Source organism: Neopsephotus bourkii, unplaced genomic scaffold (genome assembly GCF_033783945.1).
Source record: "Neopsephotus bourkii isolate Nb327-2 ecotype Australia unplaced genomic scaffold, CSIRO-AGI_Nbou_v1 NB_947, whole genome shotgun sequence".
Lineage (NCBI taxonomy): Eukaryota > Metazoa > Chordata > Aves > Psittaciformes > Psittacidae > Neopsephotus > Neopsephotus bourkii.
This window is the reverse complement of record NW_026901441.1, coordinates 778,133-1,354,848: the sequence shown is the minus strand read 5'-3', so window position 1 is coordinate 1,354,848 and position 576,716 is coordinate 778,133. Positions and strand designations below refer to the sequence as shown.

The 576,716-nt window shown below is 39.5% G+C and overlaps 3 protein-coding genes across 29 annotated transcripts; 1 reads left to right on the top strand and 2 right to left on the bottom strand.

Moving 5' to 3' along the window:
* Positions 1–83,038: 83,038 nt before the first annotated feature.
* On the bottom strand, positions 83,039–94,204 carry OGFRL1 (opioid growth factor receptor like 1). Of its 2 annotated transcripts, none has more exons than XM_061358564.1 (7): positions 92,884–94,204; positions 90,917–91,003; positions 90,292–90,373; positions 86,433–86,511; positions 86,272–86,338; positions 85,984–86,129; positions 83,039–84,402 (listed from the first exon to the last, which is right to left on the bottom strand). In XM_061358564.1, the coding sequence occupies exons 1-7, from the start codon at positions 93,151–93,153 to the stop codon at positions 83,646–83,648; spliced, it is 1,488 nt and encodes a 495-aa protein (XP_061214548.1). In that variant the 5' UTR covers positions 93,154–94,204; the 3' UTR covers positions 83,039–83,645. The 2 variants fall into 2 exon arrangements, with proteins under 2 accessions (XP_061214548.1, XP_061214549.1); XM_061358565.1 differs by having other exon boundaries at positions 90,292–90,370.
* Positions 94,205–184,499: 90,295 nt separating this feature from the next.
* On the bottom strand, positions 184,500–204,575 carry ASRGL1 (asparaginase and isoaspartyl peptidase 1). Its single transcript, XM_061358556.1, has 7 exons — positions 204,309–204,575; positions 203,544–203,786; positions 199,076–199,218; positions 194,553–194,707; positions 190,238–190,356; positions 188,273–188,383; positions 184,500–185,644 (listed from the first exon to the last, which is right to left on the bottom strand). Exons 2-7 carry the CDS (start codon positions 203,728–203,730, stop codon positions 185,409–185,411), a joined length of 951 nt encoding a protein of 316 aa, XP_061214540.1. The 5' UTR covers positions 203,731–203,786; positions 204,309–204,575; the 3' UTR covers positions 184,500–185,408.
* A 70,816-nt stretch (positions 204,576–275,391) lies between these two features.
* Positions 275,392–573,929, top strand: RIMS1 (regulating synaptic membrane exocytosis 1). 26 transcript variants are annotated; one of them, XM_061358555.1, is made up of 36 exons: positions 275,392–275,864; positions 387,808–388,021; positions 389,627–389,638; positions 410,190–410,243; positions 413,730–414,073; positions 416,546–417,408; positions 440,703–440,770; positions 441,509–441,619; positions 443,380–443,479; positions 446,903–447,026; positions 456,183–456,229; positions 457,537–457,649; positions 458,678–458,808; positions 459,128–459,299; positions 459,431–459,587; positions 460,751–460,822; positions 467,371–467,527; positions 469,512–469,637; positions 473,374–473,436; positions 476,885–476,962; positions 477,296–477,409; positions 477,872–477,961; positions 483,614–483,697; positions 487,435–487,512; positions 489,941–490,012; positions 493,614–493,796; positions 495,143–495,255; positions 500,617–500,646; positions 508,729–508,841; positions 517,186–517,352; positions 532,664–532,896; positions 563,898–564,039; positions 567,255–567,367; positions 570,060–570,161; positions 571,210–571,349; positions 571,701–573,929. In XM_061358555.1, exons 1-36 carry the CDS (start codon positions 275,701–275,703, stop codon positions 571,917–571,919), a joined length of 5,163 nt encoding a protein of 1,720 aa, XP_061214539.1. In that variant the 5' UTR covers positions 275,392–275,700; the 3' UTR covers positions 571,920–573,929. The 26 variants fall into 26 exon arrangements, with proteins under 26 accessions (XP_061214539.1, XP_061214537.1, XP_061214510.1 ...); XM_061358553.1 differs by lacking the exon at positions 476,885–476,962; XM_061358526.1 differs by lacking the exons at positions 410,190–410,243; positions 476,885–476,962; positions 487,435–487,512 and adding an exon at positions 338,759–338,836.
* The last annotated feature ends 2,787 nt before the right edge of the window (positions 573,930–576,716 follow it).

Sequence of the window (576,716 nt, the reverse complement as noted above, 5' to 3'; positions counted from 1 at the left end):
AGGTGCACACCTTCCTTTGTGCACAAGCCTCCCACAAACACCAGTGCTCAAACCATCTCCAGGCAGCTGCCATACCTACCCACGAGCTACCCACAGTCACACCACATTTCTGGGCATGGATGCTGAAGCAGTGCATTGCAGAATACTTTCTGCTTTGCCCTGGATCAGCAGGTTTCCTGGATGTGTGCAGCCAGCAGCTCCCATCAGCTGATGAAACCCTGCTCACAAACTGTGACCATTCTCCTTGGTATCCAATGCCTCTGTCTTGGGCTTCCAGATTCAGAGTCCCCAACAAAAGGGCGGTATTTATATGCACTAGTATGTCCCTCTTGAAAATCAGACTCATTTATGAAATCCCAAATTGGTCACATACACAAACATTGCAGACAAACCAATGCCCTCCTTATGTATAATTCATCCAGACTCACTTTATGTATAATTCATCTGGACAGATCGGAGGAGCCATTTTGGCCAGGCAGCACTTCTTCCATGTAAAATACATTTCAATGTATAAATGCAGCCAACATCTTACCAATACTGCATTTATTACTGTAGACTTCGTACTGTCCTGAGATTCTCCCTAGTTTTGAAACAGCCCCAAACAGCAATCTTTAATAATTTTCCTTTCCACTCTTCTCCTTATCAGCTGTCTCCACACATCAATTCCTCCTGAACTTTTGTCCTCTATTTTTATCACATACAATATTTGTCTTGACTTGTTTAGATTGCAGGCTCTCTGAGGGAGGGAATGTGCTTTATCTGCTTGGAAGAAATGGTTGTGGAAATGTATGGCACTATATAAATGCTTTGTAATACTAATAACACAAAATGTGTGTGAAGTTTGTGCAGTTTATGGTTAGTAGATTTTATGGCAACTAAGTCCTTTCTATCACTTGAGATGACAAACACCTTTTTTAATGTTTTCTAGGCATCTCAAACCTCTCCTTCTTCTTCTTGTATTATCATTGAAAGATAAAGCAATGCACCTTTTTTTATTTTTCTCTTTTAATGTGGGAGGCCTGGGGGGAGGAGGGAGTGCTGCAGCTGAGCTGAATGTATCAGCAGAAATCACCCAATAGCATTTTTAAGTGTTAACTATGGGAATGATAGAAATCTCGAGATAAAAGGCCTGAGGCCATACTTTATTTACTTCACTGTAAATCAGAAGTCAATTTTCTAGTGAAAAATCATCCAGTGTAAAGACTTATCAGAGTTAGGCCCATAAAGACTTGAACTGTAGGCTACGGTTGCAAGGGGCAATGGCAGAGAAAGGAGAATGGTAGAAAGAAAAGAAATATAAAATAGCTTTTACATTTAACTATTGCTAGAAGCATATTTAATAGCACTGATAAATTGGAGGCGTATCTGTTGCAGAAGGGGTATTCTATCACTGCTATTTCTGAAGCACAGCACAGCCAAGAAAATGATGGGCTTAAGGGTACTGAGGAGCAGAACTTAAGAGAAAGGATGCACCAGGTGACATAGAAGGTAGTATTGCATTAACATCAAAGAATAAATTCATATTTGATGAAAGAATATTAAGGCTTTATCTGCCATAGAATAATGTGACTGAAGCTGTGAGAAGAGGGAGGGGCACATCAAATTGTGTTTTGATTGATTCTTAATAGAGACTTATGTGAAATGATTGTACCTCCCAAAGCTTTTAGCAAATTACTGCCATGGGTTGTTCTTCAGTTATTTTCTGCACAATAATTTTGCATAATGCAGCAGTAATTGAAGGATGTTCCCTTTCGTTACCCACATGGTGCTTTATTAACTGAAGTTTCCCTACTCTCATGCATTTTTCACAATTAAACCACAGTCTGACTATGCCGAAAGGCAGATGCCCTTTATAATGCAGTTTAGTATTACTTAGAAACCCCTGCAGAAAGCTGATAACATAAAGCCAGTAACTTGGATGAACAATTCTTTCAGAAGGTATTTTCTCTATGCCTAGAAATCAAGAGTTTACTTTCCCTGTATTTTGTGCTAGAATTCACCAACCTGATGTTTAAAAATATGAGTTTGAATTTTATGTCTTCCACTTCCCAATGATTAATTTGTGTTATGTCCTAGATTTGTTAGTAATTGTCAAAAAGCTTTGACTGACAGCACTCAAAATGTCAATACTATATTTAAAATCACATTTAGTGCATGTTGAACACAAGAAAATTTACCTTTTGATCCTCAACAGTGTCTTTCATACCTGTTCAGGTGAGTGTTTTTCTGGGGAGATGAAGCTTTCATTTTCTATCCATTGAGCCTTTGGCCTCTTCTTGAAGTCAGTAAACGACAGGGTCTATGTTGGGTGCGAAACGCTAGACTGAGCCAGTAAACTGATTTTGCATCAGACAGTAGCAATATTTGCTGTTTTTCAGCCTGGCATTTTCAGAAGCAGTGACTCGCTGGCAGGAGACATTAAGCTCAAAACACAGTGTTATTATCAGTACCCTGAGATGGCCACTCTACTAACAGTTTTTATTTAATTTGCCTCAATATTATACCACTACTGCTTAATTATAGGACCTACAAACTGTGTTTTTACTATCAGCTTACTCCCTTTACTATCTGCAATTTTCAGCATGTCTGTAACTCTTCCTGACTCCTATTCTAAACCATTTTTAACACAACACCCTTTTTCTTTTCACGTACAGGCTCAAATTTTCCACTTGTATAGGCAAAACTTTCCAGGCATTTTTCCTGTTAGATTTGCTTGCCTGTAGCACCCGATACATCTGAAAATGCAGAGGATGATTTACATGAACACTTACACTTCCATGATTCCAATTAGTGTTTACTAACTGGGGTTTTGCAAGACTAATTAAATATGGAATAAGACGTACAGGCACTTGAAACCAAGGATAAGATTCAGATCACATTAATAATCTGTGACTTCTTTTGGACCATGACTTTGAAAGATTGTCATCCAAACTGATGCTGAGGAATAAACAGAGAGAGTACCTCCAAGCAGCCAAATCTCTCTCCTGGATGTCTATTTGTAGTAATTGAGTAGAAACTCTCACTTTCTCTAAATATGTACCCTGTAGATAGACACACACCACTGCTCAAATAAAGGAAAGTAGCAAGCTGATGGGCCATCAGAAACACAGCATCAGTCTCCCAAGGGGCATATTCGTAACGTACCTTTAACTCAGGTGCTCCTGTCTAGTGGGAAAGGAAATGGAGAATTTTCTTCATTTACTGCCAGCACAGAGGAAATCTTATCTAACTCTTTGGGAAGGTGTTTGTATACACTAGTCTAATTCATTCTTGTCTCTCTGCTCCTACAGTGCAGATTGTATCAATAGATCATGCAGATTTTTCCTCCTACAGCTCTGACACCAAACTTCTGTGCATGATGCACATTGATGTGAAGGGAATGTTTGCTTCAGAAGGTAGGACATTTTAAAAGGATTTGGACTTGCTTTCACTGTGAATAGTGACAAAATGGCTTTGATCCATGGGGAGTTAAGGCAAAACCCAAAATTTCCAGCAAAGAAGTTAACAGTGTAGAAATTAAATGCATAATAAAATGTAGGGTTTCCTCCAGTGATAATTTGTCATACAGTGGGGTGATGACATACAATGTCCAGCCCATTCTTACATGTGTTTCAGATGAGCAGAAATGGTAGTCTCCTCCTCAAAATTATACAGACAGGTATCTGAGCATGTAACAGTCTTATTCTAAAATGGGCAAATTATCACACAGTGATAGAAAGAGAATTAGTAAAGGTTGTTTTTTTTTAGCATAATTGCTGCAATCAGATGCTTTCACCTAGCTCTGAGCAACATGCATACATACAGGTACTTCAAACTGATGTCACCCATTCTGGCTATGATCCTCTGCTGTTGCTTTCTCCCCAGTTTTAGTTACTCCTGTTTTCCCTTGCAAAGCCCACTTGCCTGCTCCCCAGGGCTGCTGCTGAAAGCAGTGGCACCACATTTTTCTGCTGCTCTGGTATGGTAGTTCAAAGTCACTCTGCAGAGGAGCCCATCTCTCTGGTGCACAGCCCTAATTCTTATCATTCCGTCACAGCACAATATCATCAAAGAAGGGATTTTCTGTGACTAGCAAAAAAGGCTCAAACTGTGATCATTAGCAGCATCAATATACCAAAGCAAGGAAAACAGTGTGAAACTACAGAGAGTGTTTGTTTTTCTGTATCTGAGCATTATGGTAAAATATGCTTGTGCAGTTATTAGGTAGCTCATGAATAAATATATTATTATGTTAGGCATCACACGCTTGCTATGTTAAACAGGGTTTTCAAGTTATTGTTCTTAAGACCCCGACTTTCAAGTTATGCAATGGTTTTATGCAGTATCAGCTTAGAGAGGGGGAATTGCATGAGCAGCAAAATAGTTTGCTCTCTGCTGGAGGTGCTGATTTGCTTTAGTCCCTAAAGCAAAGTTGACCCCTGGGAAATACAGATTTGCTCTTTGGTAAAATTCCTTCAAGCAGAATTGCCTTACACACCTTCTGGCTTTTTCTTCTCGAGGTATGGGTATGTGTAAATAAAGGGAGTCAAACTATATCTACAGTGCAGTTTGCATTGTAATGTAGAGATACTTCAGTAAGCCTTAGAAAAGCAAGCTAGGCTCCTGAAAGCTGTCTGCTGCAGTTTAATCTGGTTTTCAGCTCTGTAGAGTTCTGCTGTGGTTACCAAAAAGAGCTGGTCTGGAGACAAAACACACATTAAGCTGGGGCAAGAGGGAATGCTTCCAGGAGCTGGGGTAGCATCTTGCTGCTTATCCTCAAAGAGAGCTCTCACTTTGCATGCCTGGCATCTCATCTCTGGGGAGGTCACCTGCATTGTGCTCCTGCCTGGGAGCAAAGACAGGATGCCTCAGCACAAGCCCTGAAACTCAGGGAGAGATGGCTGCAGGTTTAGGTTCAGCTCTGTTAATAGTGCTTTCTTCCTTTCAGGCTGAGGAGCACGAGCACATCAAAATGAGAGGAGACAAAGCATGTATAAATAAAGCAGGACAGACTGATTATAACAGAGAAGCAATTCATGAGCAATCAAAAAAATCCCCAAAAGCCATGCAATGCAGACTGTAATAAGCAACAAGGCTTGCATATTCCCAGTTTCTGTTCCGTAGGAGGAAGAACATCCAACAACACCTCAAGAGTACCTTTCGTCAGGGCTCTCTCTTTCAATTTTTTAACACAGTGTTATGCTTTCTCTCATGCTTTTGGAGAGACTGCAAAATTGTGTTATCATCTTTCCTGAAGTCCTGCTGAAAAATTGTCCTTTGTCTCTGCATGGTAGCAGGGCAGCAATTGGTATTGTTGTTTTCTTGGGCTGAATTATATGTTTGCTTTCTGTACTAGCCTGAAGAGGCTTTGTGAGTTATTTGTGACAAAATACCTAATTTCACACATCTTATTTCTTTCCCTTTGGGGCCTGAAGAAGGTATCAACCATTTCTCCACAATAAGCACCAGTCTGGGCATCAGCCTTATAGGTGACTGTGAGGCTGCTGCCGCCTCTCATCCCTAGCTCCAACAGCAGCTCTGCACAGATACATTTTGATGAAGAGATAGACTTCTCAGAGATTTCAGTTCATACCCACATTTTTCTTTTGTGTTTTGTTTTTTCAGGTTCCTTGTGGCCCTGGCATTGGTTTCCAACCAGCAGGCATTCTTGTTTTCAGTTTTATGTGGATTGAAACACCAAAAGAGAATGACTTGCGCTTCCCTGGTGCTGTTCTGAAGTGTTCTTAAGCAGGCACTGGGCCCTGACTATGCTCTGCTCCGAGCCTGAGTGAGTGACGTTCTGTTTCTCACTTTCCCTTAAATGGGATAACATGGATTTCTTGCTCTTTCTAAAAATTGCATTAGTCTGGACTTTTTGTCCCTAACCCGAGCAGCTAGTACGTTGCCAACTAGCTCAGCACTGGCAGAAACAGAGGGAAGCAGTTCTCACATGGTTGTATTTTTCCAGAAGCACAGGTAAATGCACTTTACAAAAAGGACTTGATTTTTTTCTGCTGTCACCAGACTGGGATTTTATATGTGTCTTGACCTCATGTCTTTGGCAAATGCAATAAATTTAAGCCATTCCTTCTGTATAGCTGTTCATCTGAGGCCAGTATAAAACATGGCAGTAATAACTTCCATATTTTCCTTTAAAACATATTTTATAATACCTTAACATTTGCCTTTCTCTTGCCTTCAAACCACATTCTGTCTCCTTTTGAAGGCTTCTTTTTACATTGATAAAAAGTCTGGGAACATGCCATCCCAGCCACCTGCTAAGAGCCTTAATCACCCTTTGCAGTCTCATCCTGCAATAGCTCTGGCAATCAGTGATCCATATTTTGGCTGAGACCAGACAGGTTTTGGTTTGGTTTTTTTTTTTGGAAATCAGATTGACGTGAACATCATTTCGCTCAGGTCTTTGCTCCACTGCTTTCCTGTCAAGTACTTTACAAGTATGCCTGCCTCCCCCAAACCCTCCCTAATCTGTATTCTATTTGTGTAAGAATTTGCCTACCCCAGGAAGTCAGAGCAACCAGCAGTCAACCTACCCTCCTGCCTCCAGCATCACGTTTTGACATGGTGTGTAGGGATGTGGCATATTTTTCCACAGTGTGGTTTGGAGGGTCCCTCACTGTGCTTCTCTCAGTGACATAAAGAATATCTTAACATAGATAAAGGTACTGAAGTGTAATTTCTCCAGAACCTGGCTGCACCCTTCCCCTCACCCTGTCAGTGTTCACACCCTTTTGAAGCCCTATGCAGTCAGCTATAGAGGGAAACAAAAAGATACAACCTGTACCTGTCAACCATGGAGCTATTTTTGTGGCCCTATATTTTCACACCTTTAGAAAAGCATCATTGAACACCTCCATGGGGTGGTGGTGCTGTCAGACGTGCTCCATTCAGTGCTTTCCTCCTGTCACTTCCCACTGAATCTCTGACCCTTGTTGTTACACCTGGGGTTTATTATTCTCCCCTTCAATGAGATCTTACTGTTTTCAGGCTAGACGTTAGCTCATCCTTCCATGGCAGTTCAGTGAGGACAATGAAATATAGCAATTAGGAAGAGAAAAGGTAGAAGGGAGACAAGTCCTTTCCCCTTGGCATGCACTCCCAGCTTCCAGCAGCTGGCAGCTTAGTGGCATCCTGGGCTGGATGTTGTGTTTGAATTGCCATGTTTAATAGGGAACAGTAGACCTGTGTTAACAAATCTACCTAATAACTTTTCAAACAAATTTATGGTTTTGGCTTCTAAAATAGACTGCAGTGATTAGTCTCACTGTTATGTTGTGTGGTTTGTGAAATAGGACTTCCTTCTGCTTGTTTTAATGCAGCTGCATGGCCACTGCAATGGTACTCTAGGTCTTGTACTGAGTGAGTTAGTGGATACAGCAAACTTGCATGCTTTAGCCAAGAGCTAGCCAGCTCATCTAGGGAGATGACCCCTCCCCTCTAGTCGGTACTGGTGATGGCATACCTGGAGTGCTGTGTCCAGTTCTGGGCTCGCCAGTACAAGGGAGACAGGAACAAACTGGAAAGAATCCAACAAAGGGCCACTAAGACACTAAGGGCCACAGCACCAGTGACATGAAGAACGGATGTGAGAGCTGGGGCTGTTCAGCCTGGAGAGGAGAAGATTTAGGGGGGATCTCATCAAACCTGATGAAGGGTAGAGAAGACAGACTGAATCTTCTTGAGAGTTCATGGTAATTATTCGGGAGGCAATGGACACAAGCTAAAACATGAGATGTTCATCATAAGAGTAGTCAAAGACTGGAGCACATTGTCCAGCAAAGATGTGGAATCTCTGCCCTTGAAGATTTCAGCACTTAGCTGGGAAAGTCCCTGAGCAACTTTGTTTGGATCTGCTTTGAGCAAATGGTTGGACTTGATCTTCAGAGATAGCTTCCAACATAAATTATTCTGATTCTATGCATGATCATTTTCTACTTAAGTTTTCAATCCTGTTCATGATTCCAGTTCTGGAATTGCTTATTTAACCATTCCTCCTGCTGAACCCACTCAGTACCTTGCTGCCCATCTTTGCATGATTTCTAGTTCTCCTTTCTGAGATGGGGTGACATACAGCCATCAGTATCTTAGCCCTGAAAAAAGGAATCTCTGTTTCCTCAGAGCTTGAGCTACTGTTAGTCTTTTTGGCACTGGCGCTAATTGTTTATGATCAGTTTCAGTGAGTGCTTGGCTCCCATAAATAAAGACATAAAAATTTACAGTCACAGAACAAAGCCAAAGCTTCACTCTCTTCTTGAGTGTGCCAACAGCCTACTTTTGCTAGAACTCAAAGCACATTAATCACTGGTCTTCGGTTTTGACCTCACAACTGCAGGAGGACATTCTGCATGGAGGCATCCATGTACAACTTTTTTGTGCTTTCCAACTCTAACACTTCCATAGCTTCTTTCACTTTTCATGAGAAGCTGTACATCAGAACCATCACATGTGTTTGTACATCAGCAATTACCAGGTGCTGACTTAGGCTGGGTGTCCACACCTATTTCACCACTTGGAGGAACCATGGCAGTTTCTCTTTTCCGTAAAGGCATCCTACTAGACGTGGTCTTAAACTTCCTATGAGCTATCCATAGACCTTACTGTGTTTCATTTTCTGCAAACATATATGGGTATATGGGTTATATACGGGACTCCAAGGGCAGAAGTTTACTCAAGGCTGCGACATCTAAGTGCAGATGTCTGCATGAATGTATTCACAGGCACAATAAATGCTTAAGTACCCAGTGGGACACTTAAGAGCTTGGTACATTCCTGTACCAAGTGGATCTCAGAAAGCAGTTTAGCAGATGACGGGCCTGTTCATGAGTATTAAATGCCATCTGGTATAGCCCACCTGGTGAGCAACAGTTAGTTCACTGGGGTGATACACCACCACAGAGCCTGTTATTTTGGCCAGCCTCATGGAGGTGTCTCAGATGCTGTAAAGCATATCAGGTATCATTTTGTGCTTGTGTGTTAGCAACTATTTCTAGCCCTTCATCAGTTAAATTGCTTTCTGGGCTCCACTGACTATTTTTACTAGTGGGTTGCCTCAGTTTATTCACAGATAGGCACCAAGGGATGATGGAGACACACACTGACTTTGACTGCAGTTCAGTGAAGGCACTTAGTGAGAAAATGCCACTGTCCTAGTGCATGTAGCATAGACAAACACCAGACATTTCTTCCAGCTGTTCAAGTGTTATATCTTGAAGAAAAGCTTTGCTTATACATTGATTTGAAACCTTCTGAAACCAAGTGTCAATGAAGAATTATGTATTTTACATATATTCAGCAATACATTTCTGATGTTTCTGCTCTAAGGTCTCCAGAGCATCCTCTTTTCTTACTTTCACCTCACGTGAGAAGGACATTGTCAAAGATTGTAACCACAGGGCAGATGTTTCTTCCAGCTCCATCCTGGACTCTACTTGCAGCTTTTTTCTGCCCTGGCATACATCCCCACACCATCTCTGTGTTTCTGGTTCCCAGGTTCTTAAACATGTGCATGCTCTTAATGAGACTGAAGAACAGACATGTTTCCAGCAGAGGAACACAGACATTTCCCTTGTGTCAAAACCTTTTTTCAACTGTTTTTTTAATGCTGCATTTCCCATTCCACTTCAGAGATGCTAGATTCCTCACCCTCCATCCTGAACTTTAGCCATTTGTCTTGTATTTGCTGTGTTTCTTATTTTAGCATTAGTATCACTTTTAGCACCATGTTGGCTTATTTTTCTCTGCTCAATTAAAAATGAATCAAAATCCACTGCTTTCAAGCTCTGCCTCCCTGTATGGTGCCCATTATACAGAGGTTTTCAGTGAAACTGTTGGTTTGTTTTTGTCCATGTAGTGTGTGCACCCTTATTGTTTACAGCTTTATGTAAACTCTGAGTAATATCCTCCGCTGTAATTCTTGCATTAGCTTCCAAGGGTCAGACCTTGTCAGAGCTTGTGATGTTTGCCAGAAGACATAGAGCTTCTGATGGTTTTCTGAAGGCTCCTGCTTCAAGTTTTGGAGCCTTTTTATTAATGTGTCTTACTCCTGCTTGTAAAGGAGCTAGTCACATTCTGGAGGCTCTATACCATGCTGGATTTCAAGTTTACCTGGAAAAATCTAAGCTTGCTTTGTTGAGGATTAATTCTGGATTTTGCTGGTACTTCCTTCTACTTTTTTTTCCCCAGTTCCCCAGACCCAGTCTGGTCTCTGCTCAGAAATATAAATGGCTAAATTGATAAGATGTGATCAGTTGCAGTCTGTTTTGTACTCTGGAAGCACATCTAACACTTGCTTCATTTCAGCACTATTCCTCATTTTTTATGCAGCAACACAATTTCATTATCAGCCTGAGTTAATTGTGAGCTACTAAAACCAGAAAATGCTTCAGAACCAGCAGAAGTCAGAGCTACAGCCTATTATCTGTCTTTTTGTGCACCAGACACCAAACTCAAACCTTCTCCAGTTTTTTCACATTTTTGGAGAATTTCTCCACCTTTTTTTTTTTTTATTTTTATTTATCACTCCATTCTTCTTCTGGGAAATTTTCTCAGTTCATTTCATTCCTGTACCCACACAGCACTCATTTTGCTTTAAGCTGCAGGAGACAGTGGAACAGTTTCATTTGGTGTTTAAGCTTTGGCTGATCATGGTTTCAGCTCGTGAATCTCTGCCCAACAGAAGACCTAAAGACCTGGTCCCATCCTGCGCTTGCCAGCATCGACTGAGGACCAGTTCCATGAAGACTTCCTCCCTGCTGCTCGAAGGAATGTAATAATAACAGATGAATGCAAACATGGATGCTTAGGACACAGCAGGGAGAGAATTTACAAACTTAATGTTACCTCCAGGGTTACAGGGCATCGCACATCTGCTTTGTTGCCATAAATGTTGCTCCTTCTGTCTTCCTTAAATATAATGGATCTTTTCTGCTAAAAGACACCATCAGCTTATGCAAGGAGAGAAATGCCTTTCTCTCACTACATCTGTGCGTGCTGTGAAGCCAGAAAACTGGTACAAAGAAAAAAGTCAACAGTGTATGGGGAAAGGTAAATAAAGTATATGTATGGCATGAAGTAATGGGCAGCCTCCTTCACAGAATTTGGTCTATAGTGTTAGTTGAAGTGGGAAAGTGAAAAGGCTAATGTCTGAATTAAAATGAAACCCATCACATGACACCATTTCCTTTTCGGTTGTATGTTTTAGTTTGAAGTATCCCTGTCAGTGACTAAGTCAAGGAGCAAAGGCATGTCTCGCTCTCACTTCAAGCTGCAGACCTATTATTCTACCAGTGGGAAATAAGGCTTTTGCAGTCTATTATGGGAAGCAAAATTGCTTCATCCTCAGGAATCTAAGTATTTCACGAGCTAGCAATAGGGAGCCCATACAAAGCTATAATTTGCAATCTGAATCTAATTTCAAACTTCATCTCACCAAAAATGAAAGTTAATGTATGAAGGGACTCCTTGTATCACAAGTACTCTCTTTCTGAATTCTATTACCTTCTGAGTTAACCCATAATTTAGGTTTTTTTAAACAAAATTGAAATTGATGGATGCTTTAAAGTTTATAGTTTAATTTCTTTGTGTACTGTATCTTAACAAATTATGGTCAGTTTAGGATAAAACCAAGTGTACATAATATGAAATAATCTTGTCAGAAAGTCTATTTGCTTAGGCTGAAGACTTTTCAAGTCTTCTCTGGATAAAGGAAAACTTTCAATAGACCATATCCAGTGTGTTGAGATCATGCACTCCTGCATAACTCCTGGAAATAAATGTTAAGGGCAAATAATCACCATCGTAGATGTGGTTTTAACCTCTAATTCAATGCACACATCATATATAACCTTCTGATCTGAAGAATACTATATTGGAGAAGACAGGCTAGACAGAGCTTGTCTTAATGGGAGTGACAGGTATGATTTTGAGGTACCAGAAAGACAGTGTAACCCAAGTCAAGGTAGGACAGACAGTTATGCTTTTATACAGATGGGGTCATGTGAATGGCATGTTTACAGAAGACTTAAAGACTGGATTGACTCAATAAGTTCTACAAACCCATGTACCAGGATGAGGCTCCTGGGGAGCTGCTGCTCCATGAAGGAGGCTGCATGGGTTGTGCCAATGTGGGGAGACATCGTATGACAGGTCCACAGCCTGGGGTCACCTCAGTTCAGCCCTAGAAACAGATCCAAGCAGAGGGAAGGATTGCACGTCGAAACACATGGGCTATGACTGAAGGCATGTCCTGCAGTAAGGGGAACCCTGAGCCATTTCTGATTACTGAATGACCCTCTTTTATCTCCTTGCAGATTGTCTGTGACATTTTCCATGCCAGCCAGCTGCCCCTCTCTATTAACTGTTTTTTAAAGCTACACTTCAACTGTTTCCAAAAGTAAGCTTATGCAAAAGCTAAGAAAAGTAAACAAATAAACCTAACTAGTTCCTTGACAAGTTCTTTCATGCCTTCAAATAAAGACTTGAAGTCTGGTAGCTGATCACACTTAGGCTGGCGGTACGTACTTATCTGTCCCTGTGAAAGCTTCCTTGAATTTGGATCAAATGTCAGACAACATGGAAAGCTCTGCACACAGGTGCTCAGGGAAGATTTACCAGACCCCAGCAGCAAAGCCATCTGGAGAACCTGCTGGTGGTTGGCAGGGTGTGATGTCTGTGCTGCAGTGCCCTGCCTGACAGGGGCTGCTGTGGAAATGGCCAAGGGGTGGAGGGCACTTACAGCAGCTATGGTACTCACCAGTACACTCCCTGGGGATGCTCATGTCTGAGATAAAGAGGGAGGGCAGATACAAATAAATACCTTAAAATTGTCCAGCAACCTTAATTCAGCCCCTGACACATACATATTACCTAACCTTGAGGATGTGGCTCTGAAATCTGAACATCAAGTGTCATTTCTTACCTGAAATAAGGATAATGCAGCTTCCATGTTTTACATTTCCTCAGGAATTGTTTAGCGAGCACTAATTTTCTCAGGTTTGTTTTGTGTTGCTGTTACTTTTTATGGGTGCTTTCCCTTTCCAGGTAGGAAACCTGGAAAAATAGCCTAACATGGGTTAATGTGGTTAATTCTCCATGGAGGAAGACTAATCACATGAAATAAGAGTACTTGTTCTTATGACTGCTTCTGAGGGTCAGCTGGTACTTTCTTTCTGCATTACCTACTGCTTCAGCTTTTAACTTGGAAGGACTGAAGAGTACGAGGAATTCAATACCACATTCTCATTCTTCGTGCGTTCCCATGACTGAGCTCTCAGTCCTTTGCCAGCAGAATAACAACATGATACAGTGTAAATCAGCATAAACAAATGCAAACCATATATGCAAGTAGTGGTTTATACATACCTGTGGTAAAGAAATTGATTGTTGAGAGGTAAGTCAAATTGACCTAAGTAATTTTCCAGAATCATTTAACACTAAACTGGACAACATGTGATATGCCTAGATACAGAGAGGGAGCCTGAGTGGGCAGACAGAAGTAATTTGTGGGAAAACAGTTTTCTCTTGGAAAGCTTCAGAAACCCCAATTTCCATGACATCTACTGTGTCCTTCAGCAGCCATTTTAGAATGATCCTAAGTGGGGTAAATCCATTATTTTGAGCATCATATTTTCATGTGAATGTGTAGCCAACTGTGTAGTATATTAGCTTTGTCTGTTTTCATGAACAACATTTTTTTTTGTACCACTAACAAATACCTTTCAGAAGCAAAAGAAAGAAGGCACGAATATGCTCACTGCATTTCTTATTTATGCACATGTATTATTGCTAAATAACGAATGTTATTTGGCAATGGGAAGTTATTCTTGTGCCTATTGACATTAGTATTGCTGTTTCTGCAAACAGATTTCTCATACATATGCATTACCTTGCCTTGCTTGCTGCACACGCAGGTAAGCAGTCACCGTTCAGTATTTCATTGTGTGAAATGACAATAAAGAGTCTTGCAGCACCTACTGCTTTTACAGCCTTTGTCTCTGTCCTTTAAAGACTGCAGTTTTAAACATCATTTCCCAGAGGCACAGAGGCTGGAGGAATCAGGTCTAGAAGCAGAAGTTCAGCTCTGGAGCTGGGGGTGAAGTGGTCCAGGTCACTCGGAGCCCATCCATACATGTTTCTTCCTTCCCCTGGGGGGCAGCAGAATATTGCTGTTAAGGTCAGTTTAATTGATGTTAAACCCTTGGGACAAACAACACGGCTTGCTTGGCTTTGCTGAATTTTCCTGCCATGTATTCCAGCCATCCAGGAAATAATCTGTAATGCCGCTGGGTGGAAAGAGCATTATCATGTGAGGAGAGTGGGTTGAAATTCAATGCTTTTGCTGAAAATGTGAAGTGAGAGATTTCTAACCTGTAGGTACTCTCGGGTTGCAGTTTGTCTCTTGCCTCTCTTTAATTCCACATCAGCTCTAGGAAGACTCATGTCTGGGATGCTGAATTGGCTCGTTGAAAGTGTTACATTGATAGGGCTGGAAAATAAGCTCTGCCTTGTCTCAAAGGTGGGACCTGCACCTGGACCTACAGACAGTCCAAGAAGTCTCTGCATTCTCTTTGTGTTGTGGAAGTAGTTGGTCCTTTTGTGGAAAGGCACAGTGCAGGTCATGTTGCATACACCAGGAGCCCCAGAGCACCATATATTCCGTCTGATTTGTTTGGGCTTTTGGGAGCAACATGAATGTCATTCTCATAGAGTACCTATGACTCAAGCTGTTCAGCACAGCTTTTCATACTGCTTTGCCAATGTCTTTCAGCATTCACCTGAACTAGAAACACCACCATCAAAAGAAAAGTCTTAAGACATTTATTCTCCCATATTAAGTTTAAATGATCAGAAACAAGGACAGTCTCCTAAAGTAGCGAGACTGCCTTGCAAACCATTAAAATGTTGAAAATACAATATATTTGAAAATCTCTTTACTGTTCCTCCTTCCTGGGACCATATTCTCAGTTTACTTTTCAGCTGTTTCGATGATAATAACAAGCCGGCCAAAACAGAGGGTACTTTCAAATACATTATCACAAGTCCTACAGCAGGCTGCAAACATTGCTCTTCTCATCTTCACCTGCTGTCCCTTGCTCAGGCTGTAGCATGACTCTGTCCATTGCAGTGGCAGACATTTTTGCAGTAAGCAATGGGCCATAAGAAAAGAAAGTGGCTACAAGCATGTTTCACATAGTTTTTCCTATCAGAGAGACCTCAAGAGCATTGGTTGCAAGGTGGCAGCTTGGAAACAAAAGATGCCATATCCCATTACCAGTCTCACCACATCCTTCCTTTCAATCACTGCTTGAAGAAGCCCAAGGCGATCGAGTAGATATTGAATCACTTCTATTAAAGTTGGACTTCCTAAAGCTGAGTGGTTTATTAAAAAAAAAAAGAAAACTACCACTGGAAGAGATTTAAAGAAAGCATAAATTGTATTACCTTGGAAAGTACTAGAAAGTGAGCATTGAGGTCCGGCAAGGGCATATAGGGTAATGTATTAAATATGATATCCTACCACAAGCAAGACTTTCTTCAGCTGTAGGAGATGTGATGAAATATAGGCCTAAAAGAAGGTTAAGAGGCTCTGGATTCTCAATTACTGTGTAACAAAAGTGTCTTGGGGTGATTTATGAGAGACTCAGGACTTTTATTTCTTCTGGGAAATGATATTTTTTTTTATGGGAAGCTATTCAGAATGCCATAAACCCCTATTTTTTTCCAACTGAATATATTTTGTACCTCCAGGTATTGTGTGGCAAAATAAACAATAATAATAATAAGGACAGGTCAGATGAAAAGCCTCATTTCTGTTGGATAAATGCCTGCAGGAGAGGCTTCTTAGCACTGTGTGGTGGATAAGGAAGGTGGCAGAATGCCTCTGCCTCAGTATGTGGGGATGTTCCTCACACAGAGGTGACCTGCACAGCTGGAACCCACAGTGCCTGCCTGGCTCCTTGTGGGCAGCAGAGCCTTTCCACACAAGAGCAGGGGGCTCTCTCTACAACTGACCCACAGGATGAAGGCAACTATCCATAGCAAGCCCATGCTATAGCCAAGGAGCCCATGCCTCAGCAGCCACTAGCCTTATACTGCTCTGAAAAGCAACTGTGTATAACACCATGCTCTCCCACATAGTCAGTGTGTATATTAAGGTCATCAGTGCTTTGTGGAGCGGTAAAACCCCTTTTTTATTTTACACCGTTTCATTCCTGTTATTTCAGAACAGCCAGCACTGTGATGGGATATTAGCCGGATGTTTTCCACTGTAAAACATCATCAGCTGAGTCATTTACTGTATCCTAAGATTTTTGCATCTGGGCTGCAGGAAAACAGATGTACTCAAGTGACTCTGAGGACTCTAATGACTCACAGCACTTTATCGCTAGTGATGGCACGTGAGAAGGAAAGATGGCAGCTTGAACTACAGAGCCCAGCCTGAGTCCACACGTCTGGTAAGTGGACCGTTTTTCACTTGTAACCGGAGCATATCTCTTATGGAAACTACTGAAGAATGGTAAACCCAAATGTCATGTGCCACTTCCTTACTGAGGTATTTCACAGCATGTAAGGGAATAATAACAGCAATACCATTTCTCAGATGTGCAGTATGGCTCCTGACTTCAATATTTTCTTTTCTGTGTAACAGTGGGAGATCTCAGCATACAAAAGAACAGTACCAGAAGCAAAACGTCATTTGCAGGCTGGGAGTAAAAATTTCGCCCAAAGACTGATGAGAAATTAAATTCAAACAGTGTGGATATTTACTGGTTCAGCCTATAGTCAAACTGCTCAGTGCTGCAATGCCAAAGAGAGTCAACTACTGTCAGCCATTTGCTTATCCTCCTAAAGCACCAAAATCAGTCCCTGAAATGAAGTAAACATAGCTGCATTGATCTGGCAATGGCCTAATTTTTGAAAGTCACTAAGAGGCTATAATAGTATTTTAATAAAATACAGCATTTGTTGGTGTTCACATGCAGGCAATGGAAGGGTTACATGATCGCTCTGATCATCCTCAGGACTGGAGAGCAAACGGTAGCAGGAGTCTTCCCCAGAGTGCAGCCGAGAGACAAGAAAATCATTAAAAAACTTCAAGTGCTGTTCAATTAAATGTGACAGTGTTGACAGAGGGGTGTTTTTCCTGAATAACTTCGGCATAGGAACAAAAAGATTCATTGTTTTCCACTTCTTGGGGAAAGCTTACAGAAACAATGCACTCTGTGTTTGGGCAGCCTATTAATTTACCTTTGACAGCTAGATTTCTTGAGCTGAGAATCACAGATCCAGATGTGGGCAAACCTATTGGATATGCTCCATGAGTGTATGCCCAACTGCCATACTGTATGTCTTCACCCACATTTCCATAGCCCTGTGGATTGTTGCTTCCTGTACTCTGTGTTAAGTGTGTGATGCAATCACCAATACATGAACAGTCTCATCGGACATGTTCCCTACCCTTCCTTCTCCTAGCATTAATGTAGCTATGGCTAGTAGGGATCTGGGGAAGGCAAGGGGCAGCAAAAACCTCTCTACAGGGTCTGCTTTTTGAAAGGTATAAGACTGACCTTGGTGCCCTTTCCCACCCTGTTTGCACTGACAAGTACATAGACTGCTGGGCACTGATGCCTGCCCTTGGGGACAGACCATCTGGCTCTTCAAATCTGAAACTGAAGTGTAAACACCCAGTTCAGTCACTGGGTTTTAGTAGTTACAGGTTTTTTTTGTCAGCTTGAGGAACAGCTTTGTTTCACATACATGGAAACCTGCTGCAAACACTTTCTTCTGTCTCTACCTGTCCTGATTATATTAAAGATTTATTTTAGTTGTTGGTTGCAACACTACCTATCCCCTTACAGTGTAAAAGGACTATGCTCCTGGCCCTATTATAGGGAAGCCCCTGTACAGCATCTCAGCCTTTGGGTAGGGGAAGAAGCCTTATATGCCATTTTCCTGACTAACACAAACTTGAGTGCATCTTTAGGACCTTCAGAGTGGTACAGGGAGATCCTCTTCTGTTGTATCCCCTGGGGCAATGTTGCCTATTACCTCCCATCCAGGGCCGTGGGGTGTATACAACTTTGTGCTTTTGGTCTATACCAAAAGAAAGATAGAGGTGTGCCAGATCAAACTATCCCTGTAGTCAGCCAAACGTATATCCTAAAATTGTTCATGTGTCTGTTACCAAAACCCAGTAGTGCTGAATGCCTTTTGCTGGTGAAGGGTGGGATTTGGCTTCAGAGACACTTACAAGAACTTACACAGGGACCCCTGCATGCAGGTGTCTACATGAGGGTCGGTGTCATCTCTCTCCCGTTTCCTCTTTCCCACCCTCTCAGCCTTTTCCCACTGTGCTACTGCTTTCACACAGCCGTCTTCCCTACCCCTTGCAGCTGCTCTTGCTTGGGAAGATTGTCTCAGCAACCAGCACAGGACTCTGAACTCTGAATCCAGGTTGGAGATTACTCTTAAATCTCAGAATGGCAAAGCCAAAGACACCCATGCCCCTCTTTTCAGCCACCTCCTTTTTGTCTGACACTCTGCTTGGCTTTTAGGCCTTTGCAGATTCGCTGCCTTGGATAAGGTGCCCAGAAGCTCTCCTGAAACTTGGGGAAAGCTCCATAGGTGCTGCTTCAGGAGCTGTGCATAGGTGGAGATGATCCCCGTGAGATTCCTCTTCAGCTTCACAGTGCTCCTGCACGTGGCCCAAATGCACCCGAACTCATTTTGAAGCCTTCATGTTTCAACCTAGTCCTTTTGGGTTACACTAAAGAATTTAGGGGGGCTATGTAAACTAAGCACTTAACAGATACAACTACTAATGAGGTTTTGTTGGAGTTGCTTTCAGAAGCAAAGCACTCAAGTTTATGCCTCAGTATGTCAGCCCATCTCGTATCCCTAATTAAGCTCTGTACAGTAGATTATGTCCCTACAAACCAGTAACCAGCTAAGATGCTCTTTTTTTTTTTGTTTCTCTACATTATCCATTATTTAGCTTAAACTTCCATTTCTAAGAAAACCTCGCTGATCCTCTGCTAACTTCAGCCATGTAAACAACCTCCTTTTAGTACTACAGGATGTTGTGTCCCTCTGTTGCTGTAGCACAGAATTATCTTTTGTGTTTTACCTGATTTGGCTTGAAGCACCTGATTCCAGTGCCTCTGCAAGGTTCCTTGGAAAAGCAGCCCCTCAGTCATTTAAATAACTCCGTCCATAGCAATCCCAGGGTTTAATAAACCACGATCTTTTTCAAAGGCTCGACTCTGGCTACACAAAACAATTCCTGCTCTTTCTTTTGATGTTACCTTCTAGACATCTTACTTTGCCTCTTTGGAGTTGCTTTTCTGTGGGGGCTTTGTATGTTCTGCATGAAGTTTATTTTATTTTGCCCCAGAGGCCATGGGTCTACTTTGTAATTATAAGTCTTTGCTGCCTTTCTTTGAGCTCTTTCCAGTGTAGCAGTACCTATTTTTAATTGACTTGGCAGAGAAAGGATGTGTGCCTGAAATGCACCAAGGATTACAAGAACATTATTTTTGAAAGTTTTGCCTGAACAAGAACAAGGTACATGCTTGCTCAACTGTCAATAGCTTGGATCAGCTTCCAAGTCTAACCAAGAGCATTGCCTGTGTTTTTTGCAGTCTCTCTTCAACCACTTGGAAAATGTGACAGCCGTGAGCTCTCTAATCCCTCCTGTAGGGGTGAACATGGGCTTCTGCAAGGCTGTTGAAGCCAGAGGGCTTTGTGCCTGTATAATCATAGAATGGCTTGAACTGAAAGGGACTTTAAAGATCACCTAGTTCTAACCTCCCTGCGATGGGCAGGGACACCTCCCACTAGAGCAGGTTACTCAAAGCCCCATCCAATCTGCCTTTGAACACTTCTAGGGATGGGGTAGCCACAGCTTCTATGGGCAACCTGTTCCAGTTCATCAACACTCTCAGAATGAAGAAATTTTCCTTATATCTAATCTAAATCTCCCTTCTTTCAGTTTAAAGCCATTCCCCCTTGTCCTATCACTCTATGCTCTTTTAAGAAGTCCCTCTCCAGCATTACTGTAGGCCACCTTTAGGTACTGAAAGCTGCTCTAAGATCTGCCCAGAGCCTTTTCTCCCCCAGGCTGAACAAGCACAGCTTTCTCAGCCTGAATTCATAGGAGGGGTGCTCCAGCCTCTGATCATCTTAGTGGCTCTCCTCTGGACTCACTTCAACAGCTCCATGTCTTTCTTAAGTTAGGGGTCCCAGAACTGCATGAGTACTCCAGGTAGAGTGTCATGAGAGCAGAAGGAAAGTGTCACTTCCCTTGACATGCAGTCAAGCTTCTCTTGATGCAGCCCAGGATAAGGTTTGCTTTCCAGGCTGCAAGTGAACCCTGCTGGGTCATATTGGATTTCTCTTCAGGGTTGCTCTCAATCCAGCCTCCACCCAGCCTTTGTGCCTGGGATTGCCTGGCCCAGGTGCAGAAACTTGCACTTGGCCTTGTTGAAATTCATGAGGTTCTCACTGGCCACCTCTTAAGCCTGTCAAGGTCCCTCTGGATTGCATCCCCTCCCTCCAGCATTCTCACCCCACATCTTGGTGTCATCGGCAAACTTGCTGAGGGTACCCTCAATCCCACTGTCCACGCCGTTGACAAAGCTGTTGAACTCCTCTGCCTGTCCTTCCTGAAGAGTCTGTATCCTTCCATTCTAACACCCCAGTCACAGGAGCCACCTCACATCATTTCTGTGATGCCAGTAAGATCATAGCCCTGCAGGTGTGTGCATGTCTCTAACTCCTCTTGTTTCTTCCCCATGCTATGTGCATTTGCATAGAGGCATTTAAGTTGCTCCCCAATGAAACTGAAGCATATATCCCCTCCTATAAAAACACAGCAGATAAGCAGATAAGTCTGCCAAATAGAGGCTCTCTGAGCATATAGTGTTTGTACAAATATTTTGGAATGATGTGTGTTTTCACTTTGTTTGCAGGCTAAAGCAATGCTCTCATTCAGAATCCCAGGACATAATTCAGCATCGCTGCTATGTTCATTTCTGCTCACCTGCACAGCCTACACCCTTGTGGAACTGATACTGCAAAATGTTGAGCAATTTGCCATGAGCAATAAAGCTCTAAAATACATGCTTATGGCTTAGCCATCTAAGTTATTCATTTGAGCTTGAAGCACAATTTAAGTGCTTAAAGCTAGGCCAAGTGTGTGGTGAGACCAGAAGTGTGGTACCCATCCCCTTGCAGGAATAAGCTCACTCTGCAGTGGCACTCATACACGGTGCAGTAGATGTGTGCAGGGAGTGATCCTATTTTTGCTTGACAATTAATCATGTTATTCATCAAGATAAGGATCCATCCAGCAAAAGAGCAGGTTGGTTGCATGGGACACAGATGTGTGTCAAGAGCTTGACATAAGGAGCATTTTGGGAGGATTTGAGAAGATAAAATTTCTTCAAAATAAGTAGGCAAAAGGCTACATGGAGAACCGAGCTCATTAAATGAGCTGCTGTTCAGCTTGGACAGCCAGCACGAGCCTGGTACAGCATCTTCTGGGCCCATGCCCTAATTTGCACTAGTTTGGGTTATTATAGTGCATTTAATAATAATAGTGCATGTAATAACATTTGGTGGTAGTCCAGAAAATCTGGGTGCCTTCAAGACCAACGCAAGGTGATGGAAGAAACAACCTGGTGCAGGAAGACCCGTATTCTGGAGAGTGCACTCTTGTCAGAGATGACAAAAACTCTGTTTGGTGTGGAGGATGCTGGATTTTGGGTCCTACAGACCCAGGCTGAAATACATACATCTCTTTTAAGGTTTTTTCCCCACACCAGAGAACTGGTGAAAATGTTGAGACTGCAGTGGACTGTGGGCTCTGGAGAGGGCTGTGGGAAATGAAGTGCATCAAGCTTTACCACATATATATTTTCTTAATGAGTGTAGGAGAGTTAGAAAAAAGCAGCTTTTAGAGCAAGAGCAACACAAATGAGCAAGCACTGGGAAGCTTACATCTGAGATGAAATTTGTTCTCTACTTTAAAATACGTTTGTTTCTGAAGAAAAAACCGTCATGCTAGGTATCTGTTCTCTTCTGTTTAAGTGGGAATTGTAACAGTAAATAGTTTTATTGTATAAAGTAATATTTCTTAGCAGTCAATTATCTAATATAATCAACACATAAGGGAAAAAAGGTCCTGATTTTAGCTGACCAAGGCAGTATGCCACCAACATGGAAAAAAGTTACTATTCTACCCTTCACAGATATCCTGTGTCTATATATCAGTGTATTTCTAAGTTCCCAATCACTGTCATACCTCTCTGGGTATTTTACAAAATCAGACAACTGAACATGGCAAGTGAATAATAATGTAGCTTGAAAGGAAAAGCCATTAACAAAAAGAAATGCATTCTCCCCACTAGTTCCTTAATTTAAAATTCATGCCAGGCTTCAGCAATTTGAATATTAGGAAAAAATTTGTTCAAAGAGAATATGCAATGACTAAAGGGTTATATATTCCTATGTCCTCCCAGAAGAGTAAGTGACAGCTATGCTTGGCAGAAACTTGAGGAGTTGCACTATACCCAGTCATAACAATTGTACCCAGATTTTGCCTCTAGGGATGGCCAGCAGCAAACTGGTTTGGCACATGTTTGGTTTTAAACTTTGTAGCTCCAAAAAGGAGGCTAGGCACTACTGCACATATAGAGGAATTCTGCTCTTCATTGAAAGCTGTGGAAAGCAGGAAGGCATATATACATTGTGCATTTTTCATCTTGGCCAACATAGCAGCAGCTAATCTCGTTAAGGCTGTTGGCAGCTGTGATGTATAAGGGATTGTGGTGCAACTGCAGACCCTTTCCCTATCACATGGCAGGGAATCAGAGTGCAATAAAGCCCACTTGCTCTATTCCTCTCAGAATTATCTAACTCTTGCTAAGCTCTCAAGGGCATTGCACATGACAATTGTTAAATGCATGGAAAAGAGTTTGAGGAATTTCTGATTCCTACATGGGTGGTTGCTTTTCTTAAGTTTGAAAATGTCAGTAGTAGTCTTCAGTTTCTGCCCTATTTTCTGCATAATATGTTTGCTGTCTGTCCCAGCTTTTAAAAGCTCTCCTCATATGGAAGAATACATTCTATGCATATTTTTGGTACTATCCTTTTCTCTGGTTTTAGCTGTAGTGTTTTAGCTGGAGTACTGGAAACTACGCAGACTAGAGGCCTCCTTCTACATTAGTTAATGGGGCTTCAGCGACTTGCAGCAGAAGCATTTGGTCTTCTTTTTATTTTGTACTATTCTTTGTCACCTTCTTAACATTTATTTGATCTTCTTTCTTATTTCCTGTTGAAACTTTTTCAATGAGATACCCATAGTGATGTTCATGTTCTCTCTTACGATTTATTTGATTTAGAGTACTGTAATACTGAGGTAGATGCAGTTGCTTTCTGCCTTGCATTTCTATCAGTTAATTTAATAGTGACTATCCTATGTTCAGTTTCATTTTCATTATGTGACTTTGCAACACTGTTGGATTCTTTGGAAATTCTACACCATCTTTTGTTCTCCTGTTGCAAGATTGTGTCATCCTGAAATGATGTCACTTCATTCACTCCCATTCAGACTCTTTTCTGGGTAATATAACTCATATCTATAGATATTTCTTTACTTAAAACTTTTATTTTTATTGCAGATTTGTTAAACAGCCTTTCTCTCTGCAAATAACTTTTCAGGTTCTTATAAAACCTTCTGATTTTTACTACATGGGTGACTGGAGAAATATTCAGAAAATTTCTTTGGATAAAGAAATTGCTATATTTTTATTGTGTTTTAAAGAAAGAGTAAAAATAAACATGGAGTTTGACTAAGGTTACATTTATTCTGAAATAAATATTGAAATCTGTAATATTTATATGCTGTTGTATGATATCCATGGGTAATCAAAAGAGCTAAGCCATCCATAAGAATCATGGTTCTCTTCAACTTGCAGAGCACAGAGTACTGTAGGGGTGACTTATTTCCCAGACTATACCTACAATGTGCTATGAGGTAGGAAGCTAACAAAGCAGACTTCAAATACTCTAAATGATATAACTAGAGTGATTAGTGAAAATATTAGTGCATCAGGACAAGCAAATATTAGATAAAGGAAAAAGAAAAGGTTTTCCTTCACAGCTTCAGCCCCCAGAGAGAAGTGAATACTGCATGTCAAACACACACCATAAACCAGTTCACTAATAGTCTTAGCCATCTGCTAAAAAAAAAATGAAGCAAGGTAATTCATTTACAAGAACATGATAAGGTCGATAAATCCTCAAAAGCTAATGAAGTAAAAGTTTCTGAGCAAAGATTTACCTAGGACTGTATGCATGGGAAGGCTGCTTTTGCACCATACATCCACCCCCTGCTGAACAGTTTTCAGAAGGCCTTTGACATTCGGGTAACAGCTAGACCCACAAGCACACCTCTTTGTGCTTTGTGTCTCACACTACCTGTGCCACTGATAAACCTTGTGGGGCCGCCCACAAGCCAACCAGCCCAACAAGCTGCTTTGGGCTTTCCTGAATGCTGACATACGAATATAAAGAAAAAGGGCTGCACAGCTTAATTGATAAATACAGGCAGATTGGGTTTCCCAAAACGCCGACTTCAGCACACCCAACCAGTAACAGGCATGTGCTGGTTTCCAGAGCATGTTTCCAGAGCAGCCCTGAGTGCAGAGCTTTGAGGGACCACAGCTGCTTCATCTAATTTCAGACCAGCTGCAGCTTCACTACACAAACCACTATGTTTGATCTATAGTGTTCACTTATAAAACTCTTAGAGTTATTTGTTCCATAAGCTAAAATAAACAGGGGAAGGGGTAAGATCTTCTGCACTAGAACACACACAGACTCTACACACGCACACAGAGATATACACATGTATATATAACAAGTGACTTGGTAAAAATTAAACCTTCAGCTATCATCTTCAGCCTCAAGAAAAGACAGATTAATCTGCATGCCCAGAGGACTACCACTTCTTTTTTCTGGCAAAGCAGGGAAGGAAGGGGAATGTTCTGCAGCCAAAAGCACCTTGACTGGAAGGGGATTTCATGTTCCCCTTCTGAATCCCAGCAAAATAGCAGTTGTTTCTGCCAATCTTTCCCAGGGCAATGTGGCCCAGGGAAAGTGATGGCAAAATGTTTGCAAGCCTTTTAAGACTTAATATATTAACATAGCTATGGCAAATTCCAGCCAGAAGTCTATCAGCTCCCGGGAAATTCCTGCGCATTGCTACAGCTGCCTGCCTGATGTCAAGATGCACTTGGTGGTGGTGCAGGCACAAGCCTGCACTTATCTGTGGAAGGCAGCAAGGTGTCATGAGAAGTGGTTACTGCAAGCCACCTCCTGGAGGAGAAAATCACAGATCACTGCTGCCAAATGCATTTGAGAAAGGACAAGTTGCATTCTGGATGAGGAATCTGCACTCTTTGCATCTAAGTTTTACTTGATGTGTTACAAGATGGTTTGCTGCTATCCACTGAATTACAGGGGTTGCTTGGATTTCTTGCTGTAATCACCCACATTATATTTTGAATTTTAGGTATGACCGTAGATTAGGTTTCATGCTCTGTCACAGTGTGGGAGTCCTGTGGGATCTCCTACTTTTGTTTTGGATGTTGTGTGAGATCCAGGTCCTCTTCGTGCCAGGGACAGCATTACTAGCAACCTGATTATCTGCAATGGACGTTTGCACTTTGCTGGCTGCTTATACAGTTTTTAATAACCTTGTAATCTTAGCCAAGACCAGAGTTTTGTCCTATCTCTAGCCTTTGCTTTGCCAGAAGCGTCTCTGCCAAGATGCAGCTCTAACAGAATTAGTCTAGAGCAATGGGGGCAGTTGGTATAATCAAGAAAATATGACTCTTTTTTTATTTGATGTGATTAGCAGATGAAATACAACTGGTTAACAGCACCAGATATACAGTCTGTAGCACTTTTTAAATAATATAATGGACTATTAGCAGATCTAACAGGCATTAGCTCAACCCAGTTTTGTCTGATACAGATGCCAACATCTGCTCTCTAGCAGGAGCCAGGTAGCAGGGATCACATCATACATTTTCTGAAGAGAGCTTAAATCCCAGCCTTTCACAGTTACTAAGGCAAAGACGTTTTGAACTGGTCTCCTGAAAACCCTGTTCTGGGGCAGCAGTTAGAGTCAGCAGGGTTTCCGACACTGACTTCTGTGAGAGCCCTAAATCAAAGCATCTTTTGTTGGAAACACGGTGGTGATGTATCTGTTTTGAAAAGAATTATTCAGGATGAAAGAGTAGGGAGTGCTCTTTAAAAGTGCAGATAATCAGGAAAAGCTTCCTGAAAATCATACAATTGCAAGATTGAAAGAAACTTCAAGAAAACTTTTGAGCCAAACACCTGCTTTACAGCAGAGCAAGCATTTTCACACCAATCCAAAGACACATCTAACTGCTTAAGTTTTCCAGTCTTACTAGCCTGAGAACCAAAAAATATTTCCTAACACATAATTTTGCATTACTGCAAATTTGACTATTGTCTTATTGTCAATAGACAAAAAATAGAGTTGATCACTATCCAATTAAAAGGTTTTGGTTGGTTTGTTTTTCATTTTAAAATCATTATTATATTCCCTAATAAACCATATATATTTGAGCCTTTCTTTAGAAGTCAGGGAATCTGAATTATTGCATTCCCCCTCTGTGAGCCCTCTTTTCTCAAAGGAGAGAACTGAAGCTGGACACATATTTCAGCAGCACTGAGAACAGCCAAATTATTAACTCCCATATCTTATCTGACACTCCTGCCAATAGATCTCACAATATTTTTTTTTGAGCAGCAAACTTCTGCTTTTGTCTCATGTTAAGATGGTAACTCATTGTAATCCTAGATCCTTTTCTGCAGAATAATCCCAGATCCTTCTTTCTCGATATCCCCAAGCTTGTATTCATCCATTTAATTTTTCCTTCCTAAGTGCAGTACTCTGTACTTGTCTTTATTTCATTTAATCTTATTGATTTCAGGCCATTTCTACAATTTGCCAAGATTATATCAAATTCTAAACTTGTCCTCCGCAGGGCTTGCAACCCCTCCCAGCTTGATGTCATCAGGAAATTAGTATATGTGCTATTCTATCATTTGAACTGCTAATGAAATTATTGAGCAGAACTGGCCCAAGATACCCCCCCACAGGAGCCCATATAAAATGCTTGTCTGGTTTGATAGAGAGTGTTGATAAGAATGTGAATCGTTCTGACTATTTTTTTTTCAAGCAACATATCTGCTGTACAGTAATTCCAACCAGGCCATCTCCCACTGTGCTATGAAATGTTGGAGAATATTATACTGTGTCAAAAGCCCTGCTGAAGACATCACAGTGATTGCTCTCCTCTTATCCAGCACGCCTGTCAAGAGGGGAAATCAGACGGGTTTAACATGATTTGTTTTTCACAAATCCCTTCAAGCTCTTTCTTGTCACCTTGTTATTCTCTAGGTGCTTATAAATCGATTAGATAACAATTTGTTCCTGGATCTTCTCAAGTACTGAAATTATGCTGACTTCTACAAAATTCCAAAGAGCTTCCTTTATTTTCTCTCTGAGGATTAAACCATGTCTGTCATTCTTTGTCCTCTGGAATTCCTTCTGCACTTTGTAAGTTCTCATAGATACACTTTTCAAATTGCCTCAGTTGGCTTCCTCCAGCCCAGATTCCCCCCTACACACAGGCCTCTCTGGAGTTCTGCAATTGCCCCCCACCCTCCTAGGTTGCCCATGGTCTTCCCCACTGCAGCCTCTAATGCTTATCAACTGCTTTTGCAGACAAGGAAGGTATCCCTGGCTTTCCTCCACCATGAGCTATTCATCTCCCACAGCTATGAGGCTCCCCAGAAAGCCCTACCCATGCCAAGCTTTATGCCTGTGGGAGAACAGCCACTGCACAGCCTGTCACTGCCTGTCAGGGGGTATTAGTGGGTCTCTTAGAGAAGATGTTCAGTAAATCCACTGCGAGGAAGTAATTTAATATAAAGCAAGTGAATTATTAGAGGCCCTAAGTTCTGAGATAGAAGGTCTTAGTAAGGCTTCCCGGATAAAGTCTTTCTGTATATTCAGCCTAGTAGGGTAGCCTGGAGAGTATTTCAACATGACATTAAAGCCCAAACTTAATTATTATTAGAAAGATTTTTTCCTTTGGTCAGTTTTGTAACTCTTTTTTTGTCGATATTAATATTGATAAGCTTCTAGAAGCAATTGCATTTGTGAGAATCAGAGCCAGAAAAGGAAGAAGAAAAGCATTAACATATCAGCCTTCAAAGTGTCATTTGTTACATGCTCTCCTTCTGTTAAGCATGGCCTTTCTTCCAGCTCCATCTGCCTTCTAATGAATTTTAAAGTAAAAACTGAAAGAGAACAAAATTCAATCTTTTTTATTGCTTACTCTTTCAAAGTGCAATCCATTCAGATGGAGATTATTTCCTGGAAGAGCTGATTGTGTTTCCTGAGACGATTACAACACTAGTAGGAAGAACATACCAGGTATTCTACTAGGAAGCCATCTATGTCAACAAAAAGAAGGTTATGATCTAACGTGATTTCTTCTCTCCCTTCCAGTCAGTAAGAAGTCCAGAAGAAGGAATGTACCCACACAATCAGAATTTGGTTAATTATGTCCTACTTCAGCTAAGCAGTTTCATTCTCAGACATAAACATCTTCTCACAGGGTTATTTTTGTTCTGAAATCCTGATGCAGTATTTCAAGAGCTGAAAAGGGTGTGCCTTTGCAGCATGCCAGCCAGGCACTACTCTATTTCAGAAATGAGTGCTGGCTTAAGAGAGAGATGAGCATAGCTCACACTGTGATTCCGAGTTTGTGACACACAACAGAAGGAAGAGGGAACAACTAGGAGAAGTAACTGAAATGACGTCTACCTTCCTCACATGGGGTGTTGAATAAAGCCAAATCAACAACCTTCTATATTTGGTTCCATAGTAGACATTGCATTTTCAAGGCTTAATGCCAAGTACTTTTCCTCTGCATTTCTGTTTCTCTGCTGAGAAATGATCAGCATATTCATGTGAAGTGCATAGCTCCACTTTCCTCCTAGCTTTGCACTAGATATTTGGAAGCTGACAACCTAGAGTCATGGACGCAGGGAAGTATTGCTTCCAGGAAAGGTCTATGCCCTTGGCAGCCTTGACTGCAGATGGTTTCCTTTGTGAAATTTTCATTAACAGCCTTCCATATATACCTACACATAGAGCACATAACTGGTATTAACCAGGTCCCCAGGGAGTCTTCACTTGGCATAATACATGAATGTAATACCTGTAACACTTGGCATGACTTTCACTGCAACTGAGCATGGATAGAGCTCCGAGAGGTCACAGTTCTTCCTCAGCCAGGACCTCCAATACATCCATGTAAAACTAAAACTGGACTCTCTCTTCCATTAGAAACACATGGAGGTTTCCAAAGCTTGTTTTCCTCTTACGCTGGGACAAACAATTGAGTGCATTACTTTATTTTTTTTCTAGAACAATATATATACTGATACAATGATTTGTGATTGAACATTTCCGAAAGGCAAACTGAATGATTTTGTTTTCACATAAATTCTTCTTAAAAAATGATTCATTACCTCGAAATAATCACAGTGTGAGTGAGCGACAGGGTGTGCACATTTTCAACCAGTTTTTCTCCAGGTACTTGTGGCTGCCTTTCATCCACCTCAAATACCTCAAGAGCAGGTCATTACACCAGTTTCTGCCTACCTCACACTTTTTAATGAATTGACCTTCACAGGTCCCACTTTTGTTATGAAAGTGGTGCTATTGCCTCTGTACATATAGGGTGGAGGTATTTACTCAAGAATAGAGGAGAACATCTTTCAGGTCCAGGTATAATATTATCTCTCTTACACATCACATATGCATTTTTAGCTCCAAATGTCAAACCACAGACTCAGACAATGGGAGACAAACTTGTTCTGTATTAATCTCAGCTGGTAACTCAGTACCATGTAGCTGCTCACTTACCTTCCTTCTTCCCTCTCCCCAGGTGGGATGGGGAGAAGAATCAAAAGAACATAAACCCCATGGGTTGAGGTAACAACAGTCCAATAACTAAAGCACAATATCCTACTACTACTAATATTCATAATGATAAGGGAAATGACAAAGGGAGAGAATATAAAACAAAATCTGGAAAGGAAAAAAAATACCACAAATGATGCACGATACAGTTGCTTACTACCCACTGACTGATACCCAGCCTGACGCGAGCAGCAATTGGTCCCTTCTGAGTAACTCCCCCTAGTTTATATACTGAGCATGATGTGCTGTGGTATATAATATTCTTGGCATGTTTTGGGTCAGGTGTTCTGTCCCTGTTCCCTCCCAGCCTCTTGTTCCCCTCCCCACTGGCAGAGTATGAGACTGAAAAGTCCTTGATCAGGGTAAATGCTACTTAGAATCATAGAATAGTTTAGGTTGGAAGGGACTTTCAACAATCATCTGCTCCAACCTCCCTGCAATGAGAAGGGGCTTCTTCAACTACATCAGGTTGCCCAGAACCACATCCGGCCTGGCCTTTTAGCAACAGCTAAAACATCAGTGTGTTATCATTATTCTCAGACTAAAGCCAAAATACAGCACTGCACCAGCTACTAGGAATAAAATTAACTCTATCCCAGCCAAAACAAGGACAAACATACATTCTGCTCCTTCTCCATCCTCTTTGCCAGCTGTGAGCTGCCCGCCTGATTCCTCAGCTACACATGCATACACAACATAGCCCAGGCACAGAACATAATTCTCTTCTTTGTAAGTCTTGAATAGACACTGACTCACCCAGAAACCAGGGGCCTTAGAGATGCCTGAACCTGTGGCAAATGTCACCAATCCTCAAAGACTCACACAGCAACTGGAAGTCAGTATGGCTGAGCTGTACACTCACCTCAGCTGTGCCTCATTTTTACTGATGGGGAAGTGAGGTGATGGTGCTGGAGGATGCATGAGTCCTGTTGTACTCAGCAACCTAGGCGTAAAATATATCTTCGCACAGAACAGTTATTTCTCTGAGGGAAATGGCTGTAATCTTTCATTATACATATTACAAAAATGCCGACTCTTAAGCACAATCATTTTGATGTTGTCCCACACTGCACATGTAGCTATGCACTTTCTTTTCAACCTAGTGCCTAAATGGCATGATTTATGCATTTGTAGTGATTGTGCAATGATTTACCACGCTATAGTAAGTGTTGGTTGTTGTTTGTGAACTCTGGGTAGTAACTTCTTGTTTGTCATGAAAACAGAAAAGTTTTCATCATCAAATTGTCAAAATCTATAGGTTGTGACTCATGTCTGTGCCTTTCTTTTCTTATATGATCTTGTCCTGGGTTCAGCAGTAGCAGTCAATTTTTCTCCTTCTCAGTAGCTGGTGCAGCTCTCTGTTTTGACTTTCAGCCTGGGAACAGTGCTGATAACACCGATGTTTTTAGTTGTTGCTAAGTAATGTTTACTCTGACCAAGGACTTGTGAGTCTCATGCTCTGCCAGGGAGGAGGGGAGGCCGGGAGGAAGCAGAGACAGGACACCTGACCCAAACTGACCAAAGAGGTATTCCATACCACAACATGTCATGTCTGGGAAGGTAACTGGGAGTTACCCAGGAGGCCACTCGCTCTCTTCTGGGTTGGGCTAGTTTCAGCGGGTGGTATCATATTCTCTTCCCTTGTTATTTCCCTTACCATTATTATCATTGGTGGTAGCAGCAGTGGTTTGTGTTATACCTTAGTTACTGGACTGTTCTTATCTCAACCTGTGGGAGTTACATTCTTTCGATTCTCCTCCCCATCCCTCTGGTAGTGGGTGGGGGAGGGAAGGAAAAAAAGGGTGGGGGGGGAGTAGAAACTGTGTGGCTGACTGGGTTTAAACCATGACAGTTTTTTTTGGTGCCCAAGATGGGGCACAGGGGGTTGAGATAACAACAGATCTGACCGGAGTGTGTCTAATCATATTTGTGATAAGCATTCATTGTTTTAGATTAATAGTCACTCGTCACAATGCTGATCTATTGGCTCTCAAAGTTGTTTCTCTTGATCTCACAGTTTCAGTATATCATACCTTACTTAGAGCCGGTATTTGCTGTGTTAGTGTTTTTCTAGTGTGGGGCTTGGGCTAAGGTTCTTGTCTCTTTGTACTTTATGGTAATGATCTGTAATACAATAGACTCATTGATCATGAAACTGATCTGGCTTGTGTTCCCAGTGTGGTCACCACCTTTATACTTTGGGAGGTATATAATAAAAGTGCTTAACAATTACACATCTACCTTTTTTCTCCTTCTTGGGTGGTCAACCTGTGAAGAAGATATTCTTTTACCCACCCCACCCCCCACCCCACCCCACGGACTGTTTACAGCATCATTTGAGAGTTTTGAAGTTTTTGAATGGCCTTTTTATACTGTTGAGACCTGTTTGCTGATTGTGATGGGGACCACCATGTTGGCATGCATACAGAGTATGTTTTGCCCACAACCATTTCGTCTGATTTCAAGAGTTAAGCAGAGTCAGGTTTGGGTCTTGTCTGGGGTTAAACGGTGATATAGGAGGACCAACAGATTTTCCCCAAGGCTGGACAGCCATGAGTGGCAGGGTGGGTGGGATAGTATGGGCAAGTATCTAGGTCAGTGGGCCCCTCCAGCACTTTGGAATTTCACCACCTAACAAGTGCAAAATCCAGAAGAATTAGTAAAACACTTAAATGAGGTGTGTGGTCATTCTGGCCATACCAGAGATGGACAAATCATGGCAACGTGCTGGGGCTTGGCCTACGCTTACAGGGCCATGTTCAATGCTTTCCAGCACCTTCAAAAGGAAAAAAATGTCCCTGGATCTGAGGGCAAAGCAACAGACAGTACAACTACTCCAGCTCCAAGCATGGCAGCTACACCACCCCTAGTGACAAGTATGGTTGTTACTCAAACCACAGTGATAATCACTGCAGCTAAACCAGAGGACCAATTTGTACCAATATCAGTTGCCCCTGCACGCAAGAGAAAAAGCAAAAAAGAGGCAAAAAGGGTGAAGCAAGATGAAGAAACAATGTATTCACCGCCTGGTCCAGCATTTGATCAGGAGTCATCATCACATGATGAAGAAGAAGAAGGAGAGGTGGCTTCTCGACCTCAGACCTCAACCAAGCTATAGAATATGCGAAAAGATTTTACCCATCAACCAGGGGAGCACATCATCACCTGGTTGCTCCAATGCTGGGACAATGGGGCCGATGGTCACCAACTAGAAGGTACAGAAGCCAAGCAGCTGGGATCACTTGCTAGAGAAGGGGGAATTGACAAAGCAATTGAGACAAAAAGTCCCTCAGTCTTTGGAGGCGGCTCTTGGCAGCTGTGAAAGAAAGGTTTCCATACAAGGACAATTATGAGTCGTTTCACCAAGTGGACTACTACAGACAAAGGCATCCAGTCTTTGAGGGAATCAGCCACCGTAAAGATGATCTATCACATAAAGCCAAATAACAAGGATATACCCATAGACCCAGATGAAGTCGAATGTAGACAACCCATGTGGAGAAAACTTACACGGAATGCACCATTATCATATACCCATTCATTGGCAACAGTAACCTGGAACGACATAGTACCACTAACAGTGAATGAAATTATTCATAAACTCCAAGTGTTCAAAGACAATCTAGAATCATAGAATAGTTAGGGTTGGAAAGGACCTTAAGATCATCCAGTTCCAACCCCCCTGCAATGGGCAGGGACACCTCGCACTAAAGCATGTCACCCAAGGGCTCATCCAACCTGGCCTTGAACACTGCCAGGGATGGAGCATTCACAACCTCCCTGGGCAACCCATTCCAGTGCCTCACCACCCTAACAGGAAAGAATTTCCTCCTTATATCCAATCTAAACTTCCCCTGTTAAAGTTTGAACCCATTACCCCTTGTCCTATCACTACAGTCCCTAATGAAGAGTCCCTCCCCAGCATCCCTGTAGACCCCCTTCAGATAGTGGAAGGATGCTATGAGGTCTCCACGCAGCCTTCTCTTCTCCAGGCTGAACAGCCCCAACTTTCTCAGGCTGTCTTCATACAGGAGGAGCTCCAATCCCCTGATCATTCTCGTGGCCTTCCTCTGGACTTGTTCCAACAGTTCCATATCCTTTTCATGTTGAGGACACCAGAACTGCACACAATACTCCAGGTGAGGTCTCACGAGAGCAGAATAAAGGGGCAGGATCACCTCCTTTGACCTGCTGGTCACACTCCTTTTGATGCAGCCCAGGATATGGTTGGCTTTCTGGGCTGCAAGCACACACTGCTGGCTCATGTTCATTTTCTCATCGATCAGCACCCGCAAATCCTTCTCCGCAGGGCTGCTATGAATCTCTTCTTTGCCCAACCTGGAGCTGTGCCTGGGATTGCTCCGACCCAGGTGTAGGAGCTTGCACGTGGCATGGTTAAACTTCATGAGGTTGGCATCAGCCCACCTCACAAGCGTGTCAAGGTCCCTCTGGATGGCATTCCTCCCCTCCAGCGTATCAACCGAACCACACAGCTTGGTGTCATCGGCAAACTTGCTGAGGGTGCACTCAATCCCACTGTCCACGTCAGCGACGAAGGTGTTAAACAAGACCGGTCCCAACACCGATCCCTGAGGGACACCACCCCTTCATCATCTCTGCTGTGGAAAAACTGCCCCAGGATCTCAGACAATTGAGGGACAATCTATGTGGTTTATCCAGCTTCTCACGTGTACCAACACACATATCAGCTATTAACAAAAGGCGTCCTGTTGTTCAAGAGAGAAGATACAGAAGGTATACACCATGGGCCACCCTATGGTTTTACCTGTGGTATCACGAAGAAGCCTTGATGAAGTGGAATGGAAAACCTACTTCAGCTTTGGAGGAACGGGTGAGTGAATTGAAGAGGGGAGCAAGGGCCAAGACTGATCATCCCATGAGAGCTGCAGCTTCAGTCTCTAGTGAGTGGAGACCAAGGAAATTGAGCAGCTGTCCACCTTGCCTGGTCTCTCAGAGGATCCTTCTGTTGTGGGGTTGCTGAAAGTCGAAGAACAAGTGCCAATCACGACCACAGCAGTGAGCTGGCAGCAATATTGCACCAACTGAGACTCCCTGATTCCCATCCATAAGCTGATCCGTAGACTGGAGAGTCAAGGATTGATCAGCAGGACCCGCTCACCCTTTAGTAGCCCCATATGGCCAGTGTGAAAGTCTAACAGAGAGTGGAGACTAACAGTAACTATTGTGGCCTGAATGAAGTCACACCACCATTGAGCGCTGCCGTACCGGACATGCTAGAACTTCAGTATGAACTGGAGTCAAAGGCAGCCAAGTGGTATGCCATGATTGATACTGCCAATGCATTTTTCTCAATTCCTTTGGCAGCAGAGTGCAGGCCCCAGTTTGCTTTTACTTGGACGGGCATCCAGTACACTTGGAACTGACTGCCCCAGGGGTGGAAACACAGCCTTACCATTTGCCATGGACTGATCCAGACTGCACTGGAGCAGATCTCAACAACTAGAATAAAAAGACTCAGAAAAGTTTCTGTGTTCTATTCAAGTTCTATTACCTTTTTCCCTAGGAAAGTTAATTCCTATTTAACAGGTGGAAACATTTAGAAAATCCCACAGTGAAGTAAAAATAACGTAATTTCTGCCATTGACACAGAAACCCTTACAGTTTTCGCAAGAGGATTTCCCCTAAGGAAATATTGCTGCAGCAAGTATAATTACAGCAGGGTAATACATACTGGAGACCCAAGTTATAGCAGCTTTATCAGAGATGATCTTGTACCACTAAAACTGTTTTACTGCACGTTTTACTAAAGATTTTCTTTAGGGACTGAGGAGACTGTGACAAGGCTTCTATCAACTATGACAAATTCAATAGATTAATATTGACTGCACAGTTCTAATATCCTGGGGGATTTAAATGTGTTCTTTAATATTTTCCAGGTTTCCCTTCTTTTCCTGCCCATGTTTTGTAAGACTCAAACTAAACTAGTCCAACTTATCAGCCATTCGCTTATCCTTATTGACACTATGCTACTTTTTGCAGATGATGGAAGTGGAAGATGCTCTTTTGCTGTAAGTTGTGGTATCCCCTTTCAGTCTTATCTTTTACCTGGGATACTGCAGAATTATTCACCACTCCCTTCTGCGCAAGCTCTAGGTAATATCTGGGGCTCGTTTCCCTTGTTGTCCTCCCAGGAACACAGTGGAGTCATAAAGTGGTAACTTTCATCTGCTCTTCACCACATATTTTCCAGTTTCTGGCACCTTCATTTTACCATGGTCCTGCAAGGATGAGTTACCCTTCCTCACCTGCTTGAAGCAGAACTGTAGATAATCGACAAAAATGGACCTGCAGTTTCTATAGAGATAATTGTATTTTATATATAAACATTTGGAGCAACAAAATGTAAACCCCTTCCAGAAGGAAGGTGGCAAGAGCCATGTTCTGCATGCATGTAGGTGCATGTGTGTTTCTTTCCTGCTCCATTCAGCACCACAGCAGTGCCAGGAGACCTTCCCTCTCCATTCAAAAGCACAGCAGAAGCCCTCTCCTTTCTTTGTGCCATGCATGGGCCCAAGCAGACCTTTGATATTAGATTCCTTGTACTTTATCCTGTCCCCAGTTTCGCTGCATTGCAGACTTTTTGACTGAAATTATAGAAATGCTTTGTGAGATTTTTAACCAAGGGTTTTCCATGGTCAGGTGTGGCTTCAGATTGGTTTCAGCTGATCTTCTGGGTATTAGGGGCTGTTTCGTTACAAGAAAGAACAGAATAGCATTTTTCCTTTCTTCCAGCTGTACATTTGTGAGTCTACCCCTGCAGCCTCTAGCTGCCCCTGCTGCCCACAGAGCTGGGGTCCAGCTCTGAGAGGCAATGCAAGAGAGAGGTTGAAGGCAAGTGAACCAGAAGTGCCCTGAGCTCCTAAGAGGTACCTGCTCCTCCTGTCCTGTGCCTTACTTCTGCCTTCGGCTGCTGTGGGCTGGATCCCACTGACAGCAGCTCCCGATGCTCCCTGGCAGGCCAGGGGAGATGGATGGTGTGTAGGGGATAAAGAAAGGAGACCTGCACCCTACAGACTCTGGATAACAGCTTCTGAAATATTTTCCCTGCTACTTTACGCCATACCTCTGGTCTCAGAAATACCTATCTGAGTCTTGCAGCTACAGGGACAAAGCATTTTTTAACAGTACACATTTTTTCTAATTTGTGGCAGTAACCAGAATCCAGGTTTTCCCTATCAAAGTAGGAAAAAAATACTAATTACCTTTCCTTACTGTGTTAAGCACAGGATGAAGCTCTAGGAGACATTTACCTTCCACACAGTGCCCAGCTGACCATTGGCAGAGAGCGCTGAAGAGTACTCCTAAAATTTCCAGTTACAGTCCTCAAGGCAATGAAAGGAGATTGATAAAATGTTCAGTATTGCTGAAGATGACAAGAGAGAGTAAAGAAGAAGTGGTTACTATTCAATAACTCCTTGGGAGCTGCTGCCTCTTCCTAAATACCTCTTTGGCTGGTGCATTGAAGGATATTAGTGTATTGAGGCTGATTTGGATGACAGCTTGCACTGGGATCCTTTACTTTTCTCTGAAATTCAACAAGACAGAATAGATTAGGAAATGAGGCTTCTTTGCCTTATGTTCTTCCTGCTAATTATGGTGGTCTGTGTAAAAGCACTGCCCAGTCAAAGTTCAGTGCCCAGCTGTGCTGAAGCTTTGTGAAAAGATGTTAAAAAATTTCTCTTCCTTCCAGTGGAGAGGGGTAGGTTTTTTCCTCCAGATGCAATGGTTCATTATGATACAGATGATCAAAGAAGGGCTTGCTGTCTTGGAAAAGGAAAACAGGTATAGGGGTCCCTAATTGTGTAGTTCATGAGGGAAAATGAATGGTGGAATTTTCATGAGTCTTCTTCCAGTTTTAAACAAGTGAGTTTTTCCACTTTAACAGAAATCAGAATGGCTGTTCATGTTGGAGATCAAGGGCTTGACTTGCCCCGTATCCTGTCTCCAGCCACAAGTAAATGCCAGAGAAGAGTGGGGACAGGAGAGGAGGATTTAATACTTCGAGTAATCTCCTGTACTGAGTCATCCACAGTGGACGCCTCCTATACATGCATTTGTCCAGCCTCTCCTTAAACCTATGAGACCTTTTTGCATTTACAGCTTCCTTTGTCAGCAAATGTCCCAAGCCTGTCATAACTGCACAAACAACTATTTCTAGCTTTATTTTGCACCAAGTTCCTGTTAGCTGTATTTATAGGCTCCTAGTTCTTCTAATGAACTAAACAGTTGCTCCTTCACTCTGTGCCATCATGATTTTGCACATCCACATTATTTCCCGTTACTCATATTTGTATCTTTTTAGAGGGATGATCTTGGTGTGTTTGTTCCTTCAGCTGAAACTAAGGGACCCTTCTCCAGATTCAGTCCTCCATAATAAACTTCCTTGAACCTCTCCCTACAACAGAACATCATTTTAGGGATTAAGCAACTTGGAACTGAACACAGTATTCAAAAAAAATTATGTATGTTTTTTCTAGGGTTAAACTAGAATACAGCTGTCGTTCTTTTGCTTATGCATATAGTGAAAGCAGGCCCATCTATCTTCAAAGCAATTTACATTTTACAGTGATATTTCTGCTTCAGTGCAACCCTGTAAGATGGTGGGAAGTTCAAAATGCAGAGTGCCCTCTATTCTTCTTTAAGTCCTACAACTCCAACTAGTTTCTCTTTATGCTATGAGAAAATTTTGTTCCCTTCTTTTTCCACTGTGGGATTTTTTTGCAGTGTGTGTGGGCACCTTAGTTTTCTTTTTAATGAAATTTCGCTAGCCCTGCAAGAAGTGAGAGACACAACAATGCATTATTTTAATATCTTTCCCTGCGCACTGATGGTGCCTCTCTATACACCGCTGATCTTCCTGTTGTGACCTTATAATAGACAAAGTAAGTCTTGGAAGACTTGGGGACAGTTAGGATCTTAATTAAAAAGAGTAAATTTAAAATATTCATAGTAGGTGGAAGAAATGATGAAGTTTACCAAATCTTCTCTCCAAACTTTAATTTTTCATTTGAATTTGAAGCTTGTAATATCACTGAATATAATTCTTGGCTATAATGTGCTTTATTAAATCATACAAGCAGGTTTGTCCCAATGGGCTAATCTGCTTGGTAAGAAAAATTGAGCTGATTAAATGATGCCCACTTCATCCTCATTAGAAAGCTCTTTCAGTATAATAAAGCACAGCTATGTCATGGCTTCTGGCTATTTGCAACAGTCATTATTATCCTTATTACACTTCTTTATAATTTGTCTCAAGCATTTACTGATGTATATTAATGCATGTGTTCTGATTGCAAAGCATCCATCTCAGGCTTTTACAGCCCATACAGTCTCAAGCAGGGTACCTAAACCCATACGTCAGGCATCTGACCTAAATCCGTATGTCAGGGAAAAGGCACTCACCAGCTGACATTTCAACAATCCCTGTGCTCAAAGTGCCTTTCTGGTGCAGATATGGTGCCATATGAAATGCTCCTGATGTGGGCACAGGTCTCTTTTGGTGAATAAACAGCTTGGATATTTTTGTACCTATGATTATCTATGGTCCTTCAGGGTGATATGAGCTGGTCTAAAACTACTTTGGATCACTTTTGCCAATTAATAGAGCCTCCATTAGAATGTGAGTTGACATCCATGGTATTATGATATTACTCAGAGTCTGAAAAGCATCAGTTATGCCTTACAGATACCAAACACACATTTAACTGATAAAGTCTCATTTCAGGTACTGAGCCATTTTCCCCTATTCAAAGGCTGCTGTGTTTATAGGGTTTCTTTGGCGTTGGCTTTTTTTTTTTTTTAATTTCATTTTTAATTATTCTTTATTTCCAGGTATGAGTGGAGCTTTCCTTGCTGAGTCGTATAACAACTCTTCTCCACTCCTTCCTTCTCTTTCTCTTTTCACTGGGAAGCTCCTCACTTTATTGTAGTTAACAGGTTTTGCTCCTCACCATGGAAGAACTCCTTTCCCTTTACAAGCTTGTCCTTCACCTCTGCTATGAGATTTCTTTCCTTTGGGGTTTATTATTTGGTTTTGCATTTGGACTGCACACTGTGATTGCGAGGCACATTATCCAGACGAAAGGTTGTGAGCAGAATGTGGACGGTAATGAGGAGTTATCTGTGATTATTTGCTAGTCCCAGAAAAAACTACGTTCCAAACCAGAATGTTTCTTTTTAGAAAATTAGCCTAGAAATAGATGTAATCAATTATTGTGCACCCACATATGCCTGCTCAGAGGAGAGGGTAACTGGGTAGAAGTGATGTAAACAAGGAATAAGAATTCTCAAAAATTAGTAAGAAAAAGAAAACTGAACATGGATAAATCAAAAACCAGTGGATGTAAGAGCAAAAGAGAGACATTCTTTTAAACATAGCAGGAACAAAAGGAAAATTATCTTGGTTCATTATTAACAGTATTAAATTAACAAGAAATAGTATCTTTTTAGTGAGGTCTTAATAAGACTCAGGTACTGGCCTTGTTAAGCTTAACTGTTTTATCAGTTATGTAGAAGAAACTATTCCTTTATTGCTGATATGCCCTTCTTGCACAAACATATAGTCCTGACACATGACCAAAAGAAATTTAAAAAAACTACAATTGTTTGAGGTCAGAATTGCTTAAAAAAGGCAGCAAAAAAACCCCTGTTTGTGTTTTGCTGTGGGCACATAAGAGCAATATTTCAGCATAAAAGGACTGTGAGATTTATATGGGGAAGTCACACAAGTTCTGAAAAACAGGTTGAGTGGGGGCCACATCCATAGGTGTGGTACTAATACACACACTGGGTGTAGAAAAAAAAGCCATACCAAGCAGAACTTGAAAAAATATATTGGACATTAGTGCAATTTCTGCTAGGCATCTATACTTCAAGAGAGATGCTGAGAAATTGAACAAAACTCAGAGAAAAAAGCTCTGAGAATGATTAAAGGATTGAAAGATATGCCTTCTAGCGAGACACTCAAAGTGTCAATATATTTGGATTATCAAAGAGAAGGTTAAGGGAAAGTCAGGTTTTAGTTCAGAAGTACCTACAAAGGGAAGAAAATGTTGCTAATGGAGGATCTTCAGAATAGACTGAAAAAACCCCACAGCTGAAAGTTGAGGTAAAAGAAATTCGCACTAGAAATAAACTAAGTTTTATCAGGGGAGATAATTAAACCTGGAATACCACACAGAGAAGTTAAATCAGCACTAAAAATTTCTTTCTAAAAAGTTATATCTCTATTAACTGACATTGGATGGAGAGAAGCAAGAAACAGTAACACATTCTTGGAAGTTCTTTATATTGTAGAAAGTCAGACCAGAGGGTCACAATAAATGCTGGTGGTTTTAAAAATAAAAAAAAAAAAAGTTTTGAATGAATGAAATATATATATATATTGCACACTGTTTATGAAAGTGCTACATTTTTAGGATTGGATAACAACCTTCTAAAGTTCTGAAAAAAGGGGGAGTTTTATGTTTACAGCGTTTCCATCACAATCCCCCAATTTTCTCTGTCACTAATTCTTCTTTGAGAAAAAGCAAAATCTTGATGATTTTTCCATTTTTTTCCACGTCTTCTTCCCTTATTATTCTACCATCCAGCAGATCGCTTCAGGGAGAAGAAGGGAGATGAATTAATAATGACACCACAAATTGTTGTCTGAAGTCTCTAATGAAACTGGAACATATTTTATCTGTGGGTGTTTTTTTCTGTTTGTTTGTGTGGTTGGTTTTTTTCCATATTGAATATATGTGTCCTGGGTTCAGCAGTAGCAGTCAATTTTTCTCCTTCTTAGTAGCTGGTGCAGTTCTGTGGTTTTGACTTTCAGCCTGGGAACAGAGCTGATAACACCGATGTTTTTAGTTGCTGCTCAGTAACGTTTAGTCTGACCAAGGACTTTGTGAGTCTTATGCTCTGCCAGGGAGGAGGGGAGGCTGGGAGGAAGCAGAGTCAGGACACCTGACCCAAACTGACCAAAGAGGTATTCCATACCACAGCACATCATGCCCAGGGAGGTAACCGGCAGTTACTGGAAGGGCACTCGCTCTTTTCTGAGTCGGGCTCGTTTCAGCGGGTGGTATCATATTCTCTTCCCTTGTTATTTTCTCTTATCATTATTGTCATTGGTGGCAGCAGCAGTGGTTTGTGTTATACCTTAGTTACTGGACTGTTCTTAACTCAACCCATGGGAGTTACATTTTTTTGATTCTCCTCCCCATCACTCTGGGAGTGGGGAAAGGGGGCAGGGGGAAGGAAAGAAAGAGGGAGGAAAGGGGGGGAGTGAGTGAACGAGCTGTCTGGCTGGGTTTAAACCACAACAGTCATTATCAAGTATGCCTACCAGTTGCTCATCTGATGAGCCCTTACCTGGAACCTTGCTGAAAGTGTTAAGGGATTTAATGACACTGTAAATGTGTGTGATGGGTTCCAGGAATTACCTATCACACAGACGGCAAAAATTGGAGATAACTGTGCAAGACTTCTGTAGTACTGCCTGTTACACAGCAGGAAAGTAATCTGGCTTTAAAATGACAGCTCAGCCAGAGGATAATTGTACTTCTTAATATACAGAAACACAGAACACTTTGCCTGGAAAGAGAAGATTTTGTAACAGTTTAAGTGACAGCGCTTTTGAGTAGCTCAGGGAGTTGCAAGGACATCCATAAGAACTCCTGCAAATTTGGCATCAGCTGTGGGGTTGCTGATGGATGAAAACTAGTGATGGAGATTTGTGGCTCATTGCTATGTGTTTGCCTTAAAAGGCAGGAAAATTCCTCCAGACTGTAAGAACTAACATTATGCTAATAGTCATACTGTGAGCAGAGTGACCCAGGTAATTATACATGGGCTGTGTCTCACATCAATATGAAGGCTGTACAGGATTCATCTGTTAATGAAATAAAAGTTGACAGCATAATTAATACCAGTAAAGCATAGGAAGCAGATCTGCTCAAACACAAGTAATTTCCTATTTTGATAAGTTTACAGATTTAGTTAATGAAGATAACCACTTAATTGTAATACATTCAGACTCCTTACTAACAGACACTATTACAATAAAAAAATAATATATGGAGTGCACTGTCAGTAAAAAGCATTTTAGAACGGTCTCTGTGTTGTCTAGCAGTCAAATTTTAAGCATTAATTTTCAGTGGGGAATCACTGTCAAAGATTCTGCAAGGGTTGCCAGTAGACTGAACACCACTAAAAGTTTTGTGAGGATCTGGAAATAATTCTGAGCTCATCCCGACAGGAACTTCAGATGATACTGCTAATGTGGTAAATACTGATGAAGACTAGACAGTCTTTTGAGACATCTGAATAATTCAATATGCTAGCCCATTCACACAGAAAATATTTTCATGTAGCCAATACATCCTAATATACTGGAACAGAAACTTCAGCCCATACCAAGAGAATGGGTATTTATTGGCAAATCCCAGACTCCTGAAAACCATTTGAGATTAAGAAGAGTGGAAAGGGGAATGGAGACCACAGTGAAGAAAAATACAAATCTTTTTGGTAGTAAGAGAAGACACTGAGCAGGGGCAAAGCAATGCTTTACTTTCAGGGAGAGGTGAGACTGCTACAGAACTGTTCCACATGTTTTTAATAGCAACATGTTTTGGAACAATGTTGAAATATTAGAGATTGTGTATAAGAGATTCACAGAAATGCTCTGAAAGTGAGAGCAAGTGTTTCTCGGTGAAGAGATTTTCAGTATTTTCACACTCTAGTTACTGTGCTTTGTGTCACTGCTCCCATTGCTTGACCTAATTCTTCAAAAGGTCGCTTTGTGCAGTGTATCAGAAGGGAGTTTTGGAGGCAAATTAACTGCAAAACATGCATCCCTTAATAGGAAAAAATACCGGAGATTTGTCTTCAGCCAATCTGGGACAGTCATGCAAGGAACCAAGGCAGATGAATTTAAATGGGAAATAAGACATAGATTTTTAATAACGAGTGTGCTTGGACACTGCTAAAAATTCTCAGTGGTGGTTTTTCTCTCTCCTATTGTATTCACATCAGGTCTGAAAGCACTTAAGAAAGTCATGATATTCAAAATGAGGTATTTGGCTTACTGTAAAGGGCAGTGGGAAGAGAATGTTCAGCCTGGTTATACAGGAGGCCGCTCTAACGATTAAATGCTCTCTCTGGCCTCAGATTTTGTACAGTACTGTCACTGGTTTAAGCTATTTGAAAAAGGAGCGACCTGGATGTAGTATCAGAGAAATTGTATTTTCCACGATTGGCTAATGAGGATATAAAATTCTCCTGATCATTCCTTTGCATCGTCAGACTGTTATGTCAAGCAGTTAGTTTTGAACTCTTGCTAATAGATAAGAAAAGATATAGAAGATTAATCAGAGGAAATTCAGGAGGCTCTTATTATTTCCTCTTCTCTTTATTCCCATAGCAATGACAAAGATGAAGCATCCTCTATAAAAATGCCAGAACTGCTAAATCAGGACTCATGTGAATGCATTTGCTTTTACTGCTGCCCTTGTGATTCTCCTGCTGTTTATGTAGCTTTTATAATTGAAGTGATATTGTTGAAATCATATCTAGCACAAGAGCTCTATATTTATTCTTCCTCCCCATGACTTTGGTCTCAGATTTCTCTGATAAATGATGTGAAGCAATACATTATCTTCCAGCTATGCAAACACTCATTCTTCCACACCTCCCCAGATGCAGCCATTCACACTATCCATAGAACTCTGATTTATTGTCTTCACTTGTTTGTGTCATTAAAAGGAGATGATGCAGCCCCCAACTCAGTGGGAGGAGCTCTGCAAATGTAAGCACATCAAATGACACACAAGATTTAATAACAAAACATAAAGTGCTAATAGGGACTTTACAGCCTCTACCACACTCTTATTCTCCATCTGCACCCCTGGAAATCTGTGACAGATTACACAGAACTTTCTTTGTCAGCTCTGCAGAATCTTTGCCACCAAGGCATGAATGTGTTCAGTCCATTTATTCTGGAGTACAGCATCATAGGTTGCATAAGTTCAAAATACATTGAACTGGTGGAGCACTTTCCTCAAATAGCTGTCTCCGTGTTTTCATATCAAATTTCTTTACCTTCTCTCCCTTACTGAAGGATGTGGGAATGCACTGCTAGCTCAACCTTCCCATTGACCTGACACTTTGCAGTCTCATACGGGAAGGAGACTTAAGAACACTTACTCATGGTCACACAGCATGTCCACAGCAGGTTCAGGTAACCCCAAATTCTTGACTCCCCAAAATGTCAGACATGACAGGTACAGAGTCTACACTTTCTTCTCATCTTACTTTCCTACTTAGGTGCTTCACACAGCTCAGCAAACAAGAAGTTTTATTCTGAAATACAAGTGAACTTCAGCACCAGTGTGTCCTTTTGCATTTTTGTCATTGTCTTTTTATATTTGATTTTGACTCTGGTGTGAAGTGGTACAGGATTTGATAGGCTGGTATAAACATGAATATGATAGCAAGAAATGAAGGTTCATAGTAAGACCAAATGCCCTCAATTTCCATTGAAATCAGTGATTTGCAGTGTCTCACAATAGCAGGTTCTATGTTTTTACAATACATGCCTTAGAATGTTATCCAAAATGTCAGTTTAATCTTGGGTTAGCAATGAATGACAGTTTAGCTCAGAATTTATATTTCATGCTGCACTGAAGCCAGACATCAGTTTACTAGATAATGGAGGATGGCAAACATAAAAAAATTCTAACTTTGTGACATAAATAAAGGTTTGTAAAAGGCTGTCAGGAGGAGTTTTCACACTATTTCTGTTAGTACACAATCTGGTTTTTTTTATTTGTTCTGCGCTTTCTTTTTTGTTTGAATTGCATCTTATTAAAGTGGTGCAGAAGTATGAACTGCAGAAGATATTTAACAGACCTAATAACTGAAGTTACAGTGCTGGAATTAAACTATATATATATATATATTACTTTATCAGAACCACAAATTGCCAAATACGGTAGCATTTTCCAGAGCCACACTCAGATATCAGCATTATGCTGAGCTGATTTTCCTTGTCACATCAATTTCCATTTTGGATAAAAGAAACTTGATCTTTAGTCCTTGGATCCATCGTACCACTGACAATTAATGATACTTTGAAAGAGGCTGTACGTCTCAAAATCCACCAGAATACGTCCGATCTGCGGCACAGCAGGAAAGGAAAATTTAACTATTGCAAAAGTATGTCTCCATTAGTCTCAATAACAGAAATGCAACAATATCTTGAACACTTTTAGGGTTTGAAATACATAATAAATGGCTCCTGAGCAGTGCTTATCACACGGAGAATAAAGTGCTTGCAAATAAAACAAAAAAAAAACAGATTTTTCCTGGTCTTTTTCCATGAGCCAAACACTTACCAGTGCTTTGTGATTGTGATGGGGAGATGGTGCTTTGATAAATGTTGCCTTTTGGATGAGATACATGAATCTTGATCAGCTGTATACAGGACCCATCAGAGAAGTTAAAAGAAGAGTTATTAGCCACAAAACCAGGACAAAATCCTTTGTGGGTAATTTCTCGGCATTTAGTAACACCTTAGGAAATGAAGTTGTCATTCTTCACTTTCTGTTCTTTGCAAATTGTTGGGGTGGAGCTGAACTATGTTCCCCCAGGATAATACTGCTTTTGAAAATGTCCCATGCATAAAGGCAGCCTTTAATTTAATGTGTTTACCATTTGCCATTGAGTTTGTTACTGCTGTAGCAGCAGGTTGTGTTAACCACAAGTGCTTTGGTGTGCTTGGGATCAATCAGTGATGTGCCTGCCCAGTCCCAGAGTTTTGCTCAGCACAGAGGAGGGGCTGCCCTGTCCCCAGGGCATTTACACGCTCACTGTGCAAAGGTGGCAGTGAATGTAGGAATGAACACAGAAAACAAACTCTGTGAGGAAGGAAATGTCATATTAGATCTTTATTAGGCCTGGCTTTTGATAGGAAAGGACCATGAAAAAATCACATGAGAAATAACGAAAGCATGACACTGAAGGAAAGGGAAGCAAGTGTGGGCTTGGGAGTGGCAGAAGGTAAGGAAAAGCAGTGAATGTGAAGCAATTGGGACGTTTGAGATGGAGAGGTTGCACTAAAGGCTGAGCAAAATTGCATAGTGTTCTCTGAATGGCCATTGATTTCCCTTCTGCTCACAGTGGTGATTTTGCAAGTGCTGTTGCTACTTTGTCCAACTGCAAAAAGCTCAAAATTAAGCTCTTAAAAGCATACCTTTACAATATAGTTTCTAAGACATTTTTTGAGCTTTTAAACTGAAAAGTGCTACATTAAAACTAGGTTATTATTAGTAATTACCTGTTACAGTCTTGAAAATCTCTGGTTCCTTCATTCCTATCATCACAGCTTTTTATATCACAAGGTTTTTATTCATTTAATTGTAGCCTTATATTAAACTTGTCTTGCGTTTTATCTAGCTGGTTTCTGGAACAATAGTTTATCCTTTCAACTATGTAACTTTCAAGTTCCTCTGTAGCATGAGAGAAAGATGAAGATGCAGAGTTGATTCACAGTAATTATATTGTTCCATTGTAAATAATCACAGAGTACTCTCCTTGAGTTCCTTAATAAAGACTTAGCTGTAATTAAGCATTAATAAGACTTATTAAAGCATTAGTCTACCTGGAAAGTTTGTATCCTCACAAAAATTCATTGTTCTCCACTTTGATCATTGTTATATTAGGTGATTTTAATGCAAATTAACTAAATTTTCTTTCTGAAATACTATCCCCTTTTAAGCTTTCCATGATTAGCTACAACTTGCAGTTTCAAGCTGAATTAAGTGTAGCCCTTTCTCTCTGCAGCTCAGTGTAATTTGAAACTGCCTCCTCACTTTGCGGCTTTCACTGAGCTCTGAAATTTGGCCATCATTTTATATCTTCCCTTGGATATCCAATCATGGACTTAACTAAGGAAAAACAGAACTCCTTGTCTTCCTCGTCAAATTCTCAAACTCTCTCACTCTCTGCTACTGCTGCCACTGCCACTGTCCCTATGTTGCCCTGAACACTGTGTGGGATCGATTTTCCTCCTTTCTTCAAACATCAAGGCCGCATTTAAATCCAGCAGAAATTACTTCTAAAGCATATTATCATTGATACTTTGCACACTGCCCTTCAGACCCTCCTCACCTCCCATAGCAGCGAAACCTAATGTAACACATTTGCTTCCTTTGCCAGTATTACTCCTTTCAAACCATTAAAAGAGAAAACCCAGTGTGTTCCTGACCCAGCAGCCCAGCTCCCCCACCCTGCTGAAAGTCTTCACAAGTTCACCCTTTCTGCTGCTGAACCTGAGAGCTTACACCTCCTGGCCTAGGCTCTGCAGTTTCACCTCGTCCTACTTGTCTGTTTTTGTTTCAGAACATGTCACCCTTCCACCTTTCATTATCATGCTACCAGCTTTGAAGGTTTCCTTCTCTGACTCATTCACAAAAGACTGTAATCTTCTTCGTACGTGGCTTCTTGTACTGTGCTCACCCCGTGGTGAGGTCACGATCCTTTTTAAAACCGTCCTCAAGATATCACTGCCTTCTGCAGCCTACATGTATGGTCTAAAAGGAATTAGTCATCCATTAATAGCCAAGACACACTGAAACTGATATTCTTGATGTTGTCTTATGCTATACTTACAGAATCAGAGTCAATGACTCTTTAGAAACAGAGCTGTGTTTTATGTAACCAGAGCATCGTAATTATTCATCTCATCACTGTGCTCATCTTCCAGCTGGTTCTTAATTCTCACAACTTGTTTTGAATTCCATTTTAAGCTCTTTGGGGCATAGACAATGTCCTCCTATTTATCCATAGACTTTCTAATTCTAGGGGACTATGCTCCCAATTGAAGTAAGTCTTTGGGTGCCATCACGTCTCAAGTTAAATTGAGGAACAACAGTAACAGTGATTACGTTTTAGAGTAACAAAAAAAAAATAAATCAAAATTAATAGTAGCAGATAGACTGAACTCTGAAGCATGTTTCTGGACAAAGAGAAATAAAGCCATTTCCTAGTTTTCTTATTAAATATAAAATGGTAGAAACAGGAGAAGCAGTTAACACTGAAAGATCTCAAGAGGATTTTTTATCACTAGGGCCAAATGGCAGGTTGCCTTCCTAACCTTGTTGAAGATTTAACACCAATGAAGTTACAGTAAAACACAACAATGCATTATCAAACACATCAATAAATACCAAGCACAAGGATTTTGGCACAGCACCTATACAATTTATTTTAAATAATTCTTTTTTTGTTAGTTTTGCCTTTTCACAGAGCTGCTCTAGTCACTGGATGAACAGTTGGGAACAATTTCCCAGGCACATTATGCCTTATTCTTAAAAACTAATCCCTATGCTTTTTCTTATAATGATTTTGCATGTAAATGGTAAACAGGGATTTCCAACTGCTGCCTGTGATTAAGCAAAGCAAAATCTAACAGGGAAATGTGTCTTTTGTTAGAGAAACAGTTGTGGTTGAATAAAAATTAGCTGGACAAGCTGTTGTGCTTGTAAGTTCTTTTCCAGGTGATTAGAGGTTAGAGGATTCAGGGAGCCCTGAAAGCAGAACCTGGCTAGCAAAGAGCTTTGGAGAGGGTTTAGTGAGGGGAGCAGACTCTGGAGGTCTTATGGAACGGAGCTGGTGTTTGTTCTTCCCACCAAAACAGTGAGCTCCTAAACCTCCCTAATCTCTCTAGATTCAGACGCTGCTTTGTGAGCTTTGTGTTTTAACTGTAGCCCAGTAACAATTGCTGATAGCTGCTCAGCTTTAATAAGGTTTGACCTTTTTTTTTTTCTTTTTTTTGGCAGATGAAAGCTGTAGCCAATGTAATTTTAAATCCTAGGGCAATTTACACCAGTGTCGCAGCACACACCAGAAAATAACATCCTTACTAACCAAAAGCCAACAGAAGGCAATTATTTAGGACAACTAAAATTATAACTTGAAGGCAATCCAGAGTGTAGTCATAGTGGAGTCTTCTTTATGGAAAAATGTTGTCTTGGTAGGCTCTGCTCAGGAATGTGCAATTTGTTCAGCTATGTCCCATCACTTGTTATCAGGTGAGATGTTTAATCTCACCTGATAAAGAAGTGATAACTGTAAAAAGACAACAAAATTATTAGCCGATCATAATTTCCTAGTGACTACAGAGTGTTGTTTCTTTTTTTTACCACACTGTGTATATTGAGTGGAAATATATTGTGCAATAGAGGTAAGGAGCAACTATTTTATAGTATGACGTTTAGAATCCCCCTTACTCAATATTTGTTGACATTGCATTATCTCCCATAAATGTACCGCATGGATTTATAATAAAAGCAAAACTTAAAGAAGATAAATTACTGGTGTCCATGTTAAGAAGTACCTTTCTTGGCATCATCAGAAAAAGGAGTAGTGCTGCCAGTATCCCCTTTTATACAGATGTGTGGGCTAGAATTCGTCTTTAAATGCTGGCAACTGTGGTACCTCAGCTGGGACACAGTAGTTGCATTCTTTCAAACGTAGTGAGTGAAGCATCAAGCCCACCAAGTGACTCAGGCCCTGGTTGAGGCACCTGGGCCACCTCATGTCTCTGTACCAATGTGGGCAGAGGGACCTATTCCCATACACAAGTCTTGCCCAGCATTTCACACCATCCTCTGTTGAGGAGTTCCTACAGTTCTCAACACAGCTGTCAGGGAATATTGTGCTGTTTATTGTTGGTTGTTATAGGATAAATGCAGTGTCTCAATTGTGCAAAACCAGGAAATATTCTTGCCTTCTCTAGCCAGAGACTCTCACAGCCTAAATAGCAAAACAGGACACATTTACATTTCCCAAAGAAATCCCTTTGCTCCTTGTGTCAGAGGCTGTTTCATCTCAGCAATGGAAGTATTACAGACTCAGCTGGGATAAGTGTCCTGCTTTCAGCTGTGATAGAGTTAATTTTATTTCCAGTAGCTGGTGCAGTGCTGTGTTTTTTGGCTTTAGTCTGAGAGCAGTGCTGACAACACACCCATGTTTTAGCTGTTGCTAAGTAGCACTTACCCTGATCAAGGACTTCTCAGTCTCATTCTCTGCCAGGGAGGAGGGGAAGCCAGGAGGAAGCAGAGACAGGACACCTGACCCAAATTAACCAAAGAGGTATTCCATACCACAGCACCTCATGCCCCATATATAAACTGGGGGGGAGTTACCTGCAAGAGTGGATTGTTGCTTGGATCAGGCTGAGTATCCGTGTGTGGTAAGCAACTGTATTGTGCATCACCTGTTTTCTTAGGGGCAGGGCTTACTGCTTCCTCTTTCTCATTATTTCCTATTATTATTAAACTTTTATTTCAATTATTAAACAGCTCTTATCTCAACCCACAGCTCTTTACATTTTTTCTGATGCCCACCCACCCCCATCCCATCTGTGGAGTGGGGAGGAGTGGGTGAGCAGCTGCTTGACACTTAGTTGCTTAAAGTGGTGGGCTTAAAGCATGAGAAAGTTACAAAAACCTCTCCCACAAGTCCAAACTCTTTGACGAGCTCCCTGTCCTTGCTGCATTGCAGGACTGCTGGCCAACCTTGAGGAGCACAGGAATTGCCCACACTGTTTGCTGGAGGGTATACCAAAGGAAACTCCATGTTTTACTCCTGTACATGTGTAGATATAATTGAGATATGAAGATTTCTCTCCAGAGATACCTTTATTCCAACACTGATTATTTAGCTGCACACTGTCAGTCCTGCTGCTGTTGCCTCAGCCAAATGCTAAGCAAAGAAGAAAAATGATGCTCTTTTCTATCCATGGTGGACAATACCAAATTACCCTGCCCAATATTTCCTTCTACTGCATTTTCTTGTAGTTGAATGGTGCAGATTAGCCCTGCAAAATGCATGGAGTTACTCTAAGAGAAATAAAAAGGGTATCTGTCTTGGTCAAGATATTTTGCTTGTCCCTGTGCACTCCACTTAGAGAAAGCAGCAGAAGCTGATGAAGAGACCTGGGTGGGTTTGGATCTCTTTGCATGATCCTTGTATAATGGGAAGAAAAAGGACAAAGAACAAGCCTGTGGAAGCTGCCAGGTTTGCTGAACCGTGCAGTGGCTGAGGCAGAGGGGTGCCCAGCTGCAGAGCTGCTGCATGCATCCTGCCCAAATCTGTGCTGGGTGGCTGGGCCTTGGAGAAGCCAGCAGTGATGTGGTCCTATTCTTCCTGCATCCCAGCAGTGGGTAAATCCATTTGCCATGTGCCTCCCAATTTATTTTATATTACTACTTTGGGACGGGGAATGCTTCTGCCCCTGTGTTTGTGCTGTGCCTCTCTTTGTATAGGGCTCTCTCTCTCCTTTTAGCTGTCCCTGGAGATATTATACATACCATAAAAGGCAGAAATGGGTTGTTTGTGGTTTTTTTCTCACATAGTAGGAGAAAAAAAGATGGCAGATATTAAATACTAAAAGTAAAGCAGAAGGCTGCTAGTCATTCTTTCTATGTATTTCATTTTAGACTAGGATTTGTAATTTATAATAAAGCAGTAAAGTTTTATGAATTCTGGTATTTTTGTTCCACTTCCTATTCAAACCTCTGAAATGGGATTAGTAAAAAGAGAAACAACATTGACAATAATTCATACAAGTACTAGCAATGGAGCACAGGGGAGCAGCTTGAAGCTGTACATCCAGGTGTGCAAAAATGTTGTGATTTCTGCTACTGCCTCAAATTGGTCCTAGCTGTAGGACTCAATTCACAGGCCAGACCTGAATGCCAGTCCTGGTTTTCTAAACAGTTTAGGTTTAACTCTATTTCCTCTGCTCTTTCCATCTTTCAACTAGCTTCAGTCAGCCTTGCTGTCTCTTATTGTTCTCCCCTCCTACCCATCTAGGACCCTCTGTCCTGCTGTCCCAAACCTTTCTGTCTGTGCCTTCAGGTCTTCCAAGCTGCTTTGGAAAATCCCTTTCCACATGCTGTCAAATAACCGTGTTAGGGGCAGCTCTTGCCCTTGTCTCCTCCACCCTTTTATCCTGTAATCACCATTACTTACTGCATCATGCCAAATATGTATTTAGTGGGATCTGTGTCCCTAACATATTAGCTAGAAGTGTGTAGCTTGAAAAATAAAGCAGGCAAACCATGTTAATCTATTAAGGCATGATTTTTAGAGAACTGAGGGTGCAAATTTCCCAATACCTCTGTTGATTTTTGCTGGTGACTCCTAACCATAAATCTCCTACAGGCCTCATGTGGATCTCACTCTGGGTCAGCCCACAGGAAATCCACACTGAGGACAGGAGAGCTGTGGCTCTGGGTGCTAGGCAGGGGTAGGGAACCAATTTGGGAAAAAGTAGTGCTTGAAAACTACTTTTGAGACAAGCAAGGGTATGGGATTTCCTTCGGGTCATGACACAGCAAGGCAGGGTGCCTCCAGACAAGACTCTCGTTGCTGTGAGCTGTCCCCCAGGTATAATCACAGAGTTCTGGAGTAGGATGTTCTGGCAGAAACAAAGCACTGACCTTGTAAAAGAAATCTTGTTTATACAGTGAGTGTGAAGATGGCACCTTGCTGAATACAGGGGCAAAGAAAAGGAGGACGTGCTGGACAGCAGCAGTGGAGGTACCTATGCTGGCAAAGCAGCTAAGAAAACACTTAAAGGTTTAGCAGCAAAAAGGTGAAGAGAGTTTAATTAACAGACCCAAAACCATTAAGTGACCCAGACCCAAACACAGGGCTTTGTTTATTTGTGAAAAGGATGTTTAACATTACCTTCCCAGTGATGCCAGATTTTCTATTTACTGTGCAGATCTAAGTGATGACACAGCTCTTGAAGCAGTGGTCAGTTAGCGCATTGGTATTCAAAAAGAGAAAAATGCTCAAGCACTCATATAATTTGTTGCTATACCACAGAACGTCTTAATGTTTCCACTACCCATTTTGGTCATTAGGCCAAAAACCTCAGTGGTACATTTAAGAAAGCTGTAAGAATGAAAGATTAGTTACATCATCAACATTTTGGTCCAAACCCTAATTTTTACTGTACTTCTCTGTAACATCTATATGTCAAATGCAGCAGTTTGAAGTTCATTCATATGAAGTTCACAAACTATGCTTAAATACTTTAAGATTTTTAAAATTACTTTTTTTTTTAATTTCTGTCAATCTTTGGATAAGCTCTGATAGATATGAAGTGATTTCAAATTACAAAGATGATTTGAACTTTGAAAACATTCTAGAATGCACTGTAATAAATCATTCCATTTCCTCTCTGAACACCTTAAGCACCCAGGGCCTGTGCAATAACCACTCCTTTCTTCAGCCTGCTTCATCCTTCAATGAAGCAGATTAATTTAGTAACCTTAACATAGGGAAGTTTATATCTCTGTAATCCCTGCAAGTTGGAGCCCTCAATACATATACCTTAGACACCAACAAATTGAAAGTTCATTCAGAGCACAGTGATAGAAAGATCAAGGCAAATCGTGACACGCGTCAGTTCCCATGGCAGCTCCACTGTCTGCTCTCAGCAAAGCCGACAGGGGATCAGATCCAAATGCATCATGCTCTGAGATGGACCAAAATGTGCAGGGGAGCTGAAGACACTCAAACACTGAACACTTTCTTTGGACATCATACTGAAGGGGAAAATAACTGAAGTATTCTGAGGCTCGGCTGATGTTGATATCTTCAGTGAGTCAACTTGTGAGCTTCTGCAACCTTCAGTCCTTGCTGACATTAATAGTTTGTTCCTTGCAATACCTTATTCACTTAACATTTCAGATACACTGTCTGAAGTACTTGGGATCAAAGCCACCCCTAGATAAGCATAAGCTACAAATACAGGATACTGTTTACCACTTTGTCATGCCCTTTCCTCCACTCTCAGTTTAAGATGAGTTTTCTGTTGGTAAAACCCACCAGATCGACAACTTCATAGACTGTAGCTCTTATCCACATATGTTTTACAAAAAAGCAGAAACCTGACCAGGCTCCTCACTGTGTTATCCAAACAAGTGCTTACCAGGAAGGAGATGCCTCACCAGAGAAACATTCACTCACTGCAATGCTAATTCAATTTATAATTGATTTGTAAAGGGTGTTAATTGGCATTCTTAATTAAGCAGCAAGTTACCTTGAGACTGGAGTTAGAACATAAGAATGCTGAGCAAGGGAACACCAGCACAGTATTAGTCTCACCTAACTTTATATATCTTCATCATAGAGACAAGCTGCTTGTCCAAAACTCCTGCACACTTCAAGGAAAGAAACATGACAGTCTTAGGAGACTTTAGCTCAGGTAAATTGTGTCTTACATGCCTTGTTTATATGCAGATATCTACATTGCAAGCACCTGAACTTGGATTGATGAATCCCATCCCAAATGACATTTAGATGGCCAGAAAACTTTTAGTTTTGCTGGTCTATGTCAAATTCAAAGCTATGATTTCAAAGGAAAAGAAAAATACATATGCTGTGATTCTGAAAGGTGCTGTTAGTCCACTTGAAGTACTAAACTGTCACTTCAGAATGGATAATAATAATAAAAAGCAGAAAGGAATATATTTTGCAGATAGAATACCCTGTTTTCAGACTCTTAAACTGCCTCGAATAGTGGGTATTAGTATTATTTATTACATTAGTTTTACCTGCAGAGCTCCAGAAACATTTATGTGACTTTACAGAGAAAAAGTGGTGATTGGCCCTGACTTAAGAGCTTCAAATAGTAATGAGGCTAAATATAGGAAGTGAAGACAACAAATGAGTGAATAAAATGGTCACGGAATAAATAGTTCACAGAAGCGTAATAGCAGGAGAGAAGCACTTTGGGGTGGCTATTCCTCTTTCATTGTCCTTTGTCTCCTCTGGTTATTGTTTTGTATGTGTGAAAGGGTGATAGAAAAAGTCAAAGGACTTGCCCTAGAAGAAAAAGTGCTAGAACTGGGACCATAAATTCCAGGAGTTCACCAGACCTACTTCAAGCCACTGTACCAAATTACTCTGAAGGGCTCACAACAGGGGAACAAATAAACATCTGAAAACAGAATAAAGAGTTCATTGTTTCCATCCTTATTGAAACAGTTTAAAGCAACTTAAGCAGAATTTCAATCAAACATTCTCATACTGATGGACAAATTTCAGTCCAATGTAATTGGAAATGGCAGCTGAAAAACCTTGGTAAAAGAGGATTTGATGAGAACACTAACAAAAACCAGTAAAAACTGACAAGGCTAATGCAAGATTGTTTTTCCTCCTGTGCTCACAGTAATTTTCTAACCCAGCTGTTGAATTTCTCATAATTTTAGTTAGGTATCTCCTGAGGGATGCTGTGAAAGCTGCCATTCAGCTGTTCTAAAGGAATCCTTATTGTCTGAGTCAAGGAGACACAGACAGAGCTCATGAACCCAAACCGAGCTTCTTTTTTCACTTCCAAGAGTTTTTGGACAATATTTTTCTTATATTATTCCAAATTATAGACCCAATTAACCTCAGGCTACAATAAACTATGGTTTCAGCATGGTCTGGGAGAAGATGGTTGAAGCAATCATCCTCCACTACTTAGCACTGGTGAGGCTGCATCACAAATCCTGTGTTCAGTTTTGGGCCCCTCACTACAGGAAAGACATTGAGGAGCAGGAGTGGGTCCAGAGAAAGGCAATGAAGCTGGGGATGGGTCTAGAGCACAAGCCTTATGAGGAGCAGCTGAGGGAACTGGGGTTGCTCAGCCTGGAGAAAAGGAGGCGACTCTCTACAACTACCTGAAATGAAGATGAGGATGGAGTGAGGTGGGGGTCAGTCTCTTATCCCAAGTAAAAAGTGACAAGACAAGAGCAAATGGCCTTAAGTTGCACCAGGAGAGCTTTAAATTAGATTGTTACGTGCATGTGCAGATTAGATGGGCATGTGCAAGCTGAGGATATCAAATGAAAGAAACCCTGCACCTTAAAGAATGGTGGTGCAACCACCAAAATTGTTGCAATTATCAAAAGGTAGGTCTACAACTTCAGGTTCTTCCTGGTTTTTATCTAGGGCTATAGCTCTTTTATTAACAACACTGAAGGAAAGATCCTGTTTCATGTCAGTTTGCTATTTAGAGTGGCATTTCTGAGTGCCATCAAATGTTGCGGGAGAACCTGTGTTTATCTTACAGGATGTTAAAGAGGAAAAGGCACTTGTGTATACAAGAAATCGTTTTGGGGTGTCTAAATAAGGCCACAGCACAATGAGTGAGGAGGGAACTGATGGAGTGTGAAGATAGGTGACAGGAAAAATGGAACTGATATGAATAAGGTATAGAGCATATGTACATACTATGCTTCCATATATCACATGGAAAACTGATTATTTCTATGAAGTTGCAGAAATAATCACATCCACATCTTTTAATGAGTGAGTGAGCTGAAATAACACATTGCTCTATAGAATGACATCTCACAGCGTATTACAGAGAGACGGTGAATAATGTACCATCTGGAATTCTATTTCTCCATATCATATATGTTAAAATAAAACTAATCAGTGAAATCTGAACTCAAACCAGTCCTCATTGCACTGAATTTCCTATTGCTAAGTATCACTTGTTCATACTGTAATATGAAGGGTTGTTTTGTTTCTAGCATCAAAAAAGTTGGTAAGATTTTCTTACCTTATAAACATTTAATCAGGCAGTAGAACAGATAAGCAGGTGCTGGCAAGACTGGCTAGATCCATCATCCTTTTAAACCCCAGGTAATACAACAACCCAATCCAGGGAAGGGGGCTTTTCTGTGATGGTGTTAATGCCTTTATGCTACTGGTTTTGTTCTCAGGCTGTCTCCTGTTCACTTAACCTGGTTTGAGCCCAGTAGCTTGGATTTCACTGTGGCATGTACTGCAGGAAATCACTGAGCTCCAACCAGAAAGCACCAAGAAATGGTGAAGCCATTCTTTTCCTGAAAGTTTATTCCCAAATTATTCACTCAGACTGCTTTTAAACTGGATGTGACTGGCTCTAGGTTCCAGCTACCAATTCCTTCTCTCTCCTCTTTCTCGTCAGTAAAGGCTCTTTCAGTACTCGTCTTTCTCTCAGGTAATTATGCTATAATCGCACCTTCTCTTAACTGTTGGATAAACAAAATTCATTGGCCTCTGTGTGAGTATCATTTAAAGGCTTTTTCTGCAGCTGCAAAATATTTTTATATCATCTCTAGCATTTTAGTGTTCTTAAGAAATCATGGGCATTGAAAGTAGAATTCAAATAATCTAAATTTAGTTGTCTAAACCAGAGGTGTCTAGTCTAATATAATAGTTGTGGATCTCTCTTCAGTCAATGAAGAGACAGACAGTGCCAGAAGGTGATTTATCCCACCTCTTTTGGGCACCTAGGAAGAGCTGGATGCCCTGTGAAGGTGTCTAATTGAATACACAGGATGTCTGAACAGCTGGTTTAAACTATATGCCTGTCTTTTAAATGGTGAATGCTAGTCGAGATGTGTAGCACCACACAACTGTAAAAAATTATATCACTCAGAGAAGATACCACCTCCCACTAATTCCTTACTTCCACTAGGAGTACACCCGCCAACAGAAGTACCTTTTTCCACTTGGAATTTATATCCAATTGCTCCTCTGCTGTGAGAACTAAATCCACTTTTAGAGGCACGTTTACAACATACATACATTCACACATTCTGTAAATAGGCCTATGCACTCCCAGCTTCTGGATCTGTATTTTTCTTTGGTATTCAGTTAGTTGTTACAAAAACACATGCTGTGTGAAGAAGATGTTTATCAGACAACTCCATCAAGACTCTCTTACCACTGTGCACTTCTTATTGTCATATATGTCTAGCAACACTTCATGCTGGTGTGGGCCCTAAAAATACATTATACACTAGGACCCAGGGTGCTGCCAATAAAATTCACAGTGATGTCCCTGCTTTGGAGACATTGCCAAGTAAAGCAATGCATCTGTTCTTCATTCATTGCGAAACGTGTAATATCACATATTGCTTTAGTTCTGAGGCAAAAGAAGGAAATAAACACACGAAGTGAGTTTGAAGATTGTGTGTGCAGTACTTTGGAAGAGACCATTATTGTAAACCTGTGAGACAGGATTTGATGGAGAAGGGAACACAGTAGTCTCATAATCAGTTTGGATATTATCACAGTAAGATGGCTTTTTTTAATCCAAAGTCATGCACAGCAAGATTGCAGTTGTTACAGTCTTGCCCAGACAAAGCAGCTGCTGAGGTATCTCCATCTTCTTTCACGTAATCCCAGCAATTTAAGCAGAAAATACTAGAAGCTGCTGCTGGTAAAAATATGCTCTGTGTACAAATAAGATAGCTTGTAGAACTGGCTTCTTTTGAATGATATGGGGAACCAATGTTACTCTGACTGCAGCTCCTGCATTACCACACCAAACTGAAGCTCATTTTGGCGGAAGAAATGCAGCACAAATGTGCAGGAAGGCCACTTCTTAAGTCAGCATTCTCAGATATCTTTGTTGGATGTCACCATGCTCAATAGTGACATTGTCAAAGCTCGAAAGAACACTGTTGAAAGCATTTTACGTGATTTTCAAAAGCAGCTTCCCCCCCACAGGGAGGATTAATACTTTCCAGATAAGCCATCTCTGCTGGAGCAACAGAATGGTTGACATGTATCTGATTTTGAATTTACCAGGCAGAAGACAATTTTGTAGTATAACTTCCTGATAGCAGCTCCTTTTAGCATGCTACAGCATCACTTTTAAGAAAACAGTTTGTATTTTGAAATTGAATTTGCTACTGGGAGAGTTTTGCTGTTGATTGGAAAGCTACTGCTGTAGAATGGAACTGAATCTGAATGGAACTGAAAAGAATTCAGTTCCTGTGTCTTTTTTAATGAGGTCAGAAATACTGTTGTTTACATAAACTGCAAAATTGAGAACACAAGTACCGAGATGGCTGAGCTACGAGGGTTTATTCCATAATTTAAGATTGAATTCAATTTTAGGACTTGGGAATATAACAGTTTCACTGCGCTTCGTGAAAACGTCTAATGGGTTGGGCAAGAAGTGACTCTGGAAATAGCTGATACTATTTTAGGTCCTCGTACCACAAGCACAACCGTTTCTGCTGCATCAGTCCCCTGCTTTCACCCCTGTGGCAGTGAAGCTGAAAGAGGTCATGAGCTGCCCTCACCCATTCCTGTGCAAATTCTCTGTTTTAAGTTACATAGCAGATCCATGTGGTTTGTGATAATCTAGCTGCTCCGTTTTAAAGTGACTTAGGCTGAAAAAGAGCAGTCTCTTTGTAGAAATGATATAGTTTCTTAGAGATTCCAACTGGCCTAATGTGTCCTGGGAAAAATATAATGGCCAAAGGAAGCAATCACAGCTTTTGTTGTGATATGTAGATAAAATCACTACTTTCAGCCAAATTTTTAAGGGCCTTAAGTGGAAACACAGTGACAAAGAAAATAAAAATATCCATAACGATACACTTCAAATTCCAGATGGAACTGAGAAAAGCAAAATGCAGCTGTTCCAGTCTCAGACAAAAGGCCCTGATAGTCTCATCTTTGCAGATATTTCCAGACTTCACGTTTTTCAGGTATTCTCTGTTCCTCAATACAGTTTGTTTCTCCTAGAAGGCTCAGGCATGGAGCAGAGCAGCTATTGTGCCAACACAGAGCAGAAAGATATTGTTCCTCCCGAGAAGCTGAGGATGAAATCTAAAATATATGCATCTCTTTATTTAGGCAGAATATAAGGAGACAAACCACAGACACCTACTTTTCCTTGCAAACACTTCCTTGTGTTTGGGCACCAAAAGCTGGCTGGGGCACACCTCTGACGATTATTACCTTCTGTTACAAACAGGTTTATAGGTATCAGCCATAGGCACTTCAGCAATTCTTCCTAGAGCTCCACATCAAGATCATTTTTTTATTGCTCTCAGCCAGCCAACATATGCTCTTTTTTTCCCCACAAATTTGTTTGTACTCAGTTAGTTTCTTCCTTCAGGAAAAGCTAAGGATGCTGAAGGTTTTTTTGTGTTAAATCTATGCATTCACTTGTCAGGTGAATCAACAACAAAAAAGGTTATGCATGTACAATAACTGGATTATGCAGGTGACTCATGCCCCTGATTTGCTTCCAAATCTAGATTTTTCTTCAAAGATTTTGCTCAGGTTCCTTTGTGCTTTTTCTGCTCTCTGCTGTAAGAGTTAAACACTCAAATTTCCTGTGATTTAAGCTGTGAACAGACGGGTTAGAATAAAGGAAAGCATTGGGAGACACCAAATGAGCCAGCTTCCTGTCACTCATCTCAGACTGATCACAAGTCTCACACTGTGCTATGCCCCCTTGGAGTATTTTACAAAAGACTCAAAATCTGTTGAAAAGGTAAATGAAATTCAGAAAGAAAAAAAAAAGGCAAGATTTTTCAGACAGTCTTTGTTCTACCCAGATAAGGGACTGCTGCTGTATCATTTAGAGTCTTCCTGCACAGCAAAGCTTGTTGACATTCAGAATGGCTTTAATACAGTGTCACTGTACTTGGGAGACATCCTAGCCTGCGCTGCTCTTTTGTCTTGTTGGGGTTGCCCTCCCCTCCAAATGGCTGCTGCTGCTTTGTGATAAAAATAATGAGGTTTTCAGCCTTCCCACAAAGCATGTGTATTATTCTCTGAAAAGTCTCATTAAAAAATGAGAATTTAACCATCTTTCACTTGTCGGGGTTTAAAACCGGGAAATAACAGGAGTGATACAAACTGCGTTAATATTTTTTTAATCACTTGTTTCTTTTAATCTTCCACACACCAGAGGTAAAATAGCTTTTCCTGAAGAACAAAGCATACAAAAACATATTTTGGATTATCCCCCACTGTGTAAATGAAACTGGGCAGGTTTTAAGGAAATCAAATTAGTCTCCTCTTTAAATATTCATTAATTTAAACAGGAGGACTGGAAAATTGGTGACTAGCTATTCAGTAAATAGCACTCTCAAATTGGTTATGTCCTTGTGATTGCTATGATTGTCAATAACATTGATTTCTTTATGCAGTGAAATAACATATTGATAGAAGCACATTCAGAGCCATTAGTATGGTTATTGTTGGCTGTTTTCTGTAGTGTTCCTTGTTAAAAAATGATACCTTGAGATGACCTTGTATATACTTTGGGAAGGCATTAATTAAAATTTCCCTGGCTGCCAAACCAGTAGCAAACCTCATGGAGCCCACAGCCATAAGCACTGTAAAACTCAAAATATAAAAGATGTAAACACTTTGGGAAAATGTGCACTAAATCCGATTTTTGATGAAAAAGCCTATCAAATGTGTGATTCTTGAATATGGACCTTATGCTGTTATTTAGTCACTTTAAAAAATGCTATTTGTGTTGCATATACCTCTATTACAGACCTGTAATTCTATCCCAGATTTCCTAGACAGAAGTTTATGAACGTGCCCATGGTGTCTGCAGTGGCCAGAGTGGACCTGGCCTGCCATGCACTCACAGCTCAAATAACAAGTGTTTGCAGAGTAAGTGTAAAGTCTCATCCATGCAGTGGACTTCTGAGGAAGCATGGACCATCTGTCCAACACATGAGCTGTAGTACATCTGACCCCACAACCATTCAAATGTGCCCACCAATGATCTGTGCTGTGTATGTGTAAGGGACATTTTTTAGGAATTTGGGGAGGATTGGATAGGCTCTTGTTCTTAGCTGGAGATCTGGAAATCCAGGACTAATGTATGGAGTCTTCTTTTCCTACCCATACTGAATTTTCTAGTTGGGAAAATGTAAATCCTCTGGAGGACTTTTATAACAGCCCTTTTACATACTGTAGGTAAAGTCAAGGGAACATTTGAGCTAAGAATGCAGGAGTCATCTACATTCACCTTCACATCATATAGCACCCGGTCAGGGAAGATGCCAAGCACTACCAGAAATCCCAGTCTCAATCTGTAATTAGTCTGTGCAATTTATCACTTATCCAGTTCTTCATCTGTTGGTCACTGGCTGCTTTTGTACAATGATGAATGAAACTGCCCAGCATGTTAGAGGGAAATTTCAGAAGACAAATGAGAAACACAGATACAGGTCACAAAAATAATCCTACTTCCTAACCTTTACTGGAATATACTTCTTTACTAGTAAAAAAGGAAGGAAACACAAATGTATACATTCCATTGTTACAAAGTTTTCTATTCTATTTACTGTACATATTATAGCTAATTGCATCTATATATGTCAACTTCGTCGAGCTACTCTGTAGAAATGTGAGCCTTCTTCAACAATTTTGAACTCCCCTGTTCCTGAAAGCTAAAAATACTAATTTTTTTTACAGTTTCTCCATAATAAAGAAATGTTTTACTGACCTGTGGTAGTAAAACTGGGAGTACTTCTTTTCTTTATTATTCTCTATATGTTATATGACTGAAGCCTGTGCTATAGTAAATGCTTGGTTCAGGACAGACAAAAACTTGCAAACCAAACTACTGGAATACGGTTTTTTGAGAAAAGATGGGAATTTGGCTAAGGGGAAGACAGGGTACATAATACACTGGTTGGGGTTTATGTCCTTGACTCGCTCTCGCTCTTTATCATCCTCAGCGGGGGACAGAAATTCTGCCTCGGCTCAGAGGAGGAGGTTGGTGATCCACGCTGGAACTCAGGTAACTATAGCAGGTTATAGCATTTTTATTCATTCTTCCTCAGTGTGTGATTCATAGAAAAACTTTAAGGACGCACCAACAAAGTTTAAGTTGACAAGCAAGTATTCTTTATTGTGGCACCGGGAGACATGGGGGATAGCTCCTCCAAGCATGTCTCACTTGAACATCAAACAAGCTGTGTTTATATAATCACTAAACATACATATTCATTACATTACAGGCATATTCATTAAGTTACTTATGCATTACATTGTATCTCTAGAAATTCTTCCCGCATGCGCACAACAATGTGGTAGTGGTCTTTGTGACCCGTGGTGGTTGTTTCTTCACCATCTTCCTCTTCACCACTTTGTCCTTTGGCTGCACTTTGGAGTTGGCCTGCCTTGTGGTCCATTTGCTAGCTCCTTAGTTGCTTCTAACTGGTTTCCTTAAACGTTAACTGAAGAGTTCTCTTCCTCATCATTGTTACAGAGTCCACCTGGGGTTCAAGTTACTTAGTTACAAGCAAAATGTTCGTTCTATTTACAATGAGCTATCCTTCATTCTGTCTTGTTCTTTCTCCATCTCAGACTGTCAAAACTCTTAAAACCTCTTTTCTTGGCACTATGGGTTTTCCATGTGATAGGCTGTCCACACGGCTGTAGGCAATAGGCCAGTGCTTTAGGAGGCTGTGAAGATTTAAGATACTGCATTTTTGTCATATCCAGCACAAGCACACACTATATGATTTCTTTCCTCTCTGGAACAGCCCAAGGATAGTTTGAAGCATTTGCAGACCACAGAATTTCTCATTCAATTTGTCTTCTTTATGTTAACAGTCTGAGCCTGTCTGATATTTCTTTAAAGGTCCTGTTTTTCAGCCATCTCAGCATTCCTGTTTCTCCACATCATCCTCAAAGCTGAAGTACAAAACCTTGTGTCAAGACCTCTAGGTTGCACCTTCAGCATTAGTCAGCCTTATTAAGGCTGGATTACCATACCAGTTATCACTGAACGATTTGTGCTGAGTTCCCTTCACGCTATTATGAAGCAAGATCTGTTTACATTCATTTGTCTTTATATCACAGAACCATGGAATAATTCCATGAAGGATCTTGGGGCTGTTCAGCCTCTGCAAAGAGCCTGTTGACCTCTTGCTCTTTCTCCCCGAGCAGCAGCTCACCTCCTCCACAACAACTTTGCCTGCCAAAGCTCCTCACTCAGTGCACGTATCCTGCCACAGCGACACTGCCACTGTCCCCTGCCCCATCCCTGAAGCACCAACTGCTTCCTGCCTGAGACTGAGATCCTGGCATCCTCCCCCAGAACTCTGTCTGGGCTGAGGCCTCTGGTTTGTTGAAGCCCATGCTTCCTCCACGTAGGAGACCACATCCCATGGTGTCTCACGACCACCCTGGGTTTATGTATATAACACCTTTCTATACTGAGGAATAGATACACACCATTTTTAAATTTTGGTTCTTCCAGTTGTCTGAAGAAGGCTTTATCTAATCCTTGATCAGGCAGTCTGTAGCAGACACCTATCACAATGTCATCCATGCTGATCTACCCTCATGTAGGCCTGCCATTATTTGTGTCCATACCCTTAGGATGGGCTCTTTTCTGTTCCATGTTGACTTTAAGGTCTCTTGTCTGCATCACTCTTTGCTTGCCAACCACTTTCTCACTTGATTATAGGCCATCATCTCTCTCCCCCACCACTTGTAGTTTAAAACCTCCAACCAGGCTGGCCAGCATGTCGGCAAAGACATTTTTGCCCTGCTTGAGCATAGGGATTTCATCTCTTCCAGGCAATATTTGATCATCAGAAAGGTTTCCAAGGTCTTGAAGACAAATCTTTGTTGTTGATACCAGCTGTGCAATCCTTTGTTGGCCTGTAGGTTCCACCTACTCTGCCTCAAGACCTTCCTGTCACTGGCAGGACTGAGTAGACATCGCTTTGCCCCATGCTTTTGGCCACCACCCCTGGATCCTTGCAATCATGCTTGATATGCTCCAGGTCTTCCCTGACATCATTGGTGCCCCCATGAAAGAGCTGCAGGGGATAATAGTCCCTGAGTTGACAGGTCTTGCTCTCCATAAGCAGATCAAAGCTCCTAGCAAACAGCAAACCTCCCCACAAACCTCCCCAGCAAACCTCCTCTAACAAACTTGTTGCCACCTTATCTCCAAAGAGCTCCAAGAAGTCCTCCTGAGATCCCAGAAGTTCCCAGGTGTTGAAGCTAAGCCCAGCACCTGCAGTTGGCTGACTCTGTTGAGACATCTGTGTTGGGTATCTCCTGCTTTGCCTCCCTGGCAGTTCATGCACAAGGATAAACACAGGGGATTTCTCTCTCTGAGGTCTCTAGGGCATTAGGAGCGCTCTCCCACCTCTGGCCTTCCACACCAGAGGAAGAAACAGGTCCCATATGAAAGGGGAAGAGTTACAGATTTTTTGCTATTCTTTCATTTTTCAAGACATTTTGAATACAAAGGTGTTGGGGTTTTTTTCCCCACTAATGTTTCGGTTGAATGCCTGGCAAGCTTTGCTGGTACTTGCCTAAAAGAAAAGGATACACCAGTGGGGAGGAGGAGTGCTTCAACAATAAACTCACATGCCATCATGCCCAACGTGGCTTTTCATCTTGAACAAATGAGAAGCTGCTGCCTTTGGGGCCCGCCTGAAATCAGATGAGAAAAACCAACAAACTGTGAAGATTGTGACCTTTCTTTATTGCAGAATTGAAAAGACAGTTAAAAAAAAAATAAAAATAGACAACATAGCCCAAAGTTCTGAAAAGAAGAAAAAGAAAAGTGAGGAGCAGAAATTTCTGGACTCACAGCACTTATGTACAGCCTCAGTTTTGGGTATGTCAGTATCCCACTGATCGCAGGAGGTCTGTTAAGTGAACTGAAACACACGCAGTCAAGTGCTCAGCTTAGCCAGTGCACTTCTCAAAACACTGGAAGGTATCTCAAGCAAACAAAAGTTTAATGGGGGTTTTCTTACAGCCCAGACAAAGGTTTTTAGAAGATGGTGATTTTGAAATCAGAAGGCCCTGTGCTGGCTTGGAAGAGTGAGGTGCTGTTTTGTGACTGAGTTATCATAGGGTCTCCAGCTTTAGACATAAGCAGTTGAAGAGATGACCTTATTTTTATGTTGAGAAGCAGTTATCAGATGTGACTAATTGAAGACTGGAGGCAGGGGAGAGCTTAGAGGCACTGTAATTGTTCTTGTCTGATCAGAAGGATCAAAAGAGAATCCCTTAGAGAGCTAAATTAAAAAATGAGATTCCTGTGGCATGTGGACCATAAGATTGATTTTTTCTGGACATGCCCGGACAAGAAGAAAAGAGATGAATATGATTAAATACAGTTTTGTTGCCAAGGAGCTGAAGAATTTGTTCTCTTTACTACATGCCTTGTTCTATATAATGGTCACATTTCCACTTGTCTGCTCAATGATGACACTTAAATAAATACAACTCTTCTAAATTCTGTCAGGAATAGAGAACATACTATCTGGCTGTGAAATGTCTGTGCTTATCGGAATTTCAGTGTTAGGGATCTTAGGGAATGATTGTTAACAATATTTTTCAATGGAAGAATTTTGTTTTAGCACCACATTGACTCTCTGCTATGGCAGAGGACACAATGACCACTCGCTTAATGACTGAGTCTCCTGTGGCATTGTGGTACATATGCAGTAAGGGCTGGGTACTGAGGAGTGGGAGACCTTTGGGAAGCCCAGCACAGCCAGATGCCACCACCAGCCTGCCCAGTTCATCCTCTGAAGCCCACCACCAGTCAGGACTTGGGCTTGGGGATATCTGAACTGGTGTGGCAGTCAACACTCTGACTAACACATCTGACTAGGAAATAAGAACATGCTGCTGTCCACTTTTATATTCACCCCTATCTGCATATACTGGCATTTCCAAAATAGAACTTTTTTCCCCTTGAATACTTAAAGTCTAAAAGCCACCAAATGCAATACGAAGTGAATGAATTTACAGCTTAGCACTGGAGCATTGTATAAAATGCCCTTGGGAAACTCATCACAAGAGAACTTACTTCAGTAGCACACAGCCTCATTCAAGAAAAGCCTCTGGGCAGGGCGGGTCCTTGTCCACACACGAGGCATTCAGAATGAGAAGCTCCTATGCCCTGCAAGTGCAGCTGGGATTTGTTTCTTTAGGTTGTGCTTCAAAGTCTCCTAGTTCTTTTCAGCTGCATGTTCTCACCAGGCAGGGACATAAAAACCAGTAGATGGATGTTGTTGGAAGTCAGTGGTGGTCTGATATATTCCCAGTCCTTCCTCTTGAAGTAGAAGAGCAATATCACTTGGTAAGGTGAGAAGAGAAATTTGAAAGTGCCTCTGGAAGGTTTCCTCCCCAGCACTCCTGCTGTCAAGGCTCTTCCACCACCTAGAGAAAGGGACACAGAATACGTACCCGCATGAAGCCCCCACTTCAACAGAGCATTTCTTTCTCACAATGGGTTTCAAATCATTCAATGCACAGGCAGTTGCTCTGAGTGGCTGAACCTGTCTGTACCTTGCTCTGGATCCTCTCTTCTGTTTGCCTTCACAGATGCACAGGCACTTTTCAGAGGCAAACCCTGTTGTGAGTGGGACAGAGCACTCCAGGGGGGGGCCAACCCAGGCACACATCTGCTTTGCTCTGGGGTTATTCAGGGAAATGAGCATATTTCACATAGGCTGTCCCTCTCTAGCTGGATTCTTCCATTTCGATAGATGCACAGCCAGCTCACACTATGCTACCAACAGAAACAGCTGAGATTCTTCCTTTACTTCTTGGTTTATCTTCATACTAGTACATGAGATAGGTAAATGCAAGTGGGTCTCCTCCTCAGTGTGTTCTTGACATGCTAGTTACAGAGTAGTCTTCAGTGTTGAAGATACTTCTGTCATTATTGTAGGCTTTTCTATAGAAGTAATTGTTAATGCTGGTGGCAGATGTTTGCATTCCTCTCTTCTGCTGCTTTTATTACCTATTTCTGCTGGCTAAGGCCAGAAGAGCCAGCACTGCTCTCTCTGATTGTCCTTTCCCTTCTGAGGCATTGCACGCAGTGCAAGTTGGATATAAGATGCATTTTTGTGTGCTTCTTAACTAGGCACTTCATCTTCTCTAGCTTTCATACATTTTTCTTCAGCTTAACTAACAGGTTTTGTAAATTGATGTACTACAAATACTAGTGTTTTCAGCTCTGGAGTGGATCCCAGAACAGAGAGACAGTGTTTTTCCATTAAAAAAAAACAAACCCACAAACAAACAAGAAAAACAAAAAAAACCAACAAAAAACCAAACAGCAAAAAAACAAACACCCCCCCCCCCAAACCCCACCCAACTTCCAAAGATGAAGAAAAGATTTAGAAAACACAGTAACCTACTAGAATAGAATGTTAATTTTTGTTTCATATTTTATGGTACATATTTCTCTGCTGACTCAGTACTACAGTTAGTGATCAAAAATAGGTCACTTCCCAAACCATACAGGACTAAGATGTGCAAGATCAAAAAGAAAAAAAAAAGAAAGGAAGGGAGGAAGGGAGGAAGGGAGGAAGGAAGGGAGGAAGAACAAGGGGAAGGAAGATCCCATTATGTGTCTTCCTTTGTAGGTCTGGTTTGACTAAGCTCAGACTAAAAGTTTTAAGCTTTCTTAGTGTTCCACAAGAAGTAAATGATTTTAAAATAAAAGTATGACAGGTTGAGCTTTCACATACAGGTTGTGTTATCAGAAGATGAATTTATCCTTTGGCTGGTCTGCAGGAAGATGTTATCCCATTTCACAGATGAGGATAGGAACATAAAAGCCTGAACTCTTCCTGTCCCACTTTGAGCTTCTATCCAGGACAGCATTGACTTCAGCATGAACATGAAGTGAAGCAGGCACCGCCAAGGAACAGTTTCCTAAGGCAGCAATCACACTCCCTACCTGCTCAATGCTGACGACTCACTGATTTCACAATCAGTCACACATGAGAGTCCCACAACCACAAACAGGTTCAAATCAGAAGACTTAAGAAAATGCACTCAGGGGTTGTTCTGTTCCCTGTAGCTGTTAGGTAGAGGTGAGCCACAGTTTTTTCTTACCAGTAAGACCCCAAAAGACTTTAATATAAGACTCTTGAGTAATCCCACATCTGCCGATGCTAAGGTTTTAAGGAAAAAAGGACACAGCTCTCACAATCCTCAGACTAAAGATCTGTTAAGCTTCTGTCCCCCCCTCCATATGATAGAATTGAAATGCCATTTTTTCAGCAGGGCCTCTCTTTCCTGACTGAAATTTTTCTGTTGTTGCTTCATGTAGCCATCCTGATCAATGGAGTGGTAATTCCTGGCTGGCCGGCTGGTATCAGATGCTCACCCTGCTATGTGTCCCTGCCAAGGCTCCCTCCGCACACAATTCTCCCTATTGAAAAGCCAGCTCATTTGCACTTGCCCCCAGCTCCATTCATATTCCTCCCAGAGTTAGTGACAATAAATATTACAAAATCACCCAACTCCAGATGGTGTGGGTTGGAGTTGCCAGCTGTTCTACCACTTGTAAGTTGCCTCTCTTGTCCTGCAGCTTGGCTTCCACAGAAAGCATCTCATCAGTTTCCTATGGTTGCATTTCTGTACAAGCCATCCTCATCCTGAGATATTTTCAGCTTTCACTGTAGATACATAAAAGAGATAGAGGCAAAGCAAGTCAGAGGCAGAAAATCAGAGTCTTTCACCGCAGAAACTGAGGACTGTTTCTCAAGTAGTAACCTTAACCTCTCAACACCATCCTGACTTTCACCTGTGAAGGGACCATTTCAGGGGTTCAGCTGATTTTTACTGATTTTCTTTCATAGGACACTCACAACTAAAAGACAAGCAAATGTTCTCTAATCTTGCCAGTAATTATCATTGCAAAATCAGGAGGATGCCAGTGCCAAATGAACACAGAAACTGAAATAGTGTCATGACCTGTGCAAATAGTGTTGTGTAAATCCTAAATACTGTGTTGATTACCTTGTTTCAGCTTTGAGTGTTTCTCCTGAGTTTTGACTCTTTGAGCCTGGGCTGGTATCTGCAGGCTGGAGGCAGTCTCCAGTCCAGTGAAGTTGCCATCCAAACAATGACCAGGGTTAGGAGAAAGACTGCAATGTAGCTATGACTATGACAGCAGTGCTGTCATTGATATAGATGTGAACATTGATATGATTAACAAATGTGGAACCGCTATTAGTTCTTGACTTCATATTGGCTGTCTTCTGAGTCTTTTGTTGGAAATGGACGCAGACAAGAGTAAGTGTCCTGCCAGGACAGCAGGAGTGGGGGAAGAGAAAGCCTGAGCCCAGGAAGGCAAACAAAGCCACCAGCTGTAGCAGCATGGCTCTTGGGCTGTGGTGCCAGAAGGGAACAGGCACTGCTAATGATGCAGATGCTCACAGCTGCTGCTCTGGCTGGTGCCACTGTTTGGGGTTGTGGTGGTGGGACAAGGGTGTTTGGGGAGGGAAGAAGACCCTCAGGGACCCTCAAGGCAGATGTCTGAGGCACCAAAGTGTCTTACCAGCAGTGTGTCTCACTACATTTGCAAATGCATTAAATTAAATTATTACATTGTTAATCCTAGTCTTTCCCTTGTCTAGCTACAAAACTGAAAGATACCAATAATGACGAAGTAGGTTCAGTCAAGCCATGATTCAAGTCATCCACCTGGGTTCAGGAGGAGGATGGCTGGTGCAGGCATGGCTGCAGCAGAGCTCAGGCAAAGCTCAGAGATCAGGGGTTGAGCTTAACTCATTTTACCTCACAATTCTTTCTCCCACAGCTCTTCTTACAGCAGTCTGATCCCAGATTGCTTTGAGCACACCCCTCGTGGGACATTGCACAGCCTGCTGGTGCACGCAGGACCAGAAAAGTAGGAATTGTTAAGCACAGTTCCTCTTCTGGGGTCTGCAAGAGTGCTCACTGGCCCTTGTGGGAATCCTGCTCAGGGTAGGATCAGGACTTTTGAATAAAGCTTTTAGCTCCTGTTATGAGAATGTGAAATTAGATTTGCAGACCCATAAATGCATTAGGATTTTGAATACAACATAAGTCTTGTTTGAGACATCCATAACTTCTACTTATCTCTAAGTCAGTGACATCCAGACAGTTTTGGCTGAGAAACTGAGCGGGGGAGAGCATCCACCTCCAGCCTGCACACAGCCCACCTCACAATGGCACGAAAGCTCCTTTTTTTCATCCTCAAGCCATTAATTCAACAGTATCCTTGGGTCAGAAACTCTCCAGTCCAACAGACTCCTTTTCTCTCAGCATCTCTCCGTGCAGACCCCTGTAACATTTCACAAATTTCCATCTGTCTCCGGATGCTGAAATTTTACCATAAGAGATTGTCCAGAAGTGGGGCATCAGGAATCTAGGAAACATTTGACCTAATAGGTAAAACAATTGAGGGTTTAGGCACGCACTGAACTGGAGTTATCTGGGTCAGAAATTCCACATTTTCTAAGCTACTTTTTAACGTTATATATTTTATTTCATACCAAAGCATTCTGTCACCAAAGTCCCATCTCCACCTTTGCTCTTAGGCTGCTCACACACAACAGTGGGATTTATACACCTCACAAATTATTTATGACAAAGTGGATGATGCTTAATGGGATTTACTCAGGTGTCAATGGAAAAAAGAGTCCTGTGTCACAGCTTTCATCCTACTTCTGATTTCAACAAACAGGTCTCAGAGGAGTCGGATTCTCTCCAGTAAAGATCCTTGAACTACAGTGTGACTCATGATATAAATTTATCATCTTTCTGAGTCTATATGAAAAGATCTTTGTAAAGTCCTGGCCAAACTCTGCCTTGAATTTAGCTGGTAGGACTCCTGTCACCTCAGTAGCAGTGCAGCAAATGAGTCAGCAGAGAATGTGCCACTGGGTATGTCACTACATCATGCACAACTGCTGCGTGAGGGGACACATCTGATGCAGACATTGGTGCTCCCAGCCATGCCCCAGGGAGGCACACACTTACCCCAGGCCAGTGTGACTCAGCAATACTTTGTAGTTACCTGGTGGTTGCAGGAGACTTCATGGTCAAAATTTTGTCAGCAGCATTATATCCAAAGTGGTGGAAAGCTTCTAAAAAGCACTGCAGGGACATGTTATGGGTAGCTTTATGGCACTGGCCTTCAATACCACAAACAAACTCTAATACCCGAGTGTGGTATTTTGGGAAAGCCACAGGAAGGCTCATTGCAGTCACCTTCACACGTGTCCTTAAAAGCAATGGCACTCCCACAGGCTGGACCTGGGCTTCCTCTTTCCTGAAGGATGGTGGCCTTTCCTTGCTGCTCCTCACAGTCAGCTAGGCTGTGGTGCCTTGGCACGAGGCTATCATCTCTCTGGATGAACAGAGCTTGGTGCTAGGGGTCCACATGGTTTAAGGGGAGGACAATAGCAAAGGCCTTGAAAACACAGGCAGTGGTTGAGGGAAGAGACCCCAGGACAAACTAGAATGCAACTGGCCACTTCCTATGGTTGGAAAAAGTACAACCTGGAAAGCTATGAAAGACTACTTCTGCTTTAGGAAAGAGAGGAGCACCTGAGTGAGGCACCTGCTGCAGCCTGGAAAGTAATGTCTCCTCCAGGAGACTGGTGTAGAGGTGCAGGACTCGGAATTGCCTCAAAATGATATCACCTTTTAACAGGACCAAATCTGGGGAGGGGAAGCAGAAAGCAGATGCCCAATTCAGACCCAGCATTCCTCATCGAAGAGCTGGGCATGATCACCTCCACTGCAGTGCCTGAGGTCAACATAAAAAGGACATGGAACTGTTGGAACAAGTCCAGAGGAGGGCCACAAGGATGATCAGGGGGCTGGAGCACCTCTCATATGAAGATCGGCTGAGAAAGTTGGGACTGTTCAGCCTGGAGAAGAGAAGGCTGTGTGGAGACCTCATAGCAGCCTTCCAGTATCTGAAGGGGGGCTATAGGGATGCTGTGGAGGGACTCTTCATTAGGGACTGTAGTGATAGGACAAGGGGTAATGGGTTAAAACTTAAACAGGGGAAGTTTAGATTGGATATAAGGAGGAAATTCTTTCCTGTTAGGGTGGTGAGGCACTGGAATGGGTTGCCTAGGGAGGCTGTGAATGCTCCATCCCTGGCAGTGTTCAAGTCCAGGCTGGAGACAGCCTTGGGTGATAAGATTTAGTGTGAGGTGTCCCTGCCCATGGCAGGGGGGTTGAAACTTGATGATCTTAAGGTCCTTTCCAGCCCTAACTATTCTATGGTTCTACAAAGGACTATAACCATCGGTGCTGGTTACACAGGTCAGCTCCATGGTGCTGGCCACTCACAGCTCATCTCAGGCATGATCACTGAGACGTGACTGATGGCTTTGAGCCTGCGATGGCAGTGTTTGAGGATGAGTAAGAAGCAACCACTAGCATGGGGGGGTGAGGTTGATGCATGTCAGCATAACAAAGGTTTGTTTTACAGTTTAAACTGTAAAAGAAGCTGCCATTATCACTGTATCCTTGCCATGAAAGAAGAAAAGGAGAACAGAGAGAAAAAGAAAGAACTCTAAGTGAAGAGTTAAAAAGTGGGGTTTCACAATAGCCTTTTCAAAACTGACTGAAGAACTAGACTGCTACTGATCTTCTTCTAGATGCAGAGAAACCCCTCATGAACTTCTTAAGAGTGCTCGTTAATAGAGTACCAGCATTAGGTGTCTTGTAGGTTTGGAACATCCTACTACATTTCTGCATTTTTAGTTAACCAAGTGCTACATATTTGCCCCCAAGTGACTGAGGGTCCCATGTGGGGCTAAAGATCCCAAGTCCTAGTTCTCGTAAGTAAATTCAAGGCCTTGATTTCAGCTGCCAGTTTGGAAGTTGAAAATTCAAAGCTTCCTTGTTTAAGCTTTCAAAGGAAACTGGAGAAGTGAAAATGTGAGGTCTTTTTTTTTCCCCCATTTCTATTCTGAAATTTGGAACAGCTGCTACGAAATGTTTATAACTATACATAGTGCTCAATAAATGTCCAAACCTGGAAGGAACTATGCATGAATTATGTCTGATTTATACATTAAATAAAAATAGAAAGAGCCAGTTGAATTTTAAATGTTCTTCCTCCATTCAGTAAGCCTTGACATTACGGTGCCTATAGAATACTGCCTGCAAAAGCACCTAATGCATTGCACATACTATATCAAAATATTTTAGAAGCATTCCAAGAGTTTATCAGATAAGGCAAACACTGGGACCCAATTAAACCTTCTTAAATTGGCTTTTTATTGGGAAAATTCTTGGAAAATTATTTTACGCTCACCTCACAACATGCAGACCAAGATTAACCATAATGAAAGGTCTGAGCTGCCAGTAATTGCTGCAAGTAATTGTACTTGGGCAGGTCAATAAACCCACTGGGCCTGTAACTCAGCCCTCAGGAACCAGAGCCCAGCAAGTGAGGCAGAACAGCCCCCTGCCCAGCCCCATGAGAGTCATGGACATGAGAGTCAGATCCTAGGGCTGCTCTGAAAAGGACAAATCTTCACCTCACCTCTGTATAGGGAAGTGTGTCTGATTACAGCATCTTTGCACAGATAGGAGCAGGGCCACATGACTCTGACCCCAGACTGCTTGACTGTCTCTCTGTGCCAACCAGGAGTGACAGCCTTCTGAGATGGGAACAAAACTGGGGACTCTGGTGCTTCTAAACATCTGTTGTTCCTGCCCCTGATGAAGAGAGCCCTGCTTTTTAGAACAGGCTTCATGGAGCTGAAGTTCAGCTTTCATATTGGGTACAAATGAGCCGCCAATAAGTCATACTAGAGTTTTGTTTACTATGTTAATACACCTCAGAAGATATGCGAGGCTAACACTTAAAAAGCAGTGTCACTGTATACCTTTATTTAGTCACAAGATACTTTGGTAGATACTTTTGCTGCTTCTTTAGAGGTCTGTTTTTAAACTGCAGATATGCTCCAGTCATGCTTACTGATTTAACACTGAAGTGATAATAGCTAGCCTGTTTGACCCTAGGGAGTGAAGATATTTAATATTTTGTCTTTCAGTTTATTACCCAGCCCAGGCAAACAAAGCAAAATAAATCCATTAAACTGTAATTTTTAGAAGAGCATTCCCAGGCTTTTTTTATCTAAATCACATTTTTGCAATTACCGTGATCGTTACAAACATCTTAGGCCTTGCTCAAGATCATCCACGTGTATCAAAACAAAATATTCCCATCCCAATTTTATGGTACAGCTCTGTTAGAAAAATATTTCAGAGAAACAACAAAATCAAACCAAAACCTTGCAGTTTAACTCCCTGAACAACAGAGGTAGTTTAGATTTATTTCAGCTGTCTCCCCTACTGCTCCATACATAACAGAAGTGCCTCCCAACTCTCCTTGTCATCTCAGTCCTTCCTTGCTGTGTGCTCTTCCCACCAGTGCTCTATGTACCCCCCACTACTACAGTAGCTGAAGATTTCCTAGATGGTACCTCCAAAATAAAGCAAAGTAGGTGAGGACATGCCCTGGGAGATATGCGTGTATTTCCATCCACCATCACACTTTCATAGAGGTGGGCACAGACCGGCTGGCTCACCCACTGACCCAAAGTCACTGACAGACAGCATGTCTCTGTGCTCCTAAGCGGGTGTCTGCCTCTTTTGCTGGGGGGAAGCAGCAAGCAAGGCAGAGGGCGCTGGGCCCATTATCCCCTTGCCTCACCTCCTCCAAACGCTGGTTGGTCTTAATTTAACTAGGGCCAGCTAGATCTGGGATATCAGTTTATGCTCATGTCCTTGTAATGAGCCCCAAGAAAACTACAGGAGCGGCTCTGGCACACATGAGGGTTTGTGCTCACACAGGATCGATCCTTTTACTGCAGACATGCCCAAAGTCTGGAGCTGCTGGTACAACAGCCAGCAATATAACTAAGTGTCTCCACACAGGACATGACCAAGTTTACGTGCCAAGGGTAGAAGAGAATAACTGCCTTGCAGCCAGTCTTTGCCAATGAGCAGATGAATCACTGCAGTGCCTCAGGGAGCTGCAACTAAATTGTCTGGGGAAAACAACACACGGACATATCATGTTATTGCTTACCATTTCCACCCCATGCCTGAATGACCTGACAACATGGAAGTAAGTTAATATAGCCATGTAAACACCAAGCTCCATTTGAGACACAGACCACACTTGAAGTCCTCCTTCCATGTACAGAGCACCTGCTTCTCCTCACAGAGAAGAAACGCATGAGCAGGAAACACTCTCCAAACCTGCTGGGCCCTTTTACAGAGCTACATAAACCTGCAGCCCCACCATGTGCATAACAGCTTACTACAAAACTGAGGGGAAAAAGGAGATGAAGCCATCCCACTCTACAGCTTCAGCACAGGACAAATAGAACCAGTAGGTTGAATGTTTCCCTGCTAAGCTAAAGAGGTGTAGCCAGTCGTTGGCACTGTTACAGAGGGTTTCTGCCTGCACAATCATAATTTGTATTTTACCCTTTAATGTTAACAGTGTTTTCATACTACACATTTCTCTTAAGATAAAAAACCCAAACAATGAACTTTTAGTAAAGCTCACTCTGGGCCTTCCCTTGTTCTGCTATCCGCTGATGGTTTTGCCACTGACAACAAAAAAGGAGGACCAGAGCCTTTAATGCCCTACTTTTAAGTGTTAATACATTTACAGAAGACTATACAAACAAGCACCAAACAGCAATTACACATTATTAGAGCTACACAATATCTGTACATGTTGCTAAAACAATGCTGCTAAATGAAGAAGCTTTATTAGTTCAGAGGTTTTGGCTGCTGTTATTAAAAATATAATACCTGAAAGGAAATCCAAGTATTTCATTTTACAAACAATTAAAAATATAGCAGTAAGCAACATAAACTATTGCTTTTTATGTTTATACAATTTTTTGGCATAACACTGCCATACAGTTACAGGATTATAAAATATATCTTTATAATGCATTACAAATCCAGAAACTGGTTACCACTCCTACCACATACATATGGTATTGGTACTACCAAACATGCATGGCATTCTGTAAACACTGCAAAAGAATACAGAGAAGAGAGCAGGACCATTCATAAAAACTGACATGTAGCCGTTTCATTTCACAAGTAAAAATTGTTGGGTTTGGGTTTTTTTTCTTTTTACTGCACTTTTTCTTAGAATACATTTTAACAATGATGACTATGGTACTTCTGAATTTTATCCGTGTAAAATTTTACCTAATCATCTAGTGCTGAACTCAAATTGCACAAAGGGCAAACAACCATGGAATAGGTTAAAACACAGAAGAAAGAACAAATAATGATTAGCAAACATGCTTCAGCAGATCCCAAAATTGTAAGTGCCATAACCTTTTTTACTGCAAAACAATCATTTTCACATAGTTAGCCACAGTAGTAAATACATTCAGTATATTTCACAATAAACTTTAATTGATGAATACGCCACTAGACTTCTAAGCACGGTAGAATTAAAAAGTGGTGAGTTTCTAAGAAGTAGGAGACTTCTTTCAGAACAATTTGCCAATTCTCACATTTTATAGCAAACAGCTTAATGCTTTTGAAAATAAAGATGAATATAAATGTAAAACCACAGGAGGTCTCTATTTAATTGCTCTCTATAGTTTCTGAACTATATTATGGCATGTATTAAGCGTACTCTTTAAAATAAACTCTTGCTTTCCTCAATGGTCTTACCTCAGTATACTTCAGAACATGGGCTGCAGAAGGAACATAGCTTTCATGAAAAGACATAGTTCCTAGGCAATACAGAGCAGAGAGATATTACAGAGATGTAATTTACATTCCCCTTGGAGAACTGCATCTAAATACCTCTTAGTAGTAAATCTCTGGTATTCACTGTGATGTGTATGGAGAATGGGTTACCCCATGCTTAAACCTTTCTGGACCAGCCTTCATTTTCAGGTTCCAAATACCTTTTGAGTAGTTACCCTAACCGCAACTTCCCAGCAACACTGGGGTAACATTTCTAGGGACATGTATCAAAGTTAAATTACCAAAAGGTGGAATGAGTATGGTTCTGAGCAAACCTCTAACGGTATACATGACCACAATGCTACAACCATTGATGCTGCTGTCTCCAGATCCAGAGAGGTCTCCTCACCCAGATGTGGCCTAGGAATAGGTTTTGCCCTTGACTGATCTTGCTTTTACATTGACAGGAAAACAAACAAACAAAACCTGTTCTGAAGTTGGAATCTGGCTTTTAATGCCTCATACAAAACAATCTATGTGTAAAAATTTATTCAGAAGGGACAAGCAAGTCAATATTGAAATCAACATAGGGACAAGTTTTCTGCCTAAGCAGACATTTTCTGCCTAAGGACAGAAACACAAGATGTTTTCTGCCTAAGCAGATGTTTTGTCATTAGAATATCCCATGGCTTTTAAAAACTGAGTTGAAATGGATTACTGTTCATCTTACAGTACTTTTAGTAACTGTGTTCAAATGCTCTAGCAACTCTTGAATAAAGAGATCCGAGAAAAACAAGGTATTATTTTTTCCATAAAGAACATAATTAAAACATGAAATTCACAGCCACAAGGGATTGTGGAGGCTGAAAGAAACCACGAGTTCAAAAATGGAGAAATTCCTAGAGAAAAATGGGGCCACCTTATCTGTTCTTTGTTTTACACCATCTGTTGGTGGCTGCTCTGGAAGGCATGATACAGGGCTAGAAACATCTTTGGTTCTGATCCACACTGATAGTTCTTAGGACAATGTACATCATTAGCAGGATATTGTCATACATATTTATTAACTGCAAAATGTACTTTACATACTTGCATCTTATTCATAAATACAGATTTTGTCAAGGAAATTCAGTATGATACATTAAATCTGTAAAACTATGGTGTAAAAAGAGTTACATTTTCACTTAAGCATATATATCCTACTATAATTTTACCATCACAACTGTCAGGAAAAGAAAGGTACAAAAAAATAATTCAACTAAACAGATATACACAAACTTTATTTAAGAAACAAACAAAAGCTGTTTTCCATTTAAATCTAGTGAAACTCCCTTAACTTACCTTATTGGATCAACCATCAAAATTATACAAAGCTTCTAAAGTCTGTAAACTTTCTGGTTATAGCGCAGACATATGCATCCACAGATTATTAGAATTATGCTGGGATAATTCAAGGAGGCTTACAGTAGGTTACATGATATAATGGCAATGGTTAAACAAACACCTAATACACCAGACTGCTGCAATCTTAAAGCAGGAAACTGAGGAGTTGACCAAGCCAGAAAACAGCTCTCAAAGGCTTATTGCAAGTACTTTTCACCTCCTTCAGGATTACATCTTTAAATATGAGCAGTATGAACACCAAATGCTCAGTCCTGCTCCTAGGTAAGTGCACAAGTGTAACTGCTCTTAAAATCTGGATGGTCTGTGGTGCACACCTCATTTACCCAAACTGTCAGTCTCTATGCCAGCACAGTTTCAGCAACTGAGGCACAGTTATGTCCCACACAGTAGGGCACAGAGATGTAATTAATGTTAAAGTGCTGCATTTTTGCATGATATGTGTGTACTCAGTAACATATTGTCCAGTTTTGCATTCATATCCCCTCATTATAGGATACTTGAATTCACAGGTGTGTGCATATATACACTCTACTCCCACTTAAAAGTACTAGAGACTACTCAGATGTACTTACTAGGAAAGAACCCCTGTTATGGGAGTGAATAGCTCAGATTCTAGTAAAACACTTGGCCAAAATACATTATCGTAGCAAGTACACAGAAATCCCTGAGTACTTAAGTATATAGCAAGATAAACTCAAGTTTAACAGTGAGTAAATGTCCTGGCTTTCCTTGCTCATCCTCGGTTTCTGAAGTAATGGTAAAAAGTACTGGCCTTTACAAGAATACAATATTATAACATATATTGTACTGTAAACCTGAAAGCCAATACTTAGAAACATCGAGCATGGGGTGCTTCTGGTTGCTCAGGCCATGCTTCTGTAATGAAATGCACACAGTGCCCCCCATTTATCAATGTGATGCTACACTGTATGACTGCCCTCCAATGAAACCTTCTTTTAATCACTTGCAGCATCACAAGAAACAACTCTACGAAAAGAATTATAAACCACTGCATCTAACATAGAGCAAATTTGCTAGTTAAGAGCTGAACTGTCCCACGGGAATGATTCTGTTGATAAAGCTACCAAAGATTACAGAGTGCAGGAGTCCACCTGATACGAAAAACCTCACTTAGCTAATGCCCATAGTTCTTCGTAGGCAACTGGTATGTCACTACTTTTCTGACTTCTGTGAAAACTGATAGAAATAGACTAAGTTGTGGATTAAAAAAAAAATATCTTAAAAATTGCAGTTAATAAGGATATGAGTCCCAAAGTTCCCGACTGAATTTTCAGATATGCTAGGCCCTTAATGCAGACAACCCTGCCAGATTAAAAGCACATTAAGTACTTAATTATGAGCGGAGAACCAGCAAGCATGTATAGGGGAAAGCTGTGTCACAGTAACAGAATATCGTACTGCAGAGAAATCATTTGGATGCACATCCCAAGAGCTTCCTGGGTTAAAAATAGAGCAAGATTTCATTTTTTTTGTCTGTGTGTATGACAAAAAGACAAAAGATCTCCTGAGGTCATCGATGTTCCATCAAATTGCAGTATAAATATAATTACATTCCCAACATCCTTTCTGTCACTTGAACACTACATTTTGAAGCGTTTAATATTAACATCCATCAATGGAAGGCTCTGTTCCTTATAGTTATATTCCTAATACACATTTTCCCTATGCCATTAAAGAAATAACTAAAAAAACTGCTATCAAGTTAGCATGGTTAGGCACTCAAGAGTCACAGGCAGAATATAAAGCTGTCCTACCTGTGCATACAAGTCAGGACAGAGTCCTTAACTACATGGACCAATTTTATCTTAGCATTTCCTGAGCCCTTCTGCTCTGAAGGTCAGAGGAAACATGAACAAGGGGATCCTAGTTTAAGCTCAACGGTATTGTGAAAGGCTTCTAAGCACTGTTTCAGATTTCAAGGGAGGAATTCTTTGGAGCATTTCTACTCAGCCAGACTTAGTATCTCCTTGAGCAATTTGAGTTACCCTTAAAAAAAATCCACACACATACTTTCCCTTCCTTACAAGTCAGCCCAGGAGAAGGAGGGATACATCTTCCTTCTTCCCTGCCTCTTTAGGATGGGACAAAGCCTAATCTTTGTCCATGGGTACCAAGATCTCTAACTACCATGCTACTTAATCCCAAGAAAGAATTCTACCTGTGGAAAGCAATAGAGGATGCACTGCCATGATGGGAATTAGCAAAACAGAAAAATAAAGATGTTTCGACTATGCTCTGAAACTCCTGAACACTTTGTCATTTTGAGTTATAAGACTTGAATAAAGTCCTGTACCACTCTGACACTCAAACTGTAGTCAGCGACTTGCCTCATGACATTTCATCAAAAATACATTAAAGGCAGTGGATAATATATACACTTTTAAATAGAAAATACATACAGAACTTTTAGACTATTTTAGGACTGTAGAAAGTGTAAGTTCTACCTGCATTATTTTTTAATTCATATTCTACAGAAGTTGCTGGGTACTATCTTGTTTGACTGGCATGAAGTAAGACAAGGCTACTCAGGGACAGCAGACAGTCCTTCAGTGAAGAAAGTTGGGAAAGATCTTAATTGCAAAATTCCTACAGGCTGGGCTCCAGCTGAGCATGCAGACTAGCCTGCCTCAATCAGCTGATGATCAAACTAACATTAAATTGTGAAAGACCTCAAATTGAAAGCAAAGAGAGGAAACAGCTGGAAGGAAGCATCAGGGCTGTCTGTATTTCTCCCCCAGAGCAGCAACAAGATTTCAGCGTTGTGCAGACCCGACCTAAAACTGGCCAAGAAACATCCAAGTTCATGTAAGACCCAGCTGGACAGGCCTGGGGACATTTTCTCTGATGGCTTTGATGATTAAGCAGAGAAGTTTTGTGGTGAGAAGACTGCTTTTCATCTGTCCAGAGGCTTTCCAGGTGCTGAACCCAGCTGGGGGAGTTGTTTTATTACAGCTGATCAACAGAAGGCCTTCACACTGAGACCAAATCTGAGTGATGAAAGAAACACCCCTCTCCTCCAAATTAGTAGTACTAACACATGAGTCAAGAGAGAACTTCACACAGACTAAAAGAAGTCTAAAGTGCAACTTCCCTTGTACCCAGAAGCTGCAGATACAGTTTCATTGTAAGTTAAACTTTTCTTCAATGTACAGTGATACCCAGCTGCATAGGACATTTTGATACCTGTTGTGTCTCCAACAAGGATGCTGATCTAAGGTAAAAGATGTTGTGCAAATACTGCTGTTAAACATGAACATAATACCTAAAAAATATCCACTATGGAAAAACCTGTGCTCTTGAAATCATTTCGAGTCATTTCATAAAAGGAAATCAATACTTAAAGCATATTAAAAGAAACTTTAAAGTTCTGATGTTCCAAGGCTTTCTAGTAAGTTACACCTTTTTTGCTTTTAAACACTGGATGGATTCAATGGCAAAAAAAATAGATAAGCTTTTCTATGCAAGCTGTCTGGAAAAGATAATTTCTTAGATTTGAATATACACAATTGTTTTTAAGAGCCACATCTGGTTGACTGCTTATAAAGTGAGCTTGAAAAAAATAAAATTCATTAACCTAACAGAAGCCTAATCTGATGCATTTGCAACAAGCACAGTCTCATGAACATTTCATACAACACTGGATGGGAATTTCACCCAAAATAAAGGAGCAAGGAATAATTTGCTCATTCAATATGAAACATAATGATTTTTAACCTCAGACTCATTATTTGAGCTCATCCTTGATTTTTGTGGTGGTCCCCCCTGTAAGTGTATCCTTATCAAGGTTATCTTGTAGGTCTGCTGATGTGTTATTTGAGGAATTCTCAGTGTCACATAAATCTTTCTCATTAGTGCCTGGGTGATTTCCACACTCACTGTTCAGACTTTCATCATCTATTTTGGAATGAGAAGTGTCCTCCTTTCTGTCTGAAGCATCATGAATGTCTTCTGATTTTGAAAGCTGACCACTATCAGTATCACTGTTCTTTTCACTGTTGTTCTGCCTAACAGCATCACAGTTCATTTCTTGTTCATCCTGGTCATTTTCTTCCTCATTTTTTGTGAGTTCTACCTTTCTTTCTTCAGTTGTTTTACCAGCTGAGCTTCCACTTGCCAATGTATTCTTAGGCTCTTTTGGTTTCTTATGCTTAGAAATACAATTATTGTGAATAGAAATTGGAGATGCTGGCTTCTTATTCATTTTGCTTCCCTCCAACTTCTGTTTTCTTGGGGGTCCCCAGATAAAATGCTCCGAGGGTGTATAATGTTGCTGAGCAAACCTCAGGAGTTTCCTCCTTTCTCTTCGGTCTCTAATAGTATAAACAAAATATTCTAGAGCACTTTGCTTAATGTTGGGAATAGTATCTTCCACAAGAGCTTCATGGAGAATAAATTTTACCAGGGGAGATTTAAAACTCTCATATCCAAGCTCTCCAAGACTTTTCAGAATTCGAGTGATTCTCAAGTAGTTGTGTTGAGACCTTTGGAAGAAAAGGGTGAAAAAATCCCATTGAATCAGGGGAAAAAAGAAAAACTAACCCACCTTACAGATACAGAGCTGGAATAGCAATTCCTCAGTCTTTTTTATCCCTCCAGGTGTGTACTTCAGGCTTCCTGTACTTTAATTTCTCACAGCTGCTGAAGCTTGCTAGCACCTCCTTTGCTAGGACATTGTGAGTGAAAATTAGTATCTACACAGTGCAATGAGGAAACAGGCAAAAAAACCCCCATAAAATCAAAGTCTGTACTGATTTTGATTCTTTATTCTATATGTACTCTTTCTAAGGAGAAACCCAGTCATTTTATATAATAAGAGTTTTGGAGTGTATTGCAGTAATACAGCTACGGAATAGGATTCATTGCACTTCATTTAAGCTATCTGAAAGCTGGGTCTTCAACCTAGAGTAGCTACCTGCACTTCTCATACAGTCAGTGCTGGAAGAAAACCAGGCACCTCTGGAGAGCAAGTCCCACTGTTGTAAGAAATGTCTAAGACAAATGGAATGAACTATATTCTGGAGGTTCTTGTGAAGGGATCTTTCTCCCATAATGTACACATAAGTAAACAGTAAAACTTGAACGTGTACGTTTCAGATGGCTAAAATTAGGTAAAAAACATCCCAATTCACAACTTAAAGCTGTGCAGCTAGTCACTGATGAGAATACAGGAATTACACTGTAAAAATGTGCAGCGAGTAACATTTGGGCTTCCCCAAACCTTTCTTCATCTGTGGTCTGAGTCTGAGCCCACACCCATATTGGCTCATATAATATTTAAGTAAAATTAATAAAAAAACTTATTCCTACTATTCACCCAAAATTATTGATCAGCAATACAAGCTTTGGGAGAAGAAAATACTGCAACAAAGCAATCTCCAGCTCTAAGGTCAGAAGTATTAGGAAAGAGATCACAAGATTTGAAGAGAGATTTTGATACAATTAATCAGCATGAGACAAAATTCAGTGCAAACTTATGCTCCACACAATGCTGATGAAAAGCGACAGAAGTAATTTGATGAAAGTTGGGTTGAAGTTTGACTTAATGCATATCTAAACCTCTCCAGTTAAGCACTGCAACTAAAAAGTACTAAACACATAGTATTTCATGTTTTGAGGAGGGAAGGAAATCTTGGTATTTAGTTTCCATAAAGGTGTGGAAAATTTTAACCTTCTCAAAAAGAAATGTGAATACAAAGATAAGCCACTTGTTCTTTCCAATTGTGAAGCAGCATTTTGGAATCAGGTGAAAATTCATTTGGTAGTGTGACAAACAAATTAATTTGTAACTGTGATCTTCTTCAGCAGCACCTAAACTTGTATTTTCAGATAATTCCATATATTGGTTAGATTGGTAATGGGCAAGAGGCACGATTAAAAAAAAAGAAAAAAAAATAGAAAAGAGGGAAGGAGAAACATACATACAGACACAAACCAGGCATTGCCTATTTCTTTTTCTGTTTTTCCTGGGAATCTTTGGAAAATATATCTTCCCTTTGTCTACGAAAGAAAAGGGTAAAGAGATTCTGTGGCAGTTCTAGAGGGGAGTGCATGCCATTACTTACTCATTCAAATGCTGAAATCTTTCTTGCCAGTTAGCAGCTCGTGCTACGTTTCCAGTTTTATCAATTAGCTTTATACCAAAAAATTCCAACATCATTTTGTAAGCCAAAAGGAATCTTCTAATTGCTTCTTTCGTTTTCTTGAATTCCTAATAAACAAAGAATAAGTCCAAAATTTTAACTGGCACTAAAGCAAGTACTTCTACGTTGTATAAAACAACTCTACATAACAAAAAGCAGGTATGTATCAAAATTAATGTGATGGTTTGTATGGAGCTCAATTTGTATTACCTCAATTTCATATGTAGTTAATTCCTTAGCATAGAAGTTCAGACCTTGTTCCCTCAGTGGGAAAAGCCTGTTAAAAGAAAAAGCACATTATACAGCTCATGCTACATGAACACTTACTCAAATTAATGCTTTGAAACAGAAATAGGTAATAAATGACAAACCACTGTATGTAAGTGTGGTTATGTTCCAATTTTTCATAGTCTCCTTTCCACTTATTTAGGACTTCTTCAATATAAACCCCTGCATAAAAACAATTTGAAAACTGTTAAGCAGCCATCAAAACCAGTATTCAGCTACATAAAGTACATGCTGTGTTAACATAATGATACAATACACACTTTAATTCTCTTTCGCATACTACTTTTTCACATACTCACTCGGTCTATTACAGCCATTAAAAAAATAATAAAAATTATTTTAGTTACTAAAACTTAATTAAAAGTGAGAGATTCATCAAATTTCAAGACAAAAAAACCTTATGCTAACTTACCTGCCAGCAGAGGGTACGTAACAATAACCTCTGTAAATTATACTTCTCATGTCCTAGATCCCTTTATCAGACCTAACAATAATTGACAAACCATTACTCCATTGTGAATCAACATCACTGCTTTAACATGACAAAACTCTGCATATATAATACATATTTCTCCTCCTAGTAGGACAAAGCCTCAACTCTTCAAGAAGTCTCCCATTCCAGACATCTCTCCATCTGCAAATAACATGATTGGTAAATCTTTCCGAATTAGCTGTGGCCAAGAATCTTGCTGCCATGACTACAGGTTTGAACTTGGGTTCTCAGGTCATGCTCAACAAATAAGAAGTTAAACTTTTAGTGGTCTGAAAATAGTTGTGGAGTTCAGTCAGTTCCTCTTGGAAAGACACAGTGATAGAAAAAGGGGACAAATTAAATGTGAAAAGAAATAAATTATTCTTTGCACCGAGACCATCTTATGAAGTTCAGTCAAGGGCCAGGGCACTTTTCTGGGTACTTGCACAAATACACGAAGTACACAAAATGATGTTCCTTGTCCCAAAATCCACATGGTCTGCTTCCACTCAACATTAGCCTGTTTCCACTCTGAAACTAAAAAGTTTCACCACTGCTGCATGGCCCCTCCCAAAGTCAAATAGCATAGGAGTGGCCTAAAAAATTCAAAGCCCCATGTAGACAGTCTCCTATTGCACACTCGAGATCTCTCCACAGTGAAAATTTCCACTTGGGTCTCAATGACAAAGGAAAACTTGTTTGGTACTTTTCTTCAAGAAATGGAGAAAGCAGACAGTCAAAGGGGCTAAGAACATGGGGTTTCCAGTACAGATGAGGCTAGAAAAGGACCTTGCAAAGAGGACTTCCCAGAATGAACATACTGTATCCAACCTACGTTTCAAGTCTTGGAAAACTTGCTGCTCAGGGCAAAGAGACAAACAGGCCAGTTTCGAGTCAGAACCACAAGCAGAATCTGTAGGTCATGGAATTAAAGTTCTGTCATGGTTTAACTAACAGATGGCAACTAAGCACCACATAGCTGCTCACCCACCCCCACCTGGTAAAGGGATGGGAAGCAGAATCGGAAAAAAACCCAAGTAAAAGTTAAGAACAGTTTAATATTTGACATAAAGTACAATACGAATAGTACTACTAATAGTAATGAAAAGGGAAATAACGAGGATAAAGATATTAAAAAGGGAGAAGGGGGGAACGGAAAGGCAGAAAAAACCCCAAACAGTGATGCACAATACAATTACTCACCACCCACTGACCAATACCCAGCCTGACCTGAGCAGCAATCAGTCCCTTCTGGGTAACTCCCCCCAGTTTATATACTGGGCATGACGTGCTGTGGTATGGAATATCCCTTTGGCTAGTTTGGGTCAGGTGCCCTGTCTCTGCTTCCTCCCAGATTCTCATGCCCCTCCTCACTAGCAGAACATAAGAGACCGAAAAGTCCTTGATCAGGGTAAGTGCTACTTAGGAACAGCTAAAACATGGGTGTGTTATCAGCACTGTTCTCAGACTAAAGCCAAAACACAGCACTGCACCAGCTACTAGGAAGAAAATTAACTTGATCCTAGACAAAACCAGAAAAACTTCAGATCTAATATTGTACTAGAAATGTTTTTAGTAACATTCCCCAATAATTCAGTCCCTAACATGGTAGCTTAGATTCCCTATGAACAGTCTCACAGATCCACAGACTTATGTCAAGGTGGTGGTTACTCTTTCTCATTCTCAGTGAAGAATTCTGCATAACCAGAGCTCGCAGCCATCAACGCTTCAGCCTCCATGGCTTATTAGCTACCTTTGACAATACCAACTGTGTTTTTCTCCTGAAGTATTAAGAGAAATTTTATTCTTGACAAACTTTAGTCCTCCTCTAGTTTTCATGGCTATCTCTTCCTATGGCTAATCCTCTTGAATTGCTCCTTCATTCTGCACTTCTAAGGATCCCCCCCAACCTTTTCTGGCTTTTAGTTTCAGGTTCATGTAGTTCTCAGGTTCCCAAGGACCTCAGTGCTCTTCTTTTCCTTTCTATGTCTGTTCTCTGTGTAATGTCTCCCAAATTTGCTACTTCTGTACTGGTAATTCACAGATCTAACTTTTCTTCCAGTCAAGCTAAAAACACAGCATCTGCCTGTAGACTAGAGAAAGCTCAAGATGATTAAAACAAAGGTCTTATCATTCTTTCACAAAACCTGTTTTCTCACTTGCTGAAGATATTATCACTATCTTGCCTATAAACAGCTGTCATCTTGAACCTTCCTATATCTTTATATCCTTCTGTGTAACATTCCTTCCCATCCAGCTTCCTATCAGAACCGTGACATTTTGCATCTCAACCTCCTTCTTCCAGACCTTGAAAAGTACCCTCCTGTCACACTTACATCTACCCTGAATGCTGCTGGTATGATCATATTTCTAGACCACAGCTTTTTGATACTGCCTCTTTTTTTGCTTTGCATTCTTCCACTGTGAAACCCTTTTCTGTAAATTCAGGCAAGAGCTATATGCCTTCAATCCCAAAGACTTTTGTGACCTGCCCCTTGCTACCTTATGAGAACCCATCTGTTGCTATGAGACTGATCCTGCCTCTGACAGGATCCTGCCTTGGTGGCAGCCTCCACATCTCGCTTCTGTACTCATGTGTGCATGCTGGCGGCTCCTCCCAAGCTGCTGTCATGCTCAGAGGATCTTTCTGCAAACATCTTCAGAGTAACCTCCTCATAATTCTTTTAGAACCCCCAAAAACTATTTTTTGGCCTGCAAAACTTTTTGTACCAATGTCTAAGCTCTCATGTACTGAGGCTCTTGCCTATCATTCTAATCAAGACTGTTTTATTGCCTCCGTCTGCTTCCCCATCTGTCTACTACCCTCTTGTCTCTCATACTTCGACTGCAAACTCTCTAAAGCAAGGTTTGCCATCTTTTGGCTCGTCCTCTTTGTGTAGAACCGACTGCAAACTCTCTAAAGCAAGGTTTGCCATCTTTCAGCTCGTCCTCTTTGTGTAGAACCTTGCATTTGAGGTTCCTGCTCCACCACCTGAACCACTAGGGACTTAAGAGAAACTGTTCTATTTTTGTTATTACAATAACCTCACAGAAGGTAGTTACAACATATTCTTTTTGCCTTACACAGTGCTAGGGTTAACACCCTGATTCCTGCCACACTTAATCATGCAGCAACAGTTTGTACAGCATAGTGGAATAACTTTATCTTTGTTTAATAAAAAGCAGTGCCATTACTATGAAGCAGTGGTGCAAACAACGCCCTGTGTGACACCATGCTGAAAACGCATGAGAAAAGCACCACCTCCCTAGAGCACAAGCTAACTCTGGTTTAAGCATAACCTGCTCCAGTGTTAGCAACATGCTCCTCCATCACAGAAGGTTCAAGTTATACAATATTTAACTATATACCTTTAATTTTTCACCACTGCAATTATCACTAGAGTATCACTTTGTTACTATCATTAGTGAGCACTCTTTTGTTATCACTATTATTGCCACATATTACTCACCATCAGGTTTAAACGGGATTTTATTTTTGTAAAAGCGGAGATTGCACAAATCATTCTGATACCGAAGATCTTTAAAGTTCTGCTGAAAGAAAAGAAATATGACATTATCAGCCTACAAAAACCTACCAAGAGTATCCTATCCAGAAAGCAATATTATGTTCTTTTAATATTCTGAGGACAAAAAAAGTTCAGAGTTTTAGGAACCACAGAGTTTTACTCATGCACTTAAAGACTTAGTTTAAGGGTCCGCAAGTTCCTTCTGGCTGCTACCTTCTGCTGAGGCCAAGGTCTGAGCAGCAAGCAAAGCAGCAACATGACTCAAGTCTCAACAAATCTGAAAGTCCAAAGTCTATAATCTATCCTCTCTGACATTAAAGGCATGAGCCTTTTTATGCGCTCCTACCACTGCTCCCAAGCTTACACATCTCACATGTTTGTACATATGCCTTGGACGAAAAGATGTTGCCCTGGTTTCACTCCTGTCCCATGCTGGGCCTCTGCATCAGCTTTTTGATTCTCATTTTTTATCCCTCATATTCACCAGGCACCAGAAAGTTTTAGGAATGTTTGGGTTGTATGCTGTCTCCTACTAAAAAGGCAGTTTTAAACCATAAAATATTCTTACTGGATACTGGTGTCGGTACTTGTATAAATCTCTTGCTGCGTAGAAGCTTCTCTTCGGTTTGGCTGTCAGCTCAGTTCCATCACCACTCTGAAACAGTTATGAAGTAGGTAATAACCATACACAAACAGATTATATACCAAATTTGTGTAATATTCAAATAATTATTTTTCACGATGGATTTCAGCAATGTAAACCAACACAAGTGCATGTATTTGCTCACTGTTCGGTCAAACACTGAAGCCTCCCTGCTGAATACCTAACACCATGCAATTTAACATAAATTTAAAAATCAAAATCAAATTCAAAAGCAAGGCTATAACATGGCCTTCCAATGAGACTGAATTTGATTTAAATCAACAGGTTGATCATAGTTTCCAAATGCAAGACTTCAAAGTAACCTTGCAAGTACTAGCATAAGGTGAAGTAAATAACTGAACATCAAAATGCAGAGACACTACTCATTTTGATGGGAAATCAAACTATTTGCAAAGACTATCTGCCATGTGTACATTGACTTAATTGCTATCTTTGCATCATGTGGAAGAAAATGAATAGTCATGGACAAGGCATACTGCAGTTGTAACACCTTCTTGAACCATTTTCTATTATTAGTTTTCTCAGAACTTAAATTTAAAACCTAGCGAGAAGAACCATTAAGGCCCAAAATAAAAACGTGCTTAGAGAAAACACACATGTACAAGAACTTGTACTAGCCCCCAGATGTTTGAAAGCTGTGACCTAAAGCAACCAAAGCCCATCAGGGTCAATGAAAATAATCCCACTGAGCTCAAAGAACACTTGAAAAAGCTGCATGCACTGAAGAATATCAGGAAACGAAGCATTACCATGCAGACTTCAACTTGCTACCAACAACTTCATTTTCTTGGCAATTTCTTTATAAGCAAACTGCAACAAAGAGTTTTGTATCCTTCAATCTCGTAAAATAAGCCTCTACAACTAGGACCAAGGGCAAAACTACTACAAAAATTCATTCCACTCCTTTCAATACACGTGACAGGTTAAAGTCAAGCCTAAAAAGGGAAGTACCCTGTGACTTTATTATTGCCATTGCTTATCAATAGCATATTAACAACAGGCATCCGTTTTCATTCTTCCTTTTGGAAGACTAGCTCTGACCATATTACAGGCAAAACACACTTTCCTGACCAAGCAATACCCTTTGACACCCAGTCAGAAGGCATCAGTATCACCAGCTATCAAGCAGAAAAGCGAAAAATGCTGATGCTTATTTAATTTCACACCGTTTCTGAACAGTAAAGGTTATACATCTAACAGGCTAAATGAAAGACCAAACTAGCTCTGCCTGCATTCAATTCTGACTCCAATTAAATTACTGGCAAAGCACCCCTTTATTTCTTTAGAGTCAGCATTCTGAGAGGTTCCTAAAACGCAGAAACTTGCTCTGAAAATCCCTCACCTCGGGCCCACTGAGAAGTCACAAGACCACTGCCACCTACGATCCAACTCTCAGACTTTTAACCCATTTAATTAGAGGCCAAGTTCCAGACTACATCTGATGCAAAGCAGAACCTTCCCTACAAACATCAGTCGCGGGATTAGCAACGACCTCAAGGCCCGTTTTCTCCCAAGAGCAGGTAACCATAAGAGGAGGGAAGACGGGACATGGGCTCATTTCTCCTCCGGATGAGGAGGCAGTTCATCACATGCTGCTCCAGGCCATGGGAAGCATCCCACACCGCCTCAGCTGCCCGGGCTCGCGCCCCGGCCCGCCGGTGCCGCAGAGCTGGGTGGTGGGAGAGAGTGCGGCTGCCCCGGCCCGGCCAGTCCCTGAGGCGAGGCGAGGCGAGGCGAGGCTCTGTGGGACAGCGGCAGCAGCGCCTTGCCCGGCCCGGAGCCGAGGCCAGCACCAAGTGCGGGCCGTACCCACCCCCCTCGCCCTGCCTCAGCCTCCCCGCAGCGGCGGCTCCTCCCGGCGCCGGCGGTACCTGCTCGGGGCTAGCGGCGTCCGCCTCTGCCCGCTCGCCCTCCTCCGGAGCAGGGGACGGTGACAGTGGGGGGTCCTGCGGCCGGCAGTCTGCGGCGGGCAGCTCGGCCGGCTCTTCCCCGCCTCCCGCGGTGGTGCACACCCCCTCCTGCCGCCGCGGCTCCCCGCCGGGCTCCGCCGCCTCGGGCTCCGAGTCGGTCTCCCAGGTGGAGTCGCAGTCCTCCACCGTGGTGGGCTCCTTGAAGCTGACCCCGCTCAGCAGGCTGCCCATCGGGCAGGGCCCGCCGCCGCCGCGCCGCCCGGAGGCCGCGGAGGCCGACGGCTGGTTGCGGCCGCGGGCTGCCTACGGCTGCGGCATGGCGGGGCGGGGCGGTGGTCGGGGCTGCTCCCCCGCCCGCCCCGGCACACGGACACGCGTAGGGCGGAGCTGGAGGCGCCGGGGTTTCCATAGGAGACAGGCACGACCAGTCCCCGCCTGCCCAGCCCCGGCGGCGGGCACCGGCAGAAGCGGGCAGCGCTCGTCTGGCCGTGGGGCTGGGGCGGTCCTGGGGAGAAGAGGGAGGTGGCGGCAGAAACCCCGAGGGGTTTTCTCTTCTCGATGGAGACCTCGGTGATTCCTAAAGGGTTACGAGAAAAGCGAGTGGGTGCGGGTGTTCATGGAGAGGAGCGGGCATGGCGTCTGCCCCTCAGTAGCGGTCTGTGGAGAAGCAGTGACAGAAGCAGTCCTGTCACCAGCAGTGTGCAAGCACGGGCTGCCCACTGGACACGGGACGGGGTGCTGTGGGGTGCACCTCAAAGAATGTACAGGTGCCAGAGGAAACAAGAATGGAGGGGTCAATAGTGTGGTAACCAGCCAGTATCAGTTGCTCATAAAACCCCTGGTCGTTTGGGGATAAAGCTGACATGACTTTCAAGGATGGATTTGGCAGGAGCAGAGTGTTTTGTATTTGGCCAGAGCATGCCAGAAATGCTGTCTGGAGTGAAGACCTGATGAGCTGAAGGCTTAGCATGTCGTTCCAGTGGCTGCTCTCACCCTTCTGATTAAAAATGTGTTCTTCATTTCTGACCAGAGTCATTCAGTTCATACTCATGGCTTCTGCCTTTTCCTTAAAGACAGTTCTGTGATGTCCTCTCCTTGGGAAACAAAACAGGTCACGTTTCTTCAGCCTCTCACTGTAAATTACCTTCCCCATTCTCTCACTCATTTTTGTGCTGCCTTTTTTCTGCTTCAATGTTTCAGCATCCTTTTCAAGTGCAGGTGCCACTATATTAACTGGATATCAGGATCATCAGTGTAGAGGTGATACCATCTATATATTCTTGCTTCCTCTTTCACAGACACCCCGTTATTGTGGGGAAAGAGCCTGCATGCCCTTGTGAGGTTGGGAGCTATGCTGGTGGTGGCATATGCCTCCGGTAGGGTTTCCCATGCCAGACAGGTCTCAACTGAAGGATCAGACAAAGTGTGTCCATGGGTAGGATGGGCTCACTAGCCTCTGGGCAACCATTCTAGGAGAAGAACAACTCTCACTTCAAACCCAGGCAGATGGAGCTCGTTTAGCTCTGTAAGGCCATCCATCTAAGAGAAGGACACTCTAACCAAACCTACAACCTGAGGATTTTGCTGTCACCATGTCGTGGTTTAAACCCAGCCAGACAGCTTGTTCCCTCACTCCCCCCTCTTCTTGCCCTCTCCCTACTCCCCTAGGGATGGAGAGTAGAATCAAAAAGAATGCAACTCCCACGGGTTGAGATAAGAACAGTTTAGTAACTAAGGTATAACACAAATCACTACTGTTACCACCAATAGTAATGATAAAGGAAATAACAAGGGAAGAAAATACAACATCACCAGCCGACCAATAACTTGTCCCCCCCCTACCAACCGAACACCGATCAATGCCTAGTCCAACACTGCAGAGCCCCAGCTCTTCTGGGTAACTCTCAGGTACATCCTGGGCATGACGTGCTGTGGTATGGAATACTTCTTTGGTCAGTTTGGGTCAGGTGTCCTGTCTCTGCTTCCTCCCGGCTTCCCCTCCTGCCTGGCAGAGCACGAGGTTCAGAAAGTCCTTGGCCAAACCAAAACATCATTTTCAGCTCTGTTCCCAGCCCGAAAGTCAAAACACAGCACTGCACCAGCTACCAAGAAAGAGAAAAATGACTGCTACTGCTGAACCCAGGACACACCGTCCAAGCTCGCTAGGCCCTGGCAGATAAACCTCAGGTGTAAAGAGCGGGGCCAGTTCCGTGCATGCTGTGCCTCACCTAAAAAATCCACTGTGGAGGCACGAAGGGTTTACTCACACTTGCAAAGCCCTGTAGCGACAGGCGGGGGACAAAACGGCAGGTGATAAGGGGCACGGGAAGCTGCAGACCCAACCCTGCATGGTCGCTCCATAACACCGTTGTCTCCTTTGAGAACTCACACAGAATTAGTCTCAAGGAGAAAAGACAACATAGAAAGGATTGCGCCCCGCCCAAGGAGACCTTTCACTGTGCTTTCTGCAACCGGATTTGCCTATCCCACATTGGCCTGGTCATCAGCGCGCTTGTAGTAAGCGTGGGTAAAGCCCTTCCCAAATAGTCATTCATGAAGTCAAGCCATGATGATGATTCTTGCTTCCCAATCCACCCTTTACGAACTTAAAGATCATTTTAACTCAAGTTGCCACAGCGACATACCTAGATGCATTAATACCACTCTCATGGGTAGCCCTCCTTCAGGTCCATTTGCAGTGTATAAGCTACATTCACTGACACCGAGGACAGGAAATTACCAGGAATGCTCTGGTGGTCAGGCCTCGGTTCAGGCAAGTTAGTTTCCAGTTGTAGCTCACCTAGATGCAGCCATGGCTGCATGGCTGAGCTACAGCTCAGTCTACCTGAGGTGCCCGTGTCTCTGCCTGCCCCCACCATCATCTGCCTTGTCTGAGACTATTCTGCTCCTCATCAGCTCTCCATAGAGGTTAACAAAGCCCGTTCATCCTTTCCAAGGCCCCTTAGTCAGCATCATGCCAGCTATGACACTTCTCAGGACCCAGCTACTTCCATTCAGGCCAAGATCAGACCTGGTGGTCGCAGCCAAGACCTCACCCCGACATTCACCCTATCCCCCTCCTTCTCTATTTTTGCCAGTAGAGGAGGTGGCCCCCTTTCCACAGTAATGGCTGGGACAACAGGATGATCATACACAAGTCAGATAATCTCACCCACTCTTCCAGTACTGGAAATTGTCATTTAGGGATACTTACGGAAGAAACAGGACATGTACTTAACAGCCTTTATTTTGACACGTCTTCCCAGCTTATGAAAAACCAAAGCTTTAGAAACAGCCAGTGCAAAAGGTTGCATATGAGTCTTCATTTTATAGCCATTAATGGACCTATTCCCACACTATTTACATATATTTTTGGCCTCTGTTACACCGTGAAATGATGTTACATAGTTTAAATACATGTTATTTCCATATATTTTAGGATTTTAAAAAATGTTACCATTTCATTTGGTACTAGTTAGTCCTTTTTACTTATTTTTTTAATGAGAAATAGAATGTGATTGTTCCTTATTTGCCTTCATGCTACCTGGGATTTATAGACCTCTGTTAATTCCATACCTATTGTTTTTCTTCCAAGATGCAAGAGCCTACCCTATTGAGTCTTACCAAGCATGAAGTCATTGCATTCCTCTCATTGCATTCCTGAGACCTTTCATTGGATTCATTGCATTCCTGTGACCTTTCCCTGTAGGCTTTTGAGGTCTATTGGAACATTTTGGAAGTGTGATACCCAGGAATTAAAGTGGTATACAGGAAGGGTCAGCATCATTCTTGCCAGTGGACAGTGCTTTAATATAGAATAAAAAAGAAAAACCATCAAGGCGGCACAAAAAGGTGATAGAGGGCAAGCAGTAAGGCTGGGTACCAGAGCTGCAGTTGGAGGAACAGTCTTTTATAAAACTCATGCTTAGGTCTCATGTATTTGGAGAGCTCCCTTTTTTTTGGCCTTATTTGGAGCAAAGGCAGATTTGCTTCCTCTTTCTGCAGTATCTCCTCCCACACTGTTGGCATAGCTTGAAGGAACTGACTTAAGAAATTCTGATGTCCGGAACCTGTTTGTCACGACTGCCAGCTGAGTAGCTACTTTAATTGACCAACATCAACCGGTCCCAGTATAGACCAGCTCTGCCTCCCCTCCCCTGCTACAGCCTTTGTCAGTACTCCCACACATTATGTTTATACTTGGGACACAAAAGCATGCCTTGTGCATGCATCAAAAATCAGGTGAAGATTCTGATGATACTTAGTTTGCATGCCAATTAATCCCACAAACTAAAGAGCTTTCTACAAGAAAGCTCTGACTCTTGTGCAAATAACTGTACCTTATTATAGAAAGATCAGTTCTACCTGAAGAGCAAAGCTGTCAGCCAAATCTCATCATAGAGCTTTAGGAGGATTTTTAAAGGATCTAGATCTCAGACCACTCATGAGAACTGGGCTTCAAGTTAATTAGCTTGGCATTGCTGTGGGAAGCCAGTGCCAAGAGCAGAAGACTCCTCTGACTTTCTTAGAGTAGTCCATGCTGCTGAGGTAATGTGATGGAGTTTCCTGAAGTACTGGCATGTATTTTCGGATTTCATAAAGGTCGACAACCAGGTATACCACATTGCTTGCAATCTATGCAAGAAGTGAGAGAAGTGAGGCCTAATTGCCTAGAGGTTGATTACCAGGGGCCAGGGTGGTGCAGGTTTTCCTTGCCAACCAGATACCTTGTAAGGTGTTACTCACGGCTATAAAGGAGTTGATTATAAGTAGGTAGGCTGGAAGAAGTCTCAAATTAGAAACTGAATGGACTGAATGTTGGTGTGGCACTTTAAAAAAAGAAGAAAAAAAAAAAGGCAGTGTCACCAATGATGCAAGCCTTCAAAACGTTTCAATTACCCATAGAAATACTTTCCGTTTTAGCTGGAATCAGCTCTCATGCAATTCTTTTTCATCCTTTAGCTTATCATTGGTTTCTAAGTGAGTTTTCTCCAGAAAGGATGATTAAACAGCTCTTACATAGATCAGCATCCAGCAAAAATCGCTAGTTAGAGAGCTATGGGGTACCCACTTTGTGCCTATTGAGACCTGGCTGCACTGTTGTGCAGCTGAATGAGGTATGAAGAGTTCCTCCCCTGAAAGAGTCATCTGCTATTTTTGTCATCAGTTACTCACAGCCGTCTCTCAGCTGCCCAGAAGGGCATGGCTTGGACCTTCTGAGGTAAGAATACTCTAAATTTGGATGTGGTGGGGCAGATCTGCACTTTGCCATGTTTGTGCATTTTCCCCATGAACAATGTCTTCTTTCACAGTTGCAGCTTACTGCTGGTTCTGGTTGTGAATTAGAGGCAGTCAGGATTCATGAAGGGGCTCTGGCACCTTACATAGCTTCTTAGGGTGGTATTTGAAAGGTTGAACAGATCCCCACATGACATATCTTAAAACCCAACCCAACCCAAAATATCTGTCAATTATCTGTCAATAAATATACATTTATATAGATTTTAAACAGCATGGATAAGTATAAAAATGCCTTTTTTTTCTTTCATAAGGACATGGTTTTGTAAGGACTTCAGAATTGAAACCACATCGCTTTGTGGAAGCTAATGCTGCATGTAGATCAGTGTGATAACCATGAGATTTTAATAAAAATTAAATACAAGGTAAGTGTAATCCTTCATCATTATCTTGGGAGGATGTTTTGAATAGGATACTAGTGAGGTCAATTAACAACTGTGGAGAGTCTTACCAACCTTATATTAAGGTGATAAAAAGCTGGGAGGGATTATGCCTCCTCAGAGGATACAAGTAGACTACAAAATCACTTTGATAAATGGCAGAAGAGGGCAAAATAAATAACGTTGGTAAAATTTAATTTAGTCGAGATACTGCAGAACGATTTGTAGTGGATACTTAAACAAACAAAGGTAGATTTTAGAAATGCAGAAAGGCAGCAATACAACATAAATACCTGGGAGTTACAGTATTATTTACGTATGTTCAGACAAGGGTCCAAATATGTGTGTACACCAACATATATCTGGGCAAGTGCCAAAGTCACACAGATAGGACAATTATTTTTGTATGCAATAGCTGTAGCTGACTGGTATTTTAATGGAGTTTGTTGGTTTATTTTTGAAAGGACATGAGCATTCTCAATTAATATCTGACTATGCTGAATTTAAGTCTCGTCTTTAGTTCCGTAATGTCACAGGATTGCTAAATGCCAAGCCTGATGTAGTATCTATAGAAGGTAAATCTAATTTATAAAGTTCTTCATAATTTTCCTCTAGTGAATGCCATTGGAAATGATTAACTAACTGGAAACTTGGAAGGCAGGTTACATATTTGCCTAAATTTGTTTGTACTGAAATCTAAACTGCAGAGAAGAAAAGACTTCACGTAGATCATGCTAGACATTACAGATCAGTGTATTAAGCCCACTAAAGCCAGTGGATGTTCTTCCCTTTTCTGCTGGGTTATGATTACAACCCTGAAGACCTTAATTAAAGCTCTGTTTTTTTGGAGCATCTTGTACTAGAGCTCTGTAAAAGGTCACAGCCAAGGAAAGCCCAGAACAAATTAATAAAGGAGTGTTTTACCTGAAGATGGTCTGTCTAGATGGTCAGAGTAGTAGCCTCTAAGATTCCTCTCAGTTTCTTCCCAGATTGGCCTTTCAAACACGGCACAAGACTGCAGCCAGTTTCTTGAGAGGAAATTAATCCAGTAGTAGGAAGCAACATGGTCTAAAGGAGCTATTGTGTGCAACCCCTGATTTAGAATCATAGAATAGTTAGGGTTTGAAAGAACCTTAAGATCATCTAGTTCCAACCCCCTGCCATGGGTAGGGACACCTCACAATAAACCATCTCACCCAAGGCTTCATCCAACCTGGCCTTGAACACCGCCAGGGATGGAGCATTCACAACCTCCCTGGGCAACCTATTCCAGTGCCTCACCACCCTCAGAGGAAAGAATTTCCTCCTTATATTCAATCTAAACTTCCCCTGCCTAAGGTTGAACCCATTACCCCTTGTCCTATCACTGCAGTCCCTAATGAAGAGTCCATCCCCAGCATCCCTATAGGCCCCCTTCAGACACTGGAAGGCTGCTATGAGGTCTCCATGCAGCCTTCTCTGCTCCAGACTGAACAGCCCCAACTCTCCTAGCCTGTCTTCATATGGGAGGTGCTCCAGCCCCCTGATCATCCTCATGGCCCTCCTCTGGTCTTGTTCCAAGAGCTCCATGTCCTTATGTTGAGGATACCAGAACTGCACACAATGTACAGTACATAATGTGATCTTAAAGAAAACCCTGTATGCGGTTGCTGCACACAGATTTTGGAATGAAAGGGTGATTTTTTATTTTTTTTATTTGTTGCCTTTGCAATATTCCCTATCACAGGCTGCCTTAGATTGCCACAGGGCAGCCTCATCATAATGCTACATATATACATGGCACTTAGGGACATGGTTTACTGGTGGACTTAGCACTGCTAGGTTAATGGTTGGACTCAATGACCTTAGAGGTCTTTCCAACCTAAACAATTCTATTATTCTATTGTGTTGATCTGTTCTGAAGAAAATGTGTTAGTCGAGCCTGTAAAAGCCTCCCCCTGTTTATCTCCATGGTGCTACCAGTACATTAAGTGTACTTGCCATCTTAATAGAGCATGCAAGATGGTACGTTTAAAGAGGTGAAATTCTGCTTCTTGTGATACTGAAGAACTACCAAGGTACAAGGAAATTATTTTCCTGATATGGAGAATCTGAGTTACGTGTTAACAGATATGATAACAAATGTTCACTTTAGGAATCTGATGCAGAGACCAAAATTATCTGAACAAAGTGAGCATGTGCAGTATTCCAGAATTAGCCCATTTCATTTTGTAACATGCCATGTTACAGCGTGAAGCCACCTGGCAGCTGGAGCACAGGCAGCCTTTAATGTGCTCGGGAAAGATAGTGCTCTTCCTTCATACCCACGTTTGACCAGGCTGAATGAACCGGTGGCATCCAAATGGGCTCACTTCTTCCCTGAATAAAGAGATGAGTGAATAAGGACATCATTGTCCTTTTGCATGTGGCAAAGAGGGCCAGCACAATATTGGTGGTAACGTGCTACAATACAGTAAGTACTTTGTTCTCCTCTGGTACACCATACTCAGGATTTTGCTTGCAGCCGAATTTGAGAGAAGTCAATTTGTGAAAAAAAAACAACAACCCATAAACTAGGTGAGCTATGAAATTCCAGGATTTGGGGATGAACAAGGGAGTGCAAATTATACATGTTAATCAATGGCATTGTTAAAAAACACTAAAAGCAAGACTACAAATACTCCACATCACCATACTTACAGAAAAAATCAGAATTAACAGTGGATAAAGCTGTTGAAATACATTGTCAAAGATCATTAGAAAGCAAAACATAAACCAGGACATGGGGAAAAGATCACAGCCAAATCCGGACTCAGGAGGCAGTGCAGAGACAGCCAATAAAGAAACAGTCTGATCCAGGCCAGGGGTGAGAAGCAAGGAGTAGCTTCCTTGCTGGGTAAACAGCTTATTCAGAGGACAGGAGGGTTCTTGCCATGAGGGTAAGATCAGCTAAATAAAATATTTGTTTTATTATTGTTATAACCTAAAAAAACCAACCCATATTCGTCCTGCAACAGAAGCATATGGCTAACAAACAGGAGGCAATTTTTATCTTGAAATGGATGTGAAAAGGGACAAAACCCAACTGTTTTTTTCTTAAGAACATTAAAGTGATGGCATTTCCTGGCTTGTGGTGCTTTGTGGTGGTGTCTCTTTGTAGTGGGAGGCTACAAGTAAAGATCAGGAGAATGTCAACATTGCAAGGAACACAGGAGGAAAAAACCATGATGCATGTTTGTGCTCATTAAATGAATTCTTCAAAGGAATCGGAACGAAAACAAAGTAAAGATTGCCAGCCATGCATGAGTAACAATACTGAGTGTTCTGGATGTTTTTACAGGGAGCTGGCTGTGACTCTGACACAAGCAGGTCACTGTCGTGCAGGTTTGCATTTTCTAGGATGCAGTGATCATCTCCCTGTTCTGCTCCAGATTAGAACAACAATTCATTTTTGTATCACATTTTTAAGAAATTTGTCACCCTCTAACACCACTCATAGCTGTCCTTAAACACGGAAATACTCAATAGCCCTAAGGGCATGCCAGAGTGAAAAATAAAGCATCCGTGGTAGTGTAAACATCATATTAAGGCTAAAAAGATTGAATAGGAACAGCCCTTTTCAGAACACTGGTTTGAGCAGACACAGCAGTAGGACATGTATCTAAGCACTTTGGTGTGTTCTTTCATTTACATTACAAAGGAATGTTTTTGGCAGAATGTTGGTGTAAGCAGCATTCATTATTCCTTTAAGGGTCTTGGTAATTCGGTATGTTAATATGCTGCAGGCTATCAATGCTGTCAACCATCCACCAAGATACAAATTATACATTGTTCCAGTATCAGTATACTTGTATGCAGTCCTAAGATTTAATGGGATTGGAGCTCAGATTGTGGGGTGAAAACTAATGATGGTTGATATATCTGGGAGACATTTTGGGCCAGGCAAAAAACACTAAGAACTGAGTAAAAACTTGTGAAACAAGTCATCATTAGCACACTGGGTATGAAAATCACAGCAAATGAAGACAAGTGAGTGAATCTCACAAAAAAAAAAAAACAACCAAAACCCAACCCAGCCCTCAAGAGGAATCCTCAAGTACATCTCTGAAGTCTGGCCCAGATATAGAAAGGAAAAGCGGGCTTCTCATGCAGTCTGAGGCATCAGCAGCACATGTGTTTCTAAATAGTTGCTCAGAGTCCCCTTACTAGAACTTTTAGGTCATGAATCATTTAATCTTAACACAGACATTTAAACTAGGCCTGATGAAGTGTCTCTGTCTTCTTCATAACGGGCGAGCAACTGACTTACCTACATATAGACATCTACACTGAAGATACCTAAAGGTACCCAAGAAGACATCCATCTCCAGTACCTGGACACATTTTAATTTACCAGGCGAAGCCTGCGCTGCTTGGCCATCTGATGAATGACTGACTAACTCCGCTGCTTTAAAAGGCTCTTGGCAAAGTGTGGTCCTGCCAGGAGGGCAGCTCTGCACTGCAATGATATTGCATAGAAGACACAGCACAACTCTCAGCACTCAAATTCGCTTCAGTGAAGCAGCTGGTGAGTCTCCACAGACTTGCTGTAAGAAGAATGAAGAAAGAGGGTGACTGCCACAGCAATAGACTGAGAACTGCACTCTGACTTGGGTGCTTTGAGGATGCATTTGTATTAGCATTTTAGTCTGGATCTGAAGAGTGCTTTTAAAGTTAAATTCCCAATCTGCCCATCCACTGGGCTTTGGTTCACTTTATTCATTCTCAGAGAATATGAACTTTGTGGTTTTTTAGATCAAGTAAACTGGAAGATGAAGCCCAGGTGTGTACCCAATACACTCCAGATGCAATGGGCATTCAGTCCATGGGAACGGACAAGGACTATTCTGAAGGAAAAAAAGAAAATCCCTGACATTTTTACAGTGTGGGTGTCAGGTCCTCAGCACTGACTGCTTTGCTATTCAGGTCTGCCACTGCTTTGCACTACTTGCTACTATGAAGTGTACAAGACACTGAAAAGAGTCCCTTGCTCCATTAACTACAGGAGGAGCTTAGGAAGATGAGATAGCTAAGTTAGCATACTCAAAAGTGAATGAAACAAACATTAAATGGACTGTAGGCCAGTTTTCAAAATCCAGTATTTAAATAAAGAAAACATTCATTAAACAAAGACATCCATTAAAAAGGCCCTGCACAAGGCATGAGGTAGTGAATTAACTGAGAATGCAAAATATCTGCTGATTACCAATTACTCTTCTGGGCCTACAGAGTTAGTATATCTGTCTGAGATGGCTAGTAAATTCAAAATACAGCTACCCATGGGATTTTATTTATAGCAGTACAGCTTCAGGACTTCATCCAAGCATAAATTGTGGTAAACTAGCCATGACATTATTACCTACCAGTTAACATGGATGCAAAAGAACAATACAGACTGCAAAACAAAGCACAAATACCATTTCCAGTGCTACTGACCTAACTGAGATGTACCGATTACCCCAGTGTCATTGACAGTTTAACTCTCACTGGCAACTAAGCCCCACACAGCTGCTCACTGGTTCTCCATCCCCAGTGAAACTGGGGAGAGAATCAGAAGGGGTAAAAGTGAGAAAACTTGTGGGTTGAGATAAAGACAGTTTAATAGGGAAAGCAAAGCAAAAGCCACATGCACAAGCAAAGCAAAACAAGGAATTCATTCACCATTACCCATGGGCAGGAAAGCGGAGCTCTATCATGCCTAATGGTTCCGGGGGAAGATAAACACCATCACTCGGGATGTCCCCACGTTCCTTCTTCTTCCCCAGCTCTATATGCTGAGCATGATGCCATATGGCCTGAAATACCCCTTTGGTCAGCTGGGATCAGCAATTCCAGCTGTGTCCCTTCCCAACCTTTTGTGCACCCCTAGTCTACTTGCTAGTGGGGTGAGAGGCAGAAAAAGCCATGATTCTGCCTAAGCACCGCTCAGCAATAGCTAAAACATCTCTGTGTTATCAACACTGTTTCCAGCACAAATCCAAACCATGGCCCCATACCAACTACTATGAAGAAAATTAACTCTATCTTAGCTGAAACCAGCACATCCAGTGAGATGTAATATTGCACCCTGGATAATAAAGCAGTATTATCTCTACTGGAGTAACAGTACCAAAAAAACCCCAAAAAACTTAAACCCAAACCAGAACAAACCCCAACCCTTTAGGTTAAATCTTTTCATTATGAGATGATACAAGAAGCTGATGAGAAACAACATTAACTAGGGCTCTAGCAAGATGGCCTGAAGAACACTGAAGTAAGCTTGAAGACAGTCCTGAATGTTTATTGATTCTGGATCAACCTTTTGGAAAAGGCAGGCCTGGAGTTGTACTCAGGCGGGAAACTGCCTGGGAACACAAGGTGTTCTAGGGTTTTGGTGGGTTACCAACACTGATTTAGCCACATACCCAAAACACAGCACCCCTATGAAGAAAGTCAATTCTATACTGCCCAAATTCTCATGCACAGCTTGCCACCCAAGAACTGGCTGCTTCAGGGAAGGCTTCTGTGCTGTATCCCCTACCAGCTGGCTACCCTTAGAGAAGACAAAATCAGGTTCACAGCCCACATCCATACGAGATCTCTGATTGCATAGGGATGTTCAAGAAACTGAGTGGTCATTACAATAAAGCTGGAAATTTCTACCCCCGAGGTGAAGGGGGAGGTGCCATGCTTCACTCTCCCCAGGAAACAGCTGCCAGAGAGGAGTACGGTAGAGCTGCTGCTGTCTCCATAAAATGGCTCTCCAGAGACTGGGAGGGCAGTGATGCAAGGGCCAAACACCAGGCTGGGCTCAAGGCCAGTGCTTTTATCATGGGTTTCCCAGGGAAGGCAAAACAAAGCGATAAACAACACAGAAAACAGCAAAAGCTGAAAGGAGCATTAATGAGCCAGGGAATTCAATGTACAGCAAGCAAGGGAGCAAAGCGACAGCAGGGAAAGGAAGTAAGGGAATAAATATGGCATCACTGGGACCAGCAACCCTAAGTACCACCCTGTCAAGTAACAGCTAAATATCTGTAACAGCTGTAACTCAGTCTAGCACACTCCAGTCAAATCTGTCATTATCTTGAACCCCTTGAGTCCCACGTCAGGTGCCAAAAAGGACTGTGGTGGGTTGCCTCCGGCCAGCAGCCAAGCACCCACATAGCCGCTTGCTCACTCCCCACCTTCAGCAGGACAGAGGGAAAAAATAGGAAGAACAAACCTGAGACAACTCTTTGTTTTAGATAAACACAGTTTAATCAGTAAAGGGAAAAGGAAAATAAAGTGAACCAAAGGAAGTGTCTCATCACCTGTCATAGGCACACCGATGCCCAGCCAGCCTCTGACCACTGCCCACCTAGGAAGCCATTCCCTGTCCCCCCTTCTCCCTCTACCTCAGTTTTTATTGCTGAGCATGATGCTATATGGTCTGGAACATCCCTTTGGCCAATCTGTGTCAGATGTCCTGACTGTGCCCCCTTCCCTACTGCTTGTGCTCCCCCAGCCTGCTCACTGGAGGACAGAGTGGGAAAAAGAGAAATCCTGGATGCCCAGCCAGCACTGCTCATCAAAGGCCCACTGGTGTGTCACGAGCACTGCTTTAGCCACATACCCAAAACACAGCACCATGTGGGCTGCTGTGAATTAAATTAACTCCATCCCAGCCAGACTTGGAGCTATTGCTCCAAGTGATCATTACAAGAATTGTTTCATATGACACTGCCTACGAGCGCCTTCATTGCTTCATGAGCTTGAAGGTCTTCCTCAAGCAATGCATTTGCATAATTTCAGGGAAGTTACAAAACTCTTCATCCTTCCTGTAAACAAATGGACTCTTTGATTCTCAGGAAGAAAAAAATCACATACTTTGCATACTTGTTCTTTAAGCGTCTTTGTTCAAGCATCGGAACAGGCTGCCTAGGGAAGTGGCTGACTCACCATCCTGGACATATTTAAAAGACATGGATGTGTGGTTTAGTGGTGGACTTGGCAGTGCTAGGTTAACAGTTTGATCTAAGAATCTTAAAGGGCTTTCCAATCTAAATTTATCATATGGTTCTAATAATTCTGATTGAAAAAAAAATAAATAGATTTGGCATGTTTCCACAGTTACCTTTATTTTTAAGGCTAGTAAACTGGTTTGACCCTTCATAGTTTAATCTGAATGTGGTTAAAACTGATTTTTCCTGAGAATGCTACTCTGAGTTAAATTTTAGCACAGCTACTATCAGAGGATTAAAATGTCTTTTACTTAAGAAAAACCCATAAAAAGCCACAACAAAACAACCTGTTTTGAAGTATACTGGAGCAAGGATATCTCATTAGTTTGCGCTATAAAATAGGCATATTAAGGAAAAACTATTTGTAGAACAACTTTAATTCTACACCTAAAAAATTCAGTCTTTGCTGCAGTGATTTTCTGTGCAACAGAAACCAGAAAGGCAAAACGTAATGTTCTACAAGGAGCCACAACATTTTGCATTTTTGTATACTATGTACGAAACTAAACGGACACAATTAAGTACATCTCTTAATAGCTAATGTTCTTTAAAAAGGGTATTTAGAATCAATCCTTGTGATCTCTCCTTAAAAGCATTCCTACTTTCATTCAAAATCAGACAGGAATACAATTGCAGCTTCTCTGCAAGGCAACAAAACAACACAGACAATTCTGGTCCCCTGCAGGTATCTCTGCATGTAACACAGTTTCACACACTGATGCAATGCTGCTGCTTCATTCTCTAACCCTTCCCATTCATTTGCAAAGGAGATGTTCATTAAAATAACCAGGAATTCTTTTACTGCAAGCATTTACTTCCCCCAGGAATGGAGGCAGCTGGCAAAGCTAAGTGATACACCAATTTAGAGAAGATCATACAGCTTCAGCTGTGAACAGAAAGTTAAATGCTTCCTTATGCCCACCATTCAGAACAGCAGCATCACTCCTTTTTGTAAACTAACCTCTTCTGGCTTGTATTAAGCTAACATCCACTGGTCCCAGTCAAAGACTTCATCGTGACATTGGTCCTGTACAAAGGCATAGCAAGAAACTTTCTTGACCTTGAATAACTCCTTGGGATCTCAGCTCATGTAAGCCCTGTTGTGAAAGTCATAGCATACAGCAGTACAGCAGCACTGCTTCCTTGCAAAACTAGCTCTAAATTAAGACAAAATGCAACCAAGTGATGTGAAAATTTGACACAGAGAGCGTGGGAAGGTGGATGAGATCGGTAACACTGATAAGGTAGTGTGTCTTCGCTGTGGTGGGCCGCAAGCAGAAGGTGCAGTACTCTGGGACAGATCACTTGGTTTCTTGGCCCCAGGATTTAACTCAGGCTCCCATCAGGCATCATCAAAAGTCTGTGAAATGCCATTGCCTGGCCTGTGAGATGCTATTCTCCTACAACAGGGGAAGTGCACATCAGCATCAAAGCCCTGCATGGAGGGCACAGACTAGAGTCTGGCAGCTGCTTCTCCAGCTGCAGGTGCATTTGCTTGCTGTCAGTGTAGAAGGCTTGCATGCAGGCTGCCACTAGCACAGGCTAAAGAATAGCCCACACCACTGTCCTCTCATACAGCTCCTGCTGTACCTCTTCCATGCAGGGCTGCCATGACCAGGTAAAAAGTGCACAGGCAGCATTCAGTTGATGTGACATGCCTGACAAGAACACAGCATCGATAAAGTACTGTGGTAAATAGTAGTCTAAAGAATTCAACTGAGAACATACCATGTAGAATCTGCCTACTTGGTCTAGCTAGTGAAAATAAGCTTTCTTCCACTCACATATGAAATTCTTTGTCCCCAGTATGATGTAAACCCTGCATATATCTAGGCTGAGAACTTGTTAGAAAGCCATTCTTTCAGTTGCTGATCTTACACTAGTGCTTGAGGTTGCCTGAATGAAGATATGCACCATGTTCAGAGGCTTTGAGCAGAATTCTTCAGTGTTAGACAGTGTAGGGAGGGAGGTGTTTGTGTGATTCAGTTGCCCAAGCTCAGGTGACTGGTAACAACTGAGGGGAATTAGAGGTGTTCAGTATAGCAAGATATGACACAGGGCTTCTGGTAGACTTACACCCTAAAATCAGAATCTGTTGGCCAAGCAGGACACCCAAGAACATCTCAGCTGACAGACATACTTGCATGGACAGTTTAAGAACAATACAGGACAGTACTATAGTTGCAAATTTACATGTTAACTGTTTATTTCTGTGCTGTGTCTTCAAATTCTGCAACTGCCAGTGGGAATTCTAACCAACAAGGTCTACTTGTTGGTAGTCAATGATAACCTAACCAACACAGCTTAGGAAGCCTAAAACGATGTGCCTCACTGCAGAGTAGACACTCGATGGCTAGTTAGCTGAAGCTCTCTACTGAAATAGGAATATACAGCAATAGCAAGGCTGTAAACACCTACCCTAAGACATCAGTCTCAAGCAGGATTCCTCTCATCTAACCAGAGCACTTTTGATAACTCTTTTCTGTAAGATAGAAAAGCAGAAAGCATCATTATCTAGTTTTTACTTCCATAGCACTGCATCGACTCCGTGGTGGGTTGTGGCAACTACAGCAGCGTGTTACTAAGACAAGGACCACTCTGCAAACAGATCTCACACAGAAAAAGGCAAAAAAAAAGTACCTTTCCATACTTATTAGAAATGTTACAAAACGTTCCTCCTTTTCTTCCATGACAGCACAAAGACAGTCATGTTTATGTTGTATCTCTCAACTGAAATGATCCAAAGTCATAAAGCCTCAAAAATTCAACTGAAGCTACACAGTTGCTAAGCTAAGACTGGCATCATCCTGACCTAGGTTGACTGTGTTCCCCCATGCATCTATGTCCATCTGCTACTTTCCTTCTGTTATGTCAAGATTATCCATCATGTGGGGCAGGGGAATGCCTTCTATTCTGTGGCCCTTCAGGACTAAGGAAGAGGTGCTACAAGAATACAAATCATCAGTACCACAGTGCCTGTGATGATTTCTTCTCCCCTGCTAGCTTGCCTCTTCTGCAGGAGACCTGAAATCCTTGCATGCTTTTTATGAAGAGGCATGCACTTTTTTAACACTCGCACCTCCAGTAGCTGGTGAAGAGAATTCAGGATAATCAGTCTTACAAGATTTACTGCCAAGCATCAACTTACTCAGCAGAAGCCAGGACCACTGCTCATTTTCTTCAGATTAACAACAGATGGTGTCAGGCAGTCCTGCCAACCAAAGCCAGTAAAGAAGGGACAGGTATGTGGAGAGTTGAGCACAGAGCAAACCAGGGGCAGGTTTTGGTCATGGGTTGCGCAGCCAGGCCAGGAAACAGGTTGAAGCCAGTAGAAGAGACTGGGCTTTCACTGCAGAAGCTTTCTGCTGGTGTTTGTAAAGTAATCACATCAGTTATTCTACAAGGAGGGATCGCTGAGAAGTCTGCTCCAGCTAAGGGAAGAGTGGTAGCTATGGTTACTGAGCAAACACAGAGAGGAGGCAATGCTGAACCACCGCGCTGGGCACCACACACCATTTTTAACATCAAAAGCCTAGGTTTAGTTTTCCAAAATATGAGAACAGCCACCCACATTCCCCATTACAGTATGTGTGTATGCATACATATATATGTGTCTGTGTGTCTATCTCTGTCTGTGTATATATAAATCTATAGTAGGATGAGGGAATGACAAAGAGAATGGAAAAGAAGTCAGCTTTTAGATCATCATACAACTACGAAGTTCGGCATGTACTCATAGGCAACAACCTCTTACGCTCGGTTAGACAGCCCAGGGCCAGCATCATGGGACTTTCCCCAGGGAACTTCTGCTGCCACAAAGAGGAAATGGGTTTCTTTATTTGCTTCTGGGGATTTCTCAAGAGGTATAAGAAGTTCCCTGTAAAGGAACTATGTCTGTATTGCAGGCTTAGTGCAACCTGCCTAGAAATGCTCCAATTAACCTTCAGGCTAATGAGCATAAGTACTACTGCAGTGTAAGAGCAGCAATGTGGAAGTTGGCATGTGCCATAAACCCCCCTGAGAAAGTGGGTAAATATTTAAGCAATTAATCCATGTTGAATCTCACATAAAATGGCTTCACATAGTCATCAGCCTCTTTAACTGGTGTTTTTGAAGCAGGGCAGGGGGGTTACTAGGCTGCAGCCCTATCCATAGGGTGGATTCCCCAGGCATGGATTTGAATATGGATACACCTGCATACACCTTCATGTTTTTGATGGCAATGTCTTAAAGCCATACCTATACTACAAAATAGGAGTCCTCTCCCAAGTGGCCATGAGCATGTCCCACTGTACCTCCTTCACACTCTGCTGTCTCACAGGCAGTCCCAGACACTTAGCTGCAGCAGTGCCTGACAGACATCAGACAAAGCACCCTGGACACTCAAGCTCCTGGGCTATCTCGTCAGCACGCCTGGCTGTGCCTTAGTACACACTTGCAGTCTAATTGTCATGTTTAGCATACCACGCAGACATACGCTCTGAGGCTGCAGTGCATATTAGTCATCTAGGTTTCCTCTTCAGTCATACGGAAGAACGGGCACTGTCATCTCACTCATCTCAGACACCTCAGCACAAAACCCTTTCAAGGTGTTTATGTCACTAAGCTGCTTATGTACACTCCCTCTGTAGACTAGCTAAGAATTCGCTCTCTAGAGCTATGTGAAATGAATCCAGTCCCTCACTAGATAGAGTTTCCTGAAGGTGGAACGGGCTGCTGCCAGTCTGTCACTATGGATCTCTTCTCCAAAAGGACAATAGGGCACCAGTGGCTGTTTGGTAACAGATACAGCAGGACCCTCTACTTTTACAGCAACTTCTAGATGAAACAGTGTCTCATACCACTGAGACACTCTGGAGTAGTATCTGAGATGTCCAGGCAGGTCTGGCACACAAGACAGGAAGACTTTTGTGAGAGCAGTGTCCTTCTGGAGCAGTAGCTGGGAACCAGGAGGATGGCACAGAGGCATCTTTTGTAGCACTGGACACCTAACATTGTCTAACCAAGAGCTGGGTGTGTGACCTACCTGTAAAGCCAAGGCATAGTCAAAAGCAGTTGCCTGTGCTGGACATGTAAGCTACATTTATGTCATGGGCAAGATGCACATAGTTAAAACATTTAATTTAAAGACATAAGGCTTAAATCGCTTTCACCTCGAAAATGAAGATAAAACAATATGCATTTAGGTTTAGGGCAGTAGGTTTTCACAGAGGGCTTCAATTTCTAGCTTCTTTCAGCACAAACACAGGCTGAACTCAGTTGTAATATAAACAAAAATATGGGAATTCAAACTCAATTTCTTTCCAACAACAAAAAGAGTAACACTTCCTCTATTCAAACCAGTACACAGACCTCCTGCACTCATACAGAAAGGAAACTTTTTCTGTGCTATAAGTAATATCAAATCAAACTGAAGATTTAAGAGAAGAATTCAGAATAAAAAACAACACTACAAACACTGGGAGTTTCATCTTAGCCAACAGAGCCCAAGAAAAATGAATCACAGAAACTCTCTCATCTTGAGAAATTTATGCATCCTATAATCCCAAAGGGAACAATCACGTCTGATAAAAATCTTTAGACCAAAATTAAAAAGTAACAATAAAGCTGACAGAACTGCCTGAAATACGTATTTTAGCAGAGAGTTATTAGAAAGTCAGCATAAAGTGCCTCTTAATCATACTCATCATGTATCTACTGGCAGTAAATCCAAGCAACCCTAGTTTTATATACCTCTGTAGACTTTACTTTATTGCTTACTTGCTTAGTAAATTTGAACTAGGTATATTGGCAATGTGTCTAGCGTGTCACCTGGAAGAGGCAAATTTCCATTACTCATTATGAGCCAGCTTCAGAATACCCAGTGCTTGGAGCCAAAGGCATGAGTTTGCAAAGCTCAAATTATTGGTCAAACCATTACAAAGATGCATGTTCAGAATAATTTTTAGTCTTGGTGCAGTCACCTCCGTAACTGCCTTGAAGCACACTCACCAGTTTAACCAGTGGTAGTCAAGATCCTGGAGAAGAAGTGATAAACCTCCAATCCTCATCATTTCCACTTTTCATTTCAGAGTATCTAGGAATCTGAGCTAAACAGAAGATCTATATATAATACCAGGTAATGACTTAGCAATATTGTGTGCAAAAATTACAGTGAACAAACAGGCCATGATATATTACTGAGATTAGAGCTAATGTCTGTCAAACCCTAGCCATTACATCTTTGTTAACTTCTACATGAATTTTCCAGGAGAAAGTGTCCACTAAAAAGCTTACTGCAGGATACGATTTGGTATACAAACTGCAAGTAAGAAGCTTTGCAAATATATTTAGTATATTAAACTTTTCAGCTACTAACAATTCAAACAAGTGCTTTAGAAGTTAAGAATCTCTGAATCCTATAATCTCCTGGATCTTCCAGTTCCCTGAGGAAAACACAGATAAACCTGGACTTCTTCCCAGTCCCACCTGCTAAAGAACGAATAGCATTAACATTGCCAGAGCAGGATATGAGGAAACATGCAACACTCTGCATCAAACACCATAAAGTCCCATGTCAGATGTCACAGGAGTTTCCAACCTATTTCACAGTGTTTTAACAAACAAAGGAAAAATGAATTCAGTGTTTAAAAATTAAACACTGAATTCAAGTTCTCATTGTAATTAATATTAAAACAGGCTGGAGAATTTATGTGAAGTCTGACATTAGGCTTTTACATGCAGTAACAGAGTAAATGATTTAAAAAAATCCAGTTACTGTTGCAAATGTTCAAAAACTTCTGACAAGGGATTAATTCATAATATTTGATTACTGGTCTTAGTAAAATAGATACTACTGTCTCCAAAAGCCTAAATTATTGTGAAGTCTCAGATGCATTCTCTTGCCTGCTTTCAGCTATATCTAACACTGTTTTATTATTTAAAAATACAGCTTTGAAAGTAAGATGACAAGAACTAAATTTATTTGGCCAAAAGGGAGAAGAATTAAAGGAAACAGCGAGATAACTATATAAATATTCACAGGAAAGAATAATGAAGGGAAGAGAAATACTTCCACTGGGATTAGCTGTAATAGTGTAAAGGGCTAAAGATGGAAAAAAAATCAGTTTAAGCTGTGTATTAGGAAAAAGTGTTTTTGAAGACATAAGGTCAGGTGGGCAGAGAGGAAACGGATTGCTTTTCAAGAGAATCAACTGATTCCCTTCCTTCCTTTCCTCCCTCTTAGGCAACTAGAGGGGTTCTTCAGCACTTTCAGGCCTTATTTGTTGGGTTTTGCCATCTGATTCTCAGAGAGAAACAGCTGGCACTTGTCTTTTCATGAGTCACTAGAATTATTTGAATTGTTGACAGATTACAGGATGACAAACTCTCGGGAGCTTCCCTCCTCCAGTTTCACCCATTTTAGGGATGTCATTAACCAATGGAGAGGACATCTTAGCTTGCAGACAACTCGCAGGAAGGAATGAAGATAAGGAAGGTAATGAAAACACTGTGGTACCTACCAACGTACCTGGGCAGTGGAGGACTCTGAATTTACATGAGAAAAGATATATGGTATCCTGCATGTCAGACGTATTGAAGTACTACTGTAGAGGAGGTTTTGAGAACACAGATAAACATGACTATGAACTCAGTCCCTAGGTGGTGGGGAGGTATTCAAGATGGCATGATATCCTAAAGTATGCTAAAGCATAAAGCTTATACAGAAACATCTGCACCTAGTCCTTGCCTCAGGGCATGTGCTTCATTTTGAGAGATAAAAAGGATTGTGCCTGCATATATGGCTAAAAAATAATCAAAGAATGGTTAGGACTGGAAGAGACCTTAGAGATCATACAGTTCCAATGATGCTGCCGTGGGCAGGGACACCTTCCACTAGACCAGGTTGCTCCAAGCCCCATCCAACCTAGCCTTGAACACTTCCAGGGATGGGGCAGCCACAGCTTCTCTGGGCAACTTGTGCCAGTGTCTCATCACCCTTCACAGGGAAGATTTTTTTCCTAATGCCTAATCTGAATGTATCCTCTTTCAGTTTAAAGCCATCCTCCCTTGTCCTGTCACTACATGCCCTTGTAGAAAGTCCCTCCCTAGCTTTCTTACAGGCCCATTCTAGGTACTGGAAGGCTGCTATAAGATCTCCCTGGAGCTCCTCTTCTCAAGGCTGAACGAGCCAAATAATTGGGTCACTCTCTCATAAAAACAACACAGCAAAATCTGTTATTAAGCTCAGAAAAAGCCATGTCATTCCCTTCCTCCCCAAACACCTATGAAATATAGTGCCCCTCTCCAGCACCCCAACAGCTGGTTATTTATGGATAAATAAGGATGTAAAAGATGTTCAGGAACTGCAAGCACAAAGGCTTGGAATCTCTAGCTAGATAAAGCTTTAACATCTCTACACCTCCCTCCAAAAACCACAAGAAATCAACTCTGTCCTGTAAAACACAGAGAGGTCTTGTACATTTTGGAGAGAGAGAGAGAGGGAAAAGTGAAAGGGAAAGGGAAAGCACAACTCCTTCCTTCTGACCTTGCATCCTTTGGCATTGTTTTGCTAAAATCAATGTTAGCTGTTAGGCAGACAGTGTCTTCCTTTAAGTCTGGCTTCTGCTGTGGTCAGATGCCTGCTGCATAGCAGCTGGTGCAGACTTTGCTGTTGCTGTTGGCAGTGTTCAGAGTTTTCCTTTAAACAAGACTAGCTATGGTGACACTAGCCCACTGCCCCAGCCTGTCTGGAGGTGAGCACCTAGCACTAGTGGCCTGGCAACGCACTTCTGAGCACACCTTATCCCTGTATTCCCTTTTGCTGCCTTGCACAAGCATCCAGGTCTATTGTAAACACCACCAAGGGCTGCTTAGAAGAAGAGGATGCCTTATACAAATCTGCTGTGCTGGCTGAGTGGCTGGTGATGGCAGCCTCCAGCAGCAGACTGGTAAGAACTAATATGTAGGTAAGGTGGGTCTCAGCATCACAGCAATTCCACAGTGATCTGCATCCCCAGAGCCCCATGTCCAAACAGAGGTTTGTATTAGTTTCAGAAATCAGATTGCAATTAATTAATCAAGCTCATGCACAGAGACAGAGATCAAATCCACAGTGAGTGTCTGGGGATTTTATGCTTCTCTTCTGCTTCCTTAATTATAATTACTCCATGTAACTTTTTGCTTGGATTGTTTGTTCCTTAAAGAACCTGCACTTTCAGTAAGCAGAGATGAGGACTGTGCAGCAAGTTGTTGCTTATTCAAGGGAGAGGAAAGAATGGCTCATTTGATAAAAAGGGAAAATAAAACACAATTCAATTTCTTCACTGAAGTTATTTAGTAAAATACTTATTCTGAACTATGACCTCTGGTAAAGGAGGAACAGACCCATCTTTTTAATGGAGACAGCCAAAACGCAATCAAAATTGTGGTTGAAATAGAGCCACAAACATATATTAAAGCAGTAAGTCAGTTTGAACTAAAAATTCATCCCAGCTGTCTGTCCTGCTTTTTATGACAGCTAGATTCCCAACTGCACACTGAAATCGGTGTGTGTTTTACATATTCGCTGAAGATATTGGAGGCCAAAAAAACTAAACATCACCAAGCTTCCTTCAAAATGAATATACTTTTGGGGAGCATGCTTGGAAGCTCATTAGAATTACCAGGAACTCAGTAATTTCCATGGACTTTGGATCAGGCAAAACCTATCTCGGCCAAAATGTAACACCAAAGGACTTGGCTCCCAAAGCAATCTTACAGTAAGCACCAGCAACAAGGATTTACATCTAAACCCACAGAGATTTCTGTGGCACGTGATGCGAATTGCTCCGCAGGAAGACACTAGTTCCAAGTTGCGTTATCAAGCAACACTCCCTGCCTGTGGCATAATTGTTCAGTAATATGCATTTTGTATGGAATCAAACAGAAATGCTGACAAGCCAGCTTTTATGGCTGCTGACACAAACTTTCTGAGCATAGCTGTGCAAGATCTGCTGACACAAACCTTCTCCTTGAGAACAGCTCCGATTGCCTGCTGCTCTGGGGAGGGGATTGGGGGTTCTTTTCTTTATCTGCCTCCTGTGAAGAACTCCAAAGTGCTGGCTGCACTGATACGGCTGAAGAGTCTACCAACACCTGGCTAGGGTACAGATGTGAACATACAAAAGACAAAGTTAGTTCTCCTCCTGGCTTTATCCTCCATTTGTCTTTCAGATTATTTAATAATCCCACACTCAGCAGTATTTGGATAAAATGGACAGTTACCAAAAGTGCTGCAGTTAAAGCTGAATACAGCATTATGCCTACTCTTCTAAAGTGATAAGCACTTGGGATAGGCAAAATTCCCACAAAGAATCAGATGTAAGACACCATTTACTTGAAGGCTAGTGAGTGTACTTACAGAAGACAAGTGCAGCTACAGGGTCAGGCAGCAGCTCCTCAGGCTCTGCATTTCTAGGGCACAGCTAGCATACAAGTGTTTTAAAAGATACACAAGCTCCCTGTTCGGCACAGATAACTAGGAGCTCATGTGTCCCCTTCATCAACAACAGAATGTGTAAGGATATGCTCTGAAGTGTTTTGCTGATTTAGGGCCTTAGTAAATCGTCTGCAAGGATCTGAATGCCCACAACTCCCCCTTGAAAGGAAAAGAACATTTGGGTCCTGAAGGAATTGATGTGCGTTGCAAAGTCTTTCCTAACAATTGCCACAATAGAAACCTTGTTGCTTAATTTAAGTATCCTACGGCAATTACTGTCAAGTCATGCCTGGGTTGATACAGTCGGCATTTTGAAATTCCGGATTTTCCTCAGTTTGAATGTTCATTTTATTAGTCCTACAATTACCTTCACATAACACAAGGTTAATCTTCTGACTTGCTAACCACCCTGCTACTTACAAGTGTCTCAAGCTCAAGAGATTTTGCCAGCAGAGCTGGTCATTTCAACATGACCATACTCAGGTGAGAAGGCTTAAAGTGCAGCAGTCACTAGAACAGTTTGTTTGTGTATCCTGAGCAAAAGCTTTGAGCTCCTGAAAGAGTAGTTTAAAAGCACCTTTGCACAGCCACAAGTTACAATCAAAGAAAAAAAAAGGTAAAAAGTCTGTACTTGTGCTGCAAGATGCAGTAAAGCCATGGTGCTAAGCCTGAGCCAAGCATGCCTTCCCACTGAGCACCACAGTTGTGTGTCAGCAGACATCAGGGCACACACTCAGAATTGCAGTTATTTCCCCCCCCCCAGTGTCATAAAGATGATTAGACCTGGAATATCATAATATCTGTGCAGTGAAACTCCTGTGCTGAAGACAGAAATTAATGCAGCTGTGTTGCTCAACTCAGTCAGGTGCAGGGGGAAGGCCTGGGCAGGCAGGTGAAACACTGCAGTGACAGACAAGCCAGTACACTGGGCTTTCTTGTAACACAAATTAACAAGCCTTGCTTGCTCCTGATGTGTTCTCATAAGAACCTTAGAAAGTGAAGCCATCCACTGCTCCCCAGCATCCTGCCCAAATTTTGATAGAAAATTTACTCCAGAGTCTCCTTCTCTGGAGACATTCAAAACCCGCCTGGACATGTTCCTGTGTAACCTTATCTAGGTGTTCCTGCTCCAGCAGGGGGATTGGACTAGATGATCTTTTGAGGTCCCTTCCAATCTCTAACATACTGTGATACTGTGATACTGTGAAGGTAACAAAAATAAAGTGAAAAGAGGTAGCAAGATGCAATCATAGCTGTCAACTGTGCAGCTTGGAGCTGAAGCTTCACCTGAAAATGCAAAGAAGAGCTTTGTCTTTCTGCTAGGTTTGAATGTCTTGTTGCCTCTCCCCACCCTTAGAAACAGTGGACATGACAGGCATAAAAAAAAGAGCTTCCGAGTACTAGAGCATGTTAAGGAGAGTTTTACAAAAGCAAGTTCTGTCCTTTCTACAAGCTGTTGTAAACATCTCTGCCTCAAACCCCTCCAAAAATAGGCCAAATCTGCTATAATTCATGGACTAGCTAGCTGCAAAAATATTTCAGACTGACTTAACTATCTATTGCCTAAATCCTAAATGAGCAGAGAGACAAAGAAGAGTACAGCGTTGACCTTGAATTACAGCAGAAAGATTGCTTTTCCTGTCCCCAAACAGAAAACAGCAATTATTAAGCTAGGCTATGTCCTTACTCATTAAGATCTGACCTTTCTTACTAGATCATTACCTCAAATTATCCACAGTTTCTCCTCGAGGCAGCATAAGACAGTTGTCTCATATATTTGAGCTGGAGGCTGTGTGGCCAGGTGATGGCGAGGAGGCCAATCAGCCTTGTATCCAGGTCCCACAGAACACTAAGCAAATCATTCTGCAAGTAGATTTCAATTTGTCTGTCGGCTGGATGGAAACCAGAGTGCTGAGGGATAACAGCACATTTGCACTGAACCAAACCAGCAGCAGCCCGAAGACTGTTGTACTATTTTTTAACATTTCGGAGGCAGCAGTCACGTTGTGCCCCTCATCAGCCCCACAGCCTCCAGTAACAAAAAAGTCCCCAAACACAACCCCACATTATCAAACTCGCTTTCGACTCTGCTCTCACAGCCCTGTCTCTGGTCCCCTTGCAGCAGCCACCACAAGGACCAGCAGGAGCATGGACAGCTTTCATTTGGTACCTCAGCACTTGATGAACCATACAGACACTGTAGAGCTCCCTCCAAAATACTGCTCTGGAGAAGCAGCCCTGTTTCCAGGTCTTTTTCCGCTGGCAACCACACCAACTTAGTCTCCTTGGGACTTTCCTGGGCAGCTACCTCTTCTCAGCCCAACTTCTCTCAGCCTGGTAGCTACAAAACACAAGATGTGGGGTACAGACAGCTGAGAGTTGGTCCTCAATTGCCCTTAGTGGGATCAGGCAAGCTCCACGGAGCAAGAGGGATGCAGAACAGGAGCTGCTGGTGAAAAGGCCAGGCACAATGTCAGAAGGGTACAGCCCCATATGCTGAATGCTGAGCTCCAAAGGGCTGTCAGTATCGACAAGGACTGTTGGACTTTTTGGCCCTTTGAAAAATGCATCTCTATGTCCTCCTCTGCACATGATAAGCTCTTGATTGACTCTCTTTTTCCTCCACCTCCATTCTCCACAAGAAAACCATGCCAAATGTAACTGGATGTTTCTATATTTAAGAATGAGAAATTAAGATGACTTAATTTGTACAATATGCTCTCAAGCAGGCTTGAGAGTCAAGGTCTTTGGAGTATAAAACAACCGTATTTTCCATGAACATACAGTGGAATAAAGTTGGTCAGGATATGAGAACATGAGAAGCTGGGGGGAATATATGCAGGTTGGGGTGCTTTTTTGGTTCTGTAAGAGCTGTCAAGATTTCAACACTTGCATTCATTTTTGAATCAGGTAGAAGAGAGACGTGTGTTTCAGTCTGCCACATCCCACTCGAGTCCCAGTGCCTGTGCTACAGGTCTGCCCTCACTGTTCACATACAAACCACAATCTGGATTTAAGCACATTTCTCAAAAAGTCATTCAAGGTAGAGAATATTTCTACAAAAAGGTTCCATTTTCAACAAATTGTCAAGAACTTGCCTATGCCTAGAAACTGTCTGTTACTATTAAAGCAAAATGTGCATTTCAAATGCAATGGATGATTCAAAAACCAAATTAGTTTTGCTAGCTCTTTTTCTATTCACAGAAGTGTCAGGGAGAGCTGTTCAGAACAAGTCCATGTATAAGCAGGTCCCCAGAGCCAGGTAACAAAACAGCCAATGCTCCTGCTTGAAAAAGTGAAGCTCTCTCCCTCTCCCCATATGTTTCGGTGTCTCGGTTCAAATTCTCTTCAGAAGAGCAGACACCTTAGATAGCAATCATGGGAATCAGCCCTACTGGTGTCAGCCATATATATTTGTCCACCTTTCAGCTTCATGTCTGAAGAGAAATTAAACTGGACATACACGTGAAGTTTCCTTAAAGTCCAGCAGGGAAGCTGGAAAGGAAGGCTTCAAGGACAGAGGCCCAGCCTACTGCCCCTGCCTCGCTAGGATCTTGCTCTGTGCAAACAGTCCACAACTCACATCACATGCAGAACTAGCAAATGGTACTAAACCAGCAATATTAAAAAGCCTGTGAAGGCCCTACGAAAAATCTTTGCACAGCATAGGAATCTTGACTCAAAGGGACCGAAGCAAAATCCTTACTTTCCCCTCTTCACAAGACACTAATACAGATTAGAGAGGAAGGGAGTGAAATCAGTCAACGCTGCCTTAGATGACTCTAGCAAACATCAAAATAGACCAAACCAACAGCATGATCTCCTAAACAAAACAAAAACAACCTAAACCCAACAAAAAAACCCACTCCTCCCAGCAATTAAGAAATCATTGTGAACTTTTATACGCCTAAAATCCACGCATATTTTTCATACTGCTCAAACAGGTAGCATCTGAAACCTCTGAATGAATGAAGACCTTTCCTCTCATTTCAGATTAAAATGTGAAATAGAAATAGTATTTTTTGTTAAAGCACTCAAAACAAGTCTTGCTTTAAAAATTAACAGACAAACCACAACCTGAAGTAGGAACATCTATATTCCTTTACATGTAACTGTCTTACTTGCTGTAAACAATGCATTTGGCACATGTTCAGACATCATCCCAGCCTGCAAAAAGACTCAAAGAAACCAAATACAGGTATAAGTATTTTGAAGCCCTAACCAATGTTTTGAATTCCCCACCTCCATGTTTCCACAAATTTGTTCTATTATACAAATAAAAATCTTAGATTTGCCCTGAAAGACCTTAGATCAACTCAGTTCAAGTCTTTGAGCTGGGCCTTTTTTTCTGCTAAGAACCTGGAGTTTCTTTTCTGACTGCCTATAATTATTCTGTTCCTTAGACAAAGATGTAAATCTGTGCTGTTCTCCATTTAGATTTGTCTTCAAAAAATCCATGGGGGCTTCAGGGGAAAACTTTCCATTCAGTTTGTCTCTGGGGTTTCCAGAGCTGACAGTTCAGGCATCAATTCATCTTTAATAGTCTTCACTTTTGATCCTTTTTCTCCCCCACTTGGAAGAGCTCATCAGTTCGTAGAAAAATCTTGCCAGGTATTTTCCACTCAACTTCATTTATCCTCCAAGTTTCAGTCCTGCTCCTTTCCTGTCCTAACCAAGCCATGTGATACAGTGAATTCACACAGTTCTAACCAAATCTCCAAGCTAAAGAGCAGCAAAGCACCACTGAAAAGCATTTGGGATAGCGCACACATCTCTGTAGGAGAGAAGAATATTATGAATAGGTGAAAACACTGTCAGAATAAATTTCCCACTGGTCATATCAGAAAACTGATCATCTTTGGCAGCAGAGCCTGTCTCCCAAGGTGTCGTATCACCAAGCACTCCTCAGTCAGGCTATTTGCTGAGACTTTCAGAGCATGCAAACTGAAGCAAGGCTCATTACAAAAGCAACTGATACTTATCATTTTCAACAGGGAAAGCAGGTGATAAAAATTCTCAGAAGAGCCCTTTCTTGGGGTCAAAAGGGAGGCACTGCAATGGTCATCAGACAAGCCAGGTCCCCAGAAGTTGACATGACAGACTTGCAACCATGAACATGAGTGAATGTGACTGACATGGACAGTGGGATTGAGTGCGCCCTCAGCAAGTTTGCCGATGACACCAAGCTGTGTGGTTTGGTTGATACGCTGGAGGGAAGGAATGCCATCCAGAGGGACCTTGACACACTTGTGAGGTGTGCTGATGCCAACCTCATGAAGTTTAACCATGCCAAGTGCAAGGTCCTACACCTGGGTCAGAACAATCCCAGGCACAGCTACAGGTTGGGCAGAGAAGAGATTCAGAGCAGCCCTGCAGAGAAGGACTTGGGGATGCTGGTTGAGGAGAAAATGAACATGAGCCGGCAGTGTGCAGCAGCCCAGAAAGCCAACCGTATCCTGGGCTGCATCAAGAGGAGCATGACCAGCAGGTCAAAGGAGGTGATCCTGCCCCTTTATTCTGCTCTTGTGAGACCTCACTTGGAGTATTGTGTGCAGTTCTGGTGTCCTCAACATAAAAAGGACAGGGAGCTGTTGGAACAAGACCAGAAAAGGGCCACGAGGATGATCAGGGGACTGGAGCACCTCCCCTACGGAGATAGGCTGAGAAAGTTGGGACTGTTCAGCCTGGAGAAGAGAAGGCTGCGTGGACTCTTCATTAGGGACTGTAGTGACAGGACAAGGGGTAACGGGTTCAAACTTAAGCAGGGGAAATTTAGACTGGATATAAGGAGGAAATTGTTTCCTGTTAGGGTGGTGAGGCACTGGAATAGGTTGCCCAGGGAGGTTGTGAATGCTCCATCAAGGCCAGGTTGGACGAGGCCTTGGGTGATACGGTTTAGAGTGAGGTGTCCCTGCTCACGGCAGGGGGGGTGGAACTAGATGATCTTAAGATCCTCTCCAACCCTAACTATTCTATGATTGTATGATTCTATGACTTTTCATAAGCGTCAGTACTTTTCAGGGAAGGGCAGACAAGTTTGGTCACTCCTGCCTTTGCAAACCTTTACTCTATGACACGCACCTACTCTAAGTGGCAAGACAGACAACTGGTTTTGTCACTTTTAATTTGAAAGGTTGTATGCTATGCACAATTACCCCAAGGCAATAAAACATGATCTATTTCAATTTAGATTTGACCTGCTCTTCCATGCAGGCAGCACAAAGCATATTGCAGCATTTCATCAATTAGAATCACAGAACTATTGAATCGTTTATGTTGGAGAATACCTTTTAAGATCATCAACTCCAACCATAACCCCAGCACTGCAAAGTCCACCATGAAACCATGTCCCTAAGTGCCACATCTGCACGTCTTAAATACCTCACATTAAACAGCACAGTCAAGCTGCTTAATTAGCAGCTCAAATCTTAATTAGCAGGTCCGTTAATATCAATGCAGTGGGTAAGGTCACTGCTAAGGAAAAGTAAATAAATAAATAAATAAATCTACCACTGTGTATATATCATGAGTTCAGTATAATCTAGTGGCATCTTATCAACATCCTCATCAAAACTGCTTGCAATCTTCCTGATCACAGAATCACAGAATCCCAAGGGTTGGAAGGGACCTCAGGAGATCATCTAGTCCAACCTAGGGAAGTTGAACAAAGTTCAACTATTTACAAAGTTCACAGCTATACAGAGCCATCTATTTCTAGTCAAGGAACAGAACACAAATTTCACAGATTCTGGAATTATTTAATTTAATTACAAATATTTAATCAACATCAACTTATCAATTTTCCATCAGAACAGAGGTACTTTAGCAGCACTTTTTCAGAAGACCAGAGCCAGCCAGGCTATACAGAAACACCTTGAGAAAGGTAGCCTTCAGATGATGCAAAGGCCAGAAGTCCTTAGCTGGAGGTGATGCTCAGTGCATTTCTCCTGAATTAAGTAATGAAACAGGGTTGGCTGGACCCTTCAGTAAGCTAAGAATATACACATTGGAAAGTGGGGTGAGGCTGGCTTAGAGCTGACTTCCATGCTGCCATAGCTGGGCAGCAGTCAATGCCCCAGCTGCCTGGGCACGACTATGCAAACTGTGGGCTGCCCTCTAAGCACACACTCAAAATTACCACTAGCAGAGGTGCTGTATGCCTGCTCGGCACATGGGAAAGAACAGCATCACAGCAGAAGGACAGGAAGGAGCTCTTAGAAGCGTTTATCATAACCCTGCATCAGGTCTTGTAATAAGCACATCCTTTCTGCTTCCCCAGCAGTACAACTGAGCAGTGCAATCTATCTAAATCACAGCTAAAGGCTGGAATACAATGAGACAAACTAGCTTGTGATGGTATGATTTTGGAAACATGCTTCACTGCAGAGAGAGATTCCTAAAACAACATGGGGTTCTGCATTTACAGAGGAAGTCTCATCATCTTTCACAAAGGAGAAAATGAAACACAGTCTGTCCAAAGCCATGATTAGAACCCATCTTCCTGCAGTATTATTTTAACAGCTTAATAATAGGACCAAGGCAGCAACAAAAATCCCCTATTAAATGTAGCAGAAAGAAAACTGGATCCTCTTATGGAGTTATTGTTGCAAACGTAAGGCTTACGCACACAGCCTCACTCTGCTCTCCCTTTCAGAGAGTTAAATAAGGTGTAATTTAGCTATCATATTACACTGCTTTAAATAAGCAAGCCCTCAGCTTCTCTCCTGAGGTACTCTGTAGTTACACACTGCAATGCTTAGTTGAAGTTTGCTTATCATATGAAGTGGTTGCTACAAAAGTGTATTTCCATTTAGTTCATGCTAACATTCTTAAAACCAAAGGTCAGAAAAAAGGAAACAAATGTCTAACTGTAGCTAAGTAGGTCTTGGATGGAGCCCAGAGCTGACAAGAACCAAAACATTTCACGCAAGAATAAAAGAAGCTTCAGCTTTTGGATTCTGTTTAATTAAATATGATTTTTAAGGTTAAAAAAAAAACCCTGATTTTGAAGAAAACCTTTTGAAGAAAACCTAAGTGTTTGCTTAGATTTTAAGTTAGCATACTTTTAAGCTTTAAAAATCTTTGTATGCATATTTTTATACTCCAAACCTGTTTGCATTTTGCAGAGTTACCTTTACATGCGTTTATCTCAACCGTAGCACAGGGAAAATTCAAGTCTAGAGTCACCTCTCTCATTTGTGGGGCAGTTATGACTGAAGTCCACATAATGCATTTTTCTTCTTCTCTTTCATTCAAAGCAAACTCTTCTTTTTTTCTTCTTCAATTTAAATATAGGTTTTCAAAGCAGAACAGTTTGTCATAGACCTTTAAATTCTCCTACACTGATACAGAATCAGTGACAGGGAGATATACTGCATAAAAAAGAATTCAACTTTTGAATAAGCATCAACTGCTCTTTTTCTCTGTTTGACATCAACAGTATATTATTTTTCCCCCTTCAAATGACAAGTCAGTCACCTCTCTTCCCCCTTCGACTCTCCTTCCCCTCACTAGAGCTCTTTTAATACAAAGTTTTTTCTAATATTTCACTTTTAAACTGCAAGGTCAGGTTGCAATCTCCAAACAAGCAACAGTTCTGCTCAAGGACTCCCACAAATCCTTTCTTCCCACAATCACTCCCTGTATTACCCAAACTGGATGTTAAGCAACTGCCTAGAGGGACTATGTAATCAAAATGCAGCTTAAGAGAAAAAAAATTAAAAGGGGAGGTGTGGAGAGGCAGGGGAATCTGCTTCACCTCTGTGTTAAGAGTCTAGGGCAAGAAAATTACATTACATAAACTTAAGTGTAGAAATAAGGAAACATACTAAGAACCATCCTTTTTTTCCCCTCAAAGCCCCCCCCTCAAACAACCCATCAACAAACCCATAATCAATGCAGCATGCTGAACTTAACATGCAAGAATGGTATAGTCCCAGGTGGTGCAAAGAATCACCTGCAGCAAGGCACTTTTGCATCTTGGCAGAACTGCCCTTCCAGAAAAAAGCGCATGTCTACAATCAGCCATTTTCCACAGATGACTTTCTGTGGTGGCTATCCAGATTACCTCTCCATGGACCCAACTCAAAGCTCATTATTGGCAAGAGGCTTTTGAAACAGCTCTGTATGTTTTTCACAATGGGAAAGCTCTATATTTAATTGATACACTAGAAAGAATCTTAAACTCTTTGAAGTCTGAGATTAACAAGAGAAAAGGACCTAAGGTTTGCATTTGGCTTGGCAAATGGTACCTGGGGGAAGAAAACCTTTGTGATCTAGAAGTAATGCAATTTATACAATGCTAAGTATGGTATATCAGAGGATACCTTTACAATTAAAGGTCTGGAGGCAGCAAAATTACTGGTTGCTTCCTATTACCAATACAATGTAGTTATTAGACTCTACAAACAAATCTTTCAAAGAGCAGCATGCGTGGTGTTAAAAAAAATGAAAAAGATTTAATTAAAGCACTATTATCTGAATTTATTTTAGCACCATGCCTGCAATTGCTTTCGAACAGCATTAACAGAAGAATTTTATATCAAATACAACAAAAGCATACAAAATCCTGTAATTTCACCATTTTACTGTTTTAGGATTTCATAAACTATTTAGAATAAGTTCTGTTTCAGCTCCTCAGAAAAGTGGCTATACTTAAAGAAATTAGCATTTTCTGTAGCATTTCAGGCCACAGCACAGTAGTGGAGCAAGACATTCCTCAGCTGATCCACATAAAAGCCGTTTCGCTTATTTAGTTTTCAGCTGGGTCAAGCCACTGAATTAGCTTGCAGTTTAAACAAACATTAATGTCAGCACAAGTAAAAGGACAGAAAAGTGTGGCCAAGGGAGCATCTATGAGAAAGATTCCATTAGTCCCAGTTTACCCTGATGGGACTGAAGATGGAATGTCACTATTAAATCCACAAATAAGTAATGCTAAATAGAGTTTTTCCAAGTGACACAAAATAATGACTCCAAACCTAAAGCAAATCTACGTAAGAACAAAACGTAAGAGAAACCCCCCCACCTCACAAATTCAGCATGCTATCTCCTTTCAGGAGGTTGTCTTTCCTTGACAGCATAGCCTACAATCATTACTGTCATGCAGTGGAGGATGTAACTGCGTGCGCCATCACCCTCAGAGATATTTCTCTGCCAAGGGATCCATGTGTATGGGGAAATGCTACCCTCTATCGTTTAACTGGTCTGAACACCTAACATCTCCTTAAAACAATCATTTTAGGAGGCTAACTCTGCTTTTCACAGAAACTGCCACAGAAATCACAAGTTAAAACCCCACAAACCTGAAGCACTGATGTTTGTTACTGCACAGTCATATCTCGAGCCTCTTTTCACTCAAACTCACTCCTTGGCTACAGCACTCTAATGGGCCCCTGTGACTCCAGCCTTGTCTCCAATTACTTTTTCCAAAAGGAAGGCAAGCCAGAGCCTGAAAAATAATTATTGCTTCAAATAACTGTCTGGGTTTTTTTAGCTCTGCCTAACAATTTGAACTTTTTTGTCCACTTTGTAGGGGTACTACTTCGAATCCTTTCATGACCTTCTGTCATTCTCCTGTTCTCACTCCCAGAACTTTGCAAACTTTGTTATTTAAACTCTTAGAACAGCCCGTATTTCAAAGATTTTGTATTTAAATGCCTTTCCTAAAAAGCTGCAGCAGCATGATCTGAGGACATTAAGAATGCAGTGGCAAAAGGAACTAGAAGGTGATCTTTGAATTCAACTGTATGATGAAAACTTTCTTAAAGAGCACAAAAGGTGTCCCCTCTCATAAGTATAAAAAAAAGAAGGGAACGGTATTCTTTTTGCCAAAGTCACTACTTAAGAAGAGCTGCAAAACTACACTATGTGATGATTTAAATCATGCCAGCACAATATTAGATTTAAAAGGGAATTCCCCCCCCCCCCGCCCCCGTTTACTGTAGAGTGAGAAGCTTTACTTGGCTAGCAGTAAGTAGAACCTTCACAGCTCCAGGAGGAAGATCACCAGGACAAAATGGGACAAGTGGCAAAGAACAGCAAATGGAAAACAAAGGTAAATACCTTTATATCTTTAATTGAATTAATTTAGAGATGGAGCTAATCAGTGTTGACACCTCTGAATTTCTTTTAAAAGAAACCGAAATTTGAAGCCCCCTAGAACCTTCTGATCTCTGTTTGTAACAGTTTTGGATAGGAAATGAGAATCCAGTCTCAGAAATCAAGAACCAAGAGAATCTCAGAAAACAAGAACCAAACATTTAAGGATTATTTTGATTAAATACACTACTGAGGTGTCAACCCAAGGATGTCTACACTGTAACTTGTATGTATCACTACCTATAAACAAACAGCACAACAGGTCTGTTTCACTGTTTACGGATGCAAGTATTTTAGTGTATTATTGTTACTATTTAAGTTTCCCTCAAGCCAGCAGCGCAGCTAAAGCATATTGTAACAGCCTTCTGATCTAGATCAGAACACAAACCACTCATAACATGATCTAATGATATTATTTGTTTACTGACACCATAAAGTTAAATATAAAATACAACCCACACAGAGGTCAAAATATTCCACCCTTGTCCTCCAGATGATTTCCAAGGCAGGGAGAGTAAACAGCCTTCTCCCAGCTTTCTTAGTTTCCACAGCTGAGAGTGTAGGATGTTTACACTACCTGTCACTTAGAGCTCTTAAAAACAGACCAAATGTCAGCAGACCTCGTATAGACTTTATCACTGATTGCCAGAAACATGCAGATGTCAAGTATAGGGAGGAAAAAAACCCATACCGATGCCTGGTTTATACCACATAAATCCCAATCAATGATAAGTCCTTTCTGCACAAGCTGGGAGGTGTACGAAAGAAGTTCAAAACAAAGCTGAGCTTCAGCATCTCCAGAGGACAGCCACTGTTATTGCCACCATGGTTAATGCAATGCTTACTGCCAGTTCACTCCAAAGTACTCCTGAATGTCTTGAAGTTGTGCCTGCAGAAAAGAGAGAATTCATCATTTTAATGAGTTCACATAAATACAATAACAAACAAACAGAAAAACTGCACTTGCATTCCACACTTAAAAGCTATCATGTAATTTTTCCAAATGACTGGAAGCTTTTAACACAATTTAAGCAATATCCTAGTGTGCTGGCTTAGAGGAACAGCTACAATATCTAGCTTAATTTTAATTATCAGAGGAATGATGGTTCTGGGACACTTCGAGTACTGTGAGGAAAAGGATACTTTTAAAGACATGGCTTGGTAAATGTAAGAGTTCACTTATACAAGAAGAGTCCACTTAACAGCAGTCTACTTTGCCGGAGATCATATTTTCCTTCCAGAAACAGATTAAGTATTCAGTTTCCTTAAACATATCACCCTAAGGGCGAGGAGGGGAAAGAGAGAATTTAATAATAAATAAATTTAAAAATTCTCATGTAGATCAATAGCCAAGATCCTTAGAAGAGAAAAAAAATCCACCTGAACAGGTTTTAGTACAAGATAAGAAACACTTCGGGACAAGATTGTTACTAGTTTCTTCTTTAAAAAACAGTGCATGTGCACAAAACGACATGTGCAAATGACCGGGGCCTGAATCATCTTACAGTACTACAGAAACCTACTTTAAGAAAAATTAATTTGCTATTGAAAAGGCAGAGAGCTTAACCAACAGAAGGGTTTCCCCAATACTGGTACTGTCCTCACCACTCTATGAGCACCAGTTATAGCACAGTATATGGCCCAACTTTCTGAAAGGCATAATTATGTCTCAATTAGATCAACATAACCACAATTTTCTCCTCTACCACTACCTCCATCTCATTCTAATACTTCTGAAAATCAGGTCACATATCCAAAAGCCCAGGTCTTGCAGTCACGAAAATTCCCTGGTGGGGATCCCTTTGGTCAAGACAAAGAATTACAACAGTAGGAAAGGGAAAGAAGGTGACTAATTCCACACCCCACTTTACCATTCACAGGAAGGTCTAGAGATCTGCAGGAGCCTGAAAGACTAAAATAAATCTGAAGGTACAGATAACCTTCACAGTCCAATCTGCTACAAAATAATATGAACTCCAAGGGCAAAGAAGGCAAAAAGTCAGTTAAGAGGTTTCCTTCTTAAGCTGTCTGTCCTCAATAAACCAGCTCTCTATCAGTAGACAAACAACCTATGCTAGTTCTGCACTCAGAAGATGCATTTCGCCTATAACACTCCAACAATTTTACATGTTGACTGGGGCCATGGGTTGAATCTCTGTAAGACACACAGTAGAAGAGGAAAATCCCTGTCCCTTAATGAAGCAGCCAAGGCAGTCAGAGTGCCAGGTAACCCTGCATGAAACAGAGTTGGCCTGCTGTTGGCTCAACAATTAATCCAGCAGTAGAAACAAAAGCATAAAGTGCATAAAGAAAACACAGAGCTGCACCCTCAAAGCAGAAAAAAAAAAAAAGAGTAAATGTCAGCATAATCCAGGTGTAAATGTATCTCAAGAGGTCATCTAGTCCTAGCTCCTTCCTACTGGAGGTAGGGCTAGCTCTGAAGTTGACAGCTGCTAGAGACCTTGTATTTCTCATTCAAGGCTTTCCAGATTAAGTACAATCTGCAGAAGACACTTCAACCCTTCACAAGAGAGAGCATAAAACTAATATTGTGGTAGTCCCTGGCAGAATTTACCATAGTACTTTCAAGCTCCAGCAGACAGGCATCTGATATTTCTATTGTAACTGATCCTATTTTAATTCTTTAAGGGTTATGGTGATTTTTGTTATATCCAAATGATCAATCATGGTATTGTCTTGATTTGCATCTTTTACTACTGTTAGTTAGAACTTCTATTTACTATTAGCATATTTTCCCTGTACAATTCAAATTTCAGGGATTAAAAAACAGACAAAAAAAAAACCAAAAACCAAATGTCTGCTTTGGCTTTTTTCTACAGCAAGGAAGAAATCTGCTTTCAAAATAAGCCTATGAACTTTGAGCTACGAAACAGTATTAGAAACAATATTATAAGTTAATTGTATCAAAAATTAATTATATTAGAAATAATAAAAATTAGAATATTAGAAACAAACTATGAACTATTGGAGCTGTTACCCTCATATCCAAGAAAATTTAAAAGAGCCAATGCAGTAACAGGCACCATACTGTCATCACACAAAGGAAGAAAACTTGCCAAGGCAAATGGTGCAGTGACAAGGAAATACTCAAGCAGATGACGGAAAAACAATACAGAAATTCGTAACAAGGAAAAGCAGAATAAATACTAAGCAATATATTACTGTCTCATACTATTATGGAAACCCTGACACTTTTGAGACTTACATTCCTCAGCTTCAGCATTTCAGTAAACATCACAAGTGACTGGACTTTGTACGTCAGTTTTGCAAGTCTGTATCAGATATGCTTCCCATCAGACAGTCATAACAACTTCAAGCTACTAAAGAAAATCTTCTGGTAAGAACCAGATTTGTGCTCAACACAGCTTTTATTCTGCAGGGCCTACAATCAAAACAAGCGACAGCAGAATGTGACAGCAATGAAATGACTACATTAAGCACAGGTCCGCTATATTTCCACTAGTTCTCTATTGATTGCCTTTGACTTCCAAATCATTGCAGGTGACTGTTTTACCAGTATTTATGAAGTCTGAATGATGAGATAGTTGGGGAGGGGTAGGAAGTTATACACATCACATCCCTTTGCCAAAACAGATGCCTACCAGATCCTAGGCACAGCTCCTCATGTATGTCTTAGCTACCCAAATAGCAGAAAATAAAACAACCCCGAGCAAACCCCATCAGCTTGCACTGAAAAGCATGTTCTTTCTTTCATAAGTGCGAAGAAATGAAGCTGGTGATTTGCCAGCATGTCCTGCACAAAGCTAGGCTAAATTCTGCAGCTGAGGGAGCTCAGGGAATGCACTACTTGCACAGGTAGCCACAGGGGTGATCACTGTCTCAGTAAAGCTACCACACAGTAAGGATAAATGGCTGCAAAAAAACCTTCTCCACAGACCTCCAAGAGGCAAGGTGTTAGTGAAACAGCTATTTAGCTGATCCTAGGATCTGCTCTCCTTCCCTCAGCTTCGCCTATCCTACACTCACAGGATATGATGCAACAGACAGTACAGATAACTATGAAAGAAGCAGTTGCTAAAAGAATGTACTGCAACAACAAAACCCAACAACGACCGAACGCAACTGCAGCATTGCCCTGCTGTCACCTGGAAGGAAGAGATTCTGAATTGTACAGTACAGGCCACACTATGAAAAGACTGCAGTAATTCATTCTCTTTCATTTCAAAAAGTATGAAAGGCAAGGATTGAAAAGAAAACCTATTCTTGTCCCTTTTTAGCAAGTTGGGTATTTAATTTGTGATTATAAGAAGTTGGGTGCCAAAATGTGCAAAGTACTCATTGTTCACTTGACAGAATACCATTGTAAAAGTAAATACCACTTCTACAGAAGCAAAGACAGTGGGAGAATCACCACAAAAATACAGTGGAACAGCCCAAAATACAACAGCAAGCAGACTGTAGATAGACAATTGCCCCATACTTGAACGAAAAGCATTTCAAATAATACATAAATATATAAACAGCCACTAGATGTCAGCACAACCTAGAGAATTGCTAGTTCAACCCTCCTCTCCAGGCTTGTAAAGATTCTTATTTAACACCCCCACCAATTGTCCAGGTACAAATCGAGCCCTGCCATCAGTCCCAAGTGGAAAGAGTCACACCAAATAGAAAGCCTCACTTTCACATGCAGAAACAGCCCCTGGAGCCTGACATACGATCTCACCTGCATAGTATCAATGTGCAAAAAATAAAACAAACAGAAAGCCACAAACAGGCATCAGTTTCTGCTGCCACAGGACATCAAGAACAGCTTGATATTAAATAATCTCTAATTAAGGTTCAATGTCTGCCTTCTTCATGCTCTTCAGACCCTCTGGCTATAGCATGTGTCTTTGCCCCACACATTCACGTTCCCTCTGTTCTCAAAAAGCTTTAGTCTCTTTAGATTATGCTGCTAAATGCTGGAGAATATTTAGCAATGAGGTTGCTAAGCTAAATAAAGCTTTTCTGCAAAACAAGCATTACCACGTTTGTCCTTGTGCTACAGCAGAAACTCTCTTCACCTTCTCCCTGTCTTTCGATTTTTGACAAGAGCTGTGTGGAAACTGTCTCTGAAGCATCTCTGGCACGACATCCATGTCTCTAAACTGGAGAGACATAAATTTGATGAATGGACCACTTGGTGGATAAAGAACTGGCTGGATGGCCGCACACAAAGAGTTGTGGTCAATGGCTCAATGTCTAAATGGAGACCAGTAACGAGTGGTGTCCCTCAGGGATAGGTGTTGGGACCGGTCTTGTTTAACACCTTTGTTGCTGACATGGACAGTGGGATTGAGTGCACCCTCAGCAAGTTTGCCGATGACACCAAGCTGTGTGGTTCGGTTGATACACTGGAGGGAAGGAACGCCATCCAGAGGGACCTTGACACGCTTGTGAGGTGGGCTGATGCCAACCTCATGAAGTTTAATCATGACAAGTGCAAGGTCCTACACCTGGGTCGGAGCAATCCCAAGCACTGCTACAGGCTGGGCAGAGAAGAGATTCAGAGCAGCCCTGTGGAGAAGGACTTGGGGGTGCTGGTCGATGAGAAAATGAACATGAGCTGGCTTCAGTGTGCGCTTGCAGCCCAGAAAGCCAACCGTATCCTGGGCTGCATCAAAAGGAGTGTAACCAGCAGGTCGAAGGAAGTGATCCTGCCCCTCTACTCTGCTCTCGTGAGACCTCACTTGGAGTATTGTGTGCAGTTCTGGTGTCCTCAACATAAAAAGGACATGGAGCTGTTGGAACAAGACCAGAAAAGGGCCACGAGAATGATCAGGGGACTGGAGCACCTCCCCTATGGAGATAAGCTGAGAAAGTTGGGGCTGTTCAGCCTGGAGAAGAGAAGGCTGTGTGGAGACCTCATAGCAGCCCTCCAGTATCTGAAGGGGGCCTATAGGGATGCTGGGGAGCGACTCTTCATTAGGGACTGTAGTGACAGGACAAGGGGTAACAGGTTAAAACTTAAACAGGGGAAGTTTAGATTGGATATAAGGAAGTTCTTTACTGTGAGGGTGGTGAGGCACTGGAATGGGTTGCCCAGGGAGGTTGTGAATGCCCCATCCCTGGCAGTGTTCAAGGCCAGGTTGGAGAGACCCTTGGGTGACATGGTTTAGTGTGAGGTGTCCCTGCCCATGGCAGGGGGCTTGGAAGTAGATGATCTTAAGGTCCTTTCCAACTCTAACTATTCTATGATTCTATGATATTACTCAGAATTTTCTAACAGCAGTGTTTACCTCATTCTTTCACTAGTATCAAAACTTACAATTTCTCAATGGTAAAAATGAGTTTCAGACAGACAGATGTAGCACAAACCCATTTTTGCTGCTCAATATCCAAACTCAGTGTCACAGGTCACTACTAAAGCCAATAACTAGAAGTTTCACAGGTTACTTTAGTAAAGGGCAGGGCTTACTTTAGACCATTAGTGCATAGGTTAAAACAATCAAAAAAGGAAGGAAATCACTCCCCCATCCGAAATATAACCTATATTATTTCACCTCAAGTTGAGCAAAATTGGAAAAGCAGCAAAAATTCAGATACACACAAGCTTTTTTGGAGCATTTATGTTTTCTTAATAGAGATGCTGGACAACTTGGATATTAATATGGAAAAGAGAAATAAAAAGCAGAGAATCAGACAGCATCCTAGAAAATTCACCTTAGATAATTCTGAAGGGGGAATAGAATACAAACTACCCAGTAGCTGAGCAACAGCAACTGCCAGAAGTTACTTGAAGTAAATCACTTCAAAGAAAATCCCCAAACCACTTAACATGGTATCAAAATTACATCCAAAGGAACAGTGCCTCTAATTTCATACCAAAACTAAGCCCTGGAAGCTCCCTCCAATGCAGGTGAGCTACATGAAGGGAAGTTTTGTTGCAAACCTGACTAAGCGCTTAATTAAACATAAAACCTACAAGCATGTTTCACCTTGCTTTTGAGTTTCATCAGGAAACCTTTGCACAATTCCTGTTTTGTTCCATACAACTGCAAGTCTTTCTCAGGTTAAAACAAGAGGTAATTTATGTGCACTCTGTAAACTGGAATTTTTAATTCATGACTCCTGGCTCTAACCATAACAAAGACCCTTGAGGCTCATAGTTTCTTTTCTCCCTCAAATTCTCTACACGTAAACACTTGTTTCTACAACAGCTCTTCTGCAAGACAATTTTTTCTCACTTCCTGTATAACCAAAACATGCAGAAACCAACGAAGCCTCAATATTCCATGTGACACTTACTCAGTCCAAGTTTGCTATGCCCAGGTGACAAGTACTATTGCAGTCACTCTCTCTTCAGGAAATATCAGGAACATTACTAGCATCAAGAGTACATGACTCAACAGCCAGCTTGCGCACTATGCCAGAATAATAGATGTCCCCTTTTCCCCAGGAAATAAAACTTTGATTTGAAAGGAGTCAGAAGAAGGTAAAGAAGAACTTCAGCTTCTGCAGGAGCAAAACTGCAAAGATGCACTTAAAAGTTACCCAGGAGTGCACATCAGCAACAAAATCTGAGTAAAAAGGTGTTTACAGGCAGTTACTATTTAGCACAATTCCATTTCCTAAAATCTTTAGAAGTTCACCCTTAGGCATCAAAGGAGTTTCTGCATCCTTCTGTAAATTACCTGAACTATATTCAGCTAACCTCTAACATTTCCTCTACACCCACCAGGAAGCTAGTTCTGCTGCTGAATGAACTGCAGCAAGTGGCATTCAAGCTGTGAGACTTTGATAGGGGCTGGCATTTCAAGAGTTACAGGCACTATTTGCTTGACTGAGCAGATGGGAGTATGATGGATGCATTGTTCTTCCTCTAGTGAAAAAAGTTCTAGATAAAGATGCTTTTTTAAAAGTGGATTTGCCAACCTGAAATGTTGTCATTTTTACATAGACAAATAGGAATGAGGTTTGGCATAACACTTGAAAGATGTGTACAGCCGATTTTTCTTGCCGCTGTTGGTTTAAGTGCTATTAAAATTCACAGAGCAAGAATTAAGCAATGCAGGAAGCATTTCCTATTGCTAGCGCTTATGGTTACTATAACCATGTTAAAATAGTTCTGTTGGTTCATTTGTTTTAATGATACCCTTTTCAGGACTTACAAATAAGTTTTACGGAAAATGCATTATTGGGGAATTTCCATCCTTTAGCTATTTTCTCTGTCTTAGGTCCTTCAGTCTCCTCACTTCTTTATCCACTACCCAGATTTTCATTTAATCTCTAAGCACAGAAGTTATCTCAAGTTTCGCTCTTCTATTTCCATCCTGGACCCTCTTCAGGTTAACTTAGCTGATAGTGTTCTTGCCGAAGTCCAAAGACATTTGCACTATTCCATCCCTGTGCATTCTGAGATACCAATCATCTTTCCTGTGACAGTCAAGACCTAAGGACTCTCTTATTTAGCTAATTCCCTCAGCCCCCATCAGAAGTTTGTTTTTAAAGTGGAGACCTGAAAAGATTTTTTGAATATCCACTGCTCTGGCAATTAAAAAACACTGCCACCTTTGTGAACATGGTCCAGAAAAACTGCATCTACTCCAAATCTGCATCCAATGGCACATAGGAAATCTTCCTTCATCTCTCCATCACTTCAAGAAAAATACGCTTGCCAACTCAAACACAGTTAATACTTGCAACACAAGACCAGCTAAACACCCGGTCTTGCAGATTCTCTATGCATAAAATCTAAATTGCAGCCTTTTCAAATGATTTCTGTCCCATCCAGCGACTCCTCCTCTTCCAGATTTACTTCTATACAATGCTCCCCAATGAAGGAAAGGCAAAAATCTTTCTGTGACTCTAACACATTCATAAAACTACTGCCATAAAGAACAGTCTACGAAGTCTTCCCTTTACAACTTCTTGTGGCTACCTCTTTTCAGTTGAACTGAACAGCAGTTACTGTCATGTCTAGGCCTAAGAGTTTACAATCGTCTTTCCACCATTGAACATGTGACTCCCAACTTATAAAACAATTTAACCCATTTTGGGCTCAGACTGACAAATCAGCTACACAAAAAATAAATAAATAAATAGAGAGCAGCAACAGATATTACTTGAAGCAGGAACCCTGAAACTGAAAAAGGATTTAAATTCGCCACTTGACCATATAGATAGTAACAAAACTCACCTGAACATACTTTCTTTTCTCCTAAATAGGCAGTAAACTTAAAACTTCTTAGTGTTTCAGTGAGGCTCATCACTACTGTATGTGAGCAACCAAAGAAGATCAAGTTGCTCATCTGTATTAAAAAACAGTTGCTGCACAATGAAAACAAGCAGGGCTTCAGTTCTACAGAAATTCAGCTGAGGTTTCTGTTTCGCAAAGGCAATGTATTTGAAACAAGGCATGGATCCAGATCCTATTTGATCTGGTTCTTCCTGATGCATAGATTTCAGGTAAATTCAGTAGCTCCCCTCTCTCCCCTCAATGCAACACAAAGCTGTTCCCTCTATGTACTAACAGGATTAAGTATCACATTTAAATTCCATCAAAATCCACTTTGTTTTCTCACCCCTTCCCTGAATTAGCAGATTATTCTGAAGCAGGCAACAAACACACAGATTCTCCCACTCGTTAACACCATGGACACGCTGTGGCACAGATCCAGGCTGTGTTTTCCCGCAGAAGATATAGCTTTCGTGGATGTGAACAATCTCCAGTGAGAGCTCAACACATTGGCCGATTTCCTCCATTGGAAGGGAGTCTCCCAACTCACACTCTGAACAAAGAGAGTCCCAGAGCCAGCCCATGGACAGTGTTTACAGAAACAGCAATGCCACCAATAGGAGAGTTTTGGATACTTTGGAGCAAAAATAGTCTGAAGAAAAGGGGGAGGAAGGCAAAAAAGAAAAAGAAGCAGGTTTGGTTTTCCTGCTCCCTCCCCCCTTTCTTTTCCTCCTCATGAAACGTTGATCCTTTCTTTATTTTTTGTTATTTTATACAGCGGCATCTTTAAAACCCACATCATTTTACTGTGGTTAAAGTAAATCTTATGCTGAACGAAGGAACTGAAAGGTACCAATTTAGCAACAGTTTTGTATTTCCATCCCTACCTCTCCTCTTCCTGCCTAACTTATTCTACATGTACAAACAAGGGGCCCAAGAAATGACAATATAAAATAAAGCAATAAATAAAAAAAAAGAAAACTTTTTTGTTGTTATTTTCACAAAGTCTGGGCAGCTTAAAGGCAGGAGTAGCTGAAGTATTTACAAAGGTCCTGCGCCATCTGTAATTCTTCGTACATGCACTTTGACAACCTTATTTAATTATCATCAACCTTTCACCACTTAGCATGCTGCTAAGTATTAGTCTTTTTTTATTTTATTTATTTTAAGGAAGTGGAACAATACAGTGATCATCAGAAATAGTACATCAAAATAGTACATGCTGTACCCCATACTTATACAAATAAATACAGACAACTATAATCCAAGAGTAGGATATATAAATATAAACACTAAGCTCCACAAAGTTCATGAGAACTGTAACTTTCGGAAAACCCTGTCCATCTGGTAATTGAAGTATTTTTGATCTCTTAGTTACTAACACAGGAATGAAGCGGAAAGCTGCTCTCGACATGCATTTTGCCTATGAATCAAACTTGTAATATCATATGGTCAAGGTGTAAGACAAGACAAGCAGGCATAAGGAAAAAAATGCATCACTTCTTGTTTCTACCACACTTCCAGCCCTAAAACCCACTGATGACTATGACAGACACAGCTGGTAGGAAGCAGGAGGCAAAGAAGCGTCAGTCAGAAGCAATGTGGATATCCAGGCTCCACCTGAGACGCAGGAAGGAAGAAACTCGAGGGTCAGCAGCAGAAGATAAAGGCAGAGACAGGCTCCAGCATAAGAATTTTCCTATGTAAATGGCCTGGCAATGGAAATAATATTTTAAAAAGTTTCCATGCCTCCTCCCCCATCAAGGCTGCTAAATCGCATCCTGCTGCCCTCCTCAGGGCTGCGAATCATTGTGCTAACCTGGAATGATGCCACTCACCTCCAGAGCTTCTTTCTGCTACAAAAGCTAACAGGCTACTTCTCACAAAAAGTACTGTGTAAGAAACCCCTTCTAGACTCAACCATCAGACAGCACACAGAGGCTTCGTTTGCTTTTTGAAGCCTTACAACACCAGGAAATCTTAGAAGCAGCACAGGAAAAAAATAATTAGAAAAAAGGAACAATCAAGCAACCGCCTACAGTTCTGTTTGTGCCCTTTCTGGCTAGAGATGAGAGCAGGCAGCTAGTATTTCAGATTGCTCAATGCAAGTGACCTCTCCAGCTACCACCCCATATTAACTTCCTGACCAAGCTAAGTGAAAGCCTGCCAAATATTAAAGGGAGAAGTAAGGGATGTAAGCAGCTCCGGTACTTCCTTTCTGTAGATATTTTTGACCAGTGCTGCAGTTCTATGGGTCTTATCTGAAGAACCGCTGTGTTAGGCAGGGTTCAGCAACATCCCCATTCCTTTTGCGCTAAACATAAATCCCAGGGGAAGGCTGATGGCAAATGAGACACAGGCTCTTTCTTAGGAGGCTGTGCAAAATAATCAGTGCCTTGTGATGAGATGAAAAAGCCACGATGTCTACCTTCTCTCCTATCCTCACATTCCTAGCTAGAAATACCCTACTCTCTCTTCAAAGTTGCAGAGACTGATATTTGCCAGCTCAAAGCTCCAGCAGGCTGCACAAGCTGCACTGAAGCTACTGCACAACAGTATGAGAAAAGATTGTGTCATCACCATTAGCCACTTCAGCAGCGGTCAAAAACCAAATTTAAGCAGCACGGTAACATATACACCCTCTTCATACCAAAAATCTGTCCCAGTGCCATTCAAGCCAGTGCCAGGAAACTTTGCTCTTGAGAGCCCAGCAACATGACACCTCCTGCCAAAACAACAGTAACATTGAGAGATGCTAAAACAGAAACCAAAGAGCAAATTGAAAATTAAGTTAGGTTTATATTTTAATTTTTAAAACATTTCATTCTGAAATGAGAAATAAATGGAAGTGAAGGTTGAATGATGTTCAGTTTTACATCATGTGCCTTCAGATTCTTCAGGAAGGTGGAGCGCTGACAAATTTCTACAGCAGAATTTACTGCAATGATCCTAATTGCTTTGCTTGGATTAGAAAGCACACATCTTGTTTTCTAAGATGCAAACGTTTTACTAAGTTTAAAGTGACTGGAAACTTAAAATGAGATCTGACACAAATCAGAGAAAAAAACCATATCCTAGCATATAGGTATTACTAAATTCAAGGTATATTAGTTACTTTTGTGGTCCGCTCAAAGAATCTTTCATCCCATCAGCTGATAGTTCTCTCCGAAGAAGATAAAACTGGTTCCAGCAAATCACATCCAGTAATTAAAGCAGAATATTAGTAATATAGAGCAAAATGCAATCAAATCAGAGAGACAATTTATACTTAAAATGAAAGCTAGAGGATTTATACTTTCAAACATCCTTTTCAGTAAGCAACTGAAATTCAATGCAAACTATTTCTCAATATATGATGTATGTCACAACCCTGATTTAGTTCATGATGCAATCTTAGCACATGCTGTTTCCACTCACATACTTCACACGACAGACCAGATTTGTTGCAGCCACAGAAGCATCTTTAGAAAGTTAAAAATGACTGACTTACAAAGCAAAAATGCCATATCCATACATTAGAAGTTGAACTGTACAAGTTTCATGAGGAGGTAGTAAATCTCTAGGAACAAAGATAATTCACCAGTACCTAAACCAGCAGACATTCAAGATGCAGTTTGGAGCATTTGCTCGTTCTACAGCTTCCACAAAGGAGAACATGTGCCTGCATATATAACACTATTTTGCAGCTCAGTACACCTAGCAAAGTGTAGTCTGCCACTGGTTTAGAAAACTTCTCTGCAAGAGGAACACTGACAATGATATGATGGAGTCCAGTCACCCATGTCCCAAGACATCAGACAGCAACCGTCAGGAGTCTGAGGGACTTAAAGAACCAACAGCCTTCCTAGAAACATTTTAAATCTATTTTAGCTAAAATGAATGATTACATTCAGATAGTCAAGAGAAGTTGAGTTTGTAAGTGTTTACAGTCTACATGGCAGACCACATTCACCTCAAGGTGAGTAACCAGGCAGGAATACATCGCTTCAGCCCCACCGCAAGTGTCTTTACAAACATCAGTCAGGGGAAAAACACCCATACATGTACCTTAGAACTAGGTCCAGATGACACTACTGCGAGGAAGATGCTTTCCATACCTTTAGTTTATGCTCGAAGCTTTTTGTCTGTGTTATAATGAAAAACAGTTGCCCTTTCTTCCCCTTAACATACCTCCACTTGGCAACATAGGGGCTAAACCACTCTTAAATCAGCAATACTGACAAAAGACCCAAATCATTCCGAAATAACACTGCTGTCATAAGCAGCAACTGCAAAATGCCTGAGGCAAAAATGTGTTCAATTCCTAACTTTAATTATTCAAACTCTGTACTGAAACACGTTCTTTTCCTAAAGCTGCCAATTTCATTCCATTTAACTAACACGTGGAAAACCTGCAGATTTTCCTGTTGAAGAGGAGAAGTGCTCAGATTAGAAAATTTGGATGTTATTTTCCAGTGTGAGTTCACAGTTCTTTTACAATTGGATTCCCAACTCGGCACAGAGACATGGAAGGAAGCGTAACAGAAAAGAAAGATCTTTTAACAAAGCTGGTATCTACGATCAGTTCCTCCCAGGAATGAAACACCCAACTTTCCAAGACAGCACCAGATATGTTCGTCTAACGTATCTTTGTGATAGAAATGAACAGAAGAACAACAAGGCTTCTCTACAGATTTTCTCATACATGACATGAAATCCTTCTGTGTAGATAGTTGCTATGGTGCAGACTTAAAGAGAAAAAAGAGGGGAGATCAGACTCCTTGTTTACAGGTTTCTAATATGCTCCACTTGATCCATCTTGAAATTGAAACTTCAGCTTCCTGTCTTTAGACTGTCAGATGGTAGAGGATAAAGAGTGTTAGTAACTTTACAGAGCTCCCACATCTTCTGCGTAGACTTAGAGAAAAACATCCATGTGAATTAGACAACAGACAGGAGGGACAATATAGTTTCAAGAAGAGCAAAAGCCATACTGAATCCTAAGAGACTTACTCAAGGGAAAAAAAGACTGGGGATGAAATGCCAACTTATCTTTGAACACTGTGAACATTTCACCACAATGCGCATGGACCTATAAAAAAACCCATGCTGTTTTGACATTCTCAGATGAAATCCTGATTTTTCTGAGAACTTCTCACACAGGTTTTATCTAAACAGGCATGCTATTTACAGATTCAATAAGAGTAAGACAAAGATGCTTAGGATAGGATTCAACTCTCAACAAGACACCTCAACCACATAAAGACACATAAACTTCCCCTACAGTCAAAGAAGCCTACAGAAAAATTCCACTTACCCTATAGAGTATCCTTTGGGTGTAGTTCAGGTACCACAACATAGATATAGTGTCAGTTTAAACATCCCGGAGTTCCACCTCACTTCCTGCTGCCTCTGCTGTAAACCTTGCAGGTCCCAGGTTGTATTCATTAGTATTATGCAATTTTTAGATTTTGATTGTGCAATGATATCCCAATTGGCACTAGCTTTAGGCAGGTGGCCAGAAAGCTGCTATTCAGGCCCCAGTGCTTTTACCAACTAAAGTCTCACTGACTATGGAGAGCATGCATAGAAACTTGGTGCAGAAGTATAAAATGTAAATGTTTTTCCTCAGTCATCAACAGAATACACCCTTTATTCTTTCATCATTGGACAAGAAAATAGCTCACTTGTAGAATAGTCTTAGGCTATTCATTATTGGGGTTTTGGTGCTATGTAAGAGACCTGGCCTTTGCACTCACTTCTTTAGGGTTCCATATTCTAAAGAAGCAGCCAAATGTAATTCCTTTCCCAGATCTATTACTCACGTGCCAGAAGATAAGACTAGAACCTTTTTGCCAAAGTCCTATATATAACCTGCCTGCATGAACTGTTTTAAACAACTTTTCTTTACACGGTACATAAAACCCACTCATACAGAATAGGTTAGTTCTCCCATTAGGTCAGTGCCAGCCAGTTTGCTATGTATTGTGGCTTTACTGACCATTCCAGGTGGCACAGAAGTGACTGGAGTATCCAGGATAATTCCAAGGTTTAGGAATTTAACGAGGCAGTCTTCCTAAAATAAGTACAAAGTTCCCTGCAGAGAGATGTCTTTAAAGACCTCCAGAGGGAGATGCTATCTAATTTTTGGCATCTAAATTGCTCCAAACATCCATTTTAGGCAACATTACTGGCCACACTAGCATCTTCCGACAGTCTGAATATTCTACTCCATTAGGTCAGGAATACAAAACTGAAAAATAAACAGGAAAAGAAACAAGACCTACAAGAGCTTTCAAAACCCATGGTAGTTTTCTTGCTTTCAAGACTGCCATTTATTCATCCCCCTTCTGCAATGCTATTGCTTACCATCACCTATTTCTCTTTCTTTACCTGCTGTTTGAACAAGGTGTATAAATAATTTTTCTAAATTGTTAGATATACCTGAAAAGCTTACCTAATGCCAACAGCCTAAACTGAAACAATAGAATCAAATCTGTATTTGTGCTACTACCAGCACCTGAAATTTGGAGGAAAGAAAAACACCAAACAACCAAAAAAAATACAGTAGATGGTATCAGCATAGACTTTTTTCCGTTATTCTTTGATACTTCCATCTTGTGGGATTTGTTTCCAAGAGAAGATCATTAATCTCCTGGTTGTTAACCCAGAAGTCCTCCTGACTGTTCCTGTCTAGGGAAATCAGACCTTCACCAAGGCCAGACTTGGACAGAACAACTATTATCTTGCAAACACTGAATAAAGTATTGTCCCTTCACTGTAACATTTGCAAGCACACATGGTTCTCTTTTCCCATTTACTTAACAAGCATCTGAATGATTCTGCTAACATAGCTATAACCCAGTTCTCACAGCTCATAGACGAGGGACACTGCAAAGAAACTACCCTACAACCAGTGCTTCTATAGCTATACTCATTACACACAACCCACCCAGTAGCAGGAATATTTAAGAGTCACAAGGTTCCCATGGAGAGAGAGCTGAGATCTTGTCTGATTTCATTCCACATCTACTGAAAACAGAGAAAAGCTTTTGCCAAGATAATTTTGGCAAGTATTTCCAGCAGTACTCTGGCTTGCCAAACTGCATTTGGATTTTGCTGGACTTATTTACTTGTTCAGTATGCTTGGAGAAGTAGAAACATTTGTTGCTGTAGACAATTTAGCTTACTTTGAAGACTTGGAACAACACTTAAAAGATGAATCAGAGAGTACTGACTTAGGAATTTGATCTATTAACCTCAGCTTGTAGTGGTGATGTACTGAAGTGTTAGAAGTAACCCATAGCTCAGCTACTTCAGGACCAGAGAACTCTCTGAACTCTCAAACAACACTTTTAATATGTTATCTTTTACAGCCAAGTTCAACTCCTTTCAGAATTACCATCCAACACAAGCTGTAAAATGACCCTGAAGATCTCTTTAGGAGTCAAACCAGCACAACTACCCATTATGACAAAATCAGCATTCTTTGCTGGCTGCATGGAGATAAATCCTAAAGGCCCAGTTTTCAGAAGACATTTAAGCATCCAGCCTCTCTCGCTAAAAATCAAAGTTACAGTCCTTTAGGATAGCCCTAGTTAAAGGCTGATCCCTTGCACACTGTTGTCCTGCTCCCAACAAGTCCTCCTTTAACTCCCCAGAGGGCTGGTCAGTGCCCTGCTTCCACCCTGTCACTGGGGCATGCAGGAATGCTTTGATCTGATGTGTCAGAGGTACACTACTGACATATTTTGCCTGACAGAGCCATGTTCAACTGCTCAACTCAAACCCCAGAGTGAAAAAAAAAAAAATCAAAGTATTTCAAAAGCATTATCTGCAGAGCTTGTTTTCACGATTTTGGTACAGTTTCTCCCGTTTGTCCATTCCACATTTTCAACTTCACTAGCTTGCTTCTTCTCATTTTCCTTTTTATTTCTTTTTTTTTCTTTTCTTTTTTTTTTTTTTTGCTGAGCAAGACATTCCTTCTTCATGCCTCCCTCTATCCCTTATCTTCTAACACTGCCCACTATCTTGCAACAGGCCAGCAACCTTGCCTTCACTTTTCCAACATAGAAGCTACACACTGAGTCATCACCATGGTCCAACTATACTTGAAGCACATACTGCTAAAGTACAAAATACCACACAGGCTTATACAGTGTCATTTTCTAGCTCCTCACTGTTATAATATAAACTCATCCTGGAGGCACAGCATTCCATGTAGTTCTTTCTTTTGCCTTTTAAAAGCAGATATTCTTGTGATTCCTTCAAGCCATGATCGAGCATGCACCTACAAAGAATTTTTCACAAACAGGAAGATCAGGTATAAGCAGACCCTACACTTCTGGTTTCTAAATGCATATAAATACATGTATTTTGGTTTCATTCAAGAGACTTGCTTCCTAAGAGATACAAGTACACTGCTGTATGACCTGTTCACATCTTCATTGTACCTCTCCAACATTTAATTCACTTGTAAACTGAAAGGAATACCTCTGGCTTCCTCTATATAAACCAACAACAACAAATAAAAATCAAGAGAAGAATAACGCCAACCTCCCTGCACCCTAGGGAAACACACCGCTCAACAACAAATCTTCATTGATAAGTATAGTTATAAATCTGTTCACCAATTTTTAACCCTTCTGATATATCGTACCTAGACTTTTTACTATTTCAATTTTTTTCCAATCAGGATATTTGGGTTACCAAATCCAATATCCTGAAATACATCATAAAGACTAGGGTTTGTATGAGGCTTTTCCAATGAGGCACTAATGTGCCTGATGTAACATGAAACAAAATAAAAAGATTACAGAATCAATGAGGTCCACTTCCCAGTATGATTTACTCCAGTTACCTACTTTGGTCCAAGTCCTATTTCAGTACTTCTGTCCAAACCATGTCAAGCTGTCAGACTATAAGCAGTCATATACTCATTCACCCAGTTAAGGCCTGTCACATTTTAGTTTATACCTATAACCTGGAACACTCTAATTTTAGATTAGCAGTCCAAAGAATTGATCTTATTACTGCTCTAATTCCTTGATGCAAGTTACTGGCATCTTCTAAGTTATGCTGTATTTTAACAGCTGCTGCTAAACATCCTCCTGGCTTGCTAAATTGGAAAGAATGCCATAAACATTTGTATCTGACCGAAGTCTAGCTTTTTAAGCACATACCTGACAAACCTAGTGAGTATTTTTGTCTTTCAGCGCTGCTCTACGACTGATTTCTACCTGGTCACAAAGCACCAACATTAGAGTTACTTTTGTTTCTAGTAAAAATACATTTCTTCCTCTGTCTGTCCAGCTGTCCTCCCTTCATCCATTTAATTTTCTTTTTGTACATTACTTCATTATCTGCTAATTTGTATTAATGGAATAAAAGCTGACAGCCATCTATTTAGGTCCTTTCTAACCCTAACTGTTCTATGATTCTATGATTTAGAGATTTCTAGCAGCAGGAGGAAGGGAAAGAGTATTTTTAAGAGCCATTTCCACCTCTAAGAGCAATTTCCACCTCTATTCTCGGACATTTTATCTATCTCCCTTGATTGTGGATTCTTCCACAACTAGTAATATTTTTGTAAGCCATTCCAAAGTGCTCTGCTTTTTCTGTTCACATTTCATCTTTCACCTTGTGTTGCTCAAAAGCTTTCTACCTTTTGAATTTCATCCTTTGAGAGGAAAAGATTGTATTCATGTGACCACATACGGACTTCTGTAAGCCAAGATACCCACAGATGAGCTAGTTATCCTACATTGTCTTTGAAGATAACGGAGAGAAATAAGCAGGCAACTGGGGATAAGTCATCCTATTCCTAAATACATATCTAAAATAAATCATATAAATTGCCCTGCAAAAGAACATCTTCTTCTTCATTAATCTAAGCCTAAATATGTCTGAGCTGGACTGTTTTCACAACAGCACAGCTGTGGTTAGTTCAGCAATATGAATCCTTTCCAGAGGTATTTCCAACCAACTTTCATGCACTATTAAATCCTCACAGAGCATTCTAAGATAATGTTAACCACACAAACCCACTGTGGGATAGAGAAATCACATTTCTAGTGGTTTTTTCCACCTCAAGAAAACACCATACTTACTTTCAGAATGTCAATTCCTATTTGTTTCTTTCTGAGAAGTTTAATTGTTCAGAAGAAAAGCAAGTAACCATTTTTGAGGTACTAAGCTGATTCACAGACTACTGTATTTATGTGACCTGCCAAACAACTGCTATACCATTCCCAGAGTCACCTTTGGTCAGAGCTGTACATCTGCAAGGTCACAGACATGGACCTCATCTAACAAGCTCTGTGGAATACAGAAAGCTGTTTCAACCTTTGTCTTTGAAATATTTACGAATACACTGCTGTGAATGCAGACTTCTTGGAGAAGGACTGGAGAAGGCTTAGCATGGTTTTGCAGACAGGACATTGTGCCAACCCTGCAGAGCCATTACAGTGCTGCTTTATACTGTTTTCTGCATTGCTCATAGTCGGGATTATTGGAGACCAGTAACGAGTGGTGCACTCAGGGATCAGTGTTGGGACCGGTCTTGTTCAACATCTTTGTCGCTGACATGGACAGTGGGATTGAGTGCGCCCTCAGCAAGTTTGCCGATGACACCAAGCTGTGTGGTTCAGTTGATACGCTGGAGGGAAGGAATGCCATCCAGAGGGACCTTGACACGCTTGTGAGGTGGGCTGATGCCAACCTCATGAAGTTTAATCATGACAAGTGCAAGGTCCTACACCTGGGTCAGAGCAATCCCAGGCACAGCTACAGGTTGGGCAGAGAAGAGATTCAGAGCAGCCCTGCAAAGAAGGGCTTGGGGGTGCTGGTCAATGAGAAAATGAACATGACCTGGCTTCAGTGTGCGCTTGCAGCACAGAAATCCTGGGCTGCATCAAAAGCAGTGTGACCAGCATGTCAAAGGAGGTGATCCTGCCCCTCTACTCTGCTCTCGTGAGACCTCACCTGGAGTACTGTGGCAGTTCTGGTGTCCTCAACATAAAAAGGACATGGATCTGTTGGAACAAGTCCAGAGGAGGGCCACGAGGATGATCAGGGGACTGGAGCACCTCCCCTACGGAGACAGGCTGAGAAAGTTGGGGCTGTTCAGCCTGGAGAAGAGAAGACTGCCTGGAGACCTCATAGCAGCCTTCCAGTATCTGAAGGGGGCCTATAGGGATGCTGGGGAGCGACTCTTCATTAGGGACTGTAGTGACAGGACAAGGGGTAACGGGTTAAAACTAAACAGGGGAAGTTTAGATTGGATATAAGGAGGAAATTCTTTCCTGTGAGGGTGGTGAGGCACTGGAATAGGTTGCCCAGGGAGGTTGTGAATGCTCCATCCCTGGCAGTGTTCAAGACCAGGTTGGACGAAGCCTTGGGTGAGATGGTTTATTGTGAGGTGTCCCTGCCCATGGCACGGGGGTTGGAACTTGATGATCTTCAGGTCCTTTCCAACTCTAACTGTTCTATGATTCTATAATTTCTTAACAGAATTAGTTTCAAGCATATATACATATATAATTATATAAACAGGAACTTAAAGGATATAGTTATTACTATGAGGAACGGTGAAAACCTTTTTGGAGGATGGTTTTGGAAAATGTTTTTGCCATTCTGCACAGGATAAATATGACAGTTTCCACAGAAAAAGGAGCACACACCTCAGAAATGCGGCTATCAACTCTGCTAAATCAACCCTGCAGTAAGAAAATATTAATCCTACTCTCAAAGTATACAGAAGGTGATGACGGCAAAGGAACAAAAGAGTACTATAAACATTACTGTAAGAAGATCTCTTAACAGCCTATGGCCTTCGGAAAGTGCACAAACTCTTCCCAAAGCTTTTATTACGATGAAGTAGATGGAAAGGTTGTTGACTGATTTGCCTTTTATTTCTGAAATCAAGCAATGAAGTATGAGAAGTTTGAAAAAGACAGAAAAAGTTTGAGCCAGTAATGGAGAATAGCATTACAGGACAACTGGATGTAGTTTATTGATGTATAAACTGTGATGGCCTTGAAAACAAAAGCAAGCAGTATAAGTTGCATCTAGTGAATAAAGGTCGAGTCAGGGAAAGGCAAAGAGATGAGTGATCTGGTGAAAGCAGAGGCAAGAAGTCTCTGCACGGCATCCTGGAGAGCTAAATGGAAATCATTTACCCTTACACAAGAATAAAACAAAGAAAGGAGTGTAATGAAGAGGACAGAACATCACAGAGATCTTCTAGGCAGACGCTGAAAGACCAGCTATGACTGAAATACACCTGGATGGCCAGAAGAGCCCGCTGAGCACTGATACTCTTGTCTTGCTTAGAAAGAGTTAATTTTCTATGCTCTGCATTTTCAAAAGAGGTATGTATTTAATCAAAGAGCATACAAGGGAAGGGAGGGAGGAAAAAAAATAAATCTTCAGCAACACAAGACAAAGCTACTGAAAATGTATCCAATTTACTCACAAGAAAAATCAAGTGCCAATGACAGGAAGTCTGAATTGGAGCAAAATGCTGGCTATCCATATTAAATCAAGAGAAGTATTGTTAAGTAAAAGCAGCTACACTTACATCCACAGCTATAAAGATGCCTCAAGCCATCATCTGGAAAAACACTATGTCACTGCATGGCACGTGGCTTCCTTCTCATATCCTTTGTTCATTTATTTGTTTCATAATAACTGTTTGAAGCTTTAAGAAAAAAAAGCAACAGAAAAGTCAGTATATATCAGTACAAAAAAAAAGAAGAAAGGAGTCATTTCATGCATCTTGGTCCATAAATTACTGCTTAAAAGGAAAAATGTTTATGCCCAATTCAATTTAAAATAATAATCCTTTCCCATTCAGATTTCTTATAGAGCTACAGGGTTAGTTCACTTTTTACTGTGTTCTTAAACAAAACAAGCACATTGTGTAACACCTATTTCACATATCATTAACAAAGAAAACTCCACAAGACACATGGCTATGACACTGACACTTTTCAAGCAAAGAGTTAAAGCACGTATCTGAACAATTTATAGCTTTGAGTGTGGCTTGAGTAGGAACAGCAGCTCGGTACTGAAAGCTTTCCATTCACATCATCAACTGTATTCTCTTCATAACAAGTGCATATGTAGGCAGATGGATTGTGCCTTTTCCAACAGCTGCCCTGTCATTTTATAAATGATTTCCATAAACAGCATGCATGGGTAAGTAGCACTGGTTGACTTTCCCCTTTTCCCTTCCTCCCTCCTGGCCAGCAGACACAACTTCTGCAGAGTCAAAACTAGGACCTCTCGGACAAGAACTGCTCTTCTTTTTCAAAGAGGACCAGGAATGGAAGCAGGAATCATACATGGGCTGATTTAGTAGAAGTTTAGCCCTAGAAAAGTTTTAAGAGGCAGCTGGCAGAAGAGCAGGTTATGTGTCTGAAGCTGTTTTTCTGGAAGAAAACTCCTCGTGCACAAAGGGAGATTAGAGGCTGAAGAAAACAGTCCCAACATACTACCACATTTTCCAAGAGGAAACATGCTGAACTTTCAGACGGTACGTAATTCAGGAAGAAGAGTAATAGAATGGGTATTGAAAGAATTTCCTGCCAAAGTACAAATATTATCAATATGTAAATCTTCACAGGAGGTACTTAATGCTTTTGATATTAAATACTCCACCTATGCAAGTCCTCTTCTATTGCTCAATCCTCTCCTTCAAATATATAGTGAAGCTTTCCAGATGAGATTATGTCAAGAATCCTCTGCCTAGATCATATTTCTCAAGTGCATCCAAGTTTCATGAATTTCATTACAAGGTCGCTCTTGAAGTTTTCTGGGTTGTCAATAAAACCATTTTTGAGCCCAGAAAGGTTGCAGAAGCATTCACCTAAGAACTTGTAACTTGTTGAACCACAGCTCTCTTTATTATTGTCCTACAACTTATGCTTATCTCTAACAGTAACATTTATCTCTGTCACTCACAAATATAACCTGACAGTTGTCACCAATTCCCATTTCTCTTTTGCCATAGATACTCATGGAAAATTCAGCTACTTCTACAATGATTGTAGTGCTGTAGCTCTAAAATCTACCTTGGCCCTGAACTTGGTCAGGACATTGCTAAGTTTGCAACACTTTTAAGTGAAATGTTGTACTCATATTGACTCTTCTTCTTCCAAGTTCACTACAAGCTTTTCAGTTTCCTAGATTTGTAAAAAAAGGCTTTTAGAAATCTCTGACCACTTTACCTGCTCCCTCTGATGTACTAAGAAGAAAACATCAGTCTGAAACCATAGCGTCATCAGTGTCTGTCCTGATTTCAAATCCACGTACCATCTAACCAAACCATCATCTTTGAGGATATTTATAACCAGACAAATAACTGTCTAAGATGATATGGCTTCCATTTACCTCCATTTTAACCAAGCAAACAACTCAAAGCCACCTACATGCACATAGGCAGTTATTCCTAAACTCACCCCTCTGCCCCCCGGTCTTCCTCTCACTTTTTTCAATTGTCCACTATCCACATCATCTGGATTCCACTTTGATGCCACTGGTCTTGAATGAGACTGTAACCCTTTGTTGGGAGAGCTTATACCTTACTACAGACAGTGAAGTGCACAAGATGACATACAGTGCTAATCCCAACAGAAGCCTTCTAGCGCTACTGAAATATAATATAATCTGAGTTTATGGCAAGTATACAAATCTACACCGAAAGACACTTGCAAAGCATTGATTCATGAAGTTTCCTAAATATATAGCATGCTTTCTTGACATGGCAGATGCTGCTTTAGCTACTTTCGTGTCAGTAACACCTGGCAAGGTCACTAGCACCTTGAAAAAAAAAAGTCAGAAACTCCAAAGAGTCTGTATCTTGTATGAAATGTTAGGGAACAGATTAACATCTAGATTATGTCCCCTCACACTTTCATATGAACATGTATACATATTTGAGAAGTAAGGATACTGATGACAAGAAAAAACAAGTCAACAACAAAACTCACTTTACGAAAGGCGCAAATATTTAACTTACATACCAACAAGATGTGTTATCTTCTCTCTTCGAGTGAATATACTACAGCTTTCAGTATCAAATCAGTTATGTCCTACAACCTTGCTGTTCTTTTTCTGGTATGACAGCAGCCATCGTTAAATGCCCTCCCCATCACATGAACTGTTCTCTGTGTCCTGGGGTCAGATTTAAGCACAGGGGTCCACCCACACATAAAATTAGTTGGCACGACTGGAGTCTTGAAATTGTCTCAACTGACTTCTAGAAAAGCATGAATCAGCTTTCAACACTTCCTCCTTTTTTTATGTATTCTATTTTTTCTTTTGAAAGGGAGGAGGGAAGGAGAGTGAAAGTAAAAGGAGAAGGGGACCGATCACTGAACCTCAAACAGCTGGGATGTTGTGATACGTCACAGGTGAACCCAGCCACATGAAATCTCCCTCATTTCTCTATCATTTTGCAGAGTTGGGCCTCTTTCAGGAAATTTTTATTTTTTTTTATACTTCACACACACACACACAATTGTTCTAACTGGTGCATTTCTAGTTTCCAAACTGCTGTTAAGTGATTGCTTCCTACGAGGCTTAGGATTTCAAGTTCTAAATGAACCATTGCACAGATGCTAAACATGTGAAATAATCCTGTAAAGACTTTGTAGCGGAGTCTAGAAATGAAGCCAAGCAACCTGTACAGCCAAGTAAGCTGCACAGAAACCCAACTCTGAAAACTCTGAACCGAGTCTGCAGTTACTAAATATACCCTTATTGATTGCATTTTTGTTCTCTTTCCTACCAGAGATTGGATGACTTCTAGATATCCAGACACAGACATCACAAAAGAGGTTAAGCAATATGTACAAAAGTTTGGCCTAAATTCATGTGTCTGTGATAAACCAAATAGAATAGAAGTTTTAAAGAGACAACTATGTTTTAAGGTGTCAAACATTTCTTGACGTCTGTGGCAGTTGGCAGCTGCAAACATCCGACTGAAAGCCCCATCTGCTGCTTCACAGCTTCCAGTCGAGGATGTTTACAGTCGCTCACTGTCAACAGCAGTACACATTCCTCAGCTGTTTACTTTATATTATTAACATGCAGAGGCCTCCAAGCAGGTTAGTTAAGATCACTACAACTTGTTACTGTGTTGCTACCCACAGATGTACAGGGGACTGTTTTCATAAGTATTTTCAAATGAAATAAAGTACAACTTCCAAAAGGAACACTGGCAAACAGGCAGGTGTATTTTCTGTTCAAGCGTTCCAGTTCCAGAATTGTGTTGCCTATTTTACATCCGGTAAGAATTAAAATGAAGTCGCATGAAAAGAGCAATTTGGTGCCACTGTTGCATTTGTTTTGTTTTCCAAGAGACTAGAGCAATCCTGTCACTAGAGTAATGCACAACAAAAACTGCACTACTCCACAACTGAGCTCCCTTATCAGCACAGTGACTAAAGATAGCAACAGCACAAACACAGAACCAAACCCTTTCTAAGGGTATTTCACTACAGTGTCTGGGATGGCTTCAATCCCCACAGAAAAGTGGGTGTGAGGGAACTATATCAGAAGTAAGTTTAAGCAACATTTACTTCCAAAAAAAAAAAAGTGGAAAAAAACCACCAAAAAACCAACCAAAACAGTACAGGGGGCTGAGGGGTAGAGGGAGGAAGCTGTGTAGAAAGCTCTGCAAAGGCTTCAATAAAGTTCAAACCTGTTAGATGATTTCTACAAATTGCCCAAGCTAACCAGCTGCTGCTACACTTCTCATAGTTGGCAGCATGGCATTTCTCACCAAATGAAAAAGCCAAAAAAGATTTGGCATAATAATGTCTCGGTTGTACAGTTCTGCTGTTTGTTTTCCATTCTATCTCCCATTTCCTTATTAAGTTAATGATGGGGAAAATTAAAGATTAATCACTCAACTATTTTTCTGAAGTCATATGAAACCACAGCAGGCAAGCAGAGTGATTATATCACTCTAATTAGAAGGTGTTTTTCCTTGAAACTTCTTGCCCCCAAATGAAAGTACCGCACTGTAAACAGAGTAGGTTATGAAAAGACCGTAGAACACAGCAGCCTGTAGTGTATTTACTCAAACTGATAAGTGCGAAGGATCTCTATAAATCAGTTTCAAAACTCAGGGCTATATTTTCTACAGTAAGGTTAACAAAATTAATCTTTCAGGCAGCAGGTGTAAACAAGCCGAATTATGTTGGGGCCTTTCCCTTTATTCAATACCATCTTTGAGCTATTAAAGCTTCCTAGGGAACCACATTTTCTCAATGGGTCAAGTCACTAAGGAAACAAAGCAAACTTTATCATTGCTGCACAACTCTACATTCCAGGAATTCCTTGCACTTGGCATCTATATACCATGCCAGACCCACAGGATCCATTCGTTTTCTCCTTAGGAGACCTACACCACGACAAGCTATGAAACTCTCAGTAAGGTGCCCAACTTCACAAGGTTGCCAATACAAAGAGGGACTAACACCCCTGCATGAGGTCTACTGGAGGACAGAAGAGTAAGAAAATGTTATTTCCTATGACAATACTCTTGAAGAAACAGAAAAGAGTTCCTCTTCTGGCAAGTTCCATCCTATTTATCACAAGCCAGCTAAGAAAAACACAGTCACCTTGCAAGACTACATATTTTTTTTTATATATCTATCTATATATATATATATATATATGTATAAAATGTAAATATATGGACTGTTAAAGAAAAAAAGAAAAAAAAAGGGGGGGCAACAAACAAAATCCTTAGATGCAAACTGCAGAATGTTAAGTTTTCATCTTAATCACACTTAATCATGAAACGGATTAGCTTTCCATTTTAAATGTAACAGCCTTGTATCTACAACTTAAACAGGGAAAACGTAGGGAAACTATAATGTCCTACTCCTTCAAATTATTCATATGAAGGACATAATGTCAGCAATAATGTGCAAGTGCACTCCATGTATGGCTTCCTTTCTGCTTTTAAAAGACATCAAACAGATTATATCTGTATGAAAGTCAAGGCAAGGTCAATCTAAACCTGTGAGGCATTTTATCACACAGTATGGACTGTTATGCAAGAGAATGCAATCAGTTATCTTTACTGCTGTTTTCTTAATTTGTACAGTATTCTCATTGAGGTGTTCAGGCAGAAAGCGTCCAAGACTCAAACATCAATCAACAGGGCTTTATACATGCTGATCTTGATAAAATTTTGAACAAATACAGGTAAGACAAAAGGGACATTCTTACTTTTCAGTGTCTTCATGAATTTACCATCCATGTAAGAGGAGAAAAGGGCAAATTGGTAGAGCCCAAGCACTGTTCAGTTAAAAATAAATCAGTTGGTTTTCTCTCACTCTTTTGCAAGCCAGATGAATGGATTACTGGTAAGAGAGGGAAAAAAATAAAAATAAACACAAACAAAAAACCAAGCATCTAAACCAAATTTTCCAAGTGCTGCTAGAATTCTACATTTTCCATCACTTCCCATACAGATGAGGGGATATGCAAACTCAAACAAGTAAATTAGGCTTTAATCATTAGAACAACACCGGAACACAAACAGATAAAAATGCAAATTCAGAGCTGCATAGAACTAGGAAAAAAAAAAACAAAACAACTAACTCATGGCAATTGTTTGCTAACTTTCTTTGCAGTATACATTTTCAAATATGCTTGTCATGAGCCTTAAGATCATCATTAAATATGGCAAAATTATTCCTCCTCTTCCTGCCACTGACAACATAGGCAGACTAAGCACACATTACTTATGTGAACTCAAGCTCACAGCTGTTATGATACAGCATGAGTATCTCCAACTGTTGCCAATGAATCCAATTCTCCCAACTGCATTTGAACTCACTATAAAATGCCTAAAGCAAGCGTCCCCTGCAGGAAGCAGGCAGTTGCAGACAAGCAGCTAAAATTATGCACCAAATGAGACACAGAACATCCAAACATTTGGGAACGAGATGTCAAAACTACTGATAAAAGTATGAACAACATAAGCCTTTTCCCAAGAGTCCCTACCTAGTGTCTAATCATTGGGGATTTTCATCAGCTTTTAATCTGTCTAGGTGAAGGAATACTACAGTGTACCTCAGCAGAAATATATTTGGCAAAAAAAACCAAGAACTTACATCTTGGATACCAGCTGATCCTACTGATCTCCTTCATACAAGGCACCCCCACCTCCAGGGAGAACTGCATTCTTCAGCCATGAGAGACCACTCCTCAGATTTCCAGGAATCTGTATCATAGAATCATAGAACAGTTAGGGTTGGAAAGGACCTTAAGACCATCAAGTTCCAAGCCCCCTGCCATGGGCAGGGACACCTCACACTAAACCATGTAACTCAAGGCTCTCTCCAACCTGGACTTGAACACTGCCAGGGATGGAGCATTCACAGTTTCCTTAGGCAACCCATTCCAGTGCCTCACCACCCTCACAGGAAAGAACTTCCTCCTTATATCCAATTTAAACTTCCCTTGTTTAAGTTTTAACCTGTTACTCCTTGTCCTATCACTACAGACCCTAACAAAGAGTCACTCCCCAGCATCCCTATATGCCCCCTTCAGATACTGGAAGGCTGCTATGAAGTCTCCACACATCCTTCTCCAGGCTGAACAGCTCCAACTTTCTCAGCCTATCTCCACAGGGGAGGTGCTCCAGTCCCCTGATCATCCTCGTGGCCCTTCTCTGGACTTGTTCCAACAGATCCATGTCCTTTTTATGTTGAGGACACCAGAACTGCACACAATACTCCAAGTGAGGTCTCACAAGAGCAGAATAAAGGGGCAGGATCAACTCCTTTGACCTGCTGGTCACGCTCCTTTTAATGCAGCCCAGGATACGGTTGGCTTTCTGGGCTGCAGGCACACACTGCTGGCTCATGTTCCATTTTCTCATTGACCAACATCCCCAATACACATGAAGAGAAGTTATTGTAATTCCAGAAGTTCAGTATTTCAGATCACATAATTCTCATTATGAGGACTGCATGCAAGCTTTTAACAGCTATTATTTAAACCATGTCCTTTTCTAGTATAGTAATTTAAAATTTAGAATGTATTTAAAGTGACATATTACTCTGGAATGCAGCTGTCTCTCCATTAGAGAAGGTAAAGGTTAACTGATAAGGCAGCAGAAGTATTCAGAACCTATACTGAAGAAGTTACATTTCCCACCAGAGATAGGCATAACGACCTCACCTATTTATTTACCTTAAGAAACATACAGATTACACAACCCAAAGCAATCACAGAATAAAACTGAGGTTGAGCACCACTTCAGAAAAGCAGAATACCCAGAGTTCTCCTTGCTAAGCCTTTAAGATGGAGAAGGAATTTATTCACACAATAGTTCAGGAGGAAGAAGAACATAGATGTTCTTGCATCCTTGCAAATGGATGAATGGACAGACACACAAGACAGAACCAGATTAGTAGGAGAAAACCAAACAAACAGAGAAATAATGCTTAAGAAGAAAAGAACATGGGAAGAACACAGTAAATGGAACGGAAGTAAATGAACCTGTAGAAGAATACACGTGACAGTTCTGAAATCTCAGTTATTATACAGAACAAAAGCAGAAGAAATGCAGTAAGTAGGGCTTATAAACTGAAATGTGTATACTCAAAATACTGTATTTATCGATTTGCACGTCTGACACCTTCTGAAGATACCTGAAACAGTTCTGTATGTGATCACATGGAATGAGGATGCCTTTGGTAAATTTTTTCTGTCAATCAACCAGCTCCAGCAACAAGACTAAAGAGAGATATCAGCACTATTTACACTCCGCTACAGAATCACTGAACGGTACTGTATTGTTTATTACTGTACATTTCATTGTCTTGAGGGCATTACTGTGAAGCCCACAAAGCTTAAGCAGTGGCCAGAAAGGAAGGTGCAATAGGCTCTACTATCCTTTCATATCAGCTGGCAGAAATGGATGACGCCCCAACGGTTCAGAGCATTACTCTACTGTTGGCAGAGCCAAGTGCCGTGCTGGTTGCTGTTCCATCGTGGGGTGGAGCAGGTGACCCGCCTGAATGTGTGCATAACTGCATTACTGTGTCAGTTCCCAACGCAGAACACTACAGCTGGTGGTTTTCTATTTCAGCTACGTACAAAGACAATACACTGAGTCAACATAGGAAGGGGGGGTAGGGGGGCTCAAGATTCTTGGTTGGTCTTGTGAATCCTTGAGGACCACCTGCTACAAGCTCAGGAGTGTTGCATCCCAACTAGAAGGAAGTGCAGCAGGAGGGCCAGGAGACCTCCTTGGATGGATAAGGAGCTGCTGAGGAAAATTCAAATGAAAAAAGAGTCTTATAGAAAGTGGAAGCAAGGACAGGCGGCCTGGGAAGAGTACAGGGATGTTGTCCGGGAAGCTAGGGACCAGGTTAGGAAAGCTAAGGCCCAGTTAGAATTAAACTTGGCTAGGGATGTTAAGGATATCAGGAAGGGATTCTACAGGTACATAGCAAATAAAAAACAGATTAGGGAGAACGTAGGCCCCCTCAGGAAGCTCTCAGGTGAACTAGCTACACAGGATTTGGAGAAGGCTGAGGTTCTGAATGACTTCTTTGCCTCGGTCTTCTCTAGCAAAGGCTCTGACCGCACCACCCAAGTCTTGGAAGGCAGATGCAGGGACTGTGAGAATGAAGACCTTGGGCCCACTGTAGGAGAGGAATTGGTTCGAGACCATCTTAAAAATCTGAATGTGCACAAGTCCATGGGTCCTGATGAAATCCATCCGCGGGTCCTGAAGGAGCTGGCAAATGAAGTTGCTAAGCTGCTGGCCATCATATTTGAAAAATCATGGCAGTCAGGTGAAGTTCCCGATGACTGGAAAAAGGGAAACATAACCCCCATTTTCAAGAAGGGAAAAATGGGAATTACAGCCCAGTCAGTCTCACCTCTTGGTGAGCACATTCTGCAAATCTTGGAGCACATTCTCCTGGAAGGCATGCTAAGGCCCATGAAAAACAACAAGGTGATTGGTGACAGCCAGCATGGCTTCACTAAGGGGAAATCCTGCCTGACCAATTTGGTGGCCTTTTATGATGGGGCTACAGAACTGATGGACAGCAGTTGATGTCATCTACCTGGATTTGGGTAAAGCGTTCGACACTGTCCCACACGACATCCTTGTCCCTAAATTGTAGAGACATCAATTTGATGACTGGACCACTCGGTGGATAAAGAACTGGCTGGATGGCCACACACAAAGGGTTTTGGTCAATGGCTCAATGTCCAGCTGGAGACCAGTAACAAGTGGTGTCCCTCAGGGATCGGTGTTGGGACTGGTCTTGTTTAACATCTTCATCGCTGACATGGACAGTGGGATTGAGTGCGCCCTCAGCAAGTTTGCCGATGACACCAAGCTGTGTGGTTTGGTTGATACGCTGGAGGGAAGGAATGCCATCCAGAGGGACCTTGACACGCTTGTGAGGTGGGCTGATGCCAACCTCATGAAGTTTAACCATGCCAAGTGCAAGGTCCTACACCTGGGTCGGAGCAATCCCAGGCACAGCTACAGGCTGGGCAGAGAAGAGATTCAGAGCAGCCCGGCAGAGAAGGACTTGGGGGTGCTGGTCGATAAGAAAATGAACATGAGCCGGCTTCAGTGTGCGCTTGCAGCCCAGAAAGCCAACCGTATCTTGGGCTGCATCAAAAGGAGCGTGACCAGCAGGTCGAAGGAGGTGATCCTGCCCCTCTACTCTGCTCTCGTGAGACCTCACTTGGAGTACTGTGTGCAGTTCTGGTGTCCTCAACATAAAAAAGACATGGAACTGTTGGAACAAGTCCAGAGGAGGGCCACGAGGATGATCAGGGGACTGGAGCACCTCCCATATGAAGATCAGCTGAGAAAGTTGGGACTGTTCAGCCTGGAGAAGAGAAGGCTGCGTGGAGACCTCATAGCAGCCTTCCAGTATCTGAAGGGGGCATATAGGGATGTTGGGGATGGACTCTTCATTAGGGACTGTAGTGATAGGACAAGGGGTAACGGGTTAAAACTTAAAACAGGGGAAGTTTAGACTGGATATAAGGAGGAAATTCTTTCCTGTGAGGGTGGTGAGGCACTGGAATAGGTTGCCCAGGGAGGTTGTGACTGCTCCATCCCTGGCAGTGTTCAAGTCCAGGTTGGACGAGGCCTTGGGTGATACGGTTTAGAGCGAGGTGTCCCTGCCCATAGCAGGGGGCTGGAACTTGATGATCTTAAGGTCCTTCCCAACCCTAACTTTTCTATGATTCTATGAATGGTGTATATTGGACAAGAAAGCAGCCACCAATGTCAATAACTCATTCTCACAGCTGTCTGTGAGAAGCATTACCCAAGAGAGCATACCATACCAGATCCCAAACTTAGCAAAGAACATTTCATAGAATCGTAGAATGGTTTTGGTTGGAAGGGACATTAGGGATCATCTAACTCCACCCACCCCCCCCCCCCCCGTCTTGAGCACTTCCAGGAGCAGGGCATCCACAACTTCCCTAGGCAACCTGATTTAACAGCATGAACAAACTACCCATAGCACACAATTTATTTAGCCTCGTGGTTCATATTCAAAAGGAAGGTGAAATGCAACTGCAGTGAGAACAAGCTCTGGCACAGGGGGCAAGCTACACGCAGCACGTACAGGCAGCAGGTGGTCCATATCCGAGATTCCTGTACACAGGAGTGAACATATGTTTGCGCTGATGCGAACCATCCTCAAACACAAAACTCTGCCCCAACATCCTTTGAGAATTTTTAGGATGCTTTCATCCTGTGTTTTGCAAACTGCCTCCTAACTCCCATTATGTCCTTTATTCAGGAGATGTAATCTGCTCTGAAGTCACATCTCTGTGGAATGTATTTCATACTTTGCTGTACTCTTGGAAAAAAGCAGAGACAAGCTCTGCTATTCACATTGGTCCAGTGACCCACATCTCAGACAGTATGAGCTTATCCTCCTATTTCTGATTTCAGGGTCAGGTAATTGAGGCAGGAATCAGTTCTGTTTGCCCACAGCCAGGACACAGCACCCATACCAACTCCCTTGTACCCTTTTTCTCTTCCCATCACTCCTTCCCTTGTACACCACTCAAACACACAACTGGGTCATACAGACTGTCAGAATAATTAGCATAATCATAATATTTGTTCTTCATCTCCAACAGATCAAAACAAACACAGCCTGTGACCACAAGATTAGTTTTACTTAGTGTGCTCCATAGTGAACTGCACAAGCCCCAGATGCTGCAGAAGAGTCTGCAAGGCTTCAGCTTACACGTTTTTACCTGTATACGTGCAGCAAATTGATTACTCCCGCCTCAAAGGTACTTGAACATTACCAGAAATAAGTGCTACATGCAAGAGAGCTTTTGGATACCATGTTAAGCAATACATTCACTAAAAGTGTGCAGAAAGCAATTTTTTTAACACTACCACGCACTAAAGTAACTTGGAAAACACTTGTTTATTCATAGCACCACACAAGTAAAACATAAAAGCAACATCTGAAGAACAAAACTACTTCACATGCAGCCAATGCATTAACCTTTGCTCACATGCAGACCAGAGCAATAAACCTGTTCAATTCCCCTTCTTCGTTTATTTCCAACAGCCTCCCCTTTCCCTGTGTATGACCAGCCTCCGGGCAGTTAAACACTTGCTTGTTCCCAGAGTCTGTAATTAAATACTCTGACCTATCAGACAAAATGCTGACATCATACTGACAGGGCCATGAACCTGAATCCTGTTAATGTTACACTTTGAAATTTCTCTTAACCTGTATTCTCATCAGCGTGAAAAGGTCCATCCTCTCAGCCTCCTAGAAGCAGAAGCTACGGGAGATTAACATGCACACAGAAAAAGTACCAACCAAGCAAGAGAAAATTCAGAAGAGAGGAAAAAGCATTAGATCGTCCACCTATGGAAGGGAAGAGGGCTTACCAGCACAAATGTTCTAGCTAAGCCACTGTGGAAGCACCAAACTGCTCAAGAAACTACTAGACATAAATCAACACTGACATGCCAAAGGGCGCAAACACTAGAAAGTCCTGCAAGAGGAAAAGGCAGAGTGGGCCCCAGTTTGTAATGGCTAGAAGAGGACCGCATGCAAGAGTCCCATGACAGGCTGGAAGAGGGCACAGAGAAGAAACCCTACTGTTAGCTGCAGGTATTGGGAACTTACAATTATCCCTCTTCCTCAGCTTCACCCCAAAATTTTCCAGTATAAGTTACCAAGAGTTACCCTAAGTGCTATCCATACACAGCCTTCTACAGATGCGAACAAGTGGTTTAACTGCATTTTGCTCCCAATCAGCAGAAATAATTGTCCAGAAGTTATATAAAAGGAACAGAAAAGGGGACAGGAGGATACCCATGCCACTGTTTCCTAACCAAAAACACTTTTCTTATGTTTATTAGCAAAGAAAATCCCCAGTGGATAAATATAGGTTTTGTAGTCAGCTAAAACCTAGAGCTATTAGAACATATCTTGACAGCTCAAAGAACTGCTCTCAGTTGCTTAGATTCATAGAAGTTTATAATCAACATGTCACAAAGGCTTTAATTTAGAACATCTGTCATTGAAGGAAAACACTGAAGCAAGACCTGACTTTATTTTTCAAATGTATTAATAACTAATCCCCTTGGGATTATGTCAAGCACATCACATTAGGATGGCTTGGGCTCACCTTGACCAGTGAGTTAAAATACAGTTAAACCTGTCTACATTTGCACTCCAACTTGTACTTCTTTTAAATTCCAAATGATTACAGAGGAAAGGCATCTGTGGGACTAACACTGACCATGACCTATGGTCAATGTCAGACCTCTGACACTGACTATGACACTATCCTGTTTTATTCAGTGTGGAATATACAGGCAGAAAGTAGTCTTGGAGAATAATGTAAAACTTATTTTCTACACACTTGAATTTAAAAGTGAAGGGAGAACTTTTCTTTGCAAAATCTACTTGCTGTGGTAGATTCTATTATAAAAAGTACATGTTATTATAAAAGGTACATTTATGCAGTACAGGTTTTTGGTGCAAAGGTTTACATATGCATGCAGCTGGATTAACAAAACAGACTTGAAAATAAGCTTTTCCTGTGTCTGTTAATTTATGGCCAATGTTACATTCCTTTCATGCAGTGCCATAATCTGCAGTGAATGACTTCACATTATACTCCTCAGAGTAATCTAGGAATGCAGATACAGAGAACATCAACCACCACCTTCATAAGACTCTCCCTCTTAACCCTCAAGGGTTTAAGTGCCTGATAGAGTTTAAGATATGAACAAAACTTTAAATACCCATGCTCAGGTCCAACTATCCTGCAAGTACACACCTTTCAGCCAGCAGGCACACGTACCAACACTGAAGCTGTTTTAACACTGCTCAAACCAGTGCTGCACATTCAAACCTCCTGCAATTCTCAGATGCGGCCTGCCCTGTCACTCCTCAACCGCTGAAACGCAGGAACATGCTTTTCAAAGTGCAACTTCCAGATCTGTCCTTTACACCAACAATAAAACCATGAGTTTCGGAATGGACCAGCTGCACCAGAAACCTTTTTGTACATACAAGCACTAGGACAAAGAAGCTTTGAGGTTTAAATGCCTCCTAGGTCTATCTCAGCCAAAACTTGGCTTTAATACCCCAGCTGGATACCTGTGCCCCTGTGGTGATGTCATCCATGCTTTGGTTCAGGAATTTGAACAGGAGAGGCTCAGCCCAGGAGCCTGGTTGGAAAGCAACATGTTCAAATCACTCCTCCAAATCAGCAGGATGACCTGAAGAATAGCTTTTGGAAAATGGGAGGGACCCTGCTCAGGCATCTCATTCCAGGACAGTAATTGGCAGCTGCAAATAGTATCAATGGATTGACACCTTCACCCAGCTAGCACCAAGACCTAAGCCTCTATAAAAGCTGACCTGCATGGCAGATGTCTCTCTACACATCTCACTGGTCACTAAAGCACTCCGCTCATGGTCCTCCAAGGTGGCTGTGGGACACCTAGCATGGCCCTTCCCTGCATGTCACACAGAGCAGGTGCCAACTCTGCACTACTTGGCATCAGAGCAGCTGCAGGTCAGGCATCTGCACACTCCAGCCCTTAAGATACCTTGGATTTTTGCCTCCTCCTTCTGTCAACTGTACAGAGTACAGACATGCTGTTGCTGTGCTTATCTTCACTCAGCTTTCTAAAGATACAGTGAAATGAATCACGTGCAGCACTTGTATCTGTTGTACCAAAATAAACAACTCAACCACAGGATCTCTCTTCAGTATTCAAGCACTTCCGTGGTGCTGAACATGGCCCTGATGAAAATGTTGCCTCAGAGGATACCCTCTGTCACAGGGTTTAACAGCTCCAAACCCTACAGAGTGGTAGGGCAGCTACTTGGCTGCAAATACAGCTTGAACATCACATCTGACTTCACAGTCAGGGAAGGGGATTCCAGCTACAAAAGTAACATTGAGAAAACAGCTTAGAAAAGTACAGCAGCACTGCCAGGGCTCTAACTTTATAAGTAGATTTATAGTTAAGTGTAAGCGTTATTAATTAGTTTTCAATGGTAACAGCAAAGAGCTAACAATCCATTAGGATTCACAGACAGTGCATTTAACATATAGTATTTCCTTCCCTTCTCATGAGGAAACAGGCAGACCTATACATTCAACATATGACACAGGAGGTCTCAACACACAAAAAATACTGCGGTGAGCCAATATGAAGGCTCACCGAGCAACCTATCCTTCAGAAAGTGAACATAGGATAAATTAATCTTTATCCAGGTCTTTCAATAGCAACCTCATATGTAATGCTTCCATTCTCAATACCTGTATGAGTTTTGGTTACAACAAAGCCAAAGAACAGGTAGTGCACATTTTAACATATTAAGTTAGAATGAAGGGGGGATCTTGGAGGGTGTTATCTTTAGCAACCAACCTATTTAAACTCAGCCTTCTCCATCCTAACAGCTGAAGTTTAGAACAGCTTAAAAGTGAGCCACTGTGTTTTGACTCGCAGTAGTCACAAAAGTAACAGTCAAGGTTACCTTGCCCTATGTGCGGCCTCAGGAAAAACAGTTTCAGAAAAGGAATTTCTTGCCTGGCTGGAGGCCACACCCACGACAACTGATGGCAGGAAAGCATTTGGATTCACAACTCTACCCGTAGCACCCAGCCGGAGGCAAAGCAAAACTTTCTCATTTTCATAGAAGAAAAGAAACTCTTGCCCAATAAGTAGCAATTATGCTGCAGAATTTATATGCTGAGCACGGCTGAATGTACGAACACCAGATCAGTCAACCATAGCTTTAGCGCTTTGAGTATGATTAACAGAATGAACTTTCAAAGGTCAATTAAATGTCAACACATTTTAAAGAGATATTCTTCTTAAGTTAAGGCAGTGTGTAACAGTACCTTCCAAAGCTGCTTTACCACTTCCACCTTAAAATTCTACCCATCCTACACTTACATGTGCAGATATAAAGATCATAACTAATTAACCTTTGAGAGAAAATAATGGCTATTTATGTTCCTGGCTTTCCTATCACTCAGCTGTCTTTATTACTTGTGTTTAACCACGTCCATGGAGACACTCTTCTCTCTGCCCCCAAAATTTCATTTCAGATGTTCAGGGTGTGAGTGAATGGAAAAGAAAAGGAGCGAGAACAGTTTGAAAGTCTAATAATTTACACATGAAAATGAGAAGAGGCTTTTGATATGCAATTGAGCTGCCTGGATTTAAATCTGGAGGAGGGAGAATGTAACAGAATTAATTATGAACACATTTATCATTATTTTAATCAGCCAGTCAGCCCAGAGATGGAGCTTTTCACTTCTAAACATTTCTGAAATCCAAATTTCAGGTAACTAGCTCAAGAAATGCTAAAACTAACACTGAAAAACTGAACATTCGGTACAGATCCATCCAAGCCACCTCTCAAACTGCATGCTCAAATCATTAATTTTAAAACAAGCAAACAAGAAAAAAAGTCTCCATCTCAGTACAACGTTAAAGGATCAAAATCCTGACCCTGGCCTCACAACGCTACTATAATCATTTTGACATGAGCAGTGTTTATCCAAGAGCGGAGCTAAAGAATAATTTGAGAGTTGAGAAAAACCAGCAGAGAGGCGCACTCTGAGCAGATGCGAGAGGAAAACGGGCTGGAGAGTTTTCCTTCCTCCAGGGCTGCGGTCCCAGCACCAATCCACAGGTTGGTTTGTAACTTCACGCAACAGAAAGAACGGGATTTCAGGGTTCCTGCACCCGGAAGACAGTCCCGGTCGGGTTTCGTACCAGGTGCCGGGGAAGCAGCACGGCACCGGTTCTCCCACAGACAGGAGCAAGGCGGGCAGTGCTCGAAGTTCCTAAAAAGTTCCCAGACCTTACGACTGCCCAACCCCGATCCGGCTCCACGGGGCCGCTGTCGGAGCCACGGCTTATCCCGTCCCATCCTATCCCGCCGCACCTGCCGCCCCGGCCGGCGCCCGCCTCACCCACAGGAGCGGCCCGGCAGCAGCGGGCGAGCGAGCGGACCGGGCACCCAGGCACGACCCCACAGGTGCCTCGGCCCACCCGCCCGCAGGGGCCGGCCCCGGGACCCGCCGGCCGCACAATGCCCGCTTCTTACCTGGCCGGGTCCCGCCGGGCCGCAACGCCGCGCCCAACTTTCCCGCTCCGGGTGAAACTTGCGGCAAGCAGCGGGCCCGCTCCTGGCCGCCGCCACCTCCTTCTCCTCCACCTCCTACGGGTCCCGTCCCGCGGGGCCCAGCCCCCCACAGGGCCCTTCCACAGGGGCGGGGAAAGGGGGCGAGGATAAGCGAGCCGACCCCAGCGCCGCCGCGGCCGGGGCGGGCCAGGCCGGGCATTGTACGCCCCCGGAGCGCCCTTCCCGGCGGGGGAGGGGGCGCGAGCTCCTCCTCTCCTCGCCATGTTCTTTGTTTCTCCGGCTTTTCCTGGCCGTTCCTCCTGACAACCGCAGGCCCCGCGGCAGCGCCCGCTCTCCCCAACGCCCCCCAGCCGCTTCCCCGCCGCGGCGGGGCAGAAGAAGCGCGGCCGCAGGTGACCGATCGGCCGCCCGCACGCGAGCACCGCCCCGCCGCCGGAGGGGATCCCGGCCGGCTCCGCCAATTAGCTCAGGGGGAAAGGGGCAGCCCCAGCCAATGAGCTCAGAGAGTCCCGCAGGGTGAGCCAATGGGGCGGGAAACTGCGGGCAGGCCCGCCTCCCCACCGCGCGGCGCGGATAAGCCGGCGGTCGCTGGCCGGCAGCGCCTGTGGGGTTAGGGCGGCACAGCGGGGCTGGCACGGGGTTGTGGCACCGTGGGAGGTGTCGTCGGCCCGTGGAGCTCCGGCCTACGGAGCGGGAGGGAGCTGGGAACCGCCTTGGCGAGGCCCTGTCAGGCCCCGCTGGACCCCTCTGCGCCTTGGCCGGTATCTTTTCAGCAGCTTGGCCGGCTGTGGGGGTACCCGGGCCTGCAGGGCCTGCTGGCCCTTGTCAGCCCTCTGCACCGCAGGCCTGCCTCAGCTGCCTCCCCGGGCACTTGTTGTGGTGGCGTTTTCCTTATACGTTTGCCTTGTATGTTTGCTCCAAATTCTTAGTGACTTACTGTGTCAGAGTAGTGTGCAGTTGCTTGCTGCCGAGTTTGAACACTGGCAGTAAGAGCACACTGGTGGCCAGCCAATGTGGGCTTCCTCCTGCTCGGGAAGAACATCTGACTCTTTCCCATTCATGAGGGTTGCCGTAGGAGTCCCATGGCATAGATGTAAGAGTAATAGAGGCTAATTCCAGCTTGTATGGCAAACACTGCATCTTGGGGGGGTGGGAGAGCCATCAGTATTACAATTAACAAAAACAGATTTGCCTGAATTTGGATTTTTCTCCCATACACAGCATGGAGGTCCTTCTTTCTCAGCCTTTTTTTCTTGAGAGCTAATATATAAACACATTGGTACCCGCATTCTCCGCTGTATATCTCAAAACGCAGCCTTAGTTTAGACTTTTTGCCGCATTTCTGTTTCTCCATTAAGATCTGACTTACTAAGCCAACTTGGTATCTTACGGTGTCTGGGGGTTTTAGTCCAGAAGTTCGGGTGTTATTATTGTCTGTAGTGCTTGTATTTCTGTGACAGCTGAGCACTAGTCCAGGGACAGAGCCTGGATTGTTGTGGTACAAACGTCTGGCCAAGCACAGTCCTTTCCCCAAGCAACCCACGGCTCATTGGACAAGATGCAAGAACTGCTGAAAGAACAATGAAATCTAGTATTTATACATGGAACAGTTATCTAAGGGTTCAACCCAACCTCCGCAGCAGAGCAGAGCAAAACTCTGGGAGTCACTCAGATCCATACTCAAAAAATCCCTCCTCCAAAAGTTACGTCCAGCTTCCCAACATGTGAAGAAACTAAATTGTTCACAGCAGATACACAGGTGATTTGCAATGCCTTTATGAGCTGACACTGATTGAGCCATGGTAATTGGACATGTTCCTGCTCATAAACTGTTTGAAATGTGAGAAAAACATTTCCTAAGCCACTTTCACAGGGGAAGAGGTTTGTGTTAGCATCACATCTTACTTTTGCCATGGGCTAAGAGCAGGGACGGGCACTGCTGCTTGGCTGATGTCCGGTGACTCCATCAATGGGGAGCTCTTATACCCGGATGAATTGATCAGAAGGCTGTATTAGCCCAATCTTGCTGCCCATTGAACAGCTGAACATTACTGTTTCACACTTAAAATAGCTTGGTAAACATAGAAAGTTCAATCACATATTTAAGATGTGCAGGGCTATATTTACTAACTTTTTTCAGTCACAGTTTATTACTGTAATATCCGTGAGGAAAAACTATTAGACTCTGCCAAATGAAATGCTCTTAGAGTTAGAAAAAAGAATTGTATCTACTTTGTTACAGGCATGTTTCTCACAAATGGAGTAAGTCAATGGTGTCCTTGTAGTGATTAATAGAGAAGCCATTCAGAGTCCTTGGGGGAGGTTGTTTTTTTTTTTTTTTTTTAATTACCAAGATAACTTCCTCATCAAATCTGTTGCTCGAAGACAAAACAACTGTGTTTTACTCACTTTCACTGCTGGAGTGAGATGAAAAAGTGTTGATATATTCTCCCCAGAGGTCATCAGAACTACAAACAAGGTTGTAGACCCAGTGTATACACACATCCTGGTGGACAAACCCCATGGTTCATTGCACTGTAAGAGAAGCTGAACAGAAGGGAAGGAGGAGATTTAACAAGACATTTGGAAACAAGAGGTACCTACCCTATATGGCATCTGATTTGCAGCAGAGCTGCTGTGTGGGAGGCTGGGAGGAAGAAAAAGCATTTTATTTTAGTTTTTAATAAAGGACAAACACACCACAATACTAAGGGCAAAACCAGTGATGTCTTCTTGCCTCTTCTGAAGGCTCAAAAAATGTGGCTCAAATTTCTTTTGGTCCAATACTCTTGGCCTCACAGGTTATTTCCACCAGAGAAACAAGCCAAGGCAGCTGGGAGTGGCACTGATAACATTCTACTTCTTTGTGGAAGAACATACCTTCTTCAATATTAATTCAGTACTCTTAGCTTCCTTCCAGTCTGTTTTTTACCAGAAAGAAAGATGCCTTCTGTTTCTTCTCCAGGGCAGCATTTTCTACCCTTCCCTTGCAGCTGTGACCACTTATCTCTGTCTTTTCTCAGACGCTTTCCAGTCACAAACAGGCAACACTCTCTGGCTGCTGTTGTGTTTCTGAGTAGCACGGCCTAGATAGTCTGCGCTATTGGGTGAAATGGTATTACACCATTTTTCTTACTCCAAAAATGTTTGCACAAAAAAAGTTACAAAGTTAGGCACTCTTCCAAGTGACACATTTTAGTGGTACAAAATGATTTCCTGCATAGTCCAACTTTCAGAACAGCTTTGGTTTTATAATGTCTAGCACAAGAGGATCTGATGTGGGTTGGTTGACAGATACAACCATAATGAACCTGCTTAATGAATAATGCTAAGATAGGGAAGTGCTGCCACTTCCTTTCTGATTGGAGCAGTAATTCAGAAAAATGCATTGTTCCAAAATTCTTTTCCTTCTTCACTGTAATGCTGGTTTCTCATCTTCAGGAAACGTAATGCAAAAATCTAACATTTGGGCAAGAGCAGTTACATCTTTGCCCTCCATTATTGCCTTTGGTGCTCTAACATAGTGATGGGTGTCTTAGAAGCACAGCTGACAGCTTTTTAAAGTGGCCTTGCTGTTAGAGAAGACAGCAGCAGATGTCCAATTTGGTATTTCTACCATGCACACAGCGAGTTACAGTTAGGGAGCAGCAGGTAGTATTTAACCTTCAGGAAAAATTATCAGAGTAACTGGAATGTTGTCTTGCACTTTTTGCTGCTCTGAACCTCCAAGTAAAATTAACACAGCTTAGAAAATGCTATTTTACAATTTAATAAAAAATGGCTGCTTAGTCCTTCAGATCTCAACTATAATAAAATATTATTCTTGACTGATACAGTTTGATTTAGTGCCTCACAGGGATGCCCATAATATTCCCACTATTCCCAGTTACCATCTTCTGTCCATAATTATCAATACCATAGTTTAACTCTGTACAGTGTAGTAGAAAAAGTAAATGCTAAAGGAAAAGACCCGAGCTACCTAACAGAATGAATAGATGTGATTTGTTGACCATGATGGCATATGCTTGTGTTCTCTGGTGAGCTTCAGTAACAGTGCAGCAGTTACTTCTAGAGAAATGCTGTGGCTGAAAAAAATGAAAATGAACAAACAAAAAGACCATAGCCAGTTCTCAAAAGAAGCAGAATCTCTGCTGTTTTCAGGCCATGTTATCAATCCATTCACGACTTACATCTGAAACACAAAAAGCCTACATGAGTAGTGAGCAAACTGATGTACAGATAGAGGCCCAATAGCTTCAGTGGTTGTGTTTGCTTCGCGGTAAGTATTACAGCTCTTCTTTTGTCCTAACCTGGCAGCTTTGGAAAAGAGTGGAGATTTTTCCAATAGTTGTTTTGAATTGTGTTCCACTATTGTCTGATAGCATCATTAGCTGAAACCTTATCCATGAAGTCAAAGTGAAGCCAGGCATGAGGAAAATCTTCAGTACTGAAGACAACAATAAGGGCAACATGACTTTGAGTCATTGTTTGAAGAACGAAGGGGCCAGTTTTGCCATTCTGGTATCAGAGGAATTTTCTCCTGAAGCTGTTTTAGCAAAACAGGACAAAAAAAAGGCAACAGGACAACTGAGTTAGTACCACTTGGTATTAGTAAAAGACAAAAAAAAAGAAAAAAAATCAGAGGCAAACAATTGGGTTATAACAAGAAATATTTCTAATAAAACTCTTTGAAGACACAGACAGCAGTTCTCCTGGTACAAGATCTTACATATTTACTTAAATATAAAACAAGTTATATTTCTAATACTGTAAGAGAACAGTAAATGTCTGTAGCTCTTTGCACCTTCTCCCAGGAATAGACCAGAAAATGTTACACATATAATTTCCTAGCAGATTAAAATTTTGAGTAGAGGTGGATACAGAAATAAAAGAGGGGAGAACAGGAAATACCATATTGCAAGAACTGGGATTAACTCATTTTTTGGATGGTCTTGTGATCATAAATGTGTGTAGCATTAACAGATGTGCTGTGCATGAGATTTTAAGCATCTGGGCCCTATGTATGCTAGGGAGGTGCCATCAAACAGCGCGAACTAACAATTTTGGTTTGCAATACAAGCTGCTCATAAGTGTGCTCAAGTTCACACTTACCCTACGAGTTTCATAAAGCTTCTCTTTAGCTGAATGTCTTGGACAAGAAAGCCATGAGTCCACATCCTTTGCTTTTTTTTTTTTTTTTTTTTGAGATAACTTTTCTCACCTAGTAAAAGTCTTCTTTTTTTTTTTTTTCCAAAAGATATTTTTGAGCTCCCGGCTTTCCATGCTGTTCACTAAAACATTCATACAGGAAGTACAGTATGAAGAGGGAACAAGTAACACCACCATATTTTATCACATTATTACATTGGTAATGTTAAATCACTGAACAGGACATTCATGTTTAGTGTGTTATTTTCTACAGTAAATTAGCAGTAAAAGTAAGCAGTAGCCTTTTTCTTACAAGTTCAGCTGGTGGAGTGTAATTAAAGACTGTATCATGGACATGATACATGTATTTTGTCTTCAAGGACAAAAGAAGAGTTGAATTAAAGAGCAGAACTGTAATTCTTACATTTCATAACATGTGAGTGCTTGATTTTATGGCTTACAAATGAAGCTTTTGCAAATAATTTTCTTTAAAAATTGGAGGAGGAAAACCCCAAAGCATCATAGTGATGCCTGTATGACATTGGTATATCAGGGTTGAAACCTTTAGGGTCCCCATAGAAACCAGAGCCATTTGAAGCAGCGTGTGTTTGCTTGTAGCAGGAGGTTATTCTCTATAGGCGGAACAGTTAGTACAAAACCATGTCTGCTTGGTGGGCTTCGTCAGTAGCAGCAGCCACAAAGGATTCAGAGAGGTTGGGTATCACTCCAGACATGCCACATAATAACTCTTCTATCTGCTCCTCTTGAGGATGATCCATTAATCCACAGCACTTCCCTATCCACCTGCCCGCCTTGCCAACTGCCCCAAGTCTGCCTTATTCCTTATATTTATTTTCATTTTGTGAAGCTTTTATAGATCTGCCCATGTAAAATGGTGCTGGAGCAGCAGGTGCTCTTTCCAAACACTGCCTCTGACACATCTGAACAAAAGAATGAACCAGAAATGGGACCAATCTGCCTGATTAAGTGAAGAGCACCAAGAACAAGTAAAACCGAAGATAGGAGAGCCACATCCTCCCACAATACCTGTAGAACTGGTAATGAACCTATTTTTCAGGTCTCAGTAGCTCCAATAGCAGAGATGCGTAACTTCTGTGTGTCCTTCAGCATTTCTGTGTGTCCTTCAGCTGTCCACAAGAGAAAATATGATTTATGGGCAATCGTTCATTTTCAGGTTAATCATCAGGAAAATTCTGGAGCACACTGTCGCTTTCCTGCAGAGATACTTTTTAATTAAGTCAAAGTGGAAGGTACCCAATGGCTCTCAGAGACTGAAGAGCCTAGAGATCCACTGTGAAGAGGCAAGGTTGTGTGTCTGTGCTGAGAGGAAAGATGCAACTGGTGTTTGGTGGAAGACCTCTTTCACCTGAGCTGTGTGTCTGCTCAGCCCATTTTCCTTATCCCACCTTCATCTTTACATCCCATCCTTGTCTCTGCATCCTACCATCACATCTGCACCCTGCCCTTGCTGTCTGCCACTGAATGTTTCCTTTCACTGGGGGTTTCACCTGGAGCAGCTCTTGGTTCTCATTACTGTCATAGTAATTTCATAGTGGGTTCCAAAAGTGCACTAGACTGACGGCACTCTTGTGCTGGAATAACTGGAAAAATTCTGTCCTAAGGCTTACAGAATTGCCTTAGCTCACACTCCCATCTCCTAGAAGCCAGAGTTTTGTTAAAACACACTACTCAAAAAGTGAAGTCTAGAAATACTACAATACATAGATTTGAATGGAACCTGCATTTCTTCCATCAGGTGAATGATTCAATACCTGTGTTTATTCAGCAAGGTTGGGAATGAGCTGCTGTGACAGAAACTTGACAATGACAAGCTCTGACTGCCAGGCAATGTTCTTTATAGTAGGTCATTGCTCTCCTCAGTGCTTGAAACAAATATTGGATTCATTAGGGGATCTTTCAGCAGAAGGATAATATGCTGAAAAGTCGCTCTGTCAAAGTGACTTTGCTGTTGAACATTTTCTCGTAGTCACAGAATCCACAATCTGATTTATTAATTAAATCCTATCAGCACATGCTCTGAAGGAACCACCACGGCTGAACTATGTCCCTGTTAAGTGAGATTAAAGAACATGACAGCAGTTTGTATAGTATGCCTTAACCCACGTTTCCTGTACAGGATGGAACTTGTTATTTTTCAAAATACGCTGAATATATTTTCCTTATATCTTTGCTTATTATGACCCATGGGAACAATTGTAAAACTGAAACAGGCAAGAATTAAGGCAACAAACCCACAACTGGACTATGCAGAGGAGCTGGCATATTCTGACTGTATTATCTCTCCTATGAAGGAACAGATCAGGAGATACTTGCCCAGATTTTCTCCAAAAGAAACATGCACTTGGAAAGGGTCTTTGTTTAAGCATTTGTCAAGTAACTTTTCATATAGTGGCACATAAATAGAGACAAAGCCTGTCTTAACATGAACAAGGGAAAATGGAATTAAACCCCCTTATTAATTAGCAATGTGTAGTTGAGACACATCCTATGACACTTCTATGGGATCACTGGAAATAGTGCCCAGCCCCACAGCATGTAACACACATCTTGCAGTCTGCTATGTGCTGGGTAATTATAATGCACTGAGCCTGTATGTTTGGATTAGTCCTTGTTAGGAAAACGATTCTCTGAGCCCCAGCAGTTGACACTGTAGTCAGCAGGCTGGTGCCAGCCCTCCCTTGCCATCTCTGCTCCTCCAAGCCCCTGCATACTCCTCCCTTGTCTTTCACATTTCTTTTCCTTGTTGATGCTGTTGTGGTTTTGCACCAGCCTGTGCTCCCTCCTGGGTTCGCTGGTGTGCAGGACTGTCTCCCCTCCTGGAGCTGGTCCTCACCGCCAGCCTGCTGCAGATCCTAACCTTGGAAATCCATTTGAATGCTGACAGCAAGGCACATGGACAGTGGTGGGCTGGCAGTGTCTGAGGGAGCAGAATCATTGGACAAAACTGCTTTTTCTCCTCACTGATCTGTATCTCCCTAAATCCCCAGCCTGGCCACAGAGACATCCTCCAGTCTGGAGCAGGCTGGGCACTGGTGGGATCTCTGCTCTGACCCTGCTGGAGTGGAGCACCCTCCCCCAGCCATGGCCTGGCTGTTGCTCACTTCTTCCCCCATGGGAAGCATGGGCCTGGCTTTCCCACTCCTCATTCTCTGTGCCAAGCAGATGTCTTGTATCCAGAAAGGCTTACTGCTGTTCCGCAGTTGTGTTTGGTTTGCATCAGCTGCCCCTGTTTCTGGTCATGCCTGCCTTTTGGCTTTTGAGGGTACCATAAGAAATTGGCTGGAATGACACCCCCTTGGGCACAGAATCAGTGGGGGAAGCTTGTACAACGTCTTCACCCCTGAGAACAAACCATTCACATCCTTCCTTAAGTATCCTCATGATACTCCACCTTCAGAAACCACACAGAGATCACAGTGATTGCATAGCTCCTGGCATTCAACGTGAACATGCTTGGTATGATAACTTTGCCAAGAATGAACTGGGATTTTACAGAGCTCCTCACCACAGGTACTTACACACTGTTGGACATGAATGCTTAGCTAGACAGTAAGTTTTGCCTTGGTGTAACTAGCACAAAGCACTGATACAGCAGTGCCTGTGGGAGCAGATGGCTTGCATATTTTCCTCTAGACATTAAGGCTGTGAATCCAAGCCATATCCCTTCCCTCAATTCACAGAAAGCTGCAGAGGAACTGTCTCCTGTCAAATTTTTCTCCTGCCTGGCAAGACCGGTTCCAAACTCAGCTATCCACATTGCATGGGTGATTTTGGAAACTTCAGGTCCTCTAGTCTTTAAATGCTGTAACGGTGGGAAAACCCCAAACAAACCACAGCATGTGTGACTAAAAGCAAGATGGTAATCAGTGGACCCTGAGAACTGGAGAATCCCTTCTCTGTCAATCACCAGGAGTTGAATCCTGGGCCCACTGGTGGGCAGCAAGGCAGATAGCAAGGGGCTGTGTATGGGTGGCCCAGAAACATGGAAACTGGGGAGAACACCAGAGCTTTCTTGAATTTCTGACATCCAAGCCCATCTCTCACACGCTGCAATAGAGCAAGGATGCTGAATGACCATTTCCAGCTCCAACACAAATTTTCTCTGCCCTTTTGTCAACTACCTGCTGTATCGTCTCCCCGGATGAAAAACCAGGGAGAACAGTTCTCTCACTCGATAGGAAGATCAGGTTTAAATTTAGTAGCCACTTTTAGAAAATACTTCAGGATTTCTGGACAGGCGGCTCTGTGTACATCTGGCTATCACTGCTGTCTCCTTAGGAATGAGGAAAGGCTGTATCAAATATTGAGAATAAGAATAGCAATAGAGGACTGATCCTGCACTTGTGTGCAGGATGGGGGAGATGAATCTCATCTTCCTCTGTTTGCTTTCATAAATCATTTCCCTCTCTTTTTTTTTCCTCGGAGTTGTCATGAGGAGTGGTGATTTTCACCTTATGCAAAATGGGCAAAATGTCATCAGGGTGGTCCAGCTCTTAAAACAATCTGGTAAGAGTTTTCGTGTCCTTATGACTTTGGATTTATGCATAACAAAAGTTTTGGTCCACAATGGCAAGAAAATTACTTCACAAGAAAATCACTCATCTTCTATATATTTGTTTCTATGCCATTAGGGAATTCTGCTTTCAGGCAAACACTGTGCTGTACACATAAACACACCAAATCCCCAGTGGAGAACATCTGAAGAGAAATATGATTTTACCTTAACAAAAAGGTAAGAGAAGTTGGCTGTTTGGCAGATCCTTGCCCAGCGGTGCAGGAACGCTGCGGGTGCTTGGAATTCACTCCTATTGTCTCTAGGCTGAATTGCTTTGAAAAAGGTCACATGAGGAGGAAAGGAAGTTTTGACTTTCACATGCCTGTTATTGCTAAGGAAACCACTTCCTTGGTATTCACATATTCAGCATGTGTCCAGTTTTGGCGCTCTGACAAATGACATCGTGCTACTGCATCAAGTAACAAAGAAGGGTGGAGAGGGCTGTTAGATAACTTGACGTGTTTGAAATGCCAGTGCAGCTTTTGTAGGACTGCCAAACTTCAAGTAGGCTCTGTAAAAGTAAGCAGGGTCCTTTGTTAGCTGCAGATGAGATACCTGGAGTTCAGAAATGTGGAAAAAAGGTTCTGGTCTCAGCTCAGTGAGCTCAGGTGGTTTGAAGGTTTCCTGGCCTGTAGCAATGGCAATATTCCTACATACTGGGAGACAAGTTTTCCCTTACAAATATACCTGAATTATTCTCTGCGTAGGATTTATTTTAGCTTTCAAGCACATACTTGTCTTTTCTTTGGCATTTGGTTATCAGAAACTGAGTATCCTCAGGTGGTGTGTGGTGATTTCATTATACTTGGATTTGACCTTCCAATCTGTGTGACTTTTCCCATTTTTTGACTTCTCAGTCAAACAAGAAATTAGAAAGAACAATGAGCTACTGTTGGTTAGGACTCAGAGTCTCCACCAATGTACTGGGTTTGTTTTGTTTTTTTTAAGAGGATTGAGGCACAATTTCTTTGAAGTAGTGTATTTGCAGATCTCAAGCTGACAAGAAGAAAATGTATCATAATTAGGCTTATTTCTACTCTAAGAGGAAAAAAAAAGAAGTCTGGTATGCTTCAGGATACAAGTGGGTTTAACTGCAAATATACAATAGCTACTGAGATTACTGAGACCAAGCGTAAGGCATGCACAAATCACAGGAATTGAACAGCTAAAGCTCTGCTCAATTTACTGAGGCTACTGAGCTTTTGATATGTCAAGATCTATTTGTCTAAATGTTATCTGTAAAAACAACATAATGTAGTGAACTGAGCCTGGAACTGCGGAGGCCAGAAATCGATATTCTAATCTTGGCCCTGCCTCAGCTGCATTTGGTGGCTCCAGAGCAGTTGTTTAATCTCCCTGCATGCTCGTCAGAGATAAAATGGTTCAAACATAATAAACTCCACTGAAGAGCTACGCAGATCACTTCACAGCTTCTGTACACTTCTCTGAAGACCTGAGTTGTTATATAAATATTACCTTTACACACACGACTTCTGGAGGTACACCTCCAGGAGGATGGATACCCTGTACCTTTGGATCTGAAATTTCAGGTCTGTTTTCTAGCAGATGCCCTCTCCCCACAGAAACTTCAAGTACAGCCTGGGGGCAGCACAGAGGCCGTGAGGGTGTCGGTGATGATAATGATCCCTCTCCCCCCCCATTTTTTTTTTCCTTAAACATGTTAAAACAGAATTACTTAAAATATAGTTCAGGTAGTTTGTCTTAGACAGCATCCTCAATTTGATTCTTTCCATGGCAGAAGTAGATCATATTTCAACAGAAGTTATTTGCTTAATGCAGAAATAACAGAGAGAAGAAGCCCTAACCTGTTCATTTAGGAAGTAAGACTAGATAATAATTGTGATTCCTTCTGGCTTAAAATACTTGAAAAATGTGACGGGTTTCATGTTCCATTCATTTTCCCTAATATCGTAATTTCAGAGTTATTATTTTACAAGAGGCTTAGCTGAGCTGCACTCACTCCCAAATATCTTGAGGGGTTACCTGAGGTGAAACACAGGTGAAAATGCCTGAGTAAAGTCCTAATAACCTTTTTCAGCTTTAAAAAAACAAATCCAAGCAAACAAACAAACAAAAAAAATCAACCAAACACCACCACCACAAATTACCTTCTAGGAATATAGGAGAAATACTGGCTGTATTCCTCTCTCATGCAGCAAATGAGTTCCACGTACAGAGGACAACAGGACCCACATCCCAGCAAATTGTGCACTTTTCCAGCCCAAAAGAAGTGGTTAGTGACTTATTCTAGAAGCTGTTTATAAGTGAGCATTTGGAAATTGCTAAGAAAAGGCAACTGCTAAAACAAAGGGGTCTACATTTACTGGTATGTATATTTAACAGTCATTAGTACTTGCAGAAATGAGTCCAGCACCTCCAATGGCCCTGGTTTTGTGTCCAGTGGTAGTCAGCCATTGTGATGCTGTTGTAAAACAGTTGTTAACACAGGCTGTGGCTTGCAGGTGGTAGCTACACCCAAGCCTAGATGAGGATTTGTGTGATATCAGAAAAAACTGGAGATACTGGCTGTATTTAGTAGGGAGGCAGCAGGGAGAGCAGTGCATGGGGGTGATGTGCTCACGGCAGCCTGGGTTGCTAAGCACACAGCCTGCTATGCCGCTAAGCAGGCAGGACTGGGTAGAGCCATTAAGTCTGGAAGCAGCTGAGTATTTAATAAGCTGCATGCTACCATGCATTTACATAGCTTAAGTTGTAGTAAAGCCCTAGGAGTAAAGGGTCAAAAGTGCAGGGCTGGAGGGCTAAAGCCCATGCAGACTTCATTGTAACCCATCCTGTCTCTACAGAAAAGAACTTGGGGAGGAACCACAAGAAAATGAGTCTCCAACCAAGGAGAGTTCTAATGGCCAAAGAATGTTAAAATAGTTGAAGTTAAAGCACGTGACCAGGTCTGGCAAAGCTCATTTACACAGAAGTTTGTGCGGCATCTATGTGCCCCCAGTAAACCAAGCGTAAGAAGTGCAGTGGAAAGGAAAATGAGATTCCCTTCCTTCATGTTTTACACATCTAAACCAAAATGACTTTTTCCTTGCCCTACCTCTCTGATCTTAAGATTCTGTGATCTTAAGATTTTTTTCTGTGAATCATTTGACACTTTATTTCCCAGTGTACATATTTAACTGTTTTCCCTGAGCATCTTCTTCACCCTGACACTGCCAGAGGCTGAGTCATAGAATCATAGAATCGTAGAATCATAGAATAGTTAGGGTTGGAAAGGACCTTAAGATCATCAAGTTCCAACCCCAAGAAGTTTAAATTGGATATAAGGAGGAAATTCTTTCCTGTTAGGGTGGTGAGGCACTGGAATAGGTTGCCCAGGAAGGCTGTGAATGCTTCATCCCTGGTGCTGTTCAAGTCCAGGTTGAAGAGAGCCTTGGGTAATATGGTTTAGTGTGAGGTGTCCCTGCCCATGGCACGGGGGTTGGAACTCGATGATCTTAAGGTCCTTTCCACCCCTAACCATTCTATGACTCTATCATTTCCAACCAGCCCTTCCCCGTTGGTGAGCATGAGGTCAAGCATGGCACCTCTCCTTGTCAGCTCCTCTATTACTTGCAGAAGGAAGTTGTCTTCCACACAATGGAGGAACCTCCTGGATTGCTTGTGCCAGGCCGTACTGTCATTCCAACAGATGTCAGGGTGGTTGAAGTCCCCCATGAGAACAAGGGCCTGTGAACGTGAGGCTTTTCCTATCTGTCTATAGAGTGCTTCATCTGCAGGCTCTCCTTGACCAGGTGATCTGTAACAGATCCCCACAGTAATGTCTCCCATCGCTGTTTTCCCTTTAACCCTCACCCACAAACTCTCTGTTAACTGCTCACCTGTCCCCAGACAGAGTTCCATACTCTCCAGCCTATCCCTAACATAAAGGGCAACTCCCCCTCCGCGCCTGCCAGGCCTGTCTTTTCTAAAAGGCCTGTAACCTTCCATTCTAACACTCCATAGGAGCCATCCCACGTTTCTGTGATATCTAATCATACCCCCGTAGACGAGCACACATCTCTAATTCCTCGTTTGTTCCCCATGCTATGGGCATTTGTATAGAGGCATCTGAGCCGAGCTCCAAATGAAGCCTGCTCATTGGCTGGAGCGGCTGGAATATCTCTACATTGCTCCAAGCATTTATTATAGGTGCTGGCAACTGACTGGGTGTGTTGGGATGGAATGATGCCCCCCCCCCCCCAACACATCTAATTTAAAGCCTCCTTGACCAGCCTGGCAAGCCTCTTACCAAAACTATTCAGCTCCACCAGCCCCCGCTAGACCTGGCCTACAAACTTGGGTCCTGTGTTCAAGACACCCAAACCCCTGACTGTGACACCACCCTTTTAACCATTTATTAACCTGGCCAATCCACCTAGCTTTTTTTAGGTCCTCCCCTGTATTCTGGAGAATTGATGAAAAGACTATCTGAGCTCCAGAGCCCTTAACCACCTCTCCCAGGGTCTGTAGTCCTTCCAGGCTACTACTATCTATATCCCTAGCACCCACATGTATCACTAGAAGTGGGTAATAGTCCGTGGGGCTTATTAGAGCAGGCAGCCTCTCTGCCACATCCCTGATCTGTGCCTACCCTGGTGTGGTAGGCAACACACCTCCCTTAGGACTGGGTCAGGGAGTTCATCAGAAGATGAGTGCTTCTGTCCCTTTCAATGTAGAGCTCCCTACTACTATGACCTGCAGCTTTTCCCTGGCAGCACCAGTAGAGATCTTCTTTACCAGTGCATCAGCCGGCTGTTTCTGGCGCAAGTGCATTTCCTGTCTCACACAGTGGCTCCCCACAGTAGGCTCTCTGTCCTCTCTTTCTCTCTCTCATTAGCAAAGGCTGTTTGAATACTCACAGAGTGACCAGCTTCGGACGGGTGAGCCCATGTGTGATTCCACTTCCTCTAGCATAATTACGGACTTCAGTGACTGTGCTTTACTGATGTAACCAAGATTGAAATCTGTCCCACAGCAAATATTTATCGGAGCATATCAAAGGAAAAGCAGACCAGAAGCAAAACAAGCAAAACAGTGAGTGCCATTAAACTTTGCCAAAGTAGCTTTCAAAGTTGATGAAAACCTCCCCAGAGACACAGAGCTAAAGTGTAGGACAATGTAGAACACTGAAAAAAATAACCCCGTATTTCCAAACACTTATGTCCTACGGAACAATTTTTAATTACTAGTAACTTGCAAAGTTGAAGAAGGAAAACATGCACAGAACTAACAATATATGAGCAAAGTCAATGATCATTGCTCTGCTGCTTTTGTTAACAGCTTTGATACGTATGCCCATTGTGGCTACCTGCTCAGGTCAAGGACCCTTTCTAGAGTACTAAGAAAGAAATAGGACAACATCCACAACTGGCTTTCTAAGTGATATAAAATAACAGGATGACACTTTAATTAGATAATTAAAACTGTTGCCTCTTTGCTATGTGCCAAGGACACTCAGTTTCTTGGCAACAGACCTCTAATTTTCCTTCTTTGATATCCAGGTCACAGCCATTTGGATGAGAGACTCATTTCTAGCAGCAGTGCATGGTAGCGGCACACAACTTCCCGTCCTGCTGTTGGTAACCCCCTTAAGTTCAGTGTCTTTCAACTACATTTATAAAAGCTGTTAAATGTTAAAGGCCTTATAAAGGGTAGCTTCTCAGTATGCACAGAGGTCTGGGGACGTATATTAAAAGCTCAGGTTACCCTGTGCAACACCAGCAACATTTTACACCACCAGCAACAGTCTCCTGCTGTTTCAGCTGAAGAACATGACTGAAAGGGAAGACAGCAAGGAAAATAACTGTTTCATCCCCAGCTCCCCAGCTTCTTTGAGAGACAGGTCTGTTGCATCCCTGCCCATTTGCTGTCATTCCCCCTATGAGAAAGGGGAACACTGACCTAGAAGAGGCCTACCTGCTGTCCACATGAGGTGAGGAAATCGCATACGTTGCTGAGGAATGCTCAATGACCGCTGGTACCAATGTTTTGCCTGAGCTGCCATCATTTGAACTGCAGAGCAAACTCCAGCATAAGGTTATCGAACAGCATCAACCTGTATACAATGAAATCCTCATTCCCAGCCCCAGTGAACTGAAGAGACAGAATAGCACAAGCATGTATTTGAAAACCAGGTACTTTTTCACAGGAAAGCAATACAGCGCACACGACCAAGAAGTGGGTGAGACAGAACAGACCATATGCACCAGATGGTAGTCACACTGCTTAATGCACTGCTGGAAGGCGCCCAGCAAATCTGGTGATGAGCCATAGAAGAACCAATATAGGATAATGCTCTTTGTTAAGTGCCAGCAATTTATTACAGTATATTCCTGAGAACAGCTGAGGTGAATTAACCACAGTAACCATTTACTATCCCTTCTGACAACCCTGAGATTGTGTCTGTGCTTCTGCTGTGGCTGACGGCACCTTCTGGGAAAATGTGAACTCATTCAAAGCCAACCAAAGCCAACTGTCCAGGTTACCGTATTGCCAAGCCCCAGCCAACAGACCACCCAGCAGGTGTATTAGCTTATGCTTGCTGCTACACTAACCATCCCACGGGTATTGGTCATCTGGGAGCATGACCAGGACACATTTACATCCACTCAGAAAACATAACTTGACAAAGATGATACATGAGGTTTTGCAGTATTACTGGGTTAAATGGTCCCCACTCCAGCTACTTCAAGCAAAGGAAGTGTTACTAAAAACATGCCCTCTACAAAGTTCTGAGAAGCAGGTGTAAGACATTCATATTCTGTGTACAGCCTACATCCATGCCTACATATCACCATTTAGCTCTATAAACATCCTTCAAGTTTAATGAAAATAACCAAAATTAAAAAATCATTGAGCGATTTTATGAAAACAATGCTGCAAAGCAAAGCCGGGCAGAACCTGTGGAGATCGTATTTCCTATTGCCTGTCATGAATTTAATCTTGCCCATGGGACAGGTGAGGTAAACAAAGCAGATCTTTGACCACAAATATATGATTGCCTTGATACTCTGGAAATGAAGCTAAGACAATACCGCTTGCTTTTTATTTTTTTGGTACCTCGTGCACAGACATGGAAGTGAATTAATTTTAACTCAGAAGACCACTTCTCTCCACAGAGAAGCACATCTTAAATACTGTTACTGTTTCATGAACCTCTCATGATCACATAATAGCCATTTTCTACTTGACCTGCTATGGAACAAAGCACACAAGTACTCCATGGTTAGATTTTGCTGAGCCATCTACTCTTTAACCATTGCTGTCCACATCCAGTCATCTGCAATATCTAATAAGCCATGGATCAAAGCAGATAGCAGCCTTGGCAGCCTTACCCTTCTGGATGAGCCAACTCAATAACATGGTTTATCATAGTTGGGACATAGGTATGAGCAGTTTCAAACGATTATTTAAGGGCTTTGCTATGTTTATTTGGGTTATCTATCTTGGAAACATTCTTGCAGCGTGATGGCATGCAATCATATTATACAAATCTGTTTGCAGAGGAAACCTAGTCACCAGCTAAAATCTGTAGAATTATTTCACAGTCTTAACAAGTATATAGTTATGTCAGAAAACAGATTTTTTTTTTCTTTAAAAATACAAAATCTTAGTGAAGAAACTGTATTAGAAGTAATGTAGAATGTCAGTTCTTCTTTAAAAAGAAAGTATCTCCAAAAAACGTTTCAGATTTCACACAAGAAATCTGGTAAGAGGCAGTTTTATTTTAGTCCAGCTTACTTTTATTCCTTGATTTTAGATAATTATTTTTCCAGTTAATCATCACCTGTCTCAAATTTAGACTCAAAAGGTGAATATCACCTTTGTATTTGAGTAGTAAAGATAGCTGGTTTATTTATATTTATTGAAATCATTACCTTCTTTATTACTACCACAGATATTAAATCAGTAATATATTTTCTGTAACCTAGCCACATATACTTCAACATACTGCAGCCTGCTTTGTTGTGGTCTGTGTTTTTAAAAGTAGATCTGATGCCAATGAATGGAATAAAAGCAGGACTCCTTAGAAAGCATTACACTTCCCATCTCTGGAAATAAGTTATTTTCTTTACTTATTATTTCCCTTGACAGTTGCCTCCAGCCTGTGATAATGATGTATTCTGTAGTCTTGGCTGCTGTCTGGTGGTGTTTCACTGACAGTTAGCACTTTGTTACCATGGGATGACCGCTCAAAAGGCTCTGGAAAGTGATGTCATTTTCAAAATTCAGTTTTTAATGAACAGGTATTCATCTCAAATCATCCTGGAAGCAGTCTCTTGAGAATGGGCATGGAAAGGAGTTCCTCTAATACTGAAACTCAGGTTCCCTTCAATGTAGGATTAAGGTATGCTAACCAAGAAACCTACTGACCACTCTTCCTCATCTAGGAAAGGAGAATCTCTGGACTTCCTAAAAGTATTAATAAACATTATATATCCACTATCCATGACCACTAAAGAGCTACGTCCGGGTTTCATTTTGACTGTAAATGTGGTGATGCCTGTGAACCAATCAAAAGATTACAGATCTTTCAGAAAGACGAAATCAACTGTCATTCTCCTCCAGCAAAAAAAGCAGGTCTTCATTCTTCCTCAGTTGATGTTTCTTCATTCTCAGAGTCCCCCACTTTCAGATGCAAGTGCTTCATCAACAGATTTTGTATGCCTCTCCCCAGCATAAATGCCATAATGCAGCTGGTCATCCTTAACAGTAGCCCAGGACATCTGCTTGGTGGAGAACCTTGCTGCCCACTCTCCTGAACTGTTAACAACAATGACACCCCCCAAGCCTCCAACTCGCATCTTCATGTAGTCTAATGCAGTGTCAGCAGCCATCTCTGGTGACATTCCTGAAACGAACAAGATAACTTCGTGGTATCTATTCTAAAATTCCCTTGAAGTTTCACCCCTCCCCATGAAGCCAGCAATTCCTCCTTAACTAAAGTGGCAAGAAATTTTCAGTGTAGCAAAGAAACTGTCTATAGGAGGGATCTGGACAGTTGCTAATAGCTGCGATGGTATGGTACTGATACAAAACCAGGATTTAAATAGCTTCAGATTGTAATTCAGTTTCAGTGTTTGACATAGACTAACTCATCAACTCCAGTTCAAGACACATTTCTGATACCATCACTTGAAGGTAAACATGTCAATTTGCAACCTTTCCATTAAAGTTTGTCACAAGCTAGGTTTAAAGCATTTACAGCTTTAAAAAAACCCAAACTCTACATTAAAACAATCAAAAATTCCCGTCATCATCTCTGTACCAAGTCCACTGGCTGCAATGGAGTTCAAAGCACGTACTTCACATTGTCATAATTTTTCAAAAGCAGGCATCAGCGTCACTCCTTCCTGAAACCTCTGAAAGCATCAGGCAAGATGAGGGCTCAATGTACTAGACATCAGAGAAAGGACCAGCAAAGCAACTTTATCTTTTCATTACACTTAATGCATATTAGCAGGAATATTTTCTAAATAAAGTTAATGTATATATCATTCACCCTGGCCTGTAACAGCTGCAGAAAACTACAAGTTTGAGTATATATTCAGGAGTACAGTTGGCTCAGCCTAATTGTTCTATGCTACATACCACAAGTAATGTTATGCAGCTTAGGCTGCAGAACAAAAACTGACCTTCATGCCTTCCCTGAAAATTTTGAGTTAAAACCAAACAAAACCAGCAGAGTCAGAATTATTCACAGCACTGGTGACTGACAGGATAAAGCTCCTTTCTCTAACATTACGGGTGACACTGTGACTATTCAAGTCAGTGGCACTGACTTCAAAGGGTCAGTATTTCACTGTTTGATTTTTTCATCAAGACAACAGCTGCCACCATAAGACAGAGATCCCAACAGCTGTTAAGACCGGGAAAAGCAATTCACTCCTGCAATACAAAAGTCAATTTTGCAGCATTGGTCCAAAAGAAGATATTTACTATGTGAATTACTGAATAGCTGAAAAGAATTATGAAGGAACTCTATAGCTGTTCTTAAATACACAGCTTCAGTTGACTCTTCAAGGACTCAGAAAGTTATAATAATTTGTGGGTTTGTTTTCAGCACCTTCATGGAAATGGAGAGGGGGGAATAAAAAAAAAGTACTGCTGACGTATTTTTCTGGCAGATTAGTTAATACTTCTGGGCAGGATGTATGAAGGTAGAGCAAGCACAGGCAGGGTGAACAAGTGCAAACCCATTAAACATGCACACGTGTGGGTTCGTTTTCTTTCTTCTTTTTCTCTCTTTAAAAAAAGAAACCCGCACTTTTTAATTTGAGCCTTATTTACCTTTCATACTGATCTATCACAAGCCAGATAACTGCTATCAATGCATAGGTTTTGCAATGCAGTTAACTTCAAGCCAGAGAAGAAACTGATTTACACAGTTTAGACTAAATAGAGCTTAGAAGGCCATTCACAAATTGAATAGCTAGGGGCATAATATCGAGAGTAAGGTGAGATCATAATGTGTTAGAGCTTTGGGAAATAATCTGTAGGTTGTATTTTATGCTGAAACTATCACATTAGCCAAGAGCTTTACAGAGAAATGTACCCATTATATGCAAACAGCTCTATAAAGCATAACAAAAATATTCTCAGTTGTTACTTCGTCTCCCTACTCACTGCTTCTCAAATGAAAATGTAAATTGAAAGTTTTCCAACTATTTCCAGTTTGGTTGATCTCAAAGCAAGTTATACTCTACTGTCCAAAAGCTATTGCTTTCTAAAAATAAGGGTGATATCTATATTAATGGTTCTTCAACTGCATGCAACACAAGTATGTTGTCTGGCTATGTTTACAGGCTGTAATATAATCAAGGGTTTAGATGACAGACTAACTCATGAAGGTAAAGCTCCAAAGGGTCATCCCACAGTCAGATTATATTACAGTCACATAAGACATACTGTGTCAGCTGTTTACCACATACCCACCCAGTTAGTTTAGTGTATTTTCCAAAACAAAATGAAAATTTAAATCATAGTTAAAACATCTTCAAAGAATTTCTGTTGCTATAATCAGAGCTGTTAAAATAAAGACCTTTACAGTTTATGAGAAAGGTGATATCTGATGCTTTCTTATTTCAGCTCTGATTATCCATCTCTAGTTCTCCCCTACTGCTTCCTTAAATATATCTTGCTTTTATTTCTTTTCAGTTTCATTGTTCACAAAATTTTAGTTTAAAATTGGGAAAAAATACTAAGAGAACTTCAGTGAAACAAAGCAGATGATGTCTTTCAGAGTACATTGATCTAAAGCATAATTAAACAACAAGCAGCACAGATATTTCTGTCCATTTAAGACTGTTTTAAATTTATTAATCTTTTAGTACTTGTGTTTTTGTTTTTAAAGAGAGATGACCCATCCACATACCCCTGGGAGCAACTCTTCTAGGATGATAGTACATAAACTGAAATCTGTCATTAGGCAATGTTTCCTATCCTTATAAATTCAGCCTACAGGAAGTTTGGAATATACCTTGCTCCATGTGATAGAGGATCAGTCGGGCTAAGACCACTTTCATAATGCTCTCTCCATGTCCTGTGGTTGAAGTGGCACCAGAATGATTATCAGCATAACCTCCACTTCCTTTTCAGAGGGGAAAAAACAAAAAAGTCAATATTCTGTAATACAATTTACAAACTCTGAATTGTTTAAAATAGGTACCAAGCATTTCTTCCTTAAGGTCCATCACTTTTGTGCACTTCTAAGAGCAAAGTGTCAGTAACAAACTTCTTTCTCATTCCTGCCTCAATTTCAAAAGTCAAATATATGAAAGAAATCAACAGCTGGATGAAGCCAGTTGCCAAGTTGAGAGAGGCAGACGACTAGCAATCTGCTTACGGTACAGGAAGCAGAAGCAGGCCAACACTTCATAGGGATAGGCAAAAATATTTACTAGAAAGGCAAGAGACAGTATATTGAGGATCAGCAAGACGGCGATAGGATGCAGAGTACCAGGACATACTGTATCACTAACTGAGAAGATAAGAAAGAAGATCTCATGAGGACACTGGTGATTTGACCGAAGTTTGAGGGTAACTCATCCACAAGAATAAAAGCAGGTAAGAGATTTGAAGAGCCTGGGATCCAGTGAAGCATCACAAAGCACCCCTGAAGAATCTCGTAAGTCCTCACCACAAGCAGTGTTTCTTCTGCTGAACTCCTGCTCCCCCCCTCCTTCATTTTCTTTCCTTCCCATCCTTGTTTTGCTGGCACATTCCACACCCTGTTCTTCACCAAGCTTCCGCTTGCTCAACACCCATGTTTCTAGCACATCTTTTAAGAAAAATATTTCCCAGGAGCTGGGGAGGAACATACCACAGCATTATAAACAAGGTACTGGGGGAGGTGCACAGAACAGCTGTGAAAGTTTCTTCCCTTCTGCACTTTCTTGATCAGATCAGACCCTTTCAACGTACCCGGATTTACACATGGTAAAACCCTGCCACAATCAGTCTGTCCTTTTGAAAGGACAGCTAGCTTTTCTGTATCCAATCCTGCAAATGTCACTAGGAAGAGCAAAAGTTGCAAGCAATAAACTTAGCAGTGCCCAGTTCCACTTCTCCTTCACAGACCTATGTCCCATGCTATAGGAGCCTTGAACATGATCTACATAAGGGTATTTGCAGTCAGAAGGCTACAGTCAGATATGAACTTGAATAGTATAGTCAAAACGCAAAGGACACCAAAATATTAGCAAACTAGGGTGCGAGAAAAAGTTAGTTTTATAATAATCCTGTACTGCCAACAGCAGTGCTACATAAGTTTGGAATATGTTTCACTAATTATTTTCCAAATCCCAACTGTATGCTATAACGCTGAAGCAATCAAATGACAAGTCTGTCCCATGACAGGAAGAAGTCTGGGGAAAGGATTTCAAGTGTCTCTTTATACTTGGATAAGAGATCTCTTAAAAGTATTTCCTTTACTCCACACTGCAACTATTAGTTTCTGAGGTAGTCTTATCAGGGCTGTCTAAGAACAGGAATTTACTCAAAGTTGCCAGTCATTTTACAATTCTGGCTCACTGAAAGAACAAACAGTAATTACAATTATACCTATTAACTTAAGTATCAGGAAAACAGCATCTTAGTATGGAACAGGCTACATTTTTTGGCTTAGCTATAAGCATGGATGTACAAAACAAGAGCTTTATCAGACTGAACAGAAGAAAAATGCAGTTAGCATTCAGGAAAGGACATAAAAAAGAAATTCTGATCCCCATTTTCCAGACAGAAAAGTGTTACATGATGATAATAATGACAGTACTCCTCTACTCCCAAATCCTTAATTGCAATCTCCATGTTGTGTTAAGAGACTTGACCTTCATTTCATATATACATATTTATGTTTCATTTCACTAATGAGAAGCAGAATGTATATCTTTTTTTCTTTAAATGAGATACATCCAAAAAATGAGGCAAGATCCACACCCCATACCTATGCATGCTGTGTCACCAACACGGCCAACCATTTTATTAGAGAGTCCTCCAGTAGATGTTGCACAAGCTACATTGCCTTCACTGTCTATAGCAACAGCACCGACTGTTCCAAGGTCTCTGCCAAGAAAAAACAGTTCACAAAATTAGGTAGAATTAAAGCATACCTGCCAAAGCATGTTGCATTTATTTTCCAGGTAGCTTTAAAAAAAAAATATTACTGTAAAAAATTACTACTCATCATAAAGCTATTTTTTACTGTGCTTCTAATTACAAAAATAACAAGCAATATGTGACAATTCTCATAGCTTTATATTCAATAGAATAGAAAATACTTAATTCTTTTTTATCATCCTCTATAACTTGTTTACCTTCTTAGTATGGAAACTTCAGGTGGGAGAGAAAGAAACCCACAAAACAAAAGCACGCAGGGTAGAAATATTGCTAGCCAGCATAGTTCTGGAGTATTTTTTTTGGCTGTGACACACCTGACGCACAACTTTCCCCTAAACAGCAACTCAAAGACGCAGGAATTGTCTCCAGTGTCTCAACAGGAGGTTAACCGGAATTATTAATGACAGTGCACGTAAATGAATGAACACAGAAAAGGACAGTAATATTATGCATGCACTGAATCATTTCCTTCCTGTTCCTCCTTTTTCCTCTTCCTTATTCCCCAAATGTTTGAATGCCACACCAAAAGTTGTTTATGTGCCTTTCAAATAGCATTGTTCACAATGCATCGTTAATACATATTTTCTTCTTTGTCCTCTGTAGCTATGCAATCTTGAGGTTTAAATCGCTTGGCCAGCGGAATCTGTTGAAACCACACATCAGCATAAAAATCTTCATGCCTGAAGAAAATAGAAGTCTCAACTACTGCTTTATTTCTTCAGCACAGAGAAGTCACATACAACAGCCTGCTTAAAATATACATGTGCATTCATACTCAGAGAAAAAAAAAAGAGGCTATTGTAACTTACTGTAACAGCTGCTACATTGAGAAGCAAGACATTACTGAGAAGCAGCGGTTTGAGTGTCCACGCATTCCAATCTTGGTAATTTGTGTAGGAACATAAAACAGTATCTGGCTAGGAGAGGTGTACCAAAAAAATCTAAACCCCTCCACACAGGAGAAGAATTTCTAACAATCCTTTAAGGAACTTCTCAACAGCTGACTGGAACAGGAATACCTTTGTGAGTTCCTTGGGCACTGGTGAGGGTCTCTCTCTAGTCTCCCAAAACCTAAGCTGATAAAGTTTCTGTGTACCATGAAACCCACAGTCAGTTTCTCAGAGAATCAACTTCCTGTTCCCTCCAGCTTATGTAAAATACCATACTGTCAGTCCCTACACTTCATTCACAGCAATTCAAAATTGACTGATGAATCACAGGCCTTACAGACTGCTCTGACATTTATGTGGAGACAGACCTCATCTCAAACTGGTATGATGGTGCAGATGGGCTTCCCACCCATCCATCTGTTACAAGTGATTTGCTGAAAAGAGTATTAGTAAATTCAGTACTCCCTTGCACACTCATGTGGCACCCTTCAACCAACTAAAGTTAGATCTTCCTCAGAAATTAAGAAAGATACATCCAGATGTACACATTTTACTAGATACGAATTTACTTTAAGCAACTGTGAGAATACTGAAAGTACACAGATCACATATGCAGCACGTATCTGTTCTGGCACAAGAACTCAACTGGCAATGAATAACAGTGAATTGTGTCCAGCACACCTTATCTGCAGGGGAGTAAATAGGCAGCTAGATTATTTCTTACTGTCCCTTTAAACTTTTTTTATTGCTTCAGTGTCACATATTTTCTCTGTTCATCTTCAGAACAAAGACAAAAAACGATATCAAAAACTGTTGCATAGCTAGTCCACTTAGAAACTTTACCAAGGCAGGCAAAACTCTGAGAAATACTGTATTATAATCAACTCTCTATGGCTGGGACAATAGTAAAAACCTCAACTAGTATCTGTAGTATACCAGAGGATGCTATTAGTAGTAATTATTTTGTTCAATCAAGAATTATTCTTATGTACTGCATATACTGTGATACAGAATAGAGCAGCTGGATTTGTTCACTCCCTTTCATCTAAATCATCAACTAGGCAGTATCAATGAAGTTAGATGCACTTATTCTATCCCCATTCAACTAATGGCATCTGCTACTTTGTCTCTTCGCCCTGCATCAACAGGACAGTGATTACTGTCAGGGTCCTTGTTAATTAATAGTGGCTTGAGTTACTCTTGCAGTGTGACTCCCAGACGGGCTAGCAGCCCATCTACTATTTTATGGCTGCGCTCAATTCCTCTTCTGTGGGGTTCTCAGGCAATCTTTGGCAATTCGTGACAAAAGGTATGGTAAGAATCTTTAAAGTGAGAAACTGAAGATATAATGGACCACACATTATTGTCAGCAAATGGTGTACAAGATGTCATGTTGTACATGCCATGGAATCATAAGCTTTTAGCATGAATGAATGGAGGCTTCTAACCAGCAGAAGAGAAAGGACTCTCTTCTGGAGACACCAAGCTTTGCTTGGAAACCTGTGAGCCCCCCAGGTTTCCAACATCGTTAAGACCAGAGGACTGCATATAAAGTATACACTAACCTTCAAATTCCCAGTATGAGCTGGTATTATGTTGCTTCTGACTAATACTACTTCACCTTCTGTCTGTTTGCCTCATGCAAGTTTCTGCATAATCACTGTGGACATAGCAGGGGAAAAGAACATTCCACATGTGATACAGGAACAAATGGGCCTGCATAAAAAAGACCTGGTTTTAACTTTGTGAGTTTGTGCTGATGTTTTGGGCAATGGTTGTCAGAAAAAGCAGTGTGGCTAAGTAGAAAAAGTCCTGACCTCTTCAGAAATACACAAGGCTTCTATAGCATATATTCCAGAACACGACAATCCTGAAACTGAAGACACCTAACACTGTTATAAGAAAATAAAATTAAAATTAAGCAGTTATAAAGACTGAATGTAGACTCAGATACCATGCCATTCTAACTTATATATTCAGGAGACTAAGTGGCAGTAGGGGCTATGCCATCCTCAAACTTCTTCACAATTAATTCTAATACCACACAGTCCTTGGACAGACCATCGATCAAAAGAAAACTGATGCAAGAATAATTGCAACTGAGACCTACAGTCAAGGAACAACTTCACTTTGTTTACAGACCATATTTACACTTGCCTTGTGAATTTGTTTTTCCTTCGACCAGTTTATGGGAAGTAACTTACAGTTGTAGTTTATAGCCTCTTTTCTTGGACTTCAATTAATGTGCCCACAGAAGAAACTTCCTCCTTTTGCTCTACAAATTCTTCAGCTCTGCTTCTCTCATTACTACTATTTCACAGAACAAATGATCATGTAATACAGCACTTATGTAATGTAATACAGCGTTATCCTATGCCGCAAACATTAATGTACAAATGAAAGCTCAAACAATGTAGCATTTATGCCTACCTCACAGGCATAGAAAAAAGTGGTTTCCTTCCTTTCTCATCAACCTTACCTTCCCCCCTACTTCATATGAGACTTGCTTGTTTTTCAAGCGACTTTTGTTTTGTTGTTATGCAATACAATCCAGTAGCATCTCTTTCTACACCCACCACTACACTGAACTTCTTGGTCATTTTTTTCATTCCTATCCACAACCAACAGGCACAATCAGCACTGATAAGAAGTTACTGGTCAGACCCTCATGTCACTTAACTAACCAATCCAGTTTAAAGACAAATTTGTTCATCTACTTAACCAAGATCAGCTTTACTATTTTTTTTTTCCCATGGACTTTTTTTCCCATGGACTTGTTTTAGAATGTGGACTAGGGATTTTTTAAACTCACAGTTCCACCATGGAAAAGAAGTATACATAGTGATGCCTGCTGCTTGTTAAAGCTGTTCTATGCACTCCTGTAACTGCTGATTTTAACAGCAATAGTAAGTTCTGAGTTTGTTCTCCATTACTGCCACAAAACCTGGGCTATGCCAAAGTGACTGACACCACCTTAAACATCAGCAGTTTGTTTAAGTCTGTTCCAGTCACTTGCACTTGAGCAAATTCATTGGAAGCTTGATTTTATAATTATTTTCACTGACAGCATACTGTAAAGACTGTATCAAACCACGTAACACTTGAAACTGAAGTATTCTCTGAATACAGACCTTCAAGCTTTGCGGTTTTGTTGTTTTCTGTCTTGGTTTGGTTTTTTTGTTTGTTTTTAACTGATAGGACAAATTAAATTACCTGAATTTAAAAAGAAGAAATATTTTACAAAACCCCTACTTCTGAAAATCTTCAGGGTTGGAATCTGGCTCAAGGTTGTTCTTCCATCTCTCCCAGGATCTCTTGGTTATGAGTTTTTCTCCTGGAGTCTCAGGAATACCCATGGCCTGAGCAAACAGGTGTGCACCACGGTCAGTCAGCAGCATGTGCTTCGTCTACAGAAGGCAGACAAGAGATTCAGTGACAATTCTTGTTTTGCCTTGTACTGAGCAGTTTTGTATAATTATTATTTTTAGAATTATTCACACAATTCAAAATCTTGTTTTATTTTTAAACTTTCTAGCGTTCTGTGCCAATAACCTCTTCCACTAGCTGCAAAAAAAATCAGCTCTTCAAAACACAAACTTTAATCACTACTAGAAAAGAACTACATTTACCTTTTTAATGCTTATTATAATGGGAGAAATTGGTAAATTTGCTCTTTTGATGATTTGCATGCAACTTTTGTACTGCTTCCAGTCAACCACCAAATCATTACTTAAATGTTTTGTCCAGTTAACTTAGATCTAGAAGGATTTTACCCAGAAGGAAAGAACGGTAAGTAAATGCCAGTTCTTCTTGAAGGTATTACACCTCATAAATTAACCAAAAAATTTAACTATCATACACTAAAGTGTTTCTTCACATCACAGTATCACAGTATCACAGTATGTTAGAGATTGGAAGGGACCTCAAAAGATCATCTAGTCCAATCCCCCTGCCGGAGCAGGAACACCTAAATAAGGTTACACAGGAACGTGTCCAGGCGGGTTTTGAATGTCTCCAGAGAAGGAGACTCCACAACCTCCCTGGGCAGCCTGTTCCAGTGTTCCGTCACCCTCACTGAGAAGAAGTTTCTTCTCAAGTTTAAGTGGAACCTCTTGTGTTCCAGTTTGTACCCATTGCTCCTTGTCCTATCATTGTTTGCCACTGAGAAGAGCCTGGCTCCATCCTTGTGACACTCCCCCTTTATATATTTATATACACTAATAAGGTCACCCCTCAGTCTCCTATTCTCCAAACTATAGAGACCCAGCTCCCTCAGTCTTTCCTCATAAGGGAGATGCTCCACTCCCTTAATCATCTTAGTTGCCCTGCGCTGGACTCTCTCCAGCAGGTCCCTGTCCTTCTTAAACTGAGGGGCCCAGAACTGGACACAATATTCCAGATGAGGTCTCACCAGGGCTGAGTAGAGGGGAAGGAGGACCTCTCTCGACCTACTAACCACCCCCCTTCTAATACAACCCAGGATGCCATTGGCCTTCTTGGCCACAGGGGCACAGTGTTGGCTCATGGTCACCCTGTCGTCCACCAGGACCCCCAGGTCCCTCTCCCCTACACTGCTCTCTAACAGGTCGTTCCCCAACCTATACTGGAACCTGGGGTTGTTCCTGCCCAGATGCAGGACTCTACACTTTCCCTTGTTATATTTCATCAAGTTATTCCCCGCCCAACTCTCCAGCCTGTCCAGGTCTCGCTGAATGGCAGCACAGCCTTCTGGTGTGTCAGCCACCCCTCCCAGCTTAGTGTCATCGGCAAACTTGCTGATAGTATTCGCTGAACCATTATTTTAAATATTTCCTTCAACTACCTACTACTCTTATAGACCCAGATTTTCAATTTTTTAAAAAAACAAAACCAAACCAAACATAACTGTTCCAATGGGTTTGATCAAAAAATGTTTTCTCTCTTTTAAGAACATTGTCAGAAGATCTGTTTTGACTCCTTCATTTACCAAAGCACTTAGGACAGATTTTAAGTCAATAACTAGTCCAATCCATGCTTCAAAGTCCCTATACGTTGGTTAATTGCTATTTTAGAGAAACTTGCCAGATAAATTTGTTTCATTAATCCTTATACTTTAGTAGGACCTCTAAAATCTGTTTGTTGTTTTTAATAAATCCTTTTCGGAAAATAAGCATCAACTTCCTGAACCACTACACAGCTACTAATTGCACACTAGAGCCTAAGAAGGGTTTGGAGGAGTGATGGTCTGACTGAACATTATGGAGTTATTCCAGAGCACAGCACCTGACTTTAAGCAAAATTGTATGTCCATGTAACAGCACAGCACACAGGTACTAGCTGAGATGCAAAAAGCAGAACCACGTGATGCTCAAGGCAGCAGGCCTGCAGAGCCTTCCAAGGCATACAAGTGGCAAATATGCAGCTCTCAGCCTGAAGCGAGGACTCCACATGTTGGGTATTTCTGTGTCATGCTGCATTACACAGAACATTTAACAGTCTCAAAGCCTTAGACTTTCAAGATGTTGCGGACCATCAACTTTATTGATTTCTAAAGCCATGACAAGCAATCACGACCATGACCAACCAATAGCACTGCATTGTTTTAAAGGATTCCAGACAAACTTCTTCCCAAATCACAGACACTGATCTGTACTTAAGCCTATTACAGCCTCTGCACTAATCCTTTCCAATAGTTACAGGCATGGGAAATGTGACTACACTTCAGAAACATTCCTAACATTGTGGCACTGACATCAAACGTTTCTGAAAATTCAAGTACCTTTTTATTATCAAAGTAAGTCCATAATTCAGAAGAGCACTGCTTTAGAGAACAAGAATACAGGTTACAAGAAATAAGTTTTATATATGTGTGAAAGAGTGGACAATGGGCTTACACACCAAGTCACGTTACCAGACAACTACCTACTTCTAAGAAAGCTGATGTTCTTAGACTTGAAAGCCAACTTCTTCGTGCAATACTGCCCTCCTCTGCCACTAAACCACCAGAAGTATTTTTTTCTGGTGGTTGGTGTTTGTTGGTTTGTGGGGTTTTGTTTGGTTGGGTTTTGTTTGTTTTAAGAAATACACTGAACTTATACTTTATTATAAGACTATGCCCTCCCCATCACCTGCTTTCAGCAATTAAGACTGTATCATCCTTCAAATTAGTCTAAAGAAAACAAAACCAAGTTTTACTGTAAAAATGGAAATTGTTTCTTAAAACTTTTTCAAAGGCTTCCCTCCCATATGCAGATTCTGATAACATATCTACCTTCCCGACCAGCACAAATAAGAAATACTTGCATTCAGAGGAAGAAGCTTTTATGGTCAGGTTTTGGGTTGTCAAATTTAGTTCATGTTAATGGGAAATGGGGAAGAGAAAAATCCCCACATTTCTGCAACTTCCCTGAAATCCAGACCATCAGTGTTCTTTACTTAACAATCCTGGCATTGCACAAAGCACAGCAAAAATTTGCACCTTTGCCTTGAGGAAGTCGCATGTTCTAGGCTAAATTCTCCTTTGTCTAATGGAAAGCGGTGGATGATATAGTAGGAGAAAACATAGATACAGTTCACCTACAGCAATGAAACAGTGCTCTAATATTCACAAGATGCCCATCTATGAAGTGTTTGAGCTGAGGGGGACTGCACGCCCCATTAAAAAAAAAACCCAACATTTTGGTATCATTCTACTTTTGTTCACTACAAAGAGGAATAACTGAATAGGAATTTAACTGCTGTCTCAAGGATTTGCTGAATTACAGATGGAAGGCTTTTATTATGTTAACTAGAGGCTGCCGTGTTAAACAGCATAGTAAATCATGAATGGAAATTATTCTGGTGCCCTCCTTCCTTCTACCCTGTGAATTTGGACAAGTTTGAACCCATTGAAAACATTACAGCACACAGCATAACTGTATAACAACCTAGAATAACTACTCTGACCACCAGATGGAGCCCATATTGTTCTATGGTAGTAAGAAATAAGAGAAAGTTGCAAGTAGACAGGGAAGGTATTTTCAGTTCGGTTGGTTGGTTTGGGGAGCTGCACATTTCAAAATTCTTCAAAACAGAGAGGCATCTCTAAACCACTGGGAAATAAGCACTCTGACAAGCTTAGGACTCCAGTAAAAATACTACAGTCTTATGACCCATGGGTCACAGAGTTTAAAATACATTCAATTATACACGGTAAAACAAAGTACACTTTGAAATGTACTGTGAAATAGCCAGGGTTGGTGCCCCACAATCCCTGTCGAAGATGAACAGAAGAGTCACATCATTCGATATTCCCATATACAATACCTGATGCAGAAGTAGCAGCAGCTCACCTCAAGATGTATCAAGGAATTCCGGCCAACATCAACATTTAAACTTTGCCATCTACACAGATTCTTTGGTGTCTAGGCAAAGTGTAACACACCTTACCACAAAATTTCATAGGTTTATGCCTGCATAATTCTACTTGCTCCTGTACAGTTGGATTTTATTATTTCCTTTCAAATTTATACCAGTTGTGGAGCTACAGGAGACCAACATGTATAGGTCAATTTTTCTCTGAGCTCTCAATTGCATGACAGAACTGTCCTCAGAATGCTATTTTTAATAAATAACTCTCAGAAACCTTTAAAATAAAAGTTCTTTGTGGTCATGACCATAGTTTCCAAACACTACAATCCTTTTTCCCCTTCTTTCCTGCTTTAAACCACTAAACAAAAGTCATCATTGAAATGTATCAATACACAGAAGTTTCTAAGGACAAAAATGCTTCACACTCAAGTACACATTCAACATACCTTTTCCATGACAAGTCGAGCAAGTTTTATTGGGTTTGCTATGCATTTAACTGCAGCTACTGCTCCAGAGTCTAAATTTTTTCCATCCATGATTATGGCATCCATTTCTACTTCACCTTCTTCATTTAGAACAGATCCACAGCCTAAAGACAAAAAGAAAAAAAAACAAAACAAACAAACAAAAATAAACCAACAACGAAAAAAAAAAAGAACAGGGAGAAAGGGAAAAAGAGAAGTCATTAATAGCTAACCATCAGGTGACTCTATTACTAGATCTCATGAAACAATGTTTCCCAGTTTGTTGTCTGACTTATTGAAATTATCTTCTGAATGCAAACAAACCAGCAGAAATACTGCTGAGTATAGCCACAAAATCCAAACATTAACAGAAGTCTCACAGGGTACAACATCTACTTTAAAACTGAGTTTTATTTTTATAGGATGAAAACACACTTCCAATCCTATATAAAATTATATACTAGGTAGGAAATTTAAAACAACAAACAACCATGAACAGAATTCTTTATACCCCAGATCACTTCAAATGCACATAAAATTATTTTAACTTTATAGTTCTTCCAAAGGAGGATGTAACATAACCCAACAAAATAGTATAGTGTGGAAATCTATCAACAGATTAACATCACATAACATTCCAAAAAACTACCAAAATTGATGGAGCAGAATAAAAGTGTCCACTTTCTACTGTAACGGAAGCTTGAAATAGCAAGTTCTTCATTACCACATAAAAACAGTAGATGAAGGAACTGAAAAAAGAAAAGTAATAAAGTGTTGGGTAGTTATTTTCCTCTGTAATTATCAGTGTTACCACTAACCTAATTGAAAATTAATGATACACAAAATGAGATAATACAAATAGGTTTGGTTTTAGGTTTTTTTTTAATACTGCCATATTGTTACCACAGGGTAGAAAGACTTGAACATTGTACAGAGCTAAAACACATTTTATTTCTGTTAAACCATCACTCAACAAACATTCTGTTAAACCAAAAGGTCAGAAAACACTGTTAATAATTGTTGACAAGACTTCAGTACCAATGTACCAGACCTGAAGGTATGAATCATAGAATAGTTAGGGTTGGAAAGGACCTTAAGATCATCCAGTTCCAACACCCCTGTCATGGGCAGGGACACTTCACACTAAACCATGTCACCCAAAGGTCTCTCCAACATGACCTTGAACACCACCAGGGATGGAGCATTCACAGTTTCCTTAGGCAACCCATTCCAGTGCCTCACTACCCTCACAGTAAAGAACTTCTTCCTTATATCCTATCTAAACTTCCCCTGTTTAAGTTTTAATCTGTTACCCGTTGTCCTATCACTACAGTCCCTAATGAAGAGTCCCTCCCCAGCATCCTTATAGGCCCCCTTCAGATACTGGAAGGCTGCTATGAGGTCTCCATGCAGCCTTCTCTCCTCCAGCCTGAACAGCCCCAGCCTATCTCCATACAGGAGGTGCTCCAGTCCCCTGATCATCCTTGTGGCCCTTCTCTGGACTTGTTCCAACAGTTCCATGCCCTTCTTCTGTTGAGGACACCAGAACTGTACACAATACTCCAAGTGAGGTCTCACAAGAGCAGAGTAGAGGGGCAGGATCACCTCCTTCGACCTGCTGGTCACGCTCCTTTTGATGCAGCCCAGGATACGGTTGGCTTTCTGGGCTGCAAGCGCACACTGAAGCCGGCTCATGTTCATTTTCTCATCAACCAGCACCCCCAAGTCCTTCTCTGCAGGGCTGCTCTGAATCTCTTCTCTGCCCAGCCTGTAGCTGTGCCTGGGATTGCTCCGACCCAGGTGTAGGACCTTGCACTTGTCATGGTTAAACTTCATGAGGTTGGCATCAGCCCACCTCACAAGCGTGTCAAGGTCCCTCTGGATGGCATTCCTTCCCTCCAGCGTATCAACTGAACCACACAGCTTGGTGTCATCGGCAAACTTGCTGAGGGTGCACTCAATCCCACTGTCCATGTCAGTGACAAAGATGTTGAACAAGGCCGGTCCCAACATTGATCCCTGATGGACACCACTCGTTACTGGTCTCCAGCGTGACACTGAGCCATTGACCACAACTCTTTGTGTGCAGGCATCCAGTCAGTTCTTTATCCACCAAGTGGTCCATCTATCAGATTGATGAAATTGAATCCGCTCCTACAGGAGGCAACAAAACTCTGTAATCTCCAAAACTCCCCCTGCCACACACAGACAGTCACCCAAAAGCTATTTTTTTTTTGCTCCTCTCTGACTCCGTAAACTATACCAAAGCTCAAACCTGCATCATTCAGAACCTGTTAGTTTCTAGACTACACTAATCTGTAAAGAGCTTGCAGGAGCCTTGTGCCACCTGTGCTAACATTCTATTCTTTATGATGGTGTAAGGAATAAGTCTTCTTTGTTTCTTTAAAAGCTGACATACTCTTAGTTTTCTTTGACAAAGTATGTTCTCAAGCTCATTATCAGAAAATCTGCATTAGAAATACGGCACCCCCTTGTCAAATATCAGTGACCAGAACCATGATTCTGGAGTAAGCTCTACCTGCCCCTTTTACCACTGCATTAATAGTATCCTATGACTACTGGACACCTCTCATGGTGTTTTAGGATTCCCTAAAATTTCCTGAGCAGAAAACAGTTGCAGACAGCCTCCTTTTACAGTCAGTGAAGAGAGACAGGTGCCCTCGAAGAACAATTCATCCCACTTGTCTTAGAGAGCTGTATAGCCACCCTTTCTCATTCCACTGGCCACTGTGAAAGTCTGTACACCACTGCAAGGCTAAACACTTAGCTTCAGGTTATCTGAGGGAGGATGAATCCTTCCTTTTGTGGCTATAAACTGCCTTTTCACCTGCCTTCCAGCACCATGGGTAGGGAATACATGCCTCTGAGGCGACGGTATCCACTGACAGCAGCACTGGGTGGGGGAAGTCTGCAAAGGCTAAGGAGGAAAGAGTGTGCAAAGATCACTATAATGACAGTTCTTTTACCTGGAGTATTCACATTAAGATAGTCACTACTGCTGGTCAGAGTTCACATGAAGGAAATATAACAAGGCCACTTCCTCATCACAAACAGAACTTCATTATGCTGCACAAGTCACTACAATTGTAGTTTCAGAGAACAGTATAGCTTCTAAGCCCCGCTACCAAGCCTACTTCAAGATGCATCTACACAGCATGGCTAAACCCTATCATTCAAAAAGGACACAACTTGATTGTTATGCCCATTCTCACCAGTATTTATCGTTGTCTTAGCAATGTCTATGTTTTCCTAGCAAATATTACAGTAAAACTGATTTATCTTTTACAAAGATAAATATCACACAGTGAGTTTTAAGTAGCCACTCCAATCAGGGCCCTCTTCACATAGCTTTCAGCTCATTTTTGGCCACTACTGAGAGCAGCTGTATCTGATGAGTGTTAACACAATTAGATGCATCTGTGATTACCAGTCCACTTGTCATTTAGATTAGCATAGTCAAACCTGAAAAAGGGCTTAAGGCTCAAAGTCCAGTTAAGTCAACAGTACACAACACACTTCTAAGGCTGCTTCATTATTTCAGCCTGAATCCTATAAAATCAAGATGTTCAACTCAAGTCAGTAAAAAAAAAAACACTGAAAGCTTTGTGTAAAGTAAAGCTCTCCCTGGCTCTCATTTACAAGGTAAGAAGAAACAACAGAATCTCTGCAAACTAAGCTTGCCTGTAACTAATAGCTCTGTTATCCAAAACACCCAACACTGACAGGTCTTTCCTCCCATGTTCATTCCTGACATACCTTGGTGACAGTACAGAAATATTTTCACCAAAATTCATCAAAATAATAAATTTGAGGTCACAGGAAGAAAAATATTCAACAACTGACATTAATATTAATCATTAGGAAATGCAATTATGAACCCTTACCATCTAAATTCATGACTCATATACCATTACTGCATTACTTCTGTAATATTTTTTACAAAATCACTAATTGGAAGCATTAATTAAGAAAAAACCACCTAAAATCCCCAAAGTACAGTACTCCTCTGGCAATAGGCAAAGGTCAAGCATCAAGGCTTAAGCAGTGCTGCACGCTATATTCAAGTGCCTTAAACATGAACATTAACTAAACATATACTCCATTAAGGAGTCCACACAAACTGAATACACAGCACAGTAATGGATGATTTACAGAACAGTATTAGTGCACCACAAAAACAAAATGGCAGGTATAAACCACTGAAAAATGAGAAAAGAGTAACTCCCCTGCCTACGTGTACTCACAAAAAACTACAGACAAACCATGCTACTTTATTATACAGAAAAATCAACTATTTTGTGACCCAGTATTTACTCCACCACAATATGCATAATTCCAAGAAAATGCATGCCAGCATGTTCAAAAGCATCAGGATAAAACACATGAAATACATAATGATTCTAAACCCAATTAATTGTTGAAAAATTACCTGCATTAAAATGAGGATCATCTTCCATTGATCGTACTGCCTCCTCAACTGCGTCTAAGGCACTGCCTCCCTGTTTCAGGATACCATAACCTCGCAGTGCAGCTCTGACAACACCATCACGACTTCCCTGTTCTCGTTCTTTAAAGATCCGGCCAGCTCCACCATGAACCACAATGACAGGCTTCATCCTGCTGAATTCCTCAGAAGGCTTTCAGTTGTGTACACAGGTTAAACGTAATTAACCTGTTTTGGAAAGAAGAATCATTAGTATACCCTCCCTTCTATGTGGAAAGAGGCCTTGAAAAGGAGGCAGGTTGGTTAATAGATACAGTCAACTACAAGCATTTCACCTTTCAGGAAGCTGAGTACTCACACAAAGGAGCTCCCAGTTAGCCTGGACTAGAGGTGATCCCAAGTAACTTGATGCAACTCTGAGGTCAGCCCAGCTTTGGGCAGGGGGCTGGTCACGGCTGCCTCTGAAGGCCCCTTCCAGCCTAAATTATTCCACCATCTTTAGCATGAATCCTGTCTGATGGTATTACAAGTTACAGAGAAACAAGTATTTGAGTCACCCTTGCTCCTGCTAACTGCTCTTCATGTTAGATGGGTAGCCCCCTTCTCTGTATATGGCAATATAACCAGTGATGAAGAAAAGCAACTGACCTGACCTGAGTTAACAGCTTAACCAGCTCTACAGCCTGGATTTCAAACCTCTGACCTCTTGTACAACTTTGTACTTCACAGAGAAAAACAAGGCATTCAAACCTGGCAGTGAAGTCTGTTGTTATTGCTTATGGCTTCTCATGAGAAAAATCAAACAAGTGTTGCTGCTTACCTTCGGTGACAGCAATCGCGATTTTGCCTCCACAAAAAGGCAAAACAGAAGCCTCACCTCACACCAAAACCTAGGGCACCTCAGAGGAAACTCCACAGGAAAGCACTTTCTCAGGGCCAGCTGTTTTTGGACGCCGTGAGAACATAATCCAGCAGCCTTTCCCTCATCCTACATGCCCACTCCTAGACAGAAGCCCACGGGTATCCCGCACAACTGACTGCCGGTTCTCCGCACTCCCGCTGCACCCAGAGTGGCACCAGCTTTCGGACCACACGCCATGATGGCAGGGGGGACAGACACATAGATCCAGATCCAGACCCAGCCCGTGCTGTTTGGACGTTACACACAGGACGGGACGGGACGGGGTGGACGGGCAGAAACGTTTCGATTATTCACCGAGGATCCCGCAGCGAGGCCTTTCAAAGTTTTATTTCAACCGGCACCCACACTCTTCCCTCTGGGATGGCCAGCGGAGCACCCACTCCGCACTGCCTCTACCCCCACCCGCGATCCAGCACTGCCACCCATTGCGGCGGCGCCTCAGCTCGGGGCGGGTATGACCCGCCGCCCGCCCACTGCTCTTGGTGCCCCCACGCTCGCCCAGCCTCACCCGCACCTGCCGAGAGCGGCAGCTCGGAGTCCACCTAGAGCGCTCCGCCCCCGGGCGTACTCCCGGGCGGGTGCCCGTGGCAGCACAGGGCAGGCTCAGCAGCAGGGGACGCGTCTCTGTTCCGCGGCCGCGCTATTCTGAACAACCGCCCTCAATAGACATGGCGTCCCCCACTTGCGCTTAGGGATGCCCACAGCTAAGATGGCGGCCTAGCCCGCGCTTTTACCCCGCGTCACCGCTGTAGGGTGCCGGGCGCGGGTGTCTCAAGCGCGGCGGTAGCGGCCGGGCCCTGGGCTGCCTGGCAGGGTGTGCCGCGGCATCGTGGACTTCTCGCCTTCGTTCCCCCTCAGCCGCAGGCAGGAGGGGAGTGAGTTCTCTGGCATAGCGCTCCCGCGAAGGGGCCAGCACGGTACTGTTGCAGCCGCGCTGTGGGAGGCGATAGGTAGCTGCTGTGTGTCACTGTTCATCGCTCAGCACTGCTTGATTCCTCTAGCGTTAAATTAGAAAAATGGCACCTCTCCCCGAAATCGAAGCCAAATAGCGTCTGTCATATGCCCGCCATTCCCCTCCCCTCTGACCAGGTCGGATTATTTCTATTACTCCAGAGCTCGGGCCGCTGTAAATTGATAGGGCTGTAGGCCCCAGCTGCCACTGAGACCCTCGGAAGACACCCCGCATCCCAGTCTGCTGTTCGGTTGGCAGAGGCTGGGTGAGGGTTGGCTGTGTGTGGGCATGCTGATCCCAAACAGACAGCGAAGACAAGAAATAACCTTGCTGTTTATTATTAATATTGTTCTATTTGTAGGCGGCTAGTGGAACAAACAGTTGTTTGCTATAAAAAGAGTTACTAAAAATGTTCTCTCTGAAAAGGAAAAAAATTTGTAAAATAGGGTTCATTTTATAAAAATAATTCCAAGGTTCCTTCCTTTTGTAGCGGGAAATATAAACACAAATGTCTCAAAAGTTACAGAGTCTACCCAGCATGCAGCTGGCCTTCTGCCTTGGCCATTGTGAGAGTGGTGAGACACTGGCTCAAGTTGCCCAGAGAAGCTGTGGCTGCCCCATCCCTGGCAGTGTTCAAGGCCAGGTTGGATGGGGCTTGGAGCAACCTGGTCTAGTGGAAGGTGTCCCTGCCCATGGCGGGGGGGGGGGGGGGGTTGGAACAAGATGAGCTTTAAGGTCCCTTCCAATCCAAACCATTCTACGATTCCTGTTAAGCTCACCCCTCTTTGTTTCTCTTTTCTTCTTTTTTCTCCATTTTGCTGCTTTAGGGTAGGCTGCAGGGAGTCCAGTGAATGCGGTCTGCTGTGGCAACACAAGGTCTTCAGGAGCCATGGCTGTGAAAAGGACAAGGTTTTATGGGAATGTGAAGTCACTGAGTTTAAGACCTGTTTGGCTCCTCAAGGTTTCTTTGAAATGAATTAGTGTGCTTTAATTAAAAGTACCTGCTGTGGGTCATTTTTCATTGTTGCTGATAGGATTAACAAAGAATTTAAATTTATTCTGTGAATTATTTGAGACTACTGCTTGTTTTCATAGAATATTTATCTTGCATTCAGAAGTAATGCCAAAACAGGAAAATGATACTGCTTAAATAGTTTAGAAGAATAATTTCAGTTCTTTGCATGGACAGCCAAGCACTAAATTTAGATAGTAACCCGAAATTGAAATTTTAATACTTGCCTATCATTGTTACAGTTCAACAAAACAACCATGTCACTTGGTAGAACTGGAATAATCTGTTTCTACATCATTTTTCTACCTTAAGTCCTCTTCAGCTAATGCTTTTGCTGTTATGGTCAAACAATGTCCTTTTAAAAATGCTGTAAAGTTTCTCAGAACTTACTGTAAAATATTGGTTTTAGTTTTATAACTATTACGTATTTTTTTTAATCAACGTATTGCATATCAGGAATCGGTCATAAAACTATGTAAACTGTTAGGATAAATTTTCAGTGATTACTGTAGAAACATATTGATTTCATCCTTGCTAATTTTCCTGAGAGCTTTGCATATTAGAATTGTCAGAGAAGCAAATTAAAAAATACAGAGAATAATATATCTGTTCTTTTGCTTGTGCAGCCTGGTGGAAATCAGCTTTCCTGCTTATAAGCTAAATGTGATATACTTGAAAGAGGTGGGAATGTTTTACCATAGGTGAGTAAGGGAGAGTGGGCTGAAGGGGAGAAGTAAGTGATCTCGCCTTACGTGGATAAGGAACGCGTGTGAAAATAGCCTGATATTGTAGATACTCTGCATTTCATATGACTAAACACGACTAGAATTGTGCCTTCTATTTCCTGCAGAACCCACATAATTAAGGGCATGCCCTTCTGCTTCTAGGGAAAGAATTCCCTTAGAATCTCCTTGAAAGTCTCATTTTAGGAACTGGCAAAGAAAGTAAAATATATTGTAAAAGCAGTTCTTTTAACACATATGCATAATAAATATTTGTTTGAGTAAATATTTATGTAGCAACTTGTCTGTTATCCATGAGCTATTTTAGAATCTTCAAAACATGATGTAGAGCAGAAAGCCGTGTTCTGTGTTTTATTGCTTGGCTTGTGTAGGTGCATGCAGAGTTGATCAAGGCTAAGGCTGCTTGAGCAAGTGTCATAAAGCATGCAGAAACACCATACTAATTCAAGAAGTCTGCAAACTTGGATCTTTTTATATTAGGCAGAACTGTTTATTAGAGATCACTGCGACAGTAGGATGCTCAGGTCATGTTCTGCAAAAACTCATGCATGCTGAGTAACTTGGTTCACATGCACAATTCGATTAAGTCTGTAAACCACTTACTATATTTTCACTGCAAAGAGCATGCGACCATTCAAAGAAGCTGCAAAACCAGTTCCTCTGAGAACCAGTTTAATTTTTTAATGCAAATTTGCAATCTTTCTTAAGCTTACTTTCAGGTAAGATCAGTAGTGAATTATACCAGCAGTAAGACAGAAAATGGTAGATATAGCATTCACTAAAATACAAATGAAATTCAAATTTATTAATGAATTGTATGTTGAATAGTTTAGCTGGAAATATTTTCTTGCGTAGAGGGGCTAGAATCTCTCTGGTGGCAATTATGTTTTCTCCACTTCTGCCCTGAAGGGAGATTAAATTGGAGATAAGTCCATTTTCCTTCTTTGAGAAGATTTTAACCATAGAACTCAGATATCCTTCATGTAGCAGGTTGTCCCAAACAGGAAGTTAACAGCATCTTGTTGCTTCTGGTATTTAAGTATTTCATACAGAGTGGGATGCTACTACCAGAGAGTCAGAAGTAGGTGGCTCTATGAGAAACCTGGGTGCTGGGGGAGAAGGCAGAGCAGCATATGATGCAGTACTGGTCATGGGAAATCTCAGTTCAGATCCTATTTTTGAATCGAGCACAGAGTGGGTTTGACTAGTTTTCAAACCTAAGTTTAAAAATGGTCCTGGTAGTTCCTGCCTCTGTGTATTTACTGGGAATCTGTCAGTACTTATTAGCCTTGTGCTCTGCTGGAGGTGCATCCAAGGTGAGTGTCCTGAGCACAAGGACACTCAAAACTGCATGGATGACTGGCAGAGACTAAAATTAGAACTTTTTGTTTTCCTTTTATTTTCCTGTTGTTATAAGAGCCCTGAAACCATGTTGCATTTTTGTCACTGCGCGTCTGAAAAAACATGTTCATCTATCACCTCTGTGCTTTTGAAGTCACTCCCACAGCCTGTGAAGTCTGTAAATCCCAGCCTGCTCCATTCTAATCACTTCAACTTCAAAGAAGGCAAATCAAGTTCATTTTTTGAGATTATTTTCAATTCTCTGTTTATTCCAAGCTTTACATTCCCTCTGTAAAGCTCTTTCATACATTCTTGTTTTGGGTAATCTGCATAGTACATATGTGCAGCATGTTGGAAAAACCTGCCTGTTATGTCTGACAGAAGCTTACAGCTTTCCAGCAAGTACAGGGGACTTCTGAATCGCTCTCTTCAGAGAAGATGGCATCCTCAGAGCTGGCAAGGGTTGTTGCTTTGGTTCAACCTCATGCCCCTGGCCAGGAACACTTGCAAAGTCCAGAGCAATCACAACAATTGCAGACACTTAAACCCCCAAGGTTTAGGAAGTATTTCTCTTACATGCTTCTCACATTTATTTTGCCATTAAATTTTTATTACATTAGGAAAAATAGAGTTCTCTTTGTTCTTAATGATACACAATTAGCATGCTAAAGGCTGTAATTAAAACAGATTTTAGCTTAGCCCATGTTTTAGGCAAAACCATCATCACTTTCTAGAATACATTAGGACATATTTGCTTAAATATTGCTTGAGATAAGGCCTTGAACTTACAAATACACCAGGAATTTCCAGGGAAACTTATAATACACCTTAGCAGTAACTAAGGCTCAGTTGTAAGAATTTTGTCATGCGTGAAATCTTACTGGGGGCAATAGGAGTTTCCTTGGTAAAGATTTCAGGCAGCCTTGCCAATATATAGAAGGGCTTCAGAAGAGTTAGCACAAAATAGCTCAAAATAATTCATAGAGAATTTTCCTGTCTCCCAGTTGGAGCAAAATGAAAAATTAATAAAATGACAAATGAAAATCTGTCAAGGTCCTTTCTTCCTTTGCACCTTCTTGTCACTCAAATGTGTGGACATGTAGTGACCCTAAATACCAGTGTATATCACAGAATGCAGGAAATAAAAGAGCATCAGCATGGCAGATACACACCAAGTGTATGTATGATACTTGAGAGATACTTTAGACTCTTCATACTTGAGAGATGAAATGGGAATTAAATGATGAAATAGAAATTAGATGAAACTAAGTTGGGGAACAGTCATAGAATTAAAATTATGAATTTTTAGTAACTTAAAGGCTTAACCAAGTTACCAGGCATTGAGAGAATCATGGAGTAGCTGTATGGGATCAAAGATTTCCTCTCATGGTTTGAAATGGTGTTCAAATCATAAACACTCAGTGAATGCAGCTCCAGGGGGTCGTCATCATTACTTTCAGCTGACCCTGTGGAGGTGGCTTAATTTTGCAGAAAGGCCAGCCAGGAAAAATGAAGTTTTAGAAGTTTGCAGGGCATAAATGCCTTATATTGCAGGTATGTTTACATATAGCAGTTATGCTCTACTGGGAGGATTGTAATGACTGTGGGTGGCCATTAGAAAGGAAAAGAAAAGCATGATAGTTTTGCTTAGTTCAAGTGTTTGGTGCATACGTTAGAGCTATTTTTTTGTGTGTTATAAAGTACGAAGCTGAGATCTAGCAGTAGCAGCACCATGAAGATTTAAGTTAGTGATAAAAATTATGTAGCCAATAAAAGTGTATCCTAATGTAGTAATTAACATTAAGAATTGCTTAGAAAAAATGTATGTGTTGTACATAAAACCAAGATTCAAAGCTGTGTTTAGAAAGATTATTCTCCAGAGTTTTTCCTCAGTTTCTTTCTTAAGAAAATTTCAGGTTTTTCCATATGCCTGTGCTGCTGTCAGGCAGGGTTTGAGCAAACATCTGGTTTGGTTTTTAATAATAAGGAATTGCATTTCTCCCTCTTCATTTCCACCTAAGTATAAACTAATACAGTCTCTGTAATACTGCAATAACAACTGACCAAAAAGGAACCTGGAAAAACTTAGAATTAAGATATCATTGTGGTTGTAGTTTTCAGTGTGGAATATAACTACAAGGGAAACATCAGGAGCTAACAGGCTTTATTTTCAAAACTTGACCTTTTATTTTAATTCCATCCCTGAGTCAGAACCCCAGTTCTCATGAAGTAACTAAAGACCATGCTGTTACATATCAACCTAAAAGTCTGACTTAAGATTGGATTTTTTTAAGATGTTAACCAGATTATGTGTAAAATGTAAGAATACTACACAAAGTAGCCCATGAATAGTATGCTAACAGAAAATTCTCCAGTATAAATCAAATAAGTCAGTCATAAGGCTGGTGGCAGCAAAAAACAGATCAAGCAGGCAACAGGAAAAAGGTATATTTTAAAACAAGAATGTGAAATGAGATAGGTAACTGATGTCTGTGTCATAGGCATAGATCTATTATAAAGAGAACTGACATCAAATTGCTCAAAGATGATGCTGTACATGCACTGTAATAGGTGATAAGATTTGTGGGAGATCTTGGGGTAAGCAATGCAAGGATTCTGGAAATGAAAATCACCTTTAAATTGATTGCAATGTGAATGGGGATCCAGTGGAATTGATTCAACATGGGAGCAGTATGGTGACTCTTCTCAATCATGGGAACAAAAGCAGCCATTTTCACTCCCAACTGCAGTACACAAAGTGATTATTTCATGAGAGCTCGGAGAGGAATTCAAGACAAGATGTATGGAGAATTCTGTAGTGTCATTTTTGCTGATCACAGGTGGGGAATATTGTTTATTTCAGTACCATTATCTGGGAAGCTTCCCGAAGTTGCTGAAAGCAGCAGACTTCTTTTGCCTTCTAGTAAGTAGAAAGGCAGCTTATGCATGCACACTGGACAGCTAGCTGCCTGCAGAACTAGATACCTTACTGAAGATTTGATCATGCTGCTGGTGCTAGCAAATTTCTTAATAAGCTCATATGAAAAGAAAGCTGAGGATTAAGTATAATTCTGATGTTACAGAAGGAGGCAATTAGTCAACTGATCTTTAAGGAATGATAAATGAACCAGAGTGAATTCACAGCGTGTTTTACTGAAGAGGCTAAAGCTTTTGCAGTGCTAACACATGAACAAACAAATGAACAAATGTAATTGAAACTGGTTTAAGATGAGTATCAAGTGTAGAAAAGAGCACTGCTAAGGAGCAAGGTGGTACCATTGTACTGTTGTCAGCACTGAAATGTGTCTAAAAATTAGATGAACACAGACATGATACCTTTTATTAAAGCTTTTTTGGCTGTAATTGGGTGGAGTAGTAAACTGCAAATCAATTCCTTTATGCTCTACAAGTTTTTCTTTTTCTTTACTTCATACACTTGTGAACAGCCTCTGATATCTGATAAGTCCCTATTTTATTATTTCATAATGTAGTCTCAATGTAAAATGTTGTTAAGGAAACTCTGAAATAAATCATTATGCCTATCTTTACATTCAGTGGCCACCTTCATTTGGGTATTAATCAGGACAGTTTGAAATAGATCTGTTAAGGGCATTCACATGTTGAAGTTACACTGAGGGTTTTGCTGGGCTATGCAGGAAAGATTTATTTCTTCAGTCAAATGTTTGCACATTTAAGAAACATCTGGCATGTATGTTTGTGAAAACAGCAAATCTTGGAGATTATCAGATGATAGTTTTTCAAGGGCAAGGTTTCAACATGAAACTAAAAACTTAGCTGAGTGTCACATTTGTCCAGAGATCTGGAACAGGCTTTCTGATCAATGTGCTAAGGCAAGGCAAAACAAAACAGCTCTGATTTTGAATATTGTATAGTTTCTAGTGTTACAGGCTAGGAGAGGAGACTCCTATGAAATGCAGTCTTCTACAGCTACTGGATATTTCATACAGGGGGGCTGAACTCACACCAGTATAAGGAAAGGATGAGGTTTGTGGCACGGACGTAACGTAGCACACCAGTGAGCCTTGGAAGTGCGTGGGAATATTGGTAATGGTGGTGGAGGTTGTCTTCCTTCTTAAAGATGCCATGGGTAAAATGTGACCTGTATTTCTGTAATTAAATTTGTTGTTTGGTAATGCAAAGTTGTCACCTGCTGTAATCAGTAAGACACTGTCAATTCCAAGATAACTGCCATCCCTGCCCTTGTCTTTCTTCCACCTTTTTCACCTTTCTCTCACCTCCGTTCCCTCCCTCTTTAAGTTACTATTTTTGTACAACAGGCTTCATGAATAAACTGGCAACACAGAATTAGTATTTCAAGTTGATGGTAAATTCAAGAACATAAGATAGTATCAGTTTCATCATATGTTTCATCTTAGGGGCAAACCCTACTGAAGATAGAATTTGAAGGAAAAGTAGTTAATATCTGGATCGGTATCTTTAAAATTTGGGAGCATGTATTCTATTTATTATCTTTCTGCTGCTTTTGTTCCATATTTAGCTTTTGCATTTTTAAAGAAAATATTTCAATACCATTTATTCCTAAGGCATTGGAAGCTCAATTTTTTCCCCCACTTTTAATAAAATAAGTTTTTTATGGTTACAGTAATGAGGATGTATGATGTCTATAACCAATAGAAAGGCTTCAAAGCAGGTTGAAAGGAGGACGCTAGGCTTTCTGAAACGTTCTCTGATTGAATATGAGATATGGGATCATCCAACTTGTTGTAACAATGAGAACTCCTTTTCTTTTTTTTTCCCTGAGTAAAAATAGATCACAGTGCAGTGACCCCAGAGGGAGAGAAAGAATGAAAAAGGATGCATGGTTCTCTAAAACTCCTGACTATATTGTTACAGTCTGTGTCAAAGGATGACAAATCCAAATTGCACTGCTTCCCAGATTCTTTGAATTAGAGCTTGGTGTGTGTTACACTATTTTGACCTCTTCAAAATTTTGTAATTTAATTAGCAGATTTCTTTTTCCCTATCCAGCCCATTTTGAAGGGGAAGAAAGAATAGACATATACCACTGTGATAGCACTTCATGCTTTTCTGAATCTAATTGTGTATTTTGAATGCAATTGGTATGAAAGCATTCATGTATGAATTTAAATCAGAAGGCTTTAAAAACAACAGGCAGTATTAACCAACAGGGATTAAAGACTACCTGAACTGGCTAGAAAAAATGTACTCCCCAGTCTCTAATTTATGACCTTGGTGCTTGCTAGGGTATTTGCCCAGCTGCATCTGCCTTATCAACATGTTCAAATGTGAATTAGTTAGCACAAAAAGTTGGCAGAGGAATAGGGAATTTTTCACCTCAAGGTCAGAAACAAGGCAGGCTGATATTGATTTAATGCTGTTATGGTCTGATGGTTCAGCATGAACATGTCTCTATATTGCCGTCAGTTGACATGTGTCTACATTCAAAGAAATACTTTTTTCTAACTGACTTCTTTTTTGCAAGAACACTAAGTAGGAGGCACCAGCCTTAGCTGGCAAAAAGTTAGGTGTCCTGGCTAAGCTAGTTGTCTGGGCTTCCTCTGTAAGCTGAGGGGAGAGGGATTTTCAGAGTGATTCATCCTGTTCTAAGATATGTGTCTAAAATAGATGAGATGACTCATCCCCTGGAAGTACCTGCCACTGTACTGATGGCAGAGGGAGACCTAGATGACTAACTTACCCTAGATAGCTAAATTCTGGACTGGTAAGTAAAATGTAATAGAGCTCAGTGCCAGTGTATTTTTCTTTTAATGAAAAGAGGCTTAAGTATGTAGTTATTATGAAAAAGTCTGTAAGACCATTGGTTATGAAGTACAAGCTTTTTTTAGGTGACCTGCATTGCTGTCCTGCTGTATCTTTCATATATATGTTGATTTTATACTGTGCTAAATTAATCTGTGTCAAGATGAGAAAATGAAAATATTTCTTCCCCTTAAAAATCTCACTGGAAATGGATAGCTGTTGTTTCCATTACACAGACTTATGAAGCAATGGGCATGATGTTTATTCTGCATCAGTTTCCATTACTGAAATTGCCTTGTATGGATATTGCTTTGTATTTATACCAGTAGAACTGTATGTAAAATCTGTTACACTTGGTGTTTATTTACTAAAAAGTTTGTTAGCACGTAGTTGCTTCAGTGCAGTATGGACTTTGAAGATCTGCAGTTGCAAGGGCATGTACATGACGTTAACTTCACTGTCCACTGGTCACTACCTCTGGTGGACTTTTTTTGCAGAACTTACAAAAAATTAAGCTTTAAACTCATTAGTATTTAATTAAAGCCCATCACTTGGCCAATTTGAAAATTGAGGTCTCAGTAAATATTCAGGAAGTATTTGCTGCATCTGATTTTAGATACCAAATTAGGTTTCTAAACAAGGAGTTTAGGCACCTTTTGTAATCAGTGGAGAAGAGCTGGCACCTCCAGGGAAAAATTCAGAGCAATATAGTAAGCAGGAAGTTGGTGCTCTGGTTGCCCTCCAGAGGAGTTGCACTACTGTCTAGCTTGAATCCTCTGAAATTACCTCTGAGATACTCATCCCTCTATATTTGCTGTAGAGGAAGCCTAGCCTGGTTTTATAGGCTGTTAAAGTGGGCAACATGGGTACTTTCCTTATTGTTTCCTATCATAACTTTAAGGTCAGTAATAACATTGTTAACTCTGTGTGTAATATTTTCCTGACTATACTTAGCATATATTTCTTAATGTCAGGTTTAGCTTGCATTAGAAGTGGCTGCTGCATGGTTAACATATCTGGTATGCTCAGTAATGTTAATGGAGTAGTACGTAATGTAATGTAGTTGTTTGTGTGTATGTAATGTATGTAGTATGCTCAGGTTTAAACTTTTTTTCCTTTTGTAACTTAATTGACTAAGCACCCCCACATGCCCAGAGTAGTCAGCAACATCCCTTTGGTTTTCTCAGAAAGTCTGCCTGCATTTTGGGTGCTCTCTGGTTGAATTGCATAAGATTCTAATCAGTCCGGTATCTACAAGGCCTTGAGTACTGAGCTGCTGTCTGGCACAGACACCATGAGGCCCTCTTCATTTACCATTGCATTCAGAGTGTTAGATCACAGTGCTTTGGCTCAAACAGCCCAATTAATTTTTATATTCTTCTGTTGGTCAACAGGTGGTTTACCTAAAGCGTTACACTCCTACTACAGCTTTGAAAGTACAATAACTGGTTATATATTGCTTTATGCAGATTGTACAGAGATGTGAAATTCAGGGAGTTGAACTGATTTCTACAGTTTGAAAAATCATTTACAGAGTGTAGGAACCTATTGACATAGTTGAGATCCATGGATTTTACTCTCCTTTAATATGAAAGTCCAAGTTTATAGGTAAGCACAAAATCAGGCACAGGTGAAGAGAAGTCACAAAGACCAGCCTTGATCAATCTTCATTGCACACAGAGAGAAAACAGCGTGATATAGGATGTTATCGGCTGGAAGAGGAGGAGTTTCCCGACTTTCAGGGAGAAAAAGAAGCGCTTAACAAGAGAAACGACAACTATAAGTGTTGTACACCTGGCGTTGTCTTACAGTGAAGGGATTTAGATAATAAAATTACTTTAATACGGTAACCATAAGAAATAGTGAATGCTTTCACCAAAGACAGTAAACAACCTTGAATCTGTTGGATAAGTTCAAATTCTACTCTCTGGTAATTCTTGTTGTAAAGACAAAAGAAGGTAAAATTGCAAAGGACACAAGGGTGTATCCAGGGGAACAAGAACATCATTTATCGTCGCCAGAATTGCTTGATGAGGCTCACTTGCCAGATACCTGATAACAAGGAAGACCAATCTGTCACTGTAAGGTTCCATAAGGATTTGTCTATAATAGAGAGCATTAAGCAGGGTAATGGAAATTACCTTTGCAGCTACTGAATTAATTTTCATTTTAAGCATACTCTTCTTTAAAGATAACAACTGGCTGGACAGCATGGCAGGTTTTGTATTTGAGTGCATCTGTTAAAAAATGACCATTAGAAGTTTTCTGGTTTTGAATATAAACCTGACTCTGCTGTCAGCTGACGTCTCCCTCACCTAGGGCAAAACTTTCAAGTGGTGCCTAGTAGAGGTAGGACTCCATTGTGGACTCTTGAAATCATTACCTCATACAAACTGCTACTATTTGATAGAGAAATGTAATTGTTCCTCCAGAGGGTGATGAATGTGATTCATTTTATTTGATCTTTTTGGTACCAGAAGAACACTGTTGCTAGCTCAGAAGACTTTCTGGCAAATCAAAAGGAGACTAGTTTGGAGCATTTCTCTGTCAGTTTGAAATCTTCAGGCTGTAGCTTTGAGCTCAGCAGTGAGTGCTCTGCAGTAGTACCAGGAGAGCTGAAATAATCAACAATAGAAACCTTTTATCTCATGTCTGAAATCCATAGATAGAAAGAGAATGTATATAAAAATACTTCTCTTTAATATTTCACATTGTGCTTCCACTTAAGTAGTTTAAAGTTCTTTCACTGAGAGTGGACATAAGCCAAACCAAGCCACAGGATTAATCATAAATAATTTACATGAAATCCCTCTACTAAGATATCCTACAATTTCACAAAGAATGAACACATGTTCTGAGAATACATAAGGGTTGCTAAAATTAGCTTGCTTTAACACGCCTAGGAGCAACACATGAAGCTGCTGTTGCAGTTTTTCTGACATGGCTGATCATGTTGCTCACTAGTCATAATAATTAAATGCTCTTTTTCTGTTTGGGTTTGGGGTTTCTTCATATATTTTTTTTCTTACAGCTGCTTCCAGATTAAAAAAAAAAATATTGCTAAAACTTCCGAACAATGTTGTCTGGTAAAGGCTGTAGAACAACTATTTCTGCAATAAACAGGATTAGTTTTGGATTACTTTCTCTACAAAGACTCTGCAGCAGTGCCTTACTCCTCCTTGCTGAAAAACGTCAACCCTTTCAGGTCTCCATGGTTATCTCACAGAATGAAAAGTGAAAGCATTCTGGTATGATTATATAAAAATTCGTAAAGGGTAAGTGCAAACTAAAAAAAACAGCGTTTGAGGACTAAACAGTGCATTTTCAGATGGCTGAGTCTGTGTGCATGTATGGTTGGGGAGATGAATGGAAACCTTAAACTGTGCAGCATGGGGTGGACTTTGGTTTGGGGAAGATACGGAACAGGCCTTAGTGATTTCTTGTTGTGTCTTTTGAACAGGTACCTATCAATTTGAATAACGCAACAAGAAATGGTAATTAGCTGAACTATGTTTGAAAACTACACCAGTGACTTCATTATTAGATTTAAACATCAGTAAATTACAAAATATTCAGAATTCCTAAAGCACCTGTACAGAAGAGATTTAAGAATGTAGTTAAGGCTAGTCTTGCACATGGATGTGCATTCCATTAAAGCTGGGGAGATGTGTATTTTTACCATGTTCTGTAAATGTAAGATACAATTAGAACTGCTTAGGGATAGTGTTGCTTACATGAATTGCTTCTCCATTGTTTTTCATTTATGAATAAATGTGCTTGGTGTGACTACTCTTGTTTCACAGGGATCTCAAACAGCAGAAAGTATTTGGTATGCAGTGGCTTGCAGATATATAATATCCACAAGCTGCGTGTCCCAATATTGATTACAGGTATTTTATGTTTACAGACAATTCAAAGCTGGGAGGACTGAAATATACCAAGAGAGGTTTAATACTGTTGTGGAGAAATAGTCTGAGAAAAATCAGGATGCAGTTCAGGGACAGATTCCAAGTACTGCTCTGTTTAGATGGTATTTCTTATCTAAAATGTAGTATGAGGAATGGATAGTGGTACTTAGGTTAAGCATGAGTCACCAGTGTTGTGTTTCTATAAAAAAATAGACATGCTGTGGAGATGTGACAAATATCAAGTACTTAAAAGACTTGAAAGTAGAAAGAGAATAAGCTGTCTTGTGGGCTAATGGGAGTAGGAAAAAATAAAATGGGCTTAAATCATAGTATCATTAGATTATTTTTGCTAGGCATATTGAAAGCACTGGGACTGTGGAGGCTTCTCTGCCTGGTTGTTTATAGGCTGGTCAGACAAATATCTGTCAGATATAATAGATACTGCCATGGGACTAGATATGTCTTTCAGTTCCTACCAGCTCTGGACTCTGTTATTCAATATAGTAATAAAACTTCCCAAGTAGTCTCATGCAAATATGCATAAAGATACAATTCAAAGGGAGTATAAAGCCTTCAATATTAAGCACTGCACGAGATATGCAGTTTTCCTTCAATATAAAATCTACTTCTATTTACAGTGAAGTAAATAGACAAGCTTCTAATTTAGCTTTGATTTCATATTGTCATCTCAGTTGCACTCATCATTCACAGTATCTTATCCAATCCACAGATCCCTGTATCAGAATAATACCTTTGCCACCTTCCTCCCTGGTGGGTCGGGACAACACAGAAAAAGAAACAGAAACCACCATGTCCAGCAAACTCAAGCTGATACTGTTGATACATCAAATTGATACATCAATATGATACTGTTGTTGAAAAGGCAAAGCTCATTTTGTGGTGTATTAAATTGATAACATATGTAAAGCACTGGAGGTAGTTGATCTACCCCACTCGGCATTAGCTGGGCTACTACTGCAGGGCAACATACTGTTAGAGAGAATTGAGAGGACAACAACAACAACCACTTTAGAAAACATGATCTGTAAGAGACAGCCGAATGAAGTGTAGAAATGGGAAGTGGGCCACTCTCCCTCTCATTTAGGTGTCTGACTTACACTTCAGCTGTGTATGTTTAGTGAAGAGTGTTTAGTGTTTAATGAGGTGTATATGTATATATCTGTGTGTATAACAACCACTCTTAAGGGAAGCACATGAACTCTTGTAATCTGTAAGAAGCAGTTACAAAGTCAAGAGCAGTCACTTGAGCAAGAAGATGGAAATTTCATTTCATATCAAAACCTGTGTTCAAGAAGGGCTTCTGTCTAAAGCGAGACAAACTCTATTATGTTGCTGGTTCTTTAACATTTGTGTGGGAAAATTTTAGAAATAGGTTACCCAAATATCTTTCAGGCTGGTCTTGATATGCTGAATTTTGTTCTCAACAGGCCCATCCCCATTTTGGGTCATTTCCCAAACCTAATTTACTTTTTTTCTATTATTTAATAGGGTCTGCTCTTGGTGTTTGTAATCAACTTGTGCACATACACACGTGCACGCGCACACACACACGTGTGGGACTTGGTAACGGGTGGTTGCCTCTGCTGTGCACAAACAAAGAGGGCTCATAAGGCAGTTCATGCTTTGCATTCTTTCATTATGGTCCAAACGTGCCTATGATTAGACCACAAAATGGGAGTATGCGTAAAATATGTACTTTTACACTAGCTCACTGATCCAGAATACTTTTACCAGTCCACAGTTGAGATGAAAAAGAACCTGAGAGACAATTTAAAGAGGTTGTTTTTTTTTTAATGAAAATCAAATGCATTTGATTTTATATTGCTGAATCTTCAATCAGAAGCTGCGTTTTGTTGTATGTTGTGCAAGCACGTAAGTCTTAATTTTCACCTCAAAGCGCTTGAGTTTGTCTGACTCCAGCTTCTACTTATCTGATTACAATGCCATTTGCTGACATGAAAGACACTGAGAAATGCCTGTTTCATGTTATGCACCTGCATAAATATGGAGGGGTCGCAGCGTAGAAGGTGTCTCCAAACAAAAAGGAACAGAACTCATCTTGTGTTGTCTCTCAGATGTAATGTTTTCAGATACCTAACAGCACTAACACTACCTTAATCCACTGGGTAAAGATCTTTGCAGACTGAAATGACTCAGGATTTTCACAGCTATTGAGTGCAATCAAAGGACTTCTGAGAGCATTGAAAACCACTGCAGAAAGGAAGTTTTAGGTAATTAGCATTATATAGTTTGGGGAGCAGGTTTTAAAGCTTGCTTTTTGTGTGAGGGTTGTTTTTTTTTCTTCCTGATAAATAAGATGAATCTCCTAACACCTTCTATTTCTTTTTTAAGTTCATTTTGCAAAAATGTATGATGTATAGGCTATTAAAAGGGTTTAAAATTAAACTGCACCCTTTATTGAGGAAAAACACTGACTTACAAACTGTTACTGTTTAAGTAATGCCTGTCTATTTCAGGTAGTGCAGCGTTTCTGTTCGTGCAGCAGTATCCCAAGTAACTTTTGTACAAGGAATAAATACTTGAAATAAAGGCTGAAGTTTGTGCAGTCAGTAACATCTGTGAAACAGTAATGGAAACCCATCATTACTTAAAAGTTTGAAAATTTGAGAAACTTAATTGTTTTTCTCAATTTCCTGTGGGACATAAAGAAAAATCTCAGAGATTTTTCCCATTATCTGTAAGTGACAGCAGACTCATCTGTTAATCATCAATTTCCTCATTGGAAGTTCTTAACTGGAATTTTATAGAATTCTTCTAAAATATAATTTCACTTCTATTGAACAGTAAATTCTTTGAAATAATTACATTCTGCTAGAATATATTTGCATCTTTCTTACCTAATGTATCAAGAAGCGTCTTTCCATTCTTCTCACTCTCAATTTCATCTGGCTTTTAATTTCATCATAATAAAAATCACTCTTTTTGTTAACTTTAAATAACTGTTGTCTGATCTCTGAAGATACGACAAAACATTTTAATAAAAGATTAATTTATAAGTCTGGTTTCTGGAGTTTATTCCTTTTCATTTTATGGTCAATCAGTGGCTATGTTTAAAAGCACATACAGAGCATAAATGTGTCAAGTATCTATTACAGCACATTACCTGGATTCAAATTTTAAAATTAGCTGGAAAGCTTCACATGACTAGCTATTGCTTAAGGGATATCATGCAATCTCACTAAGGTCCAGTTTAAAGCAACTTATTTTGGACAGAGTGCTTGCTAATACGTGAGAGACCAAGTAAGGGAAACTGTAGAGGATCTAGTTATAATCTGTAATTTGTAAACTGTGAAGATATTAGGCTTTGATTGCACACAGATTTATAAACCTCTATTCAAAATGCTTTCCAAAGGAAAATGAGATTTCTGTTTCTCTTTCTCTCAACATTATTTTTCTGTTCTCTGCCCCAGTTTCTTCAGAAACTTCTGAATCTAGCGCCCCATTTCAATCAAATTTGAGACGGGAGAAAAGTTCACAATCATTTTCTGTTATTCCATGAATGAAGGTGTTCAAGGAGGGGAGATGCCTTAAGCAGCTTTGAAGGAAACACTGTGTTTAAGAGCATTCTTTATTAGAAAGCCATCAGAGAAGCCATTATTGGAGCACAAACCTGAGAGATATATTTATAGGATACTGGACTTCATAGATTCCATCAGATTTCATGGTATGATTATTTTTTTTCAGTGGAATTATTCTAATGTTTTAAAATTCAAACCTTCAAATAATGTACAAGTGAGAACAGTGTAAAATTATATATGAAACTCTGGAAAAGTCACTAACAAAGATTGTGATGTGACTTGTAAGTCTCTGTTATTTATTTATATGTTATATTGAGCTGGTGTACTAATACTAATATGACAGTAGAAATATAGGGACTTTACAGGGGTGGAAATTTAATGGAAGTGTGAAGTGCTGAATCATAGTTAAAATTTGCAGTGGTAGAATATGAAATCCTATCATTCTCTCAGGTTTTAAGTGGATCTGGTACATTTTGAAAGTTATTGCAATATTCTCATTCATTTAATGGATTAAAAAAAAAAAAAAGATAATTATTCCAAATGTGTTCACCTACAGAGCACTTTCAAATGCCAGCTTTTAGGAGTTCCTTATCTATAGCCTTGAGCCACAACATTTAATGTAAGTATTTTTGCTTTGGTCTATGAGAATGGGAATATTGGTTCAAGATGGAATTCCTTGTGAAATACAGCCAGGTCCAATGAAAATTGTTGCAGGGACCTGAAAATTGCCTGGTATATATGAGGAAACAACACAGAGCAGAAGAGTTCCATAGGGCTGAGGTTATAGCTGGACACGATATAGTGTGTTCAGGTCTGTGAGAGTTAGTGTCCTGAATATCTTGACAAGTTGGAGAGTACACAACAAGTGAAATAAAAATAGCTTCAAAGTGGAAGAGAGAAAGTGGCAAACTGAACTTGTACAGCTTGGCTCCATGACAGCCAACACTCTACAAAGGCATCATGACAATTTATAAATACTTAAATGGTGTACAGAAAAAGAGGAGGATTAGGTAGTTCAATGAACAAGACATAGAATGGATGGTGAACTGAAAGAAAATTAAATTGATCAGTTCTCAGATGTAGTTCCTTTAATGCTAAATTTCCTCCCTGCAACAGTCCACCTCAAAGGAGGAAACCTCCTTTCTGGAAAAGCATCAGTAAATGGCCATTAGTGAACAATCCTATACAGATGGAAGGTGTAACTCATAACAAATTCCTAGTTCAACAACATATAACTCTGAAGGAACTAATGCAAACATATTGTTTGACCTACTTAGTAGTGGATAGGACATTCCTAAAGCAGTTCCTGATTTGATTGGATTTCATTTTTACTTATTGCGTATGGTTGCAACCCTTAGTGTCTAGGTCATTATGCAACTTATTTTTTCCATTTCTTCAGCTAAAATATTTTTTATGCAGTAAACCAGAGCTAGAAGACAGACAGTTTGAGAGCATGGCTGTGAGCCCTGTGCTTGTGAGGGAGGAAAAGGAGGGGGAGCAGGAGACTGGAAAATGATCTGTTCAGTGTATCTTTTCTTTCTGCTTGTTTGTTCTCTCTGTACAGTTTGTTTTGCTGCTGAACACATCGTATAAGAAAAATATGTATGTGTTTGTATCTCAGGACTAGTGGAAGATGGATACTCACTACTGGAGAGAAAAGTTTAAAGGAATTTCATACATCTTGACGTATACTTTTCCAGAATGAAAAATGAAAATTAATATTTCTAATTTACATGTAGTCAAAGAAAAGAAGGAATTAAATGAGAATTCCCTGTTGATAAATGCTTAGTCCAATAAGTCGACCAGGTGAATTTCCTAGTAGAATTACCTGGAAACTGCAATAGATTGCTGGCTGTGTCGTCCTGGGGCACCCCGCTTATGCTGTCGACTGGTGCAGATGGAGCACTGGATGTCAAGCTGCCTCCTTCTGATCAGTCTGTTTCTTGTACATATTTAAAGAACACATGAATCTTCGAGTCTGGCAAATATGAGATGCAGGGCTGTCCCTTCCCTTCTATAGGATTCTTAGACTATTGCTTAGTATGAAGAAGAGATGTGTTCATAGTCAAGAACTTTCCCCTAGCTTCTCTGATGGACCTATCACACAGGGCTGGCCATGGCAGCAGCTAAATGAGAAGCAAAAGCAGATCAGACCCTCTGTGATATAGAACACATAGGTTTCTTCTATGTTTTGAATTCTTTGTTAAGTGTCAGCTCACAGAGTAATATATTGGTTTCTCCACAAACATGCTTTTTCTATCCTAATTCACTTTTGTGTCTCAATAGACCTAATCTGGAGCTGCATTTGCCTAGGCCTTGGTGCTTGATTCCACTGTATTCATGAAATGTATTTTCTCAAACCTAGCCTGCATCTTTCCTTTCTTTAAAGAGGCCTCTGAAGAGGAACACTGCTGTAGTTCCTATGAAGAATTATCCAAGTGATAATAGTTAAGTTGTACAACAGAAGATGCACCTTTTTAAAAACCTTTAAAGCTGTTCACAAACTGATGCCTTTATGTACATACGTCTTCTCAGCCATTTTCTCCCTGTATCAGTTTACTGATCACACGCATCCGTGGCTCTTGTTTTAAACTAGTCTCTGCCACTGACATTTACATGCATGAAGATGCAGAGCCCTGCAGTAATGCTTACGTGTAGACCCTGTGAATGCCAAGGCCTGACTGAGAGGCTCTCTGAAGTCCCAGGAGAAACCTACAAAAAAGATTTCAGGTTTGAAAATGAAGATAATAAATTATTTGAAGCAAGAGCTCCAAGTTCCATGTGCTTGCACAGGATGCAGCACACTCCTGCTTGATTATGCCCAGAGCTCTTGAATCCTGTTATTGTATGTGACAAACCCAGGTTGTATTATTTTATTTATAAACTGTATCATTTTCCTCTTTTTTCCCATTGTCACCATAAACATCTTTTATCTTCCCTCAACATAGCTAAAGTTTTTTTCACCTTTTATGAATATTTGACTTCCTATCTACCGTATATTACTTTGGAAAAGAAAATGACACTTTTTAACAGTTAAATAAACAATAAACCTAAGTTTTAAGCCAACAAAGCCATGATACTCAGTATTCCAGGGTTGAACCCAACAATTCATCCTCTGTTGCTCCCAAGGCTTGCACCAGCTCTAAAATAAATGAGCAGAGTCCCAAATACTGGGGCTGACTTGTTATCTCTATATGTACTTTTCAGATAACAGGCATTAAATAATTCACTATACAAAGTCTTATTTCAATTAAAATGGTAAAACTGATAAAGAAGTTTTCTTTACTTTTGGGAACAGATCTCTGGCTTGTAATTGCATTAATTACAAATACACAGCTGAAAAGTTATTCAAATGCAAATTCTCTTAATGAGAAGAAAGCAAGTGGGAGTATAATTTTTAGTTGTCGCAGTTAATGAAAGTATTTGATTTTGTTTTAATTGCACTTTTAATAAAATAAAGTGCTCTCAGGGTGATGAGCTTTCACTAATACAGCATCAGCTAACAGCAGTGCTAGAACTTGCAAAGGTTGCTGATGTTAAGGTGGTTGATGATGTTAAGCTGGTGACGGGGTCTCAGTGGAGGTAAGTGAAACAAATAACAACCCACTCCTGGGCAGAGCTGTGCATGGTGAGGTGCTGATCTCTGGCGGACAGCAATGTACTAAAGGATGTCACCAAAGTAAAGCACTATTCAGATAATTTATGCCTTAGAAATACAAGGGGAGGAGTAAATAGAGCTATGTCTGGGCCCCAGTGTTTTCATAACTTTGAACCATGGAGGAGGAAGTTGAGAGAACTGTGGGGTCCAGCCTGTCTCCACTGTTCTCAGTGCAAGAATCATCATGAAAATACCCACACATGAGCTTCTGTAAGCGACCCGAGTTTTAATTAAAAAGCAAATCAAAAAGAACTCTGAGTTGGAAGAAATCTATTTACCTCATTTTGTTTGCTTGCTTGCATTGAAATGTGTTTGTGCACTCACTGCAAGAAAGTAATTTCGGAGAAAGTGGCATGCTTTCTTATGAGCAGCTACTATTTACGGGTGACTTGTTAGAGAATGCTGACCTAGTCCAGCCCTCTGTGCATGAGGCAGGGTTACCTACACCTGAGCCATTCCTTGCAGGGGTTTGTTTCACCTTATCTTTAGAAACCCTTGATGATGGTGGCTTTCTAGGCACAAACTGAATCTTGGTGCACTCACTCCCATGCTCAAAGATTTTATCATGGTGCAAGAAGCAAGGAAAAAAGGAATGCCTTCTGAAACTGTTTTTAACATTGTGGAGAGAATTTGTATCTCACAGGCCAAGTTAACTAAAGTTTGGGACTTTTTAATTATTCTAAGATAATTGTAGGAGGTATTTTAGTTATTTTTTTCTTGGAAAAATATTGGTTTGAGGGTTTTTTTAGTCTTCAAGTAGTTGATACTACAAAAGGACTTGGACTTTCCTAAATATTCCCTAATATTTTGTCTAACACTGGTAAGAATTGCAGTAACTTCTCTTCAAAAGGATTGATGTCAAAATGGATTTCTCTTCTTCCCCAAACTTACTTTCCTCAATTTTCTTTCTGGTATAAATTATTGTTAAAATTAACCAAATATTACTCATACACCTTTCATTCTTGTGAGATGGTACCTCTGAGGGAAAGCAATTGCCTAAGAAATCAGGAATCAGCAGCCTAGTGTCTCAGAGGCAGGGTCGTGCCCCTCGTCACCCTCCATCCATGAGGGTTAGAGGAAAAAGGATGGCTCATGTTTGGCAAATCCTATCACTGGATGAGCCTCCTGATACTTCTTGTATCTAAATCCCAGTGGGTTACATTTCCTCAGCTGTGAATTCAGAATGCCAGGCTTTCAAACTGGTTTTGCAGTTTAAACCAAAAGTGAGTTCCAGAAGGGCTTGCTCCATTTGCAGACAATTTAGGAATGGCAAAAAGGCAAAATGAATCAAGTCAATAGGAATGTTTTCATTTAACTCTAATTAACAGAGTTGAAGGTGTGATAAAAGATTCCCATAATAAATCTCAGCTGTTTGCATCACATGTACTGAAGAGATCTAGTTATTGTTATCATTTTGACAGAATATAATTTGCTATAGAAAAAGTGCTAATTTTATAATTTTTTTCTTTTCAAAGAAGCAATTATTTCAGAGGTACATACATGGCAAATCAATTGTTCATAGGTATTATGCACAAATGAAATGGGAAAAAATGCATATCTTAAATTGAAAAGATTCACCATAGAATCCTGATAAGCTTTCACCTGCTGTTAAATTTCATCTGAGATGAAAACACTACCAAGCAACAATGTCTAAGCACATCTTCTTAGGGTGGAAAAGCATGCTTTAAGATAAAAACTTCTGACAGATTTTGATCCCAAGCAGCAACCCATAGAAACCCGTGGAGATCTGTCAGATAAACTTAATAGAATCCAATATGTAAGGCCCACTCACACGACAATCTCCATGTTTTACAAAGGAAAAATAAGGGTTACCGGAGTGAAGGGTGAGGCAAGAGCAGGAAGGAAAGGACATCATCCTGGGAAAGGAAAGCGCGTATAGTGAAGGCCAGGTCAGAGGAATGAAATGATAGAGTGGCAAGAGGGAAGAGGGACAGTAGGCATGGAGTCTTTCTCAGTTTTCCGTTTTTTTCCCTGGTGTGTGAATGTGGGATATGCCCTAGGCAGCTCTGAGCATTTCACCTTTCTCCCACAGAAGCTCGTAAAAAGGGGCTATCTGTGACCTCCTCTACCCACCCTGTGGGACATGGCCAGAGTTGGCTTTTTCAGGTTGTTTCTACTCCAGAAATACCTACACTCATTTGACAGCATTTGGATGAATGACTCAGGGAATCTTTTCATCTGCAAAGGGTCACTGGTTTAATTGCTCTAAAATCTGAATGTTTACTCGAATTTGAGTGCATAGTGGTGATGGAGGTGCAGAGATATGCTTTGGGGAATTTGTGACCTTGGGTTCTCCAGGGGTTGCCTTCAGAGGAAGCAAGAGCAAGCTTTTCTATACAACTGTCAGATTCCATGAATGTTCTTTTCTTCTTAAATACTATTACCGTAATGGATGGAAAAAAGAAACACGATCTGGATGGTCAGGATGGCAGGAGTAACTTGTACACTGTGAAATAGGGAAGGAGAGAATAACAGAGGGAAACATCAATTTGCTTCTAAATGGTTACTATTATTGTAACCGCCATGTCATGGAAGGTCATGGATATCTTGAGCTATAGAGCCAAGTTTCTTTTTTCATTTCAAATACAGTATTTCAGACACAAGCATAATCTCCGTTGTGCTACAACAAAGCAGAAGTTTAGGGATGTGAGCTGGGCATTTCTAGCACCCCTGCAGCTAGTGGAGGGGGAAGAGTGATGTGGGATCCCTAGAGCTGCTCCCTGGCTTTGAGGGAACGCTTGTGACCATGACCTGTGAGCTGACCCTGTCTTTCTCTGTGCAATATTGACAGTGAGGTTTCTCCCTCCAGTAAGTGCCGACGAAAAGCAGCCTGGTTTTGCATATCTGAATTGCATCGCATTAAGATGTGTAGCCATATCTGTAACTGCTTAAAAGTCCAGAAGTGCAAACCCAGATATAAACGCATTCTCTTTAAGAAAGTAACTCACTGCTGAGAAAGGCAGCAAATGCATCCCAGGAATATCTTGTGCCCTTTCAGAATGAGAAAGTCAACAAATATTAGGCTTCTAGAAAACCTAAAAAAATTAAAGAGTTATTTTAAGTTCTCAAAACACCTTAATTCTGCTTTATTTGAACAATGATCCAATAAACACACAACTTCTCTCTCTCTTTCCTTCTTGAAAACTGTACTGAAAGAGAAGCTGTGTGTGTTTTCTCTGCTCAGACTTGCCCGTGTCTGAAAGGGTACACCCCATCTGCTAAATTCTACAAGTCTCTCACCCTTCTCTTCCCACCCCTTTATACTGATGCAAATGTGCAATGGAACACTTTTCTTTTTTTCCCATTAGTCTCTACATGATCTCCAGCTTCTGCACTGACAAGCTTTACAAGAAGAAGACCTGTAAGGTGACTATACCCACCATTCTCCTTCAAAGGGCTAAAATGTAGTATATTGTATCTCTTAAGGCACTAGCATGCCTCTTTGCTCTTTCATCACATGGCAGGGTCTGATAGAGGGGCTCCTCTTCCTCCTGAGCAGAACATCCCCTGACGCCTCTCCTCAGATCCACAGCTCACCAGCACCACTCTCGTCATGTGCTGCAGTTGCTGAGAGCAGGACACTGGGACTCTTCCCATGGTTCCCCGGCCTGTCCCTAGGGAAGAAGAGGCAGGACAGAATTCAACTTGTCTGTGTGTGTCCTGGGTTCAGCAGTAGCAGTCATTTTTTTCTCCTTCTTGGTAGCTGGTGCAGTGCTGTGTTTTGACTTTCGGGCTGGGAACAAAGTTGATAAAAACGATGTTTTGGTTTGGCCAAGGACTTTGTGAGCCTCATGCTCTGCCAGGGAGGAGGGGAAGCCGGGAGGAAGCAGAGACAGGACACCTGACCCAAACTGACCAAAGAGGTATTCCATACCACAGCACGTCATGCCCAGGATGTAACTGGGAGTGAGCCGGAAGGGCTAGGAGGGACTGCAGGGTTGGAGGAGGTATCGGTCGGTGCTTGGTCGGGCTGGGGGGAGCAAGTTATCGGTCGCCTGGTGATGGGGTGTTGTATTCTCTTCCCTTGTTATTTCCTTTATCATTACTATTATTGGTGGTAGCAGTAGTGATTTGTGTTATACCTTAGTTACTAAACTGTTCTTATCTCAACCCGTGGGAGTTGCATTCTTTCTGATTCTCCTCTCCGTCCCTCCAGGAGTAGGGGGAGGGCAAGAAAGGGGGGGGGAGTGGGTAACAAGCTGTCTGGCTGTGGGTTAAACCACGACAGTTCTTTTTGGCGCCCAACGTGGGGCACGAGGGGTTGAGATAACGACAGATCTGACTGTCACAATGCTGATTTATTGGCTCTCAGAGTTGTTCCTCTTGATCTCAGAGCTTCAGAATGTTGTAACTTACTTAGAGCCGGTATTTGCTGTGTTAGTGTTTATCAAGTGTGGGGCTTGGGCTAAGGTTCTTGTCTCACTGTACTTTATGGCAATGACTTGTAATACGGGTGGGCTCCAGCAGCAGGGCGGGACGGACGTGGCCGTGGACTGGTCCCTGGCCGTCCGGCTGCTCCTCACCGTCCTGGCCCTCGCCCTTGCCTCCGTCTGCGTGAGGCTCTGGGGAGCCGAGGGGGGGCGGCCCCGGGAGCCGGCGGCTGCTGAAGCGGCCCGGAAGAGCGGCCCCGGGGACCAAGGGGGAGCGGGGCTGGAGGCCGGCAGGGAGTGGCTGCCGGTGGAGGAGGTCGGGGCGGGCGAGGAGTGGAAGGAGGCGGCTGCCGAGCAGCGGGAGAAGGCGGCGGAGGAGCCGAGCCCCGCCGCCGATCCCAGCCCCGCGCCGGCCGAGAGCATTCCCCGGAAGCCGCCCGCCGAGGCCCAGGTGGACGCCGGAGACCCCGCAGCATTTCCCAGCAAGGCAGAGGAGGAAGAGCTGGACTCGGGAAAAGAGAAGCTGGTGGTGGGAGAGCCGGCAAGCACAGCAGCTACACCAGCCCCAGCAATAAGAACAGTCGCTACTCAAACTTTGGCTGCAGCAGATAGCACAGCTATCCCAGCGGCAAGTACAGCAGCTGCTCAAACTTCGACTGCAACAGACAGAGCAGCTACCCCAGCTCCAAGCACAGCAGCCACACCACCCCCAGCAACAAGTACAGTCGCTACTCAAACCACAGTGATAATCACTGCAACTAAACCAGAGGACCAATTCGTACCAATACCGGTTGCCCCTGCACACAAGAGAAAAAGCAAAAAGGAGACAGGAAGGTTAAAGCAAGATGAAGAAACAATGTATTCACTACCTGATCCAGAACCTGATCAGGAGTCATCATCACATGATGAAGAAGAAGAAGGAGAGGTGACTTCTCGACTTCGGACCTCAACCGAGCTACGGAATATGCGAAAAGATTTTACCCGTCAACCAGGGGAGCACATCATCACCTGGTTGCTCCGATGCTGGGACAATGGGGCCGATGGTCACGAACTAGAAGGTACAGAAGCCAAGAAGCTGGGATCACTTGCTAGAGAAGGGGGAATTGACAAAGCAATTGCAAGAGAGAAAAAGTCCCTCAGTCTTTGGAGGCGGCTCTTGGCAGCTGTGAAAGAAAGGTTTCCATACAAGGACGATGTTATGAGTTGTTCGGCCAAGTGGACTACTATAGACAAAGGTATCCAGTCTCTGAGAGAATCAGCCATCGTAGAGATGATCTATCACATCAAGCCGAATAACGGGAATATACCCATAGATCCAGATGAAGTCGAATGTACACGACCCATGTGGCGAAAACTTACACGGAATTCACCATCATCATATGCCCATTCATTGGCAACAGTAACCTGGAATGACATAGTACCACTAACAGTGGATGAAATGGTTCATAAACTCCGCGAGTTCGAAGACAATCTCACCCCTTCCATCATCTCAGCTGTGGAAAAACTGTCCCAGGATCTCAAGCAATTGAGGGACGATATATCTGACTTATCCAACTCCTCGCATGTACCAACACATGTTTCAGCTATTAACAAAAGGCGTCCCACTGTTCGAGAGAGGAGATACAAGAGATATACGCCACGGTCTACCCTATGGTTTTACCTGCAGGATCACGGAGAAGACATGACAAAGTGGGACGGAAAACCTACTTCAGTTTTGGAGGAACGGGTGAGTGAATTGAAAAGAGGAGCAAAGGCCAAGACTGATCGTCCCATGAGAGCTACGGCTTCAGTCTCTGGTGAGCAGTTTCCCAGGTGGAGTGGAAGAGCTGATTTTACTCCAGCTCCTGTGATAAAGAAGAATAATCCCTTTCAACATGACTTAAGTGTCCAATCCTGTGATGACTATTAGAGGGGCCCTGCCTCCAGCCAGGTGGAGGTAGGGGACAATCGGATTTACTGGACTGTGTGGATCAGATGGCCTGGCACATCAGTCCCACAGAAGTATAAGGCTCTAGTAGATACCGGTGCACAGTGTACCCTGATTCCATTGATCTGTCAAGGGGTGGAACCTATCTATATTTCTGGAGTGACAGGAGGATCCCAAGAGTTGACTGTACTGGAGGCTGAAATCAGCCTGACTGGGAGAGAATGGCAAAAGCACCCTATTGTGATTGGTCCAGAGGCTCCGTGCATCCTTGGCATAGACTACCTGAAGAGATGGTACTTCAAAGACCCAAAAGGATACTGATGGGCTTTTGGTATTGCTGCTTTGGAGACTGAGGAAATTGAGCAGCTGTCCACCTTGCCTGGTCTCTCAGAGGATCCTTCTGTTGTGGGGCTGCTGAAAATCGAAGAACAGCAAGTGCCAATTGCGACCACAACAGTGCACCGGCGGCAATATCGCACCAACCGAGACTCCCTGATTCCAATCCATCAGCTGATCCATAGACTGGAGAGTCAGGGAGTGATCAGCAGGACCCGCTCGCCCTTTAATAGCCCCATATGGCCAGTGCGAAAGTCTAACGGAGAGTGGAGACTAACAATAGACTATCGTGGCCTGAATGAAGTCACACCACCCTTGAGTGCTGCCGTACCGGACATGCTAGAACTTCAGTATGAACTGGAGTCAAAGGCAGCCAAGTGGTATGCCACGATTGATATTGCCAATGCGTTTTTCTCAATTCCTTTGGCAACAGAGTGCAGGCCACAGTTTGCTTTTACTTGGAGGGGTGTCCAGTTCACTTGGAACCGACTGCCCCAGGGCTGGAAACATAGCCCTACCATCTGCCATGGACTGATCCAGACTGCACTGGAACAGGGGCAAGCCCCAGAACACCTGCAATACATTGATGACATTATTGTGTGGGGCGAGACAGCGGAAGAAGTCTTTGAGAAAGGAAGGAAAATAATCCAAATCCTGCTGAAAGCTGGCTTTGCCATAAAATGAAGTAAGGTCAAGGGACCTGCACAGGAGATTCAGTTTTGGGGAATAAAATGGCAAGATGGACGTAGACAGATCCCCACAGATGTAATCAACAAGATAACAGCAATGTCTCCACCAACTAATAAGAAAGAAACACAAGCTTTCTTGGGTGCAGTGGGGTTCTGGAGACTGCACATCCCAAATTACAGTTTGATTGTAAGCCCTCTCTATTATGTGACCCGTAAGAAGAATGATTTTAAATGGGGACCTGAGCAACAACAAGCCTTTGAGCAAATTAAACACGAGATAGTTCATGCAGTGGCCCTTGGACCAGTTTGGACTGGGCCAGATGTAAAAAATGTATTGTACACCGCAGCTGGGGAGAATGGCCCTACCTGGAGCCTCTGGCAGAAAGCTCCAGGAGAGACTCGAGGTCGACCCCTTGGTTTTTGGAGTCGGGGATACAAAGGATCCGAGGCAAGCTATACCCCAACTGAGAAAGAGATACTGGCAGCCTATGAAGGGGTTCGAGCTGCTTCGGAAGTGATTGGCACCGAAGCACAGCTCCTCCTGGCACCCCGGTTGCCTGTGCTAGGCTGGATGTTCAAAGGCAGGGTCTCCTCTACGCATCATGCAACTGATGCTACATGGAGTAAATGGGCTGCACTAATTACACAACGAGCTCGAATAGGAAATCCCAGTCGTCCAGGCATTCTAGAAGTCATCATGGACTGGCCAGAGGGCAAAGATTTTGGAATGTCACCAGAGGAGGAGGTGATGCGTGCTGAAGAGGCCCCACCATATAATCAGCTGTCAGAAAGTGAAAAGCAGTATGCCTTGTTTACTGATGGGTCCTGCCGTATTGTGGGAAAACATCGGAGATGGAAGGCAGCTGTATGGAATCCTCGACGACAAGTTGCAGAAACTGCTGAAGGAGAGGGTGAATCGAGTCAGTTTGCTGAGGTGAAAGCCATCCAGCTGGCCCTGGACATTGCTGAACGAGAAAAGTGGCCAGTACTTTATCTCTATACTGACTCATGGATGGTGGCAAATGCCCTGTGGGGGTGGTTGCAGCAATGGAAGCAGAGCAAGTGGCAACGTAGAGGTAAACCTATCTGGGCTGCTGCACTGTGGAAAGATATTGCTGCCCAGGTGCAGGACCTGGTGGTGAAGGTACGTCATGTAGATGCCCATGTACCCAAGAGTCGGGCCACTGAGGAACACCAGAACAACCAACAAGTGGATAAAGCTGCTAAGATTGAAGTGGCTCAGATGGACTTAGATTGGCAACATAAAAGTGAATTATTTTTGGCCCGGTGGGCCCATGACACTTCAGGCCATCAGGGCAGAGATGCAACATATAGATGGGCCCATGATCGAGGGGTGGACTTAACAATGGACACTATTGCCCAGGTTATTCATGAGTGTGAAACATGTGCTGCCATTAAACAAGCCAAACGGTTAAAACCTCTTTGGTATGGAGGACGATGGCTGAAGTATAAATATGGGGAGGCCTGGCAGATTGACTATATCACACTGCCACCAACCCGCCAAGGTAAGCGCCATGTGCTTACCATGGTGGAAGCAACCACCGGATGGCTGGAAACGTACGCTGTGCCCCACGCCACTGCCCGGAACACTATCCTGGGCCTTGAGAAACACATTTTGTGGCGACACGGCACCCCAGAGAGAATTGAGTCAGACAACGGGACTCATTTCCGGAATAACCTTGTAGATACTTGGGCCAAAGAGCATGGCATTGAGTGGGTATATCACATCCCCTACCATGCACCAGCCTCTGGGAAAATCGAAAGGTACAATGGGCTGTTAAAAACTACACTGAGAGCAATGGGTGGGGGAACTTTCAAGCATTGGGATACACACTTACCAAAGGCCACCTGATTGGTCAACACCAGAGGATCTGCCAACAGGGCTGGCCCAGCCCTATCAGAACTTTTACATATTGTCGAGGGGGACAAAGTTCCTGTAGTGCATATGAAGAATTTGCTGAGGAAGACAGTCTGGGTTATTCCTGCTTTAAGTAAAGGCAAACCCACTCGTGGGACTGCTTTTGCTCAGGGACCTGGATACACTTGGTGGGTAATGCGGGATGATGGGGAAGTCCGATGTGTACCTCAAGGGGATTTAATTTTAGGAGAAAACAGCCAATGAACTTAATTGTATGTTGTTGCCTGCTGTGTAATACTTTAATAGCCCATCAACCGGATGTCTTCAGGCCACCAGCGACTAGCCCTGACTTCCCTTCAACCATCATCCCAACAGAGAATGAACTTCGACAGAACCAGGCAAGTTCTACAGTAAGGGAATGATCAGCATCAGCAGGCCACGACCCAGTACTGCACACAGCCTCTCCTGTTCTGAAAGACTGTTACAAGAGATGGAGCCTGACATCATGGACCAGATGGACTCAGCAGCTTTATAGGGATTGGTCCATGCACTAAGATAGAAGTGCACTAAGATCAGAGTGATGGTATATTGAAAATGTGGGATCTGAGCATGACGTGAATGGTATGGAATAAGGGGTGGATAATGTCCTGGGTTTAGCAGTAGCAGTCATTTTTTTCTCCTTCTTGGTAGCTGGTGCAGTGCTGTGTTTTGACTTTTGGGCTGGGAACAGAGCTGATAAAAACGATGTTTTGGTTTGGCCAAGGACTTTGTGAGCCTCATGCTCTGCCAGGGAGGAGGGGAAGCTGGGAGGAAGCAGAGACAGGACACCTGACCCAAACTGACCAAAGAGGTATTCCATACCACAGCACGTCATGCCCAGGAGGTAACTGGGAGTTAGCCGGAAGGGCTGGGTGGACTGCAGGGTTGGAGGAGGTATCGGTTGGTGCTTGGTCGGGCTGGGGGGGGGGGGGCGAGTTATCGGTCGCCTGGTGATGAGGTGTTGTATTCTCTTCCCTTGTTATTTCCTTTATCATTACTATTATTGGTGGTATCAGTAGTGATTTGTGTTATACCTTAGTTACTGAACTGTTCTTATCTCAACCCGTGGGAGTTGCATTCTTTCTGATTCTCCTCTCCGTCCCTCCGACAGTGTGTCTTAATATTTCTTAAAGGTTTGGGTTCTGCTGAATTTGGAGTTATACAAAGATGCTTCTGGGTGGCCATAATTATTCTTGCTCAATTTTTCAGTAAACAAGTACTAAATTATTTGCAGCACATACAGTGGCTCAGCGGCAGAAGAAGGAATAAAACCTCAGTTTTAGTCTTTTGCACTGTTGATCTAAATATTTCACTTGCCTAGCTCCAGCGACTGTTGGTTGTTCGTTTTACTCTGTAGTTAAATTTGGGTTTATAACACCCTTAGTGATATGAGTGGTAGAGGTCTGTGTTTCCTGCAGTGTGAAATTCCATCTGTAACCAGTGGAAGTGAATTGCCTCAAACACAGAGGCCAGATCTATGACCCTGAAATGTAAGGGCCAGGAGACACTTCTAGAGATCACGCCATTCGTTTTTCTACTAGGCAATGGAACTAAATATACACAGGCCAACAGGGTCCATGGCACCCAGCAAAAAAGATCAGTATAGCTGAGTGATCCCATCCAGCACAGTGTTTACTGCTGTGACCTTATGTGCCAGGGTAAGTGAGGAAAACAGCCATTTCCAGCCACACATGGAGGCCTGGAGTGCCTGGAAGGATCCTGGTCCTTTCCCTATGCCTGTGCATGCATTCCTGCAATATGCTGATGCTTACCAAGGAGGAGGCCACTGCTCTCCTGTGGCTGCAGGGAAAGGAGCATTGGAGTTCTGTTTGTGACCTACACGGCTACCCTAGACTATAATTCAAGCCAAAGAGTTGAAACGGACCACCCTGGCACAACCCATTGCTGAGGAGTATGTATGTGCTTAATATGGTCTTGCACCAGGATGCTAGGGATTCCACCACCTCCCCAGCTAACCTATTTTAAGGCTTATAATTAGAAGACAGACTGTTGATAAATATTCCCTTAAGCATGATTGAAAAATCATGCTTACTGAAAAGTAATTGTATTTTCATCTTTTCAATAGAAAGGAGTCATCTTGCCTAAGGGTAAATAACTGAAAGTTGGTTGTCGATGTCTAGACTCATCAACCTAGATTCCCTTTATAGCCAGCTGAAAGAAACAGGCACCTCCAGGGTGTGATTCATCTGTCTTAGAAGAGATGTTAAATGGAGAAGGATTGCTTTCTGAAATAAATGCCACAAAAATGATTAGAGTTGTACGGGAAATGGTATTCGTATTCTGTGGGAAATGGGTTTAAAAAATCTGTTTTCTTCAATACAAGAATGAAGAAAATTCTCTCAGAATTTCAAGAAAATGACATATTTAAAAATTCACTCTTGTTCAATAAAATAAAGGTTTTTTTTCCTGATGTTTTCTTATATTTTATAATTCATAATGTACAAAAAACCCAAACAAGCCACATTTAGAGATGAAAAGAGGTTTTAATAAGAAACCCTGAAACATGATGAGGTCAAACCGGAATATTTTGATCTCACTGGGATGCTTCAACTTGGATTGGATTTATCTTATGGAAGGTACCAAAACTGGACCAGTTCTCTAGGAACAGAGAAAGTTTTGGTGTCTATGGAATGTCATTTTTATAGAAAACTGTGACAACAGCATTTTTTCACCCAGCTACAGGTGTTACGCATGAGCGAACAGAGCTCTGCAAAATCAACTGCTTAAAATCACAAGACCCTTTTTATAAAAGCATCCTGCTTTCAATTAACAAAGTTATTTTAATTTTCCTCATACTAACAAGAATTTCTCACTTAAGAAAGGACTGACTGTGATATATTTTTGAGATATGTCTTTTAAAGGTAAGCTCCTAATAAAAGTAAAATAATGAGGCATATAAGGTTACTTTGTGCTAATTTGCTTTCACAGTTTTCTTGAAAGACATGACCAGTAGACCAAAGTGTCATATAGTCCCTACTTTCATGTGACCAAGTGTGAACAATCTAAGCATACAGAGTGATGCCATAATGAGGAGACATTGTTTTGGTCCTCCCATTAGAAACAACCTACCTGAGACAGTGAAGCTAAACCATGGAGCTACAGTGTGACAGTAACGAGCTGTGACAGTCCAACTGAGTAAGGGAAAGTTTCACAGAACCGGGTGTCTGGACGGAACATGCCAAAGTTGACAAATGACTTCTAGCTAACTTGCTTCCTTCTTCGGGGCATGTTCTAGTGATGCTGAGGGACAGATGTTAAACGGAGCTTGACAGAACTGAACACACTTCAGTAAATATCTTGCTGATGGAATGATTTACACACCAGGAAGAAAGAACAAAGTTTTTTAGGAAAATCTGAGTGATATCTTAGCTTTTGTAAGACATAAAATGTGGGATTCACCTTACCTGGTGAACACAGTATTTACACTGGAGAATAGCAAGCTTATTTTATAGTCAGTGGAGAGCAGTACATATTTCTATGGCACATTTTAGAGGCATGCTTTAGAATGAACACAACTAAGAAGCATTTATTTGTCTCGCTTATTAAAAAGGGAGTCTAGGGTAACTAGCCTAGATACCAGCGCTTACAATGGGCCTATCACAAATCTTCAGTGCAGCCTCAGGATTTGATAAACTGAAGCGCTGCCTTCAGAACATTGTAATTAATTTTCCATTTTTACTATATTGATTTTTTTCATCAGCTACTTGGATTTAATTCAGTGCCAGATGTTTTCTATAGACTAATTAGCTGATTATTTGAGGTAATAATGAAAGCTGAAACACACATGCGTTATTCTAGTTGGGAAGAATCTAATGCAACACATCTAGACCAACCAGAAGAGGAAAAAGATGTTATCTCCTTGTAAGCTCTATTAACTTTTTGCCAGGATAAAACCAAACTGAGTTGAAAAGAACATGCTAATTAAATACAAAATATTTCCACTTACAGTTCCTATAATATTGTTGTGTTATTCTTCTCCTATGGCATCTCCATTTCCTGTGTATAGTGCTGTGATACTCGGTGAATACGAAGTTAACTCAACGCCTGTGCTGAACTGTAGTGCCAGGGCCCCAGTGCAGAGAGGCCCCAGTGTCCCAGCCCAGCCACCCCTGGGGCCTCCCGCAGACCCCTCCTGAGGCCCTGCACCCCCATTTCAGCCCATCTCAGGGCCACTGCTCCCTGCCACAGCTATGGCATGGGGGGGGGTGTGTCTCCAGTCCTATCTTTGGCCCTGTCTGCTTTGGCTCCTGCCTGGATCCTCTGGACCAGGTGCATTGCTTGCTGCAGCTGGTGTTGTTGATGGACCCTGCTGCCAGCCCTGGCTTTGCCCAATGTGCTCAGCCTCTGCAGGATGGTACCCCTGTTTTGGGTTTGGGTGTCAGGGTTTTGGTAGCAGGGGGGACTACAGGGGTGGCTTTAGTGAGAAGCTGCTGGAAGCTTACCCTATTTCTGACAGAGCCAAAGCCAGCCAGCTCCAAGTGGTACCTGCCACTGTCCAAGACCGAGCCTATCAGTAACAGTGGTAGAACCTCTGAGAAACATACTTAAAAATGCGGAAAAGTTGCTGCAATGAGCAACTGCAGATGGAGAGAGCAGTGAGAACACGTGAGAGAAAAAAATGCAGACACCAAGGTCAGTGCAGAAGAAGGGGAGGAGGTGCTCCAGGCACTGGAGCAGAGTTTCCCCTGCAGCTAAAACATTGCTAATCATTGCTCACCATCGATACAAGTAGGCTGGTTGTACATTTGCAGGCTGGTCTGCTCTTTCAGGACAAGTACACAGACAGAAGAAGAGCCCTCACAAGCCAGGCTTGCACACGTTCTCATCTTCCTTGGATATTCAAAACCGCTCTTCACCAAAATGCCAAGAGAGGCCTGAAAAACATGGATGGAGAGATTAGATGAGCACTAACGCATATGCTAATGCACATGCAAGTTAGGGAAGAGTGGTATGCTTGTAGGTGTAAGTTAGATCCTGGCCTCAACCATAAGCCTTTAGCTTCCAGGCATACTGCCATGCTCTCGATGCTCAGTACCACTGAGATTCCAGAGAGGTATGGCTTCCAGCAGATGAAGGTTGTACAGAGAAGATAATGAAGACCTCTGTATATCTAGGGAATATATTTTTGGAACTGTAATGCAAAAGCAAAGGGGAAACACAGCAGAAACCTCTGTATGGTTTCTGCTTATTGTAACCTTTGAAAGACTTATCTTCAGGTAACTTGTATAGTAGCCCTTTGAATTAATGGAAGCATTCTCTAACTGTGAGTCTTACACCAAAAAATCCTCACCTTTTGTTTTGAACCAGGCTCTCACTGTCTTCATTTAAAGTTCTGTTCTTGTCTTGGAAGACATATTGAACAGTGTGTCAGAGATTAAATGAATGGCTGCAGATATGTTACATTGTTTAATGAGATAAGGATGCTTTCTGAACAGTGTTCAATTAAAACAAACCCAACTTTGAAAGTGGTTTGGACAGCAAGTCTTAAATGTTTGGCTGTTTCCATGCTTTGAATGTCAGCCATTATTGTTCTGCTTTAAAAGTATCTCATTACTCAGTGTTTTAGAAAGAGGACACAGTTGTTTGTTAGCATACTTTACTGCAGCCTGAGTAAATCCTAAACATCTATGGCATAGAAGAGTTTTCTCAATCACTTCCAGTTTATTTGACCTTTTTATTTTTCCTTCTTTCCTTCTTCTCTCCCTTCCTTCCCTCCCTTCCTCCCTCCCTCCCTCCCTTCCTTCCTTCCTTCCTTCCTTCCTTCCTTCCTTCCTTCCTTCCTTTCTTCCTTCCTTCGAGACTGTTATAGACAAACAAAATAACTCTTTCTGAGGTAACACTCTTATTCTGCAGCACCACTTGGGTTTCAACCAATGCATTAATCAACTGACATTTCAGAATCTTCAGGTGCCATCCCTGATATTTTCCATCAGTGAACTAGACAGTGCCAAGGAGAAACCAAAGCTGCATTTCCCCTTTCTATGCGCTTTATCATAAAGACAACACAATCATTGTTGAACAGAAGTCCAAGAGCAACTAAGATCTTAATTCCATGAAAAATGGTAAAATAAATCTAATAATACAGAAAGTAAACTTATTTGAATACATCAACAGGAAAATAATATGGAAATCATGAAAATGAAGTCATATTTGTTTATATAAATTGTTTTTATATTTACCCTTTCTTATTTCTATATTTAATGACAAGTTAAAAGCACTAGGTGAAGTGGTCTTTATGACAAGGTTGTCCAAAGATAATTTGACAACAGACCTCCTCTGTTTAGCATAACTGAAACACGAAAATGTGCATCTTTGCTTTTGTTGGGCCCGAAATACCCTTCACCAAAGCAACACTTCCAGTTTTGTTTCCATGACAATATGTGTGACTTTTATGAAAGCTGTGGATTTTTTTGCCTAAGAGATGTGACTAAAGCAGCATTTCATTTCCCTGTAAGTCTGCTTTTTCTCTCCTCAGTTATGAGATGTTTATTTCCAAAAAGTTCTTCAGTCTTAAACTTCGGTAACCATAAATATTTCATATTTTCTTTCCCTTTTACCTAATTCTCAGCACCCTCCATGTAAGAATGTCCTCTTCAGTTTTTCTATTTGTTTGTATCATATTTCATCTAAGCCATCTCTTTTTTCTTAATATTAGCACTGCATACTTTTCCTGTGTTTAGCCAGACTAATTTTCTTCCATTTAAACTCCCTTAGTGCTTCACTGCCTTAATAACATCCACACAGAAGATTCCCCTTTTTCTTGTCTGAGTTACATAAACATAATAGGAGCTGTTTCTTAAAACAGTCTTTTCATACTTGTCTTCACTCTCTGTATTCATTCTCTAATTAGCCTGTTGTGATCAGGTAACAAATTTCTTCCTTAATACAGTGCCTATCTTCAAGATATTTTTTTTCATACAATACGTTATTACTTTCATCCCTATCTGATTTCCTGAGTAATAATTTTGAAAAATATTTGTTCTTCCTATAACCTAATGTCAATTTTCTAAATAAATAAACTGATGTTTGCTCACATGAAGACTAAAGATTAGAAATTTTCACATTCTAGTGAGAAAATAATCTGATTGCTGTTAAGGAGCAATCCCAAGGGGAGATTTTTTTTTCTTTATATTTGGCCATCCTAGGAACTTTTTCATCAGCCTCTGAAGATTTCTGTTATTAGTGACTTGTCAATCCACTGTTCTGATGCAACAAGGTGGTTTTCTCTTTGCATTTTTGAACTTGAATCAAATCTTGCCAAAGCTGAGAGGGAAATATTTATATCGTAGCTTTTTAAAGTGTAAGGCCATCAGCCATTTTAAACTGAAGGCTATAAAATAGGCTAAATTTCATGTCCTTTAGTGCATAATATTTATTTCTGCTTGTCTAGTTCATCCTTGCCTTTTTGAAAAATTAATTAAAATGCATTTTGCATGGCATAAATGAGGTACATATACTTAGGTATTTCTGTATTATTTATGCATTGATTTTTGTATTGCTGCCTAGTCTGTCTCAAAAGGCTAACTTCTTACAGAGACATGTACTGGAAAGGATGGAATAAGCATAAAATGGATTGGATGTGGTTCAAGTAGAAATGTCAGCTGTGATATAAATGGTGTATCATGAATCAGCATCAAGTAACTAGAGCTAGTGTGATGATACTGTGGAGACCAATGGCTGGACCCTTGCCTTTTAAATGACTGACAGACATTAAAATAATTCATCTAGATGTCCTGCTATCCTTTCCCACACCTCCTGAACACTGAACACCCCAGATCTCCTTCCACAGATATTCTGATTTGTAGAGATAGGCCCTGTACTGTGAAGATGCAGCCTTCCTTTCCAGCAGCCCTTTCAGTGTCTGGCAAAAATACCACCAACATCTTTGAACAGGCAGATGTGATGCTAGGGATTTCAGTTGGAAGTATTTCAGTAAAATAAAAGAAAGTTATTTTCCTCTTTTGTGCTACATCCTGCTCGTAACTACTAATTTTTAGTCTTCTGACACGTCATGGTTATGGAGTTGGCTTGGTTTAGACTCCGCATTTTCTCCTGCCCAAAATGTTCAGGTATTTAACCACCTCAGCACTGGGGTTTCTGTCACGGGGAGCTATTTTCAAGTAACTATTCCATGCACAAGAAAATAAGTTTTATTCAGTTGCCATTTTTATCCTTTGCATTTAGTATGCACAGTGCAATATCAAAAACCCCTGAGGAGGGCACCAGCAGCAATCACTTGGGATCCAACATACATGTTAAGTGTAAGCATTTCTAATTCCTGATCAGGACAATCTGTGCTGGACATTGTCTATAATAGCCCCATTAAGTTTTGAAAGCAGGTGTGTTTATCATGTATATCCTAGATAAATAGAAAAGTGTATATTCTTGCCTACAGCTCTGGAAAAAAATCTCCACCAACCTTGCTTTCTCTGATCTGCAAATATTAATGCCAGATTAGAATAGTTTGCTGAGTTTTCATGCAGGATACATTATGCAGTCCTGTTCATCCATGTTCAAAACAAAGATGATCTCAAGCTCAATGGAGTGCATTTTAAACAGTTAACAGGACAATTAGGGTGATGGAGAGCTCGTGGGAGATTGGCTCTCAGTACACTAAATCAAGAGCTGGAAGGAGATATGATCACTGCCTATAAATATATAGATCGATGTAGGAGTAGAGCTTTTTAAACTAAGGGGCAGCAGTACAGCATAGATGAAGAGAATTTGTCGTGAATTAATTCTAGGCTTGAAATTCACAGGAGGATTTTAGTACTCAAAAAATTCTTGGTCTGGAGCAATCTTCTAACAGCAACAAAGTAAAAAGGTGATAGGTTGGTGCTTGATTGGATTATGAAAGAGATTGTGTTATATGATAGCTTGAAGCAATTGCAGTTGGATTTCTTATCCAGGAAGTTCTTTTCAGTTTTGCTTCCTATTTTTCTGGTATGGTATATGATCTATCAAACCAGGTCCCTCTTCCTTAATAAATTCAAAGTGTGAGAAAGCAGTACCCATGACAGCTATGTGACTGTAACATGAACAAAACCATCCACAGCAAGGTGTTTTTAAAGAATCGTATTCTTCAGGGAGAATAATGAAATTCATGGCTTGCTAGACAGCACTAGAGACTTACCAAACACATGCATGTAATTTCTTATCTTGGCCAGTACGAAAAGGGATGCTCTTAACCAAACAACGAAATAAATTCAAGCCAGGGTCTCCAAACACTTAACTGTGTTGAGAAATAGGTAACATTTCACTTTGAAAAGAGATTGCTGCTTTGCTGGAGACATTAACTGAGCACAGAGCTGTCAAGATGTTAGGTCTCCAAAGAGCAGCCAATCTCATTTGGACCTGCTGAAGGAGTCCCAGCAGGTGTGAGAAATTTCAGCTGGCAGAGTCCAAGCATTCTGTTGTGAAGAAAGATGGATCTCATCTGATCTAACTTTAGATGTCTACAGTAAAGGCATTTACCACTGGGTTAATGACCCTGAGCTCCCTTTTCATCCATTGGGAGTAAATAAGTATTTATTATATAAAAGAAGAAAAAAAAAAGCATCAATGCAAGGTGCACCCTCTAATTCTGTGGCCTTTATTTCAAATGGCTCTATTCCGAGCACCAGAAATTGGAAAGCATATTAACTGCGTGGTTTAGAATTCCTTTTTAGTTAGATTATTTTTCAACCTGCTTGAAGCAATGGAGCAGACAGCAAGAGATAAAAGAACTAGTAATGTTATTGCCACTGAGAAACAAATAAGACAATTAAAATACATACCCATGCAGAGTTACTATGCGTTACAGGGACAGCATTCGGGGAAGTTTAGCTTCCTTAAAGGCATTTACGAGCAAACTTTCTTGTAAATCCCCAAGAAGTTAGAATTTGAAATTGCTGCTGCCAGGTTATCAAGAGTTAATTCAGTCTGAAAAAAAAAAAAAAAGGCAAGATGATCTGAAAATAACTACCACAGAAAGCCAAATAAACCACTTATTCTCTTTTTAAGTGTGGGCCTTTCTAAGGGATGCAGAGCTAAAATCACCCATGTTAAATGCACAACATGAGACGCCAGTGGAGTGAAGGATTGTTTTGAAGTCAATTAAGCTAATAATACAGGATGAATTCTTGTCCCCTTTCTCTGCAAGTCAAAAAAGGTTCTGGTCTGCAGCAGGACACCTGCATAGCTTGTTTCTACAGGAATTCTTACCTCTTGTATTTTGGCAATCTCAGATGATTTTTTATAATTCAGTTTTTCTAGCAGAGATAAGAGACAGAGCAAAAATATGGACTTTTAGCAGGCCAAGAAGGAAGGCTTTTTGCAAGGAGAGATATTTGAATAGCAGTACTGTTGAGCAAAGGAAGTCTTAAATCTCCCAGATGCTTTTCAAAGATTTCAATCTTAAGATACCTTAAAAAATACACTTTTTGCCTATTTGTATAGCTAATTACTAGAGGGTTTGCCATGTTTGTCCCTTGACAATGAAAATTGATGTTAAATACCTTTTGAGCTTTCAAGAATCTGCCTCAGGCTCAATTTTCTAATGAACAAAAAGGCAATCTTATCCAGAGAAGTATTGCATTCAATATGCTTATTAACGGAAAAAAGTTGTTGTGGCAGTTTATAAGGAAGCTGTACTGTAGTAGCTGTGTTTGTATATAGTGTTGTCTATCTCAATCTGAATTGCAAAGATAGCAGACAGAGAGGTGTGGTGAGGAACATCTTAAATCAAGCAAGTGTCAGCTGGGCCTTATTTCCTGATTTAAACGACTACATAGCTGAATAACCTATACTTAAAAACACAAAACCTAATGAATAAGCAATAAGACTACTTGACCTATATTCAAAGCAATTGCTAGCTTCTATCCTCTGTATTTATGTTGAGTTCTGTCTCATTCAGCTTTAGCAGAGGAACGTGTTTTCTGAAGCAGCCAGCTCTGCTCACAGAGACAGAGTTGTTTCTTCGTGATAACCCCTTAAGAGCAGCAGGGGACAGAACATCACCCTTTGCCATCTCTGTTCTGCTAGTATGTGAGATGAATTTAAAAAAAAAAGAAAAGAAAAAAAGAAAAAATGAAAATCCTGTAACTTTGAAAAATTGAAGATTTTTCTTTTTTTTTTTTCCCCCCAAGAAAAATGATATGGAGAATACCATTTGCCTTCTCTGCCTGCTGAGGTTTCCTGACTGGGACAGATTTTGTTTTAAACATATATTCTGGGCCTCCTTTCAACACAGCTAGTGCCCAAGGGAGCAGGAAAACAGAGAGTCAGATGTGAAATACTTGTTTCCTACAATTTTTCCTTCTCTCCTTTCCATGTTTTTATCTTGTGTCATCAACTTGAAACAATAGGCCCAACAGCTGTACAGTACTTTGGGACAAAATCACAAAAAGCTAATACAGAATGCAATCAACAAGGAATTAAATGAAGGTGTTTAATTAATGGCAATCAACATAGCTTTGTTGATTGTGTCTTGTCAAACAAATTTAATATCTAGTATTAAAAGCAGGCTCAAAACAAGTAATATACTTAGATTCATGACATTCTGATAACAACTAAGAATATAAAAAATCAGTACAATATACTTCAAAAAAATAAAAAACTAGCCAAGAAATAGATTGCAAAATGTAGCTATGTAAGTAAACTGCAAATCATCCATAAGGGTGTTTTTAGCAGGTTCTGCAAAGCTCTGCCCTTTCTTAGTGTTGTTCAGCATCTTTATTAAACTGAGAGAAAATACAGTATCAGTCTGTCGTGGTTTAAGCCCAACCAGTAACTCAGAACCACGCAGCTGCTTGCTCACTCCTCTCACCCTTTTTTCTCCCTTTCCTCCCAGAGGGATGGGAAAAAGTCAAGAGAATGTATCTCCCATGGGTTGAGATAAGAACAGTCCAGTACCTGAGGCATAACACAAACCACTGCTGCTGCCACCAATAGTAATAATGATAAGGGAAATAACAAGGGAAGAGAATACAGCTGCTCACCACCCACTGACCAATACCTAGCCCAACCGAGATGATTTGTTAGGGGTCACGGACTGCCTAGCTATTACTGAACTTCTCTGTAGACAATCTAACAGGAAAGGGGGGTTTGCAGCACTATAATTTATGCTAACTTCTTTGTTTATTCTTTTTCCACCTTTCTTGCTCCAGAGCTGACAGGAATCCATAGAAGTCATGCAGTATGATGTTATGAGGGAAATTCAGCAAAGAAATACAGATTAAAGCATAGAGTATTAGATACCCAACTTAGGAATTTTGACTAAACTTTTCCTTTATGAGATCTAAGGAAGAGTTACTACTGTGGAAAGGTCAAAATAAGCTAACAGATGAAATTACATGATGAGCAAGTAAAAGCCCTGGTTCTAGGAAAAAAGAGACCGTCCTTATTTTAGTGGAAATCAGCATCAGAAATTTCTATCCATTTCAGTCAGATCTCTGTCCCTTCTGGAGCAGCAATGGAAAAGAGCATTACCTTCCTGCTAGCTCCAAGGAGAGTGAAAATAAGGAATTTTTCATCATCTCCAATAGAAAATATCCCATAAGTAAAGAAGTCAACATTTGAGTAACAGACCAAAGCAGTTTGAATGAGGTAGAAAAAAAAAAGGTTTTGATAAAAAATGCAGTGGGGGAGGATGGGAGCAGTGAAACAAAATAAATAATAGAAAAGTTGGAACAAAATATTAGAAAAAAACCTGAAAACCTGTACAACAAGCTAGCATGGAATAAAGAGGAATCACTAATGGGAAAGTTAAGTGAGCAACAATACTTATTTATAATGCAGTACAGACAATCCTATACTAAATTCCGTGTTCTTATAATCAATAACATTTCCCAGGAAATTGTGAGACAAAACTGAGCAACAGGAAGTGCTCAAGGTATCTGGTTTTAGGTTGGATCTCTATGCCTGATATGCACATGGAACAGTTGGGGGACCATGGTTAATGATAGTGGTTGTGGTTTAGTGTAATGCTTGCTTCTCTATAAGACTTAACTTGCTCATGGTAATTCATAGAAAAATGTCAGAGGAATTTATTTTTCCAGTTCCAAACTTTAAAATTTTCTAAAATTCTAGACATTACCTCAGAAATTTTTGAATATTTTGGAATCTGCAATTTTGCTTAGTTTTTTTTTTTTTTATCAGCTCAAGTCCATTCTTTTCAGGTGTGTGAAAATAATAATCTCTATGCACCCATTTTGTCTATTCTACTACTCACAGCACCTTCTGTTGTACATACACCAAGATAGCAGCTGACCTGATAAGGATTTATTAAGCACAAGTGTTCTTTTCAGAAAGCTTCTCTTTACTCTCTTCACTCCTGCTGTTTGTATTTCTTTGCCTTGGCTTACATGATAATAATGCAATGTTAAGAGAAACAGTGTAGTTGAGAAACAGAGTAGGTATAAATCTGCTACCTTAACTTTAGATGTAAATTAAGAGTCAAACTCTTCTCCCCAGAAAAGCTACTGAGGCTGTAATGAGACTTTTTACATGGGACAAATCAAGAACTGCTAAGTTTTGATTAGCTTCTAGCTGCCAGTTTCCCACCTTTCCTTATGGCTGTGTCTCTTCAGTTTGATGTTGTCATTGAAGCTAGTTCATGTCAATTTTGCTCACAGATATCAAAAGGAGGTGGTGTAAAACCCCATAAGGAACTGCGTAAGGCCCAGATTGAAAACAGAGACCTTGCATTCTGCATGTCAGCAAAGTGGCAAAAAATAAAAAATGAAGGCTTCTGTACTGAAAGGTGGACCTCTTGATGGAGGAAGAAGGGCAGACAATTTCTTAGGTCAGTGCTATTTGAAGACCTGTGATATCTGAAAAGCCCCACCACTATAAGAACGCAGGCATGGTTATCACAAAATTCAGCTTATTGACTGAGATTGAGTAAATCCGAAGTCTGGTAAGTGCCAAAGCAACAAAACTTTTGGCAAGTGTCAAAACAACGAATCTAAAGAAAGATTTTTTTATGAAATCCAGTTACTTTCTCTTAGTTACCTAATTTAAGCACAGTGTCATTAAAAATGTAGGCATTGAGTGAATAGGCACTCAAATAGGCACTTTCTGAGTGAAAGAGAAGGTGATCTCTTCTTAGCTCCTTATGTTACTGAATGGTTACTGGAGACCTGACCATCTTAGTTAGGAAGTCTAGTTATCAACTAAGATTACAGTAAAACAAGTTATTCAAATAATGGAAATGTTTTTTTCTTATTTATAAGATTGTTTTGCCAAAGTGTTCATTTTCTTTAGAAGAAATGGACTGCCTTTGAACAAAACCCTTTGACTCTTGCACAGAAGTGTATTTCCACAAGATCTATGACAATTGTAAAAAATTCCCTGCTGTGTCTCTATCTTTAACTATTTACTCATTAAAGTCATGGCAGGAAAAGCAAAGATTTGATAAGTCCATTTAAAATTATATATTTTTTTAATTTATTTATTTTTGGAGAATAAGAAAGGAAAATGTAAGTGGAGCTGAGGGACAAGAGGAGACTAGAAATGTAACTTCGTCATTTTCAGGGATGCTACCAGTGTGTTTTTCTACTTGGACATTTCAAGAACTTGGGCTAAGTTTGCTTTCTCACAGTCTGTTCGTATCTTGTCTCTCAGAGGGAGCACTGAAAAGCTGCTCCAGAACTTTAGGACTTCTTCTGTTAATGGAGGTACTTGATGTTCTGCCATTATGTTTTTCTTTTCTCAACCTGTCCATTCCCTAACAATCTGCACTAAACCAAATTGCTACTCTGAAAATAAGAAAAAACAATTGCACTCTATCAAATACTCTGTGGGAATGTCTGTAGGAGTGTCTAGGCACAGATGACTTCTTACATACTTATTCCTTGTACCCTGAATGGAAAAGTGACAGAAATTGCTGTTATATAAAAGCATTTGGTCTTATTAAGATTTAGTTCTCCTTTTCTGGGCTCAACAGGCTCACCCAGAAATAAAGCTGTTTATAAAAGTATCTGTTAATGGCAGCAGTGATAGAAATCTGATGATAATGCCCCATGAAAAGATGCCATGTGATTTTACTTCTGCATCTTCGGTGTAGTGACCAAATTCCATGCAATCTCAATCTTATTTCCATCTTATAGATAGAAATATTTTTTTCTATCTACATTTATCATATAAATAAGGGTTTGGTAAAATAAAGCTAGTCTACAATGATGGACTCTCCTGTGGTAATGACATTAGTTTGGTGTCTTTATGACACAAATTCTGTTCACGAATATTATGAGAGTTACTGTGTAATACAGCCACTGCAGACTAAACGATAAAATGTTAAAAATTATAAAGTCCACTAGAAGCAGAATTTTGGATCCATAATAGAAAAGAGTTGTGTTTCCTTTGGGTTTTTTTCTTTTTTTCTTCTGTGTTAAAGAAGAAACATTGAAGCTTTTTCACTTGCTTCATGTGATTTCATTTTTTTCTGTGAAAAAATAACAGCTGGATATTGGTACATTATTTTCATTAGTCTACTGGTTTGGAAGGAAGTTGATTGACTTGTTAGTAGACTATTTCCATGAATATAATGAATAATATATGGATGTAATTATGAATATGGGGCTGACATTTGTGTTGGTATGAGTCTGGATTTATGTGTCTGAAATTAATGGAGCTGCATTGATATCAATCCCAGGCAAATTAGGTAAAAGCAATCCAAAATGGTAAGCAGAGCTGCACCAAGCCAGTCTCAGAATAAAAAGAATCTAAAACCAAAGAGGAATTCTGGATCTGGCATTAGCAAGTGTGCCAATGTTAGTTTAACCTAGCTAGAACAAATAGTAACGGTGAAGATACAATGGCATGCTCTTCCATGCACTGTAGTACCTACAACACAAACTCACACCAGAACTTGGATGCACATTTGAAAGTTTGTGGTGCTGCATGTTCCTTGCAACAGTTAGATCGATCTAACAGAGATTTGCTGCCACATGCTGTACTTTCATCTGTTATCAAGAATATCCATATTCCTTAAGGGGTCTATATTATTAGTGGAGAAGGAGTGCTCATTTCCAAATGCTTTGAGTCTTTATAGTTTTTTATGCATTTGAAAATTAGTGAAGTAGCATTCTACATTTTCTTTGCACATCTATAAGTAATTACCCAATATACAAAGCAGGGGCAATTTAATCAAATGAAATTTAGCCCCTTTAACTTTCTCCTTTAACTTTTTGTGCTTTAAATCTGGAATGACTCCATGAGACCTTCTGGAACAGAGTCAAATTAAAAGAATGGATTTGGTTTGGTTTCGGGCACAGTGAGCCAAATATTCCTTTCTCTAGTCCTTAGGGGACATTTCCTGCCATCTTCTGAGTCCCTACCCAACACATTTACCTCTTCCCAAGCTACTTCGTTTAGTTCAGATATGACATTATGTGTATGATATAAATGGTAAGGATTTGGTAGTGGATAGCCTGCAAGGGTTGGCAGGTGGAGGTCAGGGACTGCTCTGTGCTAGACGCAGCCAGTTGAAGCTAGCTCAGCAAGAGATACCCTGCATGCCAAAACTAAGCAAATCAGAGGAATCTGTGGTGCCTCTGTGATGACCCATTTAAGAAAGGTCAGAAAGCAGCAAGGGCAATGGAACAAGTGAACAACAGAGGGAACAAAGCTACAATAGTGGCAGGCACTCCAAGGTGGAGGTGGTTACACCCCTGAAGGAACTGTGATATATGGCAGACCCAAACTAGAACAGGGGTTTCTTTGAAGAGAGACTGTGGCCTGTGAATAAACTCATGTCAAATCACGTACTTCGGGAAAAGACTGCAGCCTGTGGAGGACCCACACTGGAGCAGATACTTCCATGAAGGGTGTTCAGTTCATGGATAACCTTGCATTGCAGCAAGTACCCTCCTGTAGGGACTGTGGCTCATGGACAACCCCACACTGGAGTGGAAGAAACAGTAAGAAGGAAGGGGCAGTGGAAGAATAACAGACCAAAGCAGCAGAAAGAAACAGCTATGCACTGACCCCAACCTCCTGCACCATGTTACCTCACTGATGGGACTGAGAGTGAAGATGGAGAAACAAGGAGGAGAAGTGTCTAGAGTCAAGTTGAACCTCAAAGTGGGAGAGGTGTTTTCTGCAGTGGTTAAATATTTACCATTTTTATTTCCCAATACCCAAATCAGTAATTAAGTGTTTAAATTGAAATTCCCGAGTTGAGTCTGTTTTGCCAACTGCAGTAAATGGTGAATTATTTTCTTGTCTCTGTTTTGATCCACAAGTTTTCTTGTTCTTCCTATTTTCTTACCATTACCACTGTGAGAAGGAAAAGGGGGGAAGAGTGAGAAAATGGCTCTGTGGGTGCTTGGCTGCTGGCGGGGGCCATCCCATCACACATTAGATTTGGCAATGCATCCTGTCAGTGGTGGTTACCAGCAGAACAAGGTTTTCATTCCCATCTTGTTGTTTGCACTTTGATTGCATTTACTGTGCATCTATGCATCTTTAATGACTTTAAAACCCAAGTCTCTGGCTTTGAATTGTAAAATCACAGAATCATAGAATACCAGGTTGGAACGGACCTACAGGAAGCTGGTGCTGTCCGTGGTGCTGAGTGGACTGGGTGGACAGCTCCTCAACAGTGGTATGGTGTTCTGGGGAAAGTGGAACAACTTCAGTGGGAATCACCAATACTTGAAAAAGCAAACACCTTACAATGTACAATAGACTTACATGAACAGTAGTGCAAGAACACCTTTATTATCGTCTATGAATTAATGCAATTTTTCTCACTATTTATACTCAACAACCTGCATTAGTGCCATTACCCATGGATATCAGCATCTGCCCACTCAGCCCAGGGTGATGTAAATATAAACATTTATACTTAATATTTGCAGATTTTCTATATTAACTGATATTTTTCCGTTTGAAAGTACCAGTGTATTTTGGAAAGAAATGGATTAACACTTACCACAATCAAATCTATTTGTGGAACAACCAAATGGAGCTGGGAGAGAACAAATTCATCTATGTATCATACAGTCTTAGTGTTTAGGATCAGAAAGGGTGCTAGATTACTCAGCTTGGCACTCTGCCTTTCATAAATCCTCACATTTCACCCACTTTCCCCTGTCTTGAACTCAGACATTTGTGTGGCTAAAAATTCCTTCTTAAAGACAGATAGGCCTGAATTAAAGAAATAAAAAATATCATTTTTTTCTTCCCCCCAGTATTACTGCTTTCCGTATTAGAGGGGAGAACTTGTTATTTTCTTTATGCGAAACAACATATCCAAGTCACTTCTTAATGTCGTCCCTGCTAAAAATAAGCTCTTTAAGTCTTTCATGATAGGTTTGCGGTTCTTTTCTGCTCTTTCCTCTAAATTTTCAGCACTAGTTTTAAGACTTATATACCACACCTGGAGGTGGCACGCTGGTCTCACCAATGTCCCATGCAAAGTAAAAAGCATTTCCCTGTTTCTATTCACTGTTTTTGTTCATACATTCACAATTTGTGCTACCTCATTGTGTCCCAGGATCACAATGAGAACTCAGGTTCTTGTCCTCTATGACTAAAAAAGTTACTATTTTTCAGTTTAGTAGTCAGTATTCTGTAGGGATAGCTGTATCTTGCTGTATTAAATTACAGTTTGTTTGAATAGACAAGTCTACCAGATGACCCAAATCACAATGACTAATCTATATTCACTGTTAGTTACCATTCTGTCAACCCTCATGTCACCTGAAGCTTTTATTAATGCTAATTTTATATTTACTTTTAGGTCACTGAGGAGAATGTTGAATACCATAAAATTTAGTCATAAGGAAATCCATCAGAGACACACTACCCAGGGATGATTCCATATTGACAGACAATGTTGCAGACTATAATTTCTGAGCCCGCTTCTTATTCACAGGTATTGTGTGGTCCTAATTATTTAAGAGAATGTCATGAGGTGCTATGTCACACGCTTTACTAAAATGTACGTTAAATCATCTCAGTTCTCTTAGCAAAGAAATTCTTATGTCAAAGAATTAAAATGACCTACTTTTGTGTTAACTAAAATTTGTTTTCTTCCTACCTTTCAATTCTCATTAAAGACAGCATATCAAAGATTTCACTGCAAATGTTCTGCGATTTTATTCTGCACTGCTGTAACTCTAAATGCCATTGTAAAATACTTTTCCAGTCTTATTTTCAGTATATTTTCCCATACTTTAACTTTTCCTTTAAGCAAATATGCTACAATATCCTTTTTATTTTGATGAGCGTATTATTCAGAGCACCCAAAGCTGACTCACTAAAGATTCATTATTTGTTGTCCCTTAACTGCTGCTATTTACATACATTTCCTATGGGATGTTTCCACTCCTCAAACCACAGAGAGCTCACAGAATGTGTGTTTAAACTGGATACTAAAAGGTAAGAGGTGAAATGAGGACTCTAGTGCTACAACCATGAAGAAAGTCACATCTAGAGGTGTGTATTGGTAGGGAGTAAAGTTGGAAAAGATTTAGGCAAGGAAGTTAATAATGGCTAGACTGCAATATTGGAATATAAACTCTTCTTCATAGGTCCTGGGTGTCAAGGAGTTGCTTCATTTTGTCTGGTAGAAATGAAGCTTGGTATTTCAGGCCAAAATTATACATGCTGTAGCATTTTAAAACTGAGCATGAATATTTACAGTTTAAAAGTTCTAATTTAGATGTGAAACAGTAAATCAAGGACATTTTGAGAAAAAGCAGCCAGTCAATCTTGAATAAGCCCCTGAACCACCAGATACTTTTGTCAGCACATATGGTTGTCTAACAGGGCGCCTCAGAACAGTGGGTGATATTATGTACCATATGTGCTGCTATACCAATGATTTGGTTTCTGGTAATGCTATAACCAAAAACTAAATTCTAAAATTGCCTAGCTCTTCTTAATCAATATCAGCATCTTATTATTTCATCTGCATTTAATTACATTCTTAGTGAGCTAAAAGGTGGCCTTTCAGCTGTCAGGAGAAAATCGGAGGAAGAATGGTTTACCTAAATAAAACAAAACTTTGGAACTATTTTCTCTTCATTTGAAATACCTCAGTGGAACAAACACCAAAAGAAAAAAGAAGTGGCTGAATAGAGCATACAATGTGGAGGCCCTGATACTTTGTCTCATAAATTTCAGAGAAAGGCATAGAACTTATCTGCAATACCCATAAAGGTGTGATAATATGGTAACAAATATTTTCCTGACCAGAACTGGTTTGGTTTCTTAGAAATTCACACATTCATATAGCTCCCCGTTCCATGAGATCTCTAAAAAATCCCTTGCAATAATGAACTTCATCTCTTGTGATGCACTACACACTTAAAACTTGGCCTAAAAATTCAGGAAGTTGTTCGGTTTGTGCACTTAACTGAAAATAACTTGTGGAATCTGATTTCAAAATAGCAAGTTTTCAATCATTGTGAAATTGAGACATGGTTGAGGCATCTCAGTCTAAATACTTCATGGTGAAACACCCACACCAACAGTCACTTTTGATAATTTAGGTGAAGGAGTCTTTAAAGGCTAGAGCTAGTACTTCATAACCCAATACTTGCTATTGCAGTTGTCTTCACTGTAGGCAATTTCAGTTATTTTCACTTACAAAAAAGCATTTATCCCCCTAGTAATTTTCATTACCTCTCTGTAAATTTCTGTTTTTGCAAACTCTCCAGGAAGGTTTGAATTTTAGTTGTCAGAAGCAGACAAAATTCTACTAGAAGCTACAGGTCAGCTAAAGATTTGGCTCTACAGCCAAATCCAGAAATCAATGAGATTTCCTGGAATGAGAGCAATTTTCAAAGTAAATACGTTAATGTGACTATGCCATCATACCTGTACTCTCCATGCGACCTCTGCTTTAAGTATTATGTACACAAATGTGCTTTACAGACTAAGATCTAAGAACATGTGGGGTGTCATAAAAAAGATCTGAAAATGTAACAAAAGGCACTGAATGTCAGAGGACAGTATCAGGTCTTTGTAGGTGTTGGTGTACCCTTTGCTGTCAGTCAGCTCTGCTGGTAAAATGAAGGAGTCACAGCCTCACTCCTTTCAGCTGGCACATTAGAAGACCAAAAGAAAAGCAGTTTGTGTGAAATGGTCTCTCATGAAGAGATGAAATGCTATGTTGTCCCTGACTCTCTCATGCTGGCAGGTCCTACCACATTAGCTTTTCTTTTTTCTAATTTCCAGCAGCTGCTGCTGTTGGGTTATTCAAATGCACTTATTCAAATCCAGCACCAATCTTACAATCACAAGCAAGATAACTTATATCTCTTGCTTTTATGAGAACCTCGTTTCAATGTGCAGGGACTGTCACAGAAGTGTCCAGCACCAAGGTTAGACAATTTTGTCATGAATTAAGATCTCTTTCAGGAGCCACAAGCACGCACAGGCTTTCTCTATCATTTTTCCCAATGCACATTACCTTTCAGGAAAGGCACGTGCTTTTGGTCTGGGAGGTGACCTTGTCAAAACATTTGTTTTGATGCTAATTATATTGTAAGAAGGACGTTATAACTATAGCATCATGTTAATTAAAACTGCAAACTACAAAAACATATTAAGGAAGCTCTTGAAATGTTTTAAAAGCAAAGTAGTCCATACATTTAATGAAAAACTATGTCACATCAAGAAATGTAACAGTAGCGGTGCATAATTTTTCTCTTGAAAGACATTAGGAACAGGAAATACAGCATATTATATGCCCTGAGTGCACCAATTAGCTTTGACTGCCCTGGGAAAATCTGAGACCTCCACCTATACATCCTCCACCTCTGACACACTAGACCCATTTAAACTCAGGCTTAGGCCCTAGCCCTTGCTGAATTACACTGCAGATGGGTCTGTGTCAAACTCTTCCTTGGTGATCCTGACTTGCTGACTGGACTTCCCGGGTTGACCTTGAACCTAACATGTCACTTTGCATATGCCTCATTACTGGACTGTTGGCTGAGCCTGTTACTGTCACTGACCTTGCTGTGTTTGTCCTCTTTGGATATTGTGGGACTGTGTCCTTGTGAGTGTGGTCATTGTTCCTACCTACATGCATTGTGGTCAGCTCCTCTCATGAAGAGGCCCCTTTCTTGTTTCTTCCCATAACATATAGCTTACAAGCTAAAGCAGAGGTCTGGGAATCACGATTTTTAGGCTGCTCATGATTTTGCCCTTGGGCCCCAATTTTCAAGGCAATCACTTAGTCTCTGAGTTTTTTCTAGTCTTTGACTTTATGAACAGGTGTTGTGGTTAGCTGTTGACGTCTTTAACTTCTGTTCTTTTCAGAAGAGGTCACAGTTTAGGAAGCTTTAATCCACTTTCATTCTGGATTAGAGATCTAAACCATGAAAATGTCTTAATCAAACCTGTAACTGGTTGAGGTTCAATTCATCAGTTTGCAGCATACTCTCAAAATGATTCAGCATTTACACTAGAAAAAAAAAAGATACTGGCAGTCTTCTGTCAAATCCTATCCACAAGCCAATTTTTTCTCACCTGAAATGCCAAAGCAAGATGCTGCACAAAGCAGGTTGCACTTCTTTTTCAGGTTCCCTTTGGTGAACATTCAATGTGTTGTCCAAATTAAAGAACAGGCACAATAGCTGTAAATATAGGTGCTGAAGGCTAAATTAAGACTGGGTAGAGAAGTCGTCTGAGTCTTAATATTGCTGTTCTTGCTTTCACAGTGAAAAATATGAAACCTGGAAACATATAAAGTCTTCCTGAGCCAGGACATATCCTCCAATAGAAAAAGAAACAGTGCCATTTCAATACTGGGAAAAAATTCTTGGCCTTTGTCAGATCAGACTGGCTTCCACAGTTAGGAGCTGTGAACTGCAAAAACAGGAAGTCAGAAGGGTCTCTTCAGCTATACCTGCTTTAGGCTAAACAGCGAGAGGTTCTGTATCAGGACTCTAAGTCAGCCAAAGCAGTTTGGCCCAGTCCATAGTTTTTAAACACTTTTATTCTCCATAACAGTATGGGATCATTTAAGTTCTTTGTAGGAACTGGCTGGCTTGGGCTGTCTTGAACCTAAGGAAAGGAATTGGTTGGCAGATGTGGTAGCTGGTATGGGAGAAAATCTTGCTGCAAACTAAAAAAGTAGAGACAACTGACTAATGTCTATGTCCATTATATGGTACTCTTAACATTGATACAGACAAAGCTTATGATGCTGGTCAGGTAGGCCTCACACTTAGTTATACTCTTTGGATCTTCTGGCTTAATAGGTCAGAATAAGCAAAAACATGTCAGGCAAAATAAACAGGCATTCTGTTCTGGATACCATTTTACAATACCAAACAGAGGTGCCAATCATATGCTTGTGCTGAGACTAGTAATGTGAATTTCCATCTTCTATCTTTCACTAGCAGTAGAAAGGTTGACAATATAACAGTTAGGGCAGAATTCAGATTTATAAACAAACTCATTTAATGTCAATTTAGATGTCACAGGATATTCTGCTCAGGGTCCTGTAAACCCCTTAGTGGTGTCTGCCAAGCCCATGCAAATGTCTGCAGCACCTACAGGGTCTGCAAATGGCACTAGGTTACTCTGTTTAGGTAGTTAATCTGTTTTAATTTGGTTAGCACTGTTGATGTAAATGAGACTGTTAACACTTCTCAGATCTGGTTTTTAGATCTCTGCAAGTAACTCCTAGGATTACCTGGTGTAAGTCTTCTTGTTTAACAGCAGCCTATCTCAGGACACTGATAGATGTTTAATACAAACTATTCATTGGCTGAAAATGGATAAATCCTTAAAACACAAGACCAGCTAAGTAATTTTGGATATTAATTTTTTGTCACAACTATTGCAATTGAATGAATTTTTCTTGGTCACTAATGGCATGTTTATATATAAATACTACTGAACAATTTCAGTGGTAATTGCTATCTTTACACTTTCATTTAATATTGAAACATTCTATAAATGACAGTAGTTTTGCTAGCTGAAAACAATGTCAGGCACAAGACTTTGACAATCTGCACAAGTTTAAATAGGCACAAAACCAGGCATGCAGTCTCCCTTGACAGTTTGTTGTAGTGCAGGGGTTTAATATTAATTCTTCTCATGTTGTTAGGTCTTCCTGGTCTTTTTGTTTTACTTCCAAATAAAATATTACTAGAAAATAGTTAATGTTTGGAGGACTCCATAACAGCAAATTACAGAGCTGTTTGACATACAATGTAAGCTCACACATGCAGTTCCTAATGCTTCATGGGTTAGTGGATGTCATCTGAGCTGTAGCAATTCTACTGCAACTGTGTACATCTGAAGATCTGGACTCACATGCTAACGGGAGGTTATTCCATTGAAATCACTGACTAAGCTCTTGGGGGCCCAGGCCAGCAATTTCAAAAGCATTTCAATTTAGTTTGATTATTCTTCCCTGCAAACTAAAACAAGATATGATGTCTCACATTTGCTGAACACTACAAGTGTGTATATTGGTAGTACCTGATGAGGAGAAATGCTTGAATCACAGCAACTCTACTGTGAGCTACAGACCTACCAACCATAGGCCTTTGAACTGGACTCTGATACTGCTGTTATCAGTTCCTTTATTTGCAGCCATTACGATAAGGCTTTTACTGACATAGACAAGAAGTGATAACATCATTAAAACTAGAAAGACAGATGCTATTTTCTAAAATGTTTGCTAGCACATTAGAAAAATCAGTCATCCAAAATACCTAACACTATTAAAAATGGTTGGGTTTTGTTGTTTGTTTGTTTGTTTCCTCTGTTTTTTCATTGTCCATATTCACCCTTGCTAATTCACACTATTCATTAACTTTCACTGGGGCCACTGGTTTTGAGTAAGGTAAACCTATATTTAAAGATATTTGCCTACATTTAAAGATATTTTTTCACTTGCATGCCTCACTTTTCTATTTGCCTCAAATTTTTCAATTACTGCTTAGGAAATGCCAAGTCAAACAGCTCCTCCATTGCCCTTCTCACCCTGTTTTGTCTTTGTCCAGTGGGAATACTGTCACTGCCATAGAGATCAATAGAAATGGGGCAGGATGTTTCACACTGACGTTCCAAAGAAAGTCTCCTTTGATACAGGTACTAAAAAAATTAAATCCCTGATCTCCAACCTGACCAGCTTTTGCTTCCCAACCTCTGTTTCCATGGCATTCTCAGCTGGTAGAAGGCAGAGAGCTAGTACAGTAAAAGAGGCAGACCAGCTTGTGCAGTACTTTCCTAGCAACACCTACAGCCTGTAGGATCCTGTTGCGTTAACTTTAACAAGAATAGAAACAGAATCTCTTTATACCTTTTTTCTTTTTCCCTTTCAAGGGTATAAATGGAGGAGACAGATTGAATGGGGCCTAGCAATTGCTGACCCTTGCATTTACAGTGCTACAGCACAGCAGCAACCTTCCACAGCAAGACAGGATCCTGGTCTAATAAGCTACATTTGTACTCATAATGAGAAATATCTTATCAGAATGCTAGTCTTTCCTAGTTTTGAGTGGAAACTATCTAGTTTTTGCTTATGTGATAGCCTAAGACATGATTCTACTGCTTGTTTTTTAAAGGATTCATAGGTTTATATGTAAGAAATTATTTACGTAGGTAAAAGTTGTAACAATAAGTTACAAAAAATGTTAAAATAGTAATTCTTGTAACATTACGCTTAAATGATTTTTATTTCAGTGGAGCTACTTCAGCTGTAAATCAGCACACCTAAAGACTCTGAAAGGGACCACAAAGATAAATAATTACATCTCCATGAGGTCCTATTAGAGTCATCTTAGTTCCACCAATACAGATCAGAATATAATACAAAGGACCTAAAATCATAATCCGAACCCTCTTCTCAAAAGCAAGTATGCTTAAATGCCATCATGATATTAGGATACTGAAGCTATGGTTTAATAAATGAGGAGAAACTGGATATAGGCTGTTTCAAATTGCCCATGACTTTTGTGTACCTTTCATCCAGGCCACTTCCTCATGACAGCGTTAAGAATAAAATGTACACACTTTTAGGAAGTAAAGAAGAAGAGAGTCAAGAAAGCTATTTTCATTCTAGAAGTTTGGTTGTTTGGAAATCTGAAATTGCCAGATGAGAATACTGAAGAAAAGAATATTCTGAGAAAAGATGTGACAGCAATCTTTAGATGCATTAAAGGCTGCTGCAAAGAGGGTGAGAGGATCTCCCCTGTATACAAAACAGAAAACAATGGGCTAAAATTGCAGTAGACTTAGTTTTGACATTAGGAGTAGCTTTCTAAGAGCAAAGATATCCAGTCTCTGGAACAATTTAGCTGCCCTGAGGAACAGGGTAGGCAAATGTCTAACAGCAATGATGACTTACCATAAATGAATAACAGATCCTACTTTGGGTGGGAAGATGGGCCAGGTGACCTCTTGAAGCTTCTTCTCATGGTCTTCTGTGATTATCTATACTTAAGATACCAAAAATCACACCAAGGTAAAATTCTGTAAATGGCCACAAAGCTAACTTACTGATTCCTTTTAAGTGTCTCCTTACACTTTCCTTTTCCACACTGTCAGAAGCCCTTGGCCAGGATCATCACCTCTCATGCTACCAGATACTGAGCATTGTTTCTTGATATGCTCCCTCTCCTGGCACTCGGGTATTCCCTCTGGCTTCATGCTTAAATGTCACACTCTTCAGGGAAGGAATTGTGAATGGTTCATGAGACATGTGGCACTAGCCTGGTTTTAATGGCAATGCTCAGTGCTGAAAGTCAGTCTTAAGCTTCAGGTAAAGTAAGTTTCTGAGGTATGAAATGGTGGAGTCCTTGTGAGCTCAGAGAAAGTAAGGGTCTGAAAAAAATAATCGGATCTCTGAGCCTGATGGGATGCATGCCAGGGGTATTTTGCTTCAAAGAGTGCCAATAGAGAGTCAGAATGAAGCATGTTCTGACCTCTGAGGAAAAAGCACTCTGAAGTCTAGACAGAGATCTTTACTATACTTTAGTACATCAATATAGTATTCATCTTTTCTTTGGCTTGTAGTGCAGCTGTTGCAGGGCAGGGACTTCTGTTAATGCTGAACTCTCCAGGGTTTGTGCCACTATCCCTGACAAAGCAGACCTATCTAGGCCAAGAATACATCAGCTTGAGACAGAGCGCCCAGAAAGCAGCTTGTTGCCCTGACTGCCTACCACCATGCTTCTAAGGGTGGCACAAAGGGGCTCTCTCCCTGCAATTCCAGCACCATGGCTCTGAAGAAACTATGCTGCCAGAAATCCACCAAGCTTCTGAAAATTGCCACATGCAGTTCCTGGGGTAAGAGCTCCACAGAAATTCAGAGTAAACTTATGCTTCCAGGATTTGGCCATAATCACCCTGCAGGAGGTCAGAAGACTTAGTGGGGTGCTCTGAGGACACAAGGCTGTGCAAGAACCATGCAAGCTAAATCACTACTATGCCTGAAGACATTCAGCTAGTGTACTGCATCTCTGGGGATGCTCTTTTCAACACCAACACCTCTGTAGGAGCTGTTTCCTCTACAGAAACACCTAAGCAGAGAACTCCCCTTGCTAGGATGCAGTACTATAGAATGAAATACCTGTTTCAGGAAACGCCTATAGTTAAACTGACAGAGTTGCAGAAGATGCATTGCCTGCCTTTCCCCAAAAAGCAAATACATTGCAGTAATGTGAATTATAACCTAAGCAAATATAGACTATGTAAGACTGTAAGCTACAATGCACACACCCATACATTACATCTCTTCTACAGGTTTGCTGCAGAACAGCTACATAAATTAAGCTATGGTGGTAGGCAGCTATTAATATTGAGACAGCTTTAGAATAATCTCTAGGATTTCCATGGACCTCTTTCCATTATCACCAACACTTTTCTGGTTTGTGATGCCTCTGAGTCTTGAAAGAACTCTCGGAGGACAGCTGATCCTGACAACTCTCACAACACAAATGGGTTTACCTTTGCTTTGACAACTATCTCTGGCCTTCAGAAAGAATTTATTTTATTTTGAAGTCTAATAGCTTTGACTTCTGGTTTCTTGATTTTTCCTTTGTGGTACAGCCACTAGATTGAAAACAATGTGGGTTTTTAAATCAAAGTGGAAAAAATACAGATTCCTTAAAACAAGGAGAAGGCCGGCAACAATCCTTTCCAAATAACTGATATATGTATTCGCTGTCTCCTTGCTGACCAAAGCTTTCCTCCAACTGAAGTCTCTTATCAGTCTACCTATGTGCTATAGTACCACCAGTTAAAAGACAAAGATCTCTATATGCCTTTTAACCATCTTCCACCGCAAAACAAAAGAAGCAGTTTAGTCTGACATCCATTTTGTTAGTTTCTACCAACAGCAGCTGGTAGATTTCTCTGGGGTTTTCTTTAGAGCATCTGGCTTGGGTCAGGTCACTATAAAAAATTGAACAAACATCCTTTACAGGACTGGCTTGATCTTTTTTAAATACAGAAATCTCATCTATCTCCAATCTAACAATAGTTTTGTTTCCATTTTGTCAATGAAGAAGACATATTAGGCATTGCATTTAGTGCGATATTGAGCATCACTTTGTTCCTAGTGTATACAGGAGCAGGCTGTGCTTAAAAGACACATCACTTGGTTTTGTTTTACTCTGTGGCTGGAGTAAAAGTTGTTTTGTTGTGATAAAATGTGTATTTCTTAATTTTGGACAGCAATGAAATGGGCTAGACTCTAGGCTGCATCTCAGCTAATACTGGAATGAAGCAAGATAGTCTGGGCAACTGTGTAGCTCCTAAGATGTGGGGCTAATTTTCAGGATGATTATTAGAAAAAAATTCCAACAAATAAAAACCAACCAAATACTAAGAACATAAGAACTGCCATACTGAGTCAAAACAAAGATCCCTCTTGCCAATGTTCTGTTTCTAATAGTGATCAAAAGTTGACATTTAGGGAAGAATAAGAGCCATGTAAGTATATATGGTTGTTTCCCATAATAGTCATCTGGCTTCTTACTGTTTTAAGCTTAGAAGATTTCCCAAGTCTTTTATAGCTTGTTTATTCATCAACTCTTCATGAATCATTCTTTCAAGTACTTCTCCTCATGAACTTATATAAACTTCTTCCACTTAAAGTGTCTTTTGCAAGATTTTTCACAGGTCTGGTACCTGAAGTGTGAGGAACCACCACCACCAGCTTTATTTGCTGACTCCTAATCTCCCTGAAAAGGACAGTGAATAGTTGATACCTAACCAGTTCAGTCATGCTACTTATGTAGGTCTTTATAACATCGCCCACAAATCACCTTTTTCTACACAGAATCCCAGCACAATGAATCATTCATTGTACAGAAGCCATTCTGTACTATTTGATCATCAAATGTGTCCTTCTCTGAATCTCTTTTTAAGCTCTAATGTATCCTTTCTGGACCTCCTCCTGTGGAGGTCTCCACCTTTCTGATCTCCCCCTGGAGGAGACCAGAACTGCAGATAGTATTCAAAATATAAGAACTGTACATTTATCCAGAGATGTAACTGTGTTTTCTGTCTTGTTCTTTACTCCTTCCCTGATAGTTCCTAGCACATGATTTATTTTTTGACTGCTGCTGAGCACTGAGAGAGTGCTTTCTTGGAACTATTTTCTTGACCCCAAAGTCTCTCTTACTTCTGAGTGGTAATGGACAGGTCACTGTCCACTATCTGATATACGAAATTAAGATTTGTTTTCACCACAGCATTTCACAAAATGTTTTATTGCTGTCATGGAGCCTTTTTATTGCTCTGTCATGAAGCCTCACAGGATCTTTCAGCAATTGTATGCTCAACCCTTGCCCTTACTACGTTGGTAACTGCATCATCAGAAAACTGAAATATCATTGCTTATCCTCTTTTCCAGGTCATCTGTGGTTATGCTGGAGCATGTGGGTCCCAGCACAAAATTTTGTCAAACTTCTTTTCCTTCACTGAGAATTTTGACTATTTAGTTCCTATTGTGTTTACCTCTTGCTGTGTTTGTTCAGCTTGAAGAGAAGGCTAAAGGGAAATCTAATTGCTTTGTTTGTCTTTTTAAGAGAGTTTATAAAGACCACAGAGGTAGACTCTTCTCATAAGTACACAATGAAAAGAGAAGAAGTGATGGATGCGAGTTGCTGCAAGGGGAATTCTGATTAGAAGACACTCTTTTATACTGCACCAAGGCACCCAAAAGGATTGTGGGATTTCTATCTTTCAGGATAATCAAAGCTTGACTGTTCATGACCCTGAGCCACCTTATCTAAGGTGTAAACTGGAATTACTTTGAGCAAGAATTTGGAGTGTATAACCTCCAGAACTCCATTTGAACCTAAATTATTACATGCATTGTATGCATTTATGAAGGATTTTCCTTCTTCTCCCTGATGGGAGATGGCCGTTCAGCATCCTTTCTTGAAGTATACTGTCAAGGTCTTTTGGAAATCCCAGTAAAGTGTATCAACAGGATCACACAGAACCACATACCTGTTGACAACTTCTAAGAACTCCGAGAGGTTTACAAGGCAGCACCATGTCTTCCCTGTTTAAGATCATAGTCATTGGCTGGTGTGAACACACATTGCCATGATCAATTCACATATTTCCTCTTTAAATTTTTATGTGAATACTATTTGCCCCTGGTAATTTCATACTTTTCATTATATTTCTTTGAATTGTAATCCCAGTTCCAAAGTTACCTCAATTTTTGGACAGATGGTTCTCTGAGTTCCTCTTAAAAAATGATGCTTGTGTTGTAGTCTCCCATTTTTTCTGTAATGTACCTGGATGTCAGTAATTCATTTAGCTTCTCTGCCATGCTCATGTCCTCTCTGCCCCTCTTCTATGCCAGTTAAGGAGGTGCTACAAAATGCTTGCCAGATTATTTTGCTTCTCATGTCCTAAAAGAATTTATTACTAATTTTAGTTCCTTTAGGAAGCTTCTCTTCTGATTCTTTGATTTGCTTGTTTATATTTTCACATTTAATCTACTCAAATTTATGATCTTTTTCATTTTGTCTGAATACAACCTTGGATTTTTAAACGATGCTTTCTTAATTCTAACAACCCAGCTTAGCCATTCCATCTTCCTTCTGTCAGTTTCCAAGCCTCTCCTAACATAGCATACAATATTGTGCTTCCACTCTGGTGTCCTTCAGCCTCTACATCACCTATAACTTAATTCTCTGTCAACCAATTGATGGCATTAACTGTTGTGAAGTTTTTGGCCTTTTGCTTTTTTTTGTCATGGATGCTGGATCTAGTAACGATTATTGTTAGAGTGCTTCCAGAGGAAATTTTGAAAGAGATCTTTGTCATTATCTTGTCAAGGGCTGCATCTGGGGGGGTTGCTAGCCAGCTGAACCATGAAAGAATCATAGACAATTTCATCTACGATTTATGACCCTGAGTGAAGTTTCCCTTTTCTACATGAGGCAACTGAAGTGACTCAGTACTTTCTGTCCTTACCAACTCTCTGACTTCTTACAGTTTAACTCAGCCTGTCTCAGCTCCTGGTTGGGAGGCTGGTAGTATTGACCCCATTCTATGCTCTTCTTTTTTGGGTCTGGCATTTCAATCCAGCCTTTATGCTACTTGTTTAGGTGGGTAGTTTGTTAATTCAATTTGATCCCAAGCTCTAACTAAACAGGTAATTCGACTGTAGCAGTAACACGGCATACTTTTGTTATCCCTTTATCCTTTGTACACTAGTATTACAGCTTCCCGCTGGCTATCTTTCTTACATTAGGAAGAAAACCAGCTGTAATTGATAGTTATTCAATCACATCAACAGTAGCTTTTGATCCATCTCCTTTACTTCCAGGACTGCAGCAAAGCTATGCTATTGTGTTTTGACCCTGATGCCTGCTACTCTAACTCTACTAATATCACCATCTGAGTTCCATCTTCTGTTTCTCTATTACTCTGGTTGAGACCAAATGCTTTCCCCTTCATTGTAAATTAATTAATTCTACTCCATTTTCCTCATCCTGATAATCTTCTATTCTGTCACTTTGATTTTGTCTTTAGCCCAGAGGCAACAATACTGACTGTAACTGAAGACATTCTTAAACTTGTAAAAATCTCTTCTCTAATTATGCCTTGGACACAAAAAGTATTTTAACAGCTATAATTATAATTCTATTTTTAACATAAAACTACACTTACATAGATACCTCTTTCCAAGCTGAATTTCAGGTATTGACCTGAGACTACAGACCTCTCCTTTAGGAGTTCAGTAGAGTCTCATACACCCTGAGAAGGGGAAAAAGACTAGGCAGAGTTTTATATTCTCTTTCAGCATTTCAGCTTTTAAAGGTGATTTGCAAAATAATCTGAGAATGCAATTCTTTGACAACAAAATGACTAATGGAGACCACTGGGAAGTAATTTTAGGAACATAATCTCTAAGCATGATTTATTTCAAATTTCTTAAAAAGTTTTTCATTTAGGCAACATGGGACTTTATATAAATTGTATTCTACTGTCAGAATGTTGAAGTAAGCTTATTCAGGGCAAAACTTTCAACTGGAACACACTGATTTAGGTGCCACAGTTTTGAATTGTCTTCCTCTTTACAGTTTGGTACCTCCTTAAGCATAAAGAAGAGGTTCAGAGCAGCCCTGTGGAGAAGGACTTGGGGGTGTTGGTCAATGAGAAAATGGATATGAGCTGGCTTCAGTGTGCGCTTGCAGCCCAGAAAGCCAACCGTATCCTGGGCTGCATCAAAAGGAGCATGACCAGGAGGTCGAAGGAGGTGATCCTGCCCCTCTACTCTGCTCTTGTGAGACCTCACCTGGAGTATTGTGTGCAGTTCTGATGTCCTCAACATAAAAAGGACATGGAACTGTTGGAACAAGACCAGAGAAGGGCCACAAGGATGATCAGGGGACTGGAGCACCTCCCCTATGGAGATAGGCTGAGAAAGTTGGGGCTGTTCAGCCTGGAGAAGAGAAGGCTACGTGGAGACCTCATAGCAGCCTTCCAGTATCTGAAGGGGGCCTATAAGGATGCTGGGGAGGGACTCCTCATTAGGGACTGTAGTGACAGGACAAGGAGTAATAGGATAAAACTTAAACAGGAGAAGTTTAGATTGGATATAAGGAAGAAATTCTTTCCTGAAAGGGTGGTGAGGCACTGGAATGGGTTGCCCAGGGAGGTTGTGATTGCTCCATCCCTGGTGGTGTTCAAGGCCAGGTTGGAGAGACCCTTGGGTGACATGGTTTAGTGTGAAGTGTCCCTGCCCATGGCAGGGGGTTTGGAACTAGATCATCTTAAGGTCCTTTCCAACCCTAACTATTCTATGATTCTATGATTTTAAAAATGTATGTTTGTACGTAAAGACTCAGAACAAATAGAGAGGACTGTATACATAAGAGAGAGCTATTTAACACATAAATAAGAATATTATGTTGCATTTTTTGGTTACAAAAATAACATTTAGAAAGAGAAAATTAAACAGCTGGTTTCCAGATCCATATTGAAACAAGTACTTTAAACCACCTGTTTAAGATGACCTGTTTTACTGTGTAGTGTGGTAGACTACAAGCTCTCAGTCTGTGTTGTGACTCAGAGTACAGCAACTAAGCGAAGACTAAGGTAACTCCTTAGATTATTCAGCTTGATTGTAAAAGCACCCTAAGATGTAGAAGGTGGATGGACAGTTAGACCACAGGAACTGGATGTGACCCTTTGCAGTTTCCTCTTCATTTCCAGTGATTCACTTGATACTTGGGTAATGTCACTTATTCAATCTGTGTCTCAGCTTCCCCAATTACAAAGTTGGTGCAGTTAACTGAGAACAGGGTTATTTCTGATGTGACTTCTTTTCTCAAGGTACTAAATTTGAAAAGCAAAAAAAATTATTTGCAAAACAAATATTCCACAAAGTATTGTTTTGGGATTATCACAACTTCATTTTTCATGCTTTCTCTTTAATACAGTTGTGCCTTTTATGCTTTTTAAATACAATATATATGTCACATTTTTTTCATCAGCAGTTGTTCTTTCCAGAAGTGAGTGTAATATAAAGTTCAAACAAAATTAATAAAGACAACATTATTGAAATGAAGAAATTCTACACTGCAGAAACAAAACAGTTTTTTATCCAGTTAAACACTGCAGTAGGTATGCAGTAGGTGCTGACACATTTCTGATGAATGCTTTCATTTTGATGAAACTACGTTTCGTTTAAAGTCATTAACTCAGTACACATATTGGTTTTATAACATCTGGTTGTTCTTGCATCTCATCTGACATCTTCCTCTTTCACAGGTAATGATTATCTCTCTGTCTTTCCTGCTATTTCCTTCTCTTTTCCACAAAAGCATCACTCCTCTTACAAATATCCTATTCCACATATTTCATGCACTCTTCTCTCAGGCTGTTTTGCAGGTTAAAATAATAAATTTCATTTCAAAGCAACTGTTCCTATGGTTAGCTTAGATTTTGCTCTTTTGTTTTGGTTTTGTTTTTTTTTTATAATTTAACCTAAGGGCTATGTGCTTTAAAGTTTGTCCATCTTTTCTGATTGTATCCATTGGATAATTAAACATGCATTCTCCTACTAACTTTGCCTCACTACTTAAGGCAAACTATTCCATCAAAACTCTTGTGCCTGATTTAGTAATCATAATGACTTTTAAAGTATCTTGCAATTTCTGGATAGAGATGCATGAGGTTGCAATAGATGGTAAGACAGAACTTGTCACAGTATATCCTCCAGTGTAGGAACAACTCCAGAAAAATGACTCCATCCTCCTCTCTTTCCAGTCCTCCTCCTCCTCCTGCTTCTTTAAGGCCTGCTTTGGGAATCAGGTGTTTACTGCCAATTAGGCTTGATGAAACAGCAGGAGTTTCTTGCGTTCTCTCGACAAGAGCATTTCTGGGCTGCTGGCATCTGTTGGAGGGCTCTGGCTACATGGGCAGCATTAGACCTCAGTGTACTAACTGCTTTGTTCATTTGATGATTTAGATCATTTACATCTTGTCCTTACTGCAGTCTCTGCTGCAGTCATAGCATAAAACATTCAAGACTTTATTGAAGATTTTGTTTTGGAGCAAAAATAATGGTAAGATACTTTAACTGGTAGCAGTAGATTTTAAGAAAAACTCTCTATATTATAATATAAAGAATATGCTAATTATATCTATAGGCTGTTTTACTAATTATGTTAGAACTCTTCAGCAAACACTGGAGCAACAATAAAATTCTTATTCTAAAAAGATGTGGTCCATAGTTGTAGAAAAAGTTGTGTTACTTCAGTGCTTGAACTGAATTATTGCTTTTCCAACTGCCAGATTGCTGACTAAGAGTATTGGACTTCAGTTTCTTCTCATCTGAGCAATAACACTTCTCAGCCTTTCTGACAGATGTAAAAAGATATGACAAGCTTAGTGTCTTTCTGTGCAATGGCTTTATGAGGGGTTCCCCTGAACTGAATGGGGTTGAATCTGCCTGCATTATCAGCTTTAGACAAGAAGAGCTTTAGACAAGAAGAGTTTTAGACAAGGTCCAGAAGATAAGCAAAAAGTAGATGATGGCTTTTTGGGGTGGAACATGGTGTCAGTTCCATAATTTTTGCACTTTTTTCTAGTTAAAGGAGAAAAAATGGAAACTGATCTCAGCTATCTGAATAATGATGTTGTACTTAGAATCTTGTTAGTATTTCAGGGTTAAAAAATAATTATTAACAAACAGATTTGGAAAGTAGCCACATTGAAATAAGAATCAGCTCATAACAGCTTCAAATCTGATAGGGGTTTGCAAATGCACTGTTACACCTAAAAGGGTGTATGATTCGGAGCTGCACATACAGAAGCATCATGTCATGGAGGAGGAAGGTGACAGTTCCTGTTTATGCATTTTTGGCAAGCTGCACCTGAAGGATAGGATGATTTTCTGGAAACTGCCATGCCAGAAATACACAGCTTAACAGGAGGAACTGAGAAGAGCAAAGGGAATAATTAGAGGCCTATGGGGGTGGGACAGGGTTTCTAGTCTCTCTTTTTCTGTTTTTTTTTTTTTTTTTTCAGGAAACCAAGCTATGCAATCACGCTGTTCTTCTGTCAGTACTCCAGGAATAACATTTGACTCTCTTGACCAATTTCAAAGAAGCCTGACAAAAAGGGAGAGGTCTAAAAACACTGAGCTCCTGCAGATTTTATGGGAGTCAGCAGCCAGGTAGGGGAGACTCAGATTTTTTGCACTCACTAAAGGACAGGTGGAAATGTGAACTCAGCTGCCTTATTTGACACAAGAGATCCAAAGCTGTCATCCAAAACCTGGCTCCACAAGGTTTGCTGCTCATGGAACTGCTCATTTGTTGTTTAGAGGTTGGGTTTTACTTTTTTCTTTTTTTTAATAAAATGTATTTAAAAGAAGACCAAGACTCCTGTCCAAGAACATTTCAAAACCACAAATCACCGCAGGACGTAGGCACTCATTATAAAATTACGCATAATAACAGATCTTGTCCAGAACAGGCTCTGAAATCCCTACGTGAAATGAACTCCCTTTGTGCCAGTGGGTTTTTGTTTGCTTTGAAAAGGACTGTTACCATTTATTCTCATGCTAGAGGTAGCTATGACTTCTCTCTTTTAAAATACTGCAGTACCACCAAACTTAAAGAAATGAAAATTTTGGCATTTTGTCAGATGCCAAAACAAAAACTGCTCTTGAGAATCATGATACATTAATAGAAGACATTTTACTGTAAATTTGGTCTGTCTTCGAAATTTTCATATTCATTGAAACACTTCTTGAGTGAGAAAGAACTCACAGCATCCAACTTTTACTAACCTATTGTGAGAAATCCCTTTGAGCCCTTGATGCTATTTCACCCTTCATGACTGTCCCTCATATAGCAAACTGCCACCTCCTCAGATCAAAAACTCCTCCTCCTCAGCTTTCACTATTCACAGTCTTCCATCAGTCTGAATCCCTCTTCCAGGGAAGAAACCTCCTGGAAAACTCTCTGAATGTTTTGTTTCCAGTGTTTCCTTTCAGCTTGCCTCAAGCAAGAAAACAGACAATCATGACTGCTCACAGCTAGGCTATTGAAAAGAGCTTAAAAAAGGCATGTTGGTGGAACTGAGGAAATTAGAATGTGGCCTTTGGACAGTCTTGAAAGGAAGATATGGGGGACAGGAAAGTTGCTAAGATTGATGGATGGTCTAGAATCATAAAGAAATGTGCATCTGTCATGCACGGGGCATATATGGATACTTGTTACAAACTGAGATCACAGATTCCATTATGATTTGCTTCTCTAAGCTTCAGAAAGTAATTTACCTCATATGTTACAGTATCTATAATGATTATTCCATTTCTAGATTTCACAGCATTTTTCCCTAGATAGGTCTTCAGAAAAAAATGGATTTAATAGGATGTCTGTCAGTGACAAGACTTTCAATGTTATGAAGCAGGGGGCATTCTTACTAACTAGGCAATGAAATTATCTTCAAGGCTCTTTTGTATCATTCCAGCTTCAGGATACAATGTACTGAACTAAACTGGGCTTTCCACACATTGTTGGTTGGATCACAATTTTAGATATTTCATTTTTACAAAGCCAATGTAGCCAAATCAGAAAATGACCACTAAAGGTTTGAACTAGTGACAGTAAGAGATGAGTCCCTTCATGTAGCCCTTTTATTGTTAAGATTACTTTTATTGATTCTTCTATATCTCTTTAGTAAATTCTACAGTCTTTGTGAAAAATACTGTAAAATCTTTTATTGTTCCTAAGACTTTGTAGGCATTAGGAAAAGCACTGCCAGACAGATGAGAGAAATGAATCTTCCCATTGGCACTGGTGAAGCTACATCTGGACTGCTAAGTCTAGTTGCGGGCTCCCCAGTACAAGAAAGACATACTGGGGCGAGTCAAGTGAAGGGTAATGAAGATAGTTAAGGGATTGGAGCATGTCATATGAAGAAAGACTGAGAGATGAGATTGTTTAGCCTAGAGAACAGAAACCTCAGAGGAATCTTATCAATGTGAATAAGTATCTGATGGAAGGGTGTAAGTAAGACCAAGTCAGGCTCTTTTCAGTGATGTCCAGCAATAGCACAAGAGGCATTGGGCACAAACTATAACACAGTGGGTCTTGTCAGAACATGATAAACCACTTTAACTGTGAGGGTAACTGAACACTAGTGCAGGTTGCCCAGAGAGGCTGTGGAGTCGCTGTCCTTGGAGATATTCAAAAGCCATCTGGATGCAGTCCTGCACAACCTGCTCTAGCTGACCCATCCTGGCCAGAGAGGCTGGACCAAATGACCAGATGACCTCCAGAGGTCTCTTTCAACCCCAGTGATTTTGCGCTTTTCAGTAGCAAAGTTTTATTCACGATACCGACTTTGTGCAAGACCACACTCCAACTTCCATATTTTTTTAATCATTATTCTGCAAGAGCTTTAAGCTTTCCTTTTTAAGTTTTCAGAAACTATATATAAAATCCCCTCATATTTTTTGTATTCATTTTGTATTACACACACAGCAGTAAGAATTCATATGCCTGACCAAGCACACAGAAATTAACACAATAATACAGAACAGACATGCATGTGACTGTGTCAGAAATTAATAAGCAGAAAGGTGAGTATGATAACTTAACCTCATGTCATATTTTCTTCATAAAATTTTCTTGGAGATACTCGGGTCTTACGATCTTAGACCTTTAATATTTTGTTTAGGTTGGGTTTAAAGAAGCAGCTCTTCAATACACTGCTGTAGTGAATCAGTTCTTGCAATTACTTGAGCTACATCTCTTACATAGCTTGTACATGCCTAAATTATCTGAAGGAGTGTGAACTACATATGGACACCTATGACATAATCACAGTGTCTAGTATTACCATTCCAGTCATGTCATGTTTTAGTTGTGTCTGATACTAAACATACGGTGGTACCTCACTTTCTTCTCATCATCTTATTCTTTTCGGTCTTGCTTCCTTCAGTTTTGAGACTTCTGCCGTACTTTTGTCTGTTGGTAATGAACAGATAAATTCTCTAACATCAGTGTTTAACATGAAGGCTATCTTCCCTGCCAGTCACAGATGGCGGGAAGTGATTTTATTGATTTGTTAGTACTCAGCTAGAAGGATTACATCTAGTAGCAATAATATGGCCAGGCCCTGGGAAAAATCACCACATGAGTTAGCAGAGGGTGTGTGTCTTTAACTAAGTATGACATTATAATATTTACCAGCCCTTCATAGTGCCTTGCTTATTAACACCATTTTAATCTCTTCTGAGCCATCTGTCGGTCATTCAAGTTTCAGTTTCCTTCATATGCTGGAAGAGTTGAGAGACTTCACTCAGAAGAGATGAACATTACCATTGAAAAGTTCTGGTGGTCACAGTAGTGCCTATCTTGTTTCTTTTTAATCTGTGTTATCAAATTGTGTCCTGCAGAAAATCTCTTGGGGGACACAAGCAGATGGCCACAGTAATTCCTCTCAAACTCAAAGGGTCACAAAGGTTCATAGCCCTCAGAATTTGTGTGTGAGGTATTAGTGTGGCTGGCTGAAAGCTGGTCCCTCTCCCTTTTCCAAACCTGGCAAGTTTGGCAGCAAGAAGCACTGAACACTGCCAGCATAGATTTTTTTTTTCCCTTGGTTCATGCCCATCAGACGATCTCTCTAGAAACTAGAGCTGTTTCCATACTGTGACCTCGGCAGAAGGTCATAGAAGTGACTGAGAGGTCTTACATGTCAGTGTGTGTTAGTGGCACCTCACATTTTATTTGACAGTGCAGTTTTCTCTGTATTTCAGCTTTGCATTTCTAAGTAGCTAAAACGATTTCATTCAGTGACTGGCATGCATTTGGGCAAAGGACCCTTAAGAGCTACAGTCATGAGCTCCTGCTCAGTGGATTACATGCAGATGATCTCCTGTAGAGAAGGGCTGGTGTGTTCATTACCAGCTCCCCAAAAAATCAGGTTGCTCAGAGCTGATAGATCAGAAGTCGGTAGGGAAGCTATGTCTGTCTGGAACTGAAGTTTTGTTTTGTGGTGCACTATCTCCTCAGTTGGCACTGTGGCACGTTTCATGGCTGGTTTTGGTGGGTCAGAGCAGTGAAAATATGGGTCCGCAAGCAGTTAAGAGCACTCGCCATCCCCAAGGAAGCATGGAGGGATCATGGCGTGGGTGCCACTGCCTGAGTGTAAGAGGCAGATGAAGAAGGTGCTGAATGGTGGGACCCCAGAGAAGGGACGCTCGAGTGGTGACAGTGCTTGCCCAAGGCTGCAGCTAGGGCTGATATCCGGGGCTGGGGCTAGCACGGCTCACGCCCTAGGGAGCGGCACAACACCGGTAGCCCAGGGCTCTCCCGGCGCCGCAGGCCGTCCTCAGCACAGCTCCTCGGCAGCTGCCCCCTTCCAGCGGGTAGCTCCTGCCCAGGGCGCAGACGGCAGCCCTGAGGGACTGAGGCGAGCTCCCGGACCCGACCTGCAGCACGGACACCTCGGGGAGGACGAGAGGAGGACGGCGGTGCCGGCGCCGTAACCCTCTGGCCGCGGGACGACCGAGAGGGGCGGCGGGGAGTGGCGTGGCCGGCCGAGTCCCAGGCAGGGGCAGGCAGTGGCGGCGCGCCTCGGACTCCGCCTCACCGGCACCGACCCCCCCATCCCCGTTCTCCTCCCAGCCCCAGGCTCGCAGCAGCGGAGCATTTCGGCGGCGACGGCGGCAGCACCCGCCCTTCCCTGCCGGCCCGCACCGCCCCCCGTTCCCGCACGCAGCCCGCCAGCGGCGACCGGAGCCCTCCGCGCCACGGCACCCCCGCCGCGCACGCCTACCGCCGGGAGGATGGGCTGCGGGCGGCGGAACGGCAGCCCCCGAGCTCCCTGAACCGCGGAAACAAAGGGAGCAAGCAGCAGGAGCCGGGCCGGGGTGGATGCGAGCAACCATGAAAGGCTGGGTCTCCGCCTCCTCCTCCGCTGCTGCTAGAGAGCTGCCGGCTGCTGCTGCTCGGAGGACTACACTGTGAGAAGGGGGCGGAGGAGAGGCTGGCCGGGGCTGCTGTGCGAAGGTAGAAGGTGTAAGGGAGAGGCGGCAAGAAAATGTCTTCTTCGGTGGGGCCCCGCGGCCCTCGCCCGCCTACGGTGCCCCCCCCGATGCAGGAGCTGCCCGACCTGAGCCACCTGACAGAGGAGGAGAGGAACATTATCATGGCAGTGATGGACCGGCAGAAAGAAGAGGAGGAGAAAGAAGAGGCCATGCTCAAGTAAGCAGACGCCAGTCATTCATTCATTCAGGCACTCATTCATGCGCCGATCGCCGGCGGGCGGGAGCGGGCGCTGCCAACAGCCGGAGCCGGCCGCTGCCCAGGGCCGCCCCGCAGAGACCCCTTGCCGTGGCCGGCGCTGCGGGGCCCTGGTCCCGCTCCGCTCCCGACCCATAACTTCCCTCCTCCCCGGTCGTCCTTCCCGACCCCGGGCAGCTCCTCCCGAGGCAGAGCTGCTGGGGGAGCCCGGCACAGCGGGACGCAGCCAGGACGGCGGCCCTGCCTGCCCCGAGGGAGCCGGCGGGCGAAGGGGGCGGGCGGAAACCCCACCATGGGGGGTGAGGGGTGAGGTGGGATTCCTTTGGGGTCCCCAGAATCCCGCCTCTCTCAGGAGGGGCCGCTGGGTGGGGTTTCCCTGCGTGCGGGAGCCTCCGCCGCCGCCGTGCTGCCACCGTCTGGCTCGGCCGCCGCTGCCCGACGCGGGGCTGAGGCGACTGCCCCCGACCGCCGCCCCCCGAGCTGGCCTCCTGGGATCGCAGCGGCCGGGGGGCAGCTCGCTGCGGGTTCAGCGGGGCGTTCGACATGAGGAAATTGGTGCAATTAGTCGCTCCGCTCGTTACAGAGGGGAAGCGTGCGTGCGTGGTGGCGGGACGGAGGGGTAGCGGGTTTGTCCCGCTGCCGGCGGCACGGGAAGGTGTGTGGGGAGGTGCCATGTTTGGAAGCCAGGTCCCCATAGCCTCTCTTGAACCTTTTCTCTCATCTCCCTTCCCATCCTTGCCAAACCGCGCATGTGACCACATTTTCTGGCTTCCTCCGTCAATAGGAGGCTTCAAACGTAACGTTACAGAATTGCCTGCTGCGAGTGATGAGAATAAACAGATTGAAGCTGTGGCCTGTGGAGGAGAATCAGGATTTCTCCTCTCCTGAGTACCCATCAGGCCTGTTTGCCCTGAGGGGGGAACGGTAGGAGAGGTGACAGGGATAGTGCAGACCTCTGGCGTTAACCCACACCCTCCCTGCAACGGCAGGTGTATCCTTACCTCACTATCCCTGGTTGTGTACACCTGTGTTTGGAAGGGATGCTCTAGAGGTCTGATGTGATCTGGGTATCTCCTTTGGCAGCATCGGAAATACCCACTGAAGCAACGCAGGTACCAGCTCTTCCCAGTGGCCTTTCTCTGACCAACGTGGAGAGCAAACCTCTCAGGCTCCTGGCCCTACAGGGAAGCTGGACAGTGTTTTAGTATACTGCTGTCTTTGTTCCTTCCCAGCCATGCTTGGCTCTGAATTTTCAGAGGGGCTACTAGAGGTGATTGCAGCAGTGGGTGCTGAGGCCCAGCTGCTAGCATTGCATATTGCCAAGGGGCTGGTCAGAAGCGTGGTGTTTGCATCTCGGTCCAGGATGAAGAGTTCAGTTTGCTGTTGCTGCTCATTGCGCTTGGGGTGTGGCTGGTTGTGGAGATGGGGTGGCTGAAACATGAAAATGCACTGCATTAGTCAGTGTGGGGGAACGTAAGTGAAGGATCCCTCCTCAGCTTCTGTTCATCAGAAGAAAATTAAATAAAAGAGTACCTCAGAGGCTCTGAACTACATTTATCCTTCTTCCATTCCTTGTCCTCCAGCCCATCTACTTCCCTGTAAATATTAGCTATTATTCCGTGAAGAAGACGACTGGTTCTGTGATGATGTTGTAGAGCAATACTATAAATCTTAACAGTCACTGCAAGAATAAACTTTTATTGGTAGAGATGGTAATTTCTCAGCCCTATTCCTTTTAACGTGGGGTACAGGATAAATTTTCCTCCCTCCCTCCCACCTCCCCTTTTGCATTGGAATTTCTGAATCGTGGACTGATACTTCTTTTTCTGTGAAATTATGGGAATCTTAAGCAGTTTTACTAAATGAATTTAGGGCACTTCAAATAAAAAATTTAGAAGAGGTCAGAATTGTATTTTGTGAATCAAACTTGAAATTACCTCATCTTCAAGATTTGTGATATCCAAAGTTAAAAGTTTATTTCCTTATGAGAGTTCTTTCAAATTGTGAGAATTACAGTCTGGGCTGTCCATTGGTCTGACGAATAGTGACTTTTAAACTAGATTTTTTTCTTTAAATAAAGAGCCAGAAATTGCTAGAAGATGCATTGGGAAACTTACAAACCCATGTAGTCACTTTAGCTACATCGTTGGTTTTCAAAAATTAGGTCACAGCAAAGAGTTTTTTATATGGATTATGATTTGATACTTGCTGAGAGCCATTAGATTTTTCTGAGACCGTTTGCCTTTTCTGTATGCCGAGCACTTACTTCCTCTTTGGGACAAGAGCTAGGTGCATCTTTCCAGAGAATAACTCATTTAAGATTGGATATTGAGATGAAATTTACTCCCATAATTTTGGTTTGTTACAAATACACAGTGGTGTTTTTCAGATGACACGGCTATATTATAGAAGTCGCATATCATCACCATCCCTTCCTGTTATCTTCAGTAAAAGTTTTTCTGATTATTCAAATGTCTCAGCAAATCAGCCACCAGTTTTCGTTTAAAACCACCTGGCAGAGAAATGTTTCTGTCTGTAACACCCACGTGCAAATCTGTAATGTGCTCTGGAAGCGAAGCGGATCAATGCTGCAAGCTAGGCTACCTTCAGTCCTGGGCTGATCAGAGGCTGGATATATGCTGTCTCATGAATCATAAGGGCTAAAAAGGGTGCAGTGTTTCTCTCCTATTCTGGGTGTCCTGTAAGCAATAAGAGTTTCTAAACTAGTACTTGTGATTTTCCTTTCCAGCACTCCTCGTAGCAGAAAACTATAGGAAGAATTATTGGTTAAACTCCTGTGTTCTTCACATGCTGTTCACAAAATTGTGGATGCAAGGGAATTTGAGGTGTTTCTGAGAGTAGACTGTGGATTTCAGGAGAGTGAAGGATATCAGGGTTATCGGTAAAGACGCTGTGTCCCTTTCTTCTGTGTCTGTACATTTGTCTTCCTGAGCCCTGGTTCTGACTGAGCTAAAAGGCTTCTTGTAAAGCCTGCCAGTTCATGCTGACATCAGCGTATACTATGGACAGTGTCATGCTTTCACTGCTTTCACTGGGGAGTGACAAATGCATGCTCTGGTTTGAAACCACATGCTTCTCTCCTTCCAGGAACTTGCCCTGTCTGGCAGTTTGTTGAGTTTCCTTCAGCAATCTGGGGCTAACACAGCACTCACAGGATAAAGGCATGCACCTTGTATTGGCCAGTGTGGCTTTCTTCTAGGTTTACCTGGTCAGCAGCAGAGACCTTGTCCTCCCCTCACGATGTCTGATTTCAAACCACTGTGGGGACAGGAGAAAATTCTGCTGTCCTGTGACCTGTTGAATACCTTGGGGCAATGTGTTGAGGAGTTAGGGCTTTTGTGAAAGTTTATCCTTTTGCTTTTGTTATGAACAGGTGTACCTTGGCATGAGGAGGACTTTAACATTAGCCAATTCCCTGGAAATTTCCTTTACATCCAAAGACCGTTTTTACATTCCTGCTGTAATAGGGGCAGTGTCAGTAGCTACTTCTGAGAGCATATCCGTGCTTTTGTGCAGTGAATTGTAGTCCTGATCTGGTGTATGGGCTCAAATTCACATGACCGCTTTGCTTACCTGGCACTAAGTAGAAACTGAGGCATCTTAAGTGCACTCCCGTGAAATCTTTCCATAATGGTGCATGTGAGAACCTGCGTGTTTCTGTGTGTCTGGGGCATACAGTACCAGAGCATACAAGTGCTGTGGCTGCTCTATTGCTTGCTGTGTCTTACATCTAAGTTTGAGATTCTCAAACTACATAGTCATATGCTTAAGTCCCATGAAAAACCTGATAGTAATACAGTACTTCTGTAAATTGTATTGCTACTCAGTGCTGAACTCAAAAGTGCTGTTGGCACAGTGGTGGCCACTTTCTTAACATGTAGGGGAGAGGCAATGTTATGCTTCCAGCTACCTTAGGTGTAATAGCCTGGCGGTTACGAAGTGATTACCTAAGCCCAGTACACTTACCAACCTGAAGAAATTGTGTCCTGGGCAAGTGCTGTTGTGTTATGACTTGGTGGAAAAAGTCTGGCTCCCCATAGAAAGAATGAAAAATGTATGGACCCAGGAGCCTAACTCACTGACAAGCCCAACAGGAAGAGCTCTCTTTGCAGAGGAGCCATCATCTCATCTCATGCTGTGTGCTTCTGGTTACCCAGGGCTGTTAATGTAGCCTTTTATAAAAGAGTCAGAGAAGTTTAAAATACTGAGAGCTCTGGGAATAGGAAGCAGGTTCTCCTACCTTCCAGCTGAATGGTCAATCTTGGGGCTTCAGAGCTTTGCCTTTTTGTTCCTCTGTGACTGGGAGAGCTTCACTTTCTTTGCCACATCTTTGATGGAGAGGAGTCTGTTGGGTAGGTGGAGCTTTACCATGGCAGACTTGACTCTCTTCCACTTGTTTGCCTGTTTCAAACTTTCATACCAGCTTTTGTGGGTATCTCTGAAGACTGTAGTCTCTAACAACTCCTCTAATTGGAGCCTGGCCTTACAGACCTGAGCTTCTGCTGCTTCTGTATGAATAAATGTTTGCATAGGACACTGGTAGGATGTGCCATGGCCTTCTCTGCAGAACAATCCAGTTGGAGGCATTTTTTCCTCTTTTATGTGATAGATACTTCTGTAGCTGAAAGGGAAGCTCTTGCTCATGAGTGGCTGATGTCTAAACTGACATCCAGATATTGCCCTACAGGTGACTGATGTGACTAGCAGGTTGTGAGGAAGCACGAGAAGGAAGTTTTCAATGAGGCTGAAGAGGAAAAACAAACCATCGTTTGCAAAAGTGGAGCAGGGGGACGGGGACACCATTTTAAAGGAAAATAGTTAAAAAATTTGAAGCGTACATTCAAACACTAGATAGCCTGAAACTACTATATTGTTTGTGAGTGTAAGGTGGCTTGAAGTGAAACAACCTCAGTTAATATTTAGCAAGTTTCAATCATAGACAAATGATATATAAGAACTATATGTACTTACTTGTATGTACTTAAAGTTTGTTCGTGTGCAATTGTGAGCCTTTTCCCATTGGGTCGGGTAAGTACTAAGTACAAACCACAGCAGCTGTGAACACAGTTGCGTTCCAGTTCTGTTCTCTTACAGACTCTCATGGCCCAAGAGGATTATGCACTGGGACAGCCAATGTACTGTTATCCACCCCTTGATGGATCAGTAGCTTATCAAAGAGGGAAAAGCTGTCAATCAACCTTAGACAGATTTTGTCCAGAAGTTAGAAGAAGGTTCCTAGTTACCATGGCAGTCATTTTCTAGGGCAAATTTAAGTAAGGATAAAAGCTCTTACTACCTTTCTGGTGGGATTTAACAGCTTTGTGAAAGAGATTGTTTTCCAAGGGAATAGAATTAGTAGGGAACTTGGGAACACAGGAGGTTCTTCATAGTTTTGTAACTTGAATTGAGTAGCTTCAATAGAAAGACTTGCAGGTGCTTGAAACCTTCCCAGATCTTAAAAGAGTTATTTCAAGATTTTTCCATGGGAGTGGCAGTTAATAATTAGGGACAAGTTGATCCTAACACACTTTGGTTGAATACTTTGTTGAATGTTTTAAATCTTAAGAGAGTGACCAGTATCTAATGTGTTCTTGAATCAGCCTGAATCATTCAGGAAAAGAATTGCTTGTGGTCACTGCTCTCTGCCCCTTTCCTTCTCTTTCCTGTTCAAGGTCCTTACTCAGAGAGGGGGAAAGAGAATTAAACTGTGTGGAAACTGTTGTTGCCTTTTGGCCAATGGGAAATATCAGAAGGAATTTAATAGCATCCAAAGCTTCAAGTTTTCACCACTGTGAGAGGATAGGTGTGGCCATAAAGGTGTCCTGATCAAAGGAGACAGCTGTGGTGACCTCAGAATTAGAAGGAGGTATTTCATGACTTTAGGGGAATTTCAGGGAATCGATAGCGATTTTCAAGCAGGAAGGTGGACTGAGTAGTTCAAGAAGACAGTCAAAATGTATTCACAACTGCACACAGTCATGTGGGAAGGCAATTATGAGACACTCATTGACTGTTCTACAGGGGGGCCATCTCCCCGTGAAGGCAGGAGCAGGAGACTTGTCAGCAGACAATAGCAGATTCATAGGAATTTCCTCAAAAGCTATAGAAAAGCAGGAAGAGATAGGGAATGACAGGCAATAATAAACATCCCTATCATGTTCAAGGCATGGGCTTCAGATCAGCATATGTTGAAATTCTGGAAGGTCTGAAGTGCAAGCTTTTGTCCAGAGCTTTTTTCTGGCCCCAGTTTCAGTGGTTTTATTAAAATGCACAAGGTTCCTGTTCATGTGTCTTCCCATGTGATTATCCACTTGATACAAGAAGCCTCCAAAGCTTCATGCCCAGCTTTGTCTGACAATGTGCCAATACTTTTTGAGAGAGAAGTTCGTGAGTCTACAAATTCATGGGCATTATCTGTGCCCTTCAGAAGGGTGAAGACAAAGACTGGGTGAAAGAACATGATCTCTGGGCGGGAACTTCTTAAAGTACAGAGTTGCTATTAACCCAGATCTTAAAAGGAATTATGCAAGAAGAGACCATCTTCTCTAGATGGGGAAGGTACCTTCCCGTTGATTGTTTTTCTGGAAAATAGCAGAGGGAGAACAGCATTAAGAGAGTTTTGGAATTCTCAGTCTTGCCAGTGCCCTTTTGTTTCTGAAGGCTCATGTGAAGAATTTTTTTGCATCCCTGAATATAGGAAAGCAACTAACAAAGATGTAGTATGCTTCTTCATCAGAAGGTTATTAAGCATTTTAAGACTTGAACTTAATACCTTAGGAAATAGGCTATTTAAAAATATTGAAATACATTTTTAAATATTTAAAAATATTGCTGCACTTGTGTTCGGGCTTGTTGGGATGCAGGCGTTACTGAAGGTGGAAAATGAAAAAATTGAATTTTTATTTTTGGTTACCAATAGTTAGAGCCATTTATATTTTTTAGCCATTTCTACCTTCCCCTTCACTCTACCCAATGATGCCCACTGCATTTGTCTTCTCCCCTGGGCCTGCCAAGTTTAATTAATAGATTCTGGCACACAATCATGTTTTTTTTGGGAAAAGCTTGAGTGCCTACAGTTTAATTCCCAGTGGTGATAAAACATTAAGAAAATCTTATATAATCAGTCCCAAACGCAGAGTGATTTCATTCTGCTTTTTGGAAATACTTGCATATAATTTACAACTACTGGAATGATTTACACCTGATCAGAGCTGTGTGTATTACTCCAGTCAGATCCATATATAGAATCTGTAATGATGCACCTAGCTTATTAGATCTCTGCATCTGTCAAGAGTTACAATTGTTTTAGCCCTTCTTTTATATTTCACAGATATGGTAAAATATTATGCAGTGTTTATGGTGTTGCCTAATTTTGGAATCTAGGCAGTAAATGTTAGTCAGGGTTATTTTTGGTTTTCACAACAAACAGCAAAAAAGAATACCACTAATCAGTTTGCTTTAAGAGTTACTTAGGTAAGATAATTTACACAACACAATAAGATAGCATCGTAATTCTTTGTACTTGTAACTGAAGTAATCATTCTCAAAATTTGATTGCATGTCAGATATGTATGTCCAGAGAGAGTTTTAAATGAGAAAGCCATGTTCCAAATATATTTTCTGGCACTCTTACAGAGGCAAGAAAAGCTAGTTGCAATTTTCAGAATAATGACACACACAAAACCATTCACACACTTGCCACTTCAGAGGCATGAAGAGGCATGGCATGATGAATAGCTGTTTCCAGACAGTTCTAGATTGAATTAGAACATCTATTTCAGCAGTCATTTCAGAGTTTGTTCACATCAGGTGTGTCTTATTTTCAGTGTCAGGACTTTGTGCACTTTGCATGTTTTTAATATGATTGAACGTAAGGGAGAAGCATGCCTGTCTGTGTATGGGTTGGGTTTTTCTTTTAGATATCTATAATAAAAATAGGCAGTCTTTGAAATCTGTTTTTTTCTTAGGTTTGCCTTTCCTATATCAAGCCCTCTTGGAGTCCATAAGATAAGTGTATGCACTGAGAGCTGCTTTTTGAGCAGGGGTGAACCTAGCAGATAGAGCTAAACTTTTTCATGGTGGCAGTGGTGGCTCTAGCAAATTAACTGTTTGAAATTTTGAGGATCTGGGGTGTAACCAAAGAATATTTTTTGCTGTATTTTGGGCTTTAGATAAACACCAAATTCTAGTTAGAATGGTGATTTAAATGTCTGGCATAAAAATACAGTTATTTACTTTAAGGTCCTTAATTGAGAGTCATTTTTTTTAAAACCTTCATTATGTAAAATTTATTAGGACATTGCTCATGAATGGAGCACAGCCCAACCATGCTGTTTAAGTATTATTATATTGTGGAGAAAAAGTCTGCTACTCTTCTAGCAAGAAACAGAGCGCTCTGTTTGTTCTGAAAATTGCTAGTGGAAGTCTTCACATGCTTGAATGACCTAAGTATGAAGTGTCTTCTCAAGTGTTTCTCTTGGTTACCAATACTGTGTACTCTGAATTGGTCAAACAAAGAAATTATGTACCCAAAAGGCTGTCTACATCTTACACCAGCAGGTCTAATAAAAGATACTACAATTTTTTAACCTTGTTTTGCCTATGAGCCTTGCAAGCGTTACAGTTTCGTAGCTGCTACAGTTGAAGATTTTGTCTACATTTTTGTAAAATAAATCATAATTCTAAACTCTTTGAATATACTGTGAATACTTCGAAATGATATAAATGAACTAAGATTTTGTAATGTTTATATTGATGCATCATTCTTTTTCCAGATATTTACCTAAAGTCATATACTATACAAACAATCCAAAGGCTTAACTATGGGTTATTTGCATTAGTATGTATTACTCATGTGGAAGTATTCTACAGATCAAATGATCAGTAACAGGACTTCTGAGAGAAATGGCAAAGGAGAGTTTATGTAACAAAAGGCCGTTTTGGAACTGGATGATTGAATATGTTTAGTTGTGTTTTGAGCCATGATTTGTTGTTAGTATAACTGTTTTCTTTTGATGATTTTATTGGTCTTGGAAAAGGCATGAACCAGAGTAGCTGAGCTTTCTAATATTGTTTCTTTACACAATTTCTATACCTTTTGCATGTAAGAAAGCAGTCAGTGTAATTTTTCATTTCTATTCATTATTCTCTAGGTATTTAATTAGCCTTTCATATGAATTTATTTTCAAAATAAAGTCATTGCACTTTTGCAGTATTAACTTCAGAATCACTTTGACATTTGACATCAAGAGACTAAATTTTGTACTGATTAAATCAAATGGCATGGATGTAGATGAAAACATAATGCGAAAGCTTGAGTGGTAAAAGGACATGAACAATCTATGAGTATTTTAGTTACTTTAGGTGATCAGTCTCCTTGGTACTATTATTTATTGCAAAAATTTTGACACTGCAATAATTGCATGACAGACTTCAGCTATACAGTTTAATGTTCTGCTGCCTGTGTGTTTTTAGCTGTGGATGTAGAACAGGAAGGCAGCTGGTTGATGGAGTGCATGGTGTGTGAGCCTAGGCAGTTGAGAAGAAAGGACAGAATTTATGAGAACTCTAGATCATTCCACTTTAACTCTATTGATTTTGGCCCTGGATGCCACCTGCAGAGTATCAGGGTAATGGGCTTGCACTTTATGGATGAGAATTAGAAGAGATTTTGTATATGTGTATGTGCTTGTGCCCAAGAATATGGAACCAGGCTGTATGGAAATATGTACAAGTTGTTTTATGGACTTTAATTGCAACATTATGTTGCTTAGCATCACTTAAAATATGCAGAGTGCATTGGTGAAATTTGATCAGGAGCTGAAAACTGGAAGCAGTTTTGCCTGCAGTCATATCATGGAGACAGATGACAGAGTTGAACAGGTTGCAGCCTTGGACCAGCAAAATACGGAATTGTTGTGATCCCTTGCCTCTCCTGAGTTTGGTTAATTTTGGTGAATCTCTGCCTCGGAGCAAGTGTCACTGGAAGCACATGTGTTAACTGGAATAAGGCTGAAGTGTTGTTGAGTCTGTTTAGATGGGAGATGCCCCTGTAAGTTTTGTATTTCACAGAAAGAAGCACGTTTTTCTCAAATCCATTCAGTAACTGCTCAGTTACGCCCCTAGCTTTACTCAGAAAATAAACTTCAGAAAAGTGAAACCAAGGCACGGCTACCTATATGTCTGTAACCCCTCGTCCGCCCTTCTGTCCCCCCCAGTTCAAAAGTATATCTGTATATTTTTTTTAAATTCCTTTGTGTTCTGTATACCCCTAATTTCCTGCAGTCTTAATTGTCTATTTTGTTTTCCTTCATTTTCTTCAAAAAGCTGTTTTCCAGTATATTTACAGAAAGGAACCGTATTCATTCAGAGGTGGAGATTGCAGATTTATATAAATCGATTCTGATAGTGTATATGTAAAAAATGTGTAAATTCTTTTGAGATTAAATGCACAGTACATTTTTCTTATATCTTAGAGCAAAATTTGATATTGATTTTTTTAATGAGAAATCTATTCTAAGAATATAGAACCTCACTAACGTGATTCTTTTATTTTGTGGGTTTAGATGATTTGATATTGATTGTAGTTGTTAAATTTAAAAGCTCTCACATTTATAAGCAAAATCTCTTCGTAATTTAGTTTGCAAATTTTTTTGTAAAACTACATTAGCCTAAAGCTAATGTACTCCCTCAAAGAATGTCTTCTTCAAACATTTATAGCACTCACTGTAAAATAACTTTCAGCAGGCTCTGGACAGGACTGACCCGTTCTGGGCATCAGTAGTTAATCTACAGCTTTGTTCACGTGTAACATCCCTTTTTCTGGTGGAGATGTTTTAAGTTCTAGGCTTGTCCGTGTTAAAAGGTCCATGTGAAAAAGGACCTAGGGAATTGTAGTTGCATGGCAGATGAGACAGTGCTCTCTCTTTTATCAAGCCAAGGTGATCTGATTCTTTCTTTCCTGGTATTTATCCTGTATGGGATCAGAAGTAGAAAAGGTGAGGTTTCTATGAGGTAAAGTAAACTTAGTGAAGTTAATAATATGAGGGAAGAATCTTGAGGAGAACGGCATCAACAGTAGTACTTCTTATTATGGAGGGGCTTTGTCCTCTTATTTGTTACAGGATTTGCAGTTTGACAATGCTTTCAGCAACCTCCTTGCAGAATTTATGGTCAGTATGCTTTTTTCTGTCTCCATTTAAGTGTTTGCCATATTTCTCTGAAATCAAGACCTTGTCAGGGTGATTCATGGTTTCTGTCACCTTTCATTGGATCACTGCAACATATTGCACATGGGATATGTACATGTACCCTTGAAGACTGTCCTGTTGATCTCATACTGTGCCTTTTTACTTTTCCCTCTGCTTCCTATTGCACGTATTTCATCTTAAAGCAGAGCTTTCCTTCCCCTCTACTGATAGAAGAATGGTCAACCGAGACCACCGAGGAAAGCATTTAGAGAAGACAGGGAACTTCTGTGTGTAGATCTTAGCTGAGGGACCCTAAATTTGAGAGCTTTCTGTGAATGCCAGAGTTTGATAAACTTTCTGCGAGGGCAGCTCTCTCCTTATGTGAAAGTTGCAGAGGTGTAAATGAACAAATCTTCCTGGCAGTTTACTCAATGGTGTAAAATACTAGGTGTTAAATTTTGAAGACAGGCCCTTGCATGTCTGGCATTAATAAATAAACCAAGAAAATCAATAAGTGACTTCGGCAATTGCCACCCTTTTGACTCCTTTGTCAGAGGCCAAGAAGTGAATGAAGAAGAAAATTAAAAGTGTTTTCCCTGAAGGAAAAGGAAAAGTAGATTTTACTCCAGGCTAAAGCTGAGGGCACCGAGAGTGCAGGACAGCTATTTTTTTTTGCTCTGTTACTGTGGTGGGCTGACCCTGGCTGGATGGCGGGTGCCCACCAAAGCTGCTCTATCACTGCCCTTCTCAGCTGGATCGAGAGAGAAAATGTGATGGAAGTCTGTGGGTCACGATAAGGACAGGGAGCAAAACAGACTGGACTTTGAAAAAATTAATTGATTAGCAATCAAATTAGAGTAAGATAATGAGACATAAAACCAACTCTTAAAAGCACCTTCCCCCACCCCTCTTTTTTTTCTCCAGGGTTAACTTTCCTCGCAGTTTCTCTACCTCTTCCTCCCCCAGCAGCACAGGGGGATGGGGAATGGGGGTTGTGATCAGTTCATCACAAGCTGTCTCTGCCATTCCTACCTCCTCAGAGGAGGACACCTCACACTCTTCTCTTGCTACAGCATGGGGTCCCTCCCATGGGAGTCAGTTCCCCATGAACTTCTGCAACCTGAGTCCTTCCTACAGGGTGCAGTCCAGGAACAGACTTCTCCAGCCCTGGTCCCTTCCGTGGATGCAGTCCTTCAGGAACAGGCTGCTCCAGCGTGGGTCCCTTGCATGGGGTGCAGGCCTTCAGGAACAGGCTGCTTCAGTGTGAGTCCTTTCCACGAGATCACGAGGCCTGCAGCAAGCTTGCTCCAGCGTGGGCTTCTCTGTCCACAGGGTTGCAGGTCCTACCAGAAGCCTGCTCCAGAGTGGGCTTCCCATGGGATCACAGCCTCCTTTGGGCATTGCCCTGCTCTGGCAGGAGGTCCTTCATGGGCTGCAGGTGGAGATCTGCTCCCCAGTGGACCTCCATGGGCTGAGGGCACAGCCTGGCTCACCATGGGCTGTACTGTGGGCTGCAGGGGTATCTCTGCTCCAGTGCCAGGAGCAGCTGCTGCCCTTCTTCTGCACTGAGCTTGGTGTCTGCAGAGCTGTTTCACGTATTCTTTCCTCTCTCTGGCTACAGTTGTCTGGTTGTGCAGCAACTTTTTCATCTTCTTAGATGCATTATCCCAGAGGCAGTGCCACTGTCACTGTTGGGCTTGGCCTTGGATAGTGGCAGGTCTGTCTTGGATCCAGCTGGCATTGGCTCTCAGACATAGAGGAATCTTCCGGCAGCTTCTCACAGAAGCCAGCCATTAGCCCCTCAGCTACCAAAACCTTGCCATCCAAACTCAATACCGTTACCATGGTTTGTCTGAATGTAGCAGTCTATGTATTTTTATACTGTGAAGTTGTGCCCTTCTTATTTGGTATCAGCATGTTTGTCCTTCAGAGCTGCATCCAGTGGCTCTCAGCCTCCAATTTTTTATTACTTCCCAAAATATATTTTGTTACATTGTGTAAACCTGAAAAGTACTAATTCTATCTGTTCACTAGAAGACAGTTCAAATTATGCCTTGTAACAGCGTGGTCCAATCCCAGTTCAATTCTAGACCAGTTTATAAAGGTGCATGTGTCTTTATCTCATAGTAAATTTTTCATTAAGGCTTTCAACTTTACTTACATTCCAAATGTTTAAATCATCATGGTTATACTGATGTATATTAGATGTATAATTTACCTATTATATACAATATGTCTTGTACATCGGGGTTCAGTCTGCAGTACTTCAGGAATCGCTGCAATTTTTTCTTCATTCCAGGCATGGCATTATATCCATGCTCTTGATAAAGTAAAATCTGTGACAAATCAAGTTGAGTTAAAGAGCCATTCTATTCTTATTAAATTACATTTCTGTTTAAGTTGAGCTTCCTGCAAAACTGTAAGGAAATTGCAGTGTTGTTCAGTGTAAATGTCATGCTTGGTTCATAAAATGTTGCTAAGAGGATGAGCTGCGGTCGGTGCTCAGAGGTACAAAGCACTGTCCAGTTGTGGTTGAGGATATGTCTGCACTGCCCTGATGATACCTGAGTGTCTCCCAGGAGGGGATTTTGTTGCCTGAGCACAGGTGTCTGTATCTGAGATGTCCAGTGGTGCCCCTTCTGATCTTCAGCTGGGAGAAGACTGCTATTTTAAACCAGGCTTTGCAGCAGTAGGCAGCAGGGAGTGGTTTCTGTAGCTGACTGGCACTGAGCTCCATCAGGCACATCATGGGTAGGTATTTCCTCAGCTAGAAGAGGTTCCCAAACCATCCATGTTTCACTGCTGAACACAGACAGTAATGGCAAAAACTTCAGCTCAGTCGTCAGGTCTGACTGCATTGTCAGACCTGTACAGTAGCCTGCCACTTGCTCCAGATCCCTCCTGTGGGATTTTTGAGATTGATATCTTTCCTTTTCTCTCATTTCTCAAATAATATTATGGCTACCAAGGTAAGAGTATATTTCCCTCCACGTGAGAAGTAGTACCTTTTCAGTATGAATTATCATTAAATTGCCATCAGTGAAACCAAGGTAGTTTGTTTGATAAAATTCTTATTTTATTTTATTGTGGTAATTCTGAGTCTCGTACTAGTTAAGGTGTTTCAAATGTCCTCACAGGGTAGCCAGCAGATTAATGAGTAAAATAGTCGGCATTTTGCATTGTGCTGGCAAGGCTATTCACTAGAAAACCTATGGTTGCTTAGTTGCCGTGGGAGAGGAAAAATGAGCAGAGAAGATGAGAGTGCAGCCTGTTGCCTTGTGAGGGACATCAGGAAAGGAGAAAGTACATAACAAGTGAGTGGAAAACTGTAAGAAAGTACATGTCCCTGAAGGCACAGAAAGTTGGACTCGGAGGCCGTATAGGTGGATCTGCGGGGATCAGACAGAGGAGGAACTTAGGACAGGAATGATATGTAAGGGAAAGGCTGGAATTAGCTGGGGTGGAGCCTGGAACTAGGCTGGGAGTGATGCAGCTGCCTACTAGTCTAGTACAGAACTGGTGTAAAATAGCACTTCTGTACACTGAGATTTGGGTAATGAAAAGTGATGGATCCTTTGGTAGGAGACCTGGAACTTGTGTGTTTATGTGTCTGTTTCACTTTGGGCTTGAACTGGAGATGGTTAAGCACACAAATCAGGAGGAGGTGAACATTTATTTTCAGTGTGAAAATAAATAAATTAGAAATCAACTAGAAAATACAGAAGTTCAGAAATCCTCAGGGTTTGAGCCAGCCTTATGGCTGTGAAGAGAGGGGCCTGAGTCATTAAGTTCAGATGCCTGGGGCTTGGCAGAGATGCTTTCCTGGATCTCGGCAGGCTCGGATGGTGCAGTGAGAGCATCCGGAAATACAGGGTAGCTTGACAGAAGAAAAACTGGACACCTCAGTGCATCTTATTTAGATTAGACATTAGGAAGAAATTCTTCACTGTAAGGGTGGTGAGGAGCTGGCACAGGTTGCCCGGAGAAGCTGTGGCTGCCCCATTCGCGGACATGTTCAGGGCCAGGCTGGACGGGACTTTGAGCAATATGGTCTAGTGGAAGCTATCCCAGCCTATGGCAGGGAATTGAAACTAGATGATCTTTAAGGTCACTTCCAACCCAAACCACTTGATGATTCTATGGTTTGAATTTCAACGTTCCCAGAAAATCAGCATTTTATAGCATTACCTAACTACTGTTTGGCTGCCCCTAACCTGCTCATTGAAAGGTTGATCCATTCAACAGATCTGGTCTGGTTTAACAAGAGTGTGGTTCAGTCTTCTCCTTGTTTGTAGCAGAGGACTTGGAAACCCAGCCCAACCACATCGTAGAGTTCCTAAACCTGATATTAGTAACCCACATTATTAATTGTTCAAAATAATCTGCTGTGTTAACTCGGTCTCAGAATTTTGGGCCTTTTGTGGTTTTGAATACTTGGAATTTGCTTTAAACTTATTATTAAAAAGAAGAGTGCTTCCTCTGGTTAGGAAAGGGCCCCAGCTGTTACAGGAGCTGTATGTACCCCCTGTGATAAAAGACTGTGGAAAGGCTCCGCTCCAGGAATTTACTTTCCCAACAAAGTAAACAGACAAAAGGGAGATGCGGTATAAAGAGCAGAAGTACATCAGCTGTAAGGCAGCACTAAATGTTGTGTTATTCTCAAGGTTTACAGGCAGGTTTATAGGCCACATCCTCTGAGTCTGTCCAGCCTTGTCATCTTCAGCCTGACATATTGGAGGTTATATGCATGTGCATATTGGTCTGTGCAGGCTCAGTGCCTGAGGGAATGGTGTGTGTTTGTGTGTTTTTGCTTTTAATTAAAGGTGGCATCTCTGCTTTTTGGGTGGGTGAAGAATGTAGATAAAAGGAATCATCTGAATGGGAAGAAAAAGGAGTAAAGGATGTTGAAGTTTGAAGCGAGGGTGCAAGTATAGCTAAGAGATGAAGCAGGTGAGAAGAAAGGAATAAAACTGGGGCAAAGGGATCACTGTACAGCAGAGACCTTAATCAAAGCCAAAGAAAGTGCTCTGAGTGTGTAGAGGCCTGTGTTTTGCTGAATCAGCAGCTGCTCTTGGCTGGAAAATCTTCCTGGTACTTTTCTGTAGTTTTTCCCCAGAACCAGACTCTGGTGGGCAGGGATAACTGTTCGGTCCCCAGGCAGTGTGTGGAGATCTCCCTGGTACGGGTGTGTGTGGCTGTGCATACGCATAGCAGCATTAAGGTTTTGCTCCAGTATTTAAGGTAAGCCACATAGGTACCTAATGTCATAGGCTGCATAGTGTCATTTGGGATGAGCAAACAGGATAGTAAACAGTCTTATTTTACTCTCTGCTCTTTGGTATCAGGGATCTGCTTAGCCACTTTTAGCACTGATCCTACCACCTGGAACACTGGCTGTTTCTCTCTGCGTTTTCCCCAGTGGCACAATGGAAGGGGAGGAGAGAGTGGAAACCAGCATTTAAATCCTGCAGAGGTGGCATAGAAGTCTCAGCCTCGATCCTGCACCGTCTGATCTTACATACTGTTAAACAGGTGTAAAGAAGAAGATGACGAGGATTTCCAGCTCTTTATTGCCCTTTTTTCTAAATGTAAAAGACCCTGTTTGGCTACAATATGAACATTATGTTCACAATTAAAGACTGTCACAGTAATACTGTGGTTAACACAAAACTAAACCTTGATTCTCCTGGACTGGTCTAGCTCTTTCTTTTCTAGATAAACATTTGAGAAAGTAATTAGTTTTCCAAACTGCAATGAGAAACAGGTAGGCAGTAGTGTCATCCTGTATTTTGGCAGCCAGAAAATGAATATGAAAGAGGTAAATAAATGTATCAGTGCTACATTTGGGGTGGGGGGTGGTGTGGGACTACAGTAGTCAGTCTTGTCCTAAACTTAAGTTTTGGCTGTTTCGGATGGCCTTAAGGATAGCAGCGTGGGGTCTTCAATACGGAGCATGTGCCTGCCCCAGTGTACTTGGTAAGGGATGCACAATGAAATCTCAGACTGCAGTACATGTAATTATATCTTCGCAGCTACACAAGCAAATGTTATTGTTCACAGATTGCTGCTGACCACACGTGTGCACACAAAGAGGCAGCAGCCCCCAATCTCCCCCAATTTTAAAAATCTTGAATGTGCAATACCCATTGGCCAAAAAAAAAAAAAAAAAAAAAGTAGGAAACCACCCCCAAAAAAGAGAAGACGGGGGAGCAATGGAGACACAGGTAAGTAGATCTGCTGGGATATCCTGGGGCTTGTACTAAGAAAAGAGAATAGGTATTTTGCATCTGAGATGTGCTGTAGCTTGTGATTGGCAGTTTTGTATTTCTTCCTCAAATTACAGAGTAAGCACTCTTGATAGAAACAAAATTTTGACAGCAGTTTCTTGGTTTATCAGTGATATCTTGCTTCTACCAAGGTACCAAGGTGTGCCTGCTAATTTTGAAATTTGGAGTTTCAATAAGTCAGGGTATGGGAGTAATGCTGTATACATACTCATATATCTTAGTGGTCATCCATCACAAGAGCAGGGTGATTAATGATAGTATTCTTCTGAAAACATCCGGTTTTCTCTTTTAAATTAATATGAAATACATGAAAGGTACCAGCCCTTAATATTGAGTTGTCTAACCCCAACTGATAGGCTTGTGTGTGCTGTGTGTGCTTGTCCCAGAATGTGTGCTGGGATCTAGCAGCTCTGGAGGGGTAACTTTAAGAAGATTTAATGATTAATTTCCCACATCTTTGGTGGTTTTGGTTGAACTTTGAGGGTAGGTATTTGCCAAAAGTGCTGACTGTGATGGAAGCTTGCTAATTCAGCTACTGGTTTGCCAGAACTTACAATCAAAAGTATCTGACCTTTTTTTGAAGGTGCATTGCACTGCCGTAATGCTGAGTATAACTGTAGCTGCTAAGACTTCTGGCAGCCTGTGACAAGTGTCAGGAGCAATTAGCAGTCATTGTCATCCAGAAAATTTGTCATTGTTCTGCTAGTGCTACTCTGAGATTTGTACTTCCTGATTTCACTTTAAGGAAGAATCAGTCTGGATGTGAAGTTATTGGGCAGAGACTTGAGGTACAATTAACCTTTGTATGCTGCCACTGAAGAAGCTGAAGTCTGCCTATACCTCAGGTCTGCATTTGTTAAATTGAGGTAATGCTTTTCCCTTCAGTTGTCCATCTTCTTTCTTCAGATAGTTTCTTGTCTCAGTGACACTCCTTTCCTGTGTGTTCGGATAGTGTCCAGGCTTTGCTCCTAAGAATCCATGATCTCGGTAGTGGTTTCAGGGTGCAGTGCTGCAAGGCAAAGCAATAATAATAAATTCAAATAACCAGTGTTGTTTTCTGCAGCTGGGTCTGACTTGACTCTGTACCAAAGTTGGAACTGGGTTTGAAGTTCTTCTATAAGCACTGCTACCTCCTGGATAGTGAAGCCTCATCCTTTGTTTAAGAATCAGATGGAATACAGACCATTTTGGCAAAGGAAGGTATAAATGTATAGGATACAAGCAAAAAGGAATTCCTCTTTTACAGGGTAGATTTACAGCAAGTTCAACACTTTGTGCTCATTAGAAATGTTTGTTTCATGTTGTTAACTCAGGTAACACATCTTCTGCAAGGCACAGCTTTGTCATTTACCAAAACATACTGCTGAGAATGCTGTCAAATCTGTCCACTTGCTTTTTCTGTCTGAAGTTGGCCATGCAGCTAGCTCAGTGATGTATTCTATTGCTGTTTTAATGAAGAGGCACAGATCCCATTGTGTGGATTTGATGGGTGTGCTCTCTGCATTTTGTGAAGTGATTTGGGACTGCATACAGAATTGAAACACTTAGTGATGAGCATTTCTTGATGTGTTGAAATTTCATGCTTTACTGTTTGATGACAGGGAATATCGTCCACTTCATGAACAGGAAACATGTTTTAAAAAACTGTATTTGCATAAAAACTCTATGAGAAGATCAAGGAATTATGGAATCATTTAGGTTGGAAAAGACTTTAAAGATCATCGAGACCAACGCTATGAAGTCCACCACTAAACCTAGGTTTAGGCACATCCCTAAGTGCCACATCTACTCATCTTTTAAATATCTCCAGGGATGGTGACTCCATGACTTCCCTGGGCAGCCTGTTCCAGTACCTGATAACCCTTTCAATGAAGAAATTTTTCCTACTATCCAATCTGAACCTCACCTGATGGAACTTGAAGCCATTTCCTGTTGTCCTGTCTCTTGTTACGTGGGAAGACACCAACACCCACCTCACTACAACTTTCAGGTAGTTGTAGAGAGCAATAAGGACCCTCTTCTCTGAGCCTTCTTTTCTCCAGGCTGAGCAACCCCAGTTCCCCCAGCTGCTCCTCATAAGATTTGTCCTATAGACCTTTCGCCAGCTTCATTGCCCTTCTCTGGACCCACCCCAGCATCTCAATGTCTGTCTTGCAGTGAGGGGCCCAAAACTGAACACAGTATTCAAGGTACAGCCTCACTACTGCCAAAGACAGAGGGATGATCACTTCCCTAGCCCTGCTATTGCTGGTACAAACCAGGATGCTTTTGGACTTTTTGGCCACCTAGGCACACTGTTCAGCTGGCTGTCAATCGACACACCCAGGTCCTTTTCCGCTGAGCAGCTTTCCATCTACTCTTCCCCAAGCCTGTACCGTTGCACAGGGTTATTGTGGCTCACATGCAGGACTTGGCACCTTGTCTTGTTGAACCTCATACTATTGACCACAGCCCTTTGATCCATCTTGTCCAGATCCCTCTTCAGATCCTTCCTATCCTTCAGTGGATCAACACTTCCTCCCAACTTGGTGTCATCTGAAGATGTAGAGTGCACTCAATCCCCTTATCCAGATCATTGAGAAAGATACTAAGATGGGAATGAATAGGTTGTTCAAACATGACCCGATCTTATTTTATTATGAAAGATGGAGGCAAACACCGACTTAATATCAGAGCTGTTAACCCATGTATTGGTCTTTGGCCATCTTTGCATTGTGTAAACAAGGCAGATTTTCACTATGTATTACTTTAAAGGTAAGTTTTTATTTCTTAAGTAATTATGCAAACTTAGTACTGTACACCATGATATTTTCTTCTAAGTTATGTTTATACTGTTACTCAAGGCCTAATTGCTAAAAAGAAAGGAAAGTACTTGCTGATTTTTTTGAATGGAAATCCCTGTTGATCTGGTTGAATGTTCATGAATTTGCCTTTAGAGGTTCTGCCTTCAGAAAAAAAACATGTCAGAAAAGCTGTTGTTCATGCTGGTCAAGGTGGCTGTATAGTTCTTCTGATACAGGAGTCCTTTATTCCATCCTCCCTTCAAAAACCCCCTCTCTAAGCACATGGTTTTGTTTATTATGAACTCTTTTTGTCAAATTTCTATATAAGCCAATGCAACCAATATACAGAAAAGAGTTGATTTTAATCTCTTTCATTTTTTTAGCCAGAATAGGATTTGCTGATAACACCAAGAATAAATGCAGCTCCAACTTTAACAAAGGAGATTTAAAAAAAAATCCTATGTCTTCTGTTAATTTTCTCTATTGTTTTAGTTCATTGAAAGCTTGAAACCAAGGCCACACTTCTTCATGAGGCTTTTAATATGAAAATCTTTTTTGTCTGCATATAAAAGAAAACTAAAATAGTTCTTCAAAGGGATCTTCTGGTTTTTTTTTAATATTCATTTTCTGTGGGCCTTGCTAGTTAATGTAAAGCTGTATTTAAATCATATTCTTGCTATTGTAGAATTCAAATTATGTTAGAGTGAAAAGTTTTGATACTTTCTAGACCTTATTTGGCCCTTAATTAGACACCATAAACCTTGATTTAGTGTATAATAAAGTGCAAACTCCAAAATACAGTTCTGTTTCCAAGTGCAGCAGTGGCAGTCTCCTGTGCTCTGAAGTGCAGGATGCTACTGGAAAATTAGTGGCTGTTTTAGAGACCACAGGTCCTAACAAGTAATGTATTTTAAGTAGTTTAAGAAGTGGCTCCTGCAAAACTTTCATTCTCATAGCCAGTGATACCCTTAATATACCAGGTGTGTGTTCTGCACATACCAAGGGTTTTTCTTCATTTTCCTATTTAACCTGATCATGGAGGGCATGCAGCTGATTAACAAATTCATACTAAGTTGCACTCTACTGAGTCTACATAATTTTTATATACTGGTGTATTTTGGCAATAGTGGCAGCTTTTGTCTGCCTCATTTTAATGGTTAAAAAACTAGAGTCCCTTAGAGCTTTTGTAATGAGCTCCAGAACTGTGTCAGCTTTTTGAAGGGCTTATTTGGCAATTCCCAGAGAAATTAATGCCCAGAGGAACAGAAGAATATATGAAAGAGTAATAGAAGCATTTCTTAGGCAAAATATTTTAACTGTGAGAAAGATACCAGTTTGTGACTCTGGCAATGAACTTTTACAGGCCCTGGTGAGTTCTCATTGCCTTCAGTCCTTCATTATTGCCTCCAGTGTCGATTTATGACACTTGCACTTTCCTTTTCCCCTTGTTTTATTTTGCAGTGAAAATGAAGCATTGGCTGTATGTTGATGTGTTGATGGCTTAGTAAGTACAGAGATTTTAGTAGAAATATGATACCTGAAACATTAGATAATACTAGAAATTTATTTTATTTATTTATTTTAAAGCACAGTGTGGTGATAAAGAAGAACCTTATGATTGTAATTATTGATCTCCTAGTCTTGAATGGTATATGGTGGTTTATGTTTGTGTTAAGCGTGTTTAAATGTTCAAGTTTGTCTTCTTAAATACATTTTGTAGAAGCTAACACATGGGGTTTCCTGCAGTGAGTAAGATAGCATAGGTGGGTGTTTTGGTGTATTGGAAATCTGTACTAGGAGCAGGAAAATTGGATTTTATAATCTCCTAGTCACTTGTTCCATTACTGTTTGCATACATTTTTACAAGCATAAGAGGCAGAGATAAGACTAGTTGATGTGGTAGTGAGGGGATGAGGACTGTTATGGAAATGGGAACAGTTTGGGCCTTTTAATAGCTCCTCTCCAGGTTTTTTTTTTTCTCTTATATTGGGCTATTTAAGTTGAAGATTCATATAAAAATGATAGCATTTTAAGAAGTGCTAGATGGAGTCCTTCACAATTTCCTCTATATTTTAGTGTACCGTTTGTTCAGAAATCCCCTGTGCTTTCTAATTCAGCACCAAATTGTCCTTTAGGCAGACATGCAAACCATGCATAGGAGTGTCCTGAATCTTTAAGTCCCAAAGGTACAGCAAGGAGGGCATTTGCTTGCAGGTGAACATGTTTGAGGTGGAAGCTTGTTTCAGTAATGTATCTTGGTGATATGTGGCTGATGGAACAGAGGGATGGGAAAAACTTCATCTATGTATTGTTTAAATACTTATAAATGCTTACAAACAGTTTTTTTCTGAGCGTGTGTGTGTATATATAATATATCACAGATAAAATATACATATAGATGATCTTATAGCGAGCAGTATTGTATTCTCACTGGTTTCTGGCACGGATATAAGCCATGCTGTACTCCTGCTTCCCATTTGTTGTCTAATCCCATCTTTCGTTCTATGTCCCATCTGAGCTCTTGTTCTTCCCCATTCACGTCACTGCCAGCTTTACGTCCTCTCTTCTCCACAACATCAGCACACCTCAGGTCCTGACAATTTCTGCTTCTCTTCATGTAGTCCTAGCTCCTCTGAGGAGCAGTCTCTTGGGGACTGTGAAAGCTGTTGTTTGTGAGACTCTCATCCTTACTCCATTCATACCCTACCTTTGGCCACTCAGATAACACCATACATGTTTAATAGAACACATTTTTCTGTTTTAACTGCATGTATACATGTTTAACACATGTATAGCAGCTGTGTCTTTGAATTCCCCAAAACATTCCCTTTTCTAAAGACAATAAAAAGTATTTTATTTCTAGTGAAATAAATATGGAATTTTAAGCCAATCTTTAATGACAATAAAAGAACCAGAAAGCTTAGAAATAGTTTTGAAAACCAGGATATATCACACCACAGATGATGGTCTTGGCCACTCCTTACTAACAATTTATATCGTCTTTCTGTGGTATGTTTAAATGTGTTTTATCAAATGTGTATTTGTGTATACACTGGTGTATTTGTTATAAACCAGTTCAGAAATGTGTGTGAAATTAGGTCATTGGATGAGATTCTGTAATGCACAGAAAATTTGCATATAAAAGGGAAGGGAAGTAATAAACCTTTTCAGCTACTTTGGGCAGTTTTGGGCTGTTTCAGATACTGCAGTCAACCCTTCAGATGTATCATGGACACTCAGAACTACAGAGCTGCCACCACCCTAAGTCCTCTGCAGTGTCATGCCCTGGGAATTTCACATTTTACCAAGGAAGCTGTGTATTGGAAATGAAATGCCAGTAGTTAAAATTGTGAAAAAATTAAATCCTCTGCATGTAGTTCCCTGCCTTCAGTCTTTGGAGGAGTGCTTTTTTTCATAGGACCATGTCTTTTACATTTCTGAATCCCTTAATGTGTCACATAGTGGTGGAGACTGCTGTTTTGATTTGCTACCATTGCAGCAAATGTGCTTTATTTTATTTATTTTCTTAATTTTGAACAATTTCTTCTTATGGTATACTGTGGAAGGGAAAGGACAAACTTCTTTGCAGGAAATGAGAAGGAACAGAGTGGTCTAAAGGTGTACATTTGTGGATGAGGAAAGCATAGTGGGTGGTGGGGGTATCTGCCCTTTCAAAAAAGTCATCTCAAATACAGCCATCTGCAGAGAGATCTCGGGTGCTTTTCCTGTCAAGTGCCATAAGACCTGTGCAAGCATACCTGGAGATGTGGTTGTATGAATGCCCTGCGCGTACTCTTTGGGTCCAGTGTGCCTCCAAGTGTGCTTTCCAGCTATGCATGGCATTGTTGGCAAACAATGAAAGGACAAGGGGAAGTGGGTACAAATTGGAGCACAAGAGGTTCCACTTAAACCTGAGAAGAAACTTCTTCTCAGTGAGGGTGACGGAACACTGGAACAGGCTGCCCAGGGAGGTTGTGGAGTCTCCTTCTTTGGAGACATTCAAAACCCGCCTGGACACGTTCCTGTGTAACCTTATCTAGGTGTTCCTGCTCCGGCAGGGGGATTGGACTAGATGATCTTTTGAGGTCCCTTCCAATCTCTAACATACTGTGATACTGTGATACTGCATGGACTTGCTCCTGCAGGTCTCTTTTCAGACTATCAGACTTGTGAATGCAGCACTGGACTGTATCTCAAAAGGCCTCACAGATACCTTCAGTGAGAGGTAGACATAAATCTGTGTGAGTGGTAAACTCTGAGCAAAGTTGTGACTCTTCTTTAGAAGATTATGGCTTCTGAATGCTTTGAGATTCTTGGATGAATGATGTTAAGGAAGTGTGAAGTGTTGCGACCAGGTATCAGATAATGGTTTCTTCACATGCAATTTTGTTAATTCCTTTATTTTGTGCCAGGTAAATTGCTCCATGTGCCTTCAAGCAATCGTAATTTAATGCAGTAATGACTTTGAGTGATTGAAGAACTAATCAACTCTAGCCGCCACTTCTCATCCTCTAGCTTAAGAATGATGAGTCTGTTGGTACCTTTCTCCCCAACCCTTCTCACATCACAGCTCCACAGGAGCACAGACCCTCAAAAGCATAATCTCAGTGCTCATATTTGCACATCCAAAGGCCACGACTCAGACCTAGGAATCAGTGTGTGTGTGTTTTTAAATTTATTTTTAATTCATACAGGAAAGAATGAATCAGAGCAGGTTTTTTAATCATTTAGTAAAAACTTAAACAAGCACCAGATGTTTTTGTTTGGCTTAGGGCTTGAGTGACATTAACTCATAATAGCAAAACTTGGAAAGGATCTAGAGGAGCTGAATGATCTGACCTTTCCAAGAAGACATCTCAAGGACTTGGGAATTGCACCTGTGTAAGTTACTTTGTTCCCAAACATAACCTTGTTTTAACTGGTAGCAAATATATGTATGTAAGTACACACATCTTCCCACATCTGCCATACACACACGTTAATGCATGTGTTCACACGTACGATCATGTCTTTCATACTTGCGTCTGTTTAAATTTTTTATGGTCATTTATATAGTCATATATAGTATGTTAGAGTTTCTTTTAAAATCTCATCTCAGTCATTCAGAGCAACAGTTTTATTTCAAACCACTCTGTGGGCTTTTTTTAAAGTCTGGGAATCTTCTTTTCATGTCTTCTTGGCATAGAAGACAGCGAAATGCATCATAGCAAATTCTGTCCATGCTTACTGAGAATTCAGGAGCTACATTTCAGTAATGTAACCCCTGGTATACTTAATGATAAAAAAATAAAGACACCTGAAGTACAAGCACGGAAAAGCAAAGTAGCTTTTTCTAAATAAAAGGAAATCGAACTGTGGCAAAACTTGCATAAAATTGGCTGTGTGCATCCAAGTCAAAAGTGCAGATCTGCTGTCTATGTTTTATATTTCATCCATGCTTTATGCTACAGTTTTTAAAAAGAAAAAGAAGGGGAGGGTATTTTTTATTAAACCAAATTGATTAAATGAAAGTTTCAATTCTGGTCTCAAATTTTTAGTCTATCCTAGCTAAGATGAGGTGTACATATATAGAGAAATGTAAAACTCCGTCTGCTTATTCTACACATGACCTATTGTGTGTCTGCATTAGACCTGACCTATACAATTATTACTACACATAAGCCAGTGTAAATTTAATGGGTTTTTACTTGATATACGCTTTCTGAGAGTCTTGGCTATCTTCTTTTGCATTTGTTAAAAAGAGATAGGAACATGAGATGAATGCTTTGACAAGAGGCAGCAGTGTTAGCCCTTAACAAAGACCTGCTGGTAAGCGTATGATTTGCAGCAGGCAAGGCATTTTACACCACAGAATCTGGAAGCTTTCACAGCAAATGAGTTGGGTATTTTTATGTGCTGGCGTATTCTCTCCTTGCTCCTCCAAACTCTGTCGATGGCTCAGGTCATTGTGATACCAAAGCATGTGTGTTGGTTCTGATATGTCCTTGCCAGTGCAGCCTGCTGGAGGATGAGATGTTCTGATCATGTAAGAATCATGGTGGCAATTTGACAATCTCTGAATATTATTTTTTGACAAATATTTTAAGTGTTATAGAAATATTTTCATGCAATATTAACATTATTCCACCACCAGTATAGAAGCATAAATTACCAGATGAGTCAGAATTATGGCCCTTTTCCTGCTGTGTGTGGGCAGACCCCTGCATCTGTGCTCATTACAGGTTTGGGACCTAAATGCATTAATGTGTATTGGAAGAAAATAAGTCTTTAAAGTATTTTAATAGCGGGAATATGTTGCTCGTGGTTGTGAAGAATGAAAATCTCCTAAAAATGGAAATTTCCTCGTGCTTCACTTTTAAAAGACAAGTAGACAAGTATGTTAACATGGAAATGTGTCTGGAAATCCTTGCAAGATTAATGACAAAACTGCAAAAAAGTGTAAAGCAGCTCAAATCTATGTCTTGAAAGAAAAGCAGAGATGTATTGTCTTCCAGAGATTCCAGACAAGATTTGTGTAAGTGGACTGTAGTGGTGATCCAGTACTTCTATAAAGTGTATTTGTAGGTAATGGAGTAATACCTAATACAGTGTGGTAATTTCTTTGTCTTTCTGACAAAAGTTTTCCCAAAGTGATAAACTTGTTCGTTGTCAGACTCTTCTCAGGGGAACAATGAAAATACCCACTCGGACGGTTTCTGCTTTCATCTGACACCTTTCCTGAAACAGAAACTCGCAGGTTATTGAGGAAGACATCCCATTGCTTGGGATCCTGAGATTTGTCTTTGTTTTTAAGTACTTCAAAGTTGTCTGTGCGCAGCACTGTTTCATTTGGATTTTATGCCTCTGTGAAAGTATTATGTTCAGTGTTTGCTGTCTGGGTTGACTTTGTACACTGAGCCACAACAGTGAATGTTTCAGAAAAGCAAGTAGTTGTGCTTTTGCTCAAAAAAGTGGAAATTACAAAAGTGTCAAAGTCACAAGAAACAAAGCAGGAGGAAGAGTGAAATTTAAATTCTTGTAGCTGAAGCTGCTCAAGTGGACCTTTCCTTTACTTCTAGAGTGAATACTTTCTGGGTAGCAGGATTAGAACTTTTTTTCCCCACTGTAAATAAGAAATCTGATGATTCCCAACTTCCATTGAACTGCTACATGATCCTTCTTTTCCTAACACATCACCTTGTGCTATTTTTTCCTCCCATCTCTAGGTAAAGAGTGGCTTCTCTTTTTCTTCTCCCTTCTCTGCTGCCTCCTGGGAGGATTAAAAATCCTACCCAATGGTTTTCAGAACCAGAGAAAATTCAGCCTTATCAGTCCTGTGGGTCATTTGGGCACTGCAGTTTTCAAATTAATATTCAGAGCAGTTACAGGAACCCCTACTTCTTCCTTTGTTTTTAGTAATCAATTTAGGAAAATTTGATTAGCTCTGGTTGTTTGTCTTTTTCTTTTCATATTGCCTGAATCTGTGTTGTCCTCTGAGATACCCAGACCTTGTGAATTGCTGATTTCTTTCCCTTGGACCAATTTTCATCTAGTCAATTGAATTATCATTTCACCTGATTCCTACCTTCTTTGAAAGTGTGAGCTTCTTCTTGGCTTTGTAATGACTTTCATCTTGAGTATTAGAAAAAAAGTAGTGCTTGGAAAATATTTTGATAGTCTTACAATTCAAGGTGTGTTGTCAGATCTCTCTAGCGACCACACACAATATAAGAGCAACAGATATAATTAACTTTGCGCAGGTTGGGGGGAGGATAGGGGAATCGTCTCTGTTACCTCCCTTCTTGAGTTTTGAAATCTCATGCTCTTGTATGATATCTCAGGAAATTGCAGACTGTGAGTGGGATTCATATGGCAAAATGTAGACGTCTACATCTGAGTTAGTCACCCAAGGCTCCCTGTGTGGGGAATGGAGAGAAACAGGACAGATGAATCACACCCTTGAAGAACCTCTTTTTTTTTTTTTTTTTTTTTTTAACCTTTATGCTAAGACAGAATGACTCATAACCTGAAAATGCCCATTTGGCTAGTAAAGGAGCTGTGCGATGCAATGGCTGGATTTTGCACCCCAAAAACTAGATGAGCTGAGCATGGTGCTTTGTGGCTCTGGTGCGTGCCTCTGTGCATGCCTTTTATTTGTTGTACTATACAAGTGTTGAGTTCCTAGGAAAAAATCTGTGGCTTTTTCACATAGAAATTTATTGAATAACTAAAGATAACGTTAGGTTTCCGTGTGTGAGAAGTCAGAAATGAAGAAATGTGTAAGCTGAATTAGCATGTTTCTCCTGTATATGCGTTTCTCAATAAATGTCAGCAAATTAGATAAAAACCCTTAGTATGTGAATTTTCAAAACTTTGCTGACATGTCAGTTTAGTAGCTGAGAGGTGGCTCAAATGATGCTGCTATTTAGTCACCTTCGGAAACTATATGCTCTCTGCTTTTAGGAAGATGTGCAAGTTCTGCCTGGATAGCAGAAGGAGCTGCGAGCTCTTCACACTACATCAGAGGTGGTCTCTTCTCTCTGCGCGTAAACCACATAATACATCTCCCTCAAATTATCTCGTATTAAATCAGCCTGAGGAGTCTGCAGTAAGTGAATAGATGAAGACCTTGCATCACTACTTGCAGAAAAGAAATCTGTTTTCCGGTGTTTGCTTCTTCAGTATGTCATTGGCAAGAGCATGTGGGGGATGAGCCTGGGTGGGCTCACAGGAGCAAGTGGTGCTGGTAGCACTGAACACCTGTGTGGTCAAGATCTCAAGATCCAGACTTTGGAGATGTGTTCTGGGTAGCTATGTAAATTACAGCTGAGTTTTGTGCATAGATGAAGCCACGGTGTATCTAGATTCTTCTCTGTCAAATTCCTATATTCTAGTTCCTACAGAGTCTTTCCCTTCCAGGTCACATGATGTTTAGTAGGCACATCATTCTGTTGATTCCTTTTGAAGTGGGCAGTTTTGAAGCCAGACGTGCAAGATTCAAGCCTATGAAAAATAAGATGTGGCCTGACTGTCTTGTGACTGTGACACAGAATGCTGGAGAACCACTAGATTCAACACCTTCCTGCTTCCAGACAAAACGAACATTGCCATCCTCTTCCTGCCAAAAAAGTAGAAGGAAAAAGCCCTCAAAAAAGAGCAGTGGCTGTGTCATGGAACCGGCATGAAATACAAGTTTGAGGTACCCAACGTAACTTTATGAATCAAACATTCAGTTAAAATGATGCTAACACTAGCTTTTTGATCTGGCTGGATCAGGGCAAGCACAGTGAAAGGTAGGTTAAAGTAGTGAAACAGTGAATGTAGCTGAGAACTGGCTACAGTGCTGTTTCTCCCAGCTGGAGGTGTTTTGACAGCTCTGGTCAGTGCTTTGTGCAGCAGCAATTTTGGCAGGATCTTCACCATTGAGGAGCAAGCTCTTTTTACCTTACCTTTTACCCAAAGGCAGGCAGATCTAGAACAGCAGCCTTACATGAAAGCTGTCTTGGAGAGTCATGTGCTGGCTTGCAGAATCAGGTGGCTCAAACAGATGTGTTGACAACTGCCTACAAAAGCAGGACTGGAGTTCTTCTAGTCCCTGGAAAGCTGATGTGCCTCTTCCAGGTGACAGCTGTTGTCATAAACTCCAGTGCTTAATGTGAATGCTTCCTGCTTCTGCTTTTTATATGACTATATCTTTCTAGATTAGCTTGCACTGTATAGCAGTTGAATTACTTGCTGATCTTTCCAGTATTTATTTGAAAGAAAACCTTATATATGTGTATACATGCAGACATACACAAATAAATTTAGTTTTTGTTTTGAAAGGTATCTGTCAAATAATGATTCCTGGTTAAAATTCCTACTTTTATATATTGGTGGGACATAATTTGCGTTATAGCTACTTCAACATACTGATTTTTATGTGATAAAATAGTTCTTAGTAGCAACTTCCCTTATAATTTGTGCATTGTGATGGTACCAAATAATAAAGATAACTGAGAAAAATATCTCTCCATGAATTTGTGTGCTTGCACTTCAAAGGAGCAGCAATGAAAAGATGATCATACATCTGAATCAGAAGAATATTTATATCTAAATTGAGTAACCATGTAATTCTCTTGGTGTTGCCCATGTGCTGTCTGTCCTCCTCCTCTTGCATGCTGGAACCTGATTCAGATCTTCTGTGCAGTGTTTATTACCTGACCTGAAAAGCTCAATCTAAATATTTGGTGAGTTCAGTGATGTTCCCAGTGTACTTTGGGCTGCTTATGTAGCTATGGAAGAGTAAAGTGTAAGGGGCTGGCCATTCTGTAGCTCAAACTTTTTGATATTCAGCTGCTTTTAGGAATGGGTTAAAAATTACATTTCTCAGTATTCAGCTGCAGAGGAGGACTCAGTATTTTCAGATGTGTTAGGAGCCGTGATGTTTTTTGTGCGCATACATGTATCTATTCAAATCTCTGCCAAAGGGTTCCTCTGTCACAAGGCTTCCAGATGTCAGCTAGAAAATATCAATCCTCAGATCTGGCCTGATAATTAGATATTATAAATTCCAGGCTGATTTTTTTTTTTTTTTTTTAGTGTATATGTATTGATTCATGTATATGTATATTTTCAGCTCTTTTCCTGTGTGCATTTTCCCCTGATGTAGTTAAAGAAGACAGGGTACATTCTTGCAAGTTTTATTTAGATGACTAAATGAGCTCTTTGGGTCTCTTTTGCTCAGGCAGGCTCCATTCAGCTCATCCTAGTGTTTTTTTTCTCCAGCAGAATGTACGAAGAGGTTTTTCTCTCTCCCTGATAGAGGGAGAAGGAGGTTGGACAGAGCCATAATTTATTCTTAAAATTCCAGAATTGTCAGTGGGTAGCTACCAAGATATGCAATTTACAGACACATTCATCATCTGAGCTAGGCTGAACCAGTCAGTGCAGTTGGCGAAGTTTGCTGGGAGGTAGGGAGATTCATTCTTCTTACGCTTTTCTTGTGGTCATGCCAGCGATGCATTTTATTTCTTATCATTCTAATTTTATATTCTGCCTTACACATTTACCTGATAAATTTTTTCATTCATTTTTTAAAGTTCATAAATCCTTGAATTCTTGAGGACTGACCAAAAGTAATTGTTGCTAATTGTTACTTGCTATTGGCATATGGACCTAACAAAGTGAGGGGCGCCTTCCTTGTACCATTTGTACAGTAAAATATCACAGGTCACTGTTTCCTGTTCCTGCTCTGTCGTTAATTAATTTCCTGTCGTTGTTTAATGCACCTTGCATTAATGAGGATTTAGAAGGCTTCAGGTGGAATTTTAATCTGTATATAATTACTATACATACAGATATGAATTATTTAAGGTAAAAATATTTACAACATTGCCAAAATACTTAAAGAAGAGGTAAAATGCAGTTTTGTAGGCCATCCTTGGCTGTCTGTTTCTATAGCATATTACAAAAAATTAACATTTTAAGCTGGGCACATCATGTTGCTTTCATTGGTTTGTCCACGCTTTTCTTGGTATTGGTGAGGTCTTTTTTGAGTCAGAGTGCTTTTACAATGGTGGTGTTCTCCCATCTCTATCAGAAATGCCATATTCTGGGATTGCATTTGTTTCACAGCTGTGCTCTAATGAATGAGCAGACTTGGGCCGGTTGGTCTCTCTCGTTCCTCACTTGTTTCCAGGTAATGAACTCATAGCTTGTAATAGATGTTATTAATCTGTAGCTGCTTGACATTACATTTTGTACTACTGAATGTAATCTGATTGTGCTACTCAAGGTCATTTGACGTGTACAGTTCAGTCTCTTAATTGACCTTGCCTCTCCAATTTGTATCACAGGAAAACTTCTTCCTTGCAATTACACTTCTTGTGCAAGGACTATTGAGATAAATTATAAATTCAGTCAATCCTAATCCCACTTCTGTGAAACTTGATTAGTCCTCCTCCTTTTGGCTGGCAGTACCCCTCAGATACTCTATTTTCTTGACTTTTCTTGAGCAAGGTTGCAGAAGGAACCTTTGGTTCAGCCAATGATTTTCTGTTTGACACTGTATCAAATTCTTTATTGAAATTTAGATCAACCATGTCTCCCTTTATTTAGGAAAAAGACCCAGTCCCTTCATCAGGGTAGGCTTTTGCCATTGGTCTGGTGTGAATGACGCATATTTTCTTAAACTATTCCTTCTTCTCAATTTTCGCAAATTTACCTCCGTCTTTGATAGTTGCTTCTTTCAAGAGCATGCAGTGTAGGCCTGGCTAAAGTCATATGTACTGTGTAGATCAGAATAAAACATTGCATGTGCAGGCTAATGAGTGCTTCAGTCACCCTTCTAAAAATGGTTACAAGTTTTGCTCTTCCTCCTTAATGTGGCTGTCCTGCAGTGGAGCTGCAGTTATACCTGGGGTTTCATGTGCCAGCTCTTTTGACACATGGACCAATACTCATTCCTTCCTTCTGCTCCTCCATCTGTTGATGTCCTTGTGTTGTAGTGTTCCCTGTACTTGGATATTCAGCTGTCAGGGGCTGTGCTTTTGTGACTGCTGAACACCTAGAGAACCCAGCATCATCCACAGCTCTGGCTAAAATGGTACGATCAATGAGATTTGTCACATTTTGACTTTTTTGGCTGTCATGGTATAACCCCAGCGGGCAACTGACACAGCTACTCACTCACTCCCCCTCTTGTTGGGGAAAGGATCAGAAAGGTAAAAGTGAGAAAACTTGTGGGCTGAGATAGAGACAGTTTAATAGGCAAAACAAAGGCTGTGCATGCAAGCATAACAAAACAAGGAATTCATTCACCACTTCTCATGGGCAGGCAGGGGTTCAACCACTGGAAAGCTGGGCTCTTTCATACCCAGTAGTTGCTTGGGAAGACAAACACCATCCCCTCCTTCCCTCTTCTGTTTGCTTTTTGTGCTGAGCATGACATCATATGGTGTGGGGTATCCCTTTGGTCAGTTGCGGTAAGTTGTCCAGGCTGTGTGGCCCCCCCAGCTTCTTGTGCATGCCCAGCCTGCTCACTGCTGGGGTGGGTGAGAGGCAGAAAAGGCCTTGGCTCTGTGCTCAGCAATAACACCCATGAGTTATCAACACTGTTTCCAGCACAGATCCAAAACACAGCCCTTTACCAGCTACTATGAAGAACATTGACTCATAGTAGCCATTGCTGTTACCAAATGTTGCCCGGGCACAGGTGATGAGCAGTACAGCAAGCAGTGAAAGTGAAAAGTGGGCATTAACAAGCACTATCTTCTAATGTACAGTAAGGCAAGCAAGCACCATAGCAAGCATAAGAGCCAGCCAATTAATAGCTTATCAGCAGTTGCAACTCTAAATATGATCTAGCATATTCTGATCAAATCTGTGATTATCTGTAGCCCTTCAAGTCCCACGTTAGGCACCAAAAGAGACTAATGGTTTAACCCCAGCTGGCAGCTAAGTCCCACAGCCTCTTGCTCACTTCCCTTCTGGTGGAATGGGGAAGAAAACCAGAAGGGTAAAAGTGAAAAGGCTCATGGGTTAGGATAAAGACATTTTAATAGGTAAAGCAAAAGCTGTGCATGCAAGTAAAGCAAAACAAGGAATTCATCCTTCCCTTAGTAGCTCCTTCTAAAGCTGCCAGAAGTTTATCCTGTGTGTTTGATACCATCTATCTTAGGGAAACGGTGTATGGAGTTATGTTCTTTCTCCTTTCAAGCACTCATTGTGTTTGAGCTCCAGAAGCAGAGGAGGGGAATAACCTTTAATATCCAGAAGCTTCATGGTCTGTACGCGAGAAGAATCATTCTGGGTGCAAGCAAACCCACTTGTTCCAGGGGTGGTAACAAAGGGTACATTAGCATGAATAAGCTGTACTGGAGAAGGTTTTTTTCTGTATTCTCTAGCACACATTCTCTGCACAACGAATTAAATTTGTGCAAAATCTGAATGTTTTTGACAACTGCAGAGTCAGCAAGGAGGTTTGTCCTGTAGTCGGATAGATTCACTAGCCAGGAAGTTCCCACAGTCATTTTGCAAACCTGTACTTAAGAATATGCCAGCCTCTGCCAACTGTTATTTTAGATGATGGCTTTTACTGCATTCCGTGCAGCCAACAGCACCCCTCTCAGTATAGAAATCTGGTAAGTGGGAGTTAGGTGTAAGGACAAAATGTGTGTTTACTTAAAATTAGAAGATGTACAGTGTTAAAATGTTTTGCAATGTCTTAACCTAACTGTGCATCTTTTTATCAGCTAAGTGAAACTCCTGTAGCATACTAGTATGTCATTAATCAGTGAGTTGGAAAACACTGTTTTAGAATTTAAAATGAGCAGGACATTAGTTAGGATGAATCATCTTATGCTCATCTTTTAAAGTGTAACTGTCATTTACTTACTGTAAATGCAATTCAGTAGCATGGCAAGACTGTATGTTACCTGATTTTGCAGTTTACCATTAATTATTTTAAGTGTGATGTTACTGTGTTTCTTCCCAGTTGAAACATGCCTCTGTTTTTAGCATGGTAGGTTTAATTTTCATGTGGTTTGCTTCACCACAATATCTGTTCAAAATCACTGGTTTTACTCTTTCCTCACATTCCTTTGGCACTTTCCAGACCAGAATATCATAATTGTTCATCAATATTGAAAACATTGTGCCTATTAAACATAGCAGCCTTGATTTTAAAAACTGCCATAGAAATATGACAGTTGTTAGATGAAACACCTCAAAGGATTTTCAAGGTTGGCACTGTTTGAAAACCTGTTCCTTTTTAAAAGACTATAATTGGGTACCCCAGTTCCTTAGTTACATCAAAAGAAAATTTTAAAAATAAGCCTATTGATTTTGCTTCACTGCTGGGAAATAGGAATAAATAGATAACCATTTTGACCTGTGCTTCACATAATAATAAAATCCAAATATTTACTAACACTAAAATAACTTTGCTGTTATTTTACCTACTAATTAATATGCATGTAGTAAGTCTGAAGTATAGCTGGGGAGTTCTTCTTAAGTGGTTGGAAAGCTCCTATTTTGTTGACCTTTGTGCATTAAAAATATGACTACTTTGTTTGGGTTTTGTTCATAGTCAACTAAGGAGGGAAAAATTGGTCTGTCCTTCTGGTTTGCTTTTTTATTTACAAAAGCCTACCATATCCATTAAGTCTTCACATAAGCCCTGCAAGCCAATCTCGACTGCATGTAGACTGGCATCTCAGCTTGTCATGCTTGCTGCCTCTGGCTGCCAATAATCCAGAGTTTTAAAACCGGAGTTGTGAAGTGACTTACAGAGTGATTATTAAAGAAGAGTTGGCTCAATTACACTCCAGCTGCTTCCCTCTTCTGTTTTTGGTCCCTGTTCATCAGTGCAGTGTTCTGTGTGCAGGATGGTGCTGTACCTGAGGCGTTACTTGCTTTATCAGAAGCATAAGCAAAGTGTTTCTGGTGAGCTTCATGATCATGATGCTGATCTGGATACAGGTTCTGGGTGTTCTCTCTAAAGGCAGAGCTTTGAATTTCCTACTGCCATGAATCATTGAATGGCTTGAAAAGGGACCAGTTTCTGCCCCTTACTTGTCAAGTGTTAGAAGCCAGTGACTGCACTGAAATTTCACCCTTTGTTTTCGTGTGCTATGCAGGAGCATCATGCTTTGGCTTCTTAAATAATGACTCTAAAACTCCATGGCCACCAAGTTATCTATAAATAAGTAATGCAAATATTTGTTAAAATTTAGTAACTTAGTTCTTCAGAGAACCTCCTTGCTTTGCCCCCACTTTATTTCAGTCTAAATGAAAACAGCCCCCCCCACAATAGTAAACTTACTGACTTAGCAACAATAAAGATATGTAATTGCATTGACATACCTTTTTCTGGCTGCATATCTGATAAAACTTAAGAAATCGAGATTCTTTATAGACTTTGTCAGATGATAGGCTAATGGCTATGAGTTTAAGCCCACTCTAGAGAGCAGTGTATTGATACCTTCTGGACAGAAAGGGGAGTATGAGCTTAGTGTATGTGCTAATGAATAATGCGGAATTAAAGATTGTTTCTAAATAGTACGTTTAAAGTGTTTTCATGTACTCACTCAGAATCTGTTTCTACAGAACACTGAATTAAATGCAAAGATTGTGAATGTTATTCATTACCAATGCAGTTAGTATTGATGGGTTATGATACAGGTCACTGAATCAAATAATGTAAATTACTTACATATTACTAATCAGTCTAGAAAAAACAAATTGATACCATTTTCTGTAGATTTTTCTCCTCCTTTTCTCCACACTTGAAATAGTGTTAAATTAAGCAAAAGAATATTTAAACCTCAAGCACCTGTTACACGATCTATCCTGCTTGCCATGCCTCCGAGAAGCTCCAGCTGATTTCAGTGGGACTTTGATCACACGAATTGAAGATGGAGCCTCCCTCAAAATTTATATACTATCTAAATCTCTTAATTTTCTACTCTTACTTGAGAATACTTTGTCTGAAACAGAGTATCCGTAAAAGTGCTCACTGCAGAACCGTGTGTAAAATTACTTGACATAAAGTCACTTGACATTTGGACAACACATTAAAACCCCCTGATTAATCATAGCATTGAATATCATAGCTCTTACTAAAAATAGTCCCCTTTAAGAAAATGTTTCTGTGTGTGACTGTTCATGCCTAATTAATCTCATTTTTTGCTACTGATTTTGTAAATACTTTCTTATATTAATGCTTTCAACTAGATATCCTTTTGTTATTTTGAATTCAGTGAGACAAACAATAAAACCAAACCACACATAGACTGTTATAATGCAATTTACACTAGCCTTCCTTTTTCTAAGAAAGCAATTGAAAAGTTAAAAGCACGTCAGGAGACTGATCAGATTAATGTGCTCAGTTTTGATGTACTGTAGTTATCACAGAAATACTAATGACTTAACTCTACTGAAAGGAAATAAGGTTTTACCTACCACTGTGTCTGAAATTATTAGATTTCAGACACAGTTGGACAGTTCTGGAGTAAGTTTTTATGGCATAATATACTTCGAAATCTAAAATTTAGTTTTGCTGTGCTGTTGCCATCTAGTCCATAGGATGTAAAACTGAATTTCTTGACTGATTGTGGGCAGATTGTGGTCTTCTGGCATTTTTTGCAAATGCACGAAGTTATAACCAAAAAAGAACTTGAAGTCATCATTTAAATCACTTATTTTTTGATGTGGGCACAGTATTGCGCACAGAATGCTGCCTGTATTCCAAATGCAGAATCTTATGGCTGCTTTTAGCTTTAAAGGTAAATACTCCTTTAAAGTCAGCGTTTGCATCTGTAGTTGCACAATGTAGGATAGCATTTGCAGGAGAAGAAATATCTGTGTATCTCATAAGCCTTTTGCATATTTCCACTTGGAATACTGAAAAAGTGTTACATTCTTTCCTATTTCAAATGCACTTTTTTACTGAACATCTGCTGAATGCCCTGAGAACTAGAAGAGAGAAACATCATCAACATGTTTTCATTGTCCTTCAAAACCAAATTAAATTTTCACTGTATTTATAAACATTTTATTTTTGCTTGTCATGCACCTTTACTTACAGGATTCTTTTGGCAGACTGCATATTTAAAGAAATAGCTACAAATAACAAAGAAATATTTTATACAGACATTTAATATGAATTTGTCACAATAGTTCACACTGCAGCCCTGCCTTACAGATTTACAGATTCAGTGAAGGAGCAGAAGTATATCATGCATCCTAATCATCCACGTAACTCACGTTTAAGATAATTTGTATTTTGAAAGCTTTGAAGCAGAAACTATTTACAAATCCTTCAATGTGAATGATTTTCAATAGCAAACAGTTTTATAAGAGTTTAATATTTTGGTGAGAGTTTGCAAAGGGTAAAAATAGAGGAATGCATTCAAACCAGTGCAGAGAGTCTGTCAGGTGTGTCAAAAAAAACTTTACGTTTTAGCATTATCAAGTGCTAGTTGTTGAAACTTCTATTATGATTCTTCCGTGGTGATTTGAATGCTTGGTTAATGCTTTTTAGGTATGAGGTCATTTCAAAAGGATCTTTCTGTTATATGAGGAAATCCACACAAATAAGAAATCTGCTGTTAAAACAGTGGCAGAGTTCATTACTTCTGCAGCTGTAGGTTGGTATTATTTTCAGTTTTAAGCCACCCACATTACTGGAGGATGCACCCAGTCATGCGTTAAGTTGCATGATTAACATCTGTCGTGTGCTCTTCATCATCAGCCTTAGAAAGCTGGGTATGTAGGATAATAATTTATTTTAGTAGAGTTAATTTTAAGAGTGTTTCTTGTATTAGAAAAGGCAAACCTGAAGATCTGTACTTGAAGCAGAAGGCAGTGATGGTGTATGTATCTTATGAGTCTTAAAAGCCCTTATTTCAGGGCTTTTTTCTGTGAGAAAGCTAGCTTCTGCCAAGTGAGGATTTCCCTTTGAAGTGGACTATTTCTTGTGGTCTCCAGAAAGCTCCATGGTGGTGGAAAGATCAGTGATAATTGCTGGCCACCATTTTCAATCATGGTGCTTTCTGCAGGACCTGGACCTTGTTGTCTGCCATTGTTCTGAACCATGGAGCTTTCTGGAGATCCTGGACTTTTAAAAGCCCTAGAGATGATGTGTGAGAGGATGACACAGGTGATGACTGTGTAGGTGCTTCAGTAGGTTCAGTTCCCTGCCTAAATCGGGACTCTATACTTAAAAAATGTCTGATGCTGGCATCACTACATTTCAGTTCCAAGTGGTGGGAAATTCACAAGATCAGTTGTTTTTCTCAAATGTTGCCATCTTGGCCTGAACTCAAATGACAGCAGCTGTTCTCATGAGATTTCAGTTGCAGCCAACTGAAAAACCAGCCTTTTCCTTTTCAAATCTAACCAGCTAGTGACAGCAGCAGTGACTTCAGTTCACAGCACTGGGAAACCATACATACTCTCCCTCATGCCACATACACGTGAAGAATAAAATGGAGGTGGACTCCAATGTGCTATGTATAATTTTCACTGTATAGAGTTGTGTATTTTTTATGTGGGAAACATGGCACAGTCCTCCAGTGTCCAGCACTTACACTTAATATGCAATGTATTCACTAAAGATTTAAGTGTAAAGATCTTTAAATGGAGAAACTTCTCTCTAGGGAGGAGCTGACTGGGAATGACTTCCACCTTCAGCCACATGTGATGGCACTGAAATATCAACTCCTCCTGCTTGATCTCCGCCAGCATTTACTTGCCCTCTTCATCTCCAGTTTTCAGCAGCATATGGAGCATTAACAGATTCGTGGGCAGCTTGGCCTGACCTGAAAAAATCAGAAAGCAGTACTGATTTTAAAAATAGGGTGTGGAAGCTGAAGGCAACTTGTGCCTGTCTCAGAGGAACAGGAGGAGTGGTGGGGATCACAGGGGGCTTGGTGTGCGTGTTGAGAGGGTTAGGACCAATTGAGCAGGGAGGAAAATATGGGCGTACTTCCACAGTCCCTGCTGGAAGGTGGGAAAGGTGCTTCTTTCCCCCAGGGTGCCAGCGCTGCTTCCACAGTCTCTGGATGTTTCTTACCAGTGGGCTTTAAGTTCCTGGCTGCTGAGCTGGGTTATCTTGTTAAAAGGCTCCTTTATCATCACCTCCATCCTGGGTGGGCATGGTGACTATGGAGATGTCACAATTATGTGTCTTCACTGCCCCAAGGCATAAGGTGGTGGTTTGAAATGATGCTGATATGGTCCACTGTAGGCAGTAGGAAAGTGAAAAACCATCGAGCACCTACAATACTAGTGGTTAACCACTTAAATGAGATTTTTTTGTGGGTTTTCTTCAGTCTTTCTTCCATCTGAACCCACAGGAGAGCTACTGATGGGTGCCTGGGAGCGATTTCTTGATCTGGCTTCATCTCATGCGTTTGAAAGGAAGGCCTAAAACTTTCTAAGACATTATTCAATCCCATAAAATATGTAATTCCCAGGCAGATTGAGAGGAGGCCCAAATTCTCGTTGTGGGATGAAAAACTGAGTGACACATTTGAAACATGATCCTGGGTATGAAGTGGGAGAGTATCTTTTCCAGCCTGGTGCAGTGCTAGTTGTCTTATTTAAACCTTACTGAGGTGCTGAGAGGAGTGGCTGATCACTGTTGTGTATGTAATGTTAAAGACCAGGATCTCTGGTATGTATACAACATTGTTTCAGCTGTTCAGGCACTGTAAATGAATGAAATCTGACTGCAAATACTCTAAGTATGTCATTTGTGCCAAACCAAGCTGGTGCTAGTATGTGCTCACTTCGAAACCCTTGATGGCATTCAGTTTAACAAATACGAGTTTATATCTATATCTTGATTCTTCATATAAGTTAGTAGTCCTAAATTCTCTTAGTAATCACTGCAGAGGAATGGGTACTTGTAGGGTGCTCTTAATCTCATCTTAAGGTCCCTGTTTCTCTATACTGAAAAAGGAGACTAGAGTGGGTAGCTCAGCTAGTGATACCATTTTTTTTTATTTTGTTTTGTAGGTGTGTGAAGATAGGCAAGATGAATCTCACTGCTTGTGTCATTGGGGCAACATGGAGCTGCTTGCCTGCAGTTATGTGTCAGAGCAAAGTCCTCTTTCTCAGGATCTAGAAGCTGGAAGCAGTTCCCAGCCTGTCCTGTACAGCAGAGAGCTATAGTACAGGAGGAGATCTTGCACCAAAATCTTACAGAAAACTATAAAAATGACCATTAGGGTTACTCACATTTGCAGTCAGGATGCAGCACTGTTAAAACTGTCTAGAGTTGAATGTGATGTTACAATGAAGAGAAATATGAACTGTCAATAAGTGCTCGAGGTAACCCCTGCACCCTAGTAACAGGTCTGTGACTGGAATTTTAGAAGACTCTCCAGTACCTTACTGGGTGACCCTGAAAATATATTTAGTTCTCATTATAGCTCTAGTTCCCAGTAACATGTAGTGTGGACAAGGCACTGGGTAAGAAGTGTGTACCAAATATAACTTTAATTGTGCCTGCAGCAGATGAGATGACTTAAATTAGTAATAAATAATCCCTGTTTTCAATATGCATGCTTTCAATATTTTTATCAGTTACAAATAAATAAAATGTAGTGGTAATGATACACAAGTGCTTTTTTAAAGAAGAAGGTAATTTTCTATTAGTGATAAAACAATAAAAAAAGTATGTTTTTGTGGAACTGGTGTTCACCCTCGGCTTCTTAACTGGCAGAAACCAAGAACCTTTTTTGATTTTAAGTGATTATGGTGAGGTTTCTATCCATTTGCCATGTATGAATTCTACAGAAAGCACCAATCTTGAGTTTTTAATTTAAACAGTTGTTCTTCTGCGTTTTATATTTTCATTTTTTTTAATCTTCACAAGAATGTTGTGCTTTCTATATTAGTGTCACAGATAAATTCTCCATTTCTAAGCTATGTTGAAATAGTGCTTAATCTGCTCTGTAGCTGTGACCAGTGTCACAGAGTATAGGAATGACCTGTCCAAGTATTTTTCAGGACACCAGGTTGTGTTGCCTTGCCAATGACATGGAGGGAGGGATAGCTACTGTGAGAATCCTGCTAGAGCTTGGGAGTAGAGGAACACTGGTAGGACCTGGGTGATTGTAGTCATTTCCAATGGTAACTGATCTAAAGAAGCATTGGTGTTTTTTCACTGAGGGAGACTTGGAGCAGTCATATGATCCACCGTGGTGTCTTGAGGCAGAAGTGAATATAGTTAGTAGATGCTGAAGACAATGGCTGTAATGAGGTCTGCAAGAAAGTATGTTGTGTCTGCAGTTCTGGTCCAGGCAAGTGAATTCTCTATGACAGTCGAGCAGAATGACTGTAAGGAGCAAGACTTGTTGTTTACTATGTCCAGCTGGCATGGGTGGTTATAAAAAATGGCAAGAACACCACTCAAGTGCACTGTAACATTTTTGACTTTTGAAACATTGAATTGTGAATAGTTTTCAAGAAACCAAGTGGAACATACAGCAAAAAATTAGCTAAATATTTCTATAGTTCAATAATACATTTTGTTAGCTTATGTTTTTCTCAAAGTGGTTTTATTTTTATTGCAAGATTGATTTTGAGTTCTCTTTAACAACACTAAGATGATACTTTAATGTTGTATTTTTTAAAATTCATACCTTATTTTTGTCATTCTCATATTAAATATCAGTTATGTGCAGTATAATTATTAGAACTATTTGTGCCTAATTTATATATTAAAAACATTTGGGATGTTATTTACGCTTTTGAAAACATGGGGTGTACGGCATTTGAAAATGACATGGGTGTCTAGCCACACAGCTACAGCAGTTTAATCTACATCAGGCTAATACTGATGTGAGTCCATATGTACAACATTTGTTACACGTTTGCTTTATATTTTGTCTTTATATGTAGAAAAATCCAGTAGATGTAGCTGGAGTGGTTTAAAACATTACTTCTCACTAGCAGCTCACTGCCGACAGAAGGTTGCAGTTGGCTGCTGAGCTGGCTTAGTGGGTTGTGGTTGCCCTCATCAGCCTCAGTAGAAAGTCATCTGGGTTAGCTTGTGCCTTGGCTGTTGGTGCGTGCGGTTGTACCACTGCAGAACAGCTGTAGGAGCTTGCTCATAAACTGTTCTAGCTGTTTCCAAACTATTGCCAACTCTGTAGGCCTCTGGTACAGTGTTGTGTGCAGACCAGGGCTTTTAAATTAAACAGCAAGCCATCTTAACAATGGTGAAAAAACTTTTAGAGCCATTTTTGTCCAAATTGTATGTTAGGAGGAGAGGCAGTTCCTTGCAAAAACAGGGCTTCCTATTAATGAATTTATAAGAATAAAAGTTGTAAAGTGTATTTGACAGTATTTAGCAGCTGCAGAATCCCATCATTTGTTCTATGATTTCATGCTGTCAGATTTGACAGCATGAACTAGTGCCAATCTTTGCTATGGAAGACAATTTCCTTTTTGTAAAAATTCTAATTATTAAAGCTAAATTTGGATTTCATTAAAAGGAAGTTATTAGTCTTTTTTATTTGTCAAATAGCTTTCAAAACCTAAGTTGGTTCTACCTTTGACAATTTGTCACAACGATATTTGCTGCATAACATAAATTATATGTTGTTTCCGCCTTCTGCTTCCAATGGATGAAGCTGGTGTCAGCGGCAAGGAAGGCACTGGTGTTTTTGATACACATAAAACCCTATTTGTCAATCATGTAGAAGCCTGGATTTATCACCCTTTTTCAGACACTCGTGTTTGGGCATGCTTAGACCTCAATTAGCTAGAGAGCCTGTTGGGCACCCACTACGTGCAAAGGAGAATGTGTTCAAAGTGACTTATCGCTTGGAGTTAGTTCAGATGTTGCCATAATTTGGGTCCTAAGGCCTTTTGTCTTTAAAATGATAGTGCTTTTAACACCCTTCTTGGTTGAATTTGTATGTAGTATAGATGAAAGTGTGAATTAATGCAGGTTAGCAGCTGCTACTAATGCTCTTGGATGCAGGCTAGCTCGGCTGAGATGCTACTGGCCTTTCAGTTTGTTACAATTGGTTCTTGTCAATTCACTGGCTATCACAGAGAAGAGCATGGCTCTGTCTTCTTTGCACCCTCTCATAAGGTATTTATACACATTGATGAGATCCCTCCTGAGCCTTCTTTTGTCTGGGCTGAATGTTCCCAGCACTTTCAGCTTCCCCTTGTATGACAGACTCTCCAGACCCTCAGTCATCTTGTCATCCTTCGCTGAACCTGCTGTGGTAGGTCCATGTCTCTCTTGTACTGGGAAGTCCAGAACTGGACACAACACTCCAAGCGCATCTCACCAGTGCTGAGCAGAGGGGAAGGATCCCCTCCCTTAACCTGCTGGCAGTGCCTCCCCCTCAGACGGGCTTTGTGAAGCTTATATGTTCTGGTATTGTGTGGCAGGTTTCACTGGAAAATACATTTCAGGAGAAGTCAACTGTCTTGGATTAAATTTTCAGGTGCCAAAATATGGCCTCAGTGAAATAAGCAATGTGTGCTAGTAAACTATAGGAGAGAAACTGTCACTGTGGGAACGAGACAACTGCCTGCAGAGGCTTGTAGACATCAATGAAAGCATCCTGAAGAGCCAGCCTGAGTAGGGTGTATTGCTTGGGAAATCTCTTAGCCTGGGAATAAGGCTGGGGCTGGCAGTGGGCAAGGGGCTGGGACATCTGATTGTCTGTAAAGCTACCAAATAATACCCAGCAGTCTGTAGGAAAGCTCCATTTCTACATAATTATCTTCTTTTTAGAGTTAGGTTTGGTTACATATCTAAAATACCCCTGCTGCTGACTTTGCATAAAGCCAGGTGTAAGGACTACTTAGTGTTTTCCCCCTCCCTGGCTTCCAGTTAATCAGTCACGAGAATGTGATGGGGAATTGTTTTGATGGTTTTTTCCACATGCTGGGTGATTAAGGACTTGAGTGCTTAAGACCCACTTTCCCCTTCCTTAAGCATCATTTTCTCTTCCACCCAATATGCAGTATGTTCTTTAGGCCCTGCTGGAGCTCATGAAAGGCTTATACCTGGTTGGTTGCTCAGTGCATTTTGGTTACTCGGTGCTTTTTGTAGCACTTGTACCCAGATATTACTGTGTCTGTAAGCCACACGACATCCTTGTCTATAGAGAGACATGAATTTGACAGATGGACCACTTGGTCAATAAGGAGTTGGCTGGATGGCTGCACTCAATGAGTTGCAGTGGCTCAATGTCCAAGTGGAGACCCATGATGAGTGGCATTCCTCAGGGGTTAGTAATGAGACTGATGCTGTTCAACATCTTTGTTGGTGACATGGACAGTGGGATTGAACGCGCCCTCAGCAAGTTTGCCAACAAAACCAAGCTATGTGGTGCTGTTGAAACACTGAAGGGAAGGGATGCCAGACTGCAGGCAGTGCCTAGTGCCTCTTATGGAGTCTGGGTCAGGTGGAGGTGGTGGCCGTTCCTGCTAGAGGTGTGTGCTGGATGGGAAGTTGTGGCCAAGTTACAGAGAAGATAAGCAGACTATATGATATCAGAGAAGATGGAAAAGGAATTGATGGGGTCTTTACAGAGACCCTTCAGAGATGAAAGCCTGAGCCTCCTGACTGTGCAAAACAGGGCAGGCAGAGTCTGTAGGCAGTTGTAATGTAAGTGGAGGCTCCTGTGTTGTGGAAGGCTGGAGGTTTATAGATTATGTCAAGATGTCCTTGCAAGGTTTCTCTCTTACCATTTTCAAAAGGTCCTGGAGATCAGGTGAGTTCTTTCTTGACTGAAGTAAAATAAATATTGTACCTGTCTTCAAAAAACCCCAGTACTGAAACCTGGAGAACTAAAAGCCAGTCAGCCTTACTTCAGTCCCTGAGAAAATCATGGAGTGAGTCCTTTTTGGGATGTGTTTCTGGGCAAACAGGTGGTTGAAATAGTCAGCATGGGTTGAGGGTAAGTCATGCCTGAACAATCTGGTGCCTGCTATGGTGAAATGGCTGGCTGTGTGGATGAGAAAGCAGTGTGTCATTGACCTTGGCTTTAACAGGAATTTCTTACAGTGTCCCACAGTGTTCTCGTGTCTAAATTAGGACCTACTGCCAGGATAGATTAGCAAGAAGATGGGTAAAAACCTGGTCGGATATTTTGGCTCAGAGGATAGCAGACAATGGTGCATACTCTGTGTGGGTGCCAGTGGCAACTGGAGTGCCACAGAGGTCCCTACCATTTGATGTCTTTATCAGTGAGCTGCATAAAGAATGCACTCTGGTCAGGCTTACAGATGATGCCATGCTGGGTTGGGGGGGCAGTCGACAGGTTTGAGGACAGAGTGACCCTGATAAACTGGAGGAGTGGATTGATAGGAACCCTATGAAGGGTAGGGCAAGTGGAGACTCCTGCATCTGGAAAGGAATGTAACACTGTGCTGAGAACTGACTGAGGGCAGATCATCAGAAGTGGACTTGGGCATCCCAGGAGACAGCAACCTGAATATAAGCTAGCAGCATGCCTTGGCAGTATAGAAAGTCAACAGCACCCAGCAGCTGGTAGATTGAGGGGAGGGAATATCCTTTCAGCACTCGTTGGGTGTTATCTATAATATTGCATCTGGGTTTGGACCCCCAAGCCCAGGAAAGATATTGATGAACTAGAATGAGTTCAGCAGAGGCCAGCAACATGGTCACAGATATGGAGAACTTGCCCTGAGAGAGGCTGAGTGACCTGGGCTTGTTCACCCTGAACAAGAGATGGCTTTAAGGGTAGCCTCTAGTGGCCTTCCAGCACCTACAAGGAGTTCATTCAGAAGATGAAGGCAGACTAATCCAAGCATTGTACTGGTTGAAGGATGAAAGATGTTGGGTGTAAACTGAGAGATTCAGAGTGGGTATAAAGAAGAGATTTTTCACCACAAGGACAGTCAAGCAGTGAGCAATAGTGCAGCGAGATTGGAGCTTTCAAGACTGACTGGGTAAAGCCTTGAGCAACCTAATAGGATGTCAGAGCCGACCCAGCTGAGAGCAGTGGGTGCCCTATATCATCTCCAGAGATGCCTTCAGTCTCATCCTGTGTCTGGGAGTACGCAGGTATAGATTAAGTACAGAATTAGTTCTGTGGAGATCATATATGGAATATGTCCTCACGCCACAAAAGTGGTTCACTACTGACAAGTAATATATAAGGTTTTTTTAAGAAGGAATACTTGGATTTCAATGGAGAAAGAGAAAAAACCCCAACCCACTCTATCTGCTTTTATCTGCCTCCACAATGCTTCAGAGATCTTATTTCAGTGCAGAACAAGTAAGGTCTGAAATTTTGTCACCATATTCATGCACATATCACTTGCATGGATTCATGTTGAATGCATCTCTCTGAAGGATTAGTAAGTGATTTCTGTTGACATCATTTGTGTAGAGCATAGGGCATGAGAAGTGGAAGAAAAGCTTTCAAAATATCAATGTAGCTGTTCTGTTTGGAGACAACCCTTCAAACAGCTGCATTATTACATGTCTATTAAAGGGAAAACACGGAGTAAGGGTGATACATGTATTCTAAGTAAACACAGCACTGGTATTTGACAGTTTGCAAATAATTCATACAGTAAATGTCCCCTACTGTAGTCTAAATGCAGCTCAGCTGTTTCCAACTGGGCAGCATAGATGTAATCAAGAATAATTGAAGAGCTGATTTTGTGCTATGTGAACATAACTGTCTTCCCGAATATGTTACAATGCCTAGTGTGTTGGCTTTTTCCATGATCATATAACAAAAGTTGTTTGAATTGGATGTGAAAGAATGGCTAGTATTGTTTAGTCATGATCTGTCATAAGATTCTTAAATAGGTTAGAAAAAAAAATCTATAATTATGTCCCTAAGACTGATGATATTTCACATCTTGCAGTGATAAAGGTTTTTTGGTCTTGCCTCAGAATAACTTTCAGACAAAGAAGTATGCTCTCAGCCTACTCATGTCAGCATCAGAACACCTGCAAAAAATAGATCAAAAGAAAAAAGCAGAATTACTGAGATTTTCTTGCTATGAATAGAACTAGTGTGAATCTATTAAGCAATCATGTTGACTGTACTGAAAATGCAGAATATCCTGGGGAGCAACTACAAATGTAAACAAATTTGGGGACATGGTGGCTGTTTAGGTTAGCAGCTTTGGCTGGTTTCATCCTCTGTCCTTTTGTTTGCTCTTTTTTTGTGGGGTAGTGAGTGAAAAACCTGTGTCAGCTGGGGATCATCAGACTTGCCTCAAGCTGGAGGATAGCCATGAGAGCTGCAAAATAGAGTAATGCTGTTTAGTGTTGATAATGTTGGGGTTTTTTTTTATTGTGTTAGAAGCAAAAATGATGGCAGATACCATGTAACAAAAATCTTAATCTGACTATTGCTAATGGCTGATCATCTCCCCTGGGTACCTGGCCTAGAAACCAGTCAGTGAAAACTGATCGTCTCTCTGTGCTGTGCCTGGCAAAAACCTAGGTGGACAGTATGCATTGTTTACAGATGGACATCGGTATGGCGGGATGGGAAGGGTGGCAAGCTGTAACAGGGTTAGAGAACTTCAAGGGCTGTGTGGTAGTTTGGTGGTAGCTTGTGATGGTGTTAGAGATCTAAGAAAACAAGACAAAATTCATAGTGTGACGTGATCGCCTTTTATAAGACTATCTAATATTGTTGTAGATGGGAAACAAACTAATTTGGTACAAATGTGCTCATCTTCAGGCCTCCTTAACCGCTATTCCTCAGTAACCTTTTGATCTTCTTTAAGTGGAGAGACAATTATTCAGTTTCCTTGTCCCTGTATTTTTGTTTTGCAAGAAGGCTTAAATAATCCTCAACCCTCCCAAAAAAATGAACCCATGAAAAAAAAATTTTGCTAAAAGGGTTTGTTTTAATACAAAAAGGAAACGTTGGAACTGTCATTCATTTCACACCACTTCATATGTCCTTTGCATGTCAGTAGTTGCTGGGAATTGGAGAAGAGGAAACCCTTTGCTTTAGGCCATTTAGGTGATTTCGTGTGTCTCAGCTGAAGTCAAGCCCTTGACATTACTAATATCTTTTTCTTTATGCTCAGATGAGCAGAGTATGAATAGGGTCTTCATTTGGCCCAGTTCAATTAGAAAACGAGTATGAAGAATGAGATTTGCCAGCTGTGAACTGATGTCTGTTTATCAACACATTTACATTAATAATACTTACTAGTGCATTGAATGACTTAAATTTGCTGACATTTTACAGCTACTGAGAAGATAACTTTAGGTCCCATGCTCCCACCTTCCCTCCCTCACTCCAGCCTATGTCATTCATGATCATTATGTAGCAATAATTGTGCTGAAATGTGGTGTATAAGTTTCGAGTGTGCTATATCTTCAAGTCTGTTGAAACTTATTAGGCATTAGGATGTGAGATTAAGCTTCAGTATCAGCTGCTTGTGGAATTATCTTGTTTTCCATTTTTTACATATACTCAGAATAATGAGTTGTGTCCTTGATGGTAATTTATTGTGCCCAGATGTCTTCAATCACTCATTGTTTTAGCTGAATCAAGTGTAAGACTTGCAGAAGACACTGGATACTGACTCTTGTAATGATTTCTCTATTTCTGTTCTAGATCGTTTATATTTTTTAGTGAGGATATTCCTGTATCTGTGCTGCTTTTGTATTTCTGAATGTGTTAATTGCAGGTTCAATTTTCTTCACATATCCCCTCCGTTTTCCCTTCTAGGCAACAGGAGACACAAAGGTCTGTTACTTGCTGTTACAGCTAAATTAAGTGAAACATCTGAAGACAGGACAAGGAAAGTCCAGACAAAGGAGGGTGGACAAGCCTTGGTCCCAAGGCCTTGCAAACTCAGTGTAAATCCTGTGGCTTGCTCTTAGCAGTGGCAATGCTGGCCTGCAGGGTTGCAGGAACTGAAAAGACATCTTAAGCATGAGCACATGCAACAGAGCACACCTTGCTTTTTATTTTATTTTCTGTTGCAAGAGTAATGTCAGAGCAGACAGTGAGCTACTTTTTGATTTACATTTGGCTTTATTAACTAGTCTGTGATACAAATGTTTCTCCTATGTGGGTTTTTTACTCTCTGCCTGCAGTCACAGATTTAGATTGATTGGGCCATGATGGTAACTACTGTGGCATTTAACGTTCTTTATAGGCCATTCTCATTGTAATAAACAAGCAAAATAGTCCTAATGGTTTTCATGTATCCATTAAATTAAGAAATTAGTGGTATAGAAGTAAATGCCTCATGGATAGAAAGTATCTTTTATGTTGAAACATTACCAATGTAATATTGTGAAACAAGTATCAGTTTTGTGTTTTGGCTCCAGAGAAGTCTCATTTTGCTGGAAGTAGGTGAGGGCTCTTTAATTCCAGTTTTCCTGTTTGGTGCTGAAGCAGTGAAGCATTCAGGAAAAGACAATTTTGCTTTGATTAAATGCCTAAAAAGTTATCTGGTTGGGGGAAAAAAAAAAAAAAAGGAAAAAAAAAAAACCAACCCAGAAAAAGGATGTTGCATAAGCCTTTAATATTTAATTTCTATACTCTAAGTTTCCGGAAGAACATTTAGTTCCTGTTTTGAAAGATGAATGCCGTACATTGGAAAGTGTACTGAAGGCTCATTTGCAGTCGCGGAGCTTGTTTGCTTCTCTAGTATGTACGTGCAGGGAAGAGTAGAAAGGGTTGAGTGGGCAGTTGGCAGTCATTCATTGTCAGTGATTGCTAGTCATTCATAAAATCTGCAGAGCTGAGAGGTGGAGCCAGCAGCAGCAGCCGCCTTTCAGGCTCTTGTAGAAGACACGTTTGTGCAATCACAAGTGATTTGAGAAGCTGCTCAAATATGGCGTGATGAATGTAATGAGGAGATGTGTGCTAAATGCATCTAATTAAAACGGGTTGCTTAGAATAAAGTGAAATGTTCTCATTCTTTTCTCCTCAAGCCCACCACAGTTTGTGTATGTGGAGATCTAACATTTCTGTGTTCAGTTAAAGGCAATAAATCACTTTCATGGAGTGTCCTCTAGTTTGTGATACCATCTGGAGTATGTCTTTTGCCTTTAAAACAATCAGTTTTAGGAAATTAATGGGTCTCTATCCACTGATAAAAGGGAAGTTTTGAGATGAGTAGGGAATATATTCTTGGACTGCATATTTTTAAAGCATAAATAACAGCAAAAGTTTAATTTCAAGAAAAGTGAGTGTCAGAAGCAGCAAACCATCATGTATGTTCTCACTCAAAATTGCTGCTTCTGTATTATTTCCCCTCATTGCAATGACTGCCAGGCTCAACAAGACATTATTTTGTCTTTGTATCCAAAGTAAGAAAGTTACAGCAGATTGAAAGACTTCCATTTTTAATTTATAAACCTGATTTATTTGAAACCGGATGTGAGTAAATGCTACTATATCAGCTGTTACATTTTTTCTAGTTTAACCTATGCAATTCACTGCTTCCCAGAAAGCTACAGAGCTGTCACTGCAGGCTGATCTAGCACTGACTGGGACATGGTATTTAAGGTCAGGTTTATGTCCTCACTGCCATTGCGTTTAAATTGAAGGACTTCACTTGAAAATGCCAGGCTCTTTTTTGATAAGTCAGAGCTTACATATTAGATTAAAAAACATTAACCCCTTTCAGAACCAGAACTGTCCACTGAGAAGTGGAATGATCAATCTCCACTTCCCTGCGTTTGACCTGTTTGCAGGCCGATTCCTGGATTTGATCCTGCTCTAAGCACAACCTGGAAGAACTTAATGTTGGACTAGAAGATTTCATTTTAAATGACATTGTGGAGCACTGTGTGTGTTTGGGGGGGGGGCGGTGGTGGTGTTACATAGCACTTCAGACTGCATGTGCTTGTTCCTTATCAGGTTGCATAATTTCAAAGCAACCCTGGTCTCTCTCTAACAAATAGCTAATTAAATTGTACACTGTAGGCTCTTTGAAGCTTTTTCAGAAGCTCTGATTAATATATATATATAAAAACTAAATTTCACTATGGCAATGTTCCAGCGAAAGTGCATGTATGCTTTATCTCGTTTTCAGGTTTTGCGTTGTAGTTCAGACAGCTCAAACTATGGCAGTCACTGCTTTCACCAGGGGTGAATGCATAACCCTCGGGGCCCTAGTTTCCCTTTGTTCTCAAGAGTTTCTTGGTGCACTCATTGGTATTAACAAGTGTAATATATGTCCATCAAAGAAAAACACACATTTTAAAAAAGAATATTGTATGTGACCTGCTGAGAGATTAGTGCATTTGAGATCAGTCTGGAGGTACAGCTTTCCTGGGTGTGCTGCTTTTTCTCATGTACCAGTAAATATCCCTCCTTGTAGAAGGAATCTTCAGTAGACTTCTCTTTTGAGATGAGCAAGTGACGAGGTGCTCAAGTCCAGCAGCATGCATGGGGTTTGAAGCCTCAGTTACCCATATGTGCATGTGCAGTTAATTGCTTGTGTGCAAGTGAAGTGATGTGCCTAGAAAATACCTGTACAGGTGCCTAGAAAATATCTGTTAAGTTCTATGGGTGTTGACTGAGTGTACTTGGTGTCTTGCATTTTGAAAAATTAAGTGCTGTACAAATACAATTTTTAAAACGATCTCTCTTCCTTTTGAAGACACATTCCACAACAAGAAGAAATCAGATGTATTGAATTTGCTTTCACCTTAGTGATATTTCATCTTTCAGAAGTTTCAAGTAACGTCTGTTTATTTTAAGGCCATTCAGCTGGGAGATTTTTGGAGGCTAGCTTGAAGTCCTTGTCTATTACTGGAGAGCAGCTGATATTAGAGATGAGTGTTATGATTTGATTGGTTACACTAAATACATAGCTCTCTGTATACAGCTCTAGACATTATGTAGGAGAATATGATGCCCTGAAAACAGAGTGAAACACATGCAGACTAGTTCAACTTCAGTAACTGAGCATCCATTAAAGATACCTTTTTAGGTTTCTAATGATCTCTTTTAGTACCACAGTCAGAAACTTAGAAAAGCAGCAGCAGCAGATTCATCACAGTGCTTTCTGCTGACCTACTACCAATGGGAATATATATTGCAATATACAGGCTCACTTTTAATTTTGCTCTGCAGTCAGTAGTGCACACTTGGTGTTCTGAAATAGGTAACATTTTATGATATTAGAGTGTGTTTTTTTAAGGGATTCATCCTTTTAAATAAAATAAAAAAACAGATGAAAGCCAGCACATCGGTGAAATGCATCTCACAGCTGTAGTCAGAATGGCAGTTTCTATTTTTAACTTGGCAACTTCCCCATGTAACAGACTACAGCTTTCAGTGACATTTCAGATATAGCTAATATCCTCTCAATATTTTTTGGGGCCCATCTTATTTTGCATCCCCCACACAGCAGCAGTGGATGCTTGTGGAAAATGAGGAGAAACGGTTACACAAAATGGTCCACCTCCTATGCTCTCCTATGTAGCTTTGTCTACCATCTTTTATTGGAGTCAAAATACAGGACTGAATGGACCACTGGTCTGACCTGGTAGAGTATTTCTTGTGTTCGTATGTTTTTTTTTTACACTTCAGTGTTAACAGCTATATACAGAAGTAGTTCAGTTGATCAGAAAAAACATAGTCGCATATTTGATTCTTTGTCTTGGAACATTCAAAAAACCCAAACAACATACAACTACCTCTGCGACAGAAGTGCCATGGCTGCTGCATGGGTCAGAGGTGTACCTGCAGAAATGTTGCTCCATGTTTTATCTTTACTGGCATTTTGCTTTCTAGCTATTGGTGTCTCTCAGTGCTGCTTCTTACATTGCTTTTCCCTCCTCTGGTTTTCTGTTTGCTTCTGTGTCATCAAAAGAAAATGGGAAAGAGCCATTAGTACCAGCTAACTGATTAGTACTCATCCAGACAGCTAAAATAGGATGCATCAGGCTACATATAAACATCTGCAACATTACTGGCTTCTTATACGGTAATTGTCCTGGGTTTAGCAGTAGCAGTCATTTTTCTCCTTCTTAGTAGCTGTTGCAGTGCTGTGTTTCTGACTTTCAGCCTGGGAACAGCGCTGATAACACCGATGTTTTTAGTTAGTGCTCAGTAATGTTTACTCTGACCAAGGACTTTGTGTGTCTCATGCTCTGCCAGGGAGGAGGGGAAGCCAGGAGGGAGCAGAGACAGGACACCTGACCCAAGCTGGCCAAAGAGGTATTCCATACCACAGCACGTCATGCCCAGTATATAAAACTGGGAGCAGTTACCCGGAAGGGCTAGATCACTGCTTGGTTGGGCTGGGTATTGGTCAGTGGGTGGTGAGTGGGTGTATTCTCTTCCCTTGTTATTTCCCTTATCATTATTATTATTGGTGGTAGCAGCAGTGGTTTGTGTTATACCTTTGTTACTGGGCTGTTCTTATCTCAGCCCATGGGAGTTACATTCTTTTGATTCTCCTCCCCAACCCTATGGGAGCGGGGGGAGGAAGGGGGGGAGCGAGTGAGCGACTGCGTGGTTCTGAGTTACTGGCTAGGCTTAAACCATGATAGTAATTGATTATGAAAAAATTACTAGTTAATTGAAAGGAATAGGAACATCTGTATCTAGAGTGTCTATTGCTCAGTCTAAAGTAGATAGATAAAACAAATGAAATGTCCCTGGGTGTGCCTGTTTCTCCTGGCTAAGAGAAGGAAGCCTAGGGTGACTGGATCAGTTGTGGATGAGTAGTTACAGGAGTCAAGTCTCTCTATAAGGAAAAGATGCTTCAAGTGGCAGAATTAGTGGTTTATTTCCTAATCCAAATTATTTATCTTTTCCATCTTTTTAGGTAGCTTTGTGTTCTGTCTGTGCTTGTAGCCTAGATACAAGGACAAAAGGCTGGACTTAAAAATTCAGGTAGACTCTTTACTGAAATCTTTTAAGTGCCTAATGAGACTTTATCAGCCCACTCAAAAATCTTCCCTCCAGCCTGAACACTTTTGAAAATCATTCCCATAAGACCTGTTTCTGTGTGAAGGCAGTACATATTTAAGCATTCTTCTCTTTGGAGTTCTGTCCTGTATGGCTGTAATGGAGACCTTCAGGAATAGTGTGTCTTACGTGCCTTCAGGAGAACCATAAGGAGATCCTCCACAGTAAGGGCTCTTTTCTTAGCTTATTCTGTTGGAACTGCCATGGAGTCTGTTTCAGGATCCTTTATTCCTGGAAAACTGACCCTTTCTTCCTGTGTTACAGTGGGGCAGGTAGAGTTTAAGACAATTAGTATCTTCCTGTGTGGTTTTATGAATAAAGGTACTAAAGCCTTTTGCAGTAATCTAACTAGCTGTTTCTTTCAGATTTGGAGAGTAGTCATTTGGTTGATTCTGGAAAGTACTGCAAAATTGTTGTGTTTCCATGTTTCGGAGAGGTAATTCAAGCCTGACGGCTGTAAGAGTACCTCGTCTCAGTGGAAGTGGAGATGGGGTGGAATTTCACAGGGACAAGAAAGCATTTCAACTTTGTATGAACTAGTATCAGGCAGACTAAATCTTGCATCCTTTTGAAGTGCATTCTGTTTATATTCACTATTTAATAATTTCTGACAAGCATAGAGCTTATTCTTTCAGAAGTGTGGGTTTTGGGAAAACTGTATCTGCTTTTCTGCAGATGTACAGGGCTGGAGAGTGACAGCCAGGCTTTCTTCTTAGTGTGAGTGGCATAAGTCTAAGCCACAGTCCTGTTGGGTGATGGAGGGGAAGGTGATAATACTGTCTGATCCAGGAGAACTTTGATAAACATCAAGTACAAAACTGTCTATTCTGTTCATGTACTTCTCCTCTGAGTTGCTGTTGAAGACTAGGCCTGTTGTAGCAAGTATTGCAGTCTTGATAGTTCTTCAGTACAGGAAAAAAAGAATAAATAACCCAAAGAAAAGCTGATTTAGAAGGAGGAAAAAGATGAATTTGCTGCATTGTAAAGTATAATTTTAAAGGCCTAGGGGGACATATGAGAAAATGGAAAGATGTAAAGCAAAGGGAGTAGGAATAATGAAGGCATGTACCATGTGAATGGAAGTTTGTGTGATTTTTAACTCCTTGAACCACAGGAAACATGGAACTAGGGTTCTTGATTAGGAAGTGTGAATCTAACAGTCTGAAATACCTATGAAAACAATGTTGAATTCAGTATCATGGTTAGAAATGTCTATCCTTTAATCATGAACTATGTGTGTGTTAGGGAAGGGGAAATGTAATCAGTATAAATGCATTTATTATGTTTTTTTTCCTAACAATTTATAGATTAGATATTCTCATGTTTTGGAGAAAATAATGTTTGCTTTGGATTCCTAGCAGGATAAAGCATGTATAAGTGTGGGACCTCATGTTTCTGCAAATACTGTTTTGTAATCTTTTTATCTACCAGTTTAGTAACTGAGCCAGTGGTTTCCCAACCCATGGGTTCATCTGTAAGTGAAGGCTTTGTGCTCTGTGGCCACATTATGTAGTTTGAGGAATCTTTTATTGTCATTATATTGTGATTCAGGATCTACAGCTTGTTGTGCTAGGGATTATACTAAGGCTTAGACTCTTCCAAACCTGAAGAATTTTAAATGTAAGCTGTGGGTTTAAATCATGTATTACCAGAAGTTTGCTTATGGCACCTGTGTACTCTGTTGGCACAATTTCCTCTGATATAAAAGGCTTTTTTAAAAAAAATCCAACATTTTGCCCTTAGTTGTAGCCTTCCTACTAAACAGAAACCATCATTTTTTTCCTTTTTTTTTTTTTTTATTTTTTTTCCTTTTGTTTCTTCAGTTGATTGCTTAGATGTAACATTACAAAGCTTTGTGCAGGTTTGGACTGGGATGAAGAAGGATTGGCAGTTTTCCCTGGAATGTCAGTGAAACTGACTGCTGCTGTTCTGGCTGGACTGCTGGATGCGCTGGTGTTCTTCTGTTACACACTTAGAAATCTCATACAAATAACTACAGTGTGTTAGTAATCAGCCAGATGTCCACTTCCAGTGTAGAGATGTTTTATACTTACTGTGAAATCAATGCAGATTCTGCAGCAGAGGGAATATGCAAGTACTGTACATGAGCGTTGAATTGTCTAATGGGACTTGCCATGCATGCTCCGGCCAACTGAGGCACTTGGACTTAGTGGCCGTACTTCACATGTTGTTTGAGGCACACATCCATATTTCTGCATGGGATTTTGTAGACAGAAAAGTGAAGCCAATGCTCTTCCACAGGGAGGTGTGGAGAGGAAAACCTCTGCTGTAGTTATAGGTAAAGTTGCCCAAATAATATCTGGCTGTCAACACTGAAATAAAAAAGACATACACCTTGCTGGATTTATCACCAATGGTGTTGTTTCAGTAATGTCTGCACCAGAAAACTGCTGCTGCTGGGTAAAAACTTAGTGTAGCTTTGATCCCGGCCTCTGGGACACAAGCCACCATTTTATTTATGTGTTCCTATGTGTGTGCGTATATAATTTTATGAAATATAATGCATATAAAATGATAATATTGTCAGTCATATTTGAGAAATCATAGCAGTCAGATGAAATTCCTGATGACTGGGAAAAGGGAAATATAACCCCCATTTTCAAGAAGGAGAAAATGGATGACCCAGGGAATTACAGCCCAGTCAGTCTTACCTCTGTGCCTGGCAAAATCTTGGAGCAGATTCTCCTGGAAGGCATGCTAAGGCACATGAAAAACAACAAGGTGCTTGGTGACAGCCAGCATTGCTTCACTAAGGGGAAATCCTGCCTGACCAATTTGGTGTCCTTCTGTGATAAGGCTACAGATAGGGGCAAAGCAGTTGATGTTGTCTGCCTGGACTTGTGCAAAGCGTTCGACACTGTCCCACACGACATCCTTGTCTCTAAATTGTAGAGACATCAATTTGATAGATGGACCACTCGGTGGATAAAGAACTGGCTGGATGGCTGCATGCAAATAGTTGTGGTCAATGGCTCAGTTTCCAACTGGAGACTGGTAATGAGTGGTGTCCCTCAGGGGTCAGTATTGGGACTGATCCTGTTCAACAATCTTGTTGGCAACATGGACAGTGGGATTGAGTGGGACTCTTCTTCAGGGACTGTAGTGATAGGACAAAGGGCAATGGGTTCAAATTTAAACAGAAGAAGTTCAGGTTAGCTACAAAGGAGAAGCTCTTTACTGTGAGGGTGGTGAGGGACTGGAATGGGGTGCCCAGGGAAGTGGTAAATGTTCCATCCCTGGTAAGTGTTCAAGGCCAGGCTGAATGGAGCCTTGGGTGACATGGTTTAGTGTGAGGTGTCCCTGCCCATGGCAGGGGGTTTGGAACCAGATGAACTTAAGGTCCTTTCCAACCCTAACCATTGTATGATTCTAAGAATAAAAATAAATAATAAGAAACAGTGGTTAATCTCCCTTTGTTTCCCGTGGTTGGTTGTTTAGTTAAATGAAAGTAAAATGATTGCAGTATCCTCTTCTTTGTGACAGCTCTTCAGTTTTGGAGATATCGGTCACCAATTCATGTAACAAATCCTCTTAGAAGATGGCCCATATCTTACAGCCTTTTATTTCTACTGGCTTATAACAAAATGGATGTGAGTATACAGTTGAGACTACCCTGGAGTTACTGACTCAGAATTTGGTGGCTTGTTAGCACAGTTCTAAAGCAAGCTTTTTGTTGCAGCTCTTTCGTTGGACAATAAGAGCATCTGCCATCCAGACAGATTTCTAAATGTATCTCTTAAAAATGTACTGAAATAGTATTGCAAACAATAGGAGTTTTCTCTTGTTCTTAAATTAATAAGTTTATCCGTGGAGTCTACACCCAAATCACTTCTCCTGTCACAATTTATCTCTATCTTGCTCTTTGTATAGTGCAGGAGGTGGTTGCAGAGTTCTGGGGTTTAGTTCTTCTACATAATAAATTTCCAAATGTTTTTTTTCCTGCTTGAAGGTCTATCTCTGGAGTACTCAAGATCTTGAGGAAGAGCATTCCTCACTTTATCTCGCATGCCTTTTCAATCCAGTTCTCTTTCTAGGTTTCAGGATTTTGTTTACCTTGTTGCTTTCCTCTTTTCTTTGACTTCACATTTTTTTCTGGGACATATTTATTTAGTATTAAGTTATTAGTACAAAGAAATTAGGAGTATTAAGTTACTAGTACAGGCAACAACAAAAGAAAGAAGAATAAACTCTCTAAAAGGATAAATAATACTGAATTAATACTCCAGAGTTAAGGCTGGTAGGAATCAGGCTTCTGCATTTTTTCTGATGGAGTATCAGCTTGCTTTTTTTCCACGGTCTGACAGCCATTTTCCCATCACTTGTGCTTCAGTCCTACATGCCTTCATTTTCATTCTTTTTGCTCATGGCTCTAGCGCTCAAGACCTGTCCCAAAGGCCTCTATATAAAGCAGTCCAAAGCTTAGCCTCATATGTTGCATCAGCTGGTGGGAAATGAGCAGATGTCCTAAGAAATTATCCAAGCACACGAAGGGAGAGTGCTGCCAGCGATACACTTAGTGCTCTCGTGCCCATTAGAAGTTGGAGTCGATAGATGCCTGTGAGGTGGAGGGGTCCAGAGTGCGGCAAGGTCTGCTGCTCCACCAGAGTAACAGAGATATGGATGAGAAAGATCCTGTTCCACCAAAATGACTGGGAAAATGTCATGGACTGTCCTTTGTTCTTCCCAGTTTCCATCTCTGTTAATTCTGGATGGTGTTTTCTTTTTTAATCAGGACAGGATAGAGGGAGTGACTTGGGTTTCTCTTCTTGCCCATTGTAACATTGCTTTGGAGGACAGACTGGGTCATGCTTTGGTGAGGCTATCAAGAGGAATGCTATCAGCAATGCCTCAGTAGAGGGTAAGTTCCAAGTTCCTTTATGGCAGCTAATGAACTCTGAGTCTGAGTTGTGTTCAGAGAGTGGTGTGTGAAGGTCTTAGCAAGGTGGAAAGAGCACTCAAGAATCTCTGAACTGTAAGTTTGTGTTTTCTTCTGTCTATAGATAGCCATACCCTTGAGAGGGTTGCATGTGTCCAACTGGCAGATGCCAGGCTAGCTTTGATTTCCCTTTTCCACATGGTGTTATGTAAGGAAGTGGGTCAGCAGAACTGCTGCCTTAGACTTCTGGAGGACAGATTTTGGTCTGTTTAGGAGTCTGGTGGACAGAGTCCCTTGGAAGGCAGTCCTGAAGGGGAAAGGAGTACCAGGAAGGCTGGGCATTCTTCAAGGAAATCTTAAAGGGGCAAAGCAGGCCATCCCTGTGTGCCGAAAGATGAGCTGGTGGGAAAGAGACTGGCCTGGATGAACAGAGAGCTTTGCTGGAACTTGGGTTAAAAAAAGGAGAGTTTATGATGTTTGGCAGAAGACTGGAAGTTAGCAAATGCAATGCCCATCTAGAAGAAGGGCTGGAAGGAGGATCTGGGGAACTACAGTCCTGTCAGTCTGACCTCAATGCTAGGGAAGGTTATGGAGCAGATCATCTTGAGAACCATCGCATGGCATGTATAGGACAACCAGCGGATCCAGTAAGCGTAGATTTATGAAAGGCAGGTCTTGCTTGACTAACCTAATCTCCTTCTATGACAAAGTGACCCTCTTAGTGGATGAGAAAAAGGGTGTGAATGTTGTCTATATAGACTTAGGTAAAGCCTTTGACACCATTTCCCACAGCATTCTCCTGGATAAAATACCTGTTCATGGTTTGGATGGGTATACTCTACACTGGGTAAAACCCTGTGTTGTGGTTTAAACAAAGTCAGACATAATCACGCAGTCGCTCTCTCACTCCCCCCCCCCCCCCCCCCCCCCTTTTTGCCTTCCCACTGCTCCCAGAGGGATGGGAAGGAAAATCAAAAGAATGCAACTCCCACAGGTTGAGATAAGAACAGTTTAGTAACTCAGGTATAACACAAACCACTACTGCTACCACCAATAATAATAATGATAAAGGAAATAACAAGGAAAGAGAATACCACACCTCACCACCATCAGCCGACTAATAACTCACACCTCCATCTTGATCAAGCACCGACCAATACCTAGTCCAAACCTGCAGCCCTAGCCCTTCCGGGTAACTCTCAGTTACATCCTGGGCATGACGTGCTGTGGTATGGAATACCTCTTTGGTCAGTTTGGGTCAGGTGTCCTGTCTCTGCTTCCTCCCAGCTTCCCCTCCTCCCTGGCAGAGCGTGAGGCTCACAAAGTCCTTGGCCAAACCAAACATTTGAGCAGTAACTAAAAACATCAGTGCTATCAGCTCTGTTCCCAGGCCGCAAGTCAAAAACACAGCACTGCACCAGCTACCAAGAAGGAGAAAATAATGACTGCTACTGCTGAACCCAGGACACCCTGGCTGGATGGCCAGGCCCAAAGAGTGGTGATAAATGGAGTAAAATCCAGTTTGAAGATGGTCACAAGTGGTGTTTCCCAGGGCTCAGTATGAGGGCCAGTTCTGTTTAATATCTTTATCAGTGATCAGAACGAGGGGATCGAGTGCACCCTCAGTAAGTGTGCAGAGCACACCAAACTACCCAGGAGTGTTGATCTGCCGAAGGACAGGAAGGCTCTGCAGAGGCATCTGGACTGACAGGATCGAAGGGGTGTGTCCAATGGTATGAGGTTCAACAAGGCAAAGTGCCAGGTCCTGCACTTGGCTCACAACAGCCCCATGCAATGCTACAGGCTTGGGGAAGTGGCTGGAAAGCTGCTCAGAGGAAAAGGACCTGGGGGTGCTGACTGATGGCTGCTGAACATGAACCAGCTTGTGCCGAGGTGCCCAGACAGGCAACAGCATCCTGGCTTGTATCAGCAGGGCCAGGGCAGTGACTGCCCCAATGTACTCGGCATTGGTGAGGCTGCACCTTGAATCCTGTGTTTAGTTCTGGTCACATCAGTACAGGAAACGCATTGAGGTGTTCAAGCAAGTCTGGAGAAGGGCAGTGAAGCTGGTGAAGGGTCTGGAGGAGCAGCTGAGGGAACTGGCGCTGTTTCGCCTGAGAAGGAGGCTTAGGGGGGACCTTACTGCTCTCTGCCTGAAAAGAAGTTGTGGCAAGGTGGGTGGTGGTCTCTTCTCCTAAATAACAAGCGATATGACAAGAGGTAACAGCCTCAAGTTGCACCAGGGGAGGTTTAGATTGGATAGTAGGAAAATTTCTTCACTGAAAGGGTTGTCAGGTATTGAAACAGGCTGCCCAGGGAAGTGGTGGATTCACCATCCCTGGAGGTATTTAAGATGTGTAGCTGTGGTGCTTAGGGACATGGGTTAGTGTTGGATTTTTAACAGTGCTAAGTTAACAAGGTTGGACTTGATCTTATAGGCCTTTTCAGCTCCAACAATTCTATGATGCTATGAATTTTCTGTACTGAGTAAATGTATTTGTTGATTTACAGGATAGCATAAAGTCTAAGGAAGCACCCTATGGCAAACCCACAATGTTTTGGGGAATTGTAGAGTCAAATGCAGAGTCTCTGTGATTTTAAGGAACCTATAGAGGAGAATGGAAAGCTGCTTAAAAGCTTTCTGGAGAGCTTCCTTCCATCCTGTTTATGATGAAGGACTATAATTCTGAGAAGGCCCTTCTGTGAACTTCCCTACAGAGGTTTGCTATTTTTCATCCCAGATCTGATGTATCACATCTATAGTGAGATGTAGGGGAAGCTGGCAAATCTCAGATACTTTCTGGAGTATTTGATTCATAAGGGTATAAAGTTGGAAATTTCTACAGAAAGGAGCAGACCATGCACCAAGTATAATTTATTCAGGGTTGCCATCAGAAATGAAAGCCTGGCTTCTCATTTATTTCCTGCGTGCACTAGAAAGCTCCCTCTTTAAGCAGCTTGATTGTCTTTTACACTAGACTTCTGTGAAGCTCTGTGAACATTGCTTACCATGGAAGTGCTTCTGCACCTGCTGGAGCCTGAAAATAACTCATTTCCTGGAGTAATTTTTTTTTTCTCATATGAGGCTGGGAGCAGATAGTTTATCTTGATTATTAGAAACAAAAATAAGCCATGCCACATGCTTCTCCAGGGCTCGGTTGTCTGATTAAAAGTTTGTCATGCTGAAAGAAAATCAAATAGGAACAATACTCACCTTAAGCTCTGGTCTAAAAGAAGGGTTACTGGCTTAAAAGCAATTTATTTCTCTCTTGTTCTTTCAGCTTGGATACCTGTGGAATTAGTGACCCTTCTAGACATGATTTCAAAACCGCTTCACGGGAGAAAACTGCTTGCAGTTGGTCAGACGGTTCTGTCTTAAAACAATGGTGATATGTTAAAATGTCTTGTTAGTGCATTTTAAATTATGTTGCTTTTTAAGGCTTTGGAACTTTGCTGCAGGGGATAGTGATGATAACTTGCTTTTTAAATGTACACAAGTTTTCCATCTACATAAAGCAGACCTTTAATATCGGGAGGACAGCAGTGTTAAATAAGTGCACAGAAAAATCTTCGTCCATCAGTAAGAGTAGCTGAGGAGTCACAAATGAGAGAAAATATTGAACATAAAATACTCATGCTATTGTGACTACTTTTAAGTCTTAGTATGCTAGCACCCAAAATTACATTTCTGGTAGTAGTCAAAGTGTGAGAATTTGCTGATTTAGAAGATCAATGAAGTGAAAAGATAAGCCGCAGTGAAGTGACAGGCTTTGAACAGTCTGACAATACTTGCTTGCAGAAAAGGAAAAGAACTTAAAATACAAAATTTTACCAAAACAAATAATTAATGTGAGAAGGTTGGGAAATATATATATATATATTTGATTTAGGAGTATTGAAATGAAGTTTTGTGGTATTTAAGCTGTGGTGTGTAGAGGACTTCTAAATCTTTTAATTTCAGTAGCAACCATGTTTTCACTTCACACATATATTCAGACAGAGCACATTTGAATTCTGAGTTAGGAAGCACTTAAAAATGTACCTGTAGTATATGAGTGGACTCTCTTGTGTGAAATCGTCTTGCTGATGATCAGGTCTGTTACTGTAAAGGTTTTTAGGGCTGATGGATGAGAAACACCCTTCAGATACCATAGGGGTCTACACACAAAGTAAGGATCTAAACAGCTAAGCAGATCATTTGTTTGAGGTTATCTGGGATTAAAGGTGTGTTGGGATATGCTGTGTTTCTCTTCTTTAATGTTCTTTCTATGTGCTTATAGGGCACTCATCACCATGGTGTTTTGCTTAGGTTTAAAAATGGAAATAGTGCTAGCAATTTGTAGTTGGGTTTTTTTAATTATTATTAATTTTTGGAGGAACAGGTTGCTTATTTTGTAGAAGGGGTTATATACAAGAGAGAAGGAGGAAAAAAAAAATGATATGCTGCGTAGGGCTACTGTTAAATCTCTCCTTGAATTTCTTTTGAAAGAATTTTTGATTTATCAACCCAGTGAAGCTGTTTGCTAGTATCTGCTATCCAGGGGTTTTAATTTTTTGAAAGTTCAACCAGAGAATATCTGTAATGTCCACAAGCCAAACTGTTTCAGAAGTCAGGCAGAAGAAATGACTGAGGGTGGCTGTGATGCCTTAGACCTCAGTTTGGTCTGTACCTAGAGTCTGTGAAGGAAGCCCTCCAGGCAGTCATGTCTGACAGGACTTACCATGGCCAGGAGTACATGTCCACAGTGTACCAGCCTCCTTTAGAAAAGTGATGTTGGGAAACATCATAAGGTAACATAGCTTGAGCTCAGAGGAAGGCTAGGTACTCCCACTGCATGTACTACATGTCAAGAAGGCTGAGAAGATTCCTCCATGAATCTTTCCTGCAGGAGATGTTGCCTTCAGTGAATGAACAGAAGCAGCCTGGCTTGATGGAGTCATTTGTAGTACAGAAAAATTCTGTCAAGTGTGACCACTACTTCTCTAGCACAGGAATGATGACCTCTTCTTAATTCCTAGGGCAGTAAAGTAGATTAGAAGGTACTCTGTGTGTCTGGTACTGTCTGCATCTGATAATGTTTTCTAGAACCACACTATTTTTGTTTCTGTTTTCTGAGAAAGCCAAGAAATCTGTCTAGGTAGTAGAATGGGAGAGAATACTTCAGTAATTGCTCTGATTGCATCTTAGCACCTAGGGGATTTTTTAGGTTGCCTTTATCACTACCTTTTTATCATGTCTTGATGAATTTGATACTTTTAAATTGTTGTTTTAACTGAAACCTTGAGATTTCAGAGCAGTATCTTTGCCATGTTGTGATAGAAGCCAGGAGAGATGCTCTCAAAAAAGAAAAGGAAGCAAAATCCAGTTATTTATTTTCTTCGATTGCAAATTAAAAAATACCCAACTTAATCATATTATTGTCACCTGTTGTCTTCAGTGGGCAGAGTTAATGCTGTTCTGGGTGCCCTCACTCTGCATTTCAATCCATAACATGTCATAAGTTATTTTTTTATTTAACTACTATTGCATTGCTTCTTCATGCTAGGAACAGTTAAAGGGAGACTTGCAGTGTCGCTCAAATATTTTTTTATTATTATATAATTGAAATGTGCTTAATTCTGACCTTTTTAGCATAATTTTTATAGCAGAATTAACACAGTGTGTAATTTTATCCTTATATTTCATTATCTATATTCTCATTAGTCACCCAATTAAGAAAAGTAGGAAAGAATACTGAGTCAATTAAATGAGCAAACTGGCCATTCTGGGAGTGTATTTAACAAGCTCTTTTACATCAAAACCTACATGTATTAATCTGATGTAGAATTTCTCTGGTGCTGATAAAAATGACAGACTGTTGCACATCTATGCCAGAAACATACATTGCTTCTTCAAAATATTGTTTCCGTTGATCAACAAAATATTCCTGTCCTCTGTGGACAGAAGAGCTAAGATATGTACAAAAATATCATTATAAGTCACAATTATCTCTTTGGAGTGCAAGATAACTATTATTTGATTTGAAGGTTTACGTTATTTGAGGGAGAGAGCAGTTCAAAAGTGTTGAACCACTTTACCACCACCCTGTGGTAAAGCAAGCAGACAGTGTTTAAGAAAAAAAACATAAGATGTGCAGGAGATTATCATTTGCATTGCATTAAAATCATTAGGTGATATTTTGTCAGCATGTGACCAGTAGCACCGAAACAACTCATTGATTAACAGTGTTTTGGATAAGTAAGCACGCTTTAAAATCTTACATCTTAGTGTTAAATGCAACTTTAAAATATGGTTTCAGTTTAGACCCCGCCTCCATATTACGAGCACTAAAACCAAAAAACTCACTAGTGATTCTAGTTTATTTATAGATGTGTTAATTGCATTCAGTCACAAAATATAAGTGATTTATCATCTAACATGAGAATAAAGAATTGGAAGGGCGCATAATCATTTTAACAATTATGACTATTTTTACCCCATTGGTTTTGTAGTTTATGATCATCCTGAGTAAACAGTAGGTGGGTAGAAATTAATTTCCTATAAATTGTACTTTTTCTCATGGAGGGACTAAGGAGTCAAAATTTACCGAGGTAAAGTGGATCCGTCCTACATAAACATGTAGTGTTGCATGGAGGATGTTAAATGTAGCTCCTAAGTGGCAGTGTAAATAGGTATTCTAAATGCATATATTAAATGCATATATTAAACTTCAGGAAATTCAGTCAGGAAAGATGAAGTCTGTAATAGGCTGTCACTTTGAATCACATGATAAAGCAAAAGTGAAAATATATCAGTGAAATAAATCGGTGAAACTAAGTATGCCCATTAATGTATAAATATTGTTTTGGAAACAAGATCCGAATCTATGATTTAAATTGTAAGTAAATTCAGTCTTCATGTAGGAAGGGGAAATGCCGTGTAATGAAGTGATCACTTAATAAATTTCATTAGTTATTAAGTCAGATCTTTCGAAGTATTTTCTATTAGTGTGTTGCACAAACTTGTATGGTACAAGTATAGGACTAGCACAGAAGCAAGAGAACAGATCTGGAAAAGAAGGTGAAGGAGGTGTTTGCTATATAAGGCTTGCAGATGACAGTAATTTTGCTTCCAACATGTCTTTGCAATATGTCCTCCTGCATTTTGTGTTGTTATCTAGAAATCTCTTAAAGTCATTGTACAAACAAAAAGCTTTAGCTACATTTATTTCAGCTTCCTTTATTGAATTGGAGTATTCACTTCAACAACCAAGCACACCATAAAACATGGCTGGAGAATAAAACCTGCATCATTCCTGCATCCATTTTAGCGAAGAATGATAATTAACTTGTTCAGAACAGCTAAAAGGCAAGAATCAGAATACAACTTGACTACCTCTTGAACATGAATGATTACATTACTTATTTTTATTTAAAGTGAGAAATACCTACTTTCCCTTCATATGGAAGATTTTTTGTTTGGATTCAAGAGCTTTTTTTCTGGCATGACTCTGATTTTTTCCACTTCCGTAATCCTGGATTGATTTCTGTCTTCCAGGAATGTGGAACTGGATGAGAATCCTCTCAGCATTTACCTGTCTTACCATAAGCTAGTAGAAGAAGGTGGTAAAACATCAACTGTCCTTTCTTTAGTTGATGTTTCCTAGTATAGGCAACTGTGAATGTGCCATTCACCTCTTGTACTGGGGAGACTGGTGTTCTGGAGTTGAGGGGAAGCAGTTGTTTTGTCACCCTTATCCTGATGTATCTTAAGAGGAGCTGCTAGAATTAACTCTGCAGCTGCTTTGTGACTTCTGCCCAGGTGGACAAATGTGCAGGAATGGTGTTCAGAGCATGTGAGGTTGGCTAAAAAGTAGAGATCAGTGTTCTCTCTAGAGATTACAGAGTAAGAAATTACACCATCCATTTTTTCTTTTAGAGAGGTACATCACATACTTGTGACCAAACCAGTCGGAGATCTCAACCAGCAGGTTTTAGTGATATCCTAGAGTGGGACACTGTAGGTACTCTAAAGTATAAGCAAGAACATTTTCTTTTATTTTACTCTGTTATACTCTGGTCCTGTAAACTGTGTGTTTCCATGCTTGATTCTTCACTAGGAAATAAACCCTACAACACAGAACAACAGAGTAGTTTCTGTTGGTTATAAATTTGACACAGCTTTAAGCCAAAGCTATTTCCAGTCATACATTGTTTAAAAGTATACTTTCTGAGCTGTTAATTCATATATTTTGTTTGAGACTGTCAATGTTTGGAATAAGTGCTTTGAGAATTTCTGGCTTTTGCCTGTTATCATGTCAAGAATGTTTAAAAAATGCACTAGCAACCTATTGGTAGCTCACTCTTTTGCTACACTGTAATAAAAATATTTCATAATACCATACCAGATAAATATTTAGAAAAGTATTTAAAATTACATAATTAAAATTTAATATGAAAGTAAAAAATCCTTTTAAGTCATTGGCATAGCTTTTGCAAGGAGTGGACAGTGTTTCATCAGCTAGAATCAGCAACCTATCCTATTTTATCTGCCAATTTATCATGCCATGTTGCATTCAGCATCAGCTTAGAACTTCAGCTACCAGTGCAATGTGAAATTAAAACAAATTGTTATGTTCTTCAGAAATCCACATAACATTACTGTGCTGTACATGACTGAGCGAGTGGCTGCATGGTTCTGAGTTACTGGCTGGGCTTAAACCACAACACATGCAATCTGATTTTGTGCTGGGCTTGCTTTTGTTTGCTGTGATCTTCCAGTGAAGCAGGCAGCAACATCTCAGAAGGGAGGAAGAAAATTGCCATCAATGTTGTCTGTGCGTAGAGCACTCCCCTGTTGCCTGACATGATACCAGACTTTTGCATAACACTGTTCTTTATTCTTTAATTGGCCAGCCATATGCACTGAGTTATTTTTATTCCTTTGGACCACAGCACCCTTATCAGTAAAATGGAGATCATTCTACTCTTAAAATAAAATAAATAAAGCTTATTGAGGTCTGTTGAGTGAAATAAGAGCTATTTACAGTAATGAATAGCAATAGAAAGGCAATAGCAGTGACTATTTGAATATTCCTCTCCTCCTTTCTTCCGTCCTTCCTTCCTTCTGTCCTTCCTTTTGGATTTCTCGGTATGTTAAATTATCTGTAATTATCTTATAGTATATGGTCTATCTGAGTCTTTGTCTTGCCTTTGAGCACCTTGATAAATCTTGAAAGGAGTAATTTAAACTCTTTACAGCTGCTGAAATTTTAATAAGATTACTTGGTCTGATAATATACTCTCTCCCATTAGAGTTTACATTTCAGGTAAATTTAATTGCCTCCAAGCTATGTGCATCTTGGAAAATTATCTCAAAATAATTTGGATTTCTTTTGCACCGCCATAAGTCGAAGGATTTATTTACTTATTTTTTTAACCCTTAGGCATAGTATGTGGCAACACAAATTACCAGCTTTGGTAGCATTTTTTTTTTCCATGTAGGTAATTTTGAATGTGATCGGCTGATTCTGATGGCAGCAGATTGTGGTTAGAGCTAGATTTTTTGTTGCTGTTTAAGTTAAAAACATGAAAAAGGTGCTGAATGCAAAAACTGCTTTCAATGAAATAATACTGGCGATATAGAAAAGTAAAAGATATTATTTTCCACCACTTTCCACCTTCCTGTGCGTGTGAAGTGAGAACTCACTAGCCTTCTGGGGTGCTGTGGGCTGCACAATGCTGAGCAGTTTCTCTCCCTTGTTGGTAACCTCATGGTGCATGGTGGATGTTTTTTTGAGGACAGATTGGGTGTCTCAGCTAACAAAGAATGAAAAAGCCTCTCAGACTGATACAGCCATTCAGACTACATGCTTTTTAAGTTAATTCCATGTGAAGTTCATGGAGTCTCAATACTTGGAGATATTCAAGACCTGACTGCAAGCCTGACAGGCAAGCTGCTGTAGCTGACCCTGCTTGAGCAGCATGGGATTGTGCTAGAAAATTTGAGTGGTTCTTATGAAACTTGATGATGCCATGATTCTGTAAAACTAAATGCAGAAAACTGAAATCCAAATCAGGATATGTCTGTATATATTAGATTGCATAGGCCTCTGACCTCTTAAATGAGGAATTCAAAGTGAAATTGGCAAAATTGTCAAATTCCTGGATTTTTATTTTGATTCAGTTTGAGTTTTTATATCATCAGGATTACAATATTTAAGATAGTTCTGTGTAGATGTTTTGACATACTCATAATTGTAAAGCTTCAGTATCATGTATAATGAATGCTTTGTTTCTTGGGAACTTCCATTAGTATCTCTTACAAGCATGTGAAGTAAGTATTATACTTTGAATTCACATAACACTTAATCATTTTACACAACCAGCTTCATATTCAGCCAGAGGTTCATAAACTACTTTACTGTTGACTGGATGTCCCAGTCAACAGTGGCAAAAATGACAGACACTGCCATTAGTAGTGGTGTTGACAGCAAGTAATACTGTTGGCATGGGAAGTGATCATCTCTGTGTCTGGCTGCTTGCCAGTCTGAAGTCATTAACGGTACTTGTACTCAGAGCGGCTACTCTAATGGCCTTTCTTAGGGTCTGCATTATGGTAAGTCCTATTGCTGTAATTCCAGGCCTCCTACCAGACCTTCTGACTGGCAGAACCTGGAACACAGTACAAAGATAAGTTTTGGCTTCAAATGTTAGTTTCTTCTTAAGATAAATGCTTTAATAATGCAAACCATTTTTACCTTCATTATTACTGTCATAGATTTTATTAGATGAACCAAGCATATTTTAGGGGGACCTTAACTGCCCTTAGGTGCTTTCATCTATTTGAAGTTACAGCAAATAAAGCACTTTCCACTTCTGAAACCACATGTACAGATGGATCTCTGCTTCTAGATTAACATGACAGACAATGCTAGGAAAACTTGGTACCTGAGAACCCTTAATTTCAGGTAGTTTGAGATGAATTTCTTCTCATCTACATTTCCTTGTCATCTGAGCTTCTTTCTAGTCAGTGCTGTCAAAAAGTACTTTTAGAGGGCACTATACTGAGAAAAGCATCCGTAATAAGTTGAAGGGTAATCCTTTGTATCTTCTTTTTTACTAACATTAACTGTTAAGAGGCCTTAGGAGACTAGTCCCTTGTTTTTAGAAAACAAAATTATTTCAGAACTTAACAAAATTTCTTCCCAAACCTATAGGGTTTTAAGAGACTTGCTCCTGCATATTAGCATTGATAGCTCTTGTATTTATGTATTTATCCTTCACTTGCTTCTTTATCTCTCATCTCAAGAGCTATTGAAAAGATCTAGAAGCAAGGAACCTCCACCAGTTGACTGAAGTCAGTCAGCCTTGAGTCTCATTGACTCAGAGTTGAGTCTTTGAGTGTAGGTACCCTGGTTCTTTCTTCAAGCTGAACAAGATAGGTGATAGCAGAAACCTCCCAGTAGCTAAATTTATGTTTTACTAAGATGATATAAAGCAAGGTAGATGTTTAACTAAGGAAACTCTGGTCTGCTGGGTGATCTCATTATCTGAGCCTCATGAAAAGGAGGAATTAGGCTAACCTCAGAGTTTCCCCGAGCCGTGCAAACTCCATGCAGTTTTCTCTGGTCTCCAGAGCAGTGCTCTTCCTTCCAGTCCATCAGTGGTGTGCCTTGAAAGTTATCCTGGCAGCTGGTCCATGGCAGGGACTGTAGGTGCTGAGGAGTTCTGAGGAGTGAAGCAGTCTCTCCTCTGGCCCCAGGGAACTGGTCAGCACAATGGAATGGGGCAGCCTTCCTCCTGTTCTTCACTTGCATCCTTTCTGGGTTAAGCATATACAAGGTAGGTGTACAGTAAACTAAAAACAAACTATATAATTCTGCCATCTGTTATGAGCCATCTAAACTGAAGTAGGAAAAAATAAGAATTTGTAATAGCCTTAAAAATATAGTGCAGTTTGGAGAGAAATCAGGTGAATGTTTACATAACAGCTTGCCATGGAAAAACTTAAGTCATACATTTTTGACGTGCTAATGATTTTAAAGCTTCTTAAATATAATTAGTGAGTTTTATCCAGATATCATTTCAGAGTCACTGTCGTCATAGAGCTAGGTAGGGCTCTGTAGGTGCCTTCTTCCTGAATAGGAGGACAAATTTGACTTACATAATTTGCAGCACATAGTTGTTGCTGCTCTCTTTTCTTTCACAAATTAGTTGTTTTAATTAAACTTTTTGTTTATGGTCAAGCTGCTTCTGTTTTGGCTGACTTCACCCCCTGTAGAAGCCATTCTGTCCAGTGATGCAGAAAACCATGTCTGAGATAAGAAGCTTGATGAATCACGAACAGGCATAATTTATACAGAGGATTGCTCTTCTATTATACAGGATATGCAAATGAAATGGCCTTTGGACAAGATTTTCTGTAACAGGACTTCATACAGTCTTCTCTGAAATGAGGATCAAACACATTATCTACAGAAGTTGGGGAATATACCTCTTGAGGTTTTAGTCAATTGTATACTTATGATAGATGTGGTTATCTTTCAGAAGGTTTCAAAGATACCAAGGATATTTGTGAGCAGTGTAGTTACCCAGCTGCTGGCTATTCACCGAACTCTTCTACATTCCCCCTCCTTTTTTTTTTTCTAATGGGCCCATGATTTTTATTGGCTTTTAACAGTTTTTTGGTGTAGCAAGGCATATTACAGCACTCTGAAATTCTTTGAATTGCTTCCGAGCAAAACACAACTTTTAGCAAAGAACAATTTCTAGTAGGTTTCCTCAGCTAAAGCATTCAGATAAATAGTCTGGATCCAGGGAGAATGACAAAAAACATCTGTTCTTCAGGAGCGAAAGCTGTTCTTCACAACACAGGAGTTTTCTGTAGGCTTTGCCTTTTCTAGTATGAGATGTTTCTGGAATTCAGGTCATGGTTTTACAGTAGGCAAAAGCAGGATGAAGAGAATTCTTGATCTTAAGGCATTGCATTAATACAAATTAATGTGGAAATTGGTTCCTTTGTATTACAGCATAATTTCAAAATCAGTAGCTTATAGAATGTACTTACTAAATAATGTCTGTCTAGTTGAATAGATTTAATTGCGCTTCACTGAGAAGGATGTAAACCCTTTTGAGGATTTCTTTCTTATTGATAACATTTGTATTTAGAAATATATATATGCAAAAAAAATTAACATACTATCCCAAGCTGCTAACCTAAAATTAAGAATATGAATGTGGGAAAAAAATTTCGTACAGTACATCAGATGGGCTATTTATTTCATTATGATGATAAAGCATATCTTTTTAATGAGTTAAGAACCATTTTGAAAAAAACAGGTGGTGCTAAAGTTGGGGCTGAGTCAAGAGTCATCATACTTGCAGATGAGGGAAGTGGCGATAAGTAACACAATGTGCTGTTGATAAGAACTGTTGACCCAATCTGCTCTGTGCTGTTGAAATCATCAGTTAGATCTTCAAACAGTGGCACATGTCTCTATTAGAAAGTGTAAACTGTTTCTTGCTTGTTAACTGTACAGTAATAAGAATTAAGAGTTTAATTGGAAAAACTTAGAATGGTGCACTTTCTTATGATTTCAGAGAGGCTTTTTAGGCTACCCAAGCAGAAGGAATTTCTTTCTTACCCCGAATGGAAGTAGTTTGTCCTGGGTAAAGTTGGTTACAGATCTGCCAAACCTGCCTTCAGTTTTACCAATTTTAGCAGTCAGCTGGAAGGATGAAAATGAAGTTCATGCATTCAGGGACATGTAGCAGGAGCTTGGCGTTTTAGGTGTGCATAGTCCTCCCTTGTTTTTTGTTGTACATCAGTGTACTTCCTGCTGCAGTGTGGAGCAAAGTTCAGTCTTTTGAGCTGTTTTGTAAAGAAAATACCAGCCCAATGTACTTGCATTGAAAAGTGCAGTATGGAATACTGAGTGTTGGTTTTAAGTAAGTGTTGCCTGTCAGCCTTGACAGTCCTGCACTGTCAATTTTCCATGAATGATAGTTATTTTTTGATAACTTATTCAGCCAAGCTAGTGAACAGTTAACCTTATGGTATTTTTTGTAAGTCTTTCCCAAGTAGTTACTGTTGCATGTGTTCAGTGCTGTCTTTTACTGCACTGAAATGAATTTTTACTGTGATACACGTTTAGCCACATACATAGTTGCTGCATGCAACTTCAGTATGTATATGTGGTCCATGAATTCTTCAGAGTTGGAGACAAATATTAACTTCTCATGTCCTTTCTGGATGTTTCCAGTTCTCCTTTACCAACAAATTCAAAGGTACTGCCAGGAATTATAGTGTTGAAATCATGTTAAAACAAAATAAAAAGATACAAATAAACCTATATCTCACAACTGGACATACATGGGACCTGATGGGATGCACTCACAAGTGATGAAGGGACTGGGAATCTGTAATGAAAGGAGTCTGAGAGAGTGTGGACTGTTCAACTTGGAGAAATGAAGGCTTAGAGGGGATCTTATCATCAATGTGTATAAATACCTGATGATGGGGATTGAAGGTGATGGAGCCAGACTCTTCTCAGTCATGTCCTGTTACAGGACAAGAGGCATTTGAAACTGAAAACAGGAAAACTCCATCTGAACACAAGAAAACACTTCTTTATTGTGGGGGTGATCAAACACTGAAGCAAGTTGCCCAGGGAGATTGTGGAGACTTCATCCTTGGAGATATTCAGAACCTGAGTGAGCATGGTCCTGGGAAACCTGCTCTAACTGACTCTGCTTGAGCAGAAAGGCTGGACAAGGTGTTCTCAAGATGTCCCTACCAAACTAAATGAATTTGCTTGTGAACCAGACTTACTACACATCCTATTGAAGGTATACATTCAAGAGATAAAGAAGTAGCAGGGTATTAAAGGGAAGTATTGGAGGTTTTATCTCCATAAGTATTTAAAATTTCACATTTTGTAAAATGGAAGCTTTCTAACTTTCTTCCTCCCATATACCCTAAAGTCTTCTACCTTTCTTGCCATTGTGTTTGCCCTGTCCTGGGGTTTGTTGCAACTGCTGGTGCAGGTGTCCTTTCTTCCGACCTAAGCATCATCTCTTCTTTGGCAGGCAGTTTATTCTCTTCTTAAGAAATCACACTTGCTTGGATTTTGGTTTGTGACTGGAGTTTCCAGATTTTATTTATTTATTTTTCTTAGCATGCTTTTGGATTCTAAACAGTTAAATACAATTATTGTAATAAACTGGAAAGGCCAATTGTGACTGTCTCCTGCCCTTGTTGCTCAATGCTTTTTGCCTCTTTTCCCACTCTGTGGTGGGAGGCCTGGCAAGGATTGAAGGCAAGGAGTGATTGGGGTGATGGAGAAAGTGAGACTGGGACACAGTGACCTGAAAGACAAATAGAAGAAGGGAAGTGAAATAAGTCGAATTTATTAGCAGAATACACAGGAGGGTTATGTGAGGCTAGTAAGTAGGCTTAGGGGAGATGTAGCAAAGTAGAGCTGTGGGATGTTTGTATTTGCATAACATCGGTGTATGTAATTTTATGCAAGCGTTCTTTCAGACTTTGCAATGCTTTGCTAAGAGTAGGTGTATCCTGCAGCCCTGCTAAGAATAGGCAGGGAATCTTAGGAAAATCATGATTCAAAAAAACTGGTAGAAAAGTAGAAAAATTAAATAGAAAGTGGAAGAGCATAGCAGAAGAGGTGATAGGGAAGAAACGGCACAACTAAAAGTCAAGGGGAGGAAGAAGATAGCAGTAGTTCTGTAAAGTATGGGAAAGAACTAGAAAAATGTATCTGCCATCTCTGTGAGGGAATCATGCTGAAAGTTGCTCAACTATATACCGGTTACGTCATTGCTGTTCCTCACTGGAGACACTTTCTGAAAAATATTTGCCACTCCAGATATTTTAGAAAGTGTTATGGAAGGCTGTTACATGAAAAAAAATATTAAAAAATAGTGGCAAAGATTCCTGATTTATCTCAGTTGACAAAGATTTAAAGTCAAGTTTGGATGTGTGATCTAGGTGCACTTAATAGTTGCAGAAATAATACAGTCATTCACAACAAGTTCTTCATTCGATGTTTATTTGCACTCTGTGTTCCCTTCCACTTGGGTGCTGGAACATACTGATTTTCCAAGGGGACACAGTGCCCTAATAAAGTGAGAAAATTGGCCTTTTATATATATCCATAAGGCTCTTCCTTTTAAAAGTTTTCTGTTCATAACAGTCTTAATATCAAGAAGCTGGTATTTAACCCTTTAACACATGAAGTTATCTGGATAAAGAGTAATATCGCTTTTCCCAGAGAAACTGCTTTTTAAGCTCAGTGCACTTTTTCTTTAAAAATACTCTTAATAACCGATCATTCGTATGGTGATCAATGTGAAGAATTGTGTATTGGTATTAACTTCAAATGAGATTTTTCCTTTTATTTCTCTTGGCTTTAGATGTGACGGATTGCCAAACTGTGTTACCATGATCATATTCATGTCATAAATGTTTGTCTGGCTTCCACAGGGTTTTGTTAGAGAGCTGTGTAGATCTTCGTTAACAGGAAAACATTTAAATCCTTGAGGAGAGTTTAGTCTCTTAAAACAGCCAAGTCTAATGCTGTCTGCTTCCACTGTTGTCATCCACTTATAGTTTCTCATCACCAGTTTATCTCATGATCATGTATTATCTCATCTTAGATACTTTTGCAGCACTGTGTGACCTGCATAGTAGGGTGCTAAGGTCTTCTGTGTGAAGTTGAGGAAAGTGAAAGGTTAAGTGGAACACTTAGCTTTTTGCTGTTATAATTGCTGAAAATGTTTTGGTGCCTTCAGAGAGAAGATGGTTGAGAAAAGCAGAACATAATAGTGTAATATTTATTTCCACTAGCATCTCTTCTATTTTTGGAAGCACTGCAGGTCTCGTAGAATTCATTTTACAGGGGAAAAATACATAAATTAGTTCCCTACTTCTCGACACTGCTTCTCTGTCATTTTTTTCATCTCTTTCCAACCTGCTTTTAAAATTAAGACTTCTTAGAAGTCTTTTAAGAAGTGGCCACTGTGGGACATGCTGATTTTATCTGCTCCTCTTGCTCACTGAGCCTTAAGTTAGATGATTGAAGTCGGGACAGCACTTGCAAGCAATTGAATTGATGACTTGGAAGAAAAAGCTAGCAGGTGAATTCAGCAGGGTGTCCTTTTTACTATGTAGCTCCTTGATTACCAAGAAAACAGTGCATCACATTTCTGCAGATAGTTGATCCAGGAAGTAGCAAAATCTCCATCTTGATCCCATCAGCAAGTAATAAATCTAGAGCTGCAAGTGGATGGCGAGTGGAAGTGAGTGGATGATGCTGTGCTCCTCAGGAATCTGGCTTACAAGCTAGGAAGGTTTGACTATGGTATTGACAATTCAGTCTTCAGAAAATTATCAATTGTGTGATACTTGGAAAATAAAATCCAAGTTGTCTTCTAGCTCGCTTTTTGGACCATCATCCCACATAAATAATTCTGGATAGAATTAATAATGTAGATGTTTGGTGTTGGAAAGCGGGAGATGTATGCTGTGAATTAAAAAATCTTGAGGTAGTTTTGTTACACAAGGGAAATTTTCATTTATTTTCAGAAAAAAAGAGCATTTGCTTGTGTTTTATAAATAATAAAAGGTTCTGTTTGTCAAAACCAGTCTTATATAAGTAAGCACAGCTATTCTGGGTGTAGAATCAGATATTGTTTTTTAAGTTTCACCATATTAGTAAATGTGACTTCATATCTTTCCAGTACAGTTTGTGCAGTGTTATAACTACGCATTTCTATTTACATGTTTTTTCTTTACGCATACATTTGTAGATCTAATTCTGTTTACACAGTCAATGAAATTAAGAAGCAATGGATGTATGCAAGTAGTATCAGTGCTGTGATGAAGTGCTCTTAAAATAACTATGCACAAGTAGAAGTGTCTGGAGATATAAAATATTCAGAGGGTTGAATTAATGACCGGGAAAGATGGTTTGATGTTTTGAAAGTTTCTTTTGAAAAAATGAATCAATTATGGGTTAATATAAAGCTGTTTGATTAGCTGGCGGCAGTTGTCTCTGTGATGGTAAGGGGAAGAGCTGGTGGGAAGTGCTTGTGAGCCAGCCGTATGACCCAAGGGAAGCACGTCTGGGACTGGCTGGCCTGGGGCTGGGCCATGGAGCTTGCATTTCCTTAGGGTGGATGGCTTAAGGAGGAGGCCTAAGGAGGGCAGTCCTGCAACCTAGTATCTCTCCTGCAACTGGGGCACAGGCAGCCCTAATGTGCTGGTCTGGGTTTTCTCCAGGCTAACTGCAAGGAGGTGTTTTCCCACAAATCCAGAGCACCTGCTGACTTCTCCTTCTTGGTGACTGCTGAAATGCACCGTGCATGTGAAGATGCAATTGTGTGTTGTGATTTAAAAGTAGCTCCTATTAGGCAATTAAAAAAATAGATTTTGAAGGAAGTAAAAATCATTAACTGTAAAAGATCTGCAGTGTAAGGTGTTTTGACATTCATTTCAAAATGCTTTTTAAGGACTTTCTGTAACTTCATATGAAACCCTATCTCTTCCCAAGTTCATTGTATAATGCATCCTTTGCCGAAAAAAAGTTCCCATGTGTTTCTTTGCGTGTGTGTGTTTATATATAGCTAGTTAATGGGCTGTGTAAGTAAGAATCGTGCTTCTTTGTCTAAATGATCCAAGTTGCTGGTAACTGCTGTGGAGCATATCCGTTGTCATCAGAGCTGAGCTCTGGAGGCTGGATGCTCATTTTGGTGAAATCTCAGCTGCTTTTTAAAAAATTCTTTTCCTCGTGGCAGAACTCAAATCACGTGTATGGTTTCAGTCTAAGAATCACAAAGTCACTGTTAATGTGGGCTACTCTCACATGAACCTGAGAATGGTTTCCCTTTTCTTTGGTTTCTGTGTTAAAGACCTGTTCCATGGAATCATCTAAATATAAGACCAAGATTCACAGGGCTCTGCAATAGCAGTGTCACCTAATGTGCCTCCAAGATTCTGACCTTTTGAAGACATATATGTAAACATAAAATGGGGATTTTTTGGTTAAGGTTTTTAAACCTAAAAGGGGATTGTTTCTTTGCGTTTAATTTCCTGCATGGGAGCTGCCATTTTATTGATGCTATTTAGCAGAGGGCCCAGCTTAAAGCAGAATGCTGAGAAGTTTTTTGTTAGAGAGCACTGGGAATCAGAGCATTTCCAAGTTGTGAAACACTCTGCTAAGTTTATTTTCTAATTAAATATCTAAAGGTTTCTGTATTAACCAGAGTAGGTATGAAGTTTACATCACAGGACTTGATTCTTTCAGCTTTTTAATAAGACTATGCACATGCCATTGTACAGAGACTGTTCAAAGTTAGCGGGATGGTTTTGATCAGCGACCACTTCAAATCAGTGTTTTTGGCACTGGCTTTTATATGACATGATAGTATCAGTGAATAATCTGAAGAAATATCTTTGGAGTATGTCTGATAGATACTCCTTTTATTTGGGTAGCAGCTACTCAGCCTAATGAAAAACCACGAGATTTAAGGCTTGCCTGTCTTATTTCTAACAAATACCATGGTATTTCTGTGTTGGTTTGGTTTTTTCACTACTGCTGTGCCACAGTTGATGCAGGCACTGCTCAGATGCTTCTCCAGCCTTTTTCACCGTGGGATTGAAAAAGCTTTTTAACATTTATCTTGATCATTAAGCAGATCAAATACATTGAAATGTGTTTTGTATTCTGTACTGAATACGTGTTGTCCTGCTGGCATCATGCTAACTTCTCCTGTATAATGATGGTGTATAATTATCCTTCAGAACTGTGGTCGTGGTGTCAAGAGTCAAGTACATGAAATTTCCTTGGTTATTAATTTTTATGATTCAGAGTATAGTTCTGATTCAGGAGGGAGATGTGGGGAAAAATGGAATGTAGGGAAATTACGAATTTTAGAGGTATCTTCAGGAAATGGATTTTGGGGAGCAATCTCTTGATTATTCTGAGCTTTTTGATAATTTCTGATTTCTTAAAATTGGTGTTATAGGGTGTATAGTGCCTTCAGTCCATCTAGTAAAAATACTTTGGGAAAGAGAGGGCTTTCCTCAAGTATCATGTTTCTTTGGCTCATTTCTTAGTTGCTAAATGCTTCTTCTCTTCTCAGGGTACCACCTTTCAAAGATCAGCAAAGGAAGTACTAATGAGCCATGAGACTGTTACTGACAGTCTAATGTAATTCCCTTTGTAGTGAATGTAGAGAAGAAGCAGCAAACTGCAGCCAGTTCCCCACAGGATGGAGAGAATGCCTATATCCTAGCTGCAGTAAAATGGGTGAAAATTATTGGCAGAGAATGTAATTAACCGATTATCTGACAAAAGTACCATATTTTAGTGAAATTCCAGTATGTGAAAGTACACAAGAACTTGATTGTGGTGGAGAGAACAGGCGTGGAGTTTCCCTGAATATGCAAAAGATATTCAATTCAAGTGTCTTAAGACAGAAGCTGCATGGATGGGTGAAGAACATTCTGCACACACAGACAAGGTTTAATCAGACCTGAGCCACTGGAAGGTAACTTTCTGCTATGTGGTAACAGAAAATATCTTTAAAGCTAGCTTAACTTCACAGGGATAGCTTTGGCTTCAGCAAACTCATTTGACAACAAATGTCATTTATCAAAATGAAAAGGATCTTGTTTAGATGAGGAAGAATCCCTTTCCTTGCTCCAAAGTAGCTTTTCAAATGCTTTTGGTCTATCAAATGTTAATCTACATGTTAGTTTTATCAATAGGATTTTAAAGACTAATGGCATCTGAAAATGTCGGTTGCTGGACCCCAAGTCAGATAGAACCTGTGCAACTTACGGGCTTGATCTGAAATTTTGTTAGATATAGTACATATTTTATAAAGCATCTAAGAATATTTTTGTAGTGATTCCTGTAAATCTTGGTGGAGATTCATCTGTGGTTGTGGAGGAAGCCTGCAGATGTAACAAGACTGCTGTTTATCATCTTTGAAATGTTATGGCGATCAGGAGAGGTCTTTGATGACTGGAAAAGTACAAATGTCCCCATCTTGAAGAAGAGCAACACCAAAGGATTGTTGGTCTCTCTATAGCACCTATGAAGATTATGGAGCAAATTCTTCTTGAATCCATTTCTGAGCACTTGAAAAGCAAGAATGTGATAGGGAACAGCCAGCATGGCATTACCAATGACAAATCATGCCTGACCAACCTTACTTCCTTCTATAAATGACTGGCTCTGTAACCAAGAGAAGGGCAGTGAATGCTGCTTGGAATGGACTTCAGCAGGTTCTCCAAAAAATTCTTCAGTGGTATCCTGGGTGGACAAATTGGCGATCGATAAGTGCTGGTTGAATCGCTGCATTCCAGGGTTGGTGAGCAGCATCCAAAATGCAGTTGGCCACAGGCTACTAGTGATATCCCTCAGGAACTGACGGTGAGGGACAGTGCTGTTTGATGGGAGTTCCCTCATTCCTACAGACTTGTGTGGCAATCCCTGGACTGTTGGCTGAGCTTGGCTACCATCATTGTACCTGTTCTGCTCTCCATGTTTGGGACTGACTGACTTGTCAGTGAGGCTGCTGCCTCAGCCTGCCAGCTTTATGATGCTCAGTGTCTGGCTCTCGCTTTGCAGAGGTGCTCTTGCTGCTCACAGGAGTACAGCCATGCATCTCCGAAAACTGTGCTACTCAGATGAGGGTGTCAGACTAGATGAAGTCCGGAGATCCCTTCCAGCCTACATGGTTTTGTTGCTGTGTGAAATGTGGCTGTGCTCCAGCTCACCTTGACTCATGGAACTTGAAATCACATTGATCGCTCAGTCAGCCCTTAGTTGTTGGAATTTAGTTATTTTTGTTAGAACAGGTATGGAATCTCGGGCAGCTGTTTGTTGAGATAAATGTGATAATGATGAACTTCATTCTGTTTTCTCTTGTCATGAGATGTAGATAAAGAGAGGGGGCAGATGGCTGAGACTTCTCAGATTTCAAAGGAAATGCCTCAAGAGGACTGCAGAAGGGACAACCTCCCACTCTTCCAGAGCTGCAAGGACAAAAGCCTGCAAACTGTGCTAAGCTGGTATCTCTGTCATGATTGCTGCTTGTCTGGGTACCGCTTCATTTCCACAGCCCCCGTCTTCTGGTGTTTCAGAGGAACAAGCAAAGTTTGTCGTATGTGGTCTTGCACCTTGTGATGTGGTGATGGTTGTGCAGGCCCTGTGTTCAGGCTGACTCTGCGGCTGTCCCAGGGGAGTAGCTACCAACAGGGGCAGGCTCAATGTGTTTCCGTTTGGCTGTTGGCTGTGCTCACAGTGGGAGATTGCGAAGCAGGGGTGTGCTGCCTGACCTGCTTCCAACAGCTTGGATACCCTTCCAGAACCTCAGAGAAAATATGCCTTCAACCAAGTAGGTGTTTTCTTTAATGTTGGATCCATATGTTTGTGCGTGGCACAGAAGGTCCCCTGTTGCTCTTGGAAGCCAGGGTGGAAGTGACCATAACTCCTTTGGACCCTGCTAGCTCTGAGGCTGTGGCACTCAGGTGACAGTTGCTGCTTTCTCTTCCTGGAGCCACTTCCACTAGCTTGTGCTGGAAAGGAAAGCACACGTGGAAAGGAGAAAATAATCAGATGCTATTAGCTATTTTGCTGCTGGTAAGAGCCATTCCAGGCAGGGTAGAATTGTTCTATATTTTGCTGTGTTACCTTAACTCTGCTCCTACACAGTGCTAATTATAATCCTGATATGATCTAATTAAAAAACACTCTCTGTGCTGCCTGATTGATTCTATAGCCATGACACAGTGAAAGCTGGTCAGGCTTAGCAGCTCAGGAGAATCCCTGCTGTAAACTCTGACACATACTTTGTGAATACTGGTAGGGAGAATGTCTATGAGTAAATGTGGTTGATAATTATGGATATTGTCAGTAAAATCTCAATATATTAAAATTATGCTTCCCAGATTGTTTGTCCGAGTACATAGATATTGTGCATATGGCAGTCTGTACACAGGTTAGTTTTGGGGGAAGATGGCTGTGCACCCATTTTTGTATTTGAAACTGTTCTGTGTAGGGAGTCACTGGATTTGTACTACAGCTCCTAATTCTGACTCTGCCACTAAAACCCAGTGTGATTTTAATGGTTTTTAATCTACATTTGAATATTGCATGCTTATTTGTTTTCACCAGAGATTTGCTCTTGATTGAATTCTTAAATGGTGTTCCTGCTGGCAGAATTGCTTCCTACCAGTTAGCATCTGTCTGCTGGATCAGGGGCTTGGGGTTCATATCCTTGCATTCACTGACACAAATAGGATGGCTTAGCACATCTTTCCTTTTTTGCCTCTCCTTCTTTATTTGTAGTTCTCCACCTCCGTAAATCCTTCTGTCTTTTCTCTTTCTTCTATTCCTCTCAGCTTCTCACATAGCGAAGCTAACAGAGGAGGTTGTGTGGGATGAGGAGTAGAAAAGGGGGGGAGAAAGTGAAAGGGAGAGTGAGGGAGACAAAAGAGAGAATGTGAGAGGTGAGGAGGAGGTGGTAATGAAGGTGGAAAATAGAACAAAGAAGGAGGGGGAGCGGGTGAGTGGAAAAGGAGATTAAATAAGGAGGGCATGAGAGGGGAAGAGATCCTGCTCCTAGGCTTTCCACTGGAGATATGGCAGTCATTTTTCCCTGCTTACAGGAGGAATAATGAGAGCAAATGTTGGTCTTGACCTCTTCTGCCAGGCTGTTAATTTTCCAAAGCCATGAATGCACCAGCTTTATTTTATTCTTACCTGTGGATGTATTAATAGCCTGTAGTTATTCAATGTGTCAAGCAAGTCTTGGCACTGGTCAATGTGGGGAGATATCTCCAGGAACTTCTACTTTTCCTGTTGATGTATGGGCAATTTTTTTGATATAAAGATACAGTTTTAGAAAAATTAATTTAAAAGAGTGTTTGTGTTGTAGTTATCTAACTGTGGAACTCTCTTATTTGGTGATATTTAAATTCTGGAGACTAAATCATTGCCTGCCTGAAGCAGGCTTTGTGGTAGACTCCAAATAGCCAGGAATGTGACTTTCCTGCTCCTTTGAAGGCTCATATGGTCTAGCTTTCCATGCTCTTTGTGAGTATCTCTCACACTATCTCTTTCTCTGGTATGGAGAAGTTGAAGCAAATCAGTGTTTCTCCCACTGATAGACTAGAGGTGATGGGTGGCTGTCTGTCATTTCTCCATTTTGAGACCATGTCTTTTAAGCCTTTTGGTCATGAAGACTCAGTGCTGATAACTGTGGCTGTGTAAAAGGGTAGAGATGGCAGGTGATAATATGTGGAATGGCTCTGCCCATCACTGCTGAGCCAGCTTCAGTACACTTTCCATTCCTTTGTTCTATGTTGTGCAACAACAGGGACATTCAGCCCATCTTTTACTGCTGCTATTTTGTCCGTTAGTACAGACTGTTGATTTCATTTGCTTATAGTCAGGATTCTTTTGAATACATACACCGAATAGTTATTCACCCCCAACCCTCCCGAAGCGACTTTATGGTGCTGAGCAATTGCAAATTAAAATGGGAAGTGTACTTTGGTGATTTTCTTTTCTGTAGCTGCAATGATGTCTGGGGAAATACTGCAATGGAGAAATTCTGTGTTGAGGTAATTCTAGAAATCATGTTCACTTTAGAAATCCCCAAACTGTACTTTATTTAAAAATGTTTTAATGAGCTGCCATATTCAGTGCATTAATCTGTCAAAGAGAAGTGCATGGGAGTACATTTCAAATCCCAGGGTGGAACTGAAGGAACGTGTTAGAGGTGACATGCTAAATTTTCATGATAGAAGGTATTGATTTGTTCTCTCATACCTTTCCCAGTATTAACTGGTAGTGGGAAGCCGTTGCAGACTCTATTGTCATGTAATAGGAATGAAAGAAAAAAACAAGGAGGTAATGGCAATATTCTTTAGCAATCATAAAAATGTCTTTATTTTATACTTCTTTGGAAGACACTGCAGCAAAAGAGACTTGTGGACTACCTCTAGTATTTTGCCTTCATGAACAGAACCGGGAAACTGAGAATTCCTGGTGAGTTATGCTTGGCTGAAAATTATACTTTGTTTGTGGGAAATCTCTGTGAGAACATTTCTGTTGTTACTGTCACTTGGATTGCTCTAGCATCTAGTAGCTGTGGGCCTGGGTAGCATCCTCATTGGAACTGTACACAAAGAACACCACAAAAAGCACATTATCTGAAAGAGTTTGTAGTCTAAACAGACAGTAGCACTCAAGGAAAGAGTGTGAATATCCTGGTTAGCATAATAGACACTGATCTCAAAATTTACACCATAACTATTGTAAGGTAACTTACAAGCATTGTGGCACAACAGAACTTGAAGAGAGTATTTGAATAAAATGCATGTCCCTCATTTCACCCATCATGTCTTCAAGCCAACTTAGTCTCACTTTCCTTCCTTTCAATGTTCTTATCCTCTTTCTTAGGGATACTTGGCAAACTGATTTTCTGTACTCCAGTAAATCATAAGATGTCAATTTCTAAATTGCAATCCTGTGTTGTGTTCAGTTGCTTTAAAAATATTACACACTAGACACTAAATAGGATTGAATAGGTGAAAAGGTCCTTTGTGAATATTTAAAATGAAAAGGAGCAAGAAAAAGCATCAAGTATCTGTTTTGATGTTACAGTTTTAGGCAATAATATTAAGAAGAGCTAAACTGAGAGAGAATATGTCAAAAACCTCTGTTAGAGAATGAGTGAAATCCAAATATTGGTCTTTTAGACGTTGGTTAATTTGAAGTTCCCTATTAGAATGAGTCACAGAATGGTAGTATGGAATAGGCAGAGGATTTGCCTGATCCTGTAGGTTTGTATGATTCTGGGCAGTATGAAGATGAAAAATAAAAGACTGAGGAAAACAACATAACACCCAAAAAGAGACCATGAATGGATGCATAAGAAACTTGCAATCAGGAGCAGTAAGGTGTTCAAATTCTTATTTCAGCTTTTACTAAGTAGGCATTACTTTGCCAAAATTTTAGGCACATGCTTGGAATTCCACCTATATCTATATAGGGGGTATATCTACATAATTTGTCATGTGGAGAATTTCGGTCTGATACCTTCCTCTTTTAATTATTTCTAAAGGAAGGTAGGAGGCATTTTTAGGTTTGTATGCCCTTATACAGTAGAAAAAATGAAATCCTATCATATTTAGTTGAAAAAATCTGAGACAAATTTATGCATTGTGAGTCTTCAAGTAGAAAGAAGTAACACATTACATAAAAAATTAAAAATCAGTGACTTCATAGAGATGGCAGGGATATGCATTTGATTGATTAATGCAGCATCTAAAAAGAAAAGACAGCTAAGTAGAAAACCCTGAGGATGAGGCCCACAGTTTATTTTGATTTTGAATTTAGATTTATTCCACATTTCTGCTGGTATGGTTATGAACTCTGTGTAGTGTGATACATGATTATCAAAGATAATTATGTAGTTTGTGGATATAGTGATATTCCACATTAATGCAGTGAAATTCATAAAGTATTTTCACTGCAAGCTAAGCTTTAGGGAATAACCTCACTCTTGTGTCTACCTTTTTTCCTCCTCCTCTATCTAGTGCAGCACTCTTGTAGGTTCTTGTTCTTGCACCTACAAAATGCAACTTGTATTATGGGTGTCTCAGCAGCAAGTTAAAATCCTGCTGTTTTTTTCACCATCTCCCCTCAACTCAACTCCCAGGTGAACAGACCTACTACCTCTTCACCTCCAGCTTTTAATACGCTATTTGTTAAGAACAAACATGATAGTTGTTTGCGAGGCTCTGAATTCCTTGATCTAGTTCTGTTGGAGAAATTGTTAAGATGGGAAGACAATCCATTCTCAAGTAGCGTTCTTGGGTTTAGCTCTAGATCCCATGTGAACATGAGGAAATTACTGTAATTTGAAATTCTCAGCATATGCTACCATACTAAAAATGCACAGGACAAAGGTCTTGAAGAACAAAGTATTTGGGTTTTGTGGTTCAGGAATTAATGAGATTCTTGTCTTTCTTCTCAACTGAATTAGGCATTTTGTTGGTTTTTGCATCTTGACTTACTTCTACTTTTCTGGTGTTCCTGAAAGACAATTTACTCATCTGCAAAGCATTTCTGTTATTGAGGTTGTACATATATGTAAGACCTCAAATGAGGGAATAGTAAGGCATTCATACCAAGAGGGATCATGTAATTGTCTAGTTTGTACAAATATAACCATAGATCAGAATGGTTTTACACATCTGTGTGAGCAAGAGCTTGAAACGTGTTGAACGTACATATATTCTGACATACATTGCACATACAACATCCTAAAAGACAGCATAAGCACATGGAATTTATAAAGTTGAAAGTGACAGTAATCTCATTTCATTAACTCAATATATTAAACATACTAGACTGAAGAATTATTTCAGCATGGATGAAGGACACTTCTTTATTGCTAAAAGTTACTATTGAAAGGTTTATTCATTTTAGTTTGATGGATGACATGATACATGATTGTTATTAAAGCATAACCAGAAAGATTGTATTTAGATTGAGTGTGGTTTTGTGGTTTACAAATGTGAATTCAGGTTATTTCAGAAAAATAGTACAAATTTTATAACAGAGACTGTGATTAAGTTACAGTTGCACAAATGTTATTACTTTGGGTTTCTGAAGTGTAGGAAAGATTTAAAAAAAAATGCAGACAAAATTTAAGTGTGTAAATATCCTGCAGTGCTCTTTCCCGAAATAGGAGATCTCTCCCTGAAGGCACTTTCCTAATACTGTCCATCAGGGCTGGAACTGGATTTTCTTCCCTCCCTCCCACCCCTATTCTTTAATGTGTGTGCATATGTGCATGGGAGAGGTCTTTGGTGAAAAAGTGACTTTCTAAAATGGCATAATGGGCTTCTGCCTTGTCTCTCTCATACCAATTAAAGGGCTAGAATTGCCATCAGTTCTGTATTTAAGCTTCCTATAGGAAGCATATGTAATATTGTACTCCACATCTTACAAGTAAAAATGAGCACGTCAGAGATATGGAACTAAGAATTTATTGTTAGTCCAATTCATGTTTTAATAACCGAATACTTCAAATTACTACTACAGTTACAATAAGATGTAGTTACAGTCCAATTTAATGCACAAGAACCTGTATAATACAGGTAATATTTTTCCATAGGAAAAAACAACACAAAACCCTGCTGCTTTTCTTTGTTGCTGTGCCTGCCCTTCCAGTGTACCTCAGGGTCCTACCCTTAGCAGCTTTGTTTTTTGCTGAACAAAATGGGTGCTGGGAGGTTATGACATGTTGTCAGCACCTTGAGGTCTTCCTAGGAGGAACTCATGCTCGTGAAGGGGTTTCTCCTCCTGTTTGCTGGGTGGGAGTCTGTTGCTGATGCTCTCTTGCCCTATATGTTCTGGTTAATTTTTTATACGGTTGGTGGTTTTTTTTTAACTCAGTCTTGCACGCTTGTTTTTTTTTTCATTGGTCCCCAATGTTTTTCCATCCTCTTTGTTGTCTTTATTGCTGTATTTTTACTGAATCATGAGGTTGCACCCCTGCAGTCACTGCTGGTTGACCACTGTCACTCCTGTGTGTAGTCTGGGAACTCTGGTGCCTTCCACATGGAATCATTCCTGTGTGCACTCTCCCACACTACACAGGCAGTTTAATCTACACAGGATAGCTGCTTATTACTACTATAAACTAAAGCTGAACAAAACAACCTTAAGCAATAGTTATTTTGGCTGCTAGACAACTGCTTTCAAAGCTAAAACTAAATCAGGGCCAAGACAAACCCAAGTCTAAATTAATAAATATTTAAATGTTATCATGTCTGCAGAAAATTCTTTTCATATATAGCTTTTTTTTTTTTTTTAAACTGTTTTAAGGATATTGAAGTAATTGGAATCTCGATTGCTTTCATTTCAAGTGAAAAGGCCTAAATACATGCTTTCCTTTATGTGTAACTGACATGAAGAGTGGTCTATGCGTGTCCTTGTTTTCTATGGAGTCATGGCTTACCTTTAATATAGTATTTTTTCTAGCTTACAAAAGTGAGTTTTAGTAAATTAACCTTTTCATTCTAGTATTTTCTGAAGTGAGACTAGAATTTCTGCTATTAACATGGAGAGTTGAGCTCTTTATCTGTGGCTTTAGGCCATGTAATTTGGGTTTCTTAAAAATACCAAATTTCATTCTCCACATCCTGTTGTTTAAATTCAACAAAAGAAGAGCAATAGTTTCATTGCCTAGACTCTTATTTTCATTTTCAGAACAGAAGTTCATACTGGGTAGGACTTCCCTCGTTGTATTTGAAATGGATTTCTAAGTCTGGGGTAATAACACCAAAGAAGTTGCTTGTGGAGTCAAGTTAAGGTCATTATTGAAATGAGCTCTGGAAATTTTTCTCAGTTCCAGTCAGATAACTGTCTACTCCACATATTATAAAAGCTTATCTTTTATCTTACAAGCAAGCAGCTCCCCAGTTTGTTCCCTTTTATGCAATGTCATGTTGAGGTGATTAAACATACGGTGTGATTGAGCCAACTTTTGGACATCTCTTCTTCTAACGCTACAAACTGTTCAGCCATCTGTGCATGCTCTGAAGTTTAAAGGAACCCAAGAAACTGGGAGTGGTAGAGATGGGGACAGAAATCATCTTGAATCTTGTAGGCACCTGAGATCGTGCCATGTAGTCTCTCTTAGACCCTTCATAGATTTTTCTAAGTTATGTCATTAGGTGAGACCACCAATAAAAGTCATCCTGTTTCTTTTTAAGTCAATAGCAACATTTCTGTTGACTTCAACTGAAAATAACTGGACCCAAAACGCTAATTAATGTGGATTAACGTGTTAGAGGCACTGCTTAAGGAATTTTTTTTCTAGCCTATCTGGATCTAATTTAGAAGTCTGTTCACTAAATGAGTTACTATTTTTTGTATTTTTTAAATTATATTTACAACTGTTTATTATCTCAAATAAATAATAATAAAAAAACCGAATAAACAACAGAAGAAAAATGAGAGCAAACAGGGAGCTGTCCAGGCTATGAAAAGCATATTTCTACTCTAGTATGAAGTAATTCCACTCCACTGATGTAACTAGGGTCAAGATTCAGTTGCCTGACTGGGGACATCTAGTGTATCTGAGATGCTCTTCAGAACTTCTTATTTTAAAGCATCCGTGTGCATGGGACTCATACTTTTAAGGTGCAGTATTAAGCAGGTATTATTTTGTTTGTTTATATAGTCGCCAGTCTGAAAACCCCGTTTTAAACGACTGTGTCTCTGAAGGATCTAATACACTGTAGACTATGCTGCACTGTGAGATCTAGAAACAGAAATTTTCTTACTTACTAATCCTCTTGACTTAATCACTTCAGCTAATGAATAAGGAAGGAAGTAAACTGAATAGAGAAATATTGGCTTGTCATAGTGGAAGCCTCCTAATGCATTTAATATTTTCCAAATAGAGAAGAAAAAGATTAAACAGTAGCGCAGTATTTTTTCAAATTCTAACTTGCTAAAAATGAATATGTGACAAAAGGTGTCTGACAGTGTACTTTAATGGTTTTTTTGCTCTTTTCCTAGCATGTCATTTGTGTTGTCATTTCCTGTTCCCTCTTTGTTTTCAGCACCTACAAAGATTTAAGCCGGAAATTTTATCTTTGTCTCTCAGTTCTTGTAACTCTAAATGTATCTTGTGTAAATCCACCTTTGCTCTCCTTATGAAATATTTATTTGCAAATAAAATTTGCAGATCATGCCCTCGCCAGAGCTAAACAATTATCTAAGCGAAACCAGAATAAATACTTGAAGGTTAAACTGAGATTCATTTTCTATTTGAGAAAATCACAGAATGCTACATTACATTTCGCTCTAAAAAGTTACATAAAAATGTCAGCATTTTAGCTCAAAGAAATATCCTTTTTCTGAATTAGGCTTTTTAGATGCTTTTTGTAATGGTTGTTTCAGGTCACAGAAAATGACAAGAACAATTGAACAACAGATACTCATGGGATTTTTCTATGGTAACATGTTGGAATTTGTAGGTGTGGAGTGTTTGGGATTTAAGATTAAGGGTCAAAACCGGTGGAGAACATCAACAAAGGCAGGGTGAGCTCTGTGAGGCATATGGAAAGTTTGCCAGTGATGCCAATTGTAATAGCAAAGTTGACAAGAGGACAGCGGCTGTGATGCCTCACCATTGCTGAAGAGCATGCACAAGAAGAGAGAGAGCTATTCATAGCGTTGGCAGCAATAACAGCACGAGCAATAAACAAGAGTGTTCCACTTCAGTCAAGAATTCAAAAGCCTTTTCATGAACTTAATTAAGAAACTTTTCTGACAGCAGGGACATACTAATTGTCTGTGGCATCCTCAAAGAAGGAAATCAAAGGAGCTCTGCTGAAATTCAAGATTTGCAAGCAATCAACTTTCCTACCTGCCAGCATCTGAAAGCTAAAAATAGGAAGTAGAATGAAGGAGGGATTTCAGCATTGTTTCTAAGGAATTTCCCCTGACAGAAGACTTTGGGATATAGCTAAGGGGCATTAGTAGAAGACAATAAAGATACAATACTCGTAAGCATTTTGTTGCAACTATTTTTTTGTGTGTGTGTGTGTGAAAGTAAGATAAGGCTTAGTTTGTTAAATTTGACTTTGATGCGCATTGACTGCAGTTTTTGACTGGAGGGGTGGAGAATAGTTACCTTGGAATAGTGAGAGCCTTCTTTCTTAAGGAGGGACACCGAACCTTTTTTTGTTTTGCTTTTGTTTTTTTGTGAAAAGAAGCTATTTGCTATGAATTTGAAAAGTTTTCAGTAGTACAGATGATACAGGGAAAAGCATGCACCCGAATGGCCAAGAGAATGAATTATTTTGATTTTTTTTTCCACCCTTAAGAATTTGATTGCAATTTTTCATTGTGATTAATATTAAATACTCATGTAGGGCTCTCTATCTGTAAATCCTGGATGTCATAAAAATGCAGGTAAATTTTTGCACTTTAAAAATTTTCAAGCATGCTTACTAAGAACTGCAGGAAAGATTTACTTAAAATCTTTGTAGACACTACAAAGAAGAAAATAGGGTGATATTTTTAGTATTTTTCAGAGATGAAAAAATAATGTAATACTTTGAAACTTTCATTTACTTGTATTCAACAGTATACTGTCAAGTTTAATATAATATTTTCCAAGGGAAGTGATATTTTAACTGGGTAATCTACCTTACTAACATGGGAATGATACAGTTGCCTTTACTCATCTATCTTTAATCCTTACAAACACAAACTGTTTAGAACGATAAGCTGTGAAGTACAGAACATTGGTAAGGAATACCAAAGAAATGAAGAAAAAATCCAGATTTGCAGGCAGTGAAAGGTTGTTCAGGAAGTACTTTAGACAGAAGATACCAAAAGGAAGAGAGTGGCCCTTTTTCAGATGGACCTACTGGCACTGCTAATATGTACAAAAAGTGGGAGCATTAGCTCAATATTTCTGTTTGCACACAGAAACAATGGAGAAGTATATTAGTATCCTATGAGGACAAGAAATCATTTCCCACTTTGATGGCAACCAACCAAAGAAATCTTGAGACAACTCCTGCTTTGGGTGAATATTTAGAAATAAGTAGGTCTTAGTTAACTGCGCAGAAGACAATTTAAAGACTTGACTGCAGAAGTCTGTGTTAAATTTGGGAAATTAGGAAAGTTCTGTAAATTTATGAGATTCCTGATGTAAAGAGCGTATTCAAAAGGGGCATTCAGATGACCAAAGAGGCTATTGGGCCATTAAGCCTGACATTTATCCTTGGCATTTGTAATACATCATTTAGAAAACGGGCAAACGAAGGACAGAATTCTTAGGGTATTATGTTTCTAAAGCTTGTGGAAAGGTTGCAGAAGGTTCAGTTAAGAGTTTCAGATGCTGGAGAAACTACTTTATAGTGGAGGATTTAGAGATCTCAATCTGTTTAGTTTATCACACAGGAGATCAAGAGGTGACTTGATTATAAAGTGTAAACACATTCATACACACACAGTATCCACCTCTAAAAGCTTTTTAATCTAGTGGTGAAAGACAGAATAAGCACTGAGGGATAAGAGTTGAAGTAACTGTCCTTCGAAGCAGGGCACGCATCTTTAATGGTGAGGGTGATTCACCTAGGAGGTGCTGATCTTCTCTCAGTATTCTTGGAACAATACTCGCTTCTTATCTTAAAGTTAACGCATTATGCAGCTTCCAATCCCATCAACACAATGTTGGTTTGCTGTGTTTACTTTTTGCCAAACAGGGAAAGAAGGGGTCATTTTCAAATCTGTTTACTGGAGCTAGAACTGAATTTTTTTGATGTCAACATGTTGCAAGGTGTGTTAATAGGCTCATATTTTACATCTTCCTAAGTCAGGAGGAGGTTTCCTAAAGGAACTAATTGACATATTTTATGGTGTAGTGAAGACAACTTGCCTAGATTTACTGCTTTAATACATTTCATTGTATGTCCTGATAATATTTCCAATATAATGGTTGCAACCAGTCCACTATTTCTAATTCATCAGCCATACATACCACCAATCATAACTCCCTGATAATTAAGTACGGATACACAATGTGTAAAGCCATGCTTCCAGACTCCTCCAGGCTAAAATAGTAATGTGTATGACTTCTCTATACGGCTTCAGAATCTATATGAAACACCTAATTATCCCCTAGGTGACTTGACTTAACAAAGTAGCATAAAATAGGATACCTAATGGATTTAGATTCAAAGTTCTTATCTAGGGATACTATCATTTGAGTTCCTAAACCTCTACTTCCAATTTTTCTCACATATATTTTGGTCTTCTAATGACCTGTGACGTAAATAAATTACAGGAGCGATGGCAGAGAGCCCAGTCCTCATCACAGAAGAAAAAAGATCCTGTCTGTCCTTTAGTGTACCATATCCTAAGTCGTGTCTTCCTAAAGTGTTAGAGACAGCATTTCACACCAGTGCAATCATAGAACCATAGAATGGTTCTATCTTAAAGATCATCTGTCTTAAAGATCATCTAGTTCTGACCCCCCTGACATGGACAGGGATACCTTCCACTCGACCAGGTTGCTCCAAGCCCCCTCCAACCTGGCCTTGAACACTGCAGGGCATGGGGCAACCTGTGCCAGTGTCCCAGCACCCTCAAAGTGAAGCATTTGTTCCTAATGTCTAATATCAATCTACCTGCTTTTAGTTTAAAGCCGTCCCTCCCTGTCCTATCACTACATGCCCTTGTAAAAAGCCCCTTTCCAGCTTTCCTGTAGGCTTCTTTTAGGTATTGGAAGGCTGCTCTAAGGTCTCCCCAGAGACCTTATCTTAGCAGGATGTTTTCTCGCTCCTGTTTTTTGAATATATACATAATATTGGACATACCAGATACTATTTGCTAATCTCAGCAATTTACTGAGAGGAAGAAAAGGTGAGAGTCGCTGTGAGCCAGAAATACCTACAGCTTGTCCATTCTCATGTAGGAAAAGCACTACTTTTGATCAACCAAGCCAGATTTCTTGTGCACTTTTCATTCAGTGTAACAAATTTGTCTGGCAAATTTTAGCTAATTTCCTCCTTTTTGGGAAGCTGGGGGATACGAGGCCACATCAGTGACATGGTTGGGTGAGTCAGTGTTCTGGGCCCAGCTCACCTCTTTGCTGTTCTGGCTTTAGACCAAGGTGTGGTGCAAGGCACAGATGGCTTGGTAGGCGATTTTCTCTGAAACATAGAAGAAGTCCCAGTATTTTTGCTGTTGTCCAGCTCCAGGAATTTTCTTGAAGCCTCTAGATTTTCCCTTGTATGTCAGAAATGCACTGGTGGTTGTTCAGATTGCAGTTGATAGGAATAAATTTTTAGTTTTCCTCTTGGGTGAGAAGATAAGAAATTGTCATCTTCTCTTTTGAAGAATCTCACAATGTAGGGACCCATACACCTTCACAATTCGTTGTTTGCTCAGCTTTTACAGAATATTGTACGAAGTGCTGGATAAAAATGAAACTTATGTGCTTCACACACAGCTTTGGATTTTACATCGTGTACCCAAAGTAAAGGGAGGGAGTGCCTTTTAAAAAACATGGCACAAAGACTACAAAATAGTGATCCCATTCTACAACTGTTCTGTGTGGTTGTGAAAAATCTGTGAATTTGGCAGAAGGACAAAGTCAGTGATCATCAAACCCACAAGAACTCTGCCTAGATGAGCGGAGTCTGCTGGCTCAAGCAATAAGAAATCCTGACGTAAAGAATGATGTTCTTCTTTAACATGTCGCTCCATCTGGAAATCTGTTTTTAGGTTCTGAAAATACTGAGCTATGACAGGAACTAAATCCTGCTTTAGCTTTTGGGTCTTTAAAGGGTTAGCCAAAAATAATGAAATACTTTTTTGGCTAGAGAATAGGTGAGAGACTAATTCTGCAGTTAGATCCAAGTACTCTGGAACAAATACTGACTTGGTCACTTTATTGACCAATACTGGTCAATATTATCAGTGTTTCTTCTATGGGCAGAGCTACAGTGGAGGATCAGATTTGTACCTGGAGCCTTCTGTGGCACTGGACTAAATTTTCTGGAGGATTGACCTTACTGCGTATGGTGGCCCACTAGCCTGTGGACTCTTTTGGCAGGCGAAATGATCAGGAAGCCTGACATTCTGTGAGTGCATGTTGCTATTTGAGAACCACTGTAGAATAGTAGAAAAATGTTAACCAAGGAAAACCTTTGGAGAAACTTCTCTCTGCCAGATTTATGGGTATTTCAGAGAAGAAGGCAGAATAATAAAACAGGTTAGTAGACTTTGTGCAGTGTTTCCCAAAGGACGCTTGCTCCTGTTATTTAAGATATTATTGGTTTAAAATGAGCCCTAGGGGTTTTCTGTCAGGACTTATATGGGAAATGGGTTGGCAGAAGCATTTATTCTGTTAAAATCGTACCCATGACTTGTATGGCTCCTCAGAAGAGAACCTCAGTGAGTCTGCTAGATGTGATTAAAGAGCACATGGTTAATGAAGCATTGTGCTTGATATCCTTCTCCTGTACTGTCTGTATGGCAATTTTCCAATATGCCTGATTACAGGAATAAAATCCATATTTTGATATATGTGAGGATACTGAACTGCGTGGACTAAATTTCTTTATGAGAATGTCTTCTTGGAATAGTCTGGGCATAAATAGTAAGCTTGGGAATTAATCAAACTGTTGATACAAAATAGGACGGAAAGGAGGAGAAAACCCAAAATCGGATGTTGTGGGTTTCTATAGGCCTTGCTGTGGAGGTTTAGATCAGAGGAAATATATTAATTTGGGGATCCTACTTTCTACTCAACAGCTTCATCAGGTAGGAGAGTTTTGCAGAAAAATTGTTTGTTAACACTGATTTAATTCTTAGCTTGTACAGTTCTCAGCATCAAGAAGCAAGGATGCTCACCACTAAAGAGGCTGTATTTTTCTACTGAGAATCATTTCAAGCTCAAGACAATCTTCTTAAAATTGTTATGAACAGCTATATTTTATGGAAAAAATAGGTAATAAAAATGTAGAGAGTATGCTATGGGTTTTCTTTCACAAATAGTATTCTTGAGAACATTTAACTTCAGTGAGAGTACATTAAAAGAAGGAATTAAAATAAATCACAAATGTAAAAAGCCTTGATTTTTTTAGTTTTACCATGTGCTGTGCTTAAAGCATAAAATAAAACCAGTTAATGTTCTCGTTTTCTAATTTTCTAATTCACTAAAATGCCATATGCTTTTCATTTGTGTTTACTTTGGCATCCAGAAGAATGAAACGAATTAAATAATGCTGGAGACAAGCTTAATCATTATCTTGTGTTCGAGCACTTTGATGGTATATTTAAAATAGATGTGTGAGCCTTTTTTGTTCCTTGTAATATGGAAATTATAAAGGAAGGTGAACAGGATGATAAATTAGAGATGCTCTCAGTGAAGCTGTTATTATTATTTTTAGGTAGAAGACATACTGTACACACTGAGCCTCAACTGAATATAATTAATTTGAAACGTTATCGCTGTTGTGCTTGCAGTCCTATTGTAATTGTTTTTTCAGTTCTGCATCTTGCTGGCTCCTATCACACCCCTCACTGTGAGATCTTTTCCTGTATTGCACGTGTCCTGTTTGTTACCACCATATGGTAGTTAGAATTTCAGTAGCTTTGCTCTGTTTACAGACCACTGTGCTTTGTCATATTTTTCTGCTCACCCTGCATTGCCATCTGATACCTGTCATCTGTTTAACACATTGGATGCCAAAAATACTCAGATTCTTTTTTTTTTCCCAAATGCATGTGTGAGAAAGACTGTGTCAGAAAGCTGTTTTAATAAACATTGATCCAAAGTAATTTCCTGTTATGTTGAACCAGTACCCACACCTCTCAACTTTCCAAACTTTTTAAAAGGTGCCAGATGACTGAAGAGACATACTGCAGCACTGGGGATTTATTTTATGTTATTTTATTATTTTTTTGCTTGTGTACATTGCATTGTTGGTATGGTACTGTAATGTGTTTAAGCGTCTTTCCCCCTGTGTGACTGTAACAAAAACAATATTCTCAGAGTACAGCAGAGCCTATTCTTAGCACGGTTGCGAATTGCAAGTTTATTAGAGTTGCACTACGTAACCGTTTTTGAAACTGGTTTGACAGATAAACTACATTGTGATTTGCAAGCGTTGGCATTAGTGATGGCTGGTGCTGTTTTAATCCAGCATTTCAATATCTTGTAATACTGGCATCAAAAAAATCACTTCACCAACTGTCATGATATAATTACATTTGGGGATGGAGAACAGGTAGTGTGAAGAATGATTGTATCACTGAATTAGAGGTAGAGGAGTCTACAGTAGCATTTGGGGTGTTGGACATGGTGAATTTTTTCATTCAGTAGTATTTTAAGATAGAAAAATCTTGACTTGCCAGGTGTTCATAAGCTTAAGATTTGGAAGAAATGCTCATAAGCCTCTGTTTCCTGTGGCTGCTTGATGGAATAAAGAGCAACAGCAACTCACAGTTGTGTACCCGTGGTGAAGCCATATAATTCCATGGTCATCTTCTACTAGCTTCCCTGGGCATTGTTGTGCATGGGGTATTGCAAACCGACTTAACAGCTTGAAAGTGCAAGGACCAGGGCCAACTGTCTGCAAAAGGTAGCTGATCTCTTAAGACTTCTGGTTGTCCCATCTGATGGGTGGTTGTTCTGCTCTCCATTGACTTTGATTGTCTCTGTTGTAGGTAGCTTTTTTGATCAGGACAAATTCTGTCTGGGTTATGTGATTCATCCAGCTGAATTTAGTGATGCTACTAGTTAATATTGTTCAGTTAGATAAATGGGCTTGTCTCTATTTTCTCTCTCATATGCACTGCTTCATTAGTAGTTCTGTATTCAGAATAAGAGAACTAAATACTGGCACCTGTGTTTGTGATTTTGTGTAGGTGCCAATTTGTGCCTTACTTCTAAAAACTCTTCCTTGAGATTTTTATTCATCTTCCTCTTCCCCAACCCTTAGACAGCTTTTCTACTGTGACACCAGCATTCTCCTCCCCTTACCCTTTCCCCTTCAGGCTTTTTGTGCTTTGTTTTACATGACAGTTATTCTGCATGTAGTGGCTGGTTGGTTGTGATGTGGTGGACATCCTTAGAAAAAAATCGTGTCCATGGTAGCATATTATGTGATTCAGTAAATAAATTTAAAAAAAATGAAAAGATCAACATTTATTTCTATTTTGCTTCACTCTGAAAACAGATTAGGTTTTGCTCACAAAATAGTATTTTGGTGAAGCTGAACTTAAAGAAATGATGTTTGTATTCCATAATAAAATGAACCTGGTGGTTTTTAAGAGATAATAAATGAAGTTATTCTTTATACATTGATTTAATGTATTTTAACAGACATTTGCCATTGGAGCCACTTCACAAAATAGTATTTTACTGGAGAAATTTCCTATGGGACTCAGAGACTACTGTTCCAAGGATCATCTGGTACTTCTTTAAGTGAAGTAGTGGCATTAAGTCCATCACAAGCTGACACAGGTCCGCTCATTCAGGAGACTTGTTTTGTGTCTCTTGTATATGACATGTAGAAGAGAAGTATTGCTGGGTTAGATTCAGTAATGTTTAAGTAAATAAGGAAAATGAAGACATCTCTTAGTCAGCTGATGAGGAAAAACATGATCCAGTAGCTGAAATACTGCACTTTTTACAGCCTGTTATAGGACTAGAGATGGAAACTTCTTGCTTACTAGCTCTCAAAGCAACAATAAAGAAAAAAAGCTAAATCCCACTCAGATTAGGTAGCACAGTTTTAAAGCCTATTATTAAACTGGGTATATTCTGTTGGTACTTCTAGCTGTTCTTTCCCAACTTTTTTTTGGTTGTGGGTTCATGGTTTTCTTTTCGTGACAAAAAAGCCATACAGTGATTTGGTACTTGTTCTTAGAGGTCATTGCCTCCTCACCTGCTAATAACTGCTCTTGATTCTCGACCGTGTTGAAGCACACTTATTTTATGAATGGTATTGTTTCATATTGCTCTGAGAAAATCCAGAGCTGTTGATTTGGCTGGGGAAGACAGTAATTAGTTTCCCTCTGTATCTTGATGAAACTTTTTCTTTGAGGATGTTTCCAGTAGTCTTTTTTAGAAGGAGTTATAAAAGGAGCTCGTATTTAACATATTTGGGCCTTGAGTTATTACTAAGCAACCGTGTACGAAAATTACTTGTATCTGCAAAAGAAGTAACATAAAAGCACATGCCTGTAATCTCACAAATGTTACTAGCATGGCTGGGTGTCTCTGGGATCTTCACTTTCTGCCATATATCTGAAGTAAACCAGCTCATGTGTTGCGCTATGTAAAGAAAACACAGAATGAAAATGTTTCACTGAATGAAAAAAGGCAAATTAACTGTAGTTAATTGACTTCAATATTTTTATCATTCTTCTCTTGGTGTTAGAATAAGCCCTGATTTCATAGTTTCAGGTAAGCCTTCCACTAAATTTTTTTCCTTTCTTTTAAATATATCTTTCTCTCATTTTTTGGATAAATAGGTGTTTCTCTGAAATAGCTGGGAAGAGAGGCCTCTTGATCTCACTTCCTAATTTAGCAGGGGCTAAATTGTAAGAGTGTTAACAAGGTGCTGGAAGTTGGTGTTTGTGTTGTGGTTTGATAATGTGGGTAGGCAGCAGGTAGGAGAAAATTTCTCAGGTCTCTTTTTATAGTGGATCTTATGGAAACTGTTGATGTGACAAATTTTGTCGAATGGAAATTTACTTTTAAAACAAACTCAGTGGCAAATCTTGTTATTTTGATTTTCAGTAAGAAAAGCCTTTTTTTCCAGGTGGCACATATCCCAGTTAAAATCAAATAGAAACACTCTTAAGTTGGCAACTTGAGAAATGCTAGGACTTTATTCCTCAAGATACTTGGTTTTGACAGTGCAGTTGCAAAAGCATGAATACAACTGTTTTTTCCTCATTTGTGTCTAACCCCATTCAGTTCCCTGGGCTGGTTCACTGTGTGGTTATATAGATATTGCTGTCCCTCAGTCATTGTGGCAGGTTTTCCTGCAACAGGTATTGCCTGAATGCTGTAAGTAAAATAACATATTCCTTTAGTTCTACAGTTTTGATGCATGAGTAGCAAGAGCAGTCTTGGAAACCTGGTTATGTTTACAGGGCCTGTGTTTATTAGGTAGATAACGCTTGGCCCTGAATGCTTGTTTTGACAATTCCCCCTAAGAGAAGGACTGTAGCATGGTGTTATTTCCATAACTTTTTAAGTGGTTGCATTTGGTAAAATTCAGGCTGCTAACAGCATTACGTGTATGAACTCATGAAACCTCTTGAACTCTGGCACTTGGAGCTGGTGACAACTCTTCAGAGCAAACCAGTTACACTCCTGCTGCCCTGTCTGTGTTAGGAGAGCTGAGTGATAAAGAAATCAAATGGGAATGTTCAGCAGAGCTGTGATGTTTACATGAGAAAACTCATATTGGTGAGGTTGTTCACAAAGGTAAGAAGTGTATAAAAATGCCCATACTGGTTAAGACCAAAGGACAAGGTATTGACACATTGTGGGCTGTCCTCACCACTCTTCCACTGGTTCTGGCCAAACTGTCCATGTACAGTATTGGGAAGAGGAAGCTTGACAGAAGAGTGACTTTGGAGTTTGAGTAGTCTGCTGAGTCTGTGGAGGTCTTCAAGCTGCTCTGCTTGGTTTCCCCTGTGGCTGTTTTTAAAATTAGTTGATGCTTTTCCCGTTACCCCCACTGTTCTCTCTTTTTCTCTTTTCTTTAGAAGAAAAAAAACATCTTTGACACCCATGGTAATTTTCCTAGTTTCATGGTGGTGTTGGAAGTGTTTAGCTCCATCCCCCTTCCTTAGGTCATATTAGGGCTGGAGAACAACAGTGACCTATTGGGGCTGCTCCTGGAAGTGTAAAAGTATACGGCAGAGGGGTAGACATGTCTCCTCTCTGCATGATACCACTCATGTATCACTCATATATTCTAGCTAAGCACTGAATTGACTGTATTAGGGCATAGGAGTCTGCTTGCCTGGGAACTGGCAGTAGTGGGATGAGAGAAGAGTCTGAACTGTGGGATTGATGATGAATCAGTGAAGTTCAAATAATAGCTGGGAGGACAGACGCTGTAGTTAAAAAGGATGTTTAAAGAAGTGGAAGGATTGAACATTTAGCAAATACGATGTAGTTTCTGCGTTGTCTATGGAGTCATTCGCTGCCCTAAGGCACAGAAGCAGCCCTCATGTGAGAAGTATGCTAGAAACTGTTCCAGGAGACCAAAGTTGATGCATGTCATAGCACAACTTGCCATTTCTTTGTTTGCAGAAAGGAAGTTTTGTTGAATTTAATGCTCAGAAGAAATCATTGATGACTATGGCTGTGGCTTGCAGTTTTTAAGCAAACTGTTTCCAATGGGCACAGGGGCAAATTTTCATGAATATCAATTTGGTGTGTAGCTATGTGCAACCTCACTTGCCTCATGAGACTTCATATTATCTTAAGCCTTGTGTCACCAAATTGGGCCGTGTAATTATTTGTGGTCAATGTAATTACAAATTACAATGTAATTACAAATTAGAAATTTTACTGGGATAATACAAAAAAATCGTTAGATTACTGGAGTTACATCCTTTTCCTGTCCATGGAAGATAGGGGAGTGAGTAGCTCCTTGCCACCATTTCCCACTCACCCCCCTTTTCTATTATTTTGACTTATTAACATTTTCCAAGTCATTGATTCTAACTCTTCTGCTTGTACGTACATCACAAGCTTACGTGTGGGGCTTCATGTGAAATCTGGTCTCCTGGCTGGTCTAAAACCTGGTCTAAAATGATGGACTTCTGTTGCTCAGACATCTCCTGTCAAGGCTTTTGTTCTGTAAGTCAGTCAGCTGGAGCCTTTTCTACCCTGATATAATCTCCATCATTCACAGTTCCCTCTCCACCTCAGAGGGATAGATCATATTTTCCACCTGTTTTTCTTGCTTTTTGGATTGTGTTGCCCTTTGCGTGTTTTCCATGCTGTGATCTACGGGTCTTGTTCCTTATTTTTGTGCAAGCCAGCTGTGATATTGTGAATAAGGCTTATGCCCTCCCTAGGAAAATGGGTTTCCAGATCCCAGCTCGTAACAGCAATTGGGTGAAAGGGCTTATACTTCCTTGAAAACGCCAAGGAAATAGGCTCAGAGGTTCCCAAAAATACAAGGACCCTAGGCCCTAAAAATGTAGTTGGGATGGAGCAGTAGTGGGTGGAAAGGTGTTTTCTCCCTCCTCTTTCAGTCTTGTTTCAATTTTTCTTTTCCTGTTAAAACCTTCACTGTTGAAACCTAACAGTTATCACTCAGAAAAACCCACAAACCACTTCCTAATGGTACTGAAACACTTTTAATGAAAAATAAGACTAACTTTTGGGACATAAGCTTTTCTGCACAGAATTGCCATAAAGCATAGGAGATGTACTCTTGTTTGAGGTAGTAAAAATAGTCATGTGAGGAGAATGGAACGTCTTTTTATCAATGGCATTGGTTTTCATATTTTTATGAACTCAGAATAAAAAAAGAGTTGATTTAAATAATTTACTTTTTTTTCCCAAGAAAGCCATAACATAAGAATATATGTTCTTAAACAAAGAAGAGATATTTTTTTTTTTTTCACAGAAGGCATTGATTGCTTCGGTACTAAATATATCTCAGCGTGTAAGTGCTTTTTAGTACAAGACATAGTTTCTTTCTGAATTCCTCAGCTATGCCTTTTTTAGTGCTGTTATACATTGTTTGCTTAGTTATCTGGTTTCTCTTTTATACCTCAGAAGGGGTAACAGTCATTTGGGAGGAACTGTGGGAAGCTAGAATGTAAATTCCTTATTGTAGATATTGCACATTTCTGACTCACAGTTCTTCAGTTGTGTAAGGAGGAAGTCTGCTTGTGGGCTGAGGTTATTTTTAAAAAACAAATAGAAGCATACGAAAATGAAGTTTTTCAGTAACCTACATGAGGAAACTTCCAGGAAGATGAAAAATGACATTTTACGCAAGTTATTTAATGAGCTCATTGACGTGCTTGCAGAAAACCTGCCTTTAGTAAAATGTTAGTTTGAAAATTTCTATTACTGATGGTGAAGGGGCACCAGAGAAGAGCCCCATGGGTGAAGGCACAGTCTGCGGTACTTTGCTGATGTGCCTTTGCTCTAGTGTGATGAGGAGGGGGACATTTTAACCAAGGTTTGGGGCTTTTTTGTCTTAGCCTGTACAGTCTCGTTAGGATGCTTCCATGTAGCATGTGCTTGGTAAGAAGTTATATGAGGAAACTGGAATTAAGTTAACCTCTATTGAGGACAAAAGTATCTGTTACATGTGAGCAGCTGTTAATTCCAGTGGTGCTGTCTGGGTCTAAATTCCTGGGTGAGGTCTGTAAGTGTAACAGTTGTCTGAACTTTTATCATGAGTCGTAATTAAATGCTTTATGGTTATGCTGCTCCTGTTTCCTTGTGACATGGGTGTGTAGGAAAATACCAACATTAATTAAAACCACTTTGTCCCTCATGGAAGCAGGGGACAGTAGAGTATATTGCCTCAGGGTTTGAAACTAAAAAGTAAACGACTAGAATCATAAAATGATCACAAGAAATAAAAAAAAAAAAAGTAACTTCATAAATTTGTGAATTGTGTTGGGAGGTTTGTTTTACCGTATTGCCTGGAAACAGTTCTTGTGCACTATAACCCTTCTGAGTGAGGGCTTTTACAGAATGGAAAAAAAAGGCAGTCTGCTACAGGGGCAGTCCGCATTGTAGGTATTAAGCAAATAATAAAATAAGAGGAGCAGGCAGGGAAGTCTGTATTGTCTGGCCTGATAAGGGAAAAATTTAAATTTTAAATTCTAACATTAAGCTTAAAATTAAGCTCAAATTTTAACATTTAGGCTGATTTTTGTCAGATCTTTGTAGGCATCAAGGCAATGGAGAGTTTGAAGGAGGAGAGTATGATGGTGTTGTTGCTAATACTGTCGTGTTAGGGGCAGCAAGGGGAAAGCCACAAAGATTCTTGGTTGAAATTAACTCGAGCACAAGTGTCTCAGTACTGAATGAGAAATGATAGGCAAGATGGAAATAGGCTGTAAAAGTCTTTGAAGGTGAAGATAAGCCATTTATGTTTTATGCAGTAGAAAAGGGGGCTCATCAGAGTAATACAAAGAGAGAAGTAAGATAAATTAAATTTTGTTCAGGATTGTGATTAGACTATCAGCAGGACAGGCTTGCACCAGTGAGAAAAGGAATGAAGAGATAAACAGATGATAGGTGAATATTTAAGCTGGGTGGATATGAAATTAACTAAACTTTGGGTTGGTTTTAGTTTTAATTTGCAAAATTAATCTCCAAAGCTTATGTAGTATTTTTTAGGTGAAGGTTTCAATAGGTGTGGGTCTAGTATAGCACAATAGTTACTGGTTCTGAGTGGCAAGTAGAATGGAGGCGGTGGTTAAGGTTTGCTGGAGGTAAAAGGAGATATGTTTCAGTTTATGGAGTTTGATGTACAGGTAAAACATGACAGGAGTTTGTCATCTATGCCAAACACTTTGGACAGGAGACAAATGTGAGGTAGAGAAACAGACCTGTAAATTACCAGTTTGGTCAAATTTGTGTTTGCACCAATAAAGCAGGGAGGAAGAAAAGGTCTTGGCATGTGGAGGAAAAAGGGCTGGTGCCAAGCCGGATTCAGGTGATTGCTGGTGAGGTGAAAAATGTTAAGGGCAAAGACCCAGTTGAGAGAGTAATAGAGTTGATCCATAATTGTGTGTTGAATGAACAGGGTAGAAGGAAGAAACCTTCAGGCCAGGTAAATTATGAGATCTTGAGGAATATTTGTTGTGTTTTTTTACAGGACATAGAATCTGCTATATTTTGTATATAATAATTATTGTGATATATTTGTTGAAAAAAATGTGTAGGAGGGAGCGAGAAGACCTACAGGAAATGTAAACAGGGAAAGGTCAAATGGGTGGCAAGTAAAGTCACCGAAAACTGAGAAGGTGGAAAGCAGGCAGTACCAAAGGGGCTAGAAGCAGCCAGTTTCTAGAGAAGAAAACCCAACACTCTCAAGACATGGAAGCCATTAACTCTTCCATTTGTGGTTGCTTGTATTACTCTTACACAAACATGGCCTTTTTTGCTCTAAAGATTGCTATCCGTTTTACAACTTGACTTGCTTGCCTTTAGCAAGCATTTGTCTGCATAAAAGACTAAGACTATACTCTGCTTTTTAAGTGGCAGCTTCCACTGAATAAAAATTACAGCAAAAGCAGTAATAAAGGAATATTAAACACATCCAGATTCACTCAGAGGAACGTACTGCAAAACTCAGTGTTTTTCAATATGAATACATTCAGCAGTTCTTTGATCTTCACAAAACAACCAAACCAGGTATCATCCATACTAAACAGCAGCATACCCTGAAAATTAAAAAAAATTCCTGGATTTCAAATATAGGCTTCAAATACATTAATGTTGCTACGTCAAGCACTGGGAGAGGAAAGAGTTAGATTCCTTTATTTACTATTCAACCTTAATTCGTCCTACTTGTGCAGACAGTATAAATGTTAATAATGGATTTATATGTGGTGTGATGGTGCATGAAGTAACTAGCAAATATATGTAGACTTCACTGGAGTTCAGCTATTCTTCTAGTCAACACATACTAGATTCCCCGTAAACTCCTTTCCCTTTATTCAGACAAAGCTTTCCACAGGATCTTGCTAAGATTGCCTGTCTTGGCTTTGTTGTTTAAAGCATGTATACCAAAACCCGATCACAAGTTGACAGCTTTTCCTAACTAAGGTGCTCATGGGGCTGACGTGAAAAGCTGTGTCCTGCGCTGTTCCCCTTGGGAACACTGGTGTGAGATGAGTTTCTTGCAGCTCTGGCAGCACAGTGAGGCGCCAGGTGGGACCAAGGTGCTTCCAGCTTTATGGAGCTGCTCACGCATGGTTTTCAGATCACAGCTTCATTGTAGCTGCTTAAAGTTTGCAAGTTTTTAGATCTAGCCATTGCCTTCATGGTCATATTAAATATCCAGGAGTGCTTTGTCCAAATACATTACTGTGCCATCATGTTCATGAAGTGTTAGTCTGTTGAGCATCTACAGCACATGACAATGTGTGAAAACTAACCTGAATTTGCATTCTTGAGTATGTTTTTTTTTTTATTTTATGTACCATAAAAAAAGAATGCTAACAACAAAACTTGGTAGAAGTCTCATTTTATGAACAAAAACAAAACAAAAGACTTACTTAAATTCAGTGTGATTTGTGTTTTTGTGCCAGGGTGAGCAGGGCAAAGTACTGCATTTGGCTAAGCTTTTTTCATACATGCAGTAGCTGCTGCTGGATAGTTACTTAAGGCTATGTCACTTAGAAGGGGGCACTTTTTCTACTAGCATGAACTCATGAGAGGGCATAATATTTTTATAATATTACATCAGATACTTGGGATTCCAAGACTGAATCGTTTGAATTGGGCTGAGAGTGAAAACGCAACCTGTAGTGCCATCTGCTGGAACTTTAAGTTAAAAATACAATTTCATACTACATTTAAAAATAATTTAAAATGTAACTACGCACAAAGGTGAACCAAATATTCGGCATTTTTAGAAAATGTATGCAGCCAGAACATAAATAAGCAAGTGCTCCATTTTGTCACTTTTTAATCTTCAGTGTATATGTGCAAATTGTTCAGATAGGTGTACACTACAGGAATTTAAAACAAGACTGTGTTACTGCAAAGACAACACTATATTACTGCAAGAAAGCAGTAACATAGCTTTTTAATAAGAAAAAAACATCCTTGGAGCATAATTTCAGTATATGCTTAGTGGAGAAGATTGCAGAGTACGTACACATTTGGGCCACTTCAAAGGAACCCAACAACAGAAACTGTAACTTGGTGTGGTTTGATATTCCACTTTCTGATCAGTCAGTGTTATAAGTTACTGCAGTGTCCATCTGTCCATCTGTCTTTATGGAATCAGTGAACTGACTGAAAAGTTTAAGGTATGTAAGAAATTTATACCATGATCATCCTCCAAGGCTTACAGTTTTAAGTAAGTTCACAAAGACACGAGTAAAGCTTTGCAGACCTGCCTATCACTATTTTTTTTACTAGTTTGCACACACACTGTTGATACAAAATACTGAATATTCAAATGAAAATGTGGTACATGTATGACACGTAGCTAAGGCAGTTTTTTTGTGAAATGCCTTTGACAGGGGAGAGGAACCCAGCAGGCTTTCTTGGGGAAAAAACCCTAGAAACCTCCACACATGTTGAGTTATATGTACACTGTAAAAATGAATGAGTCAAGTCTTTCACTCTACACATGAAAACTGTATATTGGTGTTTGTCCTGCACCTCTCAGGTGAGAGGTGTCAGCCTCTAATGTACGTGTGGTAAAGTCCTGAGGCTGATGTGCCTCTCCAAGCAGCTTAGTCTCTTCCAGAACTTTAGCAACAACAAATAACTTTTAGACCTATTCACCCATTATATGATCTTCCCTTGGTCACACACATATGTACCACCTACGCGAACGTGAAACAGAAGGCACCCTCACCAGTGGAGCCTGCTTATGTGAATGCATCTGTTGTGTTGGGTGATGTGAGATCTGCACAATTGAAGTTGACAATGACATTTAAGGAAGCTTATCAGTCAAGTTTCTCGACTTCTCTGGGCTATGTTCTCAAATGTATTGCTGCATTTGTAGATATCTTTCCATTGTTTCTCAATGAAGAGGAGAATGGTTTTAATCCTATGTGTGGAGAGGTCTTTCCTGCTTGGTAAATAAGTTTACTACCTAATAAAAGGTGTATCAGTAGGAAGTCTTGGACCATCATATGATGCCATTGGTGATCTGAATAGTTCCAGAGGCACAGGCACTTGTGTGTTTCTAGTAAACAAAGAAGTGAGGCACTGGAATAGGTTGTCCAGGGAGGTTGTGAATGCTTCATCCCTGGCAGTGTTCAAGGCTAGGTTGGACGAGGCCTTGGGTAATATGGTTTAGAGCAAGGTGTCCCTGCTCATGGCAGGGGGGTTGGAACTTGATGATCTGAAGGTCCTTTCCAACCCTAGCTATTCTATGATTCTATGATTCTATTCTAATTTTCACACATAAATGTTATAAAGAGGTGTTCTTGGAGGTACCCGAAGTTTTATTCTGTTGATGCAGTATGTTAAAAACATACAGAACAAAGATCAAGGGAATTCTAGTTCAGCAATATGAAAAATACAAATATGTAAATTTTCAGTCTGTCCAATGTTAAGTCCTGAAATAGTTTCCTCTATTTTTTGTTCTAATATTTTGCCTTTTTTTGTTTAACTCTTTATCTTTGTAGTCTGTGTGGGTGAGGAAATCTCCCCTTTTTGGCTATGCCATTGACCGCAGTAGTAGAACTAGATGAATTTTGGGGTGCATGATGAAAAAGGATGTGGGTATATGCTTATATTATTTCTCTTACACAGTAGCCTGGGTGCTCTTTCTGTCAGAAGAATTGAATTGGTATCTTCCTCAAGGGTCCCCCAAGCTGTTATATTATATGCTGATATTGAGTCTTTAACCTAATCTTTAGGTGTTTGTCTACATTAAGGAATATTTAATAGACTTAATTTTTCCTTGCATTTAATGAAAATGTGCTTTATTGCATGGAAATAAAAAGGCAACCTTGAAAAAAATACCCATCTGTATTTTAGTTCTTGCTTAATACTTAATATGTTTCTGTATAAGGCAAAACTGTTGAGAGGGATTTCCTGCCACCGTTATAGAACAGACAGAGACACAGAGATCCTGTCATTCCTGAAAAAGCTGGGAAAAGTGGTTGAAAACTTGCAAAAGAAGTAATTGAACCAGACCTGCCATGGGCTGGGTAAGATTGTTTTTGCTCTTCAACCTTTTTTTCCAGTTCCATTCCTTCTGTAGGTAAAATGTTAGGTTTTCACCATTAGTGAGTAATGTGACATGCAAGATAAGTGCCTGGGTTTGAACACCTCATGGTAAAAAGAGTATTACACTGATGCAGAAACTAAGAAATCTGTATATAAATGATACTTACTAGTTAGAAATGAAATCTCTCACTTAGGTTTTGCTTTATTGCTAGTGTGTTCATCTATCCCTTGGTGCACACAGAAGGGCAAACCATCATTCTATTAATGCACTTCCTAAGCTTCATATGAGATTGGAAAAATTCAGATGCAGATTGTCTAATTGGAAAAGAACAGGAAGGGGGTCAGTGCTTACTCTTCCCTTTCCACGTTAGTGAAGAGCCAGGGCTTTTAGTCTTGCTGTAGTGGAGGAGAATGAATTTCACTTCCAAGGTTGTATTTCTTAATCGAAAATTTGATGTAATAAGCAGTTTACCTATAGACCTCTCTATTATTTAATTACATTCTTTAAGCTGGTTATTATACAAATTCCTGAATGTCTTCAGTTGTTTTTATGTATTGTAAGTGAGCAGCTGTGTAAGATAAGTTAAATCACATGTGTAATCCAATAATGTGGCCAAAAGTATTAAGTTTCTCCAGTATTTTGCCTAATTCTGTTGACCTACTTTTCTCATCTGACTCAATACTGAAAAGTTTTTTCAAGCAGGTTAGTATAAAATAAAACAAAAAGAAAAAACCCATTTGCTTACTTCTGTCAAGTTTTTCATTAGCATAAAGCATTACGTATAATGCATCATGTTTGTAGTGAGGGACAACAGATTATTTGGCCTCATAGCTTTTGCTATTGCTGCATCCTCACCAGAATGTGCCCGTATGAAGTCTCTGTTTTAGTGTGGGAGTTGGTTGAGTTTAGTGGTGTCCAAATGGATTATGTGTATTTATCACGATTCCCGTTATATATGTTGAAGTACCATTTTCTAGGCTTAAATATCATCTTAAAATAAAAATATCCACTTCACCAAAACACTATTTCATACAGATAACACTGATTGCTTATATCTTAAAGGTCAAAACAAGTCCGCCACACACAAAATCCCACAGAAACACAGAATCGTCTCACTAGAAATACATTGGTTAAGTGCTGGAAGTCTCAATGCTAAGGGAACAGGTAGTGGAGATGAAGGGTATCAACAAGACCTCTGTAGACAGCAAACCTACTGTTACTTATTAAACGCAAGATTCCCTGTTGCTGCTAATAATGTATTTAGCTGTTCATGATTTTTTTGTAATGTCAGCCTGAGTTGTTAAATGTGCCTATTGGATTCCCCTTCTTAGGCTGTCTAAAATCTTTGCTGAAGCTTCTGAAAATACAGGTCAGGAGTTATAGTGCTGTGCTGTCCCGGTACACCCACAAAAATGTTTCTTTCTTGTATAATTTGATGGATAGTATGATAGTTGATAGCTGAAATTGGATAGTTTCTTAAGCTTCAGAGTGAGGTAAATTAAGCTTCATAGCAGCTGAGCTCACTGCTGCAAAAAGGGCGATCCTGCCCTTTACTGGTTCTTTTCATTTCTGGCTTCAGGATCTCATGTCCTACGTTCCTCCCAGCTCTCCAGTGCCCTGCTCAGAGTGGGGTGATGCAGAGAGCAAAATGATGGGAAAACAATTTTTTTTTGATTCCTCCTCCCCCCTCTTCCATAGGAGAATTTTCTGTTGGTTCAGGTTCGTGGGTTAGCTCACTGAGAGGGCTCTGGTGAATGTTCATATCAGTGCCTAAGGAACAGGCATGCAGCCAGGGGTAGGAGAGGAGCTGATTGCCCCTTTTGGAAGTGCCTGGACCTTTGTCTGGTTCCCATTTGAAACTTCCATCTTTGCAAAGAAAATCTCATAGAAACCAACAGGAGAGCTTGTTTTTCCTCAGAGATAATATGATAATGATAAGAAAGAATTTATCACTAAGTATTTAATTATTATTTTTCCTCACAGAAGGGGAAGAGAAGGCTGGAGGGCTGAGTGCCTTTCGCTGAGCTTGTGACTAGAAACTGGGTCTTCTGGGTAGCAGGATGCTTAGCCAGTTGGTTGGTGTAGTGTCAGGCTGCTTATTATTTGGGGCAGCTGGGGAAAAAGTGCTACGTCTTTGAAAGCCAAATTTTAGGAAATCAATATACCTGTTAATGCATCTATATACTCCTACAGCTAAGCTGGAAGTCTGTCCCTCATTAATGTATGTAATGAGGGACAGCAAACCTTAAGTAGTCTCTCATACCTAACAAAAGAAAATACAGTGGATTGTTAATATGGAGATTTGACACCGAAAATTTTTCTCAGATTCTTTTATGGCCAGTGTGATTGTAGAGTGTGTTTTGGAATCTTTAAGTCTTGTGTTAGTAACTCAGGTTTCAAAAACATAAGTGTGCTACTGTAAATGAAGATTGATTTGTTATTCCTGGTGTATAAAGAACATTGATTAAAAAACAATGCAAATTTGCTCAGGCGTTTATATTTCTGCTTTTATTCTGTACCTGGCAGATACCTCTGTTTAAGACTGTGATTTTTGACTTCTTATATTGGGATCAATTCCTGTTAAAGTGAAATGATTTGCTCATGAGCTTTGAATAAAGCATAATAGGAGTACATGTGTCTGTTATTTTTCTCCTTCAGATTCTCCTATATAGTTTTCCATGTGCAGTGTGTATTTTGCAAGAGGTACATTTATTATTGTAAACATGCCAGGAATGTTAGGTAGAGTTATAAATTGAAAGAAAAAAATACACAGTATTAGTGTTTCCTCCTATTCTTGCTATATAAATTTTTTTCTCATCTATGCAGGAGGTTGCATCAACAATTTGAAAGCTATAAAGAACAAGTAAGAAAGATAGGGGAAGAAGCCCGCCGTTACCAGGGAGAGCACAAGGATGATGCTCCAACATGTGGAATCTGTCATAAAACAAAGTTTGCAGATGGTTGTGGCCATTTATGCTCTTATTGCCGGACCAAGTTTTGTGCTCGATGTGGAGGTCGTGTCTCTCTGCGATCAAACAATGTAAGTCTTCTGATGTGTACTCTTAGAAAAAGCTTCCTTGACATTGTCACACTGCAGATTGTTCACTTTAAGTTTGGCATTTCATGCTTCATTTTACTTAAGTGTTTCATTCATTGCTTCATTATGAGATGTGTATAAAGTAGAATAATGTATTTAATAATTGTGGCAATTCTTAGAATTCATTGAGTCAATTAGAAAAAGAGAAGAACACATGGTGTGTGATAGGTTGAAAATATTCTCATTTTGCATAGAATTGAAGAAGAAACTTTTGCTCAGGTGCAAAGCCACATTGATAAATTTTTATTGAACTAATTTAATTTTAGATTTCTTCTATAGGGCTTTTAATATACATTTATAGATTTTTCTTACATAAAATCAGTTAATGGTAGGGGTAAAAACCTCTCCAGAAACACAGTGATAGTGTTATGTCAATTTATTTTAAATTTATTTAAAAAGTAAAACTATAGATTAATCTGGGCTTGGTATCCTACTCTCAGGTGAGAGAAATCTTTCTCTGGTCCACATGCAATTAGCTGCAGTAGCTGTCCATAAAGACAAAGGGTTTCCAAGAATACCCTCTGTTCAGTCAGTCCCCTCCAAAGAGCTGGCTACTCACTTGTACATGAGTGACTGGCTCTGTGTTTGGAAGACCATTACCCAGTGATTATTTTTAGCTGATCATTTAGGACTAATGTGTGTTATAAAATGTTTTTTATTGCATAAATAAGGGTTTTTTATCTATCATGAGATGGAATAACTTTCTTATATGCTTTAAGGTGCCAATCTTTTGTAGGGGAAATGCATCAATGCTCTTTGTCTCAAAACAAATTCAGTTAAAAATGATCACGAATTTTATGACAGATAATCGTGCTCACAATGGAATTGGTTTATGGCCTTTCACTTTCTTTGAGCTAAACATCAACAGAATAGGGCTTCTGAACTTTCATGTAAGCAACAACAAAAAAATCCTGAGAAAAAAATGCGTTTAATCTTTATGTGGAAGTTTTCTGTAGCTGTGATGTATTTGTGAGTCTATTAAATTACATGCACATTCTGAAAATGTTACATAGGTGCATTGGACAAAAAGATTCAGATATTCATATTTCAATATATAAACAGATGCATTCAATACAAATAGATGCATTACACTGCATCACCTGCAGGTGGTGTCATTAGAGCAAGTCTATGAAAATATAGTTTACTTTGATATGTTATACTGTTAATTAGTGTGTATGATACAGACTATCTCTACTCAGAAAAAGATGGAATGTATTGTAATTATTTTTACCCACTGTTTCAAGTCACAGAAGTGAAGAAGTGTTTGTACTTTCATTCATTTGTAACTTGCCTTTTGTTTGTTCTATTGTTTAAGCTTCTGTGGCTTAGGGTTGGAAAACATGTTTTCTACATATGCAGTAATGTCATCTTTTTATTTAAAGCTTTTTTATTTTTTCTTTGAAATTTTATGTTTTAATCTCTTTGTAGAGAGTTACTAGAATTGCATTTCTTTGAAATCTGTCTATTAATACTTGCCTATTTTATTCTTTTTCTCTTCTTTTTTTTCTTTTCTCTTTTTATTCTGCTTCCTTGGATGCTTTCCCAAAGGAGGACAAAGTGGTTAGAATCCATGCTTTTTATCATTTATTATTATACTGTTGTTAGTTATCTGGGAAACATTTTAATGTAAAAAACTGAACTGAAATTTTAGTCAACTAAAGGGAGGGGGGAAAGAACAGGGGTCCTAGCATCTAGGCCCTGCCTATCCCCTAGCTTAACACAGGCTTCAAGATAGCTCAGCAAGGAAACTGGAGACTGTTGTCAAAATTGGGGCAATAAAAGAAATCAGTTAAGAACTTAGAATTATTAATAGGCTATAAAATACAGGAGGTAATGAAGTGTAATAAAGCTTTAGTTCATAAAACTGTCTTTGGTTAACATCTTGACTATTTGCATGAAAGGTCCTTCCATCACGTTCAGGAAATCTAATTTAGTATTTTAATTGTAATTTTACATTGATTTACGTGGTTTGCTGTGTTTCACTTCTGGCTGCAGCAGCAATTCAGGGAATTGTTGTGAAATCAGCTTTTTACTTTACATTTGGAATAATGCACATAGGCAAAGTTTAACCTCTTACAACTGGATATAGGTATGGTGAGCAAGATAGAGTAAAAGCTTTGCAAATGTGTAATTACCATTTAAAAAATTTGTAAAACTTTTAGGATCAAGTACTGGCGTATGCTCTACTAACGTCTGTGTCATATCTGAGGTACGTGAGGGTTGTTCCCTGTTCATCTCTGCGTCCTGTGTATAGAGAAAGGGATGGCGATACTTCAGCAGAACAGTGCGTGTTCACTTACAGCTTCTTCTCAGGCAGGTTTGCAAAAGGTGGTATTTTAACTTGGAGATTTAGATAGTGGGAATTAGTCAGCAGCTGAAACAAGTGTAAAGTCATTACAGTCCAATGTAGTTTCGGACATGTGGATGGTGGTGTTATACTTGTATTATGAAGTGGTGGTATGCCCCAACTTACGTTATAGCATACATGTAACCTTTTATAGTACTATACTGTGTAACGCCCAGAGAAAATTATTTCTATCTCACCTGCATATTGTGGTAGATTTTTTCATAAGGCAGCAGTGTTCTAAGAGCAGGGTTGTCTTTCTAATGGTTATGAAGTATAACTCACTACAGCTTCATTCCACTGTTTTCAGTGTGGTACTCTGAAGAAAGTGCTGAAATAATCTGGGACTTCCAGATCTTTTCCATTCTATTCATCTAAATCACTTAGGATAGAGTTGGAGAAGTTTCAGCTCGGTAACCGATGTCTTACTAAAGCAGTGCATCATTGATGCATCCATGGGTGTGTATTAAAAGGCTAGTGCACTTGCAACAGTCATCTTCAGGGCCAGAAACAGCAAAGCTCTTAAGTGCCATAAGTGCCATTTAGGTACAATTTAGCCACGTAGGTTTTGGAGAGCAATACAGGCAAACTTCACCTGACTTGCTTATGTGCTTGATGCATCCTTCACGCTTCAGTCTGTGACAAAAACTTTGCTAGATAACTGAAATATTGGTAGTCCACATAGAGTAGAGAATGTGCCTTTGATAAGGTGACAGCTTAGGTGTTCATCTTTGAAAAATGTCATTTGGGATCCACAAACTAGACTCCACTGATGCGCGCTGAAGTCATGTTTCCTGAAGACATACTGACACATTTGGATTGTCCTAAGTTCAATTAAAAATACTCTCACTGTTTGCACTTGCCTTGGTTTAGGTTTTGCGGTGTTGAACTCCAAGCTTCCACATGCCACGAAAATGCCCTAATGTGCCCTAATAATATACTTGAAAATATCTTCTGTACCTTGTGATGAAGCTAAGCTGCATCTCTTTAACAGCTGGAAAATTAAGGGAGTCAGAGGCAAAGTATCCAATAATTAGTCCTGATTGTGTGAGGAACCTGGGAAACTTTTTTATAAAGTACAGCTGTTTTAGCAGTGCTTGTCTCTGAAAGCTAATGAAATATATAGAACAAATTAGTTAAAAAACGTTATCACGTATCTAGCAAATAACATCCTTTATAAGCAGAACAACTGGTATAACTCATGAAAGCAACACGAGGAATATTTTACTATTTTCAGTGGCTCAACATTCTTGATTATTCTACATATAGGGAAAAACCCGTCTTTATCTGATGAGTTTAATGTTAGTAAAGACTTTTTAAACATGTTTATATGAGCCTTGTTCTCTCCACATGAATTTTTATCACAATAAATTATATTAATATTAAAACACATGCACCAAGTTCCTACAAGTTAGGAGTGCATCAGCTGGAAAGGGCGATGAAGTGTGTGATATCAAAGTGCTAAGTCCAGGAAAATTGTCCTAGATTTGAGCTATTTCATGCAGAGTTGCAGAATTAATGAGACCTCACCTGGGATGTTGTGTAACATGTGTTACCCAGCTTTGACAAATGCAAACTGTGACAGGCACAAAAAAAGTCATGCAGAGGATGGTCAAAGAAATAAAAAGCTGTTTATATGGGAGAAGACTAGAGACTAGGGGGACAAAAGCTAGAGTAATCATAACTGATATATAGAAATATAGTAATTTTAAATAAAAATAGCCTTCACTCAGGAGGATAGTAAATGCAGAAGACCGATTGGGTGTAACTTGGCTGTAAATGCTCTTGGCCTGGAAAAAGGTTTTGCAATCAGAAGAGTAAAGTCTTAGGAAATGTTTCCATGTCACATTCCAATAACATTTCAAAGGTTAAATTTGAGAAGTTTAGGAAAGGATTTATGCAGTATAGTTGCTTTTTGCTGTAGGGGAGTGTATTAGGTCCTGAAGAAAATCCTGTCAACTGCTGCTTCTAGCTAAATACTTTTAAAATGGGGTATAAATAATGTAATACTTTTCGAAGCTGTTCTTCACCTTTCTGAGTAACTAACCAAATATATTTGAAGGACTGTTTAAAAAATATGTAGCATATGTGCTCTGTTCATTTAAAATAATAAAGGACATCCCAAACATTCATTCCTTGTAGTGTGCGTGTTAGCTGGCATCTTAGGTTTGTCAAGACATGACTCCAGTATGCTTACTAAATTAATTGGCAATAACTGGTACATCCTAGTGGCTAATGGGGCACATAATTTGCCATGATTCTTATTCTAATATGTCAAAATGTACACCTAAATATGTGTCTTGAGTTCTTCCATGTTCTTTGAGTATTGGTTTGCTTTTCATACTTTTCACCTGAGCCTGCTTGTTACAGGCAGGCCACATTTAATGGGAGCATTGTCAGATAAGAAGACTGATAGCTAGTCTGCTTATTCAAATCAGGCTTAAATGTAGTTGTACAGTGAGAGCATTCATTGTTAATAATATTACTAATAATATTGGGTTTGAAAACAGCTGGCAGTCACCTGATGTACAGAAAAAGGGCAAATGTTTTCCTTCATGTTACCTTAGTATTCAGAAACAATGTTATGTGAATGTGGCAACCTATTCACTGTGGCCCCTGAGCATTTCTGCATACTTCTAAAGAAGGAAGAATGTTATCAGTACAGACTTTTACATGAGACTTCATTTCAGAAGGAAGTCATGTAGGTGCTTAGAGAAAAGCTACTTTTAATTTGGCACAATGTTTTATAGGTGTTGTCAGTTCCTTAGAGTGTGTCTGCACTTTCACCCTGGATCCTTCAAGCTGTGTTTCGTACACCAGCATTTTAATTCTTTCCATTCCATTCACTCTCTCCTCTGATATAAACTATCAGGGTTATTAGGGCAGTGGAGGAGCGAGCAAAATGTCCAGCTGGAGCTTCTCCCTGGTTTGGCAAGGAGTGGGCAGAGCTCTGGCTGAGTACTCCTGCTTGCTCTGTTCTTCCCTCCAGCGGTGCCACAGCCTTTAGAGCACAAAACCACCTGAAAATACAGCTTTTTTTCCTTGCATCATTCCTGTAAAACTTCCTCTTAATACTTGATTAGGAAATGTGCTTCCTTTGTAAGCATCTGATGTATGAAGTCATATGGCTCTGTTTCTCCTTATATAATAGGAGATACATTTTGGGGTACAAAAGTAGTCTTGAATGAGTGAATGCAGTTTCTTTGGATTGAAATTAAAGGTTTTGTGAGGTGCTGTGGGTGTATTGAACTAAGTGCAATTCGTGTGATAGTCAGTTAAGTGGAAGATCCATGTTCCAGATTAAGCTAAATATTTATCTTCAGAAATCAGTCTACCATTCTACAGATTTCATTAAGATTTTACAAGTTCTGATCAAGTTTAAAGTGAAAAGAATTGAGAGCAAGTGATGAAAGACAGTTTTGCCACTGTTTCCTGTGTTTTCCTGAGATGTTAGTTGTGCAGAATAGAGCTGTTTGCTTACACATTTTTCTGTTTGCATACATAAGGACAACTGAGAGCAAATCAGGATGTAAAATACATTGTACATAGAATGGAATTGATTTAACTGAACTGAGTGGTATGCGGCTGCAGAAAGTAATGCCAGTTATCAGTGCTGAGATACTGGAGATTCATATTTCTGATCTGGCTTTCACTGAAATTGTTTTCATTTTGGTATAATGTCAGTGATTTATACTTGGAAAGAAAGACAATTTGGAAACATTTCCCTAATTGTGTGTCAGGTATTTTTACAGGGTGTTTGTCATTTAGTTCCTTTAAATTAGGCTTCAAATTTCCTTACATAATGACTTGCCAATTTAAGCCTTACTAACTTGGGTGCATATGCCATGCAATTCAGCTGTGTACTGTTAGTTTTAACAGAAGTTGTTAATATTGCCAGAACAAAATGTCTGGATTGTCAGGAGTGTTTTTACATCCCTTTCACAGAACTCTTATGTCAATTTGTTCATTAAAAGGCTAATTTGTGTGAAATTCTGACTAATACTGCTGCAGAACAACAATAAAAAAATCCATCAGAAAGAAGTGAGATTACAAATCAAATTGCAAAGTGATAGGAGATAAATCCTCTCTCTCTAACATTCAACATTATTTGTTTCCTAAAAGATTTGGGGTTTGTATGCATCAGGAAAGAAGTGCTCATTTTCAGTTATCGCTCCCTGGAACTTCTGCTTTCAGCAGATAATAGAAAAAAAAGAAAAAAACCCAAACAGCAGTCCAGCAAGAAACTGAGGAATTCTATCTCAAGTAACGTGTGGAGCACTGGACTCTGCTTTCTGGGAAGTTACTTCACTTGCAAAAAAATCCAAGAGTTATTTTTTTTTAATAAATTTTTAAAATTAGCTTGTTTTCCACCCAGTTTGCTGCAGCAATGTGTTTTGATTTTTAATACCTGTTTTTCAGTGTCCAGCTGGCAAAAATGTTGTTTCTTGTACACAAAAGGAAAAGCAGGCAGCTGTTACTCGTGCTTCAAAGTTAATCAGATCAGAACTTCTTCATTTAATGGTTGGACTGTAGAAGTGTCATTAGACAGCTGATTTTTGTCCCCTCACTATAGCTTTTAGTCAGCATTAGAACAGTAACTGCTCAAGTCCTTGTTTTGTTGAGGGTTAGTTTACCTGTTAGCCAACTACTTTAACTGTCTAGCCACGCGATTCTACAGTTGATGACCAAGAAAATACATTGTTATTGCAGCCCTCTTTCCTAACAGCATATGCCTTCAGCATAGTATTTTTATCATTTTAACACTAACAATCTCACATTCTGTTTGGTCCATTTAAGTTGATGGTATAAAGCTGGAGATCAAGAGAACCTTTGAGTGATTCTCCAAGCAATGCTCTGTATCCTACTGCTTCAGCTATTGTCTGAGGTGTGGGAGATCAGTGTTCAATTCCGTGGTGATTACAGCTTACTTTCCCAGATGAGAATACAGTGCTGTCAGTATGGAAGTAAAGAGGAACATCTTCCTACCTGACTTGGGTCTGCCTCACTACAAAGTTAGAGTGGAAAATGTTGAAATTATTTGCCTGGTTTTCTTTTTGTCCAGAAGTACACATTACATTAGTATTTAGATGTGCCTTTGCTGAAAAGTAGGACATCCATGTAGACTGATCTGTATATAGATGATAACTTTTGAAGCATAGTCACCTCACAGATCTGTTTCTGGCTTCTCCAGCTCTTCATTCACTTTAATATGATTCCAGTAATGTTGCTGTAGAAAGAAAGCAAACTCAGATTTAAGTCCATGCAAAACCTATATATAGCAAGTTGCAGTTTTGCATGAGAGGTCACCATATTTATTTGGAGCTGCTCTTGCATCCTTTCAGTCCATTTTACACATTTAATTGTCTGTAAAGTCATCCTGGAGTATAAAATCCAGAAGTTTGGAATAAAGAGGTGATGAATCCAGAGGCTGTAACAGGTATAGGTAATTCTAATTTGCCCATGACTAGGTTCTCTGGAATCTGGCTTGCACATATTTATTATATCAACACATTAGGGAATAAGATCATATTGTTGGATAGTTTTACAGCTCTTTGAAATTAATGATCTGCAGTATTAGCTGGAGGACAACGTGGAAGCCAGTGCACTCTACCTGTGTGCAGGTGGAGTGAGTCTGCATATAACCCACTTTTCCAGTGTACGTCTGTGCAGTGAATCTGATCATTGGAAATGCGTTTGTGTTGTGCAATGCTCTGAATGGAAATTAAGTAAAAGTGCCTAGTGTGTATACTTGTGTGATGTCAGATAGTTAATATACTTACCCAGCATTTGTTTGTGTGAGAGCTAGCCTGTCAATCAAGGACACATCTGGCAGTCAGAATCCTACATATCATCATTTTGGGCAGAGGCACAATTCTTTGTTTTCACTAGTTACAAAATAATGTGCAGTGCTAAATGGACTAAATTCAGCAAACTGATTTCTGGGGCTATTTTGTCACACCCAAACCAAAGAGATTTAGCTAAAAAGAGATCTTGCTGCAAAGAGAGATTTCAGAAGATTATGACCTATTAGGAATTATAAGAAACCAACAAGCAGCAGAAAAAAATTCAGAGGACAAATTAATTATGAGGAATAGATGTAATCTGTGTTCTCCTTCTCTCTGTGTTTCTCTGTTTATTATAAATAACCATAATCCTCATCCAGGATTAAAATTCAGTGTACTTTCAGCAATGCAATGTCCTAGATAAATGATACTTACATCTATGCTTTTATATCTCTAGTATCTTTTTACATTTTGGAGCATTTTGTGATTTCGCTTAACAGATGGATGCTTCCATCTATGTATCTCCAGTGCTGCAGTTAGTGAGGATTTTTAGGATGGATTGTCATAGAGAAACCTGAGGTACAGGAATTTATTAAATACAATGCGATTTTGAGGATGGAATATTGTCTGTCAAGCAAGCAAATCGATAGACAAGGTTTCTGTAATGTTTTGTGGGGTTCTAGTTAACCCCCCTCCCCCCCCCTCAACTGTGATTAGAAAATATCTGTTACTGGTTGTTTAATGGTTGGTAAGAGACTAAGTAAAAATCTACACAAAATGTAATCTGCATTTCATTAAGAAGCAGATAAAATCTAATAATTTTTTTAACTCCAATTGAGATTTCCAAAGAGCTGCAAGTTACTTAGGCTGAAGTACATCACGTTCTGTGCAGTTTCAGTATTCCAACTAAAACACCATCAACAAATTTACATGTAATAGGTTTACAGAAAATTTGGAATTAAATGTTATTTTCTTAATGATCTATTAGATTTGTAATTAACTTGCTCATAAAAAGCAGACTTTCATAGCAAACCCATTTGTATTGGTGAGTTTTGTGAAAAGATTTGAAATATTACATTGCAGAAAGTTGAGTATTACTGAGAAATACAGGTTTAATTCTAGAGATGAGCAGATGTTGCTGGGTCTGTAAGTAGATGAGCATGTGCACGATGGTTCTAGAGAAAATGTTTGTATGTTGCTGGGATTAATGGTAGTGTAACTTGCATCTCTGCAACCTGTGGTAAATGATCAAAACTCACATATACTGTCGTATGCATGCATTGGCAAAGTTAATTTTTCTCTCTGTAACTTTTTTCCACTTGCCAAATAGCTTCTACAGAAAGAGAGAAGGCATCTGAAGGGCCATCCTGCAAACTGCTCTCAGATCTTTGTCAGCCCAAGAGCTTTACCCTTCAGGGTTATTTGAATCAGCCCTTTTAGCTTAGAAACCTGCTTTCCCAGCTGATTTCAGGGACTGATCTGATTGTCTTTGTGGGTGGGTTAAAGCGACCACAGAGGCAACTTCTTGCCCATTTAAGTGCAATGCAGCAGAAAAAAGCAACAAGTTGGAGAGGAATTAAATGGAGGAAAATTTCCTATATTGTTTTGGTTTTTACCCCTATGCTTTCAGCACAGATACAACCTTACTCTTTTGTATCTGTGAGTATCCTGTGTTGCAGGTTATATCCCTTTGTTCTATACACCTATGTTTTCCTGTAATCAGCAGGTATTTAGTAGAGCCTATTGTTCACATTAGAGGAGCTGCCTTTCTGGGTCACTTCTGCAGCCTGTTAAAGAGGAGGTTGGTAAGGTGTCCAAGAGGGATTAACTCAATACATTTACCTGTCAGAATGAATAGGAATCAATTCCAGATGACAACCCTAACTTTATATATGAGCTGCGTTCATGCTTTCATTATACTTAGTGGAGGAGATGGGTGTGCCTCAGAGTGATTCAGCTTGCTCTGAACTGAACTAAATCTGCTCTGAACCTTTACCACCTGTAGTGCCCATTTAGGAATGTATAGCTCCTAGGCATCTAGCGTCGTATAAGGTACTGCCGTGTTTTGTTGTAGCTTCCAGCAGCTACCCCAGATAAGGGTGGCTTTCAGGTAATTCCTGTGTAATACTGAGCAGCTCCACATCTATTTTGGGAATGTTAGGGCACTGCAGGTAGAACTGAATGCCAGTATAGAGGCAGTTGAATCCTGCTACAGATTTTCATTAGTTACAGTAGGAAATCTGGCAGCAGAGATGTCCTCTGGACACATTTAGAAACCTATATTTTGTCTTATCTCAAATGAAACTCTACACGCTCAGTCTGGATCTTCTGTACAAACCTACGCCTCCTCTCCCCTACAGGCAACCTGACAATTCATACAGCAGCAGGTATTTTTTTTAGCTTTTTGTCTCCTACATAAATGGACCTTCTTCAGAGGGGGTATCTATGATCTTATGCAGTCTGGGCTGTGTGGAAAGTTGTGAATATATTCTGCTATAGAGAGTTCAGTTTGGTTTTTTTTCCCCCACATTAAAGATTAAGCTTCCTAATGTACAATGCCTTAAATTGTTCTTGGATCCTTCTGGAGCTGGCTGTATCTAGCATGGGGCAGCCCCAGCCTCTCCTCACAGAAGCCACCCTGCAGCCCCTCCACTGTCAGCACCTGGCGACTGGCACTCAACACAGCTTCAGCCATCCCCCAGCAGCACTAATGCAGCCTAAGGGAGGCTGGCCTGTGCCGACTGTCCCTTCGCAGTCCTCATACTATTTTCTCTTTCTGCCTATCCTGGGATCAGCTCACCATTGCTTAATTACTTTCATTTCTTTGACCATAAGTGTATGTAGTTAAAGCTCTTTTTAGTGAGCTGACTGGACTTGATTTTTTTTTATTTGATGCAAGAAACAATATCTGTTTTCAGAGTAAAGTGCAGATTTTTTAAACTTTATTTTGGAAAGTATTCTCTTTTAATTTTCCCTTCTTCTTTTTTTTTTTTTTTTTTTTTAGAGTTAGAAGATCCCTTACACAGCCAGTGGCACGCAGGTTGTCAACATCCTCATGAGCTTGCTTTCATTTTTCATTTCTTTCTCAACTTCTGATAATCTTTCTGTTTGCCTTCAACTTTTTAAAACTATATTATGGCAAGTTTTGATGCAGTGTTGTTAATAGCCTTTATTTCAATTATAAGCTAATTTATAATTAAGTAATAATTCAATAGACAATAATGTTGCACTTAGCATCCCACTGTTACATTATACGTTCTGTAATAAATTAGAACCATGCAAAAGCAACTTTGCATATACCAAGTGGATGAAAATTAGTTAAATGAGGATCGCAGAGGCAATTCTAAACAAGCATCAACATGAAAAGAACTTTCTAGTTTAGCCCCAGAGGTGTTATATTTGGGGTTTAACTGCTTTAACATTTGTTTTTAAAAGTCATTCTTTTGAAAGTGAGAAATTTTGGCAAGAAGAGCTTCCTGACATAGAACACCTTATATTGTTTGGAAGCTGGCTGTTTTCTCAAAGCTCATATCACATATTGTGCTGCCTACCCTTTCACTTTGTTAAGGCCTTCAATTTGATAGGACTAAGTGTTTCACTGTTTTATTTTAGAGCTGCTCATAGGTGACTAAGAACTAAATTTTTTTGGCTGTATCTGTGTTATGAATGTAGGTAGTACAACTGTATGGGCCGAGAAGAATCACATTTCCCCCTTGCTTCTTGGTTTTATTTTTCTGTCATTTGAAGTATATAACCTGCCCACCATATGGTTCAACCATAATTACTATTTCTTAGCAGTTTATCTTACTGAATAGCTGAAAGGTATGTACTCAATCTTTCTTCCTTCTTTATGTCTGATAGCCTCCTGGATAGCTAACTTCAGCTGCCCAGTCATTTCCTTTTCAAATTTGAATGTCACGTGGTGTTGTATTAAACAAGTGAAAAGAAGCCCTTCAAACAGAAAGGAGAGCAGTGTTCAAGATTAACCTAGTATACAGCAACTTTATGCTTCTGTCATGTAAATTCTTTTTACAAAAAATTTATAAAATTCTTTTTTGTAAAACTTTTTTTACAAAAAATTCTTTTTACAAAAATTTCTTGTAAATTCTGTGGGGTGACTAAGTATAGCAAATACTGTAAATGTTCCATAAATAAAAGGTGTTTGTGCTAGCACATCAAGTGACATGGCATATTCTTAGCAACTCTTTAAACCAAAATGTTTATTCTCTCCCTGTAGTAATATTTCTTATGAAGGATAAGTAAACATATGCAGATTTAGAAATGGAAGAGTCACTTCTGCTTTGATTTAATTTGAAAGACAGCCATTCAAATGATGCTGAAAAGTTGGCACTATAGTCTGACTTATGCAGAGCATGACTTTCAGTGTGAATCTTAAACTTTTGAGTTCTGTCATGTTCTGCACGCAGCAAGTGCTTATAGGGCTAGCAATACTCTTATCATTGGTGCTGAGGGGAAAATAAAAATTCTTCTAGTGGCTGAACTTTAAAGCTCACAATAGTTCTTGTTTCTTAAAATAGGCAGGACACAAAAAAAAAAAAGTGAAGGGTTTGCAAATAAAAGATTGCAGTGCCACATGATTATTACAAAAGCTGCTAGACTTGCTCTGTTTCCATTTAGAGCTTTAGTGGCTCACATTCAATCTGCCACTGTTTGCTGCTGTGTACTAAGAGTCCTAGTAAGCTCATTTATTAGGTGGTTTGTCGTAGTGCACATGTGTGTGTGTAGTCCTGTTAATGTCTTATGCTGATTTTTGCCTGAAGAGATATAAAGCTTGCCAAAAAGTATTTTTGTTAAAAGAGAAAGATAAACCCGAATCCCCAGATGCCTTCTTTTCTGAAGAGGAAAAAAAAATGAGGAAAAGAAGTAGTTTCCTCTAAAGTAAGTTTTGTCTGTACATCATCAGTTCCAAATGGTATATGATAATGATATATCACCTTTGATACATGACAAGATGAGAACCCAATTTTCTTGCTCTTTCCAGTACACTTGCTTCCTCTTAATTCCTGATTTTGACCTATAATCTTCCTATTGCCTCTGTCTGAAACTTTATCTTCCACTTGTTCTTGCCTCTTTAATTATTCCATTCACCATGCTTTGAACCTCTCTACCTCTTTGTCCATGTCCTCTTAGACATTCTTTCTTCTTGGCCACATCATCCTGTAAATCTTCCCTCTTACCCTGTCTTCTTTTATCTAGAGACAATGAATAGCTGAAGTGGTTAAGAGAAAGTAAAGACAACAGGGCAGAAGAGTCTGACCTCGAGTAAATCAGTCGTATTTAAGCTGGGATAAACCGCTGGTTTTAGTATAATCATCTAAAACTTAGAGACAACCAGACTAAAATAGTGCTAACCTTTTTTTTTAATACGTAGTCTACTGACCTGATTTCAGTATGGATTTAAAATTGATTATGAAAGGGAAAGAAATGCATATTAATGATTAAACTCACATTCTAGAAACAACAGGTATTACTGTAACAAAATCTTCTAGAAAATATTTCATAAAACATCATGGCTATGGATAAGGGTGGAGTTGTCTGATTGTCTTTTATGTCTCTTTTGAGCTTAAATAACCCAAGTTGATTTGTTTCTTTGGGATGATTCTGGTGGCTATATTACATAATCCGAATTTAAAAGAATGGGAGTTCAAAGATGGAATCATTACAATGAATCAAAACTGAGAGGAGCGGTACTGTGAGCAGAAAGATACCAGAAGAGTTGGTCAGAATGGTCTTCAGTTTAAAAGATCATCAGACTTTTTGGACTTAGCAAAAGGCTGATGTATCTGAAAGTTATTTGTTTACCAGATGTACCACATGATCAGAAATATTCCTGATTCCTACAAGGTTGTGTTTAGTGTTCAGGTACTGTGAATATAGCTGAATACCGAACATTAAAAACATCTGTATGAAGGAAGGTGAGCCAAATTTAGCAGTAGATGGACCCCACTAGCTCTGGAAGCTGTCACCATGGGAAGTCTACCTTTTACCAATCAGGGAACAAGGAAGTTCAATTCTTAGTTGCCGATACATTTCTCTTTCCTCTATATAGTGTTCAAGTGCCTGGGGAGCTAGCATTTAAGAGGGATCTAGCTGGCCATAATCTGTTACCTGACTGAAAATATTGCTGGTGTCTGCTGAATAGACTACATGTATGCACAAAAAGTCTTGACCCATCTATAAATGTGGACTGAGGGCTCAGGAGCCTTATATTTGTTTCACCATGGAGTATGCATCCCTCCATTTCTGACCATAAAGAAGCAGGATATCCTTGGCTGTTAAGTCTTCCCCTCATACCCCTAAGTCATCACTGTACTATATGCCTTTCGTTTGTTTAGGAAATGCAAAGCATCATTAGATATCTGTGAATATACAGGTAAGTGCAGAAGATCAGAATGATTGTCTCATCACCTAGCAAAGTTCTGATCTCAGTTTTTGAACCTGTTTTTATAACAGTAGCTTCATTGGATAATGAAACATCATTGCTGTATGAATTCCCCAACTGTAATGTTCTGCACTGCCATACATCTTCTTACCTTGTTGAAACTCTCCTCTTTCCCTGTGTGGTCTGCCAGTAGTATTGTAAATTCAGGACAGTGAACTTATGAAATCGATACTGTGTATGGTCTGTGGAATGGCTGTAACAGTGCGCTGTTGAGATCAGTCATAAAAATGTATAATATTCTTACACTGGCACAAAACTCCTACTGCATTTTCCTGCCCCTTTTGCCTTTTCCTTATCTTTTAAATCTTCCATATTCAAAATCACAGTTGTTTACCCCTTTCTCAGTCACCCTATAGTCTTTACTTTCCTAAAAATCTGCACTTTTCCTTACCAAAAATACATTGTTTGCCCCATGTTTTTCTTTTTAATTAAATCTTAGATATCCACTCAGATTTGTTGTAGAACACTGATATTCTCTCTTCCCCTTCCTCAAATCTTCTGTCCCAGATTTACTGAGATACCTTTGTGCTCGAGCTTGGTAGCACAGATAGCACTTAACCAGCTTAGCCTCAGACTCTGCACCTGGAGCGAGAGGTGGGAAAATTAAGAGAAAAGACCATGGACATCTCAGAAGGTAGGATCAACAAAGATGAAATGTAAAAAAAAACCCAAAAGCCAAAAAACTTTGTAATCCTTTCAGTAAGGGAGTAACTGCAAATAAGATGTTGAACCAACTTGCACGGTGTGTTGTGGTTTCCCAGGATAGTCCGGTAGTTTTTCCAGAAGAGGAGGTCAGATTGCTGATCTGTGTAAAGCAGAATGTTGCAAAAAGAAAAAGTATGTTTGTTTTGAAAATAGCTGTTATAAACATTTAAGAAGCTGCGGTGATGAAATCAAAGTGGGAAGAATGCGTCTTCTGTCATTATAAGCATTTCATACATTTACATGCATAACAAGACATCAAGCTTAAGTATTGCTAATTGTGTGAAGAGCACTACAGACTGAGTCTGGGAGACACTGTGAATCGTGAATGTGTATAACGTGTAGGGCACAATCCTACTTGGTGCTTTGTCAAAACCCTTACTGGGCAGTACTAGCTGTTGCAAAATATTCATTTATAAGTAGGCACCCTATGATACTTAACATTCCCCAAGCATGAAAAGTTCTGTATAGCTGTATTTCCACCATGGTGATTTACAGTTAAATAATACAAATTTTGCTCACATTGGTAGGGTTTCATCATGAATTAATTTATTTAAGTTTACGTTTCCAGGTTTATCAGGATTCTGTTTAGTATGATATCTCTATGTGCTATAAAAAAGTATCTGTAACAGATCATTTGGGAACCATTGCACATCTTTGCTCTCTGCCTCAGAATAGTGTGAAGACCACTGGCTGTCCCTGACAGTGGTGGTAATTCAGGGGTGCACACAGGGGTGCCCAGGCCTGGGAGGAAGCGTACCCTTGGTGCCATGCCCTCTATCACCAAATCACTTGGGAATTAGATGCTTAATTTCAAAATCTAGTTGTGGATAAGGCTCTGACAGTTTTATTCTAGGCTTTGTGTGGACTTGGGGGTGGGAGAGCTCTAAGCAAAACTTAGAAGCCAGAACTTCGCAGTATAGGAGTTAGTGGGAAACAGGGGGATATGCTGGGTAAGCAGAGCTGCTAGTCATCCAGCACGATTCTCTGCAAATGGAAAGGTGATCTAAGTGGTCAGAGAAGGCCTCTGTCAAGCTGCACAGCAGAGATCGCTCCAGTGAGGTTATCCTGAAAGATGTCAAAAATATGCGTTCTGTTCTTTCAAACAGACTGTTTTCATGAATTTGTTTGAAATGGCAGATCTGAATGTGCTGCATACTCTCCCTTATGTTCCTTGGGCAGGTAGTTGTGTCATCCATAAAAATCTTTGTCCTAAACTGATTGTCACTGATTCAGGTAGCTCCCACTACAAATACTCCTGAACTGTCAGCCATCATCTATTGCCTTCTATCCCTATTTACATAGTCAGTAATGATCCTCCTCTTCCTCACAGCCCCTGGATTTCTGCGTCATGTCTGCACAGTGCTCTGTTAGTCTTATCTCCACTGCCTCTTCCTATGGATCCAAAGTCTTCGTAAGCTTTGTTCATCTCCTGTGTCCATTGTTCTTTCCCGTGAATTGTCCCTGCAGATGGAGGTACTCAGAATGGAGCTGGTGATCCAATAGTGGCTGTTAAGGCCAATACGTTCCTCTGAGTAACTCAACAGTGACATTCATTTCACAGATTGGGAACCCCAAATACAGGTTTAGGGAAACAATGTCTTTTTAATCTGGAGAGAATGCCATCAGCTGTTAACACCTTATTTTAACATGGGATAGAGACACTTAATCTCTGAAATACCTGGAGATGCATATATATATACATGATAAATATAAGACAACGGTTCTCACTAACCCATATTGGCAGTTTTCAGGCACGCAGTCACTTCACTTTCATTAGATAGAGGTAAACTTAAGATCCAAGATACCTAAGTTTCTCAGTGCTTTATTCCATACAGAATACAGAATGGTTGAGGTTTGAAGGGGGCCTCTGGAGGTACTCTACTCTAAATCCCTGCTCAGAGCAGGCCCAAGGCCATGGCCATGTCACACTGGGTTTTGAATGTCTCCAAGAATGAAGAGTTCATTATGCTTTTTTTATTTTGTGTATATCTGTGTGTTTGATAATACAAAATCAGAACTTAGTTCGTGCTCATTATGCCTTGTATGACCCATCAGGTGACCTACTCACTTTTCATTCCATGAGCTTTTTTTTTTTTCACTTCAAGAATTGGACTCTGAAATTAACTGTGTTTTGATTAACCTTCTTTACAACTTCTCTAGAGCTAGATGTTTCCGATTTCTTTTGCCGTTAATTATTTTATATTCTATACCAAAAAAGCCCTCTTTCTTCTGTACTACATTTGTTCTGATACAATTTGCATACAAAGAGAATATTTGTATACAAGAACAGTATAGAAAAATGGCAATATAGAAAATAACAATATAGAAATAACAATATAGACAAATATATAATAAATAATATATAAATAAATAAATAAAATGTGTTATAAGCTCCCACAGAGATGATGTACACACTCATGCACTATTAACGACAGTCTTGTTCTGAGCATGTCTATATTTTTGCTGCAGTCTGTAAATATGTAAGCGGTTAAGTGGAGCGGAAAGCTCCTGGTGAGTGCTCTCTGTTTTTTGAACAGGAGTTACAATGTTATATTGGTCCTGGCTGTCAGCTGTTTCATGCCATTTACTTCATTTTGTTAGACTTCTGTCATTTAAAAAACTTGTTTCCATCTTCCATGTGTAGCTGTAACTATGGAAACCATGAAGTGATTAAGAGGAATACAGTTAATGCTTCTGTGGCTCATCAAGACAGGCAAATGCTCAAATACTTAGACAAAACTTGTTGATTTTACGAAGGTTAGAAGAATACACAAAAAAGATTTGTGAGATGATTTTTAGTGTAGCTTAATGGTCTGTGAAAAATGGAGATTGATGTGACAGAAAATGTGCAAATCATGGCTACTACATTATCCAAAATATATTAAGAAATGGAAGGAAATTCAGGCAAGAGAAATGAAGCTGAAAACAAAACTATCTCTGAGGAAAGAGTGAGATCAAAGCAAAGATTTTTGAAGTTGTTATTGTTGCAGGGGCCTAGAAATTTCCCACTGCTGCTGAAATAAAAGTACTGAGAGTGAAACTGGAAAATGCGGACGAGTGAAGTAAGAGTGAGCGTAACGATATGGAAAATGGATTTTAAATGGTCTAAGCTTAAATACAGGGCCTGTGAATTAGTTAAACCCTTGGAATGTTTGGGATTACTGCATTTCAGAAAGAGTGGTCTAAGTGTCCTCATGATGACCTGTGGATCAATCAGCCTGTACTGATGCTGCACAAATTTTCTTAAGGATTTGCTTGTCTTCCGAAAAAGAAATCTTCAAGCCTAGACAAATCAGCCCAAATAATTAATATTTCTTGAGTCTCTTTGATTTTTAACAAGCCAGGATAAAGTCTCTCTGAGTTTTAACCCTTCCTTTCTCTTGGTATGATAGTTTCCTGTCTCCCTCAAAATTGTAAGTTTGTAGAACGCAGAGCTGCAAGGGCGTTCAGGTGCAAGGTTTCACAGGTTGTCCAACCTATAGTCCTGCTGTAGAAGGTCACCACTGGAACTGTGACAATACAATTTTTGTAGCATATTTTCGGTGGTGTGTACTAATTAATTTATTTTTTTGTTAGATTTAGGAAAAAAAACCCCAAAACCTTGCAGGGGGAGAATATTTCAGGTTACTCTGTAAGTGTGCTGGTATGAATCTTTAGACAAAGCCTATGACTTCTCTATTGGCAGTTTTGTTTTCTTCCTTGAACTCCAGAGATACTCTCAGAGAAGTATATTGCAATAGTGACTGGAACTTGGCATTGTGCTGGTTTAGATTTATTATTTCATACAATAACTTTAGTTGCCTGAATGTATCACATCCAGGATTACTGTAGAGAATGCTTAATTTTTGTGGAAGTTGTTGGGAGCTTTCTGAGAGATTGGCAGCTCTAGCTGAGAGATTTTGGCAGCAGGGCATGTGAAGAAAGTGAGTTGGTTTTTGATTTATTTTTATCTTAAAATGACTAGTAACGCTGTTGTTAGCAGCATTATCCACATAACTGGCATAAAGCATCCTTTTGATGTTAACTGCTTGCATGCTGGCTCTGCTGCATCTTTTCTACATCTTCCTGTTGGTAGTTAGTTGTCAGTTTAGAAACTTAGGCCATGAATGAGATTTGCGTGAACAGTGTGTTCAGTTGCCTAATAGTAGGCATCTGATGCCATTTTTGATGCCCTACAGTACATAAGACGCGTATGTCTGGCAGATGTGATGTGCCCTCTTAAGTGGCAAGTGGCAGCCAGGTGGGATGTGCTGACATCTCTAATGGCACTAGCCTGTCATTAGGCACAGGTTTTCATTTTATTTTGTTGTGTCTGCTTGAAAGTAAGTGGATTCTGTTTGGATGGAAACTTAAATGCCTGCCATGCCTGTAGTCACTTCTGTGTAGACACAAAAATGTAAGTGTCTTACTCTCATCCTTATTTGTACATGTAGGATCTGATTTGAAAAGTTAACATTTTGGTTAGCTATGAAAGGCAAGCAGGAAAAGAGCATGAAGCATGCTCTCTAGGGTAAGTAGAAAATTCTGATAAAGCAGGGTTTTAGACATCCCTCCTGGATGCTCTCACTCAAACATGTAAACGGCACTGCAGACTTGAGGGTGACATGTAGTTCTGTGAGCAGTGGGGCCTCTTTCCGCATGAACAAGTCTTGTGGTTGAATTGCTACATCGATTCTAGGATGCCAGGAAAAGATTGCACTCATGAAATACTCATAGGGCTTTTGCAGAACTGCCTATTTCATTAAACTTTTTAGAATATAAACCCTTAAAAACTTCCATGGCTGTGCAAAGTTTTATTACATTTTGTCCAGTGGGTTAAAATGTCATTGTGTGGGGAGAAAAGAGGGAAGAAACCAATCAGCTGTCAGCATAAACCTCATTTTCTTGCCAAACTGGGATAAAAATATCAAGCTGAAAACCTAAGTTATGAGGAAAATCTGCGCTGCACAGATATGGAAGAACAGAGAGTGCTAAAATGGCTTCAGTATCACAGTCTTGAAATGGCTGAGTCCCATACGTCTGATGAGCATCGGTGTGGGCAAAGGGGTCCTCTCCTTCCTTGGAGGGAATAATGGTAGAGAACTGTACTGTCCTGAACCCTTTAGTCTGGAGAACAAAACTTAAGAAAAAGGAGAACCTAGTCTCCAAGGCTACTTCTTTACTAGCAAATTAAACCTGATCCGGGACTATTCCTAGGTGTTAAGTGTATCTATGCTAGTAAATTGACAGAAGGCTGCTTGGCACGCTCTCGGTCTTCTGCCTGCTAGCATCACTTTTCCTGGTGTTTTGGGAGTTGGGGTACTCCAAAGCTTATCTCCAGAAGGCAATTTGAATGCAGCCACCTTTCTTTGAAGGAGAGCAGAAATTGTAGCATAGATACAGGTTATATCATGTTGTTTGGCTTCAGTGCTCAAAAACATGCCTGGGCAAGTTTAATACACTAATACTGGTGTCATTGCAAGACGTAGTTTAAAGGAAAGCATTCTCTTTCCATAGGAAAAACATCCTCTTTCTTTTGTTTGCCTCTGCTCCTGGCCACACGATTTCACTACTCATCATATCCCTCCATGAGAAAAACACAGATAAGTTTCTGCTGTGTTTTCAAATGCAAGTGGCTCCTGAGAGGACCTGACAGTCAAGAAAGAGGATCCAAGGGAGTATGGGGAAGCTGGGAACAAAGAAGGGAGATGACAAATCCTGACAGGGAAAAAGAAGAGCAAGAAAGGAGGGAAGTAGGGAGAAGACCTTTGCTTTTGGTGACCAGGAGCCATTAGATGAACTCAGCTGTGTATATAATTTTGAAAAATACATTTAATGAAAGCTTATATTCCCAAGCAGGTTGTCATTAGACAAGTAAAGTTGTTTTTTATTTTGGACTGATGTAAGGACTCAAGTAGATTTTCATCTTCATTTATTTATATTTTAATGGAGTGACGCCGGCCTGACACTTTAGCTAGGGTTTTATTACCAGATTCATTTTGATATAGCAAAAGGGATAAATACAATGCTGTATACTAATTTCATGGTTTGCTGCATGTTTTTATTATCACAGAAACATTAAGTGATATGTAGTCTAACTTAATTCTGTGAATGGTTTTGTAGGGGTAAATTGATAACATTTCTTCCCTCTGGCTTTCAAGAGATGACTTGCTGGGTGGTGCACAGCCCTGCTGAAGTTAATGATGCCTCAGGCAGCGAATAGGGTCTGCCTAATTGGATCTGTCTGAAATAGCTAGTGTCTTCTAGACATGCATAGAAGAAGTGGCTAAAGGAACGCTAAAAAAAGCAATAAACTGAAAAGATGTTGTGTATACATCCTTCAGAATGGAAATATGTAAGATTGCATGAAGGTTCAGTAAGGAACTAGCTTTAATATAACCTGCTATATCAACAGACTTGTTACCCAATTTGCTGTACAAATCAGGATGCATGGGAGTCAGCATAACTGGGGGTTTGCAGTTTCCAAACTCATGGAGTGTGGTCCTTATTTAGACTCCTCAGAATCTGTTACAGGTGGAGGATTTGGGGAACTTGCTCTGAACTTAGTCTGAGTATAGCCTCATATGTTTCACACAAATTTGGTTTCACGCAAAGTTTTTGTCTCCCTAATGTGATGTTGGCATCCCAGAGCATGTTTGGGAGTCTGTAAATTTGAATTTGAAAAAAAAAAGCCTTCTACAATGTAGTTTTGAAATACATAATTCTGGAGAAGTGTTCTTATTTTTTGTAACTAAAAATGTTCTTTTTCTCTATGTGTATAGTTGTATATATTACTTGCTATGGGCTCTTTCAAGTTGGAATTTCATGTTGTGTTAGTACAGGAATACTATTCCTACTGATTGTGGATCACATTCAGAAGTACCCATAAGAGTAAGTTTGAGGAATATTTTTCTATTCTGTGAATGGAATGCCCTGTATTCCACATGAAGGCAAGCATGGGGTCCTTCTAGCATGTTTTCACGCAGCCTGTGAAGTTTCCACGTGAACCTGTGTGGGAACTCTGCCGAGTCCTGTATGCACCACTTTATTATCGTTATATAGCAGTAAAGCCCAGAACCCTTTGCTATGCTATGAAAATGCACATTTTTGGAGATCCATGCATACGAACCCTTGGAATGAGGAGCACCCCTTTACTGGTTCTCTTTAATAGCTTCACATGCAGATATGCATTGACCTGTGCAAGAATGCAATAAAACAGAAACAAACCCAACCACAAAACCCCAACTCTGGATGTCTTTAGTGACTTACTGTAACACTGCATCCAAGCTCACCATCCAGAAAAAAGGTAAACAAACTGGTTTTGAAGTGACAGGCCAGGGTAAAATTGTCTAACACTCTTCATTTTACTGATGCACCGCGTGGAGGTCCAGAAGCCACGTTAGAGAGCTGTATGACTTCATCAGAGCATTTGTTTGGTTGCCTAACATCTGTGGATTGTTAAGATAAGTTATTACACAGACCTGCTTTAGTTTAGATTAGTTTGGACCTCATCCCAGTGTATTCAATCAGGATATAATTCCTGCATGCTGCTAAATTGCTTGCTTCATGTATTTCTCTAAAACTGTTTTTCAGTATACAGTTTTGTCAGTGAAACTCTTCTGTCACCTCAAGTTTTGGTTGGTTTTTTTGTTTGCTTTTTTTTTTCTTCTTTTAAAGAAAAGCTTTTATCATTTTTCTGTTTGGACCGAACATATCTCAAAGCAAACACGGCATTTGTTAAATCCTGAAGAGATTCCTAAACAGGGATGGTAGTGTAGCTTCTATGTGAGTATAATGCAGATTTCATACATATGTGTAAGCTGTGGTGGTTGGTATATACTGTGTCCAAACTGAAGTGTTTAAAGACAGCTGTAAGAAAATGGTTTTGTATTTACATGTTTAGTATTCCTTCTTTCTGTATTCTGTATTTTTCTGTGTTTATTTGTGAATTAGCTATTCCTGTGTGTTTAGATCTCAGGATATTTTGCATAAAATCAATTATAATATCAAAGATGATTATGTAAATTAATGGCAATTTCTTGAAATTTATTACATACTTTATACATATTTTAAATTATCAAATACATTAAATTGTAAATGAAGTCTGTTGCCGTTTTTGCACATTTGAACATGCCTAGATACATACACACATAATTCAATTAAAATATTTGTATTTTACTTTAGTATTCCTTATCCTTCCTTTAAGCAAACTCTAGTTGATTTATTTTTGTAATTAACACTTTTTTCAGCCTTCTCCATGAGCTGATAAAGTAGAGGCAGTGACATATTTTTCATTAATGGCTTTGGTTTGTAGCATTGACATAGATTTTATACACAGACACTTGCAGGCACAGTCCCGCAGTCTAATGAGCTGAGAATTGTATCAGCATCTATAAAGGCATTTAAAAATGTGGTTTTTTTTTCCTTTTAGTCTCGCTGTTTTTTTTAATACCTGTGATACTGACAGTAGATAGACCAAAAATCTATTCTATTGGAACAGATAGCCTGAATTGCTGTTTTGTGAGGTAGACTAGATAAAGCAAATAAGACATTTTGGAATCAAGGCTTTTTTCTTGCTAAAGGAGTAGGATTTATTTTGTTGAAGTTGCTGTTCCTATTACCCTACTGAGGGTTATCTGTTTTTATCATAATACATGTTTGTGCCACTGTTGGAATAACTGTAGCTTTTGATTAAGTTTTGGGTTGTTTGGTTTTTTTAAATTAAAATTTTAGTAGGTATTTCATGATCCTTCTTAAATAGAAATATAATGGCTACCTTTTGATAAAGGTACAGTCCAGATACAGAGAAAAGAATTGGATGCCTTCTTAGTGTGGTTTGGTCAAACAGTGGAAAAACAGTATTAGAAGTTCTGACATAGTCTTCAGACCTAAACAGATAAGTATTCTGAGCGTTTTAACTTAATTATGTTAAATATTAAAATTCTTATAATTTTTATCATGCTGTGTAAGCCGTGCACTTTCACCCCAAGCCAGAGAATGAGAGAGCTCGGTACCAGAGCTTTGTCCTTTTGCAGTTTCTTCCCTGAAGAGACTGGTTTTTTTGGTTCCTTTTAATTTAAAGTGTTTTATAATTTTGTGACTGTTGCATCATTCCTGTGTTTCACGAAACAATTTGAACGTATTTTCCATTCCAACTTTTGTCATCCTTCTTGCCCTCTTTACAATTTTACCCGTTCTTTAACTAAACTTTTATTAAACTGAAAGATATTCTTTACCATTTCCCTTATTAGCTGTCAGCTTTGTTTCACCTCTGTTTCTATTTCTGGCAAAATTCCTGCCTCCTGTATATCTTTAATACATTTTGCCTTTTTTGTTCTGTCTCAAAACTCCTTTTGTCTTTGTCTCAATTTTTTCTTTAATAGTCACTTTAGAATGCTGGTTAACCTTTATTTTTTCCTGCTAATTTACTCCTGTACACAAGGCTGTCCTGTACCGTATATAGACTGGAAGCATAGAGTCTCGCTTTACTGTGTGTGCTCTTGTTTATCTGTGTATCTGGAATATAAAAAAGAATTAAAAAAAATCCTAGGAAGAGTCATTCACTTGCACAGCTTCACTGTGATTGACAGGGACATGTTTAATTTTGATTTATTATTTACAGCTATAACTCAAACAGATGGTAAAAGATAATTTCCAAGTAGCTGATAATACGGTACTTCTGAGTTCTTTTCATTGGTGCATTTAGTTCTCTATTAGTAGGTTTCTTTAGGTCTTACCTTACATCTCTGGTAAGTAGTTGTGGATGTAGCTAAAGCCATGCACAGTAAACGCTGAATTTATTTGCAGCATAATGTTGAGTTATGTTATATGAGAAACAATAATTAAAGAAAAATACCATATGAGTTTTCTGTGACAGCAGAGGTTGGGAGTTAGCAACCTCTAACTCCCAGCTCTGGGCTGGGAATCTGAGTTGGCTCCCAGTCCAGGGAGACTGGGACTCGCAGCCCAGTCCCAGTCTCTGCCACCTGAGGTATAAGTCCCATTTACTTGTCCTGACAACAGACACCAGTGAAAATAAACCCAACCCACCCCCTCAACTGCATCAACAAGCATTGGTCATGTTGTCAGTATTTACGCAGAAGAGAGCTAGGGCTGGGCTGAGGGGGGATTGCTAGAGGTAGGACTGACAACCATTGACAGCACATTTTGGAGAAACTCGCATAGCATGTGCCTGTAGGATGCTTGGCTCTCGCCAGTGCAGTCAGTGCTTGGAGAAGCATGTTCTGGGTTCTGTCATGAGCACCAACCTCATCAGTTAAGAGGAGAGCGAGACATCATACCTGCTCTGTGATAGTGAGCATGCATTTCAGGGCTTGGGGGGTAGCTGCACTGACTCTTCTTGTTGTCTTCAACTAGGTTATGTGGGTATGCAATTTATGTCGAAAGCAACAAGAAATCCTAACGAAATCTGGAGCGTGGTTTTTTGGAAGTGGACCACAGCCTTCGCCCAGCCAGGACGGAACACTCAGTGATACAGCAACTGGTGGAAGCTCGGATGCACCGAGAGAGAAGAAAGCAAGACTTCAAGAGCGGTCAAGATCACAGACTCCCTTAAGTACAGCAGCTGCCTCATCACAGGAAGTCTCCTCTTCCAGTGTCCAGTCTGACCGCAGGAAAGGAGCAGAAGTATCACAGCCAGCTATGGGCGTGGACCAAAAGCAAGTTTCGTCAAGGTCTAGAAGTGAACCTCCAAGAGAGAGGTAATGCTTTCTGTCTTGACAGAGTCTCACAATTATAAATGCTAATTCAGTAATATTGTACAAGGCTGTCAGCTGAGCTAGTTGTGTGTCTCTAGAACAGTGTAAAAGCAAAGAGTAAGTTGATGTAATGGCTAAAGAAGGATAAAAGTTTGCTAGCAACTACATTGTCTGATTTGGTAGAAGGAAATAGAAAAGAAGGAAATAGAAGGAAATAGAAAAGAAGGAAAAAAGAGTATTTTATGGATATTCTCCTGTACTTCAATGGATTTTGATGTACACTTTTAATACAGAATTGTAGGTTACTTTAAAATACCTGCAAATTTAAAATTTAAATGCTAGTAAACAAAGTGGAGGGTTCTGGTAAAAGGTGTTCCTGCCCATGGCAGGGGGGGTTGGAACTAGGTGATCTTTAAGGTCCCTTCCAACCCAAACCACTCTATGATTCTGTGAATGAGCAAGCCTTTAACTTACTGAATTATGTACTAGAATTTAGATAAACAACCAAAAAACCCACAACAAACAAAGAGGAAACCCATCCTGTGGATGGATTCTGTCAGATATCCCTATGTGTTATCTTTTTATCAGTGATAGTTCCTGGTTTATTATTAAAATTAATACAAGTAAAAGAACTCATTTGCAACTGCAAAGTAAACATTCATTACAAACAGCAATAGTACCATCTTGAATTCAGAGAAAGTTGTGTGCAGGAATTATGTCAACCAGAAGCAAACTAGCATATTTTGAGTTAAATGAGTAAATTCCTGAGCTGTATTCACTGTGATGAATGGGTTGGAGATTAGCAAATCAAGAGAGGATAATGTGATGAAGCAGTTGCTGTTCTTTTGGCTGCTGTCTTACAGATGGCAGAGAAGTTGACGGAGCCTGTGGCAACAAAGCAAGAGCTTGCCATAAAAGGTTCTCCCTTGGCCAGAATGGTTGATTTTTTTTCATAGCTTTTAAACTTGAAAATGGATGATGAACAGTGGTTAGTAATTTACTGTGTGGGTGAGGTCTGTCAGGGTTTAGCTGCACCAAAACTCAGGTTAGTGTTATGTTTAAGTATGATGTAAATGAAAACGTGGTCCTTTTTCCTCATTCTGTTGACGTTTTTCCTCCAACATTGGGAAGACCCTCAGAGCAGTCGTCACTCCGCTGAAGGACACTTTTAGGGAATCAAAATGCTTTGTATTTCTGCTTTGCTGTCCATAAGTAAGGTGGTGATATTAATTATACTATAATTAATTATAAGTTATATTCTCTGCTTGTCATTGAGACTTTCAAATGAAGTTGAAGGATTCTGGATGGAGAGTGTTTATGGTAAGCTCAGGTCCCATTTATTGCTAAAAACTCAGGAGGAACAGGAAGTGGAGGAAAAAGGAGACAGGATCTTAACTTCGGTTATATCCAACTTTTCCTGTCCTGTCAATGCATTGTAGTAAATCTGTGATACATAATCTGAAGACGTATCAGCTGCGGAAGGGAAGATTCAGTGTCACACACACACATAAAACAAAAGGGTCCTAGTGACTGTGTTGCAGTGCATGTTCATCTCAAATACAATTTGTAGCTGAGTTCAACCTTCTTCAAAATCGATGGATTCATATGTGAACTGGTAAACAAAAGTGCAGTTGGAATGGTGAGAGAAATAAAAATACCCAGTATAAGAGGATATTGAGATTCTTCAGCTTGCTTATTCTCCCAAAGCAGAAGATAAAAGAGGAGGGAGCATAATTTTCACGCAGCTTTATGATTAATTTTTTTTTGCACTTTAACTGTATAAAGAAATAAATTACATTTTTCATCCTCTTTTATTACCAGAGAAAAGGTTGCCATTAATTTATCTCAAAAAGTCAATTTGCTTTTCTTTATATGCTTACGAGGTGACAGTTCTTTTTGGAGTTTAAATAAGTTAAAGTAAACTAGGTCAAATATTACTGTTTCTGCATGTATTCTCTTTTGCATTTTTTTATATCTATATTACTTTCTGTAATATTATTGTGGGAAATGCTCCATTTGGTGGTGTTTATATCTATACTGTCATGGTGCTTGAAGTGAATTGGACTGTTAGTCTGTAACCCTCATGACTGCCGCCAGAAAAATGGAGAACATATTCCAATACTCTGCCATAGTGCTGTAGTTATTACAAAGATGATTTTGAGTCTTCCTACTTAAGTGGGTTATTTCTTCTTATCTGCATTTATTTATGTTAGTATTTTTTGTGATTTTACTCATTAATTGGACTATCCGTAACTTATGTTTGTGTGGATTCTGGAAGTTGTTTACTATTGGAAAATAAAAAGTACTGCTGGAAGGATTGCTAGATTTAATTCGTCTTAGTGGATCCAGCCAGTGCCTTTCTATGTATTTTGCCATATTTTACGCTGGTTTATGATCTATTAACAATAACAGTGTACACAAATATTTTTATTTTGCATTCAGTTCTTCTAATTATTGTACTCCTTTTCACTGTAGGAAGAAGACAATATCTGTTTCAGACCAGAATGGCAAAGTTTTAAAGAGTGAGCGTAAGCGTGTGCCAAAATCCTCACTTCAGAAGGAAGGACCAGCAGATGACAGGGAGCGTAAAGAACGGCATGAAGGTAGAAGGCTGGAGAAAGGCAAGTCACAGGACTTGCCAGAGAAACTTGAGGAGGGCAAAGTGCCTGATGATGAAACACAAACGAAGGAAGATGAGTATCATACCCGTTACAGGAGTGACCCCAATCTGGCAAGATACCCTGTAAAACCTCATCCTGAGGAACAGCAGATGCGCATGCATGCAAAAGTTTCTAAAGCACGGCACGAGAGAAGACACAGTGATGTAGCTTTGGCACATACAGAAATGGAGGAAGCGGAGGTACCTGAGAATAAATTAGGAAAACGCTCACAATTACAGGGAACTCAGGACAGAAAATCTCTTGTGGAAACTCAGAGGTCGTACTCTATAGACAGAACAGGTGATGTAAGAATTTCTGTTTCTAAACAATTAACTAATCATAGCCCACCAACTCCCAGGCATAGTCCAGTTCCTATAGAACACGTAGAATACAAGAACCACGATTCTTTTAAAAAACAGAGCCGCCTTGATCCTAGCTCTGCTATTCTCATGCGAAAAGCAAAGCGGGAGAAAATGGAGACCATGCTAAGGAATGATTCCCTTAGCTCTGACCAGTCGGAATCAGTGCGGCCATCCCCTCCAAAGCCTCATAGAGCAAAAAGAGGCGGAAAGAAAAGGCAGATGTCAGTTAGTAGCTCAGAGGAAGAAGGGGCATCAACACCAGAATATACTAGCTGTGAAGATGTGGAGATAGAAAGTGAAAGTGTCAGTGAAAAAGGTAAGGACCTTTATGTATATTATGCACATGGCCATGGTTTGGGGAAAAAAAAATAATCTGTATTTTTCTCTCTCTCTTACCTCTTTAAAAACATACACTTTTGCTCTTTCCCCTTACCTTTCTTTTCCCAACCGAGAAGTGTCTTATAGTTGTTTACATTTGGTTTGCAATGTTTCCTTTTACATTCTTAGATGAGGTGGTTACAGGTAGCATCAGCTGAAGAGTTTCTTTCTCATTCTCTTCCCTCTTTCACCTAGAACTGACAGAATTAATAGGTTGTAGTTTATTCTCTCACTGATATCGGTGCTCCTTTAGTAACTTCTTCATCCTTTTGTCTGTATGCAGAATAATTTTCTGTGTATAAGTTAAAATGGCGAGTAAGTTCTGTAACAGTGTGAGGAGACCATTATAAAGCATCATAATCTTACTGACACCTTAGTCTTAAAATACGCAAAATTTCATTACATTTAATAAAAATATCAAGGATCTGACAGAGTTCCTTGCTAACAAGGACAGGATATGGGGCAAGGGGAGTGTTATATAGGAAAGAAATGAGAAATGCCTAATGTGGTGTCTAGATGAATTGGCTTCCAAGCTTACAAGTATGTTTAAAGTCTGTTATTTCAGTTTGTCTTCATCTGTTGATGGCAGCACTTAGCAGTAAGGAATAAGTGTAGCATGCTATGTGTTTTTAAACAAAGCCTTTCTTCTGGCTGAAGAAGTTAATCAAATTCATGAATGGTGAACAGATAAAATAAGCATCATCTGAGAAGACTGTGGTAGAACCTACCAACTGTCTTATAGCCCTAATTTGTCTTTAAGTGACATTACAGTCAGCTGAAGGCTTTTTGTGTCTTTGAAAGTAGCTTTTAGCTCTTTAGTTTAATTATCTGTGTTTGTAACTTGAAAGTTTTCTGCTGGTGTTCATACTCAAAATGCCAATGGCTTGTCTGCCTTGCCTTTTAGTTCCTGGCACTGTTTCCTGACATGTCTTTGATTTGTATATGCTAACCTGTCTGTCTTTATCTGATGTTGTGGTCTCCTGACATCCCCTAAAGATCTAGGTTATATAGAAAAAGAGACAGCATTTCTCTCCTATCCCATCTGAATAGCTGCTTCTTTTAACTTTCTGAGCATGAACTTGCCTATTCAAAATATGTAAGCTTGTTTTCTGCTCATTTTTAAGGAGGGATGGTATTCATGACCCTGAAATCTTCATCCAGGTTGTACTTAGACATAAATATCCTTGCTTTTTTTTGACTGTGGGGGTTGTCAAACACTGTAACATATCACACAGAGATGCTGTACAGTCTTCATCCTTGGAGATGCTCAAAACCTCATCAACTGTGGAGATGCTTGGGGGAATGCCCTGAGAAATCTGCTTTAGCTGACTCTGCTTTTGAGGAAGAGCTAGTACATCCATCACCTGCTATTCGCTGTAACCATTTAATACATATTTTGCCAGAATTATTAACAAAATAGTTCCAAAGCACTGGAGATAACTTTCTTTCTAACAAATGAATATCTTCCGTAGTCTACTGAGATTTTGCCTCTTTGGTGGAGAACCTAAAGGTTTATGTTGAGTTGTTTTCATGCTGGGTTAAATCTAGACAAAGAACTGTTCAGTGGTGTCCAAAAAGGTCCTCTCAAATTTCTTAAAAAAAAACAAACCCGAACAAACTATACCCTTCACTGGACACTGTTACCGATTGCTGATCACAGTTTTAATCCTATTATTAATGTAGGCTGTAGGATTCCTTATTCTGAAATGCATCATATTTGAACATTAAATGGGCTGAGTTTTCCAGTGCCAACACTGTCTTGGCAAGGGAACAGCAGTCCTCTTAGAAGGCATAAATTGCCTTCATACTTGCTTCAGAGACTTACTAGAACAACATAAACTGGACTATTGCAAATGAAATCCAGGCCTCATTTTAAAACTGAGAATAGCTTCTGCCTACTGCCATTCAATGAAGAACGAAAATCAGGTTTGGAGAAAGTTTGAGGAAAACAGATGTTTTCTTTCAAGTTTTAAAACCAAGACTTTGTGTAGAACTGGTAGATTTGTGTCCAGACAAGGTTGTACTTAACTTCTTTTATCCCACGATAGGTATGAGAGATATTCTAGGCTTCTATCATGCCGTCTTTGAAAGGGAAGGATAAAATAGTGTTGAAAATTGGGACAGTACGAGGAAGTACTGAAAGCTGCTCATGTGCTTTTTTTGTAAATAGATGTGCTAAAGGTTTTACATTCTGCATACTCATTGGTCATATTTGCCTAAATGTTCATTTTGTTCACACCATTTAAGCTTGAAAATATGCCTAGTACTTGCATATTGTCAGCAAAATGGTAAAAAGCTCAGTAAAAATCGCTTTGCATACTCACTAATGGATTCAGTTGGGAGTCAGAAGAGCATGGTAGAGTTGGAACCTTGTTTGAAAAAAACCTCCTGAGCTGACATTCCAGATTCTTTCAGTGAAGATGTGATTGTTTCATTTTTAGTTCCTTTCTTATGGTACTGGGAGGAACAGGGCAATCCAATTTCACTTCATTCTTATGACATTACCCTTCTGGTTAGAAAGTGTTGTGGGCAGGGATCTTGTTGGGATCTTAGTGTATGCAAAGGTGTGAGGTAGGGGCGTTGTGACTAGAAGGAGAGAACGTGGAAGTCCGAAGGAAAAAGGGATGCTGTGGTTTGCAGACAAATGTATTGGTGCTGGTTCAGCTCCAGGAGGAGAGATGTGACCCCTTACTTCATCCTCCTCTGGTGCTTTGAGCACCACTTTGGGTGGTAGTGCTTGGGGGGCTTTGTGTATAAAAGGGGAGGGAGGAGCATAAATCACTCTGCCCAGGGATTTCTTCCAAGTGCTGTAGCATTGCTGGTAAAGAAGGTAGCCTGTGGGCTGAGAGAGAAACCACACGTGTGCAGTAGGGTGTATAAATGGACCAAAGGAAAACATCCAGAAAAGTCTATAGAGAAAAGGAAGCTGGTTTTAAATGTTTTTAGCTGAAGTTTTTCACTGAGGTATTTCGAATCTGGCATGTAGGCAAGTCAAATTGTACTGTAACATCTGCTAGCATATTTTAACATCTGTTCTCATGAAGGGTTGGGCATGAAGTTTTCAGAAGAGCTGAATTTGTGTAAAATGTGGCTGAGCTTTAACAGTGTAAAACAAACTACCCTTGCTGGGAAGATTGTTGATTCTTAGAAATTAGTTCCAGTTTATCTCCTAGTCTGTGCCATAATTTAGATCTACATCGGATTCAGATTTTAATGAAAGTATAATCTAAAATGGCTCTAGCTTCAGAATTTTAGTCAGTGCTTACATTATTCAGTGCTATCAATATTCAGTGCTTTTGAGTAGCTGAAATTATTTGCAGCCCTTATGGAGCTGTAAATAAGTGCCTGTTAAATTAGGGCAGTAAGAAATCTGTTTTGTGTATATGGAATTATGCAGAGTACATACATGCATATGCAAATAAAATAAGCTGAGCATTAGTGGGAAAAAAGTTATACTGTTGCCAAGAAGTGCAACACTTCACTGAGATACATAGCCATATAAATAGGGATGTCATGAAGATATGTAGCTGAATGCTCCTTTAAAATTATAGCAGAGCCCTTTCTCTAGGCTGGAGAACATGCATGCTGGAAAACATGCTGGAGAGCGTTTGCAGTCTTTGGTGAGATTGACCAAGGTCTATAAGATATGACATATATGGAAAGGTGGGATGGATTGGTGTTCAATAGCCTAGAAAAGAGAGAAGCAACAACAACAACAAAGGCATGGAGAAGAACTGAGATTTAAATGAGAAAGAAGAAGCTGGAGGGGCAAAGAGTTTGAGTGCTTCTTTCTAAGCCGGAGGGTTAAGTTACTGTTAGGGAGGTTGAAGCTTGCTGACAGAAACCATGTCAACTCTAAGGACAGAAAAGCAAAGTTAAGAATAATCATGATCATAATTTCTTAGTTGAAATTGAGGATTCCTGGAAATAAAAATTGATTTCTTCATAGCCTTCACGGCAGTTGCTCTGAGATAAAAATACTGTTGTTGTTCCTGTGGCAGGCTCTGGGCCAAGGTGCAGAAATCTGGGGCTAAATCCACAGTACTTCTGACTGTAGCTTATCCTTTTTTGACACCTTTCTTTGCCTGTTTTCTTGTCTTGCATTTAAATTGCAAATTCATTGGAGCCTGGGGTTTCATTTTGTCCTTGTGCTGTGGGATTGGTGAGATTTCAGTCCATGACTGATACTCCAACTTCCCTTTATGATAATAAAATGGTATGCTTATTTATGCAGGGACATATTATTAGGTACCTTTTTCTTCCATTTATCAGAATTCCAGATTACTTTCAGGTGTCCTCTGGCACGCTTGCATTCTCTTGTGGCTAAGCGTGCATTACTTACTACCACAAGGGATTCAGTTGAGCCTAGGTTCCTGTTCTCTCTACCTATAATTTGCTGTTAATCAGCTAAATTGCCCATATGTTTGCCTGCTTGCTTTTTCTATCAGGTAACAAATCGATTTGTGCATGTTTATTGCCACCCTCTTAGAGACATTGTGGAGCTATTTCTTTCGTCTAAAAAGACCAGATGCCCACACCTCACAGCCTTTTCCAGCCTTTGGATTGTTTATTTATTTTTCATTAGTTACTGCTGCCATCTCAGACTGAAGACACATAAGGACAGGGCAGAGTTTTATACTTTTATTTTCAGTTTGAAGGATGTTTTTGTATTTTCTGGGTAAGTTTGCTGTGAGAAAAAGTCTGCAAGCACAATATACAAAGCGCAATATGCAAAAGCGTTTATTTATTGGTAGGTACATGTAGTAACTGGTTAGAATTTTCATGCTGCTAGCCTAACTTTTAATAAGGTCACTGCCTCCCGCTGCAGACACCCAACTGCTCTAAATGTTAACCGTCGTATTAATTACTTTTTGAGATGCCCAACACTTGAAGTCTCTGCATTGGTACAAGTTTGGCTTCTTAAAAATCTCTCTCACTCCCATGCATGAGTCCCTCAGCACATTCCCTTGACTGACTGCAAAAATAGTACATGAAGGGCTGTCTAATTGTTAAACAGCTTCAACCTTAGAGCTATTCTTTAAGAGAGCATAGGTCTCAGAAATACTATGAGGCTACTCAGGAAAATGCATACCTGCAGCAATATTTTTTTAGACCCTCTGTACTAAAGATTTTATTACATTTTCTTTGCAGCCATGGAGCAACTTCTACTAAAACATTTTATTTAAATTATTCTCTTTTCACATTTGCTTCCTGTCTGTAAACTCAACCTTTTCTATTTTAGATAAGCAAATATCAGCATTCTTTACTTTGTGACCTGTGCCTTTGCTGTACCTAATATGCAAATTGGACCATGTCTAACTTGGTCCACTGGGCAAGCTGAGAAATGCTCAAGAGCAGTGTGACTCATCTAAACTTCCCAAATCCAAATAATGCTCTTGAAAGGAAGGTGGGCTGTGATTGGAACAATAGATTTTAAAAGGTGTTGAACTTAATGTGTACTGTACACTTGAGCCGCAGGTACTGTGGGATTATTTTGCAATTCTAAATGAATGTCTATAAAGAATTGAAACATATGTTTATCTTTCATTACATAGAGGTTTTGATTGCAGATAAGGTCCTACCTTAATATAGGTAGATGTCAGCTGTGGGAACTTTGTGTGATGGAGAAATAAGGAGAATGGTTGTTTTCCTTGGCTACCTCTCATTGATGTTTGTAATTTAAGACAGAATGTTTTCAGACATGTATCAAGGAGAAATGAAGTACATCACACATTTATCTGGTTTTAACCGACATATTGTATGTTATAATTGTATACATTATTTTCTAGAATTTAAATTTCTAGTTTTTGAAACCTAGTCCTCAGTTTGGTAATTCTTTCCTCTGCAATTTGAGCTTCCATTTTAATTAGTTATTCTAAAAAGGATTGCTCTAAAAATGTTCTATTTAAAGCAACTTGGTCATGTTCTTATACCACTTTTCTGAAGGATTTAAATTCTCAGTATTTTTTAGAATTGCTATGGAATAGCCTTGGTTAGACTGGAGGGCACACGCTTCTTTCTCCCTCTAAAAATCAGTGGTGTTGTAAATTTGTTTCAGAATTGTCCTTCACAGAGTAAAAGTCATTTTCTGACTCAGACCTGAGCTTTGAAATTTACTACTTATAGGTAAGCCTCAGTGTATATGTTTTAATGCTTGGCTTGTTATTCATTTGGCTCTTTTACTGAAAATGTAAGTTATTTTTTCACTGGAAATGCCAACTCAAATAACTTCAACTGTAAATTCAAAGGAACACATTTTAAAACTTTGCCATTGTTGTTAAAGTTTATTAACTAAATAGCATAAGCTAATAATTAAAAATGTAGACATATTTACCTCTTTTCATGCACCTATGTTAAACTTCCATGAAATTTTATTTCATTTTTTGCTATTATTTTCATCTTATGCTATTAAAAGAGCTAGGTGCTAAGAATTTATTTTGCTGTGTTGTTCAGAGAAGAAGCAAACACCACAGTGGTTCTTTTTAACCCATTAGGAAACATATTCTTAATGATTAAAATTGTGCATAATGAGCCACTAGATGGAGCAGTCAAATCTTGTCTTTTATTGATCGCACTCTTCATACAAGACAATTTCTGTCTTAACAAATAGAGAATTGGAAGTGGAGGCACACCATCCTACTCAAACTGGTAATTTGAAAACCTTTTTCAGAACTTACCTCTATGTGTATTTTCCTGAAGGCAGATTTGCATTGTCCTGTAACTTCAGTGGCGATAGAGTATGGAATGTATTATGTAAATGGAAATTACACCAATATAGTTCTATGGAAGCAGTCATTCATTATGTGAGTTGAGTCTTATCCTCAGAAAAAAAGTAAACACAGCAAGAAAATGCCACTGGTTTTGAGGCTCACGAGCCAGATTTCCAACATTTTTGAAAGCTTAGAGGTACACATTAATGGATGACTGTATTTGTGCTGAAGAAATCTTGCTGATACTTTTGATAGTCATATGTTTTCTTCCTACTTACCCAAAGCACTTTTCCTTACACCCAAGTTTTTTTATGCGCATAGGGTAGTTGTTACGGATTTGACAGTAATAGAGCTGTCATCATCCTTAAGCTGAGACTGTATGCGGGAGGCCAAAAAGCCTCCTGGAAATAGGAATTGAACTGAATGCTTAGGGATGAATCCAGTTGTGCTGCTGTGGACTCCTTTCCACAGAAAATTTGCTCTGAAATCAGTTATACAAAAAGTTGATTAATCTGTTTCTGTTAATCAGTTTTAAATCTCACCATCAAGGAAGTCTTATGGAGTGGCTATTCCTACAAGCCACTAAAAGGAAGCGCTTCGTAATACATTAATTTTTGCCAGTGAGGAGGTTTGTTTGATGGGTTTCTTTAATACACAAATGTACCATTTGCATTTTGACAAAACTTTTCCTTTAAAAAACCAAACCAAACCAAAAAACCCCCAACTAGGACAACAGATAATGATATTAACTTAAGGCCTGTTGCCAGACATCAGTTATCTGTGCTATTGTGGATCTAATCTTACTTTGACCTAGAAAATTATTATAAGGATTAGGAATGAATTTTCTGGCAATACTTAAAAAACGTGGTCACCATTAAACCCTGCATTTAGATGGGTGGGGGTTTTGAGTGGCTTTTTTGTTTGTTTTGTTTGTTATTGCTTGGATGCTATATAACATGTTTAAATAATAGAAAATGCTATTTAACAGTTTGACCTTTTGAAATGTTCGATGCTTATGGTACTGCTGCTCTAATATCTAGGTTTAAATCTGAAATTTTTAAAATCAGAGGATCTAGGAGGAAGCAGACTTGCAGGAGAATCTGGAAACTAAATCATGCCTATGCAGATAGAGGATGGGGGAAAACAGAATTTTGTTAGTAGCACAGTACTAAACAATTGGCAGTGGAACTTGGAAATGCTGAGTGCAGGAGCAGTTGATAGCAGGATGTTTCTTTCCTGGCTGTTGCATACCTGCGTGCCTGAAGGTGTTTCTATCGTTTGGTCATGCAGCAGTGCTCTTGTGTCTTCCACTCTGCTGCAAAATGGCAGGTGATGTTCTGTAAAACTCTCCTAAAGGACCTTTAGGAACAGTGTGGCAAAGCTGCTTGTCAGGGATGCGAGTGGAAGGCACACCATAGCCTGCTCCTCATGTGTGTGTTTAGAATGTGTTTTTCAGACAGATACCAGGTTAATTCACTTCTACTTTGAACTGATTGGCTTGGATCAAGGTTTGAACTAGAAGCTGTGGAGTAATGACAGCATGACACTGATTTAGCCCAAGCTAAATAGGAGGCCAAACATATTAGTGCCAGTATGTCCTTCTGTTGATGTGACTACATCATTTCTGCTTTGGTGCCTTTTTTTTTTTTTTTTTGCCAGCTGGCCAACAGTATAAACAGAATATGCTCATGTCTGAATGGAAAGGAACACTGATGAGCTCTGACAGGTTTGATGGGTGTTTGAGAGCAGACATTTCTTTTAGTGTGTCTTTTTCACTGCAGTCATCTCAGTTCTTAATCTCTGTTTTTTCTTAGAAGTTATGAGAAAGGACAGGCCAAACTGTGTCAATCTGTTGAAAAGAAAATCACTTCTGTATGTGTGGATATAAGTGTATATTTATATGCAAATACATATATTTGTATAAAAAGGATTTTCTTATGTAAATGTTAAATGGTTGACAGTTGTCCTTGCAAAGTTTGTAACTATTTTGCCAAAGAATCTGGAAAATACTCAGTCTTCTTTAATGGGCAATACTTCACTGAAGAGAAGATGCACTTTTGCTGTGTCAGTGTACAGAGAACAGAAGTGTTTTAATTAACCCAGTGTCAGCTAAACTCTGCACTTCAGGCTATTAGAAGCAAGTATGTTTTCTCTACTGTATAGCCAAAAGCTGCATCCAAGTTTTCTATGATCCCAGGAGTGCATCTTGTTGTCTGGCGTGCTGCTAGCTGAGCAAAGGAAAGCGTTGATTCCTCTCCATAAATCTTTGTTTCAATACTTTTTTGCATATTTAACATTTCATCGCTAGATGAATTTCAGTCCTTTGACTATCACTTGAGTCAAGTGGTTATGTCAGTTTTCCACCCACCTCATAATTCACCAATCAATCCATATCTCTCTGATTTGGATACAAGGATATTGTGAAAGACTTGGTTGAGAGCCTTGCTGCAGTTACATTAAACATTATCTGCCTCTCTCCCCTTTTCTGCAGGCATGATTTCCCTTTGGAAAGGGAAATTGCTGATGGTTCCCATTCAGCTTCTTGACCTTCATGTCCTCAGGGTTGCCTTCCAGAAGGATTTGGTCTGTAACATTCCTAGGGACTCAGATTAGCCTTCCAAGTTTGTAGTTTCTCAGGTCCTTTTTCTTGCCCTTCTAGAAGGGAGATGTGGCATTTGCTTTATCCAGTCACTGTGAATCTTCCACATTAGCCAAGGCCTTTCAAGGTGGATCAGACAGGGCTACAACACAACAAATCGCATACAACACCTAATATTCCATCTCAGATTCCTGCAATTGTGTTACAATCAATTCTCCATTGTAACTTGACTTTGAGGTCTTTTCTGTTGTTTCTCTCACTTCCTAAATTAAATTCCAACTGAAAGCATAGATTTTTTTTTTTTTTTCCTGGAATTGCTCTTTCTGTGCTTCTGAATTAAGCTTAGGGTCATTCTGTGGCTTTCTTCTTTTAAAAAAAAGTGTTGTAAACCTTTTGTTTTAGAGAAAAGCTGCATTTTCTTCCAGACATTAAACTGAATAGCACATTTAATGTTTGGAATTTGACCTTTTAAAACTTGACAACCTGAAGATTTGGATATCTCTGTGATTATTGTTCAGTTTCATTCTTTTCTAATGGCCTTATAAAATTTTATAAATGCAGGAATCTCATACATGAATTAAGATCTAGAATAATTATTAACAGGAACATTAGGAAGAAGCGAAAATACGACGGTTAAAATCTAAGTATTAGATACAGAGTGTAGCGTGCCTCAGAGGATAATGGCAGTAAAAACCTCCTGAGATTCCATAGGTAATGTTGTCCAAAGCAAAGGTTGAAAGTGTGCTATGACTTAATTATTTATTTTTATTAGCACAACAGAAAGGTAACCAGATTTCCAGTTAGGTTCGTACTGTCTTGCTACTATTAATGCATGTAAAAGTAAGTAAATCAGCTGTCAGCATTTGATTCTCAAACTGTCATGTGGGCCTTTTGGGCAACCAGAACATTCTATTTGACAGGGGCTGGGAGGAATGAAAAGCACCCTTAGGGATGTGCAGTACACGGTTGGTGACACTGTCCTTTTCTGCAGAATGCCCTTTCTTACCTCAGAATGCTCTTCTTTTGCTCCTCTCTTCCCCTGTTTTTCATCATTTACTTGCATGTTCAGCATATACATTCAGAGACTTCTAACTTTTAAAGCTGAAGCTGTTAGACAAAGATAGGCAGGGCTTTGACAGGTCTTATGGCTAGGAAGCAGTGGGTAAAATTGGTGTTGAGGACTGCCCAGTGTGGGGACAGAAGAGCAGACAAAGATTGCATGTATCTACCGTCAAGGGGAATGGAGGACAGTGAGAGCTTTGACAACACTGTGAGGCAAAAATAACCTGTCTAAATACATTTGAGAGAAGACTTTTTCTTCACAAACACGGCATTCCATGGGAATGCTGGGAGCAGGAAAAGGCAGAAAATGAGCCCCATATAGTGCAGACTAGTTCAAAAGTTCTGAGGTTGTAGTGAACAATAAATACCTGCTGAGTTGGGTTGTGGCAAAATCCCTATACGCACGTCCTGCAAGGCAGGTGAGCATTCAAGATCCAGGTGAGTTATGTTCTGAAAATGAAGCATAGCCCTCAACACCAGCTCTGGCAAAACAGGAGGACATCATTCAAGGTCGAGTGCAGAAGACTCAGTGGGATAATGGATGTGCTGTGGAAGCACTGGGCGCTTGTCTTGCTCTTGTCTCTTGTCCCTTTTGCAAGGCATGTTCTCCAGCTTCAGGATAAAGCTGGGTATATGATCCCTTGTCAGTAGATGTCCAGGTGATCACTGTCTCTTGGATTATATGAAGCCTGGCCATCATCCTCCAAAGAAGTATCTCCTAACAAGGACACATCAGTGAAAAAAGCAGATGTAAACTGTCATGTTGTCATTCTGCTAATACTATGCTGCTGGGGAAACCTGAAACTCAACAGTGGCCAGGGTTCTCAGACTGAGAGGTGAAATCGGTGTTAAGCACCAATATTTTGATCATGTGATCCGGAACTACAGGGAAACAACTTGATTAAAACTGTATTTTCATTATTATTAGTAGCTCTATATAAAGGTGAAAGAACTGTAAGATCTCATTAGCTTAATTATTAATCTTATTGCTTATAAGCTTCCCTTTGTTTGCTTTACTTTCTCACATTTTAGTAACCAAGGAGGCTTTTATTTTTTTTGTATTTCTGAAGTCCTGCAGTATCTAGATATGCTGCAGAGAATAGTATATTTTTAGAGGACTGTCTCTGCCAAGGAAATAGTTTTGCCATTGTATGGTTTGGATATGATTAAATTAGATTAAATTCTTTAGCAAATGTTATTACTTGTAATTCACTAATCATCACCCCAAATATGCTGGGGAAGGTTTTCTTATCTCTTTTATCTTGAGTATGTAATTTGGAATGTAAAATGTTATTTCCAGTTTTTAATTTAGCATATATTTTTCTTATATTTAATTACAATTCCATGCACACTTCTGTTATGTAAGAAAAGTATTAAATCATCCAATTTATTTGAAAAAATGATAAATTTTTCAAAGAGCCATTGTGTTTTCAGTGTACTAGAAGTAAATCTACAGCTTGGGAAGTTTTACGTAACTTAAGAGCTGCATTTCCTTTCACAATTGCTTCATTTATGCAGTTCATTAAAACTTGTTCAGTGCACCACTGCTGAATATAAATAAAAACTGCAGCAGTAGTATAGATTACTTGGATGCCTGAGCCTGAGTCTACTGCTGGCTTTAAAGCACTAAGAAACTTCTTTCCTGTTCTATCTGCAGAGGAAGGAGCTTTTTTTGCCTATCTTCTTTTCCAAGGATTGTTAATTCTGGATTCCTAAAATCATTAACTCCTTCTAGAGACTGAAACTCCTTCTCATTGCAGCAAGCGTCTACAAACTAATGCAGTAATCGATGCTTGCACTACACTGCAGAGATTTGTTTTGATGGCAAGAGCCCTGTTTGGTGTCACCAGTGTTGAATGCTTGATGCTGCAGAATAATTTGGCTTGGAATCAGGACACAAGGACCTTAAGGACTTCTCTTCTATCATATCCTTCACACTGAAGTGGATTTTTGCTTGCATTTCAGTTTTGCTACAGTTACAGGCTGGAATTCGGCAACCTACTAGATGCCAGTTGTGCTTTTTTAACCGTTCCCTTGCTGATGCTGCTATGTTTGCTGGGTTTCTTCAGTTTCTGCTCCATACGTTGCATTCAGGGTCAGGTAAACAAGTTGCTATACAGTGCCGAGGGTTTAGATATATTTTTGTATTTTATATTATTTTAAAGTATATTTTTGTATAAGCAAATTTCTTTAACTCTACAGTTTGAGTGAAGATGATGTGTCCTCTGAATGTAAAGTATTAATTGTAGAAAATATTAAGGTTAAGCAGGGAATAAGGAACCATTTTGCTTCTAAGTCTGCATTTCAGTTATGTTTATACTTTGAAAGCTTGTGTCAAATTTTATATTAGTGATGCTACATGGTATGAGTTTTTAAATAAAAATCTGTATTTTGAAAGAACACATCAAAACGTAAATGTGTTTCTGAGAAGTAAAGATAATATTCTGATTGCATTATGACTGGTTTGTATTTTGGAGAAGTCGTGGGTAAAGAATCTATACATTTACTTTAAAGAACAAATAATGACCTTGTGTATTATTTCTCTTTGGCAGAAGACTATTGATATGTCTTCAATCCCCTGAACTGTCCTATTGTTAGTAGCTTTAACAAGTTCAGATTGGAATATGATTCTGTTACTTTTATTTTTGCATTTTATTTGGGGAAGAGAATATTCAAATCCATGTACATAGAACGAGAATATGTTTGCTTAGCATAATATGTAGTTATGGTCATAATAATAATGGCCTATAATAAATTATGGTTGTGGTTTTGTATATTATCTCTGCATCATCATAGTGATGTCCTTCCCTGATTCAGAAAGTGCAATGCATCAGCCCTCTCCTGGTGCTGGTGGTGGTAAATATCTGTATTTTGGAATAAGGTCCTCAGCTAAATCTCTGCAGAAGCATTAGAGGAAGTGAGAGGAAGGAGTGATGACTGCAAGTTCCTTGGGGATTATGCAGTGTGTTGAGAATAACAAATATCTTTTAAGCCTTTTATTTAAATAGTTGATAGGAGTGTTTGTAAAAGTAACTACAGTTCAGTTAAGTATTCCACTTTGGTAATTAATCTGTGTACTGCAAGAGGACAACCTGAGAGACTGGGCTGTCATCAAGGTCACTTTCATGTCAGGGTGTTGATTATGTGTGAAAGTGCCCAGAAGTCAAACCATGATGCAGAGTAAAAGCAAAACCCAAACACCACTGTCAAAACTTTAAGTTCTCTATCAGTTTGCCCTGTGGGGGGGTTTGGTAAAAGGTTTTAGACAAGGCACCTGAGCCTGGCCTCTGGCCAACCCCTCAAGGGCAAAGGTGCTGGTTTTCAGACATCAGCAAGACTTGTATGCTATCCTCTCTTATTACCACTCTGATAGATTACATCCATCCCATCATCTTCTGCGCAGCTAGTCCTTAACTGGTTGACTGACTTTCCCTATTTCTGCACCAGTTTATCCTGGTCCTAGTGTGGAGCCATTTCCTTGTCTGCCCTTTACTGAGTCGTCTTTTTTTTCCATTTCCTATTTTCAGTTTATCAGGATAGATTTGAAGACCAGCCCTAGTGTCCTGTAACTAGCCATTCATTTCTCCTTGTAGTCAAGTTACCTACAAATCTAATATGTTTCTGTTTTTTTTTTTTTATCTAGAACGGTAATGTGAGTGTTGACTATTCCTATATCTCAGACAAACATGAGTTTGCTTAATGAATACTTCAGATTTTTTTGTTACCAATTTTAGCTGTGTAGAATATGTTTTTTTAAATAGCTTTTCCACCTTATGCTTGTTTTATTTAGATATTTTTTCCGGTGTGACTCGAACGTGGCATGCTTATAAACGAAAGTCCTGCTCAACTCAACATACTAGATATCTGCTGTAACCTGTGTTACTGCAGTGGTAGGAAATGACGTTGGGTTATTATCGGCACTTTGGATTTTTTAGGTCTTGTCTTTTCTCTTACTATCCTGAAGGTGACTTGTTTTGTTATGATGTTTTTTCAGGAATTGATACTAAGTTAACTGGACTGCAATTTCTAGTCCCTCTTTGCCTCCCCTGACCTTTAAAGATACGTGCTGTGTTTGCCCTTTCTTAGTTTTGTGGAACTTCATCCATACTCCCTCGATTCTCAGGAAATAATTTTTCCTGGTAGTGAGGTAGCTTCAGATAGGTCTGTAAGTATTCCAGGACTAACTGAATTAGCCTAGCGTGTACTATGTCTAGGTAGTCTTACTGCTTGGTACAGGATACCAAGTACCAAGGACTAAATATTTGCAGAATGATCTCAATTGGTTTTGCATACTTTGCTGTTTGCATTAATTTTGTCTTGTATGCTTCCAGGTACTCTATCAGTGAGTGATATTACTCTCTCATAGGCAAATTCTTGCTGATTGTTCACCTTCTTCTAGCAAATGAAATATTTATGACTTAGCTGGTCAGTCTTTGCATTGTTTTCTTCTTCTGTATTTGCCTGGTTCTACTTCTGATATTGGTATTATTTATTCAAGTGCTTCTGTGATTGCTGGACTCCTTTTGCTGTCATGGCTGCTTCCATATTTTCTCTAAAGTTGGGGTGGTTTGGTTTTTTTGTTGAGTTTGGTTTTGGGTTGTTGGCTTTTTTTGTTTTCTTTTTATAGAAATGTTTTGGATTTTAATTCTGCTCAGCTTCATTCCCATTTTAAAGATGACAAAGTTTATTCACTTTCACATTCTTAACTATTTCTTCTCTACTGGTGGAAAGCAAAGCTTCAAAGGTCCTTTGCTGGTTGTTTTCCTAGTGTCAATGATCTCTCACTGTGCGCTCCAAGGATTCTTCCTGCAGTATTCCCTTCTGAACTAGAGAAATGAAAACCTTTAAAACTTCTTGTTATATTCAAATGCAGCATAATGGAGGATTCTGATGAATGCTTATAATAAAAACAATTAACCACTTCTCCCTCAAACAACAAAACAAAAAACACCCAAGCCCCTCACCAGGCTCTAATCTTCCTAATTTCGTGTTCTGGAATAGGTCCCCACCATGGTACTGCTGTGTTTTTCTCTTTAACCATGACCCATTTAATGTGCTGTGTATTTCCTCGTACAGTTTTGAAGCTTGGGACAACTAGGAACTTTTTCTCCTCAGACTTTCATTTTCATTGTAATATTTGGGATTAATATCTTCCTTCAATTTTCATGAAAATGAAATCATAATTTGATCATAAAATATAATCCGTAATTTCTCAAGTGACTTGTGCAGCTCTGTATGACTGAGTTCGTGACATTCAGCAGAAAGGGTTACTGTCTTTCTGCCTTCCCATTCCTGTGGTCCTGCAGATAAGGAAAAGCCTTGCTCCCAGTTGCTGCTGTTTCTATGAGGATGTTGTTTATAAACACTGTGAATTACCTTCTGTATCTGAGCAGAAATGCTTTTCTTCTTCCCCCACAGTAGGAGAAATAGGAGAAATAGTATTTTCAAATATGCCTCCATGGGCATATTTCATTTTGGTCACCATTTTTGCAGCAGGTGCTACCAGGCCACTGATACCGCACTGGGCATCGTATCCTTGGGACTTCTAAGGCTCTTTCAGAAGCTTACACTTTCTACTGTTTTGCTTATCCTTAGTAAGATTCCTATGTACTCTGGTACTGGAGATGCACCCTGGGGGTTGAGGAGAATTTACTTTCAGCTTTGATTTTTGAATTATAATTTGTTAATAAATCAGCCTTTAACAAATATTAAGATAAAGAATATTCAACGGAATCTTTTTTTTCTTTTTTCTTTTTCTTTTTTTTTTTTTAAGGGGAAAAATACCAGAAGAGACCAAAATGAAAATATTACATTTGTTTGCAATTAACACCTACTCAGCTCAATTGGTTTTAAATATCCATGGGGGGAAGAGGGAGGGAAGAAAACACACACTCGCAATTAACCAACCAACCAACCAACCAACCAACCAGTAACCTTCCCCGACGCCCCTCCCATATTGCCCCACCAAAACTAAAATAACCCCAACCCCCAAGCCACCACATACCCCACACTTAAATAGCTGAAAACGTTTTAAGCTATTTTGCCTATATGGGCTTTTTAAAATACTTTCTCCCAGCTCTCTTTAAAAGGCAATGAAACCAAACCAAAAAAATCCACCCCCACCTCCCCCCCCCCGCCCTGAAACAACCCCTAACCCAAAAAACTTTAATCAAACTAAAAACAGAACCCCAAAGAGAAACAAACCAAACAAAAAAAAAAAAGGGGGGGAAACAAAGTGTTAGCTGAAGAACAGCACAGCATACTTGAAGTGCTGGCAGTTTTTCCAGAACAGCAGAAAAGTTATTAAGAGCTGGTCAGGCTTTTAGTGTCCAGGAGAGCTGTGTATCCATGTCTCCGAAATTACTAACCCATGCAATATTTTGAGATAACTTGCCCTACATTTTACAAATTTCATCCTACACTGAACAGAAACATTATCAAGAGATCATGCCAAATCAAAAACAGGGTTTATAATATGCAAAAAGAAAGGAGCTCAGATAAAACTGTTAACATAAGCTAGTGTCAATATTGAATTAGAATTAGATAGCAAAACCAGATTTATTCTAAAAAGCTCTACATTTCATAAAGGAGATCTCCATCCATCCATCACATGCATGCATCCATCCATCCATCCATCCATCCATCCATCCATCCATCCATTCATTCATCCACCCATCCATCCAGCTACAGAATTATTTTCCATTCAAGAGAGTAATCAGTCAGCAAAATCAGCACTCAGAGCTAGCACTGAGACAAAAAAAGTTTTCTTAAATCTTTAGATACCACAGTATCAAAAAATCAATTAAATGTTTGCCTGCTGATTTGTTGTTCTTGATACTGAGAACCATGTTTTCTGGTATCCTCAAGAAAATGTTTAATAAAGTTTTTAAAAGAACTTTTCAGATTAATGGGAGTTCATGTATGTTGTTTAGTGTTTTGCATCTCTGAGTCTCACCAGGTTCTTCAACACTTGAAAAGCTTTCTGAAGACCTTCTGAAGACAGTTTTCTGGGGGCCATCCCTTTGCGAAGTGCCTGTATTCTTGGATTCACATGCTTACAATAAGACTTACACATCCTCAGGATAATATTTTGACAGTCTCTGAGATAAAAAAAGCATCTAGCTGGAAAGGGTTAATGAGCTCTTCAACCCTATCAGTGTTTGAATGAAGGGACGAAATACTGTTGTCTCAGGGAGTCCAATGAGCAGACTCCCTAGAGGTTCAGGAGACTTAGAATAGCTTCGTTGTTACGAGTTCATATCACAATATGAACTTGTGTTCATATTAAAAGTTTTAGAAACATTCACAAATCATCAGCTTGTTACTTGACTTCATAGGTCGTGATTTTTGGCTTCAAGTTTTCAGTTGGCAAGATTAGTAATCTTTGCTTGTAGTAATCCATAAAGCTTTCTAAAAACACAAGATGATTCAGGTAGGAAGTCCATGTTGTGAAATATACAAATGGGCCCAGATGTTTTTGTGTTGAAGTTCTTTTGTTTTTGTGTTGAAGTTCTTTTGCAAGTATTCCTTTAGAGAAAAATTCTTGGAGAAAAATTCTTAAGCCATCAAGGAACACAAGTGCAGTACTTTCTTCTGAAAGTGAGTATATGTAAAATGTACTAATTAAAAAAAAAAGTCACAATCTACAAAATACAGAAGCTTTGCTGCATAAATATGTGGATAAGAAACTTGTTATATTGAGCTGAATGATCTGAGAGGCTGGCTTCATCTTTGGCAGCATATGTGCCAGATCTGTACCCCAAATATGAGTATTATACATATGAGCTGTCACTTGTATGGAGTACTAGTCTTTATTTGAACTTACAGAATGTTAGCTTTCAGAGTTTAGGACATGTGCCAGCAGGGAATTTGAAGCCAATGTGATTATGTATTTTCTGCACAAAATAAAACCTAAACTTCACAGTCACGTGCTGCATTCTTCCCGCATACTGCATGAGCCAGCCTGCCCTTTAACTGTGTAATTGGTAAAACACAGGCCTTATTCTGCAAGGATTTAAGTTCTTAACTGTAGGTATCTGAAGTGTGTTGATTTGAGAGGAAGGAGATAATGGCATTTTTGTGATGCTTTCTGTATAAATAAGTAGGTAGCTTTTGAATTCTTTGGTTTCCACTTGGATGCTAGGACTGTCTGTCAAGCTGGGTACTTGTGTATTTTCTCTTCATGTGGTTAGTTAGCAGCTTGACTAGAATGATTTAAACATACATTGTTTATACACTGAACTAGTTTTCTAACATGATAATGTGATTACTATTTTTATTTTTTTTTCTTGGGCATAGGAGTACTTTCTTGCTTAACAGTATGACCTATCACATCTGTAGCAGAAGATGGATGTTTTTGTTGGTAATAATAGTGTGCTGAACACATTTACCAGCAGCACACTGAGTGGTCTTCTAACTCATGAAAACTCAAGCTACGAAGGAGGAAGGCAATCAAGTTGATACGTGAAGTATCTTTACATTTGTTAAAACATTCTGTAGCTTGATATATGGCATCTAGTGATCATTTCCGTAAGTTACTGATCCAGTTTTGTAGGCACTGTGGAAGATGTAACAGAGGATGCTCTGGGTCTTTGATAAAGCTTTATTGTCTGTTTAATGCAGGCTATATTTGACTCTAAAAATTAACAAAGGCAAATAATTTACCATTGCATGTGTTAATTACAGTGATTTAGTCTGGCTATACAGGAAGACAGTCTGTACCATAATTTTAAATGCCACCTCTGAAAATAATTGGCTAAGTTTCCTAGTTACATGATAGAACTGCTTTGTTAGCAGCTGACATGTTAGGCTCAAGTAAGTGCCTAACATGGGCTGACTGACTCTTATCATTAGACTGTCTGTTTCTTGTCTTAAGTAACTGCTGCAAATCTAGTGCATCTGGTTTTGAGCAAAACACCAGAAGTGCATTCTTTGCTGAAGAGCAGTCTGAATGCAGCCAGGATGGATTTGGGGTCTGGAAACATCTAGGGGTATTTTATCTCTGGTATTCAGGACTCTTTGAAAATCACCGTGGCTGGTCATACACAATAATGGACTTTTTTGAGCTTGTTTTGGCTTTGCAAGGGAGACAAGGCTGCCACTTTCAGCACTTCTCAGCTTTGCAGGATCTCACTTAAAACCACAGTATCCCAGGAGTAGCTTTTGGTATGGGTAGTGCCGCTGAAGATGGAGTATTTTAGAGAAAACGTGGGTTTGGTGCTATGAATTTTGCTTTCCCTTTATTTTGAAGACAGGCAATTTGAGAATTTTATTCCCCATCTTGAAATTTGATCAAAGACTGCAAAAGACTTTCACAGAAAAAAACCTCAACACATTTGTGTCTTGAAATTAGATTTTTGATAATAGCTCTTTGTCCAAGAGTAAAATAATCAAGCAGCAGCATGTTAATAGGAAAAATATTTAATTGCTGGCAGGATGAAACTTCTGAATTATTCCCTCAGGAAAAAAGGTTCTATAAATATATACTTGTTTCACTCCATACGTCGTAAGTAAATTGTGCATTATAACCACAGATACATTTTTAATAATATGCTCTAAGTTGAAATATGTTTTATATGTTTTAGAAATATATCAGTAATGTAAAAAATAATATTTTCATAGGGTCTTATGTTTAAATTTTTGATACTTCCAAAGTATTTTTTAAAAAAGTGTTTAAGTTTTTAGAAAGAGTTTAAGCCTCTATATCAATTATTTGCTCCATAGAAAAGTTGCTTTTTCTTCTCCATAATGTTTTAAATTTGTCTTATTTTACTATTTTTTTTAGTGACTTTTACCAGCGGAGAGAGTACGCTGTGGATAGGGGGGTTTGTTGTGAGTTTTGGTGGGGTGGTTCTGAGAACATCTGAAATTCTTAAACTGTGCTCTAAGATTGTAAGTTTTTGCACATTGTTTACCAATTCCTGAGTCTCTGCAATACTAGTTCAGTAACATCATTTTGTGTAATTAAACAAATAGTATGACAGTGCAAGAACAGCATAAATAGGTGTTAAGTAAAGAATAGCAATGACATAGGATGATCAAGGAGAAATTGTTTTTTCTTGAAGCATAGCTGTAACAGAGAACTGAACTGCAGATGTCAAGACCCTCGTGTCAGTGTTGATGGCATAATATATTTTTAAAGCTCAGTTGGGGGTTTTGTTCCTTCATGTTTTAATTCATATGCTCTATAGGTGTTTATGAATATAGATTAACTGACATTTTCCATTGTCAGCTCCTTTTTACAGCTGCAGATTCAGCCAAAAGTTTGTATGCCAGTGCTCTAAATTGGACTGAATTTTAATAGGACTCTTAAAATTAAGCAATTTTTCAAGAATGTGGATTTTTTTAACCCCAATTCATACATTTCTGCATGTAGACCTATCACTGTCAATTGAGATTTTTAATATGACAGCTACCTTTATGCTTTCTCAGCATAATGTCCATGCTCCAGCTCAGCAGAGCAGCACAGTGCAGTTCCTGCACTCAGCTTCTGAGATCAGAAAGCAAAAAAGCCATGGCAGGCTGCATGGGACATAGCTGATGACTTGAAAGCGCAGAACAGACAGGAAGGGTGAAAGGGACAGAAGCTGAAGGTTTAGGTATGAGGAGGAGGGGGTGATTACTATCAAGGCTGCTTTTTGGTGTTACTGTTGAGTCCATTACTGAAAATTGGAGAGCTCTGTGCCCAGGTCCCAGTTTACTGCTGGCGCTTGGGGTGGCAGTCTGGTTCATGGATTTGTTGTTCTTGTTGCAATTTTGAAGTCTATAAAGGTGCAAGAAATGATGCTAAAAATAAAATATGAAGTTAAGCTCTCCAGAATTGCAGACCAGCAGTTAGGTAATGCAACCACAAACTGCCTCGTGTGGTTAAGCGTATGATAATAATAAGCTGTATAAAAATAAGCTTGTGCATATAATTATGTACATGGTAAGCTATTAAAGATTTTATGGGTTATAGAATGTACAGCTGTTATTTCATAATCAGCATCTAAATACTTGCAGAAAGTAAAAAATATTAAAGTCTTAATGTAAATGTATGTCTTTTTTTCTTTCTAGAAGTGTGCTTTGTTTGGGCCTATTGGATGCCTGTGTCCTGATAAGAGTACTGACCCAATAGTAGCATTACAGAGATGTTTTTTATAAAATGTTAGTGAAGATGTATTGCCCGAAGTGTACATAATAAATGAAATGTTTTCTGAAGATCTAGAGCATATCGGGAGTGAGGAGGGTATCAGCAATAACTTACTTTAATGATATATTAGGATTTTTGCCTAGTGTCTTTTAAATGATTTCTGAAGAGTCTGTAGGAATGTTGTTAGCAAAGCGTGTGAAGAGTTGTTCTGTACCAAAACCTAACTGTGGAACATAATAATTTAAAGACTTGAAAAATAAAAATAAGAAGTCACTTGTGAATTCAAAACCAGTATTATCAAACTGTTCCACTAACGTATTTCAAATCACCAAGGTCTTCTCCCAAGTGAGGATGAAAAAATGCCTGAAATGCAGGCATTGATACAAACCTCAGTTCAAGGTGGCAGTGTTTGCTTTAGGGTCTGAAACTAACCTCCGAAGTGATAGTTTAGATTTTGTTGTCATTATGGTTTTGTTTGTGCACGTGTTTAAAGGCATTGTAAGCTAATTAGCAGAATAATTACTATTTTTCAGGTAACTTACTGTTATTGCAAGAGGGCATTAGAAAGAGTTGTGGTTCTCCTTTCTAATGACACTATTGCATTTTTGTTAATACACCGTGGCAGTGCCCAAATGGATGAATTAACACCAAGGCTCAGAGCTCATATGTGTATTCTGTTTAAAACTAATGTTACCACAGAAATCCTTTGGGCTTCTTCCTGCTCTAGCAGCCTCACTTTTACCCTTCTGTTGGATCTCTTTAGCCTGCATCATTCTCCTGTTTCCTTCCCAATACTGCCTTCACCCTTCTTTGCAAAGAAAATTGCGCTCCATGTTGCATTGCCCAGTATTCTTCCTTTTTGTCCTCGAAGTACAGTTAATCAGTCCTCTGTCACAGACAACTGCCAATGAAGCTGGTAGTTTTTTGCTATCAATTCAGCCTTCTATAGCTGTAATATATTTAGTCAAACTGTGGTTTTCTTAGCTTTCCATGAATTCAGTATACTCTTTGTGGTGTTATGCTCTGCTGCCTTCTCTCCCAAAGCCAACCCACAGTTCCCCTCCTTGGCCCAATGGGCTCATGACCTCCAGACCACTGTAATTCATGGGTTTATTCTTGATGTACATATAAATTTGTGCCAAGCAAAATGGAAGATTGCAGCCTGCTGTTGGTACTGTTTTCTCTATTTGTGTGGCTGTTTTCCCTGGTGCCCTTTAATGGCTCCTCTGCCTCTCTGTACAGTACCCATTGTCATAGTATTGATCAGCTACTTTGCACATTCTGGAGTGTGGCTGACTGTTCTGTCTTTAACTATAGCTAAGTGCCTATTTTGTGGAATATTCTCTCTTGTGTCATCATTAGCTGTAGTCCCGTGTGTGTGTTACAGAAGCAAGGGGAGGAGGAGGGCTGTGAATGTGATATATTGGGGGTCCATTTTTGAAAGATGACTGGGCAAAGTAAAAAACCAGCCAGAGTGCATGGCCAATTCTGAGGTGCAGTTCATGAAAAAGTAGAGGTCCAAATCAATGCCTTAATAAGTGGTTTGGTTTTAAATTATTATGCTATATTGATTTCAAATTTATATAAGGTAATTTTGAATCATAATGCAGGTTTTGTATTTGCTTCATCAAATTATTACACGTTAAGATTCATGCCTGCAGAAGTAATCACTGAATATGTCTTTCTCTGTTTGAGAGATTACACATTTCTTTCTATTCATATTCTTCCAGGTGACTTGGATTATTACTGGCTGGATCCTGCCACGTGGCACAGCAGGGAGACATCCCCCATCAGTTCGGTAAGAAATAGGAAAAAAGAGGTTTGTAAGTATGAAATAAAATGTTTGCTGATTATTTCAGTTAAGCATAGTAATTTTGTTGTGAAAAATTATGCTGTACAAATTATATGAACATTTGGTTTGGTGGATCATGAAAATTGAAATCAGGAAGAAATTTTCATCAAAATATATACTAGTAAAATTGCCTGAATTTAAACTATTAACTTCTTTTCTAGACATGATACTAGATTTCACTGCATGCCACAAAAGCAGCTGTGAGTATGATGCTGCTCTGGGAGAGATTAGTAACTTTTTCTGTTGACTTGGAGTGGGATAGGATCATCTTTAATTTTTTTATTTTTTATTACACTGAACCCATATGGTAGAGGTGAATAACATGTATATTATGCCAAATAAAACAATTTATGAATACACTTTTCCAGGTCATGGAATTTAAAAATAGAAGTTTAATTTTATTACCTCAGGGATGTTTTAAATGTTTAATTGTATTGAACCTTGAACATCATAATTCTACCTGCAGACTTAGTGCTGAGGTGTTTTACAGTGGGCATAAATATATAATGAAGTCAGAGTCCAACAGATATAATAATAGAGACCTCAGGTGTGATATGTAATACATCTGAGGGATGTTTGTGTCTACTGTGACATAATGATCTAGAAATTTTATTGGTTTATAAATACGCATCTAAATACAGGAAGAAGGTTCCACTTTCATTTCACTGCTTGTTATTTTAACAGCATCCCGTAACGTGGCAGCCTTCTAAAGAGGGAGATCGCTTAATTGGGCGTGTTGTTCTCAACAAGAGAACAACCATGCCAAAAGAATCAGGTGCATTACTGGGGCTAAAAGTAAGTATTACATGGTCTATGTGGTAAATGAAAGAAACTTATGTGGTAAATGAAAGAAACATCCTAGATGTCTAACACCTTAAATCAGAGGACTCTCCAATTATATGGTCATTTGATAAAAATAGATGCTTAATTTTTAGTAAGTTTGGAAAGTTATACAGATAAATTATGAATGCAAATGTAATGAGTATGCATAAAAACCCTTCTATGCAGTCTTCCACTTATTCATTGCAAAGGAGCTGAACTGTTCTGATCAAAAAGTCTATGTTTATGCACCTTCCTATCTGCAAACTTACGTTACCCATTACAGTGCATTAATTGAGTCCTGCCTTTTCTAGCTCTACTGTTTGCATTTTGGTCAGGTAATTAATCTCATAATCCACATCCATAAATGTCATCCAGATGCAAAGGTCAGTGTTTAAAATCCACACAGCCATTCAGAAACAGAAATTCTGTAGAACGAAACTAAATATTTATGCAGAAATTTGCAAAAAAGACCTCTTAAAACATACTAAAGATTGTATTAAATGTAATTCCAGTCAATCTGGTGCCATAAAATTAAGACATTGGCAGCACTGTTCGTTTTCTTTAAATCCCTAAATTAGTCATCTGTAGAAGACTTTTAGGTTCATGTCCCTGTTTTGCCAGTGTGTGACTTCCGAAGGTGGCAGGGACTACAGTGTGCCAGTTCAAGAATTTCTCTCTCCATGTATATTTTTAACTACATCATGCTCCAAAGATGAGAGAATTTAATTTGTGTGTCTTCCTTTCCCTGCTGAGAACAGCAACAATGTCAAATATAAAACATTCCCATTCACTGAGGACTGAGTCTAATTCCAAGGCCATTGGCTCCTTGTATGTAGTTGTCTGATAGTTCAGTCCCTTGCATGTGATGGAGATGTGGGTTGTTGCTTCTGCTTATCATGGGGGAAATTAAATCAGGAAAGAATTTTGTGATCTCGATAGTAGCATGTCCTGGGTAAGAGCCATTTATCCACCTTGAAGTGAGATAGTGTGGCATGGGAATACAGAATTTTGAGAACAGCTTCATCCTATTAAATGTCTAGTACTCTGTAGCACAAAGGCTGCTTCTTACTGGCAGTAAGCAATTTTATTTGTTTTTTAATATGTGAGAGTTTGGTCCTAGTGGGAAATGAACTTCTTTTCAAGTTTTAGTTGGATGTGCTCTTGCAATTTAAACTTAAACACTTGCAGACTATTTGCAAAAAAAGTGCATCTTTGTGGTTATTTAGTAAGAAACATTCTTTCTGCAACAAATTTTGATATTTAGCAATCTGCATAAGATTAGTCAAACATCTCTGGGAAACCCCTTCCAGTGCCTCACCACCCTCACAGTAAACAATTCTTCTGCCTAACCCAAACTTCCCCTGTTTAAGTTTTAACCTGTTACCCCTTGTCCTATCACTACAGTCCCTAATGAAGAGTCCTTCTCCAGCATCCTTGTAGGTCCCCAAAGATACTGGAGGTCTGCTATGAGATCTCCACACAGTCTTCTCTTATTCAGGCTGAACAGCCCCAGTTTTATTCATTTTGCATCAACTTCTTTTCAAGTAGATCTGCCCTTTTTGTATCTAACTTAATCTTTAAGCCTCTGTGAAGCCCAAATGGACAATAGATATGCTTATGCATATTTCAGGATTAATTTCAAACCTAATTTGAAAACAGATGTGTTTATGTTTTTATGCTTGATATGATGTCAGGTTTGTGGCTTGGAAACTCACAAATTTATGATTAACCAGGTTGTTGGAGGAAAAATGACAGAATTAGGACGACTCGGTGCCTTCATTACCAAAGTGAAGAAAGGTAGCTTGGCTGATGTGGTGGGGCATCTCAGAGCAGGTAAATCAATCAGTTGCATATAACATATATTGTCTTTTAATTATGTTTTTGGAATGCAACTGCTGATTTATATCAACATTGGTCATGTGGTATGATCATTTTTTTTAAATACAGGACAATACTTAAATGTTGTGATGGAATGCCACAGTTGCTTACATTTCTAATTTGTTATTGACTCTAATTGCTTGATTTATGAGCAAAATGCAAGACAGTCCTGATAAGTGCTGGTGTCAGGACTGAGTGTCACTAGTAAATTTTTTGCTTCCTGGCTCAGGAGCTGTTTGTTATACTCTATAGAACCAATGCAGAGGCTTTTTTTTAAACTGTTTCATTATGACAAAGTTCACTACAATTGCTTTACTTGCACTATAGTGTCACTAGAATGGTAATGTACTGTGTACGCAATGGACCTTATTAGTGCTTTTTTCAGCGTGAATTGTTACAAATAAAAATGGTAAACAACCCAAGAAAATGATCTTAACATATTTCATTTATATAAGATGTCTATATTGCACTTACAAATAAGTGGCTGTGCTCTTACCACTTTTCAAGCTCTTAAATGAAACAAGAACTATGCACAGCAGTTGCTTTTCAAAGTTACTTATTAGCAGTTTATATTTTTACCGTGACTCTAGCAACTACTTTCGAAATGTTCTCTTAAAAAAACAAAGTCTACGCAGTGCTTGCTTAGGAATCCAGAAGCTCTGATGACAACTTTTATGAATTTAGGATAATTTTATGAAGCAAATAGTAGTAATAAAGAAGTAGAAAAGATGATCAGTCTCTAAAAATATCCTTCTTTGTTTTGGCATTTGATAATATTTTTTACCAAATAAATATAGATGGGGTTAGTAGCACAATTTATTATAGTTCTTTATAGATTTTCAATGCAGATTATTATTAAAGAAAACAAGTTTCTCTCCCACTGATCTTGAGCTCTTGGGGCTGAAATAGTACTTTTCTAATCACTGGTCTTGATTGTTTTTTAAGTTTAAGCTATTTTTAATTTCTGTCCTTAAGAAAAACCACCAAAATTTGGCTAGTTGATAAATCCTTGAGTATTGTACAATTGAGTAATTGTACAAACCTTATAAATTTTAACAAAGTCAAATATGAATCCCTGCATCAGGAGCAGAATAGCCCAGTGCTACAGTAAGCACTAGGAGCCAACCATCTAGAAAACAGCTTTTGAGAAAAGCATCTGGAGATGCTGCAGGACAGTAAGTTGAACATGAGTCAGCAAAACACCCTTGCAGCGAACACCAATCATGTACAAGTCTGTATTAGCAGGACTGTGGCCAGCAGGTTGAGAGAAGTGGTTGTTGCTCTCTATTCAGTGCTTATGAGGCTGTATCTGGAGTACTGTGTCCAATTTGGGTTCCTCTGCTACAAGAGAAATACTGACAAACTGGACGTGTCCAGTTGGAGTTTACATATGTCAAAGTTTTGAGTGTCTGGACGTTGTTTTCCTGTTCCATGCCTGTTAGTGAGAGCAGAAATCGGAATGTAAGCCTTAAAATCAGCATCTTAGATGAAAGAGACGATTTGAAAGGGCTTACTGGTCAAAAAGATCAAAAGTTGGACAAGCGAGCAGAAGATGGATGGTGATCTGGTTAGAACTAGCAGAAATGACATTTCACTCAAGTCCCCATTAGGATTTAGTTTTCAGTAGGAGTGACTGGAGCCACTTCTGTTAATTTAGCATTTTGACTATGATGATCTTATGTTTAATCATCTTGGCAATTTTTATTTTCCACCTGTTTGATTTCCAACTGACTCTAAAAAGTAAAAAAAAGTCCCCTAAAATAGCAATACAGGCACTTTCCATGTTTCTCTTCAGGCTTCTCAGTCATGTTTCAGGTATTTTGTCATCTTCAAAATATGACAGATAAATTGCTGTGTAAGTTAGGTTTAGATTTTTATTGCTAGAAATTGAGCATACGTCCCTGTTGGTTTTTGCTGTCAAGTTGTGAGTACTGCAGAGCTGGTCACATCTTGTTCCACTTAATGCCTGGTATGCTTCTGCAGATTAGCCAATTATCTCTCAAGGAAACAGATGTTATTTTAGGGAAAATCAACATGTTATTTTAAAACAGTTGTTAGCTTTAAAATACAGTCAGAATGACAGAAGAAACTGTGTGTTTTCACTGAGTTGTATAAATTTTAAATGAAGCTCCTAGGCAATATCTAATTCCTCTCCCCTCGTTCCACCCCCCCAGCATAACATTTATAATGAATATACAAAATATTTAAAACCATTTCAGCTAAACAGCATAGTAGAAAATTAAACCTGGGTCAGCAATCATTTACTAAGTCTGTCATTAGCAAGCCCTCCTGTCTTAAATAATGCCAAATTGGTTTGAAAGCCAGTGGAATCCTCTGTGGAAGAGTGAAGTCCTTTCTTAAAATACCAAAATATAGACTGTTTGGGAAAAAAGACTAACAATTTCTGAGCCTAAAGACAAATTGAAGCCACATCTTTTGATAGATAGGACTTCAGTTAGGATAGTTGTTCTTGGCTTCTTAACAAGTATGAGTTTGATCATTCGGCTTAGATCTCAAAAAGGAGCAGAGCCAGCAGCTGAAGGATTGTTCCTGACTGAATCTGATAAACATAAAAACATTGCTTTTATGTTGATAGTGAAGAAAGTTATTTGCATCATTAGATAGTGTTTGTAAAGTTTTGACTGCTGCATATGATGGGGTATGAGTGTAAACTTCCCCTATGCTTCCTGAAGATTAATTGTATGTACTGATCTTTCTTTAGAAACTATGCTTCAAGTTTTTCCCCTTTTAAATTAGGATCAAAATATGTTTTAAAGTATTTACTACTTAAATTCCAGAAATACCAAGCTGAAAAAAGAAAGATAACTTTCTCATCATGTTTTCCCGCATCCCCTCCCCCCTAACATCCTCAAGAAGTAGTGACTTACTCCTTTTACTCCTTGCTTTTATTTTTGGTTAGTTTGACACTGACAGTGAAGACTGTCCTTCATGTTGAGAAATTGAAACACAGTATATAAATTGTAACAAAATGTCATGATTTTTAAGGGCTTAAAAGTAGGTCTTGAGGGTTACTTTTTTTTTCATTTTTGAAGTTTAACCTGATTTCAATGTTTATTACCACTAGTTAGTAAAGAATCTTTTAAAAAGACTCTTCCATTTCATAGCACAATAAGATGTTCTTCATTATTTTGGAAATACTTAATACATTTGTACAAGTGGTTTCTTTAGTGTGTTTTGTGTGTACCAATTGTAGCTGTGTTCTGAGAAAGGAGCCTTCATAACGTCTTAAAAACTTTTTTTGTGTTTCAGCACAAATTCATTTTGGACAATGTTACTTGGTTATATAGATTCTATAAATGTTTTGCAATTCTTTGTAAAAGAATATGAAAATGATATAAACTTCTCTTTAAATTCAAGGGGATGAAGTTCTAGAATGGAATGGTAAACCCTTGCCTGGAGCTACAAATGAAGAAGTTTACAACATTATTTTAGAATCAAAATCAGAACCTCAAGTTGAAATTATTGTTTCAAGGCCTATTGGGTAAGGCTAAAGACTTGCTTCTTCAGCACAGTTATTACTTCTACTAATGGGACTATTTGTGAATTAATTATTTTTTATTTCTTAATAATGAAGTATGATTTACTTTCTATTATTGACATTCTGTATATTCCATTTCTTCACTACCATTTACAATCTTGGATCTTTGCAGTGTTATTTATAACTATAAATGTTGTTTTCTGTATAGTCTAACTAAAGGTTTTGCCAAGTGGCCAAGGAGAATTGGTGGACCAAGTCGACCTGTGAATGAGAAAAATCTGTTTTTCAGGCTTTTTGCTTAATTAAGAATAACTTATACAAGTATTCATGAGTAGAAGGAGGCATCAGGAAACTGACAAAAAAAGGAAAACCAAAACTCTTAATAGAAAAGATTGTATTTAGCATTAGATGGTACTGTCATCAATATCAAAAGTGGACACAGAAAGTTTCATTAAGAATTAGCATTACCATTTTATGTTTATAACCTTTATTTTTATTTATCATTAATCCAAGCTTAGGGTTTTGTGATAACAATTCTTGTATTCTTGATTTCCCAAATAAGCTTTTGAAAGATCATAAAATCTGTTTGCATTAGTAAAATTAGTGAAGTTGGCCCTGCATTTGTCACTGATTATCTACACTCCTTCCCTGAACACGACTCTGTTGGAACTGTTCTAACTCTTACAGGACTGAATATGAATGATACATTGTAAATTCACATTTATTTGCAGAAACAGAGTCACATGATTAACAATAAAAGTGACTCTTGGTTAGTTAAAAAAAAAAAGGATTTAAATTTCTGTGTAGTTTGTCAACTTCCCAGATTTTATGTGCCTTCACTGTAAGTCTCTAAATACCATTGCCCTGCAGGTATATAGTAAACTTATGAATGCATAATGATTTTATTTTGAATTTGTTAGTTTTCAACCTAATTATAATTTTATGTGGCTCAAATATGATACTTTTTCAGTTTTAGAAACAAAAACAGTATTAATTTTCCTTCTGACTAAATCATTCTTCTTTCACCTTTATTATGTACCAGCTTTTGATTTTTTTTTTACCATGCAAGTGTAGCTATACTTTGCAAGTAAGTTCTGCCTTTTTTGATGGCAATCACTATTAAAAGTACTTAAATAAAATTAACGTTTGATGCTAATTCCAGTTATGAGTTTCACCTTCTAATGGAAAACAAAAGCTTGATGCAATAATAGTGGTTTTTAAAGGCTAAAATGGCCATTCAGGTGGAGACTGTGGGGGACTAGAAACTTTATTTTGGTGATGAATTAGGAGACATTCCTGAATGTAAATTGCCAATTCAGTCCTAAGTTTTTTTTAATTAAAGTGTCATTAGGAGATTTTTGTAAGTTTAGTTTTTATGTTTAAATCAGCAGAAAAGAAATATGTTGATATTGGACCTCACTTGAACACCATGTCTCAGTTGAAGAAAGCCTGAATATTGATTTGTACTGCTGCCGTAAAAGGAAGGAGCTAGATTAGTATTTTAAATAATAAGCTGTAGATATATTAACAGTTATCAGTATATTTTCATATGTCATATATCCTTGTTTTTACGATAAGTTCATTATTAAACCAATTGAATTATCTTAGTTTATGAATTTAATAAATCTAATAGCTTCAAAAACATTAAGTACAAAGTAACCACATTTGACTGAGATATTCTTGAAGAAAAATCAAGAGAAAATACCGTAAATCAAGGCACAGAACATTCAAAAGCGCATTCAAAATCAAAGAATGTTTCTGAATCTGAGCTGTGAATTTTGCACTAAAGAAGTGCACCCAGAAGTAGTAAGTAATACCAATAAAATGTAAAGTTTTGCTTTGGATGACCCATGCGTATCTTTTCCAGACACAGGCAAAAATGAAGCGTATCAGATTGTGGTTTTATTTTCAGATAAATGGAGTCTTGGCATGGAGTTTTTTACATACTATAATAGTGCTATCCTGGTACACTTGTATCTAGATTTTTTTTTTCATTTGTTTGTTTGAGGTTTCTTTCGAGGGATGCTTCCTTTTTCCAGCAGTAAGGAGTCAAAGCCCTGTGGTTTTGTATCACATCAGGATTTACCTGTCTGTCATCTTAAAAGAAAAATAAAATCAGACACCATACAAAGAGGGAAATCCTGATATTCATTAACAAAACAGAACATAGTGCACAGGGTTTTCTTTTCTTTTTTTCTTTTCTTAAAAAAAAATAATAATTACAATCCATGTAAATTGGTTACATTATGTGGAATATTTTCCTTGCATTAGCAGATTACTTTTCTTCCCACCCCCTAGCTCCTCCTTGTCTTGTTATCCACACTATGTGATTTTTCAAATTCATAACACGATATTTTATTTAATCTAGTATGTCAAAAGTTTACATCAACTTCAGATGCTGACTCAGCAAAATTGAAGCTGCCTGATATAGTAATAAGTGGTAATCCATTACAGCTAAACTCCTTGTGAAGACATAGGTTCCCAAAAGACTTGAAAAATGGTATTTTGTCTGCATAATTTAAGTGTTTTCATCTCTCAGTATTAATAATGCAGGTAATGTACCAGAACTTTTAACGATCTTGATTTAAAAAGTCCTACCATATTAGGTCTAAAAAGCCCAAATATGATGCAGTTTGGCTTAAGTGAATAATGGGAGGACAGTAAACCTGTAAATTAGACTGTCCACAGATTAGACTGCCAGTTACAAAATTATGTCTAAACAATTTGCTCAGTCTTGTAAATTTGGATTTCTGTGTCTACCAGTAAATGTAATTTTGAGAAATGGATAATTGTAGGATGTTTATTAGAGAACAGTATTAAACGTGTAACACTATTAGCAGTTGGAGGCGTCACAACAAACAGTATAACCACAATAGTACTGTGACAACTTCATAAAAACTAATTGACTCTAATGCTAACAATTGCACTGAAAGGTAGAGAAAAAACCTATAAAAAGTGGAATGAATGGGTTGGCTATCTAAATGTGAGGAAAGGATTTACCTCTGAATATGCATACAATGTGAGAGGTGGTTAACATAGGAGAGCATAGAAAATCCTCTGGCACTGTTTTCTGGAGGACAAACCTGGCATGGTAACCAGCTTGCCATCTCTTGTGTGCTTGGGTGAGCTCTGTGGGACAGTGCAGGTAAAGAAAATGTTTTTTTAATTTGTCTCTGTTTATTTTTTTTTGTGTTAGGTACTAGCTACCTTTGCTTGGATTTCCACAGATAATACTGCCAAAGTTGCTGTTTTTCTTATGTGATTCAGCTTCTCTATTCAAGTTCTGCTACTGTGCTCTAGGTCCTGAAAAGGAGGTTGAACCTCCATCATAAACCAGGCAGTATTGAATTTCAGCGAGTCACTCAAGTAATGTAATTCATGCAAACTGCAGGTTGACCTACAGGTTGGAATGATGGGAAAGAATGGCTTTGGAAATAGGATGAGCTATGGGGACAGGCGCTCAGAAACTCTTGGAAACTCTGTAGGGTGTAGAGGATGATACTTCTGCCACTAGAGCAACCTCAAAAATTGTGGGTTACAACTGCATTTGAATTTGGTTTGTCTTCAGTGATCCAGCTTTTGACTGTAGCCCTCAGAGTAATTATAACTATTCCTGTGTTTTACAAAAGTGATTCACACAAGCCATATTTCTGTACAGAGTAGTCTCAGCCTAAGGAATAGTTTGGTTAAATTAAACCATTATGTAAATTATTCATTCATTGAGATGTGAAAGAATCAGATATAAGATAATTTTATGTTACATCACATAAGATCACAAAATACCTTTGTCTTCCGAGGCAGAGAAGGAAAGACAGTTCGATGTTGGCAGTTCTTTACTGGATGAGTGTCTGACATTACTTTTCAGACATTCACATTGCTTTGAGAGGGGAAGAAAATTTTGTTACCCATCTAAATAAGAGGTTGTTCAACTTCCTACTTCATTTTTACCATTCACTTTAACTAGTCTAGTTTTGAACATTTTGTCATGAGCTACTATTTCTTATGGAAAGCATTTTTGTAAATCATAGTGTCAGAATATTTTCTGCAATCCAAAAATACAGGCAGGATGGAGAAGACTAATTTTTTTTTCCACAACAAGTTTTAGATTATAGTTTCTTGTGTTCATGTAATATTTAAGAAATTATTATGTAAACTGGATTATTGAACTTGTAAGAAATTCACACACAGACAGAAGCATAAATTTACTTCATGTACATTTTAAAGTCAATAGCAGAAAGCAGAACTGTTACAGAGCTTGTTAGAAAACTCAGCCATGAGTTTGGTGATCAGAACTATGTTGCATATAAACTTAATTTATTTCTTTATTTTTGTGTCTTGCAATTTGGTATGGAGCTGTACTTAAACAAGATAAAGCATATTAGGGAAGAGATTTCCTAGTAATAATTTGTGTGTGTGTGTATATGTATATATATGCACACATACATATGTATACATGCATGCATTATATATATGGATATAAATACAGATGTAAAATACATCTGAATAATATATATCATATGTGTATCAGGGACAGAAAAAAGCTGTCAATTTTATCATAAATTTTTAAAGATTTCAAATAACATTTCTAATGCAAACCATGCTTTTTGTCTGGACTCAAAATTTATCTTCTACCTTCCACTGTTCCTGTCAGTTCTTCATAAGAATTTTGAGGAGTTCAGATAACTATAGTAAAAAAAATTGTACTTTCAGTTCTTTCCTGTCTGACGAGCAAAGTCTTAAGAAAGATCTGATTATAATTGTCAGTTGCATTGCATGATGCAGACTTGTATCACCAGCTCTTAGTGAGGAAAATAGTCTCAACATTTTTATTTATTTTTCTTAGGGGGGGATTTGACATCTTCATTTCAGTGTCTGTTTCTTCCTCTTGTAAACTCTGCAGATCTAATTGTAGTGTTGATTTATGGTTAAGAGTTTTCTGTATCAGTCTGTGTAATGGTGCCTAAGCATAAGTATATAAAAGGGATTATGTAAAGTAACTATATAAATATATATATAAGTGCTTATATAGAATCATAGAATAGTTAGGGTTGGAAAGGACCTCAAGATCATCTAGTTCCAACACCCCTGCCATGGGCAGGGACACCTTGCTCTAAACCATATCACCCAAGGCTCTGTCCAAGCTGGCTCTGAGCACCACCAGGGATGGAGCATTCACAACTTTCCTGGGCAACCCAGTCTAGTGCCTCACCACCCTTACAGTAAAGGACTTCCTCCTTATATCCAATCTAAACTTCCCCTGTTTAAGTTTTAACCCATTACCCCTTGTCCTATCACTACAGTCCCTAATGAGGAGTCCCTCCCCAGCATCCCTGTAGACCCCCTTCAGATAGTGGAAGGATGCTATGAGGTCTCCAGGCAGCCTTCTCTTCTCCATGCTGAACAGCCCCAACTTTCTCAGCCTATCTTCATATGGGAGGTGCTCCAGTCCCCTGATCATCCTCGTGGCCCTCCTCTGGACTTGTTCCAACAGTTCCATGTCCTCTTTATGTTGAGGACACCAGAACTCTGCACAAGTACTAAAAATAACTAATATTTGAGGCTTCTGGGGTTTTTTTTAACTTTTTTCTCTACCATATTGTTGGCAATATAGAAGTGTCTTTCCTCACCCACTCAGGGATTATGCAACTTGCCACTGTAGGCTGCACTTCCTATGTTGAAACACACCTTGCACATATAAGCCCTCATTAGACATACTAAATGTGATGTTATTTTGAGCAATGCTATACTGCAGGTGACTGCTTTTTGTAGCACAAGAAAACATTACAGTCTTGATCTTGTATTGAATCTATTTGAATATGGTAAGTAGATGTTTCAGACTGCTGAGAATTGCCTTGGAAATTCTGTCCTGGAAAGAGAGAATATATTAAGAGGAAGAAGTCTGCATGGCAGCCCTGCTGTGCAACAGGACATTAATCTGTTTATATGTTTGTGAAGTAGTACAGTGCCATAGCAAGAAAGCACAATGCAGTTGTATTTCCATGAGTTTGAGGAAACCACATTACTCTTGAATTGCAAAGTCAAGGCAAAGAGAAGCACATTCTTGTTTAGTGATGTGAGATGTAAGCTGATATGAGACTGATACGGGAACTGGTGAGCAGTTAACAGAGTTTGTGGGTCAGGGTTAAAGGGAAAGCAGTGATGGGAGACATTACTGTGGGGATCTGTTATAGGCCACCTGGTCAAGGAGAACCTGCAGATGAAGCACTCTATAGGCAGATAGGAAAAGCCTCACACTTACAGGCCCTCGTTCTCATGGATGACTTCAACCACCCTGACATCTGTTGGAATGACGGTACGGCCTGGCACAAGCAATCCAGGAGGTTCCTCGATTGTGTGGAAGACAACTTCCTTCTTCAAGTAATAGAGGAACCAACAAGGAGAGGTGCCATGCTTGACCTTGTGCTCACCAACAGGGAAGGGCTCGTTGGAAATGTGGCACTGCACGGCAGCCTTGGATGCAGCGACCACGAGATGGTTGAATTTGAGATCCTTAGGACAGTGAGAAGAGCGTGCAGCAAGCTCACTGCCCTAGACTTCAAAAGAGCAGACTTTGGCCTCTTCAGGAGCCTGCTTAGTAAGGTTCCATGGGATATAGCCCTAGAGGGCAGGAGGGGCTCAAGACTCTTGGTTGGTCTTCAAGGATCACCTGCTACAAGCTCAGGAGTGTTGCATCCCAACTAGAAGGAAGTGCAGCAGGAGGGCCAGGAAACCTCTTTGGATGGATAAGGAGCTGCTGAGGAAAACACAAATGAAAAAAGAGTTTTATAGAAAGTGGAAGCAAGGACAAGTGGCCTGGGAAGAGTACAGCGATATTGTCCGGGAAGCGAGGGACCAGGTTAGGAAAGCTAAGGCCCAGTTAGAAGTAAACTTGGCTAGGGATATTAAGGATAACAGGAAGGGATTCTACAGGTACATAGCAAATAAAAAACAGATTAGGGAGAACGTAGGTCCCCTGAGGAAGCTCTCGGGTGAGCTAGCTACACAGGATTTGGAGAAGGCTGAGGTTCCGAATGACTTCTTTGTCTCGGTCTTCTCTGGCAAAGGCTCTGACCGCACCACTCAAGTCTTGGAAGGCAGATGCAGGGCCTGTGAGAATGAAGACCTTGGGCCCACTGTAGGAGAGGAATTGTTTTGAGACCATCTTAAAAATCTGAATGTGCCCAAGTCCATGGGACCTGATGAAATCCATCCATGCCAAGTGCAAGGTCCTACACCTGGGTCAGAGCAATCCCAGACACAGCTACAGGTTGGGCAGAGAAGAGATTCAGAGCAGCCCTGCGGAGAAGGACTTGGGGTGTTGGTCGATGAGAAAATGAACATGAGCCTGCTTCAGTGTGCACTCACAGCCCAGAAAGCCAACTGTATCCTGGGCTGCATCAAAAGGAGTGTGACCAGCAGGTCGAAGGAAGTGATCCTGCCCCTCTACTCTGCTCTCGTGAGACCTCACCTGGAGTATTGTGTACAGTTCTGGTGTCCTCAACATAAAAAGGACATGGAACTGTTGGAACAAGTCCAGAGGAGGGCCATGAGGATGATCAGGGGACTGGAGCACCACCCATATGAAGATCGGCTGAGAAAGTTGGGGCTGTTCAGCTTGTAGAAGAGAAGGCTGCATGGAGACCTCATAGCAGTCTTCCAGTATCTGAAGGGGGCTTATGGGGATGCTGGGGAGGGCTCTTCATTAGGGACTGTAGTGATAGGACAAGGGGTAATGGGTTAAAACTTAAACAGGGGAAGTTTAGATTGGATATAAGGAGGAAATTCCTATAGGGGTGGTGAGGCACTGGAATGGGTTGCCCAGGGAAGCTGTGAATGCTCCATCCCTGGCAGTGTTCAAGGCCAGGTTGGACGAGGCCTTGGGTGATATGGTTTAGAGCGAGGTGTCCCTGCCCGTGGCAGGGGTGTTGGAACTAGATGATCTTAAGGTCCTTTCCAACCCTAACTATTCTATGATTAACTTAGAGCTGGAATAGGCTTTTTTAATACACAGGCCCCAGAAGTTTAAATTGCAGGACAAGGAAAGCTAACTGATTCATCACTGTTAAATTCCTTTCCTGGCTTAAGTATGTCTTTCTTTTTCATAAGTGACTTTTATTAACTAGGAGTCAGATTTATTGACTTCCAAGTCAGTAACATAGTGTTTCTCTCAACTGAGAAGTGTCTGAAGACCTTCAAGATGCTCAGTTTTAGACTTAAAATCTTGTAAATGTTCTTCAGAATTGTTACTGTAGTTCTAATTTTGAATTATTTTGTGTAGTTGAAAATATTTACAAGTAATTCGCTGAAGAGCTTTGTTTCCGTTTTCCTGCTCTGCTGCTTTGCTGATATTTGTAAAATAATAGCTGTTTTCTTGCTCTTGCAATGTATTTTCAATGATTGCACAGAAAAGAAGAGAGCCAGGAGCTAGCATCATTGACATTTTGATGAAAGAATAAATTTGCTGATGGCAAAATTTTGATAGATGTGTGTGGAACTGATCAGTTTGATTGTGCTTATACCTGTGTATGTCCTGGATATGTGAATGTTGAAAAATGTCCGTACCCATTGTTTGATTTTGAATTATTAGCCTTTGAACAAATGCATTATTCTTTTGCTTGTTTAACATTGCTAACATTGTTTGTCTTTCCTTTTTGCTTAACATTGCTAATGCTGTTTGCTTTTTCTTTTTCTTATTATAAGACATTTTCGTCAGTTTCATTCCCTGAACTCCCTGAGATGTTTATATAAAAATTACTAGTGAGTTAATCTATGTCTTATTTTTTGGCTTTTTTTTTTTTTTGCTCCAAAAAATAGTTGGATGTCTGTAGCTGTACTGCCTTTTGCCACCTTTCTCTCCCTAAGAGCTCTTCAACTTGTTCTTTTATTGTTCTGTTTATTGTAAAAATACTGTTGAATCCATCCGCAATATTAACATTGTAGTGTTCATATTGTTTTGTCTGCTTGTTTGTTAACTTGAAAGTAGTTTGCATTAGTAAGATTTTCAAGAATGCTAGTGGAAAATATGTCCTCTTTCTTTCCTTGTAACCCATTAGAACAGATATAGCTCTGTATTTCTAAAAAAGTGTCTCAGAAACGTATTTGTGACAGCAGAAAGCTTCTCTGTTGTTTCTAATTACTATGTGTATATTCGCATTTTAGTGATATTCCACGGATTCCCGAGACTTCTCACCCCCCGTTAGAGTCTAGTGAGTACACACCTCGTTCCTTTCCTCTTCTTTGTTCCCCATGCCACGGGCATTTGTATAGAGGCATCTGAGCCAAGCTCCAAATGAAGCCGGCTCATTGGCTGGAGCAGCTGGAATATCTCTACATTGCTCCGAGCATTTACTATAGGTGCTGGCAACTGACTGGGTGTGTTGGGATGGAATGATGCCCTCCTCCGCCAACACATCTAAGCATGGTCTTGTTTAAGCTATGAATTTTCTTAAAGGTGAGCTGTGGGAAACTGCATTGGCTGCAGGGTTTTTGTATTACAAAATTCAGTGGGTTTTGCTCTTGTGTATTAAATACAAACCAGTATAGATTTGATTAAAGTTACCCAGATTACAGACATCAGCAGGACTTTAATGTGATGTTCTGTATTTTGTGTTGTTAGTACCATAGTGGTACACATGCTGTGGCCCAAACTCGTAGTTTACTTGCCGTAACGTGAGAGAGAAAAGGTATAAGGGATTGCCAGAGGTACAAATGGTGTCAGGATTTCAGCTCTTGCACCATCCAACATAAATCCAACATTCTTGTTTCTGTTTTTCTTAACAAGAAGATGTTGCTTAGGTGAACTTCAAAATAAAGGTTTTCTTTTTAACTATGCCATTTAAGCAGTGTTGGGTAGAATGTGTGAGCACCATGGCTCCCAGTCCTTCCTCATCTGAACCTTGTCAGAGATGAAACCAGAAATCTTTCCTGGGACAGGGTCCTGTGGGGCCAGTAAGTGCCTGTGCCACCTGTCACAAGCTCATCTCATCAGTGAGGTCTCTGTTTTGCTGCTGGAGAGCTACTGATGTCCATCAGGTGCCACAGCATTCTTCATGCCAGATGCACATCTTGTGTACCTTTCTGTGTGCCAGTTCCTTGGGAGTTGTAATTTCAGATGCTATGAGGAGAATAATCCATACAACAGACGTGGGTTTATTAATCAAAGACTTTAAATCATCAGATCATAGAATGGTTTGGTTTTGTGGAAGGTGATGTGTAATTCTCTCAGAGGACAATATTTTATTTAACACTTGGTATGGTTTGACACTGCTATATGAGGAGGACTTTTTGTATATGTTATTTAAATTAAACAAAAAATGGCAGGTTTAATCTGGGGTAAGAGTATCCAGTCATCATTACCATGCTATCAGCATCAGTTTAAAATCTTTCTGTATAGTAATCCAGTTATACCATGTATAAATACAAACTTTACACAATTCAAAGGTAATTCCTAAGTTTTCGAAATTAGCTTCAAAATTTTTAATAGGAAGTTCATGTGTTTCTCATGTGCTTCTAGGTTCAAGTTCTTTTGAATCTCAGAAGATGGAAAGGCCTTCTATTTCCGTTATATCTCCGACCAGCCCTGGAACCCTACGGGATGCACCACAAGTCCTACCAGGGCAGCTTTCTGTGAGCATATTTTGTTTTTCCTGAGTTGTTAATGAAAAGCTGTGAAGTGCTGGTCCCTCAGTTATCCCCATTCCCAAGGTCTGTTGGGAGGTCAAAAGAAACATCTGTTGTTAGTAAAGACTTACATCCTTCAAATGTTTTTTACGACCCTCTGTACACACTCACAAGCCATCGCTGTAAGCACAGCAAAGGTATAGAACTGTTGTCTTAATACAACAAAGAGCACAGGAATTTAAATTGAGGGCAGCCTATAAAAGTGCCTTATAACTTGTCATCCTGTACCCTCTGCATTGAAAATGGTGACTCTTCTGTACATGCCCAGTAATCCACAGATAATAAACATAGTTTGAGTTTATCTTCTTTATGGAGCATTTAAGGAGCTGTGTATTTCTTAAGAGTTACAGTATTCAGTTTTGCATTTTAATTCAGATGCACACTACCTTCTGGAACTGTCTGTAACTCTAAATGAAACTGGGATTATTAATTGTACTGTGAGTACTTAGACATTGTTTTGTACATTCTCACATTTTTTTATATGGATCATGGTATTTTCGAAGTACAGAGCAGGCTCAATAATTTCATGATATTATGATTCTCTTAAGAAATTAATTAGCTGTATATTATAGTTTTCATAAGAACATTTGCAAGGTAACCAATCAGAGTAGATTTCAGCTACGTGTTGAGTTTAGCTGCAGTCAGAGCTTTCTGTGTGAATGTATCTTTTGACATGCAAAGCTAAGAAACATGCTGGTTTAAATGCACTCAGATTCAAGATTATGCAGGGAGTACAACAAACAATATAGGTATAATCAGGCACCACCTTTTTATTCAGGTGTGGTAAATACAAAAGTCTTTGATATATGCCACCATCTTTTCTAACTTAATAAGGGATTTGAAATAACATATATTTCATTGTCTCTTGGAGAAAACAGTGGTTATTTTTACATTGTGGTTAATGTGATGCATTCTGAAAACTCTTGTTTTTTCTCCATTTTCAGTAATGCTTTCTGGTAACTTGATTCTTGTAGGTTAAACTGTGGTATGACAAAGTGGGACATCAGTTAATAGTAAATGTTCTGCAAGCAACAGATTTGCCACCAAGAGTAGATGGACGCCCTAGGAATCCCTATGTGAAAATGTATTTTCTTCCAGACAGAAGGTGGTAGTATTTTGGTTTAGAAAATTATGTTGTAATTTGTTATGTATTGAATCTACTTTTAAATGAATGCTTACGAACTAAAGATTTCCTTCTTATGATTTGTTATAGTTAGATTAATTATAACAAAAATGGCACTTGAAACATTCTAGTCAGTATCAAACTAACTTTGTGGACTTTAGATGAATGCAAGCCACTGTACAGCAAATACTTTTTTAAGCGTTATCAGATCAGAAAGAATGAAAACAGTAAGTGCTAATGCGTAGATGGCATTTTGTGTTTTATCTCTACAAACAATTCACAACAAATATTTATGTTTCAGTGATAAGAGTAAAAGGAGGACCAAAACAGTAAAGAAAAGTCTAGAGCCAAAATGGAACCAAACTTTTCTCTACTCACATGTACATCGTAGAGATTTTAGAGAACGAATGCTTGAAATAACTGTATGGGATCAACCAAGAGTACAAGAAGAAGAGAGTGAATTTCTTGGAGAGGTGATACATACAATCACATTTGTCCTGAGTTTGTTGTTTGGTTTTGAATACATATGCATATATATTTTAAATACGTGTTTGTGTGTGTGTGCCTTGAAGGTAAAATTAAGCCCTGCTAATTTTTCTATTAGATTCTGATAGAGCTGGAGACAGCACTTTTAGATGATGAACCACATTGGTATAAGCTACAGACACATGATGAATCTTCACTACCTCTGCCTCAGCCATCACCTTTCATGCCAAGAAGACATGTTCATGGTGGAGAAAGCACTAGCAAAAAATTACAAAGTAGGTCAAAATTCCATTCATCTCTCTTAAATTTTAAATTGAAAATGCTTTCCTATGCAAGATAAAAATACTATTTAATCATCTTTAAACATAATGAAAATATGTGGCAGCAAAGGGATGCAAATTTTGACATTGTGACATGGCAGCCTTTCACCTGTGACGCATAACTTTCAAGTATGTGAAACCTGCCAGAATTGCTTTGGTTTTCACTAGCAAAAGAAAATTTTTCAAATGTTTGCTTCCATCATTATTGGATACTTTTTTAATAGTTAAAAGTTCTTTATTAAAAAAAAAGTCCTCAAAAACTTCTGAGGCTTAAATATACTTTTCTTCATAAAGCTAGTCTCAACTTCCAATTTTATCATTATACAATGAGAAGTGTACTTTTGCAGCAAATAGAAATATGTGTATTTGGGAGGTACAGTTGTTTCAATGAGTCTGATTTCAGGTTTGTGTGAGGCATATTAATATAATGAATGTATTGAAATATTTGAATATTGTAGCTTCTCTGGTCATTTAAAAGAATTTAAGATTTATTTAGAAATGTGTTGGATGTAGGGAAGTATCTTAAAATATGTTTCCAAGCTATTTTAATGATTTTTCTTAAACATGAAAGTTACTCATTCCAGCCAATGCGTAGAAAATTGATGCACATTCAGGAATGAATTATAAAAATGCAATAATGCTGTAATTGCTACATGAGGATATGTATAGAGAGAGCAAATTAAAGATTAATTTTCATGAGGCATTTGAACTTTCCTAAAAGCTGGCAGTGCTATTTTCTCTACCCCTCTCTCACCATCTGCTGCCACCTCTCCTTTCCTGTTCAGCAAGCTGATTCAGCTTGCTCCCTGAAATAGCACAAAAGGTTTGGGATTTTTTTCTTCTTTCTTAGAGTCAACTTTCTGTAGGTTTGATGAGGTAAAATATCATAGTAGAGGATTACTGTGGGCATGAGGGGAAGAGAAGGGAAAAGGAGGCTGCAGCAGCTGTAAGTTATTAAATTGGCTCAGCTATCTCGTGAACTGTCACTGCAATTTAGTTCTCTGTTGTTTAGACTAAAAAATCATCTTTTAATTTCATTAATATATTAAATGAACATATTTTTACATTTTATAACACAACCAGATGTTCAGGTATTTGTTTACCTTACTGTTGTGCAGGATCTCGGCCAATCAGTGATAGTGACATCTCAGATTATGATGTTGATGATGGTATTGGAGTTGTTCCTCCAGGTGCGTGGGTGAACAGCATGGTCCTGCTTTCTTCTTCTTATTCTTATTTTTTGCTTGTTTGTTTTTATTTCTTTATAACATTTTGGAATATTGAGGATGCTTGTTTTGGAGAGTGCATTATGAAAAAAAAAGTTCACCTGATTAATCCATGGTACGTGTCATAAATCATGGCTAATTTAAAGATTCTTCTATCCATTCTTTATACTTTTTTTACGTATCATTATTCATACACGAACCACTGGATGGTTCAAATTGTGTGTGCTTAAACCACAATGCTGCGTAATTTTCCAAGCCTTATTTAAAATATAAATTAAATTTAAAATTAATTGTGAAATAAAACCTAAGATTTCAGTGTTTATTGCAAGTTTTTTTTTGGTTTTTGTTTATTATTTTTATTTTATTTTGCATTTTGCTTGAAACTTACATATAATGCAGTCTCCCATGGACTTTATTGCGAATGAATGCATGGCTGTAGATTAAGATGCATGGAGCATGGCTATCTTTTCTAGTTTCATAAGCCTTCATGAACTGTCATTACCCTAAATGTTCATGAATGTATACTTGTATAGACTATCATGGTTTGACTTTCAGTTCAGCATTCCTTACATTCTAAAAATCTTGAGAATCATTTTGGGTATCACATTCTATTTGACTTCTGTTTGACTGTTGCCACAAGTCAAATGAGTATGTTTCCCAGTTGCCCCAAACTAACTGAAGAGTCACTATGTTATTGCCAGCATTAAATCAGTTTTCCTGATGAAAATCACTAAATCAAATCATGGTGGGATTTAGAAAGCTTTCTATCTTCCTGATCTATGTTTAAAATGATCATAGAATCATAGAATCGTAGATCTGCCAATTTAATTACTCATTTTGTAGCCATACAAATAAATAACATATTTTATTAACACAACATCATTTTGATGTTTATTGAGCCAAATTCTCCTTCCATTGATTTTGACTGGGTTCTTTCCTTACTTTAATACACTTACACTGAGTAGCTAAGAGGGAAATTTGTTCTGATATGTCTAGTAATGATATTTGCTTTAATGATTATTCTTGATATTTTTACATCAGGTGAGAGACTGAATATTTATAATAAAAATAAATCATAGGTTCTAAATGTTTTTTCCTGTTTATTACTTTCTTTTTTTTTTAGTTGGCAGTGTGGATGCTGGCATATCTCTCTAGATTTACTTACACTTAAGGTTTCAGTAGGCTGTGATTAAGAATCAGGGCTTTTTTTCAGCTGCCAGTTCTTCAGGGCATCCATTTGCATTTGAAATAATTTTCCACCTGACAGAAAACTTCCAGAATTGTTCAGCTGAAGGCACTGGACTCTATTCACTGGGTCAGCACTTAAGTAACTGATTCTTACAGAAATTTCTTGGGACTGTGCATGCTCAGATGTGGCTTTGAAGAATGCATGAGTCCATGCTCTGAATTTCAGAGATCACTGTAGAAAACATCAATATTTAATCTGTATCAATAGAATTTATATGAGGTGAGAACCTCTAAACTGAACTCTAAACTCAAAGTGATGGTGAGGACACTTTTCCTGAAGTCTACCTGATCAGAAACAATCTGGCAGCTGACCTGACCAAGCACAGATATGTCTATTTTGAGTTTAATGGATACATTTGTTTGGCAGTCTTAACTGGAGTGCTCTGTTTGTGACTTCTATGTGAAGAGGGTATACAAAGAAGTGTGGGGGTTTTCTTAGCATATGCAACCTGAATTATTTAATGAGAGTTAAACTTGAGGGACAGAGGGGCAAAGAAAAATTCAGTCATCAGCCACAAATGTGTGACAGTCTAGACAGCATATGAAAATGCATTTTGCAGTGAGAGCTGCAAAAGATTGCCAGTCCCACCGTCTACTGAATTGCTCAATAATCTTAGGCACAGATTAACAAATGTCCCTGGACACCAAGTTAAGATATGTATTTCTACCCTCCTGTCCAACCTTCCTTATTTACCACATTGCAAAATCTTCCAAGATTTTGGACTGCTACCTTCATTTGCAATGCAAGGATATTGCAGTATCTTTTCCATACAAGTTTCTCTTAAAACTAAGTTGCATGCAAGTTCCTTGTTGTGTTGCAGAGTGTTTACCTCTTCTCTTGCCCCCCCCCCCAATACATGGACCTCACCAGAGTGCACTGCAGCTCTTATTTGGTCCAGATTTCCCATACTCACCTGCATGGTATGTGTGGGAGGGAATTACGAATATCCATATTTACCTACAATGAAGGATGACAAAGCAGACCATTTTGACATAGCCTCTTTTGGCCTCAACTAGATTAGTCTAGGATTAACATATTACTTCTTGACAGAAGTAAGAATCCCATGCTTTTACAACATGTGACTCTTTGTTTCCCTTTAAAGCCCCTGTTCCTACGCTTAACCACTTACTTGCCATTGCTACCCACTGTGGTGGTTATGTATGATAAATAAACTCTGTCTTTATGAAAGGTATATATTTACAGTTGTTGTTTTATCCTTTTTTTCTTGAAATCTTCAGAAGATAAGCTATTTTGCCTTCTTAATATCTCAAGATTTTCATAAAGATTATTGCTTATTTTCCAAAAAATAGGCACATAACTTAATGTGGAAGCACAGAAGTTCACTTGATCACCATCATGAGCTATAAAAAGAAATGATGAAAATATTTTGTCTAATTTAACTAGCATTAAATCCTTAAAACTATAATTTCAAAAGTTTTACCAATTGCTAAGGCAAATGCAGTATTAGCATTTAATAATAACAGAGAAAACTCTGTCCCTAGACGTTTTGGCAGCTGCAAAGAATCACTGCTTCTCAATGGAGGCTTGCTACTTCAAAAATAATGGCACTTTGATAACTTCAAGAATACTGAAAGTATTTTTCCCTTGTTGTATTACAAATGTGTCTTATCTTTCATTTAATTGTACTGTCTTCATTTATTATTAGTATCTTTAGGTGACGTATATATAATTTTTAAAAATCAGCTTATAGAACTTTCATGAAAGAAGTTTGTATCAACAGCTGAAACTTTAATTTGAAGCTCAGATTTAACAGAATATATTTTTTACTTCTTTTTTGTGGTATGCTCACATCTGTTTATATGAAGAAAATATTATTATAAATCTCGTAGCCTCTTCTCATATGAAAGATGCTCCAGTCTCTTAATTATCTTTGTGTTCCTGAGCTGGACTTGCACTGTTAACTCTATGTACCGTACTGGAGAACCCAGTACTCCAGATGTGTCCTCAACTATGCCAAGTGTATAGGAAGGGTCAGTAGAGGATCAGTAAAGGATTTCATAAAAACCAAACACATTTTGAGGCCTATCTTTTTAAACAAATCTTCAGTAACTTTCTTAATCAAAAAGAAAAAGATCTGCTATACAGTTGGCAGTATCCTATAGGGTATGAACTGCATTGCTTATGCTATGGATAACTCTTCATAACAATTTATTATTCTATCATATGTAATCTGTATAAATGGTTGCACTGTACTTAACGTTCCTCCTGTAGCAGCAGTGTGACATCAACACAATGCCTTTTCGTTGTATGTATTGTCTTAAAATAATTAAAAGTTCTGGTGTCAACCATTTTCATCATTCATCCAGCTTCCATTTCATGTCACACCTGACAGTTTCCCATGAGCATCTGAGAAACTTCTGCATAAATGACCATAAGCTTGGTTGCTGCTGTCATGCTGGTCCATGCAAAAAAATTCTCTGCTCACTCTGGAGAGCATAAAGCCTTTGTATTTGAAGATACGAGGAAATGTTACGGTTGCTGTCACTGGCGTGGTCACTATGGAAGTATGGATGTTATTTGACCAACTTGACAATACTTGAGCTAATATGTAGAATAAATGTGAATTGCTGTTACTCTCTTCTGTAAACTTTGTGTATACAGAATGTGATTTTTTTTTAAGTTTACAGAGTAATGCTAGGTGTATTTTTAAAGCAGAATAGAGATACTCTGGAAATATATTTTAAACTGATTTTTTTTTGCTATATATATATTTTAATTGTATGTATTTCATTACAGTTGCCTAAAACTTGGAAAGGTATTTTATATTTCTTTTACTTTAGTGTTAAATAAATGTAAGCTAGTGTTCATTCTGATACAGATGACAGGATTTTATCTAAAACAAGTTGTTTGGAAAATGAAATACCTTTTAGCACATACAGGTTAGATTTAGTCGTCCTGGGAAAGTGGACACATTCAGCTTTTGTCATATGTAGTCTTTTTAATTCCTCTTACAAAAAAATAGACGCTTTCTGCAAGACCTTTCATACATGAAGAGGTGTGAATTTGGAAATCCCTTTTTCGAATAAAAGGTTGATAAACCTCAGTAGATAATTTCATGCATGCTTTCAACTTTTACAGCCCCATTTTGCAATCAGTACTCAGTACAGCTTTGCTATTAAAAATGCTCTTTATGTGGCCAGCATTTGTGGTCTTTTTTAGTTACTAATGAGCTCTTCTATAGCTGGAAGTGAGATCCCTCCAAAGTTTTTTCTCCATGTTCTCTCCAGTTTTCAAACAATAACCCCTACCCTCCCCAAACATGAATAGTATCACATTTTAAATATGAAATTACATTCATTATTTTTATTTGGCACGTCTAACTCAGTGTTGTTTGAGAACAGACCACACATGCACTCAACATTATTGTCCCTGATGTTTGTTTCTGAACTACATGCTATGTTCTTATTGGAAGTGTAATAATCTTTTTGTCAACATTGCCTCCTTCCTATCTGCCTTGCTATCATATCTGTAGTGGTAAATATTTAAGACAAGAACTTATAGAAGCCTTTTTTTTTTTTTTTAATTTACTGAAGTTGCTGGAAAGCTGGTGTAAGGCTGAAAGCTACTGTAGGGTACTACAGCATCAAGGTGCTCTTCTGTTACCTTTGGATAACTTGGCTAGTTTGTTCAGTACTGTATAAAAGGTGGATACAGTTCTGGAAGCTGTGATATTGTAAACTGTATAGTCAGGGAAAAGAGTCTTAAATTCCTTTGATGACAAAATGCTTCATCTGCTAGATCCCTCTTCACATTGTTGCATTACTAAGATGAATCTGTTCTATAGTGGAAGATATTCTTATTTTAGGATTACTTATCACTATTCTAATGAAGTGTTTTTCTCCAGGTTTGATAATGGCAATGCATTCAGATAAGTTACATGTCCATTAGAATACATTAGTAAACTGATGTATAATTTGGGAAAAAAGCATGAATGCTTCCTTGATGTTTGTGATCAGGGTTCAGACATGCAGCTAAACAGGTTATTGTCATTGAATACATGACCAAGCCTAATATAGACTCTCTATATGGGCCATATTTTGAAGAAGGTCATCACAAATTGGTAGAAGTTCAGATAAGACCTCCTCACAAGAATTATACAAAATATGAAAAATGCAAACTTGAAACTATAAGAAGATTATTAAAAAGTGCAATATATTTAATTTATCCAAGTAACAACTGACTAAATCATAGCCTTTTCCTGATGGAAAGAAGATTTATGATACAGGTTGGCATTTTAGATGAACAAGTTAATGCATTGCAGGAATTTAACATTAGACATATTCAGAGAAGCAGCAAAATTACTATTTTAGAATCTAAACAACAGTTTTTGAAGTCATTAAGGGATGATTTAAGGGATGACCATTTATGTCTTTAGGGGATTTTCTCTCCAGGGATTCTTGTAATCTAATTTGAATGTGTAGAAGTGAACAACTCAAGTCTGAGCAAATCTTCTTATGCTCTTTTGGAAAGACAGCAGCCACCTTTTGAAAGCTGTTCATCTTACTGAGCTTAATTTGCTGCTTTAGGATGGGATTCAAAGTGTGTAACAGTGTGGTACATGGAAAAAGGCATGGTAATAACAACGGTTCAAAATGTGCTAATATTCTGATTTTTTTATTTTAATCCTATGTAAAGATGAACTATGAGAAATTTTGGAGCTCATTCATAGCATTTTGAAAAAATATCTGTAGAGTGTGCAACACCCATTATTCTGTGCAATATACTCTAAATGCTCATAATTATTTTAAGTAGGTGGCTTTGGCCAGCTTCAGTAGGAGAACATCTTTGTATTTAATTGAAAGAAGAGTCAGAAGGATGCTTTATATATGAGCAGTTGTGGATGAGTCTTGAACACGAGCTTAAACACAAGCATGCCTTCTCCATTTGTTAGATGAGGTTAACCTACATTGCTTGGATTCCTTTCAAATATTTTCTATGACAGTTTTGAAATGCAAGTTGCTCAGAGTACTCTTCACCAAGTCAGAAAAGTGTTTCAGTCCTCTCCCTCACATCTTCCAGTACATAATAAAAATCATCTCAGTTTCTCTGTACATGTGGACATTTAAAGGTAATACTAGTAGCTTATTCTGGCTGCATGATACATCAGGGTGTAAAACAGCTAAATAACAACTTAAAAGATGTGTAAGCATTTAGATGTGCGTTTCTGGAAGGACTAACCATCTGACTTCTTTTCAAACCCAGACTTTTATTTTCTAATTTCCTTTTGTTGCCCTCTTACCAGTTGGTTATAGATCTAGTACTAGAGAAAGCAAATCTACAACGTTAACTGTGCCAGAACAGCAAAGAACAACACATCATCGTTCACGATCTGTATCTCCTCACCGTGGCGACGATCAGGGCAGGACCCGTTCACGTTTACCAAATGTGCCATTACAGAGGTAGGCATCACAAGCTAATGAAATATTGGGTGGTTTCAAGTTTGTATAATCTGTCTTTATTAACTTTTCTCTTTCTCAGCAATTTTTCACAATTTCGAAACATTTTTCTAGCTCAACTTAATAGTGTAGTATTTTAACTTGAGGTATGCTTTTATTAATCACTTGAGAGCACTCATGGGATGAATCGTATTACCTCTTCTTACTGATATTTTCTCTGTGATTCATCAGATTTTTCAGTCAGTGGCTGAGTCTTGTATGAAGCTGCTGAAGTTTATTTGTAGGCTAATAAATTGTGACGTACAAATTTTATATTAAGGGTGAGCTGAACTGATTTTGAAGTAACAGCAAGCTGAAATTACCAGTTGTATTTATAATATGACATTCATTAATGGAAGAAGTTAAATACGGAATCAGATGGTGATTGATAAATAGTCATTTTCTGCATTTGCTGCTTTTGCTAGACAACCAATTAGGAGGAGGATCCTTTCTGAGCTTTTTGTTTGGATGCTTTATGCTTTCTTTGAAAGTTCGTACAGGCTGTTTAAGCAGAAAACTTGACATAATTGATTTTGCTTTTTATTGTGCAGGGCAATAGGCTTCCCTTGCAATCTCTCATGGAACCCTAAAAATCAGTCAGTTTTTGCCAGTTTTCCTTTCTTCAATTTCTGCGAAGCTTTGTTCTTGAATTACTCAAGAGCTTGAAGTGTTGCACTAGCAACTTTACTGCCCACTAGCTGTGGTCATTTAAAAATAATTTGAAAATCTATCCTTCTAGTTGAATTTTGTATGCAGAATTCTGTGCTACAGTCCTGTGCTTATCCATTGTTTCTGTGTCTGGTGGGGTGTTTTTTGGAGTTCCATCTCGGATCATTTTATACAAGACATCTGTGATGTTTCAAAATAGTGGTGTATTGTGGAAAACCAGCTTCTCCTCCCAGTTGAAAATCCTGATGATCTTGCTTTTTTTTTCTTTTCTATCCTCCGTACCATATATACTGCTCTTTTGAACTGAAATTTCGTGTGCTTCTTAAGTCCCTGCATGCATCCCCCTCTTCTACCTCAGTTTTTGTGGATGAAGCTATTTCACTACCCATCAAATCACTTGCTGTTGTATTTCTCAGAATGCATCTTTAAGAAACAGAAAAGTTTGGCTGTACATAAAACAGACTGTGGCAGTGACTTTTTTTAATAGTAGAAAGAATGAGAGCTCCTCATTCTGCTTTTGCAAACAGTTGTTTATTTTCTTTTTGTATCTTTCTATCTATAAGCATGATGTACAAATGAAATATTTTATAGTCAATTCCACCCATCCTTTAATTTTATACTTTGAAAACTAATGCTTCTCATTCCAATGGCAGTTATCAAACCAAAGGAAGAATCTGCCCTTCAAGCAGTAGTTTCTTTTCTTGTTCTTTTCCATGTGAATAGACCTTTAAATTACTATTATGGAGGTCATAGCTTAACTGCATTTATACAAAACCCCTTTTGTATAACAGTTTGAAATTGATAAAATCTACTGCACGTTCCCATATCCTCTCCCAGAATTTCTTAAAGAATGCTTGGAGATACCTGCAAAAAGTTGTCAGCCCAAAACCAGACCTTTTAAGATCTGTAAATTTCAAAATTTACAAATATATAAAACTTAATTTCATGTGAAATATTATCCATTTGTTTGTTATTTCAGTTTTTCTTTAGCTGCAGGCTTTGAAAGTGCCATTACTACATCTGTCAGTGTACACAGAAACAGGCACATACTTCTAAATATGGTATAAATGGCTGCTTTTCCATGCTTGGAGGTGGGTTTTTCTTAATTTTAGGGTGCAGTATTTTTTTAGAAGACATGTGTTAACAATTTAATGATTAAAAACTTCCTTCAACCAACTTGTGCTATAATGCACTGAGCAGTGTTATTTATGAAAAAAAAAACCAACAAACCCCAACAAAAAAACCCCACAAGATTTTCATACATGTTTTTACCTTCCAGGAGTTTAGATGAAATTCATCAAATGAGAAGATCACGTTCTCCAACTAGACACCATGATGCCTCCAGAACTCCAGCTGATTACAGATCCAGAGACATGGATAGTCAGTATTTGTCTGATCAAGAAAGGTATATTGTCAGCCTGAACCTCGATAAAAGTTTAAAAGTGTGTTTGTTTGTTTTTCCTAATTTTCAAGTGTTCAGTAGAAACATGACTGATAGTAGTGAGGAAGGGAGATAACTCATAATAACTGACACATCTAGTGGTCTTTTTTGGTAAAACTGCACTGCATTGACAGTAATAGCAGCTATCTAGACTAGCGGTTCTTGGGATTTTGTCCTAGAGTATTCTGGTGTTTGTTTCATGAATGAAGCACAGAGATTTTTACTAGAAAACTATAAATCTACATGTATACCCTACTATTTCTGTAACTCAGAATTTATCTGTTTCAGTAGTCGCTAAATTACTAGACATATGTTCCTCCTGGTTGGGAGTTGCATATGCTATCATTTACATTCCTGTGCTTATAGATTTTGGATATGTATATGTGCAGTCTCACAGCTTCTTATGTAACATTCTGGTGAACTTGGTACAATACCCAAGTATATCAAGGATAGTGAAAATCTCCAGTCGTAGGTTCATGACACATGCACATGTCTCCCTGGAATACATGCAGTGTCTACACTCTTCAGAGAACACTTGGTCTCTCCTAGTAGGCATTGTTTTCAGATATCTAGGAATTTATTAAAAAACATGGAAGAGAATGAGAATTTCTGTTTAGTTTATAGCTGAAAAAAGTTTGAAAAGGTATTTTAGTTCAGTATTTGGGTAACATAATGATGACAGTCGCATAGATTATCAATGTTTGCAGGGTGTTTGTTTACTTAAAAATGAACTTGCCTGTTTTGCTTTTTTAATGTGATAACATACATGTAGAAACTAATGAGCCATTTGGAACATTTTTGCATTCAACTTTATAGGCAAGAATTATGTACAGAATTGTCTAAACTGTGCTGTTACAGTGAATTTCCTCTCAGAGGCGAATTGAAATGCTTTTTAAATGTAGTAGTCAGTTTTATAGTCAGGCTAATTCAAGTAATTTCCACTTGTTGCAAATGTTTCATGTTATCTATTGTAAGTAAGAGATACATTCAAAACATTCCTGAAGATATTTATTGAATAGATTTCTTATTCAGCAGATCTGAAGTGGAAGAGACATTTTAAAGTAGCTTTTGTCAGTAGAAATAAATATATACAGTTAACTTTATGGAAAATTTTCTTCCTGTGAAGCCTCAAACCATGGGGTAAATCATTATATGTGCATGGATTATGCTTGGAGAGCGGGGCTTGCATTGAAGCTTTCTTGGAGATGAGCCATCAGACCAGAGCCACAGCAGTAATGTGCTGCTGGGTTTGTTTAGAGGAATCAGACAGTCTTCAGTTCTTTTCAGCATTCAGGAAACACTTTTCACAAGTTTAAAGATCAGACATTATTTGCAGGGTTTATAGGTGGGTCCATGTATTTACTCTCCTTGAGTAATAATCTTATCTGCAGTGGTCTCTTTTTCCCTGTTTTCCTTTTCACCTTTCCCCAGATTTCTTCAGTTGTTTAACTCTCGCAGGCTTCACTGTCTTTCACTACATAAGTGCAGCAGCATGGAGAAGATCAAACCAGCTTTTGTTGAGGAACATTATCACATCCAAAGATTTAAAAAAAGATTATCTTTATTCAGTGTTATGTGTTACTGTCAATAGAAGTATTACATGTTGTTCATTTACTGAGCCCTTCATCTAAACAAATTCAGGAATGCAGATACCTAACATAAACTTGGCTAGAAAGATAATTACCCAACAATTACGTAGCAGAAATTATAGTTACTGATTACTTTTGATCATTTGCTCAATGATCTGCTATTGGTCCCAAATTAATATTGGGTATTCTGAATAGATCCTCATAAAAATAGTTATTATAGTCTCACTAAAGTATGTAGTATGATAAATTTCCAGTGAAACTCATTCGTCCACTTCACCTTTTTCATATGTATTTATATATGTATATATACACATGTGTGTATGTATATATATATATATAATTCTGTTATGAAAAGCTCTTTGTTAGGAAATTTATCTAAGCAGTATACTTCACTCTGAATGTAGGATCATCATCCAATTTTCAAAGACATGGCCTTTTTCATTTTTTTAGTTTCTTTTATTCTGAAATAAACCCTGTTAATATGACTACTAAAACACTCGCATTAGAAAACATTTGTTTTAGAATAATAGCTTTGGTATTGATGTCTCCAAACCAGACTTAAATTACTAGAAAATTTTTAATATCTTGTTATATTGTTGTTTATCTACTGTGATGGATTATTTTGCTTTGGGTTTGCCTTTAAGATTTCATGGTTGATTTGCTATTTTATATCCATTTTCTGAATGAATTCTATATTACTTTTGCCGTGGGCCAATTATAATAGTTATTCTTTGGCTTAGCAAAGGTAGAGTAAATATTAACAAAGTAGCCTATGGTTTATTGTGGACTTCTCATCTACTTCACAATTCTTAAGAAAATGGTAACTTTTTTTCCTAAAATGCATGTTTATTCGTGATTTGGAAACCTGAATATTAGTATAAATTCTGTCAGCCCTCTGAGCTTATGAATGGGAATTTTCCTAGGGGGAAAAAAAGAAGAAAGTTCAACTTAATGCATTTTGTTGCATCAAAATCAGGCTAGTGGCTCCAGATGCATGGGACTCACAAGCCATTATTTCAAGCTACCCAGTTTTGAATTTTAGAGAAATATTACTTACACTGCATCAATTAAATGGGTCATTTTACAATTACATGAAGCACAAAACATCTTGAACAACTGCTGCTTTATATATTTTGTAATCTTTTCTCTCTTTGTCACCATAGTACTTCATATGATTCTCTGCTTCTTTTAAAATAGCATGTTTCCATGAAGTTTAGCTTTGATTTATTCTTTATGATGACTAGGAGGTTTGGAGCTTTGTCTTCCCAAATGTGTTAAAGTGTGTAAAACTAGAGGATTCATTCAAGGGATGTTTCATATCATAGTCATATTTACCATAGGCATAAATATGTATTAATTTTACCATCTTGCTGACTGTAGTATGTGTTGGTTACAGTTAATGAAGAATAGAATCATGATTGATTTTCTCAGTTGGAAACAATAAACAAAAACTGACAGCTGATAAGCTTTTTTTTTTTTGTCTCTTTAGGATTGCATTACAAAATACTGTCAAGAGCTACGAGTCAGAACTTATATTTGGCCAAATGTAATTTTTCCAATGAATGCATATTTTTGCTTTTCCCAAAAGGGTTACTGGTTGTCTACCCATAAGCCAATCTTCAGTAAGCTCAGTAAGCCCTTCCTGCTTTTTCACGTGTGTTGTTGTGGCTGAGGAAGAAAAATAAACACACACACAAAAACCCAAACCGCCCAAAAACCAAACCAAACAGCAGCATAATTCTTTTTTAATAAAGTATTTCTTCATTAATTAGTTGATAAGAAAGGAGGTTATTAGAGAAATGTAGTTATTTTATGGACTACTTTTGTCACGAAGAGCTCTGAAAAGGTACTTCTGAATTTTAAAAGGAGAAATCCCACAAAATTAGGGGCCATGCTAAAAGGAATTTATTGAAAACATAGTTATCACAGGCATTTTTCATTCATACTCTTTGAGACGTACACCTGGGTTTGAACATTATCAGACTATCTATCTGGTTGGAAGCTTCTTGTTTCTTTTTTATGTTTTCATTTGCGCATCATTGGCATAACCCATGTCATCTAATGCTTCATAATTATATCTGTTTCACTCACCACCCATCCTGTCTGTGCAGTGAGCTTCTTATGCTGCCCAGAGCAAAACGAGGAAGAAGTGCAGAGTGCCTACATACCATCAGGTAAATACAGGAATTTGGTAATCATGAACACATCTGGTTAGTTGTTTGTGTGTGCCCAACTTTTTTTCTATGGTGGTATTTAGTCTCAGTAAGTAAAGAACTTCTAGTACGTTGTGATCCTGGTGTCAGTTCTTTTCTGTTTGTTTTGATTCAGATTGAGATGTATATATATGTTTGTTCACTTCAGCAGATAGGATTAAAGCAGTTGAAGAAATTATGATTTTGGAGTTGTATTTTGTGGTAGATTTTCTGTCTAGTCACAGAAGTCCTGATCTCCCTTTGCATGACAGCGTTGTTATAATTTCAAACACTTCTTTTGAGTTGTTTTTATGTTTTCTCTTATTTGCATTTTTATGTTTATATTACAGCCATGCACAAGCCAACAATCTTTACTTGTTGCAACTAATCTCATGCTGATTTTGGTCACTTGTAGAAGAAAAAGCACTAATTAATGAGGGCTTAATGGGAACTCCAGATTTGAGGGATCTTGTACTGCTTGGGTTTGCTTCTACAAATTGTGATATAAATTAGATCCAGCCATAAACTTTGTAGTTTGGACTCATGTACAGTCGTCAGTAATCTCTTGGTGAAGAGTTTGGATCTCCCTGTCTCAACTCATGTGAAACTAAACAGGACTGAAATATCTTTATCTAACAAATCTGCCTCCAACCCCATTTCTTTTTTTTTCACCATGTCTGTCAACTTTGTTAAAAATATATGTCAGATTGTGTAGAAAATCTTCCATTTAGAATCAGTAAAAATGTAGGTTGTAGTTGAAGTAGTCAACCATTAAACTGCTTCAGCCAAGTAGTAAACCATTTTTTTGTTCGGGACCTGGGGGTTGCTAAGAACTTTGTGTCAGTGCTGTGTGTTTAAAACTGCCACTTTTAAAACCATGTTGTCTAATATACATAGTCATTTATTTGGCACAGCATTTCCCCTCCAGAGGAGTTTTTTTAAATATGCCTTGTATTGGTTTAATTCTCCTAATTGCATTTGAAACAGCATCAAAGGCAGTGTGATAGAGTTCTGTTATAACGCACAGTAGTCTACAGGTAAAATAGTAATTACAAAAACTTCCCAAAAAATCCATGCATCAGTGAAGCTGTTAAATTAAAATTTAGGTTTTTATTATTAGTAGAAAGGCTTTCATTCTCATACTTCAGGTAAAAAAGCTTTTCCCCTAATATTATAGGTTTTAAAAGTTAATAATTTCACACCCTGCTATTTTATGTCTGGTTATTGTCATAAAACAGCAATTTTTCCTGTCTCCTTCCTTTTCTTCTCCTGTCTTTTCCTGCCTCCTCCTGCCTTTTCCTTTCTGCTGCATCTTCTGTAACTTCACCCCCCTCCCTGCCTCCAGCTCTTTGCTTTTTTCTTTCCTCTTAAAGATTATAATTTTCATTAGATTTCTTCAATATAAATTCTTAAATTCTCACTTTATTCACATAACACAGTAAATACTGTGTTATGAACTTTTGATGCGCTTTGCCCAGCCACTATAGATTTCCAACAGTTTTAGAAGTCTTCTACCAGCCTGGCTGGTTAACCAGTTAAAATCTGTGCATGGGCAGCAATAGACTTAAGTAAGAGATACACTGAATTCACAGAGTACATCTTTTTCTTGCCTTTTTTCTTACTCTACTTATTGCTGTTATTTGTTTATGATCAAGAAAAGTAACAAATTAACCCCTTTAACAGAAATTATATACTATAAAATAGCATGGTACCTTTAATAATGTACTGAAGGTGAATATAAGGGCAATAGTAGACAATAATTATATATTTAAATTTAGCTCTCAGGCTTATGCACCCTGATACAAGTTTGAATAATACGCAGAAAATTGCCAGTATCCATCCTTGTCTGAATAGTCACATAAACCCTTACAAAAACCTTATGTGTATTGGTTGTGAGCTTTTTTCCTTTCTCATTTGTAGAGGCTTAAAATTTTTCACATTAGAGACATTATAAGGCTTTATCCTTGTTTCTAGACAGATTACTAAATGATGTTTTAACTATTGAGACAGCTTCAGTTTAAAATCGGAAGGAAATGTTAAGGGTTTCATGTTAAATGAAAGCTGTATTAGTATGAGATAGTGCAAGTTACAAAGTTAAGGTACATGGTTAGTTTAATACAACAGTTTAGTATAGTATTAGTGCTAGGTGTCTATCCTGTCCATCTGTATGCAATTATTGACTAACAGTAGAAATGGTGGAAGGACGTGTACCTATGCTATTAACCATAGGTTGTAGCATTCCATGTCTTAGGCCAAACCCACTTTGATTGGTAATACCTGCTAGTATGCCAAGATTGACCTCATGGACAGCCATTCCTTTATTTCAACTTTGCAACATCACAGTGACCTCTTCTAGAGATGGCAGTAGTGATGACTTTTAAACCTGTACAGGAGTCAAAGCTCCTCTGTTAAATCTGTCAGGGGTTTTACAAGCAGTAGGGTTTCCAGACAAAGAGTTGTTTCATCTGTCTATGACACATCTGGGTTTTTACTGTGTATCTGTGATGCCTAGGTACAAGCCTAACAGGAATTGGAATGTCCTATTAGGACAGCCTGTTCTTGAAGCTTTGAATTCCTCAAGGCTGCTGGCCCTTCTGCTGATAGCACCACACCTGTGTCCTGGTAGGGTATGTGGAGAATTGTTAGGACTTGCATATTTTAACCTTTCAGTATTAAATGGCCATGATTCCCATTCAGCAGCCGCTGTCTGCCCTTGAATTTCCCCCGTGTTCATTGGGTAGAGCTCAATAAGGCAAACATTTCCTGTTCTAAAATCTCATGTACTAAGTGATGATACTAGACCGTTGTCATGTAACATTTCAGAGTACTGCTGTGCTGGCTTATGTAGTAGATCTCCTACTATTTTTAATTAGCATATTATTAATAGCATTTAATTACTGCTGGATTTTGGAGCTTATATACCATTTCCAAAATATTTCCACATTCAAAAATGCCAGATATTAATACAATATAATTAAGTTTGTGATACTATATATATCACTGTTTTAGCAAGATTTTAATGCTTAGCTACTGAAGAGGTTAAAATCTCTTAAGGTCTTAGTAAGAAAAATAAAGAATAAGTTGATTATCAACCTAGTCCTTTACAACAGCTTTTATATTTTAATTAAAAATCTCTAGAAATGGAAATTAGGTTACTTTCATTACAAGGAAGAAATCTGAGTTGTGCTAGTATGGTCATGACTTCACGGGCTATATTAACAAAAGAGTACATACAAAGATTTGTCCCCTGGATAGCTGTCACAATAGTGAAGAAAAACATATGTTTAAAATCTACTCATACATTAAACGTAGTAGAACATTATGCATTTATTTTATGTTCTGGTCAGTCTTGGATTACCATCACCTGTCTTTTTATTTCTGGCATGTTTTTGTGTTGTTCTGTTTCCTTTTCTTTTCTACCGCATTCAAGAAGTTATGCTAGGCACTATAAAACATTGCCACCCAAGATGCCTTTACTAGAAAATGGTACTCATTGGAACCTATACAGGTAAGAATTGTTTAGAGTCCCCTTTCAGTGGTTAGTCCCTTAAAAAGAAAAAACAAAAAAAAATTTTGCCTTGTTAAACAGAAAAATAGAAATATTTCATACATTTCTATAGCTGGGTAAGGGATATAATTCTAATAACCTCATATAACTATTTAAATTAACCCCTACATTATAAATAAGACCCAATCCAAACCACTTTGTATTAGGTAGAGTTGTCTTCACTGTTAAAATTATATGTTGCATGTTTTTGTTACATTATTCTGTTTACGTATAAGATTTTATTTACATGTCAAATTTGTTTTCATTTTGTTCAAATAACTTTAATTTACAAAGCTCAACTCTTCCTGCATGTGCTAAGACCAAATCCGTGATTAGACAGGATATTTCACTCCTTCGTGATTGCCTTAATTCACGAATACTGAAATTTGGAGATGATCTGCTGGTTAGGTAAGAAACTGAGGATTGATGCCCCCTCCTGTTTGGTATCTAATATAAATTTGCAGAATAAATGAGCTTCACTGAAAACCAATTTCACATAATATATAGTGTATCACATCCTTTTGTGTTGGCTTAATGTTTACTGCTGTTAATAAGGATTTAAATTTATTGTTTGATAATTCTCATTCCACTTTCTTACAAGTGGATGTTGTTCTGTCTCATTAAGTTTTAAACATTTCAACATTTCTTGGCAAAAGATTTCTAGCAGTCTTTTGTTTGCTTTTATTTTCTAAACAAAACTTGGCACTGTCATCCAGTCAGCTCTTTTATGTTTTCCTTAATTAAATCATTATGATTCTACATTTTCTGTAAAGGTAGCATTATTTTATGAGTTAATATCTAACATTGTATTCCTTTCTTTGTTTTCTTTTTCTTTCTCTTCTACCATTGGATGCAATGCACTGGCACTAGTGAACTACAGCCCTCCCTTGACAGGGCTAGGAGTGCTAGTACCAACTGCTTGAGACCAGATACTAGTTTGCATTCACCAGAACGAGAAAGGTATAAAATAAAAACTTATGAATTTATTGTCATCTGTGCTGGTGATTTTTATCAGTTTTGTTTTCCTTCATATAAGTATCCCACGTTCTTGTACATTCCTGTCTGTTTTGGTATTTGTGGGCATTTTTGCTCCTGTATTCATGTATGTCATGTAAGCTGTATGTTGGAGTTTATAAATGCTTCTGGCTTCTTTCCTTGTTTTAGTTCAAGCTGATGTCACTGTTTACAAAAGTCCTCAGTATGCTGATAATAGCATTGCAGTGTGAAGTATTTTGCCAAAGTGCCACTTGGTTGTTGATTGTCATCATTTCCTAAAAAGTATTATGTTTGTTTCTTGCCTGTTCCATGGAATGCTAATAAGGCAGTGACATAATTCATAAATTATGACAAAATTCTCATCTTTCAAACCAGAACTGTAGTTTGCATAGTCATGTATTCTCTACAAAACAGCCAAACTTCATTGCTTTCTCAATCTAATCTGCTGCATCTGCTTTTGTAGTTACAAGGCATTTCACTGCATTAAGTTTTTTTCACTCTGTGACATTATGTTAATGCTCACCTAAGTCGTAAGAAGATAGGTTTGCAATTTGAATGAAGTGTTGTTGTGTTACATACATCATGCAGGCATTTTATGTTTGCTCTCTGAATTTTTAATATCACATGTTGGTTCAGATACACCAAATACACCAGTAGTATTTGGTGTATTTGGATTGTTCTACAACGGAATTTTTCATCACCAGCTGACGAGTTTTTGGCTTAGAAATACACCATTTTAGAGTGAAATTTTTAGCTTCACTAAAGGCAATTATAGGCTTCCACTGAGTGGGAATATGGTGGAATTACAATATCATCTATGAAATGCATAGTTAACTACAACAGCAAAATTGCTTTGTCAGTCAACCCAGTGTTAAAATAGTTGTGTCATTTTCATTATGAAAGGACCAATGGAGAAAGGCAATCAGACCATACCGTACCCTTTGAGATGATTTTTTTTCTAAGATTTTTGTGAAATTTCCCTTTTTCCCTTTCCATCCTCCCCACTTCCCACTGATCCTCGATTGGAACTTTGCTCAAATTGTGTCCTTGTTGCAGAGGAGTGACTAATGTTCTGCTAAGAGATCTCAGATGGATCGATGCTTTTAAAAATTGAGTAAAGATAACACAGATAAAATATTAAAAAAAAGATATGATAGAAATAAGGCCACAATAAAATGCAGAATATCATTCTAGAGTAAAAAGAGAAAAAAAAAGGAAAGATGAAAGTAGCATAGTATTAATTATAAAATCACAGAACTGTAGAACAGTTTGGTTTGAAAGGCACCGTAAAGACCATCCAGTTCCAACCCCCCCTGCCACAAGCAGGGATACCTTCCACTAGACTACGTTGCTTCAAGCCCTGTACAACCTGAACTTGGCCACTTCCAGGGGTGTGGCATAATAACTAAGTGTGCAGATATGTACAGCTGTGTTTGTCTGTAAGCAGCTATCTAGTATAATAATGTAGGGGCATGAACAGTATGTTTTGTACTTTTATTTCAAGATGCGACCCATCAAACCGAATATTCAATAAAGCAATAACTGGCAATTGTAAAAAATCTAGTTAAAATATGATACACAAAACCACACCTGTCACTGGTGTTATCTAGTTCTATTATGTCTTTACAATTCATGTCCAGCAACCTCTGTCCAATAATTACTACACAGAATCTGCAGCATTTTTCATGAGCTCCTCGTAGAGAAAATGTTTAGTCTGTGTATATGGCCTCTGCGGCTACTAAAGGTGGTTTTGCCAATAGCCTTGTGGGTTTGATCCATAAAAATTGTCCATCACTATGAAACTTTGTCTTCTCTGCTTTTAGAAGTCCTAAAAAGGTGCTTTTCTCTTGGGAGCCTTCATGGGGGTGCAGAAAAAGCTCTCTGAGGGAAATTAATATTCAAATTTTCCACAATGGTTTTGTTGACAGCAGTAAGATCTGTGGGGTTCTGACAGAGAATTTAGGACATATGTACCTCTTTTATTTCTGGTGTAGATTTTGTTTTTCCGATACAGCCCGATTTTGGAAGGAAGATGTTATATTTAATGTATAAAACCCAGTAAGTTTTGTTGGTTTTTTTTTCGGAGAAGCTAATTTTAGAAGGTTTAGTTCTCTGCTGTTGAGCGTATCTGCTTACACTTTATCATGAGGTTAGTGGTCAGTTGCCTGTATTGATAGAGGAACCTTAGTTCGGCAGAATTAAGTTAAAGGTATGTAGAAAGCACTTTGCCTCTGTGCTGGACAAAATGAGAATAGGGGACTTAAAATGCACTGACAGGTTTATCTTAAATGGTAGGAAAGTTTTTTTTTTTAAAGCAAGTGTAATGGAACACTGTAATATAAAATATGAAAAAGGTTGTCTTGACTACACTACTGGAAAGTATGAAGATATTAAGTAAACATCTATCAGGGGTAGAGTTGGTCCTGCTTGTAGCAGAAAAACATGGTCTGGTTTATCACCAATGAAAAATTATTTCTACTTATTCCCCCAGATGTTTTGTATCAGAGAGTATGAATTAGATTGTATTTGAGATCAAAAGTTAAAATGGTCCACTTGAGGGTTTTTTGAGGGTTTTTTTAACAAAATAGTATGGCCATATGTAACTGATGGACAGTAGAGCCCTATTTCTCTGTGTCAGTGATTTGTTGGAAATGGTTTTGATCCTTAAACTCTATACAACATCAGTCATGTCATTCAAAATGGTCAGAGTAGTTACTGGTTTTTAAGATGCTGCTTTGACAGTAAAAGTCATGTTGGCCCACATATACCAGCAAAAAAATTACTTTCAGTGATATATATGAATGCGGCATACATGTCTTGTTAGTTGCACTAAAATAAATATAAAACAATAATAGCAAAAAAGACATTCCTTTTCTTCTGCTATAAGCTTCATCATTTGAGCAAGAAAAGTTCCATATAACTTGACTGGCAAACTGACCTTGTCCTGGCACAGGCCTTCTAAAGATTTTTTTGGTAAATGGAATAGTTTGGTACAGAACTTAATCCTTCATATATTTCTCTGTGGCACAGTATACACTAGGATACTTAGAAACATCCAGCCCCTACTAATATGTCTATACATTTACACCATGCCTGCCTTATCCTCCCTGCACCCATTTATTCCAAAGTGTTGTTTTCAAAATGTTTGTGGCGTCAAAGGTCCTGTGGTGATCTGCAAGGCCTATGTTAGCTTATAACGTAGTCATAAATGTCCTCTAATGCCATTGAAAATGTTTTTGCAGCTACTACTTCCTTTTGTATGATTTTTTTTTAGTTGTCCTTTTCACTCTGTTGGCTTTTTTTTCCCCTTGTAAATTGGGTTCCATTTCTTTAAGAGAGAAATTGGTTTGCAATACCCAGCCTTCAGTCAGGAAAACGAAAAGGCATGAGATTCAAGTGCAATATCTGAACTGATTCAGCAGTAGTTTCTCAGCATAACAACATCTTCCCCAGACTGATTTAAGGTTGCAGCCAGTGGTAGTTACTTAATATGTTATGTGGCTTTTATCTTCCAAGTTTCTTATGTTGCAAACAATTATTGTGTGTATTATAAATTAGCACAAGAGCAGTTGTATAAGTTGGTACTGCTTGTATGCTTTGGTCCTGAGAGGTTGGTTAATGGAGAACCGAGCAAATAAAACTGAGAAGCACAGCCTAGGGATTAGTACATGTACAACAGGGTGAGCATATCTGACATATACAGCCCTGCAGCTGTGTTTGGTGGTGCGGTGCTTCACTGCACTAGGCAGCAAAAGATCTTCAGGATGTTCACTATCAGCTGGTCATTACCACCTAAACAAGGTACAAAGATGAACAGTTACCTGCTACCTACTCATAAATAGATAAGAGAAGTTGGAGCCATCACTTGATCCAGTTAAGACCTATCCTGATTTCAGGTTGATTTTCCTAAGCTTTTTTAGTAAGTCTGAAGTACTAGGTGCTTCTATTGCATGTCTTTAACAGTTGTGTTGAATATCATTATTTACATTTAAAATAACGTACAGTATAAATAACTGTTTGTATTAGTATGCAATATGTTTCCAGTTCTTTCAACCAAGGAATAGGTTATTCCGTGTTTGTCTGCATTGTACTATGGCTCATGGTCATTCAGCATTCAATGGAAGAGAGCATGTTCTTGAAGTTCATACTGCATGACCTACTTAATTCAAATGCTATTCAATATTTGTAGGGTATATCAGCATATTAAGGGCTTTGACAGAGTGCATTGATGCATTAACATTTTCTTTATCTCTTGCTTTGGAGAGAAAAAAAAACAAAACTACTAACAACTTATTTTCTCTTGAAACTTTTGAAAGATCTGCCTTACTGCTCAAGTGGTGCTAACCTTGAAACCTTTGTTATTTGCATGTTCCATAAATCAAACCCTTTTCCTTATTACATGGACTGGAAGAATGCCTCAGAAAGTGAAATACTGGATAGCCATGCGAAGTTTATGTAAACATTTTGCTATACATAAATTAATCAGTATATTTTGATTTTGTAGGTTGTTGTACATATACTTGTACTATTGCAACAACATAACACCCCAACAAAATAGGCAACACCGTCTATAGGTGTAGCATATATAATTCTAAATTAAATGAGCTTTTTCAATAAAAAGAAATCATGTAAGACACCAATTTTCATTCACAGTTCAGATCCTTTTTGTTAAATTTAATTATAATAATCTGCTGGCATGTACTGCAGCGATACAGAGAAATGAGCAGGAGAGGAAGCTCATTACGCACACTTTCAATATATACTTTTAAACTAAAACAAAAAAATAAATTACCTCAGTACTTCTCCACAAATGTGTGTAGTCTGGTTGTAGCTGATTAGTTTACCTGTACTCTCATTGCATTCCAGAAAAGGGTCACTTTGTGCCTCAGAACTTTTCTCATAGTTCATAGACCTACATTTTTACTGAGAATGCATTTTTCAGTGCAGAGAGCTAGGAGACACAGGCTTAATAAAATACCAGCTAGTAGCTGAGAGAGAATGACTAGCGTACGGTCTTTGAAAAGCTCTTCTGGTTTGGAATTATGGTTTTCTATTTGAATGACAGGCTTTTACATAGTCTAGCGTTTGAGAACATTTGAAAACTTAATGACACACTCTATAAAAGGTTTTTATGGAATCATAGAATCATAGAATGGTTAGGGTTGGAAAGGACCTTAAGATCATCAAGTTCCAACCCCTCTGCCATGGGCAGGGACACCTCGCTCTAAACCATATCACCCAAGGCCTCGTCCAGCCTGGCCTTGAACACTGCCAGGGATGGAGCATTCACAACCTCCCTGGGCAACCTATTCCAGTGCCTCACCACCCTAACAGGAAAGAGTTTCCTCCTTATATCCAAACCAAAATCTAAATCTAAATCAGTCTAAATTCTGCACCTTTGCGCATTCATTCTCTGTTTCAGTTGTAATGTTTCTGCAGTAAGCAGCCATAAGAATCCCCCATACTTGGGGATTAGAAAACGGCTAGAAAAAAAATATTAAACAACACACTTTCATTACTTTTTGGGGTATTTTTCCAGTCCCAAATCCCATTTATTTAATTTTATCACAAACTAAATATCCTGTTTTTTTCCTGTTTTATTGAACGGGCAAACAGGGGTAGATGGTCCCCCTCCCTAGAGAGGAGACGACCTACTAGTCCCAGGATTCATATCCAGCATGCATCTCCGGAGGATGACAGGTACCAGTCAGCTCCTCCCAGTTGAAAGTGGTATACTGCATCTTGCACTCGCAGAAGAGTATACTGAAATTTAAAAGTATGCATATAAGTAGAGAGAGACTTGCAACCTCCAGAAGCCCAAAATAAAACAGCAGCTTAGATATCATCTCTGTGTTTTGTTAAACTGTTATAAAGCACCTGGGAATTACTGTCTTTCCAAGTTTCCTGTTTGCCTGAATGGTCACAAGCCATGAAGTAAGGTGTCTAATACAAGAGGACATCGTCCGTGTTAATGTTCTTTAGTCTGCTTCTGTAAATGTTGGTGGTGGTCTCACTGTGGTGCTTTATAATATGTTCAATATTTGTTGTAGAGCCTATTCTTGTCTAGGTGTTTAATTTGATTTTTATTGGTTTATTTTCCTTTTTTAATAATCTGTTCCTATGGGGGAAAGTGCCCACAAACTGTTATGTTGGAAGTCTTGTTAACACTTGCTAGTTAATGTATATAAAAATTGGCACTGTTTGTAAATTCTGTCCAAATCAGGATGGTCTCTATGGGGCAGGTTTTCCTAACAAGGTAGGTGGTAGGTTTTGATTAAAAATTCCAGGGCTTTAAATCAGTTTTCATGTTGAATACCATCAGACATTATTAGAAGGACCTTCGTTTTTTTCTTGTAATGAAGATTCTACTCAAATCAGGTTTAGTATTTCATTGCTTTGGCAATAGTAATTTTTGGGGTTGGTTTTTTTTTTGGTTGGTTAGTTGTTTTTTGTTTGTTTTTGTTTTCCAGATAGATCCATATTTTTTTCTTAAGTAGACATTATAATTTCTATTGAAAGGCAATTCAAAATTTTCCCTTCAAATTCTTTGTGTTACAGTAAATGATGCAGATTCCTCATGTAAATAATCCATACGTGTGTAAACTCTTAGGAAGTTGCACTTAAAACTGCAAAGACTGGTACATGGGTAAAACTCAGTCACTATAGTACTAGCACTTACCTTCTGCTAATGTCTATCCACAGTACTTATATTTGTAATATACTGTAATACACTGTAATTTGTCTTGTTTTTATTATATTTGTATTTATATTTGCTTGATAATGGATATATTCCGCTAATGTAATGTGGGAAGCGTGCAGTTGTGTTTAGATAGCATTTCTTATTTTTATCTAAGACAGCATTATAAATTATAAAATTTAATTTGTGAAACATTATTTCAGTATTGTCACCACTTACAGATCTTGCATATCTGGAAATTTTGCCAGCACATCCCTTTTGTGGGACAGCTAGTAATAGTTTAAAAATGTATTTTTTGTCTTTTAAGAATTTTTAAGTAATTTCACTTCCCAGGTTTTTATGTTGGTAGACTAACTTCAGTGGCTTCAGTGGATCAGACTTGATAAAATCTTGTCATTGCAGTGATTAGAATTAAATCATAATATAAGATGGTCCTCTAAACACTGCCACTCAGCAGAATTGTAAGCTTTTTAATGTCACCTGAAGTTTTGTGGAGAAAGACTGAAATTTTAAAAAACCTGTTAGCAAATGTATTGCAGTAAAGTATCTGTAAGATATAGAAACTGTTATGGGAAAGATACTGCATTAGAGAAAAAGAAGCCTAATTTTCTTAGTGAAATCAGTGCCTTCTTGTGCTTGAAGGTCTTGCAGGTAATTTGGTCACCAAATCCCAGTGATGCAGTCAGTGATGAATCTAGAATGATTTTAGGCTAACCTCAATCCTGATTACGCGTTGCAGCCTTCAGGATCCAGGAAATTTCTCCTGGATTAAGAGAAGTTTGAAGGATGCTGGGCTTTTTACATTGTATGTTCAATACAAAGTAATAGCCCACCTTGTCTGTAGAGGGAATCAAAGGTGCTTTACCTTTGTTTTCTACTCTTTGACTTTGCATTCATTCTGATTATTTCCTATAGCTTTGGTAGTTGGCTAACACCACTCAGTTCTATAATTTACATTTTTTAATGATATGCTTGTATCAATTTGACAACTGATGCAATAGGTGTTGGAATGGATGCCTGATGGATAAGCAGTGGTAACTAACTACTGCTATCACTGCTTTTAAATAGTATATTCACAGATAAATTGACTTTGACATATGCCATCTTACTCTTCATATGAGTATATTCCAGATTTATCTTACAAATTGGCCCAAATTGGATAGAGGGTGCAATCACAAAGATCTGTTTCCAAATACATTTCTTAAGTATATGGCATGCATTTTTTTTAATCTTGATAATTTAAATTCAAGTTTTGCAACATTGCATATGTTTATAATAAGTAATAAACATAAATTTTAGTATAGGCCTTGGCAAGCTTGTTGTTATTCTGGAATCTATTCATTTGCCATATCAGAAATTTGACTGCTTGTTGTACCTTGAGAAGATGAAGACATGGGATATATATTATTTCAGTGTTAAGAATTAACAAGTATTTGGTTATTATCATGGATTTATTTCTTTAAGACATTTTAAAAATTAGATTTTTATTTGAATTTTATAGCTTAATTGCTGAGAGGTTGGTTGGTTGGTTGGTTGGTTTTCTATATTAAAAATTAGAATTTTGCTCTGTCCGAAGCAAAAGCGCTTCTGGTAATGGAAAAGCTGTGAAATTGTGAATTATACATGATAAAAACAAGGAGCATTTAATGGTAGGTGGAAATTTTACTTAGACTGTTCCTTCAGAGAAGTTTGCATTCAATTTCAGCATATAACCAAGACTAGATGGAATAAGCCTTTAAAAAAATTAATTCTCATATAGTTTCAGTTAGGGGAAGTGGCCTTTGGCTATTCTTTGCATGCATCTGTAAGGATGCTTGTCCAAGAGTCATTCTGAAGCCAGCTGTAGAACAAACACCCTTCTCATATGTTCATGAAGAGAACTCAAGGTTTGCACTGCACTGCCAGCATCAGACTGATTTGGTCTGGATGATGCTTTCCCGTCTTTCCAGCAACACTCTGTGACTTGATCAGGAAGGCAGTTTTGCAAAACAAGAATTGAAGTTCTAGGAATCAGTGTGAGGAGCTACTAAACCTTCAGAGTAGTTGTGACCTCCAGCTTACATACCATGTAGATCCAGCCTTTCTGAAATCTTCACGAAAACTTAGGAAGTATCAAACATTATATTCCTGATGGCTTTAAGGCTACATAAATGAACAAACCTATTGCAAAACGCCAAGTCAAGTCAGTTCTTCTGATTTGCTTTTGAATTTTTCATAATGATTACTAGTGTAGACCAGCTGGCAATAGAATATGATGTCTTCATCAAAGTATATGAAATTATGAAATTGTATTTTCAGGAGAATTTCACAAAATAGTGACAAAATATGCATTTTTCAGATTCCCCAGAAAGATGTTCTGTATAGGTTTATATATTAATCTGATTCATAATATTCTAGATTAATTCTCCAGAAGGATAACAACAACTATTAAGCCACAGTGCTGCCATTCAGCATGTAGAGTATAAAGGTTTTCTAAAATATTATTGTGGCTTTCATTCTTTATTTTATTGCATCTTAGTTTGTTGATATTATGTTTAAAAAAATTTAACATTTTATTGAAAGGTATGGATTAATTCAGTGAAAGGGGAAATGACAAATATAGCCTTTCTCAGCAGATAGTGCTTTAATGCTTTTGGTTTATATATTTGACTGCATGTTTCCATCTTCACTGCATGTGACCATCTCTCTGTTTCTGCTCATTCTATCCAAATACACATCCATGTTTCCAAATTTTGTGAAGAACAAGGACGTTGGAGTCTTGCATTCCAAAACAGGACAGTGTAGACCACCTAAGTGCTAAACCTGGAGCAGCACAGAGGTATCCTTATTTACTCAAATCATAGTTTCAAGTAAATGAGGTATTGGTTATAATATATTCTTCATATACTCTGCATAATACTTTCCCACATTTTTTTCTCTTTTTATATATAAGTATGTATATGCATGTATTGTTCATAGGTAATATTTAAGCCCCTACAAAGTACATTTAAGAGATAAATTTGAGTATGACATGAGTGTTCTAATCCCTAGTGCACTCTTCATACATCATACATTGTATACGGGCATGAAAAGATGCCTACCTGTAAATATGTACATGCCAATGCCCACTGTGTGCTCAAGCTATGCTAGGACTGTGAGTGCTTTAGCAGCCTGTTGAGCTATACTGAATTGTGTACAGCCTCCTCTCAGGAAGAGGAAGGAAATAGAAAGGAATTTGTGATTATAAACATATTTTTAATGTGTGCTACTCGCAAGGTCAGCACAGAGAGCAGAGAAATAAGTATATTCTCACTAGTGCTTTGTCACTTTTCATAGGAAAGCATTTCCTACTGTCACCTTTTCCATCCTACACAGAATCATAAAATGGTTTGGGTTGGAAGGAACCTTAAAGAACCTTCCAGCCTCCTGCCATGGGGAGTTGCTGCTTGACCAGAGTGCTCAAAGCTCCATCCAACCTGGCCTTAGGTGACTACTAAAAAGTGTAGTAACTATGTGATCTTTTCCTCCATTGCACATATCATAGTCTAAGCAAGTGACATAAGGAGTAATATGAAAATAAGCCCTATAACCAACCAAACAGAAAATTAAGAGGGTGACATCGTTTGAGTAACGATGCTGCTGCATTCAGTGGATCTAACCATAACTTTAAATACTTTGCTAATCTTAGGTTCTGAGTAAAGCTGCAGCATTTCTTATGTGTTTCCCTGTGGAAAAAGAAAAAGTGATGAACATCTACAAAAAAATTAGGTTGGGGACAAAGAGGATTTTCATATTTAATCTGAGATAACTTTTTTGGGGGGGAGGGGGTGGTAAGAAAAATAAATTATTTTAAAACCCAGAAAGCATCAGGTGATGACCTCTGCTCATGGAAAAGCATTTTGTATTTTGCTGCAGTATTGTCTTTGTTGTGGAGCATACTGCATCACAATATAATGCTTATCAAATGTTGCAGTGTGTACAAATCATGAAAATCCACTGTAATTGTATTCTTTGGGTATAATTTGGTGTTGCAGGTGTTCAGCTTTCTTCCAGTTCAGATACAGGATTACTCTTTATAACCACAAAAGTTTAAAACGAATTTTATATATATATATATATATATATATATATATAAAATTTATATATATTTATTTTCCCAAAGTAATTATTTTTAGCTTAATATGTGGCATTCATTATGTCATGGCAAGTTCCTATACATGTTTCTTGCACCAGTGTAAGATGCAAGTAAGGGTTTGTCAAAATTTATGGTCTATCAATTAATAATAGTAACTCCCTGGTTTTGAACACTTGAAATACTTCATGCACTTATTATTCCAAGAAAATTATATATATTGATTTTTATCAGAGATTTAAAATTGTAAATCCTGATTTGTAACTGCTCACATTAATATGGATAGTAAAGACAATTTTGGAAAGCACAAGACTTGCCGAGCTTTTTATACTGTATTTATAGTCCTCGGTCATAATGGTGAAATATGCTTTATCTTTGTTCTTACATTTATTGAATCATATTACTGTTCATTGTTCTTATTTACTATCAGTGTAAATGCTTGGATTTTCAGGACTAACTAGTGCCTCACTATCCAAATGTCAAATTAATTCTATAAAAGATACATGTGGGAAAAGAATGAAGAAACGAAATAAGCTTCTAACTTATACTGACTAGAATAAACAGTTTGTTTAAACTGTTTCTAAAAGAACTCTAACAAGTTTTAATACAATGAGATTTTGGGAAAGCTGGTTTTTTATTAAACAGTGATGTCATTATTTAAATCTGATATGATGCAGTATTTGTTTTGGGTTTGAAATTGAGATTTAAAAGCAATTTTTAAATTTTATGTTTGAATAGTATTTTCTGGTCTCTCCTTCAACTTTTTTTTTTCTTGCTGTCTACTCTGCATTCATTTTTCATGCTGATAAGAGATGACTAAAAGGCCTATGAGGGGGTATTTTCTAATCAAATACAGACTGGGAAGAGGCAACTAACTGCAGGTTCAGCCAGGATTAATGTTACCTCCCATGTTTTGTTACCTCGTAACTTTCACACTATTAGCCTCAGTCAAACCTAATCAGTTCAATGTTTCTTAAGCTTCCACTTCAACAGCCTGTTCATGACAATAGTTGTAATTTTTTCATCTGTCAACCATTTCTGTTATTAACTTTAATGATGCATTAATGAATAATCTTCATATTTCTGTATTCTTTTTCTTCTTTGTTTATTTTTTTTCTGACATGTCATTTCACAGGCAGTCCAGAAAAGTGGAAAGATATAGCAGCCAAAAACAAACTAGGAAAGGCTCTGCAACTGAAACAGAAAGGTAGGATTGCTGATCGATGAGCAAACATCTCGTATAATCAATCTGTTTCCAGTTTTTTAAATATGCCTCCAATATGACTTTTCAAGTAGAATGTCTGTTGCAAAAGCTACATTGTTGTAATTTACAGTATTACTTACTTTGCATCTATATTGTTATCACTGCTTGCTGTGTTGCATACATACAGATTTTTTTCTGGCCTTCTCCGTCATTACAGACGAACTCAGTGTTAAAAAATAGCAATTAATCTGTTTTATGAGCCAAAATTTGAGACCCATTGCCACTACCTTGATCTCTGTAAGATGAAATTTGGAAATTTGAAGTGTATTTCATTAGTATGGGACTAAACATTTTCTGTTCTTTACCTCTGAGCTTTATTCAAATAAGTCTTATCTATTTTACAATAACTTTGAGTGTAAGTAAAAATATATTAACAGATTATAATTCAAGATGGCTCTGATCAAATTAATTTCACTTCATAATACAAAATTTTAAGTTACACATTTAAATATGTATAGAATTAATATAAACACTGGTTAAAGGTTAAAGAACCTTAGTATTCATCAAATTTTCCTGTATTTGTATTATCCTTGTAGCTTTTAGCTTTGATGCTACAGTTATGTATTCGAAGTCTTAAGAAAAAGAGAAAAAAGTAGATATATATATATATACACTAAATTCTAAGTACATCTAGTTAAGTTTTTAAGGTTGAAATAAAAGCAGTGAGGAGGGGTAAGATCCTGCCTTTGTCAGAAACAGATTTCTGCTACCTTGTTTAGCAGAGGAGGAATGTACATCACTTTATATCGTGAGGGTTGAAAAACTTCATAAACACACACACATTTTTATGCTCAATGAGAATGTACATTATGTAGCAAAACATAAGAGCTTTTATTTTATTTTACTGTGTTCTTAATCCAAAAGCAATGGTTGCATTTTTCTTTTTGATGATTCTGTCATTACAATAGCCCAGCTGTTTTTTCAGTTTAGACCAGAGAAATTACATAAACGATGGCTGAAATCCTTGCTGTGTTTAAACCAGGGAGAGTTTTGCCATTTAGATCACTGAAGCCACTTTTTCTCTGATTTTTATTTGTTTTTTCTAACTTCTGAAGAGTAAAGGGAGCCCCTGGGACTGTGGTCCAAGGAGCTCACAGTGTTTGATAACCATTCAGAAGCAAACCCAGAGCAACAAGACCATAGGGGAAACTTGAGTTGTGCCTTTTGGTTTTACATCTCCATGGCACATGGTGTAGGTTTCTGTTTCCATAAATGTTTCACTGCTATTAGATGTGAGGCACATGTCTAAATAAATCTGAGTGCTGTAGTTTGGTATTTCATCATAGATGCAGCGCTGTACTAGTGCCAGATAGTTTTGGTAATAAGACAGGCAATTAATTTCCTGTCAAATGGCAAATATAACTCCAGACCATTTCTTCATCAAATACCCATTTCTGTCTTAGATTTGGTCTTTATTTTGTCATGTTATGATACATAGAGTCTTTAACTTTACTTACTTCATTTTACATAGGGCACTGTACAAGGGGTGTGCTGGATTGGCAGTGCTTTTATTCTTAGTTTTTCTTTATAGTTCCATAAGTGATAGCATGTTTTATTTAGGATGTGCCATTCAGGCATCAGTGTGAAGAGAAAGAATTTGAGTTTTCTTGTGTGCAGGCAGAGCTGGAACCTCCAGAATTCCCCTGTAGGCTCTTGCCAATTGAATTAATCAGTGTGCTGCTTGCAGTGTTACCTTCCTCTGTAAGGAGCCAGGAGATGAGATACACATGTATGTGTTTGCTGCAGTCTCATTGCAGAGCAGGTATCATTTCTCTCCCAAATTCCTCTTATCTTCATACTTTTTATCTCGCTTAAGCCTCGTTTCCTCAGTTGTGCACTAGCTTATGTCTCACATACTTGTTCCTTTTTGTCTCATCCTCCTGATCAGCCATTTGCAGACTTCATCGTTTCAACAATGGATCTTTCTCCTAGGCCAGCAAATCTTTAATTCCATTGTAGTTTTTCTCCAGTTCCCTCTTAGTTCTGTTTTCATTTGCACCTCAAGTAGCCTCGGTTACCTTCCTTTTAGTTAAGCAGATCCTCTATCATTCTCTCATGGAGAGGGGCAGGTGTGTGAAAAGGGTATTATTGAAAGAGCAAGAGGTTTCTGAATCTCAGAAAAAATGTCCATTTTGTAATGGCAGGAAAAGCTCTCCTAGTGCTCTCAGATAAATTCTAGGATATTGAGCCTCTTGAATGAAAAAAATCAGAGCTGAGAACATGACACTGTTGGATTGGCACATTCATCATAGCAAAAGCAAGCGAGCACCTTATGGCACATAGATGGATCCATATTTACCTTATAGATGTTACAATGTTTAAACATCTGATAAAACATATACTTAAAAGCTGGTTGTATGCAATAGTTGGCATGGATTACTTTTACAGTCAGCATGGAGAAAGAGGAATTTCAGAGTAGGGGAATTTCAGAAGCAGGGGAATCAGTTTCTGCAAGAACGTTACAGTTATCACCAAGGCAAGCCAGGAGTCAAGTTAGGTAAGTGTTAAGGTTTAAGAAAAAGAAGATGGCAAGGGCAACAGCACTTTGGTTTTGTTGCATTGTGACTGCACTTTCACATAAACTGTTACTGATGAAATGGCTTTGAAACTGAACCTGTTTATTATCCTTGGTAGGAACACACATATTCTCTCTTATATACTTTTTTTTTTTAGGATGACTTTTCAGTGTATGATACTTATATCATCTAGACAGTCCCTTGATTACTTTGACTGTATCTCATGGGAAAGCAGTGCTGGGTGTGTGAAGAGAGACTCCATAAATCTGCAGAAATTAAGCAAACAAAACCACTGAAATATCATGTGAAATTCTGAAATAACAGGAGTTGTAGTAGTAGCATTTGCAAAATACTTCACTGTTGGAATACTTTGTCACTCTTCAAACTTGAAATGTTTCAGGTTATCATATACTTGCAGTGTATGCAATTATTAAACTACTAATAATTATATTAATTATACTAACAGAGTTGGTTTACTGCATATTTTAATTGCATTTTCATTAGAATTAGAACTGTATTTATGTTTTAGGACTTACAGCAGAAAGATACATAAATAGATCCCTTATTTCAAATTCAAGGGAATTACATATGTGCTTGCATATTGTCCTTTTGTTGGACAGTTAATTTAAATCCAGTTAATATTTTTCACAAAGGTAAAAGGCATGTTTCAGATACAGAAATGCTGTGTGGTAAATATTCATAGCCCACTCTGTGTTAGTACTTATGTCATATGTGTTGTTAGCATGTGTTTGTTGTGTTTAAGATGCAGCTAGAGTTTTTGGCCAGCTCTCCACTATATGCAGTGCAGTTCAACAGTTCCATGATTAGGGTCATGTATCTGCAGTGGTGAGTGTTCTGCAGCTCATAATTTTGAAAATGGATTTGCATTCAGAAGTAAAAAGTTTGATCTGAAGTGTCAGCCCTGGTCCTGGAGCCAGGATTTGCAATGTTCTTGGATGGAGGGGGGCATGGGAAGGTGTGCCTGGAGCTAACAACTGAACAGTTTCTTTTTGGCCCTAATGTTTTAGGGGTCTGCTACCATGTGTTTCTAGAAGGGGACTTCCAACCCCACGAACAGCTGAACATCCAGTCATTAGGGGAAAACATCACACTCGCTCAAGGTCGAGTGAGCACTCTAGTATCAGACCCTTATGCTCTGTACATCACCTAGCGCCCGGAGGGTCGGCGCCACCTTCTCCACTTCTGACAAGGTTGCTATTACATGTACAGCACAGCTTTCATGTTCTGCCTCCCAGGTGTCAGTGTGGTGTTGTACTTTCCTCAGCATACATGGCACATTCATTCATTCTGACACTGTAGATGATCCTCTCTTCATGGTATTTACACTTCTCCCATATCCTATATGCCACCTATCTTCACCATCCAGATGGTACTTCTTGCTGTTGAACTTAAATAGTTATGCAATGTAACAGTAAAAAATTGGCTGTGTTTCGTCCTTCCATTGTTGTGTTTTGTTCTGTATCCATACAAAATATATCAAAGTATTTTTCTTAAACAGAGTGCAGGAAATGGCATGCTGTTCACACAACAAGCTCTGATCTTACAAGCTAAGAGAAACTCAGTTCATCACCATAGTGTGAAAGCCAACAGTATTTTGCACTTGCACAAACATGTTACTTAAAATCTCAAATTATCTACTTGCAACCTTAGTGTAGTATATGAACAGTGCTTACCCAGTATAGTGACTGTGATATTACTGTGACTCGCAAGGACATCTAATAGTAAGCTCTATCTCTCAGCAGTCTGCTTCTTCTCATCTTGGCTTTATTCTCTTAAACTTTTCCCCTAGTTGTTAGAGGTGGCCCTACTTATTTTAAATGCAAACTTACCAGTGTTCCAAAAGCGTTCGATGGGTTGCACTGAGATGCTGTATCTATGTATAGGAAATCAAGTAGCTGAGGTGTTCTGCAATACTGCTAACTAGAATTCAGCCAAAGGGCTTTAGGATATTTACTTAGGTATGAATATTAAAAATCTTGTGCATTCTTTGCGCACATACACGCATGCACCCTCACCCCCAATGCCAGGGTCTTTTCCTCCCTTTGAGTTCAGATTAAAACAACAGGTTGCCCCATGGGAATAGGTACTCGTTGTCCAGATCTTTGTGGCCTTGGGCAATTATTGCATCAGCACAAAAGGAATACAAAAGTTAATAAAAAATGGAGGTGGCAGTTTGGATTGCTCTGTTCCAGTGCAGAACATACATAAGCTGTGAGTCATAAATGTTTTTTAGAATGCTTTTTCTTCAGTGGATTTTTACTGGTACTTTATTAAAATAAGAAAAAAAAATGAGAAAAAAGCGACACATCAAAAGTAAGGAAAATATTTTTTGCTTATTTGAGGGTAATTAGAGAAATAAAATGTGAGGCCTTATAAGTTAACTAGGTATCTAGAGTGGAATATGTGTATATGGCATACACCAAATATAGACTTACTCAAACCCATCTTCAATATATGCAACTTAATATTTGAAATTCCAAATATAAACTTTGTCTTAATTGAGGTTATTTTACTTTTATCTTAATTTCATTTTCAGAATACATCAACAAGGAAGTCCCACACAGTCTCCTCCTGCAGACACATCCTTCAGCAGTCGCAGGGGAAGACAGCTACCACAAGTTCCAGTAAGAAGTGGCAGTATAGAGCAAGGTATCAAATAATGAGCTTATAATAACTCAAACTGTTTGCTTTCTTATCTTTCTTTATTTAAAGTCTATTCTTATAACTATGCGTTCAATGCTATAATCCTACCAATAAAGCAATAGCAGAAAATGGAAACAACTTTGTAGTCTGGGAAATCCAGTAGATCTTGACTGGTGAATTATTACACATGGTTTGATTGCCTTAATTTTCTAGGACCCTTTTTGTCTGTCTGCCTTAAAATTTCTGTTAGAACTGTGGTATTTTCCAGCACATACCTAGTGTCTGTTCAGATAAATCAGGCAAAAATTTTGACATTTTGTCAGTTTTGCTCATTTTGTGGTTTATGTTAATTTTTGTGCATTACTAACATAGATCAATATCATAAATCTGGTTTTCTTCTGGAGTTCATAGTTCAGTGAGTAATGAATGAAAATATTCACCATAGGAAGTCTGAAAACACAAGTCATCAGCTCCTTCTTTCTTAAGAACAAACTGATCCGGCAAAGAGTGCTGCTCTTTTTTGAAAAAGATAATATACACTTAATGGTTGTGGAAAATTTATTACATAGTAATATCAAATAAGTATGAATATTGAGGCTTCCTTTTCTGGCAGCACACTGCTAGAGCATGGTAAAAGGAAATGGCACAATGGATAAATATTTACACGTTCAGGTTTACTTCTGTGTTTAAAAAGCCTGTTTTATCATTGACTGTAAGCAAAAACTGAGACTGTCATCTACTGCTAGAATTTCCTCTAATTTGAAATTAAAGGAATGCGTCTAATGATGAAATACTGTAGTGCTTTTAGAACTGTTGACAGACCATTTTCTTAAACAGATGATGTTGCTGAACATGACCTTTTTATCATGATAAAAAAATCCATAAGGGTTTTTTGTATGATGGTTTACATTAACATGCAATCATCTTACATTAATTTTATGGCTTTGAGCTGCGATGACATACTAAACCTTCAACTAACACACATAAGAATGTATTCTTGTCTTATACATGTGTTTATTCTGAATGTTTAATGTATCTAAATGATTAATATACTAATTCAAGTGGGTTGTATTGATTTTAAACTTTACATTCAAGTCCTCTCATTTTGTAGTGAATCTAGGATGGTCTGGATTATAAAAATATTACAAACTGCATTTACAGGTTCTATTTCTGCACAACAGAAAGTTGGGAGCTCTATAGGGAAATATTCTAAGTAATAAATTTCAGATTTTGTTCATGTTTCTTCTGCAATTTCACAACTTGGTAGAATATAATGATGAATCGGCTTTTAACTTAAGTTGGCTTTCGTTTGAATATTTATCTGTCATCTTTCTGCTGTTCATAATAACTGTTGTGTTAAGAATAAAATACTGGTTTATCTTTAGTTAAAGACATTGGAAAAAATGACAGGAAATTAAAAAATGAAAATTGAGCAGAAGGCTAAAGCTTCTCAAGGTTTAGAAAGCTGTTGATATCATGAAAACCTGTATAGTAATGCTGTTTCACTGAACTCTTTACAGTTAGTGGTTGATATGTTTGCGTCTTATGTATAAAATGTGCAAATGGAATGCGACATCTCATTTACTTTGTTGTTACATATCATACTGCCTGTGTCAATATGGCTGAGTTATGGCACATGGAATCAAAGGCTAAAGAGATTCCTTCTTAGCGTAGTACTTTGGTGTTGTCAAAGTGACTGGCTTGTCCTTTTGAAAGGGAAGTTTTCTGATCTTACCTATGTTTAATACTTTGCTCAAGCTGAGAATATATTTGCAGAGAAATACATAATGAAAGAGATTTTATAAAATATTTTTAGATTTTTGGCAATATATTCAGAAATAAGTGACAGTATGCATAAACTTTATACTACTGTAAGAAACTAAATCCTGTCATGACCACAGTATTTGCTCTGATTTACAGTTTCAAATTTAATATGAGTTTCACCTCTTTAATCCCTATCAAATGAGTATCAGGGTCAAATGGAGTGGCTAGAAACGATCTGACCCTAATGTAGGATTGAATCCAAAGCATATTGAGGTCTGTAAAAAAATTTCATTAACTGTATGTGGAACTGAATTGTGTCCTTAGTGATTTAAGCTCACAGTCACTGTGGATATAGATGATGTCAAAATCTATTGCGGTATAAAAATGTTATAGGGAGCAATTCAAAATGCATTTTCTTCATTTATAAACAAAGGTACATTTTGGTGGTCAGAAGTAACATCCTGTGTTTCAAGGAAATTTTGTATGATGATATCATTTTTTATAGTAAAGTACTACTTTTTCTCTATACAACTTCTGTTGCATCAGGAGGCTTGAATACACATCCAAATAAATACATCCATGAATCTGTGTCTGGTTTAGAAATAACAGTGATTGCTGTAAAAAGATTGAGTGTCTGTATGTCAAGACTGGGGGGGGTTATTTATATATTCAGGAGGCACAGAAGAATCCATTCAAGTAATTTTATTACTCTTCAAAGCTCACATTATGGAACAAGTAAGAGTTAATGAAGGAGCAAGAGACTGGTAGTTGTTTTCATCTTGAGAAGCAGAGTGATATTTAACTCCTAATCTTTCATCTTTAGCTCTCACTTATAAATTACAATATCCACACTAATAAGGCTTTTTATAGGACTGACATTGCATCTCAGACGTTCCATTTTCTCATTGTCAAGTTTAGAACTGAAAAAATGGTTGTGTTTACCAGATGATGTCTTAGTTATTGCTCTGGTTGGCAGTTCGAGGATCATAACAAGTCTACTTGTGAGGAAAATAAGGTAGTTTTAAAAGGTGCATATTGGTAGACACACTTTATTAAATAAAACAAAACAAAACCCTAAACCAACTCATAGAGAGAACTCCTACAGAGAAGACCAAAGTAGTGATCCCTAATCCATTGCAGAATTCGATTTAGTACCCTGTGAATATGTTCTAAAGAGAAAAGCAGCTTTGTCTAGCTTTGGAGTGGGGAAGGGAGGTTTTCATGTGGGACATTTCTAACTAAATAATATTTTTAGCAACACCAGTACATGCAGGCTTTTTAAAGTGTTTACAGTTAAGATTGTAGGCTCCTGTAATCTTCAGTCAGTGTGATTTTATTTTAATTCCAGTGATATTCGAAGAAGTCATGGTTGTATTTCTTTCCTTTGCAACTCTGTCACCAGTATTTCTGAGAGTGCAAGACATAGTGGGATGTTATTGGATCCAAAGGTCTTGAGATGCTTGGGTATTGAAAGTTATTCTGGTAAACGTGTGTCTGTGTTTATTATAAAAAAGTCACGATTCAGTAGTCATTACCCTAACAGATGGGACTTAAGTGGTTTTGGTTTTGTGTTTGTTTTGTTTTAATCGATAATTTTATAAAAGGATGTTTTGGCTTAGTGATTAAAGCAGTGAAACTCTAAGGCCTGGTAAGGACAATGGCTTGTTCTCAATGTCATCCTGTGCCGAGTTGCAAGAGATTTGCATCAGTGTTTTTTTTGACTTGCATTGTGTTTGAGTGGAACTGTGCAAATCATTCAGAGAGGTGGGGATTCTGCATTGACATTGTTTTTTCAGTTGTTTTACAACTTTGCTATGTAGTTGCATGGGTTTTAAATGATACTTTTGTATAAAGCGTATTTCTATGATCTTTGTTCAGTCTTTCCTTTTTCACTGAAACTATCAAACATCACAGAATTCAATAGGTTTTGAGAGTGGGTCTCTACAGTTTTGTATAATGGCTAATCATTGTGTTAAGAAAATTAATACAGCCTGAAGATCCACAGCATTTTTCTACACTCCTTTTTGGCCACATTACATAATGCTAGGGATAACGTTAGGAAATCTAGCATGTAAATAATAAAAAATATATATATTATGTACTGTTGCAATTTAGGGTTCAGTGAGATAAATGTGCAATGACTGTAGTATAGAAATGATCTTTAAGACCTAATTCATGCAAAACAGGTCTTTCTCCCTGCATCTGCTTCTGTTTGGCTCTTCACAGCATGATTTCTTTTTCATAACTTCGACAGTGTGGTTTCATGTTTCAAAACTCCTATAATGAGGGTAAGGTTTGTAATAATCAGCATCTATTTACATATAAAGAGCATTTATAAATGTAACTGAAGTAGTGTGGTTGTGTGTGTTTCCAGTGGCATCTGTTTGCAACAGGCCTTAAGCAGTGACCTTTAGAAAAGCAAAAGTGTGACCAGAATTAAGTGTTGCTGTAAGCTCATGTTAGAAAAAGCTGCATAAGGTTTGTACAGAGCTTGTAGGCAGGATGAAGTGAATGTGTGCATGTGTGCTTCTGTTTTGTGAGGCAAAGCTACAAAGATTCCACTGATACTCAATGGGGGTTACTTATATAAAGTTCATGTGTACAATATACATACAAGTCTTTAATGGTAGTTGCATCCTACAAGAGTGAAGTATTTTGATATTCAGTGTTTCATTTTAACAAATAATAATCAGAATTTTGTACAGAAAATCAGTATGTTGTCAAACAATACATTTGAGCTGCAAATACATTTTTATGTTTAAACAACTTAAGATCCTAAAAAAATTAATAACTAGTCAAAATCATTCTGTCTATATGTACTTGACCTTTGAAATGTCATTGCAGTGAGAGTGTTGCTTGAGTAGCGGTAAAAGATCAAACCCTTTCAGTTAAAACCTTTTTTCAGATCCATCAATATAAAACTTGACTGGCAGAAGAAAAAAAAAAGTCATTTCAAGTTTAGCTTTTAGACATTTAGCACTGTTTGTTTTGTCTTCATATTTCTGGTTTTAATTTGAAATTATTAGGTGGCACTACATATGTTGAGGCAGCTTGTGGAATCTTTACTCACGCTGAAGAGTATTTTTGCTCAGCACTGCTAACTGAGATGCATGTGAAGGAGTGCAAGCTTCATAATCTTTTATGCTTTCCTTAAAGACTGATTTTCAATAATCCAATAGTTATGGAGTATTATAGATTTTAGTTAATAGAAAATGAATTTATAACACTTATTATTGCAGAAAAGGCTTCAGAATCTAAAACAGGGCTATGTGTTTCAGGAGTGTGAGTGATACTTAAAGGAATTTTAAGGTTTTTATGTCATTCATAAATTTGAGTATGACGATACTGCTCGAGCAGAACACTTAAAGAGTCCACAATCTGGTTCTCAGTAATTTCATTCTTCCTGTTAATTTTAAAGAAAAAGTCATAGGCTTTATTATTTGTCATGGTTTATCATTTTAATTTTCTACATTACTTTTACATATGCTGGAGTACTGCCTACTGTACATGCCATTGTCACTTGTAACACATTTCTTTATCTAACTTTAAATTTGCTGATTTCTTTTTCTGTTTCCATCATTCCGTGCATTTAATTCATTGAAGAGCAAGAGACTTTTAACTCATCCACAACAGGTAAATATTTATGTAATTTTTTACAAATGTTTGGGAACTGTTGATACTGGCTTTTCCCTCAGGAAGTCCCTGTCCCTATAGAGTATTTAGTTAACAGTGTTTAACAGGTGGAAAGGTTGTTTCTCAAGTATCTGTGTGCTATCTTATGCCCCTCTTTAGAATCGAAAAATGTTTTCACTTGTGATTTCTAATTTTACTATTGAAATGCAATATACTGGATTTAACAGGAGTAGTCGTGGTATTTTACATGGCTCAGAAGGTGCTCAATTGAGTCAAAGTTCACACAAAGGTTAAAAGTTTACGTAAACTCTTTTTGCTCTCTGCACAGCATCTGCTTCTAAGAGTGCAGCCATGGCTCTTGGCATCTCTGAAGGATGTTTCATAGGTTTGAGCTTAGAAATAGTTGAAGGTAATGATGGCCAGAAGCTATCCTTATGCAGAGAGATTCTGAAGAATGAGATGTGTTTTATTTGCATAAGCCCTTGACAGTCAGAAAATTCATGTTATAGGGCAGGTTTCTAGGGGCAGACCTCAGTGCTCACCTCCTAGGAATTCTGCATGTCTGTACTGATACCGGTGAATCAGTGAGTTCAAACAACAGGTATCAAAGGCTGTACCACACAGTGAAAAATGTAGTCTGTCATGTCCCTATCAGGGCAACATTCCAGAGGAGCCCTATTTTATTTTATTTTTTTTAAAAGCTCGGAGAGAGAAATGAAAAACAAAACCAAGAAAAGAGTTCTTTCAGTCATTTTAATGTTAACAACAAAATACAATGCTGCATAAACATTAATAGCACAGATTAACCTTCTCTGACCTTTAGTTCTGAGTCCAGCGGATCTTGGGAGATTCTGGTCTAAATACAGCTTTGGTAGGTCAAAACCAAACTGTGAGTTGACCTTGAATCAGATTTATCTCTTACAACCTCTTTACTTTCTGAAAGGGAGAATCCCACTGACACATTAATACTCAGTTAGGTAAAAATACAGCAGGTGTTCCAGTAGCTATGAATTCCAGCACTCATGGTAATACTCAGGAATATGTTTTTAAAAAAAGATGAAAAAGAAAGAATATTTAAATATTAGCAATTACAGGTTATTTTACAGTGTTGAGAATGTACTATGAAATATCTTAGGCAAGTGTTAAGAATGGTTGATTTTACAAATTATTTCTGTCATTTTTTGCTTTCTTCAGTATTTGTATTTCTCTGAAAGAGAACAATACAAATCAATCATGTCAGTTTGTTGTTTATGTCTTTCTGAAGTTTACAAACCTTGCTCTGTGGCTTGGACTGCTGTGGATGTTTCATTGTTTAGAACAGTTGACTTTATGCAGATAAATTAGACCATGCCAGTAACAGGTTTGTAAAAAAGATTGATTCCGTGAGATTTAGATGAATCTGGCATAAGATTTGGGAGTGCATAAAACATAGTGGGATCTTTACACACATAGATTCTTCTGCCTCAAGAAAGCTGAATGCAAATGTAGCCTGGAAGCAGGAAAGAGCTGGGCAAAAGAAGAGGAGCAGGAAGGAGGAGAGTGCTGGCATCTCTAGGGGTCCATGAATAACTTCAGTTCAGCTGACTTAGCACTAGTAGCCCACTGTCACCTCACAAGAAGCATAGGCATGAAGGAAAGCATATGCTAGAGATGTGAACAAGACTGATGAGATAAATGAACAAAAAAAACCCGAAGCATCTGTTCCACTTAATCAATAGGAAGGGTTGTGCTAAAGTCTCCAGCAGATTATGAAAATGCTGACTTGCATTGCTGCCAAAAGTAGGGGTTTACTTTATTCAAACTTCAAGAAGTATATGTTTGTTTTCTTTTTGTTTTCTTTTAGATAGAAGCTTCTGTTTGGATCATTCTTGAAACTTTTTGAGGAAGAACTGAGTGTTGCAGCAGCCAGAACAGATTTTTATATTGGCTTATCTTCCTTCTAGAGTGAATATAAGACTCAAGATGGCCACTGTGCCTCTGTGTGTACTGGGAGATCCAAGCTGGGAGAGCCAAGCTTATTTCCCAGCTTGGCAGTCATTTCTCAACTCTGATTTGTGAGGACGTTCAGAGCAGTATCACACCTCATAGAGAGGAAACGCATGCACACAAGCTGAAAGGAGCCACAGCTCATTCTAGTCAGGTACAAGGACCACGGCTGCAGAGCAGCCTTCAGAGCATCTTCAGAGCCCATCTGCCTCACTATCTTCATATTGCCTATAGGTACCTTTGGAAGTCATATATATGCAAAGAACCAAGTTCTTTATCTTCGCAATAATTTGATTTTTCAGTGTTACTGAAAAAACATTAATCTCTGCATGATTTCAATATTTTTTGTGTTTTTTACATTTCACAGTAGAGTTTGCTGTGGATTTTTAGTCATGAAACCTACCACACGGATATTTTGTCTGTGCATATTGCAAAACTCATCCTGAAGGATGAAAAGAAATAACCTGGAGACTCTGTATTATTTCTGCAATGCTTCATCCTGGTCCAGCACAAGTGTAAGATCTTTCTGCTGTGCCACACAGCCAGCTCTCCAGTGAGTGCTCTCCTCCTTGCTCACTTCCCTTGTCCACTTCCCTAGGGGATTTTCTCATCCAAATCTCACCACTGTTGTATTTACCTGCCTTTGTTCTTGACATTGCTTCTGCCTAGTTTCTTCAGCATCTTCCACTTCTCACTTCCTCAAACGAGATATTTGTGCCATTCCCTGTTGCCCTGCCAGAATCTGCTGCTTGTGTCCCAGAAATTTTGTTATGATGTGATAGTTTTTATGAGACAAATTTTCATTTCAACTTACTTTTCATTAGCTTCCTTGTATAAGCAAATATTTTTGTCATTTTCGACTTCTAGACCCCTTCCCTTAAAGTTTGCAGCTTAAAGGATGTGTGATCTGCTGGTAGGTGTTACAGCTATCTGAAATCTTGATGACAATTTCTTCTTGTTTTGTAGCTTACTCCAACTTTTAATAATGCAAGTGAGACTTTGAGGATTTCCACATTGTACTGTTTGCCTCCTTCTCCTTGTTTGTCTTGACCATCTTGAATGGAAACATGAAGTGCATCAAGAGCAAATTCTGTGTTAGTTGCAGACTTCACCATTACAGAAAATGGTACAGCCAGTGCTAAGAGATCCGTAGGTTTTCTGTAGTGTAGGAAAAACCAATACGGTTATCAGTTTTCATCACAGGTCAGGTAATGTCACTAGTCATTCTGGCATTAGCCCATACTTGGGTTTGAGCAAGAATGTTATTTTAGAAAGGTATTAGCACTTAATGGCTGCAAGAAATGTAAAATTGTTCCTCTGTGTAACCACCTGACTTTTAAAACATACGTCTTGTTACTTACCTGAATTTAATCTAAGTTCATAGCTACTGGGCATTATTGTACTTCTGTCTGCTAAATTGAAGAGCCTTCTAGTGTTAGAAATCATCCCATGTGTAAATAATTATGGACCCGAATCAAGCCACATATCTCCTGTCTTTTTAAGATTGCAAGACTGCTTCCTGGACTTAATACATTTTTTATGATTTCTCTCTGTATCCTTTTCACCAACAGTATGCTTGGAATAATAATGTTCCTAAAATATCAGAATCCATTGACCTTAGCTAAATTGAGTATCTGCCAATTTCCATTTTTATTTTTGTTGTCCTAAAACTCCCTGTCTCTGTATGGCTCGTTACCCACCCTAAGGCAGAGCTCTATGCACACCTGCTGGTCAGTGACATACAGGGCAACGCCTCCTCCTTGTCTGCTCTGCCTGCCCTTCCTAAAGAGCATGCATCCTTCCATTCCAACACTCCAGTTACAGGAGTCATCCTGCACATCTCTATGATGCCAGTAAGATTGTAGCCTTTCAGGTGCATGTACATCTCTTGTTTATTACCCATGCTACATGTGGTTGCATAGAGGCATATAACTTCGGCCCCTCATGAAGCAGAATAATAAACAAAGCAATAGCTAAGGGAATTTTGGTTTGTTGGATGGAAGACCATTCAGAACTACATTGGGCAGTTAATTCTTGGTAGCTTGGTGAGGTGGGTTAACCAAAGCCAGCACTAGCTGCTTGTTCACTCCAGCCTCTGTGGTGGGATGGAGTAGAGAATTGGAAGAGCAGTAATGAGTAAAATCTCATGAGCTAAGATAAAGACAGCTTGATAAGTAAAAGGAAAAAATGAAGGGGGAAAAAACAAACAAACAAATGCAAAGGTATTCATTCACCACCTCCCATCAGCAGACCAGTGCCCGGCCAGTCTCTGAGCAATGGCTACCTTGAAAGACTACCCCCAGCTGTATTGCTGAAGATGATGCTGTATGGTGTAGAACGTCCCTTTGGCCAGTTGGAGCTCACTGTCCAGGCTTCCCCTTGTAATCTCGAGCCTACTTGCATGGGGGGGGGGTGGGAGGGGGCGGAGCAGAGAAAAGGGGGGGTCAGGGCAGTGCGGCATAAGAAGCAGAGGTGGCCTTGGTGCTGTGTAAACACTACTCAGTAATCACTAACACATCAGTGTGTTATCAGCACTGTTTTAGCCCAAAATCTGAAAGTTGACACCATACAGGGTGCTGTGAAGAAAACTGCCTCTGTCCCAGCAGGACCCAGTGCACCTGACAAGAGTCAGACCCATTTATAAATACATTAAAGGAACTGAAAGATAACGTTTTGATTCCATGCATATGTCTGTCTTTCCTGCATGGCTTGATTGTTGATGTAAATCATTGTTGTACAGCCTTCATATTTTTTTGTAGTAGTAAAAGATTTAGCTCTAAACTTGCACCCCTTATCTAAGCAATCTGCTCAAAGAGTTCTTTTCTACTTATGCTGATTGACCTCACATCTGAATCAGCAGCTCTTGAAAAGATTAGAGCTCTTTAAAGTGTGGCTTCTGACACCAAAGGGAGTAACGTATATGCAACTACTACTGATGGTAGTTATAACATTAATTTGAGACACGTTAAATCTTCCTCTTTTGAATTCTAGGGCCACTGTAGAATTTAAAGGTCTTGGGGTTACAGTGCTTTGATCTGTACTGTGTAGTCCTACCCCTCAAGCTCCAGGAAAAGTGCTCTGTAAATACTGATGTCCTAAAAGAAAGTAGATCCATCTTTTTCTAAGAGGCAGGTTAAGTTTTCGAAGAACTGTTGATGTCAAATTTTCGTTACCTGTGGTAACTAGCTGTGTTCCAAGAAAGTAATGTGATTGTATGGTGGTGTTACCTATGGTTGTTACAGCTTCTGCTAATGTGCTCCTGTGTTAGATTTTTTTTCTGCTTCTTGTGGTTAACATGTAAAGATTAAACTAAGATTTTCCTTCAGATAAAACTGATCAGGCAGATGAAATTTCCTATCAAAGAATTGAGCTAGATACAACATTTCTTAGATGTTTATGATAAACAAAGATGGAAAGAACAGTTGTATGTTTTAGAGCAGATTTACGTTTCACAAAGTTGCTTGCTTAGAAATACATTGACAGGTAATTGGTGCTATATTACACTTGGCGCCATGAACAGAGCCAATTTTCCCCATTAGAGAATTTAGATTAACTTCACAGTCCTCATTAATTGTTCCCATTTTATTTTATATAATGATATCTAATAATGAAAACCATAACACGAGTGGGTTGTTAAGGATTTAAACATAATAAAATCAAGAATTAGAGTTAAGGTTGAATATTTACCCAACCTGGACTGTGGTAATTTTCACCTATAGTCTTCGAAATAGCATCTCATTTAATGGTAGAATACTCTTTCTCAGGTGTTGTAAATAATGCAGAGTAAAATTATAGCATATAAATGTAAATGTACAGTTGACAGGGTGAAGCACCTAAAAGCCACACAATGAAATGGTTATTTTTTAGAGTAACTGTAATCTGTGTACCGTAGACACACAGGGCTAAATTTTTAAAGGGGTCTCAATTTTCCCTCTGATTTTATATCCTCAATCTATTTCATGCACGTATGATAGGATTAAGATATCCGAGTTTTTTACTTCTGTTGCTAGTTGGTATATCTTAATCCTTTCATATCTGTCCTTAAAATGAGGCCATCTTTAAAAATTTCTCCTAAAGTGCTCGATTTTGCCTTCAGATACCTCCATGCAACTTCCATTGAAGTAATTGGAGCTGTGCCTGCATATCTGATGGTGGAACTGGACTCATTGCAATTAAGGTACACATTTACTGGCATAATTAGTCATCTGGAATGATCGCTGGGCCCAGACTGACATACTGCTTGTGCAGAATTTCCTAGATTGGATTCTCTGCGTGTGGGAGATTGAAGAGTAGAGTGATAAGTTTATTTTGTGCCTTAAATTTGTAGTTGTAGCAGAATTTTCCTGTAATTTAGCATATTAATTTTCCTATTTTTAAATAAGAAATATGGAAGGAGGACATGAAAACAACATATTTTCACAATGATGTCTTTGTACACTTTTTCATATCAAACCAGTAGGCACACTTTCCATCATTTCTACAAGCACGTTACAGAGTATGTGCATGCAGAGTCGTGCTTTATGGAGTAGCATGTAGCTTAAAATATCAACCCTGAGTACACTGTTTTGGGGTGTTTGTTTTTTTGGTTTTTTTTTTTTGAGGAGTGTGGGATGGGGTCTTTTAGCTTGCAAATCACAGAGGGAAAAATAGGTGTGTAAAGAATCCCACAGTTCCCTAACAGCAAAGAAACCCCCCATATGAGAACTTTAGTACCTCATGATTCACAATATATACAGTACGATAGAGCACTTATTTTCCAGTAATTTAAAATTCTCTGTGCTTTGTGCTTGAAAATTGCTTCCATGCAGCTTTTAGATTGGTGTCTCTCTCCTCTCTGGTCTGGGGAGGGGCTGTTTACAAAAATCTTGACTTTTAAAACTAATGGGTTTGGAGAGAATTGTATAAATCCGTGTCTGGCCCTAAAGCAGAAGACTTTGTGGAAGTTTTTCCCAAAGGAAATGCCAGTCTTGAATTTGTGACCTGTTGTGGTTTAACCCAGGACACAACCCCACAAAAAATTCCATCTGAAAGAAGTTGTTCTAGGATGTTATAACCTGTTAAAGCACAATAAAACTAGCGAGTACTTGTGATTTAAAAAAGTTACAGATGAATATTTAGGTCTAGTTCTAGAACTGTTAAAAAGTGCCAGTTTTCAAGGTATTGGTTTTATTTGGTATTTCTTTGCATTTTTAGTGCTACCAAGTTTAAGAATGGCAGAATATGTAGTTCCCTATGAAAATTATCCATTACCACAGAGGTTAAACTTATTTTATGGAAGCCTTAGCCCACGGGCTTTCACACCACTCTTTCTGTTAGTGTGAGATCATCTTCTTGTGGCAAGTGCAGCTAATATTAATTGCCATAACTTGTTCAAATTGAAGATGCTCTTTATAACACCACAGTTGAAGGTTTAAGATTTGATTTCTTTTTTTCTAAACAAACACTGTCATAGGGGAGTTGAAAACACAAGAACAAATAATTTGTTCGAAATAGAACATTAGAGAGCAAAGTAGTGCTTTTAAAGGACTTTCTGTAAAAAAACAAAACTAAAAAAAGATTACTGTATTTTTTTACTATGGTTGAATGGAGAAATTATTCCTTTCAAATAATCTTTGGCTATGGTAATCAATTGTGTTTTAACATAGTAGTAGTAGTAGTTAATTACTTTAAAAATAAATTTTAATACCTGTTTAATGGATTAATTCTTAGAATGCTAATGTAATGTTTTCTACATTTAAGCAAATACATGGTTAGATGATCGTGGCTTTATGTCCCCTGCATCCAGAATACTGAACAGGTTCATAATTCAGCCTATCACTGAAATTCTTTCACTTTTTTCGTATCTACTGCACCAGCTTTATTATGTCTAGGAAATTGGGATCTCTGCCCATTTTCAGGTAAAGACTCTTGCAACGGAAAGGGTTGATTTCTTGACATTAGTGTTCCTTTGTTCTGTGTTTACACCCTGCTTGTTCTACGTTTGTACATTTCTTTGTTTCGTTGAGATGGAAATAGGCTAAAATTACTGCTAAACCGTTTGTTTTTCCAAAAAAGGTTTCACTATTTTTAATTGATTTTCATTGTGTGTTTTTGCAGCAAGCTTAGTAGTGGAGGAGCGAACGAGACAGATGAAAATGAAAGTGCACCGTTATAATCAGACATCAGGGTCTGGTTCTAGTCAAGAATATGAGCGTGAGCAATATACCAAGGTAAAGTCAGTAGTATTGAAATGATGCTTTGGCTTGAAAATTGAAGGCATAAACCTGTTTATTCAAAGTATTATTTAACACTCAAGAGCACTAATTTATAAAGCCTGACAGAAATTTCTTTGAGCAACAGCTTTTTGGCATTGTTTTTACCCCATCTGATGTGCATTAGACTTAGTCTTTGTAAGTAGACTTAGGTCTTCATCACCTAAAATGAATCTGCAAAAAACCAGAACGCTTCAAAACAAATTCAGGGAAGAAAGATCCTTCAACAGTTGTTAAACAAAGCCATGTCTCCTCTAGTTTAGGAAGACCATGGACTGCAAATCCCTGGAGGTTGGAAAAGTGGGCCATGGAAATACCATGCTATATTGACCCCACTCATTAGTTCTTCTCTTCCCTTGCTATGTCTGAAGTGTAGAGTGCTAGGCAGTAATAGATCCAATCCCATATAGCTGTTCTCATATATGTATAATTTTCTTTCATCCTAAAAATATCATAGATAAAATATTTAATATCTTGAAATGCATACTGATTACTTTCATCTCCTTTTGTAATGAAAGTGTAAAGATTTCCTCTGATAATTAAGAGCACATGAAATTAAATTATGTAGAGAAACCTTTTTTTTTCCTCGATAATGCTAAAATGATCTCCTGCAACCTTGTAAGTTTAAAACTAGGATTCTGAGCTAACTGCTGCAAATGTCTCACACATCTGCACTGCCACTTCCAGATCAAGCTGTGAAGAGCTGGAGTGGAACTTTCTGCCAAAGAGTTTTGCTTTGTGATGCTGAACAGAGAGGAAACATTTGCAGGAATCAAGAGGGAAATGTTTGATTAGATTATGTGTTTCCTTCTAGAAATACAGCACTGTGTTGGTGTAGGCAAAGTAAGCAGCAGAGACAAGAGCAGTGGTAACTCAGTCATGGAGGTAATATTCCTGCAATTATCTTCTTCCAGTGCTATTCAGAGCAAAGTGGTTTCAGTGGGTGACCACAGGACGGCAGTATGAATGTGAAAGTCCACTCTGAAAAATTTAAGGCACACGTAGCAACTGTATGCATTAAAAATAAGGTCTCAGAATAACCATAGTTGGGAGAAAAACACAGCTTTTATTAATTTAGACTTTCATGCTTCACTAGCCACATTTCAAAGATTTTCTTCACATCAGTGAGAGCTAAAAACTTGTACTTTTATTTTTACAACTTAAAAGATACAAACTTTCCATTTATGAACCAGTGCCATACAGAAAACAGCAACCTTTGTCAAGGGCTCCGCAGCTGCAGGCATCAGAACACTCCCGGCATTTATCGCTGTAGCACAAGCACCAGACTTTCTGTCCCTGCCCCTGGGTCACTTCTCTGTGTTCCTAAAACTGATGCATGCTCCTGGAGGCACAAGTTAAAATAAGAAATAAGTGAGGCACTCAGCAGAATCAAAATCAGGTATTTACTTATGAGTGGGTAAATAGACAATTTGGCATCTGACATACCTAACTGATTTGAAAGATTTGTTCAAAAGGTTTTTACAGCTAAATGTAGAAACAACTTTAATAAAGTTGTTTTGAGACCACTCCACTGGGAGCATAGAACTCAAATGAACAGTTCTCAAAGGGAAGAGAAATAAGATAAACAAGGCTTTGTGTCCTCAGTTGCCAAATTGTGGCATATTGGGTTTAGAAAGCATAATTGGGATGGAAATTTTCAGTGAGATAATACGTCAGAAACCAGAATTTGTATAATAATTAGAACAACTCATTTGGTACTGGGTTTGTTGTTATCTTCACAAGAGGTCAACTCAGGACAAGAGGGTAAGAGGCAGCGTGTCTCTGAGGTACTTCCCAACCAGTTGATGTGTAAAAAATAATAGTACAAATAGGTCTGATAAAGTTTGCAGGAAAGAGAGGTAATGTGCAATCTGAGGACTTTGGCCAGGATGACCAAACGTACACCTTTGTTCATAGCTAAAGGCCAGTTTTTTGCTTTGGATTAACTGTGCTTACAGATAGGTCTAAATGTTTGTATTTTTTCATTTTGAAACATTTTTTTTTAACCTCATTCTCTAATATTTATCATAAGCATTATTTTCTTTATTGGGTTAATGCAGATCCAGTGTATGGTTAAATAGTATTTGGAAAACATCAACTTGCAATGTTACAAATTTCTTTCATCCTCTAGTACCCTAAGTTTTCTGCTATGTGTTTGGTTTTAAGAGATATGTGGAAATTAAATCAAAATTGAAGTCACGCCTGATGAGTTCTAAGTGGAAAGAACTCTGTTGGAAATTGTTATATTCAGATTTATTTAGTTTTTAAGTATGACCACAACTCTGTGGAAGAAAATTCTCTGTGTGCTGTTACAAGAAAAATGTTTTCAGAGTACCCAGTGTTCTGGCAGACATGTGCTCCTTTCCATGCTATGATAGTAAGGAGAATAAATTAGTTGTCCTGAGCCTTAAATCAAAAACTCTTTAACTTTTCATGTTTTTCTACATGATAAAGGTGTAGTCCTAGATAGGATGGTCCAACATAATAATAAATAAAGTGCTGAGAACAAATTGTGTTAGCACATTTTAACACTCTGTACTATATTCAGTGCTGTAGCTGATTCATATCATTGTGGTGATAGCCTCCACTTTAAAAGTGTTACTAAAGCACCCTTGCGCTACTGACTTTCTTTATCCTCAGAAGATGCTGAAAGAGACAAGAAAATAAACCAGACAGGTGAAGATTTAGACAGCTCTGACGAAAATGTAGTAAATCATATGAGGTGGCACACTAAAGCTAATGAGTGAGATTTCTAAGGACTTAAGAATATGCCTAATTTCTGTGGCCAAAATCTGAGAAAAGTCTTTGAAAGCAAACTTACTTTAAATTAGAAAGAAAATACATTCAGTGGTCTAATAGACATTCTGGAAGAGAGAGAAAGAAATATTAAATGACTTAAAGAAATGGCAATTGCCAACAGAGTTTGTCCCACTTTAACAGAAATGCTTCGTTTCCTACTGCTTCAGAAAATAAGTATTTATATTTACAAGAGAAAGTACACTGTTCTGCACATTGAGAAAATCCTCCCTTCTGGTTTTCAAAGCAATCCTCTCACACAGATTTGAATTTTCCACTATGTGCAAAATTTTCCAGACCTTTCAAAATTTTCCTGCAGTATGGACCAGATCTCTTGCAATAGTTGATTATGTGTATGCAGAATTAATTCCTTGAATGTAAATGTTTTTTCTCTTTTATTGAAACAAGACTTTGTCTTTTTCAGAGGGATTGTAACATGACTTTTGCAATTTCTGGTGCATTTCTTCCATTTTTGTAGTTTCTCCTATTCAGTTTCTCAAGCTTCTAGTGTCAGTAAGCACTAGTTTTTCAAGCATGCACCGTGCAAGTTGTTGTGTAAACATTTTTAAACATCTGTGCTTTAAACATCCATTATTGGTTTTGAATAGGTAACTGCCTGCTGTACAACATCCGTGTAGGTCATGATGGCTGTTCCATCCTCATTGTTTTGAGACATCCACGGAGCTCACATCCTTAATTCCTTCAGTTCCAGTGGAAGGGCTCCATAGTTCATGTGAAACAGTTAAATTTGAAAAAGTTAAATAGTAAATAAATAATTATAATAAAAAACAAACAAAAAAAAACCCCGCAAAAATCCCGAAGACTAAACCCTCTATAAATTTGTCAGAATGGTTTAAACAAGACCTTTAAACATCTGTTTAACTTCTTTCTTATATGCTGGTAAGGCTGTAGTGGCTATTATGCACATATTTGTGCTGTTTCAGTGTTTGAGAGAATCAAAACACTTTGGTGGCATAATTCTGTTTTTGTGTATCTATAAATTATAGTATATCTTAATTAGGCTCATAATTCAAAATAGTAAGGTTTTTTTATTTCAGATTCTATACACTCACACAACACAAACACCACGTTGCAGCTGCTCCAGTTTTCCAGGGAGTGTGCAACACATTTTTTTGGAAGGTTTGTTAACTCAAGAGAGCTACTGATCAGAGCACTGTAGTATGTACTTAAAAGGACATAAATCCATATTTAGATGCCCTTCTGACTCAGTTAAGAGTGTATGGGATTGGAAAGCATTTAGCATACAAGAGCAATCATTGCATTAGTTCAGTGGCACTCTGTGGATTTAACTTGATCATTAATGTTTGCAAGGAGGGACTGGATAGGAGACTCAGGATGACAGGAGGATGGCTGTGTTTAGTTTTATGCTATACTGGGCAAAGCACTTACGGCTATGTATAGGGAATGCTCTTGGACATTGATGTGAGTATCCTCTTCTTTTGATCCCCCTTCATCCACCTTCAAGAAAAAAATTACTATATATCCTATTGATATGATAGTTTCTTCAGTACTGGTAGGATTTCACAAAATTCAGCGAGGTCCATTCAGTTCTATGAGGTCCATTTGTTCATCTTGTGGGCTTCACTGCAGTTTTCCCATGGTTTGACTTGCTTATTTTCATGTTCCCTGAGAGGAAGCTGAGTGGTGTTCACAGTAGTTGAGTTGGATACAGTTGTGGGAAGGATTACTTAGAGTGGTGCTTACAGGGCTCTGGACCATCACAGGAGCTGCTCCCAAGACACATACACAGATGGTAGTAGGAGTCAAAGATGAGACCTGGACACACCAAGGAGCCTATGCAGGGGTGTGAACCCTGGCAATATCTGGGAGAACCCTGTGTGAGCAGTTGTAAAACTCCAGGTGATTTGTGCATGATTTGGCGTTTCCTGACAAAATTCCTTGTTAGAGTAGGGTTCCTCAAAAGGTAGCTATAATCTCAAGACTTGCATAAACTTCTTAATGAATCTAGCACGGAATGTTTCTGGTCTGGATTCTCTTATTTAATCCCCATTTAATTTTATCATTTAATTTCCAAATCTTAAGCACTAAATGAGGCACATATTTGCAGAGGTTAGTCACCTGAGGCTTTTTTTCATAGTCAAAGGAGGGGACACTGCTTCACTTTTCAAAGTTCCGAACTGTTGTATTCAACATGATTTTAGGAGATAAATCTAGAAATAGAAATGCTTATTGAAGAGAATATAACAGCCTATTAATTTACTTCTACAATGTGCCTTATAGTCAGTGAAATTGCTAACATCGTTAGTCATTGAGTAACTGTAAAAGTATTTATGAAGTACAGTCATTTGATTCACATCTATCCCCTTTCCACTGACATTAACACATCTGCAATTCATCATACCTCTTTTTTTTTCTACTTTTACTGGCATAGAAGCAGCAGCTCCACAGGTGGTAAAGTGATTGGAAGAACTACATTTCAGCTGTTTATATTTGAGATAGTTACACTCAAATTTCTGTCTCTGTAATGCAGAAGCAGACAGTGCAGAGAGTTTGGACATCTGAAGCTAGCTGCTATTAATGTTCAAAAAAACAGACCTACTCTTTAGTAATTACTGTCAAAGCCGCTGCAAACTTCAGCAACTCTCCTAACGTGACAAATAATGCACAGAAATGTTACATAAGCTTTAACTCTGAAAGATACAGAGCTGAAACAGAAGTGATTGCACTGAAATTTCACTTTCTTTTTAAGCTTCAAAATTATACAATATATAAATATTATGTGACAGGGAAATATAAATAATATATATAATATATAATAACAGGACAAATACATGCAGAGTTATGAAGAACACTAGTTTTCAATATGAGCAAAACTGTGCCATATATACTTTTGGAAACTTTCAGGCATTTCTTTAATGCAGATATCAAATAAGTGGATCTTAGCCCATGATATTTTTCTTCTGATAGGTTGAGGCTTATTGCAACAGTAAAATGTTCTTCTTTTGATGATCACTGCATTGTGGAAGAGTGGTATTTACTTCTCTCTGTATTTGAGGGGAAAAAAAAAAAGGGTAACTTCAAAATTGCTTTCGTTTTGTTCATCTGTTACCTGAGATGACTGATTATCAGGCTGTACTGAAAAGCGGTAGGTAGGGAACAACTAAAAGAAGTTGTATGTTTTGTATAGATAGCAAATTCAATAGCAGCAGCAGCTATAGGGAGGAAGAGCTAAGCCTGGAAGAAGTAGTAGTAAAATATAAACACTGTAGCACTTAGCATTAACTTTCAGCATGGCCGCTTCTTGTGCTAATCTCTATTTCTGTGAAAGGAAGAGTTTTCAGTTTCTTGGGAATCACAACCTTGGCATACAGTATAAAGGAATAGTAAAAACTCAATGTTGTCATGAAAATCTCATTTAGAAAGTGATTCTCCGTGCTTTATGCAGCTACTCTGTGACTGGGGTACCAAGACAAGTAGAGTTTATAAGAATTAGGGTACTTTTTGTTTCCATTTTGGAGAAGTTTATTTTGCAGTCTGAAAGAGGGCAAACAGCAGAGTTATTTAACAGAGTCAGATAAGTTTATCTGAATAAACTTATAAGCATAGTGTCACCTTAACCCCACTGGTCATTCATATTCAGAGAGTAACACCATGTCACTTGGAAAGAAAATCTGCTTGCTGTAGTTGAAAAGGTTTTTAAATTTTAGAGCTCTTGAGTCCTCTGTGTTACCCACTTTATTAAATCAGTGTTCTGCTGCATCTGTTTCCCCGTCAGTGCCCGTTGGGCATGTTCCTGGAGCTCAAAGTCATCATGCTGCAAGCTATTCTGAAATCATCTGGAGAGTTTCATTTAGTATTTGAAGCTGAAAATTGAGGTTTAGTAACCCAGAGCTTTCTCTCCCTCGAGGTTTAGTAACCCAGAGCTTTCTCTCCCTCAGATGTTTTTGTTTAGTCAGCCAGTGCAAGCCCCTCGCAGGGAAGGTATTACTAAGGGTTACCTCAATAGACACTCCTCAGGTCAAACCCACAATTTTTTATTCATAAATTGGTTTGTGAATTTAATCTTGGCATATGCCATCCAGGACCTATGAGTAACCCTGAAACACACGTTGAGGCACTAAACTTGTACAACCTCCATTTCTCCTACAGATTTCTATATTTACAGTCAATGCTTTGTATTCTATTTATTCCCTCCTCTAACTCTGTTAACTTTCTCATCTTATCTCAAATGTTTTTACCAAGAGTTTTCCAAGTGTGCTGTGGAGACCTCCAACATAGTTGCTAAAAGGCACCAGAGCAAGAGAAGATAAATCTGGCTTGAGGGCAGGAGGCCTGATACATTCATCTGTACAAACCCAAGGTTGTGTTTGCCAAGTTTTTTAAGTTGAGTCATGATATTTGTGAACTGACTCAGCATTCAACCCAGTGCCTAGTTGAGCTGCGGATATTCCCAGACTGCCCCAGCTTTGTGTATAACTCATAAATAAACTTCTATGACTTGCAATGTTACAGAGCACAGATGTGGAAAATGAACTCCCTAGGGTGTCAAGTTAAAAACTGCCTAGTCTTCCCATGTGTTAATAGTTTTCCCATAATATGCCCTGGAAGTATACCACTGTTGCTGTAGTTGATTCCCAGCCAAGGGTACCTTGATCTCTAATGACAGTGGGGTTTAGTTTTGGGAACCTGATAATGATTTGAGCCTCATATCTCTGTGACTGAAGATTTAGGTAAGTGACGTTGCTAGGACTGAAGCTTCCTTTAGTGTGTGTCTGACTGATGATGTGAGTAGTAAGAGCTTTATGTAATAGGCAGTGTGGTGTCGCAGTTTTAACTAATGAAAGCTGTTGCTGTCAGCAATTCTATCCCTTTCCATACATTCCTCCTGCTGGGTCTTCTGCTAGTTCTCACCATGCACAAGTGTAAATGCAGCTAGGTCAGGGAACTGATCTGCCTGAAAACAAGCACCATTTTGCTGAGTTACCTTTCTGTCTGACTAGTCCTCCAGTGTCATGATGCAAAGAGGCATTCTGAGATTAAAAATATTTTTCCTTTTCCTATGGAATTTAGGTATTGAAATCAGTCCTCAAATGTCAGCTCTATGTAGCATTGCATTTTGTTCAGACCTATACCCAGATCTGTTCCAAACTCTGTACAGTTTACATATACATGTACACTCTGTATAGCTTTTTTTAATATTTGAAAAATAGAAGAAAGGTCCTATAGGCAATATCTGTCCACTGCAAAAACACTTCATTATTATAGCTCCAGTGTACTAAAGAACCAGCAGCCTATTTCTATTCTAATGCTGTAATTTTTCAAGTGCCTTATTTAGTCCATAAATACCATGTTTGATTTCTTCACTAGACATAATATTATTTAATATAGGCATTTCTCCGAATTTCATGCAATTTTGTTACATCCAAAAGCAGTTAGAGAGGTTTGTCATACTTAGGTCAAATTGTTTCAATATATGTGTTATGTTTTGATGAGACTCCTCACCCTTTCTTTTCTTGATCTCTAGTATAACATACAAACAGATCAGTACAGAAGTTGTGATAACGTCTCTGCCAAATCATCAGATAGTGATGTCAGTGATGTGTCAGCCATTTCCCGAACCAGCAGTGCCTCACGCCTCAGCAGCACAAGTTTTATGTCGGAGCAATCTGAACGCCCTCGTGGCAGAATCGGGTGAGTTCTCGGTGCAGCTTCAATTGTATCACACACACCCCCCCCCCCCCTTTTAATTCAGTGCCAGACTGCAACCAGAAATTACTGAAATTAGATAGCCAAAACATAAGAATTTATAAAACTTGTTATGCCCATGTAAATGGTCTTTCATTGCTGGCCAAAGGTGACAATATTTTTGGAGCTTTGCATCTAAAACAGAAAGTTAACTTTTTACAAGAAGATGACTGATTAATAATGTATTTGTGGCAAATGGAAATTGAACACACACTGTCCCCTCATTGCTGGCTGTCAGAGAAATCTATATGTCAATAAGGTATTATAGCAGAAATACTAGTAGATTTTTTTTATCTAAAGATGTAGCATTTGTAAAAGCTCTTTTTTCTTTCTTTCAATCTATAAATTTATCTACCTATTTGCTTTTATTTTATGTTTTTATGCATATGATAAATTACTAGTTTTGAAACAAGTATTTTATAGTAACTTTTGATATATCTGGTTCACAAGTAGTTTAATTCGTTTTGTCAGTAATCAAATACCTATTTCAACCTTGATAATAACCTATTCTTGGTTTAGTGCTTTTTTAGATACACAGATTAATTCCTGTCTTCATTTAACTTGATGAGAAAACTCCCACCACGTATAATGGCTATAGGATTGTCTTGGTAGTCTATGATTACATCTACCAATGTCTGAACTCTCAGAAATTTGCCTTAAAGTATTATAAGACACCAGAAGAACTAGAAACAATAAAATCACCCATATGGAGGAAATCAGATGCCATCAGTTTGGATGGCATCATTTAATTCTTCAGAACACTTCCAGAGAGATTCACCATCCAAGAAGTTCAGCTGCAGGCTTTTTGTTCTGTTCACACAATGGGAACAGGTGTTAGGGAAACTCAGAAACTGGCCTCTGTGTATGAACTAGCTCCAGCTCATATTTTTTTGTGAAGGAAAGTTCATGAGGGTATTCAAAGTCATGTTTAAGATTGGTGAAATTATAACCGGACAGCTGTAGTAATCCACAATCCACCAGAACACTGCAGTGGAACTGTAAATGTATTTAAAGTTATTCAAGTGTTTACCTATTTAAACTAATTTGTTTAAATGCTGCATCTTATTGCATCCTAGCTTTTCAGTATTTGTCTCTTACAGAGGGCTTTTTTTGTACCAAAATACCTGAATTTTCTAGACATTGTATTCTCAACCAGTACCTGTTACAGTGTCTTTGGCAGGTTGAACAAAATATGATTTTTGTCCATAAATATCTCTGTGTTGAGCATACTTTATCAGAAATGTTTCTTGAGTTCTGAATGTCTGATCACAGATACCAGAACCAGGAGAATCAGTAAGCTCATATGAGTCTGGAAAGGGAGAAACCTAGGGTCAATCTTTGCTCTCATTCAACCTCTTCCATTTTAATGAGTAGCAGAGCACCTTGGGTACAAGATCAGTGTTCAAAACCAAGTACTTGCAATGGGAACTCTAATTCAGCTTTACTCTAGACCCCTGAAGTGAGATGTAACTGGAATTCAGATGCCTTACCTTTCTGATACTGTCCACAGAATCCATACCTCAGATATTAGATAGTTTTGCTTGCTTCAATTTTCTCTAAATTCAGGTAGTATTTCCATTGTGAACAAAAGGTATAGTAATAATACACAGTGCAACTCGTTCAGTAGGAATATTAGGAAGAAACTAACATAAATTACTCATAACTTTCAGTATTTGACTTCTAAGATGGCAGTGGTTTTGCTCCCCTGAAAGATCTTCTAAAATAAGTGGAACATGTCTAAGGGACTATCTTTGCAATTAGCAATTTCAACTATTAAGTGCAGTGGAGTGAAATTAAAAATAATTTTGATGTTAGGCTGGAAAACATTGTATCCAGCAGACTGACATCCACTGTTCAATGTTTTCCATTTGGGTTGCCCACAATTGTATTTAGTTGATTGTCTGTCGTTGTTATAAAAATGTCAGAGTTTTTACAGACCTGCAAAACTGTTATATTATGGGGAATTAATTATCAAGAGAGGTCAGAATGGGAGGAAGGTGGGTGTTGAAGAAAAGGAAAAGGCATTTTGCTGATGATCTGAGCCAAGTCTGCTTCCTACTCTCCTGTGTTTGTACTGGTAGCCTCTGTTACATATTCTTTAGTCAATTCTTCGTGTAGTTTACTTATTAAATGGAAATGAAAAGTTAATTTGGGGAAAGTACTGATTGTATTACAATTTTTTTCAGACTGAGATTCATGCTGTTTAACATTAGCCTTAGCAACTATGTATCTACAGTGAAGTTAATTAAAAATTAGTTTTTTGTTAAATAATTCATCTAACTTAATGAAATCATCATTAAAAGGAACAAAACACCTGTTATCTCAGATGGTACACCTTGTCTTCAGGTAGATGTCAAAGGAAGATCTGATGGAATCCTAGATGACTAGTTCAGATTGGTTACTTTAATTTTAGACACACAAAGTTAAATGGATTCTTTCTTTTAATTACTTACATTTCTTTAAGTTCAAGGATTTAGAAATTTGAAGCTCAAGTTTGATTAGTAATTTGAAGTTCAAATTTTATTTTTGCCTCCAAGGAACCTGACATTAATATATATCAAATAGGATGGGATGGGATAGGATGGGGTGGGATGGGGTGGTCAAGGAGGAGGGTCAAGGAAAAGAGCAGATTTTGACTTACTGTCTTCTGTCTTACTGAAACCACATCTGTACCATCATCTTCTTTTTGAAGTGTATCAGCCCAATGACCATGGCAAGTGTGTAAGCGTAATGTTAAGTTTAAAGACAAAGTTCAATGGAACTGCCTTTTTTATGCACCTACTTTTGTTGTAAAACCTGGAAGCACATCTCTTTTTCACTTGTGGCTGTAAAGTCAATAGGTATAAGAAATAAGCGTAGAACAACTTGTGAGGTTTTTGAGCAAATTTTAATTTCAGTGAGACTGACTTTTTCAGTTACTTTACTCAAAATACAATGTGCTTTTAATAATGTACAGAATTTATAGAATGAAGCACTACTTAAACAGCAAGGATAAAAACAGTTGCTGCAGAACAACACAGAAATACTGTACACCTTTTTTAATAGCTAGATAACAGTCTAACCTTTCTTTGGGTCAGAACTCATAAATTTGAAGTTCTGTATATTAGGAAACTCGAGCATGTTGAAGAAGTTAGTAACACAGAGAGAATGAAACCCAATTTTCCCTTTCCTTTAATCAGTGACAAGACTGTGTCTAAGCCTTTTAAGGCAGAAGAGTAATTTCATTCCTAAGGTATATTTATAATTTAATTACCTGTCAGAAAGCTGTGACATAGCATGCATGAAAGATACCATTAGTTAATCTTCAGTCTGCAGATTTTGTTGATTAACATTTCTAATACGTTGCAAGAGGGAATTACGATTGATGCAAGCACTAAATATAAGTCTGTGCAATAGCTTCTTCATTTCTAATTTGTTTAGCACTTTCAGGTGAATATTAGAACAAATGGTTATGTGTGGATAAATGGGTCTACATATGAAATTATTCCAAACATCTTTCTGGTTACCATCCTGGGAAGTCTGGTTGACTGCCATGCTCTCTACTGGAAGTGCAGACAAATACCAGGAATTTTTTTCTGGAAACAGAATGTTCTGGGACTTTTGACTTGAATCAGACTTGTGAATTTGGCTTGCCATAGCACTTGGAGTTGTGTATTTCATGGCTGAAGTCAGTTTACCAGTACTCCTTTATGGAGGTTTCCTTTCATCAGTCATGGTCTTTATGCATTCATAACATAGTCAAACAGTATTTTGTGTCTGTGTATGCTACAGATGTTACTGTGTATGACTCAGAAACTTTTCTCTCATCCTAAATGAAGCAGAAGGGAATTTTTCATGGTTTAATGCAAATTACTGACAAGTAAGAATCCATGTTAAATACATGATGATTAATCAGCACCGAATGGGTTTGATCAGACAAAGAAGGACATTTTCTGACTTCATTAAAAATTATGCCCAATGGTATCATTGCATCATTTTTCATTAGGGGTCTGCTTATGCAAAGGTACCTGGACTTCTTGGTGTTGTCAAGTAGGGACCTATCATTCATAGTAAAGGTGAGCTGGAGGCTTCTGTTTTGGAGGATTTAGCAAGTTGGCTGCCATAAAGTGTTTCACTTAAATCTGATCAAACAATACCTGCTAAATATATGACAGACTCAATACCTGCTTTTAAGGTGAGTTCTCTCAGTGTATCTGGTTTTCTAACAAAATGCCCCTGCATTAGGAATATCATTGTTATTCCTAATCCTAAATTTGAAAATCATAGCTTTATTAAGAATTCTATTTCATATATTATGTGTGATATAATTATGTATGTGCCATAATTTAATCTGACTTTACACGCTTTGTTTAATTGAATGCTCAAGTTTAAGTAAAATATTTTTAATGAGTTATGTAAGAAAGAGGGTTCTAACAGTGGACATGAACCAGTCCTAGATTATTTTACATATGCCGTACTATTAAATCATTTGTATCACAAACATATATAGTTCCTGGGATTCAGGTGTGTTCTCCATACATTACTGAAGGGAAAGAGATTTTTTTGTTTCATACTGGCAGACTTTATCTGACAAAGCGTTTCATCCCCAGTTTCCAGAACAGCGTATACAACTTGCAGGTGGCTTCTATACTTTCAGTAAACTAGACTTTGTTCTGTTAGTTACTGTGGAGCTAGTTTCTTCAACTTCTTAAAGTGATGATCTTAATGGCGCAAGTTGATCTAGTGCTGAGGCCAGCTTTCTCTTCATGGAATGGTTCAAGGCACTAATACAGGGCTCAGATAGCTTGGATTCCCTGGTGAACCGGTATCTCAAAATACTTAAGTAATCACTCAGTATGTTGACATGGAACATGACCAAAGAGTAACGAGCAGAGCACAATGGCCTGATTCATCACTGGAGGATCTCTTTTTATGCTGTTTGCATTTGTCATCTTGACATTTGTACTAAGATGGATATTTGGTAGGCAGTTTGCAGGGAACTGAGTGTTTGAAAAGCATCATCTTATCAGCGCACTTAGGTGTGCACAGGAAGGGAAGAATGGGAGACGATTATCAGCTTCTTCTGTTGCACATAAGTAACAAGCAGCAGTGAGTGACCATCAGAGGAAGGGAAGGATAATGTGCTATAGATTACATGTGCAAAAAGAACCAGATGGTTTCAGTGAAGGATGAATGAGTGCCCCCCACAACTGCTGGAGGGTTGTGGTTAGTGATTTATACTTGGGTTCAGTGAAATACATAGCCTGTGCTTTGCTGGAAAAAAAATGATTCAAGTGTTGAATCAGTATATGAAGCACTTTAGTGTATGTTTTATTCTACTGGCTGGACTTCTGCATTACACTGAGCACTTGTATTGGATTGTCAAGTGTTTTTCCATTCCCATTAGCTTAAGGAATTAGACTCTCTCAACACTTGTATTGACAAGCTAATCAAGCACATGGTAATAGTGACCATCTGCTTTGATTTCACAAGTATTTTTTATCAATTATTTATTTTCAATTTTTAAATACAAGCTATTAAATTAAGTATTAGAACTAAGATATTATACTGCTTTATCTTTTGTTCAGCATGACTAGAACAGTAGTGGAATTCCAGATTGACATAAAAGAAGACTGTTATAAATACCAGAAGACAGCTTCCATATTTATGAAGCTAATTATGTTGCTAATAATTTGCCTGTGTATGACTGTTTCTTTGTAGTCAAGGTTTCTGCAGTAAACAAGGCATTTTGGGTCACTAAGTAGAGACTTATTTTCTTATATAATGTAATAAGCAATGTTTATTATGCAGTAACTTAGTGGTTTATAGTTCTACGTTTAAATACTGAGTAAGATTAATTAGTTGATATCGCAGCAGAGTACATCTTCCCTCCCATAGCTAGAATGGGAGCATCCATAATGTAGCCAGTGCTGACAGACTAGAGACTTTGCATGTTTCTTACTATTAAAAATAAACAATAAAAGCCCTCATCGGATTCATAGCATCTGTCTGCTATGTTTTCAGAAGATTTCTTTTCATCTTGGAACTTTCCATTGCAAAGTCTTAATTTAAAATAGAATGTTTAAATTAACATTTTACTATGTGACTAGTGTTAATGTTTATTCAATCCAAAAGTCATCTCAATATCAGTGATGCAGAGAATGGAACATGGGGTAGCAGTATAAGAAGCAGTATTTTTCAAAGCATAGGACACTTTGAAACCATGAATGTAATTTATCCACTCCTTAGCTGCGAATCGAACTCCTACTGCAAGAATAAAATGAGGTGAAACCAAGGCCATAACAGTTAGTACTAGATTCAGTCATGGTTTTGATGTGGGCTTTCCATGCATAGTATGCTAATATGCACCATGTGTTGCATCCATGTGTGTCCCTGCTACATGTTTGTATTAGTGCTGTGCTCACAAAAGATTTATATAAGCATTAACTAAAACACAGAGGGTTGATAAAAACTTAATTAATCAAACTCAATTCAACTTTAATAATTATCACAGTGAAAAGACCATGCATACAAGATGCTTTGGAACAGCTCAGTGTCACAACCTAACAGCCCACACTTGCAGTCACCTCCCTCATCCACTGTATCTCCATGATCTTAATTGATCTTGCTTAGGTGATCTCTCTTAGGGCAAGGGTGAGAACATTGATGTAACCTGAGTCACAACTCTTGTTTTCTGGGGAGAGAAATAGAGAGCAATAGCCTCCAAATTATTATCATGGAGGCAAAATATATGAAGATAGTTAAGCTAAGCTGCTTAAAAAACATAACATACCCTTTTTACCCCTAAACTCTATGTTACAGATGGGAACTTGGGTTCTGAGGTCATTTATGTACAAAACCAAGGTGAAGCCAGAGTAATTAATTTCTAACTGTTCATTATCTAAAGATAATGATTTTTTAAAATCCATCATTATAAACTGCTTTGTGTGTGTGTCATAGAGGGAGGGAGATGGAGTCTTTAATCCCTTCAGAACATCTGTACATGGAAAATGTGCTACGGAGCGTTGCTTGTGCATTTTTAATTAATTGTGCTTCCTCTGTCAAAGAAACTGTCACGTTACCAGCAGCCTTTCTTAATGATTTGAAAAAAGACTGAAATATAATTTTAATTGGTTTTTCATTTAATTATCGCAGTTGATTAAGGTGAAATATAATTCATAATTTTTTAGCATAAGAACATTAACATTTTTAACAGGCAGTACAGGCTATATTTAGAATGAAGAAATGTAGGAAAATAGTTTTAGCCGTGACTCAGACCTTAGAGTAGCTCTTGCTTGCTTTCTCTCATTTCAGTTTATCATTTTTAAAAGATTTTCTCTATTTCCTTTTTGGACCTGTCTTTCCATTGTTCCATTCAGGCTTTCAGATTTTCCACCTCTATTACCTATTTTGTGGCTATTTCCTGTTGCTATTATTTACTTCTGTAAAGGAGCAGTGACCAATCTGTTTCATATCAACGATGTAGCCTTTTTACGTAGAGAGCAGTGAGATCATGCTTTGGAGGGAAAGCAAGCAATGCAATACATAGTAACAGGGAGAATAATATGCAGTTGCTGAATGTTGTACAAAGAAAGAATTAAGCTTTCTTGCTGCTGAAGAAAGTTTCCTTTATTCAGTATAAGCAGAAAAACCTCCACATTTTGTAGCTGTCATACACATACACACCAGTACCGTATTTTCTTGCTACAGGTTTAACATTATTTGCTTGCTATGTTTGGTGCACTTGAATTTAATATGTACATGGCTATTTGCAGTCAAGTGTGGGTCGTTTGAGCTGTCTGTCCATTGATTCCCATTAGCCTCTCCTCATCAGCATTAATAGCAATGCTTAACCTGAGCAGTGCCCTGGCAGTAACCAACTGCTTTTGTGTTGGTTTCATTTAATGATTCATGTGATCAGTTGCCTTCAGGCTGACAGTGCTGTGAGTCTGCACAGGCAGACACACACGCTCCTGCACACACAGACCATTGCTCTTCTATTTTCAGAGTATATAAATTAACTTGATGAAATGTTCTTGGGAAACAGTTAAAATCTGTTTATCTTTTGTAGCATACAGACTTACTTTGTGAATTATTATTCTTTCATTTCGTGGAGAAACACTAGTTTTACAAGTTTTTTGGTTTTTGTTTGTTTTTAAAAAACAAACAGAAATCCATCAGAGCTGTGAAAATTCCACGATTCACTGGTCACTGTGTTACTGAGGAAGGCACTTTCACAAAACAAGTTCTGATCCTATATTCCAACATGGAAATTTTCTGATCTTCTGATGTAGGATGATAAAAAGTTAAGTTCCCATAGGAGACTTCTGTAATGAAATCTTTCCCAACCCTTACCTTTGTGAGAGTTTACACACTGAACAAAATGGGGCTATGTCATCCCAGAGACACATCACTGAGTAGCAATTTTTTACAATATAGGAATATTATCAAGAACAGATATAATTTACAAGATACTGAATTTCAGTTATCTTAAAACACCAATAGGATTCTAATATGGTGACTTTAAAAGGGAAGCAAGTTTCTTCTGATTCTAATAGCTATTTCATGGATTTAATATGTGGTCGATGTGCACATTTGATCAATATGTAGCTCCAGTTGGTACAGACTGTACAAAATTATTATTTCATTGGATCAACTAACTTCCTTATGGTCTAAAAATGTCTCTTGACTAGCTAGAGAGAATTTTGACACGGGATATGCATTTGTCCTTTGGTTTGTAAAGCACCATGCTTGAATTAATTTATGAAATACCATAAATTGTACAGTAATTAATCTTGCAGAAAATGTTTTATAGCTTATGTAAATATATACCTATATTCTAAGACTGGCAGAGCAATTTCTAGATAGGTAATTTAGAGTTTGGATTTATTAGTTAAATTTCATATAATGCTAATAATAAGACTTAGTTTATATTTAGAAATGTAATGATCCTCATTATAAAGGAGTGTGCATCTTCCCTTTGGTCCACAACTATTACATGTTTAGGAGGTTATTAGTATTCATGAGCTACCTCATTGCAAAAGGGTGCCATAGCAGCTATGAATTAGTACATGATTCTGCATTCAGTAGAAGAGAAAGGAAGCTCACTGGCTCATGCTGGTGAAGACCAGGGATTCTGTTGAAAGATTCAAGTAACTGCAACTGTGTGGAAAGAACTTACATTAAAAGATCATCTATACGGCAAGGAATGCAGGGGATTATTTATTTACTCATGGCCTGCACTATTGGAAAAATGGATGGAATAAAATTCAATGATCATGAAAATAAACCCCTGAAGTATTTTTTTATAAATCATCAGTAAGTTTAAGAGAATGAAGGAAATAATGTGGTTTTAGTAACGGCTAAGCACTTGTTTTTTTTTTTTCCCTAAAAAGGATATACTTTCAAATATTATATAGGTGAGTTTATGGTCAAAGTTTGTTCTGGCTTCCTGTATCTAATCTTTATTTTTCAGGTGACATCTACTACTAGCATGTATTTTATGAAGCTACTGATAAATACTGACAGTATATCTAGATACCAATTTTCTCCATCCAAGTAATTTGTCTAGTATAATTTTATGCATCTTGAATATATGCATTAGATATCTGTATGTAGAAAGATAGCAATGACTTAACACGTGACTGGATTTGTTTCAGTTCTATGTAGTTGTGTATGCTATAGTTTAATATAAGCAGCTATAATCCATAATGTCCTAGTAGTATGTTGATTTATAGAGTTTATAGAGTTTACCTCGAGGCTAATTTTTATGGCAGCTTGTAACTCAGACTATTTGAGTAAGTTTTTAATCTTAATAGTTCATTCTTCATTCCCACAGAGACATGTACAACTTTCAGGTAGTGTCAGCAAGTGCTGCTTGCTTTCACAGCTCTGATGGCTGACATGTAAATAGACTTGATTTTGCTTTGTGTAATACAGATACTATTTCAGATGGGATCCATCTCAACTGCATAAGCTTTGGCAGGAAAACGTAATAATTTTTCCCTTGGTAAAGGGAGAGGTGTCTTCCCCGCTGATGGGGAATCTGGGAATAGTGGGTGACCCAGTGCTTCAGGAGAGCCCAGACCAAGGTATGGCTCTTCTCTCACTGAGTTCAAAGGGGTTTTTACTTTGGTGGTTTACTTCAGTTAAAAAAAACAGATTAACTAAAAATGAAGTGACTCCTTCTCCATGCTAAGTATCTGTGAAGTAGAAGAGAGGCACAGATCGATTGTAACTGTTTTTCATCTACACATTGATGATGTTGTTATGTCCATAATCAGAAAGAGCATAAAAATTTTGGCAGAACTATTTGTTGAAAGAATTCCTGAAGATGGTAGAATAATTTTAAATAAAAATGTAGTTAATTATTTATTTTCAGAATAAATGGAATATATTGATAAATGTTACTCATAATAATCCTGCTACTGAAAACAGTATTTATTTATTGTATAATGATAACCAAGTTTGGATCAACAACATAATTTAATAATTTGCCAATTTTAGCCACAGGCCTGCAAAAACTTACGTCTGCATTTAAATGAATATGTCAATAAACCTGGCAAGTCCAGTAATGAAAAATAAATGTTTAGTAATGTTGTTATCAGAAGGGTTAAGTGCAAAAGGATATATGTAAATTCATGTGTATCTTTTGCTTCTTTATGCTTCATAAATTAAACTCCAGCTATATTGAAAAAAGTAACAGTATGAGCTAGGAGCTATTTCTCCAAGTGATAGCCAGCAATGGAATGGAAAGATACTGTGTTCTGAGGGTACTCAATTATATGGATTGGGAAGACTGAATTTTAAATGCCTGTTCTTTTGCTACTCTTGCAATTAATGTCAAATAATAAAGTAGCCCAGGGATTAGATGAATGCAAAGGGATCTTAATCTGTTTGCTTAGATATGCAAGGGGAAGTATTGGACAGCTGTAAGATTTGATCCCTGGTGCTATCACATTAAGCCTGTTTATGGCACACTAATAGCTGTTTTGTACTTGCAGTACACTAGAACATATTTCCTAGGAAAGTAGAACTTGATATTTGCAGGGTAAAATCAAGTACAAAATTAATCTGAATTCTAAGTATCTCAATCTTAATCTTTACTAAGGTGATTCTTATACTTCCCTTTACCTGTCACAAAGAATGAAAACTGTAATTTATGTGAGTCTTTGAAAAACAAATGTATCTATCTGTTGTTCAGAAAGTATTTCATTGTCCTCGAACTAGGGTGTTAATATATCAAATATAGGATTCTGGGATCCTATCAATTCTTATTTCTCAGTTGTCTCCTAGGATCTTATTAAATAAGAGATTGGATCATTTCAGCTCACATTTAGTAGATCCTTAAATGTGAGATTAGATCATTTCAGCTCCATTTAAAAAAAAAAGTGTAGACTGGCATAAAAGCATTTTAAGATTACTATCTATTATATTAATAAATACTTGAAATACAGTAGAGCAAAGTCAGTAGTATAATAAATAATTATTCCTTTATTTGCATGGCGGATTTTATAGTTTATCTGTGTAAATTATTCATTTATAGATTAGCATGTCAGCAAATATGTCAAAATACTCAAATGTCAACAGATGCTCTTAACAGAAGTATTTTCAGTTTCTTCCCTCTCTTACTGAATTATTAGTGCGTAAACTCAAGAGTTCCAGAATTGACAACAAACCCATGGCTCAAAATTGGAACAAGGTGACTCCAGAAAGCTTTGAGTAGCGTCACAGAAATAGTCACTGAAATCCAATTCCAAGTGCTGCTGGAAAGGAATTATCCAAGTGGAAAGGAATTATTCATGTCTGATCACAGTAGAAAGTAGGACCCCTGAAAATGAGGCATGTGTGATTCTGCCCCTCCAAGTATCAGGTTTTACTTTTGGTCTGCTCTTTCTTTGAAATGACAGAGTCCTCTAGGGAAGCAAACCAGTCAATGGCATTGCCTTCTACCACCCTATGGGCACAATTGTGAGGTCTTGTTTCCTCAGCAGCAGAGGAAAAGGGACTCAGTGCTGGAAACTAGCTGATGCAGAATGATGTTGGCAAACCCTGATATAGTGAATTAAGGATCAAGGTTTCTGTATGCTATGGGGATTGTGTGACAGCAATCTAGGCTAATGGTGAAGGTTGACTGTGTATTCAGACAGTATTATCACACTGTACATCTGATATTTAGTTTTAAGGTTTTCCTAATAAGCGTGCAAGTTAGTAGCATCACTTCTTCTTAAAGAGAAAACATTTCTTAAGATTCTGTGGCCATAGCCAAAATTCTGTGGTAGAGCTACGGAGCAGTGTCTAGCCCCAAAGGTAAACTCCAATAAATCTTCTCAAATTCTGGAAAAATATTTTTATCAGAATTTTCAGCATTAATTGTCCATCACTGGTTTTTTTCTCTTTTTTAATTTCTTTGCTATTTGAAAAATAATTATTCCTATTTGGTAATCCCAGTTCATGGCTTTTTCATGTTGCAGCGTTCGTGGAGAGGTAAAGAAAGAAATCTGTGTTACTTCATACAAAACAAAATAAAACAAAAATGTAGCTGCTAGGTTAGATGTTTTGCAAGTTTAGGCTATTGCATTCTGTGACCAACCATAAAACTATCCTCGTTTAGTGATCATTGCAACTTTTAAAAGCAGTAGTATATGTAGCCTATCAAATAAACATTCTACTGTGTTAGGGCTGTGACTCTCTATTTAAGCCAAGACATTAATTTTTATCTCCCTTAAAAAACAAGGCAAAACAACTGAGACTCTGTTTTGAAAATGGGAAATATTTTAGGGCATTTTTTCTCAATTTGATACTATTTTTCAGTGAATAGAACTCATTTGCCTCACACAAAATCTCTTTGTAGCTGCATATTTGTGAAAGATGGTATTTTTATTTTGGGTTTGGGGTTGTTTTTTTTTAATGAACAAAAAGTGAAGTTGAAATTCTTCATAGAATGATGGAATCACATGTATATGCACCCATATACATGTGAGGGAGTGTGTGCTGGAGGAGATCTACAACAAAATACAAAGGAATTTTTTACATAGAAACATCAACATACATATGTCATTTTATTTTTGCCACATAAACCTTAAAGCTAGTCACTAAAGAGGCAGGAGGATAGTAAAGGTCAGATGCAGAGGGATAGATAGGTTCATTGTGCTTAAGATGGTTCACAAAAATGTATTCTTAAGTAATTCAGTGCATTGCAACACCTCCTCCTGTTTGAAGGTGGTTGCTGTTTTTTCTTTTCTGTACTTAAGAGGAGCAGATCCTAAGTGCTGCAAATAGTTACAAGCCTATGCAGAAATTGATAATGGCCTCTCTACAAAGGTTGTCTGTCCAAAGCCTTTACTTTTGCAGTTTCTTCATCAAAAAATATTGTCTATTTTTATCAGCTCTAACCTATGGTCACGCATTAGAAAATCTTGGTAACTGTCAGTAAAACAATTTCAGTGTATGTTATTTTATGCTTTCCTGAATCTGTCTTTGGACAGGACTGATTTAAGCTTTAGCAGGGCCCAGATCCATAATGATGGGATGTTAGTTCTGCTACAGAAGATAGCAACATTTCCTATCTGTCTGAAGCTTGTCATGACATAAAGAAGCCTACACTTCTGACCTCTATATTTCTCATGTGGAGGAGGGAGACAAGAGCAGGCCATCACATCTGCTGTGAAGGGAACCTGCTGGGAGGGACAGCAGGACTGTTGCTCAACAAATACATTCAAAATTTGATTTCAAATTACAAAACTATCAAAAAAAACAAATAAAAAAAACCCCTAAATTAATATGTTAACAATAGGTCTACTAAGAAGTAATACAAGATCAAGTGATCCTGCCCCTCTACTCTGCTCTCATGAGAGCTCACTTGGAGTATTGTGTGCAGTTCTGGTGTCCTCAACATAAAAAGGACATGGATCTGTTGGAACAAGTCCAAAGGAGGGCCATGAGAATGATCAGGGGACTGGAGCACCTCCCAAATGAAGATAGGCTGAGAAAGTTGGGGCTGTTCAGCCTGGAGAAGAGAAGCCTGTGTGGAGACCTCATAGCAGCCTTCCAGTATCTGAAGGGGGCCTACAGGGATGCTGGGGAGGGACTTTTCATTAGGGACTGTAGTGACAGGACAAGGGGTAACAGGTTAAAACATAAACAGGGGAAGTTTAGATTGGATATAAGGAGGAAATTATTTACTGTTGCGGTGATGAGGCACTGGAAGGGGTTGCCCAAGGAAACTGAATCCTCCATCCCTGGTGATGTTCAAGGCCAGGTTGGACAGAGCCTTGGGTGACATGGTTTAGTGTGAGGTGTCCCTGCCCATGGCAGGGGGGTTGGAACTTGATGATCTTAAGGTCCTTTCCAGCCCTAACTATTCTATGATTCTAATTTCCCATTTACTAGCCTGATTTAATAACTACGTTTGAAGTGAGTCAGGCTGCAGCTTAAATTTCTGGGTCTCTGCAGAGTGATAACTATTTTTGTATAGACGTTGGAGCTAGGGCATTGCTTGGTTGCAGTCACGTTAGGAGCATGTATTGGTATGTCCTGTGCATATTTGAGATTGTTCTCTAAAGCGTGTTTCAGAACACTTTATACAGCCTGTATGTGCAGGAGCAGAAAATGGTTTTGTATAGAAACATTCAAAAGCAATGCGATAGCTAAAGAAAATCAAACAGAACTGCCAGAGCAATTAATCTTTGTGTCAGTCAGTGAAAACTCTAGGGGATTACTAGGTGTTTTGTATTAAAATTATTTTGCCTTCATACTGTGATTATTGCATTTACATTTAAAGAAGTGAGAGAGTGAAAATGTAAAAAATACTACATATTATCTCTTTCTGTGAAGTATGAAAATACAGAAGATGACATCTTCATATCTATTAGGTCTTAAGGTTTTAGTGAGCTGTGCCAATAGGATACCTACATATATTCTCTTAGTCCACACTCATTTTCTTTTGTCCAATAAATAAATGTCCAAATTGTTGGTTTATTGCTTTCTGAGTTCTGGGAATATAGATAGTAAGGCTCCACATGACTTTTAAATGTGTGTCTCTCTGTCACTTTGACAAACATGGGGAAGTGTTCATTTTATTTATTTCCCTAAAAGAAGTGAAGAACAAATTATAATACTGGAAATATATACTCTGAGGAGCACCAAATTAACCTTTTATTTGTGAATCAAATAAATGAAAATGTATCAAGACTTTAATTTACTGATTTAAAAAAATGCTTTTGGAAATGGTATTGCACAGACAAATTAACATGTTTGTTTTTACTTTGTAACTGTAGTACATTTACTTCTAAAATGCAAGGCAGACGGATGGGGACTTCAGGGAGAATCACTAAGAGCACAAGTGTGAGTGGAGAGATGTATAAGCTGGAGCACAATGACGGGAGTCAGTCAGACACGGCTGTCGGCATGGTTGGAACAGGTGGGAAGAAAAGGCGTTCCAGCCTTAGTGCCAAAGTGGTTGCCATAGTGTCTCGAAGGAGCAGAAGCACATCTCAACTTAGCCAAACAGGTGAGTGAGACACACGCTCTTCGGAAATAGGACGTTCACCGAAAGTGGTTATTTCATCCGTGGCATCTGTGTTACATGAATAAGGATATAGATCACTCAGGAGATAAGATTTTCCAGCTGTGAATAAATTTCTAAGATATTGCTTTTCTTTGACGTCTGCAAGAAACAGTATACTAATGCTTTTTAGAATATGTACTGTAAAAACTTTCTGTCCTGATCAATGAAAAACCTTTTTATCGCTTCAAAGCCTTCTTAGGCTTTGAAGGTAGGCAAGGAAATGCAAAAAGAGGCATGTGGGTATGAACAGATAATGGTTCAACTAAGAGCAGATTTTTATGGATATGGAATTTCTTCTAGCACAAGAGTTGAGTACAAACGGTGGAATTGAAATCTGAGCAAATGAGTGGCAGTTATATAACTTGGATAATAAGTTGTACCTGCAGTGGCAACAAATGTTGTCAGAAACTTCCTTTGATTTCTTAGTCTAGATTAAATGCAGTATTTTTTCTTAAAAACAACAGTGGCAATTTGGGGTCAATGATTTCAGATAAATTAGATGACAGCATGATGCTTCATTAGGAACATAAGACTTCCAGTTCTTTTTTGCGTCTTCAGAAATCTTAAAAGGTTCATATCTGCATAGCCTGAAGGAACAAAAGCTCATGCTGAAAGATACAAAAGGAAAAAAAACCCTGCTTTAAAATCCCCGTTCTGCTCCTATTGAACCCCAGTGAAGATTTTTGCTCTTGTCTTCAGTGGGAGCAGGATCTGGCCTAGGGGGGGTTTCTTACTAAAAGAAGGAAAAGAAAGAGGAAATGCTTCAGCCTATCATAGAAAGCGTATGCACACATATAGCAGCAACCCTCTCAGATAGTCAGGGCAATCTAATCTAAGGTAAGTAACAATATTGTTTATTTATGTCATCAACTATCACCTTACCCTTTTACCTTGCTTTTCTTTTGTTGCCAGATGAGCAGTGGAAGTGATTCTTTTAAATGTGAAGTTTGGTCAGTGTTAACAAAAAGGATTGTAAATAACTTTTGTACACAGCTCATGTATGAATTTTGATCCAGATAGAATGTTTTCATGTAGTTGGACTAAATGATAGATGTAGTAGGTGTCTTTGCAGGCCAGAACTATAGCTGATATTATGTTGCTCAAAAATTTGCCATGCCTGAATATTATTTATACGGGAAGATGGTAAATTAGATGCATCAGAATTAATGACGTGCTCTTAAAGTAACAAAAAGTGTTACTGTACTACAGACAGGATTTTAGGTTGGTGTTTTACTCCACTTACTATGAAGAAATCATTTTAAGTATTTTCCAGAATGTTTTTGTGTTTTGATCTAGGTTTCCTTTTAACTCCTAAATGTCACTGAAATAGGAATTGCCATGACAGAGCAAGTCTTTATTTCATCTTACTCAGTAGTGCAGCTCTGACCAGGAACCAGGGCTGTATGCCTAAAAGGAAGGCACAGGGGGCTGCTAAACATTTCCCTTGCATGAACCCTAACTCAGTGAAGTCAATAAATAACTTAAAATCTAACCTGTGACTTTGAAACACTTTTCACCATTATCTGTTTAAAGCTCAGATGTTCCCATTCATCAAGATACTCTAGCTCTCCAAATTTTGCTTGGTGTAAATTTCAAAGCAATGGGAATTTTGCAAGGAACGGCGCACCTAAAGTTATAATGAAACTCAAACAGCAAATCAAATATAAAAAGTATGATTATGTATTATTTATGATTGTAAAACAGAGTTGAAAGTGATATTTACTTTGCCTTTCTATGGCTCAGGCAAACAGTACTATCTGTAAGCAGAGCAAATAAAATGTGGCACGTATTATCAGTCACGATTTTATTAATTAAATTATGTCACAGATCAGTGAGTTGAATTAATACATTTTTTAGAGCAGTATAACACTTGATAGTTTTTTTGCTGGAGAGTAGATACTCATGGTCTAAATCAGGCACCCACTTTCCTTCCTTCCTGTAGTGTACAAGAGAGAAGGAGAAATCTGAAAAGGTCTCATTCATTTTAATGTGTTATGCCTAAGTATCTTAGTAATGTCTCCACTACTGAGATTTAAAACACATCTGTTTTGACAGTATAATATAAACAAGGTCCTTAAAATTGATGTTGTGAAAATCGGTTCTAATAGCCAAATTCTGAGTTTTAAAACTGGTGTGGAGGTGTACAGGCCTCCAAAAAATGGTATCAAGTATGAACTTTTCTTATAGATCTTCAGCAAGTGAAGGTATGCTGTTGACACAGAGCAGGTATTTTAAAGGAAGTATGAAAAATACAGAAATGTATGTGCAGCCTCCTTACTTTTTCCTATCTTTGTCAGTTTAATTTTTTTCCCTATGACTTGCGTGACTGGAAGTCAGGTCTGTGTGACATAATGCAGTCCTTTGTTTCTGAAGACTCAGAAAAGAAGAAATAAAACAAAAGGTCGGGTATTTCTTGAAAATTGGAGCTTCCATGTTTTTGTAGAACATGTAGACCTGAAATTCTGGTTGACTACTGTCTTCAAAAACAGTAAAATTAATTTCCATCTTTCTTGTTTTCATTTGAAGAAATTGTCAATAAGGGCTGAATTTTACTTTCTGTAAGCAATTCTTGCTTTTAGCATACTGTACAAGTTTAATCTTATATAAAAATGGAAGTGACGTATATGAAACTGGTACTAGGTAGCTATTATTTCTAAGATTGTATTGTCTTTTCAAATGAAAAAAGGAATGTGTGTGTGTGTGAGCCTGTGCATGCACGTATGGGTCTATATATACACATGTGGACCGCTTTGCATGCATGGGGCAGATCCACTTGCATCTTAGATTTAGAAAGGACCAGTAATCACATTATTTTGTGCAACCTTTTTCAATGCTGTTGGAAAATATTTATGCTGAATATGTGCCTTATAAGATTGTTAGTGAAAGAATTGGGCTTTGTTTTTGTGTAAATCTGCAAGGAAAAGTCTGTCTTTCTGCTGCATCTTCTTTTTGTGTTCAAGATTTCATAATACTTTTAATAACTGTTCATTGAAATAACTAAATCTTTACTTACTGTACTTTATTCATTGTGCCCACAAATTCAATAGATTTTATAGTTCATCAAAACCAGCTTGTAATCTTCTGGCAAAATTCCTAATGGAAATCCAGCTCTGCTATCACAGTTAAAAAGAAGAAAAGAAAAAGGAAAAGGGAAAAAAAAAAGAGAAGCAAAGCCCTTAGAAAGACCACAGAAGAATGAAAATAGCTCCAGGCATATTCAGTAAAATTTCAGTTATAATCCAACTTTTCTAGCTTTCTTTGCAAGCCTATAGTTTTGTGTATATATATATACATATATAAAAATTAAATATATAATTGCAGATTTTCTAAATAATTGCAGATTTCTAAATAATTACAGCATCTAAACTTTAAATTATAGAATTACAGGAAAACAGATTATGATAGGAAAGCATCATCTATTGTTCTGATTTTGTGATACAGCACTTTATTGCACTAAAGATATTCTTATATTAGTTCCCAACCACTAATTGACGGAGGGCAGTACTGATCCCTGCATTTTGATTTGGGGTCCTGGGTTTGTTTTTAAAAAGATAGAAACTGCTGCCATAGGAGGAAAGAATTTTGTTACAGAATTTGTACCATAAATAGAGACATAATAATGCATTTCAAAGTGGATATAGGTAATGGTCACCAGTGAGATAAGTTCTGGAGAACAGAAAAAGCTCAACCTCAAATAAACAGAAGTATTTCCATTCCTAGATCTCTCTCAGTTCTCCTGGTGCATGCAGAGTTACGCCTTAGGAAGGCGAAAGGGTTCCATCCTTTTACTTTCTAACCCCTGGTCAGCAGCTGCAGGTTTAGAAAGGTCATCTGCTAGGAGGAGCATGCTTCTCTTGTTCTTTTTAAGAGCTAACAGTGCTTAGCAACCATTCTGACACAATATCCTGACCATCTTTCTATCAGAGATTTGGTAGTGCCACATCTCTATGACATACTCAGCCTGATGTAGTTGTCTGCTGAGTCAGCAAAATGGATTTTTCTCTTTAAGGCAAATGGAAGGATGGCTGGCTGTGGTTTTGTTTGTTTTAAAAGAAAAAGGAACTTCATTCTTTATCCACTCCGCTTCTGAAGACTTTCCTGTCAAAACCATTAACAGTAAGCATTTCTAAGGAATTGCAAAATAGTTTGGGAATGTTTACCTAAGATATCTGAAACATACTAAACAGTACAGGTAGAAAGACTGAAAATAACAGTTTTGAGATAAATATGAACAAAACTACCAGAGATGCGACTGGTGAGCCTTTTGAGACACGGGCTCTATATTTTTTTTTACAAATCTTAGTTCTTTGAGACTACTTCTGTTTTCCAAGATGCTCAACACCATTAATGTCAGTATTCTTACTAGTTTTTGACTGATGTTGCTTGAGAAATATTAATGATCTCATGTAAGAGAAAGATGAGACTTTGAATGTATGTTGTCCCCATTACTGGCTTAAAACAGTTCACCTCCTGAGACTGATCTTAAGAAGGCTTTCTCTTGCAGTTTCGTTGGATAACCAAAATTTAAGTGAATGTTTAGAAAACACACCCCCCATTATTATACAAATTGTCCTCCAATGGTGGATAGTATGATGGTTCACTGGAAGAACTTCATGACTGTTAGCAAGCACAGCTATGATGTGGTAAAAATAACGCTGCCTGGGAAACACAGAAATTAATGAGAGTAAAGCACTCTTTCTGGTTCAGAACTACAGCATTTCAGAGCAGACACTGCTAGGAAAAAATAAATCTGTTTTTCATTCTCATAATCTTCAGGAATACTAGCAGAGAGAATTTTCTGTCCATCCTTGTAGTAATTTTATGATGCAGCAAGAGGTTTCATGCAGGTCTAGATAGTACAGACAGGTAAAGCAGATACTAAATCAGAAGTAAAATATGCTGGAGGGTGGAGGCCTTTGGGATAAGGAGGGGTTGTTTGTTTTCTTTCTTGAGAAAGCCATTGCTTCTTTTCATGATTTTATTACTTTTTTACAACCTTTTCTTGCAGTGGGCAGGGTTTTTTTGTTTTTTTTCCACAACTCATTTTGATTGAGTTTCAATTATAAACAATGAAAAAGCTGCATTTCTGAGCATGATTCTTTTAACTCACATTTTTTCATATCTTTTATTATGTTTGTGAAAGATAGTGTGTTTATTTAAAAATTACATTTATTTGATAAGAAAGCTGAGTGGTAGACAAAAGTTCAAAAAGCTTATCTAGACTTCAGTAAATCATCTCTTAATTCTTAGACTGGGTGGAAAGCATGAATATTAGTAAGGAATACTGGATGTCAGGAGCAGACTCACTAGAAGGCAGGCATCAGCTGGTTTTATTAAAACAAGAGCCAGAGAGTGCTTACTGACTTTTTAAGATAAAAATCACAGGCAGATCTTGTTAATATTTTAATGAGAGATAGTGTGTATGCTGATAGAACATGCTGATGGTACTGATTCGGAAAATAGGCTGGTTCCAGGTGATACAGAAGAAGGATTGATGAACTTGAGGATTAGAATAATAGAACTCAGATAAAATGTGATAATGCAGATTGCAAGATCATTCCTTTCAGAGTGACTAATGAAAATTTCCAGATGCAGTCTGGTTTCTCTGTTATCTAGAAAAAACAGGAGGAGGAGGAAGACATGGATATAATAAAAATCACAGGCTGAATGTAAGCTATGTGTAAGTATCTGGCCAGGGAAAAGGCAAATTCTATCCTGGGTGCATCAGGTAAGTTGTTCGCTTGGAGAACTATGAAAATGTTAACATCACTGAATGAGGCACAGCTGACAGCTCATCTGGAATACTGGTCACTCAGCATTCAAGAAAATGAATGCTGGATTTCTGTGGGAATTGAGACCCTGAAGGATGCTTTATTGCCTGATTTGTTCAGCCTATAAAAATAAAGACTGAACATGGATATGATTATTCCGTATGAATGCAATGAGGGTAAACATCTAAGAAGCAGAAGAGGTTTTGAAGCTAAAGGGCAACACCATCAAAAACTGTGGTATAAGAACAATTATAAATTATGAATAAATTTTGTATTTGTCTTGAAATTACAGTAAAGTTTCTATCAGTAGAGAGAGGTATCTTAAACCTCTCAAAGCATTTAACACACTAGGGACAAAATAGCACTTTGGGGGGGTTTATGTAATATCCCATTGCTGTGTTCATAGGATTTCTTTTCTGATGTTCTTTTTTGTTGCCGTCTCCTGTTCATCCAGTTGAAATGCTATGATCTCAACTTTTCTAATGTAGATTCAGGAAATTATCTTGAGAGTCGGAATTCCCATGAGTTTACAGCCATGCAGTTATGCCACAGGTTTAGTTTAGCCTTCTGTAATTCACTGTGTTGTAGAGGAGAATTTTCACGCATTTGCTGGCATCGGGTGTTTATCTCTTCGAGGATACCTACCATTTACACATGAGCTTCCTTACCTACAGATACCTCCCGTTTTGTTGTCTGCAATCTGCACATTTTGCAAGTATTTTTCTTAGGCTGTGTGCCCCTGACAAGTAACTTTCTGCAGCCTAGCGAAGTGTGGTGCCCTGTCCTGCAACTCACTCATTAGCCTTGTTTTGCTGGTCAGCATTATCTCTGTGGGACTTCTTCCTACCCTGTACGGTTTGTTGTTTTTCCCAAGGCAGGCCTTTAGCGCTTGTTTGCGTCGTTGTGGTGATCTGTGAGGACAATGGCTCTGTTGCACAAAAAGAAGGATGAAGGGAGATTAACATTAAATGGACTTTTCAGCCAAGCTAAAAAAAGTCTGTAGTGCTGCAGCAGGGTTCGCTAGGGAGGGAGACAAGATCTGGGCTCTAAACTTAACTGACACACTGGCAGCAAAACGCAGTCCCCTGAAGCCAGCAAAAGCTTCGTAGAGGTCCTGCATGTACTCAAATGTTTATACAGCAGGAGGGGGGAACGAGCAAATGGATGAAGAACACTGCAAACAAAGAGAAAGACCTGATTATTTTTGTCAGAGGAACTCTTTGTTCTAGTGATGATACTTAATTCCTTGCAACTGTTGAGTGAATGTAAGCGTAGTCTCCTTTATTTACCAGTGCTGTCTAGCTGAGGAATTCACTACCCTTAATAGAAACATAATTCAGTTCCAGTTACTCATCTTCCAAAGATTTCCTAATAAGGGCTAGTATTTTCAAACAATGTCTTGCTGCTCTGCTGAGTTTGTGTTACATGTGGCTCTTCTCCCTTTCCATGAAACATAAATTTTGGCTGCCTTCTGTTAAGTACTGTTATGTACTCAAAAATATTCATTTGCTTTCCTATTTGCAATTTCTACCTAGATTATTTTTAACAGAGATATTACTGCAGTAATAACAGTAGTTTGGGCTATTTCCTATATATAAATAGCATGGTGTTTAGGAGAATTTACTGCTTTCCAAAAGTATAATCTTGATTTTGGCTGGCTATGTCATATATGTCTTGTAGAACTATAATTTCAAAATATGTCAAATCTATTTAATACATGTAGCTTCAGTATGTTTCTGTTGTACTTTTTATGAAGTGTTTTATAGAAATACCTACTGGTGATTCTGACTGTATTTAATGAGCTGTGTTTGAAGACAATTTTTATTTGCTTTTTTATTTGATTCACACTGTTCACAAATTTTACTTTGTGCAAGTAAAAACACTGAGTTGAAATAATACCAAAGTTATGACAGAGAAAGCAAATAGAGCGATGTCAAAGTACTATCAAGAATGGGAAAAAAAGTCTACTTATCTTCACATTAAACATTTCTGCGTAAATGCTTACCTGTAAGAGAATGTCAGCCTTAGACTTGAATTTTATTACTCTTTGTATACTTCTTGCCTGATGAAGTCCACATCTTCTGACTTTCTTGAACTTGTGGGGTTATCTAGAAAGGTTTAGAATACCTGCAGTCATCCAGAGGAAGAATGCTCTCATTCTGTGGTACGGGAATGAATTCCTGTCTCACAGAAGAAAAAAGCCCCCTTTGTTTAGAGTAAGGGGATCTAGCTTAATTTTAGTAGACCTGAAATTATTTTTATTTCCTTTCCAGAGCAGTTTTTTCCTTAACTAACATAAGCTCTAATCTTTGTTTGAATGAGATAGCCTGCTCAGCATGCAACAACTCATTTAATTTTTAAGCATTCATTTGGGAGCTCAAGCTATCTAGTTTAAAACTTGAAAGAATAGAAATAAAACTGGAAAGAATAGAAATATCTGGATCTGCACAGGGCTTTTCCAAGTATGAAGTGGCGGGGGGGGAGGCAGAACTCTCTTGTCATATACAATCATCTACTCAAATGGCTGCTCAAGATGTCCCAAGTTTTTGGTTGCATTTTGCAGTTTCTCACACTATGGCCTTTTTCCTGATACTTTTCTTTTTTTTTTAATAACTGTAACACAGTTTCACAGAGCAGATCAAAATATTTTGTAGAAAGAGAACTTTGAAATCTGGCCAGTACATTGTACTATTTGTTACAAACCATTCATGGTATTGTTTTTCTCAAGTAACTGAAGAATTCGCAATCATGTAACAGATATTTTTTAACCACTCTTAATTTTTCCCTGCAAACACAGAACTGAATTTTTCTTTTCACTTTTTTTTTTTTTATACAGATCACCTTTAATATTTTGCTTGCTTCAGTGTAGTTACAGTCAAGACAAAGTAGGTCCTTACATCTAACTATGGACAGAGACTCTTCTTTGAATCCAGCACAGTATTTCAAACACAAGTATCATATATAAATCCATTAAGGGCGAGAAATTATTTGATCCTGAATCTTTTATAAAATAGTTTTGTTTTATTAAAAAAAAAGTTTTGACTTTTGAAAATATTGAAGTTTTTTTTTTCTGCAACTTTTATAAAGGTGTTTTAATCATACATTTGATGGTAAGATAGCAGTGGGCTGAGTTTAAAAGAAGTGGAGTTAGCTGCATGCAAAGATTCAGAGACACTATTTCAGTCTAGTTTAGCAGTTTACATGTGAATGTGAAGATGGGCTTTGAGGGATTTTTCAGTGTTTTTGTTGGCTAGGAATAGAACTGCTAGCAACAGAATCCAAATGAAAGCAGTGAGTGTAACCTAAGACAAAAAGAGGATCAAGTGTCTTTAAGGGATTTTCAAGGTTAATAATGATAATAAGGATAACAATAAAGCTTGCTGCTTTTATTGCAGCTGATGATGTTAATGTCCATAAAAAATCTTTATACATATCTGTATAGAGTCTGCAATGCAGATAATGCCCCTTAGATACCCTGAATTGTGTGTCATAAGGAATGAAATATGCAGAACTCAAATTATGAAAAAAAATGTTCCCAGGGTTGTCTTTTTTTTTAATAATTTTCAAGATTTTGGGCAGTTCATAAGTTGGATGAAAAATGATATGAAATGTATTACCTTATGGTGTCCCTCTTGAAAGGACACAATTCAGCTTGAATATTTCCTTAAATATGAAGACACATGAATGACATTTTAAAATAAAATGCGGACAGCATCAAATAGAGCAGGTATCAGTTCACAAAACACTTCAGTGTTGCTGAATCTCCCTTATTATTTTTTATTTTTCATTTTTTTCCTAATAAAAAATATTTAGTTGGAAAATTTCACCCAGCTTTGCAAAGCCATGTTGGTACGTTGTTGCCCCATGTAGGAGCTCTGCATGCAAATAGGTAAGAGTCACGAAAACAGCCACCCTGCGTGCAGCGCGTCTTCTCTCTGAGCACACCTGAAGTACAGTCCTAAAAGCAGCTCCATCCTCCAATACTTTCTACAGATCATGAAAGGATCAGCTGGCTGAGACCCAGATAACAACAACATTGCAGGACAGGAGGGGATATATCATAAGCAAGGACAGCCACTGGCCCCATTCCCACATGCATCTCTGGCAGCATATCTGCTAGGCAGGGCTATTGGCCAGTCCAATATTGACTTTGTTTCCAAGAAGGGAATGGGCAGCAGTATAATGTAAACAGTGTGACAAAGGAGTTTGACCTCTGATTGCATAACTTTTATTGCCCAGAGTCCACTTCATACTTTAGATGGCATATAAATTAAATTAAGGTAAGTAATAACCAATTTGGCAAGTCTTAAAGTAGAACGAAGATAGAAGAGATGAAAACAAGTACATCCTATTACTTGCTAGTTCAAGCTTGCTTCCTGACAACCAATCCGATATACAGAGATGGGAAAAAAGGGATTGAGGCACTCAGTGAATTTCTGTTTCTTCAGGACAAAGCTAGGCCCTTCAGTATCATCCACTTGCATTTCATGTATAAACGTTTCTCATGAGCAGTGCGGGTTATCCCATGGAAATGATTTCTCTCTGTGCATGTGAATGGCTTTCTTCAAACCATACCAGGCATGATTTCTTTTTAAGGAATTCAGTTGGAGACTAGTGAGAATTTAATGGAGGTTTTGTCTTTGAATATGATTTTTTATTTTTACACTATATTTTTCTTTTCTTTTGTGCATGTACTGGTATTTCAAGTGTTTAAATTAAACTGCAGTGATTTCTAGCCACTCCATTTGACTTGCCACTTTGTTGCATCTGCTAGATTTTCTCCAAATTGTCAAGAAAAGACAAAGGAAAGAAATAGCTCACTAACTCAGAGAGGCTGGCATCTCTAAGTAATTGTGCCCATGCTGTCAAAGTGAAAATATTTTTATCAGCTGTGGCATATATTTACAGTTGCATCAGCATTTTTAACATTCTGCCAAATTTTCCATAGTTTGATAAGCATGTGGTTTTGAGGGTGTGATGGTAATGACTTCCAGAAGGGGACCAATAGTATAAATGTTAAGTTTGTTTATATCTGTTTTGATTTCTATTGTATTGTTGGGTGCTATGTATATCAGTTGTTTCACATAACTTACTCTGAGTAAGGCCTGAAAATACTGTGCAATATTGAAGTTAAATTGCTGTTTCCTGTTGTACAGACCTCAATATAGTTACTTACTTAGACCTCAGTAAAGCTAACATATTGCCTCTATATATCCTCAGGTCTCTGTTAGAAGGTTCATCCCTGAACTTCCTTGAATTTATTAGAATTTGACAATTGTTTAGATTTTTTTCAGGCTGAAGTCTACAAATACTTAACTGCAGTGTCATAGACTTAAAACATTCAAAGTAATGAAACATTAAACTAGAGAGCTATATTTTTTTATGATGATCTGTTGTATATTTCTCCTCATAACTTACCTGAGAATTGCTTTGCAGCTACATAGTATTTGTAAAAGTCCTTGATGCTCACTGACAGATGCTTATTGGGAGTTTATTTCATTTACCGATATAGTAATTTTTCGTATTGCAAAAATTGAGTTTCTGATGCCTGATAGCTTGAGAAGTGTTGTTGTACAAGAAATCTTAGAAATGAGATGTTTATCTTCTGGGAAGCTCTAGTTATCTGGCAATCCCAGCAGAAATTCTTTGTGTGATGGAAGCTTGACTAGTCAGAATTGCCCACACATTCCTGCTAGCTTCTGAAAAATACAAGATTGGATATTACTGAAGAAAAAAAACAATCAGAAGAGTCTGTATGAGGAGGCAATGTGAGATGCTGCCTCTTTGTGCAGAAGACAAACCGCTTCACTCTCCTTTGAGCAGTCTTGCTGTCTCCTCTCCTGTTTCATCATGGCTTACAGCTCCCAAGTGCAGTCAGACAATAAGCATTCAAGAGGTTTAATGCTAAGCGTAGAGGAAGCAGTTGTCTTTCTGCTTTATCTTACATCTATGATAAGATAAGATAAGGTAAGATAGAGTGGCTGCCCAAAACAGACACCCAGTTTCTGTTTTTTTGAAGCTTGGATTAACTGGTAACTTCAATTTTAAATGGTGCTTGTAAAATACCAGTGTGAAACACTATTGAAAGTTGGTGAGTTTAATGGTGGCTTTTGTGTCTTTGGGATAAAAATCAGTGTCTTGGGAATCCATTTACTTGTAATGATTTCTCTGATCTCAGAACAGAATTTTGTCAGATTGATGAATTATCTTAGCTCAGGTACATGCAAATGGATTTGCTGTTTATAAAACAGATTCAAATATCCATAAAACTCTCCCAGGGAGCAGTCTCAGCTGTTTTGATTAGCTTTGTTTTTACATGGCTGCTGATGGCTTTATTTATAGCTCTGCTGTTTGATTACATTTGATGATATGAAGTGTTCTCTGTCAGAGCGTGGCCAGACTGTGACACTGAATTAGGTATGGATGTGACCTAAGATTTATGTGTAAAAGTAAATCAGTATTACCCATCACTCTTGCTTTGAAAATTATCCTACTAACCATCTTTTCTCCTGCCTGAGCAGCTATTTTTTAGAGTTCATGGTCAGGGCAGGGTGAGGGGATTTATTTGACAAGGCTCATCTGCTTTCTTCAATCTGGGCTCCAAAATGACTAAAATGTTAATGGGGGAAGATGTTCTAGGGGCATTGAAAACAAACTCCAGGGTTTATGCACAATGGGGTTGGCTTGGTTTTTGCATACTAAAAGTATTCTGTTGCAGTTCAGTATTAATAGTTAGAAGGGAGTAATTTACCAGGAAAACATTTTGAGGGTGTCAGTTGTCTTCACCTTAGAGGCATATCAAGTTAAGAACCTGATTCTTCTGCCTTGGTGGAGGTACTCCACAGCGCTGTGAAGAGGTCAGTTCAGAGAGGTCACACACAGTATCCGATCCAGGAACCAGACTCTTTCTCTGAAGCCTCAGTAATATCCCTTGTGAGGCACAAGCACTCCAAGAGCTGGCATGACAGAACCAAGTTGCATTCGTATTGCGCTTACTTCGCTTCTCCTGTGAAAAAGCTTACAAATCTGGCAACAGGTTCATACCACAGCAAGAAGTGAGCTGTCATCTCTGGTATGTGTTGGAACAGGCAATTTTGGTGTATTTTATGCAGGGACTATGGATCCAGGTCAGGACTTACCTCTTAACAGATGAAACATTGTCACTGACAAGGGAATCCAGGAGGAAAAGTGACTGAGAAGGTGACATAGCAACTGTGGTGGGTTTGAGTAGCAGCTTACAGTTTTACTTTAACAGCACTTATGTAGATGCAAATATAACTTCATTTATTTTTGTTCAGGCAGCATTTTTATGCTCCGTGCCTGGGTACAGGCCTTTACGTTATACTGTGCTTCAAGGGGAGAGACGTGTTTATGGCCAACATGGGAACAATGGCAAGAAATGTGATGGGATCCCAAGTTCCCATATTAGCCAAGGTTCAGGTTCTCCCTGAAGTAATTCTCTGCCTCATAAGTGGTTTCTCTCTTTCGCTCGGTCGATTGCTCAGCATCCATAAGAGCAGCAGGATTTGGTTGCAGATGTAAAACTGTCTAAGGGTTTTCTAAGTCTGTGTGTGAATACTAATCAAGAGTTACATACATGTCTGTGTCAATTTTATATTTTTTTCATTAGCTGCTTGCATGAAGGGAGCCATTATTTATATAAAGGACAGTGAGATTGTCAGCCTTGGAAGAAAAGTACTCCATGAAAAGCCTTCAATAAGTCCATTGTTTATCTGTTTTAAATGTGGTCAAATCAGAAGAAATAGGGGAAGGCAGTTTTATGTCTGATGGTCTCCTTAAATATCTTACCTTTTCTGATAAGCAAATGTCATCATCAATACTAACACTATGTAATTGATATAAATCTTTCCAGTCTAACCAAAAATTGAATAACTGTGTGGATGGAAACAAGAGTAAATTGTAATTTTATTGTAACTCTAATTAGCTGTGCTGTTAGCACAAATGTCATGATTCAAGCCTTTCATACCTTGTCATCAATCAACCAGAATGTGTAATAATAGCATTGTCCTATGATACCTTGTTTATGATGAAAATGTAAGTACTTTCACTCATAATACTATTCTTTTTTCCTTTTTTTTTAGCATACCATTAACAAGGCTATTCCTTTTTTTTTAATTATGTGACACTGTCAATTTCTACAAGCTGCAAATGTGATCTTTCTTTTTGTCTTCAAAAGGCAGAGAGCAGAGCAAGTCACAGTGCTCTGCTGTTCATCTAGTGCTGCTATGTGTTTGGTGCTGGTATGATGAGCTATCTTAGTTTTACTGGGAGGGGAATAACTTTTGAATGTTAATGCTTTTATTCATACTGTGCTTTTTTACTATCATATTAATATTGCTTTTCACATATAATTGCAAGTAGTCTGCTGCTGCAAGGGAAAAAATGTTTGGACAACATAAATTTTAGTTCAGTTAAAAGTGAGGAGTAGAAACAGTGAGGCAAATCCAGTGTTCAGCTGTATCAATGACTGGTCCCAAAAGAAGGGCTGAATGATGCCAGGTTAGAGTGTAAGATGTGGCATCTCCTGACTTTCTTCTCTTCTTTTACACTATCTCTGTTTACATGGTACCCATCACCACAGTACTGGCAGTACTTTCAATAGAAGCCATGCGCCACAGAGAAGTAGGATCATCAGTGTGTTATAAAAGAATTATGAACTAAATGAAGTTGCAAAATAGAGAAATGAACTTTGATGCTTTACATCACAGCGTTTCTTTTTCATTTAAAGACCTTCCTTCTTCCCACATGCATGCTAATCAGCATGTGATGTACAGAGGTAGTTTCTCTTATTGCATAAAAAGTTCTCTTTTATTGGTGGCATATACTTAGTTTTAAGAAATCAGTTGCTCTTAAGAGCTTGGTGCTGAAAAATCTCATTGATTTCCAGGGCTCAAGAATTTGGTATCTCGGTATGACTGTTCTGTAGGATAAATGGATGACCTTTTGCAGGTTGTTTTTTTTCTGTTTGTTGTCCAAAGTTTTCCGTCCTGCTCAGAGTAGCAGTAACAGTATAGCAATAATTTTGCAATTCCAACTGCAGCAAGAGCTGCTATGGCTGCTATGTAAACATGTACTGTTGAATTTCGCTTTGTAGTGTGATTTATTATATACATTCTTTATTTATGTTCTGACTTTTGTAGTTCATGTCAGAGCTCTGTAATAGTAGCAACAGTCCTTTGTTCTTTGCATTCTTGGCAGTCATAGACCTTAAAGCATTTTACAAAGGAATGGTAAGTGCCATCGTCCCATTTGAGGAGTGAACTCCAGGACTGGAAGTGACCTACTGAAACTCTCACAGTCCGCATAAGAGTCAAGACTTCCAGAAAGCTGATGACTGTAATTACTAGTTTAAAAATTGTTTCTGACTGTAAAGTACCTAGGGGCACATTATAAGAGATACAGTAATCTCACTGAAATGGTGCTGGAAAAGAAACAGCCCTGAACGTCCACAGAGTGTGTTCTTGTATGTGTGTGAGCACGTGTGTAATCTTTAGTTAGGAGTATTGTTTTAAGCAGACATTCTGTGGGACCTTAAATGTCCATATATTAAAGTGTGTAATGTTTACAATGCAAACTAGGACAGTGTTGGCTTTCTTGGAATTTGAATCTATGGCTAAAAGGAATATATTTGAGCCCCACACCTTTTTATAGTAGGACTCACCTCTGTGCTGCTGGGATGCAATGTGGACTGTGCATACATTCATCCTTGCCTTCATTTAGCATCTTTGTTTCTTGTGTCCTCTTAGTAAGAATGCTTTATTTGGGGGAGTTCAGTTAAATACCAGGAAGGACTCGCTCTAAAGGTTAATAAGATTGTTCTCTGCAGTGTAAAATTAGCTAAATGAGCAAGTAGTGGCACATGATTGCTTGACATATTTTAGTGATATTATTATAAAAGGTATTTTGACCGCAAGCTGAGACAGGATTCACTGTAAGAAAGATCCCTAAAATCTTTTAATGTGGTGAACTTGATTAAACAGTGAAGAAATGCTTGTGTGAGCAGCTCATTACAAAATTGCAAAAAGATTCATCCTTCATGGGTAACCTTGAAAATGTCTGTTTATACTCACTTTGTGTTGACCATTCTTTCAGCTCCTGTTTTGTACTTCAGATCATAACATGGTAACATTTATTATCTTACTGACAGCACAGTGCTGAACAATCTGTAACAACATCTTTCTATTCAGATTGCTAGTTTTTCTATCAAAATAATAGCTTATCACTGTAATAATTTGTCTTTACAAAATACATCAAAATGCTGTGGTTATCTCCCTTGCTGAATACAAAGGTGGCATGGTAAGACATCACTTATGAATACCAAGTGTTCTCCTTTCCCTTTGTGATTCTGATGAAAAGCTGACCAGAATTTCACCCTGATTCTGGGTTGGTGCTTTATTTATTATTGTGGTGTTGGGATTAATAGAACAGAACATACTATAAACTAATGGATTGTGAGTTATATTAAAAACATAACAGTATCTTATATTAATTATATCACACTAGCTAGGTAATTGTAATTATTTCAAATTCACAGGCACCATTGTGCTGGACCAGGATTTTGTGGGAAAGTTGACTTCGGTTTCTAAAGTGTGTTATTTTCTTCACGGTTGAAATACTGTTGTAATACAATTACATGTTGTAATATTGTCACATTACAAACATATTGGAAGCTTTATTTAAATATGATGCATTAAGTGCCCAGAGGTCCAGGCTGATGTATGTTTCACAGGGAATAGTCACATGGAGATCTACATATGATGAAATTGGCCCTTGGTGAAAATTCAGTATGCATTTGTGCATAAGTGTTTAAAGACACGGTCATCAGTGTCTTAAGACACAAAAAACTACTTCTTTCAGATACAGAGGAAAGGAAATATTTACTAGGACCATGCACTTTAGATTTGTTTTAAATTACCCATGCTTTTATATTTAGTTTGATACAGTGAGTGAGCCCTTGTAGCCCAATGTTCCTCTGAAGATGACAGAAAAATATATAGTAAAGTTAAAGCCTCTGAAAAACTTTTGGTCTTCATTGTACATGTTCCTCTTTCCCAACTTGGCATAAACATAGTGCAATCTTCAGAGAAAGACCACCACTCAATGATGGTGTCCAATCAGGGCTTAGAAAGATTGCTTTTACTTAAAAATTTCAGTGGAAGAAAACATGGATTATCCTAAGATCTTTTCTGACTACATATTAGAAGCTCTTGACTTTAGAGAAATGCTTTCCATTTTCCTCTAGAACATGGGAGTTTTTTATTGTTGTTAAAAATTAAATACATGCCTTTAAAGCTACGGAAAATAGATGTTGTGAATATCGATGTTATTTTGGAAACTGTAGGCAATTTGGCACATTGTAAGAAAAAATTATAAAGTAAAATAATTTTTAGGTCTGAGTCATCTTTCGGTGATATTGGCTCCTCTTGCCACTGAAACACACATCAAAACACTTCAAAAGAAACTGGAGATTGTTTTCATTACGTATCTTCAGTGCTGCATTACTAATAGATAGGGTAAATCCTTTGATTGCAGTCTCCTTTTAAAAAATAACCTCTTTCTAATACCTGACATATTAGTTTTGATATATTTTATAGTCTAAAAATGGTGTTTAATAGCATACAATTATTATTATTATTATCTAAAGGCTCTGAAATATTATACTATGTATGTTACTTAAGCTTATTCAAAGCTGCTTCTACATTGTTTCTTATTCTGGCAGCAGCTATATCACTTAATATGTCATATCATTTTTATTTTGTGATATTTGCATGCTCTTGGTTTCATCTTTCATTACGATTTTATTAGAAGCTGAGTACAGCAACCTGTACTTGGTAACAGCTCACCTCTCACACTGTGAACATATCCCCAGAAAACCCACTGTCATTAATAATCATAGTAGTCCTGAGCAGCAAATAGGGCTTTTTCTGTCAGTTCCAAGAAAAAATACTGTCTGAAATAATACCTGCCAATTAGCTAGTATTATTATGTCCATTCAGCCTTTACTTTCTGTAGAGGGTAGTAATACCAGGTTTATATAAATGAAGTAGGGTTTATGCACATTTTATTATGTGTTGTTTTCTCTCCAATTTCTGTCATGTTAGATTCTGTTCTACTTACGGAGTTTTAAAATCTGATACACTATAGAGGCTATAATAACAAAATTGTATGTTACCTTAAACTATTTCAGAGCAAGATCATGAACTTAATTTTTACCTTCTGTGATTTTGATTAATATTGTATATAGCAATCTTTATTTCTGTGGATATCTTATGTTTAATCCTTATTTTGACAATATCTTACCTGCATAGAATTTATGTGTCTTATTTCTGCCTACTGTTTAACTCGCCATTGCTATTTATATTGCAACCTGTACACAGTAACAGCTAAGCTCTCACACTGTGAACACACCCAAAAAGAAGCACTCTCATTAATGATCATAGTAATCCTGAGCAGCAAATAGAGCTTTATCTGTCAGTTCCAAGAAAAAAATACTATCTGAAATTGTGTAATATACAGATAATAAGAGATTAGTGCATTTGTTCCAAAGAGCCTGACCTTCAGACCATTAGCTCTGCAAGATTCAAGCACCATGGTGTAATCCTGCTGTGAAAGGCAAGTTTGTTTTACTTTTGTATTTTATGATCTTCATCCATGAGCTAATATATATTGAAATCCCTGGAAATAGTGCTACTGCTTGGCTTGAGTTATTGTGTGCTATGATGGAGACTAAAATTACTGTAAAAGGCAAGTTCTGTTTTATTGACAATAAGCCTAGGACTGTGAAAATAAGGTTTGCTTACCATATTTTCGTTTTCTGCCGTGTACTCTGGGGAACCATATTTCTATATGCTATCTGCAAGTAAATTTAGATTTCAAAATCAGTGGTTCAGACTGGCTGATTGATTATTGTAGTTATTCACATTTGGTTTTATGCTGTGGATTTGAAAGTTGCCCTTCATACTGAGCTGTTCAGTTTCCTGCTGCTCCTTCTCATTTTGTTTGGTGCCAGTATTCATATGCAATTCTTGTTTTCCACTTTAAATGGTTGTCATCTCTTCATCTGTTACAGGTTTGTCAGTGCCTTCTATATCAAACAGCAAGAAAAGTTAATGCTCAGTCTTCACCCCTGCTTTTGTATAATACAGAAAGAGGAAAATGGCCTGCCAAATAGTTCAGAAGTACTGGAATTAGCTTCATATTGTACTGCAATGTCTTTTATTGGCATACATTGAGCAACATTTGCAGATATTGTATTAGTTCAAGACAAGTGCATTTGATCATTAAACTTACTAATATGCCTGCACCATTGCATTAAACTTGTAGTTCAAGTGACCCTGTATTTTAGCTGGCATAGCAGTTTAGAAGTGTTTTCACTTCAGAAATAAGTAGAAATTTGGGAGTGAGATGTTCTTTTCTATAGAGAGAGGCTCTATTAGCACCATTTCATTTTCTTTTTTCATCTCATCCTGCCTTGTATTTGAAAGGGCTTTAAAATTTGGTAAACACTGCTTACTTTCATTGGCTCTAATTCAGATGCTCTCAAATATTAATTTTTAACATATGGCTAATTCTGCCATTTGCTTTTATTTTTCTTAGCTTTTTATCATGTTTGTAACAGACTAATTATATGAGAAATCTATTATCAAACAAGCCAAGAGTGGCAATAGAGAAATATTGCTTTGTAATTAAATTTTAGCATAATTTACCAGTTTAAACACAGAACAACTCTTCCTGTATCAGTATCCTTTCTGCCTGGTGTCTGTTGACTGTTGTCTTCTTTGCCTTTGAGAAAGGCAAGTGCTTCTTCACAAGCAAGGTCTGCAACCCAGAAATGAGAGCTGAGGAGAATATGAAATGGACAGGCATAGGGACCTGCAAAAATAGCCTGCTTTCCTTTTTAATAGTGCAAGGCATGGTGTTACCAAAAATCCTAGTACCTCACGTCTCTCCTTACTTTGCCTATTAACCAAACCGCTACTGATGCTGTGGCAACTTTTTGTGCTGGTGTGTTCTGTGGCACAGTTGAACCCTTATGTCTTTCCAGTAGAGTTTTCCTCAGTGTCTGTTTGATAATGGACATATATAAACGAACAATACTGTGTGCAGTTATGCAGAGGATTCATTTGGGAAGTTTGGCTGAACGATCTGTCTCTAAACTGAGCCTTTGTATACCATTGTCCACTTTCAATAGTATAAACACAAAAGGAACAATTATATCTTAGAGTTACGCAGTGTTTATCTAGCTCAGATCCACTGTCCAAGTCCTATGTGTTTTTACATACTGACTGCTGTAACTGAAAGAAACCAGTTTGAATTTAATGCCACAAACAGCTGTTTTAAAGCAGAAACGTTCAGTGACTCACATTACTTACCTGCCTTGACTACTACTGTGAATAAAAAGCTGATTAAAAAAGATAAATTTTGCACCAGCAGATTTGAACTCTAGCTGACCGAAAGAAGGAGCCTCTCCTGAGTTTTTTAGCCTCCCTTATGGCAGCTGTTAGCTGGGCTGACCTCAAATGTGAGAGGTAGGTCTGTATGTCATTGCAGTGTAGCTGGCTTGGGACTTTACTGTATAGTCATGTTTTAAAAGAAACTCGTAAAGTGGAGCACACCTTAGCACAAGCAGTTTGGCTGAAGAAGAGCATGATTGTGTTTTACTGTAACTAAAACTTCAGTGGGATCACCGATGGCGATGCAAGGTACAGCTCTGCTAACAAGGCTGTAAAAACAACATATGAATTTGTGTTTAGCAATGTAGAAAGTTTAATGAAAGTTTGTCTTAGGGTCTGGTTGCCCAGAAAAACTTACTCTGTAGAGAGGCTGACCCTGATATTTCAAGACACATTGGAGCTCAGATTCCTTCTTCCTGCAGTAATGGAACTGTTACACATCCAGAAGAGCAGGTTGAACAGTTTGTGCTGGTTTTGGCTGGGGCAAATTTTCTTCACAGTAGGTGGTATGGGGCCGTGTTTTGGATTTGTGCTGAGAACAGTGTTCATAGCACAGGGATGTTTTAGTTATTGCTGAGCAGTGCTCACACAGAGTCATGGCCTTTTCTGTTTCTCACCTCACCCCACCAGTGAATAGGTGGAGGGTGCACAAGAAGTTGGGAAGGGACACAGCTGGGACAGCTGACCCCAGCTGACTCGAGGGAGCATCGTGTCATATCATATGGCATCATGCTCAGCATATAAAGCTGGGGAAGAAGAAGGAAGGGGGATCTTTTGGATTGGCATTGGTCTCCCCAGGTAACGGCTGGGTATGATGGAGCCCTCCTCTCCTGGAGATAGCTGAACATCTTCCTGCTGATGGGAAGTGGTGGATGAATTCCTTGTTTTGCTTTGTTTATGCACGTGGCTTTTGCTCTGCTTTCCCTGTTAAACTGTCTTTATCTCAGCTCGTGAGTTTTCTCACTTTTATCCTTCTGATTCTCTCCCCCATTACACTGGGAGGGGATCAAGAGAGCGGCTCTGTGGGGCTTAGATCGCTGGCTGGGGTTGAACTATGACACAGTTATAATTCTAGAAAGGGGTTTTGATCATACAAATAAGAAATATAAGGAGCTTTTTTTCCTGGGACCAGAAGAAGAAATGAGCATAAAGGAAGAAAGGCTGTGACCAAAGTGGGGCTTTCTGGGAGCCTATGGTGTGAAAGCCTTCTCTCCATGTTTTTTTTAATACAAACTTTAAACTTCTGTTGAGTTTCCACAAGCAGGAGCCTTGGGGCACAGGGAGGGAACTTCTGTACATGTGACATAAGTGCAGAGCTTTGTGTAAAACTGCTCAGTGTGGCAGGCTGGTCTAAGAGCCTTTGCTATGCACATACTGAAGGAGTGTCTCGGGGGGTGACATGCACACATTAGCAACTACCAACGTCATCATTTCATTCTTTCCATGGCACTGTACTCATCTTTGGAATAAAAATCTTTCCATTTATTTGCATGATAGAATTGCATACCATACAACTGCGTGTTTTTCAGAAAGGTGGTAAGCCACCTTCTATGTGGTGTTCTGAGCATCATTTCTAAATGCTTAATGCAGAGCAAGACGATACAAATTACTTTAACCATTGCATTACATAAGAAACCTGGGCCTGTGCAATGAATATAGGCAGGCATTTCTGCAGAGGTGTGATATGAGATGTGCTGCATCCCTGCTGCAGAGGATTTTGAATTTGTTATGTATATATTTGCAATATATATATATTTGCAGTCATAAGTCCCGTTACATGTTTATTAGCGGGAACATGCAATATAATTTGCAGCATTTTTCTCATTAATCATTTTACACTAAATAATCAAAACTTCCCTATAATTCAAAGATCAAGTGGGGAGAAATATATTGCATGCATGTTTTTCATTTTTCAACCTATTATTCTCCTTGAAATAGTTTTCTGTTTTTCATTTGACGAATGAAAAGTCATTTCTGCTCTCCTTTGTATCTTTAATCAACCTGATACCCAGTTTACCATGTACATTATGTTGGGGACCTCCTTTATTTGTAAAAGAGACTGAAAGAACTTCAGTCCCTACAGTGCTTGAATGCCAAGTTGAAAAGATGTGTCAAATTAATTGATTCTCAACTGTAGCAAGAGGAAAGCATATTACTTTTTCAGAATAGAGTATTATGAAACCTGAACGATTTGACATGGAAATAACCACATGGTAAAGTCTCTTTCCTCAGAATGAAGTTTAAAGATGAAAGGAGTAATTGAAACATTAAGTTGTGTTCACAGAATGCACATGGCTTTCAGAGACAATGAAACTTTGACGTGTTCCAGCCTGTCTAAGACAGTAACATCATTAAAACTTTTCTGAAGCATAACTGTTTAATGCTAATTTGGTGCTTTCTCATCTTTTAAATCATTCAGGTGATTTTGTACCAAAATTCATGAAGAATGAGTCAAAATCACTCAGATAGAGAAATGTGTTTCTGGGTTTATCTGATTTTCCTCACCCATTTCAAAACAGCAGCATTAAAAGAATGCATCGACCAAGGTTGCCAAGAATATTTTGTGCTCTTCTCTACTTGCACATCACCAGAAAATACACTACTGACCGAATTTTTTAACCTTTCAGCAATATACTATGAAGTGCTAGCTGGCAGGTAGCTCAGTACTCTTTTCACTGCAAGGCCCTATAATGTAATCACAGTTGTAAAAGGAACTTGTGAGTGAAGCAACTTGATCATTCCTCACAGTGCTGCAGTGCCAAGTGGTTACAGGAGAACAGGGGAGAGGCAGCGCCAGGACCCCAGAGATTTATTCTAACCAGAAGGAGCACAAGATATTTAAACAAAGGTGAAGCTGCTGTAGGTGCCATCTGCTTGCTAAGGATTATATCGTAGATGATGTTTAATTTTGCTTAAACCAGAGGTGAGTCTTTATTTTCTGTGTGTTACTGTAATAAGCCTACTTATTAGTCTGATTTAGCAGTGTGTGTGAGTCTGGAGATATAACTTTGCAGTGTCACAGTCACTAAGGAAAAACCTGTGTATCACTGTGATACTTCATTGATCTGATATCCTAGAAATGATCTCTACAGGCAGATTAGTAATGTTCTTAAAGGGAAATATAATACCCACGTAGGAGGTGCTGGTAGTGGTGAAATAAAACTTGAGGGGCTTGAAAGTTGCAGTCCAAATAAATCAGATTACAGAAAAGGTGCATTATATTCAGATCTATTCACAGGATGGTAATTGTTGTGAGACAAAAGAGGGGACTGTTTCTGGAGCTCCTCATTAGCGTGCTGTGCTCTTATATTAGGGTGGTTGTTCAGAAACTTTTCAGCTGTACAAAAAGGCATAGAACTATTTACTGGAAGATGCTTTGGCACCAGTAGTTTTGACAGTGTTTCAACTTACAGGTTTTATGGAAATTGTTATTATACAAATTAGACTTTGTGTTGTCATTATGTGTATCACATGGTTCTCAGGAAAGTTTTGGAAGAAATAGCAACAATAAGGGTTTTTTCATTAGTGATGTCTTAGAAATTGTCTTATTTGTGATATCATCTTGTATAAACATTGTCTTTCAGTAATCATACTTACACTTTTGATAACAGATACTGAAGTATTTCTATGATTCTGTGATTCTATTTGTAGTTGTGAAGACTCTAATAGTCTCAAATCTACTAAAATGATAACGTCTGCTTAGAACCAAAAACCACATCATGCAGTTATCAGAACATATTTAAATTCTTAAAGAAATTAAATACTGGTTTAGTTTATCTAAAGAATTTCTTTTACTTTCTTCTGCATTACAGTTTTGTTTTCCTCTCCTGTATTAACTGGCAGCTGTGTCCCAGCACCCTTTCAGCAGACAAATGTTATCTCTGTACCATATGTCAGTTCTCTTCCAAGGGCTCCCGGTAATAAGCAGTGTTGCAATAGAGGGCTGTGTTTTGCTGTAAAAATGTTACTGTTGAAGGGCAAACAGCTCTTCTGAGCTTCTTATTTCATTCTGTCTCACTTTCTCCTCCAGTCTAACAAAGTCAAGAGTATATGAGAAAGTGAGTGCTTGAAATTTTATAAACTGTTTATATAGTAAATAATTTGTTGGAAACATGACTGTTCTGTTACTAATTGAATTTCACTGAAATAGGCTTTAAGCATTGAAGAACTGGGTATGTATACCTATTATCAGTTTCATTGCCATATTCTGCTTTTGTGTAGCTCTGTGCATATGTATGAACAAGGTAATTAAGATGCTGTTATTTCTGTATGTTTATAAAATGTGTTTGGTGCAATCCTAGTAGCAAAAACTCATTACCATACATCATCAGTGATTGCCTTATTTTGGCTGACAGATAGTGGCTCATTTCACTTCATTGCAAGTATGTGGACAAAACTATTAATGTAAAAGTCTTTGGACAAAAAATACTAGTAATTTCAGAAGCAGTAACTGAACTCTTCCTAGCCAGATACCATTGCTTTTCTTTAAGATACATATGTCTTGATTAGACATGGGGTTTCTTCCCTGAGATGGGAAAAATCATACTTATCAGGATAACCATACAAAAGCACATGCTTGTTTTTAGAGTTTTGGGTTTGGTTTGGGGTTTTTGTTGGAGTATTTGTGGTTTTTTTCAGTAAATATGCCTAAGACCATATTTTTTTAAGGAGATAAGCTTTGTAAAAGCAGTTTCTCAAAGTTCTGAGTACATTGTCAGGTAGTAAATAATGGCCTTGTTTACTTCTGTTTTGAGCATGGACTTTAAGCAGTTCCTGTCATTTATATTCTCAATGTATTATGTCAGCTTCACTGGAGTCAGTAGGAGCTGTTGGATAAGTTACTTTCTTCTGAAATCTAAATACAAACCGTTTAGAGTTTGAGTTTTACAAGTTTCCTTTTCTGTGTATAAAACGATCACAAGCTAAGCTTCTGTGGTACACTGGCTAAAATGCCATCAAAGCATTAATATAAGCATTAACAGCATTTCAGTGAAGCTTCCTTTTGTGAAGGGTTGGTGTTTTTTGTTCCTTTGTCTCTAAATATGTCAGAAAAAAATGTGTGTATATTGATGGGCTAAACGCATTATCTTTTTTTCATTAACTGAAAATATTGGGAATGAAATTGGCTTGCCAGCTGAATATGACTCCGTATAGTTGTGAGATACAATTTCTTCCAAACTCCTTATTAAAAAGATACATCTTGATAAACTGTCCCAGCTGAAAAGGTGAATGTTCTTTCTAGAAGATTTTGTTATTTGTAAACCATGACAAATAGTATAAATGTTAGTTGTGGATTCGTTTCAATTAATAGAAGTGGGAAGAAGTACATGGTGGTTTATATTTGGATTTGAAACCTCAGGATCTAACACCGCAGAGTATAAACAGCATTCTCCTTTCTTTGAATATATTGTCTGATAGTTGGAGGAAATATTTAAAAGACCATACTGCAATATTTCAGATGTCTTTTTATAAACAGCGTATTCAGAAGAGTGTAGCAGAATGCACAGAATGTAAAATACAGTGGAGTATTGCAGGATATAAAGTCCAGGAATAATTTGTATTTAAATGTCATGTTTCTTACTATTTATCTTATGTCCATGGTCACTATGTACTTTAAAACATTGTGATCAGTCTACTGCTGAGGTCATCTGAGAGATGTACACATGTAAAAGAACAAATGCTCTTTGAATTATTTCTCCTTTTTTTTTTTCCTCTGTTTTAGGACTATAAGCCACGGGGCACTTTGTCAATTCATGTGTAAATATAATTTGTTGCTGTTTAAAAGTGCTGCATGCAGAGTGAGTGGGATGCTGCAGAACTTGTAACTCAGCAGGTCTTCAGGAGCTAAATTTGGGATTGTAAAATCAGTAACACGTCAGAAAGGACCAGAAGGAAATGTGCCCCTTGGCTTTTCTTTTTATAGTTCTTTGCATTGAGGGTAACCCTTTGTGTTCCAGTTGGCGTAATCTTGTTGGTGTCTCACACAGTTCGTATGCAAACCAACAATATGGTCGCAGTCCTGCCAGGTTTCAGTCAGAGCTGGCTTGGCTCTGTAGTCCTTGTAGGCTTTCTTTGGATGCATGAGCATGCATGAGCATGTATTGTGAATAATTTGCCCTTGAGTCAGGTGATGACATTGAATATTAGTACCCTTCTTACCCCTTTCATTAGTGGATTTAGCAGTAGTGTATGCTCTGTTCTCTGGAACATTCTTTTGACCCAGTCACAAATTTTCCATGCCACATACCCACATGCTGCACATGTATAAACTTGCTGCTTTTTTTGGCATTAACCAACTAGAGACCCTCAGGCATGAGTCTGGACAGTCCTCAAGGCACCTCTCCCTATAGGCAGTATGTAGCAGACCATGTCAGGATTGTCATATTCTGCCCTACAGAAGTCTCTAACACTGTTCTATTGACTAAGCTGCTGAGCTTGTGTCCTTGCATGCTCTTGTATATCCCCTAGCCTTGTCCTGTGGCATGTAATACACACCTTAGCATCACAGGATAAAAGCTTTACTCCAGGAGGTCACGGCACAGCCCCTCCTGTTATTTCAGACTTACTTAACAAGATCAAAACGCAGTAATTGCCTGCAGGTACCACATGGAGCCCAGGGAAGAAGCCAGGCCAGTGGTGATGTCCTGTGCAGTCATGTCTTTGCTAAGGGCAGTTATGGGTACAAGTAATTTTGGGCCATTTGTCCTGGCATTGTCCTCTCTGAGTTGGATGTCCTTAGAAATGTAAAGATAGCCTTGAGTTATCTCTAGTAGGCCGTCTCAATTCCATAGACACTGTCACTGACCTTTTCTTGCTAATATAATTCAGTTGTCAATAGCATTTTGCTCCTGGCTGCTATACTTGAAGGTGATTAGGATGCACAGAAATTGGGGACACATCAACTACACTGATACCTTGTACAAATGTAAAATAATGCATACGCTAACAAGCCTTCTTTTTGCTCTTCATCATTACTTAGATCAGGACCTCCATTAATTTACAGAAAACATTTTGTTTCCTGAGAAAAACAAAATCAGTAACCAGTTTCTCATCAGACCAAGAAGGAATCACTATAGGCTATTACAAGTAGACTGAAACAGTGCATTGCACTCTCGTCTGTGTGTTGTAGCAGGAGTGCCCGTTAACAGCAACAAGTGCTGTTGGTGAACTGCAAAATGCTTATAAGCTGTGCATATTATAAAATTTAATTGTACATATCAAACTAATAAAAATCAGGATGAGGACCCAGTATTCTCCAGAAGATATCCAGGCAAGAGCAGAAAATCTCACTGTATCATAGCGTAGATACTGAGCTTAAATATTTTAAGAACTTGTACTGTCCATATAAAGACAGCATTCCAAAGGTATATGCACAGCTGCTAGATTGAAAGTAATACAAAATGAAAGCTTTTTTATTAAAACGAAACAAAAACAGCAAAAAAACCCAAAAAGCAACATTATCAAGAGCAGGAGGAACACTGGTAATTGTTTGAATCATGTATGTCATTGTGCAATCGAGGCAGGACTGGAAGCTGTACCCCAGAGAGAGTTCATGTTTCTGGAGCACCTTTAGAAATAACAGTAGTTCCCAACTCAGCTGCATGCTAAGCACCTTCCTCCCTTTGCAGAATTTGGTTTTCCTGAGAAGCTTACAGGAGTACACCAACAAGATACACTGTTCTCATTGCTTTTTGTGCTATAAGTGGACAAAGATATGATATGCATAAATGACCAAGGTTAAAACTTCCAAAAGGTTCAAACTGTGCAATATGTGTTTTGGTTGTTACTCATGGGAAAAAGCAATTTCCTTTACTCCATAAAACTCCCCATGTATTTTACCATTCTGTTGGGCTACTTTATGTTATTATTCTGATTGTACCACTTTGAGTTACTTTTATGTTACGATTCTGATTGTACTGCAGGATATTACAACTGAGGCTATAAAATGAAATATTCAGGAGGACTGTTTATCCCAGGAAATATTACGGATGTTATTTTCAGTTACAAGAGGAGACAAAAGAATTTTTTTTAATCTTTAACCTGAAGAAAGAAAAGTTGATGAGAAATAAAGAAGTGGAATCCAGTGCAGTAAGACAGAGAGCAGTGACTGAAAAAATATTTGGACAAACAGTCTGGTTTTTGCAGCACAGCAAGACATGGTTGTGGACGTGGTTATGTCCGTGCATGAGGATTCCTACTTTGTGGTCTGTGCATTTAAAACCTGTGGAGCTAAGAAGTATGTTCAAGCTGCAGTATATATGTTATCTGTGATAATATGATTGCTCTTTCGGGAAAAAAAAAAAAAACAACAACCAAAACATTTGCTATTTTCAATCTTTACAGTGGCTTAGAGTGAAAATATTAATTTCTGTAATTTATTTATTTACAGTGATTATTTCTATGACTGTTTTCTTCATTATGCCTTCCCAACAGCCTGGCTCTAGTCCATAAATTTCAGCACCCACCATGTTGTCCTGGAGGTCCAGAGCAACATCTCTGTCCCAGTTTGTGTAAAGGTCATGGTGATCTTGTGGCTATCTTTAGTGCCTCATCACTCCTACCTCCTGAGCCATGAATACTCACAGGCAACCCTATTCAGCTACCCACATTTCAAGCTCTACCATATTATATCCTTCCGGTCATGCTGCCTGATCTGGCTGGCTCCAGAAAAGGCAATATGGGGTAAACCACATAATCTTACCTGCTTTGTAGGAGCAGATGGAAACAGAGACACTTTTAGGCAGGTCTCAGCAAGAGAGGCACAAAAAAATTTGGGTGGCGAATGCTTAGCTACTGAAAATGAGAGAATCCTGATTTATTGTAGGGCTGTGCATGTGGTTTATACTTCCTAGGCTGAATTTTGATTCATTTTTGATGCTCAGCTCACCTTTCAGGATTGATAATGATGGACACATGGTCTATTTTTAAAGATAAAGCTCAGATCCAAAATGTAGCCTTTCACTTCTACATACAGAGTCACCAGCATTCCAGCAAATACCATCCACAGTCACCTGCACTGCCTAGGGACTGGTCTGCCTGGTGCACCTTGTCTAGCCTCCTCTGCCTTGTATTTAGCAGCACTGAATAATGTGTTTTCAGCTGACCAAGGACCAGGAGTTTGGATGAGCTGCAGTGGCCTACAAGGGAACCTCCAAGCTGCTGGACTCGGTAAAGGATCTGTGGGAGTAGCTGATTTCTTCCACTCATAGGCATTTGTTTCTCTGCTTCTGGGTGCCCATGGATAAAGAGTCCCTGGTCCAAGAAGCTTAAGAAGAAAACCACATCCCCTTTTGTGCTGATGATGTCTCCTCTGAGGCCCATGTATGAATTCTTTCTTTTTCACTTTGGCCATGTTTGCCATGTCTATGCTAGCACCAAGGAGGTTACTGTGATAACTCACGGGAGGGAAGAAGCTCTATGGTGTGGTTTCTCCTTGCCCTCTACCAGCTCTGCAGACCCAGGCAGCAAGGGCCAGCTGTTCTCCACAGCATGTTGGAACACCCTGAGCAAAGGGTAGGCTGTGCAGGGACTATCAAAGCTTAAATTTCATGTGAAGAAAGATCAAGATCTGTCAGCTTCAAGCATCAGCGTTATTCATGTGAAATAGGAAGGTAAGAAAATTTTCAGATCACTTCAGTCCCCACAGGAGGTGGTGGTGGAAGAAACTTGTACCTTTTCAGTGCTGCCCTGAGCAGGCTGTGAAAAGGAAGTGCAGACTTTGCAGACAGCGAATGAAGGAGCATGTGAATGAAGGGGCAAATGCAGGAGAATGTTTTTATATGCACTTAGGTGAAACTGCAAAACCTATTACTTCCTGAGAGAAAGTAATGTTACCCATTTAACAATAAATGAACTAACTGATCAAGAACAAGATAAAGTTTGAAGTCAACGCATGCTATTACGTCACATAGAGCCTTCACTGGAAGTCTTTAGTTAAAGATCCTTGAAAACAATTATTGCCATTGGAAGCATAATGTTTGCCATGTGACAGCAGAACTCATTGTAGATCAGCTATTGCACCTTGAGCTCATAACCACCCGTGTAAAGAGCTGGAAGCTCCTCCCACTTGGAACCCAAATTGCATTTTAAATAATGTGTAATGGAAGCTTTTCCAAACGGACCAAGCCTTTAAACAAATTCGCAAGATCTACATTACTCTGTAGTGTTCAGTTGCAAGCTTGGACTGCGGAGTCCGTCATCTTACAGACAAATTCTCTGAGGGTTAATTCTGCTTAGGAAATGCTGAGATCAGAAGTTATGTAAATCTTGCTGTTTACTTTGAAGAACTTCTGTGGTGAAAAGTAAGATTTTTCTGAGTCAAAACACATTATTGCATATTTTGATACTAGGTATTTTACTACTTAACTTTTTTTTGGTGGAATGCATGAAACATTTTCTTTCTACTCTTTCTTTCTGTGAGAGTTGTAACTTCTTTTGTACCCACGCAAGCTAACTAAGAAGGTGGCTAGAGACACTTTATCAAATATATGGTTATCAATCACTGTTATCTGTCTACATTCCAGGAGAAGCCATCACCAATTTGCAGCTGTAGAAGGGAGAGTCATTCTTCAATCAGAATAGTCTTTTTGTATTATTAAATAGTAATCATCAAGTCAGATCATTGTTGGGGAAAAGCTGCAAGGAAAGGTTTTGCTCTAAGTTGTCATTCTGACAGTTGCTTCCTTTTCTCTGCTTTCAGAGGGTGGCAGCAAGAAGCTAAAGAGCACGATACAGAGAAGCACAGAGACAGGAATGGCAGCAGAGATGAGAAGTCGCATGGTTCGACAGCCAAGTCGGGAATCTACTGACGGCAGCATAAACAGTTATAGCTCAGAGGGCAAGTAAGTGATATTATAAATATTAGTAATGTAGGAGATGTTTCTTGTCTTTGTAAGAAAACCTGGGATGTGAACAGAGGTCCCAGCTCTGGCTGAAGAGGATAGTTCTGTATACAGATTCTTCCCCTTGAAACATTTGCAAAACTTAACTATTTTAGGCACATAACACCAATTTCTTGAAAACTGAGGTTTAGAGAGAGTTTTTTAAGGATTGACATTTTCCCTGTCATCCAGTGAGGCATTTTGTACAACAAAAGACAGATAAATTCAGACCGCGTTATTCAAAACGAAACAAAGGGTTACTTTTTCTTTGAGTTATGTTTGGATTAACTCAAAGTTAAACTTCAAATGTATGTAAATCGCTGTGATATGAAACTCTGTTCAGTAATACTATAGACAAAGAAGGTTTAGTCTGGAGCTGATCCAAGTCTCTTATTGAAGATTGTAAACCCAGAGTCAAGCTGCCCCATCAGCTGAAATCAGGCAGACAACTGAGAGTAATGGGGCAGCTGTTTTCATTCACTGCTAAACGACTCAGTATGTAGGAAAGGAGAACAAAGGCAGATCTTACACAAAAATGTGCGTGAATACTTCAGCATCCTCTCAGCTCTCAGTGGGACTCAACTGCTTGTGCCAAGGCACAGTGGTCAGTGGGAGAAATTCTTAGAAGATACCTTCCCACAAGGGGAAACTGGGAGTGCAAGTGCAAATGCACTTGTTGTCTATAATTGTTGTCTATAATATAACAAATATCTTCTGTTTTCCTATGAGTTCTGTGATTTAGCTGTAGATCAAATCCTAAGATGCTCTGCAAACTTGCATGAGTTTGGTATAATAACATTAGTTTACAGCAGCTCTAGGTTTAGATCACAGTGAACGAAGAATGTTTAGATGCAGAGAATCTTGTAAGAAAGATGACCATCGAAGCAATTTTCTACTGTTTAATCGCTTCCCCCACATGCATCACTGGTTTATTTGTAGAACATGAATAGGACACAACTGCAAGGTGACAGGAAGCCACACAACTGCATCACATGATCAGGGGTACATGCACTGTGCCAGCTAACCCTAAAATCCTCTTCTTCATTTTTATGGGCCTTTTTTGAACATTAGAAATGTCACTGTAACTTGATGTATTATTTCTAGTGTGAACATGCTTCAGTTTTTGATAGCATCTTGTGTTCAGAATAGCAAAGCTGTTTGGTAGGTTTTTCCTGTCTCTTGCAAGATTCCCATCAAAATCAGCAGGAGCTTGACTTTTGTTGCTTGAGTTTGTCTGCAGTTCCCTCTTGACATTACTGTAGGCAGGAAATAATGACAGTTACAAAATGCTTTTGTTATGTTTGTAAGGACTGCTTTTCCTTCCTTGTGTACACTGTGATACTGACTTTACCTCCAGCATCACACAGTTTTTTGACAATAACATGCCTCATCCTGCACTTCGTAAGATCAGACAGATGTGTTTACAAATGCAACACAGATGTGTTTAACAAATTGGAATTAACATTAAGGTGAATGTGTACTTCACAACCTTCAGTATTTTGTGTATAACTAGAAATGTTTGAAAAGTGAGAATGCTCTCAAGTGAACATTTCAATGATTTCAATGTTGTTAGTTATTCCACAGCAAAATATAACATGTTTAGGGGGGAAAGGGCAAAGAAATGAGCAACAAACTCTTCATAGCAGGGGCAAGAGTGAACTTCTCTCCACCTGGGGAGAGGAGTAGATTGTGTGTCCTTCTCAGAAAAGGGGGGCTTGAAGCTGCATCTTGAGGCAAGGTGAGTGCTGTAATTGGTGGGCTGATGGTTGGACTGGAGACCTTGAGGTTCTTTTCCTCTATCCAAAGAAACCTTCTTATATAAAAGAGTTCTTAAAACTAAACTTCACTGAAAAGCTTACCTTTTGGTAAATCAGTTTTGCAACGAAAAGCACTGTGCTGATATTTTCTGGCCAGCTTTAGTTACAGGCAGTCTGTGCATTTATACAGGCATAGTAAGAGCAGTTAGTCTTGAAGAGAAGAAAGTGTTTTTTCTATAAAGCTAGCTGGGGTTTGTAAAGAGCTTTTAGTGTGAATTGGATGACTGGAGCACATAAACCTGATCGGTGGAAATCAAGGTTTTTCACACTATATGTTTTTATTAGGAAGTGCTGTTATTTTCTTCAGTCTAACAGGAATTTTTTTTGAGGAAGAAGCAGATACAGAGTGGTGGATGGTCTGATGGCCATGCTATTTAGGCTTGGTTCAAAGTCTGTTCTTCCATTCCTTGTGATGAGGAGGTCTCAAAAAAAGCTGACCCTCCACACCATGGATCATTCTTTATCTCTGGGGTTGTTTAGTTTCTTTTTGCTCTGCTTGTTTCTTTGGTTATTGTTTGGAGACTCTATTAAAAAGAAAATGGAGATTCTAGAATACAGGAAACCAGCTTGAAAAAGCACATCTCATAAAGTCACTGAATAGTTTGGTTGGAAGGGACCTTTAAAGATTGTCTGGTGTGGTCCACCCACCGTGCAATGAGCAGGGACGTCTTCAACTCAGTCAGATTGCTCAGAGCCCCATCCAACCTGATGCTAAATCTTTCCATATATTATGTGTGTTGATGTACTACATTACAGTTTGTGTCCTGAAAGAGGGACGAGTACCAACAATAGACTCAGATGTGGCTACCAGAATATTTTGGCTGGGGAGCAGCATTAGGTTTAGCTCTAATCAGCACTAGTACTACCTGCCAGTATTTAACTATCTGCTGCTTTGTTAAACAGCTGTAGCAATCAGATTAACTTAGTGTATACATCTGTTTTCCCTGTTTGTTCTAAATGATGTGGATGGTGTTTGGATGTATGTATAGCTATAAAACAGTATTACAAGGTAATCAAGCGTTTAAGAATGAAGAATGATAGGCTGTTAAATTTCATGAGGCTTTTAATGTTTTCTCATACAAGGTCACTTATAGTTTATTCACCTGTCGGGCTCTTCAGTGCTCCTGGAGAACTCCCTTGCAAAAACTGTTTTATGGGCTACTTTGGGCCCATGTGCAGAACTTTACTACACTTCTTTGGGGCCCATGGGGGACAGCTCATACCTGATGCTGCAGAACAATTTGTGGTTGCACATCCTAAGCTGCTTGACTTGTATCAGTAGTACTTTTGAGGTAAATACTGTAGGACAATAGAAATTAATCCTGTTCTTAGGCTTAACCAGCTTTTATTTTGCTTCAGTTTAATATTCCCTGGAGTACGACTCGGCGCTGACAGTCAGTTTAGTGATTTCCTCGACGGGCTTGGACCTGCACAGTTAGTAGGCCGACAAACACTAGCAACTCCTGCCATGGGTAAGAATAATATTTTCTCCTCTGTTAAATCAATAATAGGCCACTAATGCACACACTGCCAGACTACAGCACCAAGAACACTTCTACAAAGTGGCTTCCTTCGCTGTAAACATGAAGGTCTTGTATGCATTCACTGGTATTCCTAGCATGCTACCATCCAAAATGGGGTGAGAAACAGTATTTGCTCCATTTGAGATGTCAGCTAATCTCATTTGCAATTTGGAAATAGGTCTTGCACTTTACTTGCCACTCAAAATTGTTGTAGTTTCCCCAGTTGTAGCTCACTACAAAATCTCAGCTATTCGGAGTTTCTATTTACTTGCTACAGATTACATTGGATGTGACAGGCAGTTTCTGGACAAACTCTGCCAAGTGTCCAAGTTTAGTTCATTTCACCCCAGAATGCAAAACTTCTCCCCACATTTGCAATAACCAGTAATAAGTTGCTGCTGATAAAGCTAGTGTTTGTCATGAAAGAGACAAAATCCTTTTCTACAGCAGCTACCTGTGTGTCTCTGTGATCTTCCCTGTGTTCCAGACCAGTTGGTATTTCCCTATAGCAGCATTAGCTGTATCTTGGTTATGAAGGGAGTGCGTAAGGTGTACAGCAGTGCAGTACTGTGTGAGTATTTCTTTAGGATGCTGAGTGAGGAGTCCTTGATCCATTACTTTAACGATACTTCCTCTGCTGGAAATGATAAGTGGCCAATGCTTCAGTACAGCTGTCTTGGGACAATCAGTTTCAGGAAGGGCTACTGAGGTACTTCTGAAGGAGAGAGAAACAGAAAGAAAAAAAATGCAGAAGACAGTGTTTCCTTCCCAAATCATGAGCGAAGGAGACAGAAACTTTCTTGAGAATTCCTCGATTACCTCCTAAGGCAAGGGGTGCTGTTTAAGTCCAAATGACTGCTATGAATGCATTTAATAAGCACCAAATGTATTAAATTCAGAGTTTTTATTATTTTAAAAGATAAAAGATGATGTGAGATGATTTGTCCAGTAAGAATCTAAGTGGCCCTATCACATGAATGTAAGGGTCTAGATTTCTTCTATTTTAATCTTTTCTGACTACTTTTCTGCAGATTACTAGAGTAATATGTTTATTTTCACTTCCGAGTAATCAAACTCTTTGTTTATTAAAGGCTCAATTTTTGCACACCCAAAAGCACTCAGTCATGCTTTCTAGCAATTTTCAGACCTTCTATGTGGTATCCTTTCACTAGTGACAATTTGAAAATGTTTGTCTTATTGCTCCCCCTTCTGGTTCCCTGTCGCATGTTTCATTTTGGATATGCAATACAGAGATGGGCTCTTCAAAAGGCTTGTTGGAATTTTTCTGTGGGCTATTTTTGGTGCAACACAGAGCCCTGTTTATTCAAGCAAAGTCCAATTGATAAAAGCAATCTTCCCTGCTGCTCTGTCATACCTCAAGTACTGGGGTATAAACACTGCTTCAGTACACTGTTAAACAAGCATGTGAAAATCTGAGGCCCAGTTAATTTCAAACTGCTATTTCTCTGAATCCAGACCCCAAATTCTATCGTTTAGGACTCTTTGTGACTGGTTTCTTTTTTTTCAGTCAGGGTTTACATGTCAAATACAGACTGACGTGCTTCATGGATATATGTATAGTTCATTTATCTGCAGGGCGTCGGGTAGCTGACCATGTTATATGGTTAATTTGTTACTCTACATGGCCTGTTACATTTCTACTCAGCTGATTCCATGATATATAAAACCACAGAGATACAATGTTCTGAGCATCACCCTGTAGTTGAATTCCCTTGCGTTTTATTGATCTAGATCAGAACAGTGCTTGGTTTCAGAGCAAGCCATTACTTTTTCCTGCAGCTAATGTCATTTGTCAGAACTTAGGAAGGGAAACAAGTTTGATTGTTTAGTAGGAAAAGCAGCTTCTTATTTTAACATGGTGCTTCATTTTGTTCAGACAAAAATGTGTGTGGAATACTGATTAAAAAAAGGGAAAATTGTCACCCCTGTACTTTTTGGAGACTTTTTCAGATTAAAAAAAACCAACTCTTCTGAGCTCCTGGGGTGCTGGCTGTTGTTCTCTGAAGCCTTGCTATGACTGTGTGCCTACTCTGGCTGGTGCCACTGTTTCATGCTGAGGTTCTAGTCAGGCACTTGTAGTCAAAGAAGGTGTTTTCAACATTAGCCTCCATCAGCAGTCCTCCTTCCTGTTTCATCAGACATGAACCCTTTGTACTGTTGGCCTTTTGCTCTCAGCTTGGAGGCAGAAACTTACAGCTGAAGGGATTTCTGAACATGAGCCTGGGGTTTAGGTTCTCTAAAGTGGGACTCCTCTCAGTGCTGCGCATGTCAATGACTGGCACACTGGGGCAAACCCTAGGTAGGAAGTCTCTAGAGAATTCACCAGTGCAAAATTACAGGTGTGGTGGTTATACCATAGTGTTGCTGTAAATTTGCCTGCCTCCATGGGTCAGAAATACTGTGCTCTGGTATAAACCATACCAGAAGAGAGGGCACCGTGCACCCTAAGTATATATATTTTAGTCCTGCTTTAAGAATGGAGAAATTAAAGGGATCAGGAAAAGAGATGACAAGCACTCTAATGCAGCAGACTAGCAGAAAACTAGTCTTTCTGTTTCTCACCTATCTCCTGGGCTGTAGTGCTTCTCTAAAACATGGTCTGCTTTCTTCTCCCTGTCAGGTGACATCCAGATTGGAATGGTGGACAAAAAGGGCCAGTTAGAAGTTGAAGTCATTAGAGCCCGTGGCCTCACACAAAAACCTGGCTCCAAATCTACCCCAGGTAAGGAAAAAAATAGTGTACAAACAGAAAATGAGAATATGAAATATGCTGATGAACTGAGGATCAGCTCTTTGAGCTACTCGTTACATTTGCATTTGTTTGGCTTGCTTTTCAACAAGGAATGTGTGTGTAGATATATCCTTGCTACTGATGTCCACTTCTTACCACCTTGCATCTGCCAGTTGCATGCCACCATGCAGAAATACTTCTGCAAATAAAAAAAAATCTTAGGCAAATCGTATATATCAGAGACTCTGTCAATGTAGATAAGTCCTTTGTGTTTGTTCCACATCAAAACAAGAGATGGAAAACAAAGGAAAGTGCATTGAACAAACAGCTTAACAGACTCACATGCCCAGATCTTCTGCATGCAGCAGTGCTTCAAGAAGACAGCAGGTTAAGCTAGTGACAATGTCAATAATTTGTATAATGAATGAGATTTAATACTGTATCATTTTATAAGGTCATATTTAAAACTTCTGGTTATTTATAGATATCCTTATTAGAGGAGATTTATAATCACTGCCACAGCACTGCTTACCTTAACAACTGGAACAATTGTTTTAAATAACATTTTGCTAATATATTAATATATTACTTTACAACCCCCTTAGCAGCTGAAGATGAAAGAGCAGCTAATGTATATATTATCAGAGCCACTTAGTTTTAAAAATTCCTTTCAATGAAACATCAAAGACTTTTGTTTTGAAATATCTCTGACCCCTAAACATACATAGAGACTCCCAAGTGGCTCTCAGCAACAGTTAATTCCTGGCAAAAGAAAGTGTTTTTAAATTGCAGATATGAAACGTAATTGTTGTTAGTAACACTTCAGATCATTACATTCAAAGTTTATAAAACCCAAATTGACTTCTTATGGTCTGTATCATTTATTTTACAAATATAACTGTATTCAGATTATAAAGTGAAGTTAACGTGCCATTTTCTTTCCGCTCACCTCCCTTTTAAGGCATTTGTCCTCCAGCTCAGCTGTGCAATGTAGAAGTTTTTAAGTCCAAACATAAAATTCATGATGTTCTGTTTGCAGCTCCATATGTCAAAGTGTATTTATTGGAAAATGGAGCATGTATAGCTAAGAAGAAGACAAGAATTGCACGGAAGACCCTTGATCCTTTGTACCAACAGACTCTGGTTTTTGATGAAAGCCCACAGGGTAAAGTCCTTCAGGTCAGTTCCTTCTCAATCCCATTTTAGGCTACCATTTGGAGAAGCGCTTGCATATTTACCTAAGTTTAAGCAATATGTGTAAACCTATTCCAACTCCGTACGCATTTAATTTTATAAATGCCAGCAAACACATCCTTGTGGCTTGTGGTTTCAGACCTGCAAAATGTCTGGCTGTATTAAACATTTCTCTTTTGTTGACTCTTGCTCCTGTCCTGCCATTAGGTTTTCCCACAAGAGGGAGCAATCATTCACCCTTAAGAGTAACATTTTCCTTATGCTGCACTTAGCAGGAGTGAACATATAAGTGAAGGTTTGAGGACAATACTGAACTTGTATTTTATGTTCTTCCAGGTAATAGTTTGGGGAGACTATGGCCGAATGGACCACAAATGCTTCATGGGAGTTGCCCAGATCCTTCTGGAGGAACTGGATCTGTCCAGTGTGGTAATAGGCTGGTATAAATTATTTCCACCTTCATCACTAGTGGATCCAACCTTGACTCCGCTGACACGCAGGGCTTCCCAGTCATCTCTGGAAAGTTCAACCGGGCCTCCCTGTATTAGATCATAGTAGCAGGTGCTGTCTGATAAAAACATCATCCAGGATAACAATTGGAACCAGATACCCACATGATCAAAAAACACTGTTGGAGAGAGACAATCACTTCTGTTTTCACTTGTAGTAGTTATCCAAAAATATGTCTGTATGTCAAGAGATGGCTTTAATTGACAGAACAAAGGTATATCTCATACGGCAAATCTATTAGCGGCTATCACAGATGCTTATAATGATCCAAACAAAAAAAAAGAAAAGAGAGGGAGAGAGACCTTTAGATTCGACCTAAGTCAAAGATGACCCAAACTGGAAGCTCTCACTCTGCTAACGATGATGTAATTCTCACACTTTGACAGAGCCCCCAAGCAGCGTTACCTTCCTGGTGTTTCAGCAGTTTTATTGTACTTGTCACTTCCACTAGTTTTTTTGCCATGTGATTCCGCTAGTTTTGTAGAAGTCCTCACAACGCTAACAGAGACCCTTCCTTTCTTTTTCTAAACCAAACAAAAAAGGGCTGAAGCATATCTCTGTAAGCATCGTTAAAGTATTCAACAAACAGCCACAGTTACAATTCCAGCAATGAGTTCAAATCGTTTCTCAGTTCTGGTACTTCCAAGTCGCTCACATGGGGACCCAGAACAAATGACCAACCTAGGTTAGATTCTTAAAAAATAAATAATCATCACAGTGCCACTTTTTCTTTGTACAAAGCAGATATGTTTGCATTATATATAATAACTTTTATGTTGATGATGTTTTGCATGGAAGAATTTTGAAGAATTCTGCAACTACTGCTGGGGACTGGTATAAAGCAGCTTTAGTCTTAATTTTGACATTGCATATGTTACTGGTAATGCAATTTTCCTCCTAGAAGTGGAGAGGAAATATTTACGTTTCTGTGTATAAATGTATATTTGACTTCCCAAAATGTTGACCAGGAATGGATTGAGCATATGACACTTTCAGCTGTACCCAGGCTTCTCTGATGTGTGTCGCTTCAGACGCACCTGTGTGCCCTGGATAGAGCATGGTATGAGTTGTTCAATGTTTCACTGGAAATTCCAGTTGAAATGTTCTGCACTTACTAATGTTTTTATCAAATTTTAGTTTACATTTCTTTGAGATTGATGCAAGCACAAGGCTTGATTTTTTAACGCAAGATATCTTACTTTTTTGGAGAAAAAAATAATAATTCAAATTTCAATTTGCTTTTTATTCATTTGAGTTCTTCTTGGCCTCAAAATCCCTTGTGATATTCTGTAAATGTGCGAACAACTGCAGATTCCTGCAGGTGCATTGATATGTTTCCCCTCCTTTTACAGGCCATTCAATTTTGTGATCACACAAATAGAGCAGCATGACTTGGAACTGTTCAAAGCTGCATGCACGTTTTGTAAAAAGAGATGAAAAAGGTTATTTAATAATGTATGTTAGTTCCACATAGGCCAGCTTGTATGTTGCATGTACTTGTACAGTTTGCTCGTACTTACTATACTGAAGTAACCAAGAAATCTAAGCCATCCATTTTTCTTATAGACATTTTGCAGGTTTTAGCCAGGCTAGGTCAGTGAGTCTGGTGCTAAATGTCTATAGATGGACTTTATTTTTTACCCTATGGAAAACGTGATGTAGTATGGACCAAATTCCTTCTAATAACTATTTGGTGTAGATTCCTACTGTGGGGCTGTAACACGTAGAAACTGTGTACACACTAGGTTTTAATCCATAGACATACTGCCTGCACCAAGTGAACTATTTATTATTACTCAACACGTGGGAATTACTCTGCCCATCTTTCCATAGGGCACAGATTGGTTACTGCTCGACCTGCTGAGCAGGAAGAACTCAAGAATTGGTGCACTATTACTAGATCCTGTTCTGTCTTAGTGGCCAAAAACCAACTAGTTATAATTCGATAGTATCTTTCTATTTCAACCACTTGTCTTAACACTCCCCTGTGCTTTTAAATGAAATTCCAGCTCATGTTATGTAAACATGTTTAATAAAATTTCCTTTTCATGTCCAGTGTAGTAGTTGTGCTCTCTGTATGTCCTGGGGTTCATCTGTGATTCTGCTCACTGCAGGACTGTGTGAAATGTGTTAAGGAACAGTAAAATGATAAGTGATTTCTATGGTTTTTTTGATTGCTGTAATAGTGTATGTTGAAATCTGGGGCCAGAAGCTGAGGCCTGGTGAAAGTCATGTTTGGTTGGCTTCCTTTTCACTGAGAAAGGAGCCAAATTGTGCTCTCATTCCTTGAAGCAGACAAATTGAAGTCAAGAAACAAATGTAGCCAAATTACCATCTGTTGATATCAAATCAGTTTATTGGAGTTGGGTCAGTGGGGCAGTGTGTATTAGAGCCAGGCAACTGCTCTCCATCTGGTATGTGCTGAGCCTTGAAGACATGAGCACAGCTCCTGTGGTTCTGCACTTTTTAAACCCAGATATACACCGTTGTAGTGTAATGCTGTTATGGAGAAAGCTTCAGAGAAATTTACTTGAGAGCAGAATTTGGCGCTAAATTTTGTTAGAAAAGCAAAGATTATGTACTTTGTTTGATTTTTAGTTTTCCATGTCCCACAGATACCTGATCACAATTTAAAAATAACATAAAGACAGTATCGCCTCACTTGGAACACTTTTGTTTATTACTTTATTTAACTGAATACATGGCTAAGCTACTGAAAAAAAATGAATAATTAAACATGGTCAATCTCTTAACAAAAAGGCATGTTATATTTCTGCTTCTGTGTGGTGGGGGTGATGTTTCAATACAGAATTTGTCAGACTGTTGCAAAAAGCCATCAATTTCATATATCTCATGGCTTCAATATTGTGTCCATTACCAGGATATCTTTTCCTTTCTAATCTTGATCATATAACCAAAGTTAAGCATTTCTGATCTCCCCCTAGGGCACAGAAAATATGGCAGCAAAAGAACACACTGAACTATTTTGTTTATGGCGTTTCTGATGAACAGGGATTGCATAGGCAGAGATTTCAGGAATGAAGTAGTAAGACTGTCCTAGGACAGAGTTGTGTGCTGATCTCCCTTCCCAGGGACTGTTGCCTTTTAAAAACTCATTGCTGAATGCTGAGATTATAGTACACAGATAAATCAGCTTTATTTCGCTCCTGATTTTCCCTTGAGAATGCAGTACAGCTTTATATGTCATAGGCAGGTGAAGATATCAAACTCATAATCCCCATCATACAATCAGGCAGTTAATGTTGAGTTAATGATGAGTTAATGCTCTAAATTTTATATTGAAATGCAAATTTTGTGTCCCTCTTTGTGGGCAGAGAAGATTTTTGCCTTGACCTTTGTGAAAGAGGGACATCAGAACTTTTGTGAGTGGGTAGGACAAACCAGAGCTTCATGGTCTTATTCCATTGTAATTCCCAAGTAAGTGATACATGCACTTTCCTTTCCTGTTCTCACAAGCAAATAGCAGTCCAGGTATGATACGCTATGCATAGAAGAAAAGTTCAAAGTGGATCTTCAGAGACTATTCTGCATATTCCAAGATTGCACTTGCAGCCTGAGACTTGTCCCCTATGAAGTTGGCCGTTTGCTGCTCCTGTGTAGTTGCTACTCTACTGTTCACAGCCCATTTAACTCTAGGAAAAAAGGATTATGCAACTTACACCCTTTTTTTGCCTTAAATGAAGAAAGTCGTGGCAGACAGGAATAGGGCTTTCCCTTTAGAGCCCTAAACTCTCCCTCCGTGTTACCGTACTATAATTCTGCAAACACAGAAGGAAAGCAATCTTCAAGGAAGCAGGTTGTTGTTGAAAAAATGTGATTTCCCAAGTCAGGTAATGAATGTTCTGGCCATCTTGGGTGATTAAGAACTCTGCTAGCATCTGTCAAGAGTAATGACTCTCAATTAATACTTCACTCCCACCTCATTCACTTCTCTCTAGGAGAAAAAGAAAATGCACAGGTCATGTGTGTATTTTCTCAGTGTCTGCACAGATGACCATGTATGCTGGTAGTTAAATATCAGGGTTATGAAAGAGGTTGTTTGTGGCAGGCATGTCACATAGATCAAATGTTGAGTTTTGTGCTTGAAATTCCTCTTACCTAAGGTGCCAGAGATAGGAGAGGAATCTGGATTCACTCCTAGAGTCTAGCTGATAATGGTGGTTGAGCTCCTGAATCCACATCCTGGTGTCTAATGAAGTGCCCCATGGTTGGATATTTTCTCATCACTGGTATGATTTAAGCTGTAGTTGTGCATAAGGACATAAAACCTTGCACATTCTGCCTTGTTGAGTCAAAGTGGCTCATGCTCAACAGTAGTAATAACTGAGGAAAAGGTAAAAAGTCAGAATCTGTAGACTACAGTGTATCAGTACAGCAATTCAGGTAAGTCAAATATTAGCTATATTTATGTCTTGCTAGTACAGGAAAAGCATTCTAGAGACACGAGTCTTTTGAAGGTTTGAGCTGCTGGCTGCTAGATGTGAGTCACCTGGGGGTTTCACAGATTCTTATAGGTGGCCTCTGAAAAAATTACCTTCAGAAGGTGGTGAGCAGCAGTTCATTGTTACAGTGCTCCCTGAACAACTCAGAATTATTCATTCTAGTCACATTGAACACGTCTACCATTTCAGAGTCCTGATAAAATGCAGTTATATATCAGCAGTGACCAACTTGGTAAGCACCTGGTGAAAGGCTGTGTGATATGACCATCTGCATGGATTATCACTATGATGTCTGCAGTAATTCATGTAGGTGAAGATTTTTTTTTTCAATTTCCTTCTCATATCGGTGAGATGTATATGTGTGAGTGACTTTGAGAAC

Excerpts from the sequence above, each read along its gene's own strand:
- OGFRL1 (XM_061358564.1), bottom strand. The coding sequence starts at position 93,153 with ATGGGCAGCCTGCTGAGCGGGGTCAGCTTCAAGGAGCCCACCACGGTG. Across the intron at positions 90,374-90,916 it reads AGTACCGACACCAGTATCCA|CAGAACTTTAAAGATCTTCG; the intron begins GTAAGAATATTT and ends CTTTTCTTTCAG. Across the intron at positions 84,403-85,983 it reads AGATTTCAGCATTTGAATGA|GTCTCAACACAACTACTTGA; the intron begins GTAAGTAATGGC and ends TTTCTTCCAAAG.
- ASRGL1 (XM_061358556.1), bottom strand. The coding sequence starts at position 203,730 with ATGAAGCCTGTCATTGTGGTTCATGGTGGAGCTGGCCGGATCTTTAAA. Across the intron at positions 194,708-199,075 it reads CTCGACTTGTCATGGAAAAG|ACGAAGCACATGCTGCTGAC; the intron begins GTATGTTGAATG and ends TGCCTTCTGTAG. Across the intron at positions 185,645-188,272 it reads CCTCTATCACATGGAGCAAG|GAATGTCACCAGAGATGGCT; the intron begins GTATATTCCAAA and ends TGTTCGTTTCAG.
- RIMS1 (XM_061358555.1), top strand. The coding sequence starts at position 275,701 with ATGTCTTCTTCGGTGGGGCCCCGCGGCCCTCGCCCGCCTACGGTGCCC. Across the intron at positions 467,528-469,511 it reads CCAAATGTGCCATTACAGAG|GAGTTTAGATGAAATTCATC; the intron begins GTAGGCATCACA and ends TTTACCTTCCAG. Across the intron at positions 571,350-571,700 it reads CACAGGGTAAAGTCCTTCAG|GTAATAGTTTGGGGAGACTA; the intron begins GTCAGTTCCTTC and ends ATGTTCTTCCAG.